General features: G+C 41.5%; 9 protein-coding genes, 1 long non-coding RNA gene, 1 other non-coding gene and 1 pseudogene across 23 annotated transcripts; 6 read left to right on the top strand and 6 right to left on the bottom strand.

Annotated features, from left to right (window-relative positions):
• Window positions 1-37,553: 37,553 nt before the first annotated feature.
• Window positions 37,554-81,611, bottom strand: LOC123613128 (uncharacterized). Of its 2 annotated transcripts, XR_006720474.2 has the most exons (4): window positions 81,210-81,611; window positions 80,357-80,417; window positions 46,150-46,321; window positions 37,554-41,918 (listed from the first exon to the last, which is right to left on the bottom strand). It is a non-coding gene; the product is annotated as an uncharacterized LOC123613128 (long non-coding RNA). The 2 variants fall into 2 exon arrangements; XR_012510217.1 differs by having other exon boundaries at window positions 37,554-46,321.
• On the top strand, window positions 53,025-65,062 carry LOC141579224 (tRNA-uridine aminocarboxypropyltransferase 1 pseudogene; annotated as a pseudogene).
• A 155-nt stretch (window positions 81,612-81,766) lies between the features above and the next one.
• On the top strand, window positions 81,767-172,440 carry SLC16A12 (solute carrier family 16 member 12). Of its 6 annotated transcripts, none has more exons than XM_074373994.1 (7): window positions 81,767-82,153; window positions 141,648-141,896; window positions 151,189-151,292; window positions 154,074-154,217; window positions 155,864-156,443; window positions 158,398-158,657; window positions 172,223-172,440. In XM_074373994.1, exons 2-7 carry the CDS (start codon window positions 141,787-141,789, stop codon window positions 172,234-172,236), a joined length of 1,212 nt encoding a protein of 403 aa, XP_074230095.1. In that variant the 5' UTR covers window positions 81,767-82,153; window positions 141,648-141,786; the 3' UTR covers window positions 172,237-172,440. The 6 variants fall into 6 exon arrangements, with proteins under 6 accessions (XP_074230095.1, XP_074230092.1, XP_074230093.1 ...); XM_074373991.1 differs by lacking the exon at window positions 172,223-172,440 and adding an exon at window positions 161,526-164,245; XM_074373992.1 differs by lacking the exons at window positions 81,767-82,153; window positions 172,223-172,440 and adding exons at window positions 82,245-82,397; window positions 161,526-164,245.
• A 1,827-nt stretch (window positions 172,441-174,267) lies between these two features.
• Window positions 174,268-184,897, bottom strand: LOC105081904 (interferon-induced protein with tetratricopeptide repeats 5). The gene is made up of 2 exons (XM_074373995.1): window positions 184,745-184,897; window positions 174,268-177,298 (listed from the first exon to the last, which is right to left on the bottom strand). Exons 1-2 carry the CDS (start codon window positions 184,747-184,749, stop codon window positions 175,855-175,857), a joined length of 1,449 nt encoding a protein of 482 aa, XP_074230096.1. The 5' UTR covers window positions 184,750-184,897; the 3' UTR covers window positions 174,268-175,854.
• A 16-nt stretch (window positions 184,898-184,913) lies between these two features.
• Window positions 184,914-303,243, top strand: LIPA (lipase A, lysosomal acid type). 6 transcript variants are annotated; one of them, XM_045507378.2, is made up of 10 exons: window positions 184,914-185,052; window positions 271,609-271,720; window positions 273,827-273,944; window positions 286,758-286,956; window positions 288,048-288,157; window positions 289,552-289,688; window positions 292,393-292,539; window positions 293,418-293,489; window positions 300,843-300,914; window positions 301,758-303,243. In XM_045507378.2, exons 2-10 carry the CDS (start codon window positions 271,610-271,612, stop codon window positions 301,989-301,991), a joined length of 1,200 nt encoding a protein of 399 aa, XP_045363334.2. In that variant the 5' UTR covers window positions 184,914-185,052; window position 271,609; the 3' UTR covers window positions 301,992-303,243. The 6 variants fall into 6 exon arrangements, with proteins under 6 accessions (XP_045363334.2, XP_074230098.1, XP_074230099.1 ...); XM_074373998.1 differs by lacking the exon at window positions 184,914-185,052 and adding an exon at window positions 264,770-264,962 and having other exon boundaries at window positions 300,843-300,979; window positions 301,758-301,895; XM_074373996.1 differs by lacking the exon at window positions 184,914-185,052 and adding an exon at window positions 264,771-264,962.
• LOC105081847 (interferon-induced protein with tetratricopeptide repeats 1) lies at window positions 189,976-197,544 on the bottom strand. The gene is made up of 2 exons (XM_010971237.3): window positions 197,335-197,544; window positions 189,976-191,732 (listed from the first exon to the last, which is right to left on the bottom strand). Exons 1-2 carry the CDS (start codon window positions 197,337-197,339, stop codon window positions 190,301-190,303), a joined length of 1,437 nt encoding a protein of 478 aa, XP_010969539.2. The 5' UTR covers window positions 197,340-197,544; the 3' UTR covers window positions 189,976-190,300.
• On the bottom strand, window positions 211,544-219,690 carry IFIT3 (interferon induced protein with tetratricopeptide repeats 3). The gene is made up of 2 exons (XM_010971239.3): window positions 219,342-219,690; window positions 211,544-213,508 (listed from the first exon to the last, which is right to left on the bottom strand). Exons 1-2 carry the CDS (start codon window positions 219,353-219,355, stop codon window positions 212,056-212,058), a joined length of 1,467 nt encoding a protein of 488 aa, XP_010969541.2. The 5' UTR covers window positions 219,356-219,690; the 3' UTR covers window positions 211,544-212,055.
• Window positions 214,545-214,620, top strand: TRNAN-AUU (transfer RNA asparagine (anticodon AUU)). Its single transcript is given in 2 exon segments — window positions 214,545-214,581; window positions 214,585-214,620. It is a non-coding gene; the product is annotated as a tRNA-Asn (tRNA).
• IFIT2 (interferon induced protein with tetratricopeptide repeats 2) lies at window positions 226,390-233,187 on the bottom strand. The gene is made up of 2 exons (XM_010971240.3): window positions 233,011-233,187; window positions 226,390-228,612 (listed from the first exon to the last, which is right to left on the bottom strand). Exons 1-2 carry the CDS (start codon window positions 233,013-233,015, stop codon window positions 227,211-227,213), a joined length of 1,407 nt encoding a protein of 468 aa, XP_010969542.1. The 5' UTR covers window positions 233,016-233,187; the 3' UTR covers window positions 226,390-227,210.
• Window positions 303,244-309,513: 6,270 nt separating the features above from the next.
• Window positions 309,514-310,850, top strand: CH25H (cholesterol 25-hydroxylase). The gene has a single exon (XM_010971243.3). It carries the CDS (start codon window positions 309,834-309,836, stop codon window positions 310,659-310,661), a length of 828 nt encoding a protein of 275 aa, XP_010969545.2. The 5' UTR covers window positions 309,514-309,833; the 3' UTR covers window positions 310,662-310,850.
• Window positions 310,851-478,845: 167,995 nt separating this feature from the next.
• Window positions 478,846-506,051, bottom strand: FAS (Fas cell surface death receptor). 2 transcript variants are annotated; one of them, XM_010971244.3, is made up of 9 exons: window positions 505,484-505,948; window positions 492,451-492,616; window positions 486,863-487,000; window positions 485,705-485,813; window positions 483,748-483,803; window positions 483,521-483,592; window positions 482,225-482,286; window positions 481,286-481,310; window positions 478,846-480,529 (listed from the first exon to the last, which is right to left on the bottom strand). In XM_010971244.3, the coding sequence occupies exons 1-9, from the start codon at window positions 505,931-505,933 to the stop codon at window positions 480,198-480,200; spliced, it is 1,410 nt and encodes a 469-aa protein (XP_010969546.3). In that variant the 5' UTR covers window positions 505,934-505,948; the 3' UTR covers window positions 478,846-480,197. The 2 variants fall into 2 exon arrangements, with proteins under 2 accessions (XP_010969546.3, XP_010969547.3); XM_010971245.3 differs by lacking the exon at window positions 483,521-483,592 and having other exon boundaries at window positions 505,484-506,051.
• Window positions 506,052-535,947: 29,896 nt separating this feature from the next.
• On the top strand, window positions 535,948-552,976 carry ACTA2 (actin alpha 2, smooth muscle). Its single transcript, XM_010971247.3, has 9 exons — window positions 535,948-536,102; window positions 539,763-539,917; window positions 541,661-541,789; window positions 544,360-544,470; window positions 546,325-546,409; window positions 546,776-546,937; window positions 548,424-548,615; window positions 549,828-550,009; window positions 552,684-552,976. The coding sequence occupies exons 2-9, from the start codon at window positions 539,789-539,791 to the stop codon at window positions 552,825-552,827; spliced, it is 1,134 nt and encodes a 377-aa protein (XP_010969549.1). The 5' UTR covers window positions 535,948-536,102; window positions 539,763-539,788; the 3' UTR covers window positions 552,828-552,976.
• The last annotated feature ends 8,334 nt before the right edge of the window (window positions 552,977-561,310 follow it).

Here is a 561,310-nt window from a genome sequence, read left to right on the forward strand (position 1 = left end):
CTGTCTGCAGAGGCTACGTGCTGGTCCTTCCCTAGTGAGTTTATTCCCCTGTCTTGCATCCCCTGGTTATCTGCCCCTCAAGAGCAGATTCTCTGGACAGCCCTGGAGGGAGGCTGAAGCCCGAACATGTTACTCACACAGTCCTTGCTGGTGACTTTCAACTTTCGCTCACTGAAGGAGTTGCCCTGGTCCAGAGTGTAATCAACCTCAACCACCCTAAAGCACAGAAAGTGCAGATGTGACCAGGAGCTGGGACTGACGCAGCTCTCACACTTGGCTCATTCTGTAGCCCCAGCTCTCCTCGCTGTGATGACTTTGAACATCAGGCATTCGGGGCTACCGGAGGGCAGACAGCAAGGGTAAGGAGAGCTCGTCCCCAAGCACTACCTAGTCAACCACTGCAATGAAGGCTGCCCAGGCAAAGAGGAGTCCTGTGTGGAATCAGAGGACCTCGCAGCCATGAGCTAAGTGACCAGGGATGGCACTACAGTGTCACCATCCCGACTCCTCTGTATTTATTGAGTATGTTGGCTTCACTCGAAAAAGCTGCCTGGAGTAAAGGTACCATCCTTGCTGCACATCATCTCACACATCCTGCCCTCCTCTGCAGAGCCTGGACCATGGCAGATCCCTGAGCATCCCAGGGGACCACCAACCAGGGCAGGTATGGAGGAAGCCCTGAACCCTCCTGGAGACAGACACGTGCTGCCTGAGAAAAGCGTGCATCCCACATTCTGGACTTCTCGTGGTGGCAAAACTTGCCTAAATGGCTCCCAGCCCTGAACACTTACTGTCCACGCTTCTCAAAAACATGTCCATCGCAAATTATTTTCTCATGAGTCACAGAGTTGGGTCTTTTAGCTAAAAGAAAACCACAAGAAAAGAATGTCAATGGACTTGTCCATCCATCCATCCCTCCCCTTCTGCCTGCCCTTGGCGAGCCGAGCTCACACTTTGGCAGGAGCAGCTTCTCTTCTCTGCCCTGTTCTGACACCTCCCGTGCACCAGGCACTGTGCAGGGCTTGGGGGTTTAGTGGGGACAAGACAGGAAGACACCTTGCTCTCCAGGGCCTGACATTGGAGGGACTGGGGAGGGAGACAGACAATAAAGTAACAAACAATGAACAAACAAATGCTAAAATGAAAAGTGCTGTGACGTCAATACACAAGGGAAGGGACAGCTGTTTAAGAACAGGTGACCTGTCCTGTCTTTAAAGACAATTTTTCTTTAAGAGAAAGTGAAATATTTATACAGGAAATGGTGTGATGTCTGGGATTTGGTTCAAAATAATCAATGGTGAGGGATCAGTAAAACTAGACTGCCTGGGGTTGACCATCACTGAAGGTAGGTGAAGGCGGCTTCAAGTGCCCTGTACAACTTTCATACTTTTGTATATTACTGAAAATTCCCAGTAAGATAAGGTCTCTCTGAGGTGGTAGGCCCGGAGCTGAGGCCAGCTGAGGGGACGGCCAGGGAAAGTCCCAGAGGAGAGAGGCCGAGGCTGTGGGCGCCTGTGCAGAGGCCTGAGGTGTAACTAGCTGAGCTGGTTGAGGGGAAAGAGGTGAGTGGGGGGGGGGGGTTGGCCTCGGGAGCCCTGGGAAGGGGTTGGGGCTTTACAGAGAGTCAGTCGAGGGGCTGACAGGTCCAGATGTGTTTGGACACAGAGGCAGCAGGACATGCGGGGGGGACTGGATGAGGAGGTGGGAGCCAAGGGGGATCCAGGACGATGTGCAGGTAAGTGACCTGAGTTCCTGGGGGTGGGGGTGCCATTTACTGACACCGGGGAGCCTGGGGAGGGGGCAGGGCTTCTGTGTGGGTGTGTGTTCTGTTATTTGGCAGAGCTGGGAGGTGGCACTCACGGGGCTCAGACAGTTCACAGCTGGCAGCTGTGGAACTTTCTCTCTCCTGAGCCCTAAGTCTCCTCACACCCCCGACTGTGGCCACAGGTCAGGCCTGTTCCCTACGGAGGGTTCACTTCTAGGTGACCAGCTTTTTGCCATGACTCACTTGTCAGACTAGCTATGAACTTCTGAACTGTTTTATCCTTTCATGAGTGCTGACAGTGAAACTAATCACCAAGTATGCGTGAGGGAAAGCATTTGTGCCTGAGGGGTGTGATGGCTGGGATTACTGTGAAAAGAACCCCAAGGAAATGTGATGAACTTTCCACAGCGTTCACAGAGCAGCGAGAAGGAGGGCAGGCACCTCGCCTACTGAGGGGCCAGAAAAGCATGGTTGACTGGGGAGGAGCTTTCTAACCGATATGAACTGATTAAACCAAATAATTCCGTTGCCATATTTTAAAGATTTGTTAATATATAAAATCACAATACACTAAAGATTGACAATAAAACATAGAAATACTGATTTAAAACTTGTTATGCTTTTCCATGTTTGCTAAAATGTTTTCCCAGGTGTTTTAATAAGAGGGAAATACAATTAGAGACCAAATCAAACCTCATTGGTGCATCAGGGCTCCTGGCAATAAACAGCTCTGATCCACCACTTCTGGCCAGCCTCCAACTACATGCAGCAGGGTGATCAGCAAGGCAGCCCAGGACTGTGGGATGGGCTGTTCTGTGTGAGACTCGCTGCTGGTCTACCTCAGAGAGAAACACTGGTGATCTCCAGGGCGGGAAAACAACACTGCTGAGGAGCAGAGGAAACATCTGAACACGCTTCTTGGAGGATAGGCTGTGTCTAGCTTCACTCAAGGACTGTCATCAGTCAGGCGGAAGGTCCAGACTAGGCAATCAGATCACCTGTGTCCTCGTTCCACCTCTTGATGCACCAACTCCTGGCCTTGGGCAAACACGTTAATCACCCCTCCCTTGGTTCCAGATCCAAACAAAAGAATAACAACAGGTCTTTTGAGAATTAATTGAGATAATGTATATAACACACTTAGCACATTAACTGATGTCATAGGTTCTCAGTAAACATTAGCTCTCCATGTAAATGATTTTCTAAGCTCCTAACCACTCTTGAAAAAATACAGACCAAGGGGATTCTAACTCCCTGAAGCCATCTACACACTGTGTGGTGCAGGAGTGTGGCAGTGGCAGAGTCCTGCCCATTCTATTCACCCGTGGATGAAGGTGAGCTGGCCCAGAAATGTGCTGGGTGAGAGGTGCTGCTCTGGGCTGACCAGATGGCCCTGCAATGAGACGTCATCTAATTATATCAAACCAATGTATCAGGGAGCTTACTGGGAGAGTTAAGGGGGAAGCAGAAAGTCCCACTGTCCCTAAGCACTCTGTGGGGCGGGGATATCAGCCCCACCTCAGCACCGAGGGACCTCAGTGCCGAGGGCACAGATGCTGCCCCAGCTGTGTGCTTCCTCAGGCCACGAACCCATCATGGAGGAACACCTGACGCCTGAGTATTTCCAAATAGCAGCTTTACATTCATGACAGTACTTAGCGCACCTGCCGTATTGGTCCCATTTTATAGTACAGATAATAGAGGCTGACAACAGAACACTCACTAGGTCACGGTCACACATGTAATGTGGGCCTGAGCCAGGATTCCAGGGCCCAGATGGTATCCTCTCTCAATCCAAGGTACCGCACCCTCCTGGGAGAGCTACCAGTGCACCTGACACAGACTCAGGGCCCTGGGGCTGCCTCCACATCCTACCAGCAGACTCCTGCGGTTCAGATCCTTGCCTCTCAAGGGAAGTGAGAGCTGAGAAAGGTTTAGGGGAGTACAGCAATGAGGGAGGCCCACTACCCCAAACCCAGCCTTGAAAGGTGTAAGACATGCTCCAAGATACTCCTACTATGCTGGGAGATTGATTACTTCCTGGCTTTGCATATGAAGGAAAAGGTGGCCAGGGTCCCCAGCCAGGTCCTTCCTTCCACTTGTCCAAGCTGCCTCTGTCCTCACATGGTCCACAGTGAATGGCCAGCAAGGGGTTTGAAGTCTAAGCTGGCTGAGGGAATGAGGTGCAGTGTGGGAAGAGTGTCCCTTGCAGGCACAAAGGTTGGTACTTACTGTAGACTTCGGTTTTGTCCAAATTATATCTGCAAGCATAGTCTGGAATTTTACTTTGAATAAGGCCATATGCAAAAAATCCAAGTTGGTAGGGTTCTGCAAGGGCAACAACCAGAGGTCTGGGTTAGGAGGGGCTGAGCACTGTCTTCCTTCTGATCTCGTAATTATGACAAGACACCCCATAACTGAGTTCCAAGGGGACTCCTATGAGGAAGCAATTGTGTCTGAACCAACATCTTTCTGCGCCTTGGGCTCACCTGTTGTCACTGACGGTTCACTCAGAGGCGGTGGAGCTGGGCTTTGAGCACCTGGGGGCCCTCTCACTATCGCCATTACTCATCAAGCTCATTAAAGGCAATCAATCTTGTCCCCTCCACAGGGACAAACCTGGCCATGGGTTTCTGACTGAGAAGTCCCAAGATCTTCCCTAAGGTGTGCAGGCAGGGCTCTCCACCAGGCCCTCCCTTATATAAATGACAGAGAAATCAAAACAAGGTGGGCTGAAGACAGCCTTGACCTCTGTCTGAGCTGATCATACAATTCTGGGTGCCAGTGGGACTTTCTGACACTTGTGGGGGTCTATTCCTCCTCCCTGCGTTTCTCTGTGCCTATGGCAGGATGGAGATCCCAGGAGCAGGGCCAGGACCTGGGTGAGTCAAGCAAAGAGGCAAGGAGCCTGCACAGGAGAGTCTCCTGCAGAAGGTGAAATCCTGTCTTAGCTGTGGTTCTGAAGTCTGCAGTGACTGCCCGTCCCCTCCCTCTTCCTGACCCTTGAAGTGCCTCACCCCCCTCCACCCCAGAGATCCATCAAGCACCCCCTTCTGCCAGGGGGGGAGACAATGATTTGCTAAGGTGCAGTTCTGGGCTATAGCCCCTTGCCAGGCTGCTGGGGATTTTTGGCTCCTGAAGCAAATACCAGGGGATCCAGAGAGGGCAGCTAGTGGGCCTGGCCCCCAAGGAGCTGGCCAGGATAACATGCAAGTCTTCCTGCTGCAAGCCCCAGGGCATTAGCCTCACCCCTGCCTCCTGGCCCAGGCTGGTTATTCAAATCCCAAATGCTTGATTTACCCAACGTCAATTAACTCCAGGAACATTCCTCAGAAATGCCAGCACATCCTTGGCCCTGGCAGTCCTGATTCCTCCTGCTTCAGGTCTCCCTGAAGCTCCTATCATATCAAGACAGAGTTTGCAAATTCTCTGCTTGCAGAAAATAGATTCTTGGCCAGTGGGCTGAAGCTGGCCTGATGACATATTTTGTTAGGACTTCAAAAAATTGGACCCCATGTTTAAAAGCTGCACACTTTCTCAACGCCAAACAGCCAAAAACTTCTTGAGAGAGAACAGAGCTGGAGGTATGATGCCCCATATATACTGCAAAGCTACAGTAACCAAAACAGTATGGTACTGATGCAGAAACCAACACAAAGATATAGAGAGACCCCAAATAAACCCATGCACATGTGATCAATTGAACTATGACAAAAAAGGCAATAATATACAATGGGGATATGACAGTCTCTTCAATAAGTAGTGCATGCAAAAGTGGCCAGCTACATGTAAAAGATAAAATTAGACCATTTTCTCACACCACCTACAAAAATACACTCTTTATGGATTAAAGAGCTAAATATAAGAGTGGAAACCATAAAGCTCCTAGAAGGAAAAGGAGGCAGAACACTCTTTGACATAAATCATAGTGATACATATATGTGTTTTTTATCAGTATCCTAAGACAAAGTAAACAAAACCAAAAATAAACAAATGGGACCTACTTAAACTTAAACGCTTTTGCACGGGAAAAAAAATCAACAAAATGAAGACAGCCTAATAAATGGGAGAAAATACTTGTAAATGATATAATGGATAAGGTGTTAATATCCAAAACATATAAACAGGTAATAAAACTTGATATCAAAAAAAAAGGAAAACCTGATTATGAAATGGGCAGATGACCTGAATAGACATTTTTTTCCCCAAGAAGACAAACAGGCACATGAAAAGGTGGTCAACATCACTAATCATAAGAGAAACGCAATCACTGTAGAAAACAGTATGAAGTTTCCTCAAAAAGCTAAAAATGGAACTACCATATGAACCAGCAATTCCACCTGTGGCTATATAGCTGAAGAAAATAGAAAACACTAATTTGAAAAGATATATGCATAGAATACAAACTTGTGGTTAACAAGGGTCGGGGTGGGAAGGGACAGACCGGGATTTCAAAATGCAGAATAGATAAACAAGATTATACTGTAAAGCACAGGGAAATACATACAAGATCTTGTGGTAGTTCACAGCAAAAAAGAAAATGTGACAATGAATATATATATGTTCATGTATAACTGAAAAATTGTGCTCTACACTGGAATTTGACACAACATTGTAAAATGACTATAACTCAATTAAAAAATGTTAAAAAAAAAAAAAAAGAAAAAGATACATGCACCCCCACTGTTCACAGCAGCATTGTTTACAGTAGGCAACATATGGATGCAACCTAAATGTCCATCACAGATGACTGGATAAAGAAGATGTGTTACACATACAATAGAACACTACCCAGCTGTAAGAAAGAATGAAATGCTGCCATTTGCAACAACATGGATGGACCTGGAGGGTACTATGCTAAGTGAAATAAGTCAGAGAAAGACAAATGCTGTATGTTATCTCTTATATGTGGAACCTAAAAAAATAAAATAAAATAGTGAATAAAACAAAACAGACTCACAGATACAGAGAACAAATTAGTGGTTACCAGTGGAGAAAGGGAAGGGGAGAGGGGCCAGATATGGGCAGGGAATTAAGAACTACAAACTACTATGTGTAAAATGAATGATTTATAAGATACTTTGTACAGCACAGGGGACATAGCCAATATTTTATAATAACTTTAAATGGAGTATGGTTCATAAAAGTTTTGAATCCATATGTTACACACCTGAGTGCTGTCTTGCCTTCTGATGAGGCAAAAAGAGCCAGTATAACCTTCCTGCCACAAGCAAAAAGCCTGAAACTAATATTATAAATCAACTCAATATAAAAAATAACTAGAAAATAAATAATTCAAAACAAGTAATAGTCTGTCTATTTTCCCTATGAATCCAGATTACTAGCTTTGTTTTGGAAAATGGGAAATCTGGCGTCAGTGGGTTTGCATTTCTGCATATGAACCACTGACTAGGGACAGGCCACTGTCCTCCTCAGCTCAGAAGGTTCCATGATGGCTCAGCAACTGCCTTCCTTCCAGGACCCCTCACACTGCAACTAATCATCCTGGCTTGGCCAGGCCCACTCCTCTTATTCATGGTACTTACCTGGTCTCCAGGGGTAACTGATGGCAGTGACCCTGACCTTGGAAGAGCCTGAGCACATGGGAGAGTGGGGAGAGCCCTGAGGCTTTGAGAAAGAGTAGGGAAGGCCATCTTCACCCTGTGCTAAGATCAGGCACCTGGCCCAATCAGGACATCTTTGGTGTCCCTAAATGGTGGCACATCCTCACCCATGTCTAGTAACCAACAGCCCAATGCTGCTTCCAGCCCCAATTTTGCCAGGCTGCACCCTCCCTGCTCACATTTCACAAAGGTCCTGCACACCATGGCATGGGAATCCGTATTTGTCCTGGAAGCAGTGGTTGGGACAGTGTCTTGCACACACACATTTGCCAGCATAACGTGGTCCAACCTGAGCAGGGTGGCTGCTCCTCTGTCTCCCAGAGGATAGTTTGCAATTTACATTTTAGGGTTATTTATTGCAAAGAAGTGCTTCTTTGCAAGCCAGAACCCTAAACTAATAAACCATATAGCAATTAGATATAAGCAGAGAAGGGAAACCTCAGCTGTCTGAATATGGAGAGGTTGGGTGCTAGATGAGGCAAAAAGAGCCAGTATAACCTTCCTGCCACAAGCAAAAAGCCATAGGGAACCAGAAGTGGGAAATCTGTGTCAGGCCAAGGCATGTAGTCCCTATGCTCATTCAAAATGACACTGCCCACAAATGAGCATCTACTATGCTCCCATCTTTACACTTTCTACCTGAATTTCCCCGAATCCCATGAACTAGGCATGACCTACGACTCCAAGTTTACAGAGAGGGAAACTGGAGCTAAGATAGGGCAGGAGGTAACCCCTGGCCCCTGGCAGTTACAGGGCCAGGATCTGATCTCGAACACCAAGCCAGCACCCATTTTCACCACCTCTGCTCTTGTCTTAGTTTTGAACATCCATCACCCTGCTCTCCCGGGACAAGCCCTCTCTGATACCCTGAGATATGGTCTTCAGCTCATGGGGCTGTGAGTCTGGACCCAAAAAGCTCCGTTGGGCACTTGGCCGTACCAGCCTCAGGGCGAAGGGTGAGCCCAGCCTCCTCCTCCGTGTATGTGATGGGAGGGAGGGCAGCAGCCAGGGACAGGGCCCTTGGACAGCCCTGCGCACAGCCTCTGCCGGCCCCTCAGGAGCAGTGCGTGCTCCCTTCCACCTGATGCCCTCCTTCCTCCCTGTGTCCCGCTGCCCTTCAGCCCTGGTCAGGGGCCGCTTCACCTCTGCCCCAGGCACTGCCCCTCTCAAAGGGGGGCTTCTGAACTCTGGCAAGTCTCCAAAGAGGAAGGCGGGGTGATGGTTTCAGATTTTTGAGCAGAAGAGACTTCAAAATAAAGGAATTTTCTTTGTCCAGGTAGCAGCCTTTTCTGTTTCCCAACACCTAATATTCTGATTCCTCCAACAGTTACAACCACAGGGTGAAAATGAAGTTACAGACAGGACTAAAATTGGCTTCCAGGGCCGTATTTCCCATGGACAGCGCTGCTGCCCACCAGAAGTCCAACAGCCTGTGGGATACTGAGCCTTTCTGGAACACAGAACTTTCTCTCTGGATGAAAAGTTTTATACCAGGTGGCCCTGCAGCTTCAGAGAGAGAGAGGAGCTGGGAAGGCAGGTGTCTGCCAGAGAAGGCCGGTGGGGCTGAGCACGGAGAAGGCATCTGACTGCAGGAGGCTGACAAGGGCGCACGGGTGGGCGGGACCTGCTCTGGGGAGGGCGGGTCTGGGAGCACCGTGTGCCGCTTGGCTCAGCTGCTTTCAGAGAAACTGGACACTGACCTTTAGGCAGCAGTTCTACTTTGGTCTTAATTCCTGGGAATTCCTGACACAGGATGGTCCCTACAATGTGACTTGTAGTATCGACTTATTAGGAACAATCTAAATATTGACCAAGGGAGACTAATGAAGTCAATTGGCCCATCTATGCAATGGGGCACTGTGCAGAGATTTGGAAATTATTATCTATTGCATGATCCCATTATGTAAAAATATCCTTGTAAAGTACATTTAGATAAGTATTTACATGTAAAAGACAAACTGCTTGTGGTTGTTATCTCTGGAGACAGTGGATGGGACACGAGGGAATCTTATCACAGTGGAGGGACAGCGGCTACCCAGGCTGGTTGCAGGAGGGTCCCTGGCTGCACAGTCCTCCTGCCCCACCCACGCCCACAGAGGGTCTCCCGGCCATGATGCAGACCTGGAGGCCGGACCTCAGAGGGACTCCGTGCTCTGCGCTGTGTCCAACTATGGCCCCCACCGCTGTGCCCCACCTGCTGGGCTTCTTTGCAGACACTCGCTGGGCCCAGCCACATACGGGAAAAAGATGGGCCAGGTGCTGCCACCTCCAGCCTACCCCTGGGTCAAAGCCCCAAGTAAATCCAAACCCAGCAAACACATAGGAGGGAGGAATCCCCAAGCCACATCGCCGAGTGCCCCAGGCCAGACACCGCGTTCATCCCACGTAAAGGAGGGGAGGAGAGGTTCTAAAGCAGCAAACTAGCCTACTGAGTGATAACAATAAAATGTATATTTTAAGGCAGGACAAAAAAGTTAAAGAGTAAAATCGTCTCCTGCGTTCACCAGTGGGCTCTCCTCCCTTGCCTCCCCTCCCTCCTGTGCAGGGAGCGTCTGCATTTCACGTGAACCAGAGCTGCTCAAAGTTGGGAGTGCCCCCTTGACCATAAAAGATTTTTTTCTCGCTTTGTTCTTTCCCAGCTCGATAGGGGCTCAGAGTGACTTACTGCTCACTTTGGACGTGTTCACCTGGACCGTGTACGTGTCCTTGGTGAGTTTTATGGAAAAACCAGTGTGTTATTTTGATGGCCCATTCTTTGTCTTGCAAAGATAGTGACTTCTAAGAGGTGGAACAGTTCTCAGTGCTTTCTGAGAGGCTGTCTACTGGGTATTAATCCTCAGTTTGGCTCCAGTAAAATTTCATATTTTTCTTCTTAACTTGATTTTTAATTGAATTTTCATCAACAGGAGGAAACAATCACAGATTAGCTTCCTCTGAGGCTGAGGTCAGAACTACCAGGCAAGGGATCTGAGGGGACTTTTTGGGGACAACTGTAGTGTTCTCAGTCTTCATGGGGTTTGGGGTTACACACGTGTCGTGTCAGAACTAATCAAACGATACACTTAAGTTTGCTGCATTTCAAAAAGAGAACTCAACAAAAATTGTTCCTCAGTTAAAAGAGATGCAGAAGAAGGGCTTGGGGGTGAGGGAGCCCCGTGATAAACGATGAATGCTGTCGGATAGAAATCACATATCCAGGTAATGGGGATAAGGGTGTCCATTGTGCGATGGTTTCCACTTTGCTGGAGGACTAAAATTTTTCATACTAAAATGATGGGAAAAAACAATGAACTGAACGACAAAAATTAAAAAACAAAGCCATGAAACAGTGAACATGAGACAGTGAAACAGCAATCACGGTACATACTGGCCGACAAATGACTAATAACAGGAGAGGATCAAGGGCTGAGGGAAGCCAGAGGGGCTAGTGGACCAGGAAAGCCCTCAGGATTAAGGTGCCTTGGGGGTAAGGTCTAAAAGGCTGGGTGGGCTGCAGCCTGTAACGCTGAGGAAGGTTTTGCAGGAAGCCTAGTCCCCCATGCCCCGCACTCCCCTGTCTCTGCAGCAGGTGGGCTTAAAGCAGAGGCTGGAGCTTGGAGGGCCCCGCTGTCCGGCTAGGGGGCCTCAGCCTCCCCGTTCAGGCTGGGTCAGGCAAGTGGCCTTCTCAGCCCCTCGGGCCCTGGGCACAGGATGGGCTGGAGCACAGGCCTGGAGGCAGGGAGGCCAGCAGAGGCCTCTGACCAGCACAGGAGAGAGCCCAAGAGGCTGAGGAGGCCGAGTGCCTCATGCTCACCCCGTCCCGGCCTCCTCACAGCCAGCCCACTGACTCATTCAGAGCAACACCCTGATGAACAGGTCCGACTTTACTGGGGTCCAGGTTCCTGCCCTGAGCTTCCTGTCCAAGGAACTGTCATGCTGTGTGGCAGCTTTCGACAAGATGACAGCAGTTTTAAAGGTCAGAGCAGCACTGCTGGGCCACGCAGGCAGAAGGGGTGCAGCGGGCACCTGTCACCTCGGCTGGGCCATCCCAGGGCATAGGTGACAACTGGGGCTTGACAGGCCTGTGTGTGTCCCAGGGACACAAGCAGAGACCTGCAGCTGTCAGGCCGCTGCACGGCTGGCACGTGGCACCAGAACCCTCCGTGTGTGGGGTCTCGGGCCCACATCCACACCCCACCCTGCAGGTCCCAGGGTCAGAAGACAGGAGGAGTCTGACAGCTGCCAGCAACAGCGGGCTCAGCTGGAGCCCCTTCCCCCTGGATGTTCTTAAACAGCTTCCCGCCCCCAAGCTGGGCTGACACGGGGGTGGGGGCGGAGCTGTGGTCAGTGATGGAATCTGAGCACCAGCTCCTGGTGGTGAGGGGCCCCAGCTTCTAGATCCTGTGCGGGTCACTGTGAACGCCACTGGACTACGTCTCACTGCACATCTGATGGTGGGTGTTATTTCTACCTCTAGGGGACGGAAGTGGAGCTCATAGATATTTAGCAATTTGCCTCAGTCCATGCCTGTGGGCAGCAGAGCTCAGGAACGGACACTGCCCCGTCTGACCCCCGGCCTTGTGCACTGCAGCCCTGCAGTTCGGAGCATGGGGCCAGGACCAGCTCCCGGGTCCGCATCCAGCTGCATCTAGCTGAGTGCTGGTCCCTGGGGAAGCACTGGCTCGTCCCCCCGCCTCAGCTGCACAAACCCCAGTGATGTGGACACATGAGCTGGCACACACAGTGCTCACTGCAGAGAGAGGGCTCCTATCAGAAAAGGACCTGCACAGGGAACTCACCACACTGATGCGGGGACCCTCCCAGGGGAGAGAGGGCATCTTTGTCCAGTCGCAGACCTCAGGGAGAGGCCTTCCCCATCTAACCATTGGGTGTAATGCTGGCTGTGAGTATTCGTGTGATGCCTTATGTCAGGCCGTGTTCCTAGTATGATGCTGGAATCGAACTGTGTCCAATTTTTTTCATCATCCATTGAGATAATCATGTTCCCGTCTCCATTTTGCTGATGTGGCAATTTATATTGATAATTTAAATATTGAATCAGACTCGCATTTCTAGGGTGATCCTTAATTAATCTTGATGTGTTGTCCTTTTTATATATTGTGGGTTTCATTTGCTAGTGTTATGTTCAGGGTTTAAAAACTATCTTTTCTTATTTCTTAATTAAACTTTTGGTTTTGAGTTTAAAAAAAGCAATTGTACTAAACTTACAGGGGTAATTATTTCCCAGTAAATGTATGTCAAGTCATTGCGTGGTTTATCTTAAATTTATACAGAGCTGTATGTCAAGTGTATCTTAGTTAAAACGGAAGAAATGGCAATTACACACATAATCACACCGCAGCCCCCAGCAGGTACATCTCACATAAACTCATACTCAGGGCACAATCACATACCTGCCACATTTTTGTAAAATCTCCTCAGGCACACACACACACACACACGCTCTATTCACAACACAGTACCAACCCCCCCCACACCACACTCACACAAACACCGTGCTGCCGATGACAGTGACCCCAGCACTGACCTCCCACACAGGCGTAGAATGTGTCTCCACCCATAACTTCCTTACAGGAATTTCCCACCAGCTGGAACACAGGGATGGCGGCGGGGTCAGGGAGAGTGACAGGCGTGGCCATGGTGAGAAACCACCCCACCCCCCTTCTCACATTCAGCCCACACTCACCGATATAAGAAAGCCTTCGTTGTCAGGGATTTGGGGTATCTCATACATTTGGGTCTTTCCTGCAACAATTTGAATCAACTGCAAGGGAGAGGAGACGACTTAGCCCACAGCCAGGGGTTGAGGACCTAGCAGGTCCCATCCCAGGAGACAGGCTCTTGCTTCCTGCCGTGTTAGACTCCAAGGGCCACCGCCTGGCATCTGCCAGCAGCCCATCGTTAGGGACTGGGAAGCTCTGTGCCCGCACCTCTGGTGTGCAGGTCTACACAACACTCGTTGCTCATCTGCAATGGCTGTCTGCTGTCTGAACATTGGGGTGGGTAGAGGGCCATCCTCGGGGTGACCGTGGGACAACTGCCTTTGAAAGCCTTCCCCAACTGGTTTACCTGTTCTGAATTACCTGGTCTCTCTGATAGTCTTTTATACCCAGGCTGTAAACCTTGGCCTTCATATTCCGAGCCCTGTCAGCCTAAGAGAAAGAAAGGCTTTGAGTATCAATCACACAAGCACATGGAGCACAAAGCTGGGAATGATGGATTGGACTCACTTCGCTCTTGGATTTCCGTAAATCTGTTGGCAGGAGTGGCCCAGCGGTCACAGTGAAAATCAGGCTGGCAGCCTTCTTGTCTGCAGAAGAAGCAGGGAACGGTCTGGTCAGCAAGGCACTGGAGGGCCCTGCCTCAGGCTGCCAGGCCCACAGCACTGCTCCCCACGCCCCTCCCTGGGGAGAGGCCAGCCCCACCCGAGCGCCCGCCATCCAGAACGCCTGGAGGGAGAAGGGGCCGAGGCCCAGGACCCACTTGACAGATGAGGAGCCTGAGAGCTGCTCAGAGCTCTTCCTGGTGAACCCTCACTATGACCAGATGGCACAGCCTTGGCCCTGAAAGGCCACACCAGCGACCTCCTTGGACAAGGACCAGCCTTTCTGGCGAGCAAAGGCAGGAACTGGGCTCCAGCCCGGGCAGCGCCTGCGGTCTTTCCTGCTGGCTCTGTGGGTCCTGCCATTCAGGACTCAAGGTCAGGGTGCTTGGACAGCAGCCCCCACCCAGCTTTCCACCTTTCCCTGCAGGCCACACATCTCTTCTGACAAGAGCCACAACCCTGCAGTCCAGGAGCTGAGGGTTCAAGGCTGAGGACTGCCCTTCCCACTGTCAAAGACTCAGTCACAGGATGAGAGTCTACCCAAGGGCAGAAGCTGAAGGGCAAGGTGCCGAGCCGGAACTGGGGTGGACACAGGTGTGGGCAGCCAGAGGGACATCAAGGCCTTTGTTCCCTCAACTGAGCCCTGTCTGCTCGTGGCCCCTGTATTTTCCTTCTTCTGCCTCATGCAGCCTGACTGTAGGTCAAGCACCTCATAATAAGAACCGTCTGGTTCTCAAGAACAACCCTGGGGTGTTTTCATCCTCACTGCGCATAGGAGAAAGCTGCAGGGCAGAGAGGGCAAGGAACTCGCTCCGAGAGGCAGCGCTAGGAACCGGCCGAGGTGGTTCACCAACCCTCGCTGCGGCCCGGCCTGGCTCTGTCCCACCCGAGCACAGTGGAGGCAGCAGGCAACTTACTACTGTAGAAAACTCTTGCAATCTCCTCATTTGCCTGCAACAAAATGAAGGAATATGGGTGGAGGGCAGTGAGATGCCCAGTAATATCTAAGAACTTGATAAAGCAGAATAAATTCTCAGAGCTGTAGGGTCTGTACCTTTTTCAATCCTTCATGCATGTTTCTGGGTCCTGAAGTTATTACGTCCTTAAGTCTTTTAAGGCCAGCTTGTATGTCTCCTCTGAAACAAATTAGAAAAAAGGGTAGAGGAGGAATGAAAGTTGATTGCCACACTGAAAAAAAAAAAAAAAAAAAGCAAAGCAGACCTGTCCTGGCACCATTCTGCCCTGTGCAGACCTGCCTGGACAGGAGAGGACACAAGTAACCCCATCATGACCTTCCTGCCCGTGTCTCTGACATGACAGGCCTTGCTCAGGACTCCTCTGTCCCCTGTTTGGTGAGCGTGGGGATGCTGCTTTGCTGGTCTCATGGGAAGGGTCTGGCTTCCAATGTGCTCATCCCTGTCCCAGGAAGGCAGCCCTCAGGGACTCAGCAAGGGCCCTGCCTTGACTGTCCGTGGTGAGAGGGCGTCACCCAGGGCCGTGCACCTGGGAATCCAGTGCTTACAACGTGACTGATGGGACTGCTGGCACCTAAGGGCTCCCCCATGAGGGCGCATCACCCTCCAACAGGCAAAGCTGAGTTTGGAAAATGTCATCCTGCTGACACCCCTGCCCTTTCCTATCAGCCCCTGCCACTGACCCCTGAGGTCCACTTGGTCCCTCCAAGCCACTTCCCCTTGGGATCCGAGCTAAAGGAAGTGGCCAGGCTGCTTCATTAGAGAGCTGGGGCTCCTGGACTTCATGTGCCCCTGGAGAAACAGGCCATAGGCTGGAAAAGAGGCCTGAGGGCAGTCCACACAGGAGGAGAGCAGCGACCCCAGCTCACCAGGATGGGCTGTTGGCCTCTGTTAAAGCAGACGGCAAGGGGTGGGCTGGGACACGTGAAGGGGTGGGGCTAGCTCAGGCTAATCCAATGTGACTGGATCGTGAAGTCCAAGGAGAATGTGGACCTGAAGCCTGGCTTCTCACTGTGGGCAGAAGAGATTCTGATGTGTGGTGAGATATGAGAGCCCCAGACCTTCCCAGCCCAGCCCAGGAGGAGAGGACGGGCAACAATGGCCAGTGGAGGCCAAACCAAGTCTTGCCTAGTCTAGCCAGACACCTGTCTTGGCACTTTTGGGAAGATTTCCATTTTATTGATCGTGCCCTGAAATATGCTGGAACTCTCAGCCCTCCCCAGCCTCCTGCCCGGGACGCACGTTGCCAGGTGAAGTTCTTGCCTGTGTGGGCTCTCCCTGGTGCTGCCCCTCCAGGGCTACTCCCAGCTCTGTTCATAGTGGGACGCCAGGATCCTGGCACCCTCAGCAACCCTTCTACTCTTAAAATACCCCCTCAACTCCTATGAGGTCCTTCACCTCTTCCCAGTTCTCACTCACCAAGCCATCACCCCTGGGGCTTCCTAGTCCCTGTGCTGTCTGGATTCTCCAGCACCCAGAGCAAGCCCCTGTGTGGCCTGCGCCATCTCCATCCTGCTCCCCCTAGTGGACAAGTCTCAGAAAACATCATCCCTGGTCCCAGTCCTGGCCTCACCTTCTCTGCAGACCCACCAGCCACACCTCTTATCAGGCTCCACTGGCCACTCTAGACTCACCCTGCACACCAGGGCTTACCACAGCCCTCTGCCACACACTCCTAAACTCCTAGGCTGTGGGACACTTTTGGGAATGCCCAATCCCAGGCTAAGCTCAGCTTCCAGTAAGATTCTGTGGGCTCCTCCTGAGCAGAAGCATTAGGACCGTGGTTGATTTTGAGATATCTTCTTAGGTGAATGACCCCCCTGCCCCCACACCTCAGGATTTCACAAATTGTCGACTCTTCCAAGCCCTCCCCCACCTCCCGAACCCTGTGTCATAGAAGACTTCCCCTCCTTCTCTCCAGAGAAGAATAGGGAGGACTTCCATGAGCTTCACCAAAGCTCTCTTGGTCCTGGCCTTGAGCCCCTGCCTTGGAGAAGTCAGTGGTCTTCCTCTCCCCCATGAGCAGCTCCTCCACCAGAACCCCACAGCCAGTCCCCGCTGCCTCTCTCTCTGCCTCCTGCCAGAGTCCCTCCTCATAGACTTGCTTTCTTTCACTTCAAACCCACTCCAGTCTCTTTCCTAAAATTGAACCACAAACATGCACAGAACTTTGCCTTCCTCTAGCTGACTGAGTAGGAAGCCCAGTCCCTTCTCCTGGGAGCCAATCTCGGGGAGTGCTGTCCTCAGGCATGGCACCCCCACACTCCCTCCCTTGCAGCCTTGCTGTTCCTGCTTACCTGCTGTTCCCGGCTTCTCTCGAAGGTCCTGAAGAGTGGCTCTGTGCCACAATTCCTGGATGCATCCAGTCCCAAATGTCCTCATCCTATCTTTGGTGCGTCACCCACTGAATGGGGTTCCAGTCACTTGCATCATGGGAATCTTAACCTCCCAGCTACTCAGAAGCTCCATGTTGTCCCACCTCAAGGACTTTGCACCCACTGCTGGGCCCACCTATGGCCCACCTCTGCTGCTGGTGTATCACGCCTCCCCCCGCACCCTAGCCTAGCCTGGTGTTCGGAACCACACTCAGGAATTCCCCTGTCTCAGTACCACCAAGGGACCCAGCTCCCCTCCCCTGAAGTCTCCGGCACTTTAACACCGCCCATCCCTCCCTCCCTGGTTCTGACTCTGTCTCCTCCTCACCCTGCACAGAGCAGGGAGTGGCACACACAGCAGCTGGCCAGTGTTCATAAAGGACTCACACATCTGCTCCACCAGATCAAGGAGATCCCCCCAGCCAGACTGAGCTGAGGAAAGGGAAGGGCACCATCAGGTCAGGCGGAGGGCAGGGCTTAGAGGGGGCAGAGATGGTCTAGCCGCACAGGGGTCTGCCCGTGCCAGCGCAGCCACGGGTCAGTGGGAGCCAGGGAGCTGGGGCTGGGGGTCCAGGTGGGCACTGCGGGGAGCCCACCCAGCGCAGCCCGTACCCAGTGAGTCCCCGTGGGGCTTCCAGGAACCTCTCAGCTCCTGCCTCTCCCTGAGGCCCTTTGATCCCTTGAGGGGAATCAAAGCAGCACTTACCTGTCTGAGGTGAGGCGCAGGAGGACGTTGCCATAATTTGAGTAGGTGATGAAGGACATTCGCAGTTTAGGGCTGGGGAGGAAGCACGTGTGTGTGAGGAGCTCAAAATTACACCCCCGAGCAGTGAGGAAGGGGTATATTCCAACTTCCCTGGTCCCCATCCAGCTCTTCTGTTTGGGCCCCATTTCCCAAACCCTGGAATTTCCCATTCCTTTTGTGAAGGGTCAGGAGGCCTGTAAGATGTGCTGTCTTGCTGCAAGAGAGGGTCTGGGTGGCATCATGTTCCGTCCTTACTCCCCAACACCTGAGGTCTTTCCCTTTCTCTCCCTCTCTCCCTCTCTCTCTCTCACACACACACACAGGTGTATGCACACGTTCCTACAAGTACAAGAGGGTAGACTCCTATGCAGTCCTGCAAGAGGGCCTTCTCCCCTGGCCTCTCTTTTAATGTCAAACTCATTGGACCTTCTACTCTCCCCTCCTCTCCTGTCTTCCCTGCCTGCCTCTCATCTCAGACAAATTGATCTGCCTCTCAGCAGCCATTCATATACAGACTTCCCTCTTTCCTCCTTTCCTGACTTCTGATCCATTGATCCCCATTATCTTTTGGGAGGGTTGGGAGAGGGAGTTAATTAGGTTTGTTTGTTTGTTTGTTTGTTTAATGGAGGTACTGGGGATTGAACCCAGGACCTCGTACATGCTATGCATGGACTCTACTCCTGAGCTATTCCCTCCCCCCAGATCCCCATTATGTTTTTGCAAAATTGCTCCTATAGGTCCCTAGCTGGGTTCTTCACTTCTCCTGGTTCATGTTCCAACTCATTTTAGCCATAATTATCAGACTTTTCTCCTGAAGCCCAACTTCGATCATGTCAGACCCCTGCCCAAAAATCATCTATAGCTCCCTATCGTTCACAACAGGGAATCCAAGACCCTAGGCCTGGCATTATGAACCCTATGGACTTGGCCCCAAGCCATGCTATCCAGCCTCATCTTCCAGTTCTCCCCTGAGTTAATCCTGCTCTCCAGCCAGACAGACCCCTCGCTGTACAAGAAGTTTCCTCGATGGTTCCTGTCTTTCCTCATCCTTCAAGATCTAGTTCAAAATTCCACATTCTTTAGAAAACTAGCTTTTTTTTCCCCTTAAGAATATCTGATTTTTCCTTAAAGTTGCAAGTAACTCCTTTGCCCTTTTGTTTTGGTCCTTGGCACCCTTTGACCCAGTGTTTAGTTATATGTTACTGGTTTGCCTGTTTCCTAATCTATGACTCTGGACAGACTATGTCTTCTACAACGTGACCTGACTCCCAGGCAGGAGCCAAGGAAGCTGCCCGGACCTGGTGGAACCAGTGTGATTGGTAACTGTTTCTGCTTCAGATCACCACCCTGGGCTCTGTGCTCCTGACCTCAGGGACTCCTGTGCCCGCCGGGTCTAAAGAGCTGTGTACTCTGAACGGCAGACTAAAATGCCAGACATACTTTGTGTACCACTTCACCATACTTTCCACTAATTTGCAAATGTCCTTCCATTTGTCACCTACGCCGCTCGACCTGAAAACAAAGAAGACCTGAGTAAGAGGGATGAGGCACCTCCACTGGGTGGGCAAAGTTTTTGCCTCCTCAGTTTCCAGCAGACCCTTTAGCAACTCTTTCCCACCGCACATAGCTGAAGGCTGCCACACTCCCTCAGTAACGTCAGTTGGTCACTCTGTGGGCAACTTGCATCAGTATGAGTGCTGGGGGGGGTGACCAACCCGACATGTGGGCATGGGATGAGGGACTTGGTGTGGCAAACCAGGATGGTTGACATACAAGGAATGAGGGAGGATGTATTGGTTGGAAAAGGCTAAGCAATTCTGATATGTTGGCTCTCCCAGTCCCCCAGTTTTGACACATCAATAAGAGTGGTGGCCTCAAGCAGGAAAAGGATGTGCTGTTCAGGCTACTTTCCCCCCTTCTTTCTTAACAAATTGCAAAGCTGAGCCACTGTGGACACGGAAGGTCTTTTCTGGGAACACTCATGGGAAAGGGCAGAACTATGCCTTGGACACTGTTGTTCTGGACAATCAACATGCCCTGACCAGCAGGGAAAGCTGCAGGCCCTTCCCGGGTCTACTTTCAGCTTCTCACCACCATTGGCTCTGACTTTAGTGCCTGAATGGAGATTGAGGAGGCTCTGTGGGGGTTGGAGCCTCATGCCGCTTCCTGTGGGGGTGGGGGGGGATGGAATTCTATGTGCTGTGCTGGCCAGGGTTCAAAGGTCCTTGCAATCCCACACCTCTGCAGGTCTGCACCAGTCCAGTTTATGGAGGGCAAATGTGGTCTCATTGGCTAAGTGGTTTGTCAAGGCTCAGCAGATGGTAGTGGGAATACTAGGCTGGTGCCCTGTTCTGGGCTCTCTCCCAGTGACTGTTGGCTTATGTCTTTCATATGGCATGTGAGTCTGAGGAACTCCCGGCAGCTCCTTCATTTCACCTCCAGTGATCTCTATGCCCCTAAACATCCTGAATGTCATATTTACATGTGTGATTCCCGTATACCCAAGAGCATCCTTCTCCTCCCTACCACTCCTTCTACCTCCCCTTGGCTGCATCTAAAACTGTCAAGAGATGGCAAGTAAACTAGACAGGTAATTCTAACAATACTAGAATTATCACTCTTGGAGTATGTGTATACCAGACACATTACATGCATGATTTACAGTTCCAAAAGAACACTGTGATATCATCATTACTCCCATTTTACAGATGAGAAAACTGAGGCCCTCACAGGTCAAGGATTTTGCCCAAATTTCCATGGATCTGAACCCAGATCTAGCTGGAATCCCCATGATTTAACCCCTGAACTTGGTAGATCTGGGAGACACTGCTGTGTGTGACAATTGTGGGTAGCAAAGCACGAGACTCTGTCAACCCACCCAAAATACAGACTTTTTAGTGGGCACTCCTATGCATAAATGCAAGGCAACTCCTTTCCTCACTACCAATACCACTTTCCGCTTTCCTTCTCACAACTCTTCTTCTCTGCGTTTTCCCTCAGTGAAGAGAATTTCCCAAAGAAGATATATAGGAAACAAAGAGTCTTCAACCCACCTACCTTCTCTGGAAAAGGTTCTACTGTGTGATTATTTTGAGTGAAGTTCTAGCTTTTAGAACGCAGAAGAACATGAGTGCTTATGATAGTGGCAAATACCACAGGGACCTTCAGGTCCCTAGGCAGGAGGTAGTTTGGAAGATAGCTTCAATCATGATTTTGTGCCTGACTTTTAAATGAGAATGGAGAGATAAGGGTCATCAGAAATTTGAGGTTATTACTGCTACTAAAGCTTGAGGCCAAAATGTCCTGGTGAGATACCTACACTAGGAGATTGGAAATACCTATGGCAGCGTCATGCGGGGGAGCTGACCTATAGAAGGAAGCTAAATTTTCCTCCCCCATAGTAAGAACACAGCAGAGGATGTATAAACCTCAAAAAGCAGGAAACGGCAGTCAGTACAAGGTTGGCATTAGAAACAGGCTCACACATAGCACCAAAAGAAAAATCTGGAAGATTTTTAAGTGGCTGCCTCTGGGAAGTGAGATCAGAAGTGGGGAGGAGAAGTTTAGGAGCCTCAAGATTTTTGTTGTGAACAGCAATGTGTCTGATTTAAAATGTATGTTCAAGCATTTCCCTCTAAATGTGAAAATAAAGTTGCAAACAAAAACTTTTAGCATGGAGGATGTCACCAAAGTGGCAGATTCTGAAACTCTAAGCCTCATTCCCCCACAGAGACATTGAGCAATCAATTATAAGCTGTGCTGGGAAACAATAAAGCGTTTACAACCATAAAGCAATGTGCAGTCAAGAAATAGCTATCTTCAAAAGGGTAGGAGAGTTTTGCTGCATAATTCATTACACTTCCCCCACACCTTCTCTGGCGTGGTGGCAGTTTTGGTCTTGAACACTGGTTCAGTCCCATGTTGTCCTTGATCCAGAGGCAGCAGTGTAGAGTTTACTTAAAAATTATTGGGTAAAACTCTCCTTCCCTGACTGGCACAGCTGTGGGTATAGGTGAATTTAGAAACTGACACATATGCCCAGGCCAGGAGAATGCTCAGGAAAGTCTTGAGAAGACCTCAAGCTTTTACCTTAGGCTAGTTTCTAGGCTCAGTGCTAGTCCAGCTAAGTGTCAAAGGAATATCCCAGGAAATAACCATTCTGCAAAAATGGAAGAGGCTGCTGCTCTCTCTCTATCTGTCTTTTTACAATTTTGTAATAGTTTTATGTTTGTTTCAGATCCTGGTATTTGAGGAGATCTCTGTGAAGACATTCAGTGAATAAGAGTTAAGGGAACAGAAACTCCAGTCATCACATACAACAAGGAATATTCTTTGCAAAAATAGTTTGGAAAAGTTTCAGAATAAACAGGCAATGACCCACGTCTACATTGAGAGATGAAAGCAAATACAACCCAGTAAGCTGTGGTGAACTCTGCTTTCTAGAGTTACCACATTACAGTAATAAAAAATCCTAATTTTCAACAAAAACTGAAAACATACAAAGAAACAGAGGATCATTGTTCATCCAAAAGAACTAAATAAAATTATAGAAGCCATTCCTGAAGAAGCCAAGGCATCAGACTTACTAGATAAATGCTTCAAAGTATCTGTCTTAAAGATGCTTAGAGATAAGAAAAATAAGGGGAAAAAACAACAAAGAAATAAAGGAAATCAGGATAATGATATATGGGCAAAATTAGTATCACCAAGAACAAAAATTCTTAAAAAAAAAAACAAGAAGAAATTTTATAGAGGAAAAAGGCAATGATAAATTGAAAACTTCATTAGAGTAGTTCAATGATAGATTTTACTGGGAATCAGCAAAGTTGAGGATAGGACAATTGATACTATTGAGTGTCAGGAGCAAAAAGAAAAAAGAATCAAAGGGACCTGTAGGACCACCATATATATTGCATGAATCATAGGAGGAAATAAGAGAAAGGAGCAGAAACATTATTTGAAGAAATCACACCCCAAACTCTTCAAAATTAGATGAAAGACATGATCCTACAATACCAAGAATCTCAACTAACTCTAAATGCAGTAAAATAAAAACATCCACACCAGGACACAGTATAATCAAATGTTGAAGACAAAGACTAAGATTCCAGAGTTTAAATTCTGGATCTGTGTTTTCTATGTGGAGGCTTTGGTGGGTCATCCCTAGGCCTACAGCTGCCTCCTTGCCTCATCTGTAAAATAGGGGTAGTAATATATAGTCACACTGAGGAAGACATGCTGATGAAACTGCTTTCCCACCCTACCCCTCTGGGGCATTCTATGGACACATCTGGCTTTCCCCAGCCCACACTGTCTGGAATCCTGTAGCCTCTAATTTGAAAATAGGTCCAGAATATGTCTACTCATCATTGCCACCCATACCCTACCGGTCCACACCACCATCGTCTCCTCCCGGGATCCCTGCATCAGGCCTCTCGCTTGTCTCCTGGAAGACTCTGTTCTTGTGCCCTTTAACTGGGACCCTTTTAAACATGATCTAATCACACACTTCTCCGCTCAAAAATCACCTGAGACCTCCCACCCCACCCCCTCACCAGTCTGTCAGCATGGCCTTCCTGAGCACCCCTTTAGAACAGCCCTTCCCTCAGCCTTTCCCATCCTCCTGTACTGATCCCGCCCCCCGCCCCCCGCGCCGGTATTTATCCCCATCTAATACACTAGTTCGTCTTTTATTTATTTCTTGTCTCTCTCCTACCATGAAAACTCCAAGAGGACAAAGACTTTTTTTTTTTTAAGTTTTAAGAACTTATTCCTACTTCCCCAAAAAGTGGCTGATAAAGCAGTTGCTTAGTAATTATTTGTGAATAAGACTGCCCACCAATGGATGTAAGATCCAGAGAACCGGGTGTGCCACCAGCAGAGGTGTCTGACCTGCACCCCACCTCCCCACAAGGACACATGGGAAGAGAGTGAGCCAGGGAGCCAGGGCTGGACTAGAGGCCCCTGCTGTGCCAGGGAGTTCCCAGAGTGTGTGACTCTGCCTTCCCTGGCCCTTTATTTTATGCTCATTCCCCATGATTGCAACTGACACATGCTGGTCAAAACGTCTATAAAGTCCCCTCCATCCTCATCACAACCTGGTGAAGGGGGTATGAAGACCCCACTGTACAGACGGGGATGCGGAGGCACAGAGAGGTGAGGTGACGCGCCCAAGGCTGCATGACTGACTAGTGGAGTCTGCCTGACTGCAGAGCAGGGGCTGTGCTCTCAGTGGTCCTTGCTCCCCTTTCCCCAGCAGAAGCAGGGAGCATCAGGAGGGAATTTGTCCTCACCCTCCAAAAATTCTCTTCAAGATGGTTTCGAGGGCAGCAAGGATCTCTACAACTAGACTGAATGAACACAGTTCCCAGGGAGAAAGTGTTATTTCTTTGGGACTGAGGAGTATGCTGTGCTTTAAAACAAGCCTGGCCTGGCCCTAGAGGCTTACTCCTCCCTGATGCCTGGGGCCAGGAAATGGGTGTGCAGGGCCCTTTTTTGGACACCCTCAGCTCCTCCTCCTGTTTGTAGAATCCAGTAGGATTCAGTCCTGGAAGCCCTGCCATCTTCTGGGCTATACCTCATCCAACTTCTAGGAGCGCACTTCCCTTTCCAGGAGATTGCATAAGCAAATACCTTCCCTGCACTACCTCCCAGGATTGTTTTGAGGGTGACAGACATGCTGTGGTGGGCTTTGGGGATTGTCAGTGCTTCAGTGATATTGTGAGTCATACCACTGTTGTTATTGAATAGGTCAAGTTTATTCTCAGCCCCACGGAGGAGGTGAAAATGGAACCAAGGCAAAAATCTCCAGCCCGGGGACCCGCTCCTCCCTTTCCTTCTTTGAAGGCCAGATGGTGCCTAATGCACAGCCCAGCTGTCCCAGGGCCACACCCAGACACCTAACTGTTCAGAAAGTGCACACAAACTGTAATGTGGGTCTCCAAGTTGTCGGGAAAAGAAGCAAAACACTTAGAACCAGCAAAGCAAAGGACTTCCTAAGCAGTGACACTATGAGAATGCCTAACCAAAGACACAGCAATCTCTCTGGGGTCTGGTAAAAAAAAAAGAAAAGAAAAGAAAAACAATACAAAGCAAATCCAAAACCCACGGTGAGCTTCTCAAAACTATTGAGAAAGCAGCTCCTAGCAATTAGCTGCCCCCTCTCCCCAGTTATCTAAGGGGTGTGCAGATCACAGATCCAGGCCAAATTGATGGAGAGATTGAGTACCATCAAAAAATCTTATGGTGACTTTTTTCCTTTCCAGAAGTAAGAGTCCCAGGAAATAAATGCCTGAGGCTTTCTTTTCTGTTTAGGAGCACGGAGGCCACAGAGGTCTGCTCCTTGGGTCTGACTGAGACTGTCCTTGCTTCGTCTCTTTCAGAGGCTGGGGTCCACTTGGACCACTTCCTGTCATCAGTGACCTTGGCAACAGCAGCACCCTGAGGAGCACCAGGGACCAGGTGGGAGGGCCACTTACGCATCCAAGACGAAGTAGAGGTCAAAGGCACCATTGCAGTCATACAACTTCTTTGACTTGCCCTTCTTGAGATCTCTCCACTCTCGGCTGAAGTAGTTGTAAATATCTTTCAAGTTAATGTCAAAGTGGCGGAAATTTCTCCGGTCCAGGACACTGTGCTTGAAGCTCCCTGCACTCAGCAATGGAAAGGGCAGCAACAGCAACAGGAAGAGCCCGGGGCCGGGCATCCAGGGTCCCCGGCTCTCCATTTAGCTGTCGAACCTGCGGCCCCACTGGGCCCCAGCCACCTCAGGCTGCAGTTTCTACCAGCCCTGCTAGTGCTCAGGGGCCTCCACCTCTCCAGCCCTATCACCAAGGTGCACTGTGAGCCTCCCCCTGGTACCTGTCCTGAGGGTGAAAGAGGCAAAGACGGCTGGCCTTGGGTGATGGCCCCCTACCTGCATGGCCTGTCCCCTGCCTCCAGAGGGGCAGAATTTCCTGTGATGTCCATTATGATGGGCAGGAAGGTTGGCATGGTGACTTTGTGACCTGCAGCTCTGCTCAGCGTCTTACCTGTTGACAATCCCAGGGCAAGTCAGGGGAATCATTGGAGGGGCAGTAAGATGAAGCTCCATTTACTCTTCATCCCAAACCCTCTCCGATGGCCATTAAATCCTGGAGAAATCTAACCTTTTTGTCAACTGAAAGAGGGCAGCTGAAGTGGCTTAGATAAGAACATCACTGTAGGGGAGGATGTCAAGGAATTGGGAGTCTAGATTGTGGCAGTGGTCATTCCTGTGACCCAGTGGATAGAAGGATCTAGAAGGTGAAGAAGGTCCCACAAGTATGTCAAAGTCCTTTGTGAAAGAGGCACATGTCAGTATCTTCTGCTGCGTAACAAACCACCCCAAAATGAACAACAACAAAAGAACTGTTTTATTGTGCTTACGGGTTCTATGACCAGAAACCAGAGAGGGCTGAGTGGGGATGGCCTGATTCTGTTCCATGGATCAATACTGGGCATTAACAACTCTGAGTCAAAAGTGATTCAAAAACTCAGACTGCGAATGTATGAATTTTTAGAAGTATTTTAACCAATTTATTTTGTTTAATTTTCTTTTGTATGCAAAAAAGTAGAGTGATTTATGCTAAAAAGCCACTCTCTAGTGAGTCTAAAATAGATCTTTCAGTATGTATAACAAAAATATTACCGGCTGGAATGACATCTCCAAATGGAAGCCCTCAAGGCACAATCAGATTCAGGATGAGAGGTCACTGGCCCCAGCCCAGGCTGGCAGTGGTGGAGCCTGAGATCTTAGTGGACCACTTATTCCCAGCACTGCTTACTCTATATCCCAACCCTTCTGGGAGAATCAAAAAGAGAGAGTTTTCTTTCCCAGGCCAGCGGGCCTGGACCTTTCCAAAAGGGGAGAGACAGGACTGTTGCTGATCTGGGCTGGGGTTCACTGAGCCAGCAGAAGGGGCACTTGAGCCCGATTCTGGTGCCCTTGGCCTGTTCTAGTGGGCTCAGAGGGTCTGCATACCAGGTGGAGGAGGAATTACCACCACAGACCTTGGACCCCATCCAGCTCCACGCTCACAGAAGCCAGATCTGTCCCCTTCTGGGTGGAGTGATCAGCTCAGTGCTCCCTTGGGCCTCTTTCTCTTCAGCCCTCAAGGCGTCTCCCCTGCAGTGAGTGGTGCAGGATCCTGTGAGCTTGGACCCCGGGGCAGGGCAAACAGCCCCCAGCCACAGGCCCCAATGACAGGTGACCAGGAATCCCGGGCCGTTTACTGGGAGAACAGAAGGCGGAGGAGCAGTTGCCTTACCTTGGGAGAGCCTGGCAAGCCAGCCAGGGTGACTGACAGTGACAGCTCGCCACTGCTTCCTGTGAAACTCAGGGTGCTCACTACTCAACCAACTGCCTTTTACCCACCTTTCTGGGTCACTCAGTCTGCCTCCCTCCCAGCAGCTGAGGTGGGAAGGCCCCGGTGGGTCGGCCTGCCTGGCTTCGTGTGTGCTCAGATCCCAGGGTGGGAAAAGAGCTTGTCACAGCCATTGCTAGGATAAGGCCAGGGGAGAGCATGTGCCAGGGACACTACGTGAAGTCTCAGTGACTCCCAGGCACAAGGGGAGAAGTTGGACCGAGGTAGCCACTCTTTCTACGACAGCTAATGTGTGTGTGTGTGTGTGTGTGTGTGTGTGTGTTTAACATTTTTTAAATTGAGTTATAATCAGTTTACAATGTTGTGTCAATTTCTAGTGTAGAGCACAATTTTTCAGTTATACATGAACACACATATATTCATTGTCACATTCTTTTTCGCTGTGAGCTACCACAAGATCTTGTATATATTTCCCTGTGCTATGCAGTATAGTCTTGTTTATCTATTCTGCATATGCCTGTCAGTATCTACAAATTTTGAACTCCCATTCTGTCCCTTCCCACCCACCTCTCCCTTGGCAACCAAAAGTTTGTATTCTATGTCTATAAGTCTGTTTCTATTTTGTATTTATGTTCTTTTTTAGATTCCATATGAGCAATCTCATATGGTATTTTTCTTTCTCTTTCTGGCTTCCTTCACTTAGAATGGCATTCTCCAGGGACATCCATGTTGCTGCAAATGGCATTATTTTGTCGGTTTTAATGGCTGAATAGTATTCCATTGTATAAATAGATCACATCTTCTTTATCCAGTCATCTGTTGATGGACATTTAGGCTGTTTCCATGTCTTGGCTATTGTAAATAGTGCTGCTATGAACACTGGGGAGCACGTATCTTTTTGAAGTAGGCTTCCTTCTGGATACATGCCCAGGAGCGGGATTCCTGGGTCATATGGTAAGTCTATTCCTAGTCTTTGAGGAATCTCCATACTGTTTTCCACAGTGGCTGCATCAACCTGCACTCCCACCAGCAGTGTAGGAGGGTTCCTTTTTCTCCACTGCCTCTCCAGCTTTTGTCATTTGTGGACTTTTGAATGGTGGCCATTCTGGCTGGTGTGAGGTGACGCCTCATCATAGTTTTGATTTGCATTTCTCTGATAATTAGTGATATTGAGCATTCTTTCATGTACCTATTGATCATTTGTATTTCTTCCTTGAAGAATTGCTTGTTTAGGTCTTCTGCCCATTTTTGGATTGAGCTGTTTGTTTTTTTCTTATTAAGTCATATGAGCTGCTTATATATTCTGGAGATCAAGTCTTTGACAGTTTCATCTTTTGCAAAATTTTTCTCCCATTCCATAGGTTATCATTTTGTTTTGTTCATGGTTTCCTTTGCTGTGCAGAAGCTTGTAAGTTTAATTAGGTCCCATTTGTTTATTCTTGCTTTTATTTCTATTGCTTGGGTAGACTGCACTAGGAGAACATTTTTGAGACATATGTGAGATAATGTTTTGCCTATGTTTTCTTTTAAGGGGTTTATTGTATCTTGTCTTATGCTTAAGTCTTTGATCCATTTTGAGTTGATTTTTAGGAGTGTTCTAGCTTCATTGGTTTACATGCTGCTGTCCAGTTTTCACAACACCATTTGCTGAAGAGACTGTCTTTATTTCATTGTATATTCTTGCCTCCTTTGTTGAAGATTAGTTGACCAAAAGCTTGTGGGTTCATTTCTGGGCTCTCTATTCTATTCCATTGGTCCATATGTCTGCTTTTGTACCAATATCATGCTGTCTTGATAACTGCAGCTCTATAGTATTGTCTGAAGTCTGGGAGACAGGACAGTTAATGTTTATTCAGCGTGTCCCAGTGCCCGGCTCTGCAGGCTGGCTGACCCTCACAATAGCCCTATGAAATCAGTCCCGCTATAGCCCCTTTTACAGGAGAGGAGACTGGGCAGCTGGGAGGCTCAAGTCATTTGTCCAGGTCCCAAAGGAAGCCAGCGTTCTAACCCAGGGCTGCTGGAGCTCAGAGCCCTGGTGCTGGATGCCGGTTCTGGAGGACAGGATGCCAGGAGCCCTCAGGCTGCCCCATTGTTGGGTCCTCTGACTCTCAGCTTCTTTCCAGACAGCCTTGGTCCTCCACATCAGTCTGAAGAAAGATGAAGAGCTCTCAGGCTTGCTGTGTGCTACTCTTGACAAGGGTTTATTGTATCAAAATTATATTGTAGAGAGGGACAGAGAGACCCAGAGAGGTTCAGCAAGTTGCCTAACAGTACACAGCAGCGTTGGGAGCAGGGACAGCATGCCTCCAGAGTGAGCCCATCCCAAGGATGCTCTGTTACCAGGCACCATAACCTCTAGGTCTGTGTTACCTTAATAGTTGTGGGGAGGGGGAAAGGAGGCAAAATTGAGGATAGAAGTCGTCCCCAAGGTCCTGGACCCAGCCCAGAAATGAGAGCCACATAAGCTCAAGAGGTCACCTGCCACCAGGTGCTCATGTGGGAGGACAGAGCCTCAGCCTCTCAGCTCCCTGGCCCTGCCCCAAGAGGAAAGCTTCATGACTATCTTTGCCCACCCCTGTCTCCTGCCCCAGGCCCCATGGCTAAAAAGACTCCCACAAGGTGGCTTTGGTGTTGATCTGGCTGGGGTTTACTTAGAGTTCATAAGGCAGTGACCACCAGAGTCCAGAGCCTTCTAAATAGGGTCAGCTGCAGACCTCCATCCATCTGGAGACTCTGGAGTGGGGAGGAGTGAAGGGATTCCCTAGAGATTGGCCAGTCTAATTCTATGACCACACAGGTGGGGGAACCGAGGCTCAAAAGGAGAAAGCAAGTCAGCACCACAGCCTGTCGGCCTACCTGGAAGGGCTCAACCTCCCCTGGAGCAGGTGCCTCCTCTCAGCCCTTGGAGCCTTCTCCCTAACATGGACAGAGCTGATCAGATCCCTGGGGCTGTGGGCCATGGGAGCCTCAGGCTTTTCCAGCAGGTTTAGGGCAGGGCATTCCTTGACTTATGGTTCCCCTGGCACCATGACCGGCCCTTCCCACCTTCATGTTTACCTGAACTCTGGGAGGGGAGAACCCTGAGCCCCTCCCCACATTCCCAGCACTTGGGAGGACTTCTGCCCCCACCCCCACAGAAGCCCCAGGACCCAGACTAGGGAGCCTCACTGGCCTGGGGCATACAGTTTAAGGGGGCATCAAAAAACTCAGTAATCAAGATAAATATTTTATGTAATTTTTAAAAATGAAGATGAATACAGAAACATCTATCACGTTAGTTTCCTATTGCTGCTCTAACAGACTCACAAATTTAGCAGCTTAAAACAGCAAGAGTTTATTCGCTCACCGTTCTAGAAGTCAGAACTGAGATTTTATGATTCTAAAATCGTGGTGATGGAAGGGCTGGTTCCTTCTGCGGGCTCCAGGGGAGAATGCATTCTTTGCCTCTTCCTCCTTCTAGAAGCTGCCCACGTTCTTTGGTCATGGCCTCATCACTCCAGTGTCTGCTTCCCTCCTGACATCGCCTCTTCTTCTGTGGTCAAATTTCCCTTTGCCTCCGTCTTTTAAGGCCCACTGGGATAATCTAGTATAATCTACCCATCCTCAATTTGATCACATCCACAAAGTCCCTTTTGCTCGGTGAGGTAATGGAGTCACAGGTTCTAGGGATCAGGACATGGATGTCTTTGGAGCGGGGCCTTATCTAGCCTGCCACATCCGTGATAAAGAAAATATCAAAATTTTAAATCAAGACAGGACCTGTGAGTGGGATTGGGGGAGGCAAATGAGGCACTCACTCCCAAAGTCTGCAAGTGCAGGGTAGGATCCTGTCTTGATTTGAAATGTTGATATTTTGTTCATTATGGATCTTTTTGCATTAATTTGTATTTTTTAAAATATTGCAAAAATATTTATTTTGATTACTGAAAATTTTGGCACCCCCCCCTTTGATTTTGCAACTGTAGTGCAAAATTCACTTGCCTCACTCTGAGTCCTGACCCTGATTAGTTGGTTGAGTTTTGGTTACAGCCCAGACAATTGCTTACAGCTCTGCGGCTCAGCGGTACCTAGAGGAGGGCAGCGCTTGGGAGTGATGGACACAGGGGATTTACCCTGCCCTACATACTCGGCTTTCAGATGAGCCCTTTCCAGCCCCAAGGCTCCCCAAAGCCCCTCCCTTACAGAGTTCTGCCTACAGACCCCTCTGGGATCTCCATCCCTCCTTCTGGTGACGCATGGCCCCAGCTCTGCTTCTTTCTTCACCTGCCCTCCTGGTGAATGCCTGAGGCTGTGCACCCATCTGGGTCCTCACACTTTGCACGCTCTGGAAGTGTGGGATTGTGGGATTTTTTCATTGGGATAGAATCCTACTCTGGGAAGAATACAGGCTTTGCAGAAAAGCTAATATATGTTTCAACGGACTCTGTCACTAGTAGCCCTGTGGCCTTGGGGAAACTACGTAACCTCTCAGCTTCAGCTGTCTCATCTGTAAAATGGGGACATTAATGCTCATACTGCTCCGGGCTGCACAAGACACGAATGTTAAGCACCCTCCCTGGCACTGAGAGCGCGCTGGCCCCGGGCCGGACAGAGAGCTGGAGCCCTGAACGCCAGCTCCGCGGCCCGCATCCCAGCTGTAGATCAACGCAGACCGAGTCACCTGACCTCCCCGAGCCCCCGCTGCCTCCACCTGGAACACCTGCTTCCCATTCTGCGGGGAGCGGAAGCTCCTAAAGCGAGTCCTTGACCAGGAAGAAGGAGCGGGTCGTTGGGAGTTGCTGGTATTCCTAGGGTGCGTGTAACATCGAGCGTTAGGGAACAAGGGGGTCGAAGGTCCGAAACGGGAGAGCCATGGGGGCCACCTCCAGGCGCCGCATTCCAGGAACTCGCCGGTCCCGGGCCCTCCCTCCCTCCCTCGCTCCGGGGGCCGGGCCCTGGGCGGGCGGGCGGGCGTCGGGCAAGACGCTACCTGCGCGCGTGCCGGGCATTCCTGCCGCCGCCGCGCCGCCGCGCCGCCGCTCCCGGGCGCGCCGTGGGCCTGATGCCGGCGGCGCGGGCCTTCTCCGGGTGCCGCGCCGGCCCGCCGCCGCCCTGCCGCGTGCCCGCCTGCCGCGTGCCCGCCGCCCCAGGTAGAGCGGGAGCGGGGCCGGCGCCCCGCGAAGCCGCGCCGAAGCGGTGTTCTGGGCCCGAGAGCGCGCTCCAACCCGGGTCCGCGCACACGGGGCGAGGACCACGCTGCGCCGGCTAATCGCGGGGCGCCCGGGGTTGCCGGGGCATCAGCCTCCAGACCGGTCGCGAGACCGAGGGAGCGGGTGCGCTTATTGAGGGGGAAGAGGCAGAGCCTGGACGCCTCCTCCTACCTCCCGTCGAGAGGTGAGCATCCTACGTGCAAGGATGAAGAACCCAGTATTTAGGGGCGCGGGAACTTGCAGAGGATCACCCCTCCACACCCCGCCTCCTCCACCACTGCTAAGGGGACCAGGCAGGTTGCCAGCTCTGGGTTACCGACTGAAAGCCCAGTGCTCAGCCCATGTTTGACTCTTTGGGCCTCAGGAAGGCCCCGTGCCTGGGTTGGGGCTGGCTAACACCAGAAGGCTAGGGATCCCTTCTCCCCTGGGCAGGACCCCCACCCCAAGATGTGTGCCTCTCGCTGTATTATCTGTCTTTCCTGTGCCGATTTCAGCCTGTTGGTTGGTTGAGGCTTGGTTACAGCCCAGCCAATTGCTTACAGCTCTGCGGCTCCGCGTACCTAGAAGAGGGCAGCGCTTGGGAGTGAAGGACACAGGGGATTTACAAACCGCAGAGTGGATGCAGGGAGGATGGAAGTGCCCTGGGTAGAGGGGTAGAGAACAGGAGGGGCTTACCTAAAGTGTGACCCTCTGGAGTGAATTTAAGAATTATTTTCCTCATTGTGTCTCTTCTCTGACTATGTGCCCCACCCCCAACCAGAGAGGGCCCTAGTATGGCCAGAGCAGGCCTGAGGTCTCCACTCAGGGTTCAGCTCCAGGAGGGAATCCCAGCTGCCTCCCTTTTCTGCTGGGACCTGGGGGCAGGCAGAGCCCTGACCCGGCCCTCCTGGATCAGAAGCAGCCATATTTATCAAGCACCAGCTTCTTTGTGCCTGGTGCCATAGGCTCTCCTGCAGCTGCTGACAGCCCTGTGAAGTGGCAGAGACAGAGGCTCAGAGAGGTTGAGGACTGTGCCCAAGGTCACCCAGGACAGGGATCTGAGTCAGCTGAGTGCTGGGCCTGTGCCTTCCTGCCCCTGCCTGGGATTCTGGGGAGAGGGGAGTAAGGGCCAGGCTTTGCCAGGGAGTAGTGGGCAGGGGAGGAGGCCTGGCTCTGCACCCATCAGCAGGTTTACCCAGAGGAAAGGCGGCCTCTGCCAGTTTCCTCTCCCGTGGTAGAGCCGGTGCTGTGGACAGCATGGGCTGGGACCTTGAGGAACCCACACGCTGGCTGGGTTTCCAGGGATTTGACAAACCTACTGTAACTGGTTCTTGGCAAGGCTTCCCCTCTGAGATGTGCCAGGAGGCCTGAGGAAGTTCAGTGCGGCCATTCCAGGCCCTGCCAGGCTCTGCCCAAGAGACCCTGGCAAGGGGAGTGGTGGGCCAGGCCTCTGGCTGAGCACAGGGGTCCTACAGCCGGAGGAAACAGGGAGGGAGGCCCCGGGAGGCTGAACTTCCCACGGGGCTCCCAGAGCATCTCCCCTCCAAGGGGGCAGCTTGCATCTGGAGTAGAAGTAGGTCTGACGAAGGCCCCACAGAGCCGTGCTGGGAATGTGGAGTCAGTCTGGGCCTGGTGTTTCCTGGGGGCAGGGACTCAGGCAGCCGCTAAAGACAGGTGTGATCACTTCCCTGGTGTAGATGGAGAGAGTGAGCCCCAGGAGAGGGTCACTCCACTCCTCCATGGCCCAGCCGGGATGTGCCCCCAGACCAGTGCAGGTGCAGACTTGGCATCTTTGTCTCTGGCCTTCGTCCTTGACCAGCGCCTGCCCCCTGTATCCCCACCTCCATCTTAACCCAGCATTCTCACCAGGCTTAGTGCTTGGAGGTCCTCTGGCGGTGGGGGCCGGGGAGTCTTGTCATTTCCCAGAGCCCCTGAGCCATGGATGGGGTCGGTGCTCACCAGGACCCATGCTCGTTGCCAGGGCAGGGGGCTGTTGTGTTCGTAGCCTCTTCAACCATACTCTGTCACACCCACCCTCCAACCCCCAGGGTCCCCGTCAAACCCTCCCAACCCAGGTCTGCCTTGTGGTCTCTGCTCATGTGCCCCTTCCAGCCCCTGGCCTGCCCGCCTGCCCATCTCCTGCTCATTCTTACACCCCAGTTCCCATGTCGCCTCCTCCTCAAAATCGCCTCTGTGTAGAAGCGCCCAGGGCCCTGTGGACTTGTGTTTCCTGTTCAAGGGCTGGGAGAATGGTCTGGAAGGCTGCACGAGGGAGGCAGTGGCTGAGCGGAGCTTGGGAGAGGGCTTCAGACATGTGGGAGTTGCCTGGCTGCAGGCGCCGCATGGAGAGTGGGGCTGACCTTGCAGCAGCTGCTCTCTGCCTGGCCTGGGCTCTGTGCCCCAGAAGCTGGTGGAGGGAGGCGGGGGCAGAACCGGCCTGCCTGCCAAGTTTGGGTTTTATCCTGGGTGGGGAGGAGGAGGCAGCAAAGGGTTTCAGCAGAGGAACTCGTGGTAGGATTTTTGTGTTTCTAGCCCTCTGGGCAGCTCTGAGACCCTCTAAACTTTAGAACTCAGGGTGGGGCACGGACATGAGAATGAGGGAAGGGTGGATGGATGGACAGATGGATAGACAGATGGCAGGTGTCCTAGGGACAGCAGATGGGAGAGCAGGAAAGGCTGGAGCCAAGAGGAGGCTGGATGGAATTACCCAGACTTTGTGGATCTCTAGAGAGGATTTTAGAATTCCTTTCCTCAGTGTCTCTCTTCCCTGACTGTGGCCTTCAGTCGCTTGTGAGCCGAGGGTGGGGAGCTGAGTACATGAAATCAGGACCCCAGACTGTCTTGGTTTGTGGGTTCACCATTCTTCACTCAGTGTCGTTTGACCTCTGCTCAAGCCCAGCATCGGCTCAGGACTGGGGAGAGAGGGAGGTGGTTCCCAGAGAGAAATCAGGCAGAGGCAAATATCTTCACATCATGTGATTGATTGATTGATTGATCAACTGATAGATAAGAGCCAGCCAGGAAGAGAACCTGGGAGCCCTTGGTTATGCTGAAGGAAGAATCCAAGATAGCTCACGTAGGAGGGGACATCTGAGCTGTCCTCAAGGGCTAATAAGAAGTTGGTGCAGACTGAAAAGGGAAGAGACTCCTGTATACAGGCCAGGCAGCAGGATAGCAGACGTATTCAGGAGGCTCACATAGTGGGCAAAGAGGAAGTGAAAGGGGGCAGGGACAGGCCCCTGAGGGAGGAGGGAGGTGGGGGGCAGGTACTGAGGATGCGGGGCCAGGCTGGCTCCTTCCCCTCCCGGGCAGTTCCCCTGTATGTTCTCTGCTCATGTGCAGTCCTGGCAGATGCCTCTGGTCCTGACAGGCCTGGCTCCCCACTTCTCCCTTCTGTGGGTCAGGACCCCTCTCCTTCATCCTGCCCCAGTGCACTTGCGGGAAGTCTCTGCCTTGGAGGTAGAGGTAAGAGAGGTGAGTACCTGGCAAGGCCACATGAGTGGTGTGAGGCAATAGGGAATGGTGGGGACGGTGAAGAATTAGCAAAAACAAGGGCTGTTGCAAGGACACAGGTGCCACTGAACTCTGCCAATGTTTCCATTTGGGAATTTGGGCCTGGTGCCGCCAGGTCTGTGGATTCTTTCAAGAGAAGCTGGGAAGCCAGATTTGGATAGGAAATCTCTTGATTTAAATAACAAATTTTAAAATGTGTCAAACTTCATAGACCTAAAAAAGCGCACCGTGGACCCTTGTGGCTCATTGTCAGGTGTAAGTGATTGAGCCCTGAGAGAGGTGAGAGGGACCCGTGGCTCTGTGTCCCCAGACCAGCCCAGGCCACTCTCAGGCTGGGCAGAGCGGCCAGGAAGAAGCCCTTGGACAGGCTTCTTCTCTGAGTGGCCCCAGGTAGCCCCTAAGCCAGTCAGCCCCTGTGTTCAAGGCCGATGACTGGCCCGAAAGGCCCCACCTCAGTGGGCAGGGGCGGCTGGGCGCTTCCACCAGGTCCCAGGAGACAGACAGTTTCCTTTCTTGTCAGTGTCTAGCCTCTGCTTACCCCTGCCTGTCACCCACGTGAGCACATGCTTGGGAGCTACTGGTGAAGAAAGGGAGGAGAAAGATGGGATGCGAGGCTGGTGGGTGGAGATCACCACACAGGTATCTGTTCCCGCTTGGGTGGAGAGCAGCAGTGTCTTCTCAAACATTCTCTGCACCCAGAGCCAGACTGCTGGGGTTGGAACCTTGACCCTGCCACATGCTGAGTGAACTTGGGCCCATTCTGAAGCCCAGTGCCTCTCAGTGTGTTCCTCTGAAAAATGGGAATGATAACGGCGATGATAAGAGTAAAGGCCATGTTCCCTGAGTTACCCAGCTGTGCAAGGCTGGAACAAAAGGATACATGTCAAGTGCTTGCAATAGCACCTGACGCCACAAGTGCCGTGTCTCGGCCATTTCAGCACACTGTCCTTATGCACACGCACATGTGCCCACACAAGTCCACACACGTGTGTGCACGTACACCCACACGCTCCCATACGCACGCATGCACACACTTCTCCCTGAAGTGCCTGTGTGTCTCTGGGTGCCTTCCACGTGGGCATGTTTTTTTGAAAGGGGAAGTCTCATCCCCCAGGTTCTGTACGCTGTCTTTCGGTTGAGCAGGATGAGAAGGAGCATTTACCGAGTCCTCCTCTGTGCCAGGCACAGTCTCAGGAATGACTGATGTATCTTATCTCAAAAGAGCCATTGTATGTGGGAAGCTAAGTAGCGCCCAGAGTCCTGCCACCTACTCACCTGGCTGGTTCACCACCCAGGTCTTGGGAAGCCACCGGTCTGGGCTGCATCCCTCTGGGATGACAACTGCCTGGATGGAATGGAGCTTTGATGTCACACCCTGGCACATTTCACAGCCGCCCTGTGGGAAGATCTCCGCATTGGGGGGCCTCCCAAAATCCTCATAGAGCTTAGAGCTGGGAAAAGTCTCTTTGTCCTGTCATTCACTGTGAGACAGAGAGCTTCATGGATCTCAACTCCTTTCACTCTTTGCCTAAGCTGCCAGGAACTTCTTCGCCCAGTTGTATATTTAGGTGTCACAGGTTTTCTGGTCAGAACTTCCTCTACCTTCTTGCTGTCTCCCTCTGTCCCTCATTTGCTTTCTTGTCCTGTATTTAATGTTTTGGATCTTTTGCTTCCAGATTTTTTTTTTTGGCAAATGTTATTGAACGGTAGCAGACAGAAATGTGTAAAAATCACAAGTGTACAGTTTAATGATTGTTCTCAAAGTGAGCAGAACTGGGTGGGCAGTGCCCAGGTCCAGAATCTGAGCGTTACCAGCACCCAGAAGCCCCTCAGGCTCCTTCCAGTCACTGACCCACCAGGGTAACCAGGTCCTGACCCGGTTTTGCCCTTTACATAAATGGAGTCGTGCAGTGTGTCCTCTGGCTCTGGCTTCTGCTCACAATTATGATTTTCTTTTAATTTTAAAAAATTTTGGTAAAATAGATCTGACATAAAATGTACCATTTTAACCGCTTATTTAAAAGTGTACAGTTCAGTGGCATTATGTATGTTTGTCATGTGTAATCACCACCATCCTCCATCTCCAGAACTCTTCTTATCTTGTAAAACTGAACCTGTGTCCGTCAAACAGTAACTCTCCATCCCACTGTCCTCCAGGCCCTGGCAACCACCATACCACTTTCTGTCTCTATGAATTTGATTATTCTAAGTATCTCACGTAAGTGGAATCATACAGTGTTTGTCTTTTAGTGACTGGCTTATTTCACTTGGCATACTGTTCCTCAGGGTTCGTCGATGCTCTAGCATGTGTTGGAATTCCCTCCCTTTTTTATGGCTGCATGATATCCCATTGTATGTATGTATCCCATTTTGTTTATCCATCTATCCATCAGTGGACACTTGGGTTGCTTCCAGCATTTGCACATTGTGAATAATGCTCCTGTGAACACGGGTGTACATACATCTGCTCCAGTCTCAGCTTTCAGTTCTTTTGAAGGATGTGCCCAGGAGTGGGATTGTGGGGTCACATGATATTCCTGTTTTAAATTTTCTGAGGTGCCTCCATGCTGTTTTCCACAGCGGCTGCCCCATTTTATGTTGCCATCCGCAGTGCACCAGTGTTTCAGTTTTTCCCCATCCTCACCAGCCCTTGTTTTCTATTTTCTGGATAGTAGCTGTCCTGCTGGGAATCAGGTGGTATCTCCTTGTGGTTTTGGTTTGCATTTCCTGATGAGTCGTGATGTTGAGTTGTGATTGTGTTTTCACACTGTCCGTCGTCTGTCCTGTTGCACAAGCTGTGCCCCATCGGTTCCCATCGCTGCCCGGTGGGTGCTGCCCGGTGTGAGCAGTGGTGTGACCATCCACTCATTCCACTGCACATGGGCCTTGGTGGGGCGGTTTCCCATCTGGGCAGGTGGCAAGTAGTGCCGCTGAGAACCTTCTAGGGTGCATCTCTCAGTGGACACTGCTGGGTTTTTTAATGTAAGCCATTTCTATTTGGAGGTTAGTGTGCATAAATAAACCAATCAGTAAAGCACGTGACGCATACTCCCTGAGGACCCTTTGAAGGTTCCACAGGCCAGGCTGCTGCCGGCTGTGCCCTCCAGCCCCATCCCAGCCGCCTCGTGCATCTCCTCCCTCTTTCTAATTTGCTCCCTTGGAAGGGAGCCACCCTTGGCTCTGGCAGAGCCCCCTGCTGTCCATTGTCCCCGGCGCCCTCCCCCATTGCTGAGCCAGATTGCTGAGGGTGGGACCAGGGAGCTTTGTGCCCAGGGATCTTCGGGCAGCGCCTGGAGGACTCCGTCCACCACGAGTGCAAGTATGGCCCACGCCTGGCACCCCTGCTTGTGGAACAGTGCGTGGACTTCATCTGGGAGCATGGGCTCACTGAGGAGGGCCTCTTCCGCATGCCCGGCCAGACCCTCCTGGTGAGGGACCTGCAAGATTCCTTCCACTGCAGGGAGAAGCCCCTGTTCGACAGGTGAGCTCCTGGGATGGGGGCACAGGTGGGGCCGCCTGCCCATTCCCCACAGCTATGACCCAAACTGATCAAAATCTTGTTCTTATTTGGTGAGAGTGGGAGGGGGACAGGGGGACCATAAACAAGATAGGTTTTTAAAAAACTATATGTTAGAAGGTCAGATAGAGGAGGCGGGCAAAGGGGAGCATGGGGGAGAGGGTGGGGAGGCACTGCCGGGAGGGGGATCAGTGCTGTGGGCAGAAGCCGGCAGCTGAGGGGGGCTGGGGCTGTGTGGGCAGGTGGGGGAAAGAGTCGGGGCAAAGGGCCGGGGAGGGGAGGCGAGAGGCCTTTTGGCAGGAGTGATGCTCTGATTTTATTCCCAGTGAGATGCGAAGCTGCTGGAGGGCCGTGAGGACTTTGATCACTTTGATGAGCCTGACCAGGCTCGAGAGCAGACAAAGACCAGTTAGGAGGCCCCGGCCACGCAGGCCAGAACTGCAGGTGGTGTGGACCTGAGGGGCAACAGTCGAGGTGGGAGAAGCAGCCAGATTCTGAACATGTTTGGAAGAGACTTTCCAGTTTTGATTGGATGTGGGGAGGGAGAGGAAGAACTGACTTGAGGGACATTTTTGTTTTGGCTGAGCAACTGGAGGAAGGTGGTCACTGGGCGGGGAGACTAGGGCAATGGGAAGGTGACTTGGGGGAGGACGGTCGGGAGCTTGGCAGTGGGCCTTTTGGGTTGGAGATGCTTATTAAGTTTCTGAGTGGAACTGAGGGAGATGAAGATCGAGAGCTGTCGGCACGGAGCTGGTGCTTTTGGGTCTGGAGGCTGGACATGGTCACTCAAGGAGCGGCGTGGAGGGGAGGCCCAGGCTGTGCCTGAGAGCAGCTGGGGTGGGGAGGACCTGGCGAAGGAGGGGCCTGGACTGGAGGAGGAGCAGTGGGGGGAGTCTTTTCTCTCACACCATGCCCAGTGCTCAGGTGGGGTGGGGACGAAGGGAGGCTTTCTCCCTTCTCCGTGCTTCGTGTTCGGTGGTCGAGGGTGGAGGCCTGGGCCTCATCCTGGTTGCCGCGGGGAGTCGATACTTGCTTCACACACCCCATGTACCAGGTGGTGTGCGGTACACATGTGGTCTCCTTGGGCCACTGTAGCTACACTGCTTAGGGGAAGGTTGTCCCCTGCATTTTTAGGAGAGACACCAGGGCTCAGTGTGGTCTGTGTCCCACGCACAGTCACATGTCTCAGTCAGCCCGGTTCCCAGAGAAGCAGGGCAGGGGTGAGGGCGAGAGAGCCTGTGTGCAGGAAACAGGGCAGATGAAAGGAGAGGCCCAGTCAGGCTGAGGGGACTGTGTGCTGGGCCTGGAGCCCGAGGCTGCTCCTGAGTTCTCTACTAAATGTGCCTGTGGACGGATGGCTGCAGGGGGTGGCACCCTGGTGGGAAATGTGTAGGTTCAGTCTCTGATCTGCGGGGTGGATGTGCAGGGACAAGGGAGACAGACACAGGGAGACCGTCACATGGTTGGCACCCTCACCAGCTGGTACTGGACACTAGGGTGGTGGCTACCCGGCACAGGTGTCCCTCACTCCAGCCTGACACTCTCTGTGCTCCTTGTCGGGCAGCCCCAGGCTAAGGTGCCCAGATGATGTGGAGCTTGGAAAAGTGGGTCTTAGGGGAGCATCCCTGTGTTCCCAGCTTCCTCTCCCCAAGATGAACCCCCACCCTCCCCACGGCCCTGACAGCTTCCCGACCAAAATAGGAGAGTCTCTCTGCAGAGACCAGAGTGAGTCAGGACAGAGGAACAGCTGAGGAGCATGAGAAAGGAGAAGAGGCACAGGGTGGCTGATGACATCTGCAAAGTGACAGCCGGTGTCCCCAGACAGGCTCAGGAGGTGGGGGCTGTGATGGTCAGGAGTGGGTTCAGAGCCCTCCCAGCTGCTTCAGCCACACAGCTGAAGTCCCTGACTGTGCTTGGCCACAGCTGGTCCAGTCCTCCCGACCCCTGTACCCGAGACCCCAATTTGGAGGGCCCGAGTGTCCCAGAGGTCCTGCACTCTGTCTCCTAGGACACAGTGTCCCAGCCTCTCCAGCTAACCCCGCTGGAATCCGAGATGGAGCCCGGAGCTCCCCGGCACAAGGCTCGGGCCAGTGGGGATGGCCAGGTGGGTCCAGGGTGGGCAGAGCCTCAGCACTGTTTCTGGAGTCTGTTTAGAGCTCTAATTGGTCCCTTCCAAGTGCCTTCAATGACATTGCTTTCACAGAGACAGCAGAGGTTTGCAAGGTCTGGACAGTAAGTAGTACCCCGGGTGCTCTTTTTAGTAACACTCCCAGAGCACTGCCCAAGCCTGATGCGGGTTCAGCTCCTGGATGTGGGGCTCAGGTCCCTGAGCTGCCTGTGAGATGCTGCTCTAGAGGCCTGCCTGCACTGGCTGCTTGCCAGGCCTGCCCAGGGCCCACTGCTCCCTGCACTGGCCTCCCGGGGCGTCTCGCCCTCCCGCGCAGGGGGCAGGGCGGCCCTGGGTCCGGGAGCCGCACCCCGGTGGCCGCACGGCTCCTGCTGCTGATGCGCACGTCGGTGTTGGTGACGGCGGTCCCGTGGTTCAGGCCGACGTCAACATGCAGCTCCCTGCAGCAGAGGAAGGGCAGGCAGTGACCACGAGGCCGGACAGACGCGCTTCTTCCACTTGGCTCGCATTGTAGTTCATAGTCTCCTCACTGTAATGACTTTGAACACCAGGCATTCGGGGCCACCACAGAGCAGACAGCAAGGGTAAGGAGAGCTCATCCCAAAGTACTATGAGGTTGACCTCTGCATTGAAGGCTGCCCAGGCAGTGAGGACCCCCACATGGATCAGATGTCCTCCTGGCCATGAGCTAAGTGATTAGGGATGGCAGTACGGTGACACCATCCCGATTGCTCTGTATTTAGAGTATGTGAGTTTAGCTCCAAAAGGCTGCCTGGAGCAAAGGCACCACCCTGGGGGCACATCATCTCCTGCATCCTGCCCTCCTCTGCAGAGCCTGGGCCACAGTGCATCCCCAGAGGACCATCAGCCAGGGCAGGTGCGGAGGATTCCCTGAGCGCTCCTGGAGACAGACAAGTACTGCCTCAGGAGAGGTGGCGTCCCACATTCTTTACACTTCATGGTGGCAAAACCTGCCCATGGGGCCTCCAGGCTGGGCACTTACTCATCTGGCTTCTCTGCCTTTACTCCTGGGCATATTATGGTGGCATCTTCCACAGAGATAGGTTTTTTTATCTAAGACAACCACACAAGAAGAATATCAATGGACTTGTCCATCCATCCATCCCTCCCCTTCTGCCTGCCCTTGGCAAGCCGAGCTCACACTTTGGCAGAAGCAGCTTCTCTTCTCTGCCCTGTTCTGACACCTCCCGTGCACCAGGCACTGTGCAGGGCTCGGGGGTTTAGTGGGGACAAGACAGGCAGACACCTTGCTCTCCAGGGCCTGACATTGGAGGGACTGGGGAGGGAGACAGACAATAAAGTAACAAACAATGAACAAACAAATGCTAAAATGAAGTGCTATGACATCAATACACAAGGGAAGGGACAGCCGTTTAAGAACAGGTGACCTGTCCTGTCTTTTAGAGACAATTTTTCTTTAAAAGAAAGTGAAATATTTATACAGGAAGTGATGTAATGTCTGAGATTTGCTTCAAAATAATCAATGGTGAGGGATCAGTAAAACCAAACTGGCCGGGGTTGACCATCACTGAAGGTAGGTGAAGGCAGCTTCAAGTGCCATATACAACTTTTGTACTTTTGTATATTATTTAAAATTCCCAGCAAGCTCAGCTGTCTCTGAGGCAGTGGTCCTGGAGCTGAGGCCAGCTGATGGGACGGCCAGGTAAAGTCCCAGAGGAGAGGGTTCCAGGCTGTGTGACCAAGACCTGAGGTATAACCAGCTGAGCCGGTTGAGGGGAAAGAGGTGAGAGGCGAGGGGCAGTGCCTCGGGAGCCCTGGGAAGGGGTTGGGGCTTTGCTCTAAGTACAGTGAGTCTGTGGAGGGGCTGGCAGGTCTGGGTGCATTTGGACACAGAGGCAGCAAGAACAGCGGGGAGGACTGGATGAGGAGGTAGGGGCCAAGGGGGATCCAGGACAACGTTCAGGGAGTAACCTGAGCGCCTGGGGGTGGGGGTGTCATTTACTGACACAGGGGAGCCTGAGGAGGGGGTGGGGCTTCTGTGTGCGTGTGTACTGTTATTTGGGGGAGCTGGGAGGTGGCACTCACGGGGCTCTGGCAGCTGTGGAACCATCTCTGTCCTGAGCCCTAACTCGCTGCGTCCCTGCTGTAAGGAGAGAAGGGCAGGCCCAGCTGCTCTGCCTGGTTGCTTTCCTGCCAGTGCCCTCCCCACCCTGCTCCAGCTTCCCCAGGTCCCAGACTCCTCTGAAAGTTAGGACCCATGGTTCCTGAGGGCCACACCACTTCTGACATTGGTGATTCGGGAGGACAATTCTTTCCCTGGCCTTTTTCATGATCCATGCTTCCCTGGGTCCTAGGAGCTAGGCCACCAATTCCCAGAGGCTGGAACCACGGCTCCGCACCTGCCACCCGGGGTGGACAGATGCGGGTCTGCACGTTTCCCTCTGTAGGACGAAAGGCCAGTTCTCTCTTGCATCTGCACCCACTGGGCTGTGATCAGAGGGTGGGGAGGAGGCTCTGCAGGAGGGACCATACTCAGAGACTACCCTAGGAGAATCTCCCCAAGAGTGAAAGTAGTCTTAAACGTCGTTCTTTAAAAAATTTTTCAAAAATAGACTTGTCTGTTCAGAAATACTCTAATTTTTATGAGTCTAATTGTCACTACCTGGACACTTAAATTTTAAAAACACACAGATTATAATCAAACTAAAGATTCTCCACTTAAAGCCCTAATCTGTTAGTGGTTTCATAGACTCATTTTAACTTTAGGGTTTTTTTGGCGGCAGGGGGTGGAGAAATAGTTTGTCTCATGAAGAAACGTCTGTGTGATGCTCAATACTTTCTTTAATTAACTCCACTGCAATTTTTGGTCTGTCCTTCAAGGAGAATGAGGTTTACTAAAGTGTATTTGACACAGTACAGGCACTTATCTGTGGGTTTAGGATTTGGGGTAATATTTTATTCTTTACTCTTTTGTATTTTCCTGCTTTCCTGATTTTCGTATCTTTTTAATTTTTATTTTTTATTGAAGTGTAATTGATTTACAATGTTTGGTGCACAGCAAAGCGATTCAGTTATACATATATACATACATATATATTTAATGATTCTTTTCTATTGAAAATAAATCTTTGGCTTTTGGGGGGATAATTAGGTTTCTTTCCTTCTTTCTTTCTTCCTTCTTTCCTTCTTCCTTCCTTCCTTCCTTCCTTCCTTCCTTCCTTCCTCTCTCTCTCTCTCTCTGTCTAATGGAGGTACTGAAGATTGAACCCAGGACCTTGTGCATGCTAAGCACACACTCTACCACTGAGCTGTACCTGCCCCCTGTGTATCATTTTTATAATGAACAATCTCTAATAATTTAAAAAATTGGACACTCTGAGCCACACTTGAAAAGCACTAACTCTGAAATATCCTATTAACTGTGTATGCCACAACTCTTACATTTCTGTGAATAAACCAAAAAGAGAGAAATACAGCTGAGAATCTTACCATGAATCTCTTAGGAGCTTCAACCTATTTGGGGACCAGATTCTTTTCATTAGAAAAACTAAAAATAATCTTATTTCACTTAAACCACATCTAGCATGTAGTGAAATCTAAAACCATCTATAAGAATTCAGAAAATTATTTATGAAAATGAGTGTATAAAGTTAAAATTTAGTATCAAGATCCAAAGTTCCTGAGTTATTCTTAATAATTCAACCTACATAAGCACCAAAAATAGTCATCTTATACAAATTCTGAAGAAAAATTTGGGGCAAATATTCCTCTTCATTAAAAAATTTATATTATATAACAATAAACCTACAGATACACCTCATTTTTTTTCAACCCGTATTTGCCCTCTAAATACAGTTGCTATAAAAGCTACTGGAAAACTTTTATTAGTTTCCAAAACTGCTAATCACTGACATTTACTAATTACTGGGATTCAGCAACCTTAAATATATCTTTAAATGCTGTGTAGTTTGTTATACCTTCAACCAGGAGTTAGCAATTTTTTTTTTATCATCATTTCTGTAGTTAGGAAGCCAATGCAATTTAGTGAAAAGCATTTCCCACTAAAATGGTAGCAATTTTTCTGGTTATTTTCACTATTTTACTCTCTCTTCATCCCAAAGTGTATAGCATATTGAACCTAAAACATACCCTCTTTACTTCTTCACTCAAAATAAATTACTTTAATTACATTTAGTTCATGGAAATTGTGTGAGTGTGTTTGTAAAACTCATCATCGAAGGCATTATTCTATGTACTATGCTTCTGAAAATGAAATTTATAAACACACACCCACATTTGAGTTCAGGAAGTATGTTATTACATTATACCACGCAGTGAGTAAATTCCGCAAATTCTGTATCAATGTTAAATTTTAACAATTGTGTATAGATGATAGCTTAGTATATCTCAATAGTGACACTGGTTAGGGTCATTTTTCTATTTCTGGTTTATTAAATGATAAGCTGTTTGTAACTATATGCAAAAATATTTTAAAGTAATCCCTAATAATTACAAATTAACCTCAAAGGATTGAGGCAAAAAGCTAGGAAGATGCCACCATCTGTTTCAGCTATTTACAAGGATTTACATTTCACTTTTATATTCAATTATACATTTTTTTCCTCCACAAATGGTAGCTTCTTTGCTTATATTAAAACTAGCAGTATGTTATGTTTATAGAGATCTTACCTGAATGCTTATCCTCTAGGTGTGTTGCTAAATCTGACATCTTCACAAAGGAGGGTGTGCTTCTTTGGAACTTTGCTTTAAATGTAATTGCCCTTATATCATCATCAAACAGGCACTCACAGGATGGCCATGCTGTTGTATGCAACTCTAGGTTTTCTAGGATGCAATTGCGCTGAACAAAAAGATATTTAAATTCCCAAATGCAATCTTAAACAAACAAGCAAAACCAAAAAGTTACTAAAAGGGAAATAATCTTGGCTCATAATCACATTAAATAGATTGACCTGATTAAATCAATGAAATACAACTTTTATCACATTAAGGAATTTGGGTATAAAGAGGCAAAATGTGAATGTTGTATTGAGGCAATAAGGAGATAATATTAATCAAAATTTTTCCAAAGATTACCTGGCCTCCTTAATAGTCAAAATTTATCATAACCAACTGCTTTTCAGAGCAGCAAGTTCTTATTTTGATATCTACAGGAAAGTTTTTTTAAAATAAGAACATAGAAATAAACACATCTGCCGTATGCAGTATTTCCCACTGATTTTTCAACACCTTGGTTTCCTTATTTAGCTAATTTTTTCAGAACAACAAAAAAGCATTTAGATTCAGTTGCTCCTATTCCTACTATTCTCTCAGTAATAATTCTAAGTCTTAACACCACAGTAGCACAGCCTTTCTTGCCAACTAATCATATTATATGTTAATAAATTCAACTTTAAAAGTACGTTAAAATAAAAAGAGGCGTCTTAGCACTAAGTTTTCTAATAACAGCTATCTTTTTAGTATCCCACTTACTTCAGCCTATAAACCTAATTCACACACCCCACCCACTTTCTCAGTTTCTTTCACTGGACAGATTTTTTTGTGGAGAATCTTTAAATAAGTCAGTAAATCCATATAGACAGAGCATCATTAGATAGTACTAAAGCATATTTATTTCAGGTTGTTGCTTAAAACCAATCGCTATTTTTAAAATAGTTTTTTTGGTCTTATTACAAAATACATGCTTAGAAATCACAGATAAGCTAAGCAAATAAATAAATGGCAGCCTTAATCAGCACCCCAAAATAGACACAGTTAATGTTTTAGTGGCCATCCAGTTATTCTCAATTTGTTTGACTTTTACTTAATATGTCAAATACATGTTTACATGTCACTAAGTATTATTCTACATTATTTTAAAATATTGTGTAATATGCCATTGCACAGATACATCAAAATCTTAAAAATTACTATATCAATGGTCTATTTTGGGGCATGTTGGTTGTTTCTTGTTTTTCACTATTATAAACAGTACTGGGATAAAATATTTTTAACTGCATCTTTATGCATAGCCATGATAAATTCCTATTAAGTATAATTATTAAGCCAAAGGTATTCCAAATTCTAAGGCTTTTCATATGCATTGTTAACTGCCCTCAAGAAAGGTTTCCCCCTGAAACTAATATATTGTAAGTCAATTATATTTCAATGAGAAAAAAAGAAAAGATTTGCCAATTTACATCTCCAATACGTTACAAGAGAGGCTATTTTCCTATATCTTCTCTATCAATTTCTTAGGAGTAAAATCATCCATCATTATTATTTTATTTGTCTCTGTTCAGTTACTAGCAAAAGCAACTTTTTAAATATATTTGTTGGCCACTTTAATTTCTCATTTATGGACTTGGCTGTTCATGTCTATTGCCCATTTATCCTTACAATTATTTGTCTTCTGCTTTTGCATTATTTTCTGACAAAATGCAACTATTTTCTGTCTTTTCACTTGTGTTTTAATTTTGTATACAGTGACTTTTATATATGGTAGTTTTTGCTGCTGCATTTTATTTGACTTACAAATCTCTGGAGACCAAGTGAGTTTCCTTATATTTTCTTCTAGTACTCATTGTTCCTTTTTTTTTTTTTAGTATCTGAATTTCTAATGCATCTGGAATTTCTTTTGGTCCAAATATAAAGCATAAATTTAATTCTTAATTTTTCTCAAGTTGTTAGATATTCCAAATATTGTCTATTCTTTTTTTAAAGGAAACTTTTGCTTTAATTTTTAATTATAAAACTAAATGTACTTTTTGTAAAATACTTAGACTGTAAGGAAAGTAATAAGTGAAATAAGATTGGCCATGGTTTTTTTGTTGTTGTTCCTTTTTATTTTTTTGTGGTCATGTTTTAATAAGATGGATAATGGGTACTTCAGTTCATTATATTATTCTGTCTATATGTTTGAAGTTTTTCATACTAGAAGGTTTAAAAAATAAATGCAGATTCTATACATTAAAATTCAAACTAAAGACATAAAGAAAAAATTAAAACCACATAATATTACTATATAGAGACAGTCACTGCTTGCATTTTAGTATCTGTATTTTCAGATTTTTTTAATGTGTATTTACATACTTACACATTCACTTTTACTAAAATGGCATCTTATTATAAAAGAAGTTTTATAATCTACTTTTTAAAATTAAACATAAATATTATATCACACACACCTCTCCAGAACATATACATCTTTGGTAGTGAATATCTCTGTGTGTCCATGAGACCACAAATGACCCTCTTCACTGTTCCCTCACCCTCTGAAATAAGCTCAGGTATTCCAGTTTGTACTTTGTGACCATGCCCTCCAGGCCTCAGTTGATTGAATCAAATTCAGTCTGGGCAAGCAGATTCTCTTTGTTGGGAATTTGGAAATGGAACTGGTCTCTTGAAAGGAAAAGTAAAATAGGAGCTACAGAGTAACAATCTACTTTCCATAAGATTGAGAACCAGAGAAAGTCTATACCGAGTGAATAAAAGCAGATACATGCAGAAGCTGCCTTGGACCTAAAAAGCTTTTCAGCACCTAGTTCCCAGTCCCCATGAAACCCATGAGCACTCTTGCCCTATGTACTCTGAGATACTCCCATATGCTTCCAATATAACCCGTAAATTGTTTAAGTTAACCACAGTAGAGTTCTAGTTTTAACTATGAACCCTCAGTGCCCAAGTTTAAATATAATTTCTTAATACATCCAATGGTTTGCAAAACCTTCACGTGCATGTCCTTTCAACTCAGATTTTTTTTTTTCTTATTATCTGAAACAAGCAAAGTTATCTCCTCCTCAGGCTTGAGTCTCTTACTCCTTAAACATAGTGGGAATTTTGAACAGTTGCCTGAACTGTTTTCTTCTTCATTGATTCGCAAAAAAGATATCTGCTAGTGCAGGCAGTGCTAAGTGATGGGGATACAATGGTGAACAAACTAGTCAGGGTGCTTTTTAATCACAGAATTTACAATCTACCAAGAAATTTAGTTAATTATCAAGCAAGCAAATAAACTAGATAATCCTGATTGTGTTAAGGGGCAGAAAAGGAATACAGGGTGATCTGATAGGGAGTGATAAGCATACACATGCGGGAGGGCTCTCCGAGGGCATGAAATTGGAGCTGGGAGGTGAAGGAGCCATCTGTGTGGAGAGCTGGAGGAAAAAGCACCCTAGGCAGGGGAAACATGTAAACTGATGACCCGGAGGCAGGAAGAAAGACTGGTACATTCAAGTAACAGAAAGGAGTTGTATGCAGGTTAGGCTATTAAGTCTGAGGGAGACTGACCAGTACTGAGACAATTTGTGATACATTTCTACATTTCAGTCATGAATTACAGGTGTGAATGGATTTCAAACTGCATGCAGACATAACTGTGATTCTGCATGAAGTGTAATCACAAAGGTCAGGGTCATCTGTATTACTCTGTGCTTAATTAGTTATGCCCTAAGAGTACTCTATTGTAATCTGTTATACTTTTTAAATACTGGACTTTATTTAATGAGTTCAGGAGAATACATTGTAATGGCATTTAGTTTTGAATAGCTTATTTTATGTGTACCCTATTATTCCCAAGAAGCGTAATTTATGTCCCTAGTCTACCCTCATTAGGACCTAAGTTGTGACCAATGCTCGCTACATATGAGGCATACCAAATTCTTACTAGCGATGCATATTTAAAAAAAATGTGAATTTGGTATTGATATTCTATTATTCTTATCCAAAACATCAACTGTGGTATCTCCAGTATTCAGTAATGACTCCTTGATGATCATTTCTGATTATATCACCTTGGTGTGAGTTTGTCATCCTTGGGAACTAGTAAAACCAGTGCCCAGTATAAAGGTTAATACAGAGAATGCCTCAAGAAATACTAAATGAATAGACAGAATGCTAACAATTTCTAAAAGTAGAATCACTTACTTAAATGATCCTTCCAAATTGGTATTTTCCCATTTAAATTTTTTAAATTATTATTATTTTTATTTGTTTAGGAGGGAGATAATTAGGTTTATTTATTTATTTATCTTTTTAATGGAGGTACTGGGGGTTGAACTCTGGACCTCATGCATGCTAAGCGCACCCTCTACCATGGAGCTATACCCTCCCCCCGTATTTTCCCATTTTAGAGAAAGTCATATGATTTTTATTCTTCATTTTGTTACTGTGGTGTATTACATTGATTGATTTGTGGTTGTTGAGCCATCCTTGCATCTCTGGGTAAATTTCAGTTGATTTTGGTATATGATTTTTTTATGTATTAAAAAAATTTTTTTGCTAATATTTAATTAAGAAATTTTGCATTTATGTTCATTGGTGATATTAGCTTGATTTTTTCTGTGCCCCCACCCCCTTTTTTGTAGTATCTTTGCCTGGTTTTGGTGTCAGGGTAAAGCTGACATTGTGGAATGAATTTGGAATCTTTCTTTCCTCTTCAATTTTCTGTAATAGTTTGAGAAGAATAGGTATTAACTCATCTTTAATGTTTGGTACAATTCACTTGTGAAGCTATCTGGTCTTGAATTTTTGTTTCTTGGGATTCTTTAAACTGTTCATTTGATTTCATTATTAGTTATTGGTCTATTCAGATTTTCTATTTCTACCTAATTCAGTTTTGCAAGATTGTATGTTTCTAGAAATTTATTCTTTTCTTCTAGGTTTTCCAATTTGTTGGTATGTACTTAATCTCTTATGATCATTTGTATTCCTGTGGTATCAGTTGTAACTTCTCCTCTTTAACTTCTTAATTATTTGGGCAAATTCTCTTTTTTTGATGATGAGCCTGGTTAAAGGTTTGTCAATTTTGTTGATCTTTTTATAGAACCAGCTCTTAGTTTCATCGATCTTTTCTATTGTCATTTTAGTCTCTATTTCATTTATTTTCATTCTGTTTTATATTCTTCCTTATTCTAACTTTGGGTCTTATTTGTTTTTGTTCTAGTTCCTTTAGCTATAAGGTTAGATTGTTTGAGATTTTTGTGTCTTGAGGTAACCTGTATCACTAGAAACATCCCTCTTAATACTACTTCTGCTGCACCTCATAGATTTTGGAATGTTGTGTTTCTATTTTTGTTTGTTTCAAAGTATTTTTTGATTTCCTTTGATTTCTTCTTTGACTCATTATTTAGTAACATACTGTACAGTCTTCACATGTTTGTGTTTTTTCAGTTTTTTTTCCTTGTATTTGATTTCTAGTTTCATTCTTTGTGGTGGAAAATAATGTTTGATATAATTTCAACCTTCTTAAATTTACTGAGACTTGTTTTGTAGCTTAATATGTGATTTATCCTGGAGAATACTTCATGCCCATTAGAACTGAATGTGTATTCTGTTATTTCATATGGAATATTCTGTATATATGTATTAAATTTATCTCATCTAATGTGTCATTTAAGGCCAGTGTTTCCTTATCAATTTTCTGTCTAGATGATCTACCCATTGTTGTAAGTGGGTATTAAATCCTCTACGATATTGTATCACTGTCAAGTTCTCTTTATATGACTGTTAATATTTGCTTCATATATTTAGGTGCTCCTATGTTGGGTCCATAAATATTTACAAGTGTTATATTCTCTTGTTGGATTGATTCCTTGATCATTATGTAATATCCTTATTTGTCTCTTATTATAGCTTTTGTTTTAAAGTCTATTTTGTCTGATATAAATATTGATACCCCAACTTTCTTTTTGTTTTGTTTTAAAGTCTATTTTGTCTGATATAAACATTGATACCCCAACGTTCTTTTTGTTTTCATTTGCATGCAGTATCTTTTTCCATTCCTTCACTTTCACTCTCTGTTTTTCAGCCAGTTCTTCAAATAAGTTTTCTGTCCCTTTCTTTCTCTCTTCTTCCTCTGGGACCCCTAAAATGTGCATGTTAGTATGCTTGATGTTGTGCTAGAGATCCCGTAAGCTATCTGTATTTTTTAGGATTCCTTTTTCTTTTGCTGTTCTAATTGGGTGATTTACAAAAACCTGTCTTCCCGATTCCTGCTCCACTCTTCTGCATCATTGATTCTGCTGTTCATTCCATGTAGTGTATTTTTAATTTTATTAGTGTGTTCTTCAGCTCTGATTGATTCTTTTTTATATTTTCTATCTCTTGAAGCTCTCACTGTATTCATACATTCTCAGAGTTTGATGAGCATCTTTATGATCATTACTTTTATCCCTTTATCAGGTTGATTACTTATCTGTTTAGTTTAGTTCTTTTTCTGAGGGTTTTGTCTCATTCTTTTTAGAACATCTTCCCCTATGTCTTCATTTTGTCTAATTCTTTGTGTTTATTTCTATGTATTAACATAGATCAGCTACATCTTCTGGTATTGAAGGAATGATCTTACATACAAAGTTTTCTGTGGCTTTCAGGAGAAAAATCCCTCCTGATGACCAGGTCACAGGTGTTCCCTGTGCGTGGGCTCTGTGCACCCTCCCGTTGTGGAGGTTTCTTGTTGCTGGAGGCATGGAGGTCTGTGGGGGTTGTCCTTTAGATTGAATGGCTGTAGGCCTGGCCACAATTGCAAGCACACTGGCGAGTGGGGTTGGCTCTGTATGGCTAGCTGCATGGCGGTCATGACTGCTCTGCGTGCTCCAGTGGTCTGGGTTGGCCCCCCAGCAAGACTTGGCCATATTGTATTTCATGCAATAATGACCTCCTAGAGTTTCCTCGTAGCATTTAAACAAAGAGTCAACATGGGGTATACAAAATCCCCAAATGATTTTGACATTTGAACCAATCACATCACTGGAGCCAAGACTCTGTTCTTTAAAGTTGCAGCTGGCTGTTCTAACGGCTGGCTACCCACCCAGCCCACTGAGCAGGGGGCTTGGCAAGACTTTGAAGGACATATTCTGCTTCCAGAATCAACACTGCATAGTGATTATTTCTCTCTCTCTCTCTCTCTTTTTTTTCCTTTTCTTTTCCCCCGTCACTTTATTTTCAATCATCCCCACTTTCCTGAAAGAACAGATTTGGGGAATGGGGACCACTCTTTCAAGAAAAGTTAGAGTTAGTGTTTTAATCACCCAAAGGCAGGGACTAAAAGAACACATGACTGCACCACATTTTTGTGTTTAAGTCAAGTCAGGGTTATGACAGAGATTAATAACACATTGACTAAAAAAGTCAGCTGGCGTGATGACAAAGGGCAGATTTTTCTGGTTTTAGTGGAGAAAACAAAAAAAGCATATAATTGACTGCATTCTATTCTACTTGAAAAGGGCTTTCTAGCTTTTTTAAAAAAAATCTTCATACTTCTGTTCCATATCAAACTTGGAATTCTGTGCTTTAAAAAATGTGCTATTAACAAAATTTCGTCTTGGCAGCTGGTTTAAATATTTATTTAAGAATATGTAGCAGTCACGGCACTTAGAATTTCAAACAGATGGTGGGACTACCCTGGCACTGTACATTATTGGCAAAAGAAGATTATTTGAATTTTCTTAAAGTTGTGTTGCTTTGAAGTTTGAAGGGACATAATTTACCCTCTTCTGCTCTGTCTTAGGGAAGCACCACGAAGGTTTGTGATGCTCACTCAGCAATCGTGACTCTGAAGATGTTTCCAGCTGTTTAGGAGAGCGAATGTTAGCGGCCGGTACCCACAGGAGTCTCACCTCCCAGCCCCTCCCTTCCAGCTCACTTGTTCTCTCTTCTTGTCAGGACATTTGCTTTATTTTCTGGCTCTCTGGAGACTTACTGCTAGAACATCTTCCCACACTAAGACAGTTCATTTTCCTCATCAGGAAAGATTAAGAAAAGAAAAGAAGACTGTGTGGAGGTAAAATGCCTGTTGCCAGCATTTCTCTACCAACCTCGGTTATTAATGACTCCAAAGTCCACATCTTGGTAGAATCTTAAAGATACTAAGGGCTTAGCACAAGGTCTGGCACACAGTAGGTACTCAGTAAATCTTGAACAAATATTTCCTTCAGTTAGACCTTCCTTAGCTTATTCGGACTCGCTGGTAATTATCTTATTTGTTCAGTTATTTATTCATCATTCAATCAGAAGATATTTCTTGAGAGCCTACTAAGCGCCCACAACAATACCATGATTTTGACGAATATTTTGCCTAGACCTTGCTCTTTATCCACAGGATTTTACTGTAAAAATAAACACTTTAATTCTGCAAGCATTTTTTTTTCTATTTGGTTCAGTAGTTTTCTCCCAACACAGCATAGCTGTTTCACAAACAAGGTCAAGAACCTTCTAGATGACTCAGTCAAGTGGTAAATAAAGTTTAAGTAAATGTTTGGTCTGAGATAAAGACATTAATGAGCATAGGAATTGCTTGAGGGGCTTGGTTGAATGCAGATTCCTTGGCTCTATCCGCAGAGATTTCAATTAATCAGTGGAGAAAGGGGCCAAGTCGTAGTTTTCAACTCTTTCTTTGTGATTCTAATTTGCAATCAGGGTTGAGAACCACTGGATTGAGGGCAGCAAAAGATACTGGAAGTCAGCACTGATAACATTTCAGCATCAGTGATTATTTAGTGACAGCTTCTGACTGTGGGATGCTGTGTGAGGTGAAGGAAACTAGTGAAAGCTTTTCTGAGCAGAAGTATGATGTGATCTATACCATGTTTCTTGAATTTGGCCAATTAAAAATTATACTGTCAGGGTCGGGTGGAGTGGAAGACACGTGGAGCTGTGGGAGGACCTGTGGGCTGTGCAGGGCTCCTGTGATATGTGTCTTAGAAATAGATGTTATACTTTGGTTTGAGTGAAAAAAAGGCCTCTCGATACACCTATATGTCTCAAAGAAAGAGAAGAAGATAATTCAGAATTTGTGGAAGTAAAACCTACTTCCATAGCTGTAGAAGGTCCTCTTCAAAATTTATCCTTAGCATATCAAAAAGTTCTTCAAAAAGCTCAGCAAAATGCAAGAGTAAAGTATCTCAAATGAGGTGGTTCAAAAATGTTCTCCTGCTACACGTGTTATGTCCCAGTTGAAAATGTACCTGTTGAACAGACACCATGTGTGACGCATTTGCTTTTAGATAGCCTGCCTGGGAAGGGAAGATGACACATGACAACGCCTACTGAAGGCAGGTGGACATCATTAAACATCGAGTGAAATAGATAGCAAAAGCACTGCTATCTGTGCAAAACTCTTAGCACCTGAGTTTGTAAGTTTATAGGTTTTAAGGTATTTATACATGTCCTTGTATTCCAGACTATGAAGAAAAGGACCATGAAGTTGTACCTGTTTTTCCTGAACCTATGTCTGTCTCAATAAAAGGTATTTCTTTTCATCTGCAAAAAAGGATTCAAAATAATGTAGAGGCAAAAATGATAGCCCTGACAAGCTATCCATTAAATGCAAGAAAACTGAAGAAACAGGATTTGAATGACATTAAGTGCAAAGACAAAACACTGAAAAAAATTTTATTTATAGATAGCACCTGGAACCAAACAAACAAAAATACTCACTAATGAGAGATTTCAAGGGTTGCTAGGAGTTGAAAACAAGAAAAACTTGCTTTTGGAGCCATCAGAAAGGAAAGCCAGATACTTTTCTTTCCACAATGGGAGCCATTTACTACTTTTTGGTAGACTACTGTACTGATTTATTAAAAGAGAAATACAAAGGACAACTTGATAACCTTCTAGTTTTCCTACTTTTTTATGTACCAGTTGATAAAGAACGCCAAATGCCCTGGAGACAAGGAAACAAGAAAGCTTAACTGTTAGTTTTTAAGGAGTCACTTATGTCATTTTATTTTGCTAAAAGCAATAAAATTATAATTGTGCTTTGTTTAAAAATAAATGTCTTTTTTTTGCATTCTTGTTTATTTTTGGTGGGGAGGTAATTAGATTTATTTATTTATTTATTTTTATTGACGTACTGGGGATCAAACTCATGACCTCACGCAAGCTAAGCACGTGCTCTACCACTGAGCTATATACCCTCCCTCCACTTTACTCTTATCCATTGCCCCTCTCTCTGTCTCCCCAGAGATAAGCACTGATGTCAGTTTGGTACCTATATTTCCAATTTTTTCTATTCATTTGCATTTATAGGCTCTCATGGAAATATAATTTTAATACTATATATTAGTTATGGATACATGCTTACATATTAGAAATATAAAAGCATGCATGGGAATAATAAAGATGAAGTTCAAGGTAAGGTTATGAAAGGAGGAGGAAGGCATAGGAGGTTAACAGGAGATGGCTTCACATGCTGCGAAATAAGAGGGGTAGATGAGTGTTCTTTACGATACTATCTACACTTCTCTAAATGCATGGAAGATAACACAAATCTATGCTTTTATTGTATGTTGGTACATATTTTTATTTTAGAATAGTTTTAGATTCAGAGAAGATGTGCAGCTAGTACAGAGAGCTCCCATGCATACAGTGCACTGAGTCTCTCTACTGTTGGTGTCTTACAGCAGCAAGGTACATGTGTTACAATTAGTGAACCAGTCTTGTTAACTAATGCTTTATTAGGACTTCACAGCTTTTACCTAGTGTTCTTTCTCTGTTCCAGTGTTCCATCCAGGACATCACTTTGCATTCAGTTGTCATGTCTTCTTAGGCTTTTCTTTGCTCTGACAGCTTTTCACTTTCCTTGGTTTTTTTTTTTTTTGTCTGTTTGTTTTAATTTTTATGGGGGGATGTAATTTAAGGTTTGTTTGTTTATAAGCAGAGGTACTGGGACTTGCACCCAGGTGCATGCTAGGCATGCACTCTACCACTGGGCTTTACCCTCCCCCTACCCACTTTCCTTGTTTTTGGTGACCCTGACAGTGTTAATTACTGGGTAAGCATTTTGTAGAATCTCCTCAACTGGGATTTGTCTGGTGTTTTTTCATGATTAGATGGGTTACAGGTTTTGGAGAGGAAAGCCACGAAGGTAAAGTGCTAGCCTTACCACGTGATACTGAGGGTACGTACGATCAACATGCTTCATCACTGATGAGGCTGACCTTGATCACTTGGCTGAGGTTGTGTATGTCAGGTTTCTCCTCTGCAAAGTCTTTTCTCTCTGCTTGCCGTACTGTGCTTGTTAGAAGGCAGTCACTATGGGAAGCCCACATGTAAGCAGTGGGATGTTATGTCCCACCTCTACATCATTTCCTTGGAACTCTTCGGCATGGGAAACTTGTCTCTTCTCTCATTTATTTATGTATTCAATCTTTTACTTACGTCCATATGGATATTTATTTTATTCCTTAGGTTAGAATCTAATATGAATTTATTAATTTTGTTGCTCAAAGCCTGCCAGCTTTGGCCACTGGGAGTTCTTTCAGATTATATATTTGGTAAAATGCTTTTTAAAAACAGCTTTGAGACAATTTACAAACCATACAATCCATTCATTTAAAGTGTGAAGTTCAAGGGCTTTTAGTATAGTCACAGAGTTGTGAGACCATCACCACAGTAAGTTTTAGAACATTTTCATCACTCCCCCACAAAAACCTACCCTATTAACGGTCAATCCCCATTTCTTCTCAACCATTCCCTAACGCTCTAGGTAATCACTAATTTTCTTTGTCTCTATAGATTTGCCTGTTCTAGGCATTTCATATAAATGGAATCATACAATATATGATTCTTGTGACTGGCTTTCACTTAGCATAATATTTTCGAGATTCATTATGTTGTATCATATATTAGTACTTTCTCTTTTTTTTTACTGCTGAATAATATTCCATTGTATAGATATACACTTTTAATTTATCCATTCAATATTTGATGAGCATTTGGGTTGTTTTCACTGGTTGTTGGGACTGATGCTGCTATGAACATTCTTGTACAAGTTGTCACGTGTACCTGTGCATTAGTTATCAGCATGATACACCTGTATTACTCTGCATTCTACCTGCCACATTCATGGTCATTCTACCTATTGGCTTAAGCTCTACTATTTAATTTTTTAATAAGGTTGTGACTATTTACTTGTTGAAATGTTTTGTATCATAAATTACTGTCTTTTCATTCTTTTGCATTCATTTTAGGGTTTTTTGGTCAATTCTTTTAAAATTCTGTTGTAGGTAAGTTATATCCAGGAATTTTATTTCGGGATAGCCAAAAGGGCATTCCAATGTATTTCATATTAAAAGGAAAGGGTGTTGGATTTGAGAAAATTGGGGACCACTGGCTCTCTTCTTCCCCTCAGTCAGACTTAGGGACTCCTCCTATGCACCCCATACTTTGTATTTATTGTCACTAAAGCAATTATGCAATTGTATGATCATTGTTAACAGGTCTGTTCTCCTTTAAAGACTATGAGCGCTTTGTGGGCAAGAATACTGTCTTTTATTTATCTGTTTCCAGGGTCTAGACAGGTTGTAGCACTCAGTCAATATCTGCTGCATGATGAATAATGATGAATATATGAAAGGACCATACAAAGCAGCAAAGCAGGGATAGGTGGGAAGAAGGGATAAGCACTGGGTGCTGACATCTGATTCCAGACTCTGTCCCTCACTTCTGATCTGATTGCAGGTTGGCCTGCCTGGATCAAGGCTCAGATTCCATCTGGCAGAATTCCCTTCACCATCACCTGCCCCAGCTCCAGGTGGCCGGGACTCCGGATGCCCCGAGCTCTCAGTCGCAGTGGAACACGGCATTCACTTCCAGCTCTTTCTCTAGTGCCCACTGGGTGAGAGCTGCCTTTCAGAATACTCGCGCCCAGACCTCACTGCTAGAACAGGCAGCAGTGAGACGCACACTGCTGCACTGGTTGGGCTCCATGACAGCGTGTTTAAGTTTAAGCTGAGTTCTCTGCAGTGTGTTGGTTTCCATCAAACTCCAGCTCTAAAACCACCTTCTCCAGGAGTCTTCCTGCACTGCCACCCTGCCTCAGCCCCCACTGTGAAGTGCTCCACCATTCCCCGGTTAACCAGAGTGAAGGCACACCTCGTTCTGTTGTGTTTCACTTTATTGCACTTCGCAGATATTGTGTTTTTGACAAACTGAAGGTTTTTGGCAATCCTGCATGGAGCAAGTCTATCGGTGCCATTTTTCCAACAGAATTTGCTCACTTGGTGTCTCTTTATCACATTTTGGTAATTTTTGTAATACTTCAAACTTTTTCAATATTATTATATTTGTTATGGTGATCTGTGATCACTGATCTTTGATATTACTATTTTAAGTATTTTGAGGCACCAAGAACTTTATCGATAAATGTTGTGTGTGTTCTGACTGCTCTACCTACTGGCCATTCCCCCATCTCTGTCCCTCTCCTCAGGCCTCCCTACTCCCTGAGACACAACAGTATTGAAATTAGGCCAACTAGTAACCCTACATTGGCCTCTAAGTGTTCATGAGAAAGGAAGAGTTGCACGCCTCTCACTTTAAATCAAAAGCTAGAAGTGATTAAGCTTAATGAGGAAGACACGCTGAAGGCTGAGACTGGCGTCTGGTGCCAGTCAGCCAAGTTGCGGATGCAAAGTACAGTTCTTGAAGGAAATTGAAAGTGCTACTCCAGTGAACACACAAATGATAAGACAGTGAAACAGCCTTGTTGCTGATGTGCGGGAAGTCTGAGTGGTCTGGGGAGAAGATCAAACCAGCCACAACATTCCCTTCAGCCACAGCCTAATCCAGAGCTAGGCCCCAACTCTCTTCAATTCTGTGAAGGCTGAGAGGTATGAGGAAGCTGTAGAAGAAAAGTTTGAAGCTAGAAGAAGTTGGTTCATGAGGCTTAAGGGAAAAAGCCGTCTCCGTAACATAAACACGCAAGGTGATGAGCACGTGCTGATGTGGAAGCCGCAGCACGTTACCCAGAAGATCTAGCTGAGATAACGAATGAAGGTGGCCACCCTAAACAACAGATACTCAGTGTGGATGAAACAACCTGCTGCTGGGAGGAGATGCCAGCTAGGACATTCATGGCTAGAGAGGAGAAGTCAATGCCTGGTTTCAAAGCGTCAAAGGACAGGCTCTCTTGTTAGAGGTTAATGCAGCTGATCACAGTAAGTTGAAACCAATGCTCATTTACTATTTTGAAACCCTGGAGCCCTAAAGAATTATGCTAAATCTACTCTACCTGTGCTCTATAAATGGAACAAGTCTGGATGACAGCACATCTGTTGACAACATAGTTTATTGAATATTTTAAGCCTGCTATTGAGACTTACTGCTCAGAAAAAAAGATTCTTTTCAAAATATGACTGCTCATTGACAAGACATCTGGTCACCCAAGAGCTCTGATGGAGACGGACAAGGAGATTCATGCTGTTTTCACGTCTGCTAACATAACATCCATCCTGCAGCCCAGGGGTCAAGGAGTCATCTTGATAGTCTTATTATTGAAGAAATACCTTCCATAAGGCTCTAGCTGCTATAGTGAGTAATTCCTCTGATGGATGTGGGCAAAGCCAACTGAAAGCCTTCTGGAAAGGATTCTCCATTCTAGATGCCATTAAGAACAAGCTTATGGGAAGAAGTCAAAATGTCAACATTAACAGGAGTTTGGAAGAAGTTGATTTCAACCCTCATGGATGCCTTTGAGGGATTCCAGACTCCAGTGGAGGCAGTAACTGCAGATGTGGTGGAAATAGCAAGTGAACTAGAATCAGAAGTGGAGCCTGAAGATGTGACTGAATTGCTGGAATCTCGGGATAAAACTTTTGCAGATGAGAAGTTGCTTCTTATGGATGAGCAACCAAAGTGATTTTTTGATATGGAATCTACTCCTGGTGAAGATGCTATGAAGACTTAAAATGACAACAAAGGATTTAGAATATTACATAAACTCAGTTGATAAAGCAGCAGTAGGGTTTGAGAGGATTGACTTCAATTTTGAAGGACATTCCACTTTGGCTAAAAATGCTATCACACAGCATTGCACACTACAGAGAAATCATTCATGAAAGGAAGAGTCAATTGATGTGGCAAATTTCCTTGTTGTCTTATTTTAAGAAGTTGCCACCCCAAACTTCAGCAACCACCACCCTGATTAGTCAGCAGCCATCAACACTGAAACAAGATCCTCCACCAGCAAAAAGATTACAAATCACTGAAAGTTCAGAGGATGGTTAACATTTTTTAGCAATAAGGTATTTTAAAATTAAGATATGTACATTGTTTTATTAAGACATAATGCTATTGCGCATTTAATAGACTACGTTATAGTGTAAATTCACTTTTCTTTATATGCACTGGAGAACCAAAAAATTTGTGTGACTCGCTTTATGCCATGGTCTCCAACAGAACCCGCAATATCTCTGAAATATGCCTGTAGTTAGCTTTCCTCTCCCTTGTTCCACTCATGACATTTGTCTGGTCCTGTTTTTTGAATGTACAACTCTTCACCACTAACCTGTAACTTCTAAGGATCGAAACTGGGTTTTGCATTTTCATATTCTCTTAGTGCCTTAGAACACTGTCTCAGTCAACAAATGACAGGAGCAATATGGTGTATTACTTGTTTTGTACAAATGAAGATATTACAAGTTAATAAGTTCTATATATTTATATTATTAAAAATGTTTTAAAATGAAGTGAAATTCAATTAATGGCATATAGAATGGTGAATCCTTCCCCGAAGGTTTGCAACTGACTTTGCCTGCTTTAACGTGAGCAATTCAGTGGCATTTAGTACATTCATGATAGAACGCATCAACTCTCTGGTTCCAAAACATTTTTACCACCCCAAAAGAAACCTCTGCCCATTAAGCAGTTATTCTCTTGGCCCCTGGCAGGCAGTGATGTGCTTTCTGTCCCTATGGATTTAACTATTCTGGATATTTCATGTAAATGGAATCATATAAAATGAAAGCTTTTGTGTCTGGGTACTTTCACTTAGCACAATATTTTTAAGATTCATATATGATATATCACATGTCAATATTTCATTCCTTTTCATGGCTGAATAAATTAATTCTCTATATTTTATTTGTGTTGTCTTGCAGGTACATGTCATCTGCCTGATTTTACCATTAGATGGCACTACCTTCCTAAAAATTTCCCAGTCTGTCCCATACTAGTTAGTGAAATTAAACTGTGAAATTATATCAATTCAAGAACTAATTTCACTGCAAAGCCAATTGACGCCTAATAAATCTGACTTTATGGATGCTTTGACACTACAGCATACAACATGTTGTGGATCTGGTCACAATATACTGTTACAAGCAACAGCGACTTCCAGGTAAGTAGATACTACTTTTCAGATGTGTTTTTTAAAAATATCTATTTCATACTGAATTATTGTAACATGAATCTTTTTATTAAGCTGACAATAAACAATAATATCCCTGTTAGGACTGGAAAAACAAAATACTGTAGGGGATTTTGTAATGTCATTGTGAACCCTACATGATACTTGATTTGGTTTATAGACCTGGCTCCACCTATCAGCTAAAGGACCATCGACAAATTTCACTGGGCTTGCTTAACCGTCTAGAAAAAGATGAAAGTAAATTAGCACCTTCCTTCTGGGATTTTATGAGTATCAAATGAAAAATGTCTGAGAAAACACACTGTCATCTAAGGAGCACTATGTTAATTGTTCCTAATTTTGAAGACTTAAAAATTCATACTCATGGGTATTTATGCATAAAAATGTTATTCTCTTTAAGGTAGTCAGTGTAATTAAGCTCAGGACTTACCAGGAATTTTAACAGTTTAAAAATCAATTTGTTTAGTTCAGTGAAGTGAGGTAAATTTGACTTGATTGAAATAGATTTTAGTATGAGAAGCATTTGTCTTTTCTGGTGATAATAGTTCAGAGCTTCTTTGTACATTTAGTGCCCAAAAGAATTTGACCTATAATAACCCTTAAATATATAATGATAAATAAATGAGTTCTATTTCTTAAATTTCTCCTTTCTGACTAGAAGTTTCTTTAGGATAACAATAATTTTATTGTTTATTGAATTCTCATTACCAAACAATGCCTGACCATCAAAAACAAACAAACAAAAACCCTCAAAAAAAAAACACAACAAAACCCATTCAAACCAAAAAAAGTGTTTATTGGATGCAAAATGGATAAATTAATAGATACAGATATTGCTACTAAAGATGCAGAAAATATAGGTTTAAAACAGTTTGTTGTTTTAAATTATTAACAGTTTATTCCAAAGTTATATGTTCTCCACTTGTTGACCTAGTTGCTTAATTAAAGCTGCCCAATCTGTAAGCATCTTTTGACAGATAAAATCAAAGTAAGTAGGTGGTGTTCATATGTAGGTTTATAAATGAGCCATGTGACCTAAATTTCTTAAAATGTAAGCAATACAGAGTTCTCTCCATGGGTATGAAGCACTGAGATTATGAAAACAGAATGAGCAGAGGCTTGGGGACAGATGGGTTAAGTGAGATAACACACACAAAGCATTCAACTCACGAGGGGGCTCCCAGCACCTTTGTGCTAGTTATGTAAAGGCCTCGCTGGGTGGATGCAGCCCGGCAGGCCTACAGTTTAGCAAACAGAGTGAGGACTGAATTTCTGTCCCCAGACTCCCTTTGGCGGCAACCTTGCACAATGAACAACCTGCAGAACTATTTTTGGAGGCCCTCGGGCTAGCTATTGTCATCAAGAGACATCACTGGAGGCATCACAGAGCAGTCAACCTCCCCAGCTTACCAGCGGATGCCTGGCAACACAGTAACCTGTCTGTGGCTTACTCACTCACTTGCAAAATGAGACAACGCTAATACTCACCTCACTGGGTCATTATGCAGACTGAATGAGCGAATGCATCTAAAACAGTGCATGGCAAATGTACATATTCCATAAAATGTTACATAATATTATCAATATAAGACTTGTTCCAATAACAGACAAGGCACAGCGGTATCCACTCTTTGAGGGTCTTGAGGCACGGGATTCAGGATGGTAAGGCTTTGAAGAGAGAGCCATGCTCTGCACAAAGCTCCCGGATGAGAGTGCTATGACTAAGTGGTCTTGCAGAGAAGTAGGAGAAGCCAAACCTAAAGAGTACTGTCCAGATTTAGGGGAGCGGAATTCTTCCTTTTTAACTCTGTGATCTCATTCACTACCTCTGTTCCAATGACTTCCATGTAGATGCTCAATACATATTTGTTGGTGAATTTATGAAGTAATTGGAAATGTCTACAGATCTTTGCTCTCCGTTCAGTGCTGCCAACTGGTTTGCTAGGACTGCTAGTTTATGCTGAAGTCAAATGAGGCAGTTTTCTCTATCTCTTCCCTAAGATGATAATTTATGACTCTTTTCCAAATACTGCAACATTCTTTTTTTAAACATTCCAGATTGAACTTTTAATTAATAATTTATCTAATTAAAGTATGGCTAATTGACAGTTTTATATTAGTTTCAGATGACATAGTGATTCAATATTTTAATAGTTTATACTCCACTTATAATTTTATTACAAAAAATGGCTATATTTCCTTGTGTTGTACAATAGATACTTGTTGCTTATTTATTTTATACATAGTAGTTTGTATCTCTTAACCTTCCACCCTTATCTTGCCCCTCCCCTCTCCCCTCTGGTAACTATTAATTTGTTCTCCACATCTGTGTGTCTGTTTCTGCTTTGTTATGCGCATTCATTTGTCTCTGTCACTGTACCCCCAACGATAGGAATGGTGCCTGACTTTTGGCTGGCAACTCGTGTATGTTTATTTTTAAGTGAGTGCCATGTCACTGCTGTTAATTTGAAGTCACAGTACACTTCGCTGAATGACAGTTTTGCTCATATTTAACTTGTGCATTTGTTTTTGTTTTATAATCATGCAAGAGCTAAAGACCTACAGAGCTCATAGCTAACATTTTTATAGGTACTAAAACAGCCAGCACTATGATCAAAATAATTCAAGCTGAGCTTGGTGATGGGGAAAACTCTGAGAAGTTTTTTACTCCTTTAAAAGGGGTTCCCACATTCCTCAAATGGTGTATAAGAAACACTGAGAGTATCTTGGGCTATCTGCCCTTTTTTTTTTTCAATTAATAAAGAAAATGGGAGTTAAACATTAAACACCTGAGTCCCACTACTTTCTAGCTGTGTGATCTTGTACAAATTACTTATCATCACCTGCCTATAGTTTGAGAGGACTGAATGAGATCATGCTTGAAAGGAGCTTAGTACGAGGTGCAGGCAGGTAAGGTTCTCAAGGAACTGTTCTACATTTTGCTAATTGTCTTGGGAGGCAGGGAGTAACACTGAATCCTTCTCAAAGCACCATATCCTTTCCTCCAAAACAGTTACTGCAGCTGGAAGTTCCGTATTTGAAGAATCATATAATTGAGTTTTCCCTCCTGAAATGTCAGGAGCTGTGTTTTGCTCACTCTTGCTCTCTAGCGTTCTCATCTCACAGACTCAGCGGAAACAGCGGTGTAAGTTCTAACACTAAACACAAGGGGGTAGCATTCTGCCACCCATCCCCACCTGGGCTCCACTCAGAAACCTGATTTTCAGAAAGTGCTTTTTTAAGCCTATCTTAGTCAAGGAAGCAAATTCATCACTCCTTTAAGACTCAGGCTTACTGTTTTTCTTCACTGTCTTGCCTTCTGTAGAAATAAAAATGAAGTCTAAAAGCCTGACTTATATTTGTATTCAGGACATGTTAATGAGTTTACACAACAAAATATTTAAACTAAAGCTGGCTATCCCTCTCTATTGGGTAAAAAACGATATTGCACATAAGGTGATTATATGTGCTCTCTTAAACACTGATTTGCTCTGTTAGTCATTGTGGATTCTTTCCAAAGGAAATTGCTAACCCCGAATACTCTATTCCATAAATATTTACTGAATGCCTTCTACATGCTAGGGATTTTTCTCAGCGCTGGGGATTTAATGGAAGACAGACCAAGATTGTATCTTTGCATTTAGACTGGTGATGTCCTGCCAGGAAAGGGAGGGAGCAATATACCCGTTTGCAGAGGCTCGACACCCTTGAAAGAAAATCTTAGAAATCTTAGATCTGTTAAGGTGGAAGAGGATTTAGAGATTATCTAATGGAAACTCAGATGCCTAAGTTAACTAATTTATTTGTTATTTATTTATTAAATAAATAAATAAAATAGGCAAGGTGGGGACTACTATTAAGTGATGAGCAGGAGTCCAATTTAAAGACCACTCTCTCCCAAACAGTTCAGACTAGAATTATCTTCTCTCTTTTTTTAATTTTAAATATTTATTTATTTATTTATATTTGACATACAGTCAATTTACAATGTTGTGTTAATTTCTGGTGTATAACATAGTGGTTCAATTACACATTTATATTTATTCCTTTTCATACTCTTTTTCATTATAGGTTATTACAAGGTAGTGAATATAATTCCCTGTGCTATACAATAGAAACTCACTGTTTATCTACTGTATATATAGTAGTTAGTACCTGCAAATCCCTAACTCCCAATTTATCCTTCCCCACCCCCTATCCGCTCTGGTAACTGTAAGTCTTTTTTCTGTCTGTGAGTCTGTTTCTGTTTTGTAAACAAGTTCATCTGTGTCCTTTTTTTTGGTTTTCACATATAAGTGCTATCATACGGTATTTTTCTTTCTCTTTCTGGCTTACTTTGCTTAGTATGATGATCTCCAGGTCCATCTATGTTGCTGCAAATGGCATTATTTTATTCTTTTTTATCTCTGAGTAATATTCCATTGTATAAATATACCACAACTTCTTTCTCCAGTCATCTGTTGATGGACTTTCAGGTTGTTTCCATGTCTTGGCTATTGTAAATAGTGCTGCTATGAACATTGGGTGCATGTATCTCTACGAATTAGACTTTCTTCCAGATATATGCCCAGGAGTGGGATTGCTGGATCATAGGTAAGTCTATTTTCAGTTTTCTAAGGAATCTCCATGCTGATTTCCATAATGGCTGTACCAAACTACATTCCCACCAGCAATGTAGGAGGGTTCCCTTTTCTCTACACCCTCTGCAGCATTTATTGTTTGTGGACTTTTGAATGATGGCCATTCTGACTGGTGTGAGGTGATACCTCATTATTGTTTTGATTAGCATTTCTCTGATAATTAGGGATATTGAGCATTTTTTCATGTGCCTATTGGCCATTTGTATGTCTTCATTGGAAAAATGTTTGTTTAGGTCTTCTGCCCATTTTTGGATTGGGTTATTTGTATTTTTGTCATTGAGTTGTATGAGCTGTTTGTACGTTCTGGAAATTAAGTCTTTGTCAGTCGCATTGTTTGCAAATATTTTCTCCCTTTTCCCTCAATATACACACACACATGCACACACACCCCTTCTCCTAAAGTCACCGAACAGAAAGAACCACACTAGGGAAGGTGGATTCAGAGAACTAGAGGGATGAGGGGGCAAGACAAGTCACCTTGTTCTCCAGCCCACCCCTCCCCAAGTATTTTTTTCTTTTTCTTTTTCTTTTTCTTTTTTTTTTTTAATGGACGTACTGGGGATTGAATCCAGGACCTCATGTATGCTAAGCACGTGCTCTACCTTTGAGCTATAACCACACCCCGACCCCAAATATTTTTTGAAACAAACCTGTTCAACTCAAACTGTGCTAAATATTGAACAATGCAAGACCACAACATGAACAGTGACCAAGGGCTAAGGTATAGGTGAGGTCACTGTTTTCCTCTTTCCTCAGAGAATTTTCTAGGCCACTAAGGGAGCTTCCCTTTCTGATCTGGTTCTTCTAAGCCTTCTGTCAGATTTCAGGAGGAAGGGCCTGGCCCACAACCATCTCAGGGGCCATCAGACGAGAAGTGAGATTGGCTAGCCGTGTCTTCCTCCCTTGTCGTTTGTGAGTGTGACAAGGATGTGAGATTGAGGCAGTCTCTGGGGCCAGACTTTTACAAGGGAATTCGGGTATTGATTTTTCATGAGAAGCCAGAAATCCGAAGTTTCATGGGAAAACTCCCAATTTTAGAAAGCTGCCAATGAATAAGAATTACCTAAATGCTGTGAAGGCCAACCCGAGCTCATCTGAGAGCTAAATTTGCCTCATTGTCCAGTAGCTTAACCTCCAGCCTAATTACATCCTCTGATTTTACAGATGAAATAACAGGCTCAGAGACGTTAATGACTTGCCCAACATCACCACATCATCTGTAATTTTTCCACTTACTCAATAAAATAGCTGAAAAAAGTGGAGGAAATGGCTGACAACTAGTGAGACAACTATTGGTGACTTAAAATAAAAGGTTAGGTGTGACATGAGCCATCTGCTTGGCAATGTTGGTGCTGAAACAATTCAAAAGAGTATGATTGATGCTGACAACGAATGCAGTGCCTAATGTGGAAGGGGAGGGTGTAGCTCAGTGGTAGAGTGCGTGCTTAGCATGCACAAGGTCCTGGATTCAATCCGCAGGACCTCCACTGAAAAGTAAAAATAAAATTAATTTAAAAATACATAAATAAACCTAATGTGGAAAATGATGATTATTGCAGAGGGGATAGTGAGAAGACAAAAGATGCACTACTCTGGTTGCCATCGGGAACCGGCAGGCACCATGATGATGCTCTCAAATGCGAGGCAGTAACTATGATGACAACAGTATATTGGAAAACAGCTGCAGGATCACATATCAAGAAATTCTGGGCAAGTCAGGCATTCTATTATTTCATAAACCTAATAAGAGGAGCGTATACTGATTTCACTATTAAATTAAGGGGGGAAATGGCGCAGTATCACACAGGAAATGCAGTAAACACGGAGGTATGGTGAAGGAGCTCAAACAAGCGAGGAAGGATGAAGGAATGAGGGAACATTCAAGCGAAGGCAGTTGGAATTTCAAACTCTGGGGCCATTTCAAATGCACCCAGTGGTCATTTCATGGAACTGGTGACTAAAAATGTTTTGGTACCATTCAAGAAAGTGCTATTTCTTTGATTGTTCATGACACGTAGCTGGTTCTGGTGCCAAACTGACACTCCGAGAGGAGAGCCACGTGCTGACTAAATGATGTCACCATCTGGTTTGGCCAAGTCATGTTCACTTCCCATTTACCATCTCCAGATTCTGTCAGGGCAGAGTGGGTGTCTGAGTTGTTCATGCTTACACTCCCAGCTCAGTTCCTGGCACCCAAAAGGCCCTCAATAACTGTTTAGGTTGACTGAATTGGCTCAGCTGGACCTGAAGAATCAGAAGCAATTGGAAGGGAGCTTAGAGCTAGTTCTCGTCCTCCTCCCTCACCCTCACCCCTCGCAGCACGACATCATACCCTCCTCTCCCACGTCCACTTCCATCAGTGCTGGGAAGTACAGTGTAGCCAGATCTACACTGCAGCCAGATCTAATTCAATAATCCTGCCTTAGATCCTTTCCAGATGATGCCTAATGTCAAATAGATTGTCATAATGTTCTTAGCCAAAAGCCTATACTTTTAAAATGAGATTACATGGGACTCATGAGTTTTAATATAACCATAATAAATATTAATAATGTATGCTGTATAATCAATTGGCATTCTACCCTAAAAAGCTCAAACTCATTTCTTATTGTGATAAATTTGTACTTACAGATAAACATTAATAAATCTTTTTTCATAAGAGGCAAAACAACCTTTTAGCTTCATAAAAGTTTCTCAGCAACAATGTGATCCAGCTCCACTAGGCAGGAGGAGCCATGGGCTTAGGAATTTCAGATCACCTGTCACCAATCTAACTCTGGAATGGAGTGTAATTTCCGAATGCACACTCTCACCATCCAAAATTTCTCACTTGTCTACCTCAGGGACCTCCACACCTTGACAATTTTGGATCCTTTTAGCCATTCACTCATCCAGTAACTGAGTTCCTAACATATACCAGGAACCATGCGAGGTGCCAGAGACACAATGATGAACACAATGAATATGGTCCCTGTTCTCACTGAGGCCTTAGCTTAGAGCCAGATAGAATGAAAGCAAACAGCAACAAAAATTCAAATTGCAATAAAAAGTATGAAGGGGAAAAAAGTGATAAGATGGAGAGTAATGGAGGAGGGAGATTGAGTTTAAATAGAATGGTTTTTGAAGACCTCTGGGAAGGTGATATTTAACCTGAGGTCTTTGCAAAAACAATGAAGAGCTTCCCAGGCAGAAGGAAGAACAAATGCAAAGACCTCTGCCTCCTTGGCTTGATGCTAAGAAAAACAAAACAAAACAGACATGGAGAAGATGACGTAGAGACAGGCAGGGGTGTGACATTCTTACAGGCCATGGTCAGCAGAGGCCAGATCAGTGCTTCGGAAGCCATAGAGAAATTGTAAGCTGGAAGGCAATATGATGTCATTTAAGTTTTGAGAAAAACATTCTTGGTGTTCTAATGAGAATGGAGTGGCAGAGGCTAAGAGCAGAAACAAGTAGAAGGGTTAGGGGGCTATGGCGGGAGTAGGCAAGAGAAGGTGGCAGGTTGGATTCAGGTGTTGGCAGTGCAGATGGAAAAAGTGAGGCAGATTTTGAGATATACTTTGACGAGATAATTGGCAGGACTTGCAGATGGTTGATGTAGGGGGTAAGGGACGGCTCTCAGATTTCTGGCACGATGAATGGAATGGATTGGGAGTCCAGTGCAACAAGACCATAAAGCAGAGCTGCTCTCCTTAAAGAGGGAGAAAAGGAAAAGGGGAGGGCTGGTTGGGTCCTGTCTACGTGGGCGCCTTCCCCCTTTCCAACGGCCCTTGGTCTTCCTGGAATACGTAGGTTACGATTCTCAAATTTTAGGGTGCTGATCTATTTGGAAAGCTTGTTAATATACCAGGTCCTACAAGCAGTGTTTCTGGAGCAGAGCACTTGGAGCAGATATAGACCAGAAAGTCAACGTGGATGGTTCCCACTAATGTCTGGCTGGATGTCTGGTTACAAAATCCACTACTTCCCACTAACCTTCAGATTAGTTGGAAACACTCTAAAGCAACTGGTAAGCAGTTTGCTGGCAGACTTATGGCTTCTATAAATTTATAAAAATAAAGTAGCCTTAAAATATAGAAACAAAACAACAGCCTTTTTTTTCACTTTGTGCTTTTCTATTCTTCACACTCTACTGAAATAAAACACAACCAATGGCTATTATTTATAGTGCTAGGAACTCTGAATGGTTCTCCCAGTGGTTGGAATGAATTGTACTTTCTCAGTGTTGTTATCACGGCATATCTATAACCATGATAACCAATTAATATGAGTATAAATAGGAAAGAAACAGATACAGTAGTATCCAGTATGTGTTCATTTTTGTACCACTTAAGATATACTCTAGCATAGAAGCTAAAAAGGTATTTGGCCATTGTTTATTTACCTTGGTGCTTTATTTATTCGGATTGGCTTTATCCTCACCAAATATTTTCAATTTGCACTTTCTGAATTTATCAAAATGAAAAAAGGTGAAGCAGAAACTTGCTAATTAATCCATTAAGAAGATCAACACAGATAGTCAGAAATGGTAAATCAGCCTCAAATAAAGCTGGTTAATTTTTTTTTCAAAGTTTAATCAGTCTCCACTGTGTTTCTGATGTCAGCAGGTGAGCTATCTAGCAGGAACCATGCATCCCTTCAAATGACTTACAGCAGCAGTGCAGTCCTGCTGTGAGCAGATCCTGCTCATTATCACTCACTCTTCTCTCAAAAGAGAATGTTTCTGCTCCGCTGGTGTACACCTCTCTCCTGTCTCTGAAATGTTATCACACTTAAGTGACTCATGTGGCCCCCACTACATCCTGCTTAGCAATAAGCTGCGCGTCTTATCTCCCCTACTAGACCTTGCAGACATTCCCCAAGGTCCAGTCCTTGCCCTCCTGCTCTGGTTTCATCTCAGCTCTGTTGCACTGAAGACTTTTCAAGCCTTATCTCTAACTTTGACCTTTTCCCTTGGCCTCTGACCTAAATTTCCAACAGCCTGCTGGGTATTTCACTCCCATCTCAAGCTCCATGTGTCATATATTGAATAGTTTATCAACTGCTACCTCTTAACTCCTCTCTCTGTTAATGATCACCATCCTCCCAGTTGGAGGCACGCATGCTCCTCATGCCTCTTTCACTCCATATCTAATCAGTCCCTTTGTCCTATTGATTTTCTCTGTTCTCATCAAAATGACTTATTTACTCACTGCCAAATACACCTTGCACTTTCCCACTGCTAATACTTCTACCTGCAGTTTCACCTACTGTGGGAGCCTTCCTACCTGCATTTTGAAGTGCTCCAGTGAGTTCCAGCCCCACCTATAAAGTCAGCCTTCACCTGGGCAGCTTCTGTCCCAAGTGTTTAACTTTTCTTCTGAATTCTAACAAGTGTTGACTTCCTTTATCAAATTGATTATGCACTTTTTCTTTCTGAAATGTACAGTTGTGGTGAAGGTGTTCTTGAAATCTTTTACTGTTATTCAACTTCTCTCATTTGCATGGCTACCTATACTTCAGTTAGATTACAAATTTCTTGAAGACAGGAACCCTGTCTAAAAATACAGTGGTACCATGCACAGGCTAGATACTCCAAAATACTGGCTGATTTGTTTTCATTGAATTTGATATTCTGAGCATTCTGATGATAGAAATGGAGAGACACGCACTGCAGTTCAGTTGGCAATTTAGTCGCTCATTAAATTGGTCCATTAAACACAAATAATCTCTTTTCTGATAGATCGCTCGCAACACTTGTTTCCCCTCTTGAGTAACTGAAAAGGGCATAATAGGATGATAAAAACTGGGGGAAAAGACTTCTGACAGATATTTTGCAAAAACTTCTCTTTATACTATTATAAGGTAAATAGATCTGCAGACATTGTGAATTTATATTAGTTATCTCTTGGTTAAATAATGCTGCATGACAAACCACCATAACCCCTCAGTGGCTACAGTAAGAAACCTTTATTTCTGTGTGTGAGTGTGAGTGTTGGCTGGGCAACTCTGCTGACCAAAGTTGGTCTTGGGGGGCTCACCTGTGCCCCCGAAACCTCCCGTAGGACTATCAGCCAGCTTTGCTAACCTTAGCTTAGCCACCTCCCTGGTGTCTGTGGCTTTGGCAGGTGTGACTGAACAGACTGAATTTGGCCCCATGTGTTCACTCATCTTCCAGCAGGTTAGCTCAGGCTCGTTCTCATGGTAAAGCTCACATTGCCAAGAATACAGAATCAGGTAGAGAATCCCAGCTGTTTTTGCAGTCAGTCTGCCTCCGGGTTAGACAGACGTGGTTTCATACACTAGCACAGTTTTCTAGTTGCACAATATTGGGCAATTTATATAACTACTCTGAGCCCCTTTCCCCTCAATTGGAAAATAGGTCCTGTAAGAATCAGATGAAATATATACACAGGGCCTGGGACACCACAGGAACTCAGTAAATATCAATGAGTTCCTCACAACTCTCCCCCCCGCTGTTCAGAGAAGGGAAAAAGGAGTCCATCAGCTCTTGATGTTGCCAGAGAAGAGGTTCTTGTCTTGCACAGGAAAGAATTCAAGACTGAGGCATAGTAGAGGGAAAGGAAGTTTATTCAGGGAGATACACACTCCATAGACAGAGTGCAGGCCGTTTCAGAATGCAGGAGAGAAAGCAATCAGGAGATGCCGGCTTGTTAGTTTTTATGTGCTGGGTAACTTCATATGCTAATGAGTAGGAGAATTATTCCAACTGTTTTGGGGAAGGGGCGGGGATTTCCAGGAACTGGCCCCCCTACCTACTTTTTGACCTTTTATGGTCAGCCTAGGAACTGTCATGGTACCTGTAGGTGTGCTGTGAGGCTCAAGGTCTACTGGAAATCGAATCTTCCACCATCTTGGTTCTAATCAGTTTCTTGTGTCCTCAACTGTTGTGTCATTCTTTCAAGGATTGTGCTCTGCCCCCTTCCCTCCTGTCTCACTAACATCAGGAAAATTAAATAATTTTATTTAAATTGGATTTGGAAAAACTAAACCCAAATGCATACTTCAGAAAAAACTGACATAAAAGTTTGAGCATTATTTGGTGTAGCCACTTTGGAAAACAGTGTGGAGATCCCTTAAAAAACTAAAAATAAGAGTTACCATTTGAACCAGCAATCCCACTCCTGGGCATATATCCAGAGGAAACTCCAATTTAAAAAGATACATGCACGCCAGTGTTCATAGTAGCACTATTTATAATAGCTAGACATGGAGGCAACCTAAATGTCCATTGACAGATGACTGGATAAAGAAGTTGTGGGATATATTATATAATATAATTATATATATATAATGGAATACTACTCAGTCATAAAAATGAATGAAATAATGCCATTTGCAGTAACATGAATGTACCTAGAGATTACCACACTAAGTCAGACAGAGAAAGACAAATATATGATATCACTTTTATGTGATATGAGACTCACAGACATAGAAAACAAACTGGTTACCAAAGGGGAAAGGGAGTGGGGGAGGGATAAATTAAGAGTTTCGGATTAGTAGATAAAAACTACTATCTATAAAAATAGATAAACAACAAGAATTTACTGTATAGCACAGGGAACTACCTTCAATAGTTTGCAATAACCTATAATGAAAAAAGAATATTAAAAGAATATATATATGTATAACTGAATCACTATGTTGTATACCAGAAACTAACACAAAATGGTAAATCAACTACACTCAATTTGAAAAAAAGTTCAAACAATAATTTGAAAGATTTTAAAGAAATTAACTGGGAAACAAAGCTCAATATTATTAAAATCAGCAGGACCTGTGTGCTGTTCCTATGGGATCAAAAAAGGGTCGGTCACAAAATCTGTGGGTCAGACCATGGGGAACTTCCCACTGTTTTTTGGTCAAACTCCACTGACGGGGTGACAAAACCAGCAGCTTTTCTCTCTTCCCCACATGCTTATCCCAGATGTGTTCCCAGAAGGAGTCCTAGCTGGGTCAGAGAGCTCTCAAACTGCATAGCAGCTCTGGACTAGGGAGACACAGTCCTGGGTTAGGTGTAGGGTTATCATGGGTCTTCCCAAGGTTGCTGACTTTGTTCAAGTCAAATGCTTCATAAATACTAATCGATTCAATATGTGAGAGGAAGAACAACAGAGGTGACAACAAAGTGATGCATAACTATATTCACTCATTCCACAAAGATTTACTGAAGTGTTCCTACTCTGTCAACATTGGGGGAATAGTAAATGAGACAGAGAAGCTTCCTGCCATCAATAGCCTGCACTCTATGTGGTCCAGGGAGGAGTGTTTGTATTTGTTATATTTTCAGCTAATATTTTTAATTTAGCTCTACTGGGGTATAATTGACAAATAAAAATTGAATATATTTAAAGTGTACAATGTGATGATTTGATATATGTATACATTGTGGGATGATGAACACAATTAAGCTGCTTAAAACATTCATCAGCTACCATAGTTACCTTTGTGTGTGTGTGTGTGTGTGTGTAGTGAGAACATTTAAGATCTACTTGCTTAGCAAATTTCAGTATACAATACAGTATTGTTAACCATGGTTACCATGCTGTACATTAGATCCTCAGAACTTACTCATCTTATCGCTAAAAGTTTATACCCTTTGTCCAACATCTCCCCATTTCCCACGCCACCCAGGCCTTGGCAAACAGCATTCTATTCTCTGCTTCTGTGAATTTAAAACTTTTTTAGACTTCACATCTTAGTGAGATTATAATATTTGTTTTTCTGCGTCCAGCTTACTTCACATAGCACGGTGACCTCTAGTTTCATCCATGTTGTTGCAAATGGCAGGAGCTTCTTTTTCAAGACTGAATAATATTCCATTTTATGTTTATAGATCACATTTTCCTTATCCACTCATCCATCAACAGACAGTTAAATTGTTAAGTTAAGCCATATCTTGGCTACTGTCAATAATTCTGTATTTCTGTATTAAGTATGCATTGGCTAGTGTGCTAGGTACTTCACAAGTAGATACCTTATCTAACCTTTACAATAGTCCTAGAAGGAAGTTGGTGTTGTTATGCTCATTTCATTAATGAAGAAACTGGACTTTTGAGTTGACATGCAACATACCCAAAGTCACCTAGTTAGCAAGAGGTGGAGCTGGCCTTGTACTCATATATGCCTGATGCCAGAGTCTGAATTCTTAACCACTGTGGACAGGAGATGGGTGGAAAGGCTTGCTATATTTGTTTTATTTTTCTTTTTTTCTAATTTATTTTTATTAGAACAATTTTCAAACTTAGAAAAATGTTAAAAACATTATACAGTGAACCCATATACTGCTTCCTAAACTCTAGATTAACATTTTACTAAATTGCTTTTATCACCTAACTGTTCCTCTCTCCATTCCTCCATCCAATCATTAACTCATCTTATTTTTTGATGCCTTTCAAAGGAAGTTACAAACATAAGTAGAAGTCGGAGTCTGAATTGGGATGTGAAGGATGTTATCAAGTCTATGAAGGCAGAATTGAGAAAGCAAGGGGAATTCCCATTACGGGGAACAATGTGGATAAAAGAATAGAGCCAGAAATGTGTGTGATGACTTCACAGAACAACATGCAGGAGACTGTGACAGTTAAGTGTTGGGGAATATGATAATGAAAAGTGGAACGAAGCTTGGATGGAAGAGGACTTTGGCCAACCAGCAGAGGAATTCCTTTCCAATGAAAGTAAATTTGGAATGGGGAGAGAATAGCTCAGTGGTAGAGTGCATGTTTAGCATGCATGAGGTCCTGGGTTCAATCCCTCAGTACCTCCATTAAAAAAAAAAAAATCTAATCACCTCCCCTCAACCTCTGCCAAAAAAGTAAAGTAAATGGGAGAAACAGGAACTACCAGCACCAAGAGTATCAGGAAGATTAGCTGTATAGATGGGCATGAGGAAGGAAGTAATGGAAGTGCAGTGGTTCTAGTGATGGACCTGAGACAGGAAGGAAGGGGGCAGGGCACAGCCGTTCAAGGAACAACGCAATAATTGTCATCAAAATGGCAGAAGATCCAACCCCTCATGAGGCCTTGAGGCTCAAGATGGCGGGAGATTTGAGTTCTAGTAGACTTTGAGCTTCATTATACGCCCACTGTATTAGCATGGTGAATAACACGCCCACAGGCACCATGGCAGCTCCAAGGCTAACCATAAAAGGTCAAAGAGTGGGCAATGGCCAACTTCCTGGAAATCCCAGCCCTTTCCCCAGGGTAGTTAAAATGGTCTTCCCACTTGTTAGCATATGAAGCTACTGAGCTCATAAAAACTGGCAACACGGTGCCTGGTGGCCTCCTCTCGCTCCCTCATCTTTGAAGATGGCCTGCACTCTACGTCTATGGAGTGTGTAACTACTTTTACTCTAATCTGAGCACCCAACCCCCACACCTCGTGGCCTTTCTCTTGCCTTATGAAACAGCCTACACTCTATGCAGTATGTATCTCTCCAAATAAATCTACCTTTACTCAACTGTGGCTCGCTCTTGAATTCTTTCCTGTGTGAAGCCAAGGACTTACACTTACGGGGAACTCAACTGAGACCTGGGACACAGTCCTCCTCACTCCCTACATCCGCTTTTCCTGCATCAGACCCATGAGGCACTCTGAGGCTGGAGAGGAGTGAGAATAAATGGGCGAGAACAAAATGATCAGGAAGATGTAATATAGAGAACTTGTTTTAGTGTTGCTTAAATCCAAAAACAATACTTGCTAGGATATAATAATTGTTCAGAACAATGCAATCTAAATTTCTTTTTTCCTAAAAATGTTTTTCAACTGTGATTTTCGGAGAATCCCTTAACTTGATGGAGCTTCATGAATAAGTGAACACCCACGTTCTGCAAATGTTGAGGTGGTCAGGTGCTGTGCCAGTGGCTTTTTTTTTTCATGTTTGTCATCTTGTGTAATCCTCACAAACCCACAGAGTAAGGCACTACTGCCTCTCTAAACTACTGGTTCTCATTGGGTGGTGATTTTTGCCCTCCGGCTCAGGGGACATCTGGCAATGTCTGAAGACAACTGTGACCATCATGACTGGGAGTGTTATTACTGACATCTAATGGCTAAAGGCTGGGGATGTTGCTAAACATCTTGCAATGTGCAAGGCGACCCCATGACAAAGATTTATCACGTCCAAAAGGTCATTACTGCAAAGTGGAGAGTCTAACCTAATTAGCACAGAGGCTGAGATAAGCAGCTGCTGAAACCATATTTTCTGAGAGGTACTATTGACCTAATTTTATAGATGAGGCTGAGGAAGGATAAAACATTTCCCAAGTTCATCCTGCTAAGAAGTGACAAAAAGGGGATTTTTATTTTGGTCCCATAATTCCAAATCTAGTGTCTTCCATTATACCAATTCTCCACGAAGAAGAAAAATGAGTTAAAATGATTCCACAGTTCAAGTCATTCTCTCCATGAGAGAATTTTAGCCCCAGAGACCAAGGCCGTGATGACAGAGAAGAGAAACAGGAAGTTTGGGGGGAGCTCCGAGCAGATCACAATGACAACTTTAGTTCCTGATGGGGTTAACATTTGAAGTGATAGGGTGAGGAGGATTTCAGTGACAATATCCACTGGGGATCTGGCAACAAGAATTGGTGTTCAGAGAGAGGTCAGAATTGGAAATGCACTGCCCAGGACAGCGGCTGTTAGCTATAGTCATGACCAGGGGGACGGTATATGGGTGACGAAAGGAGAGCAGAAAAATAGGGGCTGAATTCTAAGAAAACCTTCTCAAGGAAAAGGAACCGAGGAAGACAACAAAGAAAATGGGATCTAAAAGGTGCCCACAGAGGGGTGGTGGGTATAGCTCAGTGGTAGAGTGTGTGCTTAGCATGCAGGAGGTCCTGGGTTCAATCCCCAGTACTGCCACTAAACAAACAAACAAACCTACCTAATCCCCCACCCCTGCCAAAAAACCTAAAAATAAAATAAACAATTGCTTTAAAATCAATAAAAAATAAAAGGTGTCCACAGGATGTGATCTTATTAAAGAAGTCAGAAGGAACAGGAGTTTGAGAAGGTTATTCACAAACCACTGTTTCTTGCTGTCCCAGGAAGAATTTCACAACTTCACATTCTAGGTCTTGCCCTCATTTGCATAATTGACAGCATAAAATACTTGCATCTTTTTTATGCTGTTTGTAGTTATCCTTAGAATCTTTGTTAGCCATGGAAATAAACCTTCAAATTCTATTTAGGTAAAAGCCTCAAGTTTCCACCCCCCACCCTCAACCTTCAGGTAATCCCCAGTCTGACCTGGACACCCCCAAATGTTTCTTATCTGAAGCCAATGTTCTCGTTTCTCTCTGCTGAGTCCACACATCCTTGTTTGACCAAATGAAAGGAACAAACAATTCCTTCCATAATGGATGTACCCTAAGGTGTCAGGCTTCTGAGAATCTCATCTGAAAATGGATTCTCCTGAACCATGGTGCAATGTGATTTTAGTTAACACACTCATTTATTGGATACAAATGGTAGGGATATGACGAAGTATGCTGTGCCTCCAGGCCAGAACAGTACAGGTAGTGCCCAGCTCAGGGTAGGGAGGGAGAGGCCACGGGAGGGGCTGGAGCACAGATATTAAATGGTAGTTGAGGTACCAGAGTAGCTGATCACATCAGCAAGAGTTATTTAACTAATAATGCTGCAACTGTAGTACCTTGTCCCCCCAACTTCGTAAATATAAAATGACTAGCACTAAGACACCAACAATCTGAATTTAATTAAACCTGAATCTTAATTAAAATTTAAACATAAAGAGCCACATTTCATAGCCATTTGGGACTATAGACCACTTCCACCACTGCAGGAAATTCTATCGGACAGTGCTGTTTGGGAGAAATGCTGCCTTTTCCCTTTCCTCCCTGGTTGGATTCCAAGGCAAGCAGTGGGGTGTCTCCTCCCCTCCCCAGCTCCTCCGACCCTCCCGAACTCAGAAGAAGGAGATTCCTTTCCTTTTCCCATCTTCCCTTTCTCTGCCTCCACATGGCCCACCCATGACACCAGCTTGTTCAACAACCTTGAGGGGTTTATTTGCAGCCCCCAAAGGGGAGGCAGATGGAAATGACCTGATAGAGTCAGTATCAGCGTCATCGACAATCCAGAATTACTCACCTCGCAAGAGATGAACAGCACTCTGCCTGTGGTAGAGTCAGCCAAACTACATCTGAACACTCTGAGAATTAAAAACAAACACACACACGCAAAACACAAACACAGAGCATTTAATCACATAAAGTAATTGCTTCGGACTTTGCTAGAGCCTCTGTAACTGCTCACTTAGCTAGGTAGAGGAAAGCACGTGAGATTTCTTTCAATTTTTCAAAACTTTTAAAAAGAAGACACCTGGGCTTATTTGCCACCCCAAACAATGTTTAACTAAGAGGAGTATTTTTCTGCTAAAGTATTCAGGCCTTTAACCTAAAGGCCTTCACAGATGAGAGCTCAGGGCTCACCCCCGCCTCAACATCTTAAGTCCATTTTCAGTGCTAATGAATTCTTTTACAAGCCCTATTTGCTAATTCTTTTCTGATTTTAGACACAGATTCACTAACCATTACTTAGAGGTAGCCCAGAGGTTTTTGCAAGGGAAAAGAGGACCTCAATCCAGATTTATAGTTGAAGAGCAGGAAATTGAGGGGTGGGGAAGAGATGAAACAGCCAGAGGGTAAAATGAGGACGGACTTTACTGGTCTATTTAAAAAAAACCCCGAAGGTATTGTGTGGCCACCATACAGTATCTCTCAAGTATCCTTCTAGTCGAACTCACTTTGAAACTTGGAAGTACAACAGAGTAAATCACCTAGGGATTCTGGCTGAAAGGCTCTGGGGTTGGGCCTGAGGTTTCGCATTTCCAGCAGGGCCCCGGATGAGGACGACGCTGCTGAGCAGCGAAGGTGGAGACCCCAAGACGTTGGCATCAGTCCTCGTCAGTTCAGAGACTGTGCTGACAGGGGGCATAACTTACAGGAAGGTTAGTTAGCCTGGCATCTGCCTTATCTGAGGTACATCTCGGCAGCTCCTTCCTCAAGCCGGTGAGATAGGCGATCCCAAGGCGACGTTTGGGGACTTGGGCGAACCTCAGCACAATCAACAGCAGTAACTTTCACTGGGCTTGTTACATACGCCGGGCTTCTGCGCCTCCATTTCCGCCAACCACAGGAAGTGCGCACTATCATTCTTTTAGAGGTGAAGAAACTGAGGCTCGGAGATTTAAGTAACTTGTCTAAGGTCACTGAACTTTTCAGAAGAGTTGAATCCAGGCCGGTCTAACTCCAAGGAACAGCTTTTTAAACGAACACTTTGGGGCCTCGGTTTTCTGTGCTGTGAAATGGGACGGGCTGCAGATACACCCTAAAGGAGGCCTTGGATTCCTTCTCCACAGCTTGCTCTTTGGCCCTGCCGGGGAAAGTTCTTTTTGAGAACACCGGGCCCTCTGCTTGCCTAGGTCAGGGGCACGCACGGCTGTTCCGGGGAGGTCGGGCAGTCCGGAGCGAGCTAGCTCGGGTCACAGCGGGCTGACCCATTACATAACCGCCGGGCGTCCCTCCTCCTGCGCGCCCCTCACCCTCCTGCCAAACCGCAGCACGTAGAGCGGATCCCGGTGGTAAATCCCATTCACCCGCCGGGCAAAGTCCGAGGCAGAGCCAGGGTCGCTGAACTCGCCAGTGCCCTTCGCGGGCAGAACGCCGGAATCTTCCCCCGCCACGCGCTCCGCCTCCCGCGCTGCCCGCGGGGCCCTCTGCCACAGCCCCGTCGGCGCCTCCGCCCCGTCGGCTCCCCGCCCCTCAGACGCGCGGACCGTGGCGTCTGGGGCCCGGGAAGGGGCCACCGCGCGGGGACGCGGCACGGTGTGTGCGCCCCAGGGGCATGTCCGCGCGCCGCAGCCCGGGCTGCAGCCGTCCACACGAGGTGAGCGGGCGGCGGGGCCGGGCGCGGGCTGGGCGGGGCGGGGGGGGGGGGCGGCGGGTGGAGAAGGGGTCTGCGTGCTCTGGGCGGGCTGCGGAGCGCGGGAGCCTGGCCCGGCCGGCTGCCGGGGCGCCGTCTCCCTCCCGCCGCGGCGGCGCCCGAATCCCCAGCGCGCGGGTCCCGGAGCCCCCTGGCTCGCCCTCTGCCCGCTCCCGGGTTCGGCTGTGACGAGAAGGCGGTGGCTCAGGTGACCCAGGCATCCCTTACGGCGGGGCGACGGGCTCTAGGGCTGGGCTGGGCGAAGGTGGCGGAGGGCGCTCCCTCGGCTCCTCGCCGCCCCCGCGCCGGGCGGCACGCGGGGAGCCCGGCGCCGCAACCCCGTCCCTCGGAACGCCTGTTGGGTTGGGGGAGAGACTCGTGCCCGCTGGCCCCGGCGGTGTTGGGCCGGCGCTCCGGCACTTTCAGGGCAGGTGGCTGGAGAGGGAGCGGCTGAGGACCCCCATCTCCTGTGGTTTCCAAATGCAGACTCCTCGTGTGATGAAGACCGCCTTTCCTCTGGATTCTGTTTCTACTGTATCTTACTTATTTTTTTTTAAAAAAAGCTCTCCCCTCTCCCTCTGGTAATAATATTCACAACGTTCAATTGACTTAATTTCTTAGTTGCTTTTTTCCGTGAAGAAAATCAGTGATACCTGTAGTGCAGGCTCAAGGAAAAGTGTTAGAAGCAAAATTTAAAAGCACGATTCCAATTAAGTCCTGGAGCTATTTGGTTAGACATCGGCTTTCACAACTCAACGTTCTGAACCTCCTGTAATTTTTTTTTTTTTTTTGAAGTGTTGAGTCAGATGGGACCTGCCAGAGCACTGGTTACACCCTTCCATTCTAAAGGGTCTCTAATGAGTTCGTCTTATCTTCTTTGCTGAGAGCTGGGAACTCTGGTGGTGCACTCAGCCTGACTCAGGAAGAAAGTCTTCAAACCCTCCAAATTTAGAAACACACAGTCTCCACAGATATCCGAGATCACTAGCTTTTCAAGTCGTCAACTGCTTCTGCATAGTTTGCTCCCCACCCTCCCCTCGCCCACTGTGAATGTCCTGCCAAACTAGGCAAAAGGCGTCGCACCGTCCCAAGGAGAAGTAGAAATTAAGTGACTGGATTTGATCATTTATAATCACATGGTCTTGGAAATTGTAAGAGTTTTTAGAGATCATCTAGTCAAAGGCTTCACTGTGCAACCCAGGAGGAAGCTCAGTTTCCTGTTAGCAATGATTGGTTAAGCTCATAGTGTTCATTTTTGATGGAGTCAACACTAGAATCCAGGCCTTCTCCTTCTGACTTAGTTCAGTTTTCAAAGCATATTGCTTCCAGGCATTTTGAACAGAAATGATGACCAGAAACGCCTAATCATATCATTTGCCTGCTCTTATTTTTTATTTATCTATCTTTTTTTTTAACTGGTGGGATTCTGAAGTGAATGAGAGGTTGATTTAGTCAAACCACCTTTGTAGTATAAATTTTAAAAATACAAGCCCTTAATTTTAAATAGTACACTCTTCTTAAACGAAGATGAATGTGCAGATACATCTCAGGTGAACTTCCAGTAGAAGAACAGTAATCAAAACAGTTGAACTAAATTTATTTCCATCTCTCCTTGGAGTTTCTTCTGATTCTTACCTCTCTAGAGAGATGATTGGTTAGAGTTTAAAGTGTGATTTGTGACTTTGGAGAAGGCTTGAGAAAAGTAGCTTATATGCGGACAATATGTGTGTTGTGATTAATACTGTGACCTATAACAGAGCTGAGAAAGGAATTTTAAACTGACTTATTTAGCATTACACTGCACATTTTTTTGTTTGTTTTTCAATTTAGTTTAATTTAAAAAGCATTTATTGAGTGCCTACTATGGGCTCAGTGTTGTTCTGGACACTTAGGGGTATATCAGTGAACAAAACAAAGATCTTTGATCCCCTGGACCTAAACTTACAGTGTATTCGTTAGAATTTTCCAGAATTTTGTTTGGCAGATAGAAAAAAATTTCAGTTTTGTATCAAACATTAATGTCCCAAATTATTTTTCTTGCAGTCCTGTAATTCTGCAGATTTTATAATCACTGAAAACAAAGAAGCAAATTCAAATAAAGTCAGTTTGACTTTTATGAATTGAAGTATGTGAACTCTACATGAATAGAAATTCTCCCACATTTCATTATTTTATGTATGTTTGTTCACTGTCCCTGAAATTACATTGCCTTTAGTGCAAGGACATCATTGTAGTGACATTAAACTTGATGAAGCATGAGAGGATTAGTTTTCTCAATAGTGTCGGTGCCCTCATGTCAGTGTGGCAGGCTGTAATTGTATTAGTTTTAAGATGTAGCTGCTTATTTATTTATGAAGATGCTGTTCTGCTTTTATTTTGTCTCACTTTATATTTTGTCCCCCCTCCATATTAATAGGTGACACGGTCCTGTGACTTATTGGTATATCTGTTACCACAGAAGTTGTTTTTTTTTTTTAAATCAGATATGCAGTTTTAAGCATTTTCTAATTCTCTCAATGACTTGTTCTTCAAAATGGCATGGTTTGCAAGCTCAGGCAGGTTTATTGTTTTTAATAAAGGCTTATCAAAATGAACTTGGCAGTTTTTCAGTTATATACAGCCAAAAAAAAGTATTCAGTGTGCCTGTTGGGGTTGTTTATGCATTCCTTACCTAACCAATTGCTTTTCTTTAAAAAATTGCCAGTTTGGAAGCTATTTGCTTATGAGTACCTTTCTAGGAGATCTAGAAACCCGTTCAAGCAGTAGAATAATTTAATTGAGAAAAACCAAATCCACATTTGAAGATGTTAGGAGATTTTCGAGGACAAAGATTTTCTCTCTGTTTTTAATTTGTTCTACATCAAAGGACATCAGGAAGTGTCATTATCTAACAGTGTCCTGTTTGAAAGTGATCTCTGTTAGACACTAGGAGGAGAGTCATGGTTGCTGACAGCAGCGAGGCACCCAGAATAGCTGCTTTTCTTCCTTTGCTCACCACTTTTCCCCATCAGATTCTCATCCCCCATCTTTTACTGCAGGTTGAAGGAAGAGGTGTATTGCTATATAGCCAGGTGGGAAGTTACGCACCATTAATTAATCATTTAATCAATGTGCTCCTTCATTACTTACTTCATATTTCTTGAACTTCTTACTACAGATTTGTGCAGAGATTGTGTCTTGAGCCCCTCTGTTCCTGTGCTGTAAAGACACAAATCCTGCCTCTGAAGACACTTCCAGCCTGGTCTGGAAGAAAAGATATTGTGTAACTAGCTACCTAATACCAGTTATAACCACTGTGAGGGAGAAAGAGAGATAAGTACTTTGGAAATTAAAAGGAAGGAGAGAGAGCATGTAGGCTCTGCGAGGAGTCAAGGCTTAGGGAAGACTTTAGAGAGGAGGACACTTTTGAGCTGATCCTTGAAAGATGGGTAGAATGGTGACGCTTTTATAGAGGCAGAAGGGTCTACCTATCTATGTGGGAACACGTGCTTGCTTCTTTTGAACACGGAGACATACAGAAGACTTCCTTTTGGGGACAGTCGAGGCTGGGTTGGGTTGTCTCCCCTTTACATCCTCTGCATGCATACCGCTCAGTCCTGGGTAACGGAGTACCGACAAACACTAAAACAACTCATTGGGTTAACCAGGGCTCTCCTTTTCCTCGGAGAAACGAACAGGTTGTTGCTCAGAGCACAGAGGCCACTATGGGAAATAACTGTCATCATAATAAACTGGTGTACTTTGCTTTTATCAGCTCAGGTGCACGCTTATGGTGGTGTTTGGTCACAGCCTTATTTATTTTAGTAGTACTTGCTCTTGTAATTTTGTAATTTGATTAACTATTACGTAAACTGATACAATGGGAGTGCCAAATAAAGAGTGCTCTTTCTACGAAAACTAAGTTGATTGCCATAGAGACTCATAAAAATAAGGCATTTAAAAAAACAATATTAAGGTGCTACAGCCTGGACGAACCGTGAAAACCTTATGCTAAGTGAAACAAACCAGAGACGAAAGACCACATATTGTGTGATTCTATTTACATGAAATATCCACAATAGGCAAATAAATGGAGGAGACAAAAAGTAGATTTGTGGTTGCCAGGGTATGGGGTGGGAGGAATTGAGAGTTACTGGTCATGGGTACAGTGTTTCTTGTTGGGGTGATGGGGGTTCTGGAATTAGGTTTTACAACATTGTGAGGGTGCAAAAAGCCACTGAATTATATATACTTTAAAATGATTAAAATAGTGAATTTTATCTTAACTTTAAGAAAGAGCGTAAGGCTATATTGAAAAAAAAATCAACAAACTACTGCTCCCCATGTGTGGAATAGACAGCTATAAAATATTGGAAAATTATAGTAAAAAGCTAGGAAGATTTTGCTGTCAAGGTTTTCACAAGTGCCTTCAAGGTACAAGTGCATTTAAGAAACAGAGGTGACAAGAAAAAAAAAAATGGAGGTGGCAGTGTGGGAGTGGTTTAAACACAAAAATGCAATCATGACCTGACATCCAAAGATCAGTGAGTGATTTTACTTTTGTTTATGTGGCTAAAATTGAAATATGACACAATATTGTAAACTGACTATACTTCAATAAAAAAATACATAACAGCAAAAAAAAAAAAAAAGAAATACAATGTCTGAAACATGATGTATCCACTTTTTGACTCTCTACTTTTACTGACTCCTGATTCCTACAGTTAAGAGAGCTTTTAATGTTTTCAGTTTCTTAGGGTACCCCGGTGTATCTTGAAAATAGCTTATCTCTTTGGCTCTGGAGAGAAATTCCATGTTTATGAGCCTTTCCTATTGATGTAATATTAGTCACTTAAGATTACAGAGGAGACATAGAAAACAAACTTATGGTTACCAAAGGGGAAGCGGGAGAGGGATAAATTAGGAGTTTGGGATTAGCAGATACAAACCACTATATATGAAATGGATAAACAACAAAGTCCTATTGTAAGCACCGGAAATTACACTCAATATCTCGTAATAGCCTGTAAAGAAAAGAATATGAAAAAGAATATGTGTGTGTATACACACACACACACACACACACACACACACACACACACACACACACATATGACTGTATCGCTGTGCTGTACACCAGAAACTAACACAACATTGTAAATCAACAATAAAAAGAAAAAGATTGTACAGGAAACCTGAACCTAGGTTTTTTTTTGCATAGGGTGGGGGTAATTGCATTTATTTATTTATCAATGGAGGTCCTGGGAATTGAACCCAGGACCTCTTCCATGCTAAGCATGCACTCTACCATTGAGCTAGTTTTCAAGCTTCTAAATCACCATGAAAATCACAATCTGTTTTAACCCAAACTGCCTTATGGCTCCCTGGTTCATATATGTAAACCAAGTAGCAACATAAAATCTTAACTCTAGCAATACTTAAACACTTGTAGACTATAATTTTTCAAAATATTTCTGAGCACAATTCATCATTTTCTGGTTTACTGAATATATTACAGACCAAGGCCATAATTACTCATTTTGGGGGCCAGTTAGTACTGATTTTGTAATTCTCCTTTTTTTGATGAAATACTTCCCATGGAAGTGAGCTCATATCTGTGTACCAAAACCACTTGTATTTATTAAAATAGCAATTCAGTTCTCTCTACCTGTATCCAGACAACAGTGTTCACAGCCCATGAAGGAATCACCAACCCCCCCCCCCGCCCCTCCAATTCACACTCACAACAAAGTTAGATCTGCTTTAAAGGAGAAGAAAGTGCTGCCTCGTCAGTCAGATATGGGTCAACCAGACAGCTAGCAAAAAGCGACCTTACCCATCACTATTAATTAGTCACCGGTAGAGGGGAACCCAACTCCCAGGCATCACTGTCATCAAAAAGGAGTGGTTTGTTCAAATTGGTGTTTGACAACTGAGTTGATGTGTTGATTCAAGACTATATTAATTGTTCTCAACACTGATGACACATTAGAATCACCTGGGGAAGGTAAAGAAAATATTGGTGCCAAGGACCCACCCTCAAAAATTCTAATTAGGTAGGTCTGGGATAGATCCAGGGCATCAGGAATTTTTAAAGCAACCCCTCCTGCCTGGGAATCTCATGGTAATGCGGGCCTAGAGTCACCAATCTATATAATCTACATAATATTTAATCACTTTATGCTTTTTCAGAATAAATTTTATAGAAACAAATGGTTGTTATAGTATCTTTTTATCATATCTGGTAGAAAAATTGAACATGATAATTTTTTCTTTTAATTTTTTTTGTAATTTCTCTACTCTGTGTCCATACAGTATATGAGAAGCTTTCCTTTTTTCTAAATTAAAGTATAGTTGATTTACAATGTTGTGTTAGTTTCTGGTGTACAGCATAGTGAATCAATTATATATCTATGTAAGAATATACATATTCTTTTTCATTATAGGTTATTATAAGCTATTGAATATACCATTAATTTCACTTATTTTTATGGAATGCAATCTTTAGGGAAGCGATATTTATTTATTTATTTATTTAAATTGAAGTATAGTCAGTTTACAATGTTGTGTTAATTTCTGGTGTACAGCATAGTGATTCATTTATATATATGCATATTCCTTTTTACATTCTTTTTCATAATAGGTTATTATAAGCTATTGAATATAGTTCCCTGTGCTATACAGTAGGACCTTGTTGTTTATCTATTCTGTATATAGTAATTTGTACCTGTCCTTTTTTGTTTAATACTCAGAAATTGTCACCCACAGTTACTGGGTAGCTTTTCCAATTTTTTGTGTTAAAAATAGCACCCTCATGGATCTTGACCAATAGTTCTTGAACTAAATTTTGCAGATTTCTGAGAGTTTCAAGGAGCCTCAGGGGCTGTGACATGGCACAGGGACAGGGGAGAGGGGAAAGTCCAGCTTAGGGTTCCTATGCATGGTCTCTTCTGTAACCCAAGCAGGTGTGCCATCCTAGATTGCACATTTTGGGTTTCCAAGTAAGATTTTATTTGAGCAAGGGATTTCTTGGCGAAAACAAGTTTGTAAATACCTACACCACATGTTTCTAAGTTTCTGCTTCCCTCTCCCTACCAAATTTGGTTTATGAGGTCTGATAGCTCCTAATTTTGAGTTGCTACTGTGTATCTGTGTTGAAAAAGCAAGGGAAGACTTGGGTCTTATTAACTTTGTAGCCTTTGTGCTTGTGGGGAGTGAGAGCCAAATAAGCAGTTAGATGTCCTGGGCAAGAAATCTAGATTGGCAGTTATCAGCATAGAGAATCAGTTTAAGTTGCGTGTGTGGAAGTCATTACCCAAGGAGAGTGCTTATAAAGAGACGTGCGATGGGTCAAAGATAAAATCCTGAGGAATGGCTGTGCGAGGTCAGATACCCTCTTCTGTACTCTCATTAACCCAATACACACTGGTCAGTGAAGTTTCCTTTGTATATTTTTATTTGTTATTGCTTCACACATGCGTGTGCAAAACTGTGAAAGAGGTGGCGAATGAGTGTATGTGTGTGTGGGTGGGGTGTGGGGTAGCCTGGCAGGGTCAGGGCACAGGCTGTGGAAGCCAGTCAAGGAAGTTCTCCCACTGTTCAAAAATCCTACATCCAGTGCAAACCTATAGGGCTCCTTCTATATGAGTATTGAGGTACAGAATGAGAAGATAAACTTGAGTGGTTAGCCAGTGGATTTGGCAGTGTAGACAGCCATGGTGGTATTTTTGGCATAAAATCATTTAAGAAGTATTGTGGTTTCTTGACTTTTAAAATCCAGACATTTTCCCCATGTCCCCGTTCTCGCTTGGAATCAGACCAGTGACTGCTAGGTTCTGGGTATGACCCTGGTGAGGCCCGGGGGTAAGGTCCATTCCACATGGGTCTGATGCTTCATTTCATATCATTGACACAGACCTGACCCTCAGTGCTGGCCAGCTGTTTGGCAAATTTAGTTACAAGGCTCACCAGGCAACAGTGTTTTGCCTTAATTAAAAAACTCATAAACATTCTTAGAAAAGTCTGCCTGGGGAAAGCATAAGCGGTTATAAATGAGATACTTTAAAAAATATTTTACTTAATATTTAGGGTGTTCCAGTGATAAAGAGACTTGGTCATTGGGACAAAAATTAAGCCCTACATATTTTTTTCTCTCCTTTTTACTTCTTTAGGTTGACTTCCTTGATTATCCTACACATTCAAACAAGATAAAATATAGGCAACCATATATTTTAATTTTATTAGAGATGACAGTCTAACTAAAATTTCAAGTGACATACCCAAATTGGCATCTCAAAAGTGTTGGGGCACATTCTGCTTTATCAATTCTTGCATAATAGCATACCTAATTGGCTGCAAATACAGCATCTTTTAAGGTGAAGTTTCCATTTAAGCTTTTTATAGTTTTAATAGTCTTAAGCTGGGGGAAGAGACATTTGATGAAATAGAATTAATTACTTTTAAGGCCCCTAATGAAAATATTGTGATTAAACAGTGTTAAAATAGTTCAGAGAGTTTACCTCTTCATCAGGTTGAGTACCTGGCACGTACTAAACACTGCGCCGGATGCTGAAGACCCACGGAGAATTGGCAGGGTTCTGACTCAAAGGCTTACATGCTTCTGGGAGGGACAGGTGTGTGGACAAGTAATCACAGCCTTGTGATGAGTCCCGGAAGTGACTGCCTTCTATGGAAGTTTAGCGCCAGAGGCAAGAACGCTGCCCAGATTGGTCAAACAATTAAAGAAATGTAGAAATTCCCGAGGTGAACAAGCAGAGGAAGGGCGTTCTAAGCAGCAGGAGCGGTAAGTACAGAGGCAGTGAGGCGGGAAGGTACACCGTGGATTGAAAGAACTGAGCGCTTCTTCGGGGAGGTTTGGTGTGGCTGACGCACAGGGGACCTAAGTGGCCCCGCAGATGCCAGACAGACGAGCAGGCAGGAGCTAGATCGTTTACCAGCTTGTGTCACACGGAGGTCCAGGGAGTTTCAATTTTGCTTTGGCCGCTAGGAGTAATCCTTGAAGGCTTTTCAAGTGGGAGTAGGGCTTTGGTGAAAAAATTAGCTTGTGTTTTAAACAGATAACTCTTAGTTGGGCTTCTACAAACGTCCAAGAGGGTGACAAACTAGGGGTGGGAGTCTGCTGAAGTGGTACCGATGGGAAATAAGACTTGCTTTATTTATATTTATAATTTTGGTGCTCAGTGTCCCTTAGGGCACGTGGTAGAGATGTTTGGTCGGCAGTTTGATAGTCTGCAAATAATACAAAATTGGGGCACCATCGGCTAGTAGGTCCAGATAAAATCACATGATTGGATGTAATTACCTGGGGAGCGTGTGAAGAGTGAAGTGTGAAATGAGTCAAAAAATTGCAGGGCATAACTAGGGTGTGTTCACGTTCTACACAGAGCACACCTGGGTCACTGTGCCTTTCTTCTTGTCCTCTGATGGTCTGCGACATGTTGGTCTTTTTCACCAGACTATTTGTGAAGGTAAGGACTGAGTCCTGTTTACAGGGTGGCTGCCATCGCCCGACTTCACAAGCCACCACTTAGTCTGAGTAATCGTGTCTCATGCGGAACGGTGTCCCCCGGGGGTTGTGTTTCAGCTGTCCCTGCTTAACTGGTGCCAGCAGCTGTCATGGGACCTGACGTACCGTAAGTGTCCAGTACATGTGTTGAGTGAATGAATAAATGACACAGTGCATAATGAATGGTCAGGGGAAGAAGGATCTAGCGACGGAAATAAGGAATACCGGTCTGCGGGGAGGAAGGCTAAAAGGAGAGGCTCCTGTCATGGAAATTCAGAGCAGGAATGAGAAGGTCTGCAGTGTCAGATGCTACAGACAGGTCAGTTCATTAAAGGTGGCAAAGCTAACACAGGCAATTAGGAGTCATTGGGAGTAAGGTCAAAAACAGCCCGAGTGGTGTGTATGGAGGCAGGTGGCAGACTGCATTCCATGGAGGTGGGAATGAGAACAGGGATGAGGAGACAGTCAATGCAGACGGTTCCTTGGGGGCTGGGCGCATGAGGGGAGGGAAGTAATTGGTGGTAGCCAGGAACGGTGGGAAGGCTGAAGGGGAGTTTTCTCCCCTTCTCTTACCTTTTCCTTTCACCTGCTCTTCCTTCCTGCTTTCAAGATGAGAGACACTAGAGTAAATTTATAGGGTAAAGAGGACCCAGTGTAAAGGACTAGATTCAAAATATAGAAGAGAGGGGATGTTAACTGGAGAAATTAATACAAATGAGAAAGGTAGAAAAAAGATAAAGATGTATGTGGATGTGAATAAACCAGAAGACTAGCTGAAGGAAAGGAAACAGGAAAATCCTACCCAGCAGTTACTCTAGAAGAGTAACTGACATGTTTTGGACAATTTCTATACTCTAAGCATGGTTAAGGTACGTATGTTAACTCGCTGATTTCTTGCAACAACCCTATAAGGACGGGATTGTTATGCTCACTTTACAAATGAGACAGCTAAAGCACAGAAGGGTTAAGCAACTTGCCTGAGGTTCTACTAAGAGGCAGAAGCAAGATGCAAGGCTGTTCCCTACTGTGCTCTCCTGCTGGAAGTGGCAGGTACGCAGAGTCCTCTGGATCTGCAGTAACCAGCGTGTGTACGGGACGGGCACAGCGTCTTGTTGTTGAGTCACTCCAAGCTCTTAGCCTGTGTTGGAAATCCTAACTGTGCTGCGCCGTTAATCTGCAAGGTTGAGGGATTTCCTGCGTCAAAACTTGCCTTACCAGTTATAGGAGTGGAAATGTTTGGTATGAAATTGGGGATTGGTGACTTGGAAGGACTGGGGGTGCCTGAAAGAGAGCAATTTACATGATGGATCATGAGCTGTAGCCTCCAAGGAGAAGGAAATAAGAGTGGGACAGTCTGATGGAATGGGAGAGAATGGAGGAGAGTGGACTTAAGGGCTCAAGGAGGTTGAAAACCAGGTACAGTAGGGGTGGAGGAGCTGGAGACTTGGGGAGGATAGAAGGTTGGGGTTAGAGAGGAATATTCTTAATTTTCACAACACCCCTACATTTTGGAAGTGGAAGTAGACACAGATGATAACAGGCTGATGGTGTGACTTTGGGAGTACACGACTGAAATGGATTGGAGGTAAATCTCACGAGACATGATGAAGTCAAGACTGAGGCTGAGATCAGCAGAGATGTTGGGTAGGTGTTGACTAGACCCTGCTTCTCGTGGGAGGATGGTGCCAAGAAGCCCTAAGGGCTGGACTTGAGAAAGCTGCAACTCAAGTATGGCATGGTTTTAGGGAAAGATAACAAAAAGTTAATGGATACCTGGCATTCAATAAAAATCACTCAGTGGTTTCAATAGAATCTTGTCAGAGTGGTTGATAGTTTCTGTTTTGCACTATAATTTTTGAAAAAAAGAAATTGAAGTGTCAATTGACAAAACAGCACATTTCACAAGTAATTTTGGATGCATTAATCAAATCATCATGATCGTCCTGGAACGAAAAGACCACATGCTCTGATGAAATCTCTTCCTCTTTTTCCTTCTCCCTCCTTCTTCTCGTCTCCTGGTGGTGTGCAGTATGACACTTTCTGGGCAGAGAGACACAGCTGAAGATCATCAGGCTTCCAGATGTAGAGCTTTGTTGTGATTTATGGGAGTGGGGGTCATGGGAGAGGGGCGGGAGACTTCAGTGGGACTCAACTCAGTGTGGTGTTCTCGGCTTCTATAGTTAGCCATGTGCTGGGAACCAGCGGTAAATGTTCCCTTTGTACAGCTGTGCATACCACGGTCTCCTTTTTTCTTCTGCCATTTAGAATTTCAGGAATCAAAATTACATCCGATGTAAGTTTAGTAATCCCCACATGTGAAGATACGGAGCTACTGCACAGGGGAAAAAAGTGTATATGCTGGGTCTGATACATGAGTGGCATGTGTAGCCTCTGTGTTTTTCTATAGGATCATTGTGGGAGTTGACAACACTTTATAAACTTTAAGGAGCTATAAATTTAGTAACTACTTAGTTAATAATAATATAATATTTATAAAGATTAATAAGAATAACAGCTTTTATTTACTGAACAGTTACATGTTCCAGGCACTTGCTACGGGCTCAAGTGCATTCTCTTTATTACTCACTAAACACATATTAAGCAACCATCATACTCCAGGCACTCTACAAAATGCTTTCTTTCTTTTTTGTTTTTTTAATTGAGATATGGTCAGTTTACAATGTTGTATTAATTTATGATGTACAGCATAGTGATTCAGTTATACATATATATATATATTCCTTTTCATATTTTTTCATTATAGGTTATTACAAGATATTGAATATGGTTCCCTGTGCTATACTGTAAATCCTTGTTGTTTATCTATTTGATATATAATAGTACCTGAAAATCATACTGCCAGTTTATCCTTCCCCACCCCTTCCCCCCAGTAACCATAAATTTGTTTTCTATGTCTGTGAGTCTGTTTCTGGTTTGTAAATAAGTTCATTTGTGTCATTTTTAAAGATTCCACATATAGGTAACATCATATGGTATTTTTCTTTCTCTTTCTTGTGTACTTCACTTAGTATGATAATCTCTGGGTCCATGTATGTTGCTGGAAGTGACATTATTTCCTTCTTTTTTATGGCTGAGTAGTATTCCTGTGTGTGTGTGTGTGTGTGTGTGTGTGTGTGTGTGTGTGTGTGTGTGTATAGATATATATCTATATATATGTATATATATCTCACATCTTCTTTATCCAATCATGTTGCCTCCGTGTCCTGGTTATTGTAAATGGTGCTGCTGTGAACATTAGGGTGCATGTATCTTTTTGAATTAGAATTTCCTCTCCATGTATGCCTAGGAGTGGGATTGCTGGATCATATGGTAGGTCTATTTTTAGTTTTTTAAGGAGTCTCCATACTGTTATCCGTAACAGTTGTGCCAAATTACATTCCTACCAACAGTGTAGGAAGGTTCCCTTTTCTCTACACCCTCTCTGGCATTTATTATTTGTAGACTTTTTAATGATGACCATTCTGACTGGTGTGAGGTGATACCTCATTGTAGTTTTGATTTGCATTTCTCTGATAATCAGCGATTTTGAGCATTTTTTCATGTGGCTGTTGGCCATCTGTATGTCTTCATTGGAGAAATGTCTGTTTAGGTCTTCTGCCATGTTTTGATTGGGTTATTTCTTTGTTATTGAGTTGTATGAACTGTTTGTATATTCTGGAAATTAAGCCCTTGTCAGTCCCATCTTTGCAAATATTTTCTCCCATTCCATAGGTTGTCTTTTTTCTGTTTATAGTTTCTTTTCTGTGCAAAAGCTTGTAAAGTTTGATTGGGTCCTATTTGTTTATTTTTGCTTTTATTTCTATTGCTTTGGTAGACTGCCCTACGAGAACCAAAATGCTTTATTTCTGATTTCATTTAATCTGAGATTGCAACAGTAAGGCTCAAGGGTATGGATAGTGAACAGATGTGGGCTCAGTTTCACTCAGGGGTTCCATTGTTTTGGCCTTTGTGACTGAGTCCCGGCAGCTGGCTGTGGGCGTCTGACAATTGCTCTGTTTTCTGCAACTGATTGTCTTTAGCTAACTAGTTCAGGGCTCACTGCACCAGGGATTTGCTAAACACAGGTGTATGTGTACGTTTAGAACACGTGATACTTTTCTTTCCACTCTTCCTTTCTTGCCCCAAATACAAGCTTTCTGCATATTTGTGCTTTTGAAATAGTAGAGGGATTTACAAATGTTTATTATTAGGTTCTCCACATACGTTGTGTCACCTGAGTCTCGCACAGAAGTCAAGACTGAATTTGTGTTGTATTGAGGTTTGGCGGTCCAGAGACCTATCCGGTAATGAAGTCACTAAGTGTGAGGCATCATTTTTTTGATGTTGCAAATTGCCCTGCTTTGAACATCGCTGTGAAGTGAGCTTTTTCTGTACAGGTATTTTGGTGTATATCCCTATGATGGTTTCTTTGAAGGAGAATAGCTGGGTGAACGAGTTTGAGATTTTTATATGAGTGGCCTGATTTGTTCATGGAAGGTTTTTGAGCGGTGAAAATGACACATTTAGAGTGTTATTTTGGGATGATGTGTTTTATTGTTCTGGTGTTTTATATGCCTGGGATCATCAGATACTTCCAGAAAATCTGAACTGTTCTGTCTGATACCACGTAACTTACTTTTTCCCAGGCCCCCTTTGCAACTTTAATAAAAATAGTGTTTCCGTGGCTCAGCCTATACTGGATTTTGAGGAAATCCTGCCCATGTCAGTTCCTCCTCATCAGGTGTTAAGTCCAGGGGAGAAACTAAACTTGTGCATCTTGGCTCATTCTCCCCTTAGCGTGTTACTGCTCATAAGGCTACTTGATTTGCATGCAGATCAACTCCCTGAAGGCTTGTCTTTCAGACACATCTGCTTTTTATTTATGGTTCTGGTCCTCATGCTGGGACCTCTGCTATACTCCTAGAGAATCTGTGAGTAAACTGATGGGAAAAATGATGTGAGAGATACTGGGTCTTTTTGCTAACGCAGTAGGAGCATGGAGCATTTGTTCTGATGTTGTGGAGAAAGTAGAAAAGACTTGCATTCATGTAACTTAACTTCCCGAGTGATTCTTTCAATAATTCCCCTGGTCCCTCGCCCCATGTCTTCCCACCTCCCACAAGACACATTGATAAATGAACCTTGGTAGCAACAGAAAGTCAGAGGAAGGAACTGCCACTATTAAATAGATTTTTAAAAACCATAGTTGTGAGTGGAGTGTATACCATATAAATTGTGTTCTCTGCCTGTATGTTTCCCCAGGTAATTTTAAACACTAAGTGTCATGTATGGTAAAAGGAAAAAGCAAGGAATGCGACCATCCCTGCCTTGGAGGGGCCCATTAACAAACTGACCACACAATGTGACCCGGACTGTGGGTTTGGGGAGGTGGACAGAGCGCTGTGGCAGCAACTAAATTGTCTGGAACACTCCTATGAAGTAGGTAGAAAATGGAGACCTGGTTACACAGCACGTCAATGGGAGAGCCTGGATTTCAACCCAAATCTTTCCGTATCCAAATTGCACATTTTGCATTTGCTTTTCTTGGTTTCTTTTTCCAGATTTGCATTTTCAAAATTACCTCTAAAATAATTCAGACTTTACAGAAGGGTAGGAACAATGTGCTACTCCGCCCACCTCCCCAACACCCCTTCCCCCAGGCTTACACTGCTAACACTTTGGTGGATGTGCTCCCTGGCCACCTTCTCTGCATGTACAGATCACCTAAGAGAGCCAGGTCTGCCGGTCTCCAGCCAGACAGAACTGCTGAGAGGGCAGAGGTGGGGCTCAGGAATGCATGGTCCTCTCGAGGACCTACCTGGGTGAGGCTGGTTGGGGTGCTGGGCTCTGGGAACCAGGATATTCGCAGTCCTGGAGGCCAACCCTTCTGGGAAAGGAGAGTGATTTGTGCTGCCCCGGTGCCCTGCCTTGCATCGCCTGCCTTACTCAGGCAGAGAGCAGAGCCCCTTACAGTGAGAGGTGGGGAGGGCACGAGGGGCTGCCTCTTGCCCATCTGTTTTTCTAGTGCCTGCACGTGTTGGTGCTCAGCTGCTGCTGCACGAAGGAAATGAAGACGCTCTAGCCTTAGTCCTGCAGGCAAATCATTTGAGTGATTTTGGACAAGTCGCTGAAGTTCAGTCTCAGTTTTCCTACGTCTAAGATGTGCTAATTTTCCTCCTCATTTTAATGTTTCTGAAATAAAATGTGATCAGCAGTAGATACATTTAATATCCTAGTGTTTCTTCATTTTTCTTTTCTCTTGGAAAACTGTTATTAAGTCTGTGTGGTAACTTACAATTTCTGTTATTTTAGGATTGTGGGAATGTGGTAATCAATCCCTTAAGGACTGGTTTGGGGAATGGATAATGCCTGATAACCCACTTTGTGAATGGCAGAGTTCTGTATAAATATGAAAGGTCAGAAGACTACCCAACTGCTCCTGCATGATAGTTTCTTAGATTGGCTCTGACAGGAAATTCTTGATTAAAAAAAGTAGAGACAGTCTTCTATTCAATGAAGTTGATGTTCTGGGACATGAGAAGTTACATTTCTAATCTCCCCATTCTCCCAATAGGATTTAAGAAGCTATTTTCATCTTGAATTTTTAAAAATGGCTCTTAAACATTTGAAGTTTTTTGAATTAGGCCTTGGCAAGAACTGTTTGCCTATCAGGGATTTAGTGGATTCCTGGCCGTTATTGGAAATACCAGATTGGCTACAAAACTGTTGTGACCTGAACAGAATGTTAATCCAAAGGAAGTGCCTCAATTCAAATGGGAAGTTGCAATGCCAGATAGTTCCTGTGGTATGCCAGGTAATGAGAGAGGATTAAAAACAATTACACTGTTGACCTAAAACGAATAGACTGCCAGACATTCCTCCAGCAAAGATGAGTTTATTCGGGATCAGCAGAGAATTGTAGTTCAGTGTTTGCCACCATGGTGAGCCACCAGCTAGTCCCCACACAGCCAGGGGAGAACTCTTTTATAGAGGGGAAAGGAGGTGGGGAGAGCTATAGTAAACCCAGAGTCCGTGGCCTTTCATTGGCTGAGTTGTTGCCAGGAAACAAGAGGAGTCTTTTCATCTTCCTACTGGGCTCTGCTCTCATCACAGGTCACGAGCACTCCAGTCTCCTGACTCCATTTAACTGAGGTTTCTGTTTGTCAGTTTTTTTTATGAGACTTTCTCTCCAGGTGGAGTTCAGTTTGGAGAGCCTTTAAATGATGAAGGCTAGGCACCAAGCTAAAATTTCCCTTTGCAGCTCAGTTCAACCAATTTGCCCCAGTAACTAGATGAAGTTTACAATCTGGTAGGAAACAAGGTAGACATTTAACCTGGCCAGATAAAAACAACCTTGCTAAGCAAACAACCAGTGAAAACAAGACCACAGAGAGAATATTTATTTTCCTACAAGAAATTGTATCTGTTATTTAGAGTATCCGTTTACAAGCAAATGGACTGTTGTAGCACTTAAACCAGGGGGTACAAAATCAAAGGTCTTTGGGGACTCAAGTGTGAGAAGTGGCTGAGTTGTGACATAAGGGGATGGGACTGGGCTATAAAATTGAGGAGAACATGTATAGGCTCATTCTCTCACCATCCAACAGATGCTTTGAATTCTCTTCTTGGTGTCAGGGAATCATCAGTGAGCAAAACAGACAAAAATCCTTGCCCTCCTGGAGTTTGCTTTCTGATCTGTTGCTGCCTTGAAAAGCAAATGACTAAGCCAGTTAGAATCATCTAAGCTGGAGTAAACGAATCAGACACGTTGGTATGTTCCTGTGAATAAACTGCACAGATTTCAGTTTTGTTAGCTCTTTAGACCTTTTTCACATAGCTAATATTTCTAGATAAGTGAGATTATTCTCCTTATAAATCGAGATAGCTTCTTTTTTGGCATTCTTCTTGGCCTGTTGCCCTAATTTGCCAAATAGGCACGATTATCAAACATGATTGGCTCAGCAGGGCAGCACTTGGTTTATTTAATTTAAGTTTTAATTGAAAAGAAAGCCCTGTGGAAAATCCTGTCTCTCCTTGTGTAGACTGTGATGACTTTCCGTGATTAACTAACGATAGCTGAGTGCAGTTTATGGTCACCCCAGTTAGTGGGTCTCGGGGGTGGGGCCCGAGAGCTGACAGCTGAGCTGGGAGCCCCCCCCCCGCCACCGCCCCAAGAAGCTGTCCCACGGGGCGGAGAACTCTTGCAGGCCTGGTTTCCTGCAGGGCTTTCTGCAGGGTGACTCTGATGAGGTCACTGGGATAACAAGCTTGGGATCTTGGACCTCAGAAACCATCTGCCTTTTTCTCTGAGCTTCTTGTGGGAAAGAAGCATTTGTGACTGCACTTATCTGCCATTTCCACAGACGGGACTACTGCTGGGCCTGCAACGTGAGGCGAAATTGATAGTTTCAGAGAGAGAGAGTGCAGGCTGCAGGGATTAGAACCCGCTAACCATTCTGGTCAGTCTGCAGGGCCCAGGGTGACTGTTTTTAGCAAATTAAAGGGTATTAGGGATGTGAATGTTTGCGGCCTGGGCTCCTGTTTGAGGAGCTTCTTGGCCTGTGCACCAGGAGCTCCCGCCTCCTCCTGTGTGTGAAGGGTGCTGCACTGAGCCGGGAGGCAGCGATTCTGCAGAGCCAGGACCTCAGCATTCCCACCCTGGGGGGGACTTGATGGTCCTGACAGGCCATGAGTATTACAGAAGTGGTCTTTGTTGTCCTAATGAATCTTGTGCCCTCAAGTAATCATATCACCCACTGAAGTGGCCGCCAAATACCTAGTGGGCATCTTGACATTTACACAAAGTCCAGTGGGCACTCTTAAGGATGCCGTGTTTGTGTCCCCTCCCCAAATTCCTATGTTGAAGCCCTAATCCCCAGTGTGGTGGGGCCTTTGGGAGGTATTCGGTTTAGATGAGGCCATGAGGATGGGGCTCATGATGGGATTAGTATCCTTGTAAGGAGAGGAAGAGAGAGAAAGCTCTCCATCTACATGAGGGGAGACCGTGTGAGTACATAGAGAGGAGGCGGCTGTCCACAAGCCGGGCCGAGAGCCCTCACTAGAACTGGACCAGGAGGGCACCCTGATCTCAGGCTTCCAGACTCCAAGCTGCGGGAGGACAGATGTCTGTTGTTTAAGTCACCCAGACTGCGGTACTTTGTTGTGACAGCCCGAGTGGGCAAAGGCAGGCTCGGGACCTCTTCTTAAGGTCTCAGCTGATCCATCAGTAGGGTGGGTAATGCTGTTCCTTTCTTCTTAGACCTCAGTGACCCCAGGCTCTCTCGGACTTCTCTTACCTGTCTCAATTCCCTTGCAGCCTCCTCTTCTAACCCTCCCGTGAAGATCAGGGTTCCTCAAAGTCCTGTTCTCTCTTCTGCCCACCTCAGGACACCCTGCTCCACAGTTTGTAGTCTGTGGACCAGCATGGGCCTCCCTCGTGAGCTTAAAATATATGAAGATCTCAGGCTCCCCCCAGACCTGCTGAATTGACTCTACCATTAGCGGGTGACACTCACAGAAGTCTGAAAAGCCCGCTTCTTAAGATCTCAGGGACAAATTGTGTGCTCCAACTTCCAAGTGCACGTTTGATCTGGACACCAGATCTCTCTCCTGGGCTCTAGACCAGTTTATCCAACAGAACCTCTAGACTGTCCACTTCCGGGCCCTGCAGGCATATGGAGATTCACCAGTCCGGAGCCTGGCTCCTCTGTTCCCAAATGCGCTCCTTCTCCTTTGGGCAACCAACAAAAGATAGGGTCTGCTTAGAAACTTTTACTTTAAACCTCCCCTTCAACCACATACTCCTGGGTTAAATGGTTTCTTTGGGGTTAGTCAGGGCTGCTAGTCAAGCAGTGTGCACCAGTCTGACTGACCCATTTTCCAGCTGGTGTCTTCTCTGAGTGATCAGCCTCTTGTTAAATATTTTGAATTTTGCCCATGGTATCATGTTCACTTAGTAACATTTCTTATTTTTTTCCCTCCATCGTTAAGTTTGAAAATGTAAAAGTACTTAATAAATATTTAAGTATTAATCATTATATTTGTTATTAATTATTAATATATTACAGGTATAAGTAGTTAATGAATATTTTTAATGGTGAGGAAGTTTTGCTGACGGAAGCACAAGATTTTCAGAGTATTTGTGAATGACCATAATGAGTCCAAAAGGAGGATCATCAGGAATGGAATGTGACCTGATGTCACATGATTGAATCATACATCTTTTGGGAGAGAAAAATCAAAGGCAGCCCAACTGTCTCTAACAATAGAGGGTTGGTGACATGGATTATAGTACATTCATACAATCAAATACTTTGCAGTCGTGTCTGAATGATCAGAGTACGTTCATTAACATTCATGGTATCAAATGAAATGAAAAGAGCAAATTACAGATGGGATGATCATAGTTCTTTATTTAATTGTGGTAGAAAATACCAAGTGTAAAATTTACCATTTTAACCATTTTTAAGAGTGCAGTTCAGTGACATTAAGTACATTCACATTGTTGTTCAACTTATCATCACCATCTATTTCCAGAACGTTTTTTATCATCTGAAACTGAAACTCCATGCCCATTAAACAGTAACTCCCCACTCTCCCTCCCCGACCCCTGGCAACCACCATTCTCTTCCTGTCTCTATGAATTTGACTACTCTAGGTACCTCGCAGAAGTGGAATCACAATATCGTCCCTTTGTGACAGGCTTATTTCACGTCATGTAATGTCTTCAAGGTTCGTGCGTGTTGTACCATGGGTCAGAATTTCCTTCCTTTTAAGGCTGGCCAGTATTCCGCTATGTATACACGCACCACATTTTGTTTACCCGTCCATCTGCACACTTGGGTTGCTTCTCTCTTTTGGCTGTTATGAATCATGCTGCTATGAACATAGATGTACAACTGTCTGGTCTGGTCCCTGCTTTCACTTCTTTTGGATATATACCCAGAAGTGGGATTGCTGGATCATATGGGAATTCTATTTTTAATTTTTTGAGGAACGGCCATACTGTTTTCTGTAGTAACTGCACTCTGTTTCCTTCCCACCAGCAATACACAAAGGGTTCCAGTCTCTCCACATCCTTACTAACACGTGCTAACTTTTGGTTCTTTGCCTTTTTTTTTCTCATGACAGCCGTGTGGGAATGGGTATGCAGTCTCAGTTTTGTTTTTTAAAAGATGTTGTTACATATATATGTAATATAAAAAAAAACCCTCAAAGGATTTATTCCAAATAAAAACAGTGCCTATTAGTTGGCAGGATGTAGATGATTCTTATTATTGTCTTTCTGCTCTATTCTCTCCTTTTTCTGCAGTAGGCGTGTGCAGTATGTGTGATGACAGATGCCTGAAATTCAGACTCTGGCTCTGTCAGTTCAAAGGTTGACGGTGCCTCCGGTTTGCCCCTAGCTGTGCAGCCTTCACGTGGGTCCTCAGACTTGTTGACTTTGGACTTGAGGCTGCCCCTGTCACGTTGCCACTTTGTGTGGGTTGAGGCCATGCACGGATGCTCCAGTGCTCCAGCCTAGCTGCCACACGTTCCTCTGCCCGGTGAAGCAGAAACAGGGCTCTTGGCAGTGGATTAGACCACGCGGGCTCCTACCACCAAGTCTCAGCATGGGGCTTTCTAGTGCCCGAGTCCACCTTCCTCCCTCATTTCAATGTTTAGTGCAAAGAAATCTCCTTCTTTTTAGGTGTGTTTACGCACCAAGGTTTTGGCTGATTACAAATGAAAGGGAAGGGTGCTTTCTTCCTATCCTGTGAAATTACGTGTTTTATAATTTTCCAAAGAGTTTTAAGGCTCATAGCAAGTGTCTCTGTCAGCTTACAAAGCAGTAAAGATTGCATATTTACCAATTCAGGAAGAGCTGAAAGAAATCCTTCCACGGAGCAAATGACTACCTTTATGAAAATAAGACTTACCCTACTTTACAATAATATAATTTACTCCTTTTTTTTTTTCAGTTACTGTATTTAATCACCTACAGGCTGAAAGGGTGGGTTACAAAGTATGGATTTTTAGGGATAGAATGAGTGATGAACGAGGGCTAGAAGGACAGGTGGTAAGGAAAGGCACTAGTTAAGGGCCTCTTTACATGCGATTGACTCTTTTAATCAATTATCAGTGACCTTTTGTGGGAGCCTTCGGTTTGTTTTCTCTTGATGTGATGATTCCGGCTGCCTCGTTGGAGGGCCAAGAATTTGAAGCAAAGAGTCCGTTGGAATGGTCTGAGCTTGAGCTGTTAGGACTTGTGCTGGTTTGGTGGAGACATGAGAGAGAGCAGGAGTATCTGATGACTCAGAATGGGGCCTCGTAGAGCTGGCAGGAGGTGAAGGGGAGGACAGATTGCGTACCAGGGAGGCTTGAGAGTGATTCCACTTCTTAATCATATGACATATGGATAGACATCGCTGTTCATTGCATCCCAGAGTCTCTTCCCGTGCTCAGTTTGCTCACAATATTCCGAAAGAGGAGTCGTGACTTGGGGCTTTGGCTTTCTGTCGCCTTCCTCCCTCGTTTCCAGCCTTCAGGCACATGGCAGTCTTCCTCCATAGCCTCTCCCCACGGCTGCCGTTCTCATCCACCGCCGCAGCCCCCAGTGGTGCAAGTGGTATGGGGACCGTTGCAAACTCCCCTGCAAGCCCCTTTCCTCCCAGTCTCTTCTCCACCTGACCCGGGGTTTGTCTTCTCCAGTGACTCTGCACATACCCACCTCTCCTGACCCACCTGGCCCTGTGGCCTTTTTCGGATCACAGCCTGTGACTCACCTGTTTGCGTCTCTCCTTTTTTTACATGCATCTAGAAATTCATGTGCTCCAGGCACTTGCCGGATGCTGCCTTCTCTCTGCCTGCCTCAGTGTGGAACGACTTCATGTTTCGTCTACTTCACCATCACTCTGTGCTTCCACACAGAGAAGGCAGAGAGCCAGGAAGAGAGGTTCTCCACAGGTTAATGGGATTTTACAGGGGCCTTTTTTTTTTTTTTTAAATCATTCTAAGTACGATTGGCGTAGCAGCTCTGAATTTGAAAGCACTACATTAATTGTGAGTTTTCTTTTTTTGCCAAAGCACATTTTGACCACCTTCTTTTAAAACCAGGCGACGTTTATGTCATGAGGCTAGTCAAGGATGTACTGCTTTAGTAAGGATTTTATAATGTCAAAGGAAAACAATGTAAAAAAAGGTAGAGCCTAGTTACGTGAGAATCAAGTCGTTTGATGTATTAAAATTTAATACGATTTGTTACAGGAAGAGAGAATTGCCTCATCTTCTTTAATATCTGTTGTTTTGAATGACATGGGGCTGCTTTTAGAACATTTGCCAGAGAGAAATGAACTAAGCATGTGTCTGTTTTGACAAGGTTCTTATTATCAAATAGGAATCTCCTAACCTGACCTCAGCTTAGGTAGATCATGCGTTTTCTACAAGCTTTGCCTGTCACTGTTGCTCCTCATCTTTTCAGTCATTGATGAAGACATCAGAGAAAGCTGACTCCTGGCTTCTTTGGACAGATGGAGGCTGAGTTGATATGAAGTTGGGGAATTTTGATCCTCTGCCAAGTTAATATTTATAAGCGTCGTGTTGGCCTCAGTCTGTGCCAACCAATGTGATTTAGACTGGAGACTAGATAACTGCTCCTTGTGGACGTGGTATCAACTGTATTGATGCCCAGCCAGTGTCCCACCAAGATGACGGAAGTCTCTTGGCTTCTGTAATCCCAAGGGCTCCAGGGACGTGACTCAGTTTTGATAGCCCTCCAGCGACAGGCTCTGAAATGCTACAAACTCCTGGGCAAGCTGCTGAATTCTGCCCACCTGCTGGTGAATGCAGGCGGCATCTAGTTCTCAGCTGGACCAGGAATATTTCCAGAGGGCATCATCCTTGCCAGAGTTCCATTGTCAGATGGTGGCTGTGCCGCCTGTATGCTTCCTATACCGTCCTGACCGGGGCAGGGCTTTCGAGCCATAGTGGATCTGGGCCGTGTGAGCAGCCAGCCAAGACCACTAAGAATGAAAGCAACGTGGCAAGGGTCACATTGTCTGTGATTCATGAGGCAACTAATTTTTTCAATTTCAATAAATATTTCCTGGAACCTGCGACTTATAAGGCACGTTCTAGGTGCTGGGAATCCAGCAGTCAGTAAGGGAGGCAAGATTCCCTCCCTCATGAAGCTTACAGCTTTGTGGTGAAGATAAACAATAAACAAATACATTAATACATGTGACAACTTCAAACAGTGGTAAGTGTGCTCTGAAGAAAATTAAACAGCCTAATTTAATAGAGAGTTGCTAGAGGTTGGCGGGGCTGGGGACATTGTAAATTGTTACGGTGTGGAAGAGCTTTCTTAGAAAGAGATGTTTGATCTGAGATCTGAAGGACAAGAAGGAGCCAGCTTTGTAAAGAGGGTGAGGGTGGTCGTGGGGCATTCCAGGCCAAAAAGAGCAAGTGTGAAGGCCCTGAGGCAGAAGTGAGTTTGGCATGTTTAGAGAACAGAAAAAAAGGTATAGGAAGCTGCTTCACTATGACTGAGGGGAAGAGTGGTAAGAAGTGACATTAGAAGATTTGAAGGGGGGTCATTCAAGGCTTTGTGTGTTTTAAGGAGGATAGATGGTATTCTCAGGACAATGGAGAGACTGGAGAAACCATTGGAGAGTGTTAAGCAGAGGAGTGATGTAGTCTGATAAATAGTGCTGCCTTCCATTCAATTTTACTTTTATAGTCCAGTCTAAAAAGCCCTCCAAAAAGTGGTGCTGTGCCTTCTATTAGAATGCTGTTGAGGATCCATCAGTCCTACTACTAGGCATATACCCAGGAGAACTCTTACTTGAAAAGTTACACACACCCCAATGTTCATAGCAGCACTATTTACAATAGCCAAGACATGGAAGCAACCTAAATGTCCACTGACAGATGACTGGATAAAGAAGTTGTATATGTATATGTGTGTGTGTGTGTGTGTATGTGTATGTATATATATATATATATATATATATATATATATGTATTTTTTAAATTAAAAAAAAGACTGCTATTGAGATGCTAGTCTTACATCACCCAGTTTTTCCTATGAGGGATCGAGGAGACACTGTAGTGGTTAAAAGTTGCTCTGTCTGAATTCTAGCCTTAAGTGGAATTTGTAGGGATTCTGAAGCCAGTGTGCTACAGGCAGGGTTTAAACACGTGTGTGACCTTTGCTGAGTCATTAACTTCTGGTGCCTCTGTTTCCCCATCTGTAAAGTGGCACTGATCATTTTAGCACTTCCGTGGGTCATTGCAGAGGAAATTAAATGAATGGTGCCCAGGAATATGGTAAGTACTATGTAAGTGTTCACTCTGATTACTATTAGGAAAAATTGTCTGGCTTTAGCCCAATTGGTTTGTCTTTACCTCTGGACTATACAAATTATGTAACTGCCTGGGTTTCCCTTTATAGTCTATGTCTGGAATTTTTTTTTTTTTTTTGGCCGGTGGAGGTAATTAGGTTTGTTTGTTTGTTTGTTTTTAGTGGAGGTACTGGGGATTGAACCCAGGACCTTGTGCATGCTAGGCATACACTTTACTACTGAGCTATACCCTCCTGCCATGTCTTGAAATTTTAAGGCCAACTTTTGTGGCTTCCTCATAGGAGGTGGATTGGTTTTATCTGTGTTAACATTCTCCTTCGTTCCATTTCATAGCTTTGCCTTAGTCTTTCCTTTCTATATCTTAACCTTTTACAATATAATGTTCCAGATGTGTTGTAGGTACTTTATATATATATTTCATAAAAATGAGGTAGACCGTACACAACTTTGCAATTTAATTTGTTCACATAACTGTAACTATGGATCTGGAACAACTCTCCTTGTAGGTAATTATACTTCAGCCAATTGTGTGTAAATGAGAATAACTAATGTATAACTAATGTAACTAATCTCAGTCAATTCAGCCAGAAATGTTACTGTCTTTATTTTTACCAGTTGTAACAGTAATACTTGTTGATACTCTTCTCTTTATATATATATATATATATATATATATATATATATATATAAGTATAGTCAGTTTACAATGTTGTGTCATTTTCTGGTGTACAGCACAATGCTTCAGTCATACATGAACATACATATATTCGTTTTCATATTCTTTTTCACCCTAAGTTACTACAGGATATCAAATATAGTTCCCCTGCGCTATACAGTATGAACTTGTTGTTTATCTGTTCTATATATATCAGTTCGTATCTGCAAATCTCTAACTCCCAGTTTATCCCCTCCCACCCGCCTGTCTTCCCCATAACCATACGTTTGTTCTCTATGAGAGTCTGTTTCTGTTTTGCAAATAAGTTTGTCCTTTTTTTTAGATTCCACATGTAAGTGATATCATATGGTATGTTTCTTTCTCTTTCTGGCTTATTTCACTTAGAATGACAATCTCCAGGTCCATCCATGTTGCTGCAGATGGCACTGTTTTATTCTTTTTTATGGCTGAGTAGTATTCTGTTGTATAAATGTACCACAACTTCTTTATCCAGTCGTTTGTCGATGGACATTTAGGTTGTTTCCATGAATAGACTTTATTTTTTGGAGCAATTTTAGGTTTACAAAAAAACTGAAGAGAACATATAGAATTTTTATACACTCTTTCTCCGGCTTGCCACGGTTTCCCCTGTTATAAACATCTGGCATTGGTGTGGTCTGTTTGATACAGTTGTTGAACCAGTATTGATACATTATTATTATGATTATGACTAACTAAAGTTCCTAGCTTCCATTAGGCCTCGCGAGTCTCTCATTGTGTTTTTAATTTGCATATCTCTGATTACAAATAAAGTTGAGCATCTCTTCACATATTTATTGGCCACTGGATTTCCATTTGGGTGGATTGCCTGTCCAGGTCCTTTTTCTATTGGATTGTCCCATTAATCAAATTGATTAATAGCAATTTCTTCTATATTCTCAATAGGAACCGTTTGTAGGTTATATATGTTGCAGATATAGTCTTCCACTTTCTGTCTTCTTTTTACTCTTTGAATAATATCTTTTGATGAACACAAGTGATTAATTTTTAATAACAGTCGAATGTATCCGTGCTCTTCTGCTTTATGATGAGGACTCTTAAGAGCTCTTCTTTAGAATTCTTTCCCTACCTCCAGCTCATGAAGATGTGGTCTTCTTAAAGCTTAATCGTTTTGCCTTTCATAGCTTGTTGTGTAACACACCGGAAATTGATTTTTGTAAATGCTGTGAGGCTGGGAGCTGTGGGTTTCTTCTTTAATTTTGTTGGACACTCAAATGTAGGATATATAGTGTTTATTTCATCATGTATTTCCTCTTGTTTCTTCTGTTTTGGGAACACCTATTATTTGAATATTTGATCTTTGAACTAATACAATAATTTTCTCATTCGTTCTCTCTAATATTTTATATCTTCATGTATTTGTCTACTTTCTGGGGACATTTCTTCAACTGTATCTTCCAATCCTTCCATTATATTTTACATTTCCACTATCATATTTTCAATTCCAAGAGTTCTTATTTTTCCCTTTTTTGTAGCCTCTATTTTTTGTTTCATTTGTGCACTTTTCTTTATCTCTCTGAAGATATTAGCTAAAGTTTTTTGAAGTTGTCTTTCCTGGCCTTGGCCTTTTCTTTCAGGCCCTGAGTTGTCAATGTCCTTGTTTCTTCTGAGTTCATTTCCCCATCCCTCTCCTGATTCCTTATATCCTGGCTTTTATATTAGAGGCTTTTAACCATCTGGTGAGCTTTGATTGTCTATTCATTTAAGAACAAGATGCTAAAAAGCTGATTGGATGGAAGGGTTTGTGAACTGACCCGCTGTGTTGCAAATGATTAGGCACTCTGGATCCAGCAGTTTTGTTGGGTATAGTTCTTGCATCTCCCAAGTACGAGTGCCTTTTCTTTCAGTTTGGTCAGTTTCTCCAAAGATACATCTCAGTCCTTTGCCCCAAGGTTAGAAGCTTGGCTGCTAGTTCTGGGAGTCAAGTGAAGTCTGGGTTTCGGGACAGGGTATTTCACCATTCAGTATGGTTTGCATTTCATCGCCTTACCTCCCCCCACCACCCCCAGCTGTATCTGCTGTTCCCAATAACTTAGCAAGTAGCATTTCCACAGAGTAAACAACATTTTTTATTCCATAGAAGTGGGGAGGCCAACTATCTGCAGTAGGGGGAAGAACTTTTAAAGACTTCCTATCAGTCCTATTTTTAACCACATTTGCTGCCTCTGGAAGTCCTCTGTTCCTCCATCCCCGAGTCTCTCTGTGATTCTGTAGTTGGCTTACTCCTTATTGTTTTCCTTCCCTGTTGGCTTAGATTTCAGTGTTCTCTGTTTTGCTGAGTTATGTACCATCTGTGCATTTACCTCCCAGCTTCCAATATTTGGTTCACATCTCCTGTTTGTGCTCATCCTCTCTCCTGTCCTCTTTATCTTCCTGGCTTGTTTCTTTTTTATTCCTTTACCATCAGTGGTATTTTAGGAGAGAGCAGAGATACATGTGTGTTCAATCTGTAATAAATTGATATCCGCATGTACCACAGTTTATCCAGCTTATTCCCTGCTAATAGAAACTTATTCCAGTGCTTTTGCAGTTATAATTAATGCTAATGCACCACTATACAAACATACCTGAGCATTTGGGGGAGTGTTACTATAGGACAGATTCCTCCATAAATATAGAAAGTATTGGGTCAGAAGTTAAGTTCATTTAAACTTTTGATAAATGAAGCCAAGTATCACTCCAGAAGAACTGAACCAGTTCAAACTCCTATCAACAGTGTGAGAGAGAACATATGTTTCTGTTAATGAATGAGTTATACATCCTCTCTGATCCTTGACTGAGTGATTTCTTTGTTGGATTTAAAACTTCTGTGTTATTTAATAATCCTGGCAGACTTTCATATTAGATCATTGAAAAACTTGACACTAAACATCGCTGTATTACAGTTCTTCAAGAAAAGAAAAGGTAGTGTGTGGATGATTTAAATTAGTTTGCCAACAGGAACAGAGCCAATACGATTACTTGGATTTTCTTTATTTCTACTATGTTCCCGTGGCTCATAATGCTTCAGCTTCCTAGGCTTCCAGAACTTTTAGCATTAGAGAAACTAAGACTGACTGGTACTAGTCTGCTTTGACAAAATCGCTTTAGTGAGAACCCTCCGTTTATCTGCTTTCTGTTGCAGACTCTTTCTCCTGATCCTCCTGCTTCTGATAGGGCTGCAGCCTCATCTGATTGAGTGTTTGTGCAAAAAAGAGAGAAAATGTGTTTGCTGAGGCCTATACAACACTGGTAATATAACTATATGGGATGGGCAGCCAAGCTTGGAATTGCAAAGAACTCCGGATAGGGAATTAGACAGTTTGGAGTTTGCATCCTGGCTGAGTGACCTATTACTGCATGATCTTGGACAACACATAAGCTCTGAGCCATGTTTATAAGACAGAATAACAGTGCTTCAGAAAATTAGTCAGGAGCTTGGGTGCCAGTGACAGAAATCAAATTCCACTCGACTAAAAGCAAAAAGCTAATTCATTTATTCACTCAACAGAGAACTCCAGGGATGGAGTTTAGATGTCGCTGATTTGGATAAGATTACACAATTTCAGAAATATGTATTTCTCTACCTCTCACTCCTCTTTCCTGGGTTGACTTCATTTTAGGTGGGGTCTCTCCCAGTGGCCACTGGCAGCGCTGTGCTTCCATTCTGTGACTTAGAAATCCCACGCCGAGAACGTCCTTCCCAGTCGTTCCAGCAAATGCTGCCAGGCTGACTCTCATTGGTCCAGCTTGGCCCATAAATCTCCAAATGAATCGTTGTGTCTCTCTCATGGGCCAGGCCACTGCAGGAGCCTGGAGGTTCCCAAAGCACATGACCTGAGTATGGGTAAGATGCCCGACGGAAAACTGAGAGGCTGCTGCCCAAACGCTACGGCCTGGGTGCTGGGCAGCAATAAAAATGAGAGCTGACTGTTGCTTTCTCTGTTTTCTTCACTGCATCTGAGGCTTCAACACAGCAATAATTGTGAATAGAAAGTCCATTGTGCTTTACAACAAATGTAAGTTATTCTTTTTCCTTCATTTTACAGATACTCAACCATGACTAAGTAGTGCAGACGTACTAAAATAAATTATTGGTAGTTAATCTTTGCAAGTTCTTTTAGGCATGGCTGGGTGGTTCCCATTCTTGTTCCTAAACTGCTCATGTCTCAGGTCACAGAAGATAAAGGATAACTTGAAGGGAAGATCAATAATAACCTTTAGTGGATAACCAATATACATTTATCGCCATCTTTATAGAGCCTTATTTAAAATGCCTTGGTCAATGAAGTAATAATCATGATAGATCACTCTATCTTGGTATATAATGGTTCTGGTCAATTATGATGTGCACAGCTTTAAAACAGCAACGCTGATCTTTCGCTTGTTTGTTTCTGTGACACCACGAACAGAAGAAGCCAGTAGGAGGCCAGGGATATCATGTTTTAGCCCGAAAGTGTGACAGCGTCTTCCAACTATTCCCTCTGTCCCATGGTAACCTATTTTGATATTATCCACGAATTGGTCTAAGCTTTTCTTGACTCTGTTTACACGTCAATTGGTATTGCCTCCAGAGATGTGTTCTGTAAAATTTTTATAGGTCTTATTGCTCCACTTCCTCTTGTGTATTTGATATGCTGCACAGGCATCATTTGTGGGATGTAATATGGCTGATTTTTGTTTCTGGATTTTTTAGGGGAGGGTGGGGAGGGTGGTAATTAGGTTTGTTTATTTATTTATTTTTAATGGAGGTACTGGGGGTTGAACCCAGGACCTTGTGCATGCTAAGCACGTGCTCTACCACTGAGCTATCCCCTCGCCCTACTTGCGGGATGCAATAAAACTGCAACTTTATTTTTCATCTCCTGTTTTCTCTGTAAAACTTGTTCCTTGGGGAATCACCCTCCCCTATCTCTGGATGAAACCTGGACAGGTCCCCTGGCTTTGTGTTCATTCTGGGTTACTTCAAGTCACATGGTCTCAATTCAGGAATCAGAATATCTAACCCATGTAAATGATAAAAACATAGAATTTAATTTAATGGCAGTTCTTCCCTCCTCCCCGGGCAGCACCATTGTAAAGTTGGCTGTTTGTAGTGGGAGAGGGAGGGATGAGCCTTCCTTTTCCAGCCTAATGTTTCTTTTTTTCCCCACTAGCTTGCTATAAAGGAGGGTGGGGGGTTAGGAGATGGGGACACAGTCTTGCTTGGTGTGTACACATGTGGACTCTTCATCCAGAGGGTGATTTCATATTGATTGATTGATTGATTGATTGATTGTCTCTTCTAGGCACAACATCTGTGAGGCATGTGGTACATCCCCTCTGGCTGGTTGCAAGCTCCTCAGTCCCTGGTTCTCCTGGCTGGGGACCCTTGCCATTACAGAACCATTTCCCCTGTTAAGAGGCCCTCTTGGGTGGGACTCTAATGGCTCCAGGCAGCTCTTTCCTCAGCAAAGTCTGTCCCTGGCCTGTGGGAAACTTTCCTGCTTGTCTGGAGTCACCGTGGGAGAGGAGGCGTGTGGCTACTATTCCTGGGAGGATGCAGCTCTCCTTTGTTCCAGGGTCAAAGCCATTTGCCAGGCTCTTTTCTGATCCCCCGGGCCTGGAGTCAGATCCCCCTCCACTGTGTTTCCAAACACAGAGTCCCAACTAAGGCCCTGGATTCCTCCACACCTTCTTTTTTCTAAGCTTGAGGTGGGATGGGGCATCCCCCATCTCTAAAGAAATTGTCTTAAAAAAAAAATCCTCTTTTGAATCTCCATTCTCCCAGTTTATTTTTGTATTTTCAAAGCTGGGTGAGGAGCCCAAGAGCTATGAAATGAAATTTTTTTTGGGGTGTAAATTCTAAAGATGGTCATCTGGCCCTTCACAATAGAATTTCATGCCAATTTTATTTGGGTATCTTTGCTGAAACTTTAATGTGAACATACTTGGAGTATAGTAAAAAAATATATTTGATCTTTGTCCCTAGCTACTGGCAAGGCACCCTGGGAACCCTTGGGATTTCCTGAGTGATTGGAGTGTCTTTTGTTATTTTATAAGGAGCCCCTTTGAGCTCCCCTGAGTTTATGCTAATAATTTCGGGTAGGGCTGCCTTGATGGTGTCAGGGTGGGGCTGGTCTCCAGAAAGACTGAGTGATTAGAGGGTTGGAACTTTCAGCCCTGCTCTGCAGAGCTTCTGGGAGGGGAGAGAAGTGGGGCTGGAGATGGAAGTCTATAAAAACTCTTGAACTAGGTGATTCAGAGGGCTTCTAGGTTGGTGAATACATCCACTTGGTGGCACACCGTAACTCCACAGACAGAAGCTCCCAACTCAGGATTCTTCTGGATCTTGCCCTCTGTACCTATCTGGCTGTTAATCTGTATCTTTTATAATAAACCAGTAAACGTAAGTAAAGTGTTTACTTGAGTTCTGTGGGCCATTCTAGCAAAGTATTGCACCTGAGGATGGGGGTCCTGGGGACCCCAATTTCTAGCTGGTCAGTCAGAGGTATAGGTGCTCCAGGACCTGAGACTGGGGTTGGGCTGAGACTGGGATCTGTTGCCAGCTCCGGGTTGACAGTGTCACAATGAGTTGACTTGTTGGATGCGCAGTGGGTAGAGGACTGTTGGGGGACTTGAGAATCAGAGAATGCTGTTTTATGTATAAGCCGACACAATCTCTTCCAGGCTTCTGGAGTTGTCAGCAAATTCTGATATTTGTTGCAAGTCTAGGCTCACCAGATTCGCTCATCATGATTTGATAATCTTCAAGCCCATTACCCTTTGATCTGTTTCTTTGCCTATTGAAGAAACACTCTACTTTTTAATTCCTCTTCGTGTGAAGACCCTTCGTATCTTGAGCCATCTATCTCTTGACCTTTCTGAAATTGTTATATATTTATTTTTATTTGCAAGTGAACAGAACTGTATGTAGCACTGTGGATGCCGATGTTTGGGGTGAGGGGAATTATATTTTTCAGTTTGCTCCTCTTTCTCCTTGATGATGACCAGCAATTATATTGACTTTATGATCATAGGAAGACAGTGGACTGTAATCTTTAGGGATGGGTCAACAACTGTTACACCTTTTTCATTATATCTGAAATAACAGACCTTATTCTACATTCACAGGTATAAACACAAGTAAAATATTGACTCAAAAACATAGTGTGAGATATATAGACAAATGATACCATCTTCCTACAAGTAGCTTTAGGAAAGTTTAAGGTCAAGCTGTCATTGTTCACGAAATTTTAGAGCCTCATTTTTTGAAAGCACTTTAAACTTTTAGTTCATTCTTCTGAATATCAGTAATGGCTAGTCTCCAAGAAGGTGAGTGTAATTTTTGGAAACAGCAAAAAGTCACTGGGAATCAAGTTTGATGTGTGTTACTGATCAAATTAGGTAGCGCTGTTGGCGTCAAAATAATATGTCTACAAAAATCATGAGCCTGGTTTCCTTATTAAAATGACCTGGCTTTGGAAACAATACCAAGAGTAATTTCAAAGGCTTTTTCACAGTATATTGCCTTTATAAAATACCCACATTTTCTAGAGGTGATTATGTAAAAGTAAAAAGTTCAATCACCCGTTCTTTCCTCGTCAAAGACTCCTTTCAGGAGGCCAAACCATACCTTGTGCTGACAGGGATGTTAGCCATTTGCTAGTCACTTTTCTGATATGTCAGTTCTCATTTTGACTCTTGTCACATCAGAGCTTCTACTTATTCTAATACTGTGCAGAAAAAGCTCAACCAGATCTTGATATTTCTAGGTATAGATTATATGTTAGTTCACCATAAACTCTCTGCAGCCTAGTCATCCTTCCTCCTAACTTCTTTTGTAAGAGGGAGGTGGTCCTCTGAAAATCCTCCAAACTGCTGAGAAAAGGAGCACCTTTAGATTTCTAACGCATCCTTTGGTGGGGAACTGTCACTGTTGTTGGTTTGCTGCTGCTGCTGCTACCCCAGGCACAGACATGGCAGTGACCCCAACTAATGAGAGCCAGCTTATTTTCAAAGCCTCACTGAACCCCACCCACAGCCCCCCAGTTTGGAGGTGAGGGAGTTTGGTCCCCAAGCCCTTATTAGCACCTCTATAGGCATGGCATCAATTCGGAAAGGAAAGTGAAACTCTGCTGTACCAAATTGTGGTACCATGATGCCGAGCTGCACCAGTGCTGAAGAGCTGGTACCCAGATTTCCTTCTGAATGACTATAATGAATGTATGTGTCTATCTGAGCAGAGTGCCTGGCCTGCAGGTAAATTCTCAAAAAGTAGTGGCTTTTGTTATGATGATGATACTCATCTGTGGAATTAAAATGTTGCGCAGTCTTTTTGCCACACCATCCTGGGTATTTCCTTTAAACACCCCATTGGTTGATCCGATGTTATTTCCCGTTAGAGGAGCCTTGTTGCCTTTCCCCAGGATGGCCGTGCTCCCTCAAAGGAATCTGACCCTTTGTACAGACCCCGCAGAGCCCACGGCCTCCTTCCCAGCCAGCTGTGAAAAGGGTTCCTGGTGGCCGTCCACCAGCCTCTGAAGCACTGCCTGTTGGCAGTGAAAGGATCTGCATTTCATCCCATAGTTCCAGATTTCATTCTTGAGTGTCTTTTGACCTGCAGGGGTTTGATTTGGTACCAGGAAGCCACACACATCTCTCCTGGAACGTTGTGTGTTGACTGTTTTCGGATCTGAGACTTTTGACCTGCTGACTACAAAAGCAACTTTTCCGCAGGGAGTCACATTATCCATGGTAGAAAGCAAGGGAGAGGAAAGAGAAATAAGGCATTGAGGAGGTCTTTGTATTAATAATACTCATTTCTTCTTCTCTCTTTGCTTCTAGACTTATTTCTCTCACGTGTCACAGTCACATAACTGACATGTGTATTTGTCCTGCTTGTTTTTTCTTCCCCAGGAAGATTGAAAGATGCTTTTAGGAATCCTAAATCCCCTTCCTTGACTGAGATGAAGGGGGAGGCCATTTCACAGTCTTTGTGGACTTTTTCTTTTTTCCTTTTTTTTCTTTTTTTTTTTTAATAAGTAAGCCATATGGGGCTTTTACATTCAACCTCAGACCCTCATCTGTGCCAGGCAGTGAGCTGCTCGCTGGCCCCCCGGCCCTGTATCTTCCCTGACAGAAGTGGATCCAAAGAGTTTATTGATTAAAAACTATTTTGGCTGATGGCCACAAATGCTAGAGATTTCTGCTTCTGCTTTGGTTTATTTCACATATTGGGAAAATTCTGCTTGTTGCTTTTTTTTTTTTTACGGATCGGGCAATGTTTCTACCCAGTACAGATGGTTTGCTATGGGACTATACAGTCCCAAAGGTACTGCACTTCTATCTGTTCAAAGGATGAATTAGGCCTAAAACAGTCACTGTTATGCAAGCCTGTATTACAATTGTCTAGTCTGATGCTTCTTTCAAAGCTGTTTCCACTTAGATGAATTTCTTTAATTTCCCCAGCACACACCTGCTGGTCTAGTCAGACCACTCTCTGTCCTGCATGGAAACACCCCACTCTTATTTATTGCTGCTTCTTCGCCCTGACTCATGTCTTTCCTCTCATCTGCCTTGTTCTTCATTTTCCCCTCTGTGCTTCTCCACCTGCCTTCTCAACCTCTGAGCCTCGACGTATCCTGTTTATTCTGTCTGAGACGCTCTTCCCATCGTCTTGCGTTGCTCCCCCTCAAACCTGTCTCTGGTATCTTTGGTTACAGGTAACATCAACTCATTAAATTGGTGGGAGGTAAAGGGGAACTTTTATGGAATGATACACAGACAGGAAGAACATGGGCCATAAATTTCCTCAGGGGAGCCTGGGGTGGGAAGAGCCATCAGGCTTTCTGAGCAGCTGGAATTGGGATCTGGGAGCCACGGGAACTAAAGCAATTAATTTCTCCATCTCACCCTCTATGTGGGCCACATGGTTGCTTGTCTGAGTCTATACCAGGGTTTCTCAGTTTTGTCATGATTGACATTTTGGGCCGGATAATCCTCCCTCTCTCTCTTTTTTCCCCAGGGCTGTCCCATGTGTTGTAGTCTGATTAGCAGCATCCCTGACCTCTGTCCACTAGATGCTATAAAAAGCACACTCTGACTATGACAACAAAATATGTCTCTAGACATTGCCAAATGTCCCTTGGGGGACCAAATTGTCCCTGGTTGTGAACCACTGGTCCACATGGAACTCCTTCCTTCCTCTCCTAGTCCCTGGCTCCTCTGTATACGTGCATGGCAGAGAATGGCTCCCCCTCCTGGCTCTCAGCACCTCCCAGCTCCAGCCTGACTCAGTCCCCATTCCCAGCTCCACAGATGCAGAACCTCAGAATTTGGTTCAGCCTTTGGTTGGTTGCTTGGGATCAGGTGAGGCCTCCCAATTCGGTGAGCTGGACCAGGGAGGTACAGATGTTATAGCACTGATGTGACTGCTGGTCCCCTCCCCCAAGGTCGGCCCTTGAATCATTCTGAATGATGGAGCAAAATTCCCTTGGAGCTGAGCTGAAATTTCTAAAAATATTTTATAAAAAACATTGCTTTCTTAAACATGGAACACTGAACACAGTTGAACAAAAATGAAACACGTGTAACTTGTGGAGATGGCAGAGTGCAGTGGTTAAGACCAGTCTTTATGACTGAGGCATTGTGCTGTACACCAGAAATTGACACAACATTGTAAACTGACTGTAGTTCAATAAAAATATATTTTTAAAAATCTCACTCAAAAAAAAAAAAAAACAGCCTTTGGAGCCAGACTGTCTATTCACTTTCAGCCAGATTGCTAGCTGCAGCTTAGACAGACTGATTTCTCTTTGCCTCAGTTTCCTCATCTAGAGAGTGACAGTAAGAACAGTAACAATAACAACAACAGTAATAGTAATACTTGTGTCCCCAGGCACTGTCCTCATTATGTTAGTTAAATTAACTTACTAATTCTCACAACTAAGTTGGAACCTTTGTTCAGAAATCCTGAGGACCAGGTGTTTTCATCATGGTATGTAGAGCATATACTTGTAACCCTCCCACAGGGTCTGGCGGGGAGCACCCTGTGATGATTCTGCAATGAAACACTTAAGAATATTCCACTCAGAAAGATAAGTAAAAACTATGAATGTTTAGGTCTCCCCACAAAAATGAGTGCACTGCCAATGTATGGAAAGATTTTGGTGTTCAGAGCTTTTTGGAATTGTATGCTTGTATGTTTATCTCCGTTTTATAGATGAGGAAACTGAGGTTCAGAGAGACTTAGTAACTTGACCAAGGTTACAGAGCTAAACGCACAGAAGCTGAGATCTGAACTCAGGCAACTTGATGCCAAAGACCATGGGGTTATAATACTTTATACAGCAGAGGGCCGTTGTATTAAATGAGTGAACACAAATGGAAAAAAAAAAAAAAAAAAAAACGCTAAGAGCCGGTGCAGCACGTAGTGAATGTTATTTAAGCATTTGTTATTATTGTGATTTTTCTTCACTCTAAGGGGCCACTGAGATTTATTATCATAATGGTCAACGGTGCAGTGATGTATTCAGGGTTCACTAAAGCAGTTCTTCCCAACCTCTCTCATGGTGCCAAGCCTCAAAAATCATACTCTTTCTCAGCTACATTGGGGTAAACCATGAGACTCTTCTTGGTCTGGGCTCTGGCCCACCAGAGGCTCTGCCCAGCTGGGGGACCCTGTTATGGACTGAATGTTTGTGTCCCCCTCAAATTCATATGTGGAAGCCCTCATCATCTTAGCCGTTTGGAGATGGAGCTTCTAAGGAAGTCATTAATTTTAAATAAAGTTGTAAAGGTGGGGCCCTGTTCTGATAGGATTAGCGTCCTTGTAAGAAGAGACAGCGGAGAGCTCCTCCCACCTCTCTACTTCTGGCCCAGTACCCACCTCCTCTGCACCCCACACTTGCCAACGAAAGGCCTTGTGAGGACACAGCAAGAACGTGGCCATCTGCAGGCCGGGAGGAAAGCTCTCACCAGAAACCAGATTTGTCAGAACCTTGATCATGGGCTTCTAGCCTCCAGAACTATGGGGAATGAATGTCTTGTGTAAGCTGCCCAGTCACTGGGGTTTTGTTATGTAGTCTGAGCTGACTGATACAGATCTGCCTCTCACCTGTAGCCCTGTGCAGCAGTTGGGAAGCTCTGAATTGAGACATGTTGATGTATTTCCTTCTACACAAAATGTCCCCAAGTTGTTGAATTTTCTGGGTCTTTTTTTTTCCCCTTTCTTTTTCTTTCTTTCTTTCTTTTTTTTTTCTCTTGGTCTATTCTATTGCCATTAGACTCAACAGTGATCTCGCACTTGGTTACAGATTTGCCTGTGATATCTTTTTCCCTCACGCTGTGGTTACAGATCATCGCTGGTGGGCTTGAAACCCATAAAATTAAACTTGTTAGTATAGAATACACAGTAAAATTACACTGGCTTTTGGAAGGTAGACTTCAGCCATTCATCAGTCTTTTTGGCTGTGTTCTTAATTGGTTGTGTTCTTGAGAAATGAGAAACCAAGTCAATTAAGTTTGCATTATTTGACATTCCTTCCTAAGTGAGGAGTATGGCTTTAAGACATGAATGGTTAATTGCAGATAGAACTGTACTTTTCAATCTTATAGGTGATGGATTATTTTGTAGAAATTTTCTACATTTTATTTTCTATTCTCAGTTTAAGATCCTAAAACTATTCAGTATAAATCAAGCTTTTATTTATTTTTCTCCTGAAACTATTAGGTAACTCATTCTTCTCCTAACCCCCAGCAAAGACAGTTTTGTCATTGTCAGCCTTCCCTCAAGAAGTTTATCAAAGAAAAGGGAATGGTATCCCTGTGTGAATCTAAAATGCCATGAGAAAGAGCATCACGTCTCATTCTGTTTAGTACAGTTGTCCTGAGGTGGACCTCCTCATTCTCTGTTGTTTACTCATCAAATATTGCATCACTTTGTAAGAGGAACGCAATGTTGAAAATTTCAGTGAGACACCATGTTGGAATCAATTTCTTTATGTTATACACAACACACTCATTCACTTTTATGGGGGGGAAAAAGACACAAAACAGCCTTAAAATATGATTGTAAGTGTCCTATTTCCACAAGTAGATTTCTTGCTTTCAGCCTATTGGGAAGGAAAGAAGTGAGGGGTAACTTTTAATCCATGTATAAGAGAGAGGCCCCAAAGCAGAGCCCTCTCATGTATTCCAGGAGGATAATCTCTTGACAAGTTTGAACAAAGGGCCGACATAAGCATGACAAAGATATAAAATGGCAAATGTCAACTCTGTCAAACATATAAAAAGCTTATATGAGTCAGTGTTGGATGGAAGAAAGGGAAACAGTAAGAATACACTTAGTTGCTATTATATAAAAGTGGTTTGATTATTAAGAAAGGTATAAGAATTTCAAGAAGTTCAGAAAATACAGGAAGAGATAATTCATCTGTTTCTGTTTTTTACAGGAGGTACTGGGGATTAAATTAGGACCTCGTGCATGCTAAGCACGTGCTCTACCACTGAGCTATATACCGCTCCCCACGAGCGATCATTCATAACCTTACTTCCCTCATACAACTATTTTCTATTTCTGTGCATTTCTTTCTCATTTTCCCCTTGTTCACATGTATTTTCTGTAGTTGTATTTACACCTTACACATTTTGTGTTCTGATCATGAGTTAGCCCAACGTAGGTATCTTTTTGGTGCTGCTACAGCTCTTGTAACTGTCATTTGTAAAGGTTTTATAGTCATGGATGGGACGTGCCATCTGTACTATTTAGGAAAAGTCACTAAAAAGGGAAGAGAACATGGACGCAGGTATTTAGTATACGGATATTTGCTTGCAAAGAATTTCAGTGTGCAGATCAAAAGAAAGAACCAACTAAATGCTGCAAAGAGGTGAAAATTAGTTTGTATTCAAAGAGCATGGTATTTCTTGAATTTATTGTTTTCCCAATCATTTTCTCTTTGCCACTTCCCACTATTCACTTACTTAGCTCTTTCGTATTGTCTCTATATCATAAGGGAAAGTTGACATAGAAAGCTCAGGTCTTGGGGTCCTTTCCTAACACTTTTTCCTATGAAAAGAAATACGGTGCTTTCAGCTATGATGAACATATTTATTTACTAGTAATCTGCTAATCATGTCGCTGTTTGACCTAGTAACTTGTATAAGTTTAACTTAGGTAAGCATTTTTGGAGTGCCTATTGTGTGCTACTGTATAGCTTTTACAATTGCTTTGCTGTTTTTTTTTTTTCTACTTCACTTTTTAATTTGGGAAATTATTGAAAGGAATGAGTGAAGATGAAAAAAATGTATCTGCTGGTATAAGAGAGAAGGAAATGCATATATGTTATTATGTGCATATTTTAATGGATGTCAGGCGCTTTTACATGCCTTTTGCCCTTTAATCCTCATTAAAGCCCTAATAAAGAGACACTATTAACTCCAACGTACAGAGCAGGAGACAGACTCAGGAAGCTAAGTCTCACATCCAGGTCATTCAGCTAGTAATTGTCTGCCCTGAGTTTCAAAGCCAGACTGTGTGTGACCCTAGGCCAAGTGCACTGTTCTGTGTGCTTAAAAACGTAATGCAGCATTCATATCTGTAGCAATCTAAAAGGACTCAAAGAGCAGTTGTAGGACTTAGGGCCAGGGAAACCTCTGGAACTCTTTAGAGAGGGGTATCCTGTCAGAGAAATGTGGGTTTCTTTTTTAAACTTTTTTTTCTGAGCCATATTATGCTGCTATTTACAGCTGCATCATGGCCTTTTGGTTTTTAAGATTTTTTTTACTTATTTACTTATTTTTTAGGGTTTTTTGGTTTTTTTTTTTTTGGAGGGGAAGGGGGGTAATTAGGTTTACTTATTTTTTTTTTTAATGGAGGTACTGGGGATTGAACCCAGGGCCTTGTGCAAGCTAAGCATGTGCTCTACCACTGAGCTATACCCTCCCCACTGAGGGCCTCTTGTAAGCCTCCTCAGAGAAGTGTTCTTTCAGAATCCTTTTCGTAATCAGCCTTGGAACACGTGTGAATGCCTCTCTGTGAAGCTTCTGGAGAGGAGATGGGGATAGATTTTCTTTTGTAGTTTATCAAGTTCTACTTGTGACTGGTGTTCTCCCACACTATCTCAATATAATATATTATACTAATTGTACGTTATTGAAATTTTAAATTCCTACCCCTTTCCCAAGGCTCACGGAGGCAACCTATAACCACAAGAGCAATAATAGTAGTAACAGCTAATGTGTATTTGAATGAGTACTATGGCTAGATCCTGTGTCTTGTGATAGAGTATGAATGACCTCATTTCATTTTCTCAATAGCTTCACGAGGTGGGAATTGGGATTTGAAAGGATGAATAGAAAGCACTTGTCTTCTCCCTACATTTAAAACCAATTTAGAGCTAGAAACAGAAATCAAAGGTCGAAATGCTACCATATGTGCTAATAACAGTGATATTGGGGACTAAAACTTAGATCTGCTGGCCTAGTAGGATCACAGTGCTCTCCCCACATGAAAGATGGATTCATCCAGCTGTAATCCCCCGCAGCCCTCAACCACAGGCGTCCCTTTAAGGGCACCAGCCCCCGTTCCATTTACAGTGTGGGTGAGCTGAGAAGGATCAGCTCCAGATGCAGAAACTGAGCCACTGAGACACTAAGTAAGAGTCGTAAGTAGTAAGTGCAGGGAAGTCTAAACAGGGTCACTCTCTCAGGAGTAGAGTCGGGATTAACCAGGCCAGCTGGGACAGGCTCGGACCTCGTACAAGGCCCTGGGAAATCAGCAAGGGAGGGCAGGTGTGAGAGGGACACAAGCAGGTTTAGACTCACTTGTTAGGAGGGGTGGGGAGGAATCAATTGACTCAAAGTGTTCTTGCATGTTTAGTTGGAAAATGATGAAAGCATTAAAAAAAAGTGTTTCTAGGAAGAAAGGAAAGGGTGTGCTTTTCTGGACACATGAATTTGAGGTAACTTACAGGCTGTTGGAAATTTGAGTCCAAAACTTGGGAGGAAGATTGACAGCAGAGATGCAGATTTTGGAGTTGCCCTCCAAGAAATAAAGATGATCACTGGCTGAAACTGAGGGAGCATTTAAGTATGAGCAGCAAAAGAGGAGGTTGGTTTCACCATTGAGTTTTGTACATGAAATACACCAAAAGTAAGTTGATATCCTTGAGTGGCTTGATCTGGTTTTAAAGGCAAGGCCCAGTATTGATTGGCTCGGGACTTGACCTCGGTTTTTGTTTTTTTTTCAATTGAAGTATAGTCAGTTTACAAGGTGTTAATTTTTGGTGTACAGCATAGCAATTCTGTTTTATATATATATATATATATATATATATATATATATATATATATATATATACACATACGTATATATATACACACACACACACACATATATATATATTGCCTTTCATATTCTTTTTCATCATAAGCTATTACAAGATATTGACTACAATTCCCTGTGCTATACAGTAGGACCTTGTTGTTTATCTGTTTTTTATATAGTGGTTAGTATCTGCGAATACCAAACTCCCAATTTATCCCTCCACCCCTACTTTCCTCCTTTGGTAACCATTAGCTTATTTTCTATGTCTGTTTCTGTTTTGTAAATAAGTTCATTTGTGCCACTTTTTAAAGATTCTGCATATAAGTGATATCATATGGTGTGTTTCTTTTCCTTTCTGGCTTACTTCACTTAGTATGACAATCTCTGGGTCCATCCATGTTGCTGCAAATGGCATTGTTTTAGTCTTTTTTTTATGGCTGAGTAGTATTCACAACTTCTTTATCCAGTCATCTGTTGATGGACATTTAAGTTGCTTCTATGTCTTGCTGGAGAGGGTGTGGAGAAAAGGGAACCCTCCTACACTGTTGGTGGGAATATAGTTTGGTGCAGCCATTATGGAAAACAGAATGGACAATCCATAAAAAGCTAAACGTAGACTTACCATATGATCCAGAAAACCCATGCCTGGACATATACCTGGAGGAAACTCTAATTTGAAGATACATGCACCCCAATGTTCATAGCAGCACTGTGTACAATAGCCAAGACATTGATCCTGTTTTTAACCATACCCCGAGTGCACTACCGGGTAATCTTACAGGTTACGCTGGTGTGCAGGACAGTTTCCATTTGCCTCTCCAAGTTCACTGCCCATCCCGTTCCCACCCAGTTCTCGGCCCTGTATAGGCTGCATCAGCTGGGTTCCTGTTGGGTTCAGCCACCGATGGGACTGGGAAGGCAAGAGGAGTGTGAGGTTGGTGTATTTATTTCCTTGGTTCTTTTGCTGTCAGATCTTTGTGGACGGGCTGCTTTCCTTTACCCAAGACTTTCTAAAATGACTCTGTGGAGGGTTCCAGTAACTGCTCTCTCCCTTTGCCTCTCAGGCCTGGAGGGGGTAATGTCACTGGCCCCAGGGGACTCTACTGACCTTTGTCAGATTTTATGAGCACTTGTTCACACCTTTATAGATGTCTTTGTTGAAGTCTCTCCAATTCCTTAATTCCTCCTGGGGCCTTGAATGAGTAATATACCTAGTAAACCAGAAGGAATTTCTGTTCTTTAAGGCGCCAGCCCTACCCTCAATAAACACAGTGAGGCTTCTCATCTGAGAGTCTCAGACCTGGGAGGAGACAACAGAATTAGTTCAAAGTGTGCAGATCCACAGGTGCGTGACAGCATTCTGTCAGTGGTCAGAGTGATACCTTACACGGTTATCACGATTCTTCAAGTGTTTCTAAGTGCTTTAGTGATTCAAAAAGTAAAATGAAATGTATTTAAAAGTACCATGAAATTTGATTTAACTGTTGTCTTTACATATTTTCTTAATCAACAGATAATTGACTCCAAAAATATAACTGTTGCCATGTTTGGCTAAGGAAATATTTTTAAATGTGTAGAGAGGACTCACACTCAAAAAAGTCAGGAACCACTTCCAAGGCCTTTGTTCATCAAACTTTTCCGTGGGTCCAAAACTAGAAGGCGGTGGAATACACTGGTTCAGGCCTAACTCTTTCTATCAGGATAGAAACAAAGACGACCACCTCCATCTTGAAGGAACTTTTATAACAGCATTTCTGACTCTTCCATTGCCAGGAAGAAATTCAGATCCTGGGTCTTGCACAAAAGAGTACACCGCATTCTCAGCTTGGCAACACCTTGTCCTCTGTGTGACCTACCGTGGCTCCAGCAGGGAGCTGAGTCTACAGAGCGCAAAAATAAACATCTCTAAGGGCCTGTGGAATTTGATGGCCTGTGCAGTGTGGGGCAGACAGTGGGCTGAGCGCCAGGCCCTGTAGGTGAGCCTCCTAACAGCCCACGTTCGTTTTTAGCTGCTCTGCAAAAGCAGGAAGAGAGGGCCAGCCTGGCAGTGATGTTCTGGGTCCGGGTTTGACCTTGTCTGGGGTCTACACCTGCCCGTGCCCCAGGTTATCAGTGAGATATACTCACTTGCGGCTCTGTTACTCAGATGCTGGGAAGGCAGGTTAATCTGGTTTGTCAGTGACTGAAAAGAACAAAGACAGGATGGGTAATTTCTTGCCCATTCTCAAGCTCCGTGTACCCGCTCCCCGTGTGACTTGAGAAAAACATCTGGCGCTTGAGAATTGGAGGGGCTTATTCACTTAAATATTTACTGAGTGCTGGTCTCTTCCAAGCCCCACCTGAGGCACTGAAGCAGCCAGGGCCCGTGCTCTCAGAGAGCCCACACTCTGAGGGCACACCCTCAGTTCTCCGGCCTGCACTCTGTTAAACACCAGTGCTCCACCACACTGTGTGACTTCGGGGGTTAACTTCCAGCCGACTGGAGTACTTCCCTTGGCGCCCCTCCCATGTCAACAACATGGTGGGAGCAGTGATGAGAGAGTGAGGAAAATGTGGTATAGACGGGCAGCCCTGTTCAATGAAAGGCTCTCTGTCAACCAACAGAAAGACTCTGTGAAGTGCATCTCAGACTCTAAGGTTCTCCTCTGTAGCCCAGAAGCCTCTGATATAACATAATCTGACTTCATAATTCCATAGGCTGTAAGAGTGTAAAATTAGAATTCAAGAGTCCTGCAAGGCCACTGAGTTAGACACAAACATTCATTCCTTGAACCACACAAATACTGAGCTACAGTTTTACACCAGACATTGTGCTAAGCACTGGAATGCCTGACTGCATGTTATATTTTTTATCAAAAGGGGGCTACCGCGCAGGCCTACCACTTCTTTTACATATACTTCCAAAAAGGGGAGAAAAGAACTCTGTTTCTGCAGGAAATGGTTACTGGGGGGAGGCTCCTGGTTATGAATTGCAGTGTCAACAAACTATTAGACTCTGAAGTAAGCATTTTTCTGATGTTGCCTAGAATCAGCGACTCTGTGGCTTAGGAACCAGCAGGGTGGGAAAGAAGCTTGCTTTCTACTCTCTGCCTCTTATGTGAATCACAAGTTGTACCTTTTCCCCCTTTCTGTAGATAAAAATACCGTGTAAATCACTGCTGTTTATTCTGGGTCTCATGTAAAGTATTCCTATGCTCAGAGTCTCACAGACAATGTAGAAACGTTGTCAGCTTTATTAGCAAAGGTCAGTGTTTCAGTTTAGTGCCCCAGGGTCCTGACAGACATCCAGAAATTTCTGGTTGAAGTCAGTAATTATTTACTCTCCTGTTACCAGGGTCTGTTTGAAGACTAAGTAGAGAGAAGCAGAAAGGAAAAGAAAAGGGGAATAAAAAGCAAATGACTAGTCTTTCTGCACCTAAGAACAATATATTTTTTATAGTACATGTGTAATATCATTGAGGAACAAAAATAAATAAATCTGTATGCATTAGAAGGCGTCCCTAAGATCCAGAGACTCCAAGGGGCAAAAAAAAGCAATTGGGTTTCTGGGCCAGAGATTATACAAACCTGAGCAGAGAAAGAAGGGGTTTCTTTAACTTACCCCCACATTCAGTCCTTTTTGGAGTTTGAGTTTGCCCCTGGACAGAAGTGTGTAAGGCTCAGCTGGAACACGGCTCCTCTGCTCTAAAGGCTGTGCAGGAAAGTGTTGGAATTCCTTCCTGGCCGACCTGAAGATTGCCCTTTAATGCACACCTCCCAGGCCAGGGTCTTCAGTGGGGTGCTGAGTCCTGGGATGGGATAGAACTGGACATTTAATCCTTGGTGAGAGGGTGTAATAAAACGTCCAGCAACTTGTCCGGGAAGCAAGATTATCTTTCTCTTCCACAGGAGGCTTATATTTCACCACAACATTTAGCAAATATACGCCAGGCACTGTTTTAGGTGCTAGAAACACAAGATTGCACATAACCGCGATGACTTCCGCCATGAGGGTGCTTGGCGGCCTGTGGAGAGCAACAGGATGCAGCGATTAAGACCACACAAGCTTTGGACTCAGGCCGAGGCTGAATCTTGGAGAGTTAGAGCATTCCTTACTTTATCTGTAAATGGAAATTGTAATAGCTCCTTCACAGGGTTGGGATGAAGATAAAGTGAGATAACATGTGTAACAGTGAATTCAGAAACTGGTGGATGAAGTGCCCCTAAATAGTAACTGTTGTTGCTATTATTACTTCGTGACTTGCTCACTGACCTGGGAGCCAGAGGCTTGAGCTCTGAGTGCTGGCTGGTTCCTCTGTGACAAGAATGCTCCTGAGCGCGCGTCATTTAGAGGAAAGCTGATTTAGCTAAATATGCTTCATTTTCTCGTGATGGTTGATTTTCTTGCTCAATGTCTGAAGGTTAGGCCTCTCTGATGAAGATAAAGTGCTTTTCATGTTTCAGTCAAATTACCATTTTAAAACTAGTGACTGTTATTTATGCTTTTAATTTATTTCTTATGACTTGCTGAGATTGTCTCTGGTGAGGGCAGAACTTATTTCGTTTACTTATTAGACACTGATAGAGCCCTGCTCTGGACCAGACATGTGTGTGTGTGTGTGTGTGTGTGTGTGTGTGTGTGTGTGTCTGTGTTGGGGCTTGGAGGCGGTGGAGAAAATTGGGGGAAGATACAAGGATGACTTAAGATAGCTTCTGTTCTGTGGAATTAAATAGTGGGAGAGAGAGACAAATTAAATAGATAACAGCAGTGTACTTGACAAGGGCCAGAAGGGCCGCATACAGAGAGTTCCAAGAGTCTGTGAAAGGGAGATAACTACTTTGGGGGATGGAGGTGGGGTGGAGGTGGGGTGGAGGCAGTTGAAGCAGAAATGATAGATAAGTCAGTTGGGCAAGTGGGGAAGGGGGAATTTGAAGGTAAAGAAAACAGCATGTAAAAAGATAATAGAGCTTAATTTTTTCAGTGGATTGCAAGAAACTTATAGTATCATAGGATAGATGGGAGTGGTCTAATAGGCTGGGAGTGAGGCTGCTATTTGGTGAAGGAGATGGTCATATATATGGACTGTTACCGGCACCGGACAGTCTTCAGCCAACAGCATGTGGCTAACTAAGGACATGGTGTTCCTCTATCAGGAACAGTATCTCTCAGTTTCCTCCTTGTTTGTACAGAGACAGGAGTATCTAGATAAAGAGCTTCAAATGGGACACCCTAAGGGCTACAAATGGTGTATCTTGAAAGAGTACTTTCCCACTGCAGAGGCAGTAGTGGAATCCATTTGGAAATCTTCTCTAGTGAGTTGTGATAGGGTTGAGATTTGCTCTTATAACAACACAGATGTGAAAAAAATAACAGCTTCCTTGCTGCTATAATAAATCTAAACCTCTTCATAAGCCTCTGTGAAGGCAAGAGTGGGGAGTTCATTCTGCTTTTTATGTCCTGTCTGAAAATCCTTTGCCAATCCGCAAATTATCAAGATTTTCTCCTATATTTTCTTCTAGAAGTTTTATAGTTTTTGTGTTTATGTTTAGAAGTTGTTTAGAGTTAGGTTTTGTATATGGTGTGAGGTAAGACTTGAGTCATTTTTTTTTTCCATACAGGTAAATGTGTGCGTCTGTTTCAAAACTCTATTTTATTCCACTGATCTAATACACCAGTATCACACTTGATTGTTTTGGTTTTAGAGTAAGTCTTGTAATCAGTTATAAGTCTTCAACTTTTGTACTATCTTTTGAAAATTATTTTGGATTTTCTAGGTTCTTTGCATTTCCAGATGAGTTTAAGAATCAGCTTGTCAGTTTCTGTTTTAAAAAAAAGACTGCTGGAATTTTGATTGGGATTTAATTGAAGCAATCAACATCAGTAGCTATGACATCTTCTCAGTCTTCGATGGAATGAGCATGGTCTCTCTTTCTCTCAGGCCTTTATAAATGTCTCTCAGCATTGTTTTGTAGTTTTCAGTGTACAAATAATGCAAATATCATATTAAAATTATTTGTAGGCATCTCATGGTTTTTGATGAATTGCCTAATGTAAAGTTTTTTTAATTTCAATTTCTAATTGTTCACTACTAATGTATAGAAACATAACTAAAAAGAAAACTAATAAATTCCAGTTCACCCAGAATTAGTAGTTTTTGCTCTTCAAAATGAACTATTAAGAAATGAATAAGAAAATATTTGCAGTACACATATCTACAAAGGATTTGTATCTAGAATACACAAAGAATTTGTATATCTCAATAATAAGAAGATAAATGATCCAATTAAAAAATGGGCATGATATTTGAGCAGAGACTTCACAAAAGAACATATATGATAGTTAACAATACATGAGAAAATGGTTAACACCATCAGTTGTCAGGAAAGTGCAAATTAAAACTACAGTGAGAATCCATTACACACTGGAGCTCTAATATGTTACTTGTAATACCATACAGCCATCTTCAAAAACAGTTTGGCAGTTTCTTCTAAGGTTAAATATACACTTATATTATGACTCAGTAATTTCATTCCTCGGTATTACTCGAGAATGAAAACATCTGTCCACAAAAAGACTTGTATATAGGTGTTTGCAGAAGCTTCATTCACAGTGGTCTAAAACTGGAAACAACCCTAATATCCATCAACAGTTAAATAAATAAATTATAATATATCCATAAAACAGATTACTATTCAGCAATAAAAAGAAATCAACTACAGATATGCACAGCAACCTGGATAAATCTCAAAACATCATGAGTGAAAGAAGCCAGAAGCAAAATAGTCCGTATTGTGTGCTTCCGTATTTATGAAGTTCTTGACGGGCAAAACTCATCTGTGTCAACAGAAAGCAAACCAGTGGCGGTGCAGTGCTGAGATTGGTGGAGATTGGCTGCAAAGGAGCATGAGGGAATGTTTGGGGTGATGGAAATCTTCGATATCTTGATTGTGGTGATTGTGGTTGCATGAATGTGAACATTTGTCAAAAGTCATCAAAACGTAGACTTAAAATGGATGTGTTTTATTGTATGTAAATTATACCTCATTCTGAAGAAGTTTCTAGCAGGTTTTGCAAGTTTAAAGTAATCTTCATCTTAGCTTAGTCTTGAATCGATTTTCAGCCAAGCTGAAGGTTAATATCTGTATAAAGTCATATCTCCCCTGTGTTGTGTTTTTCCCTCCCTCTCCTTTATGAGTGTTTGGTTTAGGGGAGAATTCATATGACCTCACAGTAATGGTGGAGGAGGTGGTTGTTGGTGTGCAGATCCCTGGGTTCTCACTGGCCTAAGCAGAGTTGCCCCTAGTGTTGGTTACCGGGCCTTCTGCTGATGAAACGCATCTTGCTGGTCTCTAGGCAATGGCTTCTGTTGTCACTGGGTACGGTGCTGATATATCTGCTGCTGCTGGGACTTAACGGTTTGTACTCTCTGTCCAGCACCTGGGGAAATTCCTCACCTTTCCTGTTGTAGTTCTTGAGGATCAACCATGATTTCCATTTGGTTCACATTGTTTGCCATGAACTCCCTTTCCTCCTCGCCCCAGCCTTGCCTCTCATCTCTTAGTTGTCTTCATGTCTCCACTGAGAACATGAGAGAGCCTCCAATCACACTCCTGTGGTAGGTGAGGGACAGTCAGTGGGCACTATTTGTGCCTGTCTCTCTGCCCAGACATCACAGGCAAGGGGCTCCCAGGGGAGCAGTGTCTTCCCACTGTTGCCCACGGGATGCACAGCACAGGCCTCCTTATTGCATCCTCGCCCTCAGCTACTCCGGTTCCTGTCTCTTCACTGTATCACCTGCCTGCCCCTGCTCAAGACTCAAGGGACGGGAGACGTGATCCCTGAGATACCTGAACAGCTCATCACTCTTCCTTTAAAGAAATATTTCCCCTCCCTCTCTTGGTAGGCCCCTGCTTTCTCTATGACTTCATACTTATGGATGGATTTACTCTGGGTGGGACCTCTTCTTGTTCCCTACAGCAGTAAACTTCTTGACTTAGCCTTAATACAAGAAGGGGGCCAGTGGGATAAACTGGCTTACCAAAAGGAAGAGCAACACATCAAGAGATATTTCAAAAATATTGTCTGTAGTACAAGAATATTTTAGAAAAGCCTAAGAGAGAGAGAGAGAGACTGGCAAATTTCACAATTCTTAAGTAATAACAAAGCAGAGTTGACTCCTTCAGAGAGGTGTTAAGTATTAAGGAAGGGTGCAGCCAGTCAGAGTTTACTTAGAGTGCATGGTCTACCAGGTATCTTAGATACTGGAGACGAGATGCTTAATAATCAGTCACCTGGTTTAAAGTCTAGACATCAGTAATTTGATGCCCTGGTTTACCAGATTTAGAAATAGTGGCAGGGAGGAAGTGATTTACACAGGGTCATAGAACGAAGTATTGTCACTTGGACCCAGTGGCTTTGAATCCCACTCTTGGTATCTTTCTGCTACACACCTTTACCTCTCTTGTGGCTGCAAATCAACTTAAAACCTAAGGATACTTACTGGTGTACAGCATAGTGATTCAGTTATACATACACGCACATACACACATTCTTATTCATTACAGGTTATTACAAGCCATTGAATATAGTTCCCTGTGCTATACAGTAGGACCTTATTGTCTATCTGTTTCATATATAATAGTTTGTATCTACTAATCCCAAACTCCCAGTGTATCCTCCCCCCATCCTTCCCCACCCCATGTAACCATCAGTTTGTTTTCTATGTCTGTGAGTTTGTTTCTGTTTTGCAAATAAGTTCGTTTGTGTCTGTTTTTTAGATTCCACATGTAAGTGATATCATATGATATTTATATTTCTCTATTCGACTTACTTCACTAAGTATGGTAGTCTCCAGGTCCATCCATGTTGCTGCTAATGGCATTATTTTACTCTTTTTTATGCTGAGTAGTATTCCATTGTATATATACCACATCTTCTTTATCCAGTCATCTGTCGATGGACATTTACGTTGCCTCCATGTCTTGGCTATTGTAAATAGTGCTGCTGTGAACATTAGGGTGCATGTGTCTTTTCGAATACCAGAAATAGTCCATCAGAAACTAATACAACAATTTAAAAAAAAGGGGGAAAAAGAAATTCCATGGGGGAAAAATGCCCCATATTTCACCCAAAAAGTTGGTCTGATGTAGTCAAAAAAAAAAAAAAAAAAGTAAGGGTACTGCTTAAGATTAAGGCTCTGGAAATGGAAGGGTTTGGGGAAGGAAAGAACAATGGAAAGGCAGTGTTGGGAGTCCCCCAAAAAGGCTCCTTTTCCCCAGCTGAGTGCTGACTGTAAGAAAGGTGTGGTTTTTCTGCTGGTAGAAGGCATCACTTCAGAAAACTTTCCTGAGGGCACCATGAAAGATTTGCCCCACAAATGGAGTGCTTTACTGGAAGGTGATTCTTGCAAATCGTTAGGTTTTTGAAAGCAAAGAGGATAAAGTGAAATTGAAAATGTCTCCCAACCTGCACCGTTAAGGAGTGACCTTACAGGGACATTGTAACACAGAGCCTCATTTGTTTCAAATACTTTTTTTCTGCAGCCAAAATGAGATGACGCCAAATGCAATTACATTTTAGTGGCTGGATGTCAAAATAAAATAGAAATCTCTGTAGTAAAATGAAGAATTACATGGTGGTAACATACTTCCTTTGCTTGTAGTTTAAGGCATACTACTAACTCAGTGAAGACTTTTTCCACTATATGTGTGTCATATCAGGTGGGTTAATTACAAGATGCTCAGGCTGATATGCTAGGGGAACTGCAGGCTGCTCCAAAGTCTCTAGGAAACTAGGTTAGCCTGGTTTAACCTGTGCGTGTCTTCTGACTACATATAAATCTCTTACACGACTTGTTTTGAAAGAAACTCACGTGTTGTTTTGCGAGCAGCAATATACCCCTGAGTTAACTTCTTGGTTAACCTTCCCCCTGCTTCCTTTTGTCATGGCCTCTCACCTGAATGGGTGCTTAAGCTTGGCCATGGCTTGGATGGCTTGTTGACACAAGTACCCAATAACAATTTTGAAATCTGGAGGGCAGATGGGCAAGGGCACTGTGCCAAATCTGCCAGGGCTACTTGTCTTCATTTGGATCCAGATACTGTGTTGTCAGCGAGCTCTTCACTTCTTTGGACTTTAGCTTCATCATCACAAAGGGGGAAAACAGTGCCCATTTCTGAGGCTTTGAGGCTCAAGGGCAGCCACTCATGAGGAATATTAATAACAGTATCACACACTGATGGCTGCAGAGGTCATTTCTCCCCATCTGGAACCCTGTGAGGACGTTCCTTGTTCCGTGGTTTTATGCAGCTATACTCTTAGAACAGACCTTTGCTCATTGTGCTGTTACTTGTATATTTTTATTTGGATCTATGCAATTACAGTTTTTGAGAGATCCTCACAAATCAGGTCTTAACTTATAAAATGTGGTAATGCCGAAGAGAGGTTGTCCAACTAAAACAAATGAAAATGGAAGCATCTAGAGAGAGCAGAGGCAAGGTGAAAATGAATGATGCTTGCTATCCTTGTGAAGAAGTAGAACATTCTGTTTTGCCTGGGGCTTGGTACCTTCAATGTGCCTTTTCTGGGATAATCACGCAGTTTTCAATGTGCAGCATCAGTAAATGATCTGGTTATCTTTAGTCCTTGAGAAACCATACAAAAGAGATTTTTGTGCCCATATTTACACTTGGGGAGCAGCCTGAAGTATCTCTTTAAGAAAATTATATATAAAATGGTATTAAATGTAATGTAAAAAATGAATCCCAACTTAATTGTACCATCCCACCTATGCTTGTTTTTGCATATGCTCCCCATTTTTTGTGACAGTTACAAGTATACAACTTTTACATAAGTTGTACATAGCTTCCCTCACAACATGTATGCAATTTTAGACTCTTCTTTTTGCTTTAGCATTGCATCTTGCTTTCCTGTTTTCCAGTATTATCTTCTTGTTTATAATTTTAAAGAATTGTCTACCATCCCATTTGTTTAATGTACCATAGTTCTCTAAATGCTTCCCAGTTGTTGAGCATTTAGGTTGTTTCTGTTTTATACGTTGTTCATCATGCAGCTATTATTTCTTTGCCCATAGTGTTCAGCTTCTCTGAAATTGTTTTCTTAGGATAACTTCCCAGAACTGAGATTGCTCTTCAGAGAGCAGAAATAACTTTGTAATTCTTGATCCGTTGCACCACGTTGCTCTCCAGAGGGCGGTTGCACAGCTCTGCCAGCCTCAGCATTCTTACACAGCCCTGGGCCGCGCTGACCCAGGCTGGTCTCCACCTGGACATTCATGGGCAGGTGGGTTTATCACCTTAGGTTGGAAGACAGTCTAACCGTGGGAACTGTTTTGATGTTAACACCCGTGAAGGGGCCAGGACTGTACCAAGGCACAGGTTCCTAAGCTTCGGCTTTTGCGCTTGGACAACTGATCCTGTCACCTCGTAACACTTAATTGAAGTGTCAGGAAATTGATGTGTCCAGTTGGTGAGTTTATTACACGGTGTGTGTTTATACGCAGGTGTCGGTAGAATCTCGAATGCGAGTCCTGCTGGAATTGTGAGAGAGAGTGCTAGACGTCATGCATACCATAAACGTGACTCACATGTGACTGTTGAAGAAGCTTTGACTTGCAGCAACACAGTACAGGCAAAAGTGGAAGATCTGACTGCCTCCAGGGGCCCAGCGGGTGGTGTCCGTGAAACAGCACAGGGGCTGGACAGTGCAGATGTCAGGGACGGAGGGAAGGTGGGGTCAGGCCTCATCCAAAGGAGGGGTGCCGATCGTGACTCCAGCTGAAGGCTGCCACGAAGGAATGCCAGCCCAGTATCTTTACTGCTTTCAGTTTTTCAAGACAATTTGGAAATCTGGATTTTTCGATATCTTAGTTCAGGCTGCTATAACAAAAATGTCACAGACTGGGTGGCTTAAACAACAAAGCTTTAGTTTTCATGGTTCTGGAGGCTGGGAAGTCCAAGATCAAGGTGCTGGCAGATTCAGTGTCTGGTGAGATCTCTCTTCCTGGTTCATGGGTGGCTGTGTTTTCGCTGTGTCCTCATGTGTCAGAAGGGACAAAGGAGCTCTCTGGGGTCTTTTTTAAAAAGGCACAAATCCCGTTCTGTAAGGGCAGAGCCCTCATGACCTAATCACTTCCTAAAGGCCCCACCTCCAAATTACCATCACGTTGAGGATTAAGTTTCAACATATGAATTTGGAGGGGACAAATTCAGTCTACAGCATTAGGTGACTCCTATTTACATGTAGCAACCAAAGCAAACATTTTAAAAACACTGTAAGCCTAACAAAAATGTCCTAAAGTTTGATTTGCTCATCACTGCCCCCAGCTGAATCTAACTACCGTCCTATGAAGTAGGTGTAGGGGACTTTTTTTTTTCCTGTACAGACCAAGAAGCTGAGGCTCAGAAATTATTGTTCAACAGTTTATTGACTGCCTATCCCACTAGGATGTAAGCTTCCTAAAGGCAGGGCCACTGTTCATTTCCTTCACTGCTCTAAGACCTGCTCCTAGAATAAAACCTGGTACATATTGGGCACACAATAAATATTTTTTTATTGAAATAAAGTCAATTTACAATGTTGTGTCAATTTCTGGTGTACAGCATAATGTTTCAGTCACAACATATACATACATATATTCATTTTCATATTCTTTTTCATTATAGGTTATTATAAGATATTGAATATAGTTCCCTGTGCTATACAGTAGAAACTTGTTGTATATCTATTTTGTATATAGTAGTTAGTATCTGCTAATCTCAAACTCCCAATTTATCCCTTGCCACCCTCTTTATCCCCTAGTAGCCATCAATTTGTTTTCTATGCCTGCAAGTCTGTTTCTGTTTTGTAAATAAGTTGATTTATGTCTTCTTTTTTTTAGATTCCACATATAAGTGATATCATATGGTATTTTTCTTTCTCTTTCTGACTTACTTCACTTAGAATGACAATCTCCAGGTCCATCCATGTCGCTGCAAATGGCATTATTTTATTCTTTTATATGGCTAAGTAGTATTCCATTGTGTAAATATACCACAACTTCTTCTTTTTTTAAACATTTTTTATTGATTTATAATCATTTTACAGTGTTGTATCAAATTCCAGTGTAGAGCATAATTTTTCAGTTTTACGTGAACATACATATATTCATTGTCACATTTTTTTCTTCATGAGCTACCATAAGATCTCGTATATATTTCCTTGTGTTATACAGTATAATCTTGTTTATCTATTCTACAATGTTGAAATCCCAGTCTATCCCTTCCCACCCTCCGCCCCCATGGCAACCACAAGTTTGTATTCTATGTCTACAAGTCTATTTCTGTTTTGTATTTATGCTTTGTTTGTGTTTTTTTTTTTTTTTTTAGATTCCACATATAAGCGATCTCATATGGTATTTTTCTTTCTCTTTCTGGCTTACTTCACTTAGAATGACATTCTCCAGGAGCATCTATGTTGCTGCAAATGGCATTATGTTGTCGGTTTTTATGGCTGAATAGTATTCCATTGTATAAATATACCACCTCTTTATCCAGTCATCCGTTGATGGACATTTAGGCTGTCTCCATGTCTTGGCTATTGTAAATAGTGCTTCTGTGAACATTGGGGGTGCATTGGGGTGTATCTTTTTGAACAATATTTGTTGAATTAATAAGAGATGAATAAATGAAAACAAGTTAAGTCACATGGCAAATAATATGTATGTTTCTGTACCAGGTGCTCTTCATGTTTTATCTCACTTTAATCCATACAACATTCTGTGAGAATATTACCCCAATTTATGGATGAGTAAACTAAGGCTCAGAGAGGTACAATAGGTTGCCTGAGTTCATATAACTCATGAGACAGAGTCAGGACCTGGAAGGACCCAGATCTCCCTCTGATTGCTAGTTCTTTTCATTCTTCTACCCTGCCCCTCTGCCACCATAGTCATAAATATCGATGATCTCCCACTACCTCCCAAATGTTCACATTTTATTCTGCAGACCAATGCATCACATCTTCCCAGAACAGGGGTCTGCATACTTTCTGTGTAAAAGGCAAGATAGTAAATATTTTAGGTTTTGCTGACCTAGATCCTTTTATTTTCTCAGTCACAGCTATTCAATTGCCTTTGTGGCATGCAAGCAAAGACAAAATGCAAATAAATGGATATGGTAGTGTTTCAGTAAAGTTTTATTTACTAAAAGAGGCAGCAGGCCAAATTTTGCTTGAGGGCTGTAGTTTATTAATAAGATAAGACACACAAATTATCTTTTTAAAAAATTTTGTTTTCCTTCTTAATAGAGGTACTGGGGATTGAACCCAGGACCTCGTGCATGCTAAGCACACACTCTACCACTGAGCTCTACACCCTCCCCGACACAGACAAATTATCTCATCAAAAAGATAACAAGTTAGCTAAGTTGCTAGCTCACTGTATAGATATTTCAATTCTTTTCTAGTTCTTTGGCTTTACTTCATATTTCATAGAAATATTTATTGTATACATCTTAAATTACCCCGACGTTGCAGTGGGGTGCTAGTAAACGTTTAATGACTGGTTCTCTCAGAGGTTGTAAAAACTACAGTATTTGATGTGGAGTGTACCAGTGTATGGTTTCTGTGGTAGAGGCACTCCTACCATGGCCAGTTTCAGACCACCGACATGACATCACTGAACATGGTTGCAGCATACCACTGTAGAAGGCATATATCCATTTGGATTCTTTTGGCAGAAATTACAGAAATCTCAATAGTTCCAGCAATAAGTAAATGTATTATGTTACCTAATAAGCTAGGCAGGGGGGCTCCAGAATTGGTTAATTTGGTGTTTCAGCCATGTCATTAAAGTTCCATGTTCTCTTCCTCTTTCTACTGTGCTTGACCGATGGTTTCTTGACTTTGTCCTCAAGCCAGCTTCCTCATGGCTAAGAAGTGATGGCTGTAGTTCCAGGTGTCGTATCCAGATTCAAAATGTCTATGGAAGAAGAGGTTGTTCTTTCTGTGTCTTTTATTAGGAGCAAGGAATCCTTTTCCAAAGGACTTTCCCTCATAGCTCATTGGCTGGAATTGCTTCACCTCCTCTCCCTAAGCATTTACTGACAACGGAAAGGGAGACCAATCAGAAGCCGTTCCCTGAAACAGGGGATTGGACCACCTTCCCTGAAGCAAACAGCTGCTGGAGAAAGAGCAGATAGTGTAGATCCCTGAACAAAGCCAGGCTTATGATAGACTGGAGGAAGGGGTGAGCTATGGATTTGGGATAGGCAACCAGCTCTGTCTGCTGCAGTAGGCTGTGTACATTTAAAGCAAAAATACAAGTATGGTAGATCTTTTCTTTGTGTGTTTACTGTTGGGGAAGAAAGAAGTTGACTATTAAAAATACTTACCCATACACAAAGTTATGTTTGGGAGGGGTTGGTCCTGAAGGTCCAAGAGTATTGGAGACTCCTTTGGTTGCTTTGAAATCAGGGCTAATTCCCTGGCTGATTGAGTCCTTGGCCTACAGGCATGTTTCGGGGAAATACCAATGGTACCTCTAAAGAACTGCATTTCTAGCTGCGTCAGGCTGCCATTAATGTTGCCCTCCTGGTGTGCTTTCAAGAATTATATGTGTATGATTAGATGAAAATGTCCATGAATTGACATCGAGGAATAAGGGAAGGCAGGGGAAGCAGTGTAGGGCATTGGTTAGGAAAACTGGTCTTGGAGTAAGACTAAAGTTCATATCTCATTTCTGCTGCTTGGTAGTGCTACTAATAATTGGGAAAAGTATTTAATCGCTCTAGGATGAGTTGCTTTATCTGTAAAATAGGGATAATAATACCTACCTTCTATGGTTGTTGTAAGGGTTAAATGAGATACTGTCTGTAACGCTGCTTCCTGTGGTAATGCTCTGAGAAGCTACTGCCATATTGTTTTCACTTAGCCCAGTGCTTTGGCTGCTACTCTGTCCTCAGGCCAGTGATTAGCAGTGTTACCATTTCAGACAATAATTTTGAATTTCTGTCAATCAGTAAGCGTAATATTTGTACTAATACTGCTCTTCTGATACTTCTGATGGATTTATACTCTCCAGATGTTCACTCCATCTCCATTGTCAGCGCCCCTGCATTCATGGGATGGCTAATTAAGATGAAGAGGGAGGCAAAGCTGAGTCCTGAAAGTGCCCAAACCTAGGTGGTCTGTGTGAAATCTCTCTTGCTGCCTTGGCCTCACTGTCTTCGCTCTGCGTTTGCCTCTGAGCTCACAGGCTGCCACTTTGTTCCTGTGGCTGCAAAGATTGCACACTTGCAAGAGTCTACTCTGAGCCATTTTCTTGAGAAAGTTGTGGTTTTAAAGTAAAACTTTCTTATCAGACACTTTGGTTTGCCCATAATTTACCAGGTGGTGCATAGCCTCCATTCACCGAACAATGTACGCTTGGTTGTATTTGAAGTGTTTCATTTAATTAATATTACCTAATTTTTTCCTATTTTCTTATTTTTTAAATTAATATTACTTAAATTTTCTTCTTGTGATCATAATAAAATTGTACCAGCAACTGGGTGATTGGCTCAATCCAGTGGAAAAATCATCTGTTAAAATTCTTATTTAGCCTCTTAAAAAATTCATCCCTAATCATAATTATGAAGCTTGTTCAACATGCCGAAGGCTACCTCAAGGAAGACTCGATCTCCCAGTTCTTGTGGGGTCAAATCCAGGCATAGTTTAGCTGGATGCTTGGCTCAGGGTCTCACAGGGCTGCAGTCAGAGTGTCAGCCAGGCTGTGTTCTCACCTGGAGGCTCAACTAGGGAAAAATCTGTTGCCACGCTAAACTTGGGTTGTTGGCAAAATCCATTTCCTTTCTGTTGGGCTGACAGCCTTAGCTTTTTGCTGTCCCTGGAGGCTATCTTCAGCTCCTGCAGGCTGCCCACAGTTCCCTGCCACGTGGCCCTCTCCATAGGCAGTGTGCAACGTGGCAGTGTGCTTCTTCAAGCAGTCACTGTCAGACTCATTCAGTACCATAATTAGGATGTAGTCCGAGCTGTTGTAGTGGAAAGACTCCAAAATACAGATACACAAATAAAACTGAAGCTTATTTACCTTCGGTGTCACAGTGAGGGGTATGTGATGTCCAGAGCTGGAGAGGCATCCCTTCTCCACAGTCACTGAGGCCCCAGGCTCCTTCTGTCCTGCAGCTCTGCCAGCCCCCAGGGTGATGTCTGGGCCTGTGTGGTTGGAGCTGTCTCATCTCCACATCCATGTTCTAGGCTGTGGGAGGAGGTGGTGGCCGTCTTGGGAAAGGGCCTTTGCCTCTAAGCTGATGAACCCGAAGTGGCATGTATTCCTTCTGCTCACATTCCATTAGTCTAGACTAAACCGTGTGTTGCCACATCTACCTTCAAGAGCGACTGGGGAATAAGGAATCAAACTGGATGGATGTGGATGTGGCAAAAAGTTGAGAGAATCTACTCTCAAAAGAAGAAGGGAGATGGGTTCCAAGGACATCTAATGGTCTTTGCCCCAGTCCAGTATTCATAGTTACAGATAATCACGTTTAACAGCAAAGTAAAATCATTTTCACCAAGTGAAAAATTAACCTTTGGAAATGGCAGTAATATACAAATATGTCCTGATTTTTGGTTTTAGATGGCCGGTAACCCATGTGCCAGGTAGCACTCCCTGCCAATCTTGAATGCCAACAGGAAGTCACTGGACAGCAGACTTTTCCAAGATCATAACTGGGCTGTTGGAGTAACTTGGAAAAGAAGAAAAAAGAATCGAAACTATGGCAAAAGTAAATAGAGCTCAGTCTACCTCCCCTCCGGATGGAGGCTGGGGCTGGATGATTGTGGCCGGCTGTTTCCTCGTTACCATCTGCACCCGGGCAGTAACCAGGTAGGTTGCATTTTCTTCTTGCTTTATTATTAGATGATCTGGCTCGTCTGTTTTCCTAAGTTGGCTACATTCCATTTCTGAACCTGTCATTGTGAAAATATACGTGTATATGTAGGCTTTGTGCTTGTTGGTGTGTATTTCCTTTGACTGCTCAGACATCTTTTTCTTTGCAAGGAATGTGATTTTCTGACAGTTGAAAGTCCAGGATAGTGGTCTCTTTTATATCTGACACGTAAACCTGGAGAGTTAGGACATTTTTAGACTAAATATCATGGCTATTCCAGACATTTATTTTCCTAAGCAGCTCATCCCACAAAGGACAAATTTATAAGCTCAAAATAGTCCTTGGAAACCTCTCAGCTCACCAGAATCCTGAGCCCTTGGAAGCTTAAAACCTAGGATTTACATACTTTTGCTTCATTTTGTATTTGGCTGTGGGAGTGGAGGCTGATTTCTAGGTTGAAGGAGGGAAACAGGGATAAATCCAGAGATTCTCTCATCTTACTCAGTCATGTCTTCTCTTTTTCATTTACCCAAGAGCATAGTGTTGATAAAGCTTAATAAGTTAAATGTGCATACGCTGAGACACATTCGTCTCATTCACATTTGGAATAAATACACACTTGAGACCTGCATGTGCTAGCTCTTTCCTCTAGAGGTGCCTGCTTTCGAACTGAACTCTTCATTGCTCTTTGGCAACACTCCCTTGGCGCCAAAAGAAAGCGATCTGCGCTGCATAACTTGACTCGATGGCCTCATCAGTAAGAGCATGGATGTTCCCCTCATAACAATATATAATGCAGGAAAGAAGCCGGATGTTTGCGTTTGCTACAATAAGAGTTAGTCGATTATGTGTCATAATAAGCCGTAGATTTATTTAACATATTATGATTGCTGAGTCTGAGTTTTCTCCCGTGTCTATTAGGATCGTGTGTTCTGGGAGTGAGGAGGCCATGCAGGGGTGAGGAGGCTCATCTTGGGTCTGACGTGTAGAAGCTCTCATCATTCCTGTGAGAGGAAACTTCTACAGTGAGCTCAGTGCTTTATAAGAAAGGCTGTTGGAAACCAGAAAAGAGGGTTGTGGCTAGCAGCAAAGGCTTGATTTCAGAGGTTCCTGGGAGAGGCTGAGAGGAGCATACCTGAGCAGAATAAGCTTAGAGGAGGAAGTGGGAAGACCAGCCTTGGCATCTAAGTGTCACACACTAGGCAGCAGCCAAGAGAACGGGAGACAGAGGCAAGGAAAGCAGCCTGCACGGTGATTTGTTGATTCAGGGGATCTGTGCCTCCTGGGCAATTATTCTTTTTTTTTTCTCTTTTTTTCCCCCCAGTTTTACTGAGAAATAATTGATAATAGATCACTGTAGAGGTTTAAGGCATACAGCATGATGACTTGATTTACGTATGTTATGAAATGATTACCACAGTAGGTTCAGCCAACACCCATCTTCTCGTATAACAACAATAAAAAGAAAAGGAAGAAGAAAAGAAAAAAAGGAAAGTTTTTTCCCCTTGTGATGAGAATGCTTGGGATTCATTCTCTTACTGGCTTTAGTATTATCATAGTACAGTGTTAGCTGCAGTCATCGTGCTCTACATCACATCCCTGGGACTCATTTATCTTATAACTGGAAGTTTGTATCTCTTGACCAGCTTCCTCCAGTTCCCCTTTCCCCCACCGGCTGCCTCTAGTAACCACAGATCTGATCTTTCTTTATATGAGTTCAGTTGTAGTTGCTGCTGTTTTTGATTTCACATTAGGTGAGATCATATAGTATTTGTCTTTTTCTGTCTAACTTATTTCACTTAGAAGAATGCCTTCAAGTTCCATTCATATTGTTGCAAATGGTAAGATTTCCTCATTTTTTTCTGGCTGAATAATATTCCATTGTATATACACATCTCACCTTCTTTATCCACTCATCCATCCATCAGTGGATACTTGGGTTGCGTCTACGTCTTGGCTGTTATAAATCATGCTGCTGTGAACATGGGGGTGCAGATATCTTTTCTAGTGAGTGCTCTTATTTTCTTCAGATCTATTCCCAGTAGTGGAATTGCTGGATCACATAGTAGTTCTGTTTTTACCCATATTATTTTCTGTAGTGGCTGCATCAGTTTACAGTCCCATCAACAGTGCACAGAAGTTCCCTTTTCTCCACATCTGTGCCAGCATTTGTTATCTCTTGTCTTTCTGATGATGGCTATTGTAACAGGCATGAGGTAATATCTCATTGTGGTTTTAACTTGCATTTCCCTAATTAGTGATGTTGACCATCTTTTTGTGTACTTGTTGGCCTTTTGTATATTTTCTTTGAAAAAATATGTTTAGGTCTTTGCTCATTTTTAAAATTGGGTTTTTTGTTTTTTGGGTTTTTTTGTTTGTTGGTTGGTTTTGTTTTTATTATTTTTTTAAACTTTTTTTATTGAGTTATAGTTATTCTACAGTGTTGTGTCAAATTTCAGTGTAGAGCACAATTTTTCAGTTATACATGAACATACATACATTCATTGTCACATTCTCTTTCGCTGTGAGCCACCATAAGATCCTGTATATATTTCCCTGTGCTACACAGTACAATCTACTGTACTGTTTATTGTATTGTTTATCTATTCTACATTTTGAAATCCCAGTCTGTCCCTTCCCATTCCCCATCCCCCTGGCAACCACAAGTTTGTATTTACTATTAAATTGTATGAATTCTTTATATGTTTTGGATATTTAACCCCTTATCAGATACATGGTTTGCAAATATTTTTTCCCATTCTCTTCACTTTCTTGATGGTTTATTTTGCTGTGCAGCTTTTTAGTTTGATGTAGTCCTACTTGTTTAGTTTTTATTTTGTTGCTTGTGCTTTAGGTGTCATATCCAAAAAATCATTACCAACACCCATGTCATGGAGCTTTATTACTATGTTTTCTTCTAGGAGTTTCATGGTTTCAGGTCTTATAGTTTCTTTAATCCATTATGTTCAATGGATAAAAGACAATTTCTTCAATAACTGGTGCAGGTGGATAGCTCAGTGGTAGAGTGCTTGCCTAGCATTCACAAGGTCCTAGGTTCAATCCCTAGTACCTCCACTTAAAAAATAAGTAAAATAAATAAACCCAATTACTTCCTTCTCTAAAAATAAAAAAGACATTCAAATAATTGATGCATAGGTAATTGGATATTCACATGTTGTCTTGAAATCTGTCCAGAAATTTTCCATTAAAACCTTATACCCATAGATAAAGCATATTCTTTCCATTTACACCAAGAGGATCATACTGTACATACTATTTTGAACTTTTTTTTTTGCTTAATACTATCAACAATATGGTTCTTACCTCATTGAGAAGTAGCTGCTTAAAATTTCACCATATGGATGTGTCCATAGTTTATTTAAAGCATTTTTATTGATGGACATTTATATTGGTTCCTGGTTTTTGCTTTACGAAAAATGCTACAATTATAATCTAGGCCATTTAAAAAACCGTATTTCAGCTCTTGCCTTTAACTGATGATGCTTCCTTACACATAAAATTTAAAGCTTAAAGTTGTGCCGGCTATTAAAGCAGTCATTCTTATTTTATTTACCCCCTGTGTTTGTTAATGTGCATTGATTATATATTTTTTCTTTGAGACATCTTATTACCAAACACATTATCTATGTTCAGAATCATATTTCATTGTAAAATTGCATGACATTGTATTAGTAAATTGACATCTGGAGTTGGAGTTGATACTTGAAAAGCAATATTTGTTTTAAATGTTCAAGGAAACCCCCCAGCTCTGAGACCTATTTTTTTCTAAGTCTTCTGGGTCCAAATTAACTTAATTGCAATAGATGTCCAGAGTCCTGTGGAACTGTGGATCTCTCTTAACAACAGTTGAATTCCTGTAAATAATTGCTTATGTTAGCTGAGCCCTTACTCTGTGCTTGTTGGCATTATTTCAAGCACTTTTCATTGAGTTATTTAATCCTTATAATAACACACAGAGGTTGCATAATATGTCCAGAGTCACATGGTTAAGTGGCAGTGCTTTTAACCACCAGGCTACACTGCCCAGTGGATTACTCTGATTTAGTGGATAGCTTCATCAACCAGAAAAAAGTCTTTACCAAATATCAGATATAGTCAGCTTTCCGCTGTACAAGAGCCAGAGAAGAGTTTTAAAGCAGAGAAGAAAATATATTGACCCCTTGAGAGAAAATATCTTTGAGAATGTTATTTCATAACATATAACACTTGGGTGGTATTATGATCAAAACCTATCAACTCCTGAAGGATGTTTGGAGTTACTTGCTATTGCAGCATGACCCAGTCCACTCCACTCTGATTCATACAGTCATGCTTACTAAAATGCTTATTTTATAGCTAAGGAAACCAAGATCCTGAGAGATTAAGAAGCTTTATCAAAACTCTCAGCGTGGGAATCAGAGATCAGAAGCCAGTTCCTCTGATATCTGTCTGATGAGCAAATATTCCAAAGGACGACAAAACTAATTTCTGGAAAGAGAATTACATGTACTTCCAATAAAATTTGTTTTCTTTAAGGGCCTGTGTTTAGAAGGCATAAATCATGAAACTTTACCATTTGAAAAGTTCCATGGTCCTTTCCCTTTTGAGAACAAATTAAAATACAGTGATTCTTCCCATATTTTGTGAAAGTCACAATCAGTCAGAAACATGTATGTGGTTGTTAAATTTTGCCTCTGACAAGCCTACTCACATGTTTAGACAAGACTCTTAGGTGTTACTCTTGAATTTCACATACCTAAATTTTGACTGAGATGACTCTCTTAAGTCAGTTTCAAAAACCCATCAAGCAGAAAACAACAGCAAAACAAGATGTGTAAAGAAGTCACAGGGGCAAACACAGCCACACAAATATTCAATCCTCCAGAACGATTTAGAGAAGAGAAGAGATTGCGATTTACAGTTCCAAAATATCTCATCATCATCCTGGGTTGTTCCACATCTCCGGCTTCTGCATCTCCCTTTTACTAATTCTTCCCCTCAGATGCTTCACATCTCTGCTTGACCATATCTAGCCACGTGCGCCTATGTGGCTGCCATCCATTCTTCCTCTTTTCTTCCTCATTCATGTTCTTGAAGTTGCTACTCAACCATTTCACTTCTTTATCTTCCAGTCCCTTCTCTGCCAACTCTCATCCTTCCTTCCCTCCTAGGTTCCTTCCTTCCATACCTTGACCTTGAACAACATTTAATGAGCACCTGGTATATGAAAGCTATAGTACCAGATATTTGGGAGTCAGTGCAAGATTAGGCAGACATGGTCTTTGCTGTCCCAGAGCAACAGTCTAGTGGAGAATACAAACAAATACAGAGGGCATTGCCGTGCAGTGTGGTAAGTGTCCAGCTGTAGGGGAAACACTTAAGAAAAGCCCAGATTCAGGTCATCAGGGAAAGCTTCCCGGAGGAGTTGACTATTATCTGAAGACTTAAAGAATGAGGGAGGCTGGGTGAGCAAAGAAAACCCTAGAAAAACAGTAATGCTCAGAGGTGTGAAAAAGCATGTGTGATGCATTGAAAGTTGTAGAGAGAAGTTCAGTCTGCCTTTCATGAGGGATGCACCGGTGGGAGGAAAGGAGAGACTCTAAGAAGGGCCAGTGTATGCAGGGTCTCCTAGGTCATGTTAAACAGTCTGAAGCATCAGGATCTGATTTGTGTCCCAGTGAGGTCATTCTGACCATTCTGAGTGTAGAAAGGACTGAAGGTGGCCAAATGGGAATTCAGGAGAATCAGTTAGGAGGGTTTGGGCTGCCGTCCAGGAAAGAGATGTTGGCACAAGTGACGAAAGATGAAGGAGATATGCGGAGGCATTTGAAAGACAGGAATGAGGGAGAATAAGCAGAATTTGACAACTCATGAGATCAGTGGTCCTCAATGGGCTGATTTTGATCCCTGGCAGTGGAGCGGGGTGGCATTTGGCGATGTCTGGAGACATTCTGAGTAGAGGCCAGGGTGCTGGTAAACATCCTGCAGTGCACAGGACAGCCCCATGACAAAGAATTGTCGGGTCCAAAATGTCAAGAGTGCTTGGGTTGAGAAACCTGCACTAAGGGTATGTAACTGTTTTGATAATGAGGCTATGTCCAAGAGACCCTTTTCCTCCCTTTCTTTCTTTCTTTCTTTCTTTCTTTCTTTCTTTCTTTCTTTGTATAGTTGATTTACAATGTAGTATTCGTTTCTGGTGTACAGCATAGTAATTCAGTTATATATTTCTTTTCATACTCTTTTTCATTAAAGGCTATTACAAGATATTGAATATAGTTCCCCGTGCTGTACCATAGGACCTTGTTGTTTGTCTATTTTGCATATAATAGTTTATATCTCAAGGAATCATTATTCATGTAAATTGAAGGCCTAGAGGTTGGGAGAAAATCATAGAGTTTTAAGTACTAGTCTGGTAATCTTTAAGATGTTAAGAACCATTATAGAGTTTTCTGTTGTTGTACTGAATTAAAACTAGTATAAGGCTGTTGCATTTAATTCATGCTTGAAACAAATATTCTGCAATATTTTAATTAAATTTAGATTTATACAATCAGCCAGGTAGTTTATATTACCATTCTTGGTAATGTTAGTTGTAACATTGTTTCTGTACTCCAAAATCTGATATAATTATTAATCTCGAGTCCTATCTACTGTAGCATGTTGTCTGGCTTCTTAAATCTGTGGGTGGGGAAGGACCACTTTTGGGAGCCCTTTCACAGAAACCATCACATACAGTGCTCAGTATGGAGAACAAGAAGCAAGAACGGGAGTGTGGTGAACACAGAGGTGTGCCATCCAGAGGGCGTCAGCTGCAGGGTGTACGTCAGCAGACAGCCTGCAGCTGTCAGTGTCCTCAGGGTCCCCCTCAGCTGTGGAGAGCTGCCTCTCTTGAGAGCTTGCCATTCCAGGGGCACCCACATCCAGTGAGTGATGGAGGGAGGTGGGTAAGGGCCCGGCCATTTCACTAGGGACTGGCCGAGGACTGTCAGGCCTGATCACTGGGACCTCTGTCTCTGCCTAATCCTGCTTCCACCCTCTTCCTTGCACAAGGGTTATCCCTACCTATACTCTGCACATCAGACTCCGTCTCAGCATCTTCTGGGACTTAGAAATTTGCCCTCCACATGGTGCCTTTTCTCTTTCCTCTCACCAGGGCTGGCGACATAGTTGCAGGGCCCAGTGCACGATGAAAATGCAGGACCACTTGTTCAGAAGGCAAGAGAAGAAGGGCTTTTAAAAGTAGTAAAATAGGAAGCTTTTCCTTTCTTCAGTGGTCTCTCTCGGTTTTTCATGGTGTTTTTAATTTGCTATTTGTGTTGTTCTAAATAAAGAAAAATGGAAATGTTAAACCACTAGGACACATTTACTGTTCATCTTTATATTACGGGTAGTCCTGTCTTTCCTTGCCTCCTATGTCATCATTTTCAGCCTAAGTGGGGGGTTAAAGCAGAGAAGCAACAAAAGTAAGAAAGGATCTGCTAGGAATCCTTGGCCCTTTGTGTTTCTTAGAACATCATTGCCTTCCTTCTGCATTTGAAGCAAGAAAGCGTGGTCTCTCTCATACCCCTCTGCCCAGGCTCACTCAGCTGAAGGTGTAGCACACTTCCCTTGTGCTCACTCTGAGTCTTGCTGAGCTCCCACACAGCATGAGCCTACTGGAATCCTGTGCCCTGGGGCATCTCTAACACCAGGTGCAACTGGAAAAGCAAAGAGTTGCAGACAAGACGATGTGTGGATCTCCTCTGCTCAAATGCATACTCCATTGTCCCATTGGATGTCACTGACAAAACGCAAATTCAAAGATAAAATTAGTAGGAATTTTAGGACAGTGACAGCTGAGTGAAACCAAGTTTTATGCTTCTGAGTGCCAGATTCTCTGCGACTGTATGGATTGCACGCCCATAAAGCCAACCTGCCTAACACAGCCATCCTAATTGAACCTGATTCTCTTCCCTCTTCTTTAACTTCTCCATCACCCACCTTCACATCCAGCAGCAACTGGAGAGGGAAGGGAGAGTAACGTGCCGGGTTACTCTGGGCTGCTGAAGCATAGTGAGTTGGAACGTAGTCCTACCCAAAGAGACTGATCGCCTCCTATCCCATCCCCAAGCCGCACGGCCTCATTTCTTTCCCTGCTGTCACGGAGCTCTGAAAGCTTCCTGTCCTGAATTAGGAGACCAAGCTAATCTGCATGAGGTTCATTCCAAGTTGTACAGTGATACAAACTATTGCTTTTGGATCACTTATGTCTTGTTTCCTAAGTAATTAGCTCTTTTTCTTTTCTTTTCTTTTTAACGCAGGTACTGGGGGTTAAACCCAGGACCTCATGCATGTTAGGCATGTGCTCTACCACGGAGCTATGCTCTTCCCCCTAGCTATTTTTCAATATAAAAATTTGTCTCTGACTCCATCTCTGTCTCTGTGTACAACCCCCCATATATATGTATATACATACACACATATATTTCTGATTGTATAAGAAATCATATGCACTATAAAATAATTCAAAATGCATAATAAAGACAAAAAAGAAATACTTTATAACCCTACTATGCACATATATTGACTGGATACATTTTGGTTTATATGTTTTCAGGCTTTTTCTATTTACCTGAACTATGTTTTTATGAAAATAAACCATTATTTTACTTAACATTGTATTGTGAATTTATTTGGAAATCAATACATACAAATCAAATCATAATTTTTAATACCTAATAATATTTCATCTTATTGATATGCTATAAACTACTTAACCAGCCCTTTATTGACGGACAAATAGGTTGGTTACAATATTTAGCTATTGTAAGTAGTTCTCCAGAATATGCCTTTTTATGTGTATGTATTATTATATCATCATTTGTTTATTAACTTTCGTTAAAACCTAGAAGTGAAATTGCTGGGTGGTGTATAACTTTTTACTATCAAATCATAACTTATATAACAACCTCTTAGAAGTTAGAGATATTACCGAAATATTAGGCTGAGTAAGAATCCATGATTTTGACCTGTGGTCTTTTCCATGAGACCTTCCTTAGAGCAGCCACCTTCACAGCCACTTGGCTTCAGCAGCCCCTCTATTGGATGAACACTTGTTCTTCTTATCCCTTAGGACGTCCCAGTGGTTAGCTTCTGATTTCCCACTTCCTGTGGTCCAGCAGCGTACCACTGAAAACCAGTGGAAACCTATGGAGATGGGAACAGCTGATTGAACCAAAACTTGAAGCTCTGGTTCAAATCCATGTTCGTTCATTTTTGTTGTATAAAATGCTTCACTGTATTTTTCAGATGTATTTCAATTTTTTTTGTGGAGTTCCAGACATACTTCTCTCAGGATTATGCACAGACAGCATGGATCCATTCCATTGTAGACTGTGTGACCATGCTCTGTGGTGAGTATTACTTACCAAAGATAGACAATTACTGGCTACCCTTGAACTGTACATGCCAATGATCTTCCACTACCTTTGATTACCAGTTTTTCTGAGTAGAAGGGTTATGGTAAAAATTGTCTAAAATGATATGAAAAGAAAAGTAGGATCCTGTCTATTGCCAGACGCAACCGGACGTGCTTTTGGAATGAATGTTCTTGGCTGACATCAGAGGGACCAGTTAGCGAATACAGACAAATAGACATATACCATTTGGTTCTTCCATGTAGAGTAGGGTGCTGGGCATCATAGGACTTGTCCTGATTTTGGAAGCAGTTAACCGTCAGTATATGCTTGCTTTCTTCCTAATGCTGTGCCCCCTCATTCTCCAGTCATGTAAACAGTCATCGGAAGGCACTCTGAGCCATTTCTATGTGATCTCCTTGCATGAGTGCCAGCAGTATGCGCATCATGTCTCAAGTCTTATTTTCACTCTCTTCCCTTCCCAGAGGGTTCAAAATTTGGCTCATGGAGTTCATTTTTCATGCATTAATCTTCATTCTTAGAGAAGTATTGGGGAAGGATAGGATGGTGCAGTCATGAGATAAGCACATTCACCATGGCTGTAATTTCATTCCAGAAACCTCAAAGGTGCTGTGTTCTCAGAATTCACAGACTTTCTCATTCCATCTGGATAGTAAAGGAAAACTAACCTTGAGATTTTTCTTTTTCTAAATTTCCAACCAAAGTTATTAAATTAGTGTCTTACAGATTTTCTGAGGTTGGGTAAAACTGGAATGATCTATTTGTAGGCTCAACCCATTTAATCCTTTCATTTAGATGAATCCTGAGTGTTTTAGACAACTATTGTCTGTTCAGGCCATGTCTTGGTGGCAAAAGAGAAATACTATACTATTTAGTAACTCATAAATAATCTCATCTATTCCATTTTAGGAACTGATTCGTATTTATTTTTTGGAAAAACATGTATATAATCAGGAATCAGTTGAATTGTGCAGAAATGTATTTCCTTGGTTGGGAGGAATTTAAGTGCAATTCTAGGACTAAAAGCATGTTTCATAAGATGGTTAAATTAACTCTACTGATAATGCTGGAAGGTTTTAAGGGATCAAAAAAATCATATCTTTAGATTTTCTGGCCTTTTTTTTTTAACTGTTAAGACAATCCCTTGGTTTTCAGGGTCAGATGGTTAGTCACAGCCTTTGCACCAGCACGTCAAGACAGCCATGTTTATCTTTCGCAGAGAATACAGGTGACTCATTTCTCTCACTGTTATCCCTTGAACAATATTTATAATCCCCCAAAGAGGAATAAATGGCCTTCAGTGACCAGTATGGTCACAAGGACCATGTAAGGCACTGAGCTAAGGCAGGGCCATGTTAGATGCAGTGTATCTAAATTCTTTCCACAGCCTCCAGGCCCCTTGTACCTAATGGCCGTGTATTCACTTGCTCATCTGGCAACATCAGTTGAGTTCAGAATATGGACAAGAAGCTGCACGATCACATCCAGGACACCCCTTGGGGCCGTATCTGCCCTGTGATAAACAGAGAAGTGAACGCTTTTCATTGAATTTGGTGTCCATTTTGTCACTTTCCAGTAACCATAGCAGCAGTGGCCTGGAGAATTGGATATATTTTCAGGAGATTTGCTCATTCCTGTTCTCCAGAGGTTGTAGATACAGCCAGTCACTGTTCTGACTAGACAGGGGATATTAGGCTGATGATACCGTGTACATTTGAGTCAGGTTCCAATTTTAATTTGATCAGTATAAAAATTATGCTCCACAGAAACCCAGAGAACGACTCTTCTGTTCTTGTTACTAGGAGTACTGGTGTCAGCACCAATTGTTCTTTGGAAAGAAATCACGTGCTTTCCCCACCCATTACCTCTGCCATCGTTCTGGGAGACCTAGAGAGCCAGAGTAACAGGGTGAAATAACCCTGCACTCGGTGCCAGGTCCCCTGAGCTCTGTACTTCTTGGTGATCTTGGGTATGTCGTATTCCTCTGAACTTCAGTTTCCTTTTGGCCTCTTTCAGCTTTAATATTCTATAAGCCTGGAAGTTGGCAAAATTCTGACACATTGTTGAACCACAAATAGAGTGAGGCCAACCAAAATGTCACCATGGCATTTCCTAGATTTTCTGACCTTTGATTTCTCACCACAGAGTTTCCCAAAGCCCAAAAGCAGTGCCAGATTGTGGAATTTGTCTACGATCTCTCTCCCTGACCTATTCCTGTATCACACTGTTGGCCACACAGTGTTGCCCAAATTTTGAATATCTGTGTCTGCAGTGCCTTGATGCAACCAGTTACTCTTAAAGAGGAGCATGCAACTCCGGAACCACGTCTGCAGAGGGTGCAGAATGTGCCCTTCTCCACCACTTAACTGTCATGATTATTGCTCATGGTGTATGATCAACACTATGTGAACCATAGAAGGCACATTGCTGTACAAGTGTCATGTGGTTCAAATAAGCAGTTAATTCACTGTTTAAGAAGCACTCTATAGCTCTGGGACTGGGACCGTCGTAGACTGGAGGAGTGCAATGAGAACAGAAATGCATGTCAGCAGGCATGGTCCTAGTGCCAGCTTGGCTGCTTACTCTCCGTGTGAGTGACCGTGGGCAAGTCTTGTTCCCTCTCGGTTTCCAAATCTGTGGGACGGGTGGGGCGGGCTCAGTGCTTTAAAGGATGGCTCGTTCTCTGCACAGCACCACAGCCTTTCCACAGTGCCCCCAAGGCCTTTCTGTTGAACCTATTTATTATTGTTTTTGAAGCTCCACTTGGGAGTGTGGTCAGTAACCACTTATCCTGTCAAGTGGGAATCATGCTGGGTGGCTTGCTTGCGTCTACTGGTCTCATCCTGGGCTCATTTGCCACCAGTCTGAAGCATCTCTACCTCACTCTGGGAGTTCTTACAGGTAAGGGCGCTTCGTACCACTCGTCTCACCCCACCCTAGTCGGGGCGGTCAAGCACCTCCCACAGAGCTGCAATCATAAAACATTCATTTCGTTAGATGCATCATTTAGCCAAATGTCTGCCTACCTAGCGGTTAAACAAAAGGGCTGGGAATGCAACTGACTATATACTGTCATGAAAATGTGTCACCACTTAAATTCAGCCACATGACAAAAGTGACTGCTGCCTTTCCCTTTGGCAGCAGTGTATGACTGAGATTCTTTGCTTCAGGCAACAAGATGTTAGCCAGGGCAACATGCATTTTTCAGCAATGATCATTCTCCCAACATCTTTGTGCCAAGACTTTGAAATACTATCTGTGGTTGACCTGAACTGCCCCAATTTTATAGTGAATATCATTGTCCAATAAATGGGGTGGGGGGGCTACAATGTGAAAAGGAAAGCCCCTTGGGAATATTCTCTTTCAATGTTATGGAAGTAGACTTTAGAGAATGAAGTCCATAGAAAGAGAAGCAGCCTTTGTGCACTCCAGAGATCACACTGAAGGGGACTGCACAGGGTGAAGGTGGGCTCGGTTGGTGGGACTAGAGTAGCAGTTTGCCCCGTCCCTCGGGGTGAGTGGCACCGGCTCTTGTCTGGGCTCTCTGTCGTGGGATGGGGTGGCCTGATCAGGCCAACAAAGGATATAATCTCATGGTGAGGTTGTAACTCTACCTCTATCAGGTGAAAAAGGTATCTGTCCCCTGTCACCCAAAGGGCCTGACTGCTAGGGTGTCCCATCATCCCAGTTTACCAGGAACTGTCCTGGTCTTGGTGCTGAAAGTCTCGCATCAGGGAGACCCCTCAGCCCAGGCAAACTGCGATCTTTGTTCACCCTGCACTGCAGGGGGGGAGCAGGGACTGATGGTAGTTCTCCTTTTCCTTCCTTGACGTTGAAATTCCAGGTTTAAAGCCCTTCAGACTTGCTTGACTTAAAAGGAATAGAAGTGGAAAACCTTTAAGAGCCTTTCTGCTGACTTTAAGGGATATTTTCAGATAGCTACATGTACATGCTATGTTCATGTATGAAATTGGCATGACATTTCCTAATGTGAAATTACTCTGGAACTTTCATGGGGTCACATATGCTGTTGAAACCCAAATTCCAGAGTGGTCCAGATGATCAGAGTTGTGTCTTCATAGGCAGTGAAAAGTTGAAGTAATTCTCTGGATAATTTGAGTATTATTAAATTACCCGGAGATAATTGATTAAAATTAATTTTAATTTATTTTAAAAAAGGTGTCGGTGGAGAGAATAAGTTTCTTAATTAACTCAGCGTTATCCTGATTTTCTATTTAATTCTAACTTAATTTAAATTTAGTTTGTCTAATAGTTTTTAAATTCTTCATTTCACTTTAGTCATAATCCCTTAAGGCTTTTCTTCCCAAGAAGAAAATTGTACGTAGGTTATACTTTCCAAATTGTGGATAGCTTGTGTGGGGAGACTTATTTTCAGCTTGGTGTAGTAAACAGTTTTAAAAGCGTTTATTTGAAAGTCAGATGCTCTTTAATCCAAAGAGTATTATTCTGAGAAATGTTCTTTCGCTGGCTGTTCATGGTGTAGCACCGGCGCTCAGAGATGTTACCAGAACTCTCTTTATCCCCAGGTCTTGGATTTGCACTCTGTTACTCTCCAGCCATTGCCATGGTTGGCAAGTATTTCAGCAGACGGAAGGCCCTGGCTTATGGAATCTCCATGTCAGGAAGCGGCATTGGCATCTTCATCCTGGCTCCTGTGGTCCAGCTCCTTATTGAACAGTTTTCCTGGAGGGGAGCATTACTCATCCTTGGAGGCTTCGTTTTGAATCTCTGTGTCTGCGGTGCCTTGATGCGGCCAATTACTCTTAAAGAGGACCGTACGACTCCAGAGCAGAAGCATGTCTGTAGAACTCAGACACAAGACTTTAAGCGGGGGTCTTCCTACTCGACTTTGACTAAAGAATGGGTGCAGACCTGCCTCTGTGGCTCGTTGCAGCAGGAATACAGTTTTTTACTGATGTCAGACTTTGTTGTGTTAGGCATCTCTGTTCTGTTTATGGCTTACGGCTGCAGCCCTCTCTTTGTGCACTTGGTGCCTTATGCTTTGAGTGTTGGAGTGAGTCACCAGCAAGCTGCTTTTCTTATGTCCATTCTTGGGGTGATTGACATTGTTGGCAATATCACCTTCGGATGGCTAACCGACAGAAGGTAAAATCCTTGAGATCACCATTGGTTTCCCAGCAGAGGCTTTAAGCTTTGAGTTCCCCCTCATCACCTGACCCTCTAGAATACCTAGATCTGAATAATGTTACCAGATTTTCAATATCTGAAGGCTACTCCCTTTTATTATTTTCAGAAGAACATTTTTTGTAAAGGGACAGACAGTAAACATTTTTGGCTTGTGGGTCACATGATTACAACTGCCCAGCTCTGTTGTAGCACAAAAGCAGCTACAGACAATATGGAAACCAAAGAGAGTGGCCATGCTTCAGTAAGACTTTATTTAACAACACTGAGATTTTGTTTTCTCATAATTTTTACATGTCACAAAATTTTATTCTTTTGATTTTTTTCCCAGCCGTTCAAAAATGGGGAAAACCGTTCTTATTTCACAGTTCCAAAAAACAGGTGGCGGGCCAGATTTGGCCATAGTTTGCTGGCACCTGTTCTAGATGGTTCAGGATGGTGGGTATGTCTAAATTTCAGAAGCCTAGGGTAACTGACTGTGAGTTCTAGTGACAAATTTAATTCCATCCTAAGTCAAGTCAGTCCACTGGTAAGGACTTCTGGCTGGGTACTATGGTTTTAGTTTCTTTTAAACCACCCCAGAGACTGGCTGGCAATAGAGAGGAACAGAATCCCGTCCAGGCAGGAGGATCAGGTGAATAATAACACGGTATCTGTAGCCTCGTGTTTATGTTTGACGGTGCAAATAGCAGATACTTTCATTATCGTCGTAGGGTTAGAAACCAAAGTTGTAGGAAATCTATTAAGTAGTTTATTCAGCTAATGCTCATCTGTTTGGATTGAAGAGAGCAGGCTACGCATATCTCCTAAGTGATGGAGTCCTCACACTTGAGCTGTGACCCGGGAGAGCTGGTGTCACGTGGCTTCTCACTCGTTATGTCTTTGGGAACTAAGCAGGCTCCAACTGCCATTCTCCGGTATTAGGAATATAGTTTTAGGATTAAATCCACATTTTTAATGGTTAAGGAAGCAGGGGAGAGCAAAGGGTATGTATCTTTACAATCAAATAACTCAACAAGAAGCAGCCTGGCGTAGGTCTGAGAGAGGAATCTCTAGTCTGAGATATACAAGACCTAAGTTCTTGTGCTGGCTCTGCCCCTTATTGTCCCTGTGACCTAGAGAAGATCACCTAACCGTCAGATCCTCAAGGGTCTTCATCTGTAAAATGCGCCAGTTCAATATTTGCCTTGTTAACCTTATAGCATTTTGTGAGGCTCAGATGAGATTGTGGGTGGAAAAACATTTGTAAAGCATAAACTACTGCTGCTGATATCATACAGAATCTTTAAAATGATTGGTATCATAGACAGATTTGGATCTACAAGGGAAAAAATGTTCTTGGAATTACCACTGGGGAGGTCTTGAAATAAGACTTAGTCCTAGGGCAAGACCTTCATAATCTCTGGTAAATCATTTTCATGTCTTTATATCATGGCTTTGCTTTGTATAACCTACTTGGGTTACTGAGCATAGATGATGTGCCAGATACCAATGGATAACATATCTGAAAGCACCTAATATGGTAGACTTCTAGGAAATATTAGTCTCCAGATACTCTTCAAGTTATGTCACAACTATCCATAGAGTAACCCTGTGAGCCAGGTGACTTTTCCATTTTACAGCTAAAGGAATTAAGGTTAGAGTTAGGCAGTTAGTAGGTGGCAGAACTGGATTCAAACTTCCATCTTTCTAACCTTAGAGCATGTATGATTTCCTGCCATACCATGCTTCTTGGGAACATGAATTCTTGCACTTGTATATTCCAGATAAAGCTAGGAAGACAGTGTGTGTAACACACAACAGGGAAGCCATCCCTGTAAATGACTGCAGTGCTTACTGCTGCATGGCCTTGCTTCTGAAGCTTTTTGATGGAACCTGTGCATCCTCCACTCATTCTTGGTCTTCAAATCCACAGGTGTCTGAAGGATTACCAGTACGTTTGCTACCTCTTTGCCGTGGGACTAGACGGGCTCTGCTATCTCTGCCTCCCAATGCTTCAGAGATTCCCCCTGCTCGTGCCTTTCTCGTGTACCTTTGGCTACTTTGATGGTGCCTACGTGACTTTGATACCAGTAGTGACTGCAGAAATAGTGGGGACCACCTCTCTGTCATCGGCGCTCGGTGTGGTGTACTTCCTTCACGCGGTGCCGTACTTGGTGAGCCCACCCATCGCAGGTAAGTTTCCAGAGAGAACCTCAGTCTCCTCTTCTCTTTGTCATACTGAGGTAGAAACAGTGAACTCACACCCAGACCATGAGGATTGGAAGTAAGTTGGGAAGAGAGAAAGAAAAAGGGATGCAAGAGCCGCCAGAGACATTATAGTCTCGCCTGTATCCTTGTTTTACAATCTTCTTCCAACTAAGTGGGGGGAACCTTAGCCTACTTGGAAAGAAAAGGTCCCAAATTAGAGTCTTGATTCCATTCCACACTAATGATGGGACCAATGGAATGGAGCGGCTGTTCAGACTCATAAATAAGTAAGTTGGGCACATTCGGAGGAAGGTCTGGCGGGAATACAGGATTCCAGTAGGGGGCAGGAGGCGGTGAGGCTGGCGCTGAGGCTGAAATGGTGATGTGTGGGTGTCATGGTGGAGTGTCTCGAGTGCCAGCCAGAGATGCCGGGGCCCTGTATTCTTCAGAGACTATGGGTAGTAGTACAGTTTTTGTGCAAAGGGATAATATGGCAAAGAGTATATTTTAGAAAATGTGATCTAGCAATTTAGGGGGAAAGCAGCCAGGATTTCACTCTAATAGCTCAAGATCCAACTGATAAAGGCCTGACCTAGGGCTGCTGCGGCAGAAATGGGAATGAGCTCTGGGGGCGAGGAAGAAATTTGGGGGAAAAAAAAATCAACTGATTTTAGCATGTGGGGATGAGGGAAGGAAAGAAGTCATGATAACTTAGGAAAGAATAGTATGGCAGAAAGAAATAAGGAACTTGTAGTAAGTAGCTTTGCCAGAAAAATAATAAATTTGCTTAGACATATTCAGATATCTGAAATACCCAATAAAATGCTCAATGGTGCTGTTTAAGGATGAAATCTGAGCCTTAGAGGGAGGCCAGATTTGGATATACAGATTTGGGAATCATAAGACAGAGCATATAGACTGTTTTGTAAACTGTAAAATGCCATAGAAATTCAAAACAGGATTAAGCAAGTAATTCAACAAACGTTTATTGCTTGTGTACACCAGCACTGTGCTTGGCACTGTCTGTATAGCAGCAAACAGGTCAGAACCTGTTCCTCCGTCCTGGAATGTGTGGTCTAGGCCAGCGTTCCTCAGAAAGAGGTCTTGGGACTACCTGCATCAGAATCCCCTGGGCCCTTGTTAGGATGCACATTCCCTGACCCTCCCGCTGGGAACTGAACCTTTGGGGGTAAGTTCCAGGAGTCTACATCCTCAGCCAGTTTCCTTGTGATGAGATGGTACCCTGAAGATGAGACTAATTGGTGCAGATTATTCCCTGCCTAAATTAAAACCGAGAGTGAAGAAGGTCTCTGAAGGCAGGTAAAAGAGAAATGAGCCAAGCATTTGCCTAGAAAGGAGGAAGGAAGGGAATTTTTTTTAAACATTTTTTTTATTGAGTTATAATCGTTTTACAATGTTGTGTCAAATTCCAATGTAGAGCACAGTTTTTCAAGGAAGGGAATTTTTTGAAGAAGGCAGGATTTCTGCTTTAGCTGCTTTGTGAATAGACAGTTCAGGGTTATTTCTAAACCCCAACGATGTTAAAGCAGCACATTAGGGGAAACTGTGGCCGCTTGATGGCTGCAGATGAAAATTTCCCTAGCAGTTTAAACTCCATGATATAGGACTAAGTTTAGTGCTTCATTTTTGGCAAATGCCCTGCAAATGCTCCCACATCCTCCCTCCATAGCCAATTTACGTATTTACCAACCTTTAGGAACAGTGTAATTCTGTTAAAAAAGGCATAGGACATAAATTGCAATTCCTGGATCTTTTTTTCAAACCATGGTCTTCATTTGGCAAATCAGACATTATGCTCATTGCCAGGTTTTAGAGGATTCGTGTGTGAGTTCCTATTGCAGTACTTCTCTTATTTAATTACCTTTAAGATGACAACTCTCAACTCAGTCTCTTCTGTTTGCTGCTATAGAAATTCACAAGTCAATCATATGGTAACTAAAATATTTGAGAGTAGTTTGGGTTGCAGGAAACTTTGTGGGGCTTCTAACGATTTTTGCATGCTGTTTTTGACTAATGGATTTGAAGTGGGTGAGAGGAGAAATCATATATTTCTGTGGTGGATTTTCTTGGCATGTAAGTAAAGTTTGGAGGAATTAAAAAAAAAAACCTTTTTAATCACAAAATAATTTCCTGCCAGGGTCTAATCTTATCCCACTGATTCTCTGATCATTGTGGCCTTTATTTTGCGTATCACATGTCCTGGTTCTCCTCAAAATTTAGAGCTGGAATAGATATGGTGGTTAACTTGTTGCAATGAGACATAAAGAAAAAAAAAAGCTGTGATTACAGACCTATGACTTCTGAAGTTCGCATTTGAAAGTGCTAAGATGGCCCAAAGACCTAATTTTCAAACTGGATGGGGTACAATGACTGGATCTAATAGAAAATTTGGATTCTGCTTTCACCAGAGAATGTGATGTTACTCAAGACAGATGTTATATGGGGGCTGGGAATACTTGCAGCATTCTGTGCAATTATATTCTCTCTAGATAAATAAATAATCCCAACATAAGTAATTCGAATTATGTTCTTCTACCATATTTCATAGGATTAATGATAATAACTACATTTATTGTGTAAGTACTAGGAATATGACACTCTTCCAAGCACTTTCCATAACAGCAACAATCTATTTTAGAAGTTTCCCTCACAAAATAGAATGCATTGTTCAGTTGCTGCACAATATTTTTAGGAGATCTACTTTTTATGTCAAAATTATAGTGGTGGTGCTAGCAATATATCATTATTATCCTTGCAAATTATTAGATTTGAGAGTGGGTAAATAATTGAATTTTCAACTCACCAATGCCGTTTTGCTGTTGCTCGTTACAGGCTGGCTTGTAGATACGACTGGCAGCTACACTGCAGCGTTTCTTCTCTGTGGATTTTCAATGATATTTAGCTCTGTGTTGCTGGGCTTTGCTAGACTTGTAAAGAAGATGAAAAAAAACCAGCTGCGTTTCCTTGCCAAAGAATCTGATCCCAAGCTGCAGCTGTGGACCAATGGCTCGGTGGCTTATTCTGTAGCACGAGAACTAGATCAGAAGGACAGGGAATCTGTGGCGATAGCAGTGCCTGGCTACAGCTCCACATGACCAACGGCCTTGAGCCGGGGAATCTTCAGGCCTGAGATAGGTGGGACCACTGGGTTATCTGTGTTTCTAAAGCGTTTTATTTTGGCAGAATCATTACCTTCCAAGGAAATGAAATCGTTCTACTAATACATTTATAGAGGAAAGTAGCAAGTAACAAAGCAAGCTGGACGGGCTCAGCGTTTCCTCCCGTGGGATTCGTACTCACAAGTAAACTCACGTCTTTTGAGCAAGGAGCAACACTTTGTGGAGAATGTTAGGACCTAGCAGATATAATTAGCTATAAATTGGGATAATTTCAAGGCGCAACCAAAGCAGATGACACTGGGAACAGCTTTGTTTCAAACTCTCTGCCCGTCCATCCAAGGTCCTCAGTTAGAAGGTAAACAGACGTTGACACTTAATGTTTCTTACTCTATGCTGTTTGGAGCAGGGGTTCTGTATTAATCATTGCCTTTTGAAGGATCTAAAGTATTCTTCAAAACCCTGTCTAAAATCCTAGTGAGAAACTCTACCGTGAAGAAGGTTTGACATCCTCACGTTTCCCCACCACTGAAGGCTCTTCTCCCAAGAGTGAGGCACGTACCTCTGACCAGGTGCTCACCTCTGTTAGTTACTATGACGTAGAACACTTAACTCAAAGTTTAGCAGAACACGCAAGACACTAGAGCGATTTCTAAATTTTACCTGAAATGTTAACATCAACACTGCCCCCTTTTTTCCCCCTTAGGAATAAGGCATTTATTTGAACTGTAGACCATTTCTGTTAGGAACAGAAAAATGTTGGCAGCATTCCAACTGGACAGGAATTGAATGCTTGAATCAGCAGGTCTCTGGTGAGAGTTTTCTTTTCAGATCAGACACTTAGGTTCATCATTACCCGAAATGGGACTTGGGAGTTTTGCCTGAAAAATATTATTCTAGAGATCTTCTAAAGGTGAGATTCCTTTCTCCCTGTGTTGGTTTTTGTTCCAGTGTCCACTGCTCTTCATCTCTTTATGGATAATCGTTAGAAACCTGGAGGACCTTTTCAGCTGGATGGGAAGGCCTCAGGGGTTGACTCCAGCATCACAAATGATAGCTTTGCCCAGGGGAGAGGGAGGACAAAGTTATGCAGGCTAGTGGTGTGATGTTTTACAGTTTATGGAACTCTTTCACATACCTTCACCCATTGGATTAGAATAGCTTACTCGTTCCCAAGTACTCTGCTTTCCTATGGTTTGGGGTAAAGCCTTCAGACTGAAGAGGGAGGGCGTGGGGAGGGAAGAGAAAGGCTACATTCCCCTAGCCTGTCTCATCCACATAAAATCCTCTGAATTATAATCCTGAATCCTAAATCAGGTTGCACTTGTAAATAGGGGCAAGTTATACAATTGAAAGGGGATTTTTAATTATTCAAAAATTTAAGACCTGAACCTCAAGGAACTATTTTGATCCAGAAGACAATTTAACTGAGGCATCATTGTCTCCCAAGAGGCCTCACAAATGCTCTGCCAGGGGTACCAAAAGAAAAAAACACAGCTAAGGGGAAGATCCTGGGTTCTCTAAGCATGTTCAGCAAGAGTCTTTGCCTATAACTGGATTATTTTTAAAAATTACATATTAATACATTGCTTTTAGAATGAAAGACTGACTTGATTCGATGGGAGAAGACTAAAACTTCATAGGTGTTTTCCAAAGAGAGATTTGAACGTTACTTGTTATCTTTATACTTTTTGGATTTAGTTGTGAAACCACGTACTTTGTCGTTTGCAAGTCAAAACCAGTATTTGGAAAATTAAAGGGTCAAGTTAAAGTGAAGTCATATGTGTTTGGAACAGAGCTTTACACTAAATGTCATTTCTTGAATCTTCAAACCTAAAGATTTTTTTCGAAATATAAATGGTTATAAATATTCTTCTACATATTTTTCCTAGTGATGATCACAGCAAAATTTTGTTTATCTGTTTCTGCGATATAATTTCTCTAAAGTATTATAAAGTATTCATGAAAAATGAGCATGGAGATCAGAGCTTTTAAAAATTTGTATAAAATATTTGGGATATTCTGACTTTATACATGCATAAATTTGTATTTTACTTTTCTTTTTGGAGCAGCATTTTCAGAAAACCAGTAAGGAAAATGTAGATCTTAGAGATTACCATTGTTGTTGACACAAAATTTTACTGTTATGTTTCATGTGCCTATACTGTTTATTTCAAAAAGGAGAGATTCATGGGCATGATGTATTTTGTGGGATCAAGAACAAAATTGTGGTGGATGATTCTACACCTTAAGTATTTCTTTGTAACACTGCAAGCTCTACTTTGAAACTGTCTGAGTAGAAAAACAAAAGAAATATCTAAATACACTGTACCTACCATTTGGCCTTTTTTTCAGATTGTGATTTCACTAATAGATCAGATATTTATGATAATATTTTCTTATTTCAAAAGCATAATAAAAACGAGTTTCTAGTCATGTTTGGAAAAACATTTTTCCCCTGCACAAGGAATTTGGATAAATTATGAGTGGGCCTGTCTGGATCACGCTAAGATGTAGCTGGCATATAAAGATGTGGTAAGCAGTCAAATAATTTACAAAAACCCAAACCATTTACTGAGTACTTCCAATGTGTTAGCTACTGTTTTAAGCACTTCCTATGCATTATCTTATTTAATACCCATAATAATTTATATTATCACCATTTAATAGATGTAGAAACTGAGGCATCAGGTCCCACAGGTAGCCAGTGCACTCCAGGGCCTCTAGTGAATTCCTGCAAAAGTCAGGAGCTGTCTCATGCTGGAGCCTGCGCCTCCCCTTTGTGCCTACTCAGATCATCTGCTCGTGTAAGTTCAAGAGGCCCTCCCTTGGGCAGATAAAATCCTTTGGATTATGCTTCAGAATTCCAACTAGTATAGATGGAAATTTCCAAGAGTTTTCCCAGGACTCTGATTCTATCAAGACCACTACTTCCAGGCTAAATGGTTTAATTTGCTGTCTTTTGATCCAGGCTCCTCTTTGGGAGCCTATGTGTGGGGGGATGGGGAGAAGATTGGGGAGCACACTTAGCCCTGCCTTCCGCACTACCAAAGTCATGCTTTCCTAGTTGGGAGCTGAGTTCTTTCTGAAGTGCCTGCACCGTTGCCTAGTGATGATGAAGATGGTAACATCCATTTGGCCCTCACCTTCCTGGTTCTAATAGGTCTAATTCTGAAATGAATTATTGAAATGAAATAGTGTGAATTATTCTAATTCTGAAATTTATTGAAACGAAGTGGTACAAATTCAAGGTAGATATCTGAGTTTCTCATACTTCAAAGTTTGAGTCTTTTTTTTTTTTTTTAAACTCCATCAAACAATAGATTTGTATACCTGTTGCCAGAGCAGCTACCAGTAAGAGATGACTGGGATTTTGTCCCATAGCACAGAGAAGTATTTGGTGGGAGGAGTGGGAAGATGTTAAGTAATGATAAAAAGACTGACGTTTAAAACAGAACATTTTATTATGAAATTTTTTTATACCACCCTTTCCATGACCTCAAGTGTGCTGCCTAATTGGTAAATTGAAACAACACAGGTGAGGACAATACCAGCAGGTTATTAAATGCTGACCTGAGGCTAAGGGCACTGCATACTCTGGGAGTTAGGAAAGGAAGAACTCATGATGGGCTGGAGAAATCTGAGGTGGTTCCGAGGAACTCAGGTATGGGACTGTATGCGTTGGAATCAGCCTCTGCTCTTTTCAGGGAAGAAGCTGGGGAGTAAGGAAAGAGATGTGAGGCAGCTGCTTTATGTGGCTACCCGAGGTACCAGCAGCTACCTAAGGCCAGTGCAGAAGCCAACACAAGCTGCCGCTAATGCATGTTCAGGGGAGGGGATCTGCAAGGGTGTCTGGACCTTCAGAGATGGAGATGCTGGGATTTGGGGTTGCACATGGCTCCTCTAAGTTAAAAACAGGGATTTTAGGGCATGGGGTTATACTTTAATAATTACTTCTTAACTCTAAAAAGGAATCATCTGTAAGTTATTCCTTCTTAAAAGGTCCAGAGATTCAGGAAAAGTTTGTTTTTAAATAAGTATGTATCATGCAGCACTGCCATCTGCTGGAAATAGTGAGACCACCTCCCCAAGTCAGCGATGCCTCCAGTTATGCTCAGTTGGACCAGGCCTGCCTTAGAAGGAACATTAACGTTCATTGTTCCCTCCTCTTCCCTCCCCAGTCCCTACTCATCACCCATACCACATTCATCCTCTTCTTGCAAATACGAATATAGGGATAAAGATGCTGTGTTGTGATTTTTAGTATTCTGGTTGCATAGGTCACTTCTTTATGCGGAACATCAAAGTAAATATGAATGATGATTTTAGTTGACTTGACTAGGGATAACCATAGGTAAAATTTAATGTGAAAAAAAGTTTTTTTGAGCCCTCTGTTGCCTTCCTTGGGAACCCAGATTGTCCTTCTGGGGTGGGGGGACTATTCTTGGTCCCCTACTAATGTGTTCATTGATATGAGTTGATAAAGGATTAAGTTAAAGTGTGAGACAAAAATCTCAAACACATATGAGCAGTCAAACTTCGAGAAGTGTTGAAACCCCTGTATCATTATACAGGGGAATTGTATGCTGTGTAATTTGGAAAGAAAACATCATGCTTGTTATACTCTTTACAAATTGTGACAGATTTAGCGATTGAATTTACTTTAAGATGTAATAATTCCTATGAAATTGGGAGGGGATGCTCTTTATTTATAACAACAATTGCCTTCGAAGGAGAGTGTGTCTTGTTAAAATGAACGGCCCTTTGGTTGAACCAAGCAACTTGATGAATTTGGTTATGGGTCAATGGGTCTGTAGCTGTATATGAGGATAAGAGAGGACTGAGTTGCTCTGTTTAAGGAAAATGGTGGAACTGGGTCTTAGTTCAGAAGGAGAAGAGTAGAGATAGGGAAGGAGGTGAGGCCCAGAATCATGGCAGGAGGCAGGAAGAGCAAGAAATGGTCGAGGGTTTTTCCTGCTTTCCTTCTTTGTTTCTTTCTCTTTTTCTCTCAGTCCGTCTCTCATTTCTTTCTTTCCTTGCTTCTTTCTCCCCATCTTCTCTCTCCCTCCTTCAATGCTTTCTCTCTCTCTCATTCTTTAAAAAAAATGGTGACTATATGATATTCAACTTCTAAAGTTACAGATTCTTCTCTGCTGAAACCTTGTCAATAAAGGGTTTTATATACAAATGACCTGCGTGGTTTTCATTTTTGGTGTTGATTTGGGTTTTATGTTTGTTGTTTGTTTTGGTGAGACTGAAGCATGAGGTTACTGGAGTTAAGGCAGTATGGAAAAGGGAAAGTGTGTGAACAGACGTGAAGCTACCTGTAAACTAAATTAATATTCGATGGAATTGGGGGCTTAGAGCCACCTTCCAAAGTGCATGGCTTGGAGCCTCAAGGCCAACCCTGGGGATATTAAGGGACAGGTGATCCCAGCCTACTTCTGGTTGTCACGCGAGTTGCAGGGACCTCCTCCCTTGCTGCCTTGTGTTGCTCTCCACCCTGGGTGAAGGTGCTGATTCTGGTTGGTGTGTGTGTGGGACACACCAAGGACGAAGGACTGGGTGTTCTGGCTTCTAACCGCTTGCTAGTCATTCAACCTCCCAAAGTAACTTTGCTTCCTTACTGGGGACTTTATTCCAGTCTCTGGTTTCTCACATCCCCCTCTTACGCCGTTCCCTTAGATCGAGCTGCTTGATTTCGTAAGCCGTTCTCTCCAGGGGTTTTGGAGTAGCGTTTATTCCTTTTCATACACCCTTCCAGGGAGTTTTGGGAGTCTCTGTGAAAGTGTTGGGTGACCTATGATTGTAGAATGTCTGAACTTCATGGGGTCCTGTGTAGCATTCTCCTACAATCTCTTTAAAGATTGGCCCCATCTTCCCACATCCTTCATTCCAAATTTTAAGACTATTTAGAAAATATTATCTAGTGGTTAAATGCTAGATTCTAGAACCAGACATCCAGGGTTTGAATCCTTTCCCTACCTCTTATTAACTGTGTGACCTTGGGCTTACTTAATGTCTCTAAATTCCAGTGTACTCATATGCAAAGGGAAATGGCAAAATGCTTATCTATCGGGATTTTATAAGCTTAACGTATGTAATGCACTTAGCACAGCACCTGGTACAGATTATATACAGTGTAGCTGTGAGTTAGCTGTGGTGATGCACGTGTCACTGGAGTCTGTGTATGTGGCTGAACTAGCATCCCCTCCTTTTTAGGGCTTCGCTCCCGTCTGGTGGTAAGCTGGGGACATGTATAGAGGAAACCAACCTATAGGCTCACTTCTGAACTCTCGGCTGTTCATCTCGTTCTTTCTTTACCCTCCCCTTCTTTTACCCTTGATGGTAGAATGGAAGAAGCTTAGACAGGAATGGCTTTTCCTGAAGGATAGGAAAGGCCAGTGTGTTCAGTGTCTTCAGTGTTCAATCCAAGAGACATCAGTCCATGCTTGTCCTTCAGAGTGTACCCATGAGGCAGGCCCCTGTGCGCTTCCATGTGGTGTGGCTTTCCCTAAACTTACACATTTTGCCTTCATTATTTCGTTGCTTACTCTGCCTAGGTGCCCTTAGGAAAGGAGATACTGAGAATTCTAGTTTATCACTTATAGAGGACCCCTAGGTTCAGAGCAGATATGGGAATATATACATGGCATTTCTGTGCATATTTCTAGTAATTGCATCTGTTTTTAAATTCACTTAAAATGAAGTACAGCAAAGTGCTTTGTGAAGAAATTTATCTGAGTAAATGAGACACTGGCAGAAAGGGTGAGCGTTTTGTTTCGGGTGGGATAAGGTGTGTATGGCTTGATCACAGGAAAAGAGGAAGCTAAGGTGGAAAGGAAACCACATCTCAACGACCCTGAGAACCTTGGCTAAGAAGAGAATTGCTGAGGAACGAGAGACTGTGGTCCTGGGAGAGAAGTGGGGGAGAGGAGTGGAGGGAGTGTTAGAGCAGAAAGTTAGGTGAGAAAAGACTGGACATTAAATATAAACCAGCTGTTTGGTAGGGAGGGAAAGAGGAAGGAAGGTCAGTTTTTGGAAAGCTGTTCCCACCTGCAGTGGGTGCCTGTGGGCTGCTTGTAATGCTGTTTCTTGATCTAATATAAACTTTATCTGTTAGTTCCCTGCTATGTTAAGTGAGGATTTAATTATTGAATTTAAAGAACCCCTTTTATTCCAGTTCCTCCTAAGTTTTGACAGTTATGGCTCAATTTTTAGTTACTTAATTAGTTTTATAATTTATGATAGCATACTGAAAACTTTATTTCTTATTCCATCAAATTTTAACTATGTCTTTTTGACTTCCTTTATGTAAAATAAAGCTTTGTTTTGTTTTTGTTCTCTACCTTTCCCTTAACTTCTTTGTCTTTTCCAACTCAAATACTATCAAGGTTGATAAGACTTTTGTTTGTTGTGTAACCATAATTACTGATCCAAAGTTGAAAAACCGTAAGTGGCGTTTCTATTATGTAAACATGATTTACTCTACAGCCAATTAGAGTCATCTAATTGCATTTCTTTGGCAAGGTGAGTTAATTTGACCTTCAAAAGGAGACACCAAGATACAACTGAACATACAAGAAATTTATTAGGGTAACACCTGTAGGAGGAGATGGAATGCAGCAGGGAGAGGCAGGGAGAGCCACAGGGCTGTGAGGCAAGGCTGACTTCAAGTGCAAGAGAGAAGAAAGAAAAGTTCGGTGGAAGCACCTTAGACTACAGAGTAGTTTGAAGAAAAATTTGGCAAGGGTGGTGGGAACACTTGAGCCCCAGTCGCCTGTTCTCCTAGTGAGGGCCTGAGTTACATAAGGGCCTGTGAGGCTGGTAGCATAGGTTGAGTGTTGTACAAAACAGTTTCTGAGAGTACCTTCGAGATTTGGGAAAGAGGCACCTTTTTCTTCCTGAAGAGTGAAATTACCCTGAAGGGCAGTTACAACCACTTCAGTGGGTATAGTTTTTGGTTGTCTAGCAGGCGCAAAAAAAAAAAAAAAAAAAAGAACTTGGGCCTGGTATCATAGAACTTAACTGGCCTACAGGCTGTTTATGTAAGCAGTAGGATTTGGACCTATTTTAGAGGTTTTGAGTCAATTGGTAAGTCCAGACTTCAGAGGTGGGGGCAGGATACTATGCAATGCAATTCAGGCAACTTTTATGAGACCTGTTATATACCACATACTATGTTATATGCCAAGAGATTCAAAAACAAATTAGATACTCGAGGAATTTAAGATCTCCTGGCTTAAGCCTATTAGCCTAATTAATTTTACTCTCTTTTTAAGTTTTTCATATTGTAGATCAGTGGCTGTCAAACTTTGTTGCACAGTAGTATCACTGGGGAGACTTAAACATCATAATGCCTGAGCTCCACCCCATACCATTACATCAGTTCTGGGGTGGCACCCAGACATCAGTGTTTTTTTTTTTTTTTTTTTAATTTCTCAGGTGATTCCAATGTGCAGCCAAGTTTGAGAATCAATGTTGTAGACCCTTACTACTCAAAATGTAGTCAGAAGGACAGCAACTTCATTATTACCTAGAAGCTTTGTTAAAGCACAGAATCTTAGCCTTTGGTGACATCTACAGTCAGAACCTGCCTTTTAACAAGGTTCCCCAGTGATCTGCACGCACATTCAACCCTGAGAAGTGCTGTGGTAGACCACGTTCCCCAGAGACTTCTCCTGTGTATGAGGCAGCTCTTGTCTGCTGATTACTGGAAACAAGTTAGTTGAAGCAAATCATCCTTTCTGACTCAGTCTGAGTGGTCCTTGAATGTGGGAATGTTCTAAATTGTGTGACGAATGTTGGAGTTATGTGCGTTCAGGTAAAAGAACAGGGTGACTACCTACAGTTCATGCTCAGGGTCCAGAGACAGGCCTTGGGGAAGGGGGAAGGAGGGAGAGAGACCTGAACCCGAAAACCCAGTTTGTGAGTGTGAGGGGCTAAAGTGCTCCGTGTGTGCATGTGTGTGTGTGTGTGTGTGTGTGCGTGTGCGTGCGTGTGTGTGTGTGTGTGTGTGTGAGAGAGAGAGAGAGAGAGAGAGAGAGAGAGAGAGAGAGAGAGAGAGAGAGAGAGAGAGAGAGAGAGAGAGAGATCAATGTGTTTATGCAGTGGGCAACTCTGATGGATTCTGAGGAGACATGTGGAATTTTAGGAAGAGATTCAAGGTAACACTGGGTTAGCTCCTTCTGCCTTAGTTGATGTGGCCCCAGAGTTGTGAGTCAGGCTGACATTCTGAGGTAAGAGCCTCCCCAAACCTCTGTTTCTACATTATTCTTGCTTATTCTTTCTATTATTTCCCCTAACCTTTTTATTTCGAGAGCTTCCACATAATAGGGTGAGTTGTGTCTAAATTTGGGCTATTAACTTTTACCTAACACATGTATAGTTTCTCTCAGGATTTCTGTTTACGAATGCATCACTTTGGGTGCTATACGTAGGCCCCACCCATAAATATATAGGTCCCACCTCTACAGGTTCTGGTTTGGTACATCTGTAATGGGACCTGGGAATTTGACTTTTAAAAAGCTTCACCGGTGGTTCTGATTTAGGGTAAGGTTTATGAACCACTGATGCAATGGAGAGAGAGTAGACTGTAAATTAGGTCAGATCTGGTTTTAAATCCTACCACTTAGTAACTTGGTAGATTCTGTGATTTTGATAGTTTCTTAACTGACTTCTGAGCATTGATGTATTCATTTTTAGTGTTCAGACAGTTAAATAAGGTAACATATTCGAAATTTGTAGATACTGACAGGCATATGTAGAATAAATAAGCAAGATTACACTGCATAGCACAGGGAAATATATACAAGATCTTGTGGTAGCTCAGTGAAAATGAATGTGACAATGAATATATGTATGTTCATGTATAACTGAAAAATTGTGCTCTACTCTGGAAATTGACACAACATTGTAAACTGAGTATAACTCAATTAAAAAAAATAAGGTAACATATTAAAGTACCTTATAATATAGTGGATGCAAAGCAGTTGTTTTTTATATGGGTTTTTACCATTGCAGGATACACACACACACACACACACACACACACAGGCTGACCACATAGGTAATCTGGTTGTCTTCCAATGTCTAGGTCACTCCATGCCCTTTTATCATATACTTTTATCACTTTAAATTCGAACTAGTTCAGTTCAAGGCCTGTAGACCTCACAGCAGCTGGTGAATAAGCTGGTGATGGCTTTTTCAGGGGCTGCATGGTTTCACTGGATACAGGTCACTACTTCAGTCAACACAGCCATCTTTGGTGCTTCATACACTTTCACAAGCCATGATGCCTCTGGTCGTTCTACCTGTTTTTTGAAATTGTCTGGATTACAGCTGGTAGCAGGTGCTACAATGTGAATATAACCTCTTCCCTTGTTCTGCCTTTCATACACCACCCCCTACTAGGCCGCCCTCCATGATGCTTAGAACAGACCTGAAGGAATGAAGATGAGGAAGAAGAGAACCAGACCGAGGAGATACAGCTCCTGAAATCCCAACAGAAAAAGTTTACTGGGGGCTTCCGTAATGACTAGAGCTAGAATGACTAGCTCCTTTTTGAAATACTTTTCCTGCCACAGAGAAATGTATGGAGTGGGAAAGAAGGCACAATTTGAATTTACATACCTTTTGGTGTTCTTTTCTTGATAATTTCATCCCTGCACCTTGCAGACCATGTGCTTCCAGGGAAGTCAACTTTCTCCTTATTCCTGGCTTGCTGTGTCAGCTATGTCTCAGGCCTAATGAGCATGGTACCGTCCTCCCTGGCTATGATTTGAAAATGAACATGTAACCTAAGATGGTTCTATCAGACTGCAAGCCTGGTCTTCTGAGATGGCTGAGGGAGGAGGTAAGCTCTTTTCCACCACATAGAGGTAAGAGTGCACGTGGCAGCCATCTTAGGATCATAAAGGTAGTTTTCTCAGAATGGAACCAAATTTGATACATCAGCTGAGAAGTAGAGATAGTGATTGTGTCTTGGTCACACTGCTTTGCAAAGATTGCAAAGCATGCTTGAAAACAAGATTTATTTTTGTTTCTTATGGTTTAAAGACAGCTTAAGTTGGGTTTTCTATTATCTGTTATTTGCAATGCATAGCATCCTATATACAAATATTTCTTCAACAATTTAAGAGATATGGGTCATCTGAATTGAAGGGCTGAATGATGCTAAGTGACATACAACACTTTCAAAAGCCAAAATGCTCAGGTATAGGATGTGAAAGGAATGCCTTAAAATGGCATGTGTGGAAGAACATACAAATAAGAAGATAGGAAGTGGATATTATTATTTTGGCTACATTAAGTGTAGTTCATAGAAAAGAATCCTAAAACCTCACTTTCAATATTAAGTTAAACCCTGTGCACAAACCATTAGAAGAGGATGAAGACAATTTGGAGAGAATTCAAAATAACCATGATGGGGAGGAGACTTCAAAATGTCTTATGGGGGTGGGTGAAAGAAAATGGCATATTTAACTTAAAGAAGTTTCAGGGGACATAGGGCAATTGTCTTCAAATACTTTAAGATGTGTGTAGTAGACATTTGGTTTTTGGCTACTCAGAATCACTTGACTTCCAATAATAGCCAGGTGTATTTGGCGATTCATTTGTTTCTTCAAATTTATCTGAATTTAGTGCTGCCCCTGGACTATTAAATCAATCAGCCATTGTATTCCCATTTTTGCTTAGGTTGGTTTGAGCTAAGTTTTCTGATCTTCAATCAAGAGTTTTAACTGATACAAAATGTCACCTCTAGAAAGGATTAAATCTTTGAGGTCCCTAAGGACTGACCAAAGTGTGTAAACTACAGGCTAGAAGTCTTCAGTTAAATGGAAGAAACACCTTTCTAAGAATAAGGACCATTTAAAGATGAAATTATCATTTAGGAAGATAATTCAAGCTTCAAGTTTTGATGGCTAATTGACAAAGGTGAATTTGGAGGTCTTTTTTAAACCCAAGAGTCTATGAAAGTATTTCTAAATAGTTATAAATTGTAGGAAAGCAAGTACAATTATTGACAAAATTTTAAGTTAATATAAATATTAATTTTAGTTCAATATTATACAGCTTTATTTTTCATATGCTGATTTTAGTTTCTTAGTATGACTTCTTATATATTTCAGTATTTTAATATCATTTAATTGACTTTAAAATCTAATGTTTAAATATAGAGGTTTATAGTTTTATCTTTGTTTTGATACACAACTGTAATTTTATTGCATGCGAAATCTTTACTTGGGATCATAACCTTAATCATAACATTATTTCCAACAGGAGAAATGACTTGCCGCAAAATAAAATATTTGCTGCAAAATAGAACATATGCTTCTACTGATAGGTCAGAACTTCAGTCCTAAATTACTGAAATACTTGAATAAAGACTGTTCTTGCTTATTCTTTCTTCTTGAATAAACAAATGAAATGAGCAAAATAAACAGAAACAGCAGGGATATAAATAAAACAAACATTTAAAAATTTAATTCATGAGATACACTGCAGTATTTATGTTTGAATATGCATAGAAAAAAATATCTGAAAGGATACATAGCAAACTGTCAACAGTTTACCTTGGTAGGGTGTATGGAACTGGGGTACAGTGAGGGGAGCACTCTTACTTTTAAATTCATATAGTTCTGTATTGTTTGAGATTTTACAATGAGAAATTATTTTTATAAAAATCAAAACCATAATAGAAATTTTAAAAAATAAAAAACAGTAACAAAAAGTAAAAAAAATATGCATATACACAGTAGTTTTAAGAACTACATTGGAGGTAAAGGAGAATTAAATCATATGGCACATTCTTCCACTAATACTGTGGTGGTAAATACAATTGTGTAGTCTATAATCAAAGAAACAACACTGAAGAATCCACTTCTAGCAACATCCCGATTTAAAAAGTCCTCTGGGATAAAAGCCCTTAAGCAGAGATCCTTCAAGGTGGGTATTAAAACTGGAAACAGGGCTTAAGTATTCCTAGAGGATCTATAGGAAAACATACCAATCTGAAAACTTCAGACAAAAGGAAAAACTTCACAGAGGTAACTTTGGAATATTAAAACAGTTAACCAAAGGCCATAAATTATGGGCAGACCCAAAACTAAATCACTGAAATCTTGGTAATCTAAGGATGTAGGTTAGAGGCATCCGCTTTACCCATTGGTTTATAATTTCTCCCAATTTCTCAATTAGTCTGCTTCTTACCTCAATAATTTTAACCTAAAATACTGCAATTTTAATTGGAAGGAATAAAATCAATTCAATCCAGATTCAGTTTATGTTTATTCTAGTTAAAAGAACTAGCAAAACTTGAGACTAATTATTTTCCATTATTCATTTTTTTCCCTCATCACTACTTCTAGCTACTTAATGAACATTTTGGGAGATAATACTTTGGATTTTTCATGGGTCCCTAAAGTTCTACATTTGAGGAAATTTTTCTCTCATGTTCTAGTTTTTTCTCCTTTTATTGAAGTCATCAAGGATGACAAGCTTTTTATTATGTTTTTTTCTTCCAACAAAAAGCATTCTTTAGGTAACTATCAGGTTGATGGTTAAATATCTGCATCAAAGTCAGAACATCTGTAACTAGAAGTTTCCATCTTTTGCAAGCTACGTAGTTAAGAGCTTAACTAATATAATTTTACACTCCTGAAAGAGTGTTCCTGACTTAGGTATCGAAGGCTTATGCAGAATTATACTCACAGCATAAGTAACGTGGAAAATTTGACAAAATTTCATCAGAAAATTATTATAAATAGCAGAGATAGATTACAAAGTCACAATGACCATATGATTTTTAAAAGTTACAACAGCTGAAATTTTGCTGTTTCTCAATGGATTACTATAGTTTAATTTAAAAAAAACAGCAAAAGATTCATCATAATGTATATAAAGCATGTAGCATGATGCGTGGTACCCCAAAAAAATTCAATAAAAGTTAGCTCTATAATGAACAATGGATTAAAACAATAAACAAAAATATAAGAACCCAAAATGGAGACAGAAGCTTAGATCTAATATCCTAGAGTAAGTATTTAAATGGAAAGTCGAAGCTCACAGAGAGCAGTAAGAAATTCTGCATTTTCTGGATCTATCTTTTGGGCCCTCTCGTAGTACTCAGCAGCTTGCCTCTTTTCTCCCTCCAGCTTGTAAACAAACCCTAGGGCACTTAAACTCTGCACATCTGAAGCATTGTGACCAAGCCTCTTGGTAGCCAGTTTCTTCAGAGCACTTGTCAGTTTGGTACGCAGCGATGACCTGTCTTTGACCTTTAAGGCTTCTAAATAATGGTGGATGGCAGTATTTTCTGATTTACGATGAAATTCCTGAAAGCGGCCATAGTGGTAGTGGATTTGATGTTTGTGGTCATCAGTTATGTTCTCCAGACGAAGAGCTTTCTGAAAAATGTCTTCAGCATTGCTGTACTGGCCTCCCTCAGCATACATGTTGGCCAGGTCTGTGTAGGCAAATGCAAACATAGAGTCTCGCTCCACAGCTGATTTGAAATGAAATATAGCAGATGTAATCAGCTCGTCAACTTTCAGTTTATCCTTTCCTTTAGGTCTGTTGCGAGTGGCCTTCTTGATTTGGATCATTTGTGCCCTATAGCAAAGTCCCATTTGGTGATGCAGGAAAGAAGAGGTTGGTGTTGCCTCCAAGGCCTTTTTCAAAAGTTCAAGAGCTTTGTCCCAGGAATTTTTTCTCCTGTAGAATTTGGCTGCATAACGAAGGACATAAGGCTGGGATGCTATTTGGCCCAGGATTTCTTCAATGTACTTTTCCCCTTCAGCTTCTGCATGTACATCTTGAAGCTTCAGTGCCAGAAAAACCTTAATGTAGGAATTATCTGGATTCAGGGTAACAGCTTTCCTCAGGGGGCCCAGAGAAAAGCTCTTTATAGACCCTTCTCTGTCAGAGTCATCCAGCCGATACACCGTGATGGCATAGCCAATGTTAAATTCTGGATTGTCTGGTTCCGCTTCCAGAGCCTTCTCAAAAGCTGCTTTAGCCTTTTGGTAATACTTTCCTCCAAATTTCAAGAGTGCCCACCCTTTCTCACAGTCAATCTCTGGACACTCCAACTTGTAGTTAGAAGGACTGGACAATTTCTTACAGACGTTCCCTACTTTGTCTATATAATTCTGAGCTTCTTTAAGCTGGTCCATGTGATAATACACCCAGGCGTAGTTTCCCCAGGTGACCAGACTTCGTACTTCTACTTTGTCTGAGTGCTCTCGCTGTATTATTTCTTCTGCCTGTTTCAAGCACTCTAAGGCATCTTTATTTTGGCCCTTTAGGTGTTTCACATAGGCCAATAGGTTATAAAGAGTGAGTCTGGATTTTGTGGTAAGAAATTCAAGCTGTTGCCCAATTGTATCTTCCACATCAAACAGATCGATGTCTTCCTTAAGTAAATTCCATGTAAAGTGACATTCTAACTCCAACAGAATGGCCTTCAAGGAGTCCTTAGGAATTTCACTGTCAAAGATAAAATCCTTTTTTAATTTTTGAAGAAATAAAGGAAATAATAAATTTTTAAACCTTAGAGTTCTTCTTTAATAAGCAATTTTATCTATTTGATATAACAGTTTAAGTACTAGGCTACTATAATTTTATACTAGTTTCCTCTGCATACATTTATGTCCTAGAAATATTTCATTAAAATCACATTATTTGTTCCAAAGCTAATTCTGGGAAGATGACAGCATTTTCTATGTTACAGGGTATCTATTTCCTTTTGGCAGTCACTAATCCACAAGGACCACCTGTTTTTATAGAGAGGAATTTAAAATATTTTATTTACTAGCCTTGAAAATTTACTATAATAGATGTGCTCACAGTTAATAAATAACATAAAAAATCATTTCTGTATTGTGAGTAGTAAAAGGAAAGAGGTGAGAAATAAGAAGTAGTAGTACAGGAGACAGAGAAGCCACATGAATATATAATTTTTGCAGAGAAAGAAACCCCACAGAGAAAAAAAACACAGATCAGACAGGAACAAATATACCGAGAGATGAGAAGTATACATTTGATATACACGTAAAGAGAACAACAAAGATTTAGAGAAAATGGGGAAGAGGTAAAAGGAAGCTTAGTAGGTTTTGATTTAAGTGTCACATCCTTCTGACCTTTAGAGTTGTGGGCAAAAATAAAGGCTAACACCTATCATTAACTTCTCAATGCCCTTAACACTTCACAAATACTTGTTCAACTCCCTTTGTGCCAGACACAGTGCAACCTTGATAGGGCCCATTGGAAACACTGTCTCTAAAACTAGGAAGATGAAGGAGGAAGGAAGGGACAGGAAATATTTATTCACTATTGGGAGGCTCTTATGTGCCAGATCTTCAGAATAACCCTGGGGATGTAACTGTGAACAAGACACAGCCCTGCTTATATACATCTTATAAGTAAACAGTTACAACTCAGCATTCCAATAAAGTTCCATGGAAGTGACTTGGGAAGGGCAGATAGTCCAGTGTTGTGGACATCTGTGGCTTTCACTTGGTGGAACAACATCTGCCCCTACTCTCAGTCCATGTGATTTGAGACAGGCTCTCTACCCTTTCCTCCAGTGTGTAGGAAGGCACACAATATTCCAGCCATTCCCTGGTCCCAGTGATCTTTAGTCAAAGAGAATTCAATTAAAATATAATTTTGCTGAAGTGGGGCTTTGCTGGAAGTAGCTCTCTTCCTTCTAAAAATTTTAAGTTGGTAGGATATAACCTGGAGTTGCTGGTGACTATCTTTCCAGACTTTTGAGGAGAGCTTGCCTGAGAAAGAATCAAACAAAGAGGAAAGCAGAGCTTAGGAAGAAAGACAGATTGCTTGAGATATTGACTAAACACCAGGATCCAGGTATTGCCTGGAACACCTTGTCCATCTCTGGACTCCTATTTTCTTAAGGAAATAATCTCTCCCTCTCTTTTTGCTTAAGCTAGTTTTAATCGGGTTTCTACTGTCTACAACTGACAAAATGCTGACTAATATATCTAGTTTTGTTTGTTTCATGGATGGTAGTGGTGAGGTAGTCAGAAAAGACTTTCTAAATCTACTGTTGGGAATAATTAAGGGTCTCAATGTCGCAGAAAAAATTTACAGAAAAAATTACTTAAGGCTTCTCTCAAAGAGGGAAATGCTCTAATTCGGGGATGTACAGTGTACAATGTGTGTCTATTTCCCTTTCTGCTGCACACAGGACCCACCCCTTCTATGTATGCCTGTACATATGTATGTGTGTGTGTGTGTGTGTGTGTATATATATATATATATATATATATATATATATATATGTTTATGGGGACTATAGAAATATTTCTATCAATAAACATTTATGGATCATCTCATGTCATACATGTGAGGTCATATGCTACCTGTAATGAATATAATACTGAGCAAGATAGAAAAAGGACTTTCTTCATGGTAATTCTAATATAGGAGAGGATGGAACAAAAGGAGCTGACAGAAAATAAACATGTAGGTAAATCAATGGACAACATAATTCCAGATAGTAGTAAGTGTTAAAAAAATAAAAAAATAAAAATAAATAAAAAAAATGGGATTAAGTGATGGAGGTGATTGGGGTGGGGTCCTTTAGTTATGAATGTTAAGGAATAGCCCTTGTACAAAGGGGCAGTTGAATTCATTCAACAATGAAAAGAAGGCTGTCATAAAAGATCAGAGGGCAGAATGCTCTAAGCCAGTGCTTCTCAACCAGGGTGATTTTGCCCCACAGGGGACATCTGGTAATGTCTGGAGACAATTTTGGTTGTCACTGCTGGAGAAATGCTCCTGGCATCTACTAGGTCAAGGCCAGGGATGCTACTAAATATACCAACAAAAAGAATCATCCAGCCCCAAATGTCAATAATGCTGAGGCTGAAATGTCAGTATGTCAGTAATGCTGATTTGGGCTGAGGGGCCAGCGAGTACAGAGGCCCTGACAAAGGCAAAGTTGGAGTGTTCCCAGGGAACAGAAGCAAGGAAAGTGTGGCAGAAGCATAGTAAATAAAAAGGGGAGTAGCGGGAGACGAGGCACAGCAGTAGGCGGGGACAGATGATGCAGTTTGGTAGGCCATGGTAAGGAATATAAATTTTACTCTAAGTGCAATGGAAAACTACTAGAGGAAGATTTTTTAAGGAGGGAAATGGTAATGTTAGATCTTGGTTTAAAAAATCCCTCTGGCTGATCTGTAGAGAATAGATGATAGGAGGTCAAGAGAGGGAACAGAATTGGTGGGAAAGCTATTTATTTTTAAAATATTTATTGAGAACCTACTATATGCAGAGCACTGTTCTAAGTGTTGGGAATACAGTAGTGAACAAAAAGGGAAAAAAAATCCTGACTTCATGTAGCTTACATTCTAACATGGCTGGACTCTAGGATATGCCAAAAAGGATCAAAAAACATGAAAAAACAGAATATGTGAGATTATAACAAGTGCTAAGGAGGAAAAGTAAGCAGGGAAATGAGAGGCTAGTGGGGGTCTGGGAAGTAGTTTATAAATTTAAAGAGCAAGGCCAGAGCAAATCTCCCTGACAGAGATATGAAGGCAGCAGCTGTCAGTAGCAATCCAGAATTCCTTCAGAGGAATCTAGAGAAAGATGATGCAAGCTTACACTCAGGTTGTAGCAGAGGTTTGGTGAGGATAGGATGGTTATATTTCAAAGGCAGACCTGACGGGTCTTTCTGATGGATTGGGTTACGGGGAGGGCCATGAGGGAAAGAGGGAATCAAGGATGATGCCTATGCTTTTGATCTTGGGAACTAAGTGGGTAAATGTTAATTCTGAGATATCTATTAGACACTCAGGTGAAGATGTCAAGTATGAAGTTGGATATTAATGAAGAAAATTCTGGAGATGAGGAATGAAGTTAAAACTAAGGACATAAAATTGAGAGTCATCAGCATGCAAATGAATTTTAGAACCATGAGATCTAAAATGAAATTACCTAAGGAGTGAGTACAGACAGAGAGGTAAAAAACAGGTATTTCAGGTCAAGCAGGGTAGAAAGACCACGAAACGAGGCCAAGAAAGAATAATCAGTAGGGGAGCAGGTAAACCAGGAGACCCGGTAGACACTAGCCACACATGGCCACTGATCACTTGAAATGTGGCTAGTATAACCAAGGAACTGAATTTTATACTTTATTTACTTTTAATTCATTTAAATAGTCACATATGACTAGTGGTTACTGTATGGGATGGGACAGTTGGAGACACTAGGCCTACAGAGTTTAGTGGATAAAGAAGCCTCAAGAACAACAAGTTAGATCTCTCCTTTAACTTGAAGTTTTTGCTATTTTTTTCAAGGTGAAGAGCTAAACTAAAGGACAAACAAGGATATGTTTAAGAAAACAACTACAGATTCAGCTCATTAGTATTAATGTTACATTTCAATAATATACTATCTAGAATCAGATGAGAACTCAAAAAACCAAACCAAACCAAACCAAATCCAGCCCACGAAAAGCTAAGGCTACCATTCACTGATAGTTTACTACATGCCAGGCAGTGTGCCAAGCACTTTATACAAATTACATTTACTTTTTAGAACAACCTGTTATTATTTTCACAGTTTTATGGATTAAATTACATGCCCAGGGTTACCGTGCTATAAAGTGGTTGAGCATAGATTCAAACCTAGTTCTGCCTGACTCAAACAAAAGCTATGCCTTTCAACTGTAATACTATACTAACTCTTTAACATAAAAATGGGAGGGTTTTTTTTTTTTCAGAACAGTTTGCTTTAAAATAAAAATAGGATATACCTAATTACATAAAAATCACTTTGCCTGGGAAGGCCCTAAAAGGAAAATATGAAGGGATTTTAGGACAGCTTAAAGAGCAGGTAAGAGGTCTGTGTGACTGCCCATTGGAAAAGACATGCCACATATTTAAAGGTCTCAGGTTAAGAAAACAATGGTTTCAAATATGAGCCCTCAATCTAAAGTCACAGGATTCTACACTGTTTTGAGATGGAGCTCCTTTTCACTAGGACATGCTGCAGAGCAGCAGAGAGATTTATTTATTTAAGGATTAATGATTCTTTCAAATAACAAAAGAGCTGGGTAAAAAATGTATTAGAAAGGAAGGGCAAAAATCTTAGTTATCAAACATACAATTATCATCATTATTAATATAAGGGAATCAAAATACCTTTCCCCATAATCCAGTGAAAGACTTTCTGATGTATATGCTGATAATCTTCCAAGGTATTTCCTCTGTCTCTGATCTCTCCCCTGAATTCCAGACTTAACCTAATTTTTAGTTTACAACTTTAATTGTAAGTTCAGCTGGCATCTCAAATAAATATATCCAATACAGAAATCTGGGTTCCTTAAGCCTGTCCCCCTCCCACCCCCCAGTCTCCCCCAGCTTGTTTGGTACCTCTTAGTTCCACAAGTCAAATAACCTAGGCGTAATCTCCTTTCCTTCACTCAACCCCGCATCCAATCCAGTATGAAGTCCTGTTAATTCTACAACCCAAATGTATCTCAAATCCATCCACTTTTCTCCATTTTCACTGCTATTTTCCTGATCTAAACCACTATTACCTTTCCTTTGAGCTTGGGCAAAAATCTGGTCTCCCTGTTTCCACTTTTTGTCCCATACAGTATTAGTAAACTTTTGAAAATAAAAACCAGATTACATCAGTCCCCTGGTTTAAAATCTCCCGATAGCTTCCCAATACCCTTAGATTGTATGCTAGCCTTTGCCACGTCTTACAAGTCCCTGAAGGAGCTGGACTTGTCTACTTATCCAGCCTTCTCTCATCGTACTCTCCTCCTCATTCACTGCGTTTTAGACATACTGACCTTCTTCCTATCTTGAATATATCGAGTTCAAAGAGTTTTACACCTGCTGTTTTTACTCTACTTGGAATGCTCTGCTCCTAAAACTTTGTATGACTAGCTCTTTCCTTTAACTCAGCTCAAATATTCCCCACTCAAGAAGCCACCTGTGGCAGTTATCTAAAATAACCCCCTCTATTCTAGGTCACTCTCTTAGCCCATTACATTATTTTATTTTCCTTATAGCTCTTATCAATTTCTCAGTTATGTTGATTATATACTCATTTAACTATTGGTTGTCTATTTCCCCCATTTAAATGACGACAGTGACTTCGTTCTGCTTTTATTTTTTCACCTCTGTGTGCCCAGAATCTATTATTTCAGGCATTTAATAGAAGCTCAATAATAAATATGTGTTAAGTGAATGAATGAATGAATGAATGAATGCCCTTCCGTACTGGTAGCTTCTGGCATTTCCAGCCCAGAGGCATAGGCCTAGCATTAAAAAAAGCACCTGAATTTTGGATGAGGGAATTCCTGCTAGTTCTTCCCATCCTGCTAATGGCTCTAAATTTTCTCCCACTTCAGTCTTCCCTATCCTATTTGTTTTTGGCATGCTCTCTCTCTGGCTCCATGTTTGGATTTTGAAATTAAGTTTTGGACTGTTTTCTATGTTGCTGACTGGGAAACATGGGATGACTGTCTCTTGGCAGCTGTTCCCTTTTGTGTAAATGCACCAAAACCACAGGCAAGACATGCAATGCCCTTAACAGCCTACCCAGATCCACTACACCCGTGAACAAGACCGGCTTACCAGCCCTCTGCTCCTCTGTGGAGTAAAATGAACATCTGCCTCTGCCCTAGAGCAGTGAGGAGGGAGGGCTGCCTCAGGCATCACGAATGTGGTTGGGAGATCTCAAAGTGCTTGCACACACCCTGTGGAATTTATGCACAACTAGACACTATGAGAAGTTTTACTTTTTACACATTGTCTCTAGGAAGCTGAAAGAGAGAGGCTTTTGTGTCTGCAGAGACATTTATCTCTAGGTAATTTTACTTAATTATTATTTTTTTGCCAAGAAGGAGCAGTCTTTCATTGTCCTTGGGAGACAGTTATTGGCCAATAGGGTCCACCCCTTTTTCAGCCCATCCTGCATCCACATACAGAGCACCTGCCTCTTCCTCCTTGTTTCTTCTCTTTCTGAGACCTCCCACCTCCCTCCCTTCCCACAAATGTTAGAAGTGAGGCATTAACGTTTTTTTTTTTTTTTAAACTTAGGATAGTGAACGTTTGCAAATGTTATGTGCTAGGCAGTCAAAGAACCCTTTCCACAGTCCTAAGAGATAGATGCCATCAATTTTTACGGATAAGAAACAGACTCACCGAGTTTAAGCAACTTTGCTTTGGGTCATCCAACTAGTAGTAGGTGGTCAGAATCAGGATTTAGAACAAAGGGCCTTATGGGCTTCAGGAGCCCAAGATCCGAACCCCCCACTCTAACTTCCTAAATGCGGACAGTTCGCTAACCACGTGCCGGGCGGGGGGCAGATAAAATAGGGGAGCCAAGCCCCCCCCCCCCCCCGCTCCCAAACCAGTAAGGGAGACAGAGAAAGAAGGCTCCTAACACGGCGGATGGGGCGGAACCAGAACAATCTGTCCACGTACAAAGGAAGGGACGAGACCAGACCCAGGCATGAGAAAGGCAAAATGGCAGGAGCAGGCGTGTGTGACGCGGGGGCTGCGGCTGCGGAGATCCGGCCACGCAGCGGCTGCCCGCACCGACCCCGGGGGCGGCGGACCCAGGAGCCCCAGGGAGGTGACAGGCCCGCGGGGCGCGTCGCCCGGCCTGCCGGCCCGACAGTCCCGACCTTCGACGCCCGGGAGGATCGGGACCCACCGGAAGGGTCCCCTCGGCCTCCCTCCTCGACAGACCCGCCTCCGGCCACCCCGCACCCGGGCGCGGCTCCCAGGGAGCGTCCTCCAACGCGGACGCCGGGCGGCCAGGCGGCCGGGCTCCAGGAGCTCGGCCCCTTCAAGGGCCGCAGCGCCGCGGAGGAAACGGAACAGCGGAGATACGCGGGTCTGAAACAAAGGCCACAGGGAGCTGGGGAGGAGAAGCCCTTACCTCATGATGGCTGGGCTCTGCGGGCCGTCCTGCGAAGCGCGGGTCCCCTCAGGCTTTCTCCTCAGCACCGGGCTCCTGCGCGGCTGAGCGACAGCGCGCGTGCGTCTGCGCGTGCGCGCGGGAGCGGGGTCCGCAGCGCTACGGCCGCGCGCGGGCGGTCGTCTTTGTTAAAGGCAGGGCCTCCGCGGGAAAAGGAAACTGGAAAGTGAATCTGATCTCTGACTAGGCGGAGTCCAGCTTCAGCAAACAGAAACTTCTGGAAGAGTTGAGTGAGCCCCGGCCGGCGGGCTGAGGAGCCACGGCAAGAGGTTTGCACCCCGCGGGGGTCGTTCAGGGTGGAATTTGTAGCTGGGCCTCGGGACTTAAGTCTCCACCCGCACTTCCTTCGCCGAGTCCCCGTGCCTCTCCATTAACTTTTTTTGGTTGTTGCTGTTGATTTACATTTTAACTAAGATGACAGGAGATTGTTCAGCGTTATTTTTATTGGGTGGCAGTGATGCTCTTTCCAGCCTTCTACATCCTAAGTTGAAGTCTGGATTCAACAAACACAGATGCAATGCTGTGCGCTTGTGCCATAATTTCCAATGAGTAAATCTAGAGAAATTTGGGGTTCAGAATGTATACACATTGAAAATTGATAGCTATTGCCAAATAGCTTTGCAGAGAGCTGTGTACACTCCCATGCACAATTATATGAAAGTGCCCTCGCCAACCGTGCTTCCTGTAATAAGATCCCAATAAAGATGGGGTGGGTATTAGGAGTCTAAGCAGAAAATGTCAAATGCCCATACACTAAAATTTTGGTCCCCGTCGAGTTCAATCATTCACTCAACAAGTTTTATTAAAAACTGCTGAGAGCGAGACGTTGTTCAAGGCCCTACCAATGTAACGATGAATAAAACAGACAAGGGACAGGCCCTACCTCCTCACAGTCTTCTGCATTTTGTCCCTGGTTATGCAGAGAGACTAAATTCTCAAACTTTGAGAAAAAGTGCTCATCATCAAAAAGCTGAAGAGACACCGGTTATCACTTTTCACCATCCTAGTGACTTTGCCTGTTAAATGAATGGACAGCAATGTACAGTTTTGTTTGTTTGTTTTTTTATTGTGTGGCCATTAGTTTAAAAAACGCTGACTGGTTTATCATTCAGTTTTGCCAGAAAAAGGGACTTGTAGGTAAAGTCAGTTCCTGTTCCCCCAGAAGCACATTCACTTTGGTTAATAGTATAGGTACAGAGCTGTAGTGAGTTGTGCATTTGTGATTTTATTACTCTCTTATTTGTTTGGAGTTAACATCTAGTGTGGGCGATAAAGAACAAATAAAACTTGAGATGTCAGACAGTGCTGTGGAGAAAAAGCAGAGAGATAGTTGGAGTGCAGGGTGATTTGCTATTATAAAGATGTTGGTGAGGGAAGGTTTCAGGGAGAAAGTGGCGATTGAGCAAAGATCTGAAGGGGCTGAAGGAGTAAGCACTGTGGATATGGGGCTAGGAAAGAGCATTCCAGGCAGGGGAAACAGTAAGTGCAAAGGCCTGGTGGTGGCAGCATACTTAGCATACACAGATGCAGTTGGAGTGGAAAAAGCAGAGGAAAAGTCATAAGAAATGAAGTCGTAAAGGCGATGCAGATGTGGCGGGCCTGTTGGCTATTGTAATGTTTAAGGAGGAAGCCACATTTTAGAAAAAGTACTGAACGGTTTATATGAAGGTAGAAAAATAAGCCCAGAATTTCTTCTTTTCCATGGATGCAGAAAAATTTAATAGTGCTCCAATGTTTGAAAAAATTTCTAGTGCGTTGGTCATGTTTTTTTCTTTCTTGTTCCAACTTACTTCCTTCCCTTTCTTTTAGCTACATCTGGGCCAGGAGATAGTCTTTGTTCATTAATGTTTAAATGGACAGCAACTGAACAATCAATGATAAAAATCAAAGGGAAAAAAAATCCTGCTTATCTGCTTAACATTGTTTAGGAATTCTGATTCAGAGTGACAAAAACCATCTGTAAAAATTTTAAAGGAATATACATTTTCAGGATTGAAAAGAAACAAAGATCTGATTGTTGAGTAGGTGTTGAACATGCTGAAATTACTTGAATATAAGTCATTTTTTCATAGACTGTTGGATTGGGTGGATTCTTGGGAAAATTAGTAGTGAATTGTCTTTTGGATTTATTCTTACCAACATGTAAAACAGCAGCTAGAGAAAAAGAGAAATAGAAAATGATACATAGAAACTGATTAAAAATATGCTTAGGCAATGGAAACTCAAGTAATATCTGTTCTGAGGAATAGATATAAGCCAGTTTCTTGACCGCTATTGACATTTGGACTGTGGAAAGCTGTCTAGTACATTTTAGAAAGTTTAAGCGGCAACCTTGCGTATATCCACTAGATGTCAGTAGCACCCTGCAGTTATGACAAACGAGATTCTCTCCAAATGTTGACAAATTCAACCTTTTTTTTTTTTTTTTTTTTTTTTGGCCTCAAGGGACAGAATCCTCCTCTTCCTTCTACCCCTTACTTCTTACCCACAGTTGAGAATCCTGTAAGTAATACCTTCATGTATATACTGAATTTATTTGAACTAGTCTGCACAGCATAGCCTGTAGGAGACAGGAGGTGGACTTTAGGTAGGAAAGAAGTTGAATACAGATCTAGGGAAGTCAGAGATGGATGGTACTAGAGTTCAGGAGGAGCCTGGGTGAAAGAACTGATATCCAGGGAAATGTCAGAGGAGGCCTGGTGCCTTCAGCATGGGACTCCAGAGTGAAGGTGACTGGATCACATTTGGTCTGGCTAGGGGCAAGATACAGAAATGTGGACACAGACTGAGAGTGGGCAGTTCAAGCTGGGGCAGGCTGTAGGGTAGAGGCTGTTAGTCCCAATTCATTTCCAGCTCTGGCAGCATCATGACAATGGAGACATTGGTGGTCAGGATAATCCCCAAGGAGGTGGACCCTGTGGTGATGTGTAGATAGCAGAGACCTGGGCTGGGGCACTTGTAATGGTAGTGAATGGCAGGAACTATGGCCTGGCCTAACTTAGGGTACATGAGAGTCACTCTCTGGGCACCTGGGGGTACTCTAAATAAGGACACCAGCTGAGGTTCTGTCAGTCATGTAAATGATAGTAACAAGCTCCTGAAATTCAGCTGTCAATGTAAAGAGCCCTCTTGGTAATGCCTGGAGAGAATTCATGTGTAAGTTTGGCAGTAGCATTTCAATACCAAAGAGCATCTGTTTTCCTGGGTTTGCTGCTTGTTATTTTTCTCTGCAATCTCATCTGGGTTGTTCCACATTTTAGTTTTACTGAACTCCAGGAAGTGCAAAGATCTCTTCCAGAGTTGGGAAGGATGGGAGAGAGAGATGGTAGTAGGTTATAAAACACACTAAGTAAATGTGATTTCTGGAGATTGTCAGATACACCTCACATAAACACAGTATATAATCCTGAGATTTATTTTGCATTAATGAGCTCTGCTTTCTGAGTGCAAGTGATGTATAATAATACCTTGGAAGAATTGCCTAATCGGCCAATTATCCAACAGTTATATACTTTTAATATTTCTGACTTGGGGGAGTTGGCAGTGGTTAGACTTGTTTTGCACCATACAGCCTCCTCCCCAAACACAGGCACTTTAAGTTATGTTTTTGTTAATCTGGTATGTCTCTTGTTTTAGTGACAAGGGAATTGGGAAGATTGCCTCTGTGTAACTCAGAAACCTGCCCCTCAATGATAAAAATTTTGCTTATTTAAATTCCTATAGAATTTCAGTATAAATCCAAAGCCTTGCCCAATATTTCTGTGAATTCTTTGGGGACTTGTATTCTCTGTAGATTAGGGGTCCCCGCCAAGAAATAGAGGCAGCCAGAACCTGGCAAAGTTACCAAAATGATTGTCCCCTAAAGACCCTGGGAGGGATTTGGCTGCACCAACACCTTAATTTCAGGCTAATGAAACCTATTTCAGACTTCAAGCCTCTAGAACCATGAAGATAATAAATTCGTGTAGTTTTAAGCCACCAAGGTTGTGGTAATTTATTAGACCCACAATAGGAAATTAATATATCCTCCACGCAAACATACAAGAATGAAAAGCAATCATGTTATTTCCTTATTTTTCCTTTTAAAAATATTATTTGTTGTACATTACCTTTTAATACAATGTCATAATCAAAGGTGATTGTTACAGATGGTATCTCTCTGATCATTTAGCATCCTTTTCATACTTCCTGATCTAACTAAATCAACGTCAGCAAATGACTGAAGAAATAGTTCTTCAAACAAAATGGCATAGAACAAGAGAAACTGCTTGAAAGAACTTGACAGTGAATTAAATTTCAAACATCTTCATGGAGAAAGCCGACCTTTAATTGACTGTGTATTTGTTTTATTGTCGGTCTGTCTCACTGGATTGTAAACTGCGTGAGGTTTAGGGAAAATGTCTGCTTTGCACACTAAAGAGGAGCAGAGTATGCCACCCCCAAGTACAACACCTTGGCGTAGGATTATTGTGAGCTGAAGGCAGTTGAGAAGAAGCAGATATAAGAAAAGCTCTCTGCCCTCTCCCACCTGCCTAGAAAAATGTCTCCCCTCCCCTCTCTACCAGGAAGGACAAAGTTAGTCATCTGAGAAACTCTAGGCTCTAATCAGCCCGAAGACACTAACAGAAAAATATACATAACAAGCCTTTTTAACTAGCTCTTATCTTCCATTAATTTCCCCCGTATATTTGCCTTCGTACAATTTGCCATTTGGAAACTCAGAGTTCTTTGCCTTTACCTATCACTTCTCTAAAAATGTATCACTTCTTTGTTAGGATGCTATGTAAGCCCAAGTTCTAACCACCCCTTTGAGTTACTCATCACGGGGTCCTCCCATGTGTGTGCATGATGCACATGTTAATGAACTTCTGTTTGTTTTTCTCTTTTTAATGTGCTTTTTTTCCCCAGTCTAATTTGTAAGGCCTCAGCCGATGAACCTAAGGTGGGGTAGAGGAAAAAGAATATTTCCTTCCCCTACATTACCACAGTATTTTTGGTATCTAGCACTGAAAATTATTCGTTGATAAAATGAATGAATTAGAGGGGAGCTCAAGTGGTAGAGCGCATGCTTAGCACACACAAGGTCCTGCGTTCAATTCCAGTATCTCCTCTAAAAAAAAAAAGAATAAATAAATAAATAAGTAAACCTAATTATCCCCCCAAATTAAAAATAAATAAATAAGAAATTAAAATGAGTGAATTAAACATTTTATTTTCTGTTAAGTCCAGTGCTTTATTTGCTATAAATCTACTCAACAAGCTGTTTCTCCTACTATATAACAGTCACAGAGAAAGAGTTCTCTCTCTTCCTCTCTCTCTCTTGCACACAGACACATATATTCTGTTTCACTATTTCCTGAATACAACTAATGTTTTATCAGCTTTGAGTAATTGTTCAAAAATTACATCATTACACTGAATTACATAATATGTTTCTGAAAGCAGCAAGCAGAGAAGATGACTAGACATATTGACCTAAAATCAAATGAAATGTGAGAGTGGTCCATATTTCAGTGCCTAGAGAACATGTCCCACAGAGTTCTCTGAGTCAAGAGCCAGCCTCAGGGCCTGCTCATAATACTCCAGAGCTTCATTCATTTCTCCTTTCAATTTGTGGGTGAGCCCAAGGATGCTCAAGCTTTCTATATCTGATGCGTTTCTTCGAAGTTTCTTTGAAGCCAGTTTCCCCAAAGCAGTGATGCTTTTGTTCCTTTCAAATGATGCCTTTTCTATTTTCAGTGCTTTTAAATAATGGCTGATTGCATCAACTTCAGATTTTTTATGAAATTCCAGAAATCGGCCGTAGTGGGAATGTACTTGTTGCAGCATGTCTTCGTCGAGTGTTTTCAAGGATAACACTTTTTGAAAAGCATCTTCAGCTTTTCTGTACTCACCTGCTTCTGCATACGTTTCTGCCAGGTTTATATAAGCAATCTCAAATGTGGGCTTTTGTTTCACAGCAAGTTCAAAATGATGTTTGGCTAAGTTTATTTGTCTGTTGAAGTTTTCCTTATCCTGTCCTTTAGGCTGCCAGTTTTTTGCAGCTTTCTTTATTTGGATCATTTTTGACTTGTAGCAAAGCCCTATCTGGTGATGCAGGAAGGCAGAGGAGGGTGTTCCACTTAAGGCCAATTCTGAGAACTTAAGAGCATCATCCAGAGAGCCTTTCCTTCGGTAAAACTTGGCGGCATGTCGAAAGACATAGATCTCTGAGGAGGTGCTGGTCAGTGCTTCTTTAATGTACTCTTCTCCTGCAGCTTCTTGTCCCGCATCTTGAAGCTTCAGGGCAAGGAGAGCCTTAATATATGCATCTTTTGGATTTAGCCTGACAGCTTGTTTTAGGGCGTTCAGACAGAATTCACTGAAATGTTGTGGTCTGTTAAAGCCGTCCAGGCGATAGACAGTGATGGCATACCCAGTGCTGAATTCGGGGTTTTCAGGCTCCACTGCCAGAGCCTTTTCAAAGCAGACTTTGGCTCGTTCATAATTCTTTCCTCCACATTTCAGCAAGGCCCATCCTTCCTCACAGTCCATCTGAGGACACTCCATTCTGTAGCTGGAGGGATTTGCAAGCTTCCTGCAAGTGTTCTTCACCTTGTCCAGGTAAATCTGGGCTTCTGCCTGTTGGCCCATTCGGTAATACAGCCAGGCATAGTTGCCCCAGGTAACCAGGCTTCTCACGTCTGATTGGCCGCCATCTTCTTGCTGGGTTGAGTCCTCAGCTTCTTTCAGGCTCTTCAGGGCTTCCTCATTCTGGCCTCCCAGGTGTTTCACGTAGGCCAGTAGGTTATATATTCCCACCTTGTATTTGGTGTCTAGGAACTTAATCTCCTCCAAGACTCTGGTTTCTAAATCCGGTATTTCTGTGTCTATAATGACCAACTCCCATGTAAAGTGACATCTCAGCTGTTCCAGCCTATCCTTGATCTGATCCTCATCAGCATTCTTACTGTAAAAACAAAAGCAGGTTTTCTTTGTTAGGTGACAAGCCGCCAGTAGAAAGAAGCCAGATAAAAACGCCTCATATTTAGAGCTTAGCTTTGAAAAGAGCACGCCTGCTTTGATTTTCCTTAGAGTGCCTATATTTCTGAGATCCGCATGGCCTTTGAATGCAGTTTGCTTGGCTCCATACGCTCGCTCTAGCACTCTCTGGCTATGCAGTCTCTCTGTGCTTCAGAGCCGCCTTTGTAAAGTGGGGATGATAATAGACTTATCACTGGTGAGGATTGGTGAGGATTAATAAGCACTTAGAGCATATATGTTTCACGCTATACAAGAGTTTCCTATTTTCCTATTACTATAATTAGGGCAGAGTCCAGCCTTAGGAAATGTTATTGACCTCAGAACCTTTGTCTGCAGATCATGTAACAAATAAAGACCACCTACGTGAGATAATATTTTACCACTCCTTTTCCACTTATTATTTGGAAATAATTATAGATTCACAAAAATTTGCAAAGATACTACAGAAGTCCAATGTATCCTTCACCTAGTTTCTCCCAAATATTGTTTCTTTCCCAACTATAGTACAATATCAAAACCAAGAAACTGACAGTGATACAACATGTGTATAGTTCTGTGTCACTTTATCACATAAGTAAATCCACGGACCCATCACCTTGATCAGGTTAGAGAACTACCCCATCATCACAGACATCTTCATACTATTTCTTTACAGTCAAAACTGTTGCCTGCCTCCGTCTCCAAACATTCCTAGCCTCTGGTAACTACTAATATGTTCATCTATATAATTTTGCCATTTCAAGAATGTCTTGTACGTGGAATCATATATTATGTAATCTTTTGAGATTGCCTTCTTTCACTCATCGTATTGATTTTGACATCCATCTAAGTTAAGTTTTATCAATAGTTCATTCCTTGCTATTGCAGGGTCATATTCCATGGTATGGGAGTACCACAGTTTAACTATTCATCTATTGTAGGACATTTCAGTTGTTTCTGATTTTGGCTTATGGCAAATAAAGATGCTGTGAACACCTGTGTACAGACCTTTGCATGGACATAAATTTTCATTTCCCTGGGATAAATGCCCAGGAGTGGAATTGCTTGGTCGTATGGTAAGTGTGTGTTTATGTTGCTAAGAAACTGCCAAACTGTTTTCCAGAGTGACTGTATCATTTTTCAATCCTACTAGTAATGTATGAATGATCCAGTTCTTTGCATTCTTACCAGAATTTGATATTTTCACTTAAAAAAAAAGTGTTAGCTCTTTTAATAGACATGTAGAGATACCTCCTTGTGGTCTTAATTTTCATTTTCCTAATGGCTAGTGTTGTTGAACATCTTTTTGTGTGTTTATTTGCCATCCACATATCCTCTCTGGTAAAATATATCTTCATATCCTTTGCCTATTTTCTGATTAGATTGTTTGTTTTTAATTGTTGGGTTTGAAGAATTCTTTATAGAGTCTAGATATGAGTCCTTTGTGAGGTATGTGGTTTTCAAGTATTTTCTCTAAGTGTGTAGCTTGTCTTTTTATCCTTTACTAAGGTCTTTTGAAAAGCAAAAGTTTTTACTTTTGATGAAGTGTAATTTATTGATTTTTTTCCCTCTTATTGATCACGTGTTTGGTATCATGTCCAGGAACTCTTCACCAGGCCCTAATTCCTGAAGATCTTCTCCTCTATGTTTTCTTCTACAAGTTTTATAATTTTACATATAAGTCTGTGATGCATTTTGAGTTAATTTTTGCATAATGTATGAAAATTAGGTCAGTGGCTCATTTTTTGGCCTGTGATCTCCAATTGCTCCAGCACCATTTGTTGAAGACTAATTGTCCTTCATTGAATTGCTTTTGCACCTTTGTCAAAAATCAGTTGGCTGTGCTTGTGTGGGATTATTTCTGGGTTCCTTACTCTGTTCTACTGATCTATGTGTTTTTCCCTCCACTAATACCATATAGTCTTGCTTACTGTATATAATCAGTCTTAAAACTGGGTAGTAGGTGAAAGACTTGTGCACTGAAAACTACAAACCATTGCTGAAAGAAATTTTAAAAAGACACAAACAAAGGGAAAGGAATCCTATGTTCATGGATTGGGAGACTTAATATTATTAAGATGTCAGTATTACCCAAAGCAATCTGCAGATTCAGTGCAATCCCTATCAAAATCCCAATGATTTTTTTTTTCACAAAAATAGAAGAATCCATCTGAAAATTCATATAGAATCTCAAGGGGTCTCAAATAGCCAAATGATCTTGGAAGGCAGCTATGCTCACCACTATACCACCAACGCAGCACAAAATGATCCTGAAAAGGAGCAAAATTAAAGGTTTCACACCTTCTGATTTCAAAACTTGCTACAAAGCTGCAGTAATCTAAACACTGTGGTCCTGTCATAAAGATATACATAGACAAATGGAATAGACTAGAGAGCCCAGAAATGAACCCTCACATATATGGTTGTGTTAGTCAGCTAGGGGTACCATAGCAAGGTACCATGGAATGGGTGGCCTAAACAGCAGAAATGTATTTTCTCACAGTTTCAGAGGCTAGAAGTTCCAGATCAAGGTGCTCACTGATTCTCTTCCTGACAAGAGCTCTCTTCCTGGCATCTGCACAATCCTTCCTCTGTGGTGGATGGAGAGACAGACAGTGCTTTTCTTCTTCTTACAAGGACACCAGCCCTGTCAGATTAAGGCCCCATCCTTATGACCTTACTGAACCTTTGTTCCTTACAGGCCCTATCTCCATAGTTGCATTGGAGGTTAGGGCTTCCACATATGAATTTTGAAGGGGTGGGGCACAATTCAGTCCATAACAATGGTCAAATGATTTTTGACACATGTGCCAACACCACTTAATGCAGAAAGGTCAGTGTTTTCAACAAATGGTGCTGGGAAAATTGAATATTCATATACAAATACCTTATATTATATACAGAAAAATGAAGCCAAAATGTATCAAAGATATAAATGTAAGACCTAAAACTATAAAAATCTGAGAAGAAAACATGGGGAAAAAGCTCCCTGACATTGGATTTAGCAACAGTTTCTTGGGTATGACACCAAAAGCACAGGCAGCAAAAGTAAAAATAAATAAATTGAACCTCATCAAAATTAAAAACATTTGTGTGTCAAAGGGCACTATCAGTAGAATGAAGAGACAACCCACAGAATGAGAGAAAATATTTGCAGATCATGTACCTGGTAAGAGATTAATATCCAGGCTATGTAAGCAACTCCTACAACTCAACAACAAAAAAATAAACAACTGATTAAAAAGTGGGCAAAGGTGTTGAATAAACATTTCCCTAAAGAAAATATACAGGTGGCTAGTAAGTACATGAAAAGATGTTCAGAATCACCAGTCATTAATGAGATGCAAATCAAAACCACAATGAGATACCTCTTCACACCTATTAGGATGGCTGTTTTCAAAAACACCGAAAATAACAAGTGTTGTCGAAGATTTGGAGAAATTAAAACCTTTGTACATTGTTAGTGAGAATGTAAAATGGGGCAGCTGCTGTAGAAAATGGTGGTGATTCCTCAAAAAATTTAAACACAGAATTACCATACAATTCAGCAGTTCCACTTCTGAGTATATACCCAAAATAAATAAAAGCAGGGACTTGAATAGATATTTGTATACTTATATTCTTAGCAGCATTATTCACAATAGCCAAAAGGTGGTTATAACCCAAATATTCATCAGTGGATGAATGGATAAGTAAAATGTTGTCTATACATACAATGGAATATTATTCAGCCTTAAAATGAAAGGACATTTTGACACATGCTTCAGCATGAAAGAACCTTGAAGATATTACGCTAAGTGAAATGAGCTAGTCACAAAAGGCCGTGTGTTGTATGCATCCATTTATATGAAATATCCACAGTAGGCAAATCCATAGAGACAGAAAGCAGATTAATGGTTGCCAGGGCCTGGGGTGAGGGGTGAGTAGGAGTGATTGCTTAATAAGCATGGGGTTTCCTCCCATAGTGATGAAAATGTTCTTGAAGTAGATGGTGGAGATGGTTCCACAATATTAGGAATGTACTAAATACCACAAAATTGTATACTTAAAAATAGTTAAAATGGTAAATTTTATCTTACACATATTTTATCACAATAAAAATCATATTACTAGCCTGAATATAAATTCTACAAATTTTACATATATATATGTATATGTGTATATATATATATATATATATATATATATATATATATATATATATTTCTAGAATTTGTAGTAAACACAAAAGCATTGAAACATAAAAGCTAATTACTCTCCCATCTGAAATGATCTTATGAACCTCTACTGGTATCCTTTAAGAAACATTGGTTTAAAGGTTAAATAAGGTATCATTGAATAGAGACTCTGGTTCATGTCTCAGCTCTGCAACTTATCTGTGTGATCTTACTTTTCTAAATTTAAGGTTTGTTATTGCAGAATAAGAGTATTAGGAGTACCTGCCTCGTGGGTTTCTTTTGAGATTAAATGTAATAATTTACATAAAATATTTGGGAGCCAGACTGGCACCTGATAAGCATTCAGGAAGTGATATCTATTTTTATATTATTATTGTTATTGTTATTATTATTATTTTCTTAATTATCTGTGGTAATCCACTCTTATCTGTCTGTGGACTAAAGGAGTGAAGGGTTGATAATAGGCCCATAATTATGCACTTTCTGGAACTGTTGCCACTTCAAAATTTTGCCCACTGGAGCACTGAAGGGAAATTTGCAGGTCACTGTTAATTAACGTTTTTTTGATCTGCTGATATCAAGGGTTATTTGAATCAAGATTCAGTTTGGATAATACACAAATGTTCACCTTATGCCCTTTAGCTGAGGAAGATGTGGGTGTTCCCAAGCACAGAACTCCAGCCAAGCCTTGTGGGCAGGAGGATATTAAGGATCTGCAGGCCACCTGGCTTCCCCGGGGGAGGGGTGATCTGCAAATCTTAAATCCAGTCAGATGGAGAAGGCCTGACATAGGAGCCTGACAGTGCAGATAGTGAGACCAGAAGCCAACAGAGAAAGGTCTTGTTCTCTCAGCAGTGAGCTTCTCCTGCTACACCCCCAGCAGTGTTTCCCTCAGGACCACTGAGAGATCCCACGACTGTGGCTCACACAGCTCTGTGGGTCCTCCTGCTTCTTCTGGTGAGGAGCCAGCAGAAAGCAAAATATCCAGACAAACTGTCCCTTCCTTCCATACATCAGACAGAAGGGATTTCGGTGGAAAATAACTTCAGAGATTGGGGTCATTTTCTCTCTGCCTCCCTTCTCAGTTCCCTCCCCTTCCTTGGGCTTTCACACGACCTAAGCTTCCTCAGGGAGATGCTAACAAAAATAAAAATGCCTGAATTAATAAAACAGTTTGTGTGTATGAACATGCATGCGTGTGAACACCCACACACACACACACACTCTCTCTCTCTCTCTCTGTCCAAAGCAGATGTTCAAATAGAAGAGTAAGAACATAACATCACTGAAACTAAGTCTCTTAAGTTAATACGATTAATGTGTTTTTCAGAAACGTCACACAGAAAGGCAGAGAAGCAGAGAAACCCTTACCTCATGGTTGCTGTGAATTAGGCAGCAGTTCTGCAGTGTTTTGTTCAGCTGGATAGGCTCCTCTGAGATCTGTCCAGTCTGGTGGACTTTCAGATAAATCGAAGCCCCAGGACAGGGCTATATAAAGGAAATGAACAGTAGCTAACGAGGAAACCCCTGGGTGTGTTGTTGCAAAGATAAATTGGAAACCAAAATGAAAACTGAAAGTAGAAAGTGAAATTAAAGTAGGCAGAGTTGTGGAAAACGAAACTTAAACAGTATTGTTTTCTTTGCTCTGTTTTGAAAGCTCCTGGAAAAGATGCTGGGAAAAAGCAGGTTTACTGATGTGTTAATCCCTCTCGCAGAGTCTATGAGACCTTGTAGAAACCTGGGGGCCAAGAAATCCTGGTAATGCAGACTCCACTGAACGCATAGCCAGGGAGACCTGTGAAAATCAGCTGTGTGAACTTGCCAACGTCATACCCCCGATCAGTGCCTCTGTTTACTAATCTGGAAACAGAAATTATTCTTTTTACAATATAAAATTCTGCAAATCACTAAACTGAGTCTTAACCCAAATTTGCTCCTATTCACTGAGAGGTTGTGTCTTATGGGGTTTCCAGGCGAGTACTGAGTTGTATGAAACCAGATTACCAATGACTGTGGACCTAGGACCATGTTGAGAGGTGTTCTTAGTGCTGCAAAAACCCAGTGACTGGCAAGGGTGTTGGAACCAGATCTGCCTCCCTCCCTAAAGGAAAGCTTTACTCCACTGTTGCTTATCATGGAGGTTGGTGGCTTGGCTCTGGAAGAGTGTGCAGAGAAGGAAGAATTGAGGGTGGCAGCCTCATTTTTAGTTAGCCTCCTACATATAGAAGGAAACTTCAATGAAATATGAAAACCTCCTCCTAATTAAGTGACATCCTGAACTGGTTAGAAAGTGCTGTACAAATAAAAATTTCTGAATTTTAAATTCATAAGATGTAATGAATAATACAGGTTTATCCATGTATTCTGACAAACGTTCAGATTGTAGGCAAACACTGAAATAAATGAATGAGAAAACCTCTCTTTTTTGGGAGCAAGACATCTTTGGAATTCTTGTGGAGAAAAGCAGTTAGGTTTGTAACTTTCTAATGCACTAGATAGAAGGCAGAGAAGCAGACAAAATGTTTATCTTGTCATTGCTGTGAATTTGGCAGTGGTCCTGCTTCTGTGGGGCTCTGACTTGGGCTGATTAGGTATTTGGAACTTTTCACTCAACCCTCAACCCGCAACAGCAACATCTAATGTAACTGTAGTCAAATATCAAAACCAGGAAAATAACACTGGTACTGTGTGTATATTTTAAAGATAAAATATATTATGATTTCATCTTACACATTTAAATTTATAAGATTTTTACTTAATCTAGTTGCACGTACATCTGTGTATCTTTTCTCCTGAAGCAAGTCAAACAGATTTTCCTCTTTTCCATCTCAGGTTTATTGTGAAACAATTATTGACTCATAGGAAGTTGCAGAAAGAGTCTTGTGTGCTTTTCACCCAACCCCCAACCCCCGATAGCAACATCTAATGTAAGTGTGGTACAATATCAAACCCAGGAAAGTAACACTGGTAGTGTGCGTATATTTTAAATATAAAAAAAATATATATTATAATTTCATCTTACACGTTTAAGTTTACAAGATTTTTACTTAACCTAGTTGAACCTACATCTGTGTATCTTTTCTCCTGAAGCAAGTTAAACGGTAGCGGTAGCAAGGAGAAAAGCAGGTTATTCAGTTAGAAAGCACTCTGAGAAAACAAGTTAACCGATCACAGTAAACTCTGAAAGCTGTCTTAGCCTCAGGGAAGCCATCTTGTGACTCCTCCAGTACTAACTGAACTCTTTTCTAAGTGATACCAGCACACATCTGATCTGTTCCACAGTATAATAACAATAGTCCCAAAATAACAAAATCAACAAAACACATTCAGAATGATTGCTGAGTAGAGTTTAAGATTTTGGTTTTTTGCTGTTTTTTTAATGCATAAAATATATCCTTCTAATTTTAATCTATTAAACAAACCACTTGGAATACTTCGTCTCTATGTGGCTTTATCCTTTATCCCATATATATTTTGGTTCATTTGCCTCATTTTGATTTACTTTTTAGATACTGCCTTTTCACTTTTTTATCCTAACATTTTATTACGAAAATTGTTAAACAGAGTTCAGAGAATTTTCCAACACTAATATACTCACCACCTAGAATCTACAGTTAACATTTTACTATATTTACTTTATTGCATATCTATTCATCCGTTAGTTTCTCTATCCAGCCATCAACTTATCTTATTTTTTGTTGCTGTGTAAGAAGGCAGTCAGTACAATTAGCAGATTAAACATTTCAGCATGCATATTGTTATGGCTTTAGTCAGACCTTGTTTACAAGGAAAAGACTGTTCCTGCTCTAGTGGCTTTCTTCTGGTTAAATCTAATAAATCTGCTCTTTGATTAATATCAGCAAAGTTGAAATGGGTGTCACATCTGTATTCCCCAGGGGTCATCTGAATGAGCCACCCAGACTCCTCTACTCTCGGCCACTGCTCAGCTCCAGCTCTCAGGGATCAAGGTAGCATAAGTCAACCTTATAATTCCATGGCTTTTACAAGTAAATCCTCCCCAGTATTTTAAAAAATTCTTGGTGGAGTTTATGTTCCCATAAGCTTCCTAGCCTCAGGCCTTCTACTGCTACATAAGTTGCCTCTGTGTTTTTCTACTTCCACTCAAGCATAGAACACACAGAAAAAAGAATCTTTTAAAATTTCACCAATAAAATATACACAGAGACTGTTAGTTTATCAAGTTGTTAACTTTACTCAATATTTTTGGAGAAAATATTTTAGAAAAAGGAGAAGATTGCATTGCACACCACACAGCAAACACTTAAAGGCTGCTTTAAAGTGTTTATGTCATTGTCAGCTTGCACATCCTAAACAGGTTTTTCCCTCACTTTGTCTGTCCCCCATACATTTTCACTTTCTTAGATATGAATAAATGTCCAGCAATACGTGTGAAACACATACCTCTCTTGTGATTGCCAGTAGCTGGACAAACGTAAATTTAAAAGTTTGAATTTATTTTCAGGTTATAGACTTGACTCACTGACCAGCAAATCTGGGAACTCATTCAGACCCTGTTTTCTAAATCAGGCATTTAAGCATCTTCAATTAGCAACTCCCATGTAAAATGACGCCTCAATTGAACCAGGCTATCTTCCATGGGATTCCCATTTGATTTACCGCTGTAAAAATAGACAATTATTTGTATTTTCTAGGAGCATGCAGTCTAAAGGAAATGAAGTATTCTGAATAGTCAAATATTACCCTGCAGTGTCCCTGCCTTCATGTTCTGTTGCCTCCCAGGATGGTCACATGCCATCAGGACAAAGAGCAAACTGACATAAAAACCCTGAGGAAATGCTAGTCTTGTCATGGTGCCAAAAGTTAGATTATGTGACGTCTAAAAGACACATAGAAAGAGATTAATTCTGCTGATGTTAAAATAATTTCAGCACCACCCTCAACACTGCAAAACCCTTCTTTCCTTCTGCCCCCTCTCAACATTGTAGTACACCACTAATGCTGTCAGAAGAAATGTGGAGAGAGGGTTCACAGAAGAGTAGATTCCTTATTCATCTCTTCCATATTCCCAACAGATAAGCATGTTTTGATTTTCTCACTTCCCAGGAAGGATTCTGAGTGAAATGTGAGAGCCAAATATGGTTCCAAATGATGGGTGCCATGTATGCTTAAGCTGGAATGGAGAATGTGGTAGAGCATCCTACCTCCTATGTCTATATGAACTTACTCAACCAGTCCTAGAAAGAGTGAGAAATGGGTGGAACCACCTCACGATGATGGGCTTACTGCATGGGATCAGAAGTAGAGGGATGGTGGACATTATCTGAAGTCAGATGTGTCTATGCGAAGAAGTAGTATGTCTGGATCTGGGTTTGTTCTTGCTTCAGAGCATGACTGTGTGGTTGGTTGACTGCTGAGATGAGAAATTCCGTGACCTTCCTTTTCACCACCCAACCATGACCCAGGAATATTATCCAGCAAAGTGTGTGTGTGTGTGCATGCGTGTGTGTGTGTGTGTGCGTGTGTGTGTGTGTGTGTTGTGGGGGAGGGGTGAGATCAGGAGTGAATAAAATCAATACTGTTCCTAAGAATGCTCACTGGAAACAGTTACCACCCCAAACAAGATGGAAGCAGGAAGAGCTTTTGACCCAAATGCTCCCATTCTGCCCATTGCAGTCTGTGGTATGATGAAGACAGGCATTGCCCAGGGAAGACTGACCACATAGAGTGACATGACCTGAGGAAGCTGCTAGAATATTTGAGGGTGAGCCATTCGAAGTTTTCTAAACATGTACCCCAGTCTGTGCACCTCTACCCAGCCCTTCCCTAGGAGGAACTGACTCAGCTCTCTCCCTTTGGTTCTGTATCAGATGGAAGGCTTCTAGCAGGCCAGTTGAGTTTCAGGTGAAGATAAGATACTTCCTGCAAGGCACCAGCCCTAACCCAACTCTGAAAGGGATGAAAACACAAGCAGATATTGAAATGAAGTTTAAGAGAGCTATTTGCTTTGATAGCAGTATGGCTTTGGATTTTTGTGTGTGTGCATAAAATTTAGTTAAGTGACAACATGTCAGAGAAACAGAGCAAGTGTTTTTCACCTGATCACTATGAATTTGGCAGCACTCCTGGTTCTGTGGGGCTCTGGCTCAGCTGATAAGGTATTCAGAATGTTGCCCATTGTGTCTTTGGTGTAAACAGACTCATGAACCACAGGGGACAGAGCAGCATTAAGGAGAGAGGAAACAGCCAGCAATGTGTGTGTGTGTGTGTGTGTGTGTGTGTGTGTGTGTTTACAAATAGGAAAGAGCAATGGAAACTAGAGAGGGAAATATTTCTAAAGAACTGGAAAATTCCTATTTGAAGAAATGAAACTTAAGTACTGAATTATAAGTTTGATTTCAGGATGTCGGGACCAGCTCTGTATTTGACTGAGAAGTTGTGTTGGACTGACAAGCTGAATTTGATTTAATTTAAACTCTATCAGTTGCTTTATCAGTTAATTAAAAAGGTTGGCCTTGAGCAGTGGTTTGCAACCCTGGCTGAAAACTAGAAAATTCTCTGAGACTCTTAAAAAAAATTTACTGATGTCTGAGCTAATCTTTAGTCCAATGAACCAGAATCTCTGGGAGTGGGGCCCAGGCATCAGAATTATTATTAATTTTTAAAAAAAGGTAATTTTATTGCACAATCATCGTTTAAAGCTACTGAACTAGATTTTTAGTACTCAGAGTATGGTCTGAGGATCAGTAGCATCAGCATTAACTGAATCTTATTAGAAATGCACCTTACAGACCTGCTAAATTAGACACTTTCTTTTAACAAGATGTCTAAGTGATTTGTTGCTGTGTTAAAGTCTGAGAGGTGCTTTCTTATATGATTTCCAGGTCTCTTTCAGATCTAAATGATATGGAAGAGTAGACAGCGACTCATTCTCAGGACATGCATATCTTTCTGTGAGGCTCTGAGTCAATAACTTCATTTCTCTGTGCCTTGATGTCCCTACGTGCACCTAAAGAATCTACACAATGTGGTAAAGGAACGTAGGTCTAAGTGCTTTGACCTCTACACAGAGCATCTGATGTTCCACCAAGAACTACCCTGCTCTAAGTTCCAGTCATTTTCATACTATCTCAGGGGTCTTGATGGTGATCTTCGGGCCACCATGATTTGCATTTCTTGCTAACTCCTATGTATTCCAATTCTAACTGAATTTTCATGGTTTCATTTTTTTTTTTTACATGCCAAATGTTCATTCACTCGGAATTGTCAATGCAAATTTTAAGGAACATTTATACCATTAAGCTCAAGACATTGCATAGCGTACTTCTATAATGTGTATGAGAAAAGCTCTCAGGTTCCTGGGAGGCAAATCATTTTTAGACTTGTCTGACATATCTTGGGACTTGGAGAGTTCATCTCCACTAATGGAAATGAGACGACATAAAGATAGTTTCTAGTTGGAACTGAAATTTAGGATTCTAAAGTGGGCTGAAAAAACAGGTTCCATTCTTCATGTCATTTCCATGGCTCTGGGAAGCCCATAGATGGTTAAGGAACTTGTGGTCTAAACATGTTGTTGGCGTGTCAAAGAAAGCTTTCACTGCTATTAGCTCATTAACCACTTAAAAAATCAGCAAGCTGTGAATGATCATAAGTTACATGCCAGGTGCTCTGTTGGGACTTGGTTGTACTTCCTTTTCTCAAATGACTTTCCATCTAGCAGGAAAGGCAGATTGATAAGCATTTCATTGAGTTTTCATGCAGTAGGCATTGATTGCTTTGTAATCATAGAGGAAGGGGTGTTTATCTCTTCCTGAGGTATAGAAAAACCTTTTTGGGTTAACTCTTGATCTTTAAGGCAAGTGTTTGGCAGAATCATAGTCATACTGGCTCCCCACTCAGAGACTGCACCCAAGACTATATGCTCTGACCAGCCTGTCCCTGGAGGAGAGGTTTTTGTGGCTACTCCTGCAGTGTGCAGTGATGTTAGCTGCATACATAAGGCTTCCAGAAGACTGACTTGGGACCTCCAAACCAGCTCTCATATCTCAAGTCTCAATAATCCTACAGAAGCAGATAAGAGGGAGTTTATGACTGTAAAAGTGCAACTGGCTACTGACTTGGTACTCTGAGACTAGAAAGTTTTATGTGATAGGAGCCCCCAATATGTGGTATATGTCTAGTATTCACTCAAGTATGAGTTTGTTTCAGATGTCTTGGCAGTTGTACCCCTTGAAGGCCAACAGTTGTTTAACGGTCTGTAGGTGAGATCTAGCCCTTACTTTTCCAAGGGCCGACAAAATATCACGTAGGGACAGATTAAACGCAGAGAACCAGAGGCACAGAGCTAGATTATACCCTTTTTCTCTCAATGAGTTGGCTCATCAGGTACCTTTACTGGTGTACATGTGTATAAAGAACCTCTACAACTACCAGTGTAAAGTGTGGTGCAGTGATATCACACTCTGGCAGCATATGCGTTTGGTCAAACACATTGAAGAGCTCCAGAAATTCCCTTGAGCTGCAGTGGTTCCTTTGAACATGGACAGGCTTGTGTTGAGTACCTAATTCAGTTGCTAAGCAACTGGTAGCTGGTCTCACCTTTATCAGAAACCCTTAATTCCATTCATCCAGGCTCTCTGCCTTGGGTAGTGCCTTCTAAAGGCTCTGGACTATGCTTCTAGAACTAGACACAAAGAGCAATATTCTTTACTTGTAATGTATGTCCCTGGGATAAATGGACCCATGACACACAGGAAAAACAGCATTAAAGACAAAGGAAACAACTGACAAAGTGTGTATGTGTTTACAAATATGAAAAAACAATGGACAAGCCCCCTTCAGAACAGACAGCTTCATAGGTGAATCCTGCCACTTAAAGAAGAGTTAATACCTATCCTTCTCAAATTATTCCAACAAATTGAAGAGGAAGGAACATTCTCAGATTCTTTATATAAGGCCAGCATTACCCTAATACCAAAAATCAGACAAAGACATTACAAAAAACAAACAAACAAAAAAACAAAGAAAATTACAGGCCATAATCCCTGATGAATATAGATGCAAAAATCCTTAATGAATTACTAACAAACCAAATTTAAAAATATATTAAAAGGATCATGCATTATAATCAAGTGGGATTTATCCCAAGGATGCAAGGATGATTCTGCATCTGCACATCAATCATCGTGATACACCACATTAAAAAGACAAAAGGTAAAAACCATGATCATCTCAATAGATGCAGAAAAAGCATTTGACAAGATCCAACATCTATTTATGGTAAAAACTCTCAACAGAGTGGGTATAGAGGGAACACACTTCAACATAATTAAGGTCATAAATGACAAACCCACAAGTAACATAATATTCAACAGGGCTTTTCCTCTAAGATTAGGAACAAGACAAAGATGCCCACTCTCGCCACTTTTATTCAACATTGTATTGAAGTCCTAGCCACAGCAATCAGACAAGAAAAGGAGATAAAATCCAATTGGAAAGGAAGAAGTGAATTTGCAGATGGCATGACACTATATTTAAAAAATCCTAAAGACATCACCAAAAAACTATTAGAACTAATGAATGAATTCAGTGAAGCTGCAGGATATAAAATTAATATACAGAAATCTTTTGCATTTATATATACTAATAACAAACTATCAGAAAGAGACTTTTTTTGTATTTAGTTGTGATCTTTTGTGGAATTCGTGGATTAGCATTTTTCATTAATTTTGAAAATTTCTCTTCAACTGTTATATCTCTTCTATTCTCTTTTGCTTATCCTTTTGGAACTCTGATAACATGTGTATATAACTTTCTCACTCTGTCGTCAATGTCTCTGAACACATATCTCTTTTTAGTTTTTCATCTCTTAGTCTTCCTATTCTGCATTCTGAGTAATTTCTTCAGATTTGCTTCCCAGTTCAATAAATACCTCCTCAGCTATGTATAGTTTACTTCTCAGCCAATCCTTTGAGTTTCAAATTTCAATTATTTTAGTTTTTATTTTTTGGAGTTCTGTTTGGTTCTTCCACAAATCTGACTAGTCAAATTTAAGTCTCTTATTCTTTTGTCCCTTTGTCATAATTTAAATTCTTCTTTTAAAGTTTATTAGACGTACTATTTTAATTCTGCTTCCATTATTGTCAATATCTGCGGTTTTTGTTGTTTTGATTTTATAGTTTATGTTTCTGGTAACTCTTGCACATTGTGGCTTATTTATTTGTGTGTATTCACTGATTTTGTGTGATAATCTCATGTACTTTGGAACTTTACCCTTGGGAATTCCTTGAGAACTGTGTAAAAAGTACAAATAAGAAATAAAAGAGTAACAAATTCTAAGAACATTTCTCCTAGTTCTCTCTTTTAATTACATCTACTTGGTCAGACTGTCCTAAATATAGCCTCCCTGTCCTTCTCTCTGGGTGCCAAGCCCCTCTCCTGTTCCAGCGCCCAGCTCTGAGTTTGGTGTGGTTAGCCATTGTTTATAGTTGTCCATTTTGATCCAGTCAGGGAATCCTATATAGGTCTGTATGCTTGAGTGATTAAGAAGTAACTGAATTAACAGTTAAATATCTATTAAGTCTATAAACAAACACTGTCTTCTTTGAAGCAAGATTCCTTTGGAATTTGTGTTCAAATAAACTATTGTGTTAGAACGTTTCAACTCAACAGAAAGTGTCAGGGAAGAAGAAAAAGAACTTTCCTCCTGGTTTTGGAAGGTGCTTCTGTTCGCAATGATTAGACTTCAGAAACAGGCCCAGTCTGGGAATGCTCAAACAAATGCAAAATATACGCATACACACTGTTTACAGGAAATGTTCCCCATGAAATTCCACAGGAGAAGGACGGGCACAAATATCATCCGTGGGACCAGTGAGGGATGTGAGCAAAGAGAGGCTGTAAAGAGAGGGTGATGGGATGATGGTACATATGAAATGAAAATAGCAAAACAGTCACAATGGACAGAATTTCCACTTGATGAAATGAATTTTAAGGGCCGGACTGTGCACTTGGATGTCAGGAGCTGGAAGCAGCTCTGTCCTCTTCTTCCATTCAAAAGCTGTCCCATTCCTGGCACGGGCCAGTGACACTGTAATCTGCAGATCTGAAGAATGTCCTGGCTAGGCTTTTTTTTTTTTTTAAATTCAGGGAAACATTAATGCAGTCACTAAGTGCTACAGGAATCTTTATGCTTATGCCCTCGTTGGTAGAGCAGAAATCTCTTTCATTAAACTACATTTGGTGCCATGTTTCTCCCCCTCACTCAGGATCTAGTAGGTGAGTCACTCTCTTTCCAATCAGTCATCCAGTTCCTCCCTACACTTACCTGGAGGGAGAATCTTTAATAATGTCACATTGGTCACGATTGCAGTATGTTTGCCATAGGAATCAGCAAATTAGGAATTTGAGGGGTTTTTTTTTTAGAACATTTGCTAACAATTTACTGGTATACCCCTGGCTATCTCCTCTTCTTATATCAGATAGATTTTCACAGAACAGAAATTATTTTCAGGAAAAAAAATATTTTCTGCAAGTTACTAGCCCTAATCCATCTATCAGAGAAAGGAATGACACATTGTGGTGATTCCTGACTCCTGATTACATCAACTAAGATTGCAAGTCAGCAGACAATGACCGAGTCTTCTTGGCATCCAGTCAGTGGCTGAATTCAGTGCCCCCTCCTCAGCTTGTTTGTGATTGGAGGATAACTTGTTTCACAGGGCCAGGTTAGCCCTCAATTACTAAGCCAGGGACAGTTTTAGGGATCCAGCTACTGATGTTGCAGAAACTCTGAAACAAGTCAAGTAAAAAGATCTGTATAAGCCTCAGGGTCAGGAACAGATCTGCCTGTCTCTTCACTGGCAAATGGCCACCTTCACGTCCCTTCCCTGACTTTGTTCCTGTTAGGTGCTTGATGTGGGGTAACTGTACCGAAAAAGGAGTGGTGGGGAGGCCGCTCTGCCTGCTGTTAACCTGGAAATATACTTCAGCTGAACTGTTCCTTTTCTGGCAAACATCATAAATATCCTCTTGCAGAGAGAAAGGTGTTTGGAATTAGCACAGTTACATTCAGTAGGTCAGTGAAGAGAGGGAGAAAACAACGAGACGAATAGAATCCTTCATCAGTCAGGCTAGAGCGTGGGCCAGAGACCATTCTTTTACCTGAGTGATATCTGTAGTCTCTACAGAAACACACACATTCTAAAATCAAATTCACACAGACCTGAATTGCTGTTCCTGTAGTCTTGAAGTCTGCCTGTCAAGCGTTGGCGGTTGCCATGTGGTAATGGCTGTTACTGTGGTGGTGTTGAGCATATCATGCTTTGTAACTTTTAGAGAAAAATACATCTTTTAAAAAATAATAATAATATAAACCCCCAAGCCTTTTACATTGCATATTCAATAATGGAAAACAAGGCAACTTGCAAGGCCATCTCCCTTCGTTCCTCCTGTATTTGATCATTTTTTGCCAGTTGTGTCCCTGGGTTTTTTGTTGTCATTGCTCTTGTTCCATCGTTGCTCTCTTCTCCCAGCCTGCCTGCCCCAAGTCCTGTGTCTTTAACAGTTCTCTAAGCTCCTTCACATGAGCCTGATAGCATCAGAAGGGATAAAGGAAAGGGCTTGATTTCCTGAGGAAAGCTGATGATTCATCCAGTTAAACAACTATTTAGTTGCTAACAAAACAGCGAAGTTAACAGTTAGGGGGCATGACTTGTTTCTCATAAAATTTGTGTTAAAAGACAAAAAGCATTGATTAGAAGTTTATGTATGAAACAAATGGTTATATATTAGAAGCATAGAAAACCTTTAATTTATGGCTGCTGATTAGAAATCTAGGACCAGCTCTTATCTGACTCACCAGCTGTGTGACCTTGAAAGGTCACTTTACTTTTGTAGCTCTCAGTTTCCTCATCAGTTAAACAAGTGCCTAGGCCCCCTCCCAGATCAATTTATTTAGAATCTCTGGAGTGGGGTCTGAGCCGTTCACATATTTTAAGGACCTTCCAGGTCATTTTAATGCGCAGTGAGTATTGAGAACCATTTTCTAGATGAGTGGTTCTCAAACTTTTGCATGCATCACCTGGAAGACTCGTTAAAACACAGATTTTTGGGTCCTATCTCCAGAGTTTCTAATTCAGTTATTTCTGGAGTTGGAATGAGTCTGAGAATTTGCATTTCATATAGGTTCCTAGGTGATCCTTATGCTGCTGTTCCAGGAGCCGCACTTCCAGAACCACTGGCCTACGTGATCTCCAATATGCCTTTTAAGTAGGAAGCCCTAAGCCTCTATGGCCTGGCGCCTTACGCTTAGTGCACGCCTGTTTCTCTGATATACTGTGTATAGTGGATGGCAAAGAAAATGACCAAAAAACTTCTTTCCTGTCTGCATACCCTCTTACATTGTGGCATTGCCACTTTTTCTATCAAGAGATAGAGTCCAGTTTTCCATGCTCTTCAATCTGAGCTGGCCTTGATTGACCTACAACAGAATGTGGCAGAAATGACATTGTAGGAGTTCTGACCCAAGGTTACAAGAGGCCTTGCAGCTTTTGTTCTCTCATTGACCTGAGACCACCGTGTAAAGAAGCTCAGACCTGTACCTTGGGATTAGAGGCCACGTGGAGAGAAAGTCCCAGCTAAACCTTTTTGAGCCTCATAACTTTAGATGCTCATAGTGGGTTTAGTACAGGTCCTGCAACACAGAGTTCAGAGACTAATATGTAAACCTGCTGTTGTTGAATTGTTACTGTTTTGTAGCTTTGAAGAGCTGACTGTTTTATCTTCCCAGTACCCTCTTTTAGGAATCAGAGAGGTTGTCTTGGAGGAGGTGATCCCTGAACTAATATGTCATAGTCCTAGAGGAGGCACAGTGTGTTCCTTTATTCATCAAAAATTTTTGAGAGCCTAGTTCATTCCAGGTACTACTTTGGGGGGAGGCACACAGCTGTGAGCAAAGGAGGTGAAGTCCCTGCCTCCTTGGACTGATACACCTGAGGGGGAGGAGCCCCTGGTTTCCCTTGGAGACTTACCCCACTCCTCTATAGTCATCTTTTTGTGGACAGGCCTGCAATCTGCTGGAATATGCTCTGTGGCTACAAATCAAACCTGCCCTGCAGATATTCATGGCAGCCAGGGTGGAGGTAAAGTGGAATCAGTCTGGAAGCTCTAAGTCCCCGCTGGGTTACTAACTGGGTAAGGCTGGCTATGGCCCCAGGTAGCAAGGAGTAGATGACTGTGAAAACCAGCAATTCATGTGATTCCCTCTGAGTCTCCAGAGGCGAAGCTGTGAGAGATCAGAGTGACACACTAGGAAATGCGGGTTGGGACTGCTCTTTCGGACGAGGGTAGATTGTAGATGTACAGGTGTCTTTTCCATAAAATTGTCCTGGCAGAAAAATAAATCACAGCTTAGGTATGTAGGTCAGGACCTGTCAACTGTTCTTCTGGGAAGCCTCAACACCATCTGGAGGGTGGATGGGACTCTGAGTGTGGAGGGACAGGGTTGGGCAGTGTTCATAATCCTTCTAAGAGTCAGCTGTGTGTATTTTCTTGGGATGGGATTGGTACCCGTGTTGGAGTAGCTGTATAGAAAGCCTCCAGCCTCCCTCTAATTTCAAAATCTTTGTATTCTTGAGGATATATGTTTGCATAAAGATAGGCAATTCCTCTCCAACCCCAGAGCTCTAACTATTTTTGAGGGCAAGAAATGGCCTGTCCTCACCTTTTCCCCAAACCACCCTTCTGCCTCAGCCAGGCTTACAACATTAGTTTCCATGATAATATCCCTCACAGGGGCCCAGTGACCCTCTGGAACTGGTCAAAGGGACAGTATTATTGCAGATCAAGGTTGGCCAGGAGTCAGGAGTTCACTCCTGGGTACCTGGTAGCTCCCCCAGCTGAAGCCTATAGATAACTCAGGGGTTGGGGACACCCGCACCAAAGTCTGCTCCTCCTACAGCTTATTAATGCAGTTTATTAAGAAACTTTTCAGGATTCCTCTGCTGCATGAGGAAAGAGTCAAATTTCTGGCTCTCCACTCACAAACTAGATGGGAATGCCAGTCCCTTCTTCTGTGGAATCTGGTCTATGTTTTCCTCTGCACACAATCAGATGACATCACTAGAAAAGCATGAGTGCAGGCTTTGCAGTAGGTTGAGTAGAGGTTGGTAGGGTTCTCAGTGCCACTAGGTTGCACAAAGCAAACAACCCTTGTGGATTTCCCCAGTTGAGAGGAGAATACTTGAATATTTTTATTCACCCCCGGAGGGTGAAGATCTTTGTCTCTATGGCCAGCCTAATACTGGTGCCCCTTACACTCTGTCTAGGAGTAAATTTCCAGGTATTTCTGGGTGCACAGCAAGCTGGTCAGCAGCAGCAGCTGCTAACTGGGCACTGGGCTCAACTGAGGCCCCTGGGATAGAATGAAGGTGGGCTGGCTTCAGGGTGAGGGTATTAGCACCACGGAGGAGCTAAAATGGGCATGTTGAGAATAGCATGGTATGTCTGTAGCAAGTACCCACCATCCCTAGAAGAGAAACTTTGGGAATTAATGTTACTCTGAGTCACACACAAACCACACAATTAACTCTATCCTGAATTAAAATTTTAAAATTTCTTGTAGCATTACTATCAAGAATATGTATTTATTATAGTATCACTATCAAAAATACATATTAATACATAGCCAAAGCCAAGAGCAAAACATAAGGAATATTCAGGCGTTGGTTAAAAGCTAGTCTTCCAGGAGGCCCAGAAGGTTAGATGGTAATGAGATGAAGGATGTGAGATTCTGTTGGCAGTAGTCACCAGTTATGACCCTAGGAAAAAAGGCAGAAATGGGGACTATGTGGAGAACTAGGGGTATCATGCAGGCCTGAAGCACTGTTTCTGCTAGTGGTTCGTCCTAAGGCCGGCAGACTTAGAGAACAGTATATGGCTGGTATGGACAGCGAAGACAGACATGAGAAAACAACTCTCTAAAAATGTGCCTTAAAGCAATAAACAAGACCGTCTTGCTCAGCAAGCTCAGATTGGGAAACTCCTGCCTTCCCATGCTTCTCTGCATCATGGCCACTGTTCCAGACTCCTTTCCTTCCTCTCTGTTCCAGCTCAGGGCTTGGAGAGCTCTCTGAGAGTAGCACTGTCTGCACCCTGGCCCATTTCCTCACTGCCTTCTTCAAGCTCAGATGCTGGCAGGAGAAAGCTGCCTATGCCTGAAGGTCTGTTCCTTAGTAGGCGGCCCAGTTCCCTCTCATAACATTCAGCGGCTTGCAGAAGATCTCCATTCATCTTGTGAATTAATCCTTGCAGATACCAAGAATTTGGTGCATTTTGTGGGACCTGATTTTCAGCTACATTCTGTAGTTGGCATTTCATCTTTTCCTTCTCAGTTGATTTTGTGCCTATGGGCAATAATGTTGGACATCCAGTGTCTTCAGACCTCTCATGATACTCCTGAGAATTGCAATAATGCTGAGGGAGTTGTTGCCTCTCAGTGTTGGGGAGCTCCTTACTGACAGCTAGCTGATAACAGTCTCTCATTTCCGGGAGCTTCGTGAGATCACTATATGCATGCAGAGGATTTAGTCCCTTCTCAATGGGTTTATTCATGTAGTCGATAGGAAGTTCCCGAAGTTCTTCAATCTTCTTCCTATTCCCATTAGTTTCAGAGTCTCCCGTCTTCTGAATTTGTTTGCCTTTTTCCCTATAGCAGGACTCAATCTGGTGATAGAGGTGGCTATCGTTTGGCATAGATTCCAGTGCCCTTAGCAACAATTCAATAGCTTTGTCTAGATCACCTTTCTTTTGGTAAAATTTGGCTGCATTGCGAAGGACATCTGTTTGGCGAGGAGCTTCTTCTAGGGCCTTTAAAACCAACTGCTCCCCCTCAGTGTCTTCATTCATCTTCTGCAGTGTCAGGGCCAAGAGAACTTTGATATACTGATTGTCAGGGCTCAGCTCAATGGCCTTCTTGAGAACATCGACAGAGAACTGCTGCTGTGGCTTATCATCCAGACTGTACATCGCGATGGCCAGTCCAGAGGAGAATTCTGGGTTGTTGGGCTTCCCTTCCAGAGCCTTCTCAAAACACACTTTTGCCCTTTCGTTTTGTTTTCTTCCACACTTTAGCAGTGTCCACCCTTCTTCACAGTCAAGCTCAGGACACTCAATACTGTAAGGATTTGAAAACTTCTCGCATACTTGTTTCACCTTGTCTACATAAACCTGAGCTTCTGAGAGTCTTCCCAGGTGGTAGTAGACCCAGGCGTAGTTTCCCCAGGTGACCAGACTTCTGACTTCTGCCTGGTTGGTGCGCTCTTGCTGGATTAACTCTTCAGCTTGCCGTAAGCATTCCAAGGCGGCTTCGTTCTGACCATTTAAGTGTTTTATGTAGGCCAGCAAGTTGTACATTGTAGCTCTGAACTCAGGCTTTAAAAATTCAATCTGGTTACACACTCTGTCTTCTAGATCATGCGAGACACTTTCTTTCTTAAATAAGTTCCATGTGAAATGGCATTTCAGCTGCAGAAGGATTCTCTCCAGAGAATTCTTGTTGACTTCACTGTGGAGAAAATAAACATAGTCACTGTGATATGCACCTGCCAAGCATTGTACCCTGTGATGCAGTTATGGGTTATTTTGTGTGTCAACCTGACTGAGCCATGAGATGTCCAGCTATCTAGTTACACATTCGTTCTGGTCCTATCTGTGACGGTGTTCTCAGAAAAAAATGAGCATCTGAATCAGTAGACTGAGTAAAGCAGATTGTCCTCCCCAGTGTGGATGGGCAGCATCCGATCTGTTGAGGACTTGAATAGTATAAAGGCATTTCAGTGTTTCAACACACGTTTATTGCAGTTTACTGTGCAGTTACCATGCAGTTTGCACGCACCACTGAAGTCTTATCAAGCATCTTTTCTGACCAGTATTATTCAGCCATAAAGAAGGAGGAAATCCTGCCGTTTGAGACATGATTGGATCTTGAGGACATTACGCTAAGTGAAAGAAGCCAGACAGAGAAAGACAAATGCTGCATGGTATCACTTATGTGTGGAATCTTAAAAAAATAAAACAAAAAAACTCATAGAAACAGAATAGAAAAGTGGTTGCCCAGGGTAGGGGATAGGGGAATAGGAAAAGGTTAATTAAAGGGCACAAACTTCAGCTATTATACGATGGATAAGTGAATAATGTCTGAAGATATAATGTAAAACATGGTGACTACAGTTTGATAACACTGTATTACATAATTGAAATTTGCCAGTGATGTGCACTTTAAATATTTTATACTTTTATATGTCAATTATACTTCAATAATGATGAAATTTAAAAAAAGAATTAGCTTGGAAATTCTTATCATTTTTTTCTTCTGTGTAGTTTAGTTACATAAAATAGTATGGTTTCTTCCCCCTTTAAATTTTCAGTACGTATTGATTGTATGTTAACTGACATATTTAAGTGTCATATATAGTTGACATGTTCATGATAATGTTAACATATTTGACTTAGTTGATAAAAATAAAACATTTGAAGATAAAACTGATTTAATTAAAAGAACTTAAAATACTCTTGCCTTTTCAAAAACCAGTACTCCAGGGGCAGGTTATAGCTTAGTGGTAGAGCACGTGCCTATTAGCATGCTCGAGGTCCTGGGTTCAATCCCCAGTACCTACACTAAGATAAATAAATAAAAACCTAATTACAGCCCACCCAATAAAAAAATAAAAGTTAAAAAATATAAAAAATTAGAAGACAGCTTAAAAAAAATACTCCAAACCAAAAAAACAATACTCCATTTGACAGTTTCCTCACTTACTAATTTATCTCAGATGTGTTTTTGAAAGTTGCTCTAAATATTCTTTATGTGTGTATGTATAAAATTTAATAAATTACTAAATAATACATTTAGAAATGTGAGGGGAGGACAAGCAGGTAGGTTGATGGCTGCAGTAACCTGATAAAGAGAATGTCTAAGTTCAGGTGAAACAAGAGGAGTTGGCCATTCATGGGGGCATTCTTGCCCTTCCTACCTGGATGTTTGGGGTCTGGTAGGAAATATTGGGGAAGTGGTAGTGCCTCTGGCCCAGGAAGAGATTGTTCTCAGCCTCACGCTATAGCTGTGGGGTTTTGCTGACCAAAGCAGATAAAAATAGCCCTGCTAGTCCTTAGGAAATACCCAGAATCAATCCACTGACAGCCTTTCCTCCTCCTGCTGACCTGTCTGGAGGCTGACAGCCTGTTGCCACATCTCCTTCCAGGGTCTATTCAAAGCCATTGCTAGAGTAGAATCTTGAAAGTTGCAGAAAGAGGCCCTGTTTAAATGATAAGAGTAGGAGTTTCCAGGAAAATCTCAGGGAGCTCAACCATGGATGTTCTGGTTATGCTATCATGGAGCATATGACCCTGTGAAGGGACAGGCAGACCTCATGCCCATTTGGTTGTAGGCACTACCCCAGGAACCCATCACTTCCAAAAGTGAGCCAAGGAGCCCTCCAGAGCAGTGCTTCTCACACTTCGTTGTGCACGAGGACCAGATGAGCTGAGGATCGTATTAAAATACACATCAGGGATGCTGCCTTTGCAGCAACCTCCCGGGGATGTTAGACTCAGAACCCACCGTGAGTAGCAAGATTTCAAGAAGACTTCACTTTTTGGCAATGATTGCCAATCACCAGTTTCTCATCCCTAAAACACCCCTTAAAGAGGTAAGCGTTGCTTTATGGCAACACCCCACCCCTCCCACTCCCTACCCACTTTGGGCTTCCTCCATTCATATTTGCACATGTACAATGCGGAAAGCATCTGGTGTGTATCTAAAGTACCTGTTGTCCCCTTTAAATATGTATTTTTCCCCCTAGGCCTTATTTCTGTTTTATTCTATCAGGATTTCAGAATGCAGGGCCCAATAATTTGCATTCTGTTAGAGCACTCAGGTTGGGTGTGATGCTGGGCTTCTGCCACATAGTTTGAGAGACTGTGCGACACTTACTCCCTGTTCATAGTTTACTCGAGAGGTCTAGCATGTTTGTAAGATGATGACTCAGGCAGACATATTCCCCACTTCTGAAAGAGCAAACTTCAGGGCACATGTGACCTCATTATGAATTGAAGTTTTATCATGTTGAATTCATCCTTAGCTCGTTTGCTGAGAAGTAAGCATGCTTTTAAAATAACCACATCAACCACAACAAAACTCGCAAAGCTCTGACTGAGTCCTTTCAAACAGAAGAAACAAAACGGGTTCAGCGCCTCCAGCAACTTTCCTCCAGGCCCGGGCCTTCACTGACTAGGTTTTGTCTGAAAGGATCTGAGACCTTTCCTAGGCTCTCCCCACAGACCCCATCCCTCTCCAGCTGCCAGCTCTGCTGGGAGCACTTCCCTCAGGGCCTGACTCTGTAAATCAGAAAGAGCCACAGAAGTAAAAATGCATGAATCTTCAAGAAGACAGATTTATGATCAAATGCATATTAATCTATTAGCAAACATGGAATCCACATAATTCAGGAAGCTGCACCCAAGAACAAGATTTGTAAGAGATTCTCAACTTCTCATCAGAGAAGCGGGGAATTTTTACCTCATGAGGGCTGTTTCCTTGCAATTCTGAAAAGCTGGGGTTCAGGCTGATTTTATTTTCTCCTTGTGGATGACAAGCAGATATAGAGGAGGTTTCCACTCAGGATGCTAGCTGCCAGGTCTGTGCTTTTTAAGACAGGAAAGAAAATCGAAACTGGGACAATGCTATCAAGATTCCAGCTGGAGAGAAGCTGAAACTCAGCCTTGGAGAGCTGAGCTCATTCTCCACTGGGAGTGTATTCTATACAGATTCCAAAACCATGTGAGAGTTTGAAAGAAGGCATTATAGATGCCACGCAGATTATAATCCTTCCTCACAGAAATTTGGATGCAGCCTGAGGGTGGGCTTGGGCTTGGGCGTCTGCATATTTTTTATAAGCACCCTGGAAATTCTGTTGCAGGAGTCCCTGTTCCACGTTTTGAGAAGCACTGTCCTGGAGGTATTTTGAAAGGCAGTTTCCCATTTACTTGTGGGAGATCATGTAGTGTATTAAACAGCATGTCACACAATCTAGAGTAGAGGAAAATAACCATAGGGTACCTGGATTTCAGTTATCTCTTTGACCGGCTTGGAAACATTTCTTGAAGCACATCATTTAGCTTTATTTCCTCACTTGTAAAATGGCCTGGAATAAATTTCTCTTTTTCTTCCACCCAAATTACAGGGAACTGTGGCTTAAGGAGATCCACTTTTACCTTTATTTAAGGTATGCCTCTAGGTACTCTAAGGAGTGATCCTCACTCTCCAAAGGGGGACCCTAAGGGCCTAGTCCTTCTAGTCCCTGCCCCTCCTCTCTAACGTGAGCATGATTAAAAGCATTAAGACATTTCACCCTGTTGGCCTTTGTACACAGAGCCAGAAGATGCTCAGCACTGGAGTTCAGCACCTTAGTAATGACCCTGCTCTGACACCTACTTTCTATATGATCTCTTGGCCAAGTAATTTGCCCTCTGAGCCCTGTTTTCCTCATCTAGAAAATAAGGCTAATAAAAAATAATAGTCTTTCCTTTCTAGGGCTATTAGGAGGATGGTATGAGATAACACATGTACAATATTTGACAGAGTGCACTTCCAACTACTGATCACCTAGATACCGTTACCTCTGTGATCACTGGCATGTCAGTGTTATAATTTTAACTGAATTCTGAGCGTGTGAAGCAGGCAACAGAGTTCCTCAGTGGGTGGGGTGGAGGAGAGCACTTAGCAGCAGGTATGAAATGCTTCCCCGGGTGGTTTTCCCCTTTGGCAATTTTTAGCACAGCTGGGGAGGAGCAGCCCAACCTGCCCCAGTCCCTCTGGCCCCTGGGAACAGGGCACCTTGATGTGGGCTTCAGGACAGCATAGTCCAGACAGCCTCCCTCAGACTGCCGCAGGTCAGTGGCTCTGGTCACACCCAAGCGCAGGCACTGCCAAACTTAGGCAGACTGGCTACCCGGGTGTTGGGCAAGGCCAGGTTTTTCTGGTCAGTCCACCCATGCAGACACGATTAACGTCACTCATGACCAGGAGCCCAACATATAGGAAAGGGTGACCTGAGGCATTTGGCAATGAATCCCTCTTACCCACCCCATCCTCAAACACGAGCCTGCAGTGTATTCGGGAGCCCTTGGATTTTCCTGTCCTCACTCCCCAAGTGGGTACTACGATGCTCCCTCCTCGGGCATTTAACCCTTCAATCCCTTCCCGTGGGTGTTTGTTGGGAAAGTCTTTTTTTTCTTTCAGTCTGTCTTTCCTGATGGTCTCTCTTATGGTAGAACTCCAGCAGGTCTATGTGCATTTTTAAAAATCACATTCATTAAGATTATTTTACATACAATAAAATGCACCTATTTTAAGTGTACAGTTCAATGAATTTTGACAAATGCAAATACCCAGTAACTGCCACCACTATCTCCTTAAAGACTGTTTGCATCATCTCCAGATATTCTCTTGTGTGCCTTCCTAGCCAAGCCCAAAGCCACCTTCCACCACCCCAGGCAACCAGCACTCTGTTTTCCTTCACTAGTGATTAGCTCAGTATTGGGAAAGAGATTAGGTCATTATGTTTTGAAGAGAAATTATTTTCTGCTGCTCACGAGCTCTCATTACAGCAATAAAAATGAACTCTAAGGGGGAAGATAACAGCTCAAGTGGTAGAGCACATGCTTAGCATGCACAAAGTCCTGGGTTCAATCCCCCGTACCTCCTCTAAAGATAAACAAATAAATCTAATTACCCTCCCTCAAAAAAACAAAGCAAAACAACAACAAAATAAACTCTAAGCATTGGGTTCATTTTCATATAAGGAATGGAAAAAATGCCCATCTGTAAGGATTGTTTTTTTCGACTTCCCACCTTGAAGTGATCAAACTTTCAGGGCAAAAGTCCCCTCAACATGAGTTGGGTTTGCACTACCAATTCTATCTTTAATAATACCTGTTGAAAAGAAATGCTTCCTTTTAAAATGACAAAAAGAAAGCATCTTAGTCCTTTCAAAGAAAACACCAGAACAGCCCTCAAAGAGTAATTCCCTTAGCGCCAACTTTGAATCGGCAGGCTTTGAGCCTGAGTGGACCTAATCACTTCTGCCAAGCCTCCCTTTCGTCCAGCTCCTGGCTCCCAAGTCCACCCAGGGAAGCTTAGGGAGTTTGTGTACATACACGAGAAAAAGACACAGAAGTAAAAACTGCCCATATTGGTAAAGGCACGTTTAGTCCACAAGCAACAGGAGGGACAACTCAAGAACTTGCCTGCACCAGAGAAGCTCAGCTTGCAATTTGGTTTAAAAAAAAAAAAAGGTGGAGAGTGCTTGCCTTGCTCAAGTGTGCTTGCGCGTTCTTACCTCACTGATGTCATGATGGTTGTCTCTTCTCTGCTGTTCTGGCCAAGCCGACTTGTTCAGAAATCTTTTGAGTCTGCCTGAAGGAGATGCTGAAGGAGCTATATAAAGGGGATGCGGGGTGGGGGAAAGGCATCACCTGATTCTTCCTCCCTGCTTCTGAGTGCCCGCCTTTATGAAAGGGAAGAGCAACTGGAAAGTGAAACTAAGTTAAAATCGAGAGGAGGAAAGGAAACTTAACATTGAGGTCTGCCAAGACTCAGCAGAAGTAAAAAGTTTAAAATTATGGCTCTGAAGATACAGTTTGGAGGAAGGTGAAAGCACTCCCAGGAATCTGACCCTAAATCTAGGATGTGTCCCAAGAAACTGCGTTTTTAATAAAGTCTGGAGGAGATTCTGATGTGGGGTTTCCGGGAGCACATGATGTGAAGGACTGCTCCAGAAATATTTTGTAAAAAGGAAACTCAAGTAAATACTTTGTAAAGTCAAGTAAATTTACTTGTAGGAGATGATCTGTACTCCGAGACCTGGATTTAATTCTGTGTGTTCATTTTACTAGCTCTGGAATTATCCATGAGTCAGATCACTGAGCTTGAATTTTTTCCCCCATGCTAAATACAGGAAGCCAAGCTCTGAAGTTACACTGAGCACTTTAACTCTCTGAGGTCTAAGGCAATCATTCAGCTATAAAATAGGAAATAGCAACACATGTAATATTGCTGGCTAGCTGCCTAGCTGATAAATTTAGGTATTTATAATTTGAGCTCTGAAGGAGTGATAATGCCCTGAGAGATTTTAAAAGTGAATTTATTTTATTTTTAATTTTTTGAGGGTTAGGTAATTAGGTTTATTTATTTAATGGAGGTACTGGGGATTGAACCCAGGACCTCGTGCATGCTAAGCACTCACTATACCACTGAACTGTACCCTCCTCTACTCCTGAGAGATTTTTTTTTTAAATAAAATTTTCTGTGATGTAAATATCCATGAAAACATAGGGCGTATAGTTCTTATGGCTGATTTGAAGATGAAGGACCTGTCAGTTGCATAGGAGAAAGGCTCCCTCCATTCTGAAGCTGCAGAAAGTAGTCTTGTGTAACAGAGCTGACACCTATTTGTTTTTTCCCTACAGTGCGAGATAAGATACTTTGAATTCAGAAATTGCATTATGTCTACTGTGCTTTTTATTTTTAATAGCTCAGAATTTAATCTGGGGTAGTGACACAAAATAGTAAAAACAATCTGGATTTTATAATAATGTATAAGCAGGAAAAAGTGACAATGCTAAATGGGACAGAGCTACAAAGATGGTGATATATGAGCAAAGGGGTCAAATCAGGTTTTTACACCAGGCAGGTGTTATTTTTGTGAAGAGTGATTCAATTTGTTATGTATTAAAATGCAAATTAGAACTAGCTGCAGTGCAATGAAATTTCACTGCCTTTTCTTAGCACTTTAATTTTTAGTAGTTCTGTTACAAGTTCAAGTGGGTTAGAGCTGTTTTCAACCCTGCAACTGGGAAAGTCTATAATTCTGTTAGTTGTCTTACTTTGTTGCAGAAAAATGTGTTACAGCTCAGTTGTGACAGCAACCTGAATCCCAGCGAGAGACCAAGCAGCACTAGGAGAGTTGGAGAACTCAGGTTTATTACGCCAGCAGGTCCCGAGAAGTTAACACTCCAAGCTCTGGACTAAGTCTGTAGGTTTACGCAGGCTTTTATAGGCTGCCAGTTTACACTTTGCAACGTCATATGCAAATGAGGTATAATGAAAGTTGACTAATTAGGAATAAGCTTTGTAGAAATGGACCAATCGAGGGAAAGAAATAACCAATCAGGAGTGAGAGAAATAACCAATCAAGAGTGAGCTCCATGCAAATGAAGTACTACAAATGGACCAATCAGAAGTTAGGGAAATGGATCAATCAGGAGTGAAGGAAATAATCAATCAGAAGTGAGCCCAGGGAACCAATAGAACTTTAGGGGTAAGTTAGCTGTTTCAGAGGCAAAAAGTGAGATAGAGCCTCTGGGCCAGGGAACTGGATGCTGCTGGCAGGAGAGTAGTGGCCCTGCCTGGGGGTCCTGCCTGTCTTTTTATGGGGCTTCCTGCCTCAACTTAACAATTTATCATCCTGGTAGTGCTGAAGTGACATACCTTTATATCTTCTATCATATCACCCAGGTAGGAGGGGCCCCTGCCTTTGGCCCTGTGCTTTAGAGGGCCCCACATACCCCAAGCACACAAATATATGATTTTAAAAGAACATACGTCATCTCTGTTACCGAGAATCTGGTGTTTAATCCTGGAATAGTAGGACTTGAGCCTCTAAACATCCAGCCCAGGGAAAATGTATCTTTATCTCTTGCCTTCTTGGCTCAAAGAGAAAGGAAATTTGTCATGAAAGTTTCTATGTTGTGAGGGTGCTGATTTTAGGGACAGACAATACTTTGAAGTGCAGAAATGATCAGAAGTGGTTAGATCAGAGAAAAGGCAAATTTACTGAACCGGCTGAAACCTTCCTCTCAGCCTGAATGCAATAGATTTTTACATTATGAAGTTATTTTCCGGTACCTTTGCACCAGCTGCCCAGTTTCTTGCTTCTCTTCTTGTTCTAATTCCTGGCTTATGAAGCACTCATGAATTAGCATGGTATTTGCAACAGCTGTATATGATGGTTGAATAACATTCTGCATGTGAAGAAATTCATAGTGTGCTTAAACTTCTACACATGTAGATTTAGACTTACACACTGAGTCCGATCTTCTGCTTTTAAACTCTTCATGTGTGTCAGTTTGCTGATGAATGGTTCCTGGGAATGGATATTTAAAAATAATATCAAGTGGAACCAGATTTTCATACCCACACCCTACTCAAAAAGTAGAACACAGAACTTCTCCAGCATGTCTCTTGAGTGCAAGAGTAATGGTGGTACTTAAAGTGCTAGTAATAAGAAGGACACAGCACAGTGCAAACAGACTTAGAGATTAAAAATAGAAGGTAATGAAAGAAAAGCTTGCTTTTTTTATATACATTTATAGCAAGACTACTAATTCTTTTTTAAAACAGCTATATTGAAATTAATTCACATACCATACAGTTCACCCATTTAAAGTATACAGTTCAGTAGTTTCAGCATTTCACAGAGCTGTGCAACCATCGCCACAGTCAGTTTTAGAACATTCTCATTACCCCAAAAAGAAACCCTACACCCCTTTGCTGGCACCTCCAATCTTCCCATCCCTTCCAGTCCCTAGTCAAGCACTAATCTACTTTCTGTCCTTATGGATTTGCCTGCTCTGGACATTTTGTATAAATAGAATCATATAATATGTGACCTTTTGTGACTGGCTTCTTTCATTTAGCATAATGCTTTCAAGTTTCATCTATGTTCTGGCATGTATCAGTAAGTACTTTATTTTTATTGCTAAGTAATATTCCACTGTATGGCTATACTTTATTTAAATGCATCAATCAGTTGATGGAGCCACCTTTTGGCTATTGTGAGTAAAACTGCTATAAACATTCATGTACAAGTTTATGTGAACGTATGTTTTCATTTTTCTTGTGTGTATACCTAGGAATAAAGTTGCCGGGTCTTATGGTAACTCTATGTTTAACCATTTGAGGAACTACCAAACAAGGCACTGTGTCATTTTTACAGTAAGGATTTTAGTTAGTTTCCCTCTTTGTGGTCTCCCAAGAAGGTATAGGTTACCGGCAATGAGGCAATAAGGAAGTTTTGTAATTATCAAGTTACTTCCTCCCCCTAAAGAGGCAATGGAGAAATGGTGGAGGGAGGGAGGAAACAGGAGCATATGCTCTCTAGTTGGAACCCCATTTTCCAGGTTGGCATCCAAGGTTGATTGTGCACATGGTAGGGATCCTAATAGAGTCCTACGTGTAAATTTATCTTCGGAATTATAGCACTTCCACGCGTCACACTGGAAGCACATTGTGCAAGTCAACCATCGACATGAAGTGGAAGGAAAGATGAAAGCTGTGTGGACAAAGAAAGCTGGGGGCAGAGGCTGATGAATCTTTCACTGAGGACTCTTGAGGCTGGGAAATAATTAGTACAACTTGGAACCCGGTCAGGGGTGAGAGAAATTCTCTTCACTCCTTCATGGGCGCTAATACACTTAATCTTTGACGTGGATATCGGGACTCTTGAGGTGGAAATTAAATACAGAGAATGATGAAATGTATTGAAGCGGTTCTGTGGGCAGAAGACCTTGATGGGTGTCGGTGCTGGAGCGGTACAAATAGCAGGTGTGATCAGATAATTCTGACAGATGTGTTCATCAACACTTAGGAGATACCTTTTGGGGGCTCGTTATTTACCTGGGTAAGTAAGTGAGGGGAGTGAAATGCACCGAGAGAATGTGGTTAAGAGCCAGGGAATTACAAATCATTGCAATTAATGTGGCTTCATTTGTTATTCCTGGACAGTGAGATTTCAGGGACCATGAGCTATCTACATAATTTTCTTCATTGTTTTCCAATAATTTCTGCTCACTTTAAGTCCTCAAATAAATATTAAGTGTAATATGTGTATATGGCATTAAATGTAATATGGCATACATTTCTTTCCTTCCCTTTCTGCACTTTTACTTTTGGGTTCTTTTTCCAGCAAGGGTTTTGGTGGCGTGACAAGCAAGGGCAAGATTACATATACCTGGTGGGTGGTGCCAGTCATCCTCTCTCACCATCAGCATGCCTGTCCGTCTTACCTTCCAATCAGAACGCTCCTGGTTTTTCTCCCCAGGCCCCAGATCCAACAATAAGTTACTCAGAAAAGGTGAGCTAAACCTTCCCCTGAAATGACACTTGCCCAATTCAGTTCAGTGGAATGAGTTTACCTTTGCAGCTGGTGTGGATTGTATTTTCCACCAAGGCCTCTTGAAAAACAAGAGAGGCTTCCCAGCTTTGTGTCTCTTTCAGCTCTTTGCTTAATAGGTAAAACCCTCTCACGTATGTTCAGATTGCCTCCAGGATGGGGCATCAAAGAGAACTGACAACACTTTCTCATTTCTCCTAATGGACGTCAGAGGAGGAGAGAGAATGTGGGTGGGAGTACAAGATGTGAGCGAGGTCTAACGGAGAGAAAAGCACAGCCTGCCTGCTGCCAGTGTGGGGACAGGGTGTTTATGTGCACGAGGGTGTCTGCTGGTGGTGTCAGGGTGTAAGCTGAAGCCCTGGAATCTTAAAGTTGTAGGAAAAATATTTGTACTATTCAGTGGTCATGATGTCAGACCAGTCTGGATTATATGAAGTCAGTTCATACCCAGTGTAACAATGCATGTATCAGTAGTTGAGTATGGAAGACTTAGGGTACAGCAAAATTTCAGAAAAACCAGACACCCCTGTATATTCCACCACATCTGAGTTGTATATTAATTAAATCAGTGGCTTTTTTTAGGCATCCATACTGTGCATACTAATGATCTCAAGTACACACAACACTATTCTTAATGCAAAATATTCATTATACTATCCATTAGATCTCTAGGACTTATGTATCTATCCGTTGGAATTTTGTACCTTTAAACAATATCTTTCCTATCCCCCAACACCTCAACCCTTGATAACCACCATTTAAATTTAATTCCAATAGTCAATCTTTGCAACCCAGAGAGTGACTGATGGTCTTATGCTGGGTCAGCTGAGTGTTTTGGTTCACACCAACTTTGATGTCTGTTCCAGGTCAGTTAGTGTTTACCTAGAAAATCCCAATTGCCCCAAGCATACCATGACTTTTCTGGTTTCCCTGAAGATTTTCAGGGTTAAATAAAGTTTTATGTCACCTAATGTGCAACATTTCTAATGGGGAAATATTCCGCATTACTGATGTCACGGCCCAAGGCCTTTCACTAGATCCTAAACCACCAAATAATTTCTCCGTTCTGTCACTTTCCTATCATTTTGTACCTGGGCTCATCAAAGCATTTTTGAACAAAGCAGGTCTTCATATTAAGAAGAAATTTCCCCAGTAGTGGAAATAATAAAATTTTCTCCATATGTTTACAATCTACAAATGACAAACGAGCATTCTTTCCTTCTCTTTTGCCTACTCTTTCCCTATCTCTACTGGTGAGACGTCTGTTTTTCCAGTCAAGTTTTAAAGAAATGTATTATTTCTAGCATGTTGTACAGAATCACTTATTTTTTTTATTGAAGCATAGTCAGTTTACAATGCTACATGAATTTCTGGTGTACAGCATAATGTTTTAGTCATACATATGCATACATATACTCCTTTTCCTATTCTTTTTCATTATAGGTTACTACAAGATGTTGAATTTAGTTCCATATGCCATATAGAAGAAATTTGTTGCGTATCTATTTTATATATATTAGTTAGTATCTGCAAATCTCAACTCCCGATTTATCCCTCCCCACTCCCTTTCCCCCCTGGTAACCATAAGTTTGTTTTCTATTTCTGTGAATCTGTCTCTGTTTTGTAAATAATTTCATTTGTGTCTTTTGTTTTTTTTAGATTCCACATATATGTAATATCATATGGTATTTTCCTTTCTCTTTCTGGCTTACCTCACTTTTAGAATGATGATCTCCGGGTCCATCCATGATGCTGCAAACGGCACTATTTTACAGAAGCACTTTTTTATTCTTTGCATGCTGTGTTATGATTACAGGGAGGGCAGAGAAGAGGCAAAAATCTCCCCACGTGCTTTCTGAAGCTTATATTGTGGTTGCCTAACCCCATTGTTTCTCCTAGATATGTTCCTTCTAGATTTGACCTGTTCTCTGCTCTCTTTTTTCAAACTATCTCCCCCCTCAGTTAGATGGGACAATTGAACTCCTGTTGTATAGAGTTCACATAGACAATCCTGGATTGAGGATTGTCTGGGGAGGAGGGGGAAGAAGGCAGGAGGGAGAGAGAGAGGACACCCAGCCCTGTCTAGGCTTTGGTCCCCCAGCCTTTGGATGGACACAGCACAGTAATGTCTATGCAAGGTGTCAGGGAGGGGAAAATATCCCCTTACCCTTCTGGGTTCTTCTGGCTGATCTAATAACTAAATTGACACACAATAAATAAACAGGAGAAAATCAGATTTAATTTCATTGGTATGGAGGTCTCACAGATACAGCCGAAGAAGTGACCAAACTGCCCAGCTTTATACCTTTTAGACAAAGAAATAATAAATGTGTGAGGAATGGACAAGACAGAAACTTAGGCTTGGGTACTAGTTAGTGGAGAGTCTAAGCAGAGTTGATTTACATAGACTTCTCAGTCCTGAGTTCCCTGTTTCTGGCAGTAAGGATGTCTCTTTACCTCCTAATGCAGGGATGGTACTTTTCCCATATGAGATTTATTTTCTGCTTTCAGAGGAGGGTCAGAGTGTTCTTCTGCACTGGCTGTCTCTCAAATAACTTTATGCCGCTCTGGTATATTTTAGGGCAGCCTGCCCTGAACTCCAACACAGGGCCAACCTGTATAGGATCTAAAAATGACTCTGAAGATGGGAAAACATTACAGAAATGGGCCACAGTGTTACAGATGTGATGTATCTGGCTGCTTTATAGAAACGTAATAACAAACCCAAGGCATCTCCCCATAAGGGAATGTCACGGTGCAAACTGCTCCCAAGAGGTCAATTGAGAAATAGCCTCTTTACCAGGGTCCCAGGACCTACCCCCTAATCTAGACCCTTTCCCAGAACTCCTTGAGCGATTCAAATGTTAACACTTGGCCAACAGAATTCTTCCGTAACCCTGACCCAGTACTGTGGCCAGTGTCTTAGTCCATGCCTAGGCCATACCAGTTGTTAAATATTTTGAATGCCAGCTTGGTGGAGGGGTTGAATTCAGCTCCATTCCAGCAGTAGCCCTGTGGGTACCACATTCTGATTCCTCATTTCTCAGCTAAAGATGCCGAAGTGATGAGGTTTCCAGAGTCCAGATCCCTCTCAGAGTTGTCCTCTGCTGGCTGCATTTCTCCATTCAGCTCTTGAAGAAACTCCAAGAGATGCAAAGCCTCAGAGTCTGCTCCATTTTTAGAAAGCCTGGTTTGGGCAATGTTTTTCAGTTTGAGTTTTATCTTTTCTCTCTCCTTTGATTCCTGGTTTATTTTCATGCCCTCTATAAAGGAGTGGATGGCCTTGTCTTCACATTTCATTTGATACCACTGAAAGTTGCCATATCGCAGATGGAGCACCTGTTTGGCTACAGGAGGAAGCACTTTGCTGAATTCTTTTTGAAAGTAATGCTCTGCTTCTTCATACTGACCGACCCATGCATAGAGGCAGGCAAGATAGGAACAGACACGGGAGAGATTGCCATTGATCTCATCAGCTCTCTTTAAATGATCCAGAGCATGTCTTATTAGTTCCTGTAACTTCTCTCTTTTTCCATACATTTCATTCTCTTCCATATTCTGTATTTCCAGGACTTTTGCCCTATAGAAGCACCCAATATGGCAATGCAGGTAGGGGTTGTTTGGCATGTATTTTAGAGCCTTTCTGAGGAGTTCTATAGCTTGGTCCAGGTCACCTTTTCTTCGGTACAGCCTTGCTGCCGCACGAAGCACATCTGTTGCCAGTGGGGCTTTCTCCAAAGCTTCTTCAACTAATGTCTCAGCTTCGGCTTCTTTGTTCATCTTTTGAAGTTTCAGAGCCAGGAGGACTTTGACATACTGATTGTTAGGATTCAGCTGAATGGCTTGCCTCAGAGGGTCAACGGGATTCTGAGGCTGTGGCCATTTACCCAGACGGTAGCTTACGATGGCCAGTCCAGTGGTGGAATCTGGATCCTTGGGATTCTTTTCCAGAGACTTCTCAAAACACACCTTCGCCCTTTCATTTTGGGTTGGTCCACACTTTAACCGTGTCCACCCTTCTTCACAATCCATCTCAGGACTCTCAATCCTGTAGGGGCTGGAAAACTTCATACACACTTGTTTCACCTTGTCTAAATAAAACTTAGCTTCTGAGAGTCTTCCCAGGTGGTAGTAGACCCAGGCATAGTTTCCCCAGGTGACCAGACTTCTGACTTCTGCCTGGTCCTTGTGCTCTTGCTGGATTAACTCTTCAGCTTGCCGTAAGCATTCCAGGGCGGCCTCATGTTGGCCTCTGCAGTGTTTTATGTAGGCCAGTATGTTGCACATTGTGGCTTTGAATTCACTGTTTTGAAACTCAACCTGGTTACACACTCTGTCTTCAAAATCATCCAAGGAATCTCCTCTGGCGACCAAGTTCCAGGTAAAATGACATTTTAGTCGCCATAGGCTGCTCTCCAAGGAGTTCTTTGTGGTCTCACTGTGGGCAAAAAACAGACAGATGAACACCTTGAGACGTAGCACAGATTCCCCAGGCAAGAAATGGGGAACCTGAACAGTGTTAATCTCAATCAAAAAAGAATATCCTTTCCTTTTTTTCCTTTCTATATTTTGGCCTATGTGTTAAATACAGGAGGAAGCAGAAACTGGGTGACTGTGGGCAGCAGAAGAATTACGGAGAGGGCAGTGGGCAGGGCTCTGAGCCTGAGACGAGGCTTCCCTGATTAAGGCAGTTGGTGTTGGGTATGCTGGCCCTCAGCTTTTTGCAGAGGCCAAATCCATGGGAACTGATTCCAGTGGAGGTCTGATTTTATGTAGTTTTTAAGAAGGAAGACTATTGAATTACTTTTTGTTTCTGTTCTTCCTTCTTACCTAGCACTTACTTTTTGAAATTGTAGCTTTATCATTTTCTGTTCTTTTAATGGTTTGCCATCTTGATCTTAATCTCCTCATGGTCTGAAATTCAACTGAAATTCAACTCCATCTTGTCCTCTATGTTTTAAATTCCTTAGTTCTCCTTAATTTGTATTTTTTTCTTTTTATTATTTTCTCTTTTCTGTCTAATTATTTGTCATAAATCCTTCATTGATTTTTGTCTATCCGAACTTTTGGAGCTTTCATCAGATTGATTTTGTTTGGTCTTTTTGTTATTTTGATAGTCTGTATTCTCATTTTTTTCCTGAACTTTTCTATTTTAACCATTCCAATCTTATTTTCAACCATTCTTAATTATTACTCATTTTCCCCCTGCTTTTGTATTATCCTACCTCTTAATTTTATAATTATTATTCTGTGTACTAGTATGTCTTCAACTTTTACTTTGGAGTAAAATGTAATCATCCCCACCCTCACTTCTTAACAGGTGATTTCTGTTCTTAACATGTCTCATCGAGTTGATCTACTAATAATTTTGTACTTGCTGTTTTAATTTTCCATTAAAATTTAACTTTTCCCTTCCTGTGGTTTGTTTTTGGAGGAGTTCAGAACAAGTTTCCTCAAAATGTGCCACTCTGGCAAGTGGACTGTTATTGACCTGAAACCAATCAAGAGCCGGTAGATTCAAGAAAAACTGCTCTCTCCCTTAATTGCTTAAAATAGTTTAGAAAGAGTGCCTGGTCCAGGAGGAGAAGTATCACCAGAGATGATTACAGAGAATATGGGCTAGGTGTGGTAAGCTGAGGGGACCTCGGCTGGGCCTGGATGGAGGTCAAGAGTCCTGTGTGTGTCTGGTTGTCTCTAACGGCACCGCAAATGTTTGTTTACCAAATATTTGCTTTTCCCATCTTCCTGTCTTCCTCCCCTTTGAAGTCCCAGACCCCTGCCCACTTCTTCTTAGCTCAGAATGGCATATGAGCCTCAATTGCCTGATTGCCTGTGGGTTTCTAGTCTTATGGAATTCCCATATGTATGTAATTAAATTTGTTTTTCTCTTGTTACTCCGTTTTATGTTAATTTGATTATTAGACCGGCCAGAGAACCAAGAAGTGTACAAGAAAAAAATTTCCTCCCCTGTACTTTATTTTGTGTTTGGTGTGGTTTGGTTTTGTTTTTTCCCTCCCCTACGCTTTCATAAAAGGGGACAAGAAGTACAGCTAGAGAAGGAAACTCACAAGGCAGCGAGCATCTTTCCTTATGGGAAATGCTCTGTTTCCTTGAGGGAGGATTTTGCAACCCTTCTGGGAGGATTTTTCATTCCTTTGTATTGGTCTTCTAAATAAGTAAATAAACAAACAAATAAGTAAAAACCAACCAAACAGAAACAGCAAACAAATAAACAAAAATCCCTATCTTGAATAAATCTGGAGATTGAGTAGGTTAAAATCATTTATTGTTCCAACTTCTTTCTCAATGTTTCTTTTGTATTGAGTCCCTGAAATGTTTTTTTTTCTCACTGGAAAATTTTTTTTCATGGTGTATGTTAATCAACTGATTTTCTATATATTATGGATTCTGACATGGACAGCCAGTAGAAATCTGGGAAGTCATGTGATGTGGCAAGTACCAGTTTTGAAATACTTGTCTAAATGGAAAATTATATTCCCTCATTTTCTTCCTGTCCCCTATCTTTTACTTTTTTATACCCTCCAAGCCCCCCAATTTGATTAGACCAGGGCTGGGCACCCAAACTCAAGTGGAAGCTGGAAATGGAACTGAGATGGAGTGAGGGAGGGAGAGAGCTGGAGTGAGTGAGCCTTCATATGTTAAGAAGAGTGCTGTGCACGCCGAGGATCTGATGGCAAACATATTCTGCATTATATGCTGCAGAGAGAGTGGCCCAGATGCACATGGAGAAGACGCAGAGAATGGGTCCCCCAAGCTCCCCAGTGCCCTGTTCTCGTTCTCCCGGGATCATTATTGTCCTGTGCATGGGTCCTATGACCCATTCTAGGAACTTCCAATCAGTTCCTGCTCATGTCTGTTACTTAGAGATGTAATTACCGCAAATAGAATAAATGAAAAATCAGAGGGAAAATAGGTAGGAATTTCTGCTCAGGGAAAAACTGTGTCATTTCAAAGCCCCATGCAGGTCTTAATGAAGAGCCAGGTTGTCTGAGCTTCTTGATGTAACGGGACAAGTGCTGGCCAGGAGAGTGACTCACTTGGCAGCTGACATTGTAATGACAATAGCCTCCCCTTGAGAAGTTCATTTCCCAACTGGTTTCTCTTCCTTCCTAGCGAGGTTACGGGAAGATATTCTTAGCACATGAGCTCTTTAGCTCCTTGCTCATGGTATACAAGGAACAGAGAGAGTGAATATAATTGAGGTGATCTCCAACATATAGTCAATTATGCATTTGCAAGATAAAGACATTTAATATATACACTTATGTAAAATTCCTTTGAGTAGTATTCAAAAGGCATCTGGTTGCACTGTGTGATTTTGAGATTTTTTTTCTACTGGTAAGTCAGAAGCTGGTCCCAGACACTTGCTTCCTGGACTCAGACTTGTGAGATTTGTGCTCCTGATGCCCTTAGAAGTTCCAAATATTTACACAGCAAACAATTTCTTCCCTTGCTTCTTGCCTGGATGAAAGCCACATTATCCACCAGACTCAAAGCCAGTGCTGCCACCACATGTCTTAGTGCAGTACCAGCACCTCTGGGGAGCCTATTAGAAATACACATCCCTGGATCCCAAACCAGACCTACCAAGTCAGAATCTCGGGGTTTGTGCAGCAGTATTGAGCTCAAGTATCTGTCTTTAGCAAGCTCTCCACTTGGATCTTATGCATGCTCAAGCTTGCGAACCACTGTCTTAGACCACAGGAGCAATGCCTGGTGACAATCCCTATAGCTAAAGAATCAAAGAAAATGAAAAGAACTTATAAGTCTGTACTATTATGGGAAAGATTCTAAGGGAAGACCGTGCTAAAATTCTAAAGAATAAGAAGAAGGTTTCTAAAGATTCTGAGTTACTATGGAAACAGAGATCTAGAAATATCTCCAATGATTTTTTTTCCCTATCAGGCAAATGTGCAGACCAGCAGGAAAAATACCTACTTCCTCTAGGAAATAAGGACTGAGGCTAATACCCTTGGATTCTGGAGCTCCCAGCACTGAGCCTTAGGTATCCAGTCTGACTACCTCACCCTCAAACTGTAGAAAATAGAATAGAAAGCTCCTTTCTTACTCAATGAGCTGACACCTTCTCTCCAGGGAAATCTTATGTTTCTGGGGTATGAGAGGATTTTAGAGGTGGGGACTGTTTTCTCCAAGCACTCCGTCTCCAATTCATACTTCAGGTAGGAAGACACTGGCCTATCAGTAGAGCCTTGGGGTGAAAAATACTTGTTATTTTGTCAGCCTAATGTAAATCTGAGATGACTGAGCACATTAAAAGTAAAATCCACCTTAGCATGAAGTGAGGTTGCTACCCTGAGTACGTTTTTAACAATATCTGCTATAAAGAGATCTTTTGTTAAATAAGAATCTTATCAAATGCCCCTCACTTAATCCTGTCAAAAAAGAAACAAAGGAAAGACAGTCTACAGGAGCAGTTCCCCCAGACTCATTTTTAAATAAAGCACCTGCCTGATTAAACATCTCTCTCTTTGCCCTCAACCTTCCTGCCTCACTCCTTTCTGACCTCAGTTCTCAGCTTCCCAGGGGCAGTGAGAGATGCCCATAGGAAGCATGACTGTGTGAGGCAGAAAATAACTTAGGAAGGAGTAAACAAGCCAGTATCAGTAAGACAGATAGACGACCTACAGAGAGAGATGCCTGGAAGTGATAAACAAGACCAACTCTCCGATTCTAAAAGTAAGGCTATAAACAAACACTAAAGCAAAACAATTCAAGAGCATGGCTAGTTAGAGTTTTCCCTCCACAGCAGGATTGATTAGACATTTCCAACACGATCAGAGAAGAGAGAGTCTACCTCATGATTGCTGTGCACGTCTCAGCTGTTCTGAAAGGCTGCTTTTCAGGCTACTGCGCTCGTCAGAAATCTTCCTCCTCTGCCTCAACTGAATGATAAAGAGCCCTATATATGGAAGCACCAACTGGTTCCTTTGCCTAAACAGACTTCAAGAAAGAGAAATTGAAACTGGAAAGTGAAATTGGCAGGGCTCTAAGAGGAAGTGAGTCTTGAGTGTTACGTAATAGCCGAGTCCCATTCCCTTCTCCCCCATCCGCAGTAGTGAGTCAGAACTACTTTCTTCTTCTTCTTCTTGTTTGTATTTATTGAGGTATAGTTGATTTACAATGTTGTGTCAGAAGAACTTCTTTGTGAATTGTACTGATGTCTTAGATCAGCTGCCATCAAGGGAGCCCAACTTGAAAAAGGATACATTTACCAAGCACTCTGCCTTATGATTGCAATGTTAACCCATCTTCACTGTCTACCCTTATCACCAATATGACCTGCAGGTCACTGTAAAGGGCAGTTATGTGATTTCCACAGGGCAGGGGGGTTTCATCTGTTTCCCTTACTGCTGAATCTCCAGTCCCTGTAGTGATACCTGGCACATGGAAGGCATTCAAAAAGTAGTTGTTGAAATGAATGAATATATGATTGGAACCCTGGGCTCTGATGTCATTCTGTCTGGATTTGTAGCCAGGCTCCATTTATGTGCTGTGACACTAGAAATTACTGAATGTCTCCATGCTTCGGTTTCTTCTTCTGTGAAGTGGGGATACCGCCACTACCGTGTGATGTTGTGAGGATCAAATGGGTTAATGCATAAAATGCCGTTAGAATAGTGCCTGGAATATAACAAGTAAATGTTAGTTTTTGTTATAATTAATAACTAAAATCACTAACCAAAGAAACCAGAAGATACATTTTGATGTTTGCCTTTTTCAGAGCTTTAGCTGACATCCCATGTTCCATCATGATCACTAACTGAAGCCAAACAATTCCTGACATCTCTCTCCATTTTTGACTTCTGTGAGCTCCATATTTTGAATCCCCTGGGTCACCTTGGTAGTCAGCATCTGCACACTGCAATTGGCAGCCATAGTGGTTTGTTAGGATAGAGGAAATGTGCTTCATCCTTATTCATACCCTTAATCATAAAGGGATCACAATGTGCACAGACCCAAGGGGGGAAGACCCAAAGATACCACACTAGATATCTTTGAGGTCAGGGAATTACACGGAGCGTAGGTGAAACGTTTTCTCCGGTAAAACTGAGGTTGCTGAGGCAGGTTATTCAGTTTTGGGGAAAGTGTAATTTATCTTGGATTTTTCTGCCTAGTGTAGGGTCGAAGCAGAAGTTATGCTTCTTGGCAATTCCCTATCCTTTTATTAGGAAACAGCTAAGCCCATCCCAGTTGGGAACCCTTACTTGTAGGTCTCACTCATGAGTCACAAGTTCTCATTCTGTTTTCAAGTTCTGTTATGTATTTATAGAAATGCAGGTTAGATGTACAAGAAATGCTGAAATAGGAAACTGGAACACTGTGGATTTTGTTCTGTTTTTTTTTTTTTTAATTTGCATTCTGGAAAACTAGTGAATAGCAATGTTTTAATCTTATTGATCAAGGTCCCAGCTGGAAGAAGTACAGGGAAAGCACAGGGTCACTGTGTTTAGAAATATGCAGAGGTACTGATTTACCCTTCAGAAATCTGTGTGGTCAGTGGCCGTGTACAGTGAGTCAGCTGATCTGGCAGCTGGGCTAGTGCAGGAATACGTGGTGTGACTGCAGGATAGAAACTAGGACGGAAACTCAACTCACTCTCAGCAGTATGTCTATTTTGAGAAAAATGAAACTTACTCAGTGAGAGTTGTGATTACTCTAGTTGTTGCCAATATTTATGTGTCTGTGTCCTAAAATACAGGCGTAGGGCTGCCCCTGGCTCAGCCTAGACCAAGGGAGAGTCCTTATTTGCTATTGCCAAGAATGAGGAAAGCCACCCTGAAGGGCAGCTTTGGCTGCAAAGTGGTATAATGTGCTAGTTCTCACATTGTCATCAACCACCTGCAGTATCAACGTCACCTGGGAACCCGCGAGAAGTACACATTCTCAGGCTCTGTTCTAGACCACGTGAATCAGAAATTCTAGGGGTGGGGCCAAGCTCGTTCCACTTAAGTATATGGGGAGGTTGGGAAATGGAGTTTCAGATGGGAAAGCCCCCTTCCCAATGACAACTTAATAGTCATCAACAAATTCCCTTTATCTATACAATTCTTTAAAAAAAACTTTATCGTATAATTTCTGTACAGTAAACTACACATATTTCAGATGTACAATCTGATGAACTTTGATAGATGTATATACCTGTGAAACCACCACCGCTGTCAAGACACCTTGCATCTAGACAATTTATAATCTCAACACCAGTGCGTGGTAGAGCCTGTTCACCCACCTCCTTGTTAGTATGCTCTTAGGAAAGGTGTTTTCGTTGTTGACCTGAGACGGTCTCCCTTGTAGTGTTGGTGTGCTGTGCTCGTAACAGGGGTGATGCTGACAATCATGCCATATGTTTAAAGGCCATTTTCATTTCCTGCCTGTTCCTGATCTTTGTCCATTTACCCATTGAGTTTCTTTTTCCTTACTGACTAACAGAAACTGTTTCAGCATTTGAGGAAATTAAGCCTTTACCTAGTAATGTGTTGAAATAGTATTTTTAAGTTTGTCATTTATCTTTTGACTTTCTAAAGGTGTCTCTTTCATGAAATATATGCTTTTAACATAGTAAAAATTTATTCATCTTTTATACCTTTTGTGTTTTGTTTCATACTTACAACTTTCAGATGCCACAATCAAAAAAAAAAATCTCAGGAATTCTCTTTCTCCTGTATGTTACTCTTTATTGCAATATAGTTTTTTTCCAATTCCTTTTTCCTTCCTCAAGTCTCAGTTAAATAATCCCATTCGGTAATTGTTGTAGTAGAAGTCCTTTAGGTCATGTGTAATGTCCTAATCATCACAGTATTAACCTAGTATTCACGCAGATACTTCTACCCAAATGGTCTCTTAAAAGGATAGTTTCTGAAATGACATTCCCATGGGAATATTTGTATGACTGAACAACTGTTTTCATTAGAAATCCATTTGAATATATGTATATTTAAAGGGGATATTTCTTTTTATTTTGATTGACATTTGAAAATTGTTTAAATTATTTTAGTCTATTGACTCAGAGTACATTTGGTTGAAAAAGAAAAGGCAGAGTCAAGAAAACCAATAAAATTCACCTAAGGTATCAAAAAAAAAAAAAAAAAGAAAGAGAGAGAAAGAAAAAAGAAAGGACAGGGTGAAAAGAGACTATTCCAGAGTGAAAAGAAACCATGCCCTGTGTGAATATAAGAGGGCAATTATGTAGCTTCCATGGCACCATGTAGAAGCTGGAAAAGGCAAACAGATTATCTCCTAGAACTCCAGAAGAAATGTAGCTCTGCTGACACCTTGATTTGAATTTGGTAGACCTGTGTAGGACTTCTAACCAACATAGTTGGTTATAACATAATTATCACACTGAGTTTGTGATAATTTGTTACAGCAGCAGTGGGAACCAACACACCAGCTGTCCTCCATTCACCCCTGCAAACATGCATCTCAATTAAGCATGCCCCGCATGTTAACGCAAAACCTGCTCTCCTCTCAGGAATTCTTGCAGAAATTTTGTGATTTCTATTTTTAAACATTTAAAATTTTGACTTACATGGAATTTATTTTAGAGTCTAAAGAGTGAGGAAAGAGGGTCAGCCACCAATGGCATTCTATTCTACTCAGCAAATATTGAGTGTCTGTTGTGTGCCAGGCCGTGGGCGAGAGTTAGGAAATCTGGATGATGCAAACTGAGGATCAGTCAGAATCACATAGCCCCAGAGCGAGTGCTTTCCCTCACAGGAGCTTTTGCTCAAAATACCTATATAACAGAGATAAAAGTGATTCTGAATTTCCAGATTTGGATGAGAGAGTGTTCGGAACCTGGAAAAGGAGGCAGAAAATTGAAAAGCCTAGCCATTCGGCTGAGTGCCTTGGAGTTTCAGGTTCTCTGTCTCCTTATTTCCCTGCCCTTCGTGACCATCAGACCAGGCCTCTTTTGCTTCCCTCTTCTCTCTCTGAAGCCCAGAGGCATGATTAGACCCTCTAGGGCCCTCTACCCTTCTGCGTGGTGGGCACCACCGCACCCTCTACTGTTTCGTTACTTCTCTCCTCAGCCAGAGATGCAGAGGGGATGAATCTGCCAGGGTTGGAGGCTGGATGGTCCAATGGGCATCCAAGGCTTCTCTCCAGGCTGTCGGCTCTTGGGTACCCTTTTCTAATCAGTTCACGAGTGAATCGAGAGACTCGTCAACCCACAGTGGCTGGGGAGTTTCTGAGAGTCCTTTCTTGGCAATTCTTCTTGGGTCTATAATCAGCTTTTCCTTTTCAGTCAACAGCCCGTGTATGGTCAAGCCCTCCAGGTCGTGGCGGATGGCGGTGTCATCGCACATCCTCTGGTACTGCCGAAAGTTGCCGTAGTGCAGATGGAGCGCCTGTCTCTCTGCTGGAGGGAGAGCCTTACTGAATTCTTTCTGGAAGTAATACTCTGTCTCATGATAGTATCATACTGACCTGTTATGGCATAGAGGCAAGCAAGGTCTGAGCAGGCATGGGGGAGGTTACTATTCAGCTCAACAGCTTTCTTAAAATGATTCACAGCGTTTTTCATCATTTCCTGTAGTTCATCATCTTCATTAGTTGAGCACTTTATTGATCTCTATTTGTCTGATTTTTGCTCTGTAGCAGCATCCAATCTGGAGATGTTGGTAGATGTCGTTTGGCACTGATTCTAAAGCCTTGTTAAGTAATTCTATACCTGGGTGCAGAGTGCCTTTATTTTGGTAATATTTGGCTGCACTGCGGAGTACATCTGTTGGACGTGGTGTTTTGTTTGAGGCCTCTTCCACTAACTTGTCTTCTTCTGTTTCTTTCTTGATCTTTTGAAGAGTCAGAGCCAGGAGAACATTAATATACCAGTTGTCAGGATTCAGCTGCATGGCCTTCCTCACAAGGTGAATGGTGTTCTCTGTTGGTGCTTTGTCACCCAGACAATAGAGTGTGATGGCCAGTCTCAAAGAGAACTCTGGGTTGGTAGATGTCTTTTCCAGCGCCTTCTCAAAACACTCAGCCCGTTCGTAATACTTCCCTCCCTATTTTAGAAGCGCCCTTTCCTCTTCACAGTCAATCTCAGGGCATTCAATTTGATAGGAGCTTGCAAACTTCTTGCAGAGATTCTCTACCTTATCGATGTAAACCTGTGCTTCTGGAAGTCTGCCCAGATGATTGTAGACCGTGGGAGAGTTTCCCCCAGGTGACCAGATGTATGATTTTGCCTTGTTGTTCCTGCCTGTGCACAATAAATCCCTCTGCTTGCTCTGCGTGTTCCAGAGCCACTGGGTTCTGGCCTTAGAGGTGTTTAACATTAGCAAACAGATTGTACACAGTTGCTTTGAATTCTGTGTTTAGAAACTCTTCCTGATCACATACTCTGTCTTCTAAATCATCTAAGGAAATTTCTTCATCATTTAAATTCCAGGTAAAATGGCATTTCAGTTGTGGTAAGACATTTTCCATGGAATGTTTGGTGATTTCACTGTAGGGGAAGAAAAGTGAATATTTTGGAATGTGAGAAAGCAGAAGTACAAAGTAACAGGTTTGGAGCATAGGCACCAGACCACTTCTTAGAAGAGGTTAAACATACAGGAAATGCACTACTTTTCAGTCCTTTAGCTAGCTTCAAATACTGGTAGCCCACATCATGAGCCTTTGTGGCCTCTTTGCAGGCTGTTTCAAGTTGTCTCGGAGGAGATGATGGACCAGGTGTGGGGGAAGGATAAATTCTTGTCATACTAATATGAGGAACTGACCCTCATCCCCAAGGACACTGACTAAAAGTTAGCTTAGCAGTCCTGGCCAGACTATTCTATGTCAGGATGCATTCATATTATTCTTTTTTTCCACCCAGATTAGATTCATTCGTAGATTTGACAGAACAGTTAGTTCTTCCCGTTAATCTTTCTAAATGCACGCATATCAGCCCAGAGGCAAAAGAGAGAAAGAGAGAGAGAGAGAGAATGGAAAACAAACATATCCACCCAGATCAGGAGGAGGGGAAAGAAAGAGGAAGAGGGAGAGAGAAGAATTTGCTTTTGGCAAGTGACCATCCCCAAGGGACATGGGCACATTTCTCAGTAAGGAGGAATGGCTCACAAATTCACTCTACAGCCAAATAATGATTTTGACTTTTAATGTTGTATTCAAATCTAATTTGTTTTGTCGTGTTTTTGAATTCTTTCACCACCCCCTCAAAGGTACACAATGTAGCCTCTTCTCACCGATAGCAAGTGAGCATCTCAAGGATGTTTATTAAACATGCAGAAGCACATTAATTGGTGTGAGGAAATGATCAAGCTCTAAGGCTAAGAAAAATGCAGGATATCATGTGTTGTTTCGTATGTAAAATATAATACAACCTTGGGAAAGAATACTCATAATGATAATATAAATAAGAGCTAACATCGATTGAGCACTGATCACATGCCAGGCACTGTTCTAGGGGCTTTACGTGTATTAACTCATATAATCCTCACAACAACCCTGTAGGGCAGGAGCTATTATTTGTGGATGAGACATGAAATAGCTTGTTCAAGGTCATATAGTTTATTAGCCAGCAGAGGAAGAATTTGAACCCAGGCAGTCTAGCTTCAAAGCCTATACTCTTAACTACTAGTCTAACTGTAGATGGCAGCTATGTAAATATGATTCACTTGTTAAGCACATTTGGAATATACACATCTATTAGTGCGTGTGTATATACATATACTTATCCACAAATGTTTGTTGAACAAATGAATGAACTTATCTGTCTGTCTATATCATTCACTTGGTCAACAGATACTGGGCCAGGTGCCATTTTAGGCACTAGAGACATGGTGCAGAAGAAGACAGACAGGTCCTTTCAGCTCACATTCCAGTGGGAGAAGTGACAGTAAACTACAAACACTGGGACCATACAAGAAAATGTCCTTGCATACTACCCAGTCATGATTCTTGCTGTCCTGATAAAATTAAAATTGAGAGTATTGCTTAAGAGTTACATGAGTAGGTGAGGAGTAGGGTAGTGGGTGGGGTTACTTTAAGGAGGGTAGTTTGAAAAAGACTCTCTAAAGAAGATACATTTAACCTGTGACCTAAATGACAAGAAAGAATGAGGTATTCAAAGATCTGAGGGTGAAAGGAAACTTTACCAGGCATAAACAAGAGCAGCTGCAAAGGCCCCAAGACAAAAATGAATTTGGCATGTTTAAGAAAAAGCAGGTTGATGTGGCTGATACAAGGGAGAGTGTCATGTGAGATAAGTCAGAGAAGGAGTCAGGGACCAAGTCACATGGGAACCTGTCAGGTGGGATAAGGAACCTGGATGTTGTTCTAAGTGACATATAAAACCAATGATCAGGGGTGTGTGTTGGGGGAGACTTTAAGCAGAGGCGTGACTTGATTTTATATATATCTGAACAAGACCATTTTGGCTGCTGTATGGACAGTGGATATTAGGAAGTCAAGTATGGAAGCTGCTAGACCAGGTAGGGAGCTATTGCTGTGGTCCAGGCAAGGAGTGATGGTGGCCAGAACCAGTATGATAGCACAAGAGACAGAACTGAACATATTTGGGGTACATGTTTTGAATGTCAGGTCAACAGAACTTGCTGATGATTGGATCCAGAGTATAAGGTAGAGAGAGAAATTAGAATTACAGCAAATTTTTGACTTGAGCAACTTGATGGACCCTGGTAACACTGAGATGAAGAAGACAACAGGAAAAGAGGATTTATGGAAGATGCCAAGAGTTCTGTTTTGAAACTGTCAAATTGAGAAGCTTATTGGACATCCAAGTGGAGCTGTTAAGGCAGTAGCTGGATATATGAGTCTAGAGTTCAAAGGTCAAGTCTGGGTAATAAATCTGGAAGCCCTGAGCATATCAGTAGTTCTGGAAGGCTTGGGTCTGAACGCCATTACCTATAGGAAGAGTGTAGATGTAGGAGAGAGGGCTGGCCCAGACGGGGCCTGGGGGTACCGTGACATTCAGAGACCCAACAGAGGATGAGGAGCAGCAGAGGCTGAGGAGGAGTGGCCGGCGAGGAAGGAAGAAAAGCACAAGTGGTGCTGCCCTAAGAACCAGTTAAAAAAAATATGTATATATATACTTCAAAGAGGAAGTGATGGAGTTAGTTCTTGAGAAAGAAACTATAAGGAGGACAGAGAAGTGACCACTGGAGTTGGCAGCATGTTAATCATTGGTAACTTCGTGGGTCAAGATGTGTGTCAAGAGTGATGGAGCAAACGCTTGTTTGGAATGAGTTGAGGAGAAAACAGGAAGTGAGCAGACAATTCTAAGAAAGCAGAAGCTTGAGTGGGCACAGCTGGAGATGGCTGAGTGGAGATTATTTTTGAAACTGAGTGATATTAGTGAATGTTTATTTGTTGATGGGACTGACACAGTAGAGATGGAAAAACTGTGATACGAAAGAGCTGATAATTGCTAGAGAGAAGTCTTTAAGTAGGTACAATGGGATGTGAATTTGAACAAAATTATGTTACTTGACTTTTTTTTTAACAATAGGGGTGATTATTTCAAAATTAGGGAAAGGAGGCAAGACAAAGGCATAGAGGCAGGCAGGCTGAAGATCTGGTGGTGACAGATGAGGGTGCTTGCTTCTTAGGGAAGATACACACCAGAATGTTAGCAATACTTTTCATCTTTATTTACTTCTCTGTGTTTCTCTGTCCTCTATCTCTAAGTTTTTGCTGTTGAACATGCATTTCTGAAAACCAAGTAATGTATGTGTACGAGTCCGTGGAATTACCCAATAGTGCCCGTTTGCACCATCATATCTACTCTGCATCCTTCTCCACCAGGCTCTCACCATCAGGACAGGAAGCTCTGTGGTCTCTGACTTCTCAGTGGGTTTGGCCGAAGGGAGACACAAGAGCTCAAAGAGAGGGAACCCTAGTGTCCTTAAGTGTTTACCTCTCGGGCTTCCCCCTGCAGAAACTTCCTCTCCTGAAACCCACGGTTGCTGTCTGCTGGCCTTCTGTTTACAACTTTCTTTTTAAGCTCTCCCTTCTCTTGGCCTTTCAGGCCTAGGGTGTTATTAGCCCCAGAGTATTACATCACCTCTTCTTATCTCTAAACCCAACCCACATCCTTACTCAACTTTTGTTAATTACTCTGCTTGTGATCAACATCTGTTTCCTGCTAGAAACTAACAGACAGAAAAAGAAAGCAAACCTTAAAGAGCAAGACTCCAGGCCTGAGACTGAATCTGCAGATGAAATCACAGCATTCTTTTTGTGACCTTCTGCAGGTTGTTTAGCCTTTCTGAATTTAGATTTTTCGTATCTTTTGTGAGGATTAAGTGAGATACAGAAAATGTGCCTGTAACATTGCCTGGAACATAGAAAGCGTCTGAAAATGTTATTTATTAGTCTTATTATCATTATATGTAACAACTTACATGAATCAAGTGAGGCCACTGACAGGGATTGTCTTATTACTAAATAAGCAGCCCTGGAAAGTGGGCGGTCAGTTTCCCCGCTTACCCACGAGGAACTGAAAGAGCGAGTTTCTTACGCAGTATGACAGCAAGTGCACGGCCCATCAGTTAACCAGCGTGTGTGTGTGTGTGTGTGTGTGTAGTCCCTGCGTGTGTGTTACGCAGTATGACAGCAAGTGCACGGCCCATCAGTTAACCAGCGTGTGTGTGTGTGTGTGTTACGCAGTATGACAGCAAGTGCACGGCCCATCAGTTAACCAGCGTGTGTGTGTGTGTGTGTGTGTGTGTAGTCCCTGCGTGTGTGTTACGCAGTATGACAGCAAGTACATGGCCGAATCAGTTAACCAGTGTGTGTGTCTGTGTGTGTGTGTAGTCCCTGCGTGTGTGTTATGCAGTATGACAGCAAGTACATGGCCGAATCAGTTAACCAGTGTGTGTGTGTGTGTGTGTGTGTGTGTGTGTAGTCCCTGCGTGTGTGTTACGCAGTATGACAGCAAGTGCATGGCCGATCAGTTAACCAGTGTTTGTGTGTGTGTGTGTGTGTGTGTGTGTGTGTGTGTGTAGTCCCTCTGTGGTCCCTGTGTGTGTGTGTGTAGTCCCTGCGTGTGTGTTACGCAGTATGACAGCAAGTGCATGGCCGAATCAGTTAACCAGTGTGTGTGTGTGTGTGTGTGTGTGTGTGTGTGTGTGTGTTTAGTCCCTCTGTGGTCCCTGTGTGTGTGTGTGTAGTCCCTGCGTGTGTGTTACGCAGTATGACAGCAAGTACATGGCCGAATCAGTTAACCAGTGTGTGTGTGTGTGTGTGTGTGTGTGGCTGTACTCCCCGATCCCTTAACCATTAAAACTTTAAACATTAAAATTTTAAACTAGATAATGGCCTATGAAAGTATTTAAGGGTATTATGGGACTATCAGTTGAGCACATTGAGTCTATTTAGCTCTCTCCTCAAATCCTGCTAAAAATGACATTGTTTATGAAGGATTACAGCCAGTACAGAAATAGAAGACAACACAAAGACAATAAATTCTTGGAAACTCTGAAACATCTAGACAAGTAGGCAATTGCTTATACTAAACCTGACAAAGCAAACTCTGTCAGCAGTGAGGGAAATTCAGGAAGCAACCCGATTTATAATGCAAAATTCTCCAGTGGCTTAGAAATTAGTGGCATGAAGTGCCGCAGAAGTGTGTGCATGTGTGTGCGTGTGTGTGCGTGTGTGTGCGCGCGTGTGTGTAGGGATGAAATGGAGCTAAAAATATGGGGATTGATGAAAAGGTAGCTTAAGAAGAAGTTATACCTGTACACTCTGCCTCTAGTCTTTGCAACTCCCACTCCCCAATCTAGGTAGAAGGTGGTAAGTTTATTCTAGATAGAGGATAAAATAGAGGGGCCTGGGCTGGGGTTATAGGCACAGGTGAAAGTCTGGGGTACTACACTGAAAACAGGAGTGTTAAATTACCGTTTGCAAGTTGAATTTTGAGACCATGTCTTCTTCCCAAGTCAGCTGTAAAAATGCTGCAGCCGGGGTTATTTCTTCCAGGCAAAAGATTAGAAAACAGTAATGGAGGAAATCAAGGAGGTCCAGGAGGAAAAAAAACCTAAAGATAATGAAATCAGGCTGTGTCTCAGTGCAGGTGGTAGTGACGAATACCTTCCTTCCTCATAAGGAAGCTCAGTCACCAAGCCCCACACACGCGCTCCAAGCTTCTGGTCAGTTCTTTAGTGTTTCACTCTTAATTATGAACTGGCATCAAAGGATCCCCAGATCTTTTAGGAAAGTCTCTAACATGGAGGACCACAGCTAAAATAAGCAGTTGAAAAAGTGATCTGCAGAGAGAAGAAGATTTAAAACAACAACAACAACAAACTATCATCAGTAAATTGAGATATTGGAGAAGACATTGCTTCTAGAAAATAAAATCAAATGCTATGAAAAAACAAACATGTAAAGAACTTGGAAGAACTCTTGGAAATTAAAACAACAATTAAGTGGAAAATCTCAAAAGAAAGATTAGAATAGGAAATAGAAAAAAAAAAGTCTTTCAAATAGTAGAACAAAGAGATAAAGAAAGGAAAATAGTGTATATAAAATAAGAAAATTAGAGGATCAGTCTATGAGTACCAGCATCTGAATAATGAGAGCTCTAGAGAGAAAGCACAAATGAAATGAAAGGAAAAAAAATTATTCAAGAAAAATCCAATAAAATTTCCCTGAGTGAAAGCGGTAAGTTTCCAAATGGGTAAAAAATAAACCTTTACCAAGTACATGGTTGAAAACTTTTAGAACACTGGCGACAAAGAGAATTCTACAAGTTCTAGGGGGAAAAATTCATCAAAGACCACATATGGCCTGCAAAGCCTAAAATACTTACTCTCTGGCCCTTTACAGGAAAAAAAAATTGCTGACCCCCATCATAAATGAATTCTGTAAGTCTAAAATGGAGCTTGTTTTTACCCCCAAAACTTTTTCTTCTAGTCCCTATATTCATGAAAGTCCTCTTAATTTACTCAATTAAGCCACCTCATAGACTAGTAAAAATCTGGAGTCACGTTTTATGTTTACTACCTGCCGTGACCAGATTTGCTTAGGGAGAGGTTAGGGATGCCTTGTTCTCTGCTCTCCATCCTGCTGTCAGTGAGCCCAGGACAGCCTGCACTCCTGGTGTGGGAGACGGCCTTGTCCTCGCAGCTTATTCCAGGTGGCTGACAGCTGCTGTGTTGCTGATGTAGCAATTGTTTCCCTGTCGGAATGAACTTTCTGAACTCTCTCTGAAAGTGGCATCCTGCTTTTTCACACGCTACTGTCTGTACATCTGGCCCAGGTGTTGGCATGCTGCGGAGTTACTCTCACTAGACTCAGCAGCTGTCTTTAAAGAATTTATACCACGATGGAAAACAGTATGCAGGTCCCTCTCAAAATTAAAATGAAATGAACTACCACTGGACCCAGAAGTTCCACTGAAGGAATTGAAATCACTCTGTCAAAGAGATACTTGTGCCCTCATGTTCCTTGCAGCGTTTTTCACAATGGCCAACACATGGAGATAATCTAAGTGTCCAGTGACGGATGAATGGGATAAAGAAGTTGTGACCTATAAACCAAGAGAAACCCCAAGGATGGTTCCTGACAAATCTGTAAGCTGTTAAGGAATGTTAATTGCATTACATTGTGGTTACTATGCGGGCCTTTCTGTATTCCTCCCTGACACACCGAAGTAGAGAGATTTCTCTCTCAAGTCTAGTTTGTAAACCTGTTGGACACAGTGGCTGAAATCCCAGCTATTCTTGTTTTGGACTTCAGCTTTAGGAGTCAGTCCAGCCTTGGCCTCTCTTGCTTGTCCAAAGTCTGATGTTAAGGAGAGCGGTCGTCCTGTCGCCTGCTCTTTTCCTTTCAGCACAAATATGAAGTCATTAAAACTGAGAAGATGAAACCACTCCCTTCATACTTCCCAAGAAAGAAACTCAGTAAAATGCTTTGCGAAGACGTGTTCTTTCTCCTGTTGTGACCCTCTGAGTCACTAAGACTCTTGGCCCTGAGCCGGATTCACACAAAGAACTTACTCGGATCAAGGAGGGGGAGACTGGAGAAAAGAGGCAGGACTTTGTACCGGGTTCTTACAGTGTCAGTGTGCCGTCTCTTGTCCCTCATATTTTATAGCACTCCACATTTTTCCAGTTACCTTTGTGGTACAGCTACGTGAGACTGGGACATTTAAAAACAAAAAAACCAAGAACAAAACAAAACAAAACAAATCAGGGGATATGCTCCCACAAGGAGAGTGGGAAGGGGGCTCATATTTGTGTAAAAATAACCATAGAGTGAAAGACACTGGGGAAGTTCCAACTGCAGGTTGTCCTTTCTTTACTTGGAAGATGAGTGAATGAATGAAAGAAGGCATCTTCCCGTCCCAACCTAGTCATATCCCTAAACTCGATCATAAACAGCTGAGGTTGTTTTAAATATTTCCCTCCATTTAAAAATAATCAGCAGTAATTTGTCTGTGAGTGTTTTCTCTGTTTTGTCTGTGTTTTTCTGAACAGCTGAGGGGAAATTCAGGGAAGCTGAAATGAGAATAGATATTTTGTCCATCCGTGCAACCATCGATCCATCCATCTCTGTATATTCATTAACTCACTCAGTCAATATTGATTGATTTTCAACCAACGTGTGAGACACTGTTCTGTACCTTTCATGTTCAAATATCATATCATGTTCAAGCTGACGTTCATTGATCCTTAACTATGTGCCAGAAGCTGTTTTAGCTGTTGGACATTAACTATGATATATATTGTGATTATCCTTTTTTTTTAAAGAGATCAGGACATAGACTCAAAGGGATTAAATAACTCGCTGAAGATTGCACACTTGCAAGTCGTGGATTTTTGCTTCAACCCCAGTAGTCTGGCTCCAGAACCAGGGACAGGACTGGGGTGAGGTGAGTAGGGCACCTAGGGAATAAAATTTAAAGAGACACTTGCTGTCAGGATGGTGTCAGTGTTGACTCTGCACTAGTACGACCTTGAGACTGAGTGTCTCCTTAAATGACGTGCCCTAGGTCCCTCACTCTCTTATTCTGCTTTATCTGGACACTGCCTAACACCTACATTTTTAAACTCTACCCTTTACAGATTAACATTCTCTACAAAATGATACTGTGGAATAGAGAGGTCACATTTTGAACTGAGCTGGCATTGCTGTCACAAAAACTGTGTAGTTGAGGGTTTAAGATAATGTAGACATAAATGAAGTCACAATATAATCTCCATATGTTGTAGTTAGAGAGCTATCGTGAAGCATCTGGTATACCTCGGCATAGAGTCATCAAGTCATTTGGTAGCCTTAGAGCTAGAATGAAATGTAAGTGGATCACTGAGCAAAACTCTCTGTACTGAGGCCTAAAAGAATAAAATAATTTGTGCAAAGAACCAGAATTAGCAAAAATGAAACTAGATCACTAATTTCTTAATTCCTAGTTTCACTAAGTATCTTGAATTTAATTGTATATTAGTCAGGGTTCAGTGAGAGAAGAAGAGCCATTAGGAAGTGTATATTATATGTATTTTTTTTTATAGGAATTTGATTTTATGTGACTGGGAGCTGGTGAAGTTGTCTCTGGGAGACTCTTGTCTTTGTGTCTGATGCTGGGGCTTCAAGTCCACAGGGAGGCAGTAGAGGAGGGAAGATGGATGGGATGTGGGGAGAGCAAGGACAGGCCAGAATCACAGCACTGCTTCATCCCCCCAACAATGGTCAGGAGGCCAAGTTAGCTCTTACTGCCTCCAGCCTTGATGATGAGGGGCCCGCAGGAGAAGCTGGTGCCCTTCACCATGGAGCCAACCACACACCTGGCCCAGGACTTGGAGACACTGAAGGAGGATCCAGAGGAAGGTGGAAACAGTTGCAGGCCTGGCATACCAAGGGCTTGAGCCAGGAGATAAGCAACAATGTGCCCTGAGCTACAAAAACACCTGCCTTGCCCTTCCAAGCATAAAAAGCAAAATGATTGCTTCTTTTCCACCCTTCAAATCGCATGCAGAATTGTCTTCTGACTCAACCTGGCTGGAAACATACAGAGAAGGAAATTCTGGGCAAGATAGTTCAGTCTTGGGCCATGACAAGAGACTGGGTAAGGATGGGGACCGAGGCCCCCAGCAGGATTTGTCATTCCGTCTGATGGAGAGGCAGTGACTTCCCCGAGGATAGACGTTCTTGGAGTTCTCTTCCTCTCAGAACCCACATTGATACAGAATGACTTCATTTGTTGGTGCTGCTGCTATTGCCAGAAGCAGCTTCTGGTGCTATGACTTCTTCAGTCATCATCCCAGAAATCAAGAATGTGTTTTATTCTTCAACCTTTCCTTGAGATGAAAAGGCATTGAATCTTGGGAGGCATGGCCCAAGGCTCAGATGACAGTGATTAAGTTGGATAAAGATGAGGCAGCGCTCTAAACTGGGGGTGGGTTGGGGTCTTTGTAATGCGTCGACTTGGCTAGATGAGCCGAGTCCTTCATATTCACAGAGCACCTTGAGGAAATGGCTCCTAGTGTTACTCACTCTGCCTCCTTTTACTTCAAATTCGTGTTGCTACTACAGATGTTGCTACTCAGGAATATCTTACTGAACATCCCAAACATGCCATCTCTGTCTATACATTGGCTAAACTTTTTGACTAAATTATCAAGAAAGTCCTGCCAATTGTGGCTTCCTCCTCTCTTTAGTAGGCGCCTCGCCCCTCCCCACTTTACAATATTTCTCTTAGCAGACCTCTTTTCTGACTGTCAAAGATGTGATTAGTCATTCTCTCTGTTTCCTCAGAGTCTTTCTTGATAATATAAAGAAGCATGGGTAAATTGAGGCAGACATGGTTTCTTAAACAAAAGACAAAAAGCACTAACCATGTAAGAAGTCTTGGTGGCAAAACACCTGCTAGGGTTTATTATAAGCTGGAGAATGCTGTGAAGGTTTAAATGAAGGAGTGATCATGTTATAGTCTGTGAGGCATAAATGGTTAGAAGACGTTGCTACAGAAGCAGCTCTTGGATGGTCCTTGAGGGATGCTGGACTGTTACTGGGGAGGGAGCAATGCTGGAGGCGTACAAAGAGCTACATAGTAATATAAGAGCAATGAAGGCTTGACTGGGGACCAGAGAGCATTCCATTTGGCTGCATGTAATTGTTTAGAGCTAGACAGGAAAGTTGGAAGCAAATGTGGGAAGCCTTGAATCATCCATCAAAGGCATTATAAGATTACTGGCCTTCATAGAGTGGGTAGTATGGCTAAGCCACGATGAGCAGAAAGTTTCATCTTGAGTATCAACTCCCATGAGTTGGTAGCAAAGGACTGGAATGGTTTGCTGGGAAGGATTCTGAGCTCATGTCTGCATCGTGGGAAAAATGCTGCAATCAATTAATAGTGTCTGGCAGGTCACTGGAAGGAGTAGTGGTGTAGTATAGAGGGTTTGGATAAATTACTTCCATGGGCCCTTCTAGTTACAAGACACTAAGATTCAATGTACCTGAAAAGCATATGTTTTTATTGAAGACATCATTTGTTTCTCTGTTTTTAAGGTTAGTTTCCATTTTTATTTTGTTGAAAGTATAATATTCATACAGTTGATTTGGTCTTGAGTATCTTAACTCATCGAAATTCTGTTACAGTAAGAAGAAAGTGAAAGAGAGAGGAAAAAAATTGGAAAAGACCGACTTAAGTTGAATGAACTGTCTAAAGGTGCCCATAGTTTCCTTTCTCTCTGAGCTTGTATGTATTGCATTCTCTTCTGCAAGTGAAGGATCACGTTGCCTAGTGCCCACTCCCTTTATTCTGCTTGCCACTGAAAGAGACCTGCTTGACACAGTCACCAGGCCTCACCTTTTAAAGACAAGCTACAGGCAAAAAAAAAAAAAAAAAAAAAAAGCAAAGGAAACACTTAATTTGTCACACAAAGGATGTGTTGGTTCTGGAAGGTGCTTCTCTTCTCAGCTGCCAATTTAAAAAAGCCTATATTTTAGTTAATAGCTCAATTCTTCAGATATCAAACATGTTAGAGACAGTAAAGTCTACAAAGTCAAGGACTGGGAGAAATTGTGTGCATGGGTATCCTTTCAACCATTCAAATTCAAAATAGCAAGACATGGGTTCTGGTTCTCATATTTTTTCCTCTTGAGGTCTTAAGTTTTTCTAGAACTAGAATGTGGTATTTTAAGGGTCTAACTACCTAAAGTCATAATAGTAATTGCATATCAAGGCATGCCAGGGGGAAGTCTCAGCTTGCCCCCTCTTTCCCCATCTCATGCACCCCTCCCCACACTCTCTTGCATCTTCAGAAAACAGAACAATGGTCAATACAAAATACTCTTGGGAAAACCTGCTGGATGTCACACATGAAAAGAATCTATGTAAGTGCAGTTACCTGGACGCAGGAGTCATGAAAACACGCCTCCTCGGGCTCATCTAAGCACTGTGGGGAGTAGATTTAACGTCAGCGTAGAATGCTGCCTCACCAGAATAGGAGAAGCGTGACGGAGGTGGGTGTCCGCCCATGACTGGGGGTGGGGGGAGGTCTGCCCATTGACTCAACACTCGTGTTTATTTAAAACATGTCCTGAACCTACACAGTATGCCTGAGCTGCACGAGGAAGATGAAACAGGAGGTGTCCTGAGATCAGGGAGCCCCTGGTGTTGTGGAGGAAGTGGAAACACACGATGTTAATAGCTGAATGCAATGCGAGAGTGGTCGCCACTGTGCCTGGGGGGGGGGGTCCTGGGGGGTCTCTGGGGGCAGGAATGGCCAGAGCTGTGGAAGATATGTCAGAAGTGAATCCTCAGCCCTCTGAGCTCCAAATCAGGTCAAGAGGTTGTCTTTAATAGTCACTGCCACAGAAACACCCTCAACATCCAAATTTAGGCACCAGAGTTTCATCTAAATGATGGAATATTGCAGTTTTTAAACGTTCTAAGTTTTATATATGTAAATAAATATATATTTACACACATGGATATATGTTGTGTATATGTATATGTTTTTAATGAACAAGAGAAATACTCCAGAATATAAAGTAAAAAATTATAATAGGATAAAATATATGTGTTACATATATATACGATATATATAATAAGAGTATGATCCCAATGATGTATTTCTAGCATGACACTTACAGCCCAGCTGGGTGTTTTCTTTCCCCACGTTTCTGGGTAGAGCTGACTCACCCCTGTCAGTCCGCCACAGGCTGTAGGAGCCCCAAGTTCTGCCGGAGATTTCTGCCGCTTCCCGCTTCCCACGGGCTTCAGTGTTTATGGGCTCCCAAGTTCCTCCTTCCGGGAATCCTTGTTCATGCTGCTTGTTTTGACCTAGATGTGAAATTAACACCTCTGCAAAGTGCTCCCCCAAATATCCATTCACACAGTGGAAAACAAACACCAAAAAAACAGACAAAGCAAAAAAGTCAGGCCATCGACCTTCCTCCCACCTCTGAGCCCCTTTTGTTAGAGGACATCCAGCCCCCACGCCCCATCTGTTTCCCTGTACCCAGGGACGAGATGTCCTCCCATGCTGAATTCAGAAAATATACCAGCTTATTTTTCTCAAAAAAAAAAAAAAAAAAAAGAGAAAAAGAAAACAAATATGAAGAAGGAAAATAGACCCCCCTTTCCCAAGAGAAATTGTGGTGCGAGTTGTTACTTTAATTTAAAAAGGAAAATTCAACTCATTCCACAGTAAAATGGTAGTGGAATCTCTGTGCTCTGAGACTGGATGAATTTTTTTCTTTGTGGTTTTCTGTATTTTCTTAATTTTCTGTGTATTCCTTTTCAAATAAGAAATACAAAAGAAAAATGGTGGTGTTCCTCAAGCACTCACTTCTGAAGGGGGTGTGGAAACCTTTTTGGGGAAGGAAGATGGACTTGTCATAGCCCAGCTGGGAAGGGGCTATTGAGCTGGCCAAGCCCGCCCCCTTGTGGAGAAATGAGATAGCACCTTCCACTCCCCCAGGATCTGTTAAAATTGTCCTTGCAGAAAAAGCGCCTTGACATTGGTCCTGACGATGATCTTTTTTGGATATAACACCAGAAGCACAAGCACTGAGAGCAAAAATACACAAATGGGCCTAAAATGAGAATCTCTCAGGTGAGATGGTATGAGATTCAGCTGCCAGAATGGTCCTGGCTCACTCATTTGAGGAGACCCAAATCAGTTATAGAGATGAGGATCCACAAAAATATTTGTTGGAGGCCTGCACAGCCTCGGGATGGCCCTGCAGCTAAGGCACGGGTGGTTATGCTTGCCATTCGCTAGACAAGAAAATTGAGGCTTCAGAGAGTTAAGAAACCTTCACTAATGTCCCCCAGGGGAGCTGAAATTTGAATGTCATCTTTGACTTCAGAGCCCATGCTGTTAGCATTACACGACACTGTCCTTCTGTTGTTTTCTTCTCTCTTCCTTTTCTAATTTCAGTGTCTATTCTTTCTCCCCAGACACTCCTAAGGGTGGAGCAGTGCGTGGAGCAGTGCGTGGAGCCCTGTAGATTTCCCCACCCAGTGAGAATCTCTGATCCCCAGGACTCCCAGCTGCTCCAGAACGGGAGCAGCTGTTGAGTCAATGGAGGCCTGAGTGGAGATGCTGAGATGTTCCCAGATACCAGACACCTCCTGACTAATAGGTCTGAGATGGATGAGAGAGACCGAGGGGAGAGAGGAGGACCATATGACCATAATTTTCTGATGGAAATACAGGATATGATATCCTTAATGGGTTCTAAGCCTGGAGATTTTGTTATTCAAGTTTGTTACCCACGTCTGTGCAAAGTGAGTAATTTTTATTGATCAATTTCACTGAATTATAAAAAGTCAACAAAGTTCTTTTCCTTAGCTTTGTAAAGCAGGCTTGTTTGCAATGAGCTCCAGCAATGACAGGCTTTCACTAAATGTAACTGGTTTCATACCCCTACTGTCACCAGTGTTTCCCAGGTCACTCCAACTTGGAGTCAAAACCAGGGTCTCTGTATAGAAACAGAGGAAAGAAGCAAAATCCTGTTTCTCTGGCTCCATTTCCACTCACAGTGGTAGAATCCAGCCCTGCCTGAGCCAACCCCCACTCCCCAAATATGTCTGGGAGCTCCCTGGAGTGTCCATGGGGTTTCTTCTCCCTGCTCCACGTGCCATGGTGACACTTCTGCCACTGCTCCCTCCAAAGCCCAAGCCAAGTCTGGCACCGGCTGCTCTGGTCCTTGGCCAGGCCTCCTGCTCCCCAGCGAAGTGGGAAAAAGTTTTGCAATGGGTCTTTACATGTAGCCAGGTCACCACGTATGGAAACTGTGGTGATAGAGGAGATTTAACGTACTTTTACCTATGCACGTGCCTAGGAGGAGGAGGGAGGGAAGGCAGAGCTAGAACAAAAAATACTCCTAGAGCCTCCTCTCCCTTTCACACTGAGCCATGTTCCTCAGACCAAATTTGTGTTCTCCCGTTCTCTCTTCCCTTCCCTTCAGTCCTTTCCCAAGAGGCTCCTAGTCATTTCTGCAAATGGCCCCTAGTAGGGCACCACCCCAGACAGTGACACACCAGTAACAACTGGTGCCTGAGTACCCTAATGGCACAGTGAATCAAAGAGATTCAGCTTAGTACTACTTAGGTTTTAAAGCTGAGATCCAGCTTCTCTTGCCTAGACACACACACACATACACACACACAAATCATACACATCAATTCACACACACACACAGCACACACACTGATTTTTTGAAATATTTCTATCTTTAATCACTCTTGACATCTGCTTGTCACCCACTGGTCTCACCCTCCTGACCTTTCACAGGATGATGGAAAATGTGTGTTTGTTTACAGCATCAAATCAGATAAGTAAAGTCATCCTAATTGATTTTTGTCCCATTGACACAATTTTCTGAATGAGCCATAAAGAAATCAGTAGACATTTTGGTGCCTCTGACCCTATCATAAAAGTAGGAAAGTAGGGTGGCAGTGGGTGGAGATATATTGAGAATAGCAGAAAGAGATAGGTAAATGAAGATTGAGAACCAGTTTGGGCTGGGCTTCAAATCAATTGACAATACGGTGAAGATGCTCCAAACCATTGGACTGATTGAGCACAGGCAAGGTGCTCTGTGCTAGATCCCTGTGGCACCTACAGCAGTTTATCCCAAACTTGGTCAAACATATCAACTGTGGCAGACATCTTTGAGATAACTGGGAGGTTTGAGTATATACTGGTATGTGATATTGCTAGTTTGTTAGATTTCATAATGGCATGGTGCCTGTGTTTTTAAAATACAAGTACTTAGTTAAAGATGCAGATTAAAGTGTTTATGTGTAAACTAAGACTGCAATTATGTTGTGGATTATTGATGTTGGATGATAGATACATGAGGAAGATACTTTTTAAAATTTTGTGTATGTTTGAAAATTTCCAGAATACAAAGTTTTGTATAGGGATGGCAGATAAGTTACACAAGGGGTTTTATAAGAACAAATAGGTAAATCAGGGAAGGTCTCACTAAAAAGATGACATTGGAGCAAAGACTTGAATGATATGGGGAAGGAAGTTTTAAGGATCTCTGGGAAAGAACGTTCCAGGCCAAAGTAGGAGATACTGCAGAGCCCTGAGGTAGGAGTATGGAAAGGGAGTAATGTACTCCGAAGAAACTGGGCAAAACTGTGAATAAGAAATCAAAGTATGATGACTGCTAGCTTCCCTTCAGCTTTATAGATAATAATAATGTACTTTGTTGTGTCCTATGCAATATAACATTTCGTACAATATCATAATGCCAATTAAGTTGTGGCATTGTTTTAAGACCAATCATTCAGTCTTTAAAGATACTGAATATTTTAAGTGTAGACATTATGATGTTTTCAGAAGTTAAAAATTACTGCAGCTTTCCAAACTCGAAAAGTCCACTGAAACATCCTGCAGGTTTCAATTTCTAATAAGGTAATGTCAGTTGCTATAACCCACATAAAAAGCACAGCAGATTATCCCCAGCCCTGTTGATAGGTTCATTTCTTCCTATGACCTCATATGAAACTATTGCCTTGGAGTTCCCAGCACCCATCTCAGTCCCTGGCTGGGCCTAAATTATCTGTCTTTCTGGCTAAGAAAGCCGCTTATCAGTGACCTGAGGGACTTTTAACCAAAGGTAGTCCGTTTCCCCCTTGGCATTTTTGTCTGTTTCATTTGTTATTTATTTTCTTTACTTTTTTCTTTTTCTTTATTTCCCTTTTCAGTTTACTTATTTTTTCTTTATTTTTCTCATTTTTCTTTTTTTAATCCTCTTTTTCTTTTTTTCTTTATTCTTTTTACTCATTTCCTTTTCACTTTGTTATTTGTTTAGTTTATTTTTATTTTTGTCTGGCATTGTTTTTAACTGAAGTGTAATTTACAATGTATTAATTTCTGGTGTACAGCATAGTGATTCAGTTCTCTCTCTCTCTATATATATATTCCTTTTCATATTCTTTCGGCATTGTGTTTTGATCCCATTATAAAGACCAGTTCATCAGGTGAACTTTGAGCTGATTTGTTTTTGAGGCAGTTCGGACCAAGCTTCTCACCAGCTCTTCCCAAATGTAAGCTGACCTTAGGACGCCTTAACTCCAAGCTCAGCAGTGAGTCCGACTTACTGAAGGGCCCGTGAGCCATCTCTCCTGAGGAGACTCAGATTCACACGGTCTCCTCCAGACCATGGAGACCCGTGGGCAAGGGTGACTTGGCTATGGTGAAGTTGGCCAGCCCATCCCGACTGGGAAAGCGATAGCTGTGACAATCACTGACAGGACTCAGCAGACTCCTCCAACATCCAGAGACTATGCCGCAAAGCAGGAATCACGAAGGCTTGGATCATCCCAACATAGTTAAATATTAGAAGTGACGGCAGCTGAGGAAACTCTCCGCCTTGTTAGGAAGGACACTAGTGGAGGAGAGGCGTTTGAGTACCTCGTGGCTCACGGCAACAGGAAAGCAAACAGGCTGAAGGCAGATTCCAGCAGAAAGTGTGCGCTGTGCAGACGGCCACCAGGAGGGTACTGTCCATGGGGATTTAAGGGCAGAAAAGCTGCTGGTGGATGCTAACCTGAACATCAAGATTGCAAACTCTGTCTTCAGCGACAAATTCACCTTTTACAACAAGGCAGGTACTTTCTGGGGCAGCATGCCTCACGCTGCACCACAACTCTTCCAGGGAAGAACCCCAGGAAGTCCTGCTGATTATACTGGCCAATGGATTCTTGCCTTCTGAAGGAAGGAAACTCAAGGAGTTATGAGAGCGGGTTCTGAGCAGAACAGGACACCTATTCTTGTCAATGTAACGTGAGTATCTGCTCAGGAAACGTCTCATTCTCAATCCCACCAAGACAGACACTTTAGAGCAATTTGTGAAGGATCATGGGTTACTGTGGGTCATGATATGAGGAATTAAAGCTCTACACTGAGCCACTCTCTGACTACTGGGACCCTGGGCAGACCGAATTCATGGTGTCCAAGGTTACACATGGAGAGAGAGATCGGGACTCACTGATAGGCCAGACATAGGAGGTAACGTTCCAGCATCTGCTCCTGGGTTTTGAGATCCAAGCAGAAGGGCAGAAGTGCTGTTCCTGGCAGCACTATTTACAACAGCCAGGATATGGAAGCAACCCTTTTACCCATCCGTAGATGGATAAAGAAGGTGTGGTATATGTAGCCATTATTAAAAGCCATAAAAAAGAATGCACTTCTGCCATTTGCAGCAACATGAATGGACCTAGAGAATATTATGCTTAGTGAAATAAGTCAGACAGAGAAGGACAAATATTATATGTCACTTATATGTGGAATGTAAAAAATAATACAAGTGAATGTATATGCAAAACAGAAACAGACTCACAGATATAGGAAACAAACTAGTGGTTACCAAAGAAGAGAGGGCACATTAGGGGTTTGGGACTAAGAGATACAAACTACTACGTATAAAATAGATTAGCAACAAAGGTATAATGTATAGCACAGGGAATTACAGCCATTATCTTGCAATGACTTTTAATGGAACATAATCTGTATAAATACTGAATCACAATGCTGTACACCTTAATATTATAAATCAATTGTAACTTCAATAAAAAAAGAGGGAATGGAAAATTGAAACAGAAACATATGGTACTTTAGAAGTACTGTAACTCATAAAAGTGACAAACTTCAGACCACACCCTGATGTGCATCCCAGCTCAAATTCTCTTAACACCTGTCTGCTCAGACTCGCATGTCTTTTTTTAACAGCTTTATTGAGATATAATTCACCTACCATAATATTCACCCTTTTCAAGTACACAGTTCAGTGATTTTTAGTATATTCATTGAATTGTATAGTGTGTAACAATCCCGCTAATTTATTTAATTCCAGAACATTTTCGTCTTCCCCCAAAGAAACTTTGTACCTATTAACAATCACTGCCCACTTCCCCCTTGCCTCTGTCCCTCCCAATCTAATCTATTTTCTGTTTCTAATGATTTGCCTATCTGGAAATATATGACTAGAATTATACAATATGTATAATTAGGAATGACTTCTTTCACTTGGCATGATATTTTCAAGGTTTGTCCACGTTGTGGCATATATCATTACAGCGTTCCTTTTTATTGCCAAATATCTTTCTGTTGTACAGATATATCACATTTTATCCATCCATTCATCAGCTGAAGGATATTTGTTGTTTCTATTTTCGGGGTACTATGAATAATGCTGCTATGGATATTCATGAACAAGTTTTTGTTGCGCACATCAGTTTCCATTTCTCTTGGGTATATACCTAGGAGTTAAATTGCTGGGTCATGTGGTAACTCCACATTTATTTAGCCTTTTGAGAAACTGCCAAATTCTTTCCCCCTGTAGTATTTCTTGAAGTGGGATTATCACATTGTGATTAGGACCAAACAATTACGTTTACTGAATGCTTGTTACAGGGCAGGGACCATCTTAATATTTTACATGAATATTCTCTGTGCAACCTGCTCAATAATACTATGAGTGCCTCATAAGAGGCTCAATTTATAAATGGAGAAATTCATGAATAATGATGTTATGTACTTTGCCTCACATCACATACTAGGCAGTGTCCCCTTGTAATCTGGGATACAAACATTGCACTCTTAACAAAATTAAACCTCTCAAATGGCAAGTGTGTGGTATTTCTGTTATACTTAGTGTACATATTCAAAAGAAACTTTGTCATAAAAATGCCACTAGCTTCAGTATAGCCTGCAAAGTACTTATTTAATAGAACTCTGTCTTCATAAACATACTAGTGTCTTCATAAACACGATTTGAGAACTATTATTCTGACAAAACATTTTAAAAATTATCTTCTCAAGTTAAGTAAATTATAAATTTTAAACATCAAAGTAACTTAGAAAAAAGTTACTTTAAAAAAAGAATAAAAGGTTAAAACTTAGAGTACATGCTGGCAATTGTAAACTTCTACTTTCAATAAATTTACTTTCAGTCTATACACTGGGCATAAATTATTTTTAAATCTCAGAAATGTGTTCAATCAGATGACTTAATGAACAAAAATAAGTCAGAAGTACACAGAATCCTAAAAAAATCAGGGTATAAAATTTATATAAAATTATGTATAAAATGTTTCATTATGTAAAAATTAAATAAGCATATGTGTGTAGAAAATAGGTCCACAGAGATATATAGAAAATTTACCAAAGGTTTTCTCTTTGTGAGATTATTGTAGATTTTTGTTTGTTTTAGTTATTCTCATTTTCTGTTTTTTACAGTTAACTTGGATTACATGTGGAATTACAGGAATATTACTTAGGTAATTAAAAAAACAGTGATAATAACAGATAACAAATGAGTACTTAGTATTTTCTGGACAATGTTTAAATACTTCTCATGTACTTTAAAATTTAATACGTGGGGCTAAATAACTCATTTAAAATCCTTAACAACCCTATTAGGTGAGTTCTCTGATGATTCCCATTTTGCAGATGAAGAAATGGAGGGAAAGAAAGGCCCCAGAAACATCTGGAAAGTAAACAAAAATTACTAAAAGATGCAGTAAAAGTTGTAGAAAAACCTGCATTGTGCCCACCAAATTACTAGTGCTTAAAAAAAAAATCAGTTACTGGAAATATTGTTTTTGGCCCAAAGTTTTGTTTTAACATTGTGTTTTTGACCAACTCATCTGAAATTGATATATCTGGGGTGAGATAAGGAACATTGGAAATGGAGAAGCAGGTTTCCTTGAGAAGGTATTGTTTGAACCAAATCTTAGTAGATGATCAGATGTTCATCAAGCTGTCAGGTTGGGGGTTGGGCGTCAGGGATAGATGAAGGTATTCCAAGTAGAAGACACAACCCATAGAAGAGGTGCCCTCTTAGAGTCTGCAAACTGTTATACATGGCTGGAATTTAAGGTCTGAGGGAGTGTGTGACCAGAAATGGGACTGGAGACATTAGCGAGGGCAGACTATTGAGGACCCTTGCATGTTCCGAGTCTAGACACCATAGAGGCAGGCAGATACCCTCCCAGAGTGAAGCAGAAAACAATGGTGGGGGTGTGGCACTTGGAAGAACACAGGCCTAACTGAAACTGACATCAAAAGAAGAGATGAATAGAAATAGGTTACAATTATGAGGCAGTGAGTAAGAACTGGCTCTTTGGCATCAGGCGATTTGAGTTTGAATGCTACCTTCATGACCTTGGCTTCTATATCCTCATATACAGAAGAGGAAACATAGCTGTTGAATGGTTAATGATTTAACAAGATAATGAATGTAAACTATTTAGTATTGTATCTGGCACATAGTAAGGGCTCAAAAATGGCAGCCATTAGCATTTTTAAACAGGTTTATTGAGGTATAATTGATGAGGATTAAACCATACATATTTAAAGTATACATGTTGATGAATTTTGACATGTATATAAAGCCATGAAACCATAATCACAATCAAGATAATTAACATATCCATTCCTTCCAAAAGTTTCCTCACCCCTCCTTTGTAATCCAACCTGCTCTTCTGCAAAAATTCCTTCCCCAGGCAACCACTAATCTTCTTTCTGTCTACATAGATTAATTTAACTTTTATAGAACTTTCTATAAATGAAATCATACCATCTGTACTGTTTTTGTCTGTCTTCTTTCACCTAGCATAATTATTTTGAGTTATACATGTTGTTCTTTGCATCAATGGCTCATTATTTTTTATTGCTGAGTAATATTCCTTGGTGTGGATATACCAATTTGTTTTTCCATTTACCTTTTGATGGGCATTTGTGTTGTTTCCAGTTTTTGCCTATGACAAATAAAGCTGCTGTAGTCACTTGTGTACAAATACTTTCATTTCTTTTAGGTAAATACTTAGGAGTAGAAGAGTTGAGTCATATGGTAGGCATATATATCTCACTGTGGCTTTAATTTGCATTTCCTTGATGACTGACGATGGTGAACATATTTTCATGTTTCTTTGCCAGCTGTATAGCTACTTTGATGATACATCCAAGTCTTTTGCCCACTTTTGACTGGGTTTTTAGTCTTCTAATTAAATTATAAGGAGCACATCTTACCATTTAACAAAATTTTTTAAAAACAGCTTTATTCAGATATAATTCGTATACCAGGCAATTCGCCCATTTAAAGTATACAATTAAATGGCTTTCAGTTTATTCACAAAATTATACAACCATCACCACAATTAATTTTAGAACACTTTCATCACTCCCAAAAGAGACCCTGCACCCTTTAGACATCAATGTACATTCTCCTCATCCCCCACCACCACCCTTAGGCAGCCACTAATCTGCTTTCTTTATCTATCAATTTGCCTATTCTGGATGTTTCATGTAAATGGGTGTGTGTATGTGTGTGTGAGAGACTAGCTTTTTTCACTTACCATAATGTTTTCAAGGTTCATCCATATTGTAGCATGTATCAGTACTTCATTTTTTAAAATTATGGAATAATATTCCATTGTACAGATATGTCACATTTTATTTACCAGTTCCTGAGTTGATGGACATTGAGTTGTCACTACTTTTTGGCTTTTATGAATAATTCTTCTATGAACATTCATGTACAAGTTTTTATGTGGACAAAAGTTTTCATCTCTTGGGCATATACACAGGAGTGGAATTGCTGGGTCATAGGCAAAGTCTTGTTTAGCCTTTTTAAAAACCGCAGATTATTTTCCAAAACAGTTGTGTTATTTTGCATTCCCAGTAGCAGTAGATGAGGGTTCTAGTTTCTCTACATCATCATCAACACTTCTTATTATCTGTTTTTTTTTATTGTAATCACCTTAGTATGAAGTGTGTATCTCACTGTGCTTATAGAGTCTATTTCAGAAAAAAAAATTTTTAATTTTGAAGAAGTCCAATGTATTGTTATTTCCCCCCATGGGTTATATTTTTTATGTTTTATTTAAGGAACCTTTGACAAGCCCAAGATTTTCTCTTAAGTTTTTTCCCCTAGAAGTTCTATAGTTTTAGCTCTCCAATGTATGTCTGTGGCTCATTTGGAGTTATTTTTTGTATACGATGTGAGATAAGATTCAAGGGTGCATATGTTTTGCATATATTCTCCATTTGTTAAAAAGATGATCCTTTCCCCGCTGAACTGTCTTGGCACCTGGTGTAAATCAATTGGAGGTCCATTATAGAGCACTTATTTTTAAGCAGCCTTGCTTTAAGGCCAATTTTGCTCAGATACTGAGGTAATATCCTTATGAATCGTCTACCTAGCACCTTGTATATTACAAGGTTTTCCCACCCTTTGCTGAGTGTAGCCTGAACTATTCCCAGTTTTGTGTGAACTTGGAGGATTTTCTCATTTGTTTTTCTTTTCTTTTTTTTTTCAGGTGGTTCTTTCCTTGGTGTGGTTTCTTCACATGGAGGTTCCAATTAGTACTCAGCCCAAGGCTTGAGGGGAACCCTTTGCGAATCTCCAAAGCCCCCTGGCTCTCTCTGCCACTCTCTCCACTCCACTACTCTGCCCTGCACCCTTTACTGCCCAGCCTTCCTGAATTCTCATCTGTCTCCACCTTTCAGAGGAATCCCTGGATTTTGCTTGGGTTCCCCTCTCCCTGAACTATCGTCTGGAAGTTCTCTCCAGGCAGTTTTACCTGGGACAATTGCAGGGCTTAACTTCATTTGTTTTCTTTTTCTTAGGGACCACTCTCCTATACTATCTGTATTCCACTATCTGAAACCATTTCTTCCATATTTTTTCCTAGTTTCATAGGATGGGAGAGTAAATCTGGTCATCGCTGCTCCGTCTTGGCTGCGAGCAGAACTGCCATTAGGATAATTGTTTCAGTCTTCAATCTACCATGTGGCTTATAAAGTGCGCACATCACACACACATGCAGTTACACACAGACACACTCATGCTCTCCCCACCTCCCCCAAACACCAAACACCTTGTACCTCTGGTCTTCTGTAAAGCTTTCTCTTTATACTAAAGGCATGGGTGAACCACCAATCACTGTAGATTACAGTGGACCAAAACAGGAGGGCGAGTGTAATATCCTCCCTTAACTGGCTGAAGGAACTTCTCGGCTGTATTTTCATTTATTCATTCATTCATAGATGACAACCTGGATTTAATTTTCTTGGATTGCATTTTGGGCCAGATCACTTTCTCTCTTTGTGATTTGGGATAATATATTCAACCTTTCTAAGCCTCCATGTCCTTGCCTGTAAAATGGGGACATGGAGGTAGTGTGGGAATTGAGTGAGACACTCTAGGTAATGGGCTCATTTAGCACGGTGTCTGACACACAGAAATGATGCTAAATCTGGCTCACTTCTCAGTGCTTACCTCACTCAAGCTATCATTGGCACCTGCCCAAGTCAATCATTTCCTCTTTCTCAAATTTTCTTCTTCCCTGAGTGTCGAGTACAACACTTTCAGTTCTCCAAACCTCACTGTCTTCTCAGCTTAGTATCTCCTGACTATATGTACATTCTTTGTTATTTATGCTTACTCTGTGGGAGATCTCACTCATTCTCATGGCTTTAAATACTGTCTCTAAGCTGATTATTCCCAAATCACGTCTCTATCCTAGAACTTGACTTCGAGCTCTAGACTTGCATATCTCAGTGCTGATTTTTGCTGTTTAGTCTCCAGATCCACCCCCTATCCATCCCCTGCTTTGCTCTGTATTGTGGAGGGTGGAGGGATCCGATTCTGCAGGCTGCTTTTCTGATGCTCCTTTGTCAGCTGTCTTCAGGCTACATTTGACCCACAGGAAGGATGGGTGGGAAATTGGAAGATAGAAGGAAGAAAATGCTGTTGGTATTTCTAGTTTCCCTCTTTCAGCCTTGCACACTCCTGGGCTGCTGCTCAACACCACAACCTCTGATCTCTGGTGACACTTCTGTTCCTAGTAATGCACTTCCTACTGTGGTTAATCTCTGAGGGGCCTGCCTAAACCCTGTTTGGCTTTCCAGCAATTCCACTACATGTGTGATGTTTCTTCTCTTTGGAAACCTTGAGGTGGTTCTATTTCCTAATAGGGCCTTAGCTGATAGAATTCTGTAAGTCAGCAGATCGAGAACAAACTCTTGATTTCCTTCCTGAGCTGCCCTTCTTGGTACTTTCTCCATTTGAATTCATGGCAGTCCCATCATACTAAACACATTAGCACCAACCTGGGCACCACTTTCTCTCTCATACCTGTATTCAATGCACCTGCAGAGCCTGTTGGTTTGACTTTAGGAACACAACCAGAGGTGACTATTTTTCTCCACTTCCACCGCTCTCACCACCCTGGTGTAAGCCATTATTAATTCTCACTTGGATTATTGCAGTAGCCTTCTCACTAGTCTCCCTGCTTCTGTAATGACTCCAGCAATCAGCGTGATCTTTCTAAACTGTAAACCAGATTATGCTGCCTTTCTACTGAAAACCTTCCAATGGCTTCTCATCTTGGTCAGAAGAAAAAGCAAAGTCGTTACAACTGGCCCCTAACTATCTCTAGGACTTCATGTTCTACCACTCTCCACCAAGCACATCCTGTCCCAGCCACACTGACTGCATTATGCTTACTAGAACCCACTAAGAATACTCCTGCCTCAGGGCCTTTGCATTTGCTATTCTCTCACTCTCAGAAGGCTCTTTCCCTAGTGTCCACATGGCTCTCAATCACCTCCTAACGACTTGTGCTCTGATGTCACTTCGTTAGAGGGTCCTTTCCCGTTTACTTTGTACATAGCATAGCATCCTCTTTCATTACCCTTTTACTATTTTATTGTTCTTCATAGCACTTTCCACTACTTCATTTTAATTTTTATTCATAGTATCTCTTCCCATCAGAAAGTAAGGAGAAGAGGGATTTTGCTTGGTTGCTGTACCCCTGCTGGCAATAATGCTAGGCATTTTAGTAATAAAAATAAAATGTACGGCAAGATTGCTCTGCGTCAGGCACCATGCTAAACGCTTTATACGTAGCATATAATTGCTTTTCATCTACGGAGCTCAGGAACTGTTGTGCCAGGCGCGGAGGGCGGCGGACCTGCAGGAGCTCCTAGGGCAGGGCTGGGCAGCCGCCAGCCACTAAGAATCCGGGCGGCTGCCGCCTCCTGCGGGCGGAGCTGGTGAGCAGCCCAGCTCGGGAGGCGTTGGACTCGGCCGAGGCGCATGCTCCGTGTGAGTGGCGGGCCGGCTCTGAAGCGTGGTCTGTAGTGGGGAGCGACGTCGCCGCCGCACTTCCCTGCGGCCGGCTGCTCTGATTGGCCCGCGCGTCCCGTGGTCTTAGCCCGCTCGAGTTCTTCTGGGGGCGCTCCAGCCCCGCGAGCCCGGTCTGTGGCTCTGGACAGCGGCCCGGGCGGACGGCTCCAGGTGAGTGCAGGCACAGGCTGCACTGCCACGTGCGGGTGCGGCCGCTCCGGCCTCCCTCCACGGGCCCCGAGGCCAGGGCCCCCGCGCGGCTCCCGGCTCAGTCTCTGTGGGCCGGCGTTGGTCTCTGGCGCGTCTTGCCTGGAGCCTTTGCGGGTGCCTCTACTGCAGGCGGTGGCCAGAGGCATCTCCCAGTGATTCAGGAGTCCAGAGCTCTCTAGAAGTTGCCCGCCCTTCCCCGGGCGGCCCTCCGTTTTCCTGGTCAGGCGGGAGGCTGCCCAGAGCGCCCTTGGGCTGCAGCGACACCCAGATTCCCAGCTCTCCTCCTCCCTCCTCGCCCTTTACTCCCGTTAGCTTCTCCAGGCAGCCTGGAGACCTAACTTTTTAGCCAGACGCGTGGTCGAGAATGGTTTGACATTGGTCCTGTTGAAAATCCCGAAGATTTTATTTTGCTTCCAGTACTTAACCTGGGTGAGCCTCGGTTTTCTGGGGGAAAAAAAAAAAAAAAGACTTAACGGTACTGCATAGCGTTGGTGGGGGCGTAATTAACTTAAGCCAGGCGCTGCCTGGGCTTAAGCAAGAGTTTAAACGGGAACAAAAATGATTAGTGTTGCTGTTGTTATTAGAAAGCTAAGTGGCAAGCTGCTTTGGAGCTTTGCTTTTCTTCATCTCCTGAGCTCTGGGCCGCCAGGATCCCATTCTTCAAAATCTGTGTTGTGTATCTACACTTTGCTGGGTCCTGGATGTTCACAGTTGACTTAGATACTGGCTCTGCCCTCGGGCTGGGGTAAGATGAAGACAGACCAGCACTTGAGATAGAGGCAAGATAGCACAAGCATTCAGATAAAGTTGCTGAGAGAGCCCAGCAAAACACTCCGAATCCAGCCTGGAGGGGGCTTTTTCTCCTTTGAATTTCCCAATCGTCATCCTTATGGCTTGACTAGTAGGTTGAGAAACTACCTGTTGTTTTGTTGGAAGGAAAGCTGTTATCGTGGAGCTTTCTCTGTGGACACTTGGTCCAGGTCCCAGGGGACAGGCGCTGAGCGGAAACCAGATACTGCCGGAGGCTTCACTGTTTTAAATTGTGGTTACAACCTTTCATTTTTCCTCTTCAATCAACTCCTTGTTCCCGAGTAATAATGGGCTTTTGGAAGGTTGTATCTATGATAAAAGGTAGCCCTGAACTGTACAGCCTTTCCCAGTGACCATAAAGAAGTACAGACTTATGAGTAAGCGTGGTGGGCTTACTTTGCCAGGACAGACTCAAGATAACATCCCCTCCTGTCAAGAAAGAAATCACTCCTGCACCAGCAGGAGTTGCAGTGGCAGAAGGAAGTCAGTTCACTTTTGTAACGTTCTGAGAACCCGTTTCTTAGGATCTGTGGGATTCTCGCTTTAAGCCCAAGTCTTACAAACAGCTGTATTGTGTTACTGACATACAATAACAGAAAATATTTAAAATGCATAATTTTTAAAGTTTTTATATACTCCATGTGAAACCGTGATGTGTTCAATATAATATAAACAGTGATATGTTCATCGCCCCCAAGAGATCCCTTGTGCCTTGGGTTTCCCTTTGCAGTGCTTACTTGCTGCCCCTTGTCTCCCCAGGCAGCCATTGATCTGCTTTCTGTCAGAATAGATTAGGTTGCATTTTCTAGACTTTTATAGAAATGGAGTCATTTATTTTTAGTCTGGCTTCTTTCACCATAATTATTTTGAGATTCATCCATATTATTTTACGTGCATTCCTTTTTTATTGCTGAATAGTATGTATGTATCATAGTATGTTGATCCATTCACCTATTTGAGGCATTTGGATTTTTCCAGTGTTCAGCTATTACACACAGAGCTGTTATAAACATTTTTAAAATGAGTCTTTGTATAGGTGTACACACATACATCTTTTAAAATGATTATTTTAAAAATTTTCTTTTTCTATTGAAGTATAGTTGATTTACAATGTTGTTAGTTTCTCATGTACTATATATATAGTACATGAGAAACTAATATATATATATATATTCTTTTCCATTATAGGTTATTACAAGATATTGAGTGTAGTTCCTTGTGCTATACAGTTAGACCATGTTGTTTATCTATTTTATATATAGTAGTTTGTATCTACTAATCTCAAACTTTTAATTTATTTGCCCCCCCTTCCCCTTTGGTAAACATTAATTTGTCTTCTATGTCTGAGTCTCTTTCTGCTTTATGAATAAGTTCATTTGTGTCATTTTATTAGATTCCACAGATAAGTGATACCGTATGATATTTGTCTTTCTCTGTCTGACTTACTTCACTTAGTATAATACTCTCTACGTCCATCTATGTTGCTGCAAATGGCATTATTTCATCCTTTTTAAATGGCTGAATAAATGGACATTTAGGTTACTTCTATGTCTTACCTATTGTAGATAGTGCTGCTATGAACACTGAGGGACAGGTATCTTTTCAAATTAGAGTTTTCTTTAGATACACACCCAGGAGTGGGATTGCTGGATCACATGGTAAGTCTATTTTTAGTTTTTTAAGGAATCTCCATACTGTTTTCCATAGTGGCTGTACCAAATTACATTCCCACCAACAATGTAGGGGAGGGTTCCCTTTCTCCACACCCTCTCTAGCATTTATTGTTTGTGGATTTTTTTAATGATGGCCATTCTGACCAGTGTGAGGTGATACCTCATTGTAGTTTTGATTTGCATTTCTCTGATAATTAGTGATACTGAGCATCTTTTCATGTGCCTGTTGGCCATCTATCTGTATGTATTCCTTGGAGAAATGTCTACTTAGATCTTCTGCCCATTTTTTGATTGGGTTTTTGTTGTTGTTGTTATTGAATTGTATGAGCTGTTTGTATATTTTGGAAATTAAGCTCTTGTCAGTTGTATCATTTGCAAATATTTTCTCCCAGTTTGTAGGTTGCCTTTTCTTTTTGTTTATGGTTTCCTTTGCTGTGCAAAAGCTTATAAGTTCGATTAGGTCCCATTTGTTTATTTTTGTTTTTATTTCTATTGCCTTGGGAGACTGACCTAAGGAAAACACTGGTAGAATTTACATCAGAGAATGTTTTGCCTATGTTCTCTTATAAAAGATTTATGGTATCCTGTCTTATTAAGTCTTTAAACCATTTTGAGTTTATTTTTGTGTATGGTATGAGGGAGTGTTCTAACTTCATTGATTTACATGCAGCTGTCCAACTTTCCCCACACCACTGCCAAAAAGGCTGTTTTTTCTCCTTTGTATATTCTTGCCTCCTTTTCCACAGATTAATTGACTGTAGGTGTGTGGGTTTATTTCTGGGCTCTCTGTTCTGTTCCATTGATCGATATGTCTGTTTTTGGGCCCATACCACACTGTTTTGATTACTGTAGCTTTGTAGTATTGTCTGAAGTCTGGGAGGGTTATGCCCCCGGCTTTGTTCTTTTTCTTCAGTATTGCTTTGGCAATTCTGGGTATTTTGTGATTCCATATTAATTTTAGGATTATTTGTTCTAGTTCTGTGAAAAATGTCCTCGGTAATTTGATAGGGATCGCATTGAATCCATAGATTACTTTGGATAGTATGGCCATTTTGACAATGTTAGTTCTTCCAATCCAAGAGCATGGGATATCTTTCCATCTCTTTAAATCATCTTAAGTTTTCTTTGTCAATGTTTTACAGTGTTCCACATATAAATTTTTCATCTCCTTGGTCAGGTTTAGTCCTAAGCTGTTTTTTTTTTAATGTGATTTTAAAAGAGATTTTTTTTAAAACTTTTCTTTTCTGATATTTCATTGATAGTGTAAAGAAATACAACAGATTTCTGAATGTTAATATTGTATTCTGCTACCTTGAGTTTATCAGTTCTATTAAGTTTTTGTGTGGAGTCTTTAGAGTTTCCTAAATAATAGTATCATGTCATCTGCATTTAGTGACAGTTTTACCTCTTCACTTCCAATTTGGATCACTTTTCTTTCTTTTCTTTTCTTTTTTTCTGTCTGATTGCTGTGGCTGGGACTTCCAACACTATATTGAATAGAAGTGGTGAGAGTGGGCATCCTTGTCTCATTCCAGATTTTAGCAGGAAGGCTTTTCAGCTTTTCACCATTGAGTATTATGTTTGTGAGGGTTTGTCATAAATAGCTTTATTATGTTGAGATATGGTCTTTCTATATCCACTTTGGTAAGAGTTTTTATCATGAATGGATGTTGAATTTTATCAAATGCTTTTTCTGCATCTATTGAGATGATCATGTGGTTTTTTAAACCTTTTCTTGATGTGGTGTATCACATTGATTAATTTGTGTATGTTGAACCATCCTTGAATCAAACTTGATTGTGGTGTATGATCTTTTTTTGAGTTGTTGGGTTGTTTGAAAATATTTTATTGAGAATTTTTGCATCTATATTTATTAAAGATAATGTCCTGTAATTTTCTCTTTTGGTAGTGTCTTTGTCTGGTTTTGGAATCAGGGTGATGGTGGCTTCATTGAATGAGTTTGGATTGATCCCTCTTCTTCAGTCTTTTGGAAGAGTTTGAGAAGGATCAGTGTAAGTTCTTTTTTATGTTTGGTAGTCTTCTACCATGAAGTCATCCAGCCCTGGACTTTTGTTTCAGGGGTTTGCTTTCTTTCTTTCTTTCTTCCTTTTAATTATAGATTCTATTTCACTTTTAGTGATCAACCTGTTCAAATTATCTGTCTCTTTTTGATTAAGTTTTGGTGGGCTGTATGACTGGTGTTGTGGTGACCAGAGCCGGCACTGGATTTTGAGGAGGACCTCCTCTTTGTTCTGTAGTTGTCACAGCCCTGTCAGGGGCCGGGTCTGCTTCCCAGTTGTTGGAATAGAAGGCCCCACACTGGTTTCTGAGCTAGGGTGTAAAGTAGGCACTGGAGCACTTCCGAGGGGAGAGGAGCTGCTGAGTGTTCCTCCATAGGAACTGTCCACCTGGAAGTGCGCTGTGTGGTGTTGCCTGTCACCCGTTGTGCTGGCTCACAAAGTACACCGTTACTGGCGCTGCCCTCGGCCCTGCCTCGGCCATGGAAATGCGGGCAGTCTGCCCACGTGTCCCTCCAGCATTGTGCTCAGAAAGCCACCAGGGCAGACTGCTGAAGTTAAGCACCATAACCCATTGTAGTCATGCAGATTTCAGCCCTGCTTCTGAAGTTGTGCAGCCCCTTGGAATGGGCTCAGGGTTCAGCCCTGCCTCCACTTGTGGGCAACCTGCCAGAGTCTGTGTGCTCCCAGAGCTCTTAGAGGCAGAGCCGCACTGGCTGTGAGCACGCCAAGAAAGTCTGCTATGGTGGGGTCCCACCCTTCCCTTTGTGCACGTTTACAGTGGGGCTTTTTATGACGGACCCGGGCTCCACTGCACACACTCCCAGGTGTTGCCTGTACCACACTCCAGCCCTTTCAGGCTGTCTCTGTGCAGCCAACCCCAATCCTCTCCCCAGGTCTGTCATCTGAAGCCTGAGTTTCAGTACTCAGCCCCCACATATACCAGCAGGCACCCGTCTCAGGCTGGGGAATGCAGGGAGGTGGAGGGACCCTCTGTGCTGGTCTCTCTGTTTAGCCTGCTGCGTACGAGCTGCTGCCCTCTTCTCCGATCTTCTGAAACTCCCTTTCTGTCCTCGCTGACCTCCCCACTGATGAAGGGGCTTCCCAGGGTGAGGGGACCCTTCCTCTTTCACATTTCCCTCCCAAGGACACAGGTCCCATCCCGGTTCTTTTTTTTTTCTCCATCTTCTGGTTACATGGTGACCTTCCTTGTAGTTTTGATTGTAGGAGATTTTCTGCCAGAGTTCAGTAGGTATTCCGTGAGAATTTTTCCACACATAGATGTATTTGTGAGAGGAGATGAGCTCCGTGTCCTGTTCCACCATCTTCATCTGACCTCCATGATTATATATATATATATATTTTAAAAATTGGGAGGCCTAGGCTGCAGTCCCAGTTTTGTCTCTAACAATCTGAGTGTCCTGGGGAGAGTCACTTCATTTTGCCTTTAGCTTCCATCCCTTAGGTCTTCGCTATGCTGTGATTTTGTACCATCGCTGCCAGAAACTAGATGGTCTTTGTTGATGGCTGGAGGGTCTCAGAGAAGAGGGGGTAATCTTTCACTCTGTTTCTCTCGCAAGATCTCTTTTCTTTCATTTCATTTTTTTCTTCCTTGGGTGACAAATCCTGACGCATAATTTTGTGTAAGAAGGGAAGTGAATATCTAGTGGGAGGGAGACTTAATATTGTCTGAACTTAAAAACGTTTAAGTCACAATGAGAGAGGACATGGTGGGATGTTAACAGGCTCTGGAATTTTGGGGGCCTTCCTTTTTCTCAGCCTATTCTCTCCTGAGTCCTCCCTTTTTTATTTCCCTAGGAACATTACATTTAACCTCGTGGTAAGGAGGTGAGTGGGTGTGCTGGGCTCCAAATGCCACATATTAGCTGGGGGTGGTGAGTGGGAGGTTTCCTAGTAAAACAGAATTCCTCAGTTTTTACTTCCACGTGTGGCTTAAGTCATTTGTTTCATATTTACCCTTCACTTACCTTTTACTTGACCTAAACCTGGTTCAGAACTTTACATGGAAACATTATCTACTAACATAATTTTGTATAGTAGAATTCGGACAAGTAACTGTTTGAAAAACAAGACTGTTTCTTACAGAATGAAAATGTGGCTCTTGGGTTTGGTGTTCTGTTTGGTCCTTGGGACTCTGCATTCCGAAGCGCCCAGAGGGAAGTTGGCAGCTGTGGACCCAGAAACAAATATGAATGTGGTAGGTTTCTCAAAGTCATCTACTTTTAAAATGCATCTGTGACAAATGTTTATTGTTTTCTTAAATCCACTTGTGTGGCTACATGAAGCCACAAACTATAATCTTTCCATCTCATTTTTAAAAATGTTCTCTGAATCTTAGGTTTAGTTTTCTGGACTTCACCTACTCAGTAATATGTGTTTTATGAATCTCATTTTACTGTTAAAACTATATACATCTTAATAAGATAAATTATGTTTTTATACATTCATCTCATTTTTGCCTTGCAAAATTTGTTTAAACAGCAATTAAAAGAAGTGTCAAAACTTTACAAGAATGTTCATACTGAGTGTTTTGAACAAGGACTGATTAACAGTGTCTAGGGAGCATAGTTCAATACAGAAATCAAAGTATCTGAGAATATTTTGTTAGAACAAATAAGTAAAAATAATTCCTTGAGTAATGAACACATTTCAGTTATTAATCTTAAGTAAACAATTAAATGTGGAAATACCTCATTTAGGTGTAAAATACCAGGAAAGTACAGATTACTAAAGGAAATAGAAGCTTTAAAACAGGTGATGCAGAGACTCAGCTGAAGAATTAGGCAGCCTTAGAGACGGAGATAAATTTATAGTCAGCCAAGAGGATATGACCCGGTATCAGGCTCTTAAGGTTAAGTTTTATTACTTGTCTTGAATTGTTGCCAGCCAGGGTTCTTGGACTCCTTAATCAATAGAAATTGCTAAGAGGCGAGATGAGAATTTCAGATAAAGCTTTACTGGGACTCGTGCTGCAGCACAAGGGAGCGAAAACAAGTAACAGTTTCCCTAGCTTGCTCCCCAAGGGGTGGGGCAAGCTGGTTCTTTAAATCAGGTAAAGGTTCCAACAGTGGGGCCTGAGAGGAGGCTTAGGGGGTCTGCCCACATCCTAGGTGCTGCTCTGTGCAGGGAACATGCGCAGTCCCCTGCTCTTGCTCTAACATCTCAGAGGTGGCAGTTGGGTTTTTGAATTCATAATTTGCCCCCACTGGGTATGAATGCAGTTATTTTTAGTCCCTTATAGTTTCTCTATATCTGTTGCTCAAGGAGACATCTGTCCAGGTGCAAACACTGCAGCAAAGTGTCCCAGGTCCCAGGCCCCAGCCAGTCTTAAAATCTTTTAAGTTTTTTAAATTAAAAACATTTTCCCCTTCAGTTTTTTTGTAAGAAGAATAAATACTTTCAAGTATTTATGGTAGAGAGAATAATGAGCACTTATGTACAAACTTCTAGATAACTTCTAGATAACTGAATTATCCACATGCCACTGAGTTCCTGATTAACAGCTGCCCCATGGATTAAGAGGTACAAACTATTATATATAAAATAAATAAGCTACAAGGATATGTCATCGTATAACACAGGGAATATAGCCAATATTTTATAGTAACTATAAAAAGTATAAGTATATAACTATAACCTTAAAAATTGTGAAACACTATGTTGTATACCTGAAACATATAATATTGTACGTCGACTATACCTCAATAAAAAAAAATGAATGCCACATGAATCTTTCCTTATGGAGTAGTGAATTTGATCATAAGTTCTTACTTTTTCATCTTTTCTCCCTCCAATTTTATTGAGATTTAGTTGGCATATAAGACTGTATGCGTTTAAGGTGTACGACACAATGGTTTGATATACGTTTATATGGTGAAAGGATTACCACAGTCATTTTATCTTTTCTTGTTCAACTTGACCTTGATGTTCTAGTGTAGTTTTATCGGTGCATTGATAAAAATGGATTAGCACTTTTTATACTTCATTTCCCAGGACAGGGCCTCTTAACATAAGGAGAATGGTAGATCATGGTATTGGCTGTCATATTGAGAAAAGAAAGAAATTTTACTTGCGCCTGCTGGAAACAAAGAGGCCCAAAGCTGTGGTAAATTAGACACATGATGTAGAAAATGATAGAATGAGGAAACCAAGGTTTAAGTAAGCATCTGTGAGAAGTAGACATGAGTAAAGCGGAGGGTTTATTCCTGTGATGGGATGTTGTGCAGACCAAAATTTCAATACATTGACTTAAATAAAACCTGGAGAATGTCACTGATATTTTGTCTTCTCCTTTGCACCACAGAGTGAAATCATCTCTTACTGGGGATTCCCTAGTGAGGAACACCTTGTTGAGACAGAAGATGGATATATTCTTTGCCTTAACCGAATCCCTCATGGGAGAAAGAACCATTCTGACAAAGGTATGGGTGTTTTCCCTGTTGAGGTAGGAACGCTCTGAAAAGTAACTGCTTTGCTGGAATTTGGCTGATTTTTATTTCAGTAACCACATTCAGATTTAACTTGAAAACATTGAAATGGGATTATTTTAAGACCAAAGAATTTAAAGTGTTACATTTATGCAAGGCACAAAAAAATAAAACACGCCTTCTTTTAAATAAAGAAGGACAAGAGTCATCTAATTTCATATTTTGCTTAAAGAGTCAAACGTCAGGTTTGTTTGAGGATCTGCTAAAATCTCTTTCTTTTTTATAAGGAAGCATTTTATTTAATAAAATATTTTGAGCATTAAGTATATAGCTTTTGCTATTTGAAAATTACTCAATTTTTCTAGTAGGTAATATATTCACAGAGTTCAGAAATCAAAGAGAATTAAAAGATTTGCAGTGAAGTATCTCTCATCTCATTCTCTACCTCCTCATTTTTTTATTTGTCCTTCCAAAATCTCTTTATATTTCTTTATTTAAAAAAAAGCTCTTTAGAAACAAATAAAAACATATTTTCCCCTGATTCCCTTTTAATACAAAAGGTGGCGTATAATGCATGTTCTTTTGTTCTTTGAATTTTTCACTTAATATTTTGGAGATAGTTCCATACAATACAGAGAGCATTTCATCATTCATCTCTACTGACTCATAGGATTCCACTGTATAGCTATATCATGATTTACTTAACAGATGTCCTTATTAATGGGTATTTGGTCTGGTCTTCTACTAACAAATATTATTGCTGTAAATAACCTTGTATGTGTGCAAGTTTATCTACAAGATACATTTTCAGGAAGAGAATTTTGGGGTCGGGATATACAGATTCATGATTTTGATAGCTGTTGTTAAATTGCTTTCCACATGGTCTTGTTCTGATAATTATTCTCATTAGGAACATATGAAAGTACCTATAGTTTTGGCTTAAAATATATACATATTTTTTCTCTCATTCGTAACTCAAGCAAAACTATGGTTTCCAATGCAGATTAAGGAATTTCCAGGTAGACTACTTGAAATTGTTAAACAGACATCAAAATGAGGATCTGATCCTTATTCAGTCATCTCTCCAGATGTAGCTTTTTTTTTTTTTTAATGTTTTCTATGTTTTTAAGAAACTTTCCTTGGGAAATTAAGGTGAGATTAAGGTAATTGGATAACTATCTCTTCTTCAGTTGAAATTTTATATGAGTAGAAGGGCCTTCTTTGACTTGATTCCTTCCCACATTATTATTCAAAGCAAACTTAAAAACCCCCTGTGTTAATGTGAGCTTTGTATCGTTATCTATTTTTGTCATGATTTACTCTGATTTATCTATGTTTTTCTCCCATAAAATCTAGCTATAATGAGGTATAATGACGCTTTTCATAATGCTTAAGTGGTCAAGACAGCCAATGCTCTTTTTGAACTTTAATTTCTAACTCTTGAGATTTTTATGATTTACAGATCTTCTTAAAAGCATGTTACAAAAGGAGTAATGAGTTACAGCGAGGGCTTCTATTTTTCCTTCTGCTTAAACCAGAAAAAATATTTTATTTCAGAGTGAATGAACATATGATCTTCGTTTCCTTCCCCTTTTTAAATATAAACCCTGTATGCTGATTTCAGATCCCATATAAAGAGAAATATGTATTGATATGCTTTCTCTTAAAAGTGATTATTTGACTAATACAGTTAGTAGTGTGAGTCATTGTTAAAAGATGCAGGGAACTTCAGTAAAAACATGCTCAGAGAACCTGCCTCCTCCTTTTCTATATCCACCTCCAGGCTTCTCTCTCCACACAGCAGTGAAAGCAGATAGTGCCACATGCCCCGTGGTATGTATTGCGACCATTGCAGGTGAAGGCGCTGTGCCCTGGAAAGTGAGCGTCCTTCTTGATCTGCTCCCAGGTGTTACAGGAAACTCAGGAGACCTCAGTGTAAATCTGCATCGGCTTCTAAGCGCTTGTGTGCTCTCACCTCTGTAGGCCTTGGATTCTTCATCTGCACAGTGGTCGATTGGCTGGGATGGTCTCAAAGTTCCCCTTTGGTCTTTATCACTCTCTGGTTTTATGGGTTATATTGTTTTATATATATATTATATAATATATATATATATCCCCACCTTCTCCCTCTGTTCTGCAGAGGCCTCCCTGTAGGGGGTCAGTGTTGCATAGGTAACACCTGCTGGGAACCAAGCTCAGAAGGGAGTTTTAGAGGAAATCTGTGACAGAGGACTCAATTATCTACAGGAACGTGTGGTTCTCCTGAGAACTGCGTAGTGCTTCTCTTATGGTTTGCTTTCCGTGGTCCAAGGAAGGGCATGGAGCTGAGGCTCTTCACCGACCTTCACTCCTATTCAGGGGCAGTGACTCCAATGGTGTTATTTTGGCATATTTAAGCCAAAAAGAATGCATGCAGTACCTCACACCCAGCATGGAACCAATGCCCCACGCCACTTCTTCTGACTTCTTACTCTTTTAGTAACACCCCTGCCCTCCTGGTGACCTGGATCAGAAACGGCCCAGTCACTGCTGACTCCCATCCCCAAGTAGCTGGCAGGTGCTCTCTGGGCTCCCCATGTTCTATGGCTTCAGTTCAGGCCTCCCTTCTCTTTGCCAGGCCACGCCACTACCTTTTGCTTGTATGACCGTTTACGCCAACCTCTCAAATAAGTTCAGAACCTGAGAGAGGCCTGAGCCATTTCCATTTTTGAGACTTCCCATATATTAGAATAAAAGAGAGAATTTCAAAACAGGAAGAGGAAAATTCAGTCTGCTTATCTTTTAAGACAGTAATGCTTTTAATATACACAAAAATAATGCCGTACATCTGTGCTATTTATAGGACATTACAAGATACATAAAAGTGAAACAATTCCTCTGACCCTTTTTAATGCAGTTTTTCTCAGCTCTTGTCCTCTACCATGGGGCTGCAACCCTACCCCTGTGTTCAGCGATTCTAACAAAGGCATTCTTCTCTGTGGAGAGTTGCTGAATTGGAGCTTCTGTGAGGAGAGTAGGGCTGGGGACCTCCTATTCATCCATCTTGCTGATGTCACCTTCATTATTGATTTATCAGTACCACATTCCTTATGGACCCTTAGTTTAAAGCTATGTGATAAATAAGTGAACAAAAAATATTGCCAGCCATGCAAACAAAGAATGCCATCAAGTCATCAGCCACTACCGTCAACCCCGACAGTGAGCGGAGAGAACTCAGGATGCAGACAAGCAGGCAGCCTGGCCTCTGCAGCCACTCGTAGCGGTGTACCCTGAGGGAACTCAGGATGTGGGATAACAGGATGCTGGCCCTAGACAGCTAGGTCAAAGAATGATCTCAGTGAGCCCAGACCTTTACACTTTCCCATACGTAGAAAAGCACTGAATTCCTTAACTTGAGATACTGGTTTTCTTTAATTAATGGTAATCGTTTGATGTTCTAACTACCTGGAACTTTGTTGCAAAAATTCACATATCCTGGCTTCTACCTTGCCACTTTGGAGCAGTGCCTTAGAGCGATCTGAGAGGCTGTCATCCCAGTCCTCAGAAATGTCTGCCAAATAAAACCTAACTCTCAGTTTTAGGTTGTGCATTTTATTTCATTTGACATAAACATCTTTCAGTCCTGTCTCCAGACTCTGATTGTATGTGGAGCCTCACTGGGAGTCTGGAGAATTTTTATGATCACAGGGCTTGACTACCCAGCTCCTCTACATGCCAAATGCCGTCCTTTCTCCCAGCCTCCCCGTTCTCGTCCATCTTAATGTAGTTTTGCAGGATTAGGCTTCTTAGAATCCAGGTGTAATTGTATGTGTGTGTGTGTGTATGTATATGTGTGTGTGTGTGTATATATATATAGAATATATATATATATATATATATATATATATATATATATACAGAGAGAGAGAGAGAGGGAAAGTAATGTGTGTCTGTTAATCCACAACCCCTAATTTATCCCTCCTCGCCCTTTCCCCTTTGGTAACCATAGTTTGTTTTCTATGTTTGTGAGTCTGTTTTTGGTTTGTAAATAGAATTTGTATCAATTTTTTTTTTCAGGTTCCACATATAACCGATAGCATACGATATTTGTCTTTGTCTGACTTACTTCATTTAATATGATAAACCCTAGGTTTGAGGTGCTTTTCTTACTCTGCTTTGGGGTTGATTTATGTGTCTCCTTCTCCCTCCCACCATCCCTCCCTGCAGCCTCTCTTTGAAGGCAGAGGCTGTGTCTTTGTCATCTTTGTATTCCTCACAGCGACCAGCGGCACCATGTCCTCTGCTTGGCTGGCCTGAGTAAGTTTTGTCGGGCAGTCTTCAGAATTGGAGTTCTGTGCTGTTGAAGGCCATGGACCCTCTTTCTAGTAAAATAAAATCGATACCTGTGCACACACAAATTTTACACTCAATTGCAGAGAGTTTATGGACCTAGTAAAGAACCCCCTGATTTAAACAATCCTTGCCTGTCCAGTCAAACCTTTGCTAACTAGGCAACTTGAAATATGTATTTAGAAAGCTCTTGTGGAGTGTTTGTGGGCTGTTTATCAATGTTAATTAAGCAAACTTCTCTATTGAGTGTTGACCCCCGCTTTGCACTAACTCCCTAACGGAATTGAAATTCAGAAATCTGTTGTTGATAGGGAAGTGGTTCTGTTTTCATCTGCTCAGCCTTATTTCAGGAAGTCATGGGACATTGGCACTTGAAGGATCTCAAGAGTCCTGCCTGGGCTGGGGATTTCGAGAGCTTGCATTTTTATCATAAGTCCCCAGCAGATTCCAAGATAAAATCCTTGTGTTTGGGAGCCTGTGTTCTAGAGCAACACCTTCATTTTAGTGGGTGAGACAATTAGGTTCAAAGAGAGAAAGAGATTTGCTTTCGGTGGGCCGAAGGAGAGGGGCCCCCCAGTCTGACTCCAGGTTCAGTGTTCCCTGAATAGAGAGCGCGGCCTTACACAGTAAGTACTGAGCAAGTTGACCCTTTGATAGTCAGAATTATTATTTTATCTGTCTAGAACAAGGAAATACATGTAGGCCTTGCCTAAAAATGCATAAAATAGCAATAACAACAGGACAGACTTCTTGGCTAACTGGGAAATAAATTGTAAAATAAAGCAACCATCAAATAAAGCACTACTAGTTGAACATTGATGGAAAGCAGTGCGTGTCTGATGACGTGATGAGTGAAGTGCATTGTAGGATGGGAGTAATTGCCTTTATGCATCAGCAGGCTCTTTGGACTTTGCCTTGGCAACGACTCCCCTGGGGTTGCCCATGGAACCTTGTGAGTCATAATTGAAAATTTACAAACTGGCTTGTGAGTTAGCTCTTTGGGGGAAAGGTCACCAGCCTGTAGAGTGATTTTTTTTTTTAAATTTTATTCTTTGTTTTAGGATTCTGACTGATTTTTGGATTTTCTCTTCTCCCTCATATGTGGTTCTTCAGGAAACCATTTCTAAATGCTGCTCTCTAACAAGCTGCACAGAGGCCTTGATGAGCTGGGATGTAATTCCTTACCTCTTGGCAGCTCTGGACAACAGTGCCCGGGCTTGTTGGCTCTGGCTACCTGAGGTCACGCCCAGGTTTGCTTGGACTTAAATGGCACAGGGGTAGGGGACTGTGTTCAGACCCTCTGCCTAACTCAGCACCACCAGGCAATGTCAGCTGCACAGCACGGTGTGTCTCATATATGCATATATGCTGGAACCAAGAGTCAGAGTGGAAAGGAAGAGAGTGCTGTGTATGGTCCCATCCCTTCTCCAGTGTGCCCTGTCTTCCTCCTGCTTAATCGCTCTTACCCAGTCTCTGTCCTCAGCCTCAGCATCACTTCTTCAGGGAGGATCTCCTCAGTCATTCACACCCAGTCAGGCCCCTGGCTTCATATTCTCATAGCTCTCTGTGTTGTGTTTCTTTCATAGCAATTAAGACAGTTATGACAAAAAGTAATAACGTATTACGTAGGTGATGATGTTTGTAACCTTGGTCTTCCCCACTAGACCATGAGCTCTTGGAGGGCTGAAGCCTTTTCTGATAATCTCTCCAGCACAGGGCTTCAGTCTACCTGCTCTTTCCATCCTGGGCCCTCCTGGGGACTGGGTCGACCAAAGCATCAACACTTTATAATGTCCCTTGCTCAAGACCATATTGGGTTAAGGGTCCTTCTGAGCTCAGAGGCACTGTACCCACAGACAGAACTCGAGAGCTTCCTGTGATGGGTAAAATTGGAGGCTGGACACCTAGTGGTTAAACAGGAGCGTGCTAATGGCACCAGTCGTGGGCTTAAGTTCACTTCTATGACTTGAACTAGCTGTGTGACCTTGGCAGTCTCCTTGACCTAAGTTTTAATTTCTTCATCTACTCAATGGGAAGAATAATACTTGCCACTTCGTAGGTGGTTGTGAAAATTGGATGACATAAGCCTATACAGTATCTCACCTATTATAAATGGAGCTGTAGTTTCTGTTTTTCGTTTTAAAATATCAGTGTGGGTTTGACGGCAGCCTGGTGTCTGCTTACTCAGTATCCATTCCTGCCTGACAGGGAATGGACTGTAGGCTGAATGCTTGTTTTCCCCTCACCCCCAAATTCAGATGTTGAGACCTAAGGTTTAATGTGAAGTGGGGCTTTGGGGAGGTGATTAGGTCATAAGAGCAGAGCCCCCAGGTATGGGATTAGTGTTCTTTTAGAGAGACCTCAGAAACCCAGGGACCCTTGCCCCTTCCACCACATTAGGACACAGTGAAAAGATGGCCCTCTGTGAGCCAGGAGGCAGGCTCTCACCAGACACTGAATCTGCTGGGGCCATGATCTTGGACTTCCCAGCCTCCAGAACTGTGAGAAATAAATTTCGATTATGTCTAAGCCACACAGTCAATGGCATTCTCTAATAGCAGCTGGAACGGACTAAGACAGAATGTGTTCTAAACCAGAAGGACAGAAGGAAGATGTTTATCTGAGGATTTTTTTTTTTTTCAAATCACGAGCAGAAGGTGCTGAAGTGAGAATGTGATGGGAAGAACCGTGCCTGGAGGTCAGTGTTACCATCTCTGGCCGGGTGCCCTCCTGTCTAGAACAAGGAAATACATGAAGGCCTTGCCTAAAATGCATCAAATGGGATTAGTGTCCTTGTAGAGAGACCTCAGAAACCCAGGGACCCTTGCCCCTTCCACCACGTTAGGGCACAGTGAAAAGATGGCCCTCTGTGAGCCAGGAGGCAGCCAGTACTCCTGTGTGTACTTCCCTTACTGGACCTCTGTTCTTTCTGTTAAGCGAGCATTTTGGACTAGCACTACGGGTGGGCTGCATCAGAAGAGCTGAGGGAGCTTGTTGAAAATAATTCATTTCTAGGCTCCATCCCTGGAATTCCTGATTCCCAGGACCAGGACCAGAAATATGTATGTTTTCTAAGTGGCACCAGAGGATTTTGATATGTAGACACTCTTAGAAAATAGTGCTTGACTTGCTTTGAAATGGTTGGGTACAAACAGAATCCTTATAAACATTCCTCCTCTCTCATGTCTCTATTTTTAAATGAATTTTCACTGGTTAAAAGCGAGGACTTTGGGATGAAGCTGACTTGGGTTTCAATTCTGGCTTACCTCTAGGCGAGGGTTCTAGGGCAGGTTCCTTAAGCTCTCTTTCCAGGCATCAAACACCTCATCTTTAACATGGGGGTGGATCTTCATAGCTCTCTTGCAACAGTGCAATCCTTGTAAAACACCGTGGGTGATCCGTAGCTGTTATGACAAATACTGTTAATAATTACAAATCAACCAGATGCCAGAATGCTTCCTAGGGTTTATTGTAAGTAGTCACGGCAGGTTCAGGAAGCCCCCTGGGTCCTGGCACTTTGGGCGATCTATAGCCAGCCTTTGGAATGCTTGAAACAGCCCTTGCACTTAGGTTTGTCCTGTCCCACAGATGGCTGCAGGGACGTCTAAAGTCAGGCGTGATCCTGATTTGGCATTACTCTGTATAAGTGGTGGGGATGCCTGTGCACCAGAAGCCAGGTTCTTATTGCCATTTTGTCTAGAACCTGCTTTTGCAGAAGGAGAAGGGAGCCCTTATGCAAATTACAGCTTATCTTCTAAGCAATTCTGAAAGATATTAGGTCATGGAGGTTCCTCCCAAGCTAGCAAGGAGACAGGCCTGTCTTTTTGAGGCCCAGGAGATGTCCTGCCACCTCTGAGTCCTGGTTTGGGATTGTTGGCTGTGCAACTTTGCACAGATTACTTAGCCACACTGTGCCTCAGAGTCTTTATCTGCAAAGTGGGAGTAAAAACTAGTCCCTAGTTGTATTAGTTCCCTGTTGCTGCTGTAACAAACTACCATGAACTTAGTGGCTTAAAACAGCACATACTTATTATCTTATCATTCTGGAGGTCAGAAGTCCTAAGACCAAGGTGTTGACAGGGCTGCCTTCCTTCTGGAGACACTAGGGGAGGATCCCATTTCTTGCCTTCTCCCACATCTAGAGGCTGCCCACACTCCTTGGCTTCTGGCCCATCCTGCCTCTTCAAAGCTGGTACCATAGCATTTTCCAGTGTCTCTCTCATTCTGACCCTCTTGCCTCCCTCTTAGAAGGGCCTTTGTGGTTATATTGGGCCCACCAGGTATCCAGGAAGTAATCCCCATCTCAAGATCCTTAATCACATCTACAAAGTCCCTTTTGCCACACAAGGCAACACAGTCACAGGTCTGGGAATTAGGAAATAGTCGTCTTTGGTGAGTCATTATTCAGCTGACCATGTCAGCTCAGAAAGCTGGGAGAAGCTTATCTGAGACAGTGCATGTGACAGGTTTAGCACTGGAACCTGAGACCCTCAACACTTAGTATGGTCCTGCTGTAACTGTGGTTATATTTTATTATATATTTAAAAAATATACTTTTATTATATATTTTAGCTAAAGAATCCCACTTCATGGTGTTTTTCTTCACAGAGCTTGTGTTCTAATAAGGTTTTGTTGCATTTATATATTTCTTATTATTTGTATGAATCACTGTTAGTTATTGAGCTTTATTGTGTGTCAGCCACTGTTCTATCCCCACTTTAGAAAAGGGCAGCTATACTTCAGGGAGATTGAGTAAATCCTAAAGGGTTTCACATCTGATAAGAACCAAAGTCTGTTTCTTTGTGACCTCCTCCTCCTCCTTTTGGTTCTTTATTGGAGTTTTTCGAGTGTGGTGGAGGCCTGTTCAGACAGTGCCCTGCTAGGGAGGGTGGGTGTCTTGGGAGGCAGGAGGAACTTCCCCATTCACCCCATCATCTTCCTCTTGGGAGACTGTGGGCTCAGCAGATTCATTTTCAGAGCCTGAGTGTTCCCCTCCCTCCTCACTTCCACCCACGGTTGTCCCCATCAGGCAGGCGGCATGGTGGCGGGCCATCACGGGGCTGCTTCTCTTTGCTGTCTCTGTGCTGACTTTTTAGATGAGTGTGATGAAGTCATGTGCCTTCTCTGGGCCAAAGTCCTTTTAGGCCTTTCCCTCGGCCCCCAGCCCTCCTCGAGCCAGTTTGGGCAAACTAATGACAGGGCACAGCGGGGAAGGCAGTCCCCTTCCTGGTGCATTGGTTTGTTGCTGAAACTGGGCTGCAGGTGCTGGAGGGCATGGATTAGGCTGGGCTTTGGAGGAGTTGCCTGAGGGGGCGAGGTTGAGTTCTCTGACTCCTCCATCTACTAGCGATTACTTTCATCCAAGCATGTGGTCCAGCTCCCTGCAAAACATCTTCCCCTATTCCGGCTTGTCATTCCCTAGGGCCTCTGTATGTTGTAGAATGACTCTCGTTCTTATTAACCTTCTTTCCCGTAGCAAAACAGTCAAGAGCCTAGACCCTGACAGACTTACCTGGGTTCGAATCCCAGCTCCCCCACTTGCCTGCTCTCATTCAGTCTTGGGCAAATTACTTGACTTCTCTCAGGCAGGATTCCCTGTTCTGTTAAATAGAAATAGTACTCACTTCATAGGATTTTCAGCACAGCACCTTGGAGCACATGGGCACACGATAATAACCACCTATTACTTTAATCAGCTTCTCCCAGCAGGGTGAAAAGACATCTGATTAAAACAATTCACTGGAAGATGTGAGTAGCAGTAGATATAACTCTGCTGGAGAGAAGTTTCTTTTACCAGCAAATCCTTAAGTCCTTGATTGGTGGTGGGGTGGGAAGGAAGACACATGCCTTCCTTTCTCCCCGCGGTGGGAGCAGGTGGGAGAGGCTGGCAGACAGGCAGGTAGCCTGTTGCAACGCCCTTGTTTATTCTGCTGCCTTTTGCATCCACTGAATACCAGAGGGAAGGGACCAGCAGCTTAGCTGGTTTTCCACCGCAGGCCAGGGTTTGTTACTATTGTCTCTTTGTTGGTGACCCATCATGTCTAATGGAGTGATGGGCTCTGAAAGCCCAGTGGGTTGTATCCTCTGCAGTCCCCTCCTCAGAGGGGCCCTTCTGTTCTGGGGGGATGGGGAGCTGGCTCAGTCTGGAGGGATGTGCACCCCTGAAGGAAGACCCTCGCATCCCCTCTCTCCCCAGGTCAGACAAGGCACTGCACCTTCCCAGCGCTTCCCCGTGCTGCCTGTGCATCAGACCGTGCCGGGAGCCTCTGATGCGCACGCTGGAGGCCCGTCTGGCTGAGGCTACTGTGCAGCCTCAGTTCTCCGCAAATCCAGGCTCCCGTTTCTTCACCCGCACCCTCTGTGGGGCAAGCTGCCCCTCACTCAAGACTGGCTCAGTGATTCCCCCCACGGCCGAGTTCTGTTCTCTTTCCTCTGGGCTTTCCTGTGTGGGGGTCTGGCCTTTCACATGCCAGGCTGGAAGGTAATTGTGTGCCTGTCTCCTTGACTGGACTGGAACTCCACGGGGGAAGGAGCGTGGCTTACACCTCACATAGGCGGTACCAGGACAGGTTTACACAGGATGTAACGTGTCCTTCCAGTCACTTGATTTTTTTTTTAAACTTCTAGTGCCCTGCTTATTATACAGTAAGAGTCTCAGTAAAGAATCTTCAAATGAATGAACAGGACACAGCTATGAGGCCTGAGGTGGCTGCAGGCTGTCCCATTTCTCAACCGTTTACCTTTCTGGCTCAGCGCCTCCCCTCTCCTGCTGTCATTTCCCACATAAAAGCCAGGGGGCTGCCAGACTCTTTGCAGTTCTTGGCTAAGATCCTTCAGACTTGAAACTCCTGGCTTTTAAAGAGCAGGTTCACTATTTTTTTGCTTTCTGGCACCATCTTTTATATCTGTTGTTCACTGAGCTTTTATACTCAGCTTAAAGTGAGGGATGGGGGAACCCAACAAACAAAAAGGGGAATTAGAGAAGAGTGACTTCAATCTGCTTCCTTCCCCTCTTACAAGTGTCTTAACAAATCATTGCGTTTTCTCCACCATCTCCTCCCCCTGCCCACACTGGGGGCTTTGCTGTCACCCTGGGGTCTGTTTTTGTTTTGGGGTGTGTGTGTGTGTGTGTGTGTGTGTGTGTGTGTGTGTGTGTGTGTGTTCTCTTTATCACTGTGCAGTCACTTTCATTTTCTAGGTACCCAGCTGATTGTGGCATAGAGGTAATGAGCATCCACAGATTACCTCTTAATGTAAACAGTTTATCCAAATTCCCAAGTAACTAAATATATTTTCTTTGTTTCTTTTTGTGTTAAACATAGACTCTTTATAACTGGATTGCAGTAGTGGTTGTTTTAGATAAAATCAAGTTCATGGAAATTCAGTGTATGGGGCAAATATAGGAGCTTTGAGAAACCCTTCCATGAAGTATAGGGCAAGGGGTCTGGGACTGTTTCGAGCCTCGTGCAGGGGTAACGGCAGGTCTGGGCTATAGTAGGGGTATTTGCAGATGTTGTTGGAAGCCCCTCAGCCACCATAATTGGCACACGTGCATGGTGGGTGCATGTGCATGTTGGGCACATGCCTGAGTTGGCCGCCTGCACTTTCCTGAGCTTCATGGTCACCTCCCAGGAAAGCATCAGTGGCTTCTCATTGCCTGTGGAAATCCAGGAGTTATTATTGATGGTGTTTAAAGAGTTTCTTGGTATGTCTTCAACTTGCCAAGTCCCACATGTCTCCTTTGAAGGTTCTTGGGGGTTAGGGAGGGAAGTATAGAGAGATTTCATGGAAGTTTGAAACCTTCCCCATCAAGGCAAGGTAGGGGAGCTGACGCCTGGTCGCCACGCACTGGCACCTGCCCCCCTTTCCAGCCTCAGTCCTGGCTTGACTGCCTCACTCTTTATCCTGCTCTACCCTCCTTGGTTCTCCCATCTCTGTTGAAACCGCTCCTCCTTTCTCAGGACTCTGCCCTGTGAAGTCACTTACGCAGCCTCTGGCTTTCCCCTAAGTGTCTGAAGAGACACAGGTTGGAACAAGCAACGAGGAATTTGGCCCCCTGCTGAGCCTTCCTCCTGCCTCACTCCAACTGTCCTTTCCCCGGGGGACCAGCGCAGTGCAGGCACTCCTTCTAAGTTACTGGTGACCAGCAGGGACAAGGCAGCCCTGCCCAGTGGTCCCCATATGTCACTAAGGTCCTTCTTTGGTCAACTTGACTCTGATCTTTTAAAGTCAAATCTTTTTCCCCACGCCGGCCCTAATCACCTTTGATGGGTGAGTAGTGTCCTAATGTGCCCAAGGAAAGCATACGGTTCCTGGGCGCCCTCATGCAGTGTAGTTGCTGAATGATAACGCTACCTTGGTCTTTTGTTTCTGTTTCATTATTTGCTTTGTGATCCTGTGTGACTTATCTGGTTAGCAAGATGTCATGGTTGTTTTGAAGCCTGGCGCTGCTAACTCCCAGACATGAATATTTTCCAGGTCCCAGACCAGCTGTGTTCCTGCAGCATGGCTTGCTGGCAGATTCCAGTAACTGGGTCACCAACCTGCCCAGCAACAGCCTGGGCTTCATTCTGGCAGATGCTGGTTTTGATGTGTGGATGGGGAACAGCAGGGGAAACACCTGGTCTCGGAAACACAAGACTTTTTCCGTTTCTCAGGATGAATTCTGGGCCTTCAGGTATGTTTGAGTTGATCATGACAGGGTCTATTTCCTTGGTACCTTTAATGCAGACCTGGGTGGCAAATAGGTGGGTAACTCAAGATCGTATGACTGCGAAACTGATGGTTTGTGGAAGGTTTTACACCTTGTTAGAAACTTAATAAATAGCTGTAAAATTATAAATAAACGATTACATTTAAGAATTAGCTTCAATAAGGAATTTTTAGTTATGCTGGCATTCCTGGTGGTAGGGTGCTGCTTGGTAAATTGTGTCCCATAACCTTCTCCCTTCCTCCATAAACATGTACTCCAAATGATCACTTTTCTTTTTTCTGGAAATTCTCCCCTTCTCTCTCTTACTCCTAACCGCACAACACTGGGCATGTGACATAAGCCCTCTGTGTCTGTTCCCTTTTTGTAAGATGGAGGTAACAAATACCTAGCTCACAAGGTCACTGGGGGCTTAAAGGAGAGGACGCAGAACCTGGCACATCGTAAGTGGTGGTAGTAGTCGGCATGCATGCGCACGGATTCAGGGCTGCATCTCAGTATCAGGCATTACAGAAGGTCAGCACCCCGGACTCCCTCAGGCTTGCTTACCACTTGTAAAACCAGAACCTACCTGAGGACCTGAAACACGAGAATCAGAGCTTTTACCAAATGCATGTCCAAGAATGTATTTGTTGTCACACTATTTGTAACAGTGGAAAATTGGAAACTACCAGATGCCCATCTGTAGTGAGTGAGCAAATATAAAGTGTGGTATATTTACACAGTGGCCAGCCAACAGCCACCTGCAGTGTCATGGAGGAAACCAGATGCAGAAGGATGCTTGCTGTTTGGTATCATTTACAGAAAAGTTCAGAAATGGATGGGACTGATTTATGGTGTGAAAAATGAGGCTCATGGTTATTTTGGGGAGGCATGGGTTAGAAGGGAGCCCACGGGGGCTTCTGCAGTCCTGGTAATGTTCTGTTTCTTACACGCAGGATCAATTTACTCAGCTGTGTTCAGTTTGTGATAACTAATCAAACCACACACCTATTATTTGTACACTGTTGTATTTGTGTGCAATGTATTGATGAAAGATCTTTTTTTTTGGATTACAGTTATGATGAGATGGCAAATTATGACCTACCCGCTTCAATTAATTTCATTCTGAATAAAACTGGCCAAGAACAAGTGTATTATGTGGGTCACTCACAAGGCACCACGATAGGTATGTATATAATCAAGATAGGGGGTTGACATGATGTCTTATTACAGGTTTGTGTTTGTTCTTAAAAGTGAAATATAAAAAAAAATTATGTGAGTTCAGATAGGGTTTTATGTTTTTGGAGTTTTTCTTAGTGCCAAGCAGAAATAATGAATAGGGCAAAAGATTTTGGTAATATTTAGTCTTCTCTGGAAATTCAGACTTAAACATAAATAGATAAACATGGTGTATGGTTCCCTTAATTGAAGGAATTAATGTAAACCCCAGCCTATTACGTATTTTCCTAGTTAAGCAGTATGGGGATGTGACAGGGTAGAAAACAAGAAGTTTTATTAGTGCAGAGACTTATATACAGAAAACTATGCTGATTTTTCAAGTGAAGTAGACTAAAGCTACCTACAAGGATGCCATAGTACACTTTACAGTTTTTAAAAGTCATATGTATTTTATGTTGATTAGAAAAGTAATGTGCTTTCATTGTAAACAGAAACAGAAAATTTAGCAAAGTTTAAAGAAAATAAAAATTGCCTCTAATTTGAGCACACAAGAACTCCTATGATTAGGGACTGGAGACCTGTCCCATAATTTATTAAGTTCCCCCTTTTAGTGTATACTGTGACTAATATCTTTGTGTTCCTATCACACAATTTCCTTAGAATACACGCCTAGGAGGAAATTACCTAGGAAAGGTACAAACACTTGGAAGTGTCTGGATATACACAGTTAGGTCGCCTCACCCTCACTCCCATGACTGCCTGCTTGAGAGACTGCAAACAAAAAGTAACATGGACACCGTTGCCTTCCTTCTTAGTAGCCTTAAGCGTTTTTCTTCATCTATATTCCTTCTCGCATGACTTGTCGACTTGTCTCTTTGCCCTGCTGCTTTCAAAGGAGACATTCTGGGGCCAAGTTTAAGGCAAGAAGTGACCTGAGAGTCAGCTAAAACATATTTTAAAGCTAGGGGATTCTAACTGCGGAAGTTCCTTTTGCGTCAGCGGCGACCAACTGCTTTGAGTGCCTTTGTTCATGGTCCTTAGGGATGGAGGGGAGCCGTGAGGGAGGGGGCGGAGGGGTGGAGCTGTTAGGAAGACAGGCTTTCCATCGCTGGCTGACAGTATTCAAGGAACACAAAACATCTTCCGGTTTTAGCCATCCGGATTTCTTCCAGTGCATATCGAGGTTGAAAACTGAAAGGAGCACTTAAATGTTTGGTTCACCAAACTCGGTGTTGGGGTAAGAGTTCAGAGGCCCTCCTTTCAAGTGTTTGGCCTCCTGGCGGCGGCGTCGCTTGCGCGGTTCTCAGGTTGCCTCTAGAGGGCGTCACGCATACCTGCCATTGCCTTTTCAGAGAAAGTCTCAGAAAATGGAATTCTGGTATTTTCTTTTTGTTCCCACAGGTTTTATAGCATTTTCACAGATCCCCAAGCTGGCCAGAAAGATTAAAATGTTTTTTGCCCTGGCTCCTGTGGTTTCACTTGAGTTCTCTATTGGTCCTCTCACTAAAATTGGACAAATTCCAGATCATCTCGCAAAGGTACTTGGGTTTCCAACCCCCAGCCCCAACTCCCTTTTGTCACAGATCTCCTTTTCAGTTCTGAAGAACTGGCCTTTGGAGGAAGAAGGTGTGTCTTCCTCCTCTGCTTTGCTCTCAGTGGAACAGTGGGATTTCTTTATTGTTTTTCTTTCCCCCTTCACTCCTACATCCAGAGGCTGGGGGGTCAAGAAGGTATCATTAACTCTACACTGGAGCCCCCTGTTCTCAGCCATGCAGCCCCCCACCCACTACACAAAGAGAGCATGAGGAAGGACAGGAGAAGGCAGCTTAAACCTCCTTGAAGTTGCCCTTTATTACACATGGTGAGTCTGTGCAGAGGAGTGGGCGGGAGACAGGAGATGCTATTCCACAAGCCCTACCCTGGCCACGTGGAGGATGATCTGAAGGCACTGTTACTATTATATTTTATTATATGGCCCCTAAGCACAAGCCAGTAACTTCATCAGGGCTCAACCCTATAGCTGTGTGGACCCCCCAGCCTCTGCTCAAGGAGGAAGCAGTTTTTAGGAGGAGTTGCGAGCCAGCTGAGGTCAGATGGTCCATTATGCATGCGTAGTCTGTGTTTTATGTATGATGCACTTATACACACGCATGAAATCCCTTGCAGGAATATACGCTTAACATATTCATAACATATCTATTGGCCATTTAAAAGACATTCACAGGAAATACAGGCTATACTCTGACCTCAGAATCTGACTCACAAAAGATGGGATTCTCCGTACCAGTGACCAGACAGGCACATAAGATGTGGACCCCTCTAACTGAATTTATTTTAAATACCTTGGATAAGAGAAGCTTTGGTTTTCATTATAAACAATTCAGAGATTACACATAAAGTCCCCTTTAACTACAAAGGCTTCTCCTAGGCGCTTCCTCAGAATTAAGCACCATGCTCAGTTTGGGGTCTTCTCCTGTAGACCCTGTGTGTGAATTGACATGCCTATCTCCAGAGAGAAATGTATTGTTTTGTTTAAAAGTAGACAGCATCCAACTGTGTAACTTGAGTACCTCAATAAAGACCATATTTCCAGAGAAGGTCACATGCTGAGGTGCTGGGGATTAGGACTTCAAAATATCTTTTTGGAGAGAGACACAATTCAACCCATAAAACTGCCTTTCTAGACATTGGAATTTTCCACTCCTGTCTGCGTCTCCAGAAGTGAGGTGTTAGCAAAAGTAAATTATAGGGGGGGACAAATTTGGGTTCGCTGTGAAGAAAATCATGTTCCTATTTCCTCTTACGCAAACACAGGGAGATCTGCCTGAAGGCACAGTGACTGCCCTGGAGATAACCGAGCGCGGGTTCAGTGGCCGTTGGTCAGGGCCAGTGTAATCACTTCTTCTGTCAAGGCCCAGATAGTAAATATTTTCAGCTTTGTGGGCCATCTGGTTTCTGTAGCAACTACTAAACTCTGCCATTGTAGTGTGGAACCAGCAAGAGACGATGTGTAAAGAGGTGTGTCAAGACGTGAACACAGATGTTCTCATCTGTGTTTGTTATGTGTAAAAACAGGCAGTGCTGGCAGAGGGCGAATGGGGAGTTACCGTTTCGCGAGTACAGAGTTTCAGTCTGAGATGCTGAAAAAGTTCTGGGGATGGATAGATAGTGGTGAGGGTTACACAGCAATGAATGTACTTAATGCCACTGAAACAGACACTTAAAAAATGGTCAGGATGGTAAATTTTGTGTTATGTGTGTCCTATCATAATTTTTTTTTAAGTACTAAAAAACCCCAAAAGGCGGTGGGCAGGTTTGGCCCACTGGCCAGTAGAATTGGATTAGATGTATGTGCCCTAGGCAGATACACCAATGACCGATCACAGTTTCAACAATGGACAGTTTCACTGTTCATCCAAGTCAGAGGACACCTTTGGGGGTGGCCCTGGGATGAGTGATCATTAAGGCTCTCTCCCACTGTAGAAGTCTGCTGCAAACTTATTTGATTTTCTGCCTCCTTTTCTTCATCTGAGATTCACTTTTTAAAAACAAATTTTTTCAAGATTTGTTTAATCTCATGTCATATAAAATTATTTTAAATGGACTTTTAAAAATGTAATTGTTTTTATTAATAATGACTTTTAGATATAACTTATCAGTGTTTTAGAAGAGTAAATTTTTAAAAAATTTATTGAAGTGTAGTTGATTAACAGTGCATCTGAAATACAAAACAGAAATAGACTCATAGACATAGAATACAAACTTGTGATTGCCAAGGGGGCGGAGTGTGGAAAGGGACAGATGGGATTTCAAAATTGTAGAATAGATAAACAAGACTATACTGTATAGCACAGGGAAATATACACAAGATCTTATGGTAGCTCACAGAGAAAAAAATGTCTCAATGAATATAGATATGTTCATGTACGACTGAAAAATTGTGCTCTACACTGGAATTTGACACAACATTGTAAAATGATTATAAACCAATAAAAAATTAAAAAAACAAAAACAACAACAAAAAAACCCCAGTGCATCTGAGACTTTCGATACAGGTCCATAATGTCTGCTTTTGCCTTCATAACCATATCGCATGAGTATCCTAGTTGCCAGTTCTCTTTTGAGGCCATCCTTGGAGACTGTTGGCATGTGTCTCTGCTCCTGAGGGTGTGTGTGTGTGTGTGTGTGTGTTTGTGTGAGTTCTGAGGTATACCATGCTGAGATGGTCTTTTTATTTTGTAGGACTTATTTGGGGTGAAACAATTTCTTCCCCAGAGTAAGTTTTTGAAGTGGATAAGTACACATGTTTGCACTCATGTCATCCTGAAGGAGCTTTGTGGAAATGCCTTTTTTGTTCTGTGCGGATTTAATGAGAAAAACTTAAATATGGTATGTATGTTTGTACTAAGACTTTAAACTTTGAGTGATTCTGTTTTATCTGTGAGTGTGCTTGTTTGTGTTGGAAGGTGTAGAAGAGGCAGGCATGATGACCTCATTAGAGCTCTAAAGGGTCTTTTATTTAAGAGGCACAAGAATGAACTGGGATGCCCTCTGCAGCTAGTCTCAGACCAGCCTCCGTCAGCTTTCTACGTTGTACCTGCACGGAAACTGTTGAACAAGATCTGTCGTCATGTTAACTTCTGATATTTGTATTTATTCTAGTGATTTTTTTCATTTAAAAAATGACTTTTAAGTGTGTTGAAATTTGGAATGACCATTTACACACATACACTTACATGTGTATATGTGTGTGTATGTGTGTGTGTGTATACATTTATTTATTTATTTTATAAAACGTTAAACCCTTGGCCAGCAATATGCTGGTGTTTCTAAATACATCTGTAGTTTGTCATGTTGCATTTTGAAAACAGGTTTTAAAATTCTAGGATGAAGGCTCTAGGGAATTTCTTTAAGTAATGTTAATTTTTCTAGTTTCTGATGATCAAAGCAAGATGTGATTGTTATATAAAATTTTGGAAATTTAAAGAAATATAAAGAAGAAAGTAGAAAAGACCAGTCATCTCAATCCACACAGCCCCATGGTTACGACGTTGCTGTATTTCCTTCATATGTATTCTCTGTGTGTGTGGTTGTACATATTTTTATAGGACATATTTGTAATCAAAAGATTTTTTTTCCTGCTTTTAATCTCATGTACATGAGATTGTGGCTTGGTAGTTTTAATGCTTCCAGGTGCAAAATATGTTTATTATCAATGCCTCCTTCATGCTGTTTTCATTCTTTATTTCCATGTATTTATTTTGCAGTCTAGAGTGCCTGTGTATACAACACACTGTCCTGCCGGAACTTCTGTGCAAAACATGTTACACTGGAGCCAGGTAGGCATTCCAGGAGTGCGGTGGGGTTTGTGGGAAATCAGCATTAGAAAGTTCTGTGCATTCCACGAAGCAAGCAGAAAGTCTGCGTATGCATGTGACCTGGTCTCCTCCCCCAGAGTCCTGGGTTCCTGTCACTGTGTGTGTGTGTTTCTAATTATCCTCTCTGGGGCAAACTGTACTACATGTGAGTCTATCAAACAGCCATTGGGGTTGACTTGTTTTTACTTTTCTTTTCCCTCCCATCTGTCAGTTTTCATTGAGTCCCAGGCTTATTTTATTTCTGTGTTGCTTCATAAAGCAGTATTTTAGAGCAGCACTGGAGACAAGCTGCTGTTTCAACATTAACCCATGAACACCATATACCTGAAACATCAGTGGATAAACCAGAGCTAAATAGATCATAGGTATAAATGAGAGCCACTGACTTTTAAAATAGATTTTTGACTGTTTTGTCACACATCAAAGAAGTAATGCACGTTCATTCTGGAAAAGTTATAAATCACATATAAGTAAAATAATAAAAATTCTCTTAAGGTGAAAAATGAAATTATTCTTTAATCCTTCACAGAGACAGAAAATGTGTAGCCAGAGATATGAAATATCCTTGCATTCTACTCCATATCTCTTGCTGTACATCATTTTAGAAAGAGGTGGTTAAAGATGTGAATAGAAATAATTGTGGAAATAAATGGATTTATTCTTCTACTTACTGTTTTTTAGCTTCCTTCGTTTTCCACCTGACAATATGTCAGGGACTTGCTTCTACCTCAGAACATATTATTTGTACTATTTTCTGCCCTAAATTCTTTTTAAATATGAAGTAACTCGCCATTTAAGCTCCAAACCAAGATGTGGTGGATATCTTCCACCTGGCAGTCATTGCTTGCATCAGAACCATGTGAGTTGCCTTTAAAAGTACATCTTTTGACACAAATGAAACTATTTATAAAACAGAGACAGACTCACAGACATAGAAAACAAACTTTTGGTTACCGGGGGTGGGGGAAGGGGAGGGGAGGGTTAAATTGAAGGTTTGGGGTTTGTAGATGCTAACTACTGTGTGTAAAATCGATAAAGCAAGTTCCTACTATATAGCACAGTATAAATGAATCACCATACTGTACACCAGAAATTAATACATTGTAAATCAAACCATTTTAAAAAAAAAAGTACATCTTTTAATAAAATATTGTTTTGAAAAAGTAAGGGAAATTGGGTTTGTGGTGGAGCTGTTCAATCCAGGCTTTTAAACACAAAGACTCCTGTGTCCCATCCCTAGAGATTCTAATTCATTTGGACTTAAGAATTTGTACTTTAAGTTTTTAAAAAATAGCTTTATCAAGGTGTAAGTGACATACGATATTTGAAGTGTACAGTTTAGTATGTTTTGACCCAGACATAACATGCACTTGCAAACCCATCACCACAGTTGAGACAGTGAGCATATCCATCACCCCCAGAGGCCCCCTTTAACACCCTCCCCACCCTCTCCCCTACCAGCCCCGAGCACCTACCTACCTGCTTTTGTCGCTGTAAGTTACTGGCACTTTCCAGAGTTTTGTCTAAGGATAATCATACAGTGTATATTTGCTTTTGTCTGGCGTCTCTCATTCAGCATAATTATTTTGAGATTCACCCAACCCATGTGCATCAGTAGTTCATTCCTTTTTGGTGCTGAGCGGAGAGAGTTTGTATTTTCAAAAGATTCCGCCCAGTAGATTCTTCTGCCCAGCCGAATTTGGGACATCACTGGCGCTTGAGTGTCCTTCCTCGGTTGTCCCAGGAACCCTGTCTGTTGGGGGTGCCGTAGTTCACCTCTCCCTGGACGCATCCCTGCCCAACCAGACAAGACTGTGCCTGAGGCTTTTAGCCCCTTTTTGTGACTGTGAGGCCGAGTGTTAAGTGGTCGTGACTCAGTGCCAGGGTCTGGTTTAGAAGAGGGCCTGTGGAACGCGGGCAGCTCATGACACGCTGAAGAGCAGACACTTCCCTCTGGAAGGATATCCTGAAACCTTCCAATGTCCTCAGGTTTTCACCCACAAATGTCCATTCAGGCCCCTGCTTTTCTCCTCAGCCACATCTCTGTTTATAGTCACTTTTTCCCCTTTGTAGTCCTGGTCATCAAAATACCCCTATGTTTATGTACATTGTTACCCTCTTAGCTAATGGACGTCTTCCAGAAAGGCCCAGTTTCTGTCCCTCAAGGATCAGTGCACCCTTGTGTGGAGGACGATTGTCCTAGGCTGAAGGCAGATGCTGAAATACCCACGCGTGGCCTCTCCAGGCCTCAGCAGAGCACAGATGACCGCCAGGCCTGGCCTTTCAGAGGCTCTTGGGAAGGGGCGGCCAAGGCTGTTGGACTGCGTCCTCCATTGAACGTCACAGCTTGGCATTCCTTCAGCCTTTTGTCTCGCAGGTTCCTCTGGGGCGTTGGGTTGGCCGTAGAGCCCGGGGACTGGCTGCAGTCCAGGCTTCTGCTCTCGTTCCAGCCCTTTTATCAAGCAGCTGGCGGAGGTCAAAGGCCACAGGCTGAGGTTCAGAGCACTGCTCTTGCGCCCAGGGGTGACCTTGTGGATTTAGGTCCTAACCGCACTGGAATGTGCCCCATAGACATTTCTGAAGCCAGAGTCACTGCAGAAGCATCCCTGCCATTTGCTCTTCTGCCTTCTGTGTCATCTCTTTGTCAAGAAAATAGTTGTTCTGTGCAGCTGTTCGTGGGATCTTCTCGATTCTCCCCACTCCGGGCTGTTGGCCAGGGCTGCTCCTCTCTGCCTGTGCAGGACACGCTGGTGCAGGCGGCCCTGGGACCTGCTGGGAGCGGCTTCTGCTGAAGGTGTGCAGGGCCTGGATGCTGGCAGGCTTTGGGCGACAATTCAGGTGTGAAGTTTGGGGGTGCCTTTGAAGGCCATTTTATCCATAGTATGTTTTGAAATGTATCTTTTTTTTTTAAGTAATTAGCATTCACTTCTCAATAGTTGTAAAGCCTAGTTCTTCACTGAGTTTTTAAATTTAGTTTGTAAATCTTACTCTCTTTATAAAACTCACAAGTTTCAGAGAACCCTCCAGAATCTCTGGCTCCCTTGCTGGCTGTGCCCAGAGCCAGGAACTTGCTCCTATCTGAGGAAGGCCAGCCCTGACGTACCTTTACAGTGCTGTTCAAAATTACTTAGGGCTTTATATAAAATACCAATTCTTGTGCCTACCAAAGACTTGTTGAGAGTCAGAATTCCTGGGGGTATGTCCCTGGGATCTGTAATTTAGTAAGTACTTCATATGATCTGATGTTCTCTATGATTTGAAACCTCCTACTTAAGAAAAAAAAAAACAAACCCAAATATTCATTAGGTAAGCTCTTTAAAACACTGTAAAAGGACGTTTAGTATAATTTTTATTATACCCATAATATATATTCATTATGAAGTTTTTAAAAATATGTGAATACAAAGAAGAAACTACATCACCCATGTGTCTACCACCAGGGGTAACTATTATTAGTATTTGGGTATCACAAGGAGGTCAGATTTTTCCTTTACCCCTTTAGGGTTTCTGACTGGGACTGACATGGGGCAGATGAACAGGGGAAAAGCATATGAATTTTATTTATGTGTGCACAGGAGCCCTCACAAGAAAAATGAAGACCCAAAGAAGTAGCGAGACCTAAGTGCTTATATGCTAGGTTGAACAGAGAGTGGCAGTTGTGGAAGACTTAACAAGAAATGAGACTTATTTTCACAAGGCCTTTCTGTCCAGATTTCTCCCAGCTTCTGCTCTCAGACTCTGGTGAGAAGAACGTCTCTTCCTTCTGGTGTAGGGAGGGCTTCTTTCACATGGGAGCCTTATCTCTGCTTTTAGAAAGAAAAAGGGTCAGTGTCCTCGCGTCTGCTGTTTTTCTAGCGCCTTTAACTCAAAATCATCATCATGGAAAGCAACGTATTTTGTGGTGGCATGTCCTGAACTCTTTCAGTGTAATCTTACCATTTTTTTGGTATAATTATTTCCGTGACAAAAGTAGGATTGTGCTACATGCACTTTTTAATAGCTTTATTTTTTGTTTAATTAAACAGCATTGTATTTCTTAGATACAGGCTAAGTTGCTGTATCAAAGATCCTAAAATACATCCCCTAAATAAATATTTCTCCTCCTCTGAATTCAGTCCAGACATCAGAGGCACATGATTGTGGTGGTGGAGTGTGACTGTCCCCTCTGCACTGGAGCAGTGCCATCCCTGGGTTGCTGGTGTCTTCTGCCTGGTTGAAGCCAGGTCACCTCCATGGCAGTCCCAGCCCACAGGAAAGAAGCACAGGAGGGAGGTGGTTGCTACCCCAGCAGCCATGTGCTTAGCAAACACTTTAGGGATTTTATTACTGAAAGGAAGAAGGCAAGAAGGGGCACTGGGGTGGGGGAGCAAGTAGCAGTGTCTGCCACAATCAATACTACTTTTTCAGGTCAGTAACTAAATTTTAAAATATTTATAAGGGAGGACAGTTTCTTGTTGCTTGAATTTATTATTATTACTATAATAGGTTTTTTGGCAATAATGAAGCATCTTGGGGCAAATATTCTTAAATTAGAGCTCTATTCTTACAAATGAGGCAGATTACTTTCTTAGGGTACATCGTAGAAGCAGACTTAGCAATCAGAGGGTAGGCATAGCTTTCAGACTTCTAGACTGTGTTATACTTTAGAAAGATTGGACCTGTTTACATTTTCATTACCAACAGGATGTAAAAATAATTTTTAAATGTCACTTTAGAAACCGTCTCTCCTAATAGTATAAGCATTTCCACCTGATCTTTATCCACTTACGATTATCATTTAAGTAGGACCATAGCGCATGTTCAATTTTATTTTCTGACTTTTCTCCACTGAATATTATTTATAAACAGTTTTCTCTTCCTGTTATATTTATGACAGTGGCATGCTATTGTGTATATTGATGTAAAATAATATATTTCCCTCCTCCTGAGATGCCCTTTTGGGGGGGGTAGTTTGAAATCTGTGACTCTGAGCACAAAAGTCAAATCTGAAGTTTAATCTGAATCTAGGCACATTTTCCCTTTGTATTCTACACTCACTCCCGGTGCTACATATAAATGCTAAAGATGTATGTGAGAAAGTGACAAACTGAGGTCTGTCTACAGGGGCAGGACAGCTTCATTGATATATTTTCACTGACAATTAGAGCTAGGGAACAGATGCGCTAACAGGTGCTGTAAATCCGTATTTTATTCTGCTTGTTAAATATGCTGCAGGTATTAATATCTGGCATTTGCAATGGTGAAAACAGATGCTAAACATTTCCCATGTAGTATCTAATATCACATTGTCTTTTACTACATAAACCAGTAGAATTTTATTTAATTGAAGCTTTTTCACAACAAAGGAAACCATAAGCAAAACAAAAAGACAACCTACGGAATGGGAGAAAATATTTGCAAAAGATGAGACTGACAAGGGCTTAATTTCCAGAATATAAAAACAGCTCATAACTTGTTAACAAATGAACAAACAACCCCTTCCAAAAATGGGCAGAAGCCCTAAAAAGCAATTCTCTGTGAAGACATACAAATGGCCAATAGGCACATGAAAAAATGTTCAATATTACTAATTATCAGAGGAATGCAAATCAAAACTACAATGAGGTGTCACCTCACACCTGTTGGAATATCCATCCTTCAAAAGTCCACAAACAATAAATGCTGGAGAGGGTGTGGAGAAAAAGAACTCTCATGCGCTGTTGGTGAGAATATCGTTTGGTGCAGCCGTTACGGAAAACAGGATGGAGATTCCTTAAAAGACTAACAATTAACAGCATATGATCCAGCAATCCCACTCCTGGGCATATATCCAGAGGACACCTTAATTCAAAAAGATACATGCACCCCAATGTTCATAGAAGCACTATTTACAATAGCCAAGACATGGAAACAATCTAAATGTCCGTCGATGGATGACTGGATAAAGAAGTTGTGGTATATTTATACAATGGAATACTACTCAGCCATAAAAAAGATAAACTAATGCCATTTACAGTAACATGAGTGGACCTGGAGATTGTCATTCTAAGTGAAGTAAGCCAGAAAGAGAAAGAAAAATACCATATATCACTTATATGTGGAATCTGAAAGAAAAAAAAAAGACAAATGAACTTATTTACAAAACAGAAACAGACTCAGACATAGAAAACAAACTTATGGTTACCAGGGGCGAAGAGGGTGGGAAGGGATAAATCAGGAGTTTGAGATTTGCTTATACTAACTACTATATATAACGTAGATAAACAACAGGTTCATACTGTATAGCACAGGAAGCTATATTCAATATCTGGCAACTATATTCAATAGAGAATATAGATTCTATATACATATATATACTAAAAAAAAAAGAAAAAAAGCAGTTCTGACAAAGAATGTCTAGGTTTTTCCTGTTTATAAGGCACCGCCCTCTGGCCAAAGCTTAAACAGTTTCCAATTCATTTGGCTCACTAATTTTGGATTTAATTCTTGACATATTTTTAACTTGAGACTATAGAGGAGGTATGGATTTGCATTATTTCAAAATATACAAGTAAGTGACTTTTTGATAATATTTTTAGATCATGATATTCTAGATATGCATACACTTAAATTTCATACACAGTATCATTTCATGGCTCTAGTATCCCCAACTAGTTAGAATTGTTCTAGTGTGCAATACAATTTTGTGATTATACTGGTACTGATACTCAAGAAAAAGTGTTAAATAAATAAAATTATTATAATATTAAATAATAAAACTTGTCAAATGGATATGTAGGAATATGATGGCGATTATGTGTGATTATGTATAAAAATGTACACATGATATAGTGTTATTATAAATCAATATAAGTATGTTAATATATAATTAATATATTTACATACTAATATAAAAATATTTATCCACATAAATACACATTAATATATATAAAAGTAGATTAATCCATATATAATATGTAATATGTATTTCTTTCCCAAGTAAGACATTTAGCACTTTGAAAAAGTTTAAGGTTCAAATTTCAGTTGAAAACATCACCATAAAATTTCTCCAATGGTTGCAATGTTGACGAGTTATCATTCACAGCATATATATGTGGCTGCTTATTGTGTCATGTAATAGCTACTTTCCAATCATAGCACGAGAAGTTGAGTCATTTAGGAAAGGAGAGAAAAATAATGCCGTTTTATTTTAAATTACAGTTTGGAAATGAAGAACAAATCGGGGTATCGGTGTAAACTTGGTTTCTGAAGACATGGCTAGCTCTAGCAACCTGTGGTGTTATCTCAAACTTCTGTGTTAGATAACTTTTTCCCCCCCAATTATCTTCTCTTTAGAGTGTTAAATCGCATAAGTTTCAAGCCTTTGACTGGGGAAGCAGTGCCAAGAATTATTTTCATTACAACCAGGTAAAGTCTTCCAAGTCTTAGAATTAACACGAGCCCTGAAAACTCATCGAGGAAGCCAGTGTGAGGTATGAGAGTTCTGGCTGGGCTCAGGTGCTGTGGGAGATGTTTGGGAGCGTTGACTATACATGGTCCTCCTTTTCCCTCCGTCAGTCCCAGAACAGCGAAGCTTTGCAATTTGTGTTGTGGACTTTGTCCTTCCCCTGGCTCTGGGTCAACCACCATCACTGTCATCCGTCATGATCAGGATACCTGGTAGCTGGGGGGGCCTTGGCCAGATTGCATTGCTTAAGCCGTTTCTTCCATATGCAGATAACTTGACCATTTTTTGAGTGCGAAGGGCTCTAAAGTGTGAGGTACTCTGCCCATGTTTTTCTTATGTAAGTCCCGCAATATCCCTGTGACATAGATGTGATTATTATAATTACTATTACAGAGGAGGAAACTGGGGCTTAGAGAATTTCTGTGACTTGTGTCACATCCCAGAAGGTGGAGAGGTGGAGGGGTATGACTCCAGAGTCCCTTCCCAACCGCTTTGTTTGGTTCTACAGCTCGGCATCAACTGCCTGGGAGGAGGACGCCTTCCTCCCAGGGGCTGAAATGTGTGACCATGCCCAGCACAGGGTAACAACTCTTATATACGCATAGCAGTGGTTATGGTTAGTATTCTGTTGTGGGTTAGGCTTCTTCTGGTCCCAGTAATAGCAACTCAGATTAAACTGAGAACAATTTTCAAAATTTAGTCTTTTAGTCTCAGATCAGATTTGATAATCAGTGTTTCATGGAAATTGTATTTTGGTCAATTAAAACAATGAAGACAAAGCTTTCCATGGGTTTTTATTACAGAGTTACCCTCCCGCTTACAATGTGAAAGGCATGATGGTGCCGACCACTGTCTGGAGCGGGGGTCAGGACTGGCTCGCGGACTACAAGGACGTCACTGTCTTACTGACCCAGATCCCCAAACTGGTGTACCACAAGCACATTCCTGAGTGGGAGCATCTAGACTTCATCTGGGGCTTGGATGCCCCGTGGCGGCTCTATGATGAAATGATAAATCTAATGAAGAAGTACCAGTGAAAGCCAGACTGGAGACGTTTACTGTCAAGTCATGTCAAAATTTGCTTAATTTCTCTAAAATACTTTTTGTTTCCTAATCCTTTTGTATTTTTAAATCCAAAAAAAATTTATAGCATTGAAGATGCCCAGTTCTCTCCAGTTAGGATTAGAACTGCATCTGCTTTTTTAAGTTTTTTTTTGTCTAATCATGGCCGAATATGAAGCTGGTGTCTCAACCTCCCTTTTAAAATGTCACTGCCTTGTGAAAGATTGTGACCATTCTGTTTATCCTTACAATTTAGAATATGTTGTATTCCCTTTTTACCCCACCACATAGGACACACTGACACATGTTGGAATTTTTAAGCTGTGCTGTTCATCAGTAAATAATCTGACACTGACTTGAACTAAGCTCTGTGTATAAGTACCCAGTTCTCATCTCTTTGCCTTAAAGGCTCTCAGTTAAATGGCCTTGTATTTAGGGATCTAAGTGACACCTTATATTCTCATGCAGCAGGTACAGAGTCAGATGCAGGGACACCCCAGCTGTGTCAGTCATAACGATTCCATCAAACTTAACTGTGAGAGCTGCTCATTAGCAAATGTTGAAATTGCTCTGATCAAGTGAAGTCATTTGCTGGAGCCTTCAAAAATAAATTACATGCATCAGCAACAAGAACACCTGTATCTGAAATAACCTGAAGACCAATGCACCCAGTCATCTCTATCTGTGAACTCTTAAATGTGTGGCAGGCCAGCAGTCCAAGGCCATTGATCCACTCGTTTGAGAAGGAAAGTCCTGTGGAGAGACAACACCACTATTTTTCCTGAAATTAGTGTACTCTTCACCAGCTCCTGTAGCCCAGTGATGACATCTGTGAAGCAGAAGCCCAAGGCTGCCCAGGAGGGACGTCCTAGTTCAGTCTCACACAAAAGGAACGTGAACATGAATGCTTTCAGATTGAAGCTCAGGGATTCGTTTTGTTTTTTAGTTTTGTACGTGTCCAGATGTTTGAGACTCCTGATTTGCATCCTGGTGTCAGGAAGCCTACGTCCACCTGCTTCTCTTGCAGCCCTGTTCCCTTACAATATTCTCAGATGGACAGAGTGACCACTGCACTCTGAACAATTGCTATTTTTCTGATATAGCTACTTTAGCTGCAGTAATAAATGATACTTGACATTAATGTGTGAAGACAGCATAATACTGCTTTGTTAAATTTGAAAGGTCTTGTTTAAACTTTTCAATAAAGCTCAGCTTCCTAGACCTGAAGGATTATGTGCATGTGTGAGTTCTCCTTTACTTAACAGTCATCCTCAATTTCCCTCTCTTCTTTTGGCAGGACTTGTGCTTTCTTTCTCATCTTTTCCCCTTCCTCCTTACTCCTTGTAAACTTCACTGATACTGCCCATGAACTTTCGATTGTCTTCCAAGGGGCGGAGGGTGGTCTTAAACCTAAGGAAGGGTGGGGGACGCTTTGGAAATCCCACCGAGTCCACCGAGCGAGGCTGTGAGTGGGGCTAAGCTGTGACTAGCCCCATCTGCAAGTAGTGGCCGTAGATTTAAGGACTGTCCAGTCAGCTCTCTCCTTGAACAAGTGAAGCAACCAAAGCTGGCAGAGACATGTCCCACCATAGGACCCCCAAAACATAATTTGGGGGTCTAATGCGATTTCTCCCACTACTCTGTGAGCCTGAAGATATATCATCTCCGTATACCCAGAATTGAACACAAAGCCTGGAATAGTAGCGAGTCAGTAAATGTATGCGGACGGACAGAGTGTGTGAAAAAGAATGGATGGACTCTGTCATTTAGCTAAGTGAAATTAGATCCACAAGTCACATCTGGGAATGTCTGAGGTGGAGTCTGATTTTTCACGGCAACCATAGAAGAGAGTAAAATTATACTAGTTGTGAAGGATACGTGTCCCCAAAATCCTTGTTGGCATTATGTCAACCTAAAGGAAGAGCGTGCCTTTCTCTTTGACCAAGGCAAATTGGTTTGGCTAACCAAGTACAAGATTCTTGGGTATAAGGCCAGAAAGGAACGGATAGTGAGTGGATGTTTTTGTTCGGTTTCCGTCCATAGTGGGAGAGAGCTTGTTGGAGAATGGCTTCTGTGCCATAGGTGACTTGGGTTTCCTTCTTTGGTTGTGCCGTGGAGTCTCCCTCAGGTGCCTTTGAGAACCTGCGGTCAGTAAAGCTCCCATCACCAGACTGTGGGAATGAGCAGAGGCTACATTCTACAGAGTCCACCTTTTTATTGGAGTGTTTTTCTCTTCCTCTCCATCCTCAGCTTTTCTCTAGGGATTTTTCTTCAGTACGTGGGCCAGTCTAGAAGTGGAGATGTTGCATGGTCGTTCTTGCCACATTCGGGTTACATGGTGCGTTTGCCCTTATGGGCAGCTTCTTGCTCCTGGCACAGCTGCATAGGCTCTTATGTCCTTATGTCCCTAGCTGCATTCATGTGGTTTTGTCTCCTCATTGGCTCAGAGTGCAGAACAAGCTTGGAGCTGGTGCCTTAAGAAGTCCTGTGACCAGTTGGTAGGCGTTCTGACTGTTCTTTTCCACTGAGTTTGATATATATTCTTTTGAGCAGAACGCAAAGATCTTCACAGACCTCCAGGGCAAGGAGAAGACGAGTTAATATTCTTTCAGCTTGGAACTTGAAGATCCTGGGTTTACGTGGGCAGTGCCACTAAGTGAAGTCACAATGGAGAATGAAGTCATTTCTTTTTTTCCCACTTGCCATAAGAGGGCACTCTCAGCTTTGCTTCCAAACCTTTCAGGGACAGTCAGAGAACTTTGCTGATTTAGGAGCCAGTTGGTAATTTGCGGATTGGTAAAACCAACCACGTCTGTGGTCATTTCTATCCAGGATCACGACTGATTCTTGCCTAATGCATAACATCTGAAGAATGTTCTCAAAGAATAACTGTGCCCCAAATGGGACATGAAAATAAAAACTTGCCCAATAGATAAAAGTGGTCCGACCTCAGACCTGAGGGAAGAAGTGGGGAAGGCTTTAACTGAGGCTTCATACCTATTAAGGACCGAAGTTTAGCTACTGATATAATCTCCATACAATGATCATTTTGTGTTTGTGGGTACTAAAAGTGTTAGTAATTTTAACTCTTGTCATTAATTTTTTTTAATACATGGAGAGATTTAAAAAAAAGTGACCCCCCCAAAAGGCAGCATCAGTTTACAATAATTCTGATTTTTAAAAAGCCTGTCAGTAATTCATTCAGGAGTATTGACTGAGTACTGATTGTGCTGTGCGAGGTGCAGTCTTCAAATTCAGTTCCAAGCTCAGCAGGTAAAACTCTTTCTCTGTCAACTTGTTTCAGTGGTGCTGAAACATGTTCTTTGCATTTTTACACCGTGCTTTCTGGGTGTTTAAAGACTTCTCATAAGGCTTTGGTCTCTGTAACACCTCTTTGACAGATGAGGCAAGTATTTTCTTTGCTTTCTAGGTGATGGTATGCCTTTAAATGAGCATGATTTTATATGTTTTAACTGTTTTCAGCAGGTTGATGAGAGTTCCAACCATATCAGTAGCAGCACCCACTTACATGTGACGTGGGTGGATCAAACCATAAAGAGAAAATGTTTAAAACCGAATGTGTATCAGCATCGGTGTCAAATAGGGCATCAAGGAATCCTAGGGGAAGCTAACACCCGCCCATATTCTTCATCAGTATCCCCTGCTGTTTTGGTGTGGTAATTAATGCTTTCTGAGTCTTTTGTAAACTACCCTATAAATGCAGCTTTGATGCCCCACTCCAACACCAAGCTCCTCCGGTGGAGATACCCACCTTGAAACTGACACGGACCAGGTTCTGCTCTCAGTTTGGCTGTAACTTCCTGTTGAACCCTAGCTAGTCTTGACTTTTCCAAGACTGAGTCTTCATCTTTACATTGAGGGATTAGATACTGATCTTTGAGATTACTCCACCCTCTATGCGTTTTACGTGTCATAGCTGTTAAGATATTACAAAATTTCTCATCTCTGATACCCAGGAATAATCGTTTTGGTTATAGATGCCAAGACAGCCACACCTAATTTTGGAAAGAAAAAAAATCGTAAAGTTCACACAGAAAAAGAGATTATATCATCGGTAATGGGCTTTGCCGACTACATATTCTATTTTTTTGCAGGCGATGGTGGTGGGGGGGGCATCATCCAAAATCTTTTGGTGAGTTGGTACCAAAAAGCTTCAAGATTGTGTTAAATATGCACAGACCTGAATGTTGTACTCTCAGGAAAGTGATTTGATCTCTAAGATAGTGAGGGAAGAAGAATTCCTATCTTCCAGTCCTGTCAGAAAGACCCCGTCAAGATAAAAATGACACACAGGAGGTCAAAATCAACTGGAGAAGCACAAGAAATAGTGTGGACAAAAATCCTAATACCATCAAAAGTCAGTAATACTTTTGAATACTATGTGCGAAGTATAATGCTTGATATTGTGGGGGAAAATCCTAGAAGATAGACTCTCTGCCCTGAAAAGACCTATTCATCTAGTAAGTCATTAAACACATTTTGTGCAGATTGAAAGTTTTTCAAAGGTGCATGTTTGCCAATTCAGGAAATGATACCACTTTAGTGAAGACTAAATAAGGTTCAACTTTATTTGGGTCTATTAAGTGACACTGGTTTTGGTCAATCGTCATGCTGTGCCCACTTTTTCAGCATCCTGCATGACATAGAGTGGACAACTTACGAGATTTTAACTGACTGCTTTCCCTGAGATGACTGCACTTGTTTGTTAGACACAAAGTTCTGTCCTGGGTGGCTTCATGGGCTGGAAAGGCAGAGAAGCTGGTGGCTATTCTTCAAAGTGCTGCAAGTAAGAGGGGCGAGCCTGGGCCAAGCAGACTGAAGCTGTGGCCTCCAGGGTCTTGCTGCACAGGGCTGTGTGGAGAATATTCTAACACGCTTAGTGATGGAGGCTGGAAGAATCAAATAAAAAAAAGAACGGATTGTTTGGGGCTGGGGGCTCAAAGGAGGCAGTCCTGATAGCAGTCTATTTGCTAAGCCCAAATTAAGCAAATGAAGCCACCCACTTAAAAAATCTGTGAGGGCATCCAAAGCATCCAAGCATGCGAGTTGAAACCACAAGAAAAGAACAGGATGTGCTGAACAGAAATTTGAAGGTTGATTGAATTTCTGTTGAGGGCAAATCTGAGTGATATTTTACTCCTGAGAAGAATTGGTATGTCTGAGAAAGTGAGCTTTGATGGTCCCTCTGGAGCATGGAGGGACCCAAGAGTTAAGGCTTAGTAAATGGCATAAGATACATTCAATGGTGTGGTGTAATTCCCAAAATTTTTTTTTAAATCATAAAAGTAAAGGAGAAAAAGCTCTCCTCTTCTTTCTGAGATGCTGCTTGAGTTCAGCAAAATTTAAAGGTAGAGCGATGTCTACCAGGAATGGGAAAGAAAGTGCCAGAGTTGCCCTAAAAGTGAATTGCAAAGTGCATTGGAGGAAGGGGAAGCTTGAGGAGCAGCCTAGAAAGGATGAGTATACCTGGAAGGTCTAACTGGAAGAAACCCACCCCCCAGGCTAGAGGCCAGGGGACTTCGTGGTACCTGTCTTTGCTACCATTCAGATGTCCAAGCAACGTTAGAAAATTCATCCTCTTTCATTTTTAGCTTTGGCTCCCAAGAAACTCAGAGATGCTTCTGAACCTTTATTCTCATCAAGACACAAGCAGAGTATCATAATATTCTTACAGCAGACTGAAGTTAAAAAAATAAAAGGCTGTGCTGGGGCTGGAGGCTGGGTGCTCCACAGAACAGGTACCTAAGGAATATCTGTGTTCTATTGGTGGCAGTTTAAAGACGTTCTGAATTATGAACTGACCTGTTACAGGGGTGTATGTGTGTACACACACACACACACACATAACATCTCATCTCTCTCACATATATGTTCTATATTAATATATAATTATATATTATAAATTAGCCTATTATATATTTCTACGCTTATATATTGGTCTATATTTTGTACTTATTTCCTCATAGTATATGGCTTTGTGTCTTTTATTTCCCTTTACGTAACTTTATTTGATTTTAATTGCAAACTTCCTCAATTATTCTTTAGGTAAAGTGTGGAGTACACATTTAAAATAATACGTCTTGTTTTGTATGTTTACTGTGTTCCAGGCACTTTACTTTTATTTCTGTAGGACCACAGCAATACTAATAATGTCTACTTCTTGGTAGTGCTGCAAATCCAGCTCTTGTAAGGACTGGATGAAATCACTTCAAGTAAAACACTTCACTAATGCCTAGTGGATGTTACATGGCAGCCTTATTACTGTTATTATTATTATTACTACTACTACTGTTTTCTCATTTAATTCTTGCAGTAGCTTCATGAGATGGCTACTACTGTTATTTCTCTTTGGAAAGGGAAGATAAGAAAATGCAAAGCTTTGAAGGATGAGGCGCTGGCCCCAATCTCACAGACATAAGGAGAGACAAAGCTAGGATTAGGGGTGTTTCCTGGCTTCAAAGTTTCCGTCCAAAACTTCTACCCTCTAGGTGCCCCTTGGGTCGCAAGTCAGGCCCCCGGGTCAACCGCAGAGGTTGCTTTTCATGCTAGTCCCGGGGTCCCCGAGATCTAGTACTGACTTCCTTACGTTCAGTCCCCGCCGGTCAGCGGTCAGCCCCAGTTGGTGACAGAAACGCAGAGGTGGGGGCGGCCTCGCAGTTGTGCTTTCTAAGTCCGGCATGGTTTGGGAGAAAATGGGTCGAGGACGTGAGACATTGGTGCCGCGAAGCCAGCTGAGGGAAGGGCAGGGCGGGCGGGACATCATCTGTTCAATCAATGGCTTCCTGTGAGGCTTCAGGAATGCGCCGATCCCTTGACAAACAAAGTGGATAGTTTACTAATTTCACTGCTTCCACCCCAATTGAGATGCGGCGGCTTTTCAGCCAGATCTGGGCAGGCTCTGGATGTTAAATCCTTCACTTGACCTTTTTTTTTTCCCCCTGTAAAGTGAAGCCTAGCAGTCGTGGTCCCTCTTTCTTGTCCTGACGCCTCCCGGTTTTTGTCGGCGGTCTGGGCATCCCGGGTGCGCCGCGAAGAAACGACCCGCCGGTCAGGTTTTTGGGCTCCTCCGGGAGAGTATATGGGTGCGGTGGGATCTGGAGCTTTCCGCGAGCCGGCGGGGACAGCGCCCACGGGAGACACTGGAACTGGAGGAGGTTCCTGTCCTGCCACCCTTACCGTCTGATTTCTTGCGCTGATTGCCGCCGCGCCGCGCAGCGCCGGGGACCCTCGGTTCCCTCTGCAAAAGATTAGTTTGCCAATCGCTCCTGGTCAGACCAGTAGAATGTGAGCAGACAGAAAAAGTACGTCGCTTTTAAAACTCTTAAAAATACAGTTACACTTGCGTCTTTCTGAAAATACATAGACGAAATTTTATGCATTCATTAAAAATACAAGAAATTATGCACTGATTGTAAAGGAGCTCTTTCTGGTGGTGATGGAAGTATTCTCTGTCTTGTTTAGGGGTGGTAGGGACCCATGAATTGAGTTGTCAACACTCGTAGAAACTCTAAAGATCTGTGCATTGTATCGTGTGTAAATTGAACGTCAATTAACAAATCAGAACATAATCCTGCGAGCATAGAAGTCACTACGTGCGATTGCGTAATTGCATACATAAATGCGGATTAAATGCAACTATAAAGATGGGTATTTATAGCAACTAGGCGCTATTCCTTGGGGTTATTTATGCAAGCTCCGCGAAGCCGGGAAAGGGAAAGAAAAGGCTGCTGACATCACTCTGGGCGGGGCCGAAAGCTCTAAGAAAAGTCAGTGGCGCTGGAGCTGCCGCCGCTGCCATGCACAACCTCACCATGAGCCGCCACAACGGCTCCGAGCTCCACATCCTATGTAGCTCTGGCCATCTGTTCCTGCAGCCCCTCTGGGACCGCCTGAGGACCTGGGAAGCCCTCATCCAGTCGCCTTTCTTCCCCGTCGTCTTCTCCATCACCACCTACGTGGGCTTCTGCCTCCCCTTCGTGGTGCTGGACATCATCTGCCCCTGCGTGCCGGCGCTGCGGCGCTACAAGATCCACCCGGACTTCTCGCCGTCAGTGCGGCAGCTGCTGCCCTGCCTGGGGCTGACACTCTACCACCACGTGGTGTTCATTTTCCCCATGACGCTGCTGCACTGGGTGGCCAGCCGGGCCCCGCTGCCCCCCGAAGCCCCCGAGCTGCTGCAGGTGGCGCGCCACGTCGTGTTCTGCCTGCTCCTCTTCGATGCTGAGTTCTTCGTATGGCATGTGCTGCACCACAAAGTGCCCTGGCTGTACCGGTCCTTCCACAAGATGCACCACCAGAACTCATCTTCATTCGCACTGGCCACGCAGTACGTGAGTGTCTGGGAGCTGTTTTCCTTGGGTTTCTTTGACATGGTGAACGTCTTGCTGCTCCGGTGCCACCCGCTGACTGTCCTCATCTTCCACGTGGTCAACATCTGGCTGTCAGTGGAGGACCACTCCGGCTACGACTTCCCCTGGTCCACACACAGACTGGTACCTTTCGGGTGGTATGGGGGCGTGGCGCACCACGACATGCATCACTCTCAGTTTAACTGCAACTTCGCCCCTTACTTCACACACTGGGACAGAATCCTGGGAACGCTGCAGTCTGCTCATGCCAAGTAATGTGCACCCCTCCCCACAGAGTATGTGGCGGTGGTGAGCAGTGGGTGCACCTCAGACCTTGTACATTTCACACTTGAATCAAGAGAGACACACTTGACTTTGTTTCGTCAGTAACTTATTATCTGATGGAAACTTATAGGTAAAATCTGCTGTATTTTTACACAGTCTAATAAAATAATTTATATAATGTTTGTATATCAACGACTTTGTTCTTAATGGAGAATTCTCGCTCACTTCAGTAGCCTTGATTTCTGGGTATAAAGTATCCAAAATCACTGGCATATTTAAAAAATCTCGAAAAAGATTTGTTTGTAGAACAGGGAATTTACTATGTTTGAAAGTATCCTAGAACTAGGCTGAAAGACCATTATTTTTTGTGGAGAATCTGATCTCTGACTCTGTAAGCAATGAAACATGTTCCTGCTGGACAGTGACCAAGATTATTGTACTTTTTCCCTATGTTTTCATAGAACTGCATATTTATATCGAAAGAAATGTTATTTGTGCTTAAAATGTAAACCAAACAAGTTCTAGCTTCTGGCATTTTCACTGTCATTTTGACTGATAAAATCTGAAATGCTAAGAGGGAGCTGGGATGGCAGGTGTTCTTCTGAGCCCCCATCATCCCAACTGTGCGTGGAAAGAGAGGAATCCCGTGGTGGTGGGTTTTGTTGGGGGGGGAGGTTGAAGGAGGCAGGCGAAGGAATCTGTTTTGGTTTGGGTCTTGAAATTTCACAGAGGAAAAAACACTATTGTCCTGAGTGTGTTTTGGCTGATTTCTGCATAATAGGCAACTAATAGACTTCGTCTGTGAAGTTCTACAGAGAGATTAACAATGGGTCATCATTTCATTGTTTGAGAGGAGGGCGGTGTTGAGGGATGAATAGAATTAGTGATATGCCTTGCTTTGCAAAACTGGTAAATCAACTGTGTGCATTAAAGGGGCTAATAAATACGGAAGGGATTATGAGTGAGCACCCCCCCTTTTCTACTAGAATCCATCTAGCACAAATGACCATCGCACTGAGATTTTTGTTCACTTTTCTTAATGGAGACATATATGCAAACTACATACTGCTTTTTAAGAAAGAAAAAGTAAAATTTGGCCCTGTATCCCTAGTTCCTCATCTGTAAAAGGAGACTGACTGTCTCCCGATGTTCTTGCAGATTAGCTGTAATAGTAAATATGCCTGTAACTAACCACACACCTGTCGCCCATCATGTAGCCCGTTCAGCTGCTGCCTAATTGTTCTAATTTTATCTTTGAAACATATTTTATATAAATGAGGTAAAGTTAAAAAATTAGGGCAATTTAGACAGAAAAGTCTAAATGGAATGGAATTCAAGGCTCATTATATATGTGCACCAAACTCTCTTGTTTAAAGGTGAAAAAGAACCCAGTATTCATGGCCGAGTGAACTGCCTGAGAAGCATGTTCAGATGCTCCAAATCTTTGGCAAAACACAGTGCCTGGCTGCCCCGCTGCTTCTCTCACATTCCCTCCCAATGTGTGTGACCTCTTCGCTCCTGCTGAAGTCACCTCCTCCTTTGTCCACAGCAGGACCTTGCTGGGACTTAAAGATTATACTGATGAATAAGAGTGAAAATTACAAAAGCAGGTGGTGAGTTATAAGGGGGAAATGCTGTATTGGAGGCAGTATGTTACTATCATGATCAACACGGTGACTTGAGGAAAGATGAGAAGGATGAATGGATATTTGTATGTGCAAATCTGATAAATGACAGTTAATCATAGCTTTCTCCCAGAGAATTTTTTAAATTGCCTCACCAAATAAGGGAATTTCCCATTTAGGACAAATTGTACACATGGAAATTACTCAGGGTCAGAAACACTTTCTCAGAATTGGGTGTATGAGTTATATATTTTTTAAATTGAAATATAGTCAGTTACAATGTGTCAATTTCTCGTGTACAGCATAATGTTTCAGTCATACATATACATACATCTTATCAGTTTTTAACACCTTGTGAGGTGGAAATGGGAGAGTGGAGACGAACAATTTTTCAGACAGTTTTGAGAGCCTGGTAGTAATAATGCTGACACTACTACTACTAATAAAGAAATACTGCACATTTACATGTACTTTCCCAAATTGTTTCACTTGTTCCTTACAACAGCAGTCTAAGGGATGTAGAATAGTTGTTATTTAAACAAATTTTGTTTTTCTCATCATCTTTCCATGTTATGGATGCAGAATTGGTACCTGCACCATTTAAATGACTTGCTTCAGGTTACAAAATACTACAAATCGGAGCCAGTTCTTGAACTTAGGTCTCATAGTGTACACTATACCTCCCTTCAGACAACGCTTATGATAATCTTCACAACTGCCAGGGAGCTGCAAACCCTGCAACCAACAAATGGCCTCCCTCTGCTGGTCAGAGGAGAAAGCTAGGCCAATCTCAGCAGGACTTGGGACATCATAAAGCACGTCAAGGGCTCTGTTTTCTGTATCCCCCATTGCATATCAGCTAAGAGCATACAGGCTGCAGTTGGATTGCCTGGGGGAAACCTTGACTTGAGGCTTAATGGCTGAGTGACTCTGGACAAGTTACTTAACCTCTGTGCGCCTTGGCTTCCTCATCTGTAAAATGTAGATAATTGTAACACCTACCTCCCAGAGTTGTTGTGAGAGATTTTGAGCTATGGTGTGTGAGTGCCAGATGGGTTGGAGGTCTTGGCTGTATTTGTGTTTGCTGGGAATGATGCCTCATGACTTGGGCACCAAGACTGTGCCTGGACCGTAACCTTCTGTCCACAGACATGTTTGAGTTCTCTCGTCTACAGGGAACCAAATAAAGCTGAGTTTTTGATCCTGCTTTTATCGAAGCTGCTTCTTTCATCATCCTTTCAAGGCCAAAGTATTGAAAAGAGACAGAAGTCTGTGTTTGTCTGGTTCTACTTCCTTACCTGTGAGTCATCCCAACCCCATCTCTTCCTGAGACTTTCACTGCCTGGTCACTGCTGTTTTCCTAATGATCAGATCCAGTGACTTTTTTCCCTCCTTAGTTTTCCATCTCCTTGGCTTTTTATTTTAGGTGCTTGTTTCTGCTAACCAGCCTCTTAGAACGTGGTCCTTGCTTGGTTTTAGTGAGGTTTCTCTAAACCGTTTTCCCGCCTAATTCTCCAGCTGTTTCTTCTTGTTTCGTTGGCTCCACCTCTTTCTTCTCAGCCTCAAGCCTCAAAGTGCTTCTCATTTTATTACAAAATATCTATGCTGTGTATAATGACTGTCCTTCTTACCATCTTCTAGTGCACCCTCTAAATCTCTACTCGCACTACATTCTAGTACACACACACACAATGTATACATGAGCAGGCCACGTATATGTGTGTAGACACACTACATATGCATACATGTCCACACTATATATACTATATATGAACATATGTCCACGCACTGTTATATGTACACAGACATGCATTTTCACACTATATATGTGTATATGAACATACACAATATATGTATGAACACTGTGTATGTACACTTTACACACACTCTACATGTATATATGCAACATTATATATATACACACTATATATACCTGTACAAATGTAACATAGTGTGTATATATAGAGAGACGCTATAAATGCACACCCACTATATATATGTAAAATTATCCTCCTCTCTCTCTCTAAATACACATGCACACACATGCACACACTCACACACACTACTATTTCAGTCCTGTTTGCTATTTCTCTCTTCCCCTAATATTATGCCTCATTCTTGATAAATATTGGCTCAGTGTTGTATGAATCCTGGAAGCAGTAGAAGCAACTTTGCCACTAGTCGTTTTTTTTCATTCGTTCCATTTTCCATCACCAGTCCATCCCAGCTTCTAAACTAAGGCCATGCTCACAACCCAAAATCTGTGTTCTAGAGAAGGTCGTAGTCTACTGGGGAAGAGAATCAGGCAAACAAATGCAGCTAGTCTAACGTAGTTAGTGATCTGACGAGGGGATAAAAGATTGTTAAGGGAGCCCAGAGAAAGACTGGTCTTTTATTTTCTTTGAATGAACATAAAAAAACAGGAATTTATTTTTAAGAGCAGTTTTAGATTCACAGGAAAACTAAGTGAAAGATCCAGAGATTTCCCACATACCCTCTACTTTCCATATGCATAGCCTCACCACTGTCAAAATCCTATACTGGAGAGGTACATTGTTACAATCAATAACCTACATTTATATACCACCCAAAGTCCGCAGCTTTACAACTCTTGGCATTGTACATTCTATGGGTTTTGACAAATGTATAACAACATGTATCCGTCAGTATAGGATCATACAGAGTAGTTTCATTGCCCTAAAAATCCTCTGTGCTTGGCTTATTCATCCCTTCCCTCCCTCTCCTCGACCCCTGAAAACTACTGATCTTTTTTACCGTCTCCATGGTTTTGCTTTTTCCAGAGCGTCATATAGTTGGAATGATACAATATATAGTCTCTTCAGATTGGCTTCTTTCACTCAGTAGTATGCATTTAAGTGTGACAGCTCATTTCTTTTTAGTTCTGGATTCCATTGTCTGGATGTACCGCGGTTTATTTATTGACTCACCTACTTGTAGGACATCTTGGTTGCTTCCCAGTTTTGGCAGTTATACTATAAACATCCATGTGTAGGTTTTTCTGTGGACATATGTTTTCCACTCATTTGGGTAAATACCAAGGAGCATGATTGTTAGATCATATGGTAGGATTATGTTTACTTTTGTAAGAAACTGCCAAACTGTCTTGTATTGTTTTGCATTCCCACCAGCAATGAGTGAGATTTCCTGTCGCTCCAAATGCTTGTCAACATTTGGTATTGTCAGTGTTCCAGATTTTGGCCATTCTAATAGTTGTGTAGTGGTATCTCATTGTTGTTTTAATTTGCAATCCTCTAATGACACATGACGTTGAGCACCTTTTCATATGCTTACTGGCCATCTGTATACCTTCTTTGGTGAGGTGTCTGTTCAGACCTTTTGCCTATTTCTTAATTGGGTTGTGGGCTTTCTTATTGCTGATTTTTTGAGAGTTCTTTGTATATTTTGGATAACAATACTTTATCAGATATGTCTTTTGCAAACATTTTTTTCCATAATAGTTTTTAAGGTAGTAATCTTTGGGAGATTTAAATTAATACTAGTATTGTGTAAACAAAATATTTTTTAAAAATTAAGAAATGCATTAGCTATCATAATCAAATTTGAGGCAAAGAATTGGTACGTTGTTGGTTCTTTAACAAATCTGATAATTCTATGTGAAGGATATATTATAATAAAAATTCTTTGCTGCAAAAAAATGTAGATTTGAAAATTATCAAAGAATAGGTAATCTAATTAAGGCTGAGAAACAGGGAAATTTTGTAGGGAAGAGGGGAATTGTCAGTGTTTTTCCATTGTTTTGCTTCTGTCTCATGGTATTATGGTTATTTGTGTGTCTGTCTCCTCTGCTAGACTACGAGCTCCTGAGATGTGATATCTTCCTGATACTTGAATCTTTGTTGTAGCTGAGATGAGACACAGCAGAACTTTAGTAAATGTTTCTTGGTTGAATAAATGTATGAATGAACATAAACTGACTTAAAATATGCTTAAGTTTCCATGCAATTGTGTTTGTCAGAAACAATCTTAAGTATCATTTGATGACCAACTTGTGGTGGTGCTAAGACACCAGAGACCTTACTACCTGGGGGTTGAGGGCTTGGGCTTTGAAATCAGAGAGCTCCATTCCCGAGCCCTGATTCACCACTGTTAAGCTGTGTGATCTTGGGCAAGATATCATTCTTATCCTCAGCAGTAAAACAGGACAAAAAGTGATGCCTGTCTCATGGGGTGGTTGAGAGGATTAAGTAAGAACAGGTGTGGAAAGTGCCTGGCATAGGGTAGGGGCTCAGGAGCTGTTAGTCATTATTATGTTAAATAAACTAACCGTGATACACAAAGAAGATTGTGTTTGCACAGCAAAGGGAGGGATGCCAAGTCCTGCTGGTTAGGGACATGTGAACCTCTGAATCCAGAGGCACAGTTAGATTAAGGCTATGGTGCCAGGCAGCAGCGAGCCTTGCTTTGGTACAAGGTGCCCTGGGCTATAGTATCTTCCTGTTGATATTCTTTCTCTATGTTGTGGTTGGCCTTAGGCCAAGGACACTTACATTTAAGGATCCCTGCAGGCATATTCTAACTATAAGCAGGGCAGGAGTTGGTAAAGGGACAAGATGGTGGGCCAGCTTCACTTCTAGAAGGCCAAGGCTACACAAGGCTCCTACAGAACCCCAAGTCCCCAATTCCTGGAATTCAGATTGATTCATAATGACCAGTGATCGAAAGACTAGTCTTTTGAGCAACAGAAATCATGAAGAATTTATATGCATTCACTAGGCGTGGAGAAGGGCATACCTGGCAGAAGAAAGAGCACTGCAAACCAGAGGGGGATGCAGGAACTGGATGTACCAGGAACATGGTGGGAAGTTCCGAGCACTAGGTGAACAGGGAAGGGGCTTCAAGGCGTATGTCTTGCCACTTGACGAGCCATTGAACTGTTTGTTCACCTGCCTATGTCACAAGGACTTGGGGAGATTGTGTAAAAAATTGCTTTGAAATGAATGTTAGGGCTTGCTACTATTTGTTGATTTATAATGAGTACATCAATGAAAAGTGGATGTGGCAATGACTTACTAAGAAGCTTAGGTCGTATTCTTGAGACAGTGGAGGGAGTGGGCTGAGAGCTCCATTGATTTTAAGCAAAGGAGTGATGTGGTCAGATCTGGTGTAAGAAGATAACTGGCCACAGCGAGTGGTAGTAGTAATTCCAGTGAGGAGACTGTTGCAAGTTCTGCCTGGGTTCCAACCCTGGCTCCACTCTTTCTGAATTTGAGCAAATTACTTAATCTCTCTAAGGCTCAGTTTCCTCATCTGTAAAAAGAGAGTAGCAATACCTACTTTGAGACTTGTGGCGAGGAATAAGGAAGATATTCAGAGAATTTAGCACTGTGCCCCACATGTAGCAAAACCTCTGTAAATAGTAGCTCTTTTGCTATAAGTTGTTACAAAAGGATCATGATTGCAGGTGAGAGATAATAAACCTACTGCAAAATAAGCAGAGAGAGGTGGAAGGAAGACATGGATTTCTCTTTTATCAGAAAAGTAACACATACTCATGGAAAAATTTCAAAACTACAGAACAAGGCAAAGTAAAAAAATCCTTCCCCATTCAATGAACTTACTCCCGTTACAGATATAATCAAACTTAACCCTTTTTTGGACACCAACCCCAAAGTTGGTCATTCAGTGTTTTTCTCTCTCTTTCTCCCTTTCAGCTGGGATGCCTTAAATGGTTTATATTAAATGAATGCATTAAGAAAAAAAAAAGGAAGTTAGTGTGAACAGAAATTCTTTGGACAAAGGCCCAAGAGCGTTTCCTCCCTCTAAATAATCTTTCGTTTATTTCCTTTTTTCTATCTCTTTTGATCACTACGCAAAAGAAGAAGAGAGACTCAAGTTGTCTCTCTTCCACAGCTTGATTGGAAGGCTTGCTTGGCAGTGTGACTGATCTGTCCCTGAACCGGCCGGGCCAAAGGAAAGCGAGGTTTTCCTTGTTCTCCCCTTCTCACGCCTCTGGGGTTTCTTTGGTGCCTCTTACCGTGACTTCACTCTCTGCCTGCTAGTGAAGCAGTCGCTTTCTCTACTGGGAAGAAAGGTCTCTGAAAGAAGAGGGCATGTCTTACAGATCTTTGATTCCTTCAAGGATCTTACACTTGAAAAATGCTCAGTAAATTTCTCTGGAGGGTAGGCTCCAGGCTTTGGAGCCTGAAGAGGCTGGGGTTGAGCTGCCTGACTTTATGTTTGGGGAAAAAAATCATTGAATCACTCTGAACATCAGTTTCTCTCTCTGTGATAGGAATGGAAAATGGGGGAATAATATCTGGCTTTGCCTACTTCTTCAGCGTGTTGTGAAGATCCAGTGAGATGGAGCAGCACGTTGCTGAGTGGGCGGTGAGGTGGATGAGTGACTGCTCCATATGCCGAGTGGGACGATGTGGACCTCAGGCATCTAGAAAGGCACGAAGGTGCTATGACTGCAGTCCCCTCCACCTCTGCCGTGACCACCCCCCTTCACGGCTCCCTCCATCCAGCCCCTGCCTCCCAGGGTCCATAGCAGCCTCCTCTCCTCTGCCTGCCCTGGCTCTTGCTCCCCTGCTTAATCTCAGGAGATACAGGAGGAGTGGGATGTGTCAGAAGTAGAGCAGCTAGCCCCGGGGTAGCGCAGTTGGCAGGAGTAGCCGGAGCAGCAGTATTTGTGTCAGAGTCAGAAGTAGTGTCCATCTGAGATGCGCCAGGAGAGGGCTCTTCCTTCATTCTGTGCCAAGGAGGGCTCCAAGCCAGGAGCTGCAGCCTACTAGGGAAGGAGAATTTGGCAGCAAAGGGCTTTTGAAAGAAGACTCTTGTGTTTGGACTAACGGAAAAAAAGTCACCCTCCACTAGTGAGTTATCCCTGTTAGACGACAATGAGGAAGTGTGGCCCATGCTTGGCAGTGGGTTTGATCTGCCTGAGATCCTGTGTTGCCAAGGGAAGATAGCTCACGTGCTGACACTGTCAAGCTGGGAGATTCTACGAATGCTAAGGCTGAGACACCAACATTCAGTTTCCCTATTTTATGAATAAGGAAACTGAGGCTCCGAGATGGGAAGTGACTTTCCCTGGTCACACAAGTGGTGCCCTTCCTGCTTTTCCCTGCTGCTTCTCTCCCACCCTCTGGGTCCTCAGAGCCCTGAGGGGCTGTCTCTTGCTGAGGAGCAGAAATGCAGTTATGAGACACTGCTTAGAAATTGTTGCAATCTATATTCTTCATTAATCATTTGCATAAACACAACATAAATAGCTCTGCTGATTTTTAGGAACTTGAGTGATGTGTTTATTTCAAATTTTGCTGAGCTCTATCTTGCATACATTTATGGGTAATTGGTGTGAACTTTATTTTATCCTTGTAAACTCTGAAAATCTCTTTTTAGAAAATGTTTAAGGAAGCATCCATACAATGGAATACAACTCAGCAATAAGCAGAAATGAACTATTGATGCGTACAGCAACAAAGATGAGTCTTAAAGTAACTATGCTGAGCAAAGGAAGCCAGGCCAAAGAAGTGTGTACTCTATGGTTCCATGTACATAAAATTCCAGAAAATCCAAATGAATTCATTATGGCAGAAAGGAGATAAGTATTTGTCTGGAAGAGGGAGAGTGGCTGCAAAGATGGATCACCAAGTGGCACGAGGAAACTTCTAGGAGTGATGAATATGTTTGATACCTTTAATTGCAGTTCTGGTCTCATAGATGTGTACATATGTCGAAATTTACCAAATTGTGTACTTTAAATATGTGTAGTTTATTGTATATCAGTTATACTAGATGATGATGAGGGTAAGTTAATCCAGGACCTCATGTTTTAAATTTTAGCTTTGAAGCTAATTTATTATGAAAACACTTGGCAGGCGGCTTAATGATAATATCATAGGTGCACGTGCGTGCACGCACACACACTCACACACAAACATACAGAGTCTAAGATCCATCCTTTATCTGTATTCCTGACCTATCAGAGACAGCGTCAGGTGGAAAAAGACCTGTTTGAGGGTCTGAAAAATCCAGACTGTTTTCTCTGAGAGCCTCAATACTCCCAACACACACCACACACACACACACACACACACACACACACACACACACACAGGTTAGGTCTCTGCAGCCACATTATACTCTCTGATCCCTCTATGGTAACCACAACTTACTGGACCTGGTTTAGAATCTGAGCTACATAGGAATAAAAAGATTTCCCAAGAATTTAGGATGTTAAAGAAGGGGGGTCAAGTTGACCATTTTGGGGCTACCATCTTGTGCCATGTGAATGGAGGTGGGAAGAAAGGTCATCTGCAGAACAAAGGGAGGATGAGCAGATTTTCAAGGAGGAGAGATGAGACAAACACATCCCTGGAGAGGGGTGGAGAGTGGGAGGAAAGTAAGAAGGGCAGTCAGTTGCTTTGGTTTCCGGGGCTCTCCTGCCTTTGTGTTCCATGACTTTCTGATACACTCTTCTTGGCTGTGCAAATGCCTTTCTGGCTCTTGTCAAAGAGAACATTGGTTAAAACATGAGGGTTCTGTGGTGTCCTTCTGCCTTTAGGTTGAAGAAGGAAATCCCTTTGATGCAAACCAGTCTAGGAGTTAGGGGTGGTTGTCTTCAGGGGACAATAAAAGGGCACATCCCAAGTGGTGGCTGGAAGCTGTGTTGCCCCATAGCCCAGGTGGGCAAACTGACTGTGTGTGGTTGTTAGGGGCCAATGTGAAGCACAGAGCGAGTGCTGACACTGGGTAGTAAGCAGCATGACACCTCACCTTGACCGTCCACTGTCCACGGTGGGCAAGTGCTGCTATTTTATAGCAGCTTGAGTTTATTTCAAAAATTTTGCCAAGACATCCGAAGTTTCATCAAAGAGACTTTGGATCAAAGCCTATTTGGAATCCCAGACCTTACCATATCCCACTCTTTGCACAGAGGATATAGCTGTATTTCCTGACAGACTGCATACAGGTGATGGGTCCAACGGTGGCACGCTTGAGTCTTTATGGATGAGAGGCCTGAGCTGTTGTTAGCACAGCTGATGCCAGCACTCAGCTCGACCTCCTCTGCTGGGTTAATTTCCTGCTTGATTCATCTTGATATTTTCCTTATCTCTGTCTGTCTGTCTCCACCTGTGTCTCTTTGGTTGCCTTTTGCTTTTGCTTTTGTTTTGTTTTATTCTCCAGCTGACGTTTATCAAATGTTTACTACATGCCAGACTATTTGATTTATTTTACGTCTAGTAACTCAGTTAATTCCTCACAACGACCCCAGAGGGGTTAAGAAACTTGCCCTGTGTCACTCAGCCAGTATGGCACGGTTGTGATACATACCAGACAGAGTGGTTCTAGAACCCACTCTTGTCATCATTGTGCTCTGCTATTCCTTAGTAGCTCATTTTTCCCTTTGTCACATCAAATTCTCATGCTCTCATAAAAAAAAGTCAAAGGTTACTTAGAAGAGTTTGCATTTGGCCTTTTCTTTGTGGTCCTGCTCCCTTTCTGCAGGGAAAAGGTGAATTCCTACCAACAGAGATTATATTGTCATCAAAGCAGGTTAGACCATGAAGTCATTCAAGGGGACATTTCCATGGGCAATTTTTCCCAGTATTATCTATTACTAGGTTTGCTCAGTGGGATGTTTTAAGACTGGATGGGAGAACCAACCCAGCTAATATTCGTTGATGAAAAAGGAGAACAGGATCATAAATGAAAGAAATTTGCAAAGAAAAGTTCTGTGTGCAGTTCAGGTATGACATACTCTATTCTGATGAGACGGGGTGGTGACCCCTCCTGAAAGGCAATAAAGAGGGACTCAGTAAAGGACTGCAGAGGTGGGTCCCACGAGTGAGTCCTGGTAGCTGAGCAGCCAGCCAGCTCTGCAGACAGCTGGGAACTGGGGTCTGGTTGTCCAGGGTTTAATCCTGGTTTGACCCTTATCAGTGGCCTGCTTTAGTCGGGGATTCTCTGACTGCGTCACCGGAGCACAGCTCAGCACATCCTCCCACCCAGGACTGTTCTATGTGCCTCCTTGGCCCCATGCTCAGCACTTCAATTCAATCCACACTTTGATGAACACCTACGGTGTGATAATAAATGATGATGATAACAATGATAATGATGATGGTGATGATAATAGCTCTTAGATAACAATTGCTTAATATGGCCCAGGCATTTCGCATATATGATTCCTTTGCATCCTTAAAACAACCTTTTTGTCAGAGCTAACAATCTGCTTGCTTAAGCAATGACTTTATCAACTGGCTTCAACACACCACCCCAGATAACAAAAAAGTAAACAGATGAATGAACACATGAATTTCAGGTTATGTTAACGCTTTGAAGAAAATAAACCAAATTGATGTAATAGAAAGGACCTGGGAAGTGGAGGGGAGGGTTCCTGTAGAAAGAGGTTAAAGGAAGTCCCCCTTGAGGAAGTGATATTTAAGTAATATCGAATGACACGAGCCAGCCAGCCAGATGAAGTGCGTCATGTGCTCGTTCCTATTTCACAGACAAGCCTGAAAAGTAAATTGCCTCCTATTAAATAGCTGCATGGTGCTGGGACCCAGGCTGGCCTTACTACATGGCTCGTGTCCTTTCCCGTGTATCCATTTGGTATGTCATATGTCATATGTCATGCCCTGTTTTAGCCTCTGCCACTTCACCTGCCCATTAAGTTCTCCCTTGCTGCTGGCAACGCAAGTCCTATCCCTCTCCTGTTACCCATTTCTCCCTGACCTCTGGTTTCCCCAATTCAAACTCATTAGCCAGTTGTTAAGGCAGGTTTTACCCTTAGGTGGAGACCGTCTTCTAAGATGACGTCCCTCCTTTTCTCAGGAGTTACTGTGGGATGGGGGTTGTGCGTCCTCAGGAAGCTGTATTTGAGAGCTTCCACTCCCTTCCAGATCCCAGCCTGCAAAATAAAGATAATAGTCAAACTCCGATAGGCTGGGATCCGAAATGGAGTGGAAATATGCAAAGAAGGTATGTATACAAGTAAGGAAATTTTACTTTTTCCTCTCCAGTCTGGATGCCTTTAGTCCTTATTGCACTGACTTATTTATGCCTTATTGCACTGGCCAGAAGGCTAGAACCGCCAGTAAGTTATTGAATAGAAATAATGATAGAGGACAGCTTTGACTTATTTCTGATCTTAGAGGAAAGGCATCCATTTTTCATCATTAAGAATGATATTATCTAAGTTTTTTGTACATGCCCTTTATCAGATTGAAGAATTACCTTTCTTCCTAGTTTTCTAAGAATTTTTACAAGAAATGAAGTTGGAGAGCACTTTCATCAAATTCTTTTACTGATTTTTTTGATATAATTGTATGTTTTTTCTTTTGAGCCTGTTAATATGGTGAATTAGGTTGATTGATTTTCAGATGTTAAACCAAACTTGCTTTCCTGGTATAAATCCCACTTGGTCATTATGGATTATCCTTTTATTATGTTGATATATTAGAGTAGTTAAATTTTGTTAAGAATTTTTCATGTGTGATTGTGAGGCATATTGTTCTATAATTTTCTTATGTCTTTTTCCTCATAATGTATCAGTATAATGCTGGCCCCATGGAATGAGTTATCAAGTATTCTTTCCTTTTTTTATGTTATGGAAGAGTTGAAGTAGACTTGGTATTATATTTTCCTTAAAGAGTGGCAAAATTAAGCCATGAGGACCTGGAATATTCTTGTGGGATAATTCCCCTCCCCCCAATTCAATGTTTGTAATAGATATAGGGCTATTTAGGTAATCTGTTTCTTCATGAGTGAGCTTACATAGTTTGTCCTTTTCAAGAAACTTTTCTATATCTTCCAATGTGTCAAATTATTGACATAAAACTTTTAATAATATTTATTGTCCTTTTAGTATCTGTATGATGTGTATTTGTGTCACCTCTCCCTACCTGATATTGATCATTTGTGTCTTCTGTCTTTTTTCTCATCAGTCTAACTAGAGGTTTATCCATTTTATTGATCTTCCCAAAGAAATTGCTTTTGCTTTCATTTGTTTTTGTGTTATATTTCTGGTTTCCACTTCATCTATTTCTATTCCCCTAATTATTTACTTTATTCTGCTTACAGTAGGTTAACTTTGCCCTTCTTTTTCTAGTTTCTTAAGGAGGAAACTGATGTCATTGATTTGATATCTTTTTTTTCTAATATAGATATGTTAGTTCTGTAAATTTCCTATAAACACTACTTTGGCTGTATCCCACAAACTTGTTGTGTTTTCATTTTAATACAATTGAAAAAATTTCTAATTTCACTTTGATTTACTTTTTGACCCATGGTTATGTCAAATTGTGTTATTTACTTCCCAATGTTTGACAGTTTTCCAGGTATCTCTTTGTTACTGATTTTTTATTTAATTCCATTTTGGTCAGAGAACATACTTTGGATTTTTCTTTGATTAGAAAAAAACTTACATAAAGTTTACCATTTATGCTATTTTAAAGTGTACAACTCAGTAGATTTTAGTATAGTCACAAAGTTGTGCAACCATCACCACTATGAAAATCCAGAGAATTTTCATCACCTGTAAAGAAACGCATACCCATCAGTAGTCACTCCTCATTTCCCCTTCCTGTTAGCCCCTAGGAAACACTAATCTACTTTATTTCTCTATGGATTTGCTTATTCTGCCATTTCATATACACAGAATCATTCCATATGTGGCCTTTTCCTTCTGACTTCTTTCAATTAGAACATGTGTTCTAGGTTCAGCCATGTTATACCATATATCAGTACCTTTTTTTTTTTTTGGCAAATAGTATTTCATTGTATAGATATACCACATTCTGTCTATCAGTGAATCAGTTGATGGACACCTGGGCTGTTTCTACCTTTTGGCAATTATGAATAAGCTGCTTTAAACATTCATATACAGTATTTTATGAGAACATATGTTTTCCTTTCTCTTGGATATAACTAGGAGTGGAATTGTTGGGCCATGGGGTAACTTTTGTGCTTAATTATTGAGGAACTTCCAAGTTGTTTTCTAAAAGAATGTACCACTTTATATTCCCACCAGAAGTGCGTGAGAGTTCCAGTTTCTTCATATCCTCCCAATACCTGTTATTTCCATTTTGAAAAATTATGGTGTTTTTTGGGCCAGTCTCAGCCTATCAAAAGGCAGGGTTGAGACTGGACTGGCCCTTGTAGTTTTTCTTATGATTGCAAGATGCCCTTCAGCAATAGTGATCAGGAAATTTTGAAAAAAATTAAGGTTTATCATAGGATCCAGAAATCGCACAGCACACCTGGAGCCATAGAGCAAGTTCACAGGGAAAGAGAGAGAGAGAGTGAGTCCACAGACCTGCAGTTCAGCTTTTATTGTGGTTAAGGGTGATATCTCAGTGTGGTTTTGATTTGTATTTCCGTAATGACTAATGATGTTGAGCATCTGACTTAATTCCACTTTGGTCGGAGAAAGTACTTTGTATTTTTATTACTCCTGTGCTTACTGGCCTAGGGTTTTGCTGGTTCACTCTTTATTGATGAATTTAAAAACAAAAGAGTGGGGTTGGGTGGGCGAACCAGTGACCCAAGTGGCCAGTCACTGAAATCAGCCAAGATCTCTAAAACAAAGAAGCCTCAGTGGAGGGAGGCAGCCTGGCTCTTTATCTAGTTGTATGACTGGCAATGTGCTTATTCAAGCTAGCCATCTTTGAAATGGACACCTCGGTAATCAAAACTTGACAGGCACTTATATCACAAAAAGAGAAAACCCCCAGCTATCAGGGTTTACACTACCTTTAGCCATTCTGGCCAGTGTGAAGTGATAGCTCATTGTGGTTTGGACTTGCATTTCCCTAACGACTAACGATGTTGAGCATCTGCTCCTGCTTACTGGCCATTTGAAGATCTTTGAAGGAATGTCTGTTAAAGTCCTTTGGTCTTTTAAGAATTTACTTTTGGTCTTTTATTACTGAGTCATAAGGGTTCTTTATCTATTCTGGATACTAGACCCTTACCAAATACTCAATGTATAAATATTTTCTTCCATTCTGTGAGTTGTCCTTCTTCTGCCTTCTCAAATCTTCTGTTGATTCCCCTCTAGAGAATTACTTTATTTTAGTTTTTGTACCCTTTAACTCCAGAATTTCTATTTGCTTCTTTTTAAAAATTTCTGTCTCTTCACTGATATTATCAATTTGGCAAGATAGTGTTCTCCTGGTTTCCTTTAGTTCTTTGTCCATGGTTCTCTTTATCTCTTGAACACCTTCAAGTTTGTTGATTTAAGAGCCTTATGTCTACTAAGTCCACCAAGTGGGCTTCCTTAGGAACAGTTTCTTTTCATTGCTTTCCTCCCCTGTGAATGGGTCATACTTTCTTATTTCATGGCATGGTTTGTAATTTCTTTGTTCAAAAGCAGACATTTTAAATATTATAATAGGGCAACTCTATAAATCAGGCTCTTGCTCCTCCCCAGGTTTTGTTGTTCCTGCTTGTTGTGGTTGTTTACTTTGTTTAGTGACTTTTCTAAAGCTGGAAATGCCTGGAACCAAAAAGAAGTCTCATTCATTGCAAGTGGCTTCTGCATATACGTTTGGACACACTTTCAGTGTTCAGCCTGGCGGTTTACAACTCTGTCTTAGCCTTTGCTTTCTGCTTGTGTAGAGCCTGAAGGTCTGTTACAGGTGAAGGCTTAGGGTCTTTTCGAGTCTCTCTTGAGCATACACACAGCCCTGGACTTATGTATGGCCTTTAGGTTTCCAGGAATATTTTGGAACTTTTGAAAGTCTTTATTCCCCAAAGCATATTTCTTTCCTCCCAAGTTTTTGGTTAGTTGATTGCTTGCCAAGCTATTATCCATTTCCCTAAGCAGCAGCAACTAATACATTTACCTGTAAATATTTGACAGATGCCTCCCTACAACCCTCCCTCCTACCTCCACCCTGGCAGTTGGCTTATTACTGGGTGAGTTCCAAGTTAGGGTAGATAAAGGCAAATATTTTGAGTCTATCTTCCAGGGAGATACAAGTTTGGTCAAAATAATCAAGCATCATTCTTTGAGAATGAAGTCCATTCATCTCCTCCCAGCACCTGTACATGTACTGGGGATGTGGGCCGTTTCTTCAAGGCCATTGCTGAGCTAGGGAGTGAGAGATGGGACCAAGGCAAGTTATAATAACACAAACTCTCTGTTCTTATTGAGATTCAGCCATTTTTCTTGATTAAGCATTTTCCTGCTTCCTATGAACTTTTGGTTTGTTCCCAGGATTCCAAAAGTGTTGTTTTTGAGAATTTTACCAATGCCTTTAAAGAGGGATGACTTTTGGAGTTCTTAACCCTCCATTTACATTGATGCATCCACTTTGTATGTGCTGAATGGTTTTAAATTCACAGAGACTTGTTTTGTGGCTCAGAGTGTGGTTTACCTGGGCAAATGTTTCATGTGTACTCATATTAGTCATCTTGGGTTCCTATAACACAATACCATTGACTGACTGGCTTAAATAACAAACATTTACTTCTCACAGTTCTACCAGTCTGAGAAGTCCAAGATCAAGGGGTTGGCAGAGTCAGTTCCTGGTGAGGCAGTTCCTGGTGAGGGCCCCCTTCCTGGACACCTTCTTGTTATGTTCTCATGTGATACAGAGCAAGCTCTGGTCTCTATTCCTCTTCTTATAAGGATGCTAATCTCATCATCAGAGCCCCATCCTCATGACCTCATTTAAACCTAATTACCTTCCAAAGGCCCCACCTTCAGATACTATCACATTGGGGGTTAGAGCTTCAGAATATGAATGTAGGAGGTAAGGACACAAACGTTCAGTCCATAATAGTACTTGAAAAAAATATCTGTTCTGTTGGGTGGAGTGTTCTGTAACTGTCAATTACATCAAGTTGGTTAAAGTGTTATCCAAGACTCCTATGTATTTATTTTCTTTCTACTTGTTCTATCAATTAATGAAAGTGAGTTTTTGAAATTGCTGCTTGGAACTGTGAATGTGTCTACTTCTCCTTTTAGCTCCATCAGTTTTGCTTCATGTACCTCCATTATATGAGGTATAGAAACCTTTACAATTATTATGCACTCCTAATTTATTGAGTACCTACTACATGACAAGCATTCTTGCACCTGTTTTCCATACACTAACTCCTTCATTGTTAAAGGTGTGTTCAGTAATCACTACCTGAGTTTTCGAGAGGAGAAGAAAACAGACACACGAAATGGTGATGAGCCTTGCACAAAGTTTTACATAGTAGGACAAAAATCCGACAAGTTAGACCCCAGAATCCCCAGTTATAACTACTATGCTATTTTAGATGTGGAGTGGGGATCTGAACTTTGGGCAGTCAGGGTAAGGAATATGATTAGATCGGCTGCTCCCTTGATGTTTTTGGCCTTTTGTTGTCGTTGTTGAACTGGTTCTAATCTTGGCATATCATGCACACCTATTATTGGATAAGAAAACAAAACACATTTCCTGGCAAAATAGAGGTAATTTAGGTTGGAATCAACTTTGAAATTCAATGTTTCTATTCCTCTCTCCTGGTATGTCTGTGTGACCTGAGAGCTGATTTCTTTCTTGGTGTCCCAGGGTTGTACAAAAGCCGTCTCAGGATGGCTGATGAGAAAAAAAGTAATCATCTTGAATAGACTTTATCGAGTCCATGAAACCTATTGCCAAAGAAGCTCAGTAGTCAGCCCCACTTTCCAATAAAGCTTCCTTTAAGTGCCTCCCCCAAACCCCTTTTTTTCCCTGACAAATCACTTAGAGATAGGGCATTGGACTTTTAAGAAAAAGGAGGGATCTGAGTTTTGGCTTTTCCACTTACTAACTTTGTGACTTTGGGAAAGTGACTTTAATCTGTAAAAATTGGTCTATTAATAGTACCTACAAAAAGGTTTTTTTTTTTTATAGTAATACATAAAATGCTACTTAAATGTGGGGTACTATTATAATTATCTCTGTTTATAAATAAAGGAGGCCTGTCTCCTCCAGTATCTACTTGGCAGACTGAGTCAGTACTAATAATTATCAGTTACTGAGTCTCTTCCATGTATCAGGCACTTTTATCTATATAATCTCATCTAGCCCTCATTTAACCCAATGACTTTGTGGAATCTTTTTTGTTATCAGATTTTACAGAAGAGGAAATAGAGACTGAGAGGTTACATTACTAGCCCGTGCTCATGCCCAGAGTGTATATGGACACCAGGAGACAAATTCGGTCTGTAAGTAAAGCCTTCTTCTTCCATACACCTCCCCGCTCCTCCATCCCTCAAATGACAAAGAGGGTCTCCTGCACTGTCCAAGTACAGCCCTGCAGGTTATGCATTGAACTCCAGAGAGGGTCTTTTTTTCATAGATTTCAATGTGAATGGTGCCCCCCCACGGAGGTATGCCGTTCACACCTTGGAGACGTGTATAAGGAGGCCCTGAAGCAGCTAATGTGTTTTATTCAGAAAGGAGAGAATGTTTTGATGATGACCACATCCTCACCCCTGCATTCTTCCTTGTAATCATTCTTGGAGGTGCTTTCCATGCTTTTATGATTCTGAGTAAATGACCTGAAGGGACTTGGCTGCACCACCTCTTGCCATGTGGTGTGACTTTCTCAACATGATGGTGATGGATATGCCTGCATTTGTACACTTTGGGTATTTACCTTGCATGTGTCCCTACATGCCTGCCACCTTCCAAAAAACTGCTGTGAAAGAAATCGCCTGGCTGGATTTGGCAGTATGATGCTAAACCACAAACAAGGGTAAGCTATTTCCTTTGAATTCATCTGAGATTTCCTTCAGGTACTCATGTGTGCTTAAGTGACTATAGTCTGAAAGGCAGTCTTCCATGAAATGAACAGTTTCTTGTCTCTTTTTCCAGAAAGTTGCTTTGTGCCTTTGGCTGTGAGAAATGGCTTTATCCATATATGAGTGAACATATGAGTTTAGGGATAAGTTAAAGGACATGAGTAGTCTTCACTTGGGTATGTTTTCTTCTTCTCTAGGCCAGCTTCTCAAGTGCTGTGGTCCCCAGAGATATTTCCCTACTGCTAAGCTTTAACAAAGTGTTTGCACTCATGGAGCTGGAGGCAGGAGAAACACTGTCAGTGGATTTGAGAAAGGTTTGTGATCTGGGCTGGGCCCAGCTAATGATTTCATTTCATTACTTCAGTAAGAGTAACAAGAAGATTATTATTCTCCCTTACATTCACATGGGGTTTTACAGAATGCTTTCACAGTCAGAAGCTGCAATCTATGTTATAACCTTGTGAAGTTGGACAGATAGATAATTTTATGTCATACAAAAGGGGAATCTGGAATATGAGGCTAAAGATGTTAAACAAAACATCCAAGTTCAAAAATCAAATAAAAATCTAAACTCTGGGCTTTCCTTCCCAGGATGCCCATAGCAATCAATGAATCCATTTAAAGGTCATGGAGACCTAAATCCTTTTCTTTTCTCAATTCCTAAACCCGAAGATTTATTGCAACAATGTGGAGAACATTAAAAACCTCCCAAATTACAGCGATTTTAAACTAAATAGAGTTGGGTCCATATTCCAGTAGAATAAATCCATATTTTTTATAAATTGACTCATCCAGAAATAGCCCTTTAAAGATGTAATCCTTTATTTCATCTACAAGTGCCAACATAAACAGTAAGGGGAAGAACTCCAATTGCTGCCTACTAAGAGTTGCTTCAATAAGAACTACCCCGAGACCAGGCAGTATTTATAGCCCAATGTAAGTACGCGGTCCCTGTTGCCCTACAGAGCTGTAAGGAGGTAGAGCATGGATAGCCCAGCTGATTGTCATTCAGCCAGATTATGATGCTATCTCCATTCTCAGAGACTTGGAAATAACTTTATCCTTTTAAAAATCTGTGTTTACACTCGGCAAGTTATACCCACAGGCGCCATGACAGTTTCTAGGCTGACCATAAAAGGTCAAAAAGTGGGCAGGGTCCAATTCCTGGAAATCCTCGCCCCTTCCCCAACATAGTTGGAATAATCCTCCTACTCCTTAGCATATGAAATTACCAAGCTCATAAAGCTAACAACCCTGCACCTTGTGGTAGCTCTCTCTCCTGCCTTCTGGGACAGCCTGCACTCTATGGAGTGTGTGTCTCCCTGAATAAACTTAACTTTCCCTTTACTATGCCTCAATCTTGAATTCTTTCCTGCATGAGACAAGAACCTATTCTATGGAGACATCTCCTGTGAAAGAAATTGAGTGTGCCTTGAAGTTCAAGGTCTACTGGAAATCGAATCTTCCGCAATTTTGGTTCTAACCAGTTTGTCCTGTCCTCAGTTGCTGTGTCATTCCTTCAGTGGTTGTGCCCTGCCCTCTTCCCTCCTGGCTCAGAAGGGCAACTATTATTTCAGAAAATGAAAATATCTTTTGATTCAATGGAAGCTGGTGCTGACCCACTGCTCAGTGGGGAGTTTCACAAAGAGATCAGCCTAGACCAAGATTGGAGCAGGTTGGAATGAGAGATAAAATTTAGAAAAATGAGAGAGTTAAGGTTTGTGATTCCAAATTTCCTTGTGTGGTTTGACATGGTTCCAAAAACTTCTTCTTCCAAGTGAAATACCAAAGCAATACTTCTATTGCCTCCAGCTCCCTTGAGAACAAACACCTTTTTAAAATCTTAGCTGGTGGGGAGTTTGACATGTAACACATGCAGACATGTTCCCTCTGAATAACCAGAAACAGCAAAATAGACAAGAATGGGAGAGTGGAATATGGTGTTAGAAACTCTTTGTTGGAGGTAAATACTTGTACATGTATCTATTCTAGGGTGATACTTTACAAATTTTCTCTCTTGTCTTAACTGAAATTTCATGTGGACATGTAATACAAAATATATAGAGAAAACTGGAGCTGTTATTCTGGAATGGGAGGTTCTTACATGGAGTCTGCTTGATCTGCCACCCACACATATCCTCTGGGGAACATCTCAAGCACTTAAGATCTCTAAGGAACACAGTACAAAGCCAGTGGGCTGGGGAATTTCTAGAATTTCTTTGTGGAGAATGAGGTGCTTGCTCTGTGGCAATTGCTAGAGGAGGCCAGGAAGAAAAGACGACTCTGAACTCTTTGATGGGAAGGATCCTAACTTACTCATTTCTGCATTATTGATGACAACCCCAGGACTTGGCTCATGCATGGCAGATACTAATTAATTTTGCAGTTTGTTAAATAAATGACTGTACTTTAAGAAATCTGTATTTGAGTGACAAAAGTACCTAAAACCAAGTGAGACCAGAAAAGTAAATATATTAAGGAGAATGAATGTGGACCTTATTTGACTTGATGTCCTCATAATTGCCTGCCTGGAGCGGTACCTCTTACTATTTGGTTCTAATGAGGAATGAAATATGTTAACACTAATGAATCTCCGAGCATAATGAAACTTTACCCTGATGTGTTTGTCAGATCTAGTTCATATGCATCCTAGAAATTGGATTTAAGAACGATGGCTCTCAGATTTTTGAATGCATAAGAATCACTCAAGGAAACTGCAGAAAACAGATTCCTGGGTTATGCTTACAGGGAAGCAAAACTTGCCATCTGAAAATGTCTCTTTGGTTTGTAGATTATTACATACTGAGAACGCTCAGGTTGAAAAGACACAGGGAAAAACTTTGCCTTCCCCCTAAATGCCTAAAAAAATTTAGATAGAAGGGCTGTTATAGGAGTAGAGCTATCACCAGAGATAATCGCAAGATTATGGACTCTGTGTGGTGGGGCGAACAGAGCCTGGAGATCAGAGTCCACTCTGTGTCCCATTATCTCTGCAGGTCCAGCAAACATTTGTTTACCAAACATTTGCTTTTCCATCCCCATATGAATTGCCATGTTCCCCTCTGACATCCCAGACCACTACCCCCAATATCCCCTTTTGTCTTTAGCTGAAGATGGTATTCAAAGTGAACGTTTCAGCCACTTTTTTTAGCTACTCAGTTTTCTTGGGTTTCTCCCATTTATACACGTTATTAAACTTTCTTTGATTTTCTCTTGTTAATCTGTCTCATGTCAGTTTAATTTTCAGACCAGCAGAAGAACCTAGATGGGTAGAGGATAGTTTCCTCCTCCCAGACATGCTCTAGGTGTTCTGATTTAGCAGGTGTAGGGTAGGGACTAGGAGTCCTTCTACCAGTGGTTCACAGGCCACAGCATAAGAAACCCTGGCGGCCCTGGATGGAAGGTGCAGGAGATGAAAGGTAGTTGCTTGTTCTTGGAGGTGACAACCACTTTGCAAAGATTTTGCTCCCAGAATGGTAACTTTCACCTTGCAGGCTTTCCAGGTCCCCACCTGCAGTGGGACTGCAGGGGCGGAGGCCTGGGAAGATGACCCCAACTGCAGCTGTAGTGTGGATTTGCTCTTTTGACACATTTCTATTAAAAGCCTGGAATAGCCCCAAAAGTATCAAGTGGTGATCAGAATGCATTCAAAATAATGTGGAAAGCATATCAGAACAACACAGTGCAAATCTCTACAATCACATTCTTTCAAAGAAAACCATATTATTATCAGAGTCCACTGAAATCTGCCAGCAGGACAAAATGGAAAAACTAAATTCCTTTGCGATTACGATATTTTCCTAGTCGCTAAATATTATGACTCTAAAGGCCTGGCTTTTAGATGGTAATAACAAGTGACATTTATACATAATGCACGTTTACAAAGGCTTTTTCTAATCAACTAGTCCACAAAGAAGCCTTGAGATATTGGTGTGGCAGATTTGATTTCAGAATATTAAGTAATTTTTTTAAAACAAAGGAACATCATCTTAAATGATGTTGGTTCCATAATTAGTTCCAGTGTCAAAAAAAAAGTTTTTTTTAATACCTTAGAGGATAGTTGAAATAACATATAGCAGACAAAAGCCTCTGAGGGCAGGTTGGAAAGGAAACTATTGCACCCCCACCCCATCTCCAGAATGTCTGAAGCAACAATGCAACTTCACAGGAGGTGTAAATCAGTCCCATTATGTCTCAATGATCTGTTATGGTATCCTTGTTTCAACAAAATACTGAACAATCAGTCCTTTACAGTTAAAATATCTCTGGATTACTGATGAAGTCTGTCATCCCAGCTGTCTCTCAGTCTTCTCAGCTCTTACTCAGAAATAGCCGAATGGGAAAAACCACAACAAAATTCCTTAAAATATGTAAACATGATTTGCAAACATTTCTAAGGAAACTGAGGATGCCTGCCAAGAAGGCTTTTAATACTTCATGAGTGTTCTCTTACAGAACAGTGTTTTTCAGACTTTTGGGAACATTTGTCTCCCTTTCAATTAACATTAAAAACCTTCACATTTCTTCTTGCCTCCTTTCCTCCTTTGAGAATCATTCTTTTTTATGGATGAAATCTTCTGTTAACAGGGATCCTCAAAAGTAATCTTCTGCAAGTGGGGAATATAGTAAGGCTGTGTGATAAAGAGCTCTGGAATAGAAGTTTATATATAGCCTTGTACAGTGCACCTCCCTTCTGGTCCTTTGCATTTTCTTTTATAAACCTCAATTTCTAACTCCCTTCCAGCTCTAATGTATTATAATATGCCATCGGAAATATGACAAAGTTGTAAATTGTGATCATGATTTATGGGAAATACAGAGTAGCTGGCTTGTTTCCCAGTCAGATGATTTTCTCAGAGGGGACCCTGCAGCGCAAGAATGCTTCTTGGGAAGGAGGGGAGAAAGTACCACAATGATGCGTGCTGGCCCATTATCTAGATAAGACCTGGTGTGGGAAACATGGACGTGTGTCAGGGAGGAATAAATTTCCCTCTACCCTTCTAGGTTCTTCTGGCTGGTCTAAGAATGAAATTGACAAAAGGCAGATTAACAGGAGAAAATGAAACAAAATTTAATAACATGTATACATGGGAGAGACCCAGGAAAACTGAGTAACTCACCAAAAGGCCTGAAACCCTCACCTTAAATATCATTTTCAGCTAAAGGCGAAAGGGGATGTTGGGGCAGTGGTTTGGGACGTCAAAGGGGAGAAAGGCAGTTCATATAAAGATGGGAAAGCAAATGTTTGGTACACAAATGTTTACTGGGCCATGCAGAGACAGTGGGACACTGGGCGGACACTGATCTGGGCCCTGCTGAGTCTCCCCATACACCTAGCCGGTATTCTTTGCAGGTATCTTTGGTGATAGCTCTATTCCAGGAACAGGCCCTCTGTCTTAATGTTTTTTAGGGAGATAACGGGAAGGTCAAAGTCTTGTCCTGAGTCTTTTGGGCTTTGATCGTTTTCAGCTTGAAACAATTCACATGCCAGAGACACTTTGGGGTGGCAAGTTTTGCTTCTCTATAGTCCTGCCAGTTGAGTTGACAAATTGTTTTATGTCTCCTTGAACCAGTCTCTTAGTCCTGATCATAGGTCAGTCCAGTTAAATTCTTTTCAGGAGGCTGTGGTGCAGGGGGACCTTCAAAGTCAGGTCTATAAGGCGCCAAGTTATCAGGTATTTAATAAGAGGCATTTCTATGGAGACAAAAGGAAAACAAAGGTTAATGATTAGAGCAAATTATAAACCCAGTGTTTTGAGTCCTGAAAGCTGACAGTAGAGAAGACTTCTAGATGTCAGAGTTGAAACATCTTTTGCAGTTTGAAATGTCTCTGATGAGGCCATTAGGTGTTTAGGTAAACTTTCTGAGTTGCTTATGCAGCCAGCAGGCACAAGGGTGTCTAAACATGGGCTATTGTGATGTCTCTTAAGTTTATTCCAAATTGTTTGGCTTCAGTTTATAAGGCTTCAGGAAAAGGACACCTTTAGTTCTTAATGATTCCAAGTCAAAAGTGGGAAAAAACCTGAAAATGTTAGTTTGGAGAGTTGGAGCCAAATGTTCGAGGAAACTAGAATAACTCGGGATCCAGTCCATTTTATAAGTGAAAAAGCAAAACCTCAAAGACAACATAACTAGAATCTAATATTCACAAATGTGTATTATAGTTTTTACTGAAATAAAATTTTTGCCTTCTAAAATCACCCTCATTTCTATCAAAGACAGTCAAATTAAGATTAATTTATTTGCAAAATAAGTTGTTTCATTAAACTTGGCATGATTGTTTACATAAGTCCAGCAAGAATAGCAATTAACCCTATAGGCTTTTTAAATTATGCTTCGCTGGAACTTTTCATAGTCTCCAGATTGAACTTTTTATTTTATTTTATTTTACTTTTTTTCTTCCAGTTTTATTGAGGTATGATTGACATACAGCACTGTATATGTTTAAGGTGTACAGCATAATGATTTGACTTACCTACATCATGAAATGGTTATCAGGGTAAGTTTAGTCAACATCCATCATCTCATATAGATATAAAATTAAAGAAATGGAAAAAAAATTTTCTCTTTGTAATGAGAGCTCTTAGAATTTACTCTCTAAACAACTTTCATATATATAACATACAGCAGTGTTGATTATATTTATCATGATATATATTACATCCCTAGTACTTATTTATCTTATGACTAGAAGTTTGTACCTTTTGACTGCCTGCATCCATTCCCCCTCCTCCCATCTCCCACCTCCAGTAACCGCAAATTTGATTTCTTTTTCTATGAGTTTGTTTGTTTTTGTAGTATAATTGACCTACAGCACTATGTTGTTTCCTGTTACACAATGTGGTCATTAGATATTTCTATACATCTCAGAGTGATCAGCATAGTAAGTCTAGTTAAGATAAGTCACCACACAAAGATATTACATAGTTATTGATTATATTCTCCACAGTGTTCATTTCATACCTGAAACTCACTTGTTTTGCAACTGGAAGTTTGTACCTCTTAATCTCCCTCACCTATTTATTTTCTCCCCCCACTCCCCTCCCCTCTGGCAACCACCTGTTTATTCTCTGTATCTAAAACTCTGTTTCTGTTTTGTTATATTTGTTCACTTGTTTTGTGTTTTAGATTCCATATATAAGTGAAATCATTACAGTATTTGTCTTCTTCTGCCTGACTTATTTCACTTAGCATAATACCCTCTATGTCCATCTGTGTTGTCACAAATGGTGGATTGAACTTTTAAATGCCTCTTGAAGCCAGGAAGCCATGTCAAGGAATTTTCACTTGATTCATCTTTTATACTTATAGATTTGGATAAATTCCTCTCCTCCTGAGGTCCTCAAAATATCCTGAGGTTCTTTTGCCTGCCAGAAAGTTACCTTCCTTATGCACCTGGCAAGGCTGCTAGAAACCCTGTAAGCAAGGTACCAGGTTGATCTTCCAAGAAACTGTATGGCTCCATAAAGTCAATCTTATATCTGAGTCTATGCCTGTCTTTCTTAAATAGGACCTTTCAGTCAAAGCCTTGGTCCTATAACCCGTGTTCCCAATTGTGTCCTGTTATAAGGAAAACAGATTCTTAGCAAACTGATACGTAAATAACTATATTGCCACAAAAATAAGAATATTCACTAGGGTTTCTAGCTTCTGGAGGGATCAGGTAAGGAGAAAAAAAGATTGTTTCAGTTCTGCTTACAAAGATATAATTTACCAAATTGCTATTAAATCATCAGATGAGAGGAAAAAGTTCCTTAATCTGGAAAACAAAGATTAAAAAGTCAGTAGTATTTTAGACAAAAAGTCATAAAATTGTAATCACATTTCATCGGTTCTTTCAATCCCACGTAATTAATTCTTGTTGATCTTGATCTTTTGTTAGCTGGTTTATGAAGCCATCAGGTTTTTCATTGAGTTCTGTAATTTCCTACGCAGTTCAGTGGTATGATCTGAAAGTTATTAGAAACCTGTTTGTCAAAAAGTATTTTCTATGGCTCTTCCTGAAGATGAAGCATTTTTTTCAAAAGCATCAGAGTAAAGCAGTAATGTCTATAAATGACAAAAGACAATGTCACGGTGAAAGTTCTGATTACAGTGCAATTGACAAGGAAATTTGATTATCTCTGTAACACACAACACTTTAAAAAAGTAACTAGAAATATGGCTGATAACATTATACTAGGACATATCCAAATTTGGGGAATCTCATACAATTTCTAGAACATTTATATTAATAACATTTACCAATACAATATAACTTAAGGTTTATCGTCACTCATTTGACAATGCTTCCTGTGCAATTTAACATACCAAATAAGCCTAATTATTTAAAATCTCTCTTTGAGACACTTCAGGGGCCCTCTGAAATATCCTGAAGTTAACTAGAGGTCAAAAGGACTTTGTTTAGGATTTTATTTGGGAGTTTGTCAAAGATACTGAAAGATTTAAAAACTCTTGGTCAAGTAGTATCATAGGTCATTGTGAAAGAATACTTACTCACTGAACCAAAGTGACAATAAAAGATTTCAGAAGCAAATACAGAAAGTTCAACTGATTGCTTAAAAGATAAAGAAAATTTATAATCTGTTATCAAAGCAGATCAATATTGCAAGAAAACTTTGTCCTCTTAACAGAGAAAGAAAACCAAATTCTAGTTTTGTACCAACTTAGTTTTAATATTAAAATTCATTCATCTCTTTATAGGACAGAATTACTTTCTTTTTTCTTAAGAAAATACCTTTCCATTCCTTATACTTGTTTTCCTTGCACATGAAGGTTTTTTCCTTATTAATTTTAGTAGTTTTAATACATATAATAATTAGAGCTTTTAACCCTTAGAAACCTTAATTTCTAGTGAAAACTAAGCAAGCAGTTGTGAACTATTTGTTACACCAATATTTCTTGATTGGCAAACTTATGAATACATTTCATAATTTCTAGAAACATACCCTCATAGCATAAATGTTTTCAGTATGTTATATGACATGTTTCTAATAGACCTAAATATGTTTAGTTTTTCTGTAGTGAGAAGACAAAAGTAGGTAAATTCAGATTTTTTTTAACAATTAATGTTTTAGTATTTTATCTTATTTGGAAATGGTCTAGACATTCAATAATGGTCATCATTTAAATTAACTTAGCAAAACTCTGAAGTTTTAAGTTACCAAAAAGATTTGGAGAAACTGTTTTTAAGTAGACACACTATAAAACATAATTATTTGTAAAGAGTTTACCTAAAAAGTCTTAGCCCATTTACTTAGCCCATCTAACTAAATCACTTGTTCCCAACAATTATGTTTTGATTACCCATGAAAACTTCAGGAGACATTAGACAAAAATCAACCATCATCTCAAGCTATTTTTCTTGCTGGCAAATTTTGGAAGAGATAACATGATCTTATTTGCCTAAACCCAGGTACAATAAAAGTATTCAACTTAATGTTGATAACTCTAAAGTCATGTCTGTATTAATTAAACCAGTAACTTTAAAATTGCTTTTACTTACTAAAGATCATCCTAGATCACATGAACTTGAAAACCGATTGGATTTGTTTCTGTTACATTTAGAAGTACTTAATTCGTAAGTGTGTACTTCTAAGCCAATTAAACAGAGCTCTTCTACAAATTAATTTTGGTAATATTTTCCAGAGGTAGAGAAAAGCCAGATCTATAATGTACCCACCTTTACAACCAGAGATCTCATAGCTTTCATTTAAAAAGTTTAGTCATTAATTAGGTATAACAATATAAAACTCACTAGTTTATAAATAACAAGTTTGCTAACTAAACTAAGGCTTTTTGCTATTTGTGGGAAAGGCTTTTAAGATTTGTATTTGTCCTTGACAAATCCTTAAGGAAGTTGTGAATTAGATTTTGGGGTGAGGACTCCTTTCTAGCAGTTTGTACTTTTCAAAAGGCCTCTTCTCTCTTTTTTTTTTTTAATCTCTTTGGTTTCAGGTTCTATTTGATTGAATCAACCTGGCTCAGTCTTAGGCCATTGTGGCCTGTGTTTACTTTTCTGATTTTGTAAATATTTGCAAGACAAAGACAGTTGCTTTCCATTCCCAAAAGAACTGGATTGCTGCCTAATTTATACCCCAAACCTGACCTGCTCATCCAACCACAATTTCTTTAATCTGCTTCTTTACATCAGCAAGAAAATTTTCAACTAAAATGGAAACTGGAAGACTTCTATGTTCTAGAATTTCAGGGTTCATTGTATCATGCCTTCAAAAAACCTGCACGAGGCCTTCAACAAAGACCCTCTCACTGAGCGTACAGGTCAACCAGAGACCCAAAATTCTCCAATACTGCTTCTATTGGCCCTCCTAGAAGTAAGCTGTTTCAGAGGCAAAGAGCGAGATAATGCCACCAGGCCAGGGAACCGGATGGTGCTGGCAGGAGAGTAGTGGCCCTGCCTGGGGGTCCTACTGGTCTTTTTTATGGGGCTTCCCACCTCAGGTGAGCTGTGCCTCAGTTCCCTGGGTTAACTTCTTTCTTTGATCTCTGAATCTGGGATTTGCAGACTGGAAATGTGGTTACCGGTGGCTTTTGTGGGGCCTCGCCTGTTGCAGGTGTGACCTCACAGGTGTGGGCTGTGGGTCCAGGAGGCTCTGTCTTGTCCCAGGGGTACTTCATCCTGAAGGTGACGTGGTCATCACCAAGTCACAGACTAGTTAACATCCCCTTTGATGCCTATGTCGGACGGAGCAAGGCCTTGCTGAGGACAAGAATCAGCCTGAGACATGGTGTTAAGCTCGTTCCTCTCGGGCTGGCCTGACGTAGGGGTTGGCTGCCCAGGCCTGAGTCTGGGGACCACGGTCACTCTGGGTCCTCCACAACCTACAGTCAAGCTCCCCTCGGACCCCCAGCCCCTCGAAGCCTCTCTTCCTATGTGCTGGGGGTGAGGGGTTCTAATTTCAATCTCCCTCCCTTTTTATTTTAACATTCATTTAAAATTAAAGTTATGTTTCTGGGCTGTATGCTCTGTAGGTGTTGCCTGCTTTAATTCCCCCGGCTCCCTCTGAGAGGGGCACTTGCACTTTGCACATTTAGCCAGTTCAGAAGCAGGCTTATCAAGGTTCATACCTTATTCTGCCATCTGTGCCCCTGCTCTGGCTCGTTCTTCAGCTTTGGCAAATTACTCCCTCCTTTTTCCCTTTGAAACTCATCCTGTAAGCCCGTCAAATATTCAGCCCCTTCCATAAGGTCACCCCTGATAACCTTAGGCAGTATTTGCCTTCCCACCTGCTTCCCCTGCCTTGTCATAAACACTACTCCTTGATGACAGCTTGCTTCTTAACACCGGGGCTCTTCCTTTTACAGCCACTTGCGGGTTGTTCAGCCGAGTGGCCCCTTTGGAACTGTGGCTTGTCCTTTTCACGTCTCCCCTTCTTCCTGCCTCCCCCATCAACCTTGCTTTCACAGAGTTTCATAAGATTGATTTTCAGCCTGTCATGAAATGCAAAAGCTCTTCTAGACCATTGCATTAAAAGTTATACACAGAGATTAAAGCCTAATTTACTTGAGCTCCCCTAAAATTTTAACCCTGAAATAATTTTCTTAACAAATCCAATTCACTTCTACTACAAACTGCATAGTAACTCAAACTCTGAATTTTGAAGTTGTTCAATGCTGTATTTTTAGATGCTTACATTGGTGTTTCCAATCCAGGTGGAAGCCACCTTCCCTATAACTGGGCTATGAAGTTCATGCAGGGAAGGACCATGTCTGACATATTCACCACTGAATCTCCAGTGACTTGTATAGAATGAGTGAATATAGCCACTTGAACTCCCATATAAAGTTTCTATTCTCAGATCAGTCTAATCCTGATTAATCCAATCCCAGCCTGCCTTCCTTGACACAGCGTGGCTGTTTATCGCATGTGCTTAGCCTCCTCAACCTGCTTTGAAATTTCTGTTTCCCCTCTTCACCCTCTGTCATGGCACTCATCACATCCTGCCTTGTGCTGCAGTGATTTGTGTGCGTTTAGCATCTCTTCTTTAGATCTATCAACACCTTAAAGGCAGTATTTGTGTTTCGGTGGACTTCTGTTCCCACTCTAGTCCTCAGTACCTAGCAAGTATGCAAGTATGTTTTCATGTGTTTCATTCACCAAATGAGCACCAATCGTGTGCCAGAGACTTCCGAGCACTGGGAGATAGTTATGAGTAAGCAAACATCCCAGTCCGCCAGGAACTTCCATTATAGTGGGAGAGACAGATGATAACCAGGATGCACAGTACGTTTGAGATTTCTGGGTGCTTAGGGGAATCATAAAGCAAGGAAAGAGTAGAGGCCACGTTGGCCAGTATGGCAGTGGGGACTGCCACACAGTTTTATCTAGGGTGGCCAGGGAAGGCTTCACTAAGAAGGTGACATTTAAATAGTAGCCTAGAAGAAGTGATGGGTCATGGACCTAACTGGAGGGAATCCCAGGTAGAGGGATTCCTAGGGGTAATGGCTTGAGATTGACACATGCTTAGAGCTCATGAGGAACAGAAAAGCTAAAGTGGAGTGACTGGCAGGGAGTTTCTAGGAGAGGAGGTCAGGGAGGCCCGATCGTGTAGATCCTGGCAGGCTATTGTGAGGACTCTAGACTTCATCCTCCCTTGGAGAGCCATGGGAGAAGTTTGTCTAGAGGAGTGGTGTGTTCTGACTCTTTCACATGCTTGCTCTGGCTGCTGTGAGGAGAAGAGACTAAGAGGCAAGTTTGGAACTGAGTAGAGAGTAGAAGTCAAAATGATCAGCTGAGAGTGAAGACAATGGGAGAGGGTCTGAAAGTCTGAGGAAAGAGGAAAGGGAATCAAATAACCATCGAAGAGAGTGGAGAAATAGATGAATTAGGGGAAAAATGATTGCCAAGCAACATTAAGTTCCCATTTGAGGTTAGAGGTCATGAATTTAAAGCATGGCCATCAGCGCAATTGTGTCTTCTTCTCCAGTCCAAGTATTTGTCTGGGAACAGGTGCAAAATAGGTGGAGATTTGGATTGAACAGAACTTGGGGCTCTGTGAAGCAACTACATCAAACAATAGAGACTAAGGAAGATGAGGGAGAAACCAAGGGGATGGTTTATAATAACTGACCGTGGCTTTTTGCCTGGGGAAGGAGGAGAGTGAAACTATGGGTGAGGCTATTGAACAGTGGGAAGGATTGGATTATATGTCTTGGTGGAGGTCAAATGACTGGTGGAGCTGGGGTTTTAGGAAGAGTTAGGTGCAAAGATAAACAGTGGGATGGTCAAAAAAATTGGCATGCTTGAAATTAGATTCTGGTGGGAAAGCAGTGATTGGTAATGATGATGTCTAGGTTATGACTATGGAAGTAAGTGACTAAGGTAGTGTGTGGACAAGATTATTGAAGGACAGAAAGTCATGAAATTCAGAAATCAGAGAATTGAAGGATATTTTTTTTTTTTTTTTGGTGGAGATTTGGAGAGGATGACAGTGAGCCAGGAGCTAAAATCTTCACGGAAGGAGAAAGAGTGTCCCAGGGATCTTTAGGTAACCAACAACTACAGGATGGTATAATCTGATGACATGGGAATCGAAGGTAGGTGATTTTAGGGAGGAAGGGGAGAAGACGGTTTCAAGTAGCGTTAAAGAGCAAGGAAGGCGTCTACTCACCCATCTTCAGATCCAGGACACACGGTCAGGAGGGTGGCATTTAAGAGGGTTGTAGGGGAGGAAGTATTCTCAGGAGAGAGCCAGGTTTCATTTAAAAAAAAAATTTAATTTAAGTACCATCAGTTACAGTGTGTCAATTTCTGGTGCACAGCACAATGTCCCTGTCATGCATATACATACATATGTTCGTTTTCATTTTTTTTCATTAAAGGTTATTACAAGATGAACATAGTTCCCTGTGATATACAGCAGAAACTTTTTAAAAAGCTATTTTTATGTATAGTGGCTAACATTTGTAAATCTCAAACTCCCAAATTTACTCCCAAATTTATTTACCCCCTTTCCCCTGGTAACCATAAGATTGTTTACTATGTCTGCGAGTCTGTTTCTGTTGTGTAGATGTGTTCATAGTGTCCTTTCTCTCTCTTTTTTTTTTAGATTCCACATATGAGTTATATCATATGATTTTTTTTTCTTTCTCTTTCTGGCTTACTTTACTTAGAATTACGATCTCTAGGTCCATCCATATTGCTGCAAATGGCATTATTTTATTCTTTTTTATGTGGAGAGAGCCAGGTTTCAGTTAGGACGTGGAGGTGAATGGAATCCACACCAAAAAAGAATGCGGATAAAGGAGATTTTGCTGATGATGGATGATAAGACCAGCAGGTGATTTTCATTTTGGTTTATAGGGGATAGGGAGGGGCAGGAGATGGGGTCAGAATAGGTGGTAGGTTTTTGAGAGCAGCATCTGGAAGACAAGAGTGTCTTTTGGATCATCCCTAAAATTCTTTTTGCAACAAACCATTGGCCCTGTTTTGTTCAATGTCTCCTGCCCTCTGTATACCAAGCTAGAACCTCAATCTTCATATTAATAACATAACCATAAGAAAAAGCATGAAGGGTTCAAGATCCAGAAGTTCTATAATGAGTGGGATCGGGGGGAGGAATTTATAGAGGTTGCATTCATGTTCCAAATGCAAGCCTTATTTACCACCATTTTCTCTGTAAAAATATGCATAAAATAATGACAAGACATTAAAAATCTATGGAAAATGTCACTCCTCCAAAAAGTAAATCATGAACTTCAAACCAAGCTAAATAAAAATGGGTTTCTGACAAAGTTGTGTCAGAGTTATAAAAATGTCAGCTGAAGTTGGCCTGCCTCTACATCATCCCCTATTTGTTGTGAAATGTGACAAATGCTCTCAAAACATTTTCCCAAGAGCAGAGGCTAGGTTGTGAGCATGGATTACAGCCAGCTCCTGAAGACAGCAGAATAGCACAATCTGGAGTGGCCAAGCCGGGCTCGCCCGTGGCCAGTCTTGCGCTGTCTCCTTACTTTGTCCCTGTGTGGTCGGAGCCTGGAGCAGACAAGACCAGCTTGTGTGTCCTTCCAGCTCCCTTTGCATGCCCTCTCCTTTCTTCTTCCCACATACATTCTCTCTGTGTGGGTGTCTCCCTAGGGTCCTTCCGTGGGTATTGGCTCCCAGAACAGTTCAGTTGGATCTAGGTTATCTGAACCAGGTTCTCCACCAGTGTCAACAGCACCCCCTGTTGAGGACTTTAGCTATGTCCTCAGCAGAAGCAAGTTGGGGAAGGCATCATGGAGCTGGGCAAGGGATCCCAATTCTACTCGCTCTCAGCAAATTTCCCTGGGCTCTGATCTGAGGTTCCTTCTCTGAGATTTGAGATTCCCTTTCCTGACTGTTTGTTCAGAGTTGACTCTGCTGTCTCCTTGGCTCCTGCACCATCTTCCCCTCAACTCACCTTGGTGTGTGTGTGTGGATGTGTGGGTGCGCGTGCTCTACCTGACCCAAAGCTTGAGGGTAAAGTGCTGACAGCTTTCCCCATGTCATCTTCATATTCCTTCCACCGGGGAAACACATGAGACAGGACGTAATGTAAATGAAGCCCGACCCAGGACCCTTCTGTACCTCACTGCGAACTGGCAGTGTCTTAGTCTTCAAGCTGCTATAGCTAGATACCATGACTGCTGGCCTGTGAACAACAGAAACCGATCTCTCACAGTTCTGGAGGCTGGAAAGTCCAAGATCAAGGCACCAGCACGGCTGAGTGAGAGCCCTGCTCCTGGTTCACAGTCTGCCTTCTCGCTGTGTTCACATGTGGTGGAAGGGGCCAGGGTTCGCCATGAGGTATTTTTATGAGAACGCTAATCCCATTCATGAGGGTGCGTGAGCTAACAACCCCTCAAAGGCCCCGCCTCTTAATACCATCATCCTCAAAGGGTTAGGATTTCAACAAGTAAATTTGGAGGTGGGGATATAAACATTCAGATGATTGCAGGCAGCATTTAATCTAGAGTTTTCTGGAAAGATACTCTGTTTGTTCTTGGAGTAGATCTCAGATTTTGGTTAGACACTAGTCTTCTTCTTCCACATTCCTCACCCCGGAGAATCAAGCCTTCTTAGGGAGGTGAAAAAATGAGCTTGGAGAGTCATGACCATGGTGGTAAGTGACTCATTTTATGTGGCTTCTCAGAAGTGACTACTGTTCAGTCAGAAAATTCATCTTGGCTGTTCCAGGTGTTCATGGAAGATACAGTGAAGACCATGATGAGGTTTATGAAAATGAGACCATTCTGAGTTGGAGAGCAAGGTTCTTCTCATCCTACTGCTTCTCAGTGAATAAAATCACAAGCCACACATCTCTCCCAGACTACAAGAGGAATTAGAATGAATTTAACAGAATCAGCAAAATTGAGTTCCTTTCTTTTAGCCCCATTTTTAAGGAAAGGTGTGTACAGAAAGTAGTTCCAAATACATAGACTTATAAGAGGAGAATTTTGCCTCAGTCTTCATTGAATATTGCTGAAAACATTTGACTGAATGTTGTCCGTAGATTCCTGATGAGGTTTGCATTCCTGTGCCCCTTTTATTAATTTGCTTTTCTGGGTTGCATTACTGCAGAGCAGTCAACAACCCTGGAATGTATTCATCATGAATAAGGCACAGACCTCATTTCATGATAAACAACAAATGCACAATTTCATCACACTTGGCATTCCCCAGGCAAATGAACAGATTTCATGACTTGTTGACATTCCTGTGACTTTTCTTTTTCCAGAAATTATTCCAGCTGGTTTCCGCATGAAAGTCAGGGGGTATATTGGCTGACTTTAAAGCTCTTGATTATTAGTTTTGAGAACTAATAAAAATAGCTAATACTTACTCAGCACTCACTGTATGCTAGGGAGGTTGCCAAATACTTTAGTATAACATGTTACAATATTTAATCCTGACAGCTGTTGGGGAAGTTACTATTAATCTCATCTTTGTTTTGGAAGTGAGGAAAACTGAAGCTTGAGAATTTTACTCAGCCCACTCAGTGCCACATGGCCAGTAAGGGGCCTGCACCATGATTCAAATCCATATAGACTGCATTCTGGCCCACCTATCTATATTCTCTACTGCTGTTATGTGGTGTTATTTTCAACTGAGGCTACCTTTAATCCGAGGTTAATCTTCGAGTGCGAGATGAGTGGATTTGGGAGAAAGTATTACTTACTATTAGGTCAAGCATAGAAAAAGAAATCTCATCTTTAACTTTCAAAGTTGCAGCTGCTAGATTTCAACCCTTGCTGAGGAAAAACCATGCTCCAGCTAGTCATATATAATTGAGGGTCAGGAGGTCATAAAGTTCAAAGATGAATAAGGCAGAGTACTTGTTGGATTATATATAATCTGCAAAAATCCTGGATCACTATGCTGTACACCTGAAACTAACACAGTCTTGTAAATCAATTGAAGTGATGTACAGTATTATATAAGGTCTTGTGCACACTGGAGAGTTGTATTGATGGTGGCAGCATGCAGTTATCCCAGTGAAAGATCTTGGACTCAGTTTCTTCTCAGCCTTCAGAATAGGCTTCAATTTTTAATATGACATGTGCTCTCAATAACAGAGAAAATTGGAGGTATCATGAAGGAAACGATCATCAGAAAAGAATTTAAGGAAACATATGTGACTAAAACTCACCAGCTTTTTGGAGAAAGCAGTGGTGAAGTCACACAGTTTACAAGGAAAGTTTAGCTCCCAAGGAATGTTCTGGGGTCAAAAAGTGTCCTAACTTGTGTGTATAATTAGAGAGGAATCTGATGTCATTTCTCTTACTGGTAAAGCACAAATGAAGTGATCTCTGCTGTCCTGTTCAGTTCATTTGGCTGTGTATTCAGTGATAGCCCTCCCGGAGCTTTGAGGGTGGTAAACTGGATTACGTATAGGGCTGGGCTTTTTGTGCATGATAAATGAACCTCCGAACCTTCCTGTCACAGACATCAGTAATCCATCACAAAATTCCTTCATTCCCAGTCGGGAGCTGTCTGCCAGTTTCTGAACACGTGGTTCCTTGGTCTCAATGTCAGTTTCAGCCTCTGGCCTTTCAGAGTGGCTGTTTTTTGCTGTGCATCCTGGCATGTGGACCACGGCCCTCTCTTACACTCTGTCTTTACCCTTTTATCTAAGCATCTTCTATTTTCTCACATGGGAAGTTTGTGCTCCAAGCCAGGAATTGAATGGACCTCACATATTTTTTGTTCGGCATCAGTTTGGGTCAGCCCTGGCTTTGGCACTCTTTGGAGATGTGGCTCATCATGTATCTGTTTGGTTTTGTCTTACCTGCCTGTCAATATTGGTAAGCCTCTAGGGCTGGCATGAGGCTTCCTGTTGCTTTGATTTTCCCCAAGTGTGTACCCAGCCTGGATCCCATCTTACAGGTGTTTGTGTTCCTCACAGTGACTGGCAGAGGGATTGGCACATCTACTTGTCTGGAGGTACCTCTGTGCAGGTCCTCAGCGGCTGCCCAATAAGTGTTAGTTCCCTTCTAGTTCCCTGGATGGTACCCTCAGCACCTGGACTGCCTTTCCTTGTTTGAGAGCCCATTCGATCACTGTTCCTTGGACACTCAGGGTTTGCTGCTGTGACACTCTCCCTCTACCCTGAATAGTTGTTTTGTATTTCCCGTCTGCAAGACCAGACTCTCACCTTCCAAGGTGATGAGATATTCAATTCAAATACGTATTGAGTACTGCTGAGTATTAGGCACTCAGCTGGACACCACATGCCAAAGACACTTTGCTTACAACTCAGAAATTTACAGTCTGGTGGGTCAGTCAATTAATTGTCTAAATGGGTCTTGTCAGGAGATTGGGAACTAGGAATATGATGAAACTTGTGATGGAAACTATGACATTTAACATCTAGTGAAGATGCTACCTTTGGTGTAAAAATGAGGGAAAATAAGGAAAATAAGGCAAATGCATATTTGTCTATATATGTATAAAGAGACTCTGAAAAGAGTCACAAGAAAATAGTAACAGTGATTAGCTGCAGTGGAGGGCAGTGGGTAGGAAATGGTGTGATGGGGGCAGATGTGGGCAGGAGATTTTACTGTTTTGATTATTAAGTATTTTTAAACCATACAAATGTAATATTGACTCAAAAATTAAGTTGGAAAACAAAATGCAATGTGAAAAAAAGAAAACATTTCCAAAACTCGCCATTCTTTTTTTTAAATTTTACTTTATTGAGTTATAGTCAGTTTACAATGTTGTGTTAATTTCCAGTGTAGAGCACAATTTTTCAGTTATACATGAACATGAATATATTCATTGTCACCGTGAGCTACCACAAGATCTTGTATATATTTCCCTGTGCTATACAGTATAATCTTGTTTATCTGTTCTATATATACCTGTCAGTATCTACAAATTTCAAACTCCCAGTCTGTCCCTTCCCACCCGCTTTCCCCCTGGCAACCATAAGTTTGTATTCTATGTCTATGAGTCTGTTTCTGTTTTGTATTTATGTTCATTTGTCCTTTTCTTTTCTTCCTTCCCTCCTTCCCTCCTTCCCTCCTTCCCTCCTTCCTTCCTTCCTTTCCTTCTTTCTTTCTTTCTTCCTTTCTTTCTTTCTTTCTTTCTTTCTTTCTTTCTTTCTTTCTTTCTTTCTTTCTTTCTTTCTCCCTCCCTCCCTCCCTCCCTCTCTCTCTCTCTCTCTTTCTTTCTTTCTTTCTTTCTTTTTTTCTTTCTTTCCTTCCTTCTCTTTCTTTTACTTTCTTTTTCTTTCTTTCTTTAAGATTCCACATATGAGTGATCTCATATGGTATTTTTCTTTCTCTTTCTGGCTTACTCCACTTAGAATGACATTCTCCAGGAACATCTATGTTGCCAAATGGCATTATGTTGTCATTTTTATGGCTGAATAGTATTCCATTGTATAAATATACCACCTCTTCTTTATCCAGTCATCTGTTGATGGACATTTAGGCTGTTTCCATGTCTTGGCTATTGTAAATAGTGCTGCTATGAACACTGGGGTGCAGGTGTCTTTTTGAAGTAGGGTTCCTTATGGATACATGCCCAGGAGTGGGATTACTGGGTCATAAGGTAAGTCTATTCCTAGTCTTTTGAGGAATCTTCATACTGTTTTCCACAGTGGCTGCACCAACTTGCATTCCCACCAGCAGTGTACAAGGGTTCCCTTTTCTCCACAGCTTCTCCAGCATTTGTCATTTGTGGACTTTTGAATGATGGCTGTTCTGACTGGTGTGAGGTGATACCTCATTGTAGTTTTGATTTGCATTTCTCTGATAATTAGTGATATTGAGCATTTTTTCATGTGCCTATTGATCATTTGTATTTCTTCATTGGAGAATTGCTTGTTTAGGTCTTTTGCCCATTTTTGGATTGGGTTGTTTGTTTTTATCTTATTAAGTCGTATGAGCTGCTTATATATTCTGGAGATCAAGCCATTGTCAGTTTCATCTTTTGCAAAAATTTTCTCCCATTCTATAGGTTGTCGTTTTGTTTTGTTTATGGTTTCCTTTGCTGTGCAGAAGCTTGTAAGTTTCATTAGGTCCCAACTTTGTTTATTCTTGCTGTTATTTCTATTGCTTGGATAGACTGCCCTAGGAGAACATTTTTGAGTTGTATGTGAGATAATGTTTTGCATATGTTTTCTTTTAGGAGGTTTATTGTATCTTGTCTTATGTTTAAGTCTTTGATCCATTTTGAGTTTATTTTTGTGTATGGTGTAAGGGAGTGCTCTAGCTTCACTGATTTACATGCTGGTGTCCAGTTTTCCCAACACCATTTGCTGAAGAGACTGTCTTTATTCCATTGTATATTCTTGCCTCCTTTGTTGAAGATTAGTTGACCAAAAGTTTGTGGGTTCATTTCTGGGCTGTCTATTCTGTTCCATTGGTCCATATATTTGTTTTTGTACCAATACCATGCTGTTTTGATTACGGTAGCTCTGTAGTATTATCTGAAGTCTGGGAGGGTTATTTCTCCAGCCTCTTTCTTTTTCTTCAGTAATGTTTTGGCAATTCTAGATCTTTCTTGATTCCATATAAATTTTATTATGATTTGTTCTAGTTCTGTGAAATTTGTCCTGGGTAATTTGATAGGGATTGCATTAAATCTGTAGATTGCCTTGGGCAGTATGGTCATTTTAACAATATTGATTCTTCCAATCCAGGAGCATGGGATGTCTTTCCATTTTTTTAAGTCTTCTTTAATTTCCCTAACCAATGTTTTATAGTTCCCCATGTATAAGTCTTTCACCTCCTTGGTTAGATTTATTCCTAGGTATTTTATTACTTTGGGTGCTATTTTAGAGGAGATTCAAAACTCACCATTCTAATGCAACCAATGATAACTCTTCATTATATTTCCTTTTTCTCTCTCTCTCCCTCTGTCCTTTTTTTTTTTTTAACTAGTAATGGGATTTTTAACACAAATTCCCTTAAAATAAACTTTGAATGGAGAGTAATGGGTAAGTCAGAAGATATTTTTCCTATATTGATATTGGATCTCTGGATATTTTATTATGATAGAATCTCAGGATTAGAAGATACCTTTGGGGCATGTCACTCAATACCTACCCAGTTTTCTATGTAATTTTTAAAAAGTCTTTACCACTTTCCACTTAGGATTTCATCTAGCCTCTTAAATTCCTATTAGTAAAACTAGAATAAATTCATTTTTTCTTAACCACCCAATCAACTATATTCTTAGTGTTATTAGCCAGAATGTTTCGTCTATTTATTTTAAGCAGAAGTTAAGATCTATAGTGTGCCCAAGGCTAAGTGTATATCTCTGCATTTATAATTTTGATAAATCATGCCAATTGCTTTCCATAGTGGTGTATGAACTAGCATTTCCACAGGCCATGTATGTAAATACCTGTTTTCCAAACAAACTCATAGAAAAAGAGAAAAGATCTGTGGTTACCAGAGGCAGGCTGGTGTGGGTGGTGGGTTGGGAGAGGGGGAATTGGACGAAGGTGGTCAAAAGGTTCATACTTCCAGTTACAGGATAAATAAGTACTAAGGATGTAGTGTACAGCATGATAAATACAATGAACACTGCTCTACATTATATATGAAAGGTGTTAAGAGTAAATCCTAAGAGTTCTCGTCACAAGGAAAACAATCTTTTTCTTTTATTTTGTACCTATGTGAGATGACACATGTTCACTAAACTTATTGTGGTAATTATTTTATCACGTATATAAGTCAGATCATTATCCTGGAAGACAAAGCTGTGATGTAGGAATGAATCATGATACATGTACACACACACTCCACTCCTGCTTCTACTTTTTGACTCCCACGCAGTACCCCACCTCAGTGGGCACTTTCTTGCTGTGGCAACCACCCCCCGCCTTTCATCACTGTGCAGATGATGTTGATACTGGAAACAAACAGATCCTGGCTTTGCCTTGTACAAAATGTGTGACCTTGGGCAAGTTATTGGACCTCTCTGAACACCAGTAATACCGAGATGGATCTGAGCATTAAGGAAACAGTGTGTGTAAACAGTCTGGTGGTTAGGTGCCACTCCAATGTTTAATTTCATGTGGACTATAGCAGTTGGCAGTGGGAGACTAGGGTCCTAAGGCACCAATTGCATTTATGTTAAACTACCAGTGGATGGGGCGGACTAGTAGAAAGATCGTTCATAGAGGAATAGGATGTCCCAGGCTCTGTAATTCAGGCACATGATAGGTGTATAGCTCTTGTGCTCTAGTGATCCGTCTGAGAAGTACATGTCCTGGGTCACTGCTGCCCCCTTTGTATCAGGAAACATACATGATACAGACCTGAACCAAACCCACAATCTGGAGCCAAATGTACTCAAAGTATGGCCTAAAGGAGAGCTGCCCAGCCAAGCCCTGTTTAAATCGGCCCTTCTCGAGATGACCTGCAGATTCACATGCATAAGAGTAAGTATTCATTGTTTTAAGCCCATATGTTTTGGAGTGGTTTGTAACTCACAATTCTTATAGGAAACCTTCCATGAATTAAGCTGAGTCCATAAAGGACATGACCCTTTGCATAAAGGAGAGTCAGAACTGAACTCTGCCCTCACTTCCTCAATTCTAGGAAAATTTAGAAAAGGCTATTGTGGGAGGAGTAGGAAAAGAACAAAGCAGAAATCCCCGAGAACTGGTGGTTGCAGACTGGCTGGCACATGGGTTTCCATTTTGGGCTTATATAACTTACATGTGCCCGGGTACTTTGAGTGAGCAATTTGCTTTAAGGTTATCATCAGCTGGTAGCACTGGAAATGAGTTTGTAAGGATTCTCTGAAGAAGGCTATATTCAACTTTAAGCCCTTGGAAACCCTCACAATTAATGATTTGAAGAGCAATGACTAGCCTGCAGGTAAATTTAACATAAACACATGAAAACAAGGCAACTTGGCTAACAAGCAACAGAAACACAGACAGCAGAACAAGACTGTGGTGCTGACTGGTGCCTGCTGAAGCCCAGTGGCCCCAAACATCCAGCCCTGAGGTGTCTGCCTGCTCTTCTTTAGAAGACAAGAGTCCTGACAGGTGTTTGCCTTAGGAGAGTTAGCAGCCCTGGGAAATGACTTAGCCTCACCGTAGCTCAGGCTGACTTGTCGCAGCCCATGCATGTCTCCTCCTCATAAGAATCACAAATTGCACTGCCTTGCTTGTGTCAGCTCGTGTTTCCATCTTACTGGAGTCATAAATCCATCGTCCTCCCGTATCCCAAAGCCCCTTACCTCACTTACAGCCAATCAGAGGGCTGTCCCCCATCCCTTTGTGTGCACAGCCCCTTCCCCAGTAAAAGATCCTACACATTCACACTCGGTGGACACTCGGGCACCTCTTGCCTGTGTGACCCGCTGCTGCCTGTAGCAGCTTAACTATTAAACTTTTCCTTTGTTCTTAAAACTTCTCCCTGCCTTTGGTAAATTCTTTTACTGACCGAAGTCACCAGCCAGCTGCCAAGGGCCCCTCTTCCCCTTTCTGCTTTGCTCTCTCTCACTTTTCTGCCACTTCCTAGCGTTCGGGACTTCCCCTAAGTCTTGCTGAGGATTGAGAAACTCTGGCTGGGCTACTCTCTGTGGGCTCTGAAACTTGGTCTGACCAAGGACAGTGACCTCCTGGCTCACCCCACAGTGGTGAACGCACACAGGGAACATCTTTTCTTTTCACTACCTCTATCCCCTTACTCTTTGCCACTACATACCCTGCCCCTGGGTCAGAGGGGACTTTGCGTCTTGTCGGAGAAGGCACACATAAGGACTGGTCATCCGTTGCCTTGAGACACCCAGCAGACCCTTCCTCCTGGTTGGCCCCAGACACGCAAGAGGCCAAAACTGGCTCAAGGGCCAAAATCGGCACCAAAGCTAGCAGCGCAGAGGCTGAGAAACAGAACAGCGCAAGGGCTGAAGGGAGCCAGCCCACCAGCACCAAAGCTTTTAGGGAGTCAGTGCCAAGGCTAAACCTGCATAAGGGCTGAGCAGTTTAGAAAGAAGGAAAAGGCGGGGAACTTACCCACTGGCGGTTTATATCTGGCGTGGCAGTTGGAGACAGGAGACTAAGCCGATGTCTCCGGAGCATCCCGGTCACAGAGGCAGAGCACTCGTTTTGGCCCACAAGCTGGTTTTGGCCCATAGGCTGGTTGGCTTCTTTTTCTTGAGGGATGCCCAAAGGAAGAGGATGTCAGAAATTTTGTCTCTCTTTCTGGGGTAGACCACCCCAGAGTAGAGTCTGCACTGTTAGCCTCTCTCTCTCTCTCTGGGAGACACCCCAGAGTAGAGTCTGAGCTGGTTTCCTTCTCTCTTTGATACGTTCCTTAATCACTATGGGAAATGCCTCTTCTGTTCCCCAGGACTCACCTTTGGGTTGCATTTTAAAATACTGGGTTAAGTTCAATCTCCAGCCCTTATAGAGACAGTGCCTTGTCTTTTTCTGTAACACTGTCTGGCCATAATACCAGCTCCCAGATCAGGAGACTTGGCCCCTTAATGAGATTCTGTAAAACCTTCTATCAGCTCGATCTCTTCTGCCACAACTGAAAAAAGTGGTCCAAGATTCCATATGTCCAAGCCTTTATAGCTTTCTCAAACTGAGATCTGGTTGTGTTTAAAAAAACAAAACAAAACATAAAACTGTCTGCTTAGGACTCCTCGTCATATTGGTCAGTCTGTGATGGACATACATGTGTGTATTTTGTATTTTGTGTTCTGTCTTGTGATTTGTGATCATCATTCTCTTTTGCAAAATGAAAATTCTGGTTCTGTTCCACCATGGAGCCCTCTTCAGTAAATTCTGTCTGGCGGGGGAGATTTTAGTTATGAGCCTATGACTGAAAAAAAAAATGGTATTATAACACTGTCTGGCTACAATATTCTTTAGACTCCAGAAAAGTTGGTTTGGGGAGACTCCTTTAAAAATTCAAAAACTGGTTGTTTTTGCATATGTGGTTAGAAAAAACTAGCTTGATACCTTTTCAAAATCCTGACTCTGAGAGAAAAAAAACATTGCTAGGAGAAAGCCTGAAGTTAACCCTTATCATGTCCTTGAAATATAAACACAGCCTGCTGTGCCTAAGACTGCAGCTTGGGGGTAATTAGCAGAACTTCAAACCAAAGGGGAAAAAAGGTGGTTAAAGGCCTTTTGAAAAACTCAGGGAGAAAAACTATGAGATCTCTGTGTCTATCTGGATGTAATGTCTGTGTACACATATGAGATTTCTCTACCTCTTGTTATCAATTGTAATTCTAGTTATTATCTTAAAATGTTGTTTCATAGCAGTAACAAAGTTTCTTGTCAGTTACTTTGTAAACAGAGTTTTTAACTGTGTCTGCTATTTGTCATTCATAAATAGTTATGGTTTTACTGTGTTCCTTTAAAAATGCTTTCTCTTTAGGCATAAAACTGTTAACAAAAAGGATTAGAACCATAGGACTGAGTAAACTAACAAATACAGTTGCAAATTTTGGTTTTGTCTAAAATATTACTGGCTTTTAATCTGTTTTTTCCAGATAAAAAGAAACATTTTCCCTTAAGCTAATTATGATTTGTAACAATTGGATGAATTATACCTTTGTAAGCAAAATTGAAACATTTATCTTTTTCTCTCTATCTGAGCCCTCCAAAGATTGGAAACTTAGGTTCCCAACAGCTTTATAATTCACCTAAATCTATAATATGTGGCTTTCCTGGCCTTGAGATGCCTTTTGGGAGTTCAGTCTGAGACTCTTTCAAAAAAAAAAAATTCCAACAGCCAGTCTAAAAGAGCCTATATGATCAATTATAGTTTGATTATATTCGATAAAAATGAGGGTAATTATAGAGAGGAAAAGATTATGTTTCAGTGGATATTCAATTCTATTATTGTTAATTGAGGTCTGTATTTACTAAAACTCACTTCCCAGACCATTCCTCACTGTTATGCTATATTGTTTTAAAGTTTAATTGAAGCATTAAAAGGACACTCTAGGTTTGTTTCTGCAGATGCCCCCTGAACTTAACCAGGAGAAACAACGTAATTTAAGGACTATCTTCAACCTCAGTGAACGGATCCCATATCAGATACTCTTAACTAACTCATAAACAGTAAAACTCAAGGAAATTAATTCTCGGATTAATTTCCACCCAAAAAGGGCCCCTGCCCTGGACTGGCCTATAGAGAGGACTGCTGCACCTTAAAACAATGCTCAAGTGAAAAAGGAGCTACCAGACCAAGATGAGAAGAAGCCAATGTCTGAGGTAGACAGCTGACCCAAGATGCAGACCTAGGCCTGTGGACCAGTTACTTTGATAATTGCTCATACCTTTGCTTAGAAACAAAATGCATCCTACAAGTATGTAGAGCTAAAGTCCTTATATTACTAAAGGTGTGACTGAGACTCTGGTAAGATGATGACTGGATAACTTAGAGCAGATATCCAGATACATAGTTCTACAGGAGACTGAGGATTATAACTGTGCAACTATAGACATGGGAAGAAGCAACAAGAGGGAGTTTTCCTGGACCATAACAGACTAGTGAGACAGGTGGTCCAGAGATTTTTACTGCTGTTACTGAGGCCTAGTTCCATAATAGCACATTGAGTGGCCTGTTGACAGAATCCTCGCCTGACCTAGGAATCAGCATTTTTAGTACCATGGGACAAAATGGTCATAAAATGCCTCCCAAGCCATGGTCAAATTTATGCTCATGGGGAGCCCTGCCAATTTTTGCATTTGCCATCTGCCACTGCAGTCACTAACCTCCAACACACCCTAAAAGGAACATCCTAAAAGGTGGAGATCAGAAACGAGACACTCTGTGCTCTGGGAAAACTGACAAAAAAGACCTTCAGATAGTTAAATATTTTCAGGAAAAGATTTTATAAGCCCCAATTCTCGCATCTCCTCTTATCTAGAAAAGCACTAAAATAAGATGAGACCTCTGCCCATACATCAAAGACTTGACATTGACAATCTGTCAGAGGGGAATGCAGTGCCATTCAGTGCCTGCCGAGGCCCGGCGGCCCCAAACTTCCAGCCCTGAGGCATCTGCCTGCTCCTCTTCCAAAGATAAACTCCTGACGGGTGTTTGCCTTAGGAGAATTAGCAGCCCTGGGAAATGACTGGCCTCACCACAGCTCAGGCTGGCTTGTCTCAGCCCTTGTCTCCTCCTTATCAGAGTCATAAATTTCACTACCTTGCTTGTATCAGCCCAGGTCTCCATCTTACTGGAGTCATAAATCCACTGTCCTCCTGTATCCCAAAGCCCCTTACCTCACTTATGGCCAATGAGAAGACTGTTCCTCCATCCCTTTGTGTGCACAGCCCCTTCCTCAATAAAAGACCCTGTGCGTTCACACTCAGGGCTCACACGGGCACCTCTTTGTCTGTATGGCCTGCTGTTGCCTGTAGCAGCTTACTTATAAACTTTCCTTTGTTCTTAAACTTTTCCTTGCCTTTGCTAAATTCTTTTACCAACCTGCATCACTGGCCCCACTGTGTGTCCCCCAACAAAGACTCATTGGCTTCAGATATTGGAATTATTAGACCAGAGACAGACAAATAAAGCAACTTGGCCCTAGTCTGTGGTGAGGAATGCATCTGATAAGGACCCTTATGCAGAGTTGTTAGAAGTATTGAGTGATGATAAAAACTTGAACACCATAAAGCGTATAGAAGCCACGTAACAACACTTGATTTTGTCCTCATTCTGGGATCTAGGTCTATCTTGCTTTTCCTTGTGCTTACAGTGAAGGCCATGACTTGGCAAGCCCGTGGATTTCTTGGGCAAACATTTTCTCATTATGCAAGAAGAGACCGAAACTGGATATGATACCCCAAACTGTATTATATGAAACAGCAGATGTCTATTCAACAGTTTATTCACAAACACTTAATGAGTGCCAAACTTGTGTCAGTCTTCAGATCAGGAAACCAGGGTTCAAGCTAATAAAAGGCTAGACTTCAATTTTAACCCAAGTCCAAGGGAGCCCAAAGCTCGCGACATTAGTGACATTATACTGCACCACCCCTGCCTCTGTGGCGTGGAAGACTCTATGATGGCCTTAATCATCAGTGGTGAGAGGAGGTGTACCCTAATCAAGTGGACTGCAAGGTTGAGAAACGCTACTCTGGTTCATGAAGTTCAAGGAGAGAGAAGGATATGAGCCCTGGGATTTAAAAAATCACAGTTAATCAATCTCCTTTGGAATCAACCACCAGCAACCCTTCAGCAACCCATCAATCATCATCAAGGCTTTGTTTTTGAACCCTGAGAGAGAATGGGTGGGGAGAGGGGGTTTTGAAAAACACAGGAACTGGGTACTTCTAGGGGGTAGGGTGGATTCCTGAAGCCATTTAGTCTCATCTGTCTCCTTTATCTTCTTACCCCAGCTGGGCTTGTGCTCTGCCGTGACTTTCTTTCCAAAGATGCCTACATCCACGCCCTGGCCATTCTTGCAGATTTCTGCAAAGAGGCAGCAGGCAGTGACTGTCCTAGGAGGATGGAGGGGGCAAGACAAGAGCAGAACTTACTCTGCTTTTCTCCAACCAATCTCACAGTGCCAGCCACCCTCCACCGGACGCTGTAGCCATCACTCAGCGCTCTGGCCAACACACACACACATGCACACGCACACGGACACACCCACATCCTAATTCAGAACAGTCTTTTCTCTCCCTAGGGTTTTCTTCTCTCCTGCTCTGCTCCTCCCTCTTTTTTCTCCTCTTCTGCCTCCTTTGTTCCTCCTCCACTTCTCTCCCCTCTCTCCCTCTTCCTCCTTCTCCTCTTTCTTCATCTCCTCTTCCACTTTAGCCTCCTTTATTCTCCTTAATTCCTATAGTCTGTATATCCTTTTATAGCCTCTTTTGGTCTGATTTTGCTGAGAGATCCAGCATCTCTGCTGGTATCCTGGTTATTATAGTGACAGCAGTAAGTAGGCTGGCTATTTTGAGCATTGTTTATTTTGGTGAATATCATGCAATCAATCCCTTGAACGTCAGGAACTTTTTGAGCTGAGTCTCTACAAACAGAAAAAACGTAGCTTTTGTTCTGTCTTTCTAATTTCACTTGTTTCATTTTTTTTTCTCAGTAAGTTCTGGAGACTTTGTTTGGAACTATTGCTGAGAAATATAAAACAGTAACTTAACCAAAAGCTTTGATTGAGTCACACAAAAAGCTTTGGCTGCTTAAGAGGTTGTAAGAGTTAATTTTGTGTTAACTTGGTCAGTTATTTGGTCAAACATAACTTATCTAGCTGTTGCTGTCAAGGTGCTTTGTAGATGAGATTATCATGATCAGTTGATTTTGAGTAAAGGCAATTTCCCTCCATAATATGGTGGGCCTCCCCCAATCAGTTGAAGGCCTAAAGAGCAAATTTCTTGGAGAAGGAATTCTGCCTCACAACTGTAACATAGAATGAAATCCTGCCTGAGTTTCAAGCCAGCCAGCTTGTTCTGCAGATTTAAAACTTGACCATGTCCACAGTCACATGAGCCACTCCTTAAAATAAAGCTCTCTCTATAAGTACACACATATGGGTATCTCCTGCTTTTCAAAAGTTTACTTTATGCCACTTTGCTTTTACAAAAGACCTACATTAGTACTTGTTTTCCCTAAAAAAATCTGAATAAGATTTTTGCTTTTTAGAAAAAAGCGAAAAGTGAAAATAGCGCTCAGCATTTGTTTTGCAGGGAGCGGAGAAGCAGTGAGCATCTCGGGCAGCAGAGGGGCACTGCCAAGCTCCTTCCTCAGAAACTACACTCATCATCTCAGTATCCAGTCACCATAGCTTTGAACTGTGTCTGTGAGCATCTGTGCTTTATCTCAATTTATTTTGTGCATCTGTCAGCAAGGTATGTCCTCAGGTAATTGCTTCATCTCTTTATGTCATTTTGACTTACAAAATGTTTCACAGGAATGCTGTACTTTCAGATAGCAGAGGAAACCTGTATCCTGTTGGTTCTGTTTCTCTGGAGAACCCCTGACTGATACAGAGGTCATACCATATCTTTTCTTGAAAGTAAAAAAAGGCTTTTAAATCAAAGCTGGTTAGATAAGTTTCCAGGTGTCAGTTTACGAGGGGTGAGAAGAAGCAGGTGGTAGCTGATGCTTGATGAAACCTGCCCCGTTCAATAGAGGTACAATGGAATAGCTTCCTTTGGAGCAGAACTCAAAGCCAAATTTGCCCAAGGTAAATGGACACTTAGATGAGAAATAGTGAGATAATGAAATGTTTTTCCCAGAAACATATATTATTTTTGGCCAAAGGGCACATCTCTTGAAGCATAGCCAGCACCCTTGAAGCTCTGCACATCTTTAGCTGTGCTCATTAATTCATACATACTTGTAACATTTATTGAATAGTGCAGCGACTCTCCATCCTGTTCACCACTGTGTCACCTGCACATAACACAGTGCCTGGCAGGTGGCAGACGTTCATTGAGTAGTCGTTGAATGAATGACATACATTGTACATTGCCTGCTTATGTGTTAGTTGAATAAATAAGCAGACCAGAATATCTGTAGACGGTGTTAGCTTCTTAATTTACTCCAAGTCACCTTCTGCCGTAGGTATTCACAAAGACCTGCCTTGGTCCTTGCTCCCACACTGGAAAGCCTTCAAGTGGAAGGCACTGGGGTCTTATCTGCTGACTAATCGTGACTCTAGGTGTGGGTCCAGGTTTGGAAGGTGGAGCTGAGGAAGGTTTAACTGGGCAGTTTGTTCCTGGGCATGCCCTGCCCTTGGATTTCTGTGCCTGTGAGGGGGCCCTTGCAGTCCCCTTGGTTAGGGTATACTTCCTCTCTTTCCCACTGATGATTGAGCCCATGGTGGATTCTTCCACACCACAGAGGCCGGGGTGCTACAGTACAATGTCATGAGCTTTGGGCTCCATTGGACTTGGGTTCAAATTGGCCTCCTGCCTTTTATTAGTTTCCCTAGCTGAGTGTCCTGAGACTCTGATCCGGCCCAATCAGGAGTCAGTACAAGTTCTTTTCACACATGCAGTGATAAAGCATCCTTTCTCCAGTGACATCAGCCTGCTAAGACTCTTTCCAAAGGTCGATTGCTGTTAACACTCTTGGACTCCTGTGCTTAATTTGAGGGTTGCGTAGGGGAAAGCCTTTGAGTTGAGAGAGTTTTGCTTGAATCTCTGGCCATGGTAATCTACCTCCCTCTTTCTCTCACCCCCCTGCAGATTCATTCTCACAGTGATCATCCTGTCTAACAGAGAAGCAGACGTATTGTTATTCTTATTCTTGGGTGATTAATACAGCTACTGCAGTTAGGTACAAGGTATTTGCAGATGAAGAAATCCTCAACCAAAGCTATAGTACCACAGTTAGCTGGGCTGGAAGCCCATGTGTGCCTGATGGGGCTGTACCAGAACCTCAGGGAGAATGAGCCCCTGTTTATAAGCCCTGGGGAATCCAGTCCAGTATTTGATGTCTATGCGTTAAGAGATGTCTGAAGAAAGGGCACCCTGTGTTCCTTGAAGTCAACCACCAACAGAAGCTGCTGTTTCTCCCTCATCCTCCACCCTACCCCCTGCAGGAGCTTCCTGTAGACTCATCCCCTAGGACCATGTCTAACGTACTTATTTTCTCCAGTCTCTTCTTGAACGAAGTCATCTTTTTTCTCGTGTCATAGCTTACGGCTACAAAATACCACACATTCATCACCTGCCCTGGAAAAGAGGGAAAAGAGCTCTCTGTGAGGCAGGAGTGTACAATCTGGCTTTTCATGACTGGACTCTGATGGGTCATCAGTGTCCTGGGAAATTTTAACCAGATTTAACATCTGTTAGGCTCTGAAAGAAGATGCTTGGTATATTAAGGTTGCTTGGGGAGGCAAATGACTATCTACGAAGAAATCCTCCAGGGTAAAATTGGATCCCAAGCTCCATGAGAACAGGATTTCTGTCTTGTTCATCACTCTTCTCAGAACCTGGTATGATACTGGAAAGATGGGCTCAGTATTTGGCAAATCAAAGTGAATCACCATTGCAGAGCATCCAATATTCAGCCCAGGCTCTGAGCTTAACACTGTAAACCCAGATTATTAGCTTTACTGACAACCCCCATAGATTAAGTAGCCCACTGTTTATCTAACAAGGAGGGATATCCCTTGCCAAGAATGCACAGTTTCTAGTATTTCAGTATTTAGGGAGCTGACCTAGGTGCTGGGTGCTTGCTTGCCTAATTCTGGTCCAGCTTAGCCACATTGACCCTAATGATCCTCCTTGTCTCATTTGTGCTTCTCCAGACCACACTTCTCTAAATATTCCACCCCATCAGAGTTGCTACGTTCTTGCCCTGCTTGAACTGTTATCCCTCCTTCATCTAGATAGCCATTCCCACTGAACTTCTTATTTTTATGGACTTAGAATATTTTTTTCCTGTTTATCTTAAAAGTGAAGTTCATTTTCAAAGGGCAACTTAATTCCCCTTATTCTCTAGTTCCAGGGGAGGCGGGATGGGATTGTTGCGTTCATAGATCTCCAAAATCACCCTGAGGAAACTAACAATATTCTTCATTTTTCACGTTAGGCAGAGACCATTCCTTGTATGGTTTGTTTCTCAGCTCTATAATAGCAGTAACATTTGACATTTGCTTACTCATCATTATGTTTACTCTCAGAATTTTTTTGCAGGATTTCAAGTCTTGCGTCTTGGTGTCTTTCTTACTTAGAAGAAAGCATTTCTCAGGAATAGGAGACTCACGTCTGAGGACGGGACATGCTGCTATCTCCTCTAAGTCATCCTGGCTGTGTTATGTAGAACAGCCTGAAGACATTTGGGCCGTTTTGGGGAAATGAAAGAGACCATTTCATCTACTTGAGTCATTCAGGCACAGATTTCATTTCACTTTTCCCATAAATTTATGTTCAAGCTAAGGTGCCAAATTTCATAGAGTGAAGCTTGGCTAAGGGTTCATGTTACATACACATTAGTGTAATCCATATCAAAAGTACAATTTTCAACTTAAATTCAGAAAATAAGAATGCTAAGTTTTTTATATATAAATGGAGGACTAGAAAGGAACCTTAGAAGCGTGTTATCCTGACATGCAGAGTCGAGTTGAGTGTGGGGTAAGACTCTTCGACCTGGGTATGATGTTTATCTTTATACACTTGAGTTGTTGGAGCCAAGTGTGGGAGCTTACACTTACTCTTTTATATTATACCCCTTAAATCTCACCTTTTCCTCTGGTGGACGATGATCTTTTTGGATTCTACTTAACTTGACTTTTGTCTCGTGTACGTTTTGATAGGCAGGTTCTCTCTGACTGCACATGTCATTGGAGAAGAAGCAGGAAACAGGAGAGCACGGAAGACAGGTTCCAGTGATAGGTCCCCCCAAGTCTCATGCCACCTGTAGAGCAGCTGTTCCCCTCCTAGTTTGTTTTTCTTGAATCCCAACCGTCTGAAGAAAAAAAAAAAGAAAAAGAAAAAGAAACCTTCTCTGCAACCAAGAGGGAGAAAGGAAACAAATATTTGTTGAGTCTGCTACATACAGGGAGCCTACTGGGCTGGCTGCTTTATCTTAACTGGTATGCTCTCACTGAATGTTTACTGCAACCCCAAGAGAAAGGTGCTATTATGGCTACTTTACAGATAGGGAAACTGAGGCTACAGGAAATGCAATAATTTGCTAAAGCCCACTTGGCAAGTAAATCGGGGAGCTAGGATTCAAACCTAGATCACCAGGTGCCATATTGGGTCCTCTTTCAATCTCTAGCTCTTTTAGTTTCTTCCCTTCAAACCTCATTGTTTCTCACATTCTTCTGAGGGTGTTATCTGCTTCCCCTGACTCAGCAGGGGAGAACAGAGGCTTACATGAACACATCCCATGGAGAAATCCCAAGTGGCCACACTGGGTCTTCATGAAGCTGCCGCTGTTGCCACTGTAGGGCTCCGCCGACAGGGACTGGAAGTTCTTGGGGTCCTCCCTACTCTTCTATGTTTCTGCCTCAACTGAGGGATGGGCCCCACGTCTGTCATGATGTTCGTGAGGCAAGGTTGACTCCTGCTTCTATTCTTTGAAGCAGTCCTTCCTCCTCTTTCTTCCCTTCTCATCATCCTCTTCCCCTTCCAGCCTCCTCCTCTTTCTTCTTATTCTTCTTCACTTTTTTTTTTTTACTTCCCTTTGTATCCTTGGTTTTGGTGCTCTTCAGTGGTGTCGTCACTATGTTGTGTAGCATGGAACACTGCTGCTTTATTTATTCAACAAGGATTTCTGAGGTGTTCTCTATGGACCACGCCTGGAGCTTGGTGCTGGGATTATGACAGTGACTAGGGCTCAAACCTGCCCTTACGAATTGTGCGTGCTTATGGGGAGAGAGACAAAAAATCTGATGATTGTGATATCATACAGTAAGGGCTGTAATAGGGGTAAGAGAAGACACTATACCAGCACACGCAGCCCGTGTGTGTCACTGGCCGTCCAAGTCAGCATCTGGGAGTGGAAGAGGTTAGGAAAGGTTTCCCAGAGGAGCTGGAACTGCAGCTCGACCTGAAAGTGCAGGCGTGTCCTCTATGTCTGGAGAACCTCATGCTCACTCTTAGTTCTAAAGATGTAGCTTTTTCCTGCGTCTTTTCTCTCACACTCTTGTCCCAGTTTTGATTCCTTCAACCTTATCAGGCTCACGATATCTTATTGGATCGTCTCTAATCCAGCAAAGACTTCTTCATCCTCTCTGGTGAGTCACAGTGTTGAGAAGCATCCCTGTGTCCCCTTCACCTCCTCCTTGAACACAACCCCCAGCTTGCATAATTGCAAACAGCTAGTTCTGACTTCTCCTTCACCCTCACCACCACCTACTTTGCTCCAGCTGGTTGAGATCTCTTAGAATTAGTCTTTCTTTTAAGTATTTACCATCATTCCTAGTTTATGCCAGCCTCAGATGTGGGGAGCAAGCTCTCTATGTCAGCATCCAAGACAATGGCTGAAAACACTGGCTAGGAAAGTGTTCAATATGATCATGCAGCAAGACCCTGGAGCTCTCTCCCCCAGCTCATAAGCATCCATCATTCAGTACAGATTCACACAGATGGACTATTGCTCAAAACATGTGAACTCTCTTCATTCTCTGGTTACCGGGAAAGTTGCTATTGAAAAGCATAGAATCTTGGAGCTGAAAAACTGTTTAGCGGTCTTTGAATTCAGCTTTCACCTAGTCTCCCAGTCATCTAGCCTCTTTTATGATGGGGACTCTGGCTTCTATTCTAGGCTTCTATTCTAGGGTTGGAGATCTCTAATTAGAAAGATTTTCCTCCTGCTGACCCCAAATTTGTCTCTGTGTGGTACCAATTTTAGCCTCTGAAACTACATGGAAACATTCCACTCATTTGGTCAGTCTGTCAAACCTTTCAACAAATATTTGGTATTTGCTCAGACAGTGGTGTAGGCTCTGGGATTAAAGCAGTAAAAACTCTATGTCCTTAGATTTATTTTCTAATAGGGGAGATAAATAATAAATGAGAAATATTTTAAACAAGAAACTATTTTTAAGGCTAAAAAATAAATTATATATAAAATGTATTATGTTAAGTAGTAGTAAGTGCTAAGAAAAAAATTAAAGAAGTCAAAGGGGGAAAAGAAGTTAAAGAGTTTGAAACTGATCAAATCTTTTTATTTGACAGCAGTTCAAATATTTTAAGAAGACTTGTAGGAGAAACAGCAAAATGTTAAGTGTGGTTGATTATTGTGGAGTGCAAACCCCCAGGAGACTTTCTGAATGTTTCCTATATATGCCATAAAAATATCATTTATTCACAACGCTACATAATTTCTAGACTTTTAAATTTAAAGTCATGTGATTTGATAAAAGTATCCATATTAAAATTAAAGAAAGATGTGAGATGATTTTGTTTTCCATTTTTTAGATTTTTTTAATCCCAAATTTTGCCTGAGCTCTAGCTTTTTGAGACTCTTTTTAAGAAATCCTTTATGTATCTTTGACATGCATTTTCTGTTCATGTTTTCTACCTGCCCTCTAAAAATCAGGGTATAATAAAGAGCTTCCTGTCTGGCTTCAGAACTTTCTTCAGCTGCCCTCTTTATTTCTCATATGACTTTGCTGTCTAAATTACTTTAAGAATATTCCATCTTTCTAAACCATCTTACATTTTAGATTCTCAGGTCATGAGAGGTCCCTACCTTTCCTTCTAATTTTTTTTTTTTTTTGGCTTAAAAAAAAAAAACAAACTTTATTTTTTAGGACAGTTTTGTTTCACAGCACAATTGAGAGAAAAGTAGAGAGAGTTTCCATATATCCCATACCCCCTTCCCCAGTTTACCCCCCTCCATCAACATTCCACACCAGTATGATACATTTGTTACAGTCAGTAAATTTAGTTTTGTAAGAAACAGCCAAACATTTCCAAAGTGGCTGCACCATTTTGCATTCTCACTAGCAATTAGTTCCTGTTGCTCCACAACCTCATCAGCATTTGGTGTTGTCAGTGTTTTGGATTTTGACCATCTTAATAGATATGTAGTGGTACCTCATTGCTGTTTTATTTGCAATTCCCTAATGACATATGGTGAGCATCTCTTCATATACTTAATTGCCATCTGTATAAATTCTTTGGTGAGACGTGTATTCAGGTCTTTTGCTTATTCTATAGTCAGGGTATTTGTTTTCTTATCATTGAATTTTAAGAGTTTTTTAAATATTTGCATAACAGTCCTTTATCAGATATGTCTTTTGCAAATATTTTCTTCCAGTCTATGGTTTGTATTCTCATTCTCTTGATAGTGCCTTTTGTAGGGCAGAAGTTTTTAAATTTTAATGAAGTCCAGCTTATCAATGATTTCTTTCATGGCTCATGCCTTTGGTGTTGTCCTAAAATAACAGTGCCATCCCCAAGATTTTCTCCTCTGAAATCTAGGAGTTTTACAGTTTTCCATCTCAAATTTGGGTCTGTGATCCATTTTGAATTAAATTTTGTGAAGGGTATAAGGTCTGTTTAAAGATTCATTATTTTTGGACATACGGATGTCCAATTGTTCCAGCACCAATTATTGAAAAGACTTTTCTTCTCTTCATTGTATTACTTTTGCTCCTTTATCAAAGATTAGTTGATCATATTTTGGTCTGTTTCCTCTTTGTGAATTATAATTTATCCTGGGAATATCTTTCATTTTCTTTAGTTTTACTTTCTTTGAAGCTGAAATTAAGCTTCAAAACTAAGGTCACAAATGTACTCAATTCTCTGCTTTAACTAATTCAACCAAGTATCCAGATAGGAGAGGTTTTCTGTTGCCACCACACTTCACTCTGTGATTTGTAAACCTTTATAACCTACCATCTTTATATCTTTCAGACATTGAGAGAGGCCCAAGCCAATTAAAAAATTTTGAAGTTAGCAGATTATTTAAACTGAGAAACAGTCAAAATACACTAATAAAAATCATGGTATATCTTAGCTGGTTATATTTTTTAAACATAGTTTTCATATAGAGGAAAAGAATTCAGTTTAAGTACTAAATAATAATTATATGATTTATTTAAAATGTTAATTCCTATTGTGATACGCAGTTTGTCTGCCCAGTATCTTTTTCCTCCTTTACTAGCATAATAATTTTTTTTTTTCAGAGTAAGAATGAGACCAGCTAAACAACTAGATTTTCTTGGTAGTAAGGGAGGGCCTATGACAATGCTCTTTTCACTGGAGATAGCAGACAACCCTGGGGGAGAGAATCTCTTGTTGAATAAAACAAGCAGCAACCTTTGGTTTCTGTTCATCACCTGTCTGTTTCTTCCTACCTGAAATGTAGACAGGAAGGCTTGAGTTACAAAGGTTATTTTGTCAAATGCAGTGGCGTGGAAAAAGAGGTAGGTTTTCGAAGACCAAAGTCTTCAATTGTTTAACTCACCATTTGTTAGTTTTTCTATTTGCAGCCAAAAACGTTCCTAACTTGAATATGTGTGTTGTGCCTATTGTGTGACAAAGGTCTGCTCTAGGTCCTGCCAGATGTCTCCTGAGACTGTTCATAAAACTCACTTCCTAGACCTCTGTCCCACCTCCCCCCCATTACCCCAGCTGGCCTGGAATAATTCTCATCAGACCTATGCTTTTGAAGGAATGTCCTTCTATTATCACATTTTGGTTGTGAATTCCATTTAATAAAATAATACTTATTACTGATGTTTATTGTATTAGGCTTGCCTCCTTTACTAAGAACTCAGATGCATTCTATTTATGTCCTTTGTTCTGTGCCTTAGCAGATGGGCATCTGGCGCAGGAGGTATGGTTTCTGACTCCATTTGTTTTCATTCCATAGATACTTCCCAGTGATTTTTTTCCCCCATTTTTTATTGAAGTATAGTCAGTTTACAGCGCTGTGTCAATTTCTGGTGTACAGCATAATGCGTCAGTCATAATATACATACATATATTCCTTTTTATATTGTTTTTCATTATAGGTTACTACAAGATGTTGAATATAGTTCCCTGTGCTATACAGTATAAACTTGTTGTTTATCTATTTTATATATATTAGTTAGTATCTGCAAATCTCAAACTCCCAATTTATCCTTTCCCACCCCCTATGACCCCTGGTAACCATAAGTTTGTTTTCTATGTCTGTGAGTCTGTTTCTGTTTTGTAAATAAGTTCATTTGTGTCTTTTTTTTTTCTTTTTAGATTCCACATATAAGTGATATCATGTATTATTCTTTCTCTTTCTGGCTTACTTCACTTTGGATGACAATCTCAGGTCCATCCATGTTGCTGCAAATGGCATTAGTTTATTCTTTTTTATGGCTGAGTAGTATTCCATTATATCTATCTATCTATGTATCTGTCTATGTATCTATCTATGTATCTATCTATCTATCTCACAAGTTCTTTATCCAATCATCTGTCAGTGGATGTTTAGGTTGTCTCCATGTCTTGGCCTAGTGATTTTTTTCCTTTGGTGACTTCCTAGAGCTACTTCCACTGATAACTTCCTTCTCCATGAGTGAGTGAGTCTTAGAGTTCTCCACACCACCATCCTCAGCCTGGATTGTACATCTCTTTCTTCTGAAATGCCTCCATGAGGGTCACTGGCAGCCCTTTGCCCCTTTTAGTCACCATGAGTAGCCATGATGCCTCCTTTCCAACATGCACTTCTCTCTCACGTAGACAAAATTTATTGTTGCTTTAAAAGTCTCTTTAAGGTTAGCTTTGCAGACATATTATTCCCAGAGACATTAAAAGACTCCCAATGCCACAAAGTTACTGGAAAAACCGCATGTAGAATTTCCTATCAAGAACTCTCGAATAGATGGCATGAAATAAACTTCACATTGCTATAGATTCAAATTTGTATCTGTGTCATGAATAGGTACTTGTGGGGGCTGTGATGCTGACGGAGCAGTGTTGGGGCATGCTATCTAGTTGGTGGCCTTTCCTGTTTGATTGCAAGTTTCAGTTTCCTGATAAGTCTTGTTTTGCTGCCAGTCTTGTACAAATGTACAGCAGGAAGCCAGGACAAGCAGAAAGCCTGCAGATACAGGAAAACATAAATCATCTTGTAGTGGTGTTAGTTCTTTCACTTACTCACTTTTTCCTTTCTGAAACTAGGTTATAACCTGTTTGTTAATCTATTGGAGAGTTGGCCACTAGGCAGAATGGAATTCTGATCCAATATGCAGAGAGTAAGTCTTGACTACTACCATATAGGGGTGATGAGGATCTATTTTAGCTTCTCAGGGACATGTACAAAATTTGTTGTCTTGCTTGGTGCAGGACCTAGTTCCATTTTCTGTAAAGGAAACCACTAAGACTGGATGTACTAGAAGTCATACTTGGCAGGTCGCCCTGAGAAGTGCCATGCTGAGACCCACACTTACACATTTGCCCCATCCAGAACCAGTCATGCCTCTGCTACCAGCAGTAGGGATACCAAGGCTCTGATTTAGGTTGTGCATCCTCAGCCCCAATTCATTGACTCTGGACTCAATTTTTTCATCTCTGAAATGGGTATCTTACATTTACCTTGTAAGATTGTTCTAAAAAGTAAATCATTTCAAGGCATAGTTAAATGTGCAACACATATTCCAGTCATTATTCATGGAATATTTATTGAGCACCGGCAGTGAGCCAGGCACTGTGCTAGAAATGGTCTCTGCTCTTAAAATGCTTATAGCTTATCTAGTGGAGGAGACAAAAATTTTACAAATAAACTCACAAATGATGCTGTAATTATGATAAAAATTGAGAAAATACACCAGGCCCTATGATTGCTTATTTCAAAATAAAATAATGATAATGAGAATAGGTGATATTTATTAAGTTCTTTTCATGTCCCAATCCTGTGCTAAGTCCTTTCATGGATGTCCTCATTTATTCTTCATGGCTCCTCTAGATATGTAGTGAAGTGTCCACGTTTTACAGATGAAAGAATTAGCAGTTAGAAAATAACTTGCCAAGAGGTACAAAAAAGGCTGAGTTGTGTCTCTAGTAAAGAGCCTTGTGACTGAAAAACCCTGTGCTATTAACCACCACACAATAAAACATTTATCTAAAAATAAAATTATTTATGAACCAATTTTGGACTAAATTAGATCCTCAGATCATTCATGAATAAATTCCAGGTGTGCAAATTATCTAAATAAAAATGCAAACTACATAAAAAGATAAAATGTAGAAAAATATTTTTATATTATTAGGGGTGGAGAACCTCTTTTTAAATATGGTATCAGCCCATAAATTATAAAAGAAAGTAAAGATTGATAAGACTAATTTAAAATGTTGTTAGGGCAAAAGAAACCATAAATAAAGTTAAAGGAGAAATAACAACTGAGAAAAAAATTTGCAATCTAGATACAAAAAGTAAAGATCAATAGTATATAAAGAAACTTATAAGCCAATGAAGAAAACAAATAAATAGGTAGAAAAATAAATTAATAATATGAACATAACTGTCATGGTAAGATTTACCTTACCGATAATTAAATTAATAAATCAAAGCTATAATTATTATTTCTTAAAAATTTCAAATTTAAAAATGTTAATTAAATGTCAAACACCAATAAGTACTAACAAATTGTCAAATATTTAAATAGCTATTATAATTTTAAATGTCTCTTTTGTTGATCTCTTTTAGTTCTAGGATGTATCCTAACAAATATTTCCACACTTGTTTAAAAATTCATATATAAAACTTCAATATTGTGTTTCATGAAATAGAGAAACATGGAAAAACTCTAACTACTGTTCATGAAATTTAGTGGAAACAGGTCATCCAGGAAGAATGTAGGTGTTACCATATGCTGGATTTGCAATTCTTAAAAAAAAAGTTGACCTATATATTCTGATAAGAAGGGTATGATTTGTTACAAAATAGAAAAGCACATTGTTGAATGGTATTATTTTATTTGTATTATAAAACCATATCTCTGTATGCATGGTAAAGTAGTTGAAACGTAACTACTCAATATTTAGTCATTGTTACCTCTAGGAAATGGAAAAGATAGAAGAGGCTTCAGTATCCACTTCTGTATTGTTTAAATTTTCAGCACACACATATACACACATGCACATTTCTCCCAAAGTTTTAGAGACAAGTCAGAAATAAAGCATTTAGCTGTTTCATAAAATACAAAAAGAGATTATTAATTTAGGATCCAGCTGACCAAAATACGATTTTATTCTATGGACGGGTAGATGGTCACTTTCATTTTGCTGTAGCTATTTTGGGGAGTTTCTCAAGATTGCTTTCTTATCCTTTCTGAGGATTTCAAAGGTCTTGTCTGGATTTTCCCCCCAGAGTAAAAAAGACTATTCTCCCTAACTGGTGATGTGGATCTGTCTGTTGCCTTGGAGAGGTGTGTCTGTAACTAGGACCCTCACTCACACTGACACTGCAAACACAGCCAGCCACCCTCAGTGTTTAAGCGGCTGTTGATACTTCTGACCACGTCTCTAATTCTTCATCTTCATTAACTCCCAAAGGAGATTCCAGTTCTTGTTAGCTGCTCCCAAGTTTTAATTGCCAAGCCTGAGACAGAAGAGTTGTACCCTTTTAAAAAGATAACGTTGCTCATTAAAAGACAACAGAATTTGATCAACTTTAGGCTGGATGGTCATAGCTGGGATATGAAGTTCTGATAACAGAGAGGCTATCCTTCACACAGGCCACAGAAGCACCCACAAGATTCTTAAATGGAAGCTATTTAAAAATATCTCATCATTATGATCAGGATGTTAAAAGTCATCTGCGAAATGGAAGTTGATAGAATTCAGATGGGATGAATGGCAAAGGGAGGTGATTAATAAGTGAATCAACGCCAGCCTGGAGAGAGGTCTTTAACGTTATGCCACCAGGTTGTACTCTTGTTTCAACCCTGTCTTATATTAGTCAGTAACTTAGAAAAGCCCGTATAAATTATGATGATCAAGTTAATGTCTGACATGAAACTGAAAAGAATAAGTTGTTTGGTAGAAACAGCATTGAAAGATGTCTTAACTGCCTGACGTGATGGAAAAGGCGACTGAGCCCAAAGTAAGATCTGGTCTGGAATCCCAAGAGCATATACATGAATTCAGAGTGGAGGAGAGGTGATTTAAAAGCAGTATCTGGGACAAAGTATTATGATCAAAATGCTTCAGAAATATGATGTGGCTACCAAATAAATGTTTTCTTGGGTTCCATTAAGACGAATTTAGGTACGAGATACATATATTTTCAACTATAGGCACATGTTTAAGTCACTTGGGAGTGTTAACCAAAGTCTGATTTAATTGGTCTGGGTGGAGCCTGGGCATGGGAATTTTTAAGAGCTCCCCAGGTCTGTGATTCTAATTAGCAATGTAATCGCCTTTATTAGAAGGAGGAAATATATTAATTAAAGATTGTTTCTTTTCTTCTTGAAAATGAAGTTAGTAGAACCACTGTACATACAATTTAGTGGAAACAGTTTATCCAGGAAGAGAGCAGACATCACTTAACAATCATTAAAGTATTTACAGCATGCTGGGAAAGCGAACAAGCTGAAGAAGGTAGATTAATAGAAGCTAATTGTCCCATTCCTGTAAGGATTAGGAAAGAAAGACACTGTCATTAGGCAGCTTAGTTCAATTCAAGAATTAATTTTGCAACTTACCAACCACGTCACTTTGAAAAAGTTATTCACTCTTGTTGGGCTTTATCTTCACCTTTGAGATGAAGTTAATTTTAAAAGCTACTCAGGGAGTTGTGATGATTAAACAGTATAATATATTGAAAGCACTTGGTACACTGCAATTATTAGTTTTTATTAATATGGCTAGTTATCTGTTGATCTAATTGCTTTGATGGAGTGATTGGTAGGTTATAGGCCATGAAAGATTGCTATACCATAGACTTCCTTCCTATTTATTTAAATCATCTTTTTTTCTGTCTCATTTCTAGTTGCCCCTTATTTTCCCCTTTCTTTCTTTCCCTTCCTTTCTTCCTTTCTTTGAACAGACATTTGCATAAAACATCCAAATTCTTAGTATATGTATGGTAACTGTCTATAACCAAGTTATGTCTTATTATACCTATTCAGGTGGGGCCATATTTTCTTGAAATCCTCTTCCATATGTTTAAATCACACAAAAATGTTCTTATAATCATTAACAGTTTCAGACTGATCAACAGAACTCAGTCTTTCTCCTTCTTGTGATGCCAATGGTCCTAATCATTCATTTTCCTTGAAGTCATATGACTTTAAAATCTGCAAGTAATTGACTTTATTCGGACTAGAATCAGAAAAGACAGACTTGTTGAGAAGCTGGCGCCAAATCACTTTCTGTGTAGTTCATTCTCCTGTTAAACATGTGTGGTCTTTTGGGAAAGCAACGAAACCCACATGCCTTACATTTTCAGTGCTGTTGCTTTGCGGGCTCAAGAATCAGCCTTAACACTTCTATCTCTTCTTCCCTCCAAATAAAGTCAACCTATTTCCCAGTAAATAGACCCATTTCTTTAAGAGTATGGGGAAAAAGTTAAATGTTGATGGAGATAGTAAAATATGGGAACTATTAAAAGGTGAATGTTAGTACACATTTATTGAAAAACAAAAATGAATAAAATATTAAAATACATAAAAGTAAAAGGGGTCTTCTAAGCCAACCCTTCTTCCTAGAATGAATAAATGTATTTTCAAATTTACTTTCTTTGTTAAATATTGTCATTAAGTTAGTGTCAATAGAATTTTTTCCTAAGGTGAGAAACATATGGAGCCCTAGTCCCTATTAGACTAGATCTTGGAATTGAGTCTCATAGAAATAAGACAACAAAGAGCTTTAGAATCGATTATTGTTTAATCTCAATCTGTTTGAGGAAAAAAATTAATATTAAAATATTCCTTTATTTAAATTTTATTTTTTATTGAAGTATAGTTGATTTATAATGTTAGTTTCAGGTGTACAGCAAAGTGATTCGGTTATATATATACATATGTATATATATTTCAGATTCTTTTCCATTATAGCTTATTACAAGAAATTTGTTTTTAGTTGAAGTATGGTCATTTACAATGTGGAATATTATACCTTTATTATTGTTGAGTTGGTCATTGTTAACTTAAATAAAATTACATGTTTAAACTTTCTGTTTAAGGAAGAAATCCAACAGTCATAGATTTTATTTGACTTTTAACTTTCAGCAATGTGGGAAAAAAGGGAATTTCCAAATAAGGGTCTCACTTAACAAAGAAAACTCAAAAGTATTTATTTCTTTCAAGGAACAGAGATACCAACTTAAATACTATCATCAGGGCATAATATTATTAAATAAGACAACCAATCAAAATTAAAGACTCTAGAGGTTAAGGTTACTTTCATAGGATGTAGAAATAATCTCTGAAGTCTGTTTATCTTATAGGATTAGTTATCACAGAGAAAGAGACACAGAGAGAGACAGAGAGAGAGGTTCTGAGAAGATCAAAGCTTACCATATGGAAAAGACAAAGGCAGAATAGAAAGATGAACAAATGAAATACTGAGCACACAAAGTTTTGTATCTACATCACCAAGTCCTCAAGTTTGCTAAATATCTGTGAAATAAAGACGTGCCTTTCAGTGTACTACAGTTACAGTCCTGAGAATTATTAATGTATACTTTCAATAACAAACATAGAACTAAATACTGTTGGAGAAAATTTTCTTAAGAATGTGTTTTAAATTAATACATTTGAAAAATTCCATTAAATGATGTCATACCCTTAGTAATGAGAAAGTTAACATGTCATGGCCAATGTTCTTCCTTCATATAAGGAGTGTACCACCAACTCCAAAAGGATGTTTAGTGCTGACCAGTGGTTCTTTTTTTTTCTCTGGTCCAAGCATTATCAGAGTGCCTGAGGTGGCTGTCTACAATCTCCAACACCTCCTGTACCCTTCTCAGTCTCATTTGATGACCTTTATTTTTGGTTCCCTCCACAAGGGATGAGCAGTCCCCATCCCTCTTTCAGGCCAATTTCCATTTTTCTCCTGGATCCCATCTTCTCTCTCCTACTCCAAGACATGGCTCTCGCAATTGTGTCCTCTTTCCTCAGTATCACTTATTTTTCCTCTAATTACTGAATCATCCCCATTAGTTTCCAAACATGCTTTAATAGGTTCCAAACATGCTTTAATAGATTCCAAACATGCTTTAATAGGTTCCATCTTAAGGCAAAACAAAACAGTTCCTTGATCCCCTCACCCCAATTCACTTCTCCCATTTCTTTCCTTTATTTGGCAGCAGAGTTCCTTGAATGTATTGTCTAAACTTGCTGTCTCCAATTCTTTTCCTTTCTTCTCCCTTGAACCCACTCACAAGGCTTTCATCCCTACTGCTCTGCCAAAACAGTGCTTTTCAAGGTCACTAAAAACCTCCCCGTGACCACATTCAATGACTAGTTCTCACAATTCACCTTATCCTACATACCGGAAGTAGCAGATTGTTTCCTTTTTCTGAAAGCACATTCATCCCTTGACTTTAACATTTGGCTCTCTCTCATAGGTCTTTTCCCACCTCACTAGTCTTTCCTTCTCATTCTCCTTTGTTAGTTCCTCATTCCACCATACTCTAATCTTTGAAGTGCCTCAGAGCTTTATCCTTTAATCTCCACTTCTTTATCCACATGGACTCTTTAAGTAAATGCGTCTAATCCCAAAATGGATGACTCCCAAATTTGTATCTCCATCCTGGAATCCCCCTCTGATTTATGCTGGTATATCCAAATACCTAACTGACATCTTTACATCAGTGTCCAATAGGCATCTTCCACCATAGTGTATCCAAAACTGAACTCTTGTTTAAACCATATTTAATCCATCAGTAAAATCTCCCAGCTCTTTCCTCAAAATACATCCAGAATCTGGCCACTTCTCCACTACTACTACTTTAATCTAACTGTGATCTTTCATGTGGGCTTTTACAGTTTTCTCTTCCCTTGTCCCCTTCTTTTCCACTGTGCCTGAAAGGAAAATATCTCAATAGCTTCTTATTTCCTCTATAGTAAAATTCTCATCCTTTCCATAGCATATGCGGCTCTACGTTACCTGCTCCTTGTTCCTCAGTGAACCATTTTCTACAACTCTGTGCTTGTTCATTGTCCTCCAGTCATGTGGGCCTCTGCTATTCCTGGAAAACGTCAAACATATTCCTGCCTCGGAGCCTTTGCACTTGCTCCCTCCACTTCTTGGAACCATTTTCTTCTACCTAGTCCCATGGGTCTTTCTCTCATTTCCTTCATGTCTCTGCTCAGATGGTATCTTATCAAAAAGGTCTTCCCTAATTACCTGATGCATCCTGGAACCTCTGTCACTCCCCCTTTCTTTCTTTACTTTTTTTTATTACACTTATGTCTTGATATATTACATATGGTTTGTTTCTCTGTTTATTGCCCATCTCCTTCCATTATAATATGAATTCCTTGAATTCAGGGGTATATTTTGTTGATGGCTATATCCTTAGTCCCACAATAGATGCTCAATAAATACAGACTGAAGGAATAAATAAGTGAACGATAGTTACCAACTTTTGAGTACTCACTATATGACAGATACTGTACTATGTATACACTATCTCATTTAAGCCTTTTAACAAACTCCTACTGTTATTCCCATGTTATAGTTGAGGAAATGGGTTTAGGAAGATCAAGAAAATTGCCCAGGGTAGCTCTATACTGAATGAGATCTGTCAGCAGTAAAGCCAATGCCTTACATTGGTTTCTTTGTGTCATCCATCCATTAGAACTTATTCTCACACACATTATCTTAGTTTTATTTTGATCCTCAAAAGAACTCCATGAGAAAGGCAGGAAATACTTTATTATCTTTGTTTGAACAATGAAAAAATTGTGACTCGGAAGGTTAAGATGTTTACCTAGAGTCACAGAACTAATGCATGCCATAGTAAAGATTTTAGTCATTGTGTCCCAAGCACAACACAAAAAATTCAAGTGTGTGAATTTGTTTTATGAAATACCGTGCAAAATTTTTAAAATAGTTTACATGGAATCAATTGCTTTTATTGATAAGAATGCAATTTTATTAGTTTAAAAAACTGAAAAAAACTAGGATCTATAGATTTATGTTTATTCCCTCAGCCTAGCCTAGAGCCTTGTGTTAATAAATGCTGAATATAGATTCTATTTTTTTTTTGTTCATGTTGTGTACAGTCCTAGCCCTCCATGACGAAGCTTCTGGCATCTGCTGATGGATGATAATGTATTCGGTATTAGGAGATTACACAGCCTAACCCCCAGGAAAAATGATTGCGCAAGGGTGAGCTGGTTTGTGCCTTCTTCCTTCCTGTTCCTCCCTTATCCTTTAAGTTCTGCCAAGTTCCCAGGGCCTCCTCATACTGTTTCCTGGGAGTTTCGGGGTTTTCATTTCACTTTCATTTTAGTTTGTGGCACCAAGTCCAGCCAGTACCACCCCTCTCACCGTCTCTACATTCCTCTCTTATCTCCAGCCTTTCTTCTAACTCTTTTTCTCATGTGACCCCAGGTAAAACTGAAAAACAGGTGAAATAACCTCCTCAGTCTCTCACTTCTCCTTCTGGGGTTCAGGAGGATGCCTTTTTGGGTGACCAGTGACCCCAAATCTTTCCCCCTAGAATAAGGAAGACATCATGGTGAGGGCTTCACATGTCAGCTGTGGGATCTTGGGAACAATCGAAACTTTGTGCTTCAGTATCTTCTTGGCCTGGGAAATGGTGATAAAACTCACACCTACCTCATGGAATGCCAGCACTTTGAATGAGGAGCGATAGGAAATTTTGGTGATTCGACTGAATGAATCATCAACATTCTCTCACAGGTGAATACACCAATTACTATAAACGTCAGATGAGCAACTAAAACGTGTGACAAGCACGATCAAGAATGTATCATTATGGGTTAACATACCTAGAGTTCACTGACTGCACAATTATATTTAATACCACAAGAAAACTAATGAGCCAGAACTGGGTCTGGCATTTAAGTGAGTGCTGGGAGAGAGCATGTAGTACTGTACTCACCTAGGAGTTTTACACGAGCAGTTTGTGAATGTCTGTGTTTATTACATTTTAAGTACTATATATGTCTTTAGATTAGTATTCTCCTGTCTAAATCTTTCATGGGTTGAAAGAATCCCTAAATTCTCTACCACAGGGACAGAAGGACAAAAGCATGGGCCAGAGGTGGAGCCCTGAGCGGGACAGAGTCAGAATTTGTCTCAATGAACCATGAATAGGAGGTGGAGAAGCAGTGATTGCCAACCTGCTTTCCCTCTGAAATAAAGCCCAGGCTTTGCATTAGACAGATTTGTCTTCCATTTCCAACCCCACTGCTTATATGCCTTGTAACACCAGGCAGATCACCTGATCTCCCTCAGCTTCATTTTCCTTATCTAGGAACCACAATAAGATCCTTCTGGTTATTTATCTAAAGAGTATGAAAAGACTATTTTGAACAGATACATGCACCCCTAGGTTTATTGCAGCATTATTTCCAGTAGTTAAGATATGGAAACAATTTAAATGCCCATCAATGGATGGCTAGATAAAGAAGATGTGGTACATATACACGATGGAATAGTACTCAGCCATGAAAAGATGAAATCTTGCCATTTGCAACAACATGGATGGACTTGGAGGGAACTGGGATAAGTGAAGTAAGTCAGGTGGAGAAAGATAAATGCTGTACAATTTCACTCATAAAACAAAACAAAAGAAAACAAATGAACAACCCCAAACCAAACAAAAACAGACACATAGATACAGAGAGCAGAGTAGTGGTTACCAGAGGATAAGGAGGTCTGGGGGAGGGAGAAATGGGTAAAGGGATCAAATGGATGGTGATGGATGGAATCTAAACTTTTGATGGTGAGCACACTGTAGTGTGTACGTAAGTTGAAATATAACGTACACATGAAACTTATATAATATTACACACCAATTTTACCTCGATAAGAAAAGGAAAAAGATCTTTCTGGTGGGATCATTGGTTGAATTAGATGAGATAATACATATTAATGTACCAATCCCAATGTTTTGGGCCCAAAGTGCACACTTAATAAAGGTATACAGTTTTTAGCTTTCAGTTACCTTTCAACACTTCAAAGTCATTTTCACCCCAAAAGAAGCCACTAAACTTGAAAGCTGAAGGCCCATAAATAAGATCAAACTAACCGTGCCTTACTGAGCTCTTTAATCCTATGACACACTGTAGTGGGCTCCAGCGCACGGTCTGCGAGAGAGCAGTTGTCGTGTCTCCCTGAGAACCAGCCACTGACACAAGAATGGTTGGAATTAACAGTCTTGCCTCACTGAATTTTCCCCCACGTTTTCCAGTCATTTATGTAAAATGTGTGGTTGATTCCTTTCTCCATTGTGCCAACAGAAATAATCTTCATCAGGAGATAATTAACATCTTATACGTGACTCATGTAAGTCTGTTTGAAACTCACCCAAAGGCCCTGATCTCATGGCAGCTTCACTTCTGACTCTGGCTCCCTCTTGCCTAGTGAGTTCAAATGCCTCTGATGTCTTTTTCCTTCATTATTTATTTATTATTTTCTGATCAGTTGAACAAAATTTGAATACTTGCTTAATCTTGCAAGAAAATATCTGAGGTGTGCTTGGAACCACAAGTGATCACAGTGATATTTCTTTAAAGTTTTCTTGTCTCACCCTCAAAGTCTCTGTTTCCTTTTTTCTTTTTTTTTTTTAATTGAAGTACAGTCAATTACAATGTGCTAATTTCTGATGTACAGCACAGTTTCCAAATCATGCATATACATACATAGATTCATTTTCATTTTTTTTTTCATTAAAGGTTATTACAAGATATTGAACATAGTTCCCTGTGCCATACAGGAGAAACTTTTTAAAATCTATTTTTATATATAGTGGCTAACATTTGTAAATCTCAGACTCCCAAATTATTCCTTCCCATCCTCTTTATCCTCTTTCTCCAGTAACCAAAAGATTGTTTACTATGTCTGCGAGTCTGTTTCTGTTTTGTAGATGAGTTCATTAGTGTCCTCTTTTTTTCTTTTTTTAGATTCCACATATGAGTGGGGTCATATGGTATTTTTCTTTCTCTTTCTGGCTTACTTCACTTAGAATGACCATCTCTACACCCATCCATGTTGCTGCGAATGGCGTTATTTTATTCTGTTTTCAAAACTCTCCTTTTACCTACTTTCCGTTGCTCTCCAGGTGTTCGGGGCCTCCCACGTGGTGTTTTCCTTCCTCCCTGATTGTCTTCTTTCCCTCCTTTATTGTTAAACATACATTTCACCTTAGTTTTAATTGTATAAGTAATGCCTATAAAATTTACGTAATAAAAATTCAAATAACTCAGATAATTCAAATGTTGCCTTGAGCACCAATCCCTAGTCTCACTTCCATTTCCAGAGATAATCAGTGTTATTAGTTGACATATACCCTTCTATATCTTTTCCTCTACAATTACTAGGATGGATCATATGAAGTTGTTGCTTTTGTAGGTCACAGTTGGTCAGTATCAGCAATTTTAAAGGATTTATCCTTCCCTCTATATGTATATAGAAAGAGAGAGACACACACACATGGAAGTACAGCGTGTTATTTTGTGGATTTTAATAACCTAAGTAAAATCATGTTGTATTATACATATTTTACTGCAATTTTTTTTTTCACAGAGTAATATATCCTGGAGATCTTCTAGGTTGGAGCATGTAGCTCTACCCTATTCTTTTTAACTTCTGGTAAAATTACTTAGTGTTAATCATTTATTTACCTTCTCCATTCCTCTCGCTCTCTCTAACTTATCTATTTATTGCTTGCTATTATAAATCCTACCAAACCTGTACATGCCTCTTTGTTTATGTGTGCAAGTGTGGTTGCACTGAGTTACGATGAGTCCAGTTCAAAGTGAGGAAATGTAATACTTGAGTCTGTCTCAGACCCTTTTGGAAGGTAGATGTATCGTTTTATCAGACTATTCCAGACTTTGAAAAAAGATTTGAGCCTCTTTACTATTCACATGAAGTGAACAGGAGGAGGGCTTCACATCATCTAGCATGGCGTCTCATTCTAGGAAGCGGTCTGTCAGATGAAAATAATTCAGAGTATTTCAGATGTTTATTAGAACTCTGTATAGAACATCTGTGAGGATTTGATGTCTATCCCATGGTGTAATTCTGATTTCCCTTCCCTTCATTAAATTCTTGTTTCTCATTTCTCTTGCTCTCAAAATCTCTCTCAACCAATAGCTACCATGGAGATTCTCAGTTTGCCTTTCAATTTCACTTTCATAACGACTTCCTCCAAACCCATCCCTGCATAGGTTTTGACTTCCTCCGACTTCATCTCTCTCTTTCACTTACTTTTCCCCTACCAGTTGACCTCCCTCTCCTGTGACATGATCTTCTTAGACTTCTAAGGTAAAAAAACCCTTGACTTAGAAGATTCTCGGAAAGGAGGATAGGAAGACTGACTTTTCCCCGGCTGTAGGGAGCAGAGAGAAAGACGACTCCTCCATCTTTCCTGGAAGTTGCAGTTTTAGCAGGAGAAGGAGCTGAGGTGTGTGAGGCTGCAGTGTTGCCTTAATTTTTTAATACCTGGAAATAACATGTGTGTAATACACCTTTTGACTATTTTCTTGGAACTTTGGAGGAGACAAACGATAGCATAGAATTCTATGTGTAGTCTCTGGAAGATATAAAAAGTTCCTCCTTCTTGATTTTTCCAAAGAAGAAAGACTGTGTGTTTCTTAGGAGTGCAGGGTTAATATACTTCTGCAAAGGCTTCTGGGTTCCTCACTGGGGGCAGGGAAGGAGAGAATGAAAGGATAAGAGACTTCGAAGCTTAAGCTTCTGGGCACAGACTGATGAACAGCTGAACAGTTGTTTGGGGGTCACTCTTGCTACATGTCTTACCCCGGCCTCTGCACCCCTGAAGTCCTAGGAGAGAATTGTTGGCACATGAGAAAGCAATACCAGAACTTTTATTCGTACTTACTTTTTTGCCTCATCCTTTTTAGTTTCTGTTTTGGTGTGTGTCTCCTAGTGTACATAAAGTATATTAATAAAATGGTATACAAATATAATAACTAAATAAAAAATAACTATAAGTTAATGTATATATACTAGGGGTGCTTGCTCAAATGTGTTGACCCATAGAGGCACACTGTCAAAAAGAACATTTGTCCATTCGTTCATTTATTCATTATTGAATTCTTGCTGTGTGTCAGTGTTGTCTCGGTGATGGGGTTGTAATGGTGAACAAAATTTGAGAATGACTGCTTCATAGGAACGGTTCAATCACCCTTCCATCAGTAATACTGATTAATAGTTCAATCAGTAACTTTTTTTTTAATGAGACTCTTGCTTTAACTGCTTGTGATAGATGGACTAGAAACAGAATCAGCCCCAAGCTTCCTGAAAACTGTTGGAAAATGTGAGTGAAATCGTCAGGATAGAACACTTCTAAATCGAAACATCTGGATCTGAACAGTGTAAATAAAAGATCCGTTTCCTTCTCAGAAGAGGAGCTGAAGGGTAACAGAAAAGGGAAAATGCTCAGAGATATTCCAAAGGACGTACGCTTTTGGGCTGCAAAGCGAGGAACGCTCTTCCTTCTAAATCTCCTGTGGCATCCATACCAAACATAAAGCAAATTTATATAAATTATTCTGCCAAATAAACATTTGGTGTCGGCGTATCCAGTGAGAGGAACAGGGCTGAGCTCTTCCCATCCTTCCTCTCAGCACTAGGTGGGTATTATTATTCCTGTTCTCTACGTGAGAGCACTGAGATTCGGTTCAAGAAAATTCCCAAGGCAGTCAGGTAGAGGGGATGCATTTCCACCCAAGTCCAATGCCAAATCCATCTCTTACCCTTATGCCACATCGCCCGAGGTGCAGGGAGAAGCTGGAGGGATTAGAACCGAGATGGAGAAGGAAATTCAGAAGAGGCAAAATCAAGAAGCATTGTGATTGCTGATCTTTTTCCTCCTGAGATGTCCTCTCATAAATTCTTTTTTTTTTTTTTTTTTTTTGGCCCTTCCAAAGAGACACATAAGGATAGAATTCAAGGACTACGGTTAAAACCATGGCTGGCGTGTCATAAAATCCATAAAGAAGCCTGTGTGGTGGGGGGAGGGGTGTGGGGGACCTGTGGAGGTGCTGTTCAGGTACAAATGATGGGCTTTTTGGAATCAGGCTTGACTTGGAATCTTCATTTTGCTGCTTACCGACTAAATGAGGCAGAGCCAACTCTACCATCCCCAAACCTGGGTTTCCACATCTCTGAGATGGAGCTGATTCCTCTTACCTTACAGAGCCATTGATAACATATGCAAAGTGTTTATACAGCAAAATAACACACAGCCGGGATCTGTAAAGCTCTTTTCGTTTTCCCGAGGGAAGCCAAGCCATCTGCTTTCCTACTGCAGTGAATAAGCAGCAACAGATCCTACAAATGAGATCAGTGTAACTGCTGTCAGAAACAAGCAGACTTTCTAAGAGCTTGTAAGCCTTGCCCTAAGCACTCGGGTATATTATCTTTAATGCTAGCAGCCACCCTCCAAAGGAGTGCTGTTATTTCTGTTTTAGAGATAAGGAAAATGAAACTTTGAGAAGTTCGGATTGACCGCAGGAAAACGGCAGAGCGAGGAGGAGAATTTTGCACAAAGTGTGCTTCCTTTCCAGCAGTCCTAGTCTGTGGCTGCAGAGGCACGAAGAGGCAGGGACACCGACTTCTAACTGTCCAGTCAGAGAAAAGTAGCATGCGTGTGTCCTGATTTTCTAAACCAGACCTTATTTTTAGGGGAATCATGGAATGTGACAAGCCTTCACTTCCTATGCTTGTTCTGTGGGAAGAACACCCTAGAACTGTTTGTGGAGGCCGAGGAAGGAGGGGGTGACAGGAAGGGAGGAAGCAGGAACATTACACGTTTCCCTTTTTGCTCTGAATCAAGTTCTCTGAAACAGGACCACTGGGAACATGATGCCTCTGGCAAGATGTCATCCTGACACTTCCTTATCATTCAACTATGTTTATGTCTTGGTAGAGAATGCAGTCCTTTTTGGGGGGGATTCTGTGCTGTTCCCCCCAAACACAGCATTTCGCAAAATGAAAGCTGAAGAATTAAAGTAGTCATATAAAACTCTTCCAAAAAGAGGCACCATGTGATATCAATTAATAGTAAGAGATGTGGCGTCAGATAGAATAGCATTCAGTTCACAGCGCTGAAGTTTACTAGCTCTGTGACCTGGGGAACTTGCATTCCTGAACTTGTGTTCCTTCATCTGGGAAACGGGATCAGACATTCATTTGGTGATTTTTGAGCAAAAACTATGGCCAGGCACTCTTTAGGCATGAAGGATATAGTAGAGAACAAGGAAAACTGATACCCTTGCCTTATGGAGTTTATCAAAGCGGGGGAAAGAGGTAAGATGTATGATACAGAAATAAAAATGTATTAGATAGTGCTAAGGAGAAAAAGTAAAGCAGGAAGGGAAGATGCAAATTGTTTGGTGGGGCGAGTTTGAATTTTAGGATGCCCAGGACAAGCCTCACTGAGAAAGTGACTTTTTCAGGAAAGAGATGAAGGAAGAAAGCAAGCTAGCTATGCAGATGTCTGTAGAAGGCAATAACCAGCTGTATACATGGGTTTGTTGTTTAGGAGAGAAGTTCCAGGCTAGAAATATAATTGAGATGTCATCGCCTAATAGATGACCCGTTACGTTGGATGAGGTCGCCAGGGAGTGATGGTAAATGAAGAAAAAAATTATTCTAAACACGGAGACCTGCAGCATGCCATCATGTACAAGTACCAAAGAGTAAGTACCAACAAAAGAGACGAAAAAGGATGAGCAAGCCACGTGAGAGCATAACCAGGGGAGTGCGGTGTTCTGGAAGCAAAATGAGAATGTACTGCATGGCAGGAAGAATCCTGCTGAGACAGTGAGTGAGATAAGGATTGAGAAGTGACCCTTGGATTTAGCAACACAGCAATCACTGGTGTCCTGAAGAAAACCTGTTTTTGGTGAAGTGTTGGTGATAAAAGCCTACTTGGAGTGAGTATAAGAGAGAGAGGAAGGAGAGAAACCCGGAGAGTGTCCAGACAACTCAAGATGTTTCGAGAGAAGAAGAGAAAGAAATGTAACCCTGATGAAGGAGAGGACTTTTATTTCTTTATTATTCTGAAGAAGAAGAAAAAAAAAAAAATCCCAAAGAGCTTTGTATGTTGGTGGAAAAAAAAAAGTTTTAGTGCAGGAAAAACCTTTGTGGTTTCCAAATACTGGGAATTGGGATAATAATAATAACAACCGTAAAGTTGTAATTGAGCTTTTCTAGTAAATACTTACTGACTCAGGTTCTGTGTCAGACCCTTTGCATTTCCTACCACCCTCTAAGATACACTGCTATCAATCTCATTTTACTGAAAGGAAAACTGAGGCTTGACATGTTAGTCATCATGCTTTAGAACAAAGAGTCTCAAACTCCATTGTGCATGCAAATCGCCCATTGTGCTAAAATGCAGATTTTGATTCAGTAGGTCTGGGCTGGGTCTTGCGATTCTCCGTTTCTGACGTGCTCCCAGGTGCTGCTGATGCTGCTGGCGATAGAACCACACCACGGGTAATGTGAGTCCAGAGCAGGTCAAGGGGATGATCCTGAATACCTGCCTGGCTGATGAAAACCCCAAGTTCTTTCTACTGGGCCACGTGTGCTCCCATGTTCTTGGTGGAGCCACAGGTTAGAAAACCAAAGTGAAAGAGAACCTCCGGGAAGCAAGGGAGGAAGGAGAACAGCCATCTCTCCTGCTCCCTTGCTGGAAGAAACCTGAGGAAAGTGAGCCAGGGTACGTCTGTAGCACAAGTCGTATGCTTCTTATCAGCCCATCTGAAACACCGAGATGCTTGCATTGAACCAACTCATAGTCTGGGCCGGGCTTGCTTTTCTAGTCATGTTGAGAGTTGGATCCCAATTCATTGTTATTTAACCTCGCTGTGATCCCTGCCTCTGTAGTATGTGCAACACATCAAAGTTAGTCCCACATGTAGACCATGAACGGAAAAATAGACAGCTGACCTTCTTAAAGTTCAAACAGAAAGCTTGCTCTCTGCATCAGTGAGGTGTGATTGCAAGACAGAGCACTGAGATTTGGGGGTTAGACACAGCTGGGCTTAAACCCTGGCTCTGTTATGCATTAAGTGTGTGATCGGAGCACAATTTGAACCTATACCCTCCTTTCTAAAATGGAGAAAGTGCTGTCTAATTTACAGGGAGGCAATACTGCACATTGGTTAAAAGTGTGGCCACTGGAAAGATTAACAAGAGTTCAAATCTTAATGCCATGAACTTCCTAGTTGTGTTCTTAATTAAGCCTCAGTGTTTTCTCATCTGTAAAATGGGGAGAAGGGTATGCCTGCTTCTTATGGTTGGTATGAAAATCAAATGGGAGAGTTCATGCAAAGGTCAATACATGTTAGCTCTTATTATTAACACTAGTGTTGTTATTATTATATTGGGACTTTTGGGACGATGGATTGAGATACAGATGTGGAGTGCTTTTATGGAAGGTGCACTCCATACATCTTTGTTTTGCTTTTCCCCACTGAATAAATGGAACAGGCAACTCTGAGGTTACTTGATGAAGTTTGCTGATGGAAAATGTTAAAAAAGCGAGCGAGAGAGAAGCATCTTACGTATCTAGGATTTAGTAGTAGTAATTTAGTCTGAGGCATAACTAAAGAATAAAAGGAATCACTGAAAAAAATATCGGTCTTGCACAGTAGGAAATGCCAGAAGGATGAGAATGCTGTCAGCAAGGGGGTGCTTACGTAGACAGATTCTGCTGGCTTCCCAGCTTCTCCCTGAGCTGTAAGGGGCTCTCCACACAGCGCTTGCCTGGTACTGAAGCAGCTGGTAACATTTCTTGTGGTTTCGAGATCAGCCAGCTGCAGGGCTACTTTGCAGAGGTATCTGCCGATGGGCTTTATCCATGCTGTCTTAAAAGGCCACGATTTCGACTGCTGGGTCTTCAAATCGTCTTTATCCAGACTTACTTAAATTTTTTTTCTTTTATTTTGAAGAATACAAAAATCATTAAAATTCATATAAAAGCATAATCCAATTTTATCATTAACAACTGGAACCAAACAGCATTTAAAAAAGATCTTTGGAAGAATAAGTTGTAGAAAGTACAGCAACTATTCCATCATTTTAGTTCTAAGCACCCATCCATTATATGGCTTTTGTATTGTAAATAAAATAAATGGACATGTCTCTGTCTTCCTGGAAATTTCAGTATAGAGGAACAAATACATTAAGAGTGAGAGTAAACTAAAAATTTCTTAAGCCAAAGGAGAATACAATATCATCTGAGAGGGGAAAAAAAAATCATACAGGGAAAGTTATGGAGGATGTAACAGATGAGTTCATTCTTAAGGGTTAGGTAGGATATAGAAATAAATGATCGTCAGAATCCAATCTGCAAATTTGGATTTGCAAATTTATGTACACTAAGCAATATACCAACTCCTGGAGGCACAGGAGTATTTGAAGATAAAGATCCTTATTTAGCAATAACCACTAATTTCCATTATGGGCTGATTCCACGGAGTTAGGCACTGCTCTCAATATGATCCTTTTCTGGATGCTGGACTGCTGAGATGGAGAGTGAAATGAGTCCCTGACAGGTTAAGTGTCAAAGAGTTGATCATTTCATCATCCATCAAAATTCACATCCCAGACTAATAATATAAAATTGCCTATTAGCCCTAAACAACATGCTGTTTCTCTCCTCTGTGCTTTTGCTCAAGCTGTTTTCTCTGCCAAGAATGCCCTTTCTCTACATCTTTAACCTGGGTAACTCAACACAGTGGCAAGACATGTGACTCCACGGAGAGGGTCATTCCTGTCTTATTTGTGCCCCTGTAGCACCCGGGACGACCTCTGTCCTCAGACAGAGCTCGTGGCACTCGCCTGACTTCTCCCTTCACCATAAGCTCCTTACTTTTCTATCTCTCGTGCCATGCACCATCCTCAACACATAATAGGCACTCCAGTCTGATACTGTTTATCTTTTACTAGGCAAATATAGTCCACTTACATATTCTGTGATTTATCGACATATTTGGCTTTATTTCTAGTTTCATTTTGGACTATTTAAACCATTTTCTATGTTTTATTTTTGAAATTTTCTTTTTGCCTTCTTTTGAATGGATTTTTAAAAAATTCCTTTTATTTCCTTTGTGATCTGAAGGCATACATTTTATTTCTACTGCATTCTATTTTGGTGGCTACACTTAAGATTTAAAAAATGCCTATTTCACTTTAGAAAGTCAAGTAAGTTAGCACCTGTACTCTCCATCTAAACAGTACAGTGGCCTTAGACTGTTTTAAGTCTTGTCATTCTCATTTTGCATATATTACTCAATATCTTAGTTCACCTTTAGTATTATATTATGTTTATTTTTAAATCAAATTTACTTCTGTTGAAGTACAATTAACCATCTGTGAATGAGTCTAATTCTGGACTTTCTGTTCTGTTCCATCGATCTGTTTGACTACTAACATGCTTTCTGTTACCATTGCTTTATACTAAAGCTTTTAATCAGGAAGTATGTCTTCCTACTTTGTCCTTTTCTTCTAAATTGTTTTGGCTCTTCTAGGCCTCTTAAACTGCCAGAGACATTTTAGAATCAACTTGTCATATTTACAAAAAAGTTACTAGGGTTTTGATTGATTTTTTTATTGAAGTAGGGATCCAATTTTATTTTTTTTAACTGTAGATGAGTGTTTTCCCAGCACCACTTAGAAAAGTCCATCCTGGCTGATTTGTGCTTCCACATATATTATAGATCAAATGCACATAGATATATGCATTTACTTCCAGGCTATGTATTCCATTTCATTGATACTTTCATTTTTTCTCGTGCTAATAATATACTGTGTGAATCATGACAACTTTATAATAATTACAGGTATCTTGTAAGAGCCATCACCCCTCCTTGTTCTTTGATTTTAGGATTGTTTTGACCTTTCTTAGCATTTTTGTTTTCCACATTACCTTGTTAATTTCTACAAAAAAAAAAAAGAAAAAAAAAGAAAACCTGTTGGTATTTTCATTGGAATCACTTTGAATCCTTAGATCAATTTGGGGAGAGTGAATACCTTTATATTAAAATTTTTAATGCATTGAGCCTACTCTGTCTCTTCATTTATTTAGTTCTTCTTTTGTGCTTTTGAATATGATTACATTTTTTTCTCCATAAATATTTTATACACATTTGTTAGATTTATTATTATGTACTTTATATTTCCAGAAGTTATTGTAAACAGCAACCTTTTTCTTCAAGTCCCTGAATGTTGGTTAATAGAAATGCAAATGATTTACTATTCTGATTTTATATTCAGCTAAGTCTCATAATTTAGGAAGATTATAATTTTACTATCTAGTTAAAGAGTTTTTTATTTTGTCCTTTCTAGTCTATACACTTTTATTTTCTTACTGCATCAGCTAGGACTTCTAATACAAGGTTGAAAAGACAAGATAGTGATAGAGGTCCCTTGTCTTGGTGGGACCTAACAAGGAGAGCTTTCAGCATTTTACTAACAGTTATGTTTACTTTCCATATCCTTAGTGATATACTGACCTAAGCCTGTTCAGTCACATGCAGGGCTTGCAACAGGTTATATAAGCTATTTTGAATCTGCTTATAAATATTTGTTTAACAAATGTGTATAATTGTGGTTAAATTTGGTATGAGACTTGCTTTTCTTTGAATGAATATTAATGTTCAAAATGTGTTCAAAATCTACTGAGTTGATCATATAATTTTTCTCCTTCTATCTATTAGTGTGTTAAATTACACTAATTGATATTTTAATATTAATCCAACCTTACATTCCTGAGATAAACTGAACTTGGTTATCACCTATTACTTGTTATAATTACTATACTCAATTATATGAGAATTTGTTTAGGACTTTTGCATCTATCCTCATGAGTGAGATTGTCCTGTAAATTTCCTTTTGAATACTATCTTTCTAAAGTGTCAAAATCTGCCTCTCAGATATTACCAGCACCACAGCCTGTTGATGAGACAAATCTGACGATTTGATGAGACCACTGCTTGCAGCTGTACGAGAATGCCAGCTCTGCGAAGCTTCAACAGTGCCTGTGAGAAGAGAAAGGTAAGGGCAGGACTTACTAAATTGAAAGTCTGATTTAAAGGCAGGTCTTTTAAAGGAGGTAGAGCTGATTAGGAGGGGGTAAACATTCAAGATCCAGTGGTCTAGAATTGGTGGAAAGACAGAGGAGGATTCAAAGAATCAGGGTGTCAACTGTCTGTTGATGTTTGACACTGAGGAATTGATGAGTCTTCGGGAAATTCATATAATGAAGAATCAAATAACCATTTGCCGAGCAGAAGACTCCTGGAAGAACAAAAACATGCTAATGAGTGCGAAGAAACTGCACAAGTTATGTTAGCACACAGAGTAAAGTGTGGTTTGGTTCAGTGTCCAGGTTAAGCACGGGAGTATACTGACTCTGTGTTCAGAAGTTTGGTGTCAAAATCGTGCTAGATTCATAAAGCGATCTATGGAGTGTTCCTTCATTTTCTATGCTATGGTATATTTTGTACAAGATTAAGATTATTTGTTATTTGAGTATTTGGATGTTCATAACTTTTTAAATTGTCTAGGATTGGTGTTTTCTTTGTGGGAAGATTATTTTAGCATTCATTTCATTTCCCTATTTCATTTTTTTCTTTTTTAAAAATAAACTTTACTGTTTAGAGCAATTTTAGGTTCATAGCAAAACTGAGAGAAAAGCACAGAAAATTCTCAATATACCTCTTTCCCCTGGCCCTGCCACCCCAAATAGCCTCCCCCACTATCAACATCCCACACCAGAGTGGTACATTTGTTACAGTCAATGAACCTACATCGACACATCATTATCCATAGTTTACATCAGGGTTCACTTTTGGTGTTGTACATTCTATGGGTTTTGTCAAATGTATAATGACATGTATCCGCCATTATAGTATCATACAGAATGGTTTCACTGCCCCAAAAAACCTCTGTATTTCACCTATTCGTTCCTCCCTCCCCCTTAACCCCTGGCAACCACTGATCTTTTTGCTGTCTCCATAGTTTTGGCTTTTCCAGAATATCAAAGAGTTGGAATCATAGAATAGGTAGCCTTTTCAAATTGGCTTCTTCAACTTAGTAAAATATACACTTAAGTTTCCTCCATGTCTTTTAATGTCTTGGATAACTCATTTCTTAAGTGTTGAACAATATTTCATTGTCTGGATGCTCTACAGTTTATTTATTCATTCACCTACTGTAGGACGTCTTAGTTGCTTCCTATTTGGGGCAATTATGAATAGATCTGCTGTAAATATTCCCATGCAACTTTTTATGTGGAAAGAAGTTTTCAACTCCTTTTGGTCAATATCAAGGAGCATTGCTGGATTGCATGTTAAGGGTATGTTTAGTTTTGTAAGACATTGCAAAACTGTCATCCAAGTGGTTGTACCATTTTGCATTCTCACCAGCAATGAGTTCTTGCTGCTCCACGTCCTCGTTTTGCCAGTGCATTGGATTTTGACCATTTCAATAGGTGTGCAGTGGTAACTCAATGTTGTTTTCGTTTGTGTTTTCCAAATCACATGCAATGTTGTGCATCTTTCCAAATGTTTGTTTGCCATCTGCATATTTCTTTGATGAGAACTTTTACCCATTTTGCAATCAAGTTATTTGTTTTCTTATTGAGTTTTGAGGGTTTTTTGGTGCATTTTGAATAACAGTACTTTATCAGATATGTCTCTTGCAAATATTTTTCTCCCAGTCTATGGCTTGTGTTTTCATTCTCTTGACAGTGTGTTTTGCAGAGCAGAAATTTTTAGCTTTAACAAAGTGCAGTTTGTTAATGATTTTGCTCATGGCTCATACCTTTGGTGTTATAGCTAAAAAAAATCACCCCCACGTCCTAAGTATTATTATCACTTGGGACCTCCTGTGAATACCGACATCCAGGCCTCACCCCGAATCAATCAAATAAAAATGTTTGGGGTGGGACCCAGGCATTAGGATTCTTAAATCTCCCCAGGTGATTCCAGCGTAAATCCTAAGTTGAGAACCTCATAAGAAAAGAAAACATTTTCACCAATGTTAATACAGGCTCTAGGAAATTTCAGAAATCAATGAGAAATGAAAGTAATTTCAAAAAAAGTTAACTTGATTTTGAATTTCAAACTTTAGAGGGCTCTGAAAACAGTATGACAAGCCATAGAAAGCTGTTATAAGTGGAAAGCATTGTTGTCACATGATAGTGTGGAGGGTCTATAAACATCTGTGCTGGACTGGTTGTAATGGTAAAACACAAGACAGAAACACACTTACACTTGTCTACAAAACAAAACAAAAGTCATTGCCACACCCAACGTCGTCTTGATTTTCTCCTATGTTATCTTTTAGGAGTTTCATAGTTTTAAGTTTTACATTTATGTCTATCCGTTTTGAGTTAATTTTTGTAAAGGGTGTAAAGTCTATGTCTAGATTCAATTTATTTCTTTATATAAGGATATATAGTTGTTCCAGCACCATTTGCCGTATTTTTTTCCAGTTTTACTATGTAAAATTATTACAGTTCGACTGCACATACACATTATATTGCATGTAAATACATGAGAACAGTATACTCCACTTTTTTAAGTTTTCATATATGTACTAATTATTATTTCTAAGAACAGATTAGACCTTTAGCTTTTTAAACTTACATAGTTATCAATGGAATAAAGCCAACTACAAAATAAGAATCAACAGAATGCGGTAATCCAGTCATAAAGAACAGTCAAATGTGCTTACATATATTCAAGAAATCAAAATAATAATTATTTTTTTAAGTTTAGCTGTTTACTCTAAAGGATGTTTGTTTAATTTCTAGCTATTTTGTAGTGGGAGGTTTTTCAGTGTATCTTTTCTATCATGATGCGAGAAAAAAATCCCCTGTTAATGTTTGTTGAAATGAATAAATCACATGACCAGGAAAGTATGCTGAAAGTTTAGCCTGTGAGGGAAAAAAGAAAGGAACAAAGAAAGGATGAATTAGTAAATTCAGCAGTTTGCCACTTTTCTCTATGATTTAATTTCCAAGATTTCATCAGCATTTATTCTGTTTTACATGAAACCACAGGCATGCCACGGTATTACTTAACCTTAGCCCTGGGCATGATCTTCCTGGGTCAGATCCAAGCCTGACAACTGTGGTGAATTCAGATCCTGTTTGTGGGTACACTGAGGCAGGTGGCAAGGATGGTATGTGGTCATGAAGTGGTGGCCCTTCAGCCCACAGAGCGAAGAGACCATAAAATTAAAAGACCTGCCATGTTGTTCTAATGAGGGAATTATCACAGTTCAGAATTAATGTTCAAAAAGATTGCGACTCTCATAGAGATGGAAAAGTGAACAGGTATTAAGTATTTTACTTAACTTATAATGAGGAAGTCGCACTGATTTATAACTGGTTCAAAGGAGAAATTACAAAAGCATAAATTCATATGAAATAAAGGAATGCTGAAATGAACTGTGTGGGCAGACAACATGAGGCTTTTCTACGTGGGGGAGGGAAGTCAACTGAATCTCCGGGACAAGACAGAATTCGCGTGCTTCCAAACAAGCATGCATTTCTATTAGTTATCTCTCACTTTCTGTTGTAAAATAGCTTCTATAGAATTACAAAAGGTATCTTGGTAGGGTATATTATAGACAATGCATAGCTTCCCATTGAAGCCTGAATTTTTTCTTACACCACCAAGTCTGAGATGGTTTGTCAGTCCATGAAATGGGTCTAATTTTCTAAAGTATGACTGATCCACAAATCTGGTCCTTTGTGAAATAGAGAAAGAAATGAGAACAGTGTCCTCTCTAGATGTTTTTGTAGTTGTCTCTGCCTGCTAGGACTCCATCACAGAGTCTCATCTATCCAAATCCCTATTCATCAAGTGTTCTGAACCAAGACGTATAGTAAGTGTATTTTACATTGCAACAGAGTGCTAGCACATATGCACCCAAAAGTGAAACCAAAGTTTTACTAAAACAAATCCTACCTTTATTATGTAGAATATCATCCTATCTTTTCTTTTCCGTTCCTTTCCTTTTTACAAAATGTTGGTGACTCACTACATTAAGACCCACTACTGAAGTGATTTTCAACTTTAGCTGCACATTTTAGGTCACTCAAAGAGCTTCCAGAAATACTGATGCCTGGGTAGCACTCTCAAAGATTCTGATATAAATGCTCTGGCTCATACATTTATTAAGAATTTATTAAAAATCTCTCAGGTGATTTGATGTACAGCCAAGGCTGACAACTGTTCTCCCAGAGACAGCCATGACTTTCTAGCTCTTTTCTCTGTCTGCCTGGCCTGCCTTCCATGGTCAATCAAAGTGTTAAAAAATGGGCTGTGGTCATCCAACCAATCAATCTTTGTGAATAGTATGAAATAATCATCTTGCCCAAAGAGGGGCAAAAGGAACCTATTTCTTAACATGGTCCATATGGAATAAGACTAATTATTGGAATTTTAGGCATCTAACTGCCTGCAGCAACCAAAACAAAACAACTCATTATTTTTTCTTCAAAATGAATAACTGATTATTCTTTGTAAGCCAACCTTCTCATACCTGCATCTTCTATGATCCGTTGATTACTGAAATTCTGCTCTAATCACTTTCCTAAAGTTTCTGAGTCTGTGTTATGATCAGGATTTTCAAATTTGCTTCAAGCTTGGGAGTTTATTCTTGAATCTTCCACCACCATATTTATGACTTTGGGCAAACACTTAACCTCCCTTTGTTTCAGTTTTTTTTTCCCCATCAGGAGAATCATTTTAATAATTTCTGCTCATTGCTCTTGGATTGGATATTATTGGATAAGACTTTTAAATTATAACAAAACATAGAACTGGTAACAGGACACCAACCCTCTCAGAAGATCCCTAATTTAATTTCAGGCATCCAGGTGGTGCACCTTTATGGAACATTGACTACGCCTCAACTACTATTTTAGGAACTGGATTACAGAGATAAATTGGTCACCACTCTTACTGCCAACTTGTTCACATATGGAATAGACAGGAAAACATTGGCAATACAAGATGGTATCTGCCAGACTAGACTCTTTTGTCTCCAACACAATGGAGCTACTGGAACACAGACTGAGTTTTCTTGGCAGTATCACTGAAGTTTCCCAGGAAAGCCAGTTCAGGGTGGTAAAGACTGATCTGATCACATTGATCACACACACTAATTTGAGGGCTGAAACTGAGTTACAGCCACTATACTTTTCTTTTTTTCCTATTACCTATATTTTTCCTCTTATCTATATCTGGGGAGGATTTTTCTTCCACCACTGTGTTTTCATCAGAATCACATTGCAGTTCTAAACTATGATCTAATCTTTTTAATCTTCCATACTTTAAACAAACTAGCAGGGTCTTTCCTGTAGGGATACTGACTTCTTAAAGCAGAGGAAGAAGGTGAGTGACCCAATGCCATCTCTCCCTTTTAAGGCCATCTTACTCCAGGATGTTGTCTCTTGGTTTTCAGCCCCTTCTGTGAGTAGAGTTTAATCAAGCCAGCTGTGCTCCTACATAATGAAAGAGAACTGGAATAAGTTTAGCAGACCAAACAGTAGTAAAGCCGGTCTAGAAGGACTTCTATTTAAAGACTTAAGCTATTACATAAACAGTTTTTAAGTCTCCACAGAATTTAGTTTAACCCTCCGCGGAGTAGCTATATGAGGTTTAAGGTGGCTTTCATAAAACTTGTTTTTCAGATATTGATTTGAGATTGGGATCCATGGGGTATCATTTGATCAGAAGATTCAGATATAACTAAATCCTACCTTCTAAGTGACAGAGATTGAATTAGGGCTGAGGACCAATGTCGTAGCTTATATATATATATATGTGTGTGTGTGTGTGTGTGTGTGTGTGTATAAATATTTATTATAAATATTAGTGATATAAAGGATATGTAGCACACAATTTACAAATAACATTAAAATATGCAGTGCTCTTTCTTGGGTGTATAGCAAGGTGGTTGAGTTATATATTTGTTCAGATTATATTCCATTGTAAATTCCATATAACCAATTGATTCTCAAAGAAGGCCTTCGGTGATTTTGGCTGAACTCTCGTGTCTGTAGTCAAACTGTAGTTATAACTGACAATGTTCTGCTAGGAATACTTACTGATATTTCCGTAGGCATTAATGAGTAAGTTGAAAACGAAGCAGCAAAGACATATATTGGAACCTCACTCACTCACCAGTTCTGTCAGTGACTTTATTGCTGAATTAGGTAATAGTTTTAGAACACTAGAAGAACCATCCTCAATTTTTGGTACTACTCACGATGTAACAGTTACGACGCTGCTTAAATTTCTAAGTTTAATCTGCCTCGTTAATATTTCTCCATTACTTTCTTAAGTCTAGACCAAGGGTTGTCAAGTTACAGCCAAATCTACCCCACCACCCCAAACCACCTTGATTTTAATTAAAAGAATGTTTTATTGGAAAACAAGCACACCTATTTTTTTCCATGTTGTATATGGCTGCTTTCAAGTTATAGCCTGAGTTGATTAGTTGTGACTGGGATGGCTTGTAAAGTCTAAATATTTGTAATCTGGCCCTTCACAGAAAAAGTTTGCTGAACTCTAGTCTAGACAGTCAACAAAGCAACAAGCCACACCCTGTTTTGTAGTGCTCGCCAATTTCCATGTTGTAAAACCCCAAGGCTCATTTCAAGCTTCCAACAGGAATGTCATTGAATGTGGAGATGGGGAGAGATGCACAGGAGTAGCACTTGATCATATAATATTTGTACCGAACAGTGGAAATGGACATAGAGCATCTCAAGGACATGGAAAATAGTAAAATATAGCAAAATAATAGAAAGTGATGAGTTTTATGCTTAGTATTTTCATTTTTAATATAATTCATTTAGTTTCAAGTTTATATAATTTACTTGAGGTTATTTTTTTATTTTTTGGGGGGAAGGGAGGTAATCAAGTTTGTTTGTTTGTTTGTTTGTTTATTTGTTTAATGGAGGCACTGGGGATTGAACCCAGGACCTCCTGCATGCTAGGCATGCACTCTACCACTGAGTTACACCTTTTCCCCCTATTTTACTCAAGTTTAACAACTGACTTTCAAAATTCCTGAGCACTTTATAATCGGCTGTCAGGATCTTGTATGACACAGCTCCAACACACAATTGTAAATAGCACCTTTCTGCATGGTGCAGAGGAGAGGGGTGTGTTCTACATTTGTCTGCCTAGTGACTAGGAATTCAAAAGAGGGAAGGTGGAATTGTAGCGTGGGGGATCACTGAAGAATGAGTAGGAATTTGAATAAATCATCTTTATACAATTTACTGAAAACCTACATGTGTTGGCCCAGAACTGACGATACAGAGAAGAGTAAGGCACAACCTTGGCCACAGACTCCACAGTTAATGAGAGAGGTCGCCATTCAGTCAGTTAATCAATAGTTTCTTGCTCTCCTATTCTGAGCCCTATGTCACAAATCTAATGGTCAATAAGATATCACAAATAATTACGATGCAAAATGTTAAATGCTGTGACAAAAATATGGGAAAAAAATATCGAGAAAGAGTGGCAAGAGCTTTCATAGAACTCTTAGGGTCCATTCCACATTTGCACAACACTTTGTCCTTCCAAACAAGTTGTTTTGCTGCCTCAGGAAATGCTGTGGGCTTATCTTTCATGCCTTTTACTCTTCGTCTGACCTGGCTTCTCCTACTCTATCTGGTTTTCCAAATCACAACCACCCCTTAAGACTCAGTTCAAATCTGACCTCCTTCTAGAAGTTTTCACTGACCTCCTTCAGAGCATGGTTCTGTCTTCCCCTTCTGAGCTCCTGTAACATTTACTGACTGTAAAATTCTCTAGAGTTTTTAAAACATTGTTAACTATGTGCATCTGTGTAAGGTGGAATAAGGATAATGAAACCATAACTGACAGGCCAGTCAGTGAATTTCAGAATTACAGAGCCATATTACATAAGACTGATTGAAATAAAGGGCTTATAAATTTTTGCAAAGTCATGCACTCTCTTTGTTTCAGTGAATATAAAATTTGATAGAATATGAGCAAAAAAATGTCAAGATACAAAGTATTTTTTATAAAAGAATTTGAGTCCAGAGGAAAGACACACAATGTATTGGGGAAAAAAATGGGCCTTTACCTCAGATGAATGTGCCTTCAAATTTGTGCTGTCATTTCTTAGCTGGATGACTGGATGAGTTGTTTAACCTCTTTGAGACTTTCTTGTTTTACTTAAAAGTGGTCATGATACACCTCTTACACATAATTTTTTTTGACAATTTCTAAACCACGAAGTCCTTGAGATTATGGATTGAATGTCATTTTTCTGTCCTTAGTGCCTGGCACTAAATTGGCTTCTAATATATTTTTGTTAAAAGAATGGTTGAGTCAGCTCTTAGTTTCCATTATGAAATCATTTAGAAATATCATTGCTTCTCACTGCAATGGAATAGATCCATGGACATTTTCTCCAACCATGTACCAAAATAACAACTTACATCTATAATTTATGAAGGAAATTTAAAAAAAAAACTAATGTGAAAGGAGAAGTGAAATTAAGCACTCAGTGGATTTGGTAACATGATCCAGTTCCTTCCTGTGGTCACTCTTTGTAGATGTGTCTGAACCATTTCCTGAAGTCTCAGTTTTCCACTCACGGACAGTCCTGTCCCTTCCAAGTTATTATTTGCCTGCAGAATTCCCAAGTGCTAGGCCAAACTGAATTGCCCATGGTGGGCCCATGATATTCTCTGCTGTGCTGCTTTCTAGAATGAATATGTGTATCAGGAATATGGAGATGTACCGAGAGCAGTCCTTGTGAGAAATAAAGCCAGTTGTACACTCCTGATTAGCATCTTTGCACTAGCATCACCTTGTAAAAGCTGACAATGATTTACTGATTTGGGACTAGGGTTAAGTCACTGAACTCTATGTGATAGGCAGAATAATGCTCCCCGCAAAGTGTCTACATCCTATCCCCAGAACCTACATATATGCTACCTCTTATAGTAAAATGGACTTGTCAAATGTGATAAAGGTTCTTAACATAGGGGCAGTATTCTGGATTATCGAGATGAGCCCAATATAATCACAAAGGTCCTTAAAAGATGAAAGATAAAGGCAGCGGAATCAGATAAGGAGACATAGGGATGGAAGTAGAGGTTGGAGTGATATGATTGCTGGTTTTGCAGGTGGAAGAAGAGGCAACAAACCAAGGAATGTAGGCAACCTCTAGAGGCTGGAAAAGGCAAAGAAACAGATTCTTTCCTAGGACCCCCAGAAAGAATAAGCACTGTGTAAACCTTGGTGTTAGCCCAGTATGACCCATTTTGGATTACTAATTTTAGAACTATAAGATAACAAATTCGTGTCATTTGTAAGCCACTTTGTTTGTGGTAATTTGCTATAGTGACCGTCAGAAATTAACACACCATACCTTTCTCCTACCCAGGGAATTATAATGACTTACTGCTGCCTCACCTTCAAGGGCCCACCCTACTCCCTTGTCTTCCAGGGCCTCTGTCATTGGAACCTACCTCTCTGTAAGAGCCTGAGCACTATTTATTTCTTCTAGTAACATTCGTGCCATGATGGTACCTCTACAACTCACACAATATGTGAACACACATACACACGTGCACACACATACACCATTCCAGATTGTTTCCTTCTCTCTACACATCCAAATAACCAAATTCTGCTAGTTCTGCCAGCCTTGTATCTGTTCCAAAAAGTTTTCCTATTTCATCCTCAGGATCACTCCTGTTACTGAACATTTGTAACCAGCTCTATGCAGGTTGTTATTTGATGACCAAAAGTAGGTGAGAGGGATAGAACACACACCCCTTATTTTTCTCTTACAATTCCTTTGCTACAGAGCGAGATAAATAATCAAACTCAAAAAACACGTGTTGCCTTCATCAGTCTTCTGAGTGCATTGAGCTGTTAAACCTTGGTTTTAGGTCCTTTCTGAGCCTCAGGTCCTATTAAACTGTTAAGACTTCAAGTGTCATGAAGCTAAGTATTGTGGTTTCTAAGTCTATCAGGTCACAAAACTAAGTACATGGTTTCTAAAGGATTTTGATTCTTGTATATGATTCTGAGTGGTTGCCCAGCCTGTGAGTTTCTGGCTAGTGACAGATCTATACCCAACATGGTGTCAAGTTGCTTGATAACATGGGAAGTCCAAAGTCATGCACTAATTCTGTACAGATGGTTCCTCCAAAAATATTTGTCTTTATTTTGTCTGAAATGGTTGCATCAGGCTTGCTATCTCCCTAAAACTGACTGGTAATCCTAGTCTGGTTTAATGTCGACTTGCAAAATAGCACCAACTGATTTTGCTTCTGTGAGTAGCATTTTCCTTATTTGGAATGATGTTCTAAATATACTTGCACGGGTAGTTTTCTCTCTCTCCCTCTTTCTCTGTCTCTCATGAAAGTCAAGAAGCATGTTTTGTGTTCTTTATATCTCACCAGTGTTTTATTTGAAATCTGACATTTGTAGATGTGAGGCATGAACTTAATACTTTACTACTGTTGGATGAATCCTTATATTAGAATTAAATTTTCAGCAGAGTGAAAATAAATGATGTGGAGGCGATGGCAACAGTCCCTGCTGACTACCCCAAAATTATTACTGGCACAACTTCCTCCATGTGACTTACAGACTGTCTTTGCTCAACTTCGGCGATCACCATTTGGGACCCTACTGCCTCTCAAAAGGGAAATAACTGCAGAAATATGCCTCTTACCATGAAACAAAACTCTTCAGTTCCAGGCTGATTAGATCACTCATCTTCAAAAAGCATATACAAAGGAAGCCAGATTTTAATTAATGAAAATGATTCTGACCTCCTTAGAAGGCAACAAATGTTATATTTGATTCAAGACAATGCCTGCATTTTTTAAAAAAAACAGTTGAGAAAATGAGCAATCTAGCCATATGGGGATGGGATGGATGCAGCCCCATCTCAAAGAGCTCATTTACTCACCAGCAGAGAGCAGAATGGGGTGACTATGTCATTGGATTTGAGGATGGACGGAAGGGACAAAAGGGTGTTCCAGAGTTTTGCAGGTGGCCTTCTATTAATCCTCTTGCTTATAGGTGACGCAGGCTCAATTTAAACTGGGTTAAAGAAAACCAATTTTTCAAGGATTTATTTGGTATCTTAGTGGAAAAAGTCACCGAGTAGGACTGAGCAGACATGCCTGAATATACTCAAAGGCTATCATTAAAAGGTATCTCTTTCTATCTTTCAGCTCTGCTTTCTTATTTGTTGGCTTAATTCTCAAGCAGGCTTCTCCATCATGCTGACAAAAGGTTTGCCTGCCAAATGGTTGCCCTGGTTCATCTCTTTATAGCTCAGCATACTTCATGGAAAGAGAGATTCTCTTCACCAAATGTTCCAAAGATGTCGTAGGATTGGATCTCATTGAACCAATGTGGGTCATTGATTAAATACCTGAATCAATCATGATATGCAAGAAGTCAAATAAGATGGTTTCAGTTACTATCATCATCTGGGCTGAACTGTCCTGGATCTTAGATGAAGGGGATAGAGGATAGGAAGCTGGCAACTCTATTTGGGATGGGTGGCCTGAGATAATGGTTCACCAGTACTGTGGAGTATATGGCTTACTCTTTTCCAAATCTGTTTCCTCTTCTTCCTAGATACACATAGTCATTATAGTTTTCAGTCTCCTTAACAGGTGGATGTGTCCATGTGATGGAGTTCTAGCCAATGGAAGGTAAGAAGTAAAATGCATTACTTTTAAGTCCATCAAAACCTCCCAGACAACTTTGGAAACCATGAATAGAAGATGGTAGGGGCACAAAATGAAAGGTGTTCCCATTCCTAAATCTTTAACACTTGGAGGAAAGCTCCTCACCAAAGAGGAACATTCATTGTGGGTATTCTATCATTTTAAAAATTCCCTCTTTTTTATTGAGATACAATGGACATAAAACATATTGGTTTCAGGTGTACAACAAATGATTCAACACTTGTATATACTGCAAGATGGCCAACAAAATAAATTTAGTTAACATCCATCACACACAGTTCCAATTTTTTTTCTTGTGATGAAAACTTTCAAGATTTATACTCATCACATTTCAAATATAGAACATAACATTATTAACTATTGTCCCCATGCTGTACATTACATCCCCAACATTTATTTATTTTATAGCTGAAAGTTTGTACATTATGATCACCTTCACCCATTTCACTGAACCCTATTTCCTACCTCTGGCAATCACCAGTCTGTTCTCTGTATCTATGAGTTTGTTTTGTTTTGTTTCAGATTCCACATATAAATGAGATCATATGTGATTTGTTTCTTCTCTGTTTGACTTATTTCACTTAGTATGATGCTTTTAAGGTCTGTCCATGTTGTCACAAATGGTTAAACTTCCTTCTTTTGATGGCTGAATAATATTCCATCATATATATGCCACATCTTCTTTATCCATTCGTCTATTGATGGTCATTTAAGGTTTTATCCATATCTTGGCTATTATAAGTAGTGCTTCAGTGAATATGGAGATTCATATATCTTTTCAAGTTAGTGTTTTTTTCTCTTTGGATAAACACCCAGAAGTGGAATTGCTGTATTATATGGTAGTTCTATTTTTAATTTTTGCAGAACCTCCACACTGCTTTTCAGAGAGGCTGCACCAGTTTACCTTCCCATCAACAATGCACAAAGATTCTTTTTTCTCCACATACTTGCCAACACTTGACATTTCTTGTCTTCCTGATAATAACCATTCTAAGAGGTGTGAAATGATATCTCATTGTGGTTGTGATTTGCATTTCCCTTATTGTTAATGATGCTGAGCACTTTTTCATGTGCCTGTTGACCATCTGTATGTCTTCTTTGGAAAAATGTCTATTCAATTCCTCTGCCCATTTTTAAATTGGATTGTGTGTGTGTGTGTGTGTGTGTGTGTGTGTGTGTGTGTGTTGCTATTGAGTTATATGAATTCTTTATATATTTTAGATATTAACCCCTTATCAGATATATGGTTTGCAAATATTTTCTCCCATTTGGTAAGTTGCCTTTTCATTTTGTTGCTGGTGTCCTTTGCTGTGTAGAAGCTTTTCAGTTTGAGTAGCTCCATTTGTTTATTTTTATTGTCAAATCCAAAAAATCATCACCAAGACTGATGTAAAGGAGCTTACCACCTATATTTTATTTTAGTAGTTTTATGGTTTCAGTTCTTATATTCAAATCCTATTTTTATTTTTAGTCAATTTTTGTGTATGGTATAAGATAGTGGTCCAGTTTCACTATTTTGAGTGACTTTCCAGTTTTTCCAACACATTTATTGAAGAGGCTGTCTTTCCCTCATTGTATATTCTCAGCTTCTTTGTCATAAATTAATTGACCATATATGCCTGGGTTTATTCTGGGCTCTCTATTCTGTTCCATTGATCTATATGTCCATTTTTTATGCCAACACCATACTGTTTTGATTACTATAGCTTTGTAATATAGCTTGAAATCAAGAAGCAGTGTGCCTCCAGCTTTATTATTATTTCTCAAGATTTCTCTGGTTATTCATGGTCTTTTGTGGTTCCATACAAATTTTAGGATTATCCATTATATTTCTGTGAAAAATGCCATTGAAGTTTCTAGGGATCACATTTGTCTGTATATTACTTTGGGCAGTATGGACATTTTAACTGTGTTAATTCTCCCAATTCATGAATATGGAATATATTTCATTTATTTGTGTCTTCAGTTTCTTTCATCAATGTCTCATAATGTTCAGTGAGTTTGATTTTAAACACTCCAGCAAAACAAAAAAAATTTTAGGTGGAGGAATAGATGAAAAGCTGATAAATTTTGGATCTTGGTGGTGGATATATGAAGGCTTATTTTACAATTCTCTCTACTTTTGGAAATACCTGAGCTTTTCTATGATAAAAATTTTTTTTTAAGATTTTTACATTTAACTACCCCTTTTCTTTCTCAGAGCTGTGTCCCAGACTTGCTTTTTGTCTTTTTGTTTGTTTGTTTTGTTTTGTCTTTTTTAATTAGACTACATTTTCTGTTTGGGTGATTTCAATCATATCCATGGCTTCTACTTTTAGTTCAGTTCTTACCTGGATTATTCTAAGTTTCCAAATTGTCTCCCTGTTTTCAAACTATGTGATTTCTTTTCTGTAGCCAGAATAATTTTTCTAGGATGCTAACTATATTATTCATGCATTCGTTTCATCAGTATTCATTTGAATGTATGATCATGGTCATATTATATAGAGTCCATATATTTAGGTTTAATATTCCAACCCCCAAATCACTTTATGATCTACATGCATACAAGTTCCTGGAATATATAGTGTTGGAATATACAGTTACTCATTTGATTTGGCTCCTTCCAGCTTTCTGGACACTAATCTTTTCTTTGGATACAACCTTTGTCTGGATCCCAGGAATTCTCTTTTCTTTTGAAGTGCTACTCTTCTCAAAGCAAATTCTTTTAATACATTTTCTGACTCATTTTCCTTTTCCTTTCACTGGAGACATTTGAGTTCCTTTGCCATTCACCACCATTGTTCTCTATTCTAGATCAAAAAAAGTTTTTTCATCTTGAAGATTAATAAATTCTTTGGGGTGTCATTAAAATTATTTTCTTTCAGACGTGGCATGACTTTTTATTTCCACGTCCATAAAATTTCAAATTGTAGCTATGATGCTATTATATGTGTGATTAACAACATGTTTACTTATTTGTCTTCCCCACTAAATAAACCAGTTTTCTTGAGGACAGGAGGTGGGCTTCATCCTCCTATTTTCTAGTGCCTAGTTCCCAACACAGAGTAGGAAGAGTTAATTGAATGAACAAATTTGATAAACATTCAGATACATTTAGTAGAGATCTACTTGTTATATTTGATTTTAAAAATTGGTGAAATAAATTAATGAAAAAATAGTGAAATCTCAAATGGTTATGTTAGGGTTCAGTTAAGTCTTGGTACGTATTTACCAGAATGCCTTGTTTGCATTATCTCTAAAAGTCTGGACTTTCATTCTGACGGCTCTCCTCCAAATAGAATCCCTTTCTTCAATGTTCAACTCAAATGTACCTTGATTCTTCCTTGATCGTTCCAAATGTAGGTGGTCTCTCTGCCTTCTGTGACCTCCTATTGCTCCTTGTACTCCTTTTATTGGTAATTACCAACATATCAATGAATCTACTGTACGTCCCTGGATTCCTAACAGGGAATCCTGTGTTCATTTGAAGAATGTTGAATTTGAGGAATGCTTAAGTTTGCTCTTCCCCTTTCATTTTCTGAAGATAATTGTGTATGTTACATAGGGTTCTTTATCCCTTGAAAAGTCTGTTTTATTTTCTCAGGTATGGCTTCTGTCAGAGTCAGCTGGAGATACATTAGCCAAAGTTTTATACTCTAGTTTGGAAGTTTAGGGAATGTCTATCCAATGCTTGGCAGTATAACTGAAGACTGCATTTCTGACAGGTAGCTGAATGCCTCAACATGCCTTACTGGTTAAGTTTTCTAATGTTCAAACCAGTGTTTTGGTGTAGCCACAGACTTGGTAGACAGACCCAATTTATGCTTTTCCTCTTCCATGGAGTCTTTACCTCGTTAATTAGCTAGGATGATGGCATGGGGAATGGGAGACGTAATATATAGATGAACAGCACAGACTTGAGTTCAGATTTTTACTTTGCCATTTTCTAGTTGTATGACCGTGGAGAAATCACAAATCTCTACATGCTTCAATTTTCATGTCTCTAAAATAGAAATAATCTAGTACTAACTTCATGGAGTTTTGGTAAGGAGTTAATGATATAATTTACTTAAAGAGCATAGGACAATACCTGGCACTGTATAAATACCCAATAATTATTTACCATTATCGTAGTCAAACTTAGGTAGGGCAGAGGGTTAGAAATGAAAGTTTATTGAATGTCTGTCACATTCTGGCTTCTGTACCAGGCATATACGTAGAATAATTCATGTAAACTTTCATTACCAGAGGAAAAAAATTTCATTTCCTGTAGGTTTTCATATAAGTTATCCTTTTTGAGAATTTAAAAATCCTGTGCCATTGAAATGACTTTTATTTTGGACAAAAGTACTTCCTTCTATCCTTTTAATATCCTCAGTTTACTTCCTGCTTAAAAATTACTTTAAATTAAAGAATTAAATTTAAATTTGAATCCATTGGCATTGGCACTAATAAAAGAATTTCTTCCACTTTCTATAACTGTAATACATGAAAAGGAATTCTCCCTTAGGGCAAAGGCACATGACTCATAGACAGAGTTCCCGTTTGAATTTCTAGATAAATTCTCACATGTATGATATTAATCACTTATATTTAGAATTTTTTTTAAGTTTCACAGCTTTACATCTTGGGAGTTTAAAGACTTGAAGGACTTTGTCCAGAACCAGCAGAAGATCTACTGTACTCAAATGGGTTCACGTTAAGAAAAGGAACCAACAGAAACAAACCATGACTCTTACAGGAAAGAAAGGGTGGTTTTTTGTGAGACTGCTAATTGTTCTAAGCAATTACGTGTGGAAAAGCAGAAAGGAAATACGGGTGATAGCCTAATGTGATAAACAATCCACCATATCAATTGAACAAATGCAAGGCATAGCATGGAATCCTGTATGAAGATAACTAATCTACATGAACTACTTTGTGTATGTGTGTGTGTGTCTATACTGGGAATAAAACAAAACTTCTTCTAGGAATACTAGTGACTTCAATCTAGTGATTTTTGCCATCAATATTATTTTTCTGATTATTTTCAATGCAATAGAAACAAATAAATAAACAAGAACAAAAACAATTATTGGACATGATTTTTTTGGCAGGCATCATATCCAATGTTGAGGATACAAAATTGAATAAGACATGGGTAGACATTTCTGTAAGAAATCTTGCAACCTGGTGGTGTGAGGGTAGCTCTACCACCAAGTTTAGTGGGATAATAACTTCCATAAGATTTTTCTTTATTTTGAGTATTTTCTTTTTAAAATTTTTTATTGAAGTGTAGTTGATTTACAATTCAGTTTCAGGTGTACAGTAAAACAATTCAGTTATACATATACATAGTTTTTTAGATTCTTTTCCATTATGTGTTATTACAAGAAACTGAATTATGTTTCCCTGTGTTATACAGTAGGACCTTGTTGATTATCTGTTTTATATATAGTAATGTTTATCTGTTAATCCTGAACTCCTACTTTATCCCTCTCTTTCCCTTTTGGTAACCATAGTTTGTTTTCTATGTCTGTGAGTCTAGTTCTGGTTTGTAAATAAAATGTGTATCTTTTTTTTAGATTCCACATATAAGTGATATCATATGACATTTGTCTTTTACTTAATATGATAATCTCTAGGTCTATCCATGTTACTACAGATGGCATTATTTCATTCCTTTTTATGGCTGAGTAATATACTTTCATAAGATAGTAACAAAGATTTTTATTCTAGAGTAATAAACAAAATACTGCTTGACTGCAGGGAAAACGTCCAGGGAAAGAACTTGAAGTTCCTCCATGACAGAAAGGGAGTGTTATTAATTTTCACATCCTAAGACCAGACATAAAGAAAGCCTTCAGAAATGATCATTGAACAGAAGGGAACATTTGCGGTAGTGAATGGATATTTAGAGATTAAGGATAAAGTAAGATTTAAATGAGTCCTTCCACTTAGCATTCTTCCTCATGGGACACTTGACAGCTAAACTGTAGACAAGTGCTACTGTGTTAATTGCTTAGTAAGCATCTCCTCAGTAATTCTCTGAATACATGTTTTAAGCTCTGTTTTACAGAACAGAGAAAAGAGGCATAGAGAAGGAAATGACATGATTATTAAGATCAGACTTTCTGTCAAACCTCGTTCCTACGCATTTAGTTTCCTTCCTGATTCCAGCTACCACCGAAACCTTACAAACTGTATATTAGAAACAACACTCTTGTTGCCCCAGACTGAATATATACTGCCATGAATGGTTAATGCTTGTCTTACTTTCTGCTTCCTAGTCATCAGGGTTTAACATCTGCAAGACCACTGTCTATTAAAAACACTCTTACAGCCTGTATTAAAATCCCAACTGTTGTATTATTTTTCCTTAATCAGCTGGAGAATGCAAGCCATGTGTGATTCATTTGTATCCTTAGTTTTTAACACATTGGATTGTTTTCTGGATAAACAAACCAACAATGCTCTTCAATGGAAGATGCCTGATTTACTGCCATTAGCTGTTCCATGCATTCAGTTGGTTCGTCAGCATTTAATAATTTTTTAAGGCATCAAAATTCTCTAAACCCTGTGTCACATGTCCCCTAGCAAAGATACTCACTGGAGTATTGAGTATACTAGAGCTCATTTAGCTTTTTTTTTTTTGAAAATTGAGATAAAACTGACATATAACATATTAGTTTCAAGGGCACAACATAATGATTCAATATTTATATATATTGCAAAATAATCAGTAAGTCTAGTTAACATCCATCACTACACATAGTTATAAATTTTTTTTCTTATGATGAGAAGTTTTAAGGTCTACTCTTTCAGCAACTTTCAAATATACAATGTAGTATTACTAACTGTAGTCATCATGCTGTACATTATATTCCCAAGGCTTATCTATTTTATGACTGTAAGATTCTACTTTTTGATCACCTTTAGTTTAGCTTTGTTTTCAGATTCAGTAGGGTTTTACTTTTTAATTTCTTATCACATTAAAAATTTTAACTATAAATGGAAAATAATATGATATACACCATCTTTCTAAGTTCAAATCCTTCTTTCTGAGTTATATTCATTCATTGCTTTTTTGGAAGGGTACGCCAGTGATAAACTCAATCTTTGACAGTGTCTCTAGTTTCCCTTCACTGTGGTACAATAGTTTGGATGGTATAGAATTCTTGGGTCACATCTATTAGATTCTCTCAAGATGAGAGTGGCCTTGAGTGACAGCCTAGAGCATGAGGAAAGCACCTCAAAACATTGGGGCCAAAGTGTTTTTTAAGGATAAATTTAAAATTAATTTATAAACTACATTGTGTCCTTGCTCCTTTGAGTCATTTACCTAAAATACCTGTCATTAGAGTTCTCTCATGTTTTCTTTATTTTTCTCCCACTCTTATAACCACTGACTCATAAACTATTTGTAAATTTGGTGATTTGTTTTAGACACAAACAGGCCCCTTATTTAGCAAAATGTCAAAGTAAGCTTTCCAGTGAAGTGCTGTGAAAAGAAGGAGCAGTATGGAAGAAAAGGCACCAGGAAGACATTTGTTTAAGTATTAACTCTGATATTTACAAGACATGTCAACATCAGCAAGTCATTTCCTCTCTCTGGACCTTTCTTCCCATATCTGTAAGATGAGGGGTTGGAGCTAAATGATTCTGTGTTAATGTTCTATATTTCTAGGTGAAGGCCAAAATCTGACAGATGCTAACTTCCATAGCAGGAAAGAACAATTGGTAAATCTACAAATTCTGGTTCTGTGTACACTTTTACATCAATTGATCCTGTGTGTCTTCTCAGAGCCGTATGCTGATGAGAGGTTGTGGACAACATCCTTCTCTCTACATATCCTTGTGCACTTGGGGCGACTGGTGTTGGCCTTCCACTCTGCCCCTCTTTCTTCTTATGTATACTCTCCAACTTCCCTTAAAAACAGGCATCAAACAATCAAGGTCTAGGCTGGTCAAAGCCCAAGAACTGAGGGGGCTTTAGATCCCTTTCACTGTGTACAGCCAGGACAGGACTCAGCCTGGAGACATGAGTATGTCTTGGGGAAAAAAAAAAGAATATATATAAATGTGAATGGAAAGAACTCTCTCACTGAGTTCTGTAGCACTTTGGAATCAAGGCCACTTTACTATGGGATTCCACTTGAATGACTGTAATATGGAAAGGGAGAGAGAAAGAGAGAACCCCTTTTACATTTTAAGGGCATGGCTGCCTTAAGAAATTAGCAGAAGTCTATAATGATGCCAGGATCAGCATGAAACTTGATGCAAGCTGTGCACGTCTCCCGTTTGGCACCTAAGCTGGGAACTGCTGGCAGTGGTAATGGTAGCTTTCTGACTATCCCAGTAGCTCTGAGATATAACCATGGTCATTCCATGAGGCTAACCCTATCACAGCCTAGACAGTACTGGCTGTCTTGGATTCCAAGGTCTCCAGCCTCAGGCACCAAGGGGTACGTGTGAGCTTATCAAGAGGGCAGCAAAAATTAACTGTGGATAATACTTGAATATATATATATATAAGTAGCCTATAAGACATCCTGAATATTTGAGGGGATAGGATAATTATAAAAACCTGATTTTCTTGCAAGCCAAGCCAAGGATGGCTGGGAACATGTCTGTTTGAGGTAGTAATATAAACATATTCTCATTTGTTCAAATAAGTAGACCACACCCAGGACACAGGGATTAAACTTCTGTGATCTACATTAGTTATTTTTGGGTCCATTTGCCAAGCTACTGAGGTCACCTCTATGTCCCACCCGATTTTTGCTATATTTATAGATTCTGGAGTCTAACCATTGTAGATTGTTGAGATGGAACCTTAATTACATTTCAGCACCACCATAACCACAGTCCTGCTCCCACTGTCAACCTCCATCTTTATTACCTTGCTGTCATGGCTAACCTAAGGAGTTATGCTGAAGGGGTGGCAGGTGGTCTAAAGAATGAGACCTGTTGAAGAGGAGCTCTACAGTGGCTGGTGAGATGTGAAGAGATATCCATGAGGGATACGTTGATTCTCCATATCCAGAGAAGAACAACAGCAAAGACAGCTTTACTACTGTGATGGGACCAACTAGCTGCTCACCATAACTCATTCTCCCCCTCTTCCACAGTGGCAGAATTGAAGTTAAACATATATATTCCTGCCCATGGACTCTACATTTTCAACCTTTGCCTATGAGTGTGGCCAGGTTATTAAATTCCTTCCAAAGGAATGTGCATGGGCTCCACTTTTGAGCTGTAGCCTGAAGACAATGAGTTTGTCTCCTTCACACTGTTTTCCACTTTCCACTGACTGGAAACCATGACAGCTGGGTCTTGACTCTGAACATCATGGCGATGCCTATCCAGGAGACAGGAAGAGTCTGGTCCCTGAATATCAGTTTGGGGCAGAGCCAGACTTCTCTGTGAGAAAGAGATGAGTCCATCTTTCTTTGACATAGTGGTGGATCTTCTGTTACAGTTGCTGAGCTTAGGCTGAATAATACAGTTATTTTCCATTACTGTTCTTTGGGGAAATTCCTTTCTTACTTTAAACTTCTGAATTCATCCAGCTGGGTCTTTTTGTCTTTTGGTCTCTCTCACAAACCTCTGAGCTCTGGCCTTCCCTCATGCTATGATTTTGCTACTATTTGCCCTTCGGTTCTATTATAAATTTCTGACTCCAGCCTATAGCGTTTACCTTTAAATAGAAATGAACAAGAGGAAATTTTACAGTTAAGACAGAATGCGGTGGCATCTGAAATTTAAAACTGTTGAACAACAACAAAAAATTTATGTGCACGCACACACGTGGAAAGAGAGAGAGAGAAAGGAAATGTGGCAAAATGTTAACGATTGCTGGATCCAGATAAAGTGCATATGGGAATTTATTCTGTATTTTTGAAGCTTTAAAAACTAAAAGTTGGAATTATGGAATTATGAAAGATCTCAAAATGGATTTTCTTAAAGTTACCCATTTCTACATACTTTTTGCGAAGTTTCAAGCTGCCAGAGTAGCACTGAGTATGAAGTAGCTCTGCCGCCCGTACATCTAACTCTAATGTCCTGCAAGCTGAGCTCTTTCCTTCTCACTCCTGGGACAACTGGAATGTACTTTCTGCTTATGCAAATGTTTGCAGGTCTAGGTTCCTGGAGACACATCTCAATTAGTAGGGACATTTAGACTAAAGTAGAGGGAAGAATGGTGCCCAGGAAGCAGGTCAGTTTGCTCTTAGAAACATGATACCAGAAAGTAGGTGGAGGCACCTAGTAAGTGAGTTTGAACCTAAAGGGTCAGCTGTAGCAAAGAGTGAATTCCTGGTATCCATTTTCTAGACGTTTTCTCCTTCCATTTTAGCATGGCCTCAACAAATTTTCTCATTTTATTTTTTATTTCACTGCCCTTTTGCTGAGCACTGACCACATGCCAGGCAACATACTGCCTACATGGAAATGAATGAGAGATGGTTCCTGTCCTCAAGTTTTAATCTTGTTGCCGGTGATTAGTTTCCTGTCTCCTCATAGAAAGAATTCAGAGACAGGATACGGAAGTTAAGAAAGTAAAGTGAGAATTTATTAAGGGATAGTTTGTACACTCTCTAGGGCAGAGCCGGCAGGCTCAGATGAGCAGTTGCCCTGAGTTTCTTTGGTAAGTTGATTACACAGTGTAAAAATGAATGGGTGGAATATTTGTCGGGGAGGGAAGGGTTTGGGATCGTATTCCCTGATTTTCATTCCAACTCCACCTTTCCAAAGGGAGGAGGGATTTTTGTCCTTAGTCTAGATCCAAAGTGTCATGCCAGCAGTGCAGGATGGGTACTTCTAATCTGTAAGGCTAATTTTATTGTAAAGAAGGCATAATGAGCAAAAGAGTATATTTGGATACTTGGATACTGGCGATTCCTGCCTTTTCCCATATTTCTTTGCCTGCCTCCTTGCCTGACAACTCAAAATGTGACTTCTTATCAGCCCAGAGGTTCCTGCTTTTCTTTTGTCTGTCCAGGGACCCCTGTTGTTTATATGATGCAGGGTTTTCTGCATTTGGCCTCATGCCCCTCTCCTTTTTTTCCTCCCAAGTTCCTATCATTTGGCCTGTGTACCCCTTTCTCTGCTCATATCTAGCTATCTGCCTGCTCTACAAATCTCAGCTATTCTGAATTTCTCATCACACTGGGGTGAAAGAAGTAAGGTAAAACTTCTTGAGTTGACCCTTTGAGGTCAGGAGGAGACAGATGAAAATTAACTCTAAGGAGCGATTCCAATGACGTCATTTGAGATACTGGTGTGTGAGAGAGATGGAGGCTGCTCACAGCAGGGTTCAGAGAGCTTCCCTATCACAGGGTAGCGAGTGCCCCCTCTGTTTATGTATGGTAATCAGAAAAAGGACACTACACAAAGGTAACAAAACACAACGTGCTGATTTTGGGATAAGGAAGAGACTAAAAACACTGGGAAGAAAGATTTCTCTTTGGAGAAATAAAGGAGTTTCCATATAAGAAAAAGTCTTCAAAACGGAAGAGCAGGTGAGTCATTCCAGGGCCTGCTATGAACAGTGCCACTACCTATACACAGGCCAGCTGCCAAGGAAGTTGGCATCCATAATTCTTGAGGTGTGTCTCTTTTTTATATATATATATTCTAAAGATCTTGGTTACTAATTCATTCCATCATGGAAATTCCTACATTTGACTGAAAAGGAATGTATCTTTTCCACATTTTAAATAATATGCCTTAAGGGGCTCTCAGTAGTACTTTCCAAATTCTGAGTTAATTCTGAATCATTGATGCTTCTGATTAAAAAGAAGGACATCTTTGGGTACAGCTGTTTTCATAGCATAAATTTATGACATTGAGAAAATCTTTAGATTGAATCTATCAGCCTGGACCTTAGTTGAAAACCTATCTGGAATTTCAGATCTTGCTTTATTCTGGAATGATAGTTCATACTATTTTCCTGTCTTGACTTTTACCTTCTGAATTCTTCTGGCCAAAATTTCTTTCCTTACCTGTACCCTTTGCCCTCATTAATCTTACTCTAACATTGTGTAATCTTCAGAACTACAAAAATAGAGTCGCTGTAAAAGGTAAGTTGGGAAATTCTATATTCACATCAGAGGTGGTTATATTGGAGGAAAATATTCCAAATAATTTTTTTTGCATAACTTTTCCAACAGTTTTATTTTACTTTTTAAATTTTTTTATTTTTTAACATTTTTTATTGAGTTATAGTCAGTTTACAATGTTGTGTCAATTTCCAGTATAGAGCACAATTATTCAGTTATACATGAACATACATATATTCATTGTCACATTCTTTTTCACTGTGAGCTACCACCAGATCTTGTATATACTGTCTATATTTCCCTGTGCTATATAGTATAGTCTTGTTTATCTATTCTACATACGCCTGTCAGTATCTACAAATTTCGAACTCCCAGTCTGTCCCTTCCCACCCTCCTCCCCACTGGCAACCACAAGTTTGTATTCTATGTCTATGAGTCTGTTTCTGGTTTTTTTTATGTTCTTTTATCTGTTTTTTTTTTTTTTTAAGATTCCACATATGAGTGATCTCATATGTATTTTTCTTTCTCTTTCTGGCTTACTCCACTTAGAATGACATTCTCCAGGGACATCCATGTTGCTGCAAATTGTGTTATGTTGTCGATTCTTATGGCTGAATAGTATTCCATTGTATAAATATACCACCTCTTCTTTATCCAGTCATCTGTTGATGGACATTTAGGCTGTTTCCATGTCTTGGCTATTGTAAATAGTGCTGCTATGAACATTGGGGTGCAGGTGTCTTTTTGAAGTAGGGTTCCTTCTGGATATATGCCCAGGAGTGGGATTCCTGGGTCATATGGTAAGTCTATTCCTAGTCTTTTGAGGAATCTCCATACTATTTTCCACAGTGGCTGCACGAACCTGCATTCCCACCAGCAGTGTAGGAGGGTTCCCTTTTCTCCACAGCTTCTCCAGCATTTGTCATTTGTGGCCTTTTGAATGATGGCCATTCTGACTGGTGTGAGGTGATACCTCATCGTAGTTTTGATTTGCGTTTCTCTGATAATTAGTGATATTGAGCATTTTTTAATGTACCTATTGATCATTTGTATTTCTTTATTGGAGAATTGCTTGTTTAGGTCTTCTGCCCATTTTTGAATTGGGTTGTTTGTTTTTTATCTTATTAAGTCATATGAGCTGCTTATATATTCTGGAGATCAAGCCTTTGACAGTTTCATCTTTTGCAAAAATTTTCTCCCATTCTATAGGTTGTCGTTTTGTTTTGTTTATGGTTTCCTTTGCTGTGCAGAAGCTTGTAAGTTTCATTAGGTCCCAACTTTGTTTATTCTTGCTGTTATTTCTATTGCTTGGATAGACTGCCCTAGGAGAACATTTTTGAGATATATGTCAGATAATGTTTTGCCTATGTTTTCTTCTAGGAGGTTTATTGTATCTTGTCTTATGTTTAAGTCTTTGATCCATTTTGAGTTTATTTTTGTGTATGGTATAAGGGATTGTTCAAGCTTCATTGATTTACATGCTGGTGTCCAGTTTTCCCAACACCATTTGCTGAAGAGACTGTCTTTATTCCATTGTATATTCTCGCCTCCTTTGTTGAAGATTAGTTGACCAAAAGTTTGTGGGTTCATTGCTGGACTGTCTATTCTTTTCCATTGGTCCATATGTCTGCTTTTGTACCAATACCATGCTGTCTTGATTACTGTAGCTCTATAGTATTGTCTGAAGTCTGGGAGAATTCTTCCTTCAGCCTCTTTCTTTTTCTTCAGTAATGCTTTTGCAATTCTAGGTCTTTTGTGGTTCCATATAAATTTTATTATGATTTGTTCTAGTTCTGTGAAATATGTCCTGGGTAATTTGATGGGAATTGCATTAAATCTGTAGATTGCCTTGGGCAGTATGACCATTTTAACAATATTGATTCTTCTAATACAGGAGCATGGGATAATGATGTATCTTATGTATTATCAATGTATGGGCTCACCCCATTTTCTTCTCTATTATGTCACAATTTTGCCATTCTTGCAGTTTTTTTGGAGAGGTATTTTAACACTATGTTATATGAAAATTATAGGTTGTCCTGCAATTGTTAAATTCACTAGGCTTATTCTTTCTAAAGGATAACTTTCCTCTTCCCCAAATCTTCTTTCTCATTATGACAACAAATGCATCCTAGAGACTTACATGGAGGAAATGATTTGGTAAAGAAAGAAAGAAAATTAAAGTTTTGACCAAATGCCTGGACATTTATAGAAAAGTAGTTTGCAGCTTCAGTTTTCCCTTCCCTTTGCTCAGATTGTGGTAACTGGCTACAAAACAACGACCCTGCTGGAAAGTAGAGTTTATCTTGCAATTCAATGGCAATGAATTGCCTTCAGTCTCATAACGAATAGCTAAGCCAGCTCCTATTTCATTTAATCTCTCTCTCCTATAATCGTCATCTGCTTTGGTTCTACCGCAAAATCACATTTTAAAAATGAGTCAATAAAAAGTCATCTCTAGGTAGAGAGGTTTTTAAATCAATGTAAATTTCGTCTTCTACTCTCTGCTCACACCCCACTGCTGACTCCCTCTTTAGAAACATTCTCAAGAGTGAATGAAGGGGCCACATTTGACTTTGTTGTGTTTCACATAATGGAGCAAGAGGATGGAATTCCTTGAACCATTGATGACCTGGGGAGGGTGTTTTTAATAAACTGTGGAATTTTATGAACAATGAAGAACATGAAATAAGCATTTCCAGCTAAAAATTTAACTTTTTCCAGAGATAGTGCTGGCTACAAATTAAGTGCTCACTGTGCGTCAGACACAAATGCTAAATATTTTGCTCACCTTATCTATAAAGCAAGTATAAAGTAAGCATAATATCCCATTTTACAGAAGAAGACAGGGATTTGGAGAGAGGTGATGTGAATTTCCGATCATCAAACACCTTGTGATTGTGGGGCTGAGATTTAAACCCATATTGTGGTCTTGATGCCAACACTATTGTTCCAATTGATCAGTTTATTTACTCATCATTTGGTGACCTTTATAGTTGTGAGAGGACAAAAATCATTCACTTATAAGGTTTCCAAGATGTTGCCATAGCCTCCTCAAACTTAGAGATGAGTTTGCCTCTTCAGTCCCTTCCCCTCACATCTGGGAAGCTTGGAGAGTGAGCAGTGCATGTGACAGGCTTAGACATGAGAGAAACAGTTCAAAGGGTTTAGAGAAAGAGAAACAGAAGAGCCTGTGGTATGAGGAGAACTGGATGTGAGAATCACCCTCATGGTATTTGAAAAAGTCATTTTTATCCCATAGAATCCCTAAGGGACCTGGGGAGTACATACTGGCCAGCCACAGCTGCTCCCTGGGAGAGAAACCTCTGGAGTTAACACATCCTGGGGTTATGCATCGTGAAAGGTTTCCCCAAAGAGATATGACCCCCACAAATATTAGTGAAACCAAAAATCACATTATACTTGGATTTCTGGCAAAACGATAAATTTGCATCTAGATCAGAGATCAAAAGTCCCCACATTAGCACAGGCAATAAGGGACCAGGAGGAAGTAAGATCGAGAATTTATAGACATCATTAGGAGGGTGCTGCATGAACACAGACTGAGACACTGGGGATTGGAGTCAAGTTAAAAAAAAAAAAAACCACCGAAGGCTAAGAAGTTTGTACATGAGCCCTGGGTTATATTTTGTAATCAAGCCTTTGATATTTAAACGGAAGTGCACTTCCTTGCCATGTCTCTGGTGACGACATTTCATCACCCAGAATCCAGCCAGGTGCATGCCTTCACTGTGACAACCAAACTGCCAGAAGTGAGTGTCTCTGCACAGGCCGTGGTGGTCTGCAGAATGCTGTAGAGCTTCCGGGTGTCAAGGTGGTCAGTTAGGACGATGAGCCAAACTGAAAATGACAATCAAGCCTTTAATCACTTCCTGCAGCAGTGCAAGCAAGAGGCCCAAATGAGCAGCACTGGTTTCCCAGAGTCCCATCTTTTTCCGTGGAGCAGCAGCGGGCCAGGATCAGATGACATGACGGTGGTACACATGGGGAAAATCTCACTGTGAGGGACCCCAAACTAAGGGGGGCTTCTCTTCATAGGCCTGGGGGTCTGGGGTAGGAAAAGGGGGAAGGGCTAGGAGTGAAGAAGTACTGGGTCAGAGTGGAGAAACGTGCCTTAGCCAAGACCCTGGATAAGGAAGGCACAGAGGCTGTGCCTCCAGTGAGGCCCCCAGTAGAGAGGCGCCTGGGCTAGGAGGGATGCAGGTGTGAGTGTAATAGGTAAACAGCAGGATCCACTGTCGGGCACAGGGAACTACATTCAATGTCTTGTAATAATCTATAATTGAAAAGAATCCGAAAATGAATACATATTTGTGTGTGTGTACAGTGTATATACTGAATCACTTTGCTCTATACTTGAAACTAAGACAACACTGTAAATCAACTATACTTCATTTAAAAAAGAAAAAGCATAGTTAGCCTCAGAGTCAAGGGTGTGGCCTGAGTGGTTGACTGTAACTCCCTTCAGAAAACTGCAATACACTGACAGCACCGTGCCTGGGGTGGAGAGGGCTACCCCAGGAGGCTCGTTATGCAAAGCTTCGTAATCAACTGTGGTTTGGGGCCTGAAGGACCACACAGGGGATTTTCGCCTACAGCTGGACTCCCCAGGTACTGCGCTGGCATTGGACAGAAGTTGAAACTGCTCTTCAACAGGCAGTACAGCCCTTGGGGGAAGCATCATTCAAGAGTCGACACTCCTGGTGGAGTATGTGGTGTATGCTGCTTTATATGAGAGTGATAAGCATGTCTAAGAAACTCGTGCAAGAAAAAGCCAGAAGTTGGTGTTCATTCCAGCCTTCAGGTACACATCTTTTATTAAAGACCTGATGTCTTTCTTGAATGAAGGCAGGAGCACTTGTGTTGGTCCATGGTCCTTTTGGCATCACTGGCATTTGGGTGAACACTAGTAAGGAGAGTGCTAGCAATCATTCATTGGAAACCCTGGTCATGTCTACATGCCACCAGAAGTCATAGACAGGTGGGGTATTGTAGTTCCTGGTCCTAAGGAGAATGACTTGGGGTTGTGATTAGGACAGATCCCAGACTTGCTTGGGATGTGTCTTCCTATGGGTACTTCTTAGAGCAAATCCAGAGAAAATAATTTCTGTGTAAACTTATTTTAAAGGTGATCCCAGAAAGCATGCCAACAGAATGGAGAAGGGAGACAGGGCAGGGAGAGGAGCCAATGAAGTGTATGTTCATTGGCAGGTAGTGGCTAAGGGTCACTGGGGTACAATCCCACTGGGCACCCTCTGAGAAACTGTGCAGAACATGTTTCAGAAATGTTGGAAGAGGGGCAGAGAATCTTTTCTTCCTCAATAGGCAAGGATCCTTCCTGAGACCTTACTATCTAGCATTTCTTGCCTGTTCTATGCACAGGCTGAATATAAGGTGGACAGAGCATCTTAGGTAGAGAGTTGCAGGAAGCCATTGCCCTGAATGGAAACTGTCTGCAGGCATCCTTCATGGTAAGCAATGTACACATAGCATCTGCCATAGGGTACCTGGCCTTGGAGATCGAGAAACAAAGGTTGTCAATTACTCTATGGTTTTCAAGTCCAGCCTTAAGAATTATAAGTCATCATGAAAGTGTCAATGGCTGTGCCTTTTGGGGATAAAATCTGGTAGCGCTAAAAATGTTGTTGGTGATTGGTGATGTATAGAGTTACTGGGATTTGTATGCTGAACACACATGCACAGGAAGGGGAGACTTCTACACAATTGTTAGGACTTCCGCAAAGAAACATACCGCAAAATGCTATGAGGTGCAATTTGGGAAATCAGACCCAACTGGGACTTGAAAGGATCAAATGGCTACTTCTCCTTTCCGGTTCCCATTGATTTGGCTATAAATAAAAATACTTCAAGAGGAAGAAGAGAGGGAAACTGACGCAATGATAGAGAACAAGACCAAAGGGAAAGTTAGGTTCAGAGATGTCTATTTCAGTCCAGCGAGCTGAAGTTCATGGAAGTGTGACTGAGCAACCCAAGTTCAAGCTTCCCCAAACAGGGCCCTAGGGAGTGGAGGTGAAGTCCCCACTTCTGTTCACAGGCACTCCACAGTGAGTTGGAGCTCGTGCCTTTAAATCTGCATCCAAATCCAAAGGGACAGTGTGTTCTCTAGCACAGTACAGCCTAGTATGTTTGGTGTGGAAACAGGAGACAATCAAAAAAAAAAAAAAAAAAAAAAAAAAAAAAGAAAAGAAAGCAAAAAAAAAAAAAAAAAAAAAGCAAAGCACTCTATGAAATAGAAACATAGAAACACTCACCAAACTGTTTTGGTTTTCAAAAGGACCAGCATCTTGTGGCAAGTTGTACATGTGAAAGAAACTATCCTGTTGCTCAAAATAAAGATGACCGTGAAATGCTGCAGGGGTCTAGAGTCATTGCAGCTTTAAGAGAGCAGCTAAGGTAGAGCTACCACAAAATGATGCTTTTTCCCAGGTAGGAAGGTCAGTGGCCTAGGGCAGGGTCTTTGCTATAAGGGTATAATTGTGGTAGAAGGAATTTAACTTTCCTTAGGTCACTTGGGAACTTACTCTACTGAAATTGATGAAATACCAATTTCCCATTCCGCGTCCTCCAAGGGACCCCTACTAACATCATGGGGCTGCCGGCCCCCTGCACGGCTGTGTTAGAACGGTGGTGATCCACTTCCAAAATCTGAAGAGATACTGTTCCCACATCCAGGGCATGAGGCTGAGTAAGAAAACAGCCCCTCCAAATGTTCTGCAGCTGTAGAAGCCCCAGAATATATCTGAGTTTTAAATTAATAATTGTTTTCAGAGAGGAATAGACCGGGAGCTTATCTCCTTAGAATCCCCCCAGTTTATAGTTGACAGTTTTTCCCAAGCCTGTCTCATATTTGAGGAATCGCCGGAGCTGCCTGATCTAAAATATCTAAATTATCCAGGAAGCGAGTGTAGTAGACACTCAAGCTGAATGACAGTTTTCTGTCAACCTGCTTCTCTCTGCTTGGATAATTCACAAAATTCATCTCCTGTAGGTTTCATGTAAGAAGGAGAATCAGGAGCATCAGCATCAAAAACCAACTGGATGTTTTTGGGATCCTTTTCTGTGTGTCCTTTCCAGACAGAAAAGTGAGAGATGAGCCTACAATTTAAGTGGACTGACAAAAGGATGTGTTTGGCTGCTTTTATAAATATACTCAAATGTCCATCAGTAGATGACTTGTTAAAAAAGATGTGGTGTATATATACAATGGAATACTACTCAGCCATAACACAGAATAAAATAATGCCACTTGCAGCAATATGGATGGATCTGGAGATCATCATTCTAAGTGAAGTAAGTCAGAAAGAGAAAGAAAAATGCCATATGATAGCACTTATATGTGGAATATAAAAAAAAAAAAAAAGACACAGATGAACTTACGAACAAAACAGAAAGAGACTCACAGACAGAGAGAACAAACTATGGTAACCAGGGAGTAAAGAGGGTGGGAAGGGGCAAATTGGGAATTCAAAAACAGTACATCTTGGGGAGTGGTGGAAATGTTAGCTATCTTGATTGTGGTGGTGGTGTCATTTGTGTACACATCTATCAAACTTCATCGAATTTTACATTTGAAATACATGTAGTTTACTGTACAGGAGCCATACCACAGTAAAGGTGTTAAAAATAAGTAGTAAAAAATATATCTGTGTGACCTGTATTTAGTTGGAAAATCATTTGTTCCTTTCTTGATAATTAAGGTGAAAGGCCACATTTTCTTGATTAAACAAAAGAATATTCTTGGTACAGAGGAAGTCAGTACTCAGAAATCATTTGGTTCTGCTGCTTCTAGCCGCAAACAGCAATTTCCAGACTTTGCTGTACATTAGAATCATCTGGGAAAAAACCCACACCCAGGTCAAACCTTGGAACAGTTATGTCTGGGAGGGGCAAAGAGAAACCTGGATGTTTTTGAAAGACTCCCAAATAATTCCAACGTGCAGCAAAATTTGAGAACTACTGTCCTCTAGATTTTTAATGCATGAATGAAGGATATTTGGGAGATAATTAATCATAATAAATAAATTTCTTTGTTTGGGTATCTCATGCTTGGATTTCTAAAGGAATGAGATTATGTAATCCTTTAAGGAACCCAGTCTTATATCTATTTACATTTGAGTTAATTTATATGTGTAAAGAAATTCCAAAGAGAGAATGATTCTGGGGGCAGGGGTGGGTAGAGCTCAGTGGTAGAGTGTGTGCTTAGCCTGTGTGAGGTCCTGGGTTCAATCCCTAGTACCTCTGGTAAAAATAAAAAAGAGTGAGTGATTCAAAAATCTTTGGGTGTGCAGTGTATGAGTTGGACTGCTACTAGCATTCTTATTAGGGATTCCAGAAGCTCGTATTTCAAAGTTTGTCTTTCCATGGTAAATACCATCTAATGACAGGAGATGGAATCCCAAGTAAGGCAAGGAGGTAGAAATCAACTGGGAAAAACTAACAGTGAAAGAATATAAAAATTACTTTAACAGGAAAAAATTACTAATTGTGTTTATTCTTAGGAATGTAATAGTGGAATGTAAAGTGACACATATATTCTGGCACTGTCATAGACCCCAGGACATGGCACTTTTATAAGCAAAAAAATAAAATAAAATAAAATAAAATGAAAAATAAAAGGGGGACAGGTGGACTTACTGCCTGATTATGTACTGTTATTCACCAGGCATTTTATACATGCTATCATGATTAATCCTGCCAAGGACTATGTAAAGTGGATATTATTGTCTCCTTGTTTCCAGATGAAGAAATTGAGGCTCAAAAAAGGTTAATTTTCTATGGGGATATAGCCATCAGTGGCAAAGCCAGGATTCAAATTCAGATTGACCTGGCTCCTGGCGTCACACATCTTTTCCACTGCACAGCAACACCGTCCTTCCCCTCCGTGGTCCTCTTTCTCCTCCTGTGTCTCATCTGGGCATGCCATCTGTGCGCTCTGCAGCAACAGGCTGTAACTGCAACAGAATGGGGCTGCTAATGACTGATGCTAACAAATGGGAACCGACAGTGTCCTCCCCTGAGGGCTGCCTAGTGTAGCTGGGTGGAGACCGGCCTGTGGGAGAGATTTGATCTCCTAAGTTTGAGGAAACTGGAAAAGCTTAGCAAAAAGCTTGCCTTGATTTGAATAAACTCCAGTGACTGGAGAAAATAAGAGCCCCTGACGCCAGCATCTCCCAGGACTGGAAGCTATTCCGCCCAAGAACATTTCTGTCGGAGGCCAGAGGAGATTTTTTTTCCCACATTTCCAGAAACACTTTGGGAGAGAGGAAGTTGTCTTTGGGACAACTGTGTCCCCTCTTGGACATTTTTAGAACTTCTGCCAACCCAGAGTGAGGGCAGGCAGTGAGATCTTTCAGGAAGAGTGACCATGACTCACTTCTGCGCCCTCAGCTGTCCTCCAGTTGCTCCACTCACATCCTTGGTTGCATCATTAGCTTTCCTCATCCATGAGGCTTGAAGAGTCACCAGACTCTCAGCTCTCACTCTACTTTCTTTGCATTGTATTGCTTCATGGATTTGTGGGGAGGACAGGGTCTGTTTCCATGAGGCAAGGCCATTCTGCCATGCTATTCCATTAGCAGGTAGCTTGCACCCTGCTAGAGGGTAGGGTGGAGACCCCTTTGTAGTGTGCAGATAAGATGGCTGTGGAATTACTCAAGCAGCTCCCTCACTTCAAAATTCCTTGATATTCTCCGTGCAATGGCCTTTGTTTCCCTTTTGCTTTGTATACTTACGGCCATATCTGCTCTGCTCACTACACCAACAGGAAATGTCCTCTGGCAGAAACTAGTATGCCATTCCCTGGTCACAGCCTCTCTCCCTTCAGCTCCCTGATACACATGACACTGTTTTAGTCAAGATGTCTAGACCTTCCGTATCTTGTCTCCCCAGATCTCTTCACATTGACTTCACTTTTGTTTATTTATTCCTTTATTCTCAGTTCCTGGAATGTCTTTCCTTTACTCTTTCCCCAGTCTATGGGATATTTTCTTGGTCTAGGAGATGATAGGAGAAGGAGGAAGTAATTCCTCTACCTTCCAAATCTTTCCATTTTACTGCTTCCTTTTAGTTTTTAAATTCATAGCCCAGAGACGCTTCTTTGGGGGTTTTGCTCTGAGACCTTACCTAAGGCAGTGGTTAGCACATAAACGGTTTCCTGAGCAAGGAAAGGACTGGGACGATCTGAGACTTCCGATGGAGAGGAGGTGTAGGACGTGGGGATACATCTACTTGTGCCTTAGAATATATTCTTGTCATGTGCATAAATAGCTATCGGATGAGGTGACACGTGCTATGACAGAGGCATGCGAGAAACTCATTTAGAATATTACTGAGGGAGCCAGGAAATATTTACAATGTCTCCTAATGCTCATCCCCTGCTACGCATTAGGTCAAACTTCAGGATTAATCGGCACACTCAAGATTAAGACTGGGGGCTGCTGATTCACCTAATGCAGCTTTATCTTCTTATTTATTGATTTATTTGTTGGTTGGTTGGTTTGGGTCTTTGTCAGAGAATGAAGATTTCTTTTCTACTTAAAGCTTGTTCCTCAAACTTCCTCACAAGCCTCTCTATGTGAATGGGATGTCAAAAGACATTTTTTTTTTTTAACAAACTTATTTAGAGAAGAATTTTCCTTGGGAACTCGAAATTTAAAGTTATATTTAAAATTAGGCTTAGGCAAAATGGCAGAGTAGAAGGATGACCAGCTCACCCTCTCCCATGAATACAGCAAAAATTACATCTGCGTATGGAACAGATCACACAGAATACCTGCTGAACTTCGGCAGAACATCTCTTTCACTGGAAATGCAAGAAAATTCTCACAAAACTGGATAAACAACAAGTTTCTACTGTATAGTACAGGGAACTATATTCATTATCTTGTAGTAACCTATAATGAAAAGAATATGAAAAGGTACATACGTATGTCTATATATGACTGAAACATTATGCTGTACACCAGAAGTTGACACAACATTGTAAACTGACTATACTTCAGTTAAAAAAATAAAATGAAATAAAATCAGGCTCAGGGGTTAGACATCTTCATAATCTTGATGGGAGGGATACATTTTTCCATTTCTTCAAGAAGAATTTGGTTAATGCGCTCAAAAAATGTTTACATGATTCCACACACATAAAGGGAAAATGGAAAATTGCACTAAAACATCTCGATAATTTTTTGGCATGGAAAATAAAACCTAGATTTGTTTAAGCATCTGGATAATTAAGAGCACTATTAATCTCCACCCTGTGAATACTCACAATTACTCTGATTTAGTCTGTCCTTTTACCACTATGTCAAATTATATTTAGGAGCTCAAGACCAGGGGCAGCAACTGATTAAGATCCTTCTCTTCTTGATGGCGGTGGGTATAATGTACTTAGGAAGGAAAGAAGATAGGAACTTGGAGGTTCATCAATTAAGAGTGAGATACTGAATGCAGAATTTTTCCCAGAGAAAATCACATAATCCAGACAAATTAGCTAAATTGTTTTCTAGCTTATTTCGACTCTGTCTATACACCGCCAAGTTCTGCCCTTTGTGTCAGGGTGCAAGGACTTTAAAACATGCTCGATGTTCACACCGATTCTTAGACCTTTGTACTTCTGGGTCTGCAGTGATGCACCTGAGCTCTCCTTTTGTGGCAGGATGGGTTCCTGGCTCTGATGTTGGATTACTGGCTTTCCATTGTCCACCCCTCCCCTTGTTATTTATTCAGTTAAAATTTTGGTCTCAATGCTCCCAGCTTCTTGATCTTGTATGTCCTTTTCTGGTTCAATAATTTCATTGGAAAACTCTGTCAGTACTGATCTTCGATTGTCAGTTTGCTTTGGTCAGGCCTGACGCCGTTCCTCCTTGTGTGTTTCACACACAGGCAGCTTCATGGGCAAGGCCTGCCCTGGGGTGGGCCCAGGAACAGACTGCACCATGGGTCAAGGCCCACCACAAATTGTTTCCAGCTGCGTGTGGGCAGCTCCTTGGCCATGTTCCAGGCCATGAACCACACCCACGAGCTGACTTTTTTATGTTAGCTATTGTTTAACAGAGAAAACTGGACCTATGAATGTTATGCAATTGACGCAAATTTATGCCCACTCGGGAACAGTAAGTCGTAGCATGCACACTGCTGAACATAGGTCAGTTGTCGGAACTTTGGGGTTTTCTTTAATTATTGCTGTAGGAAAAAGAAGGAGTAAATTGAAAGCTCTAGATAATTTTTAGGGGCTACGAAGTTAAGATGCACATAAAAGCAGCCCCCCAATGCGAGGAAGTGACACTGATTCCGGAACGCAGAGAAGGCCATCTTCCTGTATGCTTTAGATGTGCCCGCTGCTCAGATGGGCACGCGGTGTGAGTTTAGCATTCATGACTTTCACATTCACAGTTTTCAGCCAGAGACAATGACTATCCACAATGTGTAATAATGAAAAGTTTGAAATAATATGCTGGAGAGTATCACTCAGCTTTGGAGAGTGGAAAAGTCCGTTTCACAATCTGAGAAGCTGAAGTGTCCGATAGAGGGTGATTCTACCTTGTTTCCAGTTGTGTCCCTGGCACCCAACATGGTATTTGACATGGTACATGCTTGCTGAAAAAAAAAAATGAATTTGACTTTTCTGTTCACTCTCCATCACTCATCACTATTAAGGCTTGTCAGCGAGTAGACTGTCTGTGGTAGAAGAGGTCCCTGGGTGAGAAATGAAACTTGATAAAGGCAATTAACTTTTGTTGTGAAACTGCCCAGGAAACTGAAAGCTTCTCAAGCTTCTCCAGCTTCTCCAGCTTCTCCATGGAAATGCAACACTGCAGAAAGCTGACATTTAGACTGTCTCTGTTTAGACTGTGTTTATGAATTTGCCATAATTTACTCAATAATCTCTTTCTCTGGATGCTTCCTTCGTGATGGGTATTAACGCTAGAAGATGGGGGACAATAGTTGAGCACTGTTGGTCTATTTTATTCTAAAAATCAGCAGCTAACGGATTTCTTCTTATCTTAACTTTATGGCTGAAGGTCTGCATGTGTGTGTTGGGTTAGAGGGTGGAAGAGGGGCGTGGGTAGAGCCGGCAAATGAGAAAGTCTTTCCAAATATTGCAGCTCTGTATTTGAAGGCATTAATTACCTGTGGTAGATGCACATTGGCTCCTAATGAGAGTTAACTACTAGAGAATACAGATGCCCTTGTGAGTTAGTCTTGTGGAAATCAACTGAACACTACCCCTTCATTCCTTCATAGGGAAGAGGAAGGAGGAAGAAGAAAGAGGAAAAAGGGAAAGGAAGAAGGATGGGAGGAGGTGGGGGAATAGGAAGAGAAAAAGGAAGAAAACAACAGAGAAAGGAGAGAGAAAGGAGCAACTAATTTATTTCCTTGGGTCAAAATTTCGCTTTCTTCATTTCCTCAGCATCATGAAACATTTTTATTGTGCTGAATGAGTTAATGTTATGACTGACCACGAGTGGAACGAAACTAGAAGTCTCAAGTGAAACAAGATCATTTTCTGCACTCTTTTTCCTGATAACTATTTCTCGTCCTCCTGGTTTGCTCAGTTGAGTGCTCAACAGACGTTCCCTCCTCACCTACCAGGCTGCATATCTTCATGGAGATGCTTTATTGCCCTTGGTACTTGTCTTTTCTCTAAATCTCAGGAACAGCCTCCTTCCAAGGGGGCCTCCCCTTGAATCCTCTGGTATTCCCCAATCCTTTACAGCAAATTGAGCCTCCTCTCTTGAACTAAAGACAAAAATTCTTCTTCCTACTCTGAACAACCAGAAGCAAACCAGACTAATTTTTAAAAATAAGTAACAATCTATACAAACATAACAGTAACTGAAATGGCAGCAGCTTAGAACTTTTAGTGCAAGACTTGTTGTTTTGAGAAATCCCTGTGACTAGACCCATGGGTGTAACCAACATGAAAGTAGGCATAACATGTTTAAACCACTATTTCCAGGAAGGATGGGAAACAGCAAAGACTCTGTAATTTCTACCCAATTTTAGGTATGACACAAACTAGAAGTTGCCATTTTAATAAAAAGCCAAGGACTTACATACGTCCGTCCACACAGGGCTCTTTAACATGTGGGTTACAGTGGTGATCCGTTTCATTTCGCAGAGAATATGGAAGAGAAGTAAACGCCCATAATGCTCAGTATTACGTGAAGCTCTACGATGCCAGAGACTAGCTATGCAGATGCTTTATTTTGCATCTGACATGGGTTGTGCCATTTGTGGAAGTGTTAATATACTCCCTTATGGCTTGGGTGAGTCGATACTGTGCTGTGCCTGAATCTTCCCATCACCCCACCACTGCAGTCCCCTCCCCAGGACCTTTCTCAGAATCTCCTCATAATCCAGTGTCTAAAGAAATTACATTTAGGACTGGGGCATCAGCTCCTTGGCTTGGGTCAGGTTGTTCCCTGAACTATGCTGGTTGTAAAATATATTTGAATGCTGTCTTTGAAAAGAATGATTCCAATGCAGATGGCTTGACTGAATATATATATATATGTGTGTGTGTGTGTGTATGTGTATATATAAAATACAAAGAGGATTAGAAGAAAGAGAGAAGCAAAATTACTATAGCTGAAAACAGGATCATTTCCAAAGTAGCAGCTCTCACCATTTCCTACTAGGGAGGAAAAATAAAACAATTCCAGGGCCACCCTGCATATCATTTGTAGTCTTTTGAAAATAAGTGACAATGCTCCAGGTATTATCTAGATTTCTGAAATAATCTCATAATTTGCTTCCCTCCAGAGGTCATCAGCATCTGCTCACCACTCAATCCCCAGAGCCCAGCACAGGGTCTGGCATATAATAGGTGCTCAAAAAGTACTTGTTGAATGAAAGAGATTTCACAAGCATTATTTTAAAGGATGATCTCTCAGGGCTTTACAAATTTTTTTAATTTTTAATTTTTTAATTGAAGTATAGTCAATTTACAATATTGTGTTAATGTGTGGTGTACAGCATAGTGATTTATATATATATATATTCCTTTTCATATTCCTTTTCACTACAGGCTATTACAAGGCATTGAATTTAGTTCCCTGTGCTATACAGTAGGATCTCAGGGCTTTTAATATTCTAAGAAACTAAGAAGATATTTTATAATGCAGATAGGATACATTGTTATTCAGTGATTTCCTTAAGAATATTCATTGTTCATTTTCTATAGGTTGAGTGCTGAGACTCTAGTAATGCAGGGAAATTTTCATTCACCCCTTTGACAGGTGACTTGCCCACATTTATGCATCTAGCAAGTGTGAAAATAGATCTGGAACCTCTGTCTTCAGGCTTAGGGCCCTTTTTTGAAAAGCAGCTGTGTTTATCATCGGAGCTGGGCTCCAGCTGGTTTCTGTGTACTATACTTTATTTGCATAGATGAGACATATTCTCCAGAGAGGTATGTAATAGACTTCTAGCGCTTTTTGTTTGTTTGACTACAGAAGAGCACATAGCTGTAACAGATGTGTTTCGGGCATGTGAAATCTAAACAGAAATTTTATAAAATGAGTCATGTTTTTAGTGTAAAAGAAAGAGGCCCTTGTGAAGGTATTGTGTCTTGTTCATCTTTTGCTTCTCAGCACGTAGGACACAGGTGAACACAAAGGTGCTCAGTAAACTCATTACTTCTCTAAATAATAGACACATGCTTTCATGAATCAGTTCGGACTCCCGAAGAACCTTCCTTGGACGCTTCTGACCCATGAATTTGGGTATGATTTGCTCAGGTTGTGAGAAGTGGATCATGGGTATAGGTATCAAGGATGTGGACATACTGATCGGAGCCTTCGCTGCCGACATACTGGAAAGTGTTATCAATTACCTTTCAACATTCATAGCAATTTGCTGAGCACCTTGGGCAGAGCAGGGAATGCAAAGATGATGTAGACTGAACTCTATCCTGGAAGGGTTTATTTTTAGATGTTTTCTACTGACTCAGGTGGTGAAGTATAATTAGTGATTTAATATTAATCAGAGAAAATCATAGAGTTCCACACTTTTCAGCACCTCTAAGATCTCATTCCTTTATGAGAGTTGACTCAGATTCCCTTGAGGTATAAAGGGCTTCATTCACACTGCCTTGGCGGCGGGGGTTGGGGGGAGGTATTGCTCAGGGGTAGAGCGCATGGAGCCAGGGAAATGCAATAAACACAACGTGAGGACTCCTGAAAGAGGATGTTCCTGTGTATCTTTCTTCCAAACCACAGCCATTCATTAGGGAAAGAGGTAAGATACATCCATGATACATCCAACCCATCCTTGTCCCAACCTTATTTCTGACCAGGCAGGGATATAAGGCAAAACTTTATTTTCCTAGCAGCAGTATCGTCTCCTTCCCTGGTCCCTGTTCCCCAAACAACACTTCCCCAATGTCCTCTGCAGCTCCAAAAATTTGCAATGTCATGATTCCAAGCAAACTTCTGAAGAATAGAAACTCTGACGTCTTAACACTTTCCTTTCCTAAATTAAACAGTGCATATGAATGCAGTATAGTCACCCTCAAAATAATTTATTTTCTGATGTAAAAAATTCACACTGCATTTCTTAAAGTGAGTCATATTTTGCAAAAGAACTTGTTACATGTTATTCATACTTCTCTGATTAACGTTTCGGCCCCAAGTTAGAAAGTGATCAATGAATCATTCTTTTCTCTTTCCTTGAAAAATTCAGTGGCCCATGGCACTTTCTTTTATGGCTTTCCTAGCACTTTGGAGGACTATCTGAACACCAGCTGTGGTTTCCTTTGAAACTCTGGATGTAACTAGTAAGCATGAATCCAAATTAAATTACCTGTATCTGCTGTTTCCGGTCCTCTAACCAGGTGCTTTGACTGTGTGTTTAGCTTAGAAGGGAGAGATCCTATTTCACGCTTTAGTAACTCGTATAGTGAAACAGTTTGCCAGGTGTCACGGGCAGAGCCATTATTTCCTTTGCAGCGATGTGATGCAAATTTGGCTCTTGAATTATGAATCTTTTTTGAAACAGTATTTTGATATTTAGGGAAACAGATGAAGGAGTACATATCATTTCAGCAAATGCTCTTTTTTTCTCTCTCTAGCCCCCCAAAATAACTAAGTCTGGGAGTCCTATGCCAAAATGTTTACCCTGAATGCCCCAACATTAGGGGAAAAAAGCCACAATATTGTGGCACATATTTAAGGCTCTAAAAATCTTGTCCAGGCACCCATACCTACAATGCTCTTCCATATCCTAAGGTTATGATGCTGTCTTTGGCAAGGCCCTTTCTTAGCTGAGTCAGATCCATGCCTTTTAACTGCCAAGATGCTCTACCCATGGCCCTAACCCTTGGACTTAACCCACAGGAAATTGCTGTGTTTTCTCCTGGATGTGAAATTTCAGCTCCTTTCTTAGTTACTTGAATCCCACTCCCCATCTTCTGGGTTCCTTCCCCTACTCTGCTCTTTGAATGTTCTGTAATACTTGTTGTCCTTGAATTTAGTGACAACAGTTACCGTTTATTCAATTCTTTTCTGAGAGGACATTTAGCATTGTGGTTAAGACCGTGGTCCTAGGGTTGGATTATCGTGCTTTGAAGCCTGAGGATGCTACACAGTAATGCTGGGGCTTTGCCACAGTTTCCTCATCCATCAAACGAGACCAATAATTCTACCTCCCTCACAGCACCGTGTGAGAATTGAGTAAGTAATACATGTAAAGTACTTTTGCTGGCAGGTAGTAACATGTTAGCATAGTATTAGTACCACATTCAGGTACTGTGGTGGGCAGGCTCTAAGGTGGCCCTACGGATCCCTGCCTCCTCGGATTTACACTCTTATGAAAGCTCCTTGTCTTGTGTGATTGGGACCCAAAACCTCACCTCCAACAAACAATATGGCTAAGGCGATGGGATGTCACTTCTGAGATTGTATTATGAAAAGATGACGACTTGAACAGAGCCGTCTCTGGCTATCTCTTAGATTGTTCATGGGTAGTGGGGGAAGCCGACTGCCGTGTTACGAGGCAGCCTTCTGGGGGGCTGCTGTGAGAGCTCGGAAGCATGATGCCGCAGCGCCATGGGTGAGCTAGCAAGCAGATGCTCCAGATGAGGGTGGAGGCAGCTGCCATCTCCGCCAACACTTTGATTGCAGCTTGTGAGAGACCCTGCTTAGAGCCTGCCAGATTCCAGAACCACAGAACTGGTGAGATAATAAATATTCCCTGCTTCTAGGTGTTACATTTTGGGGTACAGTTGACCCTGGAACGTTGCCAGGGATTAGGGGCACCTACCTTTGTGCAGTGGAAAGTCCGAGTATAACTTAGAGTTGGTTCCTCCTCATCCATAGTTCCTCTGTATCCACGGACCCTGTAGTACGGTAGTACATACATATTTAGTGGAAAAGAAACAAAGCTGCATATAAGCAGAACTGCATGGCTCAAACCCGTGTTATCCAAGGGTTCACTGTAATTTGTTACCTAGCACTGAATAAGTACTACAAATACTATGCCAATCACATCACATAAAATACCTCCTTTACCTTCACCGATACTGAAAGGGTAAGACATATTTAGGATAAGGGTAAGACCCAATTTATAGATGAGGCAGTGAGGGGTCAGAGAAGTTGAGTCACTTGGTCACACATAGCGAGGGTGTGTGGGATCCTGAGTTTGAACACACCTCTTCTCGCCTAGCAGCTCATCCACTCCACTCCACTGCTTCTCCCTCGAAGCAAATCATTTCTTTCTGTGTTTCATTCCTTCAATCAACTAACTGAGCAATCCTTCTACAATAATGTGAGCTGGGCACCACTCTGGGGATTGCAAATGTCATGTGTGTTGCCTGGCACATAAAATGTTCTGGAATGACTTGTTAATGCTGATAAATGTAAAGGTGTTTGCTGCACAGTCATTAATGTCTGCAGCAGTAATATTTGAATTACAGGGGAATTACATGGATTCAAATATCCATTAGATAGTAAGAACTAACTCCTTGTTCTCAGAGGAGCATGCGTTCTGGCCAGAGCCTTCATCCTAACAATGAAGAATAGCATGTTTATGAAAATAAATTTTAGCTAACATTCCATTTCCTGAACATAGTCTTTTAGAGTGGAGCGTTTATAACACAGTGTGCTTGAAATACAGATGGCTTTTATTTTAATTGATTTAAAGATGCTAATATGTAGGACCCATCTCATATACTGAAGATGAGAAAAGCTACGAGAAGCTGGTAGTGGAAATAAAAGGAGAAAAAGGTGAGAAAGAAGAGAAAGGATGAAAGGAGGAGTAGTCCAAACAGATCTTGCTGTGAAATGGATACTTGTATTAACAGCTGCAAAGACAGATGGAGTGGTGCTTACCACAAACCATGGATGCCTTCAAAACAACTTTTACATATTGGCTCAGTAAAGAAAAATTGGCACTTATTTGCAGCTTTAATATTACTCATTATTTTCATGGAAATTTGGCTACAAAATGCAATCTTTACTTCTACACTCAACATGGTCATTCCTTATGTAGTAATTAAGGCCCTTTTAGCTGGAATTGAATCTATCCTTGCAATATGTCCTGTTGGCCAGGATGCTAACTAGAATGGGTGTTGTCTTTAATACAGATCAAGACCTTAAAAATGGTTTATAAATGAAACTACAATGTAAGCAATCTGGTCTAAAAATAACCATTGAGGTATTGCAGCTGTTAAACTGGTCTCTTAATTGCTGCAAAAAATTGATTGGTTAAGTAATTCAGTGTTACATTTCCTAAAATGATCTGTTTAATCATGGCCGAAAACAGCGTCATACTAAAATGGTGGCATTTTCCATCTCATTCAATAAATTTACCTTCAGTAAACTTACAAATGACAGGTGACTTACTGCGTTTCCCACAGTGAGGTCCCATTATGTGTGTGCCTCCTAAGAATTCAGACATGTTTGAAGGGATCTCCTTCGGATGCAGGCCCTGTTAGGATTGATAACTGAGTGTATCAATCAGGAGTCTTCAGAGAAACAAAACCATTTGTATGTGTGTGGTCGGGGGGAGGTGGAGAGAGAGAGAGATTTTAAGGAATCGGCTTATGCAATTTGGGGGCTGGCAAGCCTGAAATCTGTAGAGCTGGCAGATGAAAACTCAGGCAAGGGTTTAGGTCATGGTCTTGAGTCTGAAATCCTTAAAACACACCAGCCTGGATACTCAGGTAAGATTGTTATGCTACAGTCTTGAGACAGAATTCCTTCTCAAGGAAACCTCAGTTTTTGCTCTTAACGTCTTTAACTGGTTGGATAAGACCCATCACCATTATGAAGGATAATCTACTTTATTTAAAGTCAGCTGATGAGAAATACCAATCACATCTACAGAATGCTTTCACAGCAACATCTAGGTGACTGTTTGACCAAATAACCATAACCTAGCCAGGCTGATAAATAGAATTGACCATCACAAGTGGCCTCTAGGGCTAAGATCCTAACGAACCAGACAACTGTGACTACCTCTAGGTTACATGCCTGGTGGGGCTCTTTCCTCAGGGCTCAGGGCCCCTGCTCCCACGGGGTGCTTCTCCATTGTTCTAACTGAAAGCTCCTGGGCTGCTCCCTGCTGAAAGATCCCACATGCAGGTGATCTTATTGAAACTTGGAAGCGGCCCAAACACTTCCCTGCCGTTTAGAGGTTTTCTCTTCCACTTCTTAGCCTTCTTCCATGAGCAGCGTCAAAATTCTGCAAATGTCTTGAGGAGAAAGCAACAGAACACTGGGTTCAGTTCACCACCCTTCCCTTCTTGGAGGATTCCTTGGCCCCCAGCGTCTCTCATTTTTGTCAGTCCGACCTCATGAGTCTACCAAAAGCTTGGCTGGCTTTTCAGCCTGAGCCTTCTGCCTGTGTTCTCAACCTCTCTTATTAGTACCTAATGCCCCGAGGGAAAAATGGCTCATCTCTGCTTCAATGATGTGATAACTTTGTGTGGTGTGGAATCTATAAAAATATTGAATCACTATGTTGTACACCTGAAACTAATATAATATCGTAAGTCACCTATACTTCAATAATATGTAAATAAACATACCCTATGTTAAATATCTTAGAAAGACAAAAAGAAAAAAAGAAAGAAAGAAAAAGAAAAAAGAATTGCTGCAATGGTTGAAGGTTCTGATCCATCCAGTCCTAAATGTAGACCAGATACTAAGAACGAGGGATGCTCCCAGATGTTTCAATTTTCCAAGGGTGATTTTTGAATGTATTTATAGTTTTAAGCCTATTTACTTATTCATTAAGTCATTTTTCATTTCTGATTTTTTATCCCTTGAGTGTAATAGACTCCTTATATTACTACCTGTTGTGACAGGTTGTCTCATGTTTTATTTGTCCCAAATGACTAGTAAGTATTATGTTTTGTGAAAGGTGTCTAACTCTCCTCTTTGACAAGGTCTTGAGTGATTTATTTAACTGTCATCAGGTTCAACCGAATCATCCATGTTCCTTCATCTGGCTTTTTGGGTGCACAGCATAGGTCATGACCAGTTTTGTGAAGTTCCGATTTCATACCGCCTTGGGCTGATATTTAAAGATTTATTTAGTGAAATAGATTCTCTTCACATTATCCATTGGCTTATAATTTTTATAGACCAAAGTCTTATCATTCTCAGGCTTTATCGTTCCAAAAGTAAAAACTTTTTTTTTTAGACTATCACAGTGCCTGGCATATAGTTAGGACTTAACAAGATTATCTAGCATTATTATGTTCATTATCAGTCGATCAGTCAAATATGTATTAGGGATATATCATGTGCAAGATGTGGTGCTAAGCCCCGTGTAGATAGAGATGAATAAAAGAATACCAACATCCTTGTGGATTTCAGAGTCTGGAAGTGCTGTCCAGTAGCATTTTCTGCAGTGAAGGAAATAGTGTTCACCTGCACTGTCCAGTGCAACAGTCACTAGACTATTGTGGCTGTTGAACACGTGAAATGTGACTGAAGAACTGAAGTCTAAATTTTAATTAATTTAACTTAAACAGTCTCATGTGACCAGTAGTTTGTGCAAACCTAGGCCACAGAGAAGACTATATGAACAACCTCAATACAGTCAATAAAGTGTTGTTATGTTAGAGATATATAGCGACTGCTATGAAACAGAGGCAGAGGTGACTCTCCTTGGGAAGATCAGGAACAGTTTTATCTAAGTGATGACATTTAAACTGGGTGTTAAAGGATGCTTGAGAGTTTTCCAAGAGGAAAGATGGAGGGGAGGGCATTCTGGACACAGGGAACTCTGTATAAACGTAAAGAGCCTAGAAAGAGTCTGGCATCCTCAGGACAATTTGAGTTATGTTTATTTAACTCTAGAAGTCCTTGCCCATTTTTAAACAAATCTGAAATTTTTCTTCCCACTCATCAATGTAGAAGTCTTTCTACCTACAGTTTATTCTCAACCTATGTGTTTTATTATGAGAATAAGTTAATAATCAGAAAATTGGAGAATTCCTCCACCTCCAATCTTGGTTCTCTCCTCCAAATTACTTTATGAGAAGGTATGATCTTTATGGGACTTCAATTCTTACCCTTCTCTTTCCTTCTTGTCTCTAAGACATTTCCTTGCCTTTTTATAATATGATTCTGTCCTACCTTCCCCTTCTCAAGTCCCACATCCAAATTAATGGTATGACCTCCTCTGATGATGTGAACATCACATTGATCCCCATCCATCCCCATGTTTATTCCACACCTCCCTCCCCAAACATAGCAGCACTGAGACTTTGGCATGGTTTGCCTTATGCCAAGTTCCAGAGAGCACTCTGGTTGTAGTAGATCAACTAGATCGTTTCTACCCTCTTCACTATAGCGTTCGCTTCAGAGTCCACCTCTCAGGTCCGGCTGTGGTGCTGCCTAGGACTCTGGCCTCATGGTTGTGGGAAGAGATGCTCTCTTTGTCTTCAGATGTGAACCAGGAAGCAGGTAGCCATGATTCTGCTGGCAGCACCTTAAGGTTTGGAGAAGGCATTGCCTGAAACCTGATGACCCACACACACCAAATTTCCCTTTATTATCGGGCAGTTTTGCGTTGAGTTATTTATTAGTTTCAACAATGCACCCTAATACATACAACTGCTTAGCTAGACTAACCTTTACTTCTTAATTGACTTCTGGAGATGTTCCCCTAAGATACTTAGGGGACAGGTCTTCTCTGTCTGATCAAGGGGACTACTTCATCCTTGAAACAGGCAAGAAGTTTCAAAATTAAAAAGTTAGCAAGCCCAGATATTAAGCCACATCTCCTATTTCAATACTCACTTCTGTGCCCCATTTCAGAGTTAGGAAACTTTACAGATGCAAAAGATCCCAGAAGTCATACTGATCAGCATGGTTGACTTAATAATCTGTGACTCCTGATTTGGTCGAAAGCTGGGAACTTCTCCTTTGCCCACGGACTTCTCTAAAAGGAGAATTGGTCCACATATGATGCTAGATTTTAAGGACTATTGGAGGGTTATCTTAGGTGATGGGGCATTGTTTCAGGACACAATACTATGAAATAATGGCAAATATTTTTATAACGCCTACCATGGGCTAGGCACTGTTGTAAGCACTTCATATTATTCATTTAACTCATGTATTCTTCATGACAACACTTTTAGCATGTACTGTTATTGTCCACATTTTACATATGAGGAAACTGAGGTACAGGGAGGCTAAGAAACTTGGGCAAGGTCAGACAGCTAGTAAATAGTAGACTCAGGAGTCAGATCCTGGCAGCTTGGTTCCAGGCTCTATGCTTAACAAGTACCCTAATAGAGTAGAAGAAATTCTTATATCAAGTATATGGTGATAACATTTATAGAAGTGCCATTGGAAAAGACCATAAATTTGAGGGTTTTTAAAAATCTTCCTGAGGACTTTGTGCTGATCTATCCACCCACTCTTTTTCATTGCCCTTGGGAATGACCGACATCTATTTACAAAGTTGCTAGCAAACATTAGGTGTGCCACTTCTGGACAGGAAGAGTATTGCTTTGTGGAAAGCTAACCAGCTCATTTGTGGCTTCGATACATCTAAGCCTTGCTCTCAAAAACTGTAAGCTATGACCAGCAGCCCACAGCTGTACTGTGGTTGAATGTGTCTGTACTTTGTGAAGAATACCTAGGCAGCTCATCTCTGTGGGAGTTTGATTCATGTTACGAAAAATTGCTTCTCCGATTATACTTCTTCAGGGCCAGGCTGATATATTATTTTTTCTTTATACAAATAAATTTGTCTCTAAGTACACATGTGATTTCTGTATAATAACACTACACACTCAGAAGAATAGCTAATATAAAAAAGGCTTACAATACCAAGTGTTGTTGAGGATGTAGGTCCAACATCCTTCTCATCTGCTGCTGGTAGGAGTAGATTTTGGCACAGACACTTTGGGTGGCTTTTTGGCATTGTCTACTAAAGCTAAAAATATGCTTATTTAAAAAATTTTTAAATACCACTTGTAGGTATATAACCCACAGAAATGCATACATATGCTTAGCAAAAGACAAGCAGTACATTGCTTTATACAGCACTATTTGTAAAAGCCAAAAACTGGAAGGAAAAAAAACCCCAAATATCCATCAGCATGATACGCAAACAAACTGTGATACATGCACACAGTGAAACACCACATTGATCCACAGATACATGCAAAAATATGAATCAGTCTCACAAACGTAATGTTGAGTGAAAGAAGACAGACCAAAAAGATTATACATACTGTATGAGTAATTTTATATAATGTGTAAAAACTGGCAAAATTCTTGTATGCTATCAGGTTACCCTTGGATGGACAGAGCTGGGAGAGGGCACCAGGGATTCCTGAGATGCTGGTGATGTTCTGTTTTATGATTTGGATGCTGGTTGCATGAGAATAATAAGTTTATAAAATTTAGTTGAGCTGTACCCTTGTGATGTACACACCTTTATGTAGATATGTTACAGGTCAATAAAAGGTTTTTTAAAAACAAATTACACACATACAGTTTTCCCTACATAATCTTAGGAGTAGTACAGACTGTCCATCAAGACAGTGAGTGAGTTTGGTCTCCCTCAGAGAATGACTCTTGATTCTGGGAAAAAAAAGCCTGACTAGATCCCATAACTCTTTAGCCAAATAGAACCAAATAAACCAAAGTGAATATTTAAAATATAATCAACCTATTTTTCAGGCTTGTAAAATGTTTGAATTACAAATTTAAATAAATAGGGTTTCAACTAGCAAAATGGTCCTGTGTTGACCTTTATATTAACTTTCTGGATAGTTAGATTGGGAATTCCAAAATTTCCTGTGTTCCTTTGCAGGGGAAAACGTGTTTGAGTTGTTACGTGATGGTGTTCCTAGCAGCAGAACTTGGAGCCTGTGTACATTCTGAAAAAAATAGTATGTGCTTAGTTTAGTAAAACTCTAGAGCATTCGGGCTTTTTCAAACCAAGAGGAGACATATCTTGATAAATAATTTAGGTTACCTGATCTCTTAGGGTTTTGTGAATAATATACAACATTGTGATCAATGTTCAAGATGCCATTTCTCTCAGGAATTTGAATTCAGTTTCCTTTGCACAAGGTACCATTCTGGATATTTCATATGTGTCATGGAATTTTTACTGCAACTGCAGATGTGGGTATGAATATTTATTCCCACTATACAGAGAAGGAAATGGAAGCTACTGAGATTGTCTTGTTCAGCTGGAAGTCTGACTCCAAATTTAAGACTTCTCCATCATACTAGTGACCCTCAGATATTGTCTTCTTCTAGAGATTGTCACTGCTGAGAAATCTAGGAGACAGGGAACCTTTTGCTGTACTCACCAAGGCACCATCATATGCCCATAAATCAGCAGATGTTCAGTGAGAATAAACAGGTATGGAGCATGGAATATGAGCCCAGGACAGAATATGGGCAGGAAGAGTTTGCTAAGCATTTCCATTCCTTTCTATTGAGGATGAGGTCTAGGCAAACAAAATCCAATCCAAGGGTTTTTTTGTTTGTTTTTTTCCTGAATCACACATGATTCCGACTACCTTAATGCAGGGAAATTTAACAACCCTATTTGTTCTGCACAAAATGTTGATAAGAACGAATAAACGATGAGGCCCTTTGTCCTATGATCTTGACCTTGGAATTGCTAAAGAATGTGTTCATATTTCTTTGTCACAAGCTCTGTTAGAACTGAAGAGAGAAGAAATTAAATTCTGTAAACAAAGTTCAGAAAGGCACCCTCTGGTTCCAGGAAAGGGTTCACTTTGGCTCTGTTCTCAATCGGGGTTGAACTGGCAGCTTCAGCGTCTCTGGGAAGCCCCTGAGTAGCTTGGAGAACTGATGTTGCATAAAAGGGTAATTGCTGTCATTTGAAGGAATTAATGTTTGGGTTCTTTGGGTGGTATTGTGAGAAGCAAAATATTTATTAAAGTTTGGCTTGTGTATGTAAGGAAAAACTAGACCCCAGAGACAGTAACCAAAAAAAAGAAAAGAAAAGAAAAGAAAAGAAAAGAAAAGAAAAGAAAAGAAAAGAAAAGAAAAGAAAAGAAAAAAGAGTAGGGACCACAAGTCTCCTCCTATTAGAGAAAGGAGGGGAGAAAATGCTATTGGGATGAGAGATGTTTTATTCTTTGTGCTTTTTTCCTTAACACAAAAATAAACCAGGGAGTGGAATAGCAGGACCACTTAGGTAGGTATGACATTCTGCTCTTAGATCTCTCCTCAGTGCTGAGAACCTCAGCTCTAACTGCTGTTTCCACTTCCAAGTATCATTCTGTATGAATTAATTTATTTAACTGTCTGTGTCCAGCGATCCTTTCCTCTATCTTCTGTTTCTCTATCTTGAATTTGAATTGAACAATGTCTAGACTTCAGTTTGAAAGGTCAGCCTTCAAGAGGCTTTTAATTTCCTTCTAGACTCCACAACTAACCCTCGAGTATCTTCCATAAAAGCTGATGCCAAAAAGCTTTCCCAGAGAGGAGTCATGGTTTCTGAATCTTAAGTCCAGGATTATCATTTGCTCCATCGCTTTCTTGGTTTGCACATTTGCTTACATTTGGTTATCCATTTCACAGAAATTAAATAATTCTAATTGAACCGCATTGAAGTACACCTGGGGAGCAGCTACCCAATAACTGCTCACTGAGTGAATGAATAAATGAGTGAATTGGCCTACCTACCTGCACCTGGTTCTCTCTCTGGGTCTGAGAAAGAGTGCTTGGCACCGACACTTCTTTGCTCGTTCCAAAACATGTATGCAGCACCAGGCTCTCTAATTCTTTTTGTGAAGAGTATTCCTCTGAAATTTCTTTAATGGAAGAATGAACTTAATGAATATGCAACTAGCTCATAAGAGTGGTTACAAACTAACAATCCATTGGCCAAATCCAGCCCCGAACACTTATTCACTTGACCTTTAGTCAATTTAGTCAATGACATTAGTCTTTTATGGTTTTTTAATTAAACTTTAGGAGTTGGGAGATCTTAACCTAAGACTATAGGTTCTCTCTCTCCTTGCACTAGATCTATATTTCTCCACAGCATCACATGGTGGATCAGAATATCAGCTACCTGTTTTAGACAGGGCATGAGTAGGGCTGGGTATAGCTCAGTGGTAGAGCACATGCTTAGCATGCACGAGGTCCTGAGTTCAATCCCCAGTACCTCCATTAAAAAATAAAATCCTCTCAAGTAGACAAGGCATGAGCCCTACGCTTTATTACAGTACATGTCTGCCCTAAGAGGAGGAGTCATAATGATTTTACTTGCTGTCACTCTTCAAATATATAGTAAATGCACATTTCTCTGTACCACATTTAGGCTGAAAACTGTAAAATTTTAGAAAAATGGAAATAAGCATATGTTTTCTTTTAATAGGAAAATAATTTTTTAACAAAAATTTAATGATTTTCATTTGCCTGGCCCACTTGGATATTTGGGTTTACAACTCTTGCCTTACTGTCTTTTTTTTTTTTTTTTCCTGTGAGAGAGATTTTATGCTTTTCGTTTCTGGTAGCCTTACAAAAGCCAGAATGGAGAGAGAGAACTGTCGTCTGCAAAATAAATCTTCTTCAATATTTTTATTTTTCTAATAAGGGTTCATCTGAGTAGTGATCAAGTCAGATTGTAAGCTTATCAGAGGTTGCTGATGTGGGGGCAAAAATGGAGGAGATAAAGTCATAGACTGGATGTGAATGATGATAGTCCCCAGGGTGAGGACCTGGGGTCACATGTGGGGCTGAGTCAAGTTGGAGGCCAGCAGGAAGCCAGGACTGGAGCACCACAATAGGATAGCTACCAAGAGGGTCCAAGTCAACAACTTACTGGAAGAGCCAAGTCAGAGCTCAGGAAACTCCAAGAGGAAAACATGTTTGGAAGCTATGTCCTGCCTGGATTTCAAGGCTTCAGCACACATAGAAGCTTGTGCCAAGTTGGGTTTTTTGGCAACTAGCTATACCTTTAATCTTTTTAAAAATCATTTTCTAGTAACCTTCCACCAAATAACTTACTGTAACATACAAATGGTTTCTTTAGCAACTTTTCTTAAAGTGTATATATATATATATATATATATATAATTTTTTAAATTACAAAAGTGATACATGCTCACAGTTCTTTTTATTTTAAGTAATTACAGACTCACAGGAAGTTATAAACACAATTGAGAGAGGTCCTATATATACTTCACACAGCTTCCCCCAATGGTAATTTTTTATATAGTTATCGACAATAATCAAAAGCAGGAAATTAACATTGCATGCTCCCTGTTTAAAACACAAAAAATTGAATATGTAGACGTGTATAAGAAGAAAGCTCTCATTTTTTCCTCCTCTTCAATCTCTCAGAATAATCGGTGTGTTTCCCTATAGACCTTTTAAAATGTACATTTAAACAAACACACACACACCCACTTGTGTGCACCCATGTAGAGTTCTTTGCTTTTGGGGAGAATGATCATACATACTATAATTTACATTTTTCATGCAATGCTACATGCTTTCATATTGGTAATTATGGATCTGCTTTATTCTTTTTCATTTCTTCATAATGTTCTATAGTATGAATATACCATAATTTATTAAACAAGACCTTTTTGTTGGACATTATGAAGTCTCCAGTTTTTCCACATATAAATAATGCTGCAGGTAATACCTCTACATATATATATTGAGCAACAGTGTAAGTATTTTTTAAAAAAAATTTTATTAAAGTGTAGCTGACTTACAATGTTAGTTTCAGGTGTACAACAAAGTGTTTCAGTTATACATAAAGTATATATTTTATTAAAGTATAACACATGTACAAGTGTGCAGCTTAAGGACTATTTTTTTACAAATGAACATACTATGTAATCAGCTCCCAAGTCAAAAAACGAAACATTATCAACAGCTTCATACCCTTAGCAGGCATTATCCTCCTAAGGATAACTGCTATCCTAATATATAACACATAGGTAACTTTTTCTTGTTGTGTTTTTTAATGTTATATAACTGGAATAATGCAGTATATACTAGCTTCTTTTTTCGGTATCGTATTTGTGAAAATCACACATTGTTGCAAGTAGCATTGATTTACTGCTGTTGTATGAGGACACCGTAATTTATATATTCATTCTATTCTACATTTTGTACATTTGAGTTGGCTTCAGTTTAGGGCTATTACAAATAATTCTGTCATGCCCATTTTGTATACTTTTTATGGTGACCATCTGTATGCATTTCTTCAAAGATTTCTGTACTTTCACAAATGAAATAGCTGGGTCATAGAGAATGCTCATGTTCAGTTTTACGAGATACTGCCAAATAGTATGCTAAAAATAGTTACATCAACATACGCTCTACTGTGAGTGCAGAATTCTAGTTGATCCACAGTATCACCAAATGTGAAGTTACTTGTCTTTTTCATTATAGCCACTCATATAATTGTGAATTGGCATTTAAAATGTTTTTAATTAGCACCTCCCTAATAACCTGTAAAGTTGAGCACTTTTCTTATGTTTATTGGCCACTTGAGTATCTCCTTTGAAAAGTGTCTTTTCATGTCTTGTGCCCACTTTTTCCTATTGCATTATTTGATTTTTTCCCCTTCATTTCTATGAGTTTTTTAGAAATATATATATTCTGTATATGAACCCTTTTGGGATACATGTTCTGCAAATATCTTCTCCCATTCTGTAGTTCATCTTTTCACTGGTGATGCCTATTTTATTTTAATTGAAGTATAGTTGATTTATAATGACCTAGTTTCTGGTGTACAGCATAGTGATTCAGTTATACATATATACATTCTTTTGCATTATAGTTTATTAAAAGATATTGAATATGGTTCCCTGGGCTATACAGTAGAACCTTATTCTTTATTGATATATTTTATATATAGTAGTTTGTATCTAATGTCTTTTGATGAACTGATATCTTTAATTTTAATGTAGTCCATTTTATCTTTTTTTACTTTAACCTAGAAGCTTTATTATTTTATCCATCATAACATCTATCTATCTGGAATTATTTTTATTTACAGTGAGAAGTAACGGTGAAAAAATTTTTTCATTTGGATATCTACTTGACACAGCATCATTTATTAAGGCTGGTCTTAATTAATGATGCACTGTAGTAATCAAGGGACCAGATGTGGTCTATTTCTGTACTCTCCTTTCTGTTCCATTGGTTTATTTGTCCAGTACCCAACTGAAACTGGTTAACCACTTTATAGAAAGTCTTTGTATCTAGCATTTTAAGACCTAAAGGTGTATGTTTCTTCTGCAATATTGACTTATTCTTGGATCTTTTCATTTCTCACATAAATTATAGAGGTATATTATTAATATCTACATATACACAGGCACACACACACTAACTTGCTTGAAATTTGATTGGATTTGCTTCAAATTTATAGATCAATGTGGGAAGAAGTGACATTTTTGCAATATTGAGTCTTTTTATCCATCAACATGATTTCAGTGCCTGTTTTATTAGGCTTTCCACTTTCTCTCAAACTTGCTTATATTTCTCAAAAAGACCACACTATCCTTCCTAGGAGAATTTATATTTTCTTCATCACTATGTTGTTAATATATGCTGTTTCTGATTGCATAAGTAATAATCATTTAATGTATAAAAATGTTTCAGCTACAAAGAGGAGGAGAGAAAAATCAATAATTTACTCATGATTTCAACTATCTGGTATAATCACCATCAATATTTTCTCCCATACACGCCATAAGATGAGGATCATATTATCCACAGTCTTCTGTGTCTTCCTTTATCTCCTAACAATATTTCAGAGATATTTTCTCCCTTGAATAACCTTCCAGTTAAACATGATTTTAAAAATACCTAAATAGTACTACTCCAACATATTGGCATCAAACACACTGTTTACCAGAACCCTTATTATTGGTAGCTTCAGGTTTTTTTTTTTTTTCAGATTCTTTTTCTATTCTGAGTCATACTGGAGCAAAATTCTTGTAAATAAATATTTGGTTTTCTGCCTGGCTATCAGAATTCTAAGAAAATGTTGGGACTCCTCTCACCAGGTGTCCTCGTGGGAATGAAATTATCTTTAAACCCTATATGACAATCCCTGATGCACCACCCAGTTGCCCAGAGATCATCCAACTAGTGCGTGACTATCCAAAATGCTTCATGTGGGAGCAGCAAGTGTGTGCTCCAAGCAGACTCAGCCAAGCCACAAGCTCCTTCACGGGAAGGCTGTGGTGCTGATGGGCAAGAACGTGTGATGTGTGAGGTCATTGAGGACATCAGACAAACAACCCAGCTCCTCAGCTTCCCCTATCTTCACTAACACCAGATGGTGGTAAAATCATATTAAGTAGTTTTCCCCAGAGATATACACTATGAATTTCCCCAGTGCCCTCAGACACTTCAGAAGTGGTATATACAGTGCCACAGAGGGCATTTAGGAGACACTGCTTCACAGTGAGTTTTCCTCTGGTGTGTTTCTCATATTATAGGAATCCCCACCCCAACTCTCTTCTTTCTGCCTCTCCTCCTTTCTCTGTGAGGAAAAAGCAATGGGAGTCAACTGTAAGGTGATGGATGGAAAATGTATACAGAAGTTGAAATATAATGTTGTACACATGCAGCTTATATAATGTTATAAACCAATGTTATCTCAATTAAAAAAAAATAGGGGAAATGGGTTGCAAAGTAAGTAGGTGAGCCAGAAGGTTGTGGAGGTGCTGTGGTCGAGTGTGTCTGGTTTTGTATTGAATCTGGTTCTCATCTCTGTTGGAGTTTGACTTTTGATCCTAAAAGTTACTTGTCTGATTGCCCTTCTTCAGGTTTATAATTTGTTCAGGGCTGCTCTTCTTGGAGTGATGTATCATTTATTTCTATCCCATTCTAAAAAGTTATTCCATTGTCTGTAATGACATATAGATTTAATTCCTGTGTCAGCTCCTGTTGATTGGTGATGGGTAACCAGAGAACGAGGCGGAGAAAAAGATTCCTGGTTTAGAAGAAGAAGATGCCAGAATAGTTTCTCAATATTCCTTAGGAATGTGTGTTGGAAAAAGTATATTTCTGATCCTGAGTCTGTGTTCTCATTGCTTGGGATGCTAAATTAGGGAAGGCATAGGGTGTTGATGAGCATGGCCGTTAGGAAACAACTAGAGGTAAAAGTTAGTTGAAAATATTACCAGAGAGCTCTGACCAGCATCTTAGCGGGATGGGTCTAAATAATGTCCCCTTGAACCAGCCCATTTCTCATCCCCCGAGGGCCCTTTCTCCTGGCCCTGAATATGTGTCCTTAGGTTGTTCCTGGTTTTTTTATAACTTCACCCTCACTGTCACCTCTACTGCTCTTCTCTCTTCTAAGAAGTTTTCTTTACTTTAACGTTCAAAAATCAGTTGCACTTCTTTACACTAACGATGATGAATCAACAGAAGAAGAAAGTGAAGAAACAATCCCCTTTAAAATAGCACCCAAAGTAATAAAATACCTAGGAATAAATCTAACCAAGGAGGTGAAAGACTTATACATGGGGAACTATAAAACATTGGTTAGGGAAATTAAAGAAGACTTAAAAAAATGGAAAGATATCCCATGCTCTTGGATTGGAAGAATCAATATTGTTAAAATGGTCACACTGCCCAAGGCAATCTACAGATTAAATGCAATCCCTATCAAATTACCCAGGACATATTTCACAGAACTAGAACAAATCATAATAAAATTTATATGGAACCACAAAAGACCTAGAATTGCAAAAGCATTACTGAAGAAAAAGAAAGAGGCTGGAGAAATAACCCTCCCAGACTTCAGACAATACTATAGAGCTACAGTCATCAAGACAGCATGGTATTGGTACAAAAGCAGACATATGGACCAATGGAACAGAATAGACAGCCCAGAAATGAACCCACAAATTTTTGGTCAACTAATCTTCAACAAAGGAGGCGAGAATATACAATGGAATAAAGACAGTCTCTTCAGCAAATGGTATTGGGAAAACTGGACAACAGCATTTAAAGCAATGCAGCTAGAACACTCCCTTACACCATACACAAAAATAAACTCAAAATGGATCAAAGACTTAAACATAAGACAAGATACAATAAACCTCCTAGAAGAAAATATAGGCAAAATATTATCTGACATACATATCAAAAAATGATCTCCTGGGACAGTCTACCCAAGCAATAGAAATAAAAGCAAGAATAAACAAGTGGGACCTAATTAAACTTACAAGCTTCTGCACAGCAAAGGAAACCATAAGTAAAACAAAAAGACAACCTACGGAATGGGAGAAAATTTTTGCAAATTTTTGACACAGCATTGTAAAATGAGTATAACTCAATAAAAAATGTTAATAAATAAATAAATAAATAAATAAATAAATAAAAAACAAGTGCATTTAGCAAGAAGAATTACAATGATAATTCAATAATATTTTATTAATTTAATGATAATTTAATTATGTTTAATTACTTTAATAATAATTTAATCCATATTACTAAATATTTAATATCATTAATATATGTCATACTTAATTTAATAATCAGTTAACTTAAATCAGTGCAACTTATTGAATGTTCAGTTCAGGTGAAGGCAACCAAATTCCTCTAATGATAATTTTTTAAATTTATAAACTTTCACTGGATCACACAAGGTACACATACAAGCAGAAGCACAAAAACAGTCACTTAGCTCCAGTGAGACTATCACAATATAAACTGATTATTTCAATATAAGAGATACTCTGATACAAGCAGTCAGCAGGAAGACCACTTATCAAGATCTGTGAAAGATCTGGGAGCTTATCCTCCTGGCAAGCTAACAAATGAGTCTAACACAGTTTTATGGAAGCTGAGAAAAGATACCAACTAGATTTCTGAAGCCAAGACAAAGAACTACTACTTATGACACAAACATGAATTTCATGTTTGCATCTCTTCCTTTTGCCCAGCAATTCCCACAAAGGTGGCTGAGAGATCCAGCTGGATGCTGAGGTCCCCTGAGTTTAAGGAACCTGAGTCTTTCATATTGTCTTTCATATTGCACAGTAAGCAAATTTGCCAGGTCCTTCAGAGGGAGATATTATCTTCTAAGGCTGCTTGCTATATAAACATCTTGAAAGGACAGCCCAAAACAAAAGGACAGTCTGTGCCTCACTCACAAGATGTGCAGAATCACAAAAGTCCCACGGAGAGTTAGCTTTGCCTGGAAATCAAGGAAGGCTTCCTAGAGGAGTTGTCTCATTTGAAGAATAACTAGGTCACCAGGTAAAGAAGTAAGAGATAAGACACTACTTTTTAAAATTGACGTATAGTTTTTTTTAACAATTTTTTATCGAGTAATAATCATTTTACAATGTTATGTCAAATTCCAGTGTGGAGCAAAATTTTTCAGTTATACATGAACATACATATATTCATTGTCACATTTTTTTTTTGCTATGAGCTACCACAAGATCTTGTATATATTTCCCTGTGCTATACAGTATAATCTTGTTTATCTATTCTACATTTTGAAATCCCAGTCTGTCCCTTCCCACCCCCCCGCCCCCTTGGCAACCACAAGTTTGTATTCTATGTCTATGAGTCTGTTTCTGTTTTGTATTTATGTTTTTGTTTGTTTGTTTTAGATTCCACATATGAGCAATCTCATATGGTATTTTTCTTTCTCTTTCTGGCTTACTTCACTTAGAATGACATTCTCCAGGAACATCCATGTTGCTGCAAATGGTGTTATGTTGTCGGTTTTTATGGCTGAATAGTATTCCATTGTATAAATATACCACATCTTCTTTATCCAGTCATCTGTTGATGGACATTTAGGCTGTTTCCATGTCTTGGCTATTGTAAATAGTGCTTCTATGAACATTGGGGTGCAGGTGTCATTTTGAAGTAGGGTTCCTTCTGATAGTTGATTTGCAATGTTCTGTTAATTTCTGCTATACAGCATAGTGATTCAGTTGTACGTATATACCCATATATTTCTTTTCATTTCTTTTTCATTATAGGCCATTACATGGTATTGAATACAGTTCCCTGTGCTATACAGTAGGACCTTGTTATTTATCTATTTTATATATATAGTAGTTAGTACCTGGAAATCTCGAACTCCCAGTTTGTCCCTCCCCACTCCCTTCACCTCGGTAACTATAAGTTTGTTTTCTATATCTGTGAGTCTGTTGTTTTATAAATAAATTCATTTTTGTCCATCTTTTTTTAGATTTCACGTATAAGTGATATCATATGGTATTTTTCTTTCTCTTTCTGGCTTACTTCACTTAGTATGATTATCTCCAGGTCCATTCATGTTGCTGCAAATGGCATTATTTTATTCTTTTTTATGATTGAGTAGTATTCCATTGTTTATATATACCACAGCTTATTTATCCTGTCATCTGTCAATGGACATTTAGGTTGTTTCCATATCTTGGCTATTGTTAAATAGTGCTGTTATGAACATCAGGGATGCATGATCCTTTCGAATTAGAATTTCCTCCAGATATATGCCCAGGAGTTGGATTGCTAGATCATACAGTAAATCTATTTTCAGTTTTTTAAAGAAATCTCCACACTGTTTTCCATAATGGCTACACCAAACTACTTTCCCACCAACAATGTAGGAAGGTTCCCTTTTCTCCACACTGTCTCCAGCAGTTTTTTCTTAATGGAGGTGCTGGGGATTGAAGCCAGGACCTCCTGCATGCTAAGCATGCACTCTACCACTGAGCTATTTCCCTCCCCTCAAGAAAGACACTTTAGAGAGTGGAAACTGAGTAAGCATAGACCTGGGGATAGAGTGAGGAAAGTATGAGGGCAATTTACAATGACTAGGGACTCAAGTATCGCTCTCAGCTTCAAAGATTTAATCACATTTTAATCATTATTTCCATTTATTTTTGCTATAAATTGATGTCATCATGATTCGTGAGACAAATTATTGAGTTGAATGCACTGAAGGGTGGGGTATAGGTCATGTTATGATCTGCTGGGATAAATATGTTTTGCCTTCTGATGTCACACAGAATCAATGCCCCTCCACTCACCCCACATTATGACAGCAATGCTGTAGCTGTCTGAAGACAGCTCCTTTCCCACAACCTTCAGGGCCTGCTGGTCTTTCAGCCACTCCACATGTGTCACTGTCATGGTTTTTAAATCCTTCCACAACTTAATCTTCTTTTTCTGGACATATTCCAGAGCACTCTAAAAAGTGTATCATCTAGAATCGGACAGAATTTTTTTGAGTGTTGAGTTTATCTTTTAAGTTGCTGAGGAACTAAATGACTAAATCCGCTGATTGCTTCTGGTTCTACTAGAATTAATGTTGCCAAAGCAACCAGCTGAACAGTGAAGGTATCATTCCATCAGCCCAGTTAGTATTACATGTGGCTCTTGGACTAACCTGGCCCTGCCAAGGAAGGTGCTGACCAATCTGGAGAAAATAATTTTTAGTAGCCTAACGATCTTTCCTGAACTGGGGCCAGAGGACCATCTGCATTAACGTAATGGGGAGGGGAGAGTTGTGAGTGTTAAATGCAGATTACTGGGCACTACCCCTAACATATTAGTCTCCCAGAAAGTGGGACTAGGAAATCTGTTTTTTAAACAAACACCTTTGGTGATTTTTATGCACTCATATTTTTATGCACTTGACTATTAGAAAATTCCTGCTTAAGAAGGTCCTTAGGAAATAAGTCCTTTTGTCCTGAAGGAGTTAATAGAACTTCAACCCCACGGGAGGAATTTCCCACCTATTCCTGCCAGTGTGTCTCCAACATCCTTGGGAGGAAAGGATCATTTACTCTTCTTATCTCATTGTTAGGGGCAGAGTGGGAGCAGAAATTGTTTCCTTTCATCCTGAAGGTGACTCATAGCAGTGACCAAGGTTTGTAGCCTGCCTGATGAAGCTCAGACATGATCATCCTCAGAAGAAGGTCCAAATGGGTTGTTAGGCTCAGTGCAAGGTGCACAAGGGTCATAGAGGTGAACAATACTCGGTGTGCTTGGATGTCTTGAAAAAGACACTAATAAGGTGGTGGGCACACCAAAAAACTATGATCACAATGAGTGCTGTGAACAAAAGAAGTGGAGTACACTGAGAGGAGGAATAGAAGATGAATTGGGCTTATTTTCCTTCAAAGGCAGAGAGAAAAATGTAAAGAAAACATACTAAGTCTATGGGAAATCAAATGGCAGGCAAACAGCAATGATACGTCCTGAAATAAGTATTTTATATTATGTATGGTTGCATTGAACACATTATGTGTTTTAGTCCTCACAGTAATTCTTCTAGGTTAGATACCATTACACCTGTTTAATAGATGAAAAAACTGAGGAGAGTAGAGTTTAAGTTATTTATTAAATTATGCCACATACATTTATGGAGCACCCACCAGGCGTGGCATCAGGGTCATATAACCAGTCGGTGGCTGGCCTCTGACTTCAGGATGCAGACTTTCTGTGATCTCTGCTGACAAATTGCTGATAGCCTGGTTACGGAAGGTACATATGTGAAAAAAATAGTTACAATGTAACTTAAATGTAAGTACAACGTACTACATAAAATAACATATAAGAGTTATCCCCCCAAAGTACATGGTAAATTTATAAAACAACTGTAGGAATTAAAAATGTCAATGTCTGTGGTTGGGAGGGCCTGAGAAGTCTTCTTACAAAGTGTGGACTTGAGATGGGCTTTTATATATTAACAGAATTCAGTGATTGTTTAGAATTTAGAAAAATTGAGGTGATGATACAGGAATAGGGCATTTGCTGAGGTTATACAGGAAGTTGAAAAATACAAGCAAACCACTGATTATACACATTAAAAAGACCAGTTCACTCAATCAAGCAACATGTTTATTGAAGACTTACAAGGTGCACAACTTCTCGAATCACTGAGCTCTGAAACTTCAGAATTATAGTAACACCCAAGCTCTTATTAAAGAATTTACAATCCACCTGTGGAGATAAGATATGAAATTATAAAATGATTAGTGATAAGAACTGACAGAACTATGGAGTTATGTAATGGATCATTCAACTGTCTAACTCAAGGAACATAATAGTAAATGATAAGATGATGGTTGTTTAAACAATAAGAGCCACAGAAATCAGAAATAATATAAATCTGACTTCTTGGCGATTTTGGAAGTTCCAGGAAAGAAAAACACTGGGGCGAATTGTGTGTGTGTGTGTGTGTGTGTGTGTGTGTGTGTGTACACAATTGTATTTTTCCAGGAAAGATAGATTCAAGGTTGTGTTTATTTTTTGTTTTTTCTGTATCCTTCTTTTTCCCCTCCTGTATCCTCTTGAAGTAAATTACATCCTGTATTTCCCCCTCCTCTAAAGAGTACAGGCTTCTATTAATTTCCTATTTCTCAGAGCTTTGTAATGTACTTTTCATTTTTCTTATGATGAGGTTGTACATCTTAACATCCTTGATCCAAGGTACAATAAAGATTTTTACAACATAACGCCATTTGCAGCAACACGGATGCTCCTGGAGAATGTCATTCTAAGTGAAGTAAGCCAGAAAGAGAAAGAAAAATACCATATGAGATTGCTCATATATGGAATTAAAAAAACAGAAACAAACAAACAAACAAAACATAAATATAAAACAGAAACAGACTCACAGACATAGAATACAAACTTGTGGTTGCCAAGGGGCCGGTGGGTGGGAAGGGGTAGACTAGGATTTCAAAATGTAGAATAGATAAACAAGATTATACTGTATAGCACAGGGAAATATATACAAGATCTTATGTTAGCTCACAGAGAAAAAAATGTGACAATGAATATACATATGTTCATGTATAATTGAAGAATTGGGCTCTAGACTGGAATTTGACACAACATTGTAAAATTATTATGAATCAATAAAAAATGTTAAAAAATAAAAAAAAATAATAAAAAAAAAGTTCCAAAAAAAAGGTACAATAAAGAATTCTTAGAATGGACTATGGAATTCCATATTTTTCACTATTCCTCCTCCCTACCTTCCCTCTAAAACTTCCAGACACATAAGGCATTTAAATCTAAGTTCAGAAAATCCTTTAGGAACTCAAGAAGTGAAGTGGCTGGCTCACTGTATAATAGTTTGGGGGCATGGCCTCCTTGGGAGACACTCTCAAATCATAGCACAGAAGTTCTGCCGTTGGACCTGGACCTCCATCAGAATAGTTGGTGGAAGTGTTTTCATTTTTGAAAGCTTTGTGTTTGGAAGACAATGAATTTTTTTTAATGGATTTTGTTTTTTAGAACGGATTTAGAGATTTACAGAAAAATTCAGGTGAGGATACAGTAAATTTCCATATACCTAACACCCCATTTTCCCTGTTTTTTTTATAAAGGTAATATTGTTTTATAACCTTATATAAGCTTCATGTGTACAACATATTTCAACTTCTGTGTACGTTTTCCATCCATCGCCTTACAGTTGACTCCCTTTAGCCATTTTGTCCTCTTCCTACCACCCCTTCCAGTCTGGTAACCACTGCTCTGTTCTCCGTATCTATGTGTTTGTTTTTGTTTGGTTTGGTTTGTTTGTTTAAGTTTTTTGTTGTTGTTTGGTGGCGGGAAGTAATTAGGTTTCTTTCTTTCTTTATTTTTAGAGGAGGCACTGGGGATTGAACCCAGGACCTAATGCATGCTAAGCATGCACTCTACCACTTGAGCTATCCCCTCCCCCATTTATTTATTTAATATTCCACACATGAATGAAATCATACAGTAATTGTCTTTCATCATATGACTTACTTCAGTTAGCATAATACCCTAAGGTCCATCCTAGTTTCTGCAAATGGCAAAATTTTGTCTTTTTTGTGGCTGAGTAGTATTCTGTGTGTGTGTGTGTGTGTGTGTGTGTGTGTGTGTGTGTGTGTGTGTGTGTGTGTGTGTGTATACCACATTTTCTTTATTTATGTATCCATTGATGGACACTTAGGGTGTTCCATATCTTGGCTATTGTAAATAATGCTGCAGTAATCATAGGGGTGCGTATATTATTTTAAATTAGTGTTTTAGTATTTTACAGATAAATATCCAGAAGTGGAATAGCTGGATCATATGGTAGTTCTATTTGTAATATTTTGAAGCATCTTCATACTGTTTGACATAGTGGCTGCACCAGCTTACTATCCCAGCAGCAATGTACCAGTGTTCTATTTTTGCCACATCATCTCCAATATTTGTTATTTCTATTCTTTTTGATAATAGCTGTTATCATTCTAATTGTGGTTTTGATTTGCATTTCCCTAATATGGTAATATTGAACATCTTTTCATGTGCCTGTTGGCCATCTGTATGTCTTCTTTGGAGAAATGTCTACTCAGATCTTCTGCCCATTTTTAAGCAGGTTGTTTGTGTTTTTTTGTTGTTGAGTTGTATGAATTCTTTACATAGTTGAGTAAATATTGGATGTATAATTATTGGATGTATAATTTGCAAATATCTCCTCCCATTCAGTAAGTTTCCTTTTCATTTTGTTGATAGTCTCCTTTGCTGTGCAGAAGTTTTTAGCTTGATGTTTTTCCATTTGTTTATTTTTCTTTTGTTTCCCTTGCCTGGGGAGACAGTTCAAAAAAAAAAAATCATTACTAAAGCCAATGTCAGAGAGCTTGCTCACTGTGTTTTCTTCCAGAAGTTTTATAGTTTCAGGGCCTACATTCAAGCTTTTAATCAATTTTGAGTTGATTTTGTAAGATAGTGGTCTAGTTTCATTCTTTTGCACATGGCTGTCCAGTTTTCCCAACACCATTTATTTAAAAAACTATCCTTTCTCCATTGTATGTTCTTTCCTCTGTCATAAATTAGTTGTTGATGTATCTATAGATTTATTTCTGTGCTTTAAGTTCTGTTCTATGGATGTGTGTGTCTGTTTTTTTGCCAATGCCATGCTGTTTTGATTTCTATAGCTTTGTAGCATGATTGGAAATCAGGGAGTGTGATACCTCCATCTTTGTTCTTTTCTCTCAGGATTGCTTTGGCTATGTGGAGTCTCTTGTGGTTCACTGTAAATTTTAAGATTTTTTTGTTCTATTTCTGTGAAAAATGTCCTTGGGATTTTAATAGGGATTACACTGTTATATTGAATCTGTATATTGCATTAGGTGATATGGACATTTTAGCAATGTTAATTCTTATAATTCATGAGCATGGACTAGCTTTCCATTTATTTGTGTCTTCTTCAATTTTTTTCAACAATGTTTTATAGTTTACAGTGTAGTGGTCTCTCACTTCCTCAGTTAAATTTATTCCTGGACATTTTATTCTTTTTGTTACTATCATAAATACAATTGTTTTCTTATTTTCTCTTTCTGCTAGTGTGCTTTTAGTGTGTAGAAATACAACAGATTTTTTTGTATATTGGTTTTGTACCCTTCAACTTTACTGTACTCATTTATTTTTTTCTAATTGTTTTTTTGGTAGAGTCTTTAGGGTTTTATATATGTAAGATCATGTCATCTGCATATAGTGACAGTTTTGCTTCTTTCTTTTAATTTGGCTTTAGGTATTTTAGAAATTTCTCTTTTGATTTCTTTATTGATCCAATAGTTGTTCAACAGCATGTTGTTTAATCTCCACATATTTGTGATTTCTCCAGCTTTCTTCTTGCAGCTGATGTCTAGATTCATACTGTTGTAGATTCATACTGTTGTGGACAGAAAAGATATTTGACATGATTTCAATTTTCTTAAGTTTATTGAGATTTGTGTGTGTGTGGGGGGTCCCAACATATGGTGTGTCTTTGAGAATGTTACATGTGCACTTGAGAAGAATGTGTATTCAGCTGCATTTGGATGGAATGTTCTGTATAAATCTGTTGAGCCCATCTGGCCTAATGTTTCATTTAAGGTTTCCTTACTGACTTTCTGTCTGTATAATCTGGTGATGTAAGTGGGGGTATTAATGTTCCCTACTGTTACTGTGTTGCTTTCAAATTTGCCCTTTAGATCTGTTAATAGTTGCTTTATGTATTTTGGTGCTCCCTGTTATGTGCATATATATTTAATAACTGTTATATCTTCTTGATGAATTGTCTCCTTTATCATTATATACTGTCCACCTTTGTCTCTTGTTACCTTTTCGGCTTGAAGTCCATTTTGCCTTGTGTGAGTATGGCTACACTCCCTTTCTTTTGGCTGCCATTTGTGTGGAGTATTATCTTCCCTCTTTTCACCTTGTGCTTATGTTTGTCTTTAGAGCCCAGATGACTCTCCTGGAGGCAGTGTATATTTGGGTCTTAATTTTTAATCCATCCAGCCATTCTGTGTATTTTGATTGGTGAATTCAATCCACTCACATTTGGGGTGATAATTGATATATAAGGACATAGTACTGCCACTTTATCTTTTGTTTTGTGGTTGCTCTGTATCTCCATTATTTCTTTTTCCTTGTGTATCTGTCTGCCATTTAAGTTTGATTTCCAATGATTTGTTTTTCTCAGTTTCCTCTTTTATGTTTTGTGTCTCTCCTCTAGATTTATGTTTTATGGTTACTGTAAGATTTTAATAAAATTTTCCTTAGATAAAATAGTCCCTTTTCTGCTGACTGCATCACATCTTCATTTGCTTATATGGGTTCTGTCTTTTTCTTCTTCCTCATGTTTTTTGTTGTCTTAAATTATTCCTTTTTTATGTTGTGATTTTGTTACCAAATTGAAGTAGCTATATTTATTTTTACTGCTATTTTCCCTTTAACCTTTATGAAATAATTAAGTGTGGAACAACTTATTCTAATATAGAGTTGAAATTTTATGATTCTGTCTATTTATCACCTTACACAAAGTTTTGTGTAGTTTTACCTTTTTTAAGTAGAAGTGCTCCTTTCAACATTTCTTGTAAGGCAAGTCTAGTGGTGATGAACTCCCTCAGCTTTTGTTTGTCTGGGAAGGCCTTTATTTCTCTTTTATATCTGAACAGTAACTTTGCTGGGTAGAGTATCCTTAGCAGACAGTTCTTATCTTTCAATGTTTTAAGTATGTCGTTCCACTGTCTCTGGGCCTGTGGAGTTTCTGTTAAGAAATCTGCTGATTGCCTAATGGGGTTTCCTTTGTAGGTTACTGTCCTATTTTCCCTGGTGGCCTTTAAAATTGTTTCTTTGTCATTGATTTTTGATAGTGCAGTGGAAAAGCCCACAAGGACAGAGTATCAGAGCCTCCCAGGCAGGGATATTGCTTATTGCTTTTGTACTTCTGTAAAACAGCTTGCTCTTAGGAAACCGAAGTTAACCCTTCCCCACCCTGCCGGTGCAAAAACCCAAGACCATGTGATTTCTTTGTTAAAAGCCTGTGTAAACCTACAGATGGGGTCCAGAGCTTGGAGTGTTAACTCCTCTGGGCCTGCCGGCATAATAAACCTGAGTTCTCCAACCCTCCGAGTGTCACTTGGTGTCTTAATGGGAATTAGGTTTCTGTAACAATAGCTTTACTATAATGTGCTTTGGAGTAATGTTTTTGTGTTGAGTTAATCAGGCGCCCTCTTAGCTGCATGGACTAGTATATCCTGTTCCTTCCCCAGATTTGGGAATTTCTCAGCTATTATTTCTTTAAATAAACTCTCTGCTTCCTTCTCCCTCCCTTCTCCTTGTGAAACACCCATTATCCTGGTGTTGTCTTTCCCAATAGAGTTGGGTAGTCCACACAGAATTTCTTCATTTTTTAAGAAGATCTTATTTCTCTCTTCTCTTCTATTTGTATCATTTCTAATTTTCTGTCTTCAAGCTCACCAATTCTCTCTTGCAATATGGTCTTCTCTGTTTCCAGTGCTTTCTAATGTGTACTTTGTCTCATTTACTGAGTTCTTCAGCTCTGGAATTTGTTTGGTTCTTTTGTAGAGTTTCAGTCTCTTCAGTAAAGCACTCCATCTGTTTATCAATTTTATTTCTGAGCTCACTGAACTGCCTTTCTGAGTTTTCAGGTAGCTCATTGAGTTTCTTCATGACAGCTACTTTGAATTCCCTATCAGTTAGATTGCAATATTTGATGACTTTATGGTTTCTGGAGAATTATCATTTTCTCTTTGTGATACTGTATTCCATGGTTTTGCATGGTATTTTATGAATTATTCCTCCACTGGTGCATTTGAAGTGGGAAACACCATTCATCTTTAGGTAGACCTTTTTTTTTTTCACTTGATTCTAAAGATTCAAGTTTAGTAATTAGAAGCCTTTCTTTGTTTTTCAGTAGGTGGTGCTTATAGCACAAGTTTTTGGTTTCTCATACCTTCACTGCCTTTGGCTATACAGGCATACCTCAGAGATATTGTGGGTTCGGATCTAGACCATTGCAATAAAACAAATATTGCAATAAAGCCAGACACATGAATTTTTTGGTTTCCCAGTTTATACAAAAGTTATATTTACACTATACTATAATCTATTAAACGTATAGTAGCATTCTGTCTAAAAAAACAAATGCACATACCTAAATTTTAACATACCTTATTGCTAAAAAATGCTAACCATCATCTGACAATGCAGGGTTACTACAAACCTTCAAATATTAAAAAAAAACACAATAAAGCAAAGACCAATAAACAAGGTATGCCTGTATTTGCGAATCCATGTTTCTGCCCTCCATTGCCCCCTCCAAAGGTATCCCCCTGTACCCTTGTGGTTGCTGCTTTTGCCCCTGGGGTTGGTGGCTATTGTGTCTGCTATATCCAGGGTCACCTGGGTGCTGGGCTCCTTAACTGTGGGGGAAGAGGTGGGAAGAAGGGAGAAGCTGGGGTTGGATGCTTCTGCTGTGTCTGGGGTTGTTGGGTTCACAGGCACTGCCACTGCAGGCAAGGGGGCCAGAGTCTCAGGCATCTTCAGGACTGGAGGGAAAGGGTTGCAGCCCCACTGCTATGGATGCCCAGTTTCCTGTGGCCATGGACACCACTGTGGCCATGAGATCAGGGTTGTGTACACTGCCTTCCCTGCTGCTACAGGTTCTCTGGGGCTGCTAGCTCAGCCTGGATCACAGGCACTGCCTCCACTGTTCCCCTGGTTTCACTTCTTCGTGTTCCACTCCACTCATCTTTAGATATACAGATGTGTGTAACTGTCATCCTGGTATGGTGGGCAGAGAAGCTCTTGTTGAACTAAGGATGTTTTGCTGGTTGTAGAGTGATGGGGAGAGACAAAGGGAGTGTTCTGTGCCACTGTGTTGCTGATGTGTCTGTCTGTTTGTCTCTCTCGCCTGTTATTAACATCTTATAAAATTATGGTGCATTTGTTGCAATTAATGAAGCAACATTCATACATTATTATTAACTAAAGTCCACATTTTATTCAGATTTCTTTAGTTTTTACCCAGTGTCTTTATTGTGTTCTGGTATCCCATCCATGATACTACATTACATTTAGTTATACATCTCCACTGGCTCCTCTTGGAAATTCTAATTTTCTCAGAATTTCTTAGTTTTTTGATTACCTTGATGGTTCTGAGGAGTATTACTCAGGAGTGATGCGTCTCCATTGGGATTTATCTGATGTTGTCTCAAGATTAGACTGTGACTATGAGTTTGGGGAAGGAAGATCAAATAGGTCAAGTGTAATTGTTATCACATCATACCAAGGTTACATGCTGTCAGTGTGCTTAGCGATCTTGATGTTGACCTTGATCATGTGGCTGAGATAGAGTTTCCGGTTTCTCCACTGTAAAGTTACTTTTCCTCCCACTTCTTTGGAAGGAAATCGCCATCCACAGATCACATTTAAGGAGTAGGATGTATTTGCATCAATCATTTGGAATTTTTCTGCATGGGAGACTTGTCTCTTCTCCATTGTTTATTGACTTATTCAATCATTTGTTTATATCAGTATGGACTTATGGATATTTGTTTTATACTTTGGGTTATAATTCAATACTATGTTATTTTGTTGCTCAAGTTGTTCCAGCTTTGGCCCTTGAGAGCTATTTTGGTCCATTCCTGTTGGTCATATACTTTTGTATACATATTACTGTCTTATTTGGCGTTTAGAACATTGTATACATCAAAATTTTTTAATTTCTCCAAATTATTAAAGTAATCTATACTTATGAGAGATAACTTTAACAGTACAAAATATGTAAGAAGCTAAAGTCACACAGAATACAATACTCAAAGTTAACATTTTAGCCCTATTACTTTGTATTTTTATATGCGTAGTTAGAGAGCTTCTGATAACTTAAGTTTACTTAACACATTTTTTTGGTCTTTAAAGGAATACAAAATTGAAAAGTTCTTGATGAAGAAGAATATTTATCTCTGAATAGTTTATTAGTTTCTTCTGAATTGAAAAAGGAAATAAGATGATCAGTGACTCAAATCAATAACTTTTTTGTTATAAATATAACTGAATCACTATGCTGTACACCAGAAATTGACACAACATTGTAAATCAACTATACTTCAATAAAATAAGAAAAAAAATTTGCAAATCCCTTGGTAATTAAAATTATGAGCCTTTTCTTTGTAATTCATGTAGACCAGTACCTGAGATTATGTATAGAGCTCAGGCACTGTTGATATAGTGCTACTTGGCTGACTATTACCAGTAGGATAACTGTAAGTTACACTCAAAAAATGGTAAGGGATTCCAACCAATCAATGGACTGAAAAATGTGGTGCCAGAAATGCATTTTCAGGACTGAGAATAAAGTAGAAATAGAAGAGAAACTTCTAAACACTGCTAGTCCTACATTTCAGTTGTTTCTCTAACTTGAGAAAGTTTAATTTAGTCATGTGTGATGGTACTTTGGTTTCTGACTTGGAATCCCTATACTTACTAAAATGGACATTTAGTCTCTGACCTTCAGATAATCAATGTCACTTTTGTCTTCAAGGGGGAATTTTCAACTTTAAATAAACTACTTAAAGTCAGTTGGGTTTTAACTTAATATTTAATTTGTTAAAGGGAAAATTTAGAAACCTAATTTTCTTTAAGTCCTTATACATCTTTTGTCAACCTTGTATATTTACCAATGGAGTACACGTTATATAAAACAAGAACTATTATTGCTGGGACAGGCTTTGATAAGTGTTTGATAACCTCATTTTAAACATAGTAAACTATTTTCAAACTTAGTAAATTAAGTTTTTTAAATATTTTAAATGCATTTATAATTATTATGTTTAATTTTCTTGTTACCTACTTCAAACTTTGCAACCCCCAACTATTAAATTTTTCCCTAGTACTTAACTATACACCTAATAAATTAACTTATATAGTTAATCTCAAATTACCTTGAGCACCCCAATACAATTCATATATTTCAGCAAATTATTTTATACCAGTCAACTCAAATCCCAAACTCTAAAACCAGTTGCAGAGTTTATTAGGAATCTATTGTAGGTTCATAGATCGGAATCTCTTAAAACATTGCCAAAACATTCAGTTCAAATACTGGGAGGCTAGTCTACTGATAACAGAACATATTCTTAAACCTAGTGCACAAATGGTAAATCCACACTTCTGAGTTATATTTTAGTATTAACTTTTCCAGGGATAAGAAATTATTTTCATTAAGAAAATGAGAGGCCACCAGAGAAGGGCTGGAAGGAGACGCGGGCCAGCAATGGTGAGGCCACGGATACCCAAGCTGAGGCTCTCGAGGCTCTCTTACAGCCCGCGCCCCACAGGGTGCCAGCCACCCACCCCCAGCTCGGGAAGCACACTCCTGCTCGTGCTGCCGAGGGTCCCAGGTGCTGCCAGCCTACGTCCAAGGCCAGGACTCAAATTGAGACCCAGGCTCCAGTTCCCACAGACCCAGCTCGAGTTCTGGCTTCAGCTCGGGTGCCCAGAGGTGCCCAGGTCCTCCCCACAGCTCCAGAGCAGGTCCCCGTTTGCCAGTATGAGGGCAGGACTGATGTGACCCTTGGGCTGCTGTGTGCCTGGGGCTTGGGTCCCCTGTGCTATTTGTACAAATAAACCTGAGGCAGGGTCTGTCGTGAAAGAAAGAAAGAAAGAAAGAAAGAAAGAAAGAAAGAGAGAGAGAGAGAGAGAGAGAAAGGAAGGAAGGAAGGAAGGAAGGAGAAAGAAAGAAAGAGAGAAAGTGAAGAAGGAAGGAAAGAAAGAAAGGAAGAAAGAAAGAGAGAAGGAAATCAGTTATCCTGTTAAGATGAGGTTACCTTCAAGGTGAACTGAAGTTACCATGTCAAGGTAAGTCAAAGGTTTCACTTTCTGGGTTGACAGTTAATAACTTTAATGAAGTTATTTATCAGTCAAAAGTTTGGAGCCAGTATGAAGAAGTGGGGGCTACATAATTCTAAGATGAGTCTTCTTGAGCCACAGACAGAAACACTTAACACCTCCTCCCACTCCCGCCAACACACACACACACACACACACACACACACACACACACACACACACACACATTCTTTTTTAATAATTACAAAGACCATAGGAGATTCCAGGTTAATACTCATTTTATGAGATTAGTTTTAAAACCCTGACCTCTGGGTTCTTCCAGATTTGTTACATGATATGGGTAGATGATACTCTCAGTTATTTTACTGACTAATTGGATTAAATAACCCAATTTAATGTCTGAGTGTATTAACCACAACTCTTAAGTCATTTTCTTGAAAAGTATTTGTCATCTTCTCCTTTTAAGTTTTTCAGATCATTTTTTACCTCTACATTCTGACAGAATTTTTTCTTCCCATTACATTGATTTGACTTTTTTTCATTGTAATTGGAGCATCTTCAGTTGAATGTGCATTATAAACCTCCCCTGCCCCATCTGCCCTATGAAGTTGTTTTGTTTTGTTTTGTTTTTTGTAAAATCACCACTTTTCACTCATGTCCATGAATAGATTTTGTTTTTGTTGTTGAATCACAAGAAGAATTGATAATCTCTCTCCTGTGTTTAGAGCTATGTTTCTCCTGGGGACTCTGCAACATCTAATTTAAGTGGGAGAGAATTCTGACTCTAGACCACCTTCAGACTGAAAAATTGCAGCACAAAACTCCTGCCTCCACAGATGGCAGACATCCCTGCCCCCACAACTGCATGAGCCAATTCCTTAAAACTCTCTCATTGAATATATATATCCTACTGCCTCTGTTTCTCTAAAGAGCCCGAGGTATGATGTAGAAACAACTCTGAGTGCTGAGGCTAGGTTTTAAAAGGCAATGGAGCTTCGGCTTGCTACTTTTGGGATGCTTGCCGTTGAAATCCAGTGACCACGCTGTGAGGAAAGTAAGTGAGAAGACTGTGTGTTGGTGTTCTGACCACAGTCCAGCTGAGATCCCAGGTGACAGCCGGCCCCAACCACCAGACACACGATGGAGGGAGGGAGCGAGTGAGCCGTCTCGTGCTTCCAGCCCTAGGCGGCTGAGCTGCGCTAGTTCATGCAGCACGAACAGAAAGAAGCTACCCTTGACTCTCCCCACCCCACCAAGCCCTGCCTACGCTGCAGATTTGTAAGCAAACTAAATGATTATTGTGGTTGTAAGCCACTAATTTCAGGGCAGATTGTAAACAGCAACAGAGAGCTGAAACACTTTGCAAATGAACGTAGGGACCAGTTTAGACTAGGTTTTACTACAGTAACAATCAATTCCCAAATCCCAGAGATGTAATATCAGAAAAATTCTCATTCATATCACTTGTCTGTTGTGGGTTAGCTGCAGTTCTACTTCAGATAATCTCAGTTCTGGGCCCAAAATGAAAGAGTTGCCTCTATCTGCAACCGGATGGTGTCACAGTAAAGGGCAAAAAGGAAATGAAGAAACCACACACTGGCTCTGAAAGCTTCTTCCGGGAAGAGGCACACATTTCTACTCACACTTCACTGGACAAAGAAACCACAGCGGCCAAGATTGACAGCCCTTCAAATGAGGCGGGAAAGTATGATCCTTCTGCAGGAAGGAGCGGAAGTTGCACGACAAGCCACACGGGGGTGTGCATGTATAACCCCCGACCCCAACAGGGAGGAGTGCGGGGGGGTGCAGGACAATACTGTACTCTACCAGAGTGAACATCCTTATGTAGGAGAAAGAACAGTAAAGAGTCAACGGTTTGGAAACACTTTCTAATTCTAGTTTCAGAAAAAGACTGCTCAGATAGCAATACCTCTTTTAAAACAGTGCCCACTATCCCAGCCAGTGTAAGATTGTTTCCTTGTTCTCTTATTACATAGCATTTTCCCCCTTAATATTGATCATACTCTTGTAATTACTCCGTACCGGTGGGGAAAGGGCGGATGGTCACAGAAAGAATTTAACCGGAAGGCTTTCTCTAAGAGGTGGTGAGGAGTTATTCAGGATTTGTAAGCAGAGGAGCAAAGCAATCTGCCTTATATTTTAGAAAGTCTAGTAGCAATTTGGAAGATGGATTCAAGTAGTGTGAGCCTGGAGTCTGGCTAACCAGCAGTTCTGAGGATTTTGTCTAGATGAGTGGTGAGTAGATTCTGAATAAGTTGATAATGGGACAAAGACCACAGGCATTAAAAAATATTAGTAAGCTCCATTGACCAGCAAGGGTCATGGAAAGGATGTGGGAAGTGTGGGAGAAAAAGATGAGGATGCTTGAGTTTTCTAGCTTAGACGATTGCTTGTGAAGACAGAACAGCTGGGATGTTTCCTTACTTGGGTTATCCTTCTCCACTTTTCAGAGAGCCTGGTCTGCAAAAGAGGCTTCCAGGAACACTGGACTTATGTTCAAGGCATGGGTTTTCCACTTGTTTATCCATGTTTGTGTCACAGGTCTTAGCAATTTCTTACCCAAAATTTATGTGAAAAAAAGAGTCTTAGACCAAGAAAGGAAGTAATGTTGGTAAAATTTAGACCTGAATTCTGCTGAAATGTGTGTCTGAGAATTCCTGGCCAGGAAGGATGTGAAGCCATCTGAAATGATGCTGTCTTTGCTCCATGGCAAGTCGTGAAGAGATCCAGAGGGTTGCTCAGCCCGCATATCTGCTTGGATGTTATCCATTTGCATGGTGAGGATAAACTATCCTCTGAGGAAAGAGGAAGAACAGAGGATGTATCTGCCCAGATTCCTCCCAACTGATGTTTTCCAATGGTCAAAATTTCCCCCACAAGGAGATTATGCCCCTGTACTTCCGGATAGTGTCATCCAGTCTTTTCAGTAATCTCTTGGGATGTTGGACCCTACACCCTGATGTGCGGTGTTCTGTCTACACCCGGAAATGGTGATCAGAACCAGACACATCGAGAGTGCAGGTGGTCAGTCAAGGCTGGGTTGACATACTCAGCGCAAGTTACTAGGTAGACTCATGCAGCAGAACGATGGGGATAAGCAGACTTTCAACATCATTAGTCATTAGGGAGTTGCAAATCAAAACCACAGTGAGCTATTACTTCACATCCACATAGGATGGCAATAATCAAAAAGACAGTAGCAAGTGTTGGGGAGAATGTGGAGAAATTGGAATCCACATTCATTGCTGCTGGGAATGTAAAGTAGTGCAGCCACTTTGCAGAAAATTTTGTCAGTTCATCAAGATGTAAAACATAGAGTTACCATGTGGTCCAGCAATTCCTCCTACTCCTAGGTATATACCTAAGAGAAATGACAATGTGTCTACACAAAAAACTAGTACACTCATGCTCATAACCAGCATTGTTCATAATAGCCAAGAAGTGTAAACAAGTCAAATATCCATCAACTGATAAAACGTGATACATCTATACAGTGGACTATTATTCACCCATAAAAAGGAATGAAGTACAGATACGTAGTATAACATGGATGAACCTTATGCTAAGTGAAAAAAACCAGTCACAAAAAAGCAACATACTGTGTGATTCCACTGATACCCGATGTCTCGAATATAGAGACAGAAAATAGAGTAGCAGTTACCTAGGGCTGGGGCTGGGGAAATGAGGACTCACTGTTAACAGGTATGGGGTTTTTGCAAGAGGTGATTAAAAATGTTCTAAATTTAGATTATGGTGATGTCTGCACAATTCCGTGAATACACTAAAAACCATTGAACTATACGCTTTAAATGGGGGAATGTTATGGGGGTGCTGATCAGGTAGAGGGGATATTTAACTTCTCTGAGCCTCAGTTTTGTCATTTGTAAAATACTTAGTTCGCAGGTTTTTGTTGGAAGAAGTGATGTCTGAAGTGCCCGGGTGGGACCTGGCCCTTGAGAAACGCACAGCTGTAAATTCTCCTCAAGGAGATAATGTGGAACCTGTTTTCAACACAGATTTTAGAGAGGCTGATGGACAGGATGGGCTGTTTCCAAGACAAACTTACAGGTAAGCTTAATTTAATACATAGTTTTCAAGGATTCAAGGCTCCTGGAAGCCCATGTATGCGTCCTCTGGGTCAGTATTTCTCAGGGAGCCTTCACTGGAATTCACTCATGGGGAAGCACGTTAGGAATTCAGATGTGGGCACTGCTCCTCTGCACACGAGAACAGTCCTCTCCAATTTAAACTTCCCCTGCTGGGTGATTCATGTAAACTCAGTGCCACAGAGGTTAAATGACCACAATCAAAATGTCCTGCCTAACGTTCTGGGTTATTCTCAGGGATAAAAGAATGCAGCCCACGTGCACTCAGAATGTATTTTGATGTGGTTGGCTTGTCTTTCCCACAAGACTGCAAGCTCCCAAGTACTAGAAACTCTGCCCAGTAGCTTCCTTCTTGTATGAACATGGCAAAGGTGCTCCGACCTGAGAGAGAGGGTCCTAAAGGAGGCTAATGGTCTGGTGCTATAGGAAGATTAGCCGGTGTGATGGCTTCAGTTAGGGTCCAGTAGACACTGTCAGTATCTGAGTTTGTAATAACTATCTTGTAGTCCAATTCTTGGAAAAATAAAACATCTGAAATTTCCTAATTTCCTCTATGAATATCAAATAGCACCTTATTTAGTAAAAGTTACAAAGTCAAAGATACAAAATGAGCAGAGTTTAACCCAGCTATAGGTTTGAGTTGCTTGTGCTTAAATCTAACTTTCAACAAATGTGTATGTACCTATCTGCATGGGAAATGGCTTAAAAATAACTTTTGTTTTATAGATGTCTAAAAGAATAAGCCCACATAATTCTAATGTTCATCACTGGCTAGAGATAATCAGTTTTAATTGTTCATGAATATCTGTTCATATCTATATAGAGATACGTTTAGATTTGGAAGGATACACAGTTTGATGTTACTTCCTTGAGAAGCCCTTCCCTGATCTTCCACCCCTAATCCAGTCTAGATTAAGTTTCCTGGTTATACCAGTTCATAGCACCTCTACTTTTTCTTGATACCCCTTATTGGAGAAGAAATTATTTAGTTAATTGCTATAGATGTTTTCTGCTATATATTCCCACCATGAGACAAGCTCAGTGAAGTAGATAAACTCCATGAGGTGAGAGCAGTGTCTAACTACTTGCTGCTATGTCCCTAGCATTTAACTGAGTGCCACAGATGTAGCTGGGTAAATATTCAGTGCCGATTTCTTGAGTTAACAAAGTGTGATATTAAAGCTCTGTGTGTGTACATGTGGGCGCTTCTCAAGCTAGTTAGCTCCCACCTCGTTTTGTCAAGTGCAATTATGAAGCATCACGTGGAAACAAAAAATGCCACTATAGCGCTTATTAGGAACTACTGCATTTTGTAAACTTGAAACAGAATAGAGAATTCTCCCCCGCCCCCCGCCCACACACACACACACACACACACACACACACACAGTTTGTGAAAAGCGGTATGAGGATAGAAGATGCCTCGCTGAATTGAGCCTGGTCTGGTCATCTTTACTGAGTGTCAGCTGAGAGCCTTCTCTAGGTAGGGGCAGGCACTCCCTCATCTAACTTTAAATCTTATGTCAGCCCCATGTTGGTTTTCACTTAATGTTCATTAGGCTTCCAATGAGCATAAGACTAAAATTTCGTGCAAATGACACTGCTCATTATTTTAGAACTCTCTCTAAAGTACAAAAGCTCAATCTGAATTGTCAGCAGAAAGGTGTATGAATTTGTACAAAGCTTTATCTTCTTGGAGTCTCATCTTCTTGGAATATCAGTTTCTTCATCCTTAAAATGGGGGTAATAATAATAATAACCTACCTCAAAGTCTGGGAGTAGAATGCATTGATGACAATAAAATTTAAAGATGTTCTTGCATGGACTGGTGATAATACGCTGTAAATGGAAGAGTAGGAATATCTCAAACCTCTCCACGTCTGTGACCCTCCATCCTCAACCCCTGCAGGAAACTATCTCAGCAAACTTCCCTGTTGAAACACTTGCTCTTTTTTTTTTTTAAATAGAAGTATAGCTGATTTACAATATTGTGTTAGTTTCTGATGTACAGCATGGTGATTCAGTTATACATATAATATATATTCTTTTCATATTCTTTTCCATTATGGTTTATTACAGGATATTGAGTATAGTTCCCTGTGCTATACAGTAGGACCTTGATGTTTATCTATTTTATATATAGTGGTTTGTATCTGCTAATCCTAAACTCCTAATGGATTCCCCCCACATCCTCTTTCCCCTTTGGTAACCGTAAATTTGTTTGCTATGTCTGTGAGTCTGTTTCTGTTTTATAAATAAATTCATCTGTGCCATATTTTAGATTCTACATATAAGTGATATAGGGTATTTGTCTTTCTCTTTCTGACTTACTTCACTTAGTATGATCATCTCTAGGTCCACCCATGTTGTTGCAAATGGCATTATTTCATTCATTTTTATGGCTGAGTATTCTATTGTGTATATATACCACATCATCTTTATCCAGTCATCTGTCGATGGACCCTTAGGCTGCTCTCATGTCTTGGCTATGGTCAGTAGTGCTGCTATGAACACTGAGGTGCATGTATCTTTTCGAATTAGAACTCCTTCTGGATATATGCCCAGGATTGGGATTGCTGGATCATATGGCAACTCTGTTTATAATTTTTAAAGGAACTTCCATGCTGTGCTCCATGGTGGCTACGCCAGTTTGCATCCCCACCAATAGGAAACACTGGCTCTTACTGACAGGAAGGGCAGAGATTGAGGCAAGGGATGAGGTGATCTATCAAAACTATTACTGCCGTCGTCTGAATTCTGGATCTTCATCCAAAGCAAACTCATCCAAGGAAATGAAAGTCTGATAAGCATTGTATATGTCACCTGAAGCTGAAGAGCCCAGAAAAGCCTTTGATTGCTACTATCAGACAAGAACTGGCTTTCATTACATGTCGTTTTCTGACTGTGCAGGATTAAAATCTGCAGCTGAACTTGAAAGTTTTTAGTGCTAAAAGATGCAGTTTCATGGAAGAAGCCAGCCATAAAAGACCACATATGATAGGATTCCATTTGTATAAAATGTCCAGAAGAGTTAAACCCCTAGAGACAGAAAGCAGATTGGTAGTTTCCAGGAGCTGGAGAGAGGGGACAGTGGGAAGTGATCCTCAGTGGATACAGGGTTTTCTTTGGGAATGATGAAAAGTTTTGAAATTAGAGAGAGGTGGTGGTTGCACAACACTGTAAGTATACTGAATACCGCTGAATTGCCCACTTTCAAGTGGGTAATCTTATGTAAATTTGATCTCAGTTAAACACAAAAAAGGGAGGGGTGAAGAAAGGGACTTTCCAAATTCTATATTCTTAAGAAAGCCCTTTCTCAGTGAAAAGATGAGTAAGGTGTGAGGCATAGGTCAGCTGCTAGAAAAGTTGGAGGAGTGAAGAAACTGCCCCAGGGCAGAGTGTGCCTGGAACAAGAAGTACTTGGCAGGATTCGGAGTAGAAAATGCTGTTTGAGGCCCCCTCCCCTCATTTACTGATTCAGGGCTCCACCCATTCAACAAGTGGGCTTGGCACCCCCCACCCCAGCCCACAAGTGCAATCAAGTCCATTTACTGATATTTTTTTTTCCCATTTACTGTTTATTGTGTGTCTCCTGCTGCTAAAACCTCAGCTCCACAAATGGCAGAGTCTTTGGCTATTTTATTTCTCTTTTAGTGAAGGGCCTGACATGGTACCTGGCTCAAAAATAGTAGTCGTTCAATAAATATTTGCTGAAAGAGGAGAAATTCTGTAGTTCCATTTCAGCACCTTCCTTTCTCTGTCAGTGTGATGTCTGAACACAGTCCAAGTGAAGCAGGTTTCTACAGCCTTTGCTGAAAACTTCACCAGCAGCCCTATCTCCCGTTGCCTAAGATGAGAGCAGAAACACCCACGTCCAGGTGCAGGGGGCTGTCACGTCCAAGCTAGGTCGTTCACACTGGCCACGCCCCCAAGGGGTCAGACCGCATAGCTCTCTGGCTCTGTTCACTCTTCAGATCAGACCTTCTCTGCTGGGGGAGCAGCTCAGGGGAGGAGCACCCTCTGAGGAGTAGCGGGGCTGAATATTTGCTTAGAAATTGTGAGACCCTTGCCAGTACTGGTCAGAAATTCCAGGTGGTCTTTGATAGCCATTGTGAAAGAATTCCAGGAGACTCGTGGAACTTCATTTCTAAACTGCCTGCACAGCTTTACAAGTCCAAAGGCATGGCTCAGTGGGATAGCGAAGCCTGCTTTTATCAGCTCACAAGAGTTAATTGTTAAATGCTCAGGAATTTTGTAAGCCAATTCCTGCACCGCTGCCTCCTCCTGCAGCGTGAAGGCCCTGGTCCAGAAGGCACTGGCTCACTGATTTAGAAGCAAAGATAAGCCCATGAGGTCCAGAGGTAAAGCTCAAGACAATTCTGTTGCGTCTGCCAAGTCCTATTACTCAAATATACCCATAAATGGGGTAGAACTTTTAAGGATGCTCTGCAGACTGCCCAGCCTAAGTCTGATTATCACCCCAGAAATATTTCCAATTACTTGCTGTGAACGTAAAAGGATGAACAAAACACACAATTCTGCCTTCATTAGTTAACCTTCATTTGTGAGTAGAGGATATTTTGTAAAACTTTGATTCAAAATAGAAAATAATAAGTGCAGTTATAAGGGAAGCTAAAAATAGCTTCTGGGCCTTAATCTCTCTCCTTCCACTGGTCTGTCTTTGCATAATGCAGTGTCTTAAACTGTGGTCCAAGGGCTTTCAGCGTCACAACTATCAAGGATACTGGGTGATGTGCACATTCCCAGGCACAGCGCTGGACTCACTGAAGGTCCCTGGGAGCAGGACCTGGGGAAAATGCATTTAAAAATTTCCTCAGGTCACTCTTATGCACGTTAATGGTTAAGCACCTGTGTCATAGTACATTAAAATTCATTACACTTGCACTTGTATTTTTCTCTTGTTCCTCCCAATGTAAAGAAGGGCAGGTGAGATGTGTCTGTATTTTATAAATGAGGAAACAGAAACTCAGAAATGTTCAAGGTCGCAAGTTAATTTGTGGCAGATCTAGAATTGGACCTTGCATTTGCCTGGTTGTAGATCGAGTCTTTGACCTACCAGTCCATGCTGGGCTCCATGCTTTCCTCTATTGGAAAAAAAAATGAATCAAAATATGAAATGACTGGAAAATGTTCCCAAAGGGTAACAGTCTTTTGTACAATCAGGGCAGTTAGTACTAGGAGAAACACTGCCATCTTGTGGTTACTTGGAAGCAAAGTGCAGCCTTGTGGTTGAACAGGGGATCATTTCTTTTTGCTTGCCTTTCAGGGATGGGTCTGTGCTGAGCCATCCTCTCTCCGTTGATGCGTCTGAAGGACCAGCTGACTGGTTCTTTGACTTTTGGCCTATGGTTTTGTAGCTGAGATTTGTTTCCTCCTAGCTGAAGTTAATGTACTCATTGAGGGCAGACACCACAAGATGACTAGTGCCGTACAATAACCAGTAGATGCAGGGGACCCTAGTGAAATACTTCCTGAGGCCAACAGATCCTAGATCTCTAGATCTTTAGTCTTTTTTTTTTTTTTTTAAGATTTTAAAACATTTTTGCCATGGTTACAAAATCTTCCTGAAGAAACCAAGGTGTGATCTCACTGTTGGGAAGGGAGACCCCCAGTGCCCACTCCCGGGAGAATACAGAGATGAGGGAGCTCTCTCCTCCCTTCAGCTCCAGCACACTGACCTCTGCAAACTCAGACAGAAATCCTCACAGGGGGCGGTCATTGGGCAGATGTATCATACAGACCACAGAACTATCAGACACCCCCCAGAAACAGCCAGTGTTATCTGGTCAGGGAGTCATGGGACAGTCAGCCTCCAGGATGACAAAAAATCTGCTTCAGCTCCCCCAAGCCACTCCCACCCACCCCCCCCCGACATCTGTGCAAATTGCTGATTACTGCTCAGTCCTCAGGTTTGGAACATTTCACACATGCTTCCCTGCCTCAAATGGCAAACTTCCCAGGCTGCTGCATAGCCGAACCACAGTCAGTGACCTCCATCCGCACCACTCCCATGTGAAATATGAAAGAGAGAGAGAAGAAAGGGCATATCAAAAGGAGGGATGGAGGAAAAGAAGAATAAAGATGGGGAAGAGGAACTGAAGAGAGGGGAGGGCGCAAGAGAGGTGATTTTGTGCAGTGCTATAGAAGAGAGGGAGGAGGAGGAAGCTGAGAAAATGAGGATGAGCAGGAAGGAAAGGAAGTGGTCGCCGGGCACCCAGATTCCATGTTTCTGGATCTGTGGCTCAAACAGGAGCTGATAGTTGATGGCTGGAGACATCTCGCCAGGCGGCTAATGTTACCACGTAGATTGGTCTTCTTTCATTAAAAAAAATAAAGAAAGAAAGATCAATATTGGTGTCAGGAAGCTAATCCCTTCCTTCAAACATTCTTATGGAAGAAAAGAAGATAGAGCTTGGTCTCTGCTTTATCTATGATAAGTGTTTCCAGACAGACACTTCGCTTGGTGGCTAGAAATTAAATGTAGGACTTTTAAGCAAAACCTGCAGAACTCTCCTGACATTCACTTGGTCTCATCGTAAACTGAGCTCTTCTACTTTAAAAATGCAAAGTCTGCAGTGTGAGCATAGTATTTACTCCCACCATAGTAATATCAAGCCACCGACAGTTTAACAATTGGCTCACACATTTCCTAAGTGTTTAACAATTGACTCTTGTGAGCTGGTACAAACAGGCTTCCCTGAGCCATGCCTTTGGACTGCCTGTCCTATAATGTAATACACTTTTCTATTGTCACCTTGAGTTGAGTACCCCAAATAGCCCAGCACTCCTACCCAGACACCCCTTTCACCCTCTTATCAAGAGTCCTCCTTCCCACTACATCTTTGGAAATTTAGGGGAGCCCGATCCTACCCCAGGCTCAAGGAATGAGGCTTGTGGATTTAGTCAACCAGCCCATCTTGTCCCTGTGCTACATAACTCTTGTCTTTTCCGGATGTTGTGACATGCAGATAGGTCCAGGTAACTTGTCATTATCACTCAGACAAGTAGGTACTGATGAAGATGGTAAATCCAAGAGACTCACAAGGAATCATGACTGGAGGCACTGGGTTAGGTTAGTCCTTAACCCCCCGCCCCCATCTCTGAACTTCCAGTGAAACATACCAATCACTTTACATTTTGCTTAAACATCTGAGTTGGGTTATTATTACTGTCAAGGTATAGAGTCAGGCACTGTGGTATATACTTCATATGCATTTTATTTAATCCTCATAAAACCCCCAACATATTGAAACAAGTTTCCCGTTTTATAGAGGGGGAAACTGAGGCTCAAAGAGATTAAAACATTTGTTTCTACTATTACGGAAAAAATAAATATTTAATCCCAGATCTGTAGGCCTCAAGATTCACCCCAATAACAAAACTCAGATCCATTTGACCACTCGGACTACAGGAAACCCCACGGGCTCTGTTCTGCTCTCTTGATCTCTGTCAAAGGGCACCGTGTAACTGAAAACAAATTGAATGTTACTTGTAACTTAAAAATGTAAAACAAAACATTGCTTCTGATCATCCAATGACAAAACTGGAGACTTAGGGTCAATACAGAGTTATAAGTTCATTTCTTGAGGGTCACTCCCTCCCCATCTGAACAAACAGCAATGATACACAACATATTTTATAAGGAAAACTAAAAGGCATAGCCAGGCTAAAGAATAAGAACTGTAAGAATGGAAAACAATTGCAAGGTAATTAATGACTTTGGACACAAGCCAAAGCTGCGTGCTATCAATGCCTGGAAGAAAAGCCGAGTTTGCTCCTGGGTTTAGCCAAGGCTAAATGTGCAGAAGGACAGGAGCCAGGCTCCTTTCTTAAAACCAGGGACTGAGGCTGAGCTTTCTGACTCATGAAGGACAGCTGAAACAGGGCTACTGCCAAACACCGCCTGGGACCTATGTGAAGTTCTGGGGCTCAGGAGCTGGGAAGACCTAGACGCAGCCTCATGACGTGGAACTGAGCCAAGCTGCCCCCAGATGTGTGACTGAATATGTGACAGCCCCAAAGTCACCAAGTGACACCAGTGTGAGTCACCAGATGCCTCTGTAAATCCTGGCTCAGAACTGAGGACTGCGGAAGCCCTGGTAAAAGAAGCCACAAAACTACTAGGTAGACAAAGGTGAGTGCAGAGAAATAGGGGGAAAAAATCTGTCATTCAAGATGAACCTACAAAGCTCAAAAACACCAAAGGAAATCACACGAGAAAAGCCACACTACAAAATCAGCATGAAATCACTGCAGTTAAAGTCATGGTAACAAAGCCATTCTAAAAAGGATTTTAAAATAACTAGAAGATCCTCAAAGAGGAAGATGGTGGAATAAAATCTATTAAACTATACTAAGTTGCCAATGAAAGCCAAGCAGAAATGAAACAGGTATAAGTGAAAGTGTGAACGAAGCAATTAGAAATGCTAAGAATGAAAGATGTAGACAACAAAATACATCTCAGTGGGCAGAATACTAAGCCTGATTAATAAGAAAGAAAATAGTTAATTTGAAGAGAGTCATGGCAATTCCCCCAAATGCCACATATAGAGACAATTACATTAAAAACACAAAGAAGTAAAAATAAGAGACCTGAAAAATAACTCAAGAAGCTTCACCAGATAACACAGATTGTTTCAGAAGAGAAAAGGGCTAAGAATTTTCCAGACATGACAAAGGCTTCAGCCCTGTCTTTCAGATTTAAAACTTACTCTTACTAAATAGGTTAAGTAAAACTAAATCCACACTGAACCTCATTATAGTGAAATAGCAGAACACCGAGGGAAAGGGTAGGGGAAGCTTTAAAAATGACCAGAGTTAAAAAATAAATATTGCCTTTGAAGGAATGATATTTAGGCCAACTGCAGACATTTGATCCACAGTGATAGATGTAAGAAGATAGTAGATCAACATTTTCGAAGTGCTGAGGGAAAATTGCAGGTACCCTGGCATGAAGTTCTATAGTCAGATAAATTCCCTTTTAGGAGTGAGGATGGAAAAAATCCTAAACTGCATTGAGTAGATACCTTATCCAGACAGTTGTACAGAAACTGATGATTCAATAGTCCAAAAAATGTCTGATCAAATTAGAGTTGGGAGAACGCTGTGTACAAGCCGATGAGATAGACCAAGATGTGTGAAGCAAGGCTCACCGTGTGATCTATGACCTCCTCCTAAAAGTAGCCTTTGTTCTGCAGCTCATGGGGGACCTCTGGGTGACGGTCTTACCCTGAATGTCCGCCTCAAAGTGGACCAGACCAGGTCCACCACAATAAAGGTGATCTTGAACCAAGGGCACCTCAGACTCTGGGACACGACTGTGATTATTGGGAAGAGTGACACTCAGGAGAAACTGTGAAGGAAAAGAGCCACTGCACCAAGTCCAAAGCCTTTCTCAACCTCCCTCGTCCTCCCAAAGGAACCTGAATTTCTTGGGTTGGAATGCACCAGAGTGGGTACAGGGCGTTCTCTAACTCACTTCACCTGGCCAAGTACAAGGCGTGCCTCAGAGATACCGTGGATTCAATTCCAAATGACCGCAATGAAGCAAGTCCCACAAGTTTTTTGGTTTCCCAGTGCATATAAAAGTTACGTTTACACTACACTGCAGTCTATAAGTGTGCGATAGCATTATGTCTAAAAAAATGTACATACCTTAATTAAAAAATACTTTGTTGCTAAAAAATGCTACCTGCCCATCATCTGAGCCTTCAGCAAGCCGTAATTTTTTTTTGCAACAGTAACATCAACAATCACTGATCACAGATCACCATAACAAATATAATCATAATGAGAAAATTTGAAATATTGCAAGAATTACCAAAATGTGCATGAAGTGAGCAAATGCTATTGGAAAAATGGTGCCAAGAAACTTGCTCGATGCAGGGTTGCCACAAAATTTCAGTTTGTAAAAAGCACGATATCTGTAAAGTGCAATAAAGTGAAATTCAATAAAATGAGGTCTGACTGTAGGACTTCTGCTTCTGGCCATGAAGATTAACTAGTCCCAGAGTTGCCCTCCAACTGTCTGCAACTAGAAAACTGGACAACTGTCAGTACAGACCATCCCTTGGAGAAGACAAACTAATGAGGTGAGCCCTCTGATCTCTCAGACTTTCTGCCCAGAGGCAACTTCCAGATCCTAGGGCAGGAGGAACTCTAAGAAGAGCACAGTCATCATGTGAAAGTGGAGGAGCAGAGGGTGGAGTTCAGGAAGCAGAGGCTGCCAGAATTTTCAGAACAACGTACTGAAAAGAAGGAAGCTACCCACAAAAGAGATCCAGAAATCTGTACGGAAATTCCCTGGAGTCTTTGGCCCATACTATGTGCACATGCAGAGAGAAGACTTTCCCAAAGCCAGGCAAACAACAGCTATGGATGCTGTAAGCAGAACAAAGCGGACATAGCGGTCGGAGATGTGGACGATCCAACCAATCAGAGTGAAAAGACCTCATTGAACAGACCCAGGAAGTGCTGGACTTTAGTCATAGGGCTAAACCGGCCATTGAGTGCAGGTTGCCAGCCCTAACAAAGATAGACCCAAACTACCTATGCTGTAGCCACTGGCCACATGTGGTTGTTGAACCTCTGAAACGTGGCCAGTCCAAACTGACAGCTGCTTATAAGTATAAATAAAATACAAACCACCTGACTTCAATTAAAAAATAAAATAAAATGCAAGCCAGATTTTGAAGACTTTACTGTGAAAAAGAAGAATGTAAACTATCTCATTAATAGTTTTTATATTGACTACTTATTGAGATGATAATATGTGGGGAGTAATCACTTAAATAAAATACATTATTAAAATTAAATTTAAAAAAAAGAGATAGTCCAGTGATCACTAAGTAGCCAGAATGGGAAGTATGCATGAAAGAATATTTCAAAATATTTATTTAGCTTTCTTACCAACAAAACCAACCCTTTGAAATATTTACTTTCTTATCCACACTTCCAGTGCCTGATATGTACTCCTGTTGTAGTAAATCTTCGCATAATAAATAATTAGATATTGTTTGGAAGGGGTATTCTTGGGAGTAACAGGGAATTATTTAACTACTAAAATGGCTTTAAAATGGCAATACCTCCTGAGAGACCAAAGAAAGGATTAAAGCTTTATAAACAGGTTACATTTAGCAATAGTTAGAAATAAAGGAAAACAAAAACAAAAAGCAAGCCCCCACTAAAAAAAAAAAAAAAAAAAAGAGATAACCAGAAATACCAAAAACATGATTTTAATTAAATATTTTTTACCTATGTTCTATACGTACAAGCAAGAGGAGAGAATCTTCTATCAATGGATGCTCTTTACGAAGTCCTAAGTATCTTCTTCAGCTTCTGCCTATTTTCAGTTTACAACTATACAAATATAAATAGTATTTATTTAAATTCACATTTAATACAAACTTTCAGAAGTGTTTAAATGTAAAAGTCAAGACGTGGTAGTGAGGGGAGGAGCTTGTTTGTCTAAGAAGCTGCGGGAAATCACAGCAGAGCCTAAAACCTGGTATGCTTTCACTTTTGCCTTGTATAAGCTGTTTTTGCAGCAAGAGAGAGTACATGGTGGGGGGTGGTTACTGAACATTTTGTGGGGGGCGGGGCAAAATTCAAATCTACCTTACCAGCTTTGGTGGTAGACTTGGGTCTGCCCATGTCTACCTTCTCTAAGTGCCCTTGGTCTCTCAGAACCAAGCTAGACGTTTCTAAGGGCGGCCCCAGCTTTTTGTGAGTCACCTGTTTCTGAGGCAGTACTTCCAGGAATGGGAGTGCATAGGCCACCGAGATGCACATCAAGGAGAAAATAGAGAGGGGGTGATGCTCTCGTAATTCTTTCCTGATCAAAATGTTTTGACACCTGAGAAAGCAGATTATTTCAACCCAGTAAAATGGCAAACAAGTATATTCAAGCATTATAATTAGTTTGCCTTTTCTATGTGAATTCAAAATTGAAGTATTTCACAATGAAATGCCAATAAGCCGTGCAAAGATCTTCGAGGTAGTACCTTATTAAAGTCTGCACTCAGATGTGTATGCAAGCTGTCCCCGAATAGGCTCCTCTGAGAGCTGTAAACAAAGTTTATAAAAAAAATAGGATAAAATCTCTAGAATTATCAGTGGAGCTGGGGAGGTAATTTAGAGGCAGTGGTTGTGACATTGCAACAAAAGAGGCCATCTGCTAATTGATGGAAGGGGGTCAGCCTGTGGATAGGCATTTGTATTCACACACATTAATTACATTCATACTACCGAATTATACATTTGATACTTGAGCACGATCTCAACCTTTTGTCCTTTGCGTACACACCTACTTGCATATGTAACACACCATTGTATTTACTCTTAACCGTGTCCATCTTCCCAACTAGATTTTAAACATCCTTTAAGGTAGAATCATGAGATGCTCAAAGCCTGTAAATATATAAGCCTTACAAATCTAATAAATGAGAAGAGGAAACACACCCAGTAAAGAGCCCAAGCAATATTTATAGCCTGCAGCTCTTAAGAACTTACTCAAACATCAATCTTTCTATTGCCTAGTACGTTCTCAGAACTGAGTTAGTGCTGTTCACTTTAGGCCACGATTTCATTTTCATTTTGAAAGTCTGCATTTTCGTGTTCACTCGTAACATCTTTCTGGACTATGTCTTGAATTTTGTCTGCAAGAGCACAAAGATTGGTTTTCCTGAGACCGTTAATCAAAGTGCTGTATGCGCCTCTCTTCCCATGATGTTGATACCAGTAACGGAGCAGCTGGACCTTCTGTTCAGCTGTGTCATGGAGATGGTCATTCTTAATCTCGTCTATTTTGGCTTCATGGATACCATTCTTCCGAACGAATTCTTTGACTTCAGTTATTTTCATCTGTCCAGCAATAGTAGTGATATATTTACTCAAGTCAACGTCTGAAAAATAGAGAATAGTCTCTGGAAATTTGTTTTCCTAAACAAAATTCCCATGACCGAAAATCATGTTTACTTCCCTTGACAGTAGTTAAGTCCTAGAAACCTAAAAGAGCTGATTGGGCGGAAAAACAAAAACAGAAAAAACCTTGAGTTCTAATCCGAACTCCCCCTGTGTCCCCAGGCGTTTGATTTAGGACCTGGGCAGGATACACAACATCTCTGTATCTTCTTTCCTCCTCTATAAAATAAAAGGGCTGGAAAAAGTCACCCATAACATCCCTTATGGATCTGATCATCAACAACCCACACATCTAAAAGGCGAGCAGAGAGTTTATGACCATCTTACCACTGGATCAGTCAAAGAACAGAAGCGAACAGAACTGAATAGAGTCATGAATGCTGTTTCAGAACTAGGTTACAACAATCATAACTGGGTCTACCATTCAGATTAGCCTCTACGTCAGTTCAGGCAGGAGTTCTATAATACGCCTAGCTGCTTGTGAAGGAAAATTTTCTTAAGTCTCAGGATGTAATGTCTTATTGCTACCTGATTTATTTTTAACCATGAGCATTACTTTTATACATTTAAGCAAACTGCCTAATAAACTCTTGATCATGAGCCAGAAGAACAGTAGCCTCAAGGACTAGCAAGACCCCACAATACGTCCCTGAAATTAGCAATGTCATTTTACACTAAAATTGGCCTGCTACTCCTAAGGAAGCCATCTCTATGAAGTAAAAGGATAAGAGCCTTACCTGTCAAATTCATTGGCATTATTTCCTGAGAAGAAAGAAAAAAAAGTGGAGGGAAGGAGAGAGATAAATAAAAATATATTTAGAATGCTCTAAATGTAATCTTCTAATTCTTCCTTTACACTGAAGGAAGTATGGTTACTTCATGTATAAAATTAACTAGACTAAGTGACTATGGAGGATTCTTTCACCATTCAAATTTTTATTCTGAAAGGTTCCAGCCTTCCCAGAAACTCAGGAATATTGGCTTTGCACACAGGCAAAGAACCTAAGGAATTCATGGAGTTGCTGAAATCACTCTCTGTAGGGACTCATGAAAATAAATATAATCAATATAATCACTCTGTAATATTCTTTACTGAAACTATTTTAATTTTCAACAGGAGAAAACAGTTTAAGTTGAAATTATTTTGTACCACATTGATTTAAAGAACCCTAAGTCCCATCGGGACAAATGAGAAAGTCATTATTTATCGGGTGAACTGGTGACTCTCTGCAGTGTATCTTTTGCTATTTGAAATGCTTTGATCCCATGTTGGGAAAAGATAAGGTGAGAGGTAAGATAGCAAGGGGCTAGAGAGAGTTGTGTTGTGCCTCTGCAGTGGACTTTAAGAGTTATCTCTGTCCCTGGGCTTGGAAGTCTCTCTGCGTTTCTCTTCCAGGATTAACACCAACATGGAACGTGGAGGTTTGGCCATATCCTTTTTACAGCTCTCTTTGTGTAAGTGAGCATTTGTTGATAAGAATTTATTAATTCTCCTATTATTTGTATAGGAGCTTCTTACAAACTGGGTACCATATCTTAATTCATTTTTGATGCCCCTCTGAACCCATGCACACACAAACACAATAAATGTTTGTTTTTTAAAAAGTAACAAGTGAAAAGGTGAATGACTACTTTCTCTATTTTTTTTTAAAGCTAATGCCCCTTTCAACACTTACAGTATGTGAGGCTATAGATTTCCGGTCACCATTCTCTTTACTCCTGCGCCATCTTTTCACCTCTGAAAGAGCCAAGAAATTTCTGTCAGACTCAGGTCTCAGCCTCGTAGGAAGCATGTGAGAACATACTCTCATACTAAGAGAAAATGTGAGAAGAAAGGAGAAATTAATTGAAACTTAAAGTGACCAATCACCATAAGAGGCAGACTTGTCCTGATTTTGAACATGCCATCCCACCGGATCAAGTGGTCTAGAGATATGTAACATCTTAATGGAGCCATCTATCTGATGGCCACACTAGCCTGGCTGAAGCTGGATTTTGACTTTGTATGGCCATCACCACCCTCACTCACCGGCTTGGAGTTGGGTAGCATGGCTACAGCAGGGCACAGATACCCTAGGCTTTGCGAAGTTGATACCAGTTTGCCATGGAGCAGCATTTAATATCCAGAAACTCAAGTACACACACTCACAAATAACTCAGACTCATATACACTTGAAGTCAGTATGAGATGGAAGAAAGAAATCTCTAAGTCTCCAAGCACAGTTAAAGTATTTAAAACACTGAGTGTATATTTTTAGCTAAACAACCTCTAAAGGCAAGACAACCTCTGTATCTTCAGCTGACCTGGAGAAACAGTGACTTGTTCCAACAGAAAAGGAAAACTTGGATGCTTCAGAGTTACTGAAAGTTGGCAACACCTTGTGTTGTATGAATGATCTAAAGGGATTTTTCTAGAGTAATTGTATTTATACCCAATTTGGGTTTACCTGCTGACTTTACTAAGTACCCCTTGCATAAAATGTATTGCCATAGTATTTTAAGTTAAAGTAGAGAAACAATAAAAAAAACAACAACAACATGGAGTCTGGACAAGTGAGAGGAGGCACAGAGAGGGATGAATTTATCATGTGTCTCCTGCAGTGCCTTTCCTGGGAATGCCCTTGCTTCTTGAGTTCTCTTTATGCATGGAATGATCTCAACGTATAGTGAAGAACAACTTCTGATTCTTGGCCAACTGGGCTGCTGCCTGAATGAAAATACCCTTCTTCATAGGGAGGATGGGAACACCCAATCAGTGCCCTCAAAGGGTTGCTCAAAAACAGTAGCTGCGAGATCACATCTTCTGTTCTTATCAGCCCTCAGCAGTGCATTTAGAGGCAGGAATTTAACACTGTAACAGAGCTGCCTGCCCGCTAGGAGCTTTCCTGTAGGTAGGAGACAGAGGGGAATTCTTGTGAACAACTACTTCCCAGGTTACTTCCACATGCAGTGTGAACAAAGTAAGAACTTACGCCTGTATATCAGTGCAGATATTGGAATGAGGATCAGGAGGGCCCACAAGCCGTGTAAGTATGATCTGGGTCCTGTGGATTGGAACATTGGACATGGTGTATGAAAGTAAGAAGACTTTAAGATTAAAACAGAGTACTCTCAGCAAATCAAAAGCGATTGGCTTTTCTTCGTGTTTTACAGTAGGGTTGGAAGAAAGGAGAATATGGCCATTAAAAGAGATAATAACCTTGGCATTTGGTGTTGCTGGTTGGTGTGCAGTTCTCAATGATTCCATGTTCACACCTAGAAAAAAAACACAGAAGGGATTCAAAAAGCCTGACAGACTGATTCCTTGATCTTCTGCAATGACACACTGTAAATCCAGGGCCATTGTATTCATTTTTGCTTCTCTGGCTAACGTATTCCCTCAAAGATTTCTAGATGAGCATCTAAGTTGGTATGAATCATAACCTAATTTGGATGTTTGGATGAAAAATACCTGAAAGAATGACTATGGTTTAAAACCTTGAGGTAAAGGAAAAGTTTTAAAATATCAACATGTAAGAAAAAGGATGAAATAGACACAAAAATAAACTTTAAGTTGGTAACACACTGTGCTCTTAAAATCATAAATTGCCAAAAGCAATTTCAAAACAGGGCTATAGAGCAGTAAAATGGCCAGATAATAACCCCTTCCCAGGCTACTTCTTAGCAAGTCTACCCAGCTGGCCCTTATAGGTGTCCCCTTTTAACATCAAGTGGTGATCAGGACACTGCAGAGGCCCCTGTGGGATCTTCTTCAGACAGCCGAAGACTGACAGATTGTCTGAATCACAGCCTGGCTCTGCCCACTTCCTAACCAGGTGAGCTTGGGCAAGTCCCTTAACCCCCATGAGCCTCTTTTCTCATCAATAACAAGGAAATATAACCTGTAATGAAAAGGAATATGAAAACGAATATATGTTCCTATATGACTAAAGTATTGTGCTGTACACCAGAAACTGACACAGCATCGTAAACTGACTGTACTTCAATGAAAAGTAAAAATAAAATAAATAACAAGGAAATAATAACACCTGTCTCAAAGGGTTAGGGTGAGAAGAAAAATCGAGACTGTGAAATACTTAGAATTATTATTATCATCATCCTTATTTTCCTACATTAGTTCTTTCCCCCATCCCAACTTATGCGGTTATCATGAGGGCACTCTCAAACACTTGGGGCTAGGAGGGAGAGGCTAGATTAACTGCACATAATTTAACATTTTCTAGTAAATAAGAGATAAGACATCGTGTCCCTACTTTTCGAGTCTGTAAGTGAACTCCTAAAAATTTCCCAAGATGAGTTACATGTTGTTAAGGAGAGACACATGAATATAATCCTAAACATTTACACTTCTGCAAAACAATATCTTACAAAGCAAAAGCTATTTTTACAACACATGTTACCCAATCTGATCTTCACTGAAATGAGGCTGATAGGACAAATGAATATTATTTGCATCCTATGAGTGAGGAAACTGAAACTCAGAGAGGTTAAGTGATCTGTTCAAAATCACCCAATTAATCAGAAGAAAAGTGAAATGTGCAACCAGGTTTTCTAACTTTGGGTCAAAACCAAGCTCTTTAACATGAAAGACAGGCCCTGGCTCCATCTCAAGTCTTTCCTACACTCCAGCCAGGTTCTCAGTTCTCCAGAGCTTCCTTTTGTCTCTTTGCAGCTGCTGTTCCCCTGCCCAAAATGTCTTTTCCATCTGTGTACACCTGGTAAGTCTCTTTCTTTCTTTCCTTCAAGACTCTAGCCATTTGCCATAGCTTTACCCAGCTCCCCAGGTGGAGTTGAAAGGTTTTCCTACATAACTCATAACACCCTGAGCACAAGTCTCTTCTGGCCACGTGGTGTGGACACAAGAACCATTGCTTTTCTTGACACTCTCTGCCTCCAGCCTTAGACCTTGAATGCCAGACACATGTTTGCTCACATTGTTAGCCTGACCAGCCAGTACAGTATCAAGCACACGGGAGGTGTTCAGTAAATGTTTGGAGATCAAATGTTTGGATGAAGAAGTGGTTATCCAAGTTGCTTAGAGGCAAAGCAAGACTAGAATGCAAATTCTTGACTCTCAGCCAGTGTTGCTCCCCTTAGGAAATCATTATCTCTCAAGATATACCTAGCGTTTTAATCAGAGAAAGACTAAAACTTACGTGGTGCAAGGGTTACAGTGTTCGCATAGAGGAGTGTTACAAAAAAAGTTTGGTTTACATCTGCACTTGGTATTCTGGGTCCGGGTACAGTTTTTTTCCACTTCTAGGCCTAAAAAACCAATTTGCAGACTATTAATTAGAGCAGCTAGTTATCAAGGGACGATGAAAATGATGCAGAAGCTACATGGATTTCTGAGAGCCAGCACTTACATCAGCAGTCATGCGATCACACCTTTAGTGACACAACTAGTGTTTAAATCCAAAAGCCAACTCTGGGTTGGAAGAGTTGGAATCATTGAGCAGAGTTTTAAGTAGACGGACAATCCAGCAACCAAGACGGCCTGACCTTTGCTTAAACAGCTCCCCTGTTCTTCTGGTCTAGAGCCTGGCTGCTCACAAAGTATGCCTTAGGGACCAGGAACATTAGCATCACCCAGGAGCCTGTTAGAAATGCAGAATGTCAGGCCCTGATCCAGATTTAGTCAGTCAGACCGGTGCCAAAACTCTTACTTGAGGTTCTGATTTAATTGCTCCTGGCATTTTTCACAGCTTCCTGTGTGATTCTGATGTATAATCAGGGTTGCAAAACATTGCTTGAGAGCCTGAGTAGGGACAAGAAAAGATTTCTGTCCAGAGAGTTCCTGATGTCTGACAAAACCTGGAGTACTTCCGTTATATTTCAGTCTGAACCCTGGGCATAGGTTGGTATATCCATGAAAGTGCAGGTCCCCAGTTGGCATTTTGAGGACAAACCAGATCCCCAAAGAAGGGGGAGCGGCCCACCCGCCTCTCGGGTTTCTTTGTCCCTGTATCTGCAGGCTCCGAGCTCTTTCTGGCCAAGAACAGGAGCCGTTATATAAGCATAAATAAAGGCAGGGAAAACAAATGTCCCTGGGATTTTGATTGGAGCTGATGAACCCTGTTCACCATGTTTACGTTTAGTCATTCTCCCACATCTGGGAGAACTGCCTAGACTTGATCCATAAACGCGTAGGCCAGTGATTCACTCAATACCTGGACCTGCTCCACCGTGGCCAGCCCACTCCTGTCCCTCCTGTATGCCAGCAGCGCCAGAGTAGGCCCCAATTTCAGGCTGTATTATAAATGGTGCTACATGGAGTGTCACGATTAGTCCCTTTCGATTGTTTTTTAACTTACCGTGTTCTCCATCACAAACGCTACATCTTCTGCATCTATCAGAATGATGGCTCTTGTCTGTGTACTCCTGCCGCTCTGAGCAGAGCACACATTTTGATTCACCCCCAGGGCTTGTACAGTCGCCATCTTTCCGTTTGCCTGCCCAAGAAAAAAAATCGAGCAAGTGTTTGAATGCAAGGTGGTCAGGCAACAGCCTGGGAAGCATGCCGGGATGATAATGAAACACTGCTAAAACAGGAGGGGTGGGGCTAAGCTAATGACATATAGATACAGTAGGGGAGAAGGTGGTTGTAAAACTCATGGGAAGAGACGGAATTTCTCCCAAGACGAAAGCTCAGAGTAACTGAGGGATATGCCTACAGAAATAGGATAATTAACAATAGGAGCGTATAAAAAAGAAGTTAGAATGACCAAAAGCACTGGAAGAGATGCCTTGCTCAACTTTTTGGGGAGGAGAGGAGAAGGTTGGTAAGTATATATTCACAGTAGAGAGGACCGCCACTGGCCACTGAGATTGATTATCTAAACAAATCTACTTGCTCTGACTTCTCATTTTACTTTTGAAAGTCCACAAATCCTGGCAAGGATAGTATTGTTTAAGGAAGAGGACATTTGAAGTTCTAAAGACTTTGGTCAAATTTTTAATAGCAACAATATCTTTAACAAAATACTTTGTCTCTCTAAGTCTCAATTCCTTCATGCACATAATGGAGATAATAATGCTGTTCTTGCATGGCTAACAGAGCTGCACAGGGCCTGCCTAGTAAATGCTCACAGTTCCCTTTTCTCTCCCCCGCTTTTTTTCCTATTCCTTTGCCATTAAAGAACAGAGTACATTTTCACGTGCAGGAATGACCATAGTTATTTTAAAAAATTATTATAAGGTTTGCTATCTTAATACACATAATTTTAAATCATATTCACAATTTCTTTAATTTAAAAATAAAATGAGTCATTGGATTGCTATTAGTAAGCATTATACAACAATGCCTTTTGGAAAATTCATTTATTTAAGAAGTGTTTATTAAATACCTATTGTGTGCCAGGAGCTTTGTAGAAACTGGAAATACTGCAGGAAATAAGACAAAGCCTCGGTGTCCAAAGACTACATTCTCAAGGTAGAAGCAGGCAATGCATAAATAAATACTGTAAGATGTCAAGTGATAAGTGCTGCGGGGAAAGCTAGTCTAGGACAAGGAGATAGAGAATGAAGATGAAAGAGATAGACAGCATAAGGGGACATCTAAGAGAAAAGCGTAACTAGTGGCTCTTAATTGCTACGTTATAGTTAATTGAAAAGAACAGACAAAGTGTAACGTGCCCCACTCGCTTGTACAGCAAAAATAATTTATGTTTTCTTTCTCAAGTACATGACTCTCTTAATAACGTCATAGCATTCTTTTGATTTATTTTTGCTTTTTAAAAGCAAATTTATTGTAACATTTCAGACAATTACTTTACATGACTGTTCAGAGAATAGTCTCATTTCAGATCCCATGACAACAATAACAAAAGGTTAGTAGGTTAGTATACAGAGAAAATGAAAGAAGGAAAATTGGAGATCTATATTAAATTTGAAAAAAAAATCCTCAGTAACAGTAGCTCCGTGCCATTCATGAGACATACGTTACAAAAGCATCACAAATACTCAGTTTCACTTAATCCACTACAGCATGTAGTTTCCATCTAGAAGAATGAAGGTAAAATGTATATGAACCCAGCAGCTCTGTAACAATTCTTATAACGGTAACAATAAATGAGAATATTAACACCTATCAAGCCAAGCACTCTGCTAAACACTATTAGCATATTTCCATTTAATGTGCACAGCAATCATTAAAGGTCAGAACTATTGTTATTTCCTTTTTACTGTTAAAGAACGTGACTCAAAGAGATAAAAAATTAGCCCCAGGACATGAAGCTTGTAAGTAGCTAGGAGGACCAACCATCCCCGTTTGCCCAGAGTGTGGGACTTTTGGTGCTAAAATTGGGGAAGTCTCAGGCAAACCAGAATAAGTTGGTCATCCTGTAAGTATCAGATGGAGGATTTGAATCCAGCGTCTTATGCGAGAACTTGAGCTGTTAAACCCTTTTCAGTATCAGCTTGGTAAAGATTTCAGCTACCATGTTACAAACTAAGATAAAATTTTGGAAGTAGTTCCAAGTTCATCAAGTTTACATGCCAAGACTGGAGGCTCCCTGGGGTCGGGAGCTCTGTCCCTCTTCTCTTCCTTCATCTCAGTCCCAACAGCTCATCTGCTACACAGGAGAATCTATGCCCCGGGCCGTGATTTCTTCACTTGCTTTGCCTTTTGCTTTTTAACACGATCCTGTCACTCTCTCTGAAGTCAGGGCTTCCCTGTCTGCCTTCCAGGGATCTCTCTACTAGGGAATTATTTACTTGGTATGGCCACTCCGGGTGCCAGAAACCTAACTGCAAATGGCAAGTAGCATGCAGTTCAATACATTACAATATCTTTACATTTTCCCTAATTGAGAACTTTGTAAAGGATTAGTCATTGTGTCAGAGAGCCTTGACTGTCACCCAATATCCCTTTTCCCTTCTCCCATAGGAATAGAGTACTTATCAGGGGAAACGGCTGCCCTGAACCAAGACCACATCTCCTAGCATCCTTTGCATGGCCATGTGACTAAGTTCTGGCCAATGCGATGTTAGCAGAGGCATCCAGTGATACCTTCCAGGACTTCTCCTGAAGAGAGCCAGTGTGCAGTACTCTAATCTGCCCCACTTGCATGTACGACAAGAATAATATATGCTGTCTTTCCTAGGTATATGACTTTCTTAATGATTTCATAGCATTCTTTTTGATAAATACTTACTACATGAACAAATTATTAAATTTTAACATATATAAAATCTTAGCAAACAAAGGCAATAGTATGCCAATAGGAAAAAAGAAACAAATTGTGGAAACTCAGAACCAAATTTAAATACAGTGCATCAGGGCTCTATAACACTGGAGCAGTCTCTTTAAGAAAACCAAGTCAAAGTACGATTTTGATTGCTTGCCAGTGGAATTATACTAGTTTCTAAATGAATTGACCTCTTTAATGCAGAGTGTGCCTAGCACAATGCCTACGACATGCCAGGGATGTCATATCAGAGCTTCTTTCTTTCCTCCAACATATACAGCCTAAATTTATCAAAATATAAAAAAAGAGTGGTTGTTCTCTTGAAAGTAAGATTTTAAAATATATTTGTTTCCGAGTATAATAGTATATATACTCATTGTAGAAAATTTAGGAAAGTATAAAAAGCACCTATATGTCAACCACTCTGAGATATCATTTTGGTGCTTTCCTATGCATATAAATACACACATATATAGATGTATGTGTGTGTGTGTGTGTGTGTGTGTGTGTACACATAAAATATATGCAGTGTACCACAGAATTCTTCTTATTATGGTGATGTGACAAGGACTTTTTTTTTGATTAAAAAAATGTCAATTCACATAGGGGATCATTGTAAAAATACTGTAAACATTTCAGTTTATAAAGTATAACTGTATAATTATTTGCCACTCTTGTGGTGTAGAAACAACTTAATAAAATTCCAGCTTCTTTCTTACTTAAGTTACATTCAAAATGCATCCCCTATAATTTCTTGTTTCTCTTTCTCCTTTTTCCTGTCTTTCTTTCCTCCTCCTTCCTTCCCTCTTTTCTTTCTTCCTTTCTTTTTGGGGGAGAGAAAACTAAGACACCAATAATCTATACGAAAGGCTTTCAGATTTTTTTGATTTTCTCCATGTATTTTGCCTCCATCTAATTCATTAACAATTTTTTCAGTAACTCAACTTTACTGAAATTCTCCAAAACATTCAAAATAATTTTCATAGAAATAAACTGTTTTTTTCTGTGTATGTTATATATTGATTTATGTAACATTTAATTAAATTACATATTAATATCACACCACCAACAAGCATAAACAGATTTGGAAGCAATGTGAATACTGATAGGCCTAAAACTCAGTAAGAGGGAACAGAAGTGGAAAGAGTGTTTAGCATGTGCTGGACACCATCCAGGATGCTTTAGAGATGGAGCAGAGAGAGTCAGTTATCCAGCCAGCAGAGTAGTTAGAAACCTCTTAAGGGAATTTACCTACATTGAGGCCTATATCAGAAATATATCAGAAAACATGACTTTGATTTATACATAATATTCCAGTCTTTGAACACTCTGAAGCTTACTTAATCTCACATCATTGGGTATCATAGTGAAATGCCATGCATACAATATTTTCTTTCATTTTTGACTATTTTCTTAAGACATTTTCCTATAAATCTATTACTGTATCAGTGGGTATAAATACTTCCAAATTTTTGACCCACCTATCCACATTTCTTTATTAAAAGGTTTTAACAATTTACGTTGAAGAGTAACATCTGAGAGTTCTTATCTCACAAGCAAACCCATCAGGGCTGAGATTGTTTCAAAAATGAGAATAAAACAAAGCAAAACAAAAAAAAAGCAAACTGACAAAAATTCTTGACAGTTTGATATGCAAAACATATTATCTTCATTGTAATTTGCCTTTTAGGTTTTAAAAATATGAGGAAAGGTCTCAATTCAGAGGACAAATAGATGGTGTTTAGCAAAGCCGGGAAGCCATTCTTATTCCCGTTTGGAGAACAGTAAATATAAATAGGCTTAAGTGCAAATGGGTTAGATTATGAGAGATATTCCCTAAGGGTTATTAAAATCTGCAGAGGAGGCCAAGGAAAACTGATGGAATCTTTTTATAAATCGGGCCCATGCCTGGTTAGCAGCTTGAGTGCTGGAAGCCTGGGAAACCAAACATGAAACCGACTACCGTCCTTTATGTTTCTATTCATCTATCTCGTATGCCCACATGTTCTTGTCCTTTAACTTCCTGTCTTCCTTCACAATGTAGCTGAGAGGTCCACATCTGTAGAAAATAGTAGTCAACTCCACCCCATGTTGAAAAAAAAAAAAGTCTGCACAGTTGCATTTTGCTTAGCTTCTAATTTGCCAGTGTTGGAAGGATTTCCGATCTGAAATTGGTTTGCATTTCAAAATACTGATTTTAAAAAATTGTTGGTTTTTGTTGCTTTTCTAGCTCATCTAGTTAATTTGGTTGCAAGATGCAAATGTATTTTGCAGGCTTCAGTGCTAGGGCAGATAGCTTTCTTAGAGACCTTCTGATTGAAGGGAAGTGCTGAGACACATGTCTTAAGGGTGGAAGTCCCTTGCTTTCAGAGCTCCACAATTATTTTGATATATTCTAACCAGTTCTGATGTGATAAGCTTTAATATGCACTAACAAGTCTTCTTTTGCTATTGAAATATGGTGCTAAATAAGTAAATCCTCTCATTTCGGAGATACAAATCATTTATAAATTAAATTTACTCACTCACAGCAAACAAGGGTGATAAAGATGAATTACGCTGGTCTTGGGAAAATAATGTCATATTTTTTTTCTTCCCAGTCATGCCGTAATGCAGGAGAAAGAAACACTGTAAAAATACTTGCTTCATTATTATATATGCTACTCCTCATTCTGATTTTCATTCTATTCGTTGGATTCTTTGGTATAACATACCAGGAGGACATGGCTGACAGCAATATGCATGCTCACGTTGCTGGCCTTCAGGGCACCTGTCCTCCCTTTCAGTAATATTCTTACTCATTTTCAGCGTCTCAGAGTCGACTTCAGTCCCTTGGGCATTATCACCTTTAGACGATGGTCCAGCCATGGAGGCAAATATCTGTGAAAGGAATGCATGAAGAGAATTTGATTGACTTCTGATCTAAGCAACTTAGTAAAGACTTGTGTCAGCTGCCCCCAAATGGCTGTATTTTATTTGCCACGCACAGGCAACATCGACTGACTTGCCTTTTGCCGACTTGCCTCCAAAAAAGCAGCAGCTCAGCTGCATGACAGTGCAGACCTCGGGTTCTCCACACTACCTGAGAAACAGCACCACGGACGGTAGGAGCCCGAGCCCTCGGCTCAAAAGGGAACACGACTCCCACTTTCCAGCCCTGTGGCGGGGGTGGGGGGACAGTCACTTAAATTCTCCATCTGTTATCTGTAAAGTGGAAGCAACCTCTTCTTCATAGGTTTGTTGTGATCATTGAATAACACACTTAAAGCTCTTAGCGCAACTCCTGGTGTGTAATAAACAGGTGCCCGGTTAGCAGTATTATTATTAATTATTATCATTGTTATTATCATGAAATTCCAGTGAGGGACAACATAGCAGGGTAGGAAAAAGCATGAAATTTCACAACGACCATGGTTTGAATCCCAGCTCTGCTGCCAACACTGACTTTAGGCAAGTTTTATAGCCTCACTGACCCTGAGTTCCCTGATCTGTAAGTGACAACAGTCCTTTCTGTCTTGAAGGGTTATCGTGAGGATAAAAAGTGATAATCTCTCCCAAACCGGGTACTTAGCTGATAGCATGTTTTTGTTTCTTCCCTTTCAATGCATAGCCACAGAATCTACAGTTTTGATGAAATCCTTCTTGGTTATCCAGCCATCCAATACACCCAATAGGATTTTCTTCACTTTTAGTCAGGAAAAAATGAACTTCTCTGAATAGAGAACTAATCTTTAATCTATTATTGGTTCCCTTTTTTCTGGAGGCAAAAGCCCATAGGTCTCAATGACATTGTGTCAAATTTATCTTAGTTATAGACTTGAGTTCCATAGGAAAATCAGCCCCCTAAGTGTACAGAAGCATTTGAGGGTAATGTCTGTTTGATCTTTTTCTCAGTTTTCTTAAGCATTTATTGTTTGGTCTCTCTAAACATAAATTCAAATAATCTTTCATCTTACGTAGAATATGTAAAAATTTAAACTACTAGCTCTGAGGATTTTTTCTCAAGGTCATTTGTCATAGTTTTCATGGCATATGTTATTTTTTTTACTTTATGGTATAGTAATAACACTGGCATCTTCTGGGTCAAGGGAACTAAATACTCTACACGTATAAATTGCTGCCACCGGAGTCCCCGCCTCTGCCCTTTTAGCCCTTCCCCCTTTGCCACCAAAGCCTGTACCCCCTCTAGGGCACAAGATGCCATCAAACCTCCATGGAAGCAGGGATGAAGGAAATGTGGCTGCCACCTTTTCCTCCTGAGATGGATGTATTTAGAAATTCATTTCTAACTTCCAGACTTCCAGGAGGGAAAATGACACCAAAACACCAAGAGAATACCGAACTTGTCCAGGGTCACTCGTGAGCAGAAGGTAGAAAGCTAAGACTTGCCGAAGTCTCCTGACTTCTATTACCGTCCTGTTACAGTGTTCCTTCTCCTCCACCCAAGAGACAAGTGAACTCACCATAAAGTACAGCTTACGTTCTCTATACAAACAAGTCTATGTAGGGAACAACTGGCACTGGTACACAGATCAGAGGAAATATGCCTAAATATGCTGACTTCACCATCTACTACTGCCTCTTCAATCCAACAGACATTTCTTGGCACTTAAATATGTGCCAGGTTCTGTGAATACAAAGATGAGTAACGCTGATTGTAATTGAAAATGAATGTTAAGTTTCCAAAAGCAGATTTCCACATGGGAGTGTGATTTGTAATATATTAATCGTTGGGGATTTTTTTAACATTATATTTGTACAACTCTCACTTTTTTATTGAATTATAGTATTTTTACAATGTTGTGTTAGTTTCTGGTATATAGCCTGGTGATTCAGTTATACATATGTATATTCTTTTTCATATTCTTATTATAGATTATTACAAGATGACTCACTTTTAAAAATTTGAATCTACGATCTTTTTCTAAGACATAATAAGTAGCTTTGAACAAAAAATATTTTTTAGTATAAATTTCTGTTTTCAGGATGACAGTTTCCACTTTTACTTTCTCTACAGAAGGTCATCCTGTCATCCTGTTCATATTTGTCCCTCTTCTAGATCAGAGAATCAATATCTAAGGAACAGTAACTGAAGTGGGCACTTTAGGAAATAATCATGTGGTTGTAATCATACCAAAGGGTTAGTTGCTAAGATGGGAAGGGCTTTCAAATGAAAATCATTCACTTTTTAGGATCCTTTAATCCATTACTAACTTTGTTCTATTTGACAGTCAGGGATCAAATATACTAACCATGTAACATTCCAGACATTGCCTGCACATGAAAATTCTTGAATGAACGTAAAAATCTCTCTGTAGCCGAAGAGATCAGTAAGTCCTGTTTGCAACAGATAATGGAAAACCGAATCTAAGCAACCAGACTGAGTAGGAGCAATTCCTTTCTGCGATCAGCCACCTCCATTGCTGTGAAGAGGGGGTTAACAGTGAGATATCACTTGTTCTCCTTCCAGTTCAATTCTGGTTTCTCACCCAAAACTAAAGAAAATGACACAGAGTTAAACTCAAAGTCTTACAGTGATTGGGCTAGCCAAAACTGACATGTCAAAGGCACTCAAAGTTGATACAGCATTGTGTGTGTGTGTGTGTGTGTGTGTGTGTGTGTGTGTGTGTGTGTGTCCCCTGCAGCTATGGGGCCTATCCTCCCTGGGATGCTAATCTCCTCCAACATTCATGCGACAAATTATAAGCAGGAACCACAATTCCTGGTTGAAAGAACCCAGCGTTCAGAGAGGCAGCACATTTTGCTTTTTTAAAGATTTTAATTAAAAAAATTTTTTTTTACATTTTTGAATTGTTAGATTAGTGCTATTTCTAAAAAAACCTGTGCACATAGTCAATCTTCCAGAGCTGTCTAAAAGAAATGTACTTTCCAATTCATCTTGTTTTAGTTTTGAGGTTCTGACTGGAAATCAAAACCTACTGTCCAGAAGGCATTCAGAATTTGAGACCCGTGAATCCTGGAGCAGAGCAGTGAAAGACACAAGGATCACTGGCCCTGAAGCAGATACCAGCACCACCTCATCTCACATTTGATCACACCTGTTTCAGAGGTGAATTTCTGGGAACATTTCCTACTTAGTTCAGCATCGAAGAATTATGTCAAGTATGAAAAAAAGAAAAATGGGTCTGCAGAGCAGGTTGTAACTGTTAACATGATGTGATGTAAGCTGCTTGTATTTTTTTAAGTTTTTGCATTAGCTCAAGCTTGCAGTATGCAAAGATTTAACCCAAACTTTCCAGGCAGAAACTGGGGTGTTTTTGACTGTGACAAGGCAGGAAACCCACAAAGAACAAAGTGATCAGAATGCTCAAAACATTTTTTTTTCAAAAAAGCAGAAAAGGCCAAAAAACGAGTTAAATCAAAGATGTGAAATGTGGATAAATTAAACCAAACGGGGGGAAAAAGGAATAAAATTAATTTTAAATCTCCATCATAATTAATAATAAAAACTCACAGAGACCTCAGTTTTATATTCAGCTGGGAACAGTATTAGCTAAAACAGTTATGAGTTATTTAAATAAGCAAGTACTTTGCTGAGTACCTACTATGTGCCAGACAGATGCTTGGGAACAGAGCAGTAAACAGATGAAGACTCAGCTCTCACAGAGTTTATATGTGAATGATGTATATTAGTTGGGGTTCTCCAGAGAAGAGGACCAACAGTGAGTGGGTGTGTGTGTGTATATATATATATGTGTGTGTGTATATACGTGTGTGTGTATATATATGTGTATATGTGGAGAGAGAGATTAATTCACTTTAAGGAATTGGCTCACACAACTACAAAGGTTTGGCAAGTCCAAAATCTTGCTGATGGGGTAGACCAGTAGTCTGGGGAGTCAGGGAAGAGTTGCAGTTCAAGTCCAAAGGCAGTCTGCAGGCAGATGAGCTTCTTCTTTGGGGGACTTCAGCCTTTATTCTATGAAGGCCTTCAGTTGATTGAATGAGGCCCATTCACATTATGGAGAGCATCTAATTTACTCAAAGTCTATCCATTTAAATGTTCAACTCATCCAAAACAAACAAACACAACCTTCACAGAAACATCCAGAATCATGTTTGAGTAACTATCTGGGTGCCATGGTCCAGTCATGTTGACACATATGATTAAGCATCACATGGACAGAAGTGATGATGAGACAGAGAAAAAGGCAATATGTCAAGGAGGAATTAATGCTATTTAAAAGAATAAAGCAAGCTTAGGGGCATGGAGTTTGAGGGGTGAGGCAGTGCTGCTTTATAAAGAGTGGTCTGGGAAGGCCACTGAATAAGACGACATTTGGGCAGTGACCTGATGCAAGCTGGATGACTATCCTGGAAGGGCTTTCCAGATGGGTCACACCCAGGGGAACTTGGCTTTGCCAAAATGGGGAAGTACCTGAGGTCCTCAGTAAAACATCACTAGCAGCTAGCTGTTGAGAGAAATAAGATCAATATTTCCTGAACCACACAAGTAATTAACATTCTGACTGTTGAAGCCATTGTGGGATCACATGGCCAATCATAACCACAGAAACTGCAAGCTCGTAGAATTCTGGAGCATCAAAGCAGAAAGGACCATATGAGCATCTGCTCAGCTTCAATATAGATCTTAAAAATGGACCTCCTTGGGTCTTTCATGATCTACAGAATTTTTTTAAATTGAACTATAGTTGATTTACAATGTTGTGTTAATTTCTGGTGTACAGCATAGTGACTGAGTTATATATATTCTTTTTCATGTTCTTTCCCACTATAGGTTATTGCAAGGTAATGAATATAGTTATAGAAAACAAACTTACAGTTACCAAAGGGGAAAGGAGAGGAGGGCTAAATGAAGAGTTTGGGATTAGCAGATACCAACTACTATATATAAAATAGATAAACAACAAGATCTTACTGCATATCTACGGGATTTTAATATTTCCTGAAAATCAGAAATTTGCTTTTCTCTCTCCTTCTGAATCATTCATGAAAATGTTAAGTAAGAAAACCAAGCCCTAGAGTCATTTGCCCATCCTCTCATGACATTTGCCTGGCTTATCACCTCATGGTCTTCACAATAAACCTGCGCATCAGGAATTACTGCTGTCTTGCCTTATAGCTGAGGAAGCAGAGCAGAAAGCATGTCAAATGACTTGTCCCATAGCCCTTAGGTAGGGCTGGCTAAGGGAGGACTCAGCACATCCGGCCAAAGTCTGGGCTCAGTTTCAGGTTTATCAATTAGTTTCCTAGTTAACTTTCTCCATTTAGGCACGCAAACAACTCAAGTTGTTTTCAGACAATTGTTGGCAAGGCGCTTCAGTGTTAATTATACAATGAACCTTCAAAACAAATGCATGTTGAGGGTGGAGGGTGTAGGAATTTTCTGAAAGCCAGAAGTCAGTCTCAAGCCCTCTGGTCTGAGAAAGCTGCAGCTGGACTGTCCCGGCTGGGGTTCTGGCTGGAAGGGAAATTTCTCAGCCCTGGTCTTGAGAAGAAGGGGAGTTTAGGTTTCCCTTCCCCCAATGTGGGTGCTGAGTTTCTGATTACAGCCACAATACCCACTGGGAGTGCAGTCTCCTGCAGGGATGGGGATTTGCCGACCACAAATCCTGGGAACCAGAAGTCTTCCTGTTCTGGAATCTTTGTATTTGCTCTCTTTGAAACTCTCAGAAACAGGGTAACATGAGATTCTGTCCCTTGTATCGGATGATGAGAAACTGAAAAGAACGGTTGGATTTTTATTAATTATCTGCGTCCATGATGAATCACTTTTCATAGCCAACCTGGTTACTACATAGAAGAAATGAAGCAGAAGAGGCCAGAAATATCTCCATATTTGGAGATAGGGCCTTTAAAGGGGAAATTAGTTAAAAGAGGTCCCTGGGTGGGCCCTAATCCCAATGGCTGGTGTTCCTATAAGAAGAGGAAATTAGGATACAAAGAGACAGAGGGAAGACGATGTGAAGACACAAGGAGAAGGCCATACAAGTCAAGGAGAGAGGCGTGGAGTGGACCGTTCCCTCAGTATCCTCAGAAGGAACCAAACTTGCTGACATCTTGATCTCAGACTTCTAGCCTCCAGAAGAGAGAAAATAAATTTCTGTTTTTAAGCCACACAGTGTGTGGTACTTTGTTACCACAACCACAGGAAACTAATACAGGCCCAAAACACTGTCTGCTGATTTCCTCAGATCCTGGATTTGAGGGAGGTCAGGGGTGCATACACACTGGGGAAATCCCTCGCAGCTGAGCACAAGGATTTCCCACCCTGAACTATCACTGAGCTAAACAGACAAGAGATTTCAAATTGTCTTCTGAACCGGCATCACCAGTGACCAACAGGAGTCTGAACTTCTTCCCAGTCTTCCAGGCCCCACTGGGGACTGAAATCTCACTGTCCTCTACTGCCCGGGACACAGCTAGAGGGACAGACTGGTTCTGCTCATTCACTTTTTAGACTTTTAGTTACTTTCCAACACTTTAGGAAAAAGAAATTCTAAAAAGACCATCAACAGTCTACCATTTCTGGCTGCATAATGCATCTCTAATATATTTGTGTAAAAAGGAAGGAGATAGTAATGGTATTTTGTAGCATGTACGTTATTGAAAAACTGAAATAAAAGTAAATAAAATAAAATTTTCTCCATGAAAGAGATAAGTGAATGTTCCATTCATTCTTATTTTTTTGTTCCAAACTTGTAAATAAAAATACACAAGGTAATCTTATTCCGGCAATGTCTTCTTTCTTTCTTAAGGCCAGTTTCTGGGAAGATCAGAAGAGAGATAGTTGAGGTAATGGGAGTAAGTGACTGGTTAGACCCCTGACTGAATCCAGCAATATGTAAAATAAAATGAGGGTCTGTTTCTGTTTTGTAAGTAAGTTCATTTGTGTGTGTGTGTGTGTGTGTGTGTGTGTGTGTGTGTGTGTGTGTGTGTTTTAGATTCCACAAATGAGTCATATCGTATGGTATGTTTCTTTCTCACAGACACAGAAAACAAACTTATGGTAACCAGTGGGGGAAGAGGGTGGGAAGGGATAAATTGGGAGTTCTAGATTTGCAGATACTATTATACATAAAATAGATAAACAACAAGTTTATACTGTATAGCATAGGAAACTATATTCAATATCTTGTAGTAACTTATGGTGAAAAAGAATATGAAAATGAATATATGTATGTTCATGTATGACCGAAGTGTTGTGCTATACACCAGAAATTGGCACAACATTGTAAAATAACTATACTTCAATAAAAATAGTTTAAAAAAAAAAGGAAAAAAAAATAAAATGAGGGAACTAGAGAATTCCATCTGGGGTTAGGTTTGGATTTTAGTGCTAGAGTTAGAAAAATAGTTCTCAAAACCCTGAAAGACATCAGAATTTTGCAGGGATGCATTAAAAGTAAAGAATGTTTTGATCTCAACACAGACATAAAGAATCAGGATCTCTGAGAATGGGGCCCTCCTTATGATTCTCTTCTGCCCTGGTATTTCGACGCGCACCCTAGCTGAAGACCAGCTAGGCTGAAGGAAGCAGAATCTGGGGTTAGCAGGCTACTACATTTACACGTGAGAAGATAAAAACGTTACAGACTAACTGCATCTGTGCTCTGCACGTGAAAATCCGAATCTGACTTTTCAGGGAGAAATAATGACCCTTCCCAAAATAAGCCTGAAAAAAAGAGAAATCATCTTTGGTGGAGGAAGTGGGTAGTGGAAGGGCTACCAAGTTGTAGACTAAAACCCTAGAGTTCTTAAATGCCCTGAGGGGTCGTAGGAGTAACACAGGAGTAAAGCATCCAGGTGGAATAGTCAACAAAGTGTAGGAGGGGCTGGTCAAAATGGAGAGGTCCCCTGGACCAAAGGGGCAGCTATCTGATCCAGGCAAGTGGGGGCCAGGTGGCATGTGGGCTCAGATCTTCCATTTTTCAAGAGAGACCAAAATCCTCCAACATTTAACTAGTGGCAGCTAATATTAAAAATACATACATGCAGAGGAGATATAGCTCAGTGGTAGAGCACATGCTTAGCATGCATGAGGACCTGGATTCAATCCCTAGTACCCCCATTAAATACATACATACATACATACATAATCTGAATCACCCCCCACCCCCAAAAAATACTTGCCTACATACATACTGTATATGTCAATACGATTCAAGGTAAACAAAACATAGTCTGGGGCAGTGTAGACTCAATTTTTAAACTCAGGCCTAAATCTATTCAGACATGCATGTGAAAAAAAAACAACAGCCTACCAGAAACAAGGATCCTTTTGTGAGGATGGCTAAAAACAAAAGGTCAATCCTTGGCAGGGGCAAGTGCCTTTCGCCACAAGTTCTCTGAGTTCTTTTTCTCTCTCTCTCATTCTCTTCCCTCTCTTTTTTCCCAGATCTCTGACCTCAGAAATCCAAAGCATTGGGAGAAGGGTATAGCTCAGTGGTAGAGCGCATGCTTAGCACACACAAGGTCCTGGGTTCATTCCCCAGTACTGCCATTAAAAATAAGTAAACCTAATTACCTACCCCCCCCCCAAAAAAACCCCAAAATAAATAAATAAATAACATGAAATTAAAAAAAAAAGAAATCAAAAGCACTGATGTTTCCCACACCTCACTTCTTTATGGCCTCCCAGAGCACAGAGGTGAATAAGTCTTATGCATCCTTTGACTAAAGTCATTAATGACTCCAAAGCAAAGTTTACTCTTATTTTCCAAGTTATTCCCGGCTCACAGCTTAACAAAACCTATATACAGTAGGCTTGCTTGCCTTGCTGGGCAGAGTACATCTGCCAATTGAATTTGTAGTCAGATTTGCTAATTTACAAGACTGGCCTTACTCAAAATGCACAATTTCATGCAAAAGTCACTTTCATCCGCCGCTCGGATGTGGGGCCAGGTGTCCAAAAGAGCAATGGTTGCTCTTCCTAAGTACCCAGAGATGGGGATGGCTCGGTTGCACAAAAGCTCATTTCAAAGTGGGATCAAAGGGAGAACTAGCCCATTTCCTTCCAGGGAAGGTGAAGTTAATAATCTTGCAGTCATCAGCTTTCTAATTTGGGCTTTACTACTCATACTCTCACTTCAAAGAAAACAAAAGTAGGCGAGTACACTTGAATTATTTGTTCCTGTTCAAGACTGAAATGAAGATACTTAATGATGTCAGGAGTCCAGCTACATTAAAAGCTAAAAATATCTTATTTTATTTCATTTCGTTTATTTATTCATTTTACTTCTCTCATTTTAAAACTAGGATCTTCCAGATAATGAAAATGGGCTTACTATGTAGTTAAATGCTGTTTTCCCACTTTTGCAAATAGATGCACACACCTTTAGCAAAAAGAAAACAATACAATAAATTAAGGTACTTACAGTGGTCTTACAAATAATTTTTGGCATAAGATATATATGTTATTATCTTCATATTATTATTATTTTTCATCATAAGTAAATAATTTTTCAGTACCTATTATGAAGCATGTGCTCATTTAAGGGACTTTTGGAACCCACGATAATTTACCAAAAGGTGTTTAACTCACTAGGGGTTTTTACTAGGGGATTTCCTTATTCAGGTTTTTAATCATCTCTTAGAAAATGATCATTCTGTCCAGTCGGCAGCTGTGGTATAATGATCTGCTTCCCTAAAGCATGGTAGTAGCCTTCAGAGAGATGCCTTTGAAATACTGACACTTCCACTATTAAGAACTATTCTGAAGTGAATTACTTGTCTAGTGTCCCAAAGAAACCTACTTAGAGACAACATCCAATTGTTCTTTGCCTTTATTTCATATTTTCCCTTCTCTAAACTCACTGCAAGAATAAACAGTTCTTTTTCTAAATTAAACTTGAATTTGCCACTAAGGGTGATAATTGTATTAGGGAGATGGACAATAGAAGATTTTTCATTCATCTGATTGTAGCTAGTTGTGGAGACCCCAAGGATTTCTACATACCAATTTTATTTTTGCCTCCCAATCCTGCCATCATTTATAAATTTGTGTTTTTCCATCCTGATTGTTAATGTTTTAAATTACATTTCATAATTTTCTTTTATTCATAAGACTTTTCAAGTCCTTTGTGATATAACGACAACTTGTTAAAAACAAAAAAACGGAAACACTGCAACCTAGTTCATCTTTCTTAGGCTGGTTTAAGGAAACTTATTAAATTGTAAATTTAACAACTGTTCTTTACTTTCTCCCTGAAACTCTTCTGTATGATTACTGGCTCCTTTTTCAACTGCCCTCTCCTTTCCCTCGACTATGATTTTGAGAACCACTCTGAGAAATAAAGAAGAAAATGGCTACCTAGTCATTGCCTAACCATAGACCTAGACAGTACAAGACAAGGCTGTAAGGACCATGTGCTATGAAAAGCAGCAGCAGGCGCGCTCACAGCTACTTCTCACACATATTTCTAAAGGAAGTTTGACTCTTTTTTCCGTATCCTTTAGATGTTTGTGAATTGCTTTGGGATTTCAAACTTACCTATTTTTGGTGCCATGGAAATGACACCCAGAAACTAGGGGAGAAAAAAACTAATTCCAAGAGGGAAGAAAGAAGCGAAGAGAAGCAAAGAGGTAAAGGATGAGATATTTGCTGGCTGTAGATCACATTAGAGACAAGAGGACTAGAGGAAGAGAGGCAAATAGAAAATATAGTAGCTACTTCCCATCTACTTCCAGCCCACTGACATGATTAAACCACATTTGCCTCTGGGTTCCATATCACTAGCACTCCTGCCTCTGTTTTATTTATTATTGCAACTAGTGAGTAAGCATTACTAAGTGCAAAGTCATAAAAGCAATCATTTTCTGGAGACACACAAGGTGACTTAACGGTGTGGAAACTTCTTCAAGAATAGAGGCATGGTGGGGGGGAGGGTGTAGCTCAAGTGGTAGAGCTCATGCTTAGCATGCACAAGGTCGTGGGTTCAATCCTCAGTACCTCCATTAAAATAAACCTAATTACTGCCACCCCAATCTCAGAAAGAAAAAAAGAACATAAAATAATTTTTAAAAAACAAAATATTAAAAAAACAGTAAGAGGCATGATGTTGGGCCAGAGATGGGTGCAAGGCAGGATTCTGTGTAACTAAATTTAAGGGTCATATTAGAAAAGAGATATAGAGAATATACTATAAAATGTAAATGGTGGTTATCTAGGTGATAGGGTTATGTCAGATATTTACATGTCTGTACTGATAAATTTTATTTAATCTTTAATTTCTTAGGTCATATATCATATATAGCAATAATAAACAAATTATGGTAAGCATATATTATAGATACTATTATATATATAATAAGTAAATGTATGTATATATATGCATATATGTGTATGAATATGTGTGCATTCTTTTGGAAAAGCTGAGTTTCCTTGATGCTTTAAACATGCACATCAGGTAAAAATCCTATGGTATAAAAGTTAACGAGTAGCTCTGAGCTTTGACAATTTTGCTACACTTACTAATACTTTTGTCCCAAGAACTGAGAGATTCTCAAATCAACCAACACTGTAATAAGGCAGTGGTTAATCATAAGGAAGAGAAGAGTGTGGCTGTATACATGTTCTCAACTTCGAATCTGAAATTTTCTTTAAGGAAATTTCTAAAGGAGCCCAAATAGTGTACATTACTTCTGAAGGAACCAGGGAGAATTACTTAAGCTTCCTGAACCCCATTTCGCCAGCTGTAAAATGGAGAGGAGAACGTCTTCCTTACTGCGCAGCAGAACTGACTGAGATCACATCTGTAAACGCTCCTACTGTAGTACGTGGTCCTTTGGTGGGGACCGACAAAATAAGAATCCATTGAATTTCAGAGAATTCGGAACTCAAATGAACCTCTCGATGCCAAGTGTCTGCGATTAGCCATCATCAAGCTGGCATTTCTGAGACAGAGACTCTCCAAAAGAGGTGGCTGCTGCTTGGATCTGTAGGCCAAGGACAGGCTTCCTGGCGCATGCGCGGAGGCAGCAGTACCAACGCCAGAGCAGTGAGGCCAAGGTTCCCTCCTGCCCCGGAGTTCAGCAAGCGATGAAACATTACAAGAAAAAAAAAAAAAAAAAGCCACACCTGAGATAGTGACTCACAGTCTTAGGAGAGGGGTTCCCGGAAGGGAAACAAAAGTTTCTTTTTCTGTGTCGTGATAAGAAGATAAACAAGTCTCTTCAGCCCTGAGACAAACTTTTCAAGAAAGAAACGGTGCAGTCCAAAGCCTCAGGTTTAATCACTGCCTCCGGGCTGATTTATTCCCCAAATTTGGAAACTGTTGGAAAACTCGTATATCAGTTCACAGAGAGCGCTGGTTCTCACCGTCCCGCGGCGCACACGGCCACCCGCACAGAAGCGGACCTTTGGCGTGACATGTAAGGACCTGTCCAGAAGATCCCCTCCTGTCGCCTGCCGGCCTCCCTATCCAGCGACCCCCAGACTTCCCAGGCCCCTGCCGGCCCCTCGCGCCCACCCCTCTCCGCCTCTGACAGCGTCCCGGGGGATCATCCGGAGCTGTTCCTCCGGCCGTGTGGGGTCGCCGCTTCGCATCCAACCCCCAGAAAAGTGAGGTTCCCGGTTTCCTGAGACCCGGCCCTCAGGGGAAGTCCTAGCAGTCCCGGGAGCCGGCCTGTCAAAGGCCGGCTGAGCCCGGACGCCCACACGGGCATCCCCTCGCCGTGCCCGGAGCGCGTCCCTCACCCGTCCCACTGCACCAGTCCCCGGAGCGCAGCCGGGAGAGGCCCCTGCCCCGGCAGGAGAGGACTCACCAGAAGCAGGAGGACCCAGATCCCGGACATGGCTGGGGAGCAATCGCCGAAGTGAAGGAGCCTCTCAAACAACCAGCAGAGCCGGTCACACACTCGAGGAGAAGTGACAGCCCCGCCTGTCCCCTCCCTCCCCTCCAGCCAAGCCCAGGAGTGGGTTCCCTGCCAGGACCCGCCCCGGGGCGCTCGCGCAGTCACACAAGAGCCGCTTCCCTTTCTCCAGAAGCGTCTGTGAGCATCTGCGGGTGGCTCTTCCGGGAGACCCGAAAAGAGGCCTAAAGAAATGTCCCCGGGGCCGGGGCGGAGGATGGAGGGTGGTGGCGGAGGAAGCTTTGGGGGGAACGCCGAGGTGGGGGAGGGCGCCTTTGATTCAGCAAGTCGGCCTGTGCGCTGGGGGCGGGGTGTAGAGCGGGGAGCGGGGCAGGAGTCAGGGTTTGTTGCACAAATGGGCATTCCCCACTGGGGGCGTGTCCGCAGTCGGCTGGCATGCCGGGTTCAGGTGAGGACTCTGAGAGCCAGCTTGCTGTCCTTCCTGAACTCTTCAGCAGTTCAAACTGGGAAGGCTGGGGGGGGCGGGGGGGACTGGAGTACAGAGCGCAGACGTCCTGCCAAGAGCGGGAGCCTTGGCTAACTGCTGGGAACCATAGGAGAAAACGGAGCCTTCACTCACCTCCGCCTGTCGTGGTGGCGACATGAGAGGCTCACCGGAGCCCCCGGAGAACAGGCTAACTCCTATGACAAATCACACAGCTCCAGCTGAATTAGAAGTTCACAGTTACTTCCCCTCCTTTGATAGTCATTATTTCTTGGTTTCTTTTTTTTTTTTTAAGAGATTATCTTTAAACTTTTTTCTTAATTTTTTTTAAAGTAATACTTTAGTGCTTTGGTTAACAGCTCAAAGTAACTATTGTTTTGGAAAAGTTGATCTGTTTAGCGAGTTGTGCAAGAATTTTGCAGAAAGGAAGTCTGTCAAATGACATCGTTAAAGAACATTATTCTGAAAGTAGTTTCTAGGCTGGGCACAAGTGAAGTCGTCAGTATTTCTTTGCAGTCCTCTGCTAAGCTCTGCACCTCACTCTGTTGCCCGTTTTCCTTCCAATTTGGCTTCATTCCATTAGGAACACTCTCCTTCCCCACCCGTTGCCTGGCTCATTTCTCTTCCATCAGGCTTCCTCTTTGTGGACATTTTCTTCCAGTAGCCATTCCAGGCTCCTCGGTCTGGGTTAAGTCACCCTCCTGAATGCATTCACTCACCTTGTGTTTTGCCCTGCACACATGGCTCAGTCTTGTAGGTGTTGATAGGCCTGTCTCTGCTCCACCTCCCCGGAGATTGTTAGTGAGTACTGTGAAGAAGACCCTGACTGGCCAGTTTTGAACCTACAGTTCCCAGCACAAAGCAGACACAAAAAGATGTTGGAGGGGGTGGCGAAGGGGAAGATGGTACATGGGGACTCTGTATATTTTTGCAACTATTTTGCAAAATCTAAAACTATTCTGAAATTTTTAAAGTTTATTGAAATAAAAATATCATAAAAAGAAGGAAGGGAAGAAAGGGGCAGTAAGGGAGGGAGAGAGGAGAGAGAGAAAAAGAGAGCTAATAATCTATAATGAAAAAGAATATGAAAAAGATTATATATATATTATATATATATGAATCAATATGCTGTACAGCAGAAACTAGCACAACATTGTAAATCGACCATTATTTCAATAAAAAGAGAGAGAGGACAATTGACAAAATCAACATCTTCTTGAGTGTGAATTACAAAAGTGAATTACAACAACTTTTACAAATGGCTTTTCCTTACTTAATATTTACCGTTGTAGCCCAGTGAGGCAGGTGATGATTAAACTTACTTTCTAAATAAAGAATTGTAGCCAAAAAAGTTTAAGCAACATAGGCAATTTGGCTAGTTAATAAACAGCAGATTCAGGAATTAAACTTAAGATATTCTTGCTCCTGAGGCCCTGCTCTTCCTAACCTCCCTCCACCAACCCCCAACACATACACCTCATTATCCTCAAATTCAATGAAATAGTAATAGGTGCTTTGTGGGGAGAAATGTGTTTCATGATCAAATGATTTTAGAAAATTTTGGGTTAATTTAAACAGGTATCTTAATCCAAGACTTCTCAGAGCCTTTAATATGCTAATATGTGTTGTGAATGTCCAAGAGGGGGCTATGACATATATTGTTCCCTAGTCTTCTTTATCTTCTTTATGGAGTCCTTCGAAGAGCACCTATTGAATGAACACCTTGTAAATGCTGCTGTTCTGAGGAAAGCAGTTCGGACATCTCTAAAGGTTATTTTTTATTTTAACAACACATTCCTAAGGGCCTCCAAGCTTGCAAGAGCAAAGAAATACAATTTTAATAATAGAATTTCAAGCATTCTACCAGTTGTGGGCAATATTTTGGACAACCATCCTGATTTTACTCAAATCAAACCATACAAGTTGAGCTTGCTTCTTCTACTTCATGCCATCGAACATCTCATTCTGAATAACATTTAAAACATATCTACCTATTTGGAAAAAAAAAAAAGCTGAGAGGAAAAAAACCCTCAATACCTTTTTACCATCAAGACTACTCTTAATCTTTCTCCTCATGGACCTGTTTCAAAAATTGTTGTCAACCAAGTTGCCTGTACTAAATAGCAACAAACTGATTTTAATCATCCCCACCTATAGTGCACCTTCATGATTGTTTATCCTACATCTTTTCTTCCTGGTAACAGCACTTCGAAGTTATCTTTGGAAAATTTTCTCCTCTGTCCTCTTCTTAGTTATTTGATGTGTATGGCTGTATTAGTCAGGGTTCTCTAGAAAAACAAAACCAATAGGATGTCTATAGACATAGCTATAGACATTGAGATCTGTATAGCTAGATCTATCAATAGATCTGTGTATATATAGAGAGAAAGACATATGTTAAGGAATTGGTTTGTGTGGTTATGTAAGTGGCAAGCCCAAAATCTGCAGGGTAGGCTAGCAGGCTGGAGAGCCAGGGAAGAATTGCAGTTCACACCCAAAGGCCATCTGCTGGTAGAACTCTCTCTCTCTCAAGAGAGGTCATCTCTTTTCTTAAGGCCTTCAACTGATTGGATGAGGCCCACCCACATTATGGAGGGCAACTGCTTTACTCAAAGTCTACTGATTTAAATATTAATCTCACCCCCAAAACACACTGAGAAACATCTAGAATAGTACCAAATGTTGGGTACTATGACCTGTAGTTGACACATAGAATGTTAACCATCACAGTGGCATATAGACACCAATCCAGGGCCTGTATGTGTATTGGAGGGAAAGAGGGGGACAGGATTGCCACTTGGTTAAGGCAACCAGCACATCATGTTCTGTTGTGAGCTTTGCTGGAAACAGTGGGACACAGCTCTTCTTTTTCTCTGCTGCGTTTGAAGTGGGTTTATGTGAGGTGTGGAACTAATGTGGTTGTGACTAGAGCTTGTGTACTGGCCAGAGCTGAAGGCAGAGTCCACCCAAGCGGAGAGGAAACTATGCTGAGAGGTGGAGCCCGGTAGTGTCAAGTGAGTCCTGGATTGATTTAGTCCTGAAATCAAAACCTTTTATCCAACTCAATAAATTCTTAATGTTGGTTTAAGCCAGAGACTTAACAACTAAAAGAATCTTAACTAATATGTCATCAGAGCTTATAATCAGCATCAGAAATTCTGTGTTATCAAAATTAGTCCTTACAAATTGACCATTAATAGTTTTAGGCGCAAGTAACGATAATCACCTAAACAAGCCTTGTAGAGATGGCCAAAGATCTAGGGACATCACTTGTAGCAAAGAATTTTTCTGTCACTAGAGGGCACCAGGTACCAACCACATCAGCCAAGTGACAGAAGGAACTGGAATACTGTTTCTATGTCCATTAATAGAACTGGAAGAAAGATGAGGGAGTGCTTTGATATGGGTGGATAATCAGAGAACCTGATCTTATAAGATATTTTCATCTCCATGAGAACATCTTATTTCTTACAGGGTTAAAGAAATGATGTAGACAAAACACCTAGCACACTCAAATCCTAGTTACTACCTTGGCACTGCTCTTCCTAAATGAAGTGCCTTCACAGAACAGGCTGCTAATTGGGGGTCACAGTTCTAGTGGAAAGAAAGACAAGTTTAGTAGCTTACAATGGCTTTCCTGGACTTCTTCCTGTATGAGTGTGTTCACGTACCTGTGCGTGCAGCCCAACGAAAAGTGCTTGCAGCCTGGCTGACCGGGGCTGGAAAGCTTGGCCACTGGAATGTGGAGCAAGTTATTCAGTCTCCCAATTTCTTCCACTATGAAAACTGGTATACTAACCCACCTCTTGAGCAAGAACTGGAAAAAGACAATGGATTAAAGAACATTTAGACTTTAGTGGCTAGGTCTCAGAGAACATCCTGGACAGCAGGTAGTTGGAGAAAACAGCCCCGATTTTATAGTCCAGTTGGGCACTCCCCCGCTGAGTGCCCAGAAAGCACAGATATTCTATGAACCCACACATGAAAAGTGGGCCCACCCCCGGGTGTTCAGAACCAACACATGAAAAGGTCAGGACCACTTTTCAAGAAGTGCTAATCTGGGGCAGATAAGACTTACAGCCCAGCTTAAGGCAATGTTTCTTAAGCCTCAGTCTACCTTTTGCCATTTCGGTGGTCCATTTATACTTTCATTTAAAAAATATATATTTTTTAAGTCAACTTACTTTGTTTCTTAAGTAATCTATTTTTAAAATAAAACATTACATTATAACCATAAATGGAAAAATCAGCATTCCTTACCAAAGATAGAAGGAATCCATAAAAATAAATATACAGCTATGGAACCAAAATATTTGCCTGCATACCACTAAAAAATGTTCCCCAAACCAGAAAGGTTGACTTAAGACACGGAAGTCTCTATGCTTTAGCCCTCCTCGCTGCCCCTAAATAATCGCCAGTGAAAAGATCAGCACACTTGGACCTCAGGCCCTCCCCAGGAGAGTGGGAGAGAGGTGATGTCAAGAGCAAGAGATACCAGAGGAGCATGGAGTGAGGGGCAGCCACTGCCTCTTAAGCCCCGTTGAGTGCTAGAAGGAATGCAAATGGGGGGAACCCTCTGCCAGGGCACCAGACTTCCCCGGTTAGAACAGGCAGAGTGACAGCTCAAGGGAGATGATGGATAGGGAAGAGGAGAGGGCTGCAGTGAATCCTGCAGAGTTAGAGAGAGAATGTGGAGGGGAGAGGGGAGGGTACCGGGAGGCTAATTTAGAGCCCAGAGCGCTTGGACACAGGGAGATGTAGATGGTTTCCTGCAGAAGGTGGCCTTAGTCAACTAATACAGAACAGTGAGAAGGACAGCCCCATGGATTTCAATCATAGCTCAGTTACTTCACTAGCTGTGAGAAGCTTTGTGTATGATTTAACCTCTCTCAGCCTCAATTTTCTTACTTACCAAACAGAAGCCCTTTCAGCAATACAATTTGCCAGGGAGGTGGTCTGGCATTTTATACTTTAATTTTAATTTTTACAAAGTGCAGATGGTCCTCTGAAGACCATGTGAATCACCAGCACCTTTTATAGGTGACAGTTTTTGTGGGCTCGAGCCCAAGGTGCCCTTTCAGTTATGGGTACCCCTCTCTTTCTCCTCTAGGTTAGAGGGTATAAGCATTTCCTGCAGCCCATCACCTTGGCTTCTCCACAGAGAAAATAGCATATTTTAAACATTCTGGGAAAGAATTAAACTATATTTTAAACATTCTGGGAAAGAACTAAAGAACTAAAGAACTAAATCATTGGCTCAGGCTGTTTGTTTGCATAATCATATATTGTTGCCTCTGATCAAGTCCAAAGGTGAAAGGATACCTCTCCCTCTCTTCGTAGGTGTCTTGACCACTTAGAAAGGCTCAAAGGGTTCAGGAGGAACTAAATGCAAACTGCATGCCCAGTTTGTGCTATGTCTGTGGTTCACTTGCTGGTTCAGTCCCATGGAACTGAATGGGTCTTGACAAAGAACAAAGATCTTAGTAACTTGCTTTCTGGTGTGCCTCAACGATTATTATAAAGTGATTCAAAACCATAATGAGAAATGCCCCCAAAAACGGGTGTCAAGGATTTATGATTTTAAATTATTTTAAATTTCTAAGCGTCTCCTCCTTCTATATACACACCGCCTCTAGGAAGGATGGTTCTCTAGAAGACTGTCTGGAGGTAGGTATGAGTCTGCTGGTTTGGAGAGGCTGAGACTGAGCAAAACTGCCTCATATAGGAGAGTGTTGGGAGATTTCGAGTAGGGGTGAGGGTCTTGGGGTGGGGCAGGGTTGCGTTGAGGCAGGAGCCAGGGGGTGATGTCAATGTGGGGTCAGGAGGAACAATTTAGGAAAAGACTTGTTTGATGGGATCTTTTTTCCCAAAGGAATGCTCTGCATTGGGCCCTGTTTTGATAGGTCCTGTCTTTTTGTGGAGAATCACAATATGCTTATCTGGACTGCTTTTCTTGTGGAAGGGTGAAGGGGCCAAACAAAAGCATGGAAGAAGTGGACAGTGGACCCCAGAGATTTATGTACACTTAGAGCAAGACCTGTCAGAGCTCAAGAGAGGCCTGGCTCAGAGAACTTGGACCACATCTGCCTTTGGAGGTTCTCACAGTACAATAAATAAAGCCAAACAAAAACCAACACAAATATCAAAATGGGTTGACAAAAACTGTGGAATGTCTTAAGTTTTCTGATTTGGCAGATTGATGCTTTTAATACGTAAAACTTCAGTGCAGAATCTCATTGGGCACTGGTGTCAAGAATGTATATTTGAGGCCCTTCATGGCTGTGAGGACTGGGCCATTGTTGCCTCTGAGCTACACTCTCAGAATCTTAGGGTAAGAGAGACCTTTGAGACCACCGGATTAATACCCCTACTTTATTCCAGACTCTGCTTTATGACAGCTCTGGGCTTAGCTGGAATCCTGCCAGCACTGGGTCCGACTGTTACCGAGTCCAAACTCATTCTGCTTGCTGCATGACAGGCTAATAAATCAGGAGACAAGGTGTTCAGACAAGGAATAACGACTTTATCCAGAAAGACAGCAAACCGAGAAGATGGCAGACTAATGTCCTGAAGAACTAGATTCCCCAAGTCAGAATTTAGGCTCCTTTTATACTAAAAAAGGGAAGGGGGTGTGCTTGGTTGGTACAAACTTCTTGGTGTCAGAATCCTTTGATCTTGGAGCTGTCCATGTAGGTCAGGTCATGATGTTCCTGTAAACCTCCAAGGAGACAAATGTTATTCTCTGTTCTGCAACTTTTTATCTCCCTATGAATAGAAAAGTGTTGTACCCCTAGAGGTCAGAGCCCTGAGAATGAGCTATCCTGTATACTTTGACAAAAGATGCAAAACCAGCATGACTAAGCATAGGAAACACACAACAGCACAGGGCTAGCACTCAAGGGACAGATCTAATGTAGAGTCGGATTTGTTCTTCCCTACTACATGACCATCTCCCAATTCCCAGGGCACTTCATTTTAGAACACTTTCCAATGGTAAGAAATTCTTCCTGACATTGTAACTTCCGGTAGTTTAAGTGTTTGCTCAACACCCACTGTGCAAAAAACCCTACTTGTAAGAAGAACTGGAAGAGCCTTGTATAAAAACGGGTGGAAGTGACTCTCCGCAAACCGAGGTTGCAAGAGGAATTTTTGCAGTCATTAAGTTTCCTACAAGCTGTTCACACACCTGCATCTTAAGAGTTTTTCAAATCCAGGCAACAAGGATAACGAGTCAACCTGACTCCCTGATCACAATAAAGTTGGGGAAAGTGAGACTTTTGCTGCAGCCTCCACATTAAGGAAAGACAAGAAGCAGGCATTCTCTCTCTGCTCACCTGACTTTGAAATCTCCTTGGAATTTCCAAGTCATTCAAGGGGCATATCAAAAATCTTAAAAAATCTTTTTCAAATATATTTTTATTTAAACCTTAATATATATGTTGGGAAGAATTGTTGAAGGAGAAAGGGATTGTGGAAGCCAACAAAATGAAGGTATTATTAATAATAATATCTAATAATATGAATTAGATTTAATAATAATATCTAATACTTAATAACTGATGTTTAACACAGACATTTGTGTGTTCTTTGCATTCCTATTAAGTCATCTAAGCCCTATAACTACACCATGGATTAGGTCCTGTTACCATCCCATTTCATAGACAAGAAACTTGTGGCAGCTTACCCGAAGTCATGTGGTTATTAGGTGGCCGAGGTGAACCTCCGAAGTCTGTGCTGAACCCATTTCCTCTTCAGACAAGTTAGATAATGGCCTTATGATCAAGATGTAAACTCTCTAAGGAAGTACAGAACCTGATTGTTTCGTTGTTCTGTTGAACACGTGGTTTCCTGTTGACTAATGTTGCACTTTCATCATTTTATTTCTTAAATTTCAGGCTTTATCTACTAAGACTTCATGACCTAAGGGAACTCTTTATTGCCCTGAGCAATTCTATCAAGTAAGAAATTTTGCTGTTTCTGTATCCGTTCTCCCCTTCCAAGAACCATAGCGCTTGTTCACGTAAATTGGATTGAAATGAAGACTGTAATGAGTAAGGTTGTGGGGCCAGAATGCCGCACTCCAACTCAGTGCTTTCCAAACCTTAATCTGGAGATAAATCACCTGGTGATATTATTGAAATTCAGATTCTGATTCAGTAGGTCCGGAGAGAAGCATGAGATTCTGTATTTCTCATAAACTCCCATGGGATGTTGATGGCCCATCTGGAAAGGACACTTGAGCTGGCAAGGTAGCCGGCTCAGGGAAACCATCCATCCATCCAGTCGTCTGATCTCATTCAGATAAAAACAAGCTGACTCCAGTTTTAACATTTTGGCCAGTTATATTATTATTTGAGTATCTCTTATGGTATTAGGAAGGAAAGGTAGGGAAATCAATAAACTAAATAATGTTATAATAAATGTATTTTCATCCAGTTTCCATATAGTGTATTATTATACTCCTTTGGCCAGATTTTCACTTAGCAGAAACAAGTCTGTCCCGACTACATAAATAAATCTTTCCTACCAAGAAAAGGGGGGGGGTGAACTTAGTTCATTTTCAATCACACTGAGCTTTTATTTCTGTGAACAGAAAGAAAACTGGCAAGAAGCCTGTAGTTTCCTTCAGCCAATCAGAGTAATGCGACCATAAATGTCCATGAATTCCCCTCTCAGTGGATCTCTCCTTCTTTATTTCTGTCGTGGGGACATGTATCTTACAGTTCTGTGTCACATATTCTGCCTTTTATGTCTTACTTTCTCCTCAAAAAAAAAAAAAGCACAGTGAGATTGCTCGTGTAAAAAATTTTTTTTAATGTTAAACTTAGTATACATGCAGCTTTTGATTACCTTTTAAGGATAATACCTAACACATTTAGAACACTTAATATGAGCCAAGTACTCTTCATTAAATATGTCATTTAATGCTCATAAAAATCCTGTGAGGTAGATCTTCTTATACCCATTCTATAGGTGGGGTAAGGTGAGGCCCCAAGTGGTTAAGTATCTTGCACTGGTCACACAGCGAGTAAATTGCAGAGCTGGGATGTGAATTGCTTCTTGCATTTAATGGTGCACTGCCCTCTTCCTGAGCCAACACATACTAGCTAATTGAGCATTTGCTCTGCGTCGGACCCTTTTACATATATTATCTCATTTAATTCTCAGACCCACATCTACAAGGAAAGACTAACTTTTCTTATTCACGTAAACAGGGGCCTTAATTAAGTCCCTGAGGCAAGTAAGGGGCTCCTGTCTGTGTGACTCTAAAGTCTGCTTTTTTTTTGTATGATATCTCGATATCTCTCACCTTTTTAGTGAATGAGAGCTTTTGCCTCCTGCTTTTGTTTTTTTTTCCACATAGGGCCAATATAAATCCTTTGCATACATCAGAGCACAGACTAGAATATATATTCTCTGGTGCTGGGGATCTTTCTGGTAGGGTATAAAATACCTTGCCTAACTTTTTCCCACCCTTTTACCCCCTCACCTTTCTTGCCTCCCTCCCATTTCCCTCTTCCTGTGACATTGTGTCACCTCTGACCATCTACCTTTCTGTGGCCTCATTAACAAAGTAGACATTGGCTCGAATTGGAAAATGCCCCTCCCTTGCCTTCCCTCGCGGCTTCCCCATGCCCTGGGATCGCGTCTCTTCATTCTGCTTTCTTTTCCTTCAATACTAGTCTAGACTGCATGCAAAATAGAATTGACTATCTTCTTTTTATGTTGTGAGTATAGCGAAAGTCCGTAAACCACAATGATGAAGGATAAAGCCTTGGCCAATTAAAAATAATAATAACAATAACAACAACAACAACAACAATAATAATAACAAGCATTCCTTCTCGCAGCCCAAAGATAAACACGTTACTGACATTTATCAGGAGTTTAACTGCACTAGAGAGCGCTTCACGCACACCTAATCTCATCTGATTCTAACATTGTCTTAATGTTTAATACGATCCTCATTTTACAGATTAAGAACCTTAGGCCTGGTGAATTGAAGCAGCTTGCCCAGTATGGGGTAGAGCTGGGTGGGGACACAGGTCTCCAGGCTCCTGATTTACCCCTCTCCCAACTGACTCCACTCCCTGTTTGATGGTGTATTGTCTTAGCCCTTTGTTTACGCCAATTTATTGGCAGTCGGCATCCTCTCACACTGTCCCCACCCTGTCATCCAAATTACCCCTCTGGAAGGATTCCCTCCCTCCACGTTGGCAGTCCAGATCTCACATCCCACACAAGGCAAGACTGAAAACTCGTAGCCTTGCCTGACTTGCTTCGCCCCACTGCGACCTTTCCAAACTTAGAACTTTCTCAGCACATTTGAGACGTGAGTGAGACTGCCTTTCATATTTGAAGTCTGAGAAAATTATCTTTCTTTTTAAAACTTTACACTTCATATAAATCCACATCAACTTGGAACTGAGCTACCCCATTCTTACTTATCTTGGCCTTGTAGCTGGACTTGACTTTATTTGTTACCAGACACATTACTAATCAGAAAGCAAGTTGCTTCACAGAAGAGCATCATTGTCCACTGTCTCTGAGAGGAGGCTTTGAGCTTGAGTCTGGATCCCAACAGTCTTCCTTACTTAGGTGAGTATCTATATGAGAGAGGGAGAGAGATGCCTCAGCTTAAGACCATCATGTTCTCTTTCTCATTCTTTGTTAGAGTTATTGCTACTACAGTAACCAGAGTTTAATATCCCACGTTGAGCAGCCTACATTTTAAGGGTTCCTGACAATTTCTTGGCCAGACTCTACTCCCTCCTAAATGCTGGCATCTTCTCCTCGTGAACATCTCTCTTTGAAGTCAGGAGGAATCTGGTCTGTGATGAATCACAAGGCTTGGCTTCCTTAGGTGCCAGGGCTGCCAAAGCTCCCTGTGCAGAGCCTGGAAATTCACTGACCCCATTTTTTTCTTCTCTTTATCTCAGCTCTCACCTCGCTCCCTCTATCTCCACCTCCCCACCCCCATGCCAGTGTGGCCCATAAGCACTGGCTTAATAGCAGTAAAGAATCTATAATTTGAATTACACTTATTTTAATTTCTGGTGTTTCAGGGAATGGACCATGTTCCTAAAATAACATGTTCACAAAATAATGTTTTTTCTCACCAATGACAATTTTTGGATGCACATTTATTCTTCTCTTTTCTCTGCTTCTGGTCATCCTGCGTTTTCTTCCAGTAAATGAGGACACAGGAGGACCATTTGCTTAATGCAGATGTAGTTCAGGACAGGGAAAGTGCCACGTGCTCAGGTCTGTTCTGGGAGACTGGTGGCTGAGGGGCCAGCATCCTCTTAGGAATGAACTTTCTGTCTGTACGAGCCACATTTTCCCATACTTACTGCCTTCAAAGGCTCACTTGCATTAAAGGGTCTTTCTCTACTGCTATCATATAGAAAGTGGTAGGATTCTGGGTGTATACAGTGGGGTGGCCAAGTGAACACAGATTTGGCTTATTTAACAGGGTGAGGGAGAAAAGGAACTTTCTAGGTTACCCTGATGACCAACCACAGTTTGGCTTTCACTTGGTTTATAATTCTGAAGGTATATGGAGACAACTTTTTCATCTTCAGTTCTGTACCCAATAGCACACATTGCTACCTGCCACTTTCCTGTCCCTCAGTGAGGAAGCAATGACAACCAGCCTGTCCCCACCCAGGAGTGAACCTGGAGGCCAATTCACTTCTGGGCTTTAATTCCAAAGCTATGTTTTGAATTTGGGGCAAGTCTCTATCTTTGCAGTGTCAGGAGAACAGGAAGATTTAGGATGCAGAGATGAACAGGACACGGGTTCTGTCCCCTAGAATAATTCAGGTAGCCAGTATAACCTATGGGCTAATAACGTGGACTCTGAAAGTCAAATTCTGGCCCCACAACTATTAATTATATGAGCAGGGAGCAGTTCCTTAGTTTTTCTGAGCTTTTAGTTTTCTGATCTGTAAAAAGAAGATGATAACAACAATGTACTTTATATGCTTATTGTAAGGGTGTAGGGTGTTGATGGAAAGGATGTGACACACAGTAATTTCTTGATGAATACTCGTTCCTGTTAGCCTTGTTATTAACTTAGAAGAGGCAAAATTGTTAGGAAACCCAAGAGGGCAAAGGCTTGCCTCTAGCTTCAGGTACCATAGAAGGCTTTACGGAGAAGCTGCTGCTACAGGAGCACAACTTACCGTGGGTTAGCTGGAAAGAAGACTCAGTTTAATAAGTTCCCCTCACAGGGTGGTCCCCAGACACCCTGATGTCTAGGTTCCCTGGCAGTAGGGTGAGCAGAGCTCTACTGCGAACAGACCGAGCCTAACTAATGACTAGACCCAGCTCTCAGCATGAGCCTAAAGGCTTTGTTCTTTCCTTTGCAGTTGGGTTCCCAGGTTCTAATAGAACAGAGTCTTTTCTATTGTCTTCCACCACTGATGGATGAGCGCGGGTGAGACGCAGGCTCTCCCAGTGTCCACAGAAAACAGGCTTGTGCAGATCTGTTGAGTGCCAACAAGTGTGTGGACTGTTGTGTTTTCTCAGCCTCAACTGTTTGTGTGAAAGGGAGAATAGGGACTTCTTTTAGCATTTTAAAAATAATTCAGCCCGCAAAACTGTTAATTCATTCGATGCCAAAGATGCCAGGAATAAGTTTCCCCTTTGGGATTCAGAGAAAGACGTTTTGCTGCTTATTCAAAGGAATCTGAGGGGCATAGACAAAAGTCCCTAACCCAGAGCTCAGCATCTCAAACAGTGTGAGCATCCTCTACAAACATTGGTATTGGTTTCAGCCTCTGAGAAGATCTAATAACGTTTGATAAAAGAAATAATTATTTAATTTTCAAACCTCAACTCTACCCAAGTGTCTGGATATTTATATTTTGCTTTATTTAGTGAAACATTTTCAAGGAATTCTGTGTAACTTTTCCACCATAACTTCTTAATTATGGATACACATTTTGAAATATCAAGAGAACACAACTGTATTAATTTAAAATTACAGGCAGTCTCAATACATAGCACATATTTTAAACAATAAAATACAATGTCACTGAATTGTAATGAATTGAGATTCATTATAGATATGATAGTTATTTTCAAGTCAGTGAAGAGGAAGTGTAGTTTAGCTATAGAATTACAGAATTTGAGGGCCAAAAACCTGAAACACATCAGTACAGTGGAAGGGTTATTTCAGTGTGATGGATGCACATACCTTTTGCATGACTTTCAAAATGAACCAGTATATTGTCCTTGACCTTATCAACTTCTCTGAGACTAAACACTTCCCTCTCATCTTTACTCCGGCATTAGTGATAATATAAACCTTATTTATTAATATATTACTTAGATGTTATCTATTACATATTATATAATTACTATGATTAATAAGAATGATTCATGATAATAACCTGTAATCTACAAAGGACGTAAGAATCCGTGGCTGGGGCATCTGGTCCTGGCCTCAAGCTTGAAAAGGACCTTGGATGTTGGCAACAATTAATTTGGGAATTTAACAAAGAGGAGCCAGATGAAGTCTCTGTCACAAACACTGATTCTCAGTTAAACTGAGCCGTAGCTGTGCCGTGCTGTGATGTGGCACTGTAGTGTTAGGGCTGTGGTAACAGTCCTTTGCACAAGTACGCACGAATGTTGCTACAAATGCACTGATTCTGCTGCTAATACTGCCCAGTACTGATGCACCCAAACCTGAGGGGAGAAGACAGGTTCGTACTGCCATAACTGTTTAGTCTCTCGCAGTTTGTGTCCTTGCTTTTATTGTAGAATAATTAGTGAGAGTCCACTCTGTGCCAGGCACTGTTTCGTGTCCTGGAGATGCAGCCAGTAGCGAGCAAAATTGAAGAAAATTTCCTACTCTTACGGAGTTTAAAGTCCGGGGGGGAAAGCAGGCCTGGCCCCCGCTGAGAGCCTGGAACCCGCAGATCTGTTTTCTGCAGGCTCCCTCTCTCCCTTTCTGGGCTGCTGCCTGTATTCTCCCTGCCTTCCCCCCTGAGATTCTCGACGTAGGGCTCTGGGAAACCAGGAATGACAGGAAAGCTTTTGTTATGTCTAATCTGTAATGAGCAATGAGTACTTTTGGTTTCCGAAAAAAAAATCACAAGCCTATCTTCCTTCTCAACTGGTTTCCCTCCCGGGGCTGGTACCTCACTGAAGCGTCGATGGTGACCTGCGAGTATCTTCTTCCGTCCTGAGTTTGCCACCTCTCTTATTATAGATTCAGCAATTTTCCTCACAAGTCTTAAAATACCCAAATGTTCAAAGATTTAGAAAACGCAGAGGCAGTATCATTGTTTGCTCTTTAGACAGTTGTCTTCTTTTGTTAACCGATAACTTAAAACAATATTTTACTTTGACTTCAGGTTCTAATTTAATGGGATGCTAATGCAACCTGTGATAATAGTTAAAGACAGTGAGCACTAGTTACATGCTAGACATCGCACTAAACAATTTCCATTATCTCATTGTACTTTCGGAATAAATGTGTCATTTCCCCCACTTTGAAGATGCAATTTAGAGAGCTGAAGTAAATTGCCCATGGTCACAAAGCCAGCAAGTCGCTGATTGGGGTTTGAAACCAGCCCTCACTCTAACCCTCTGCTGTTTGTCCCAGAAGGTTGACCTGCTCCTGGCAATCACTGAGAATATTCTTTTAAAAAAGGACCACATCCCACATACTTTTTTGACCCCATAGCTTTAGAGCATTAGTCAAGTTTCCCCAAATGCTTCCTAATTAGAAGAAAAGAGATTTATTTTACCAAGCAGTCTTATATGAGCTATACCAAGGTCAATGGTCAGGTAGAATTTCACAAAAACACTTTTATTAATTAATAACCATTAACTGATCTATCTGTCTCCCCCGAGGAATCCATTTTGAAAAAGCCCACCAACATTTAATACATTACATGCTATGGTAATTGCTTTTTTCTGTATTTTCAAATTAATTGGGTAGGGCTTTAGCCTCAGTCTCCCTTTAAATACATAAAGCATCCAATTTCAAGTGCAAACTCTTTGGACATCTATTTTGGGAAAGAGATCAAGAACATTTTTCTATTCGCTGTTGGTTTCCTAAATTGGGGTCTTGAGCGCCTAGTTTCTTTACCAAAGATTCAAGCCAAATGAAATATCGCTTTAGTCGGGTTATATTTAGAGTTCATCTCATTGTCTGGTTGAGTCCTGGCTTTAAAATCTAACAAAAATTTGTAGCTCTGAAGGTACATTCTTTGGCAAAACACACAGATACTTATACGTGAATATATATTTTTTTGCATTTGATCTGACAAAAACTAGCTTGCGAGGTGACTGTGGTTCAGCTGCAGAAATGAACATAGATTTCACTCAAATGTCTTTAATCAGGGCCATTTTGGGTTTGTTCATTTTAAGCACTTTGTACTCAAACAAAGAATGGCCCATGTTGAAGAGGCTTTGGGCACAGGGGACGGGGATTATCACAGCTTTGCAACCCAAACAGGACCCACAGGGCACACTGTCTTACACCCATGAGTGCTCGCTACACTGATGAACTGGAATGAAGCTGTACATTTTTCTTTAGAAAGGGGCAGTCTCTGGGACTGCCACTCCCTCTCCCCATCAGGACATTTCACTTCCTGTCTCTAAAGCTGTTCAGATGGGATGAGGCCCTGGAGCTCCCGGAGGATGGGAATCCATTTGGTTCAAGGCCAGGACTGCCAGGGTCAATTTCATGGCCTCTGTCTCCACAGCAGCACCTGCAATTATCCCAGTGAGGGATTTCTGACTCTGTGGGTCACGCAGAGGGAAAGGGGGGTTGGGGATGAAAGGGAAGGTCCAAGCAAAAAGAAAATAGAAAAATGAAACCTGACAGTAAAAATTTATTTTTGGAAAGATCTAGGACTTACAAAATTGGCTTTTAAAATAAAACAACCACAAACACCATATGAGTTCAGTCTGCTTTAATCTCCTGCAATGGCTCATTTCAGTAGCTCAGCCCTCACACATACCACACACACCTGGCCACGTTGACAAAGACTGAAAAGAGAATCCTTTGTCTCCACCCCATGGACAGCCTTTACGGAACATCCAATATGGGATTTGCTCATTTTGTGTTTGTATTTGTCCTTAGTTGTACTTATTTCACCACATTAACAATCTGAGGATAAAAAACCAAATAGTTCAACTATTATTTTACCAAGTTGGAGGGGAGAGATCCATTTAAGCAGCTTAAGTTGTAAACTTTATGAAAAGTGAAAGTAAGAAAAGCCTGCCTTCTCCAGCTAAGGCATTCTGGAAAACCCTTTCCTGCCCAAATCCACAGTTGTCTGAGAAGGGCTTGCAACTCAGTCTCCGTCACTCATGAGGGTGGCTATTATTTGTGCCCTTCATGGGGGAGGGCAAGGGAAAGACAAAGTTTGTCGTGACACTTTGTTGTCTTTTGGTGGTGGAATCCCAGTGTTAGACGCAAACTCAGACCTATCTCTTTTCAGATTTTGGATTCAGAAATCTCAAATGGAAAATTCTAGAGCTGTGCAGACTGTCTAATTTGGGGACTATCCAAATGCAAGCTTAATAATCTGATATGATGACCTTCTTGGCACCACTTAGTATCACTGCAGGCTGAGTTGTGCTTAGCTAGAACTAGACTTGTTCAGACAGTGCCAGCATTGCTAACTGATTGCCCTCTCTGACGAGCAGGGCTGGAGCTCCAAGGAAGACTTGGGATAAAAATGGTGATGGAAGTCGGAGAACATGAAGCAGTTTGCTGCCTTCAAAATCAGTGGAGAGGACCGTCAGGTCAGCAAGACTTTTCTGGGACTTCAGAGAGTTTCTGGAGAGTGGAAGTAGGAAGTGAAGATTGGAGGGAGGCTTCTTGGAGAAATAGATCTACTTGAATGGAGTGGTGACTTTGCTTGTGAGTGAAGAAAGAGCTAATAAGCAACTTGGTCCAAGTACACAAAAGCAAAACTTTTTCTTGAGCATCATATCCTGCATTTTCACAATCAACATAAGGGATTTATGGATTGGCTGAAAACTGAAAACACTGTTCGATCTCTGAAAATGCATCTAAATTCATCTTCTTTTATTATCAGTGTGGTCTGCCATCAGCATATTTTCAAAAAGTGCCTATTTCCTAAAGGATTAGAGGCATTCATTCATCATCAAGGCCCAGGTGGAGTTGAAAATTTACCAACATCCACATGAGAGACACTTACTGAGCACCTGCTATGCCCTTGGCATTTGATAGACACTGGCGATGCCATGGGGAAGGGTCAGAGTCCCTGCCCTAACCGAGTGAGAAAGGCGGGTATGGATGAAATAATCATCATAATAAACTATTACAAACACTGAGATATATTAGAAGGTAAAGGTTTAGTGCTCTTAAGGCCCATAACAAGATCTAGTCAGGAGGGAGTACGGTGGTCAGGGAAGGGTTCTGAGAAGCTGATCATCTCAGAGATCTGAAAAATCTGAATAGGAATAAACCACCCAAAAAAGGAGGATGAGAGATGAAGTCCTAGGCTCTGGAAGTCTCCTTTGTACGATAGAAAATGTGGCATTCTGGGCGGGTTGTTTCTTTTCAAGTAGAGACATCAAAGTTACGTCGACACAGAATGATCAGGTTACAACATGGGTTTAGGCACAACTGATGCCCCCAACCTTTTTTTTTTCTCAGAGTGCTCTGTTTATTCCAGGATGTGAAAATATTCATTTCTTCATTTCTTCCAAAGCAGTTTTTTAAAAATTGAAGTATAGTCAGTTACAATGTATCAATTTCTGGCATACAGCATAATGTTTCAGTCATACATATGCATACATATGTTTTCACATTCTTTTTCATTATAAGTGACTACAAGATATTGAATATAGTTCCCTGTGCTATATACAGAAGAAATTTGCCTTTTAATCTATTTTATATATAGGAGTTAGTACTTGTACGTCTCGAACAAAGCAGTTTTTTTTAAGATGGAGTATTGACACTAAAGTCAAGAAAGTTTTTTTGGGGATATGAGGAATGAAAGGGCATTAGAAAAATCTATTTTAATCTGATGGAAACAATGTATTCCAATTTCCCCCACTCCCATCACTTAGGATTATACTTGTTGGTTCAACAATCAAGATCGTACCTCCAAATTGTCTTGAGTACTATTCAATGTGAGGGCAAAAATAGAAAACCCTGATACAACACAGATAATAGCTTTCCAAACCCTTAACCCTTTATGTTTCCTGGGATGTTTCTTCTTATTCAGAAGGATCTACCCAGACACATTTTCCGTTTGTATGTAGTCTGGGAACAAAATAAAATAATGTCATGTTTTACCCCCAAATGCCAAACCCATACAAATTTCTGATGGACAGAAACTTTTCCTTCTGTAAATATGAGAAAACTTCCACCCACATCCACTTTCCAAGAAGGCTTTAAAAGGGGTGAATGAGGAACAGGGAGCTGCAGGATTTCCACAGCACATACTCACTCTGTTACTAGAAAAGAGGACAGAAATTCCTAAATCAACAGTTGCCTGAAACATTTTTAGCAGAGCCTCATTCCAGGCCAGCCAGTGAGAATTAAGCAGGAAAAGACTTTCTGTGACTCAGAAGCTGCCTTCCCTTATAAAGTCAAGGTTCTCTGGAGTGGTATTTTGACTGCTTTGGGAGGAGGGGTTGCCTGCATCCAGTTCTCTGAAGAAGCCAGAATTTTCTGTTCCTCTCTACCAAAAAAGTACTCCATCCACAAATATGTGCGCATAACACAAACCTTGCCTGCGTTCTTTCAGGTCAGCTAAGTGCCCGTGTTACCAGCATCCACCAGCTGGGTTTTGGATAAAGTTCTCGTTGTCATGGATTCAGGAAAACAGACATGTTTCATTGCTCTATTATGAATTTTAAACCCAAATGACCCAAGATCCTGCATGCTGACTTCCTGGGTTCCCATGCCTGACATATAAAAAAATTGCTGCAAAATAAGGAAGTTCATTAATGCATAGATGGGGCCATATGGAAACATAATTAAATATTGTAATTAGTCAGATATTCTGGATAAATGAGAGTTTCTAACTCTAACATATCTGAGTTAGAAGTTTTCAAAGACTTACATACACATTTAATATACCACATACAAGTTGTACACAAATAATTATATATACAACCTTACTGAATTGAATACTTCTAAAGAAATGTCAGGACCATGTTACACCTTCAAGGCACAACTGGAAAAATCTCAATTATTGTGATATGTTACAGTAAAAAAGCACTTGTTATCTGGACACTGTCATTGTTTGACTTCTGGATAAAATATAAGCTTGCGGTATGATGATAATACCAACAAAATCTTGAGATTCACTTAAAAAACTCAAATTTATATTTATGCTGAGTAGAGTCCCAAGGTGGGGGCGGGGGTGGGGGTAGGGGAAGACTGGTCAACCCTCTTCTTATTTTTAATTTAGTGCTGATTAAAATGGATTCAGAGGATAACCTTTAAAAACTGTGAATCACTATGTTGTAGCCCTGTAACTTGTCTAATACCGTATATTGACTGTACTTCAATAAAAGAAAAAGAATAAATGCCTAGAGAAATCAGATATATCACCCAGAAAAAAAAAATAAATAATCTGGGCTCAGGGGCGTGAACCTTCATGGCTTCTGGACTGGCTGAAATAATTCACAGAGATTCAGCTTGTTTTTCTTTTATTGGCCTTTACAAGACTCTGCCCTTTACAAGACTCTGCCCTAGGGTAAGAAAACAATGAAACAATTTGTTCTACTGTATATGGTCATCTTTCATCTTTGGAAGTTTAAGATAAAAGTTCTTAGGCTTGTTTGTGTGTTTGAAGGTTGCCCCGATTTGCACTTTGGGTGCAGACAACGTGGACTGTGATCAAAGGCAGGTGAGCATGGAACTGGGCTGAGGAACGTTCTCCCGAGAGTCACCAGGATTCAGTATTCCACCGTGTTCTCTCGTCAGTCCTCACGACAACCAGATTATTTCGGTTTTACAGATGAGAAAACTGAGGAGCTGAGATGCTGGATGGTTTGCCCAATGACTCAGATTAGGTTGTTGGAGGAAAACCTGGCATTGGAATCCAGCTTAATTCCAAGGCCCATACACTTTCTCCTACTTCGTGGTGCTTTTCATCATAGAGAGGGGAAGTCTCGGCCTGTTCCATCTACCTCAGATTCCGAGCAGGCTTTAAAGAAGTGGGAGTTCCTCAGTAGGAAATTACCCTATAGGGTCTCAATTTTGTTGCAAAAGGAAGCGAATGCCTCAAATTCCAAATTGCAGCTCTTAGAATTCTTGAAGCATCCAAAGATATCTTGCAGGGCCCTTCCTGTTCGCTTTCTTTTCTAGGGGCTAAAGTATGCCTGATGCTAAAACCAGAGTGTTGTGTAAACTCCGGGTCGACCTTGGCACTCAGCCTGCCCTCCCTCCCTCAGCGCCGATCAGGCCACTTTGCTCTTTATGGGATTTTCTCATTCAAGCCTCAGGATCCTCTAATGGAGCCCTGAGTTCCCAGTGCTTCCCATGGCATTCTGGAAAACACGCAGTTAAGTGTCTCCGACACCTGATACTCAGCTCAATTAATCCTCATTTAGGTGACCACTGATCCTATGCCCCCTTGATTGGCCCTTTCTAGTTTTCAAAACACTTGAACAGTTAATGTCTTTCTATAAATTCCATCAGCTCAGGAACCTGTGCAGTGTTTGAGCAGGTGTCATTGTCATTCTGCAAATGAGGAAACTGAGGCACACATCACACACGCAGCCGGTGGACAATAAGGTACCGGCTCCCAGGGCAGAATTTCAGCCACCGTATCTGAGTCACACTTTCCCTCTTGTGAAAACTACCAACCTCCTTGGCCTATTACTGCATAGATGTCAGCAGATGAGTTTATCCTTTATATTCATATTTTCAAATTTAGTTTTTCAGTGAGAGAGAAGTAGACGTAAAAAAGGACATTACAATATGTAGGCCCATGTACTTAGAGTTATGGATGACAAAACCAAGGCCACAGGGGTTAGTGAACTGTTCAAAGCCACACAAGTAATTAGTGACAGAGCCTAAAATAGAACAAAGGCTTCCAGTCTTGCCCAGTTGCCTTCCCGTCTGTGGATCTGCTCTCTGAGGACAAGTATGTGGTACCCGTAACCTAACGAGAGATGATAATGATAATGATGAACTGATCTACACTATTTTCCTGCACTTTTAGAGTTCTATGTCACATTAGCCCTCGACTCTCTGCCCCCAGTGCTTCTGGGCGGCTTGTTTGTATGCACACCTCCAGGCCTCATGCCAGAGAGTCTGGCTCAGGTGAGCCCCAGGAATGTACGTTTTGACAAACTTAACAAGTGATTCTGACAGCTAAGGCTCTCTAAGTTTAAGGCATGCTTTAAGAAACTCTGCTTTAATTCACTATTTTCAAGGACTGGGATGGGAAAAATGTTGGTTAACTACATTTAAAGGACAACTTGCTTTTTGTCAGGCTGTCCCAGAGACCAGTTACAACTGGTCAGCAGCAAATCAGCCCAAACCAGTGGCGTATCATAAAATAGAGATTCTTCCAATGAGTCTGCTGTTCCTTGAGTAAGGCGCTCCTCCTGGGAAAATCTGCCCCTTGTGGAAGTGGAAAGAGAAGCCTAATGGCCCTGCTTGACTGCTTTGCCGAGTGATCTGACATCCCACACTGTGGTCCAGCCTGCTTGGCCGAGGGCTCTGTTCCGAGTACTGGTTTTCAGAAGTGGATGTCTACTGATACATCTAGTGTGTGTGACCTCCTAAGGCCGGGATACTAGACAGCCACACTCTGTTTAAGGGAAAGAGGGTGATGCTGTCATGTTGCAATAATCCTGAAATGTGCTGAAGAAAGCCTAGAGCCGTGGGGCTGCCTTATCGTATGCATCTTAACTGTTCTTTTCTTAAAACGTATTAGGAAAATGTTCTGAAAATAACAATGTCTGAGATGGTCATTGCAGCTCTTTTAAGGTTTGGGGAGAAATAGGAAGTTGCTTGACTGCATTCCTGAGTTCCTACTCTGTGTGGAAGTGCCCTGTGCCCTCGGGGAATAACCAACACTCAGGCCGCCCACGAAAGTTTGCAACCTAATGGGTGCGGGGCCCACTTGAGAGTACATCAGAGCTTGTAATGAGGAAATGTGCCGAGGGGATCACTGGAGTGATAGAATATTCTCCATGTGGAAAAATTAATCTAAGAAGCTTTATTTAAGCGGGCTTTTGAAAGAAGGCAGGAGCCTGATTTAGCAGGATAAGAAGCAGGAAGGTACCTCAGGCTCTGGAAAAGGGGCACATGAAGGCTCAGAGGCTGCATGGTAGGAAGTTTGGGGAAAGAGGAAACTTAGGACATTAAAAATGTTTGTAAAGCTTGAAGTGGAGATTGCAAGGGGGCAGCAGACAGGGAGGCCTGGAAAGAAGCCTCCTTTGAATGTTCTTATTCTCTTGAGAGTTGAATTCTTGCAGCTACATAGCGAGAAAGAGGCCAGTTGGTACAAAATATGTAGACACTATAGGCATATCTAAAATGTTCTTAATTGAGACCATCCCCCAACTAGATTTGTTGCCCTTTTGCCCCCTATTCTGTGTATCTTGTAAAGCATTGTTTTAAACTAACCCTTGAGAGTAATGCATACTTCTGCTTCTCCCTTTTTAAAATTAATAATCCATTGAAAAATGCTGGAGGGTGGAGTCCCTGAGAGCACTGGGGTTGTTTGGACTGGTCGTTATTATCATTTGTACCTCAGTTTACAAACTGAAGTCCCCCAGAAAGGATTGATTTAGCCTTCTTTAATTTGTGTGTGTGTGTGTGTGAATTAATTGTCATCACTTAAAAATCTGGGGAGTGCCCCTAAAAATTGCAATTTGCTTTCTCTTAAAAAGCGGAAAATCTAGCCTCTCTGAACAAGCATACCAACAATGGATGGGAGCTGAGTGGTGGCTGAGCCCTTTACGGGATACCTGGGTCCCCTGTTCATCAAAGTTACCATTTGGCCTTTTCAGTCATTGTTGCCTCTATAGGCATTTAGCTTTGCAAAACTTGCTCTCGAGTTTGGGATGTAGATGACTGACACGTGGCAAAAATGTCATATTTTGCATACTTAAAGAAATGTGCATGCATATTTTGCATATGGTGCATACTTAAAGAAATTAGGAAGTAGAAAGATCAACCAATGTGGTGGTAATAATTCTGCTGTTAATATTTTCTAGAGCACCATCAGCAAAGCCTCGTCTCCAGGCTTGTGAAGTTCATTGACTGGTAATGCCTAGGACTTTCTCGTTGAGATTTTGCAAACACAGTCTGAAGATAAGCATCTCTGTCACTGTCTGACAGAGAATGTCAGAACTAGGAGAAAACTGAGAGACAGAATAGCTCAAACTTTCATTTCAGAAATAAGTTATTGAGATTTGGTGATGTACAGATCTGAAGTCCCAAGTCATAACAGCTTCTTGGTGAAAGATTTGGGACTGGGCAATTTGGGACAGGAGTCTTTCTTTTACACTGTGGCTATTCTTTGCTCGCCTGCACGAAGTTTTCCTCTGATGTGTGTAAATCAGCCAGGTTGGGGAAAAGCGTCCCGTGGTTACAGCTGTGTATTGCGTATTTGTAACAGTGAGTATGTATTGATCTTTCTCATTTGTTTTAAGGAACAGAGACAGGCAGTAACATTCATCCAAGATACTTAGTACACTATCACTCATATTGTATCAAAAGATTGGAGAGTCAAACAGTTAAAGGGTACCTAAAAGTCTCTTCAAATTTCCCACATAATACAGGAATCCATTCTACAATAGCCCTGAAACCGTCTTGCTTCCAATTAATTAATTCAGTGGATAGGCATTCTCCACTTCATATGGTAATTTGTCCTCAGTGTTATTGGGGTGTTAGAAACGTTAACCCAAGTTTCTGGGTGAGGGGGAAAGAAGTCTGTTTTCTTGTATATGTAACCACGGGTGTTAGTTATACTTTCACAAGGAACATGAAGACAGCCACTCTCCTCTGTCACATCAGTTCAGTGCGTCAGGCATCCTGCACGCCTCCCCAGGGTCCTTTCCTCGGACTCCCTGGGGTCCTAAGCCTTCTCAGTTTCTCAGAGCACTTCCTCTCCATGTGGCCAGGCTTCTGGGCCTCTCACAGTCCTCACCACCATGAGGCTCCTCACTGCCCATTTCCTGGATCATTAAAATGAAGCACTTTGCTGATTGATGCCTTGAGAAACCAACAGGTTAAGCCTCTAACTGCAAATTTGCTAAAGCCAAACTGGGATCCAGATGGCAGAGACTTTCTGTGGCTTACACACAGCAGCAGCAGACTCTCCCCTCAGTGTGACTGTTTGTTACCAGTTCAAGGCTTCCATTTGTGACGAGTGAGTCTATGGATTACTAGTCACACCATAAACTCTCCCAACAGTCCTTGTGCCCAAACGCTTGCTGATGGTCCCATCTTCAGCTTGCCTTTCCTGTATTATTTCCCTGAATTTGGTGACTTTCGTAAAAGTGCTTCCTTTTTCCACCTTCCTGAGTAGGAACATGGTTGCGTTTCTCCTATTGTATGTGTACTATGTCATTCTGAGAGCTTTGGGAATGTCTCGTTCCTCTAAGAATACAGTTCTTAATTTAGGAATGGATATATTAAACAACAAGGTCCTAATATACAGCACAGGGAACTATTTATATCTTGTAATAAACTATAATGAAAAAGAATATATAACTGAAACAAATAGATAAATAAAAAATAAAGAATGGATAGATTAATAGTACAATTAATGCCTGGTACAAGCTAATGGCTTGATAAGTGGTTTTGGTTGTTGATAATGCTGTCATAGTTCTGAAGTGCCCTGTACTGTTCCTGTGCCATGTAACCTTCTCCATACGACCTTATGTGCCACAGGGTCCTTGGCTCCACCATGACACCTTTTCTCTAGTTGACATGGCTGATCCTTTCTCCTTTTTAGCTGACTGCTCAATGGTGTGTAAGACTCCAGTCCAAAGCATGATATATATTCTCCTTGGTATGGTTTTTTGTTTTGTTTTGTTTTGTTTTGTTTTTGGTCCCCTGCAACATGCTGGGTTCCAATTTCAAAACACTCCTTGGTGATAATATCAACAATTCTTTATTTATCCACTGTTGTGTGTCTAGAGGACCCAAGACTTGGTTTCTAGACTAAATAAGTGCCTATCAGTTAGTCTCCAAGGAAGTCCAGCGAATCCACCCATTCCCCATGTCATCCACACTCAGACAATCAGAGAGTCATCAAATTGGAAGGAACTCCAGGACATCATGTGGTCTTGGCCTTCAGCCCAGTGAGTCCCAAATTTTGGTACGGATAAGAATCACTGGGGAGTCTATCACAAGTAGATGTCACGCTGGATAAATTATGTTGATACTCTGCCCTCTGTAGATGGCAGGTAGCTCCTCTTTCTTTAAGAAGTGTGGGCTGTGCATAGTGACTTTCTTCCAAAGTGGATAGTGTGGAGGGGTTGGAAGAAGAGTAACTTTACAGTAGAGGAACCTGACCAGCCTCAGCCAGGAGATTAAGATTAACATCAATGGTGATAAGTGACCTTGACAGCATGTGCTTTGACATGAAGTGATGAGAACGGCCCTTTACCTCGGGCTCTTCCTCCCTGACATATAATCTCAGTCTAATTAGGACAAAAACTTCAGACGATTCCCAATTGACGGACATTGTACAAAATGCCTGATTAGTTCTCCTCAGAACTGTCAAAGTCTTTAAAAACAAAGTCCAAGGAACCATTACAGGCAAGAGGAATCTAAAGAGATACGACAGTTAAAGGTAATGTGGTGTCCTGGGTGGCATCCTGGAACAAAACAGGGGAATTAGATAAAAACTAAGGAAATCTGAATAAAGTATGGACTTTAGTTAAGAACACAATATCACTATTGGTTCACTAATAGTAATAAATTACTAATGGGCCATATTAATGTAAGAAGTTAATAACGGGGGAAACTGGGTGTGGGGTACATGGGATGGGTCTATACTATTCTGACAACTTTTCTATAAATTTAAATCTATTCTAAAATTAAAATTTTATTTTAAAAACGTTATTCTGGGATCTTTTCCATGGGTTTAGATTTAAGCAGCATGTCTGGGTGGGAGACAGTTCAGGTTTGTGTACTATTAACACACTCCCATGTTGATTCCGATGAAATCAATTCACAGGCCATGCTTTGAGAATCCTGGTTTATTCTGAAGTTTCTCATCCTTAGCTGCACTTTGGATGCCTGAACCACACCCGAATTTAATTGATCTGGACATTGGGAGTTTGTAAAGCCCCTTCCTGATTTAGTTATGTTTAAAAACTACTTACCATACTGTGCTGTTCAATATGGTAGCCATCAGCCACATGTGTATATTAAATTAAATTAAAATAAAATAAAACAAAACATTTGTATGTGGTAGGCAGACGAATGGTCTCCCCAACACGTCCACATCCTAATCCCCAAAACCTGTCAATATGTTATCAGATATGGTAAAACAAAACAAATCAAAACAAAAACAGAACCAACTTTGCAGATGTGATTAAGTTAATGGCCTTAAAATAGGAAGATTATCTTGGATTATTTGCAGGGCCCAGAGGAATCACAAGGATCCTTCTAAGAGGGAGGCAGGGCGGTCAGAGTCAGAGAGAGAGAGATTTGAAGACAGAGCAAGGGACCATAAGCCAAGAAATGCAGTGGCCTCCAGAAACTAGACAAGACAGGAAAAAACATTGTCCCGCAGAGCTTCTAAGCCCAGTGAAACCTGTTTTGGATTTCAAGAACTGTAATAAAATAAATATTTGTTGTTTGAAGCAATTTTGTTGTAGTTTGTTAAAGCAACAACAAGAAACTAACACAGGGCGTCACATTCTTCTGATTAAGAATTTACCTCTGCCCCATTTTTTTGTCTGAGACAGTGTCTCTCTCGCCTCTAGATCTAATTTCTTCTATGGAATACTCAATGAAAATAATAGCTAATAATTCCATAGCGTCCTTCACGATCTAGGCAGTATTCCAGGCACTTCTCATTTATTAACCTTTCACATCTCATTAACACCCTGTGATAAGATATGATTGTTAACCCTATTTTTCATACAAGAAAGCTAAGGCAGAGAGAGGACACAGAGCTAGTAAGCGATGGATCTAGAACTTGAACTCTGAGTCAAAAATCCTTTGTATATTGCTCCAGAAATTTCTGCCTTTATACAAAGACCAAGTCGGAGGGGCTATCACTGCCTTCCTTCCTTATGCTGCAGGTTGCTTCTCACATTTAGTGTTACAAGTGTCTTCTCTTATGGGAGATTCTTTGAACGTCTCAGATGTTTAAGTAAACAAGAACACTACGAAAATAAGCACCATCTACAGAGTATTAACATATCCCCAAATACCAGCCTTTACCTTCCCACGGGAGGCGTCAAATCAAATTTGCCATCAACAAAATTCCTGATTTTGTTCACGTGAAGAACACAACAGAACCTGGCGAATCCCTGCAGATGCGATTAGACTGGTCGTTGTGCCAGCATGGTCTGGACGGGTTTGTCGGCTTGGGCTGTCTTGGTAGAACTCAGCCCTTGGCTATGAGAATTCCAGAACCTGGAGAATTCTGAGAATGAGAGATGGAAAGGCTGCCTTGTTCTCATTGAGTCTTCTCAGACAAAATATATTTGTGAGCTGAGCAAAATGGCCAGTGAGTGTGATTTGTCTAGAGAAAAAAATTACTATAGCCCAGATTTTCTACAGTAGCAGAAAAATCATTTTCCTAGCCAGGCACCCTATATGGATGTTTGCTGGTATCGACATGGCCTGACTTAAATCTACAGGGTGCTGGGGGTCAAGGAGAATCAAGAAATCCTTAGGCAATTATTGAGCACTCACTGCTTACTCATTTCTGGACTGGGCCCCAGAGAGGATCAAAATTGTCCCAGATCTCAAGGAATTTACAATAACTCATTGCTGGATGATGTTACCAAGATGGAGTGTGCTGTTTGTAGAACGACACGTCTGGAGATGATTCTTGACTGTGCTTACAGCCAGGAACTTATTTTACAGTTTTCTTGAACTGCAACCAAGTCATCAGACACTACTGTTTTTCTAATTGCCCCACGACTCCTTGGATACATGGCTGAGAGCTGCAGAAGATGTCTGGCCACTGGACTGGGGAGTTCTTTGTACACATACAAGCTTACCCAGTGCTGCTTTCTCTCACCAAAGAGACTTGGATGGGATAAGAAAGTATAAATCTCAACCCAGACAGGGAGACCATTTAATCACCTGCTCAGAAATTTATTTTCAGTTGCAAGTCCTCCCTGGTTATAAAATTAACAAAGGAAGGAAGGAAGAAAGGAAGGGTAGAAGGAGGAGAAAAAAAAAAAAACTTGTAAGAAAAACTAAATCTTAAACCATCTTCTTGTATTTCTCTTTATGTCATCATATTCTGATCGCTCTCAGGCCCATGGCTGTACACCACTATAATCAAGGGGGGAAAATGACTTAAGAATCAAAAAGGTGACCACTAAAACTCTTATTTTTGGTATTTAAAGAAACATTTACTTCCTAAAGCTATCAAGGACTACACAGACACTGCTTGAGACAGAAGGGGGGGGGGGGGTGCTACCTCTGCTCAAACTGCCCTCTCAGTCAAGAGAAGATGGCAGCTTTGCTTCACATGATCCCTGTGACAGAGACCACTGGTGAATCCCCAGCGCCCAGCGTTCTGTTCTACTGCATAGGCGTCATGTTTGAGCATGCAGACAGTTGTGTTTCCTGGTTCACAAAAGCTAGACACACTTGACAGATGCTTGAAAAATACAGTGAAATCTGTTATCATTTAGTCTTAAGCTATATAAAATTATATAATAATTATTAGTGCAATTTCTCAAAGATAAGTGTGTGTGTGTGTGTGTGTGTGTGAGAGAGAGAGAGAGAGAGAGATGGGTGTGGTGTGTATTCCGTAAATCAAACAGCTCAGAGATGGTCACATGAGGGAAGAGCTGGCCACAGCTGTAAAATAGAGACATTCATCCTGGGATTTTCTCACATGTCAGCAGAAATACTCATGGTAGCCTTCAGAGTATTTCTATCTTGAATTTAGTTAGAACCTTGGCTTGGAGGAGGGGAGCAGGCAAATGTAAACCCATTGAAGTTATCCATCGCCACTGGGGAATGAGAGCTTAAGGCTATATTTGCGTTGATTCACTGCCTCCCTTTGAGAAATGCCTGGTGTCTCTGTCACCTGTCAAATGGGTCAGAGGGAAGAGAGGAGGCTCAGAGAGCCTTCCCGTAAACACTGCCTTTCTCTCTCATTGCTTCTCTGACAGGTCCCTGCATGGACTCTGCTCCAAGGCCGGCCCCTGTCATGCTGCTAAATTGCTCAGGACGAAGTAGGAGACACGTCCGTCCGACGCGCCAGGGGACTAAAGTGGTTAAGTTAAGGTAGTGCTGACTTCCGAGCGCCTCTGTGAAACACGGGCCCTTAACCCTGTCTCCAATTCAGTTCCTACTTCCATTCACACCCGCCACAGACTGGGTTAATAAACAAAGCATTGACTCCCACCAAATCATCACGCCCTCTATATACTTCTGGACAATGGAAGCATCTCTTTCTTCATGGCAGGCCACCTTTGGAGGGGAATTTTTTAAAGTCCCTTCTCCTCTGAGGCTGCTTGTTTCTGTGCTCGGTTCGTGATGAAACACCCCACGATGTGTGGGTGACGCAGGCGGGCATCCCCTGAGGACGGTGCCACCCGTGCCTGCATCTGCCTGTGACACTTGCTCCGCATCTCCGGGCATTTCAGCAGCTGTTCTGGAGGCTGGGGGAGGGGTGTTTGTCTCCCACAGGCAGCTGAGCTGCCTCCCGTTTCATGAGAAGAGCAGTGGAATGCAGTGGAAGAGACCCAGGCCTCCGGCCACCCAGATTAGAGAGTTTTGTGCTGACGTCCCTATATGGTCGTGTTAGACTGGATGCAGGGCTCAAGTCTGTCTGTGTTCCTTGTTTGGGAAGCAAGTGGGAGGGGAGCAGGCCAAGGGGCTATATAACCCTTCAGCGTTCAGCTTCCCTGAACACCACCCAGAGCAGAGAAGCCCAGCCCAGCACAATCAGGGTAAGTGGCAGCAGCCCAGGGATCATGATTCCAGCGGCTCTGATATTCAGACGTCGCATCTGTAGGGATTTGGCCAGGGTCACGCACTCTGCGATTTTTGAATGAAGGTGGAACTCCTAAAACGATTATAGCTTTTAGCTCTAATGATCGAACCTTAAAATCAAAACTAAGCTGCAGCCTGGTGACGGGGAGGAGGGGGAGAAGAAGACGGAATGAAATCTGTGTGTCACCTGCAAAATCATACTAAACCAGCCGCCCAGGTCTTGCTGGGCACTTCAGAGACGCGGTCTAGCTGTTTGCAGTACGTTATGTGATGATTTATAGTCAGGCACTGGAAACTCCAGTATCTGTGCTTCAGATTTGGTGTGGGGATTTTCCCTTGGACCGTACTTCTGGTGCAGCTGAGGTGTCTAGAAGTGGATTTTACAAGTGAAGAGAAGTTAGGTGCCTAGCCTTTGAGACTGGCTGTTTGTGTATTTGCATCTGGGTTCCCTTGGCTCTAATTGCTAGTGTCTTCTGTGGGAAAGTCTCCTAAGCAGGACTGTGAGCGTACACTGCAGGATGTGCTATGCGTCACGGTTGGTTGGTCATTTGAAGCAGAACGTGGCAGGAGCCCAGCTGAATCTTTGTGAGTAAAGAGGATGGGAGCCAGGTGTGCATCTGACAGCTGTTTGCATTTCAGCCTACGGGATGTCTGCTTTGCATTTCTCAGCCAGGCGAGGCAGGCAGGACTGTGGAGCCAGCCCTGCCACCCTGGGCTAATGGGTTGATCTCCGCTGTAAATTAGGGTTTGGCAGCTTCAGCCCAGACTAGTTTTCACGCTGAGGTTTTCCTTCCATTTTTTTGTGATTCATGCCTAAATATGGTTTGGGTTTCAAGACCATCGAGCTGGGAACTGGAGCGTTCCCCTCCCACTAACTCTTCATTTTTTGGCACAAGATGCACTTGAGTCGGTTGGAACAAACCCCCTGACCCGGGTGCCGTTCCAAAAGCAGACATTCGACTGTGTTTTACCTAATTAGGAAATACTTTGCTCCAAACCCAGCTGCTCATCAGGTTAAGATAAGAGTTGTAAACCACAGCACCAGCTCCTTTCCGGGGACATGGATTTTTCTACTGACGGTGCTCGTTTTAGAGATTTTACAATACTTCCTGGACATTTTTTGCCAAATAAAAATGCATTTACTAAATTTTGAGATTTTTTTTTTCCTACATGCTTGCTGATGTTGAGGGTCAAGCCTACTTTTTCTGCAGTTCAGTCTCACACTCCCACCCCAACGAAAAGGTTATTAAGGACATGGGTATTCATAGTGACCACACCGTCACATTTTTAGAGCCTCCTAATTTCAAATATTTCATCCTATTTTCAGCTCCTATTTTTGCTTTGGAAAGTTTGCTTCACGCATTCGGAGAGCCCGCTGACCTGTCTGGTGCTGGCTGCCTTGTCACAGGCCTCGGACTCCCACTGCTGCTTCTGTCTTGTCTCCCCTCATTTCTCACCTCTCTTCTAGCTTTTTAATCTGCTACGAAGGAAGCCAAATCACATGAATGCCAAACATGATTCAGTGTCTGGAAAGGGAAGAGAAGGGTGGGAAAGGAAAGATCCAGCCATTTGCATTTTCCATTCTTACAAGTGGATTCACAAGTTGAAGGTTTCTGTGCTAAGCCTGGAGGCAGTGTGGAACAAAAGCAAAGACTAGAAATAAAAAGACCTGGATAACGATCATGTGATCATGACCACATAATGATGTTAATCATATCATTTCAAATGGTATTTATTGGAACTCATAATGTATATGCCACAATAAATTATTTTAAATGCCTTAAAAAAAATCTAATCCTCATAAGAATTCTATGTGCTGTGTACTGATATTATTGCTGTCTTATAGATAAAGAAACTGATTTAGATATGTTAAATAACTTACTAAGTAACACAGCTTCTAAGTCATGAAACCCACACTCAAATCCTGGCAGTCTGACTCCAGAGTCCAAGCCCATTGTCACCATGTGCCGTCATCTTTGCTTTCCTAACTTTATCTGTTTTGGGGTCTTAGACGAGTCCCTCCAATTCCTTGAGTCTCGATGTCCTTGTTTGTCTGTGGGAGATAATAGTGCATGCCCTGGCTTTTCAAATACATCCTCTCAATCGAGGTCCATGTCCTTCACAAAGGGTTAGGTTACTCGGGGCAGTGCTATAGAAGTTCTAGGCAGCTGGAAAGGTGCAGCATTGGTTTCATGGGAACAGTCTGGCAGAACTCAGACTATTTTTTTTTTCTTCACAGAAATTTCCTTTAAAAAGTGTTGGCTTTTATATCTAGGTCTGGGGGTGCAATAGTTCACTAACTTAGAAGAATCTTCCTCAACTTGAAATCCTACAATCTCAAAGTCAGGCAGAGAACTCTGGATGTCCCTCTGTGTAGATTATTCCCTCCTAGTTCTGCTTGGAAAATGAAAGGATCTGGACTGAAAGCTGAAGGGTGGCCTCATCTTTGCCTCCAACGCCTTGTGTGCACTTCCCTGGGTTTTCTCATTTGAAGAATTGAGGGTATTGGATGAAAATGTTCTCTAATAAGCTTTCAATTTCTCAAATCTCTTAAGTTGTTATTTTGCTCCAGCCTTCCAAATTTTGTTGTTAAGATCCAAGCTTAAGAGAGGGATATTTAAAATATTGTTTTATTATTAAAAAATGCAAGCTCAATTTATTTAGAAAAATTAGAAAATATTACAGAACCCAGGGTTGATAATTAAAAACATCTAGAAAGCCCACAACTTCAAAAATAACCCCCATCAACATCTCGGTAAATATGATTAATCTTTTTCCAGTGCATAAAAAATATTTTAATGGGCTCATACAATGTTACTTTCTTTAATCTGTTATTACATAAGGATATACCTGTAGCTTGCTTGTCCTTTTATTTCTCTTCCTTAATGGCCACAGAGCATTCTACTGCACGATGTGTCACTTTTTCGGAGTCACCCTGGCTTGTTGGACTTTTGGGTTGGCAGTGATTTTTATTAATGGAATAACTGCAGCCCCTAAAATTTAAAGAAATTTCTTAGAAAGTTTTGATTGGTTCTAATGTTTTCCCAAGGGTAAAACTGAAGTCCTCAGGATCCAAAAGCTCTTTATCTTTTAAACATTTTCCATTAGATGTTTCAATATTTCCAAATTTTCATAGGCTGCCCATTACTCAAAATCTACCTTTCTGAAACAAAATTAAAGTTATAACATATCTAGAAAAACATGTGAGTATGGGTGGATACAGACAGCAAATTCCAGATATGTCTTTAACAAATGACAGGTGACTTGTCCCTGTGAAGATCTGGTCTCCTGGTCTGACATTCCATCTGTGCTCTGCAATAGTTCATTCATTCATTCGCTTAGTCAATCTCTAAAGTACTTATGAGCACATGTAATGTGCTGGCCACTGTGCTAAAGACCAGTGGTGTGAACGTGGAAGTCAGAGTTTTGGCTTATAAAAAGCTTAACAGTCTAATGAAAGTACTTTGAGATAAATGCTGTGTTAGATACGAATCAGCAGAGGGCGCTCTAGGAGTGCAGAGGAAGGGTCTCCACCCAGCCGGGAAGGTGGAAGTGGTCAGGTAAGTGCCAAGACTGCTGGATTACAGCTGGGGTGGTTTCCTCCCTGTTCCCCATAGGACCCGGTGAAGTAGCTCCAGCTAAGATGTGTGAAGAAGAGGACAGCACCGCCCTGGTGTGTGACAATGGCTCTGGGCTCTGTAAGGCGGGCTTTGCCGGGGACGATGCTCCCAGGGCTGTTTTCCCATCTATTGTGGGACGTCCCAGACATCAGGTGAGCAAAATTCTCTTTGGAACAGGGAGAAACAGGGCTACAGATCTTGTCCCTCTATGTCTCTGTGTCCATGGGTATCCATAGATTGTCTGTTACTCTCTGCCCAAAAATTATGGAACCCTGTTAAAAATACACCTCTGATGGCTGATGTCTAGAAATTAGTGCCAATTTCATACACAGTGTTAACAGGCTATCTGGTGGGTGTCTATCAGATACAAAATCTGACTCTTTTTCATAAGTCCTTTTGGTCTAAATGTAATCATTGTCATCATCACCGGTATCAGAAATACTTCTGTGTTAACCTGACATACTCCATAGCTACTCTTTGGAAAGAAAGTGAAATAAAAGCCCAAGTCACTCCCTCTCAAAGAGCTCGCTGTTAGATGAAAGAAAGTATCATTACCAAATGTAATTTTACACCTGCTGGCTGTCAACAAAATATATGTGGATAGCCACGTGGTAATTTTACATAACATTGTGTAGAAACAAAATGTTGGTGGCAGCCACAGGGTAAAAACAGAGTTTCATCTCAGAAGTCTCCTTCACATCAGAAATGTATTTTGCACATTGAACCTATCTGATTGATATTTAAGCTTTCAGTTTGTCATATATTCACAGGAACAAAGTAGTAGGAACAAATGAACTCTGTCTCTTTGTCGAACTTGTGCAATGGAGATATTTTGCACAAACCACTACTGATGGAACTATAGTAGCCATGACTGTTTGGCAATTCTAAGTCACTGGAGTGCAATTTTAGATTTTAGTAATGAGAATTCTCTCTTTTTTTAAAGCTTCACCTTAATGATTGAAAAATACATCCAGCTAGTTTAAGCAGATGGCTTAATGTTGCTTGGTATGGATTTATCCATTAGAAATCAAGCACTGAGTGGTCATTTGCAGAAATAATGCTTTTGCTTATAACAGATAAACTCTTGGATAGGTGGTTACTTTAGAGGTACAATTTAAAGGATTTATAAGAGGCAAAATGGTGAGGAAGGTATAGCTCAGTGGTAGGGTGCATGCCTAGTATGCATGAGGTCCTGGGTTCAACTCCTAGTACCTCCATTAAATAAATAGGGGAAAAAAACAACTCCCCCCAAAAACTAATTTAAAAGAGTTTTTTAAAAGAGGCAAAATGCCATTTAGCTAATATGTGAAACTTCATACGTTCATTCAACAAACAAATGATTGAATGTGGGGTATGTGCCAGGCAATCTGTTATAGTGAAATGAGACAAACACTATCTTTGCCCTAAGAGAGCACATCAAGGAATATAGAAGATAAAAGACACAATGTAGAGTTGCTTTATCCACAGGCTGCTCTGCTACTTGGAGGCCTATTCAGGCTTGTTTCTTTCCTTTTTTTTTTTTTAATTGAAGTATAGTCAGTTTACAATGTTGTGTCAATTTCTCATATACAGTATAATGTTTCAGTCATACATATACATACACATATTTGTTTTCACATTCTTTTTCGTTATAGATTACTGCAAGATACTGAATATCATTCCCTGTGCTATTTGGTAGAAACTTGTTGTTTGTCTGTTTTATATATAGTAGTCAGTATCTGCAAATTTGGGCTTGTTTCTAATCAACCAAGGGATGTTACTTAAGAGCCTAGTGGCAGTAGAACTCCGCACACTGTTGACTGGTTTCTGTTGTGGTGATTTAACCCTCTGTGCTTGGATTGTGATCAGTTCACAAGGGAGGGAGACTGACTCCTAATGTGTTGAACCGTTTTTAGGGGGTGATGGTGGGAATGGGACAAAAAGACAGCTACGTGGGCGATGAAGCACAAAGCAAAAGAGGCATCCTGACCCTGAAGTACCCGATAGAGCACGGCATCATCACCAACTGGGACGACATGGAGAAGGTACCAGGGCTTCTCTGCAGGCTGAGGCCACAGGGGGCGCCATTCCTGTGGCTCCCAACTCTGAACATCTTGTCAGTCTGCATAAAGGAGCTGCCCCACTTTGCCCAGTTGTACTTTTATTTGTTGATGTTTATTCTACATTATTACTAACTAAAAAAAAGAAATCCTGAACCGTTTCTTAAAAAAAAAAGACAAAAACAAAAACAAAACTTGCCTAACAGGATTTATAAACCAATTAGAGGGAGATGGTTCTGCAGATGAGAACAGCAGTCCTTAGACAGTGGTGGGAATTAAGTCTATTGCTCAGCCAGTGGGATTGCCCCCTAGGACCTTGTATGAGCAACAGCCAGGAGCCCAAGGGGCTCAAGCTAACTGGTTAGGAGGAACCCTAACCCACCAGCTCTTGAAAGTTTTCCATTAACTCACCTGAAGAAGAAGAAGAAAAAAAAAAAAAAATATATATATATATATATATATATATATGTTTTTAGTTTTCATTATAGAAATGGGGCTGTGACATTGTGGATGTGGTACATTCCTGAAGGTCCCTCAACATACTGACGCACAAGCAACTGACGAAAGTTTTAAATAAATCTTAAAAAAAAAAAATCTCCCTGGGTTGCATTAAGTCTTTATCTCCCAGACCCGTATCAAAGAGCTAATGAGGAGAAGAGCTAAATCCGAGGGTTTTGATGTTTGTTGTTAGGCTTCATAGGAACATAGGTGATCAGAGTAAGCAGAAGGAATAATGAGAAAGTGGCATAAAATTTTAAAAATGCATTAAAATATATTAGAACCAGAATATCTGGACTTTTATATATCTATCAGCTACACACACACACACACACACACACACACACACACTAGTTTAAAAGAAAGCAGTGTTGCTATTTATTATCAGTAATAATGCTGAAACCTCTGCTTCTCCACAAAAATTGTTTCATTAGGTTTACTTAGTCTAAGATTCTGGATTTGGTTAAAACTGCAGTTGGGGGGTCTGGGGTATAGCTCAGTGGTAGAGTTGATGCTTAGCATGCATGAGGTCGTGGGTTCAATCCCTGGTATTTCCATTAAAAAAAAAAAAAGGACTGCAGTTTGCACTGAGGAGAAGATATTAATAGCAGTGGGAAAATACTCTTTCAAGAATTTCTCCCTGGAGCTGGCAGCATCTCAGAAGGAATGTGCCTGGAGAAAGATCCTTGGAACAAATAAAAGCATTCTATCATTTAAAGTGTTAGAGAGAGAAGGGGAGAGAGAGAGAGAGAGATCGATTGGTTGTTTTTAAATGATGTTTCAGGGTACCCACAGTATATGATGCGGCTGACAGAATTGCTTTTCTTTTCTTCACTTTTAAAAAAATTTCTTGAGCACTGTGCTGCTTTTACCCCATCGAAGGAGTAGAACTTTCAGGAGTCTCATTTCCTTTCTAGAAACCACAAATTCAAAACCAAAGAAACTGGAACAAGATAAAGAGTCTTTAAAGTCGATGTAGCCTTTGTTCATGAATAAACTTTCATGAGCAGTTCTTCTTTGGTTTTGTTTTCACTCTGGATGAATTTAACATTTCTGGTGCTAGTGGAGACTTTTCACGGTTTCTTTTTTTTAAATTGAAGTGTAGTTGATTTACAATGTTAGTTTCAGGTGTACAGCAAAGTGATTCAATTATACGTAAACATACATACATATACATATTTTCTTTCCAGATTCTTTTCCATTATATGTTATTATCAAGCTTTTAAGAATAATTAATTCACTGAGCCCTTTTCACATGCTTTTTTCCTTTGTGGCATCCAGGGATTAAAGAGCATGCTCAAACAGGAAGCAGGCACACGTAGGTCTAAAGTATAGCACACAGACATGCTGTAAATAGGCACCGGGTTTTTTGGAAACCCCTGAAGGCCAAATGTCAGCCCATGAATGGAAGGTCCAAAGTGTACCAACGGAGGCAGGCTCCCCCGAGTCCTGGAGAACAAAGAGCGAGTGGAGGGCAGGGAAATTTCCCTTAAATATTAAAAAGGGCAACAAGGTTTTCAAGTAGCTTTATTCATCCACTCACGTATTTATTCATTTGCCCTTTTACTTGCTAAACTAAATCATTTGCCAATGAATATTAACTGAAGTGGAAGTAGGGAGTAGGGAAGATACAGTTGAAGAATAATAACAGGCACTGGGCTGAATAGTAACTCTTAATTCTCACAAAGACATACAAATTATTTTTATATTCCCCATAGGGAGACTGGCACTGGGGAGGGTTAAAATTTGCCTAAGTGCACAAAACCAAGAAGTGGCTGATCTGGGATTTGAACCCGGAGCCTCTGCCCTTAACCACTGCCACATCCTGCCTCCTAGACCCGGGTTTGGGTTTGCTCATTCAGTCCCCGGGTGTGACTCCTCTGGTAAATTACCTACAGCCTTTGAGCTTCAGTCTCCGCGTCTTTAAAAACGTGGACACATAAGGGTATTCGTAGCACTTTCTTGGGTCTTGGCTTCATGAGCTCAGTGTGGTCCCTCTTGGAGGACGGCAGTGCCCCACTGCATCACATCACTGTGTTCTCTTCTGCCCACGTTAGATCTGGCACCATTCTTTCTACAATGAGCTTCGCGTTGCCCCTGAGGAGCATCCAACCCTGCTCACCGAGGCACCCCTGAACCCCAAGGCCAACCGGGAGAAGATGACTCAGGTAAATATCTACTCCAAGACCCAGCACTTTGGGTCCTGGCGGGAGTCCTGTTTGAAAGGGGCTGTGCAGGACAGCAGAGAAAAGGCCACTGACAGTCCACTCACAGGCTGACAGCTTTCCAGGATTCCCAAGGATAGGGACATCTTGATGGCATTGACATCCTTACTGTAGGAACTAGCCCCTTAGCTCCAAGAGCCATAGGACGTTTTCAAGATTTAATTGAAAAGGTGACATGTTTAGGCTAAAATCATCTAAGGAGAAGTCATTTCAAAATGCTGGATTACATAAAATGGGGAATTTGGGTTCTGGAGGTTTGAAAACGCGATCTGTCACTTATCAGCTATGTGACTTGAAAAAAGAAAATCCACTTCATTTCTCAGAGCCTCAGTTTCCTTGTCCATATGTTGGGAGTAATATTAGTACTATCATTTTTCAAAGAATTGACGTAAAGATTAAAGAGGCAAATGCTAAATGTATTTCCTGGTACCTGGTATAATAAATTTTCAACGAATAGTTATTATTGTCATTATTGTGACCTGTCTGAAGCTATAAGACTTTGGAGCAGGAGACCATCCATTCCACCAGCCAGACAAGGTCTCCAGTTTGGATGAGCTGCCAAATAAATACATGTAGTGTCAATTCCGTGCTTGCTGTGGTTAAGCACCAGGCCAAGTATTTTACATGCATTGTCTCTTTCAATCGTAACACCATGAAGCAGGAGCTAGTATTATCTTGATAAATAAATTAAGAAATCAGGACTCGAGTACATGAGGTGATTGTTCCAAGGTCACACAGCTAGATGTGGCTGAGCCTGGCCCTGGCCCCTGATCTTTTGATCTTGGGGAATAATCAGTGTACGTGTTGCAGGGCCTTCTCCTCGGAAGAGCTCTGGGTGTCTACACCCCTACAGGGGACCATCTGTGTGCCTGGGAAGTGCTCACACAGCAAGATGCGTTTCTGATGGGTGCTACTGTTCCTGTGAAATGGTGAAAAATAGTTGGGAATGATGACCATGCAGAAAGTGATGTTAGATAACCGGGTTAATAGACCAGGGAGGGTTTTGCAGATGGCGAAATGGAGGCCTGTAGGCATCTCAGCGTGCACAGATTTCTAGTGCGGGACCTAGTGTGGGAGGGGCTCTGATTCTAATTGTGTCCCTGGGCCACGTGAGCGGCCACATTGACATTCATACTTGGTTCTCTGTTACCCGCAGGCAGTTCCCTTCCAGGAATCAGGGCTCCTTCACTGCAGCCAGGGTGGCCTCAGATTCTCAGGCTGGCGTGGACCCAGCAACTACATAAAAAAGTGGGACAGATGAACTGGAGCCTCATTCAGCCCACAGAGCTGGGTCGGTCCCAGCCAGTCTGAGCTTCAGGTTTAAAAGGCCTGTCTTTTTACACCTGGATGCTCGCTTTTCCGTTTCTTTTGGCTTCGATAACAGTAGTAAGTCCCAGATGGTTCATGCTGGAGGAGCCTTCAAACTCATCTGGTCCAAACTCCTCCTCCATCTGCAGTCAAGGGACCTGGAATGAAGCCCACATGAGTCAGCTGTTAGTTTGGTGAATTCTCCCAGGTCACATTCAAGTCAGGGCCAGGGCCAGAAGCTAGACCCTCCTTAGTCCCGGCGAGCATATGTGCACACTGCCCCTGCCCCTCCCCATGCCACTAGGTCACCCGTACAATGGTCTCTACTTATACCTTCATTTCTCCTCCACCAGGGACCAAGGCTGTCCTGGCCCTCCGCTACCCAGAACCAGGCAGGCCCACCTGCCTTCATCAACATGGTGTGCTCTCTTGAGCCTTCTTGGTAAGACTGGCAGCATCACTAACGCAGCTCTTTGGATTACTTTGCAGATTATGTTTGAGACCTTCAATGTCCCAGCCATGTATGTGGCCATCCAGGCGGTGCTGTCCCTCTACGCCTCTGGACGTACAACTGGTAGGTGGCTGGGAGGGATGAGGGCCTCACTTGAACACACCATCAGTGGCAGGCTTTCATGGTTTATAAGCATGTGGGTGGTGATGCACTAGGAGTTTGCTGGAATTGACAGGGCTAACCCCAGCCCTAGGAAGTCTTCTTCTTACTTCTAAAAATAAGCCCTTGAGCTTGTTTCCAGCAGGACTTGTGCTATTGTTTCCCTCTTCCTGTTCTTTTTTTTTTTTCTTTATCCAGACCTGCCCCACCTTTCCTATCCTATCAAATGCCTTCCTCCTTCCTTTCGAGTAAGAGGCTTAGAAATTCTTCTTCTACTAGACCAGTGAGTGACCACACACCAGCTGTTTACTGTGTCCAATTGTCCCCTAGGCATTGTGCTGGACTCTGGAGATGGTGTCACCCACAATGTCCCCATCTATGAGGGCTATGCCCTGCCCCATGCCATCATGCGTCTGGACCTGGCTGGCCGAGACCTCACTGACTACCTCATGAAGATCCTGACCGAGCGTGGCTATTCCTTCGTGACCACTGGTGAGGCCAATGGGAGATGAAGGGTGGGGGGTGGGGTGTTCTCCCAGTAATTTACAGGACTCTCTCAGGAAACAGCGGGAAGGAGTCTTGCAGATGGCAAGACCTGACTTTAATGCCCAGGGCAAGTTGCGGCATATTTTGCTAGGTGAAATTGCAAAACAATTACACAGTTTCCTTGAGAAGAACAGTTAGAACCATCTAGTATTATGGGTTGGTCAGAGTTGTATTACTCGAACATTTTCTAATCCCTTCCGTGTACACACACAAGAGAGTGCAGAGGCTGAAGTTCGTATAGGGAGGTGATTGGTGGTCTCCGGCAGTAGAGATTGGTAGAGGGCTGGGGTCCCAATTCTGCCACTCATCAGCTATGTGACCTTGACAAGATGCCCAAACTCACTAATCCATAGCTTCTTCATCTGGAAAACAAGTAATCGCAGAGCCTCTTGCAAAAATGTTGCGAGTAGTGAGACCATGCCTGTGGAATTCCTGGAACCGAGGAAGCAGGCAGTGCTTGTCAGTGAATATTAGTAACAACTCAGCAGGCAGAGATGTTTGTCTTCAAGCTATAAAATGGTGCCACCTGGTCTCTGTCTACAAGAGGCAGAGGCAGATGTTACTGGGGACATCGGGACGTCCTCAGTGCCCTTGGCTTTACCTGCCTGCCCTGCCCTCACCGATTTGGCCTTATCCAGGTGTTTAGGTTTCTGGACATGCCTGAGGCTTACTCTAGACTTCAAGTTTGAACCCTGAAGATGTTAAAATCTCCTTTTTGGAGTAGGGAGTTGAATGCATTCTATTCATCCTCTGCTCCCTATGAAGAATTCCCAGACATCTCCAAAAGGTCCCCAGGGGCCCAGATGGAAACAATAGCTTAGAACTTCAGAGGACAGGGGTCTGAGAGGAGTCTGCCTGCCCACTTCTTCCACGTACCACTGGAGACTTCTAGATTAGGACTGGTCCAGAGCCAAGGTCTGCCTCTTTCTGGAAGGTGATGGATTTGCCAAGGGTTTGAGCTGGAATCTACCTGGGCCAGACCACACGGTTCTCTGGAGCCTTTGGAAAGCCGTCAAGGCCGCTATGGGGCTGCTTCAGTGTGACTCTCCCTGGTCAACTGAAAATCCAACATAACAAACTGTTATAAAGCAATTATAACAGGGATTGTTTAGTTCATTGTGCAAAAAAGTTAGCGGACAAAAGTATTTCCTGCTCTTTGCCTGGCTCTAGCTAGCTCATTTTCTTTGCTTTGTGCACTTTCCAGACAATCTTTGCTAAGAACCTTCTATGTGTGAGGCATTCTGCTAGGAACAGAAGTGGTTCCCTCGTGGATCTATAATTTAATTGCCTTCCTGAGTTGGGAGTTGCAGAATATCCAACTTGTACCCTTTTTGGAGGGAATCCGTATCGTAGGAGACGGTGATGTAAGGCAGGTGGATTTTGACCGCCTGTGCCAACCCTAAGGCTTGCCATGTTTGTTTCTCGTTGACAGCTGAGCGTGAGATTGTCCGAGACATCAAGGAGAAACTGTGCTATGTAGCTCTGGACTTTGAAAACGAGATGGCCACTGCCGCATCCTCCTCCTCCCTCGAGAAGAGCTACGAGCTGCCTGACGGGCAGGTGATCACCATCGGGAACGAGCGTTTCCGCTGCCCTGAGACCCTGTTCCAGCCCTCCTTCATCGGTAGGCGGCCACGCCCTGCCCCTGGGTCCGGGATAGTGCCCTCTCCTCCTGGACCCAGCCAGCCCTCGGCCACCAGTGCCCTTCTGCCTGTGGGGACACGTGACAGGGGCCACAAAACCACAGCATGTCTACGCCAGGGGAAGAGAAAGAATGTTTCACTTTTCAGGGGAGAAGACTTAAGGAGACCAGAAAAGGAGTTTTCTTTGTAAGAAGACATTATCTATGCTGTAGTCGAGCCAGAAGCATCCTTGGTGTCTGGTAGACGGTGGAGGAATCAGACTTCGTCCGTGTTTAGGACACAGTGGATGGATGGGAAGGGTGATTGATGCTGAGTGTGGGGAGCGTGGGGGAGACGAAGATGGAAATGCCCGTCCCTGCGTTAGCACTGACCTTGGGAGGCAGGTCAGCATGGTTATTTACAGAGCGCCGGCTCTGGGAGGGGTGACGCTGGGCTTGAGTCCTTTTGTGATCCCGGCTCCTGAAACCCCAGTGTCCTCACCTAAACCACGAGGACTGTCAGAGCATCTACGAATAGGCGGCTGTGAGGGTTACCTGAGATGTGTGGGGCGGCTAGCCCTGTACCTGGCCGAGGCGGGCACTCAGCAATTATTGTGTGTTGGCGGTAACTAATCACTAAGCATTATGACGATTACATCACAAAACGGCAAAAGGTGAAGGGCCGGCTGCAGGTTCTTTTCCAAAGGCCCAGGTCAGAAATTAACAAGAAGTTCAGACCAAAAAACATTATCAAGATTGAAGAAAACTGAGTCTTTGTCCAAATAAAATGAAGCATTTTTGGATGATTCGGCACCATGTAACTTTGAAAGGGTGAGAGCAAGACAGCCAGAGAGAGACCTGGCAGACTCCTGAGCAACGGCTGAGATGTTGGCTCAGCGTGGGATCTTCTGCAGGGAGTCTGCCAGCTTTGATTCTTATATGAACCATATATCGAAGGGAGTCTATTAAAAATGGGGGCTGTGATGTTGTAGCCCCCCACCCTCCGAGAGCTGCTGTAGTAGGGCTTCCTCCCTAGAGTAGGAGGATGGGGACATTACGAGGACCTATTGGTCCCTGAGATGGGCAGTCCTTAGAGCATCATGCCTGCCTCGCTCCAGCCCAGTGTATGATCGTCCAGTTGCTCACGTCTAGTCTTCCATGTCAAGCTGGGTTTCGCTCACCACCCGAGGACCATGGCCTGTGTCTCTCTTCCAGGGATGGAGTCCGCTGGCATCCATGAAACCACCTACAACAGCATCATGAAATGCGACATCGACATCAGGAAGGACCTCTACGCTAACAACGTCCTCTCTGGGGGCACCACCATGTATCCCGGCATCGCCGACCGCATGCAGAAGGAGATCACGGCCCTCGCACCCAGCACCATGAAGATCAAGGTACGGCTCAGTGACAGCCCGGGCGTGCTGCTGGCGGTGCCCACCTACAGCCAGACGGGAAGGACCCTTCAGAGGCCCCCTCTAGGTCACTCGTGCGCAGGGGTTTTAGAGCGAGGCAGTGAGTCCAAGTCCGCAGGTCTCATGCTTAGGAGGCTCTAGGTCAGCTTCATACAGAAGTTGAATTACCTTGTACAAAATTTAATCTGTACTTACCTGTGTCAGTCAGCTACTTTCAGCAGCTGCTGGGAAGGTCAATAGAGCTGCCCATGTGCCCCATCTCTTTAATTTTTATTTTTGGGGGTAATTAGGTTTGTTTATCTATCTATCTAACTATCTATCTATCTATCTGTTTTTCTAATGGTAGTACTGGGGATTGAACCCAGGACCTCCTGCATGCTAAGCACATGCTCCACCACTGAGCCATCCCCCACCCCCAACTTCATCTCTTTAAAATACACATTTTGTTGTTTTTCCTCATCACAAAAATAGTGCATCTCACATGTAGAACATCAAAAATATTACAGATGAGCCAGATTTATTTCAGCAGAGGTTTGAACCCTGTAGATTCAATAGCGTATACTCTTCTGCCAATATTAAATATGACTACGTCTCAGCGGCCAGGGGTTAGTTTTTATCTTCCTCTCTCTGTTTGGCACATCTTTTGATACAAGTGCTCAAAAGCACAGCATGACTGCAGGATGACCAAGCTCAGTCCCTGGGTCACCAGGACCCTTACATTGTGTGAGTTCCGAGTCACAGTCAAAGGAACTCAGATGAAAAGATCATTCTTTAGAGGCAACCCTACATGTGGCTGGTGACTTCTCGAAGGCTATTATCACTCTCTGACACCAGAAGGCAGGCTGGGACCCTCTGATCCATGTCCCAGGGAGCAGGAAGGTATTCAGGCAAGTTCTCTGTCATTTGCACTCCCTTCTCTTTTTTGGGAAAGGGTCTGCAGGCTTTGTGCTAGACTGAAGCTCCCTTCCTCTCCACATTAGGGCTCTATTAGAGGAGAGAGACTGTTTTCTGAGGATTTGTGTTTCTTGGATGCCCCTCTGATCGGCTCTTACCCCATCTTCCTCCCACCCTGGAGGGAGGGAAATGAAGCCAGCTGCTGGGCTCGCTGACAAAGCCAGCCTCGGTGGGGGCATATGACAGACACCTAGGTTGTGGCTAGAGTCGGGTAGTTCCTAGGTCTCCAAACTCGGCGTCTTGAATAGGAACGAATGTAGCACTTTGAGCTCCAGTGTGGAGAGAGAAAACCATCCAAACCCTGGGACGGACAGTAAGATGATGACATCAGGGGAAACGGAAACTGGATTGGGGGGCAGTCTAGAGAAATTCTCTGTATTGTCTTTACAATTTTTCTACAAATCTAAAATGATCTGGAAATGGGAAGCTACTCTAAAACAAATAAAAACAAACAAACAAACAAACAAAAAAACACCTGGGACAGGTCCGGGTTTGCATGTTGGGTCTGATGTGTGCACGACTAGTGTGACGAAGCTCAGTTACTTAAACGTCTCCCAGTCTCTGTTTCCTCCTGTGGAATTCGGGAGTAATTCAGCACTTACTCTTCCAAGTGGTTATGAGAATTAAATGTAAAATGCTAGCAGAGTGCTCGGAAGTGCTCAGTGAATGTCAGCTCCTTGGATTAAAAATAAATGTGCAACCAGAGCTTGGGGAACAAACAGAAATTAAACCCTTTCACTCCAGTTTCAGAAAATACCTTATCTGTTGGCCCAAGTGTCCATATTCATTTCTACCCAGGTATCCAGGTCTGGAGTGGAATTTGGAATTGCTCAACTATAGCTATTTTTATTTATTTATTTTTTATTTTATTGACTTTTCATTTATATATCCTTTCTAAGTGGAAGCATAGTTGATTTACAATGCTGTGTTAGTTTCTGGTGTACAGCAGAGTGACTGAATTATACAGACATGTGTATTTTATATACTGAATTCTTTTTCATATTCTTAATCATTGTAGCTATTTTTAGAGTCACAGGCCAAGACAAGACCCTTGGCCTGATTCATTGCTCTCTGGACCACACCCATTCATTTATTTAGGGAACGTCAGCATGCCCTTGCAGTGGGTTGGGCCAGCCAGTGCAGCCTAACTGGGACCTATCCCAAGGGGATGTTCACCCCAGTGGGGGACTCTGAGCCCCTAAGTGGTAAACAGTGCATCCTGGTGGACCTACTCAGGCATCTAGTAAGTTCTTGTATAATAAATTCTGGCACAATCAAAACTTCTTGGAAGATGGCTGACGTTCATGCCTACAGAGTTATGTGTCATGCTGAGTTCCGAGGAACAGCTTACGGAAATCAGGGACGTCGTCAGGGCTTAAGTGGAGGTCAGGCAGGATGTGGGGCCAACTTTCAATTTGCCCAAGAGTAGACCGAATGCAGCAGAGGGGTCACAGATGCTTTGGAACAGACTGTGTAAGAGGAAGCCAGAGAAACAAATGTGCTTATGGAAGATCTCTAAACCCACAACCTATTCACACCTCACGGGTCAGGGTCAGGGTCGGGGTCGGGGTCAGGGTCAGGGTCAGGGTCAGGCATCCAACAGCCAGGACTGTCCTTGCTGTCCACCAGATCTGGACCAGGGTAGAATGCCCAGACCTGTCCTAGTGCACTCATGGCCCTTCTTTCTTGTCCTGCACAACAGATCATTGCCCCTCCCGAGCGCAAGTACTCTGTCTGGATCGGCGGCTCCATCCTGGCCTCTCTGTCCACCTTCCAGCAGATGTGGATCAGCAAACAGGAGTACGACGAAGCCGGCCCATCCATTGTCCACCGCAAATGCTTCTAAAACACTTCCCTGCTCTCCATCTGTCTCGAGCACACACTGTGAATGTTTTGTGGAATAATGCCTTCTATTCTTTTCCAAATCATTCCTAGCCAAAGCTATGACTCGTCTCCTATGTATTTTTTAATAAATCTGAAATATGTTCCCTGTAACCTGTAGCCTTGGCCTCTGATCAGCACCTGATAACGGTGTTTCTGTTAGGTCGACCTCACCCATTACACAGTGGCTCCATCTAGTGGTGCAGCCGAGGACATGCCACGCCGGGATGCTTCTGTTTCCCGGAAAAGGGTAGCTTCACATTAACATGGGAAGTACCAGCTAAATGATGTCAGTTGCAAGAATTTGAAAATACACAGGAGATGAACATAAACATGGATTAAAATGTATCAACAGGATAATCCACACTGACTTCACAATTTGATGAGTCATTATATAACTTTGCTCTATTATAACCTCAATACTAGTAGCCCGATACATGAAAACAAACCACAATAACTATGTGTGTGTGTGTATATACATACATACATATATTATATATATATATATGCATATAATTTTTAATATATATCACATATATTAAACTTAATAAATATATATTAAAAGAAGGTATGACATTTAGGTTTCTCAAGGGAAACAGATTTTTTAAAAACAGGAAGAAACACTATTCTAAAATCTCACTACACATCTAGACCACCGGTTTCCCTTCTCCTGATCAATATCTGCCTCTGAAAATGAGCCCACATATACACTCACAACCAGGAGGGGTACAGGTAACAGTGCTCTCCAAGGACACCTGGTATTAGTCATCACACCAAAGGTTTTACACGTATCATTTGTTCTTCAGAACTATGTGGGGAAAATATTACTATCGTGCCCATTTTAGAGATGAAGAAACAGAAGTCGTTCCCTTAGTATCATTATATAGAACTGCTGACTTCTATTTCTCTTTCACCCATCTGGCCCGGAAGGTACAAAGATGTGTAAGAACACCTTCCGTGCCCTTAAGCGTCTTAATCTCGAAGCACTTTTCTGTCCAGACTCTAGCATCCTCAGCAGCTCTCTAGTGGGGTGGGTGTCATTTATCTGCTGAGCATAAACATCTGAGTGGGGTCAGTGGCCCCTGGTTGTCCTTGGAGTGAGGGACTCTGTGGCAGCATCTCACTACAGAGACCTCAGCGCCCAAGATTTAATGCCTGTTGGGTCCAGAAAACCCAAGCTTCCCCTGGTCTTCTCTGCCCTGTAGCTTGAGCAAATTAGGATTAATACTACAAATAATAAGAGCTAGCATGTGCTGGGTACCCATCATGGCCAGATCCCAGGCCAAGCCCTTTATATTAGGATTTCATTTTATCCTACAACATCCCTGTGGTGTTGATAGTCCCACTGCCTTTTTGCAGATGGAGTAACCGAGGCTACTGGTGGTTAAGGAATGTACTCAGTGTCACACTACAGCAGAGGTGGGACTTGAGCTTGGTTCAAAATCCACACTCTAGACTTTGGGCGAGCATTTCTCAAAGAAAAGCCGTACGGGTCAGCCTCATGGGGTGCTCATTTTAAATGGGCAGGTTTCTGGGAAACCCAAAGCCTGCTGAACTAGAACGTCGGGAGCTGTGGCTGGGAACTCAAGTTTTTAATCAGGCAGGTTTCTCTGGTGATTCTTTTGCACCTCAATATTTGAGAACCACGGTAATGTGCTATGGTCAAAATTTTCCAGTTGCAAATGTATGATTACCAGGCAAGGCACTCCATACCCACTAGATTGAAACTGAAGGGTTAGTGTACAGATGCTAGGAAACAGATCACTGATAATTTAGGCAAACATCACCAAGGATTCCGCAGTCACTGCAGGATTTAGGTAAAGCAAAACAACTTGGCTGTACTGTTGTACTTCACTTTCACCACCAGAGGGCGCGAGCTCTCCGGTAAAGGAAAGGGCGTTTAGAACAATGAATCCGGAAACTGGCAAGACCAGAGGCAAAAATCAGGAAAACCAGAGCCGCCCATTGAATGTGCATTACTGAAATGTTCTTTCTTGTGAGCACTCAGCCGCAGGGCCTAAGCACCTTCTCCCAGCGTAGATCAGTAACGCCTCACCCCGACCCCCCGCGATGCCCATGCCCTGAAGGGCTGGATGGGGGGCAGAGCCTCCTTGATCAGCATCACGTGAATCCCCGGAGGCTATAAATCCAGCAACTCGTAGGTTTGGCTGCCTCTTCAGCAGTCCTGAGTGTCTCCTCTCCCCTAACAATAGCAAACCAAACTTCTAAAGCGCTTCTTCTAGGGCCACTAATTTTCTCACAACGGGATCATGCAGCCCCTGAAGATGACATAGGTTTTTGTTGTTGTTGTTGTTTTTAATAGAATTAGTTGATTTACAATGTCGTGTTAGTTTCAAGTGTACAGCAAAGTGAGTCAGTTATATGTACACACATATATGTATCACAGTTTATATATATACACACGTATATGTGTATATATATAAAATCCTATTTTCTCAGATTCTTTCCCATTATAGGTTATTATAAGATATTAAATATAGTTCCCTGTGCTATATAGTAGGTCTTTTTGTTTATCTATTTTATGTATAGTAATGTGTATCTGTTAATCCCAAACTCCTAATTTATCCCTCCCCTACCGTGGATTGTTAATAACACTGACCCACAGAGTGCCACCTTTGCTGTGAGCCTATGAGCGGGAGGAAGCATTGTTTATTATTTTTTTAATGAATAATTCTCTGTTGTCAGTCCAGCATCATTTGTGTAGTCAGGCTGAGCTTGAGTATTTCTAGCAGGATTTCAAAGGAACAGCCTGGAGAATTTGTGACTCCTGTGAGGGAAGAGGCTGTCCAGCCAGCACACACACTTACAGTCTGACCAAAAGCCATTGCTGCAAATAAGCTCATTCAAAAATACAAGAGGAAAAAAGAGAAAAGGATGGGACAGCAGGGGACGTGGTTCATCTGCATCAGAGTGTGAAAACCAGATGCTTATGTAATGTTTATTCCTTGGAGAGTCCAGTCAATTCAAGTTTGAAGGGCACTTACCGGATATACAAAGAACAAGGCTGGAACTTACAGCCTATGAGGAAAATGGGCATTAGCAAGTAGCTAGGGTGCATTGTGAGGATTATGAAAGTGGAAGTATAGGGGGTATGAGCACGTACAGGGAACGTGCTCCAGGCAGAGGCCTGGAGATGGGAGGGGGTGCTGTATGTGTAGAAAAGGGAACCCTAAAGAACTGGACCACACAGACTTTAGAAGGACGACTATGACTTGACTACAGTTTTCCAAAGGAGAGTTCATATTTTCTCTGTGAAATGTGTGTTTTGAAATCAGACAGCCATTAAAAGCCATTACAAGCCATTAAGGCAATTTTGAGTGAGAAACAGGTATCTCCGATTCATTGGCCATTCCTGAGCATTTCCTTTTGCAGGTTAATTCAATTCTTCATCTCAGTTTCACAAATGTATCTGGGAAATAAACGCTCTGAAACTACGGCCTTTTAGTCCGATTTGTTCCTGACTGTTCTTCTTATGGGAACTTCATGCCCCTTGGAGACTGAAGGGAATAGAAATGATCACAATTTGCCTGACTGCTTTTATAACATATATTATTTTAAAGGAAAACAGATCATTAAATAGGCTCCTATGTAGTGTGGTTAATGACAGTTTTCAGAGGCCTAAGGCTAAGCGGACCTCAAGTAGCTTTCCTATCCTTGGAGAAAAAGCATCCCAGACACCAAATCAAAGACGTTCCTTCCACATTTCGTTCTGAACCTTATTCCTCTGTCCTTTCATGGGATCACTTCTTTCCTCCCACCTCTAGATATTTTGCAGGTTGCTTTGACCTGAAACTCCTTAAGAAACGGCCTAAAATCACTGAACCTTCCCTTACCAAATGGCGTCACCTACTCAGACAAAAATATACTGAGCAGGTGAGCCGTATCCTCCAAATTTAGAACCAGCCCTTATTCTTAAAAACAGGAAAAGTCTGTGATTCCAGACGGATGTTCTGATGTAGTCTTCTCTCTCAGGAATGCATAAACCTTCTCATTTAATGAAAAACGAAAGCAGCATTTTAGAGCGCTGTTACTGTGGTTCTAAGTGGGTGTTCTCTCTTCCGTTTGCAACCCTCCCCGGCCGAAGGAGCTGCCCATCCTTGATAAAACAACATTCTTCTTCTGAACCTGGCCTTCTGGCAAACTGGACAAAGGCCTGGGACGGATATCCTGCAACCACAAGAGTGTGGTGAGCGAAGGTCTAGAAGCCTCAGGTGCTTCCACCACTGATGCTGATTTTATGATTAAAAGTTGACTTGAAAAGAATTAACTCATTAACGTATTGCTCTGTCAAAGCCGCAATGAGATACCACTTCACGCCTACTAGGACGGCTATAATAATGAAAAATAATAAATGTTGGCAAAGATGTGAAGAAATTGGAACCCTTACAGGTTGTTGATGGAAATGTAAAATGGTTCCGCTGCCGTGGGAGAGTTAAGCACAGAACTCCTATGTGACCCTGGAATGCCACTGCTAGCTGTACCCCAAAGAATTGAAAACAAATACTGAAACAAGAACATGCATGTTTGTAGCAGCACTTTTCACAACAGCCAAAAGGTGGAGACCACCCAGATGTCCGCCACTAGATGAATGGATCGACAAACTGTGGTCTACACACACTGGATAAAAGGAATGCACTGACATACATGTTACAACATGGACGGACGTTCAAAATGTCATGCTCAGTGAAAGAAGCCAGACACAAAAGTTTACATAGGTTGATTCCAACTACATGAAATCTCCAGAAGAGGCAGAATCCATAGAGACAGAATGCAGGGGCTAGGGGCAGGGAACGAGGATAAGGGGCTTCATGGGTAAGGGGTTTCACTTTGGAAAGATGGAAGCGTTTTGGAATTAGAGGTGATGATGGTACATACTGTGGATGTACTCAGTGTCACTGAATTGTTCACTTTAAAACGGTTGATTTTGTGTTATGTGAATTTCACCTCAATAAATTACTTTTTAATAAAAAAAAAAGTAAAACTAATGGATTGCCCTTTGAAAAACATGGAAAAGTACAAAACTTCACTGCTGCAAGAAACCTGTGAGATCGGTTAATTCACACGCCTCATTTCTGTAGGTCAGGAAACCTTGCCTGAAGTCAGGAATAGAGTAAGTGTCTTCTAGTTGTTTGCTTTCCTTGTTTAGCTGCCTTTATATTAGAAGGAAACATAATGGAGTTAATTTTGTGAACAACCTACTAATGCTTTTTCTCCTGGAAGAACTGAAGAGAGGAATTTTAAACATCCTCTTCAGACTCAAGAATACAGATTCACCACTCGTGACCTTGGTCCATCTGGGACCCACCCAGACAAAGACTAATGTGAGTGAACAGTTTTTAATTGTTCACTTGTTTACCTGATGCAGGTGTCTGGTTAATCCTCCTTGATGGAAGTAAAACAAAATGGATTATTTCCATTTGGTTTTAGAATGTCTTTTTGTCTAGATGAGGCCCAAGACATTTACTTCCAACAAATTACAGCCAGTCTGCAATACCTTTCATCTGCTCTCCCTCCCCGGAGTCCTTCTCTGTATCTTTTCTCTCCCTCATCTTCTGCATTTTCCCAGCCTAACGAACCTAAAATGTTTTTGTCAGCTGCCCCCAAGGAGAGTATATTCTTGCCCTTGGAAGAGCCAAGATACTAGAAAAGGAAACACGTTTCTTAGAAAAACAAAAACAACGGAAAGAGTCCTTTGCATGTTTGTTGCAATCACAATAAATAACCAGCTAAAGTCTTCCAAGAACAAGGAGCTGACAGTTTACTTTTCTTCCTTCATCTTTGCCAAATACATGACATTTCTCAAGCATCCCTTTTCACAAAAGACATTCTCTTGCTAGATAATGTTGCAAGACATGCTAGAAGAGAAACATCTGTTTTCCACATTTGGGACAACTGTAGCTGGTTTTGCAACAGAAAAATTTCAGTTTAAGTCCGAATCATTGTAATAAGCACGACCGAAGTGACTGCAGCAGGGGAGGCATTCGGGGGGAGGATACTGAACCAAGTGCAGGACGTGGCCTTAATCGACACTGCATCTCGACCTAATGCCAACTTTTCTGCCAGCAAAATTCTACTAAAAAGAAACCAGGAACAACTTCGGCCTCTGAGAATAACCCACAGACGCTCTGCTTTGCTCCTCCACACTCGACAAGGTCTGCGGAGAAGAGGGTGATCCCTGCATGACCGCCAGGAAGCTCACTTCCGTCCCATCTCTGAGCAAAAAGAAAACGAACAACTTCAGCAAATCTCTATTAAGCCTGTATTAATTTGCTAGGGCTGCCATAGCAAATCACCACAGACCGGGCGGTTTGAACAGCAGAAATCTAATTTCTCACAGCTCTGGAGGCGGGGCGTCAGAGCTGGAGGTGTCAGAAGATGGCTCCTTGTCGACAGCCATCTTCTCCCCGAGTCTTCACAGGGTCTTCCTGTGTCTGCGTCCTAATCTCTTCCTCCTTTAAGGACACGGGTCATACTGGGTTAGGGCCCCCTCTAGTGGCCTCATTTTATCTTTTAAAGCTTCTCTCCAAATACAGTCACCTTCTGAGGCGCTGGGGGTTAGGACTTCAACATGGAATTTGGGGGGGCACAACTCGGTAACAAGCAGACTAGTGTTCACTGAGTCCCAGCAGACTAGTGTTCACAACCAAAGGAAGCTCAGGCTTAACTGGTCCATCTTCTTCGGAAGCCCACATCTGAAAAGTAATGAGCTGTCTTTGCCTTAGGTGAGGGAAGTTGGCAAATGGGGCTCTGGAACGGATTCATTTTCAAAAGAATGACCGGCTGCTGTGAACCAGCTCTTCCAGGGAACGCCCGTGGTCACCCACTCACCCTCGCGTGCCCGCACACTCATGCCCACGTGGGCCTCCAGGGTGACTCGATGGGCGCGGCCTCCTGGCCGGCCCATCCCTTGGTGGTGTGGCCGCATTTCTTGAAGGTTCCTCTTTTAGACCTGGCGCCTGAGAAAGGCTTTCTTCCCAAAGAAGCCGGTCACAGGTTCGCTGCCGCCCAGAGTCGTCAGCTCCGTGACGAGGTCCTCCAGGCAAGTCTGGTTAACTGGGTTTGCACGTGGCAAAAAAAAAAAAAGGCCACATCCCCTCAAGAGCAACCTGTCATGTTACAATTCATCTCAGGCCCGAGATTTTGCTGCTTCTTGCAGGGGAATGAAAAGGCCGAGAATGCCCCACTTCTTTAGAGCATGTAATGTATCTTTTTAATGAAAAATGGGTTCTCTCCTAATTCGCTCTTCAGAAGGGCTATAATTGGCTCTGCATCCTCAGAGCAGCTCTGCCTAGTCTCTTCGGAAACTGAAGATGCTCAAGGTTCTCAGCTTCCAACTGAGTCCTTTCTATCTCTGGGCACCATTCAGTGGCTATAGCTTTTCCATCAGGTACCTCTCATTTTACACCCTCTTGGTCTACTACTGTATCTTTGATTTCTATGCGGAGGATACCACTGATTTCTCAACTCTCTCTAGTCCCAATAGTCATTTTTAATTTTGAATAAATTACATAATCTTTTCCTTTGATCGAGTATGCTAGAATATCATGGTGTCCTTAAAGAATAAGATGTTGAGGACAGACAGCATCACTCGGGGAGAAGAGGGCTGTCTGCGCAGCCAGGCTTGCAGAGTTAATTTGCCCTTAGTCGGCAGCGACTGCAGACTAAAGTACCTATGCATTGGGCCAGCCAAGCTCTGCTTCCAGCATCTGGGACCTGAACTTCCCAAGCCTGTAAGTTGTCATAGGCAGAAACGAGCCACTGAGCTGCCCACAGGAGGCTCTTCATGAATGAGAACTAGAGTAGAATCTGGGTGGCTCGACACCTGCATTAGGGGAGAGACAGGTCAGGGGAGGAATGTCATCTTGTCCAAGCAGAGCACAGGGAATATCCCTCCTGGAAAACAGAAACCCTTGGACTAAAAAGTGGATGCTCATATGTGCAGACGAGATCATCTAGGCAACCCAGATACAGTGCCAGGAGGAAAGCAGCGTCTGGGAAGGCTGTGGCTGGCACAACAGGCGTTGGGAAGAGAGGTTGGATCAGATCGGCTTGACTCTCTCCTTTCATTTGGGCTAAATTTTCTTCATCATGTCTCCACCCTCAGGTTTTTTTCCTACCAACTCAGCTTGCCAACATACTCTGTAAGTCCCTCATTCTTTCTGTTTAACCCACTATCTTTTGATCCAGGTAAATACTTTTATTATCTAGGTGCAAGTCACAAATCCCGTTCCAAGCCGTGGTAACACCATAACGTTGGAGTCACATTACCCGATTCCGTTTAAACATGTTTTTCGTCCTATTCTCTGTGTCTTGGTTTAAATAGGTCCCTTTAATTTTGAATATTCTTTCCAAATTATTTTCTTATTTATTCTTTTTGGCTCAGAATGAGCAGTATTTCCTCTGCCTCATTTCTTCTCCCCGCCATCC

Source organism: Camelus bactrianus, chromosome 11 (genome assembly GCF_048773025.1).
Source record: "Camelus bactrianus isolate YW-2024 breed Bactrian camel chromosome 11, ASM4877302v1, whole genome shotgun sequence".
In the NCBI taxonomy this organism is placed as follows: Eukaryota; Metazoa; Chordata; class Mammalia; order Artiodactyla; family Camelidae; genus Camelus; species Camelus bactrianus.

What these genes read in the sequence shown, in the direction of transcription:
- FAS (XM_010971244.3), bottom strand. Translation starts at nt 505,933, where the DNA reads ATGCCCATTTGTGCAACAAACCCTGACTCCTGCCCCGCTCCCCGCTCT. An exon ending in TCTGGGTCCTCCTGCTTCTG is followed by an intron (nt 492,617 to 505,483) that starts GTGAGTCCTCTC and finishes TTCCTTTCACAG; the next exon opens with ATATTTGCCTCCATGGCTGG. An exon ending in CTGTCAGCCATGTCCTCCTG is followed by an intron (nt 487,001 to 492,450) that starts GTATGTTATACC and finishes TTTCTTGGGCAG; the next exon opens with GCAAACGGAAAGATGGCGAC.
- ACTA2 (XM_010971247.3), top strand. Translation starts at nt 539,789, where the DNA reads ATGTGTGAAGAAGAGGACAGCACCGCCCTGGTGTGTGACAATGGCTCT. An exon ending in ACCGGGAGAAGATGACTCAG is followed by an intron (nt 544,471 to 546,324) that starts GTAAATATCTAC and finishes ATTACTTTGCAG; the next exon opens with ATTATGTTTGAGACCTTCAA. An exon ending in CGCCTCTGGACGTACAACTG is followed by an intron (nt 546,410 to 546,775) that starts GTAGGTGGCTGG and finishes ATTGTCCCCTAG; the next exon opens with GCATTGTGCTGGACTCTGGA.
- LIPA (XM_045507378.2), top strand. Translation starts at nt 271,610, where the DNA reads ATGAAAATGTGGCTCTTGGGTTTGGTGTTCTGTTTGGTCCTTGGGACT. An exon ending in ATGAGAAAAACTTAAATATG is followed by an intron (nt 292,540 to 293,417) that starts GTATGTATGTTT and finishes TTTATTTTGCAG; the next exon opens with TCTAGAGTGCCTGTGTATAC. An exon ending in ACATGTTACACTGGAGCCAG is followed by an intron (nt 293,490 to 300,842) that starts GTAGGCATTCCA and finishes TCTTCTCTTTAG; the next exon opens with AGTGTTAAATCGCATAAGTT.
- SLC16A12 (XM_074373991.1), top strand. Translation starts at nt 141,787, where the DNA reads ATGGCAAAAGTAAATAGAGCTCAGTCTACCTCCCCTCCGGATGGAGGC. An exon ending in CTGTGTGACCATGCTCTGTG is followed by an intron (nt 151,293 to 154,073) that starts GTGAGTATTACT and finishes TTGTTTTTGAAG; the next exon opens with CTCCACTTGGGAGTGTGGTC. An exon ending in GGTGAGCCCACCCATCGCAG is followed by an intron (nt 158,658 to 161,525) that starts GTAAGTTTCCAG and finishes TGCTCGTTACAG; the next exon opens with GCTGGCTTGTAGATACGACT.
- CH25H (XM_010971243.3), top strand. Translation starts at nt 309,834, where the DNA reads ATGCACAACCTCACCATGAGCCGCCACAACGGCTCCGAGCTCCACATC.